The 576716-nt window shown below is 45.6% G+C and overlaps 1 long non-coding RNA gene and 1 pseudogene across 1 annotated transcript; one reads left to right on the top strand and one right to left on the bottom strand.

The window, feature by feature from the left end:
- The first annotated feature begins 8652 nt into the window (after nt 1-8652).
- LOC146857844 (mediator of RNA polymerase II transcription subunit 29 pseudogene) lies at nt 8653-26011 on the top strand (annotated as a pseudogene).
- Nucleotides 26012-127777: 101766 nt separating this feature from the next.
- Nucleotides 127778-387580, bottom strand: LOC146857843 (uncharacterized). Its single transcript, XR_014979620.1, has 3 exons — nt 387082-387580; nt 178813-178968; nt 127778-128694 (listed from the first exon to the last, which is right to left on the bottom strand). It is a non-coding gene; the product is annotated as an uncharacterized LOC146857843 (long non-coding RNA).
- Between the last annotated feature and the right edge of the window lie 189136 nt (nt 387581-576716).

The raw sequence follows: 576716 nt of genomic DNA, 5'->3' as shown, positions 1-576716 counted from the left end.
CGCGTAGCAGCGCTCATTCGGCCACACGTTTTACTGCTCCGGTGCAACCGTCAGTCACCGCAGGAGCTGCCAGCATTCGTCGGGGTGAGCTCCCGCTCCCTCCTTCACTTTCTCGCCTCAGGGTGACGCTGGATGTAGCGCGACCCGGCGCTCGGCAATGAGCGCGTTTTCTCTCCGTTTGCACCAGGGGACAGGGGGCACGTCTTCTTCGGGTTTAGGGACACTGGGCTGCAGCATCCCACCTTCGTCGCCAGCTGTAGTGTCCACAGTCAATCACGACAGACACTTGACTTCAGTTCAACACCAGCTTTATTACCTTGCTTCTATCACGTTCCCTGTCCCTATCCTATCTGACCTCTTCCTGTCGCTGCCCCTCCTCTTCCCTTGCCCTCCTAACTCCGCCCACACCAACTACTGTACCGCTCAATCTCTACATCCATGTCTCTCTCTCTCATCTCTGCTTTGTGCCATGAACACAAACATTCTTTTTTTTTATTTCCCAAGCACCTACGCTTGATCTTTTTCATTTTCAATCTGAACTTACAAAAGCCTAGGGGTGGGCGAAATATTCTGTTCTGCCCACTGAATTGGCAGAATTTGGGTGATTCTGCATTACTGCCACGTGGTCGAATTGTTACTCACGCACGGCTCCAGAAAGGTAAATTGGCGAGGGCAAGCGAGATTTGGCATTCCCTAGCGTGATTTCCGGACATCTGGCGAGATTTTTCAAACGCGAGCGGTCTTGACCATTCGTGGTTAAAAGGCAGCTACTAAAGTAGAAAATCTACTGGAGGGGGAAGTAAAAGGGCCTCAAGTAACTGCTCCCTTCTGGCACGCCACCTAGTGCAATTTGTGCTGATTATTCAGCACAGAACCCGCTCCCGGGGCTTAATCAAAGCACGAGCATCACGTGCCTATTTCCGACAAGTGGTGGAACTACACGGAATTTTGCTGAGTTTTAAGGTAACTTTAGAGAATTCCGTGGAGTCAAAATCCACACGTTCCGCCCACCCCAACAAAGCCCTGTTTTACAGTAGTTCTGTCTCGATTTTATTGAAATATTTAACCGTGTTCTGGCTGCTCTCATGCCACTGTTTTGAAATAGTCTGCATTTACCCGTGCTTGTTCCCTCTTCTGACTTGAAGCTTAGTGCTCAGCTTTGCCACCAGAGAATAAGGCATCTTGTGATTTTGAAAAGTTACTTTTTACACAGCTATGGTCAATCTGAATATAACTTTTGGAAAGGGCCCCAAGTCTTTGCAGTGACTTCCAGGCCTTGACTTTAAGGAGAGGGACACATTTCACAGGAACTATGAAAACGCTTCCCACATTCTTTGCGCTTTGAAGGTCATGTCTTTTTATGACCGCATTTGAGGAGTTGAAGGCCGAGCAGACCACAGCACTGGAATCCAGTTGATCTCCAGAAGGCACACAGAATCAAAGGAGATCCCTCCCTCATATATCCCAGAGAAGCAAGGGGTGGATGACACGGAATGAATCCCTCATCCTTAAATATGGACTGTGAAGGACACCAGCAGGACTGGGGAGTGGTTTGGTGGACAATACGATATCCAGAACTGTAGCTCTCTGTGCTGCAGAATTTGGAGGGGAAATAACATTGAAAACCAACCGTCTCTTTTCTCTTCCTCCTATGACTGCCCTGGTGTGACTCATACATCTCAGACAACTTCCCCTAAAAATGGATACTATATCACCATCAAGAAGGTCCTTCCAGGCACAGTCGCTGGAAGTGAGGTGCAGGCGGTGCTATGGTACCCCAAAATTAATCATGCTATGGTTCAAAATGTAAATGTGCAAGAAAGATGCCTTTAAATTTTGGGGCAGATTTATGAGGTTTTGCCGTAGGGAAGCGCAGCAGGCCTTCCTGCTGCGCTTCCCTACGGCAAAAGAAAAGGGCAGGGATGCGCCGTATCTATAAAATGCGGTGCATTCCTGTCGTTTTCCACTGCGCCGGCGCACAATGGGCTGCCTGTGCCAACCCAGGTACCTCTGCACCATGGTGCAAGGGTGCCTGCGTTGCGGAGATGAATATTTTTGTACAGGAAGGGAAACCTTTCTGTACAAAAATAATCACAAGAGGTTTTTCCTCTTTGTATGGGTGCTGCAGAATGCAGCACACATAGAAAAAGGAAAAACGAGGAGAAATAAAGATATTTCTCCCCCGTCGCGCCTCCCTTACGCATCCCCTGGGGAGGCGGAAGCTTTTGGCGCTGCCTCAGATTTACGATTTCTCGTAAATCTGGGGCAGTGTCAAAAGGCCATGGATGTTGCTGGGAACGCCCCCAGCAACACCCATTGCACGCCCCTTTAACGCAGAACACTGCGTTAAGGGACTGATATTTATGAGGCAGCATTAAGCCAAAAAAAGTGGCTCAGTGCTGTCTGATAAATATCACGCAGGCTTCTGCGCCACGGAACGTCACAAAAAGTGACATTCCGATGGCGCAACGGGCCTCATAAATCTGCCCCTTTATTTTTAGCTTGTCACACTTGCTGTGTGTTAAAAGACAGAGGTCAGGCCATGTGTTCTGACAAATTGCTGCTTCTTCTTTTAAGGTGAAGATAGGTGTTTACTTTTCTTTCTCTGGCTGCAATTTTGTAAAGTGAACTATGACAATCTTGCATGGCATACTCTGAGTGTGAAAGGAAAGATTGAATGATGTCTATTTTTTATTAAGACACCACAAAATGTGAATGCCTGTAAATGAACTGTACAAATATTTCAAAATACATCACCTTTAGGAAATCACAAATGAAGCACGTTTTTTATAATTCTGCAGTGTAATGCAAACAAAGCCAAGACTTCTCGGTGATATGTAAATTATAAATACTTGATGACGCCCTACATATGATCTCTGTTTGTGACCTATATAGTTTTATCAGAAAAACTGCATCTGTACAAATGTAGTGGTCATTTCAATGGAAAATGTGTTGTCTGTAAAGCACACCATGCTTCAGCAATATATTTGGGACAGTGTGTTCCAAAATGAACCACAGTCTAAATGCTGTACTATTACCACTCTCCCGTGGAATGGGCGTGTCTCATCTGCTACACTTATTCTTTGTATGATGCTTGGATTTTTGACAATCCCTATGACTTCAGTGCTGTAGCATGGATGACAGCACCCTCACTCTGGAAATTGTTCCAGCACCACTGCTTCCAGGGGTCTCGCCCAAAACGTTAATCAATAGAATTCTTTCCAGGAGAAGCGTTAATAATAGACCATGAGCACTGAGGTCACATGGGCCTCTTTTTCGTTGTGAGAGCTCTAAGTTGTCTCTGGTAGGCACAGGGTGTTGTGAGAGGTGGCAGCAGGTTAATAGGGAGCTGTGCCATGGTCTGGGGTAGGGGCTGCGACAGAATGCAGCAGGTTTACATTGTGCGGTGCCAGGGGGCTGTGAGAGCAGGCAGCAGGTTTTCAATGTCCAGGTTAGGACACTGTGAGTGCCAGCAACAGGGCAGCATTGTTCGAGGTTGGGGGCTGTCAGAGCAGGCACCACTTTTTAGGTCTCGCCTGACCCAGCGCATGCGCTGGTCTGGCGAGACTTATTGAGAGGGCTCCAAAAAGTGCTAACAGGCCAGCCTAGAGCTACAGTGCATGTGCGCGGGCGCGCGCGCCTTGCTTTACCGCGATTACTTTCACTTTCGCGGTCGTACGGCCGCTTTGATGTTTGATCACGATCACTTTCGCGGCCGCACGGCCGCTTGGCATAACCAATAGGTCTCATTTAGCTTTTTGTCCCTTGTCTTGTCGTGTTGCAGCATTTGTTTGCTTCTCCTGCGGGCTGCGGTCGCGCATTATTGGGAGCTAGTCATTGTCAGTTGTGGACGGTAGATGGCAGTGTCGAGCGGACTTTTGCCCAAATCTTCTTTCTTGTGTGTTTTGGCTCACGGGAATCGTTCTGTATGCTCTGTTATGAAATGATGAGATGGATTTTTTTACATGCTTTTATGGAGTGGAGCACTTTTTCCTTCACCAAACAGACTTCACCCCTAGGCAGGCCATTGCAAAACTTCGACATCATAACATGTTTATGTGCTTGCATGAGCGGCGTTACCCACTGCTCCCCCGAAGCGTATCACACTGTGGTCTCCCGAGGCACATCACACGGTGCTCACCCAATCCACCTGAAACTGCACTCCCGCAGTGCTTGCACTCTGTGCTCTGCTGATGCACCTCGTCCTGTGCTTCTTCCTGCACCGGGCTAGGCTACGTATGACTGGTTGTTTTGTCTGCATTAACTGAGAGGATGACTCAGTGAGTTTAACACTGGGGATGTATGATAATCGGCAAGTCACAATTTTCGAATTCCAAAATCACTACAAGCCAGAGTCAGCCTTTCATCCTCTCTGTCACACATAATTTCATGATTACTATTAACATTGAGTATATAGACATCTGTTCTTTACAGCACTGTGAAACAGGCGACCTGCATTATGAGGTGCTATATAAGAAGTACATTATTATAAATTGTCAGAGTGTCATGGTGTCTGTATGTCGTAGAATTTTTTTGATACAGCCGGACCGGCCGCTTTTCTTGTAGGAACCACAGGGGCCCACGTCCACCTCGGATTCGTCTGTCTCATTCCCAGCTCTCTGGTATTTACTACAGCCGGCACAGATGGGGTATGAGAGACGGGGAGGTGAGTGGAAGGAAACAGAGGATGGAGAGAGATCAGTGCTTGCATTGGAAAAAGTGTACCCCAGGAACCCATAAATTGGGGGTCAGGCTGTGGCAAAGGAAAGGGGGTGTCTTGTCGCTTTGGTTGGTGCTTGAAAAGCAGAGTCTGAGGTAACATATATTTACTTTTAAAAAATCTGATGCAAAGAAATTGGCAACGAGGACATATGTGACTGTATATTTGTTCTCGATTACTAAATATGGTCACAAGGAGGCTGCATTTTAAAATATCTTACAGGGTTGACACCTGCTGCAGAGATCCCTGTGTGCCCAACAATTTTAAGGGGATTATAATAGCTGTAAAATAACTCAAGAACAGACTCTCACAATCACTGTTCTCTGTTTATTAGCCTAGCTTTGTGTTACTCCCGAACATTTACTCCTAACATATAGTGTCTAGTACGTATAGTGTCCTGAGGCTTGAGTCGGGAGAGCGGGAAGACAGAGTCTAGAACAGAGCGAGGGTTCCTGACAGCGGGACCATACTATTTTAAGTAATTTATTTTGCATTTTTGCACAGAGGAACATCTGAGAATATTGTGATTCTTTTTAATACTTTTATATGTGTGAAGGGCTTTTATATTGGTGTGTTTCTCAAATACTTTGGATGTTTTTAACCTTTGGGGCATTTGGAGGTTCACTAGTGCGCTGACACACGAATAGTCTTTCACGGCGCGGGCGCACCTCGAGGGCTAACAGAGGCGGCCATCTTGGGGGAAGCTAGGTTTAGCGGCCTAGTCTTTTGAACGCCGGGCCATTTAGGGAGATGCTGGCGCGAGCGCGCCGTAACATTTCTCCTGAGGCTTGAGCCGGGAGAACGGGAAGACAGAGTCTAGAACAGAGCGAGGGTTCCTGACAGCGGGACCATACTATTTTAAGTAATTTATTTTGCATTTTTGCACAGAGGAACATCTGAGAATATCGTGATTCTTTTTAATACTTTTTTCATATATGTGAAGGGCTTTTATATTGATGTGTTTCTCAAATACTTTGGATGTTTTTAACCTTTAGGGCATTTGGAGGTTCACTAGTGCGCTGACACACGAATAGTCTTTCACGGCGCGGGCGCACCTCGAGGGCTGACAGAGGCGGCCATCTTGGGGGAAGCTAGGTTTAGTGGCCTAGTCTTTTGAACGCCGGGCCATTTAGGGAAACGCTGGCGCGAGCGCGCAGCGGATGCTCACAGAGGGCGCGCCAACGGCGCGCTAAAGGCGCGCCCAAGGCAAGCCCGTCTGTGCCCGTCTGCACTCGGGCCGCGCACAGCGCCCCAAACCCTGGTTCTGTTATGATCCATAAGAATATAGCCTTATAGCACGCCGTAGCGGGCTATACCGGCTGTTAAAGGCCCGCTGCAGCGTTAAAGGCCCGAGCCGAAGGCGAGGGACTTTAACAAAGCAGAGGGACTTTAAAAGCCGGTATAGCCCTGCTACGAAGGGCTATAAGGCTATTAGAACATTCTGCCACTAGAGGGCAGAATGTTCTAACAAAACAAAGCCTTCAGGGAGCGCCAGGGGATTGAAATCCCTTCAGGCTCCCTGAAGTCTTTGTTCACAGCCAGAGTTGTGAACAAAGACACATTGGAATGTTGGCGCTCCGGGCTTATACCAGCCATTATAAGCCCGGAGCACTCCATTGTTTTCAATGGAGCTTCCAGCATTCCAATGTTCTAATGCAGAGTACGCCTACTCTAGAGAGGCATTATTGGAGCTGAAGGGGTCATTTAATAATGATGATTGCCTCTGTTGGGCCTTGGATTCGGGGCTTCCCATGCCAAGTGGGCCCTGTCTGAACTGTAACAGGATGTTCCCTAACTTTGTCTATCAACAGATCAAAACCAAGAAGGTTCAAAATACTCGGCCTGGCTCTTTGGCAACAACTATTAAATGTATTTTGATGAATGCTAGATCATTGGTAAAACATAGTATTGAATGTGCTAACTTGATGGAGGATAATGACATAAAGGTAGCTTTCATCACTGAAACATGGACGGATGAGGCCTCCGGTCCGGATCTGGTGAAAGCCACTCCACCTGGATTTCAGTGCGAGGTCCTTAACAGACCAAACAGGAGGGGAGGCGGGCTGGCTATTATTTATCACGATTCTATTCATGGAATCTTTAAACCTATAAACTTGCCTACGTGTGAAGCACTTGCTTTTAACCTTAGCTTAACACATTCTCACTCCTTCAAGGGCACACTACTCTATAGGCCTCCAGGAGCTAGACACGCTTTTTTCCCTTCCTTGGGAAATGTACTGGAAGAGGCCCTTCTGTGTGATTCATACACTATTCTGGGTGACTTTAACTTCCATCTTGAACTCTCTAATGACCCAGAGACAGCTAGACTATTGGAATTTATGGACACCGCAGAGCTCACACAGTATGTGAGAGGACCCTCCCATCTAGCAGGTCATACTTTGGATGGTGTTTTCTCTAATCACCCAGGGCTGTTTTTTGTGGGACTACTTCCCTTGGTCCGGTCTGATCATGCAGCGGCTATATTTGATTTGAGTTTGGAGAGTCAGATGCTTAAATGCAGGGACTCCAAAGAACGGATCGAAATTAGAGCTTGGAGCAGGGTTGATGCGAGAACCCTGCATGAAGCCCTGACCACTTCAGCTGGCCATGTAGCACCAGGCACTGAAGAAGTGGTAGCATCATACACTAAATGGCTCTCGCAAGTATGCGAGTAGCTAGCCCCTTGAAAATGTATTATCATGAAAAGAGCTTTCCCCTCAGCCCCTTGGTACACAGCTGAAATAAAAAAGCACAAGTGCATGTGTAAACGGCTGGAGCAGAATTGGAGGAAAGGGTACCTAGACACTGACAGAGAACTATATAAAGCCAACCTGCAAAGATATAAGTTAGAGGTCCGGTTGGCCAAACAGGCATACTACTCATCGCAAATAGAATTGGCAAAGAACTCATCCAGAGAGCTCTTTTATACGGTGTCCAAGCTGGCTACTCTGAGACCTCCCACGATCCAGTCTTTCCCCGAGCTCTGTGAAGAGATCGCCACGTTTTTTTCTAACAAAGGTCACAAATATTTTTCCTGACCTTGCTGATCAAAATAAGGTAGCCCCGGCAGAAGATATTGATTTGGAACACACAAATTTTCCAGTGGTGACAATGAAGGATTTTAATCCTATGACGGTGCAGGATACCTTGAACCTGCTAACTGGTGCAAAATTAGGTTCACCACTGGACCCATGCCCTTTGAAAATTATTAAAATGGCCCCTGTCCCCATTGCATGCTGTCTTACCGCTATTTTTAACGGTATGTATGAATATGGACTTTTTCCTAAACTTTGGAAAATGGCTTCCATTCTACCTCTTTTAAAAAAGCCCAGCCTTGACCCACTTGATCTCAACAACTTCTGGCCAATCTCCCGCCTTCCTCTTCCCGCGAAGATTGTGGAAAAGGCCATGAATAGTCAACTCAGTTAATTCCTGAAGAATGCACAAGTGCTGGACTCTTCCCAACATGGTTTTAGAGAGGGATATAGTAATGAGTCGGCCTTGATAAAAGCCACAGAGGAGATCAGTTCTGCCCTGGATCAGGGAGGCAGAGCAGCCCTGATCCTGTTAGATCTTTCAGCCGCATTTGATACTGTCCATCATGGGAGGTTGATGGACCGTTTAAAACAATGTGGTGTAATCGGCAAAGCCTGGGAGTTGCTGAATTCTTTTCTAACTGATAGAAGTCAGATAGTAGCATTGGGGAAATCTCAATCAAAACCTTTCTCACTGCCATGTGGCATCCCGCAGGGGTCCTCCCTAAGCCCGACTCTTTTTAATGTATATGTTTCATCCTTGGCACCATCCATTAGGGCGTTCGGGTTTGGGATCACCTCGTATGCAGACGATACACAAATTGTGGTAGCACTATTACCTGGTAAAGAAACCGAGCTGGACAGCCGTTTCCAGTCGTGCATGGAAAAAGTCGGACGATGGATGGCAGGTAACTGCCTGAGGCTGAACTCGGATAAAACCGAGTTGATGTTGTTTGGAAACAACCCCAGTTTTTGGACCCCTTCATGGTGGCCGTTTTCAGTGGGGTCTCTGCCCATTCCAGCAAAAAAAGTAAAAAACTTGGGGATACTGTTAGATGAAAAACTCTCTATGGAAGCTCAGGTTAATGCGGTTGTTTCTAAAACAAGGTACGCTCTAAGAATAGTGAGAAAAGTATTAAACCTCTGTCCGCTGGACGGTCGCAAAACAGTGGTCACGGCCTTGGTGCTATCAAGACTGGACTATTGCAACAGTTTATGTGAGACCGGCCTCGTGGCGTGGGCCCTCCCGACCAGCAAGTTACCCTACAACCACGCCGAACCTCGTGGACACGGCCTTCCGGCTCCCGTGGGCCAACATCCCGAGGGCCGACCAGATCCCCAACACGCATGCCCGGCCGAGGGAGAACGAAACCCCCACCCCAAACCAGACCGAGAGGCGCCGACCCTGTCACACCTCTGGTCTCTCCCCCGAGGGAGGTTTCGATGGACCACCAGGCCCCCGGTGAGCGGGCGCCTCGCCTGCTGGTTGTCTGGAGTCCCTCCCAGACCCACCTGAACAGATCAAAGGGCCAAGCGACAGGAAACCCCGTCATACCGCCCCCCAGGCACCAGACCCCTCTCCGCGAGGACTCCGGACTTCAAAGAGGAGGGGGAGTATAACAAGGGGTGCGGAAAGGACGGGAGCAGAGAAGACCTGGACTGACGAGAGCCTGCTGACCTGGTCGCGGCTTGATCGCTCACCGAACAGAAGAACGCTACCCGAACTCTGAACCACCTGAGCCCTGCGGACGCTGTCGCGGCTCCCCGAACTCTGAACCATCTGAGCCCTGCTGACGCTGTCGCGGCTCCCCGAATTCTGAACCATCTGAGCCCTGCTGACGCCGTCGCGGCTCCCCGAATTCTGAACTATCTGAGCCCTGCTGACGCCGTCGCGGCTCCCTGAACTACGACCCTCCGGTGCCTGCTGAGTGACTCGCGGCCCGCTCCTCCAAGAGAATCGGCAAAGATTGCCAAGAGAAACAACATCCCCTCAGTTCGAGGATTGAGAGCTGTGCGCCGGATACCTCGCAGAGACACTAATTCAAAGACTGTCCCGCTACCCCTTTTCCTCCTCACGAGATCGCTGCCGCTTGTGGCATTAATTCTGCATCTGCCTGCCGGATCATAAAGATCCCTGACAACAACCGATAAAAGCATATTGTCTTATAACGACTTACTGTGTGGTGTCCCTCTATCCGAAGAGAGAGTAAGCGCAGCGTGTGCGATCCTAGGTGCGAGACCCTTCCAGGAAGGGCCTCCCTGCTCTTGCTCGGCCTAACTCTGGGTAAGGTGGGCCTCCGGGTAGTCGGGAACACATTCCGCAGCCTCCCCGGGGAACGCCTTCCAACATTTGATGGCAGGCGACGGGATACGAGCCAACACCTAGAGATCGTGCAGTAGACGGCTTACGCACTACCAAGAAGAAATGGAAGGAGAAACTTCCCTAGGTGCCGCAGGCACCAACCCGAGCACGGCATTTCAAAAGGACCAGTTAGAATCTTATACGCACCGAGAACTGAAACAATTTTGCAAAGACTTTGGAATCGCTACCACCGGACTAAGCACGAAAGAGGACTTTCAGGGGGCATTAAAAACCTGGATCGAGGCAGGAACTCCCCGGACACAAACAGAAAGAGAGCCTCCCAACGAACCACGAAGCACCCCGGGGAGGAACGGCGCCCCCGAGGGGGGCCTATCCCCAGAGGAACTAGCGGACCGAGAAAGAGGTCGCAACCACGAACTGGAACTAGCAAAATTAAAAATCGAAGGAGAGATAAAACTGGCGGAAAAAAAACTGGCGGTGGAACAGTTACGCCTACAAGGAGAACTAGAGGAAAAGAAATGACAGAGAGAACACGAAGAAAAGAAACTCCAACTAGAGCACGAACGTAGCCTAAAAGAAATCGAGCTCAAGGCTAAGAAGGCGGAGGCCCGACCCTCGGAAACCCAACCCATCTCCTCCACCGTGGAACCAAAGGTCCACATCCCCAAAGATGTGGTGAAAGAATACTATAAGAACGACGACATTCAGCAATGGTTCAAGGCCTACGAAGTCGCCATGACCTCCCACCGAGTCCCGCAGAAAGACTGGGGGGCTGGGCTGTGGGGCCGGTTCCTGAGCGAGGGGAGAGATACCCTGCTGGACCTGCCCTCCACGGTGATGAACTCCTACAGTCACATGAAAGAGGCCCTGGTAGCCAGATATGGGCTCACCCCTGAAATGTACCGGCAACGGTTTAGAGACTGCAAAAAGATACCCGGTACCACCTGGGTGGAGTACGTGAACTTTTACAGCCGGGCCTTGGATGGATGGATCAAGGGCAGCAAGGTCTCCACCTTTGAGGAGCTGTTCGACCTAATCGCATGGGAACACTTGGCCGCTAATTGCTTCGTAGAGCTGCGCCAGCACCTCCTGGACAGCAAACTCACAGACCCTCGAAAACTGGCCGTCGAGGCTGACCGGTGGGTGAACACCCAGGCCTCCCGGGGCCCCGTGGGAGACTACGGTCGCCACAGTCAGGGACCCCCCCGCCAGAGGGGCGGAGGGAATCAAGGCCGGCAAAGGGAGCTCCCGGGGGGATCCCCGCTCAGCCCTCCCAGAGGACAATCTCCGCCCTTTCCAGCTCCACATCCGGCCAGCACCGGGCCACCAGGGAGGCCGGGGCCCCGAGTGAGGATCACCTGTTTCCGCTGCCAACAGACCGGACACTATGCCAGTGACCCTCAGTGTCCCCTGTACCAGCGGACCGCCACAACAACCCCGCCGGCTCGACAGATGGCCTCTGTAGCCCTGGGGGAAGAGATGGAAGACTCCGAAGAATGGGAACCAGCCGCCATGGCCTTGGTCTGCCTAGGGGACCGGGAGATGGTCCCCGGAACGTCCCTGCCCGCCAACACGAAGAAGTACCGACAGCAGCTAACGGTCACCGCATCGAGGGGCTCCGGGACACGGGGGCGAGTGTCACGGCGGTTCATTGTCACCTGATTTCCGAAGATCAGATCCTGCCTGACGCCTTTTGCCCCGTCATATCATCAGACAATTCCGAGAGCCTCTGCCGGATGGCCCTAGTCCCCTTCGAATGGGGGGGAGTCACCGGCAAGTTAAAGGTAGCGGTCCGAACCTCCCAGCCCGTGGACTGCCTCCTGGGCAACGACCTTGAGAACTCCCCGTGGGGACAAGTGGAACAATTGGCCCACCTCGAGATGATGGGCCTACCCGAGTGGGTATGCGCCACCACGCGCTCGATGACTCTCAGGGCGCCTTCCTCCGAGGGGGGAGAGGCCATGCCACTGAGCACCGCCACCATCCCCGAGATCCAGAATACACCACCAGAGGCCAACGACCCCCTTCTGGACGAACCAACCGCTCCCGACGAAGGATCAGTGCCTTCCGACCCCGAAACCCTGACCAAACTCGGGGACTTGCCAGAACTGGCCCCGTGGCCCTGCGAAGGGGGCCCCTCCCGTGAAGAGTTCTGCCAAGAACAATCCACCTGCCCGTCCCTCATTGGACCCCGACAACAGGCCGAGGCCCAAGCAGCAGGCGACCGGACTGGCACCCACTGGGTATACTGGGAGAACAGACTGCTGTACAGCGAACAGAAGTCGGCCGAGTTGGGATCGGCCCGAGTACTAGTGGTACCCCTACGCTTCCGAAGTCTTCTCCTGGGCCTGGCCCATGATGTACCCCTGGCCGGACACTTAGGCCAAGATAAGACCTACCAACGACTCGTCACCCACTTCTATTGGCCCAAGATGCAAGCAAATGTGGAGGCCCACTGCAAGTCCTGCCCCACGTGCCAGGCCAGCGGAAAGAGTGGGGGCAAGCGCAAGGCTCCGCTCCAACCCTTCCCCGTCGTCAGTACCCCTTTTGAGCGGGTAGGAATCGACATTGTAGGACCACTGGACCCCAAGACCGCCCAGGGCCACCGGTTCATCCTCGTCCTGGTGGATCATGCCACCCGTTACCCCGAAGCCATCCCTCTCCGCACCGTGACAGCCCCCGTGGTGGGCCGGGCCTTGATGGGGATCTTCTCCCGCATGGGGTTCCCCCGCGAAGTCGTGAGTGACCGGGGTACGAACTTTATCTCCCGATATATGAAGTCCCTCTGGCAGCAGTGCGGAGTATCGTGCAAATTCACCACCCTGTACCACCCCCAAGGAAACGGCCTAGTCGAGCGCTTTAACAAAACACTGAAAGGGATGATCATGGGCCTCGAGGAACCCCTACGCCGGAGGTGGGACGTCCTCCTCCCCTGCCTCCTGTTCGCCTACCGGGAGGTTCCCCAAAAATCCCTGGGATTCAGCCCATTTGAACTACTATATGGACACCCCGTCTGGGGACCCCTGAGCATGGTCAAGGAGGGGTGGGACACAACCCCCCGGGGGACCCCTCCGGATGTGTTCCGATACATCTTGGCGCTCCGCAACCAGACCCGGAAATTCAGCGAACTCGCAGAAGCGAACCTCGAGGCTAGTCAGGAAGAAATGAAGCGCTGGTATGACCAGAATGCTACGCTGGTCGAGTTTCAGCCGGGCCAACAAGTCTGGGTCATGGCCCCGGTGAGACCCTGCGCCCTCCAAGATAAATGGACTGGACCCTTCAAGGTGGTCGAGCGGAAGAGCCAAGTCACCTATCTCGTCGATGTACAGTCCCCGCGGAACCCCCTCCGGGTCCTCCACGTGAACCGCCTCAAACCTCACTTTGTACGGACAGAATTGAGTTTACTCCTGGCCACCGACGATGGGGCCGAAGAAGACACCGAGCCCCTTCCAGACCCCCTGGGGGCGAAAGAGACCGATGGGTCCGTGGAGGGAGTGAAACTGTCAACCGCCCTCACAGCCCAACAGTCCGACGACTGCCGCCAGCTACTAGGGCAGTTCGCGGACCTCTTCTCCCTGACCCCTGGGGTCACCAACTGGTGTGTCCACGACGTGAACACCGGCGGCAGCCCGCCAGTGAGACATCGGGCCTACCGGGTCCCTGATCGGGTCCGAACCTGCATCCAGACCGTGGTGGCGAAGATGCTAGCCCTCGGGGTGATTGAACTCTCCGACAGCCCCTGGGCCAGCCCGGTAGTCCTGGTTCCGAAAGCAACTACCCCGGGTGTTGCCCCCGAGCTGAGGTTTTGCGTGGACTACCGAGGACTCAATGCGGTCACCCGAGCGGACGCTCACCCTATCCCCCGTGCCGACGAGCTCATTGACCGCCTTGGGGCCGCTCGCTACCTCAGCACCTTCGACCTGACTAGTGGATACTGGCAGATTGCCCTCACCGAGGGAGCCAAGGAGCGCTCCGCCTTCTCCACCCCGGATGAGCACTACTGCTTTAGGGTGATGCCGTTTGGAATGAAGAATGCCCCGGCCACCTTCCAGCGGCTGGTGAACAGGGTCCTGTCCGGACTAGAGGGGTTCAGCGCAGCATACCTCGACGACATAGCAGTCTTCAGCTCCCAATGGACCGAGCACCTCCAGCACCTCCGTCAAGTCCTGCTGGCTCTGCGCCGGGCCGGCCTCACCATCAAAGCCAGCAAATGCCAAATTGGGCACGGCTCCGTAACCTATCTGGGGCACCAGGTGGGAAGTGGGCAGGTCGCCCCCCTCCAGCCGAAGATCGACGCCATCCTGTCCTGGGAACCCCCCGCAACCCAAACGGAAGTCCGGGCCTTCCTGGGCCTCACCGGCTACTACCGAAGGTTTATCAAGAACTATGGCAGCATCGCAGGCCCCCTCACCGAACTAACCTCCAAAAAACACCCCAAGAAAGTACACTGGACTCCCTCCTGCCAGAAGGCGTTCGACACCCTCAAGGCCGCCATGTGCGCAGCTCCAGTGCTCAAAGCACCCGACTACGCCCAGGAGTTTGTGGTCCAGACGGACGCCTCGGAACACGGCATCGGGGCAGTCCTCTCCCAGTTCGACGACAAGGGCATAGATCGGCCCATAGCCTTCATCAGCCGAAGGTTGCTGCCCCGGGAACAGCGGTGGAGCACCATTGAGAGGGAGACCTTCGCAGTAGTCTGGGCCCTCAAAAAGCTACGACCCTACCTGTTCGGAACCCACTTCCGAGTACAAACGGATCACCGCCCCTTGCGGTGGCTGATGCAGATGCGAGGGGAAAACCCCAAGTTGCTACGCTGGTCCATCTCCCTCCAAGGGATGGATTTCACGGTGGAACATCGCCCCGGGACGGACCACGCCAACGCGGACGGCCTGTCCCGATTCTTCCGCTTCAGCGAGGAGAACCCCCAAGTGGATGGGTAGTTCTCCCCGCCTTTCAGCTGGGGGGGGGCACGTGTGAGACCGGCCTCGTGGCGTGGGCCCTCCCGACCAGCAAGTTACCCTACAACCACGCCGAACCTCGTGGACACGGCCTTCCGGCTCCCGTGGGCCAACATCCCGAGGGCCGACCAGATCCCCAACACGCATGCCCGGCCGAGGGAGAACGAAACCCCCACCCCAAACCAGACCGAGAGGCGCCGACCCTGTCACACCTCTGGTCTCTCCCCCGAGGGAGGTTTCGATCGACCACCAGGCCCCCGGTGAGCGGGCGCCTCGCCTGCTGGGTGTCTGGAGTCCCTCCCAGACCCACCTGAACAGATCAAAGGGCCGAGCGACAGGAAACCCCGTCACACCGCCCCCCAGGCACCAGACCCCTCTCCGCGAGGACTCCGGACTTCAAAGAGGAGGGGGAGTATAACAAGGGGTGCGGAAAGGACGGGAGCAGAGAAGACCTGGACTGACGAGAGCCTGCTGACCTGGTCGCGGCTCGATCGCTCACCGAACAGAAGAACGCTACCCGAACTCTGAACCACCTGAGCCCTGCGGACGCTGTCGCGGCTCCCCGAACTCTGAACCATCTGAGCCCTGCTGACGCTGTCGCGGCTCCCCGAATTCTGAACCATCTGAGCCCTGCTGACGCCGTCGCGGCTCCCTGAACTACGACCCTCCGGTGCCTGCTGAGTGACTCGCGGCCCGCTCCTCCAAGAGAATCGGCAGAGATTGCCAAGAGAAACAACATCCCCTCAGCTCGAGGATTGAGAGCTGTGCGCCGGATACCTCGCAGAGACACTAATTCAAAGACTGTCCTGCTACCCCTTTCCCTCCTCACGAGATCGAGTTGTGGCATTAATTCTGCATCTGCCTGCCGGATCATAAAGATCCCTGACAACTACCGATAAAAGCATATTGTCTTATAACGACTTACTGTGTGGTGTCCCTCTATCCGAAGAGAGAGTAAGCGCAGCGTGTGCGATCCTAGGTGCGAGACCCTTCCAGGAAGGGCCTCCCTGCTCTTGCTCGGCCTAACTCTTGGTAAGGTGGGCCTCCGGGTGGTCGGGAACACATTCCGCAGCCTCCCCGGGGAACGCCTTCCAACAGTTTATATTTGAACATCCAACAAAAGCTGTTGCACAAGCTCCAGATGCTCCAAAATGCCGCAGCTAGACTCCTCACTGGTACCCCAAAATTTGCCTCGATCTCCAGTGTGATAAAAAAACTGCACTGGCTCCCGGTCAGAAATCGGGTTCACTTCAAATCACTATGTATAGTGTTCAAGGCATTGCATGGAGAAGGATCGGACCACCTCAAAAGCCAATTCCAATGGTACAAACCTATGCGCATGCTTCGTTCTTCTGAAGCAAAACTGATCGCTGTTCCGCCAATAAAAAAAAAGCCCACTGGGGTGGTCGAAGTTTTACCTTCTGTGCCGCAAAGGCCTGGAATGAGCTCTCATTCCATCTGAAAAATGCAAAGAATCTGCTAAGCTTCAGAAAAGACCTGAAGACCTGGCTTTTTGATAAATAATCCCGCTTGGCCTGGCCTTGTTTTGAGAGAAGTGTTTTAGCGCCAGGACACCTTTGGGTAATCGTGCGCTCTATAAATCACTCTAACATAACATATATACCTTATAACCTGTTTTGTTTTATTTAACATTCCTGTACATTGATTTAAACACTTGTATGATTTACTGTACATCTGCGTATGATGAAGGTATCAAAGCACTTTACATAAGTACTAGTTCCATTACAGAAATCGCCTGGTGGGTGATAATGTGCTGCAGGCGCGCAACACCCATTGGGCTCACCGGGCTTCAGCCCCCCCCCCCCGTCATGTGTGTCAGCCCGGCTGAGACAGCTTCACGGGCTGGCGTCCGTCTAATTGCAGCCGCACCCGAGTACTTCACGGGTCTTTAAAAGACCATTTACTCGTTAATGAGGCTTTTGTTGTGTTTTCACCTCTTCTTACAGCCATTCTGCCTATGGCTGGAAGACTTAGCCACCCAGAAATCTTTTTCAGCCCCCCCCGAAATTTGCTCTAGTTGCCCGCCTGATGTGCTGCATGGCTAAACACTTATAAGGTCCCAAAGGCGAGACCTATTGGCTATTCCAGGGCTTGTTTTAAGTATGTGTAGAGCGTTAAAGACAGGTGCCATGTTGACGTTGTCCGGCGTAGTAAGGGATGGGGGTGTGAACCCATGCATCCGGTTTTCATTGTCTGGGTTAGGGCGCCGAGTGCAACCAACAGCAGTTAAGCAAGCATTGGCTTGCACAGGGAGCTGTAAAGAGCATGGCCTCGAGTTGTGTTTGTGCAGGATAGGGCGCTCTAGGAGGAGGCAGCAGGTTAGCACATTCTGGGTGGGGAGTCTGTCTTCAGAGCAGGCCCCACGCTTCCCTGTAGTTGAGAGCCACTTTTCCAGCCCCCGGTACATACAGCGCGCTTAAGCTCCCTTGACAGTTAGCGGGACAGGCAGAGATGCCATTAAACACATTAGCTCAGCTCCGTTTGCGGAGGGCCTGTCAGCCGGATGCGCTGTGCAAGCAGCGGGGGGCGTGGAGGGAGGGGTGCTGGGAGCTGTTGATAGGTGGGTGGGAGTTACAGCAGAGGGAAGATAAAAGGGCTTGGAAGAGCTGCAATCAGGCTGTCAAGAATAGGTGCTTCGCCCCACCCCACACCTCCAGGACGGCTGGGGCTCCCCGGCCCCTCCCGGTGCCGCTGTTCATTATTCCAGGATCCCCCCTGCCCTGATTACACGATGAGAACCACATAGCGCGCGCATGACTCATCCGGAGCCCCTCGCTTCTTACTAGGAGATTGAAAACACTTGGAGAGAGGCTGACAGGAGACCCTCCCACCCTCTCCGAACGCAGCCCCAGATATGAAATCCCTTTAATTAAGCGGGGGCTTTCCGAGAAACGCGCCAGGCGCTCTCCCAAGATAGCAGCGGGGAGGCCGCTCGCCTTCAGGGCCCAGCCAGGCCTGCCGTCACGGGAGGATCTCCTCCGTCACTAAAGGCCTGGAAATGTCACTCGCCTTCCGTCCCCCAGGGATATCCCTCTTGTCATTGTCCGGGACAGATGCCCTTCAGTTGCGTCCTCTATGTGGAGAAGTTCCTTAAGCATTCCAGCTGCCAGCCTGTTCTGGCAGCAGGCAGTGACGTACTGCAAAACGATGTGGCTTCCAAGCAAATATTGTGAGGGGCCTTGAGCATCTAGTCACCTGCGGCATACCTAAGCAACTATAAACGTGACCTAAGGCCTTTTCTCTTGGGCCTGGGGCATAATGGGGCATCCAAACACCGGGAGGTCTGCCCCTTTTTGGGAGAGTGGAGCAATCCAACTATGTCATTTGTGAGCCCAAAATAGCCACGCTTATATTGGTGAGGTAATTGGGCTCCCTGCCACCATTTTAAGTACAGGTGACCTGGGGGGATGGTGGCAGAGGGTTTTAGGTGTTTTCCCCCACCCGCCCATCCCCAATAAATAGCTTTTGCTCTCTGTGGTTAATTGCCTTTCTTCTGTTTGGTCTAATTATCGAGACAGGTGCGCCAGAGGAATTCATGTCAGGGGCTCCTATACGATCCAGGCACAAATATGAATCTTCAGGACTTTGAAACATCTGATGGAGACAACATAACAGTAGACAAAACCATTTGGCCATTAATTTGTTGCAGAGCGGGATAGCCCCGGGCCTAGATAAGCTCCTGGGAGATGTGTATAAAGCTGAACCCATTATATGGGGCCCTCTGCTCCGAAAAGTCTTTAACACCATCTTATTTGGGGGAGCTATTCCGGAAACCTGGCGGGGCGCCGAAATTATTCCCATCCACAAAAAGGGTGACAAAGGGTCGCCGGGAAACTATAGGCCCATCAGCTTAATAGATGTTTCCCCCCAAAAATTTTGTAAAATCATTTTGACCAGAATCCACAATTGGATTGAGGAAAATAATGTTTTATCTGACTTACAGGCAGGATTTAGGGTTTCCACAAGCACCACTGATCAAGTCTTTAGATTCCTCCTTTTAATATAGAAGGAAGTTACCATCAGATGAGGACACTTATATGAGGTGTGGACCTAAAAACGGCCTTTGACTCTATAGATCGGTCCCAACTTTGGTTGGCATTGAGTGAATGACACCTATGCCAAGGTCAGGTGGAACTCCGATGGCAGCCTGACCAATGACATATTGGTCCGGAAAGGTGTGTGCCAAGGTTGCTTCCTTGCCCCTACATTATTTACCCTCTACATTGATGGTCTAATTGGTGAACTCTATAATTGTGGTGATGACCCCCGAAACTGGCAGGCAGCGCAGTGCCTTGTCTGCTTTTCGCAAACGACACACTGCTTATTGCTAGACCACCTTGAGGAATTCAAAACCTCATAAATAAATTTGCTAAAGTCTGCAAAGAAAAGGGCTTAGAAATAAACTGCTCCAAAACTAAATATATGTATTTTAATCCCTACAAATCCAACCAGGGCAAACTCGTGCTGGGCACGCAAATATTGGAGCAAGTCAAGTCCTTCGATTACTTGGGAGTTCGCATCAGCAATAGGCTGGTATGGAATCCGCAGCTGGAAAAGAGTACTTTGACCCTCCAGCATGTAGATTGTGCCATAGTACGTAGGGCTAGGGCTTCCCCCTACCGGCTAATTTCACCTATCCTAGAACTTCATAGGGCAAAAGTTCTAGGAGCGGCCCTATATGGGGCCGAGCTATGGGTGTTGGAAAATCTGACGGACCTAACCCTTGCCGAAAAATACATTTATTAGAGCCATCATGAACCTGCCAGTGAATCCACCTCTCCTGCCGCTAAGACTAGATCTTGGTCTAAAACCTATAGAACACTTTGTCATTCTTAGGGCACTTTTGCTCTGGATAAGGGTACGGACAAGCAACACTCAGGTCCCGTTGAAGGAAGCCATGGTCGAGCTGATTGCCCTGCACAAGCAAACAGGTCGAATCAAGTGGTTCAACAAGATCAAGGCTTGGGTTTTAAAAATAGGGTTGGGGCAGCTCTGGGAGGGACCTGGGACCATTACTAAATCTATGGTCCCCTTGTTAAAAAGAGGTTCTGGGGACTGATGGTCTTGGAAAGCATTGAACACACTGCACATGGCACTTTAACTGCGAGGTTCTTAAATGTTGAAGGTAGTTTTGGTCTCAAAACTTTCCTGGACGATATCGAACCACCCGGGGCACGAGCACTGTATAACCAATTTAGATATGGAACCATTCCTTTAAATGCAAGGAGAAGTAGCTGGGGAAATGTGTCGGTTAATTCATTGTGCCCCTCTTGTCACACTGCTCCCGAGACACTTGAGAATTTTCTCTTTTGTTGTCCCTGCTATGCTGATTTTAGAAAAACGTGGATAGCTCCTGTCTGTCGTATGCTTTCTTTTAGGTGTCCTTTGGAAGCCCCACACATCTTTAAATCAGATACTACAAGCTGGCTAGTGTTTGCTATTTCGAGATTTTTGCTGTTTGCCTGGTGGAAGAGGTCAAAATGTGTTAACCAGTCTCTGAACATTGTTGTGTCTATTTAGCTCAACCTGTTTTTATGATTGATTCTGCTCATTGTGTTTTTTTAGGAAGATTTATAAGTCTGCTTCTTAATGGATATCGCAATGAACATTTTTTTAATGCAATTTTAACTGTTTTTATTCTGATGTACTGTTTTTTATGATGTGAATGATCATATTTTTGATCGAATAAAGTAAAGTATAGGAATTCATGTATAGCTGTTGCTTGAGACAGGTGCTTGTGGTGGCCTGGGAAGCTTGCATACGTTTACAGACATTTGGTTGGTGTTGCCAGTGGTTGAACCACTTGGAAAGGGAGGGTAGGCAGGAAGTTCAAGGCTAAGTATAGGAAGTTTGGTTGCTTAAAGGTTGATACATGCAGTCATAGGCTGTAGGGTAAGTTAAAGTTGAAAAATGTTGAAATGCGGTGTAATGCAAATGAGGTAGTTGCGGGTTGGGGTTTGTCGGGGGACAGTAATCGTGGGGGTAGGAGATTGGATAGTTCATTTGATGTATAGCAAGGCTTTAGTTTTGTAAGGCAGAAGGCCCAGGGCAAGTTTGTGATGTGCACCAGTTTCAATAAGCCTTTTTCACACAACAGAAGTGGTCTGTGCCGCTCCCCTCTCTCCGAATGTGGTTACAGAGAATACCTCTGTTGAGCACCAGTCTTTAACACTGCTTTTCTGGGCCCTTACGTACTACTGCATTCAATTCGTATAACCAAGTATCTCACTTCTTGCTGTCTCCCAAGCTGTTAGGGGGTCGGGAGTGGAACGCGGATACTGTGCGACACACTTAGGCTTGATTTACTCAATGTGCAGTCAGAGCTACACATGTGAAAAATAATAACAAGTTATTTAGCCCTTACAAACGGAGAAGTGGATGCCACATTTCTTTAGGGGGACTGAGCTGAAAGACACAACCTTAAAACAAATGACATTAACAGAACTGACACTCACAGAAGGGCATATATATGTATCACTGAGGAAGCCACTACATAAACAGAAAACAGGTGCTTGAAAACCTCAAGCACTACCCCACAGTTCCTGCAACTTCTACTCAGTTATTCATAGTTTAAGGTGCCACTGAGGGGTATATTCACAAGAGCAATTTTGAGAATGCAAAGAGGTACTGTAGTAGTACTACTTTATATACTCCCAAATGATATTAATTTACCTTTGGGCGGAGATCTCTGCCTGGAATTGGTAAAAACCTTCTGGGCAGAGATTTACAGCCAGGTGTATGTGGAAATCTACGTGTGTAGAAATCTGTGTGTGTAGATTTCCCTTTGTGAACAAGGCCAAAGTCTTCTAGCTGAGATGTGTGCTTAATTCATAACAAGCGATTAGGAAGTCGGAAAAGAAGTACAATAGAATCCTTACTAACTAACTTTCCTGCCTGCTCACTCCCAAATCATCTCCATACTCTACCCTTGTCTCCTTTTTTTCTGCCTTTGCTTCCTCTTTCTTTTCTTTGCTTTCCCCATGACCCAACCCCTTTATCACTATACCTTGCTAATTTAGTCATCTGCAATCTCCCCCTATGTCCTGTCTAGCACTTATTCTTTTCTTTTTATCACAATTTTAATTTCTTGTTCTCATCCTCTTTTACACTTTTTCCAGTGTGTCTCTATTTTCCCAATTTTCTCCTGGTCTTCAGTCTCCTGCTCTCTCTATGAACATGAGTTCCAAGCTAAATAAAGACAGCCTTAATACATGCCAACAACATGGCTCAGTGAGTTAGCATTGACCACTTCCATCTGCTGTCAGTTGCAAGGCACATGTCCTCCTCTCAGGAACACCTACTTCCATCCATCCAAGATCAGCTAAGTAAGTACAAATAACATGGGTATTAGAAACACTTTAGTGTTTAGAAATGTCAGTAGTGCATTAGCAACTATATAAAAGCATGTTATTAAATTTGGAGCTAAATTAGGATAGCAATGAGTAGGTGGTGCAGTGGGACAGGACTAGGGGCAGGTTGATAATTAGCTTGGCCAGAGAAGGGTGGTTAGGCCCCACTAAAGTCAAATACAAAAAATACAAATTGGGAAAGCAATTGCCATTTCGTAGTTCTTCAAACCCCTTCCATCTTAATACCTGTGCTCACATTTACATTTAAAGTTAATGGGCCCGATTCACAGAACTAACTTAAGACAAATCCTAAACTTACTACCATTTTGGTATTCACAGAAGGCACTTACTCATTTCGGTATTCACAGAAGGCACTTACTCATTTCGGTATTCACAGAAGTTAGGAGTCCTAACTTTAGGACTCCTAAATGCCTTCTGTGAATACCGAAAGTCTTAAAATTAGGATTTTTCTCAGTTTAGTGGTAGTATAGTTAGGACTCCTAAGTTTAGGACTCCTAAATGCCTTCTGTGAATACCGAAAGTCTTAAAATTAGGATTTTTCTCAGTTTAGCAGTAGTAAAGTTAGGAGTCCTAACTTTAGGACTCCTAAACTGAGAAAAATCCTAATTTTAAGACTTTCGGTATTCACAGAAGGCATTTAGGAGTCCTAAACTTAGGACTCCTAACTTCTGTGAATACCGAAATGAGTAAGTGTCTTCTGTGAATACCAAAATGAGTAAATACCTTCTGTGAATACGAAAATGGTAGTAAGTTTAAGATTTTGTCTTAAGTTAGTTCTGTGAATCGGGCCCGCTGATTTTTATCCATGTACTTAGATCAGAGCTTAGTGTGCCAAACAATAAGTGCCAGAGCCCAAAGTTTTGCTCAGAAGTCCTTGGCCCACATTACAAATATTGAGGGTGCCGAATTTAGCATCGTACCAAGCCCAGTAGCATTTAATTGACCACACCACACACAGAGCTCTGTAGTGCATGTCTTTATTCTTCAGAGTGCAACAGTTGACTACTTGTATGCTTTGCGTCATGAACTATATTGACCACACCCAGACACACCCAAATGATTGCGTCATCCTGCTACGGAGTCCATCAGGGACCAGAAGGGTCCCACTTTACAAAACACTACATCTCCCTCTCTGTTAAATAAAAAGTATGAATATTACACATATACATCATAGTTCCTCAATGAGTCGTGGTGGTGCTTGAACCAGTCTTCCAGACCTAGTCGTGTGTGGAGCAGGGCCTGCCTCAGGCACCTGGGATGCAGAGGTAGGTGTAGGAGGGGGGCTCTTTGGACTTTCAAGTGGGCAGGTCTCACGTCTAACATTTGGAGCCGACGAACATCGAGGTAGGTTCTTGAAGTCCGACAAATCTCTTGCGGTGGACTTTCCGGAATGATGAGCGGTCACCATAGGTCCTTCACCTGTCACAACCCTCAGGGTTTTTGCATCAAACAGAGCATCAGACATTCTTTTCCAATTTTGCTTGACCAGGACCCGGTCTCCTTCCTTAAAAACCATGCCCCGAGCACATCTGCGTTTATCAGTATAGGTCTTCATTCTGGACCTGCGCAAAGAATCATTTGAACGGATCTCACCCACATTTGTCGACCTATGAGTGGTCCATTGCAGCAATATCGTTCTCATGGCTCGCAAACATCAATTTTGCAAGGCTTTTACCTGTAGTGGACTGGGGAGTTGATTGGTAAGCACGAAGGGCTGAACATAGGGCCAATTTGGGATCACTCCTAGCACAATGCGCTAAACTACTCTCTTTAGGATTCCCATGAAGCTTTCGAATAGACAGTTGGCCTGTGACCAGAGAGGAGTACCTTTCTGATGTTTAACATTCATGTTAGTGAGAATCTCTTTAAACTCTCAGCTGTTGAAAGGTGGACCATTGTCAGAGTTCGGAATGGAGGGGACACCCCATGTTGCTAAAATGTCATTTGATGTCAGAATTAATTCATCATTTGTGGTTGACGACAGGTCTTCAACCAGGAGAAATCGTAAGTACTCATCAACAACTACCATTGGATGATGTCTATTGTTAAGGGATCCAATGAAATCAATTGCAATCATCTCCCACACCTGCTTCAGGAGATCAGACATAACTAATGGATGCTGCATTGTTGTTAGAGACAAGCAGTTGCACAAATGACAGGTCTTCAATTTTCTTTCAACTCTTTCGTCAAGGCGAGGAAAACACACACGGTCTCAAAGAGCTCTCTTGGTGGCGACAATGCCACAATGACCCTCATTGGCTAGTTCAATGACTTGGCTCTCTGAAATGTCAGTTCTGGAACCTCATAATATATTGCCTTATTGTGTGACAGAGTTCCCCGCTCACATTTTTAAAGTTTTGGTATTCAAAGTCATCAGAGGTCGATTGTGTTTCTTTCAGGATTGCTGAGCAAAAATGTCTTTAAGAACACACAGATCTCTATCTCTATTTGTAGCACCAAGAATTTTCTCATTTGAAAGAGCTACAGATATTCTTGACTTGACTATGAAACTAGCATAAGTCTCAGCCGCTTTTGATGTTGTACTGTGACACTGTACTGGCACTCATAAAATGTAGTCAGTTGGATTTTTATCTTTCCCTGGTCTATGCACAATAGTGTAATCATACTTGCAAACCTCACCTCTCGATGCAAGGGGACATCTTGGCTTTCGGATTCCCAAAAATGGTAAGTAGAGTTTGGTGATCAGTGACAAGTGTGAAGTGTTTTCTCATAGAAATACATGAAAGTGTTGACAAGCCCTCACCACACCTACACTTTCTTTCCCAGTTAGGGAATAAGAAGATTCGGTCTGCGACAGACTCCAGCTCACATAAGCCACAATGGGCCTTTGAGTGTTGTCGTGTCCACTGTGATAGGCAAGGATTGTACCTAAGTACACTAGGCTGGTATCTACTACAATCTCAGTCTGAAGTTTTGGTTCAAAATAGACCATTTCAATAGCATTCTCAATTGCATTTTTGATTTTCTTAAAGCTTTGGTCGCATTCAGATGACCACTTGAGGAGATGGGTTTGCAGAAGTTGCAGGCGCTGATTATCCAGTCCAAGTGGGGGTCCTGTACTCCTGAGGGCACAACAGCACCTCTTCTGTGGTCCCATGAGCCCTGTTCAGCAACCGCAGCAACTTCAAGATTTTGACCAGGTACATAAGTACAGGCTGTTTACACCACAACTGAAGGAAAGTCTGCTGAATTTAATGCAGATTGCAGCTCATAATTTGATACAGAACACCAATATTGATAACGGACAGAAGAGTATAGATGGGCCTATCCAGCGATTTGAACAAAGTCTAGAGGAGTTCCACGGTCTATGTGACCAGCTGGACCTTTGCTTGACACTGGCTTACAAGTGTCTTTTCCAGAACTGCGACAGTTCCAAGTGCTCACCAACCCTGGTAATAACAGCCACCAAGCCAGATGCTGTGGAGACGGAGAACCTACCATGCACTCAGTACCTCAGCATGATGAAATCTCAGATCTCCTGTGCCAAAGTCATTCACAATGCCCTGCTGGAGTGTTCCAAAAAGATAACTGCCAAAATGCCCCATACCCAAGGCAGCCTGTGAGGCAATGGTACTTGGTCGTTTGATATAGACTGCCAGAATAGACATGGGCCTTGCTACAGCAAGTGTGCACATCTTAGACATTTTTGAGGTATTAATGAGCCCTCAATGTCCCTGTTCAACCAAGGGAAACAAAATAAAATTGGGACCCTGTGTAGTTGGGTAACACTGAAAAGTGTCTCCATAAATAAAAGTGACTGAGAGAGAACCTCCATCTTTGGTCTACTACACTAGAGCACCTTTTTGGGGATGATGGAATTTTGTTGTAAGGACCACTGAAGTTGGATGTTCTTGAAAAAATCCATTTGGTTTTACAATGTCAGACATACCGCTTTGGTTAACATTTCCAGCACTTAAAAATACACATTGTCAATATTTCCCCCCCCAAAAAACAGGTCAGCACTTGAACAAAGCGTCTTTTTTTGTCAAGACTCTCAACGGGTTCGTAACCCTCGTCTGAAGGATGGTATCAAGCTGTTCCTTTAGTTCTTTAAATTTGGCCATTCTCTCCTGCTGTTTCTCCAGTTCTACCACACTGCTCATGCCCTCCTCTATGATCTTCATCTCTGCTTCTCTTTGGGCAACCTCTTCTCTATACTGCCGATTTCTAAAACACACCCTGCTAGTAATGGTCCCCCTTAGGTATGCCTTCAAGGAGTACCAGACTATGGGGGTCTAGGCTGACCCCACGTTATGGCCCAAAAAGTCCTTTATCTCGCGGCTTAGATGCTTAATCTCCTCCATATCTAAGAGCAGCGTGCCATCAAGAGGCCAGACTCTGCCACTCTGCCTATTTTTCAGATCCAAATCAAGTAATACCCCTGACTGATCAGACAAATGTGCCGTCAAATAGCCAATGCCTTTGACTTTCCCCCTTAAACTATGGCTGACCAGAACATAGTCAATTCTTGATTTATGGCCATAATTCCCATTGTAGTAGGAAACTCCTAACTGATGGCCAGATCTATCTCTCCAGACATCACTAAGTCCTGTCTGCTTCATCATTGAGTGGAGATATGATCGAGATTTAGATGGTATCATGGCTCTGCTGTTTGGTGATTTGTCAAATTTGGGGTCCAATACGATGTTAAAATCAAATCGCCTGCCATGATTAAGGGGTCTGGGAAATCTAACAGGTTTTCAAAAATTGCTTTTAAGGGGCTAGGATCCTCATGAATTGGGCCGTAATAGCCTACCAGAGTGAAAAGAGAGGATAATTATCTTGAGAATGACCCACCCACCGCCAGTATCAACTGTAAAATCTAATAGGCGTGCTTTAGCTTGTTTTTTAATTAATACGGCTACTCCTCTAATATTAGCACTTTGATTGGTGCAGATCATATGTTCAACCCATTTGAATTTCTTGAATACTTCAGTTAATTCGTCTTTCACCAGGTGAGTCTCTTGCAGGATAATAACCTGCGCGGGGGAGTCCCTAATGTATTGTAAACAAAATTCTCTCCTTCGCTTAACATGCAAGCCGTTCACATTCCATGATTTCAACGGAACCATTCTCACGGTGGTTTGACCTTAAGGTACATACAAAGTATAAAGAAAAGAGGTCGCCACAACCAGACCCAAATGTTTAAAACTGGAATGACTAGGACAGCTGAAGTAAGCGGACAAACTAAGGTAAATGAGGAATTTTGGGGGATTTTTCCCACATGCCCCTTCCCCACCTCCCCCCCTCTGATCCCCTCCCTGGAGAACCCACCCCATTATTGTCCTAGACTGATAGAAGTCCTATCTGCTACACTCGGAGGTGGCTCGCCTCCCTGTCCCTCTTTTAGAAAAAGAAAAAAACAGAACTCGAACCACAGCGATTAAATTTATATCTATATATTTCTATTTGTGACTATGTGTATCTATTCTATATAGGCTAGAGTAATATACCCCCACCACTTGCACCCTCCCCACAGAATTGGGTGCCTTAGATAGGAGAAGAGGCATTCCAGACCAAGCGTCCCCTTTCTTAATGCTCTCCAAAAGCTCATCTGCCTCTTTTTGCGACCTTAAGTTATGCTTCTTGTTCTTGTGCATAACCTTTAGGGACGCTGGGAACTTAAGCTGGGCCACTGCCCCTAGCTTTTTTTTAATTCCTATTGCTTTCTCCCCAGCTCCCATTGCCTGTCCAAGGTAGCTCGAGTAAGGTCAGGACATATTTCAAATGAAAAGTCTTTCCCCCTCAGAGATTTCACTTTCAGGGCCATGTTTAGAATTTTTTCCTTCTGAGAGTATGTATGGAAATTATGAAGAATCTTCCTAGGTTTGGTTCTATTCGGGTTTCTTCTGTATGGGTCCCTATGCACCCTTTGGATGTCTTTCTTTAACTCCTCCTCAGACTCCTCGATCTGCATTGTCTCCTTTAATAATGCGACAATATAGGATTTTAGGTCGTCCCCCTCCTTCCCCTCTGGAATATTAAAAATGCGAAGATTGCTTCTCCTGGAATTATTCTCCAGCTATTTATTTATTTAGAGAGTTTTATATAGCGCTGGCCAGACCCAAAGGTATCGGAGCACTTTACAACATTCAGAATGTCAAGTGACCATAATAGAACATATTGATTTGTGACGAGTACAGTTCAGACAGACAGAGTAACAAATAAACACATTGATTTCTTGACAAATCCAGTTCGGGGAGGGGGTCAAAGGAATGAGACAAGGGTTAGGTGACGTATGGGTACTCTTTACAAAGTGAGTGTGTGCTGCCCTGGGCAAGATACAATGTAGAGCGTCAGCTATCCATTCGGGAGAGATAGGTTGAGAAAAAGGTCTTTGAGCTGGCTTTTGAATTTTGGAAAGGAGGGGTTAGTCCTGATATGGACTGGGATGGAGTTCCAAATTTTGGGCGCATTTCCAGGAAGGAGCATGATAGGGATTTTTGTTTGCGAGTTTTTGGAGGAATGAGAAGTAGAGTGTTAGTACTCCTGAGGATCCTTGTTTGACCGGCTTTGTTAAGTTCAGAGGCCAGGTATGCAGGTTTACAGGTATGCAGGGCTTTGTGTGTGAGACAGGCTGTTCTGAATCTGGCACACATTTCTGTTGGAATTCATTTTAGGTCTCTGAGAGCAGGAGAGATGTGATCTTATGTTTTGTATTCCAGTGACCATCCTGGCTGCTGCATTTAGAGTTGTTCTGAGGGGAGGTAGGTGGGATTTTGCTGTGCCTGTGAGGGTAGCGTTCCCGTAGTCTAATCTAGATAGTACCAGGGAATGAGTCGCTTGTTTGAGGTCATTGAGAGGGATGAATGGTTTTATTTTGTTGAGCAGTTTTAAGTTAATAAAAGCGCTCTTAGCAGTGTTCTTGATGTGTTTGACCATGTCTAAGTTTGAGTCCAGAGAGATTCCCAGTGATTTTACTGAGTCTGCCAGGGTGAGACTGCAATTGAGAGCGTCAATGGTTTTTAACCATTCTGTGACTTGGGGGGTTTGGTCTTTGTTGGCTATGATGAGGTTTTCTGTTTTGTCTTAGTTGAGTTTCAGGTGGTTGGGGGATAGCCTGTGTTGAATTTCTTTTAGGGTGATGTTTAGTCTCTGTATGTTGTCAATGGAGGAAGTTTCTAGGTAGATCTGGGTGTCGTCCGCATATAGGTGGAAGGGGATGTTAGCTTTTTTGAGTATCATGGAGAGGGGCTCCATGTAAATGTTGAATAGTGATGGAGAGAGAACTGAGCCTTGCGGGACATCCCTGTTTACGGGGCGTAGGTCTGACGTGCAGTTTTAAATTGTTATTTTTTGGGTGCGGTTCTGCAGGAAGGAGGAAAACCACTATAGGACCACCTCGTCTGCACCGACCCTTTCCCGCAGTACCTTGATGAGCAGTTTGTGGTCCACCGTGTCAAAGGATGCCAATAGGTCCAGGAGAATGAGTAGACAGCATCCATCAGTGTCTAGTGATTTATGAACATCATCAATGACATTCAGGATCGCTGTCTCAGTGCTGCAACCTTTTCTGAAGCCTGATTGATGTGGGTCTAGGAGGTTGTTGCTGCCGATGTGTTGGGTTAGTTGCAGGAGGACACATCTTTCCAAGATTTTTGCTAAAAATGGGAGATTGGAGACAGGCCTGAAGTTGTTGAGATCATTGGGGTCAGAGCCCGTTTTTTTCAGTAGTGGCGTTACTTGACCAATTTTGAGACAGTCTGGCATGTCTCCGGTTCTTAGGGAGCTGTTTATAATCTTGGTTCAAAGCGGGGCAAGGGTGAGTTTGAGCTGCTTAACCAGTCACGCAGGGATGGGGTCCGAGAAGTGTGATGAGGGTTTGGCACTGGTAATCAATTTGATTATCTCTGCTTCAGAAATGGGAGTGAAAGATTTCCAGTTGATGGGAGGGTACCTGGGTAGGTTGTGGTCTTCTTTGCTGGGTGGCGGGATTATGTTGGGCAATCTGCGGTTGACGTCCAAGGAGAGCTCAATCTTGGTGATCTTTTCATTAAAGAAATTGGCAAAGTTGTTACATAGTTCTTTGGTGGCCGTCACTGAGTAAGAGGGGGGCTTGGAAGTTTGTTGTCTAATGATATTCCAGCTTGTCTCGGAACTCCGGCTCCTCCCTATTAAGAGCCAGGATATCTGCTTTAGCTGAGCTAAGTTCTTCTTTTAGCTCTCCTACGGAGCTTATCAGAGTCTCAGTTCTTCTGTGGAGGAGGTCGATCTTCCTGTCCAGGGATTCACAAAAATTCCTAATCTCACCTTGGTTAGATTCGGACACAGAAACCCCCTTTTTTAATGTCATCCGATGAAGCTCCCATTAAATCTTTGAGACCTTTTTCAGCCACCATGGATTGTCTCCTTCCCAAAACAAGGGGTATGGTATCCCTCAGGGTCTCAGCCTCCCCCTCCAGTCCTTCCATTTCTATAAGCTCTTGCCCCTGCGCGTGGTTATTAGGGTTGTTAATGGGGGACCCCCAGAGGCCGCCATTTGCTCTATACTAGACTCTATATTGAGCTAAGCTGCTGACCCCCTCCTGAGCGCTTCATCCTGTCTTACAATGTCAACCGCAATAGGTTGCACCTTGAAATATGACCCAAGGGAGGGAGTGATCTTTACCTTAAGATCAGTAAATTTTATTCTGGCTTTCCCAGCCTTTATGCTCCAACTTTTCACCTCACACCTCTGGAAGGTACAGGAGCTACTCTCCACCTCTAGGTACTGTGTATCTGCATGCTTGGGGGGGGGGCTTTTCTATCCCCTCCACAAGCAAACTTTCCTTTCTGGAGGGCCTGCTTTTTCCCTTTCAATGCCAATTTTAAAGGTCCCTGGGAAGCCCCCCAATACCCTTTACCTTCCTTTGCTGCAAGTAACACGCCTGATGGGGTTTGGTCCGGCTGGTCCACCTGTCCTTGTTGTGGAGTCAAAAGTAACTTATGATCTGCACTAGGCCCCAACCCTTCTACCTCCTCACCAGCAGCTGCATCCTCCACAGCCAAACAGACCCGACATGTACTGCCACTGCTCATGCCGACCATGAGGAGAACGCACTCTGCTGCTTTGCGGCCCCTCCTGCGATCCAGGGCGGCCGCCTCCCAACGAGTGGAAGCAGCGTAGACAGCCGGCGAGCAGATGTCGGCTGGCACCAGGACAGCGTGGCACATACTCCAGTAGGAACAGGTAAGAAAAGATTGGCACGGGCAATTCAGGGCTTCGGGTAAGGTAGGGAAATGTGGCAGTGTGGTTCTAGCTGCCCGTAGGCTTCGATTTCAGGCATGGGACGCGAGAGCCTCTGGAGAGCAAGCGACCGCTCACACAGCAGCCGCCATGTTCCCCCCAAAACCTGTGGCAAAATCACAAATAACTGTCCGGGCTAAGGAAGGATCACAGCATGGTAACATCTTTCACTGGGGTAGTGGACGGTAAGGCTTGCACTTCAGCCGGAACTGATGTCATCCCTTTTTCAGAGAAAATATGCCCAAAGAATCTAAGTTTCATTTTGTGAAACTTACATTTTTCTGCGTTCAAAGTGAGACAGACATCAGCCAGCAAGCGGCATACTTGTGCAAGGGCTTTGTCTTGCTCTTTTTGAGTGGCCCCAGATACCAGGATATCATCACTATAATTAAAAACGTGCAACAGGCTATATTATGAGTAGGGCTCCCAGTTTTATTGAATTTATTTGTTGAACATTGCCATCTGTTTTTATCCATATTTATTTTTTAGCCATCTTATTGGTACTTATTCATATTTATTTTGTGTTTTGTAAACAGAAAAGGCGATAACTCGTATATTTCCACTTTATTTAATGGATAAACAGGCACTCAAACTTTGATGATTTTCAGGTCTTAGAATATTATACAGCCAAAATATATTAAAATAATAAACCCACATGAAATAAAATAGCATAGTAGCACACATAGATGTTGAGATGTGCAGAAATTTAAGCAAATCTAATTCAGCTTTCCAACTCCCCATGCTGCCAATATGTATAGCTATTGGCCCGAAATTCATTAATCTTGGCATGGAGAATTTTTTAAAAGAAGCCAAATATCTGCATTTATCCACTTTTAAAATACAGACAGGAAACACTGTGCGGGACACGATGTGGTTCTCTCTAAATTGCCCTGTTAGCTTGGTGAATGACAATGCAGATGTGCACAGCACCTCCACTGTCCTTTTGGGCACTACCACTATGGTAGAAACCCATGGTGTCGGACCAGTAGAGAGTTCAATGATATTATGTTTTAACTGTGCTTCCAGTTCTTTCTCAACAGCTTCCTGCAAGTGAAAAGCAATTTGACAATGTTGTTAGCAACAGGGCGAATGTCTTAATCCATCAGTCGATCAAATAACATTTGTAAAGTGCAACACTCTCAACCCTCGGGTATCTGGGTGCTGTGTCTCCATTGAAGTGCAGGTCTTGAGTCTCTTTCTGAAGTCTGCCAGAGAGGTGAAGAAGGAGAAGGTCATCCAGATCTTGGCTGCAATGTAGGAGAAGGAGCTGCCACCGATACGGCTGCAATGTATGCAGGGAGTGTGTGCGAGTGAATAGGTGTCTAGCAGGTTGGTGGAAGTTCAGTCAATGGTTGAGGTAGGAAGGTCCTAGATCATGGAGGGTTTTGTAGGCATGCATCAGGATCTTAAACTGGCATCTTTTCTGGATGGGGAGCCAGTAGAGGTCTCTCAGGTGGGGAGCTATATGTGTGCATTTTGGGGAGGTCCAGGATGAGTCAGGCTGCAGCGTTTTGTCTGGTCTGGAGTCTTCTAAGGAGCTGGATGGAGATGCCGGCAAAGAGGGTATTGCCGTAGTCGAGGAGGCTGGTGACAAGGGCCTGGGTGACGGTCTTTCTGGTGTTGGTTGGAATCCATCTGAATATTCTGCGGAGCATGCGGAGTGTGTGGAGCAGGAGGAGGTGACTTTGTCAACTTGTCATTTCATGGACAGTTGGCTGTCAAGGATGATGTCGATATTGTGTGTCGGTGTGGGTGTGGGTCCGGGTTCGGCAGGCCACCAGCTGCGGTCCCATGCAGAGGTGTACTTCCCGAAAATCAGTACTTTAGTTTTGTTGGAGTTGAGTTGGAGGCAGTTGTTTCTCATCCACTTGGCTACCTTGGTCATGCCATGCAGATGCTGGGTTTTGGTGTTGGAGGGGTCCACTGATTAGGAGATTATGTTCAGTCTGTGGGATGTGATGACATCTGCGAGGGGGGTTGTTAGAAGGCGACCTCAGAGGGGCCCGGAGGGGGCACGGGTCGGGAGGAGTCCCAGGCACCCAGCAGGCGTGGAGCCAGCCCTCGGGGGGGCCGGCGGGCCGATCGAAACCCACCTTCCCAGGGGAGCTCAGAGGTGCGATGGAAACTGCTCCTCCCTCTCTCATCCCAATGGGAGCGCGATGTCCCCCAGCCGGAGTGGCGCCTCTAGGCCAGCGTCGCGCTGGGGCCGGGCGGCCATCATGGTGCATGAAGTGGGCACGCGGGCCCGGTGTGGCCGAAAGGAGGAAGGCCACGGACGGGGAAGTCCGGGTCGGGTGTGTGTGTGTTCTGGTGGGAAGGATCGGCTAAGCCGTGGGCTCGGGGGCTGCGTGAGGTGCATGGGTCAGGTTATGTGGTGCAGGGACAGGGATGGCTATGCTATGAGGCCGGGTCTAACACGCGTCCCCCCCAGCTGAAAGCCGGAGAGAACTACCCATCCTCTTGGGGGTTCTCTTCGCTGAGGCGGAAGAACCGGGAGAGGCCATCGGCGTTGGCGTGGTCAGTACCAGGGCGATGTTCCACGGTGAAATCCATCCCCTGGAGGGAGATTGACCACCACAGTAGCTTGGGGTTTTCTCCTCGCATCTGCATGAGCCATCGCAAGGGGCGATGGTCGGTTTGGACCTTGAAATGGGTGCCGAACAGATAAGGGCGTAACTTCTTGAGGGCCCAGACTACGGCGAACGCCTCGCGCTTGATGGTGCTCCATCTCTGTTCTCTGGGCAACAGCCTTCGGCTGAGGAAGGCTACGGGCTGGTCTAGGCCTTGGTCATTCACCTGGGACAGGACGGCCCCAATTCCATGCTCGGAGGCGTCTGTTTGTACCACAAACTCCTTGGAGTAGTCGGGAGCCTGAAGGACGGGGGCTGTGCACATGGCCTTTTTTAGGGCATCGAACGCCTCTTGGCAGGCAGGGGTCCACTGCACTCTCTTGGGCTGTTTCTTGGACGTGAGTCCCGTGAGGGGACCGACTAGGCTGCCGTACCCCCGGATGAATCTCCGGTAGTAGCCCGTGAGGCCCAGAAAGGCTCGGACCTCCGTTTGGGTAGTGGGGGGTTCCCAGGCTAGGATGGCGTCGATTTTGGGCTGTAGAGGGGCGACCTGGCCGCTTCCGACCTGGTGCCCCAGGTAGGTTACCGAACCTTGCCCAATCTGGCACTTGCTGGCTTTCACGTGAGGCCTGCCTGGCGCAGGGCGGTTAGCACCCTCCGGAGGTGCTGGAGGTGCTCACTCCATTTGGAACTGAAAACTGCGATATCGTCTAGATAGGCAGCGCTGAATTTTTCCAGCCCGGCCAGGACTCTATTTACCAGTCGCTGGAAGGTGGCCGGGGCATTTTTCATCCCGAAGGGCATCACGCGAAAGCGATAGTGCCCATCCGGGGTGGAGAAGGCGGACCGCTCCTTGGCTCCTTCTGTGAGCGCAATTTGCCAGTAGCCGCAGGTGAGATCGAAGGTGCTGAGGAACCAAGCAGCCCAGAGTTGGTCAATGAGCTCGTCGGCTCGGGGAATGGGGTGGGCATCGGCTCGGGTGACTTCATTGAGTCCCCGGTAGTCCACGCAGAAGCGGAGTTCTGGGGCGACACCGGGGGCAGCTGCTTTCGGGACCAGGACCACGGGGCTGGCCTAGGGACTGTCTGAGGGTTCGATCACCCCTAAGGTCAACATCTTCGAGACCTCGGCTCGAATGCAGGACCGGACCCGATCAGGGACTCGGTAGGCTCGGTGTTTCACCGGCGGGCTGTCTCCGGTATCCACGTCATGGACACACCAGTCGGTGACTTGGGGGACCAGGGAGAAGAGGTCGGAAAACTGCCCTAGGAGCTGGCGGCAATCCTCACGTTGCTGGGAAGTGAGGGATGGGGAGAGGTTCACTCCCTCTACGGAGCCGTCCTTCTCTTTGGTGCACAGGAGATCAGGGAAGGGATCCGACTCCTCCTCGGCCCCGTCATCAGTGGCCAGCAGGAGGCTCAGCTCTGTCTGCACAAAGTGGGGCTTGAGGAGGTTCACGTGGAGGACCCGGAGGGGGTCCCGTGGTGACTGGACGTCCACCAAGTACGTGACCTGGCTCTTCCGCTCAATCACTTTGAAGGGCCCGGTCCATTTATCCTGGAGGGCGCAGGGTTTCACGGGGGCCATGAACCATACCTGCTGGCCCGGCTGGAACTCGACCAGAGTGGCATTCTGGTCGTACCAGCGCTTCATCTCTTCCTGGCTCGCCTCCAGGTTGGCCTCGGCCATCTCTCGGAACTTCCTAGTCTGGTTTCGGAGGGTCAGGACGTATCGGAACACATCTCGGGGGTGGCCTCGGTGTGCCGCCTCCCACCCTTCCTTGACCAGGCTGAAGGGCCCCCAGACGGGGTGACCGTAGAGTAACTCAAAGGGGCTGAACCCCAAGGATTTCTGGGGAACTTCTCGGTAGGCGAACAGGAAGCAGGGGAGCAGGACGTCCCACTTACGCCGGAGGGGCTCTTCCAGGCCCGCGATCATCCCTTTCAGAGTCCGGTTAAACCGCTCTACCAGGCCGTTTCCTTGGGGGTGGTACGGGGTGGTGAATTTATAGGACACTCCGCATTGTTGCCACAAGGACGTCATGTATCTGGAGATGAAGTTTGGACCGCGATCGCTCATGACCTCGCGGGGAAAACCCATACGGGAAAAGATTCCCATCACCGCCCGGCCCACCACGGGGGCTGTGACGGTGCGCAGGGGTATGGCTTCAGGGTATCGGGTGGCATGATCCACCAGGACGGGGATAAAGCGGTGCCCTTGGGAGGTTGGGGGGTCCAGAGGCCCCACGATGTCGATCCCGACCCGTTCAAAAGGGGTACTGCCGACAGGGAAGGGTTGGAGGGGAGCCTTGCGCTTTCCTCCGCTCTTCCCACTGGCCTGGCACGTGGGACAGGACTTGCAGTGGGCTTCTACATCTGCTTTCATTCTGGGCCAGTAGAAGTGAGTCACGAGGCGACTGTAGGTTTTGTCCTGGCCCAAGTGGCCTGCGAGGGGAACGTCGTGGGCCAAGCCCAGGAGGAGGTCTCGGAAGCGTAGGCGTACCACCAGCACCCGGGCGGATCCCAGCTCCACCGACTTCTGCTCGCTGTACAAAAGGTCATTCTCCCAATACACCCGGTGCGTTCCAGTTTGGTCGCCCGCAGCCTCGGCCTCTGCCTGTTGCCGGGGCCCGACCAGGGAAGGACAGGTAGCCTGCTCTCGGCAGAACTCTTCTCGGGAGGGGCCCCCCTCGTGGCGCCACTGGGCCAATTCGGGCAGATCGCCTAACTCGGTGACCTGTGCGGAGTCGGAAGGTGGGGGTTCGTCACTGGCGACCGACCCTCCTTGTGGGGGGATGTGGGGACCCTCGGCGGGGACCATCCTGTCTTCAGTGGTCGGGGCGTCGTCGACTTCCCCAAGGGGGGTCAGTCGGGCTGCCATGGATCGGGTGGTGGCGCACACCCACTCAGGGAGACCCATCATCCCTAGGTGGGTCTTGCGCTCGACTTGTTTCCAGGGGGAACTTTCCAGGTCGTTCCCCAGGAGACAGTCGACTGGCTGGGAGGTTCTCACTGCGACTTTCAGTTTACCGACCACCCCTCCCCATTCAAAAGGCACCAGGGCTACCTTACACAGACTCTCCGTATTGTCAGCGGAAATGACCGGGCAAAAGACGTTGGGGAGGACCTGGTCTTCGTTGACCAAATGACTGAGGACACCGGTGATGCTGGCCCCGGTGTCACGAAGGGCTTCTACTTGGTGGCCATTGATCGTTACGAGCTGCCCATATTTCTTCGTGTTGGAGGGCAGGAGGCTTCCAGGGACCATTTCTCTATCTCCTAAGGATACTAGGGCCATGGCTGCAGGTTCCCACTCTACGGTCTCCTCAACCTCCTCCCCCAGTGCTACATTGGCTATCTGTCTAGCGGGGGTGCTGCCTGGGTGATGTGTGGGGCCATGGGGCATTCAGGGTCGTTGGCGTAATGCCCGGGCTTCTGACAATGGAAACAAGTGATGGTCACCCGGTGCCCCCGTCTCAGGGGGGGGCCGGAGACAGCTGGTGGGGGTGCCGGGAAAGGCGGAGGTTGGGTTTTCGGGGGACTGGACTGGGACTCTCTCTGCCCTCCCTGGTTCCCCCCCCCTCTCTGGTGGGGTGGTCCCTGACTGGCTCGGTGGTACTCTTCTACAGGGCCCCGGGAGACCCGGGTGTTGGTCCAGCGATCCGCCTCGACAGCCAGCTTTCTTGGATCCGTGAGCTTGCTGTCGAGCAGATGCTGGCGCAGTTCCACAAAGCAGTTTGCAGCCAGGTGTTCCCACAACATAAGGTCGGTTAGTTCTTCCAGGGTGGTTACCTTGCTGCCCTTAATCCACACATCGAATGCGCGGCTGAAGAAGTTTACATACTCCACCCAGGTGGTGCCCGGGATCTTCCTGCAGTCCCGGAACCACTGGCGGTACATCTCCGGGGTGAGGCCGTACCTTGTGAGGAGGGCCTCTTTCATGTGGTCGTAGGAGGTCTGCATGGAGGTTGGTAGGTCGAGCAGGGTGTCTCTCCCCTCGCTCAGGAATCGTCCCCACAACCCGGCCCCCCAATCCGTCTGCGGGATACGATGGGAGGTCATGGCGACCTCGTAGGCCCTGAACCACTGTTGAATGTCATCGTTTTTGTAATATTCTTTGACCACATCCTTGGGGATGTGGAGCTTCTGCTCCGCCGGGGAGGCCGCCTCTCGGTTCCCCGGGGGCCGCGCTTCTTCGCTTTTTGCTTTTAGCTCCATTTCCTTCAAGCTGCGTTCGTGCTCCAGTTGAAGTCTCCTTCCTTCGTGTTCCCGTTGGAGTTTCTTCTCTTCTAGTTCTCCTTGCACCCGCATCTGTTCCACTGCTAGCTTTTTCTCGGCTAATTTCAACTCGCCCTCGATTTTGAGTTTGGCTAATTCGAGTTCGTGATGGCGACTTCTTTCTCTGTCTGCGAGTTCCTCCGGGGATAGGCCCCCGTCTGGTACAAAGCTTCGCACCTGGTTGCTGCTGCGTTCTCCTTGGGAGGGTCCAGCTCCGTCGTGGGGCTCCACCGCTCCTTCTGGGCGGGGGGCTCCAGAATCCACCCAAGCTTTCAGTGCCTTCTGCATATCTTCTTTGGTGTTGAGACCAGTGGTAGCGATTTTGAGTTCTTTGCAGAATTGCTTCAGTTCTCTGTGTGTGTACTCCTCCAGTTGTTCCGCCTGGAACACGGTACTGGTGTCGTTTTCTGTGAGAACCACGGCGTTTCCTTCTGCCATCTTTGTCGGAAGTGCGTCAGCCGTTCACGGTACGATCTCTAGATTATGGGCCCGAATCCCGTGGTTTGCCACCAATGTTAGAAGGCGACCTTAGAGGGGCCCGGAGGGGGCACGGATTAGCCTGAGGTCAACCCTCAAGGTATTGTAGCCGGGCACTGGCGGGAGACTCCTCAGGGGAGGAATCTCGTATCTAGGATCGTACACTCGGCACCACACGACAAAGGGACACCACACCGTGAGTTCTTAAGAACAAATCTTTATCAGATCGAAGTCGTAGGATCTTTATGATCAGCCAGACAAATATATACAAGTAGAGCACGGGCTCACAGGGTCTCGGGGGGGGGGTAGGAGGTAGCGGGACAGTCTTTGGGGGATATGGATCAAATGCAGGGGCGTACCCGGCGCACAGCTCACAATCCTCGAGCTGGGGGGTATGCTTGTCGTCGTCGGGGTCCGGCGGGACCAAGAGAGTCTGTGGGAGCCGCGAGTCACTCAGCAGGGCTCAAGCATAAGTCGGAGGTCTTACGATCTTCAGGGAGCCGCGAGTCACTCAGCAGGGCTCAGGTGTTTCCAAAGGCAATCCGTCGGACAGTCCCAGAGCACCCCTTGTTATAGGACGACTCCTCTTTGATGTCCGGAGTCTGTGCAGGCAGGGGTCTTGTCACCTGGGGGTCGCTTGTTGGGGTTTCCTGCCATTGTCTTTTGATCCTTTCAGGGCCGGGTCGGGAGGAGTCCCAGGCACCCAGCAGGCGTGGAGCCAGCCCTCGGGGGGGCCGGCGGGCCGATCGAAACCCACCTTCCCAGGGGAGCTCAGAGGTGCGATGGAAACTGCTCCTCCCTCTCTCATCCCAATGGGAGCGCGATGTCCCCCAGCCGGAGTGGCGCCTCTAGGCCAGGGACGCGCTGGGGCTGGGCGGCCATCATGGTGCATGAAGTGGGCACGCGGGCCCGGTGTGGCCGAAAGGAGGAAGGCCACGGACGGGGAAGTCCGGGTCGGGTGTGTGTGTGTTCTGGTGGGAAGGATCGGCTAGGCCGTGGGCTCTGGGGCTGCGTGAGGTGCATGGGTCAGGTTATGTGGTGCGCGGACAGGGATGGCTATGCTACGAGGCCGGGTCTAACAGGGGTCATGTAGATGTTGTACAGAGTGGGGCTAAAGGATGATGATTGTGGTTCGCTGCATATGATGTCTTTGGGTGAGGGGTGAAGAGAGGCAGTCGGATGCTCTGTGTGTGTCATGTAAGAGAGGAGGCGATCCACTTGAGGGCGTCTTGCTGAATGCTTATGTTGTGGGGTCCATTCATGAGGGTGTTATGGGAGGCTGTGTTGAAAGCCGCCGCAAGGTCGCGTAGGATCAGGGCCATGGTTTCTCAACGGTCGAGGAATGTTCTGATGTCGTCAGTAGCGGCGATCAGCGTGATCTCAGTGTTGTGGTTAGCTGTCATTGATGTGATGTGTGTTGCACTTTCATGGTCTTAAGTTTTCCTAGTCCATGAAATAATGATGGAAACTGACTTACCATGTCTGCATGTGCATTTATGCTATAGTTGATGGAAATCAGACCCATGTGTTCAGCAGTACTGAAACGGAGTAAACATGCACTTGACAAAGTACCTTTTAACACATGAGTCAGTGCTTGTACCATTGTCTTCTTGTGTTGCATGGTTGCTATAAATGATGCTTGATTTTGCAATGGCAAGGAGGCAGCCCAGGTGTATACCTTTGTCTTCAAAGGTGTGAGACGGGGCAGCGGCGACAATTCATTGTACTTCTCTGCTTGCATGATGTTTATCGATGCAACACTATTAATGATAAATGGTATTGAACAACCATTCACCTTTAATGTGAACTTAGGGCAATGTCTAAAGGATTGTGGTTGTTTCACCTGGCACTCTCACTTGCCTTAGACTCTTCCCTCCATGAAGCCAAACCTAATGGCTCACGTGATTCACCAGTTGACACCATCATCACACAGCCATAATCTTCACTCTCATTCGATAATGACATTGAAGAACCTTTGGAAGAAGAACTCGATAATGATCGATTTAATTTATTTTACAATTGCCTCAATTAGCGTCACCCCTTTTTGTCTTGTGGGTATGGGTAGAGGATTTCTGGAACTTTCGGGTGCCCATTTTCTCTTCTTGATGTGACACAGTCATTTTTATTTTTCCAAATCGTTACACAATGTACTTCTTTCCTGCAACCCTTCCATGTTTGTACTATGGTGGGACATTTACCTCCGTGCAGAAAGGAGAATCCACATCGGTACAGAATTTATTTTTCCCCGGAGACAGCACTTTATGGCCCTGAACCTTGTGTCTCTGCTTACTTTTAATGTTCAATGCTGATTCACTCTGGCCTACTCCGGCTTCCATATCAGCAGCTTGTTGATCTGCGTGTTGTTCTGCTCTCGAAGCCATGAGCATTCTCTCTAGCCTGAATGTCTTGTGCAGCATACATTGCCTGAACGAGTCAAAAAGGCAACTATCGATGACTTGGAGACTAATGGCTTCTCCATCATTGAATTAATTGAATTTGCAATGTTTGATGGGGGACTTAAGTCTTTCAGTAAACTAACCCATCGTTTCCACAGCGTGCTGTTTGACTTGGGTGAAGATGTACCTTGCATAGTCGACAGTCGGCATTGGATTGAACTTGATTCCTAATGCCGCCTTAATCTGACGGCAAGATATTTCTTCAGCTTGTGGCATTTTCTTTATCACTTCTTTCAAACCATCACCTGCAAGGTTTTTATTAATATTTTGTCATTTGTTTCTCCTAGTGCATCGATGAAATCGTTGAAGTTTTTAATTCAGGCAGTCCATCTGGCGCCACTATTCTGTTTTTTGGCAGTATTGAATGGAAGCAACGATTTCAAAAAGGCAGCTGCTCCATATTTGACACTGGTCTCTGCAGCCATTGGAACCTTTCAAATCTTGAAGACTTTTGCATTGTGCTGAGCGCAACTGTTGACTTTAGTGGTTGCCGCTTCAGGTACCAACAGCTCTGTAAGCTCAACCCTTGTGCGTTCACTTGTATCATTATGGATGCTACTTTGAACACACTGGTCCTCAGCTAGAACCCGACTCCTTGTCGGATGCCTCATTCTTCATTCTTGCTAGTGAGTACAATTATGTTCTTTCCACCTAGACACCTCTGTTTTCCTTAGCATGCTTTCCTTCACATGGCTTTCACAGCCTATTGTGCTTCTTTGTACCTGATTGTCACTGCCTTTAGCACTATTGTGCTGTATGTATGCTGGTTCTGTGTTATATTGCGTCGCAGTACCTCTTCTTTCAGCCTTACTAGCAGAGCAGATTCAGGGCCGACTGGGACTGAGCTTTCCATAGGGCCTTCGCCTTCTCTGAAAGCCATGCAATGGCTGAAGCGGCACTTTGACTCCACATGCGCGCAGCGCCAGGAACAGGAGGTGGCGCAGTGGAGCACAGTTGAGCCCTGTTCAGTTTTTGGCGGTTCGCGACGAGAGCGGAGAGGCGGAGAGGAGGAGACGCGGAGAGGCTAAGACGAGGACGGAGATCGTTCTGGCCGGCATCGACCCTCCCCAGGACAGTGCAGGACAGTGCGGAGATCAGGCGGAGATCGGAGCGGTTGATTGAGCGGTGCAACGCTTGAACTGAGGTGAGCCGGTGGCTGGACCTCGCACTTGCACAGCGCCCCTGTCGCTTCTCGTCCCCCAGTTCGGCGCCGGATCCTCCCGCAGCGCCGCGCCCGGTGGCGGTGGTTGCGGTTGCTGCTGTGGGCCGTGGTCCTGGAGGCTGTAGTCCACTGCTGACTGCACTTTTTGCGGTGCTGAGCAGGGGGTTTGGGGAGCGAATAAAAATAATAACATTAAGGAGCTCGTTCCCCCATCCACCCGTCCCGTCCCTTGAGATAAAAGGCTCACGCTCCTCCCCACCTGCTCCCTGCCAAAGAACCTCCTCCTCCCGCTTGCCTTGTGCCTAGTGCTGTCAGCCTGCCGAAGGCGGCAACAGGGAAGCTCAGGCGGCACAGGTGGAATCTGGCAGGGGGTCAGGAGGGAGTATAACCGAGCGGACAGGTTGGGCAGCTGAGTTGGGCAGAAGAGTCTAGTCCCCCACAGGGACCCGAGGCCATTGGAGTCATTTGGAGTCACCAGGAGCCAGCATTCGCAGCCTGATTAATCTCCTCGTTTCCTGCACTCTAGTGGCGGGGTGCAGCAGAGGCAACTAGGGGATTCTTCCGTCAAACCCGGGAATGAGATCAGGAAAAGTCCGGCAAATGACGGAAAATAAAAAAACAAAAAGAAAGCCAAACAACAGAAAAGATCTGATGGAGCCTAACTCTCTGTCGCAGAATGGATTACTATGCACCAGTGAGTGCCCCAGAGAGAGGCTAGTCTCAGCACCTAACCCAGAACCAACTTCAACCTCAAGACGGAAGGCCGGTCTTTACAAATTTTTCTATTTAAAGGACCCGCTGTCAGCAATTTATTCATCGACACCCACGGCTGAGGATAGCAAATTACCCATCCCCATTGCTCCACACAAGGTATCACCTCCCAGTATCAAGAGGGGGATCAACACCAAAAACGACGCAACGGGGTCCCAACCCTTGCAGCCTCAGCCTCAGCCTCAGCCAACCTTTACAAACCATCCAAATCAGGCCATAGCGATAGTTCAAGTGCATCACACCAAATCTCCCACAAAAGTGACAGAATCAATAAAGAGTACAGGAAAAAAGGAAAGTATAGATGATCTGTCAGTAAATGCAAATCAAGAAAACCGGAGCAGATTAGCTTCACTGGTAGTAAAAAGTAAAGAAACATTGCCTGTAAGGGAATCTAAAAGCTCAAAGGAGGATAGCTCAAAACCCAGCAAATTACAAACATTACCCTCCCAAATGTCTGACTCTTGGCATAACTCATTTGCATTAACTTCCGATCGTCAACTTGAGGAATTGATGGAAATATTATCAAAAAATACTGACTGTCAAGAGCCAGCTCTCAATTCAGAACCGGGCAATAATGACAATCAGATAAGCCCAGGCATAGTGATCTCGACCCCCTGTAATAAAAGGCAAAAAAGGCTAACCCTGGATGACAGTGGTATTATGCCACGAGAACAAAATCTTCAAAATCTTCTTTGTCAATCAGCAACAATTACAATCTCGTCAGTGTGCACAATGGACCCAGGCCCAGAGCCAGACGAGACGCAAAATTGGCAAAAAGATCAGCTGTCGAATCCTTCGAATTTATGTGCCCAAACTCTCCTAGGCACCCTTGATCAAGCAATAAAGGTGCTGAATTATCAATCTGACAAACTGGAGGTTCAGATAGACCTTATTAATTTAATTGCAGGCCACATCTCTGGAATAAATTCGAAATTGGATACACTGTCTTCCCATTTGATTAACAGGGAGAAATCAGAATCCCGTGTTGAGAACGAAAAATTACAATTTAGTTGTGGTTGTGGGAGCATTATTGAAAAACTAGCCAGTCTCCCGGACACACTAAAAGACATCCTAGAGGAGGTTAAATTAACCCGAACAAGCAAACCTGGTAATGAAATCAATACCAAGCAAGTTACGTTAACCTCAACCATCAACGATACGTTAGGTGACTCTAAAAGCAATTCTTCGGAAACCCCAGGGCAAGAAAAAATAGGTATAATTTCAGGAATCGAAGATAAGGAAAGGGATATAACTCAGCTTACAAATAAATTGCCCATTGTGGGAAAATCAACAAAGAGGGAAAGGAAAAAGGCAAGGAAGGCCAGATCAAAGAATAAAAAGCAACAACAAACAGACGACGGAATCCTTTTCCCCATTTTCAAACTAGTAACTCCAAAGGTGCAAAAACGTCGAATATTTCCGGACGATATAAAGGGAGTCCAGGCACCATCAACCAAGGGAGTCTCAGAAAACTTATTAAGGGAAGGCTGGCAGGGTTCTAGAGAAACCGCCCGCACGCCCGCCCTCACAAGAGCGCATAATATCAAAATCTTTCCCCACACATGGAAACCAACAGAGTTCAACATCTTCGGTTCCCAAGAAAGAGTGTCAAGGAAAACAACAAGTTAAAAATGACCACACAATGGAGCCTGGTTATGCAGGTCGCTCCCAATTAACATCTTCATCGCATCTGGTAGGTAACACGAGAAAAACGGAGAATAGAATATCCGAAATACATGAGGAGGACACAAACCCAGGAAGCAATATCAGGTCAACCCCTCTGAGTGTTACCATTATGGGAAACAAACGTAAATGTACGCTATCCCATGGGGTCTCCCCCCTCGTTCCAAAAAGGTTATTAAAGAAAGGATCAACGCTAACCACCATCGGTAAAACTGTGGAGAGGACGGATGAACAAGAGCAACAATCCACTCTAAGGAGTGGTATGAATCTGGCAACTAATGACGCTATCCCCCAAAGACCAGCTTCTTTAAAACATCTCAAAGACTCTCCTGACTATTCAGAGGCATTTGAATCCAAGTTGACATTTGTGCCTGATTATCCAACAAAGGGGCACCAAGATATTCTTAATCGAGGCAATCTCTTAAAACTGTTTAAAGAAATAGCAGATCTCAAAGAGGTCACTTCCCAAGATTTACTATCCGTGGAATTCCAACCGAGTGCCCGCAACTCGGACATTGAAGAATCTGTAACAACTTGGGCTTCAAAGGACCTGGCTGTCAAGATTTATTCCGCAAGAACCCAGTTTAGTGTATGGGGTATTATCTTGTTACAGCACAAGCATCCAAGATATCCCTTCCCCCTACTAGGAAAACCTTACAGCTCAAAAAAAGGTATATGTGAGAAGGAAAGACAATTTACTTGCTTACGTGGTGCTAGAGGTCAAACGCCGACAACCATTACAACAGGTCATAGCGCTACATCTCCAGAAGGCAATCAAAGTATCAGTCAACAATCAGCAGCTCAGTCGGACTGGTCATGGTTGCCTAGGATCCTGAATAATCAAAATCCCTAACATCGAGCATAACAACTCAATCCGTACGCTAAGGCAGAAACAAATTCCTAAGAAAACAATGCCACAAAGTATTTCATTCTGTTCCTGGAATGTTCATGGTTTTCATGAAATGGCCTTTGAAAATGACACTTTCTCCTTTTTCCAGCAACAAGATGTTATCCTGATCCAGGAATCATGGAAAATCTCTCCCTCGCCAATCGTAGGTTTCCAAGAACACCATATTCTGGCAGAAAGATTATCACTCTTCGGGCATCCACGCGGCGGCCTGTCAATATACGTATCCCAAAAATATAATTGGGTAACAGAAGAGCTGGACGTGGGTCTCTCTTGGGTACAAGTGATTAAAATTACCGTTCGTTCACCAACAGGAAATAAGAAATGGCAACTATTGGTGTTCAACATCTATATCCACCCGGAGCGGAAAACACAGAAGGAGAAATATGCAAATTTAACATCTTTGATAAAAGTATTACAGAGATCATATGCGCAATGCCCGATGTTTATTTCAGGAGATTTTAACAGCAATCTCTTAGGGAACAATCAGGCAGAAAAAATCAAAAAAGCAGTATGCGACCTGGGAGATTTAGGTTTATCAATACTGAATGGAAAAACAAGGGGCGACATTCCGGCAGGCATCACTTACTTGAGTGGAAAAGTCCACTCAATAATTGATTATACAATAACAAGCAAGGTTCTAACTTCTAGCATAGAATCATTCCAAATAGTCAAGCGTTTGGAAAGTGACCATTTCCCTCAAATAACTAAAATTAATATTCCACTCACTGCACTGCAAAATCTGCCGTCCTTATTACAACAAGCCGAGAAGTTCAACTTAAAAAAGTTAAAATGGCGTGGGGGTGGCCTGGAAAGTATATTGGTCACAGTAAAACAACATATGTTCAACTCAAGCACCCAGCCCGACGAAGAGCGTATAAAGAACTGGGAGCAACTGATTCAGGTCCTCTTGCTTAAATTCCCAGCAGCAGCAGGGAATTTGGGGAGTATTAAGGCAAGGAAGGAGCCATGGTTCAATCTGGACCAAAGAGAAAAAAAGAGAAACGTTGCACGGGAGGTCCGAGCACTGGCTCATGGGAAAAAAATGGGAACCAGCATAAACAATTGCAAACTAAAAGAAGCAAGGAGTATATATAGGAAGTCGTTAAGGGCTGCAAAGAGAACGTACAAGGAAACTATCTGGAATAAGCTATTGTGCGCAGGAAAACGGCCAAATAGCAGAGATTTTTGGGGAATCATTAACGACCTAAACAAAGGAGCGAGCCTCCATCAAGAAGCAGGGGTAGCAGAGGAATCCTGGTCCCACCATGTGCAATCACTGTATGGAAACACAGTTTCAAGCACCACTAATAGGCAACGGGGGAGAGAGTTGGAAAGCGGGAAAAGCACAAAAAACGAGACTCAGGTGAATAAAGACAAAGAGGCCCAGGAAGAAGTAAACGTGATCATGGAAACTCCTCTAACCTCCAAAAAGCAACTGAGGGTAATAATAACAAGATTGAAGACAGAAGGAGATGCAGGTCCTAATGGGCTACCAAATATGCTCTTTAAAACCGATCCGGATTTTTGGTCAGAGTCTTTAACTCCCCTATTCAATCATATATATTCTCAAAACAAAGTCCCCGCATCTTGGCAAGGAAATATCATTCACCCCATTTTCAAACAGGGAGACCGTCGCATCCCCGCCAACTACAGGCTGATATCCCTAATAGACGTTGAAGCCAAGCTCTATGCCTCCTGCATCCTAACTCAGTTACAAGATTGGATAGAAGAGTCCAATATTATCCCCAAGTAGCAAACAGGGTTCAGACAAGGAATGGGCACCATCACAAACCTAGCTTGTCTGTCACTTTTAATGGAAAAAGCACTATCCGAGGGTTCAAGACTATACGCCTGCTTTATTGACATAAGGTCAGCATTCGACCGGGGATCACTGACATAATATCGACTACAAAAATATAGACTTACAAAAATATCGATGCAAAAATATAGAATACCAAAATACCGAAGTCCTATCTCCAAACAGGAAATTACAAAAATATCGAATCCAAAATATCGTTGTAAATAATATAGTTAGTCAAAATATCGAATTTTTTAAATGTTTTAAAAGTAATGTTAAATTAATGAAATAATACATATAATTAACTGACACATACTTAAAAATACTTAAATAACAGTAAACTTAATGAATAATTAAAGTAAGTAAAAAAAAAAATTAATACATATATCTTAACGTGATATTAATTAAAAATATTCAATATTTTCTGTGTAGGATAGCGGGCGCGTAAAATTTACTATTACCACTCCAGTAAGTGCAATAGTAGGGAAAGCGTTGGATAGCGGGAAGGTAAAAATTACTATTCCCACTCCAGAGAGTGCAATAATAGGGAAAACATTGGATAGCGTAGGGGTAATAATTACTATTCCTACTCCAGAGAGTGCAACAGTAGGGAAAGTGTTGGATAGCGAGAGGGTAACATTTACTATTCCCACTCCAGTGAGTGCAACAGTAGGGAAAGCGTTGGATAGCGTAGGGGTAAAAATTACTATTCCCACTACAGAGAGTGCAACAGTAGGGAAAGCATTGGATAGCGGGAGGGTAACATTTACTATTCCCACTCCAGTGAGTGCAACAGTAGGGAAAGCGTTGGATAGCGTAGGGGTAAAAATTACTATTCCCACTCCAGAGAGTGCAACAGTAGGGAAAGCGTTGGATAGCGGGAGGGTAAAAATTACTATTCCCACTCCAGAGAGTGCAACAGTAGGGAAAGCGTTGGATAGCGGGAGGGTAACATTTACTATTCCCACTCCAGTGAGTGCAACAGTAGGGAAAGCGTTGGATAGCGTAGGGGTAAAAATTATTATTCCCACTCCAGAGAGTGCAACAGTAGGGAAAGCGTTGGATAGCGGGAGGGTAACATTTACTATTCCCACTCCAGTGAGTGCAACAGTAGGGAAAGCGTTGGATAGCGTAGGGGTAAAAATTACTATTTCCACTCCGGAGAGTGCAACAGTAGGGAAAGCGTTGGATAGTGGGAGTGTCAAATTTACTATTCCCACTCCAGTGACTGCAACAGTAGGGAAAGCGTTGGATAGCGGTAGGGTAAAAATGACTATTCCCACTCCAGAGAGTGCAACAGTAGGGAAAGCATTGGATAGCGTAGGGGTAAAAATTACTATTCCCACTCCAGAGAGTGCAACAGTAGGGAAAGCGTTGGATAGGGGGAGGGTCAAATTTACTATTCCAACTCCAGTGACTGCAACAGTAGGGAAAGCGTTGGATAGCGGTAGGGTAAAAATTACTATTCCCACTCCAGAGAGTGCAACAGTAGGGAAAGCGTTGGATAGCGGTAGGGTAAAAATTAATATTCCCACTCCAGAGAATGCAACAGTAGGGAAAGTGTTGGATAGCGGGAGGGTAAAAATTAATATTCCCACTCCAGAGAGTGCAATAATAGGGAAAGTATTGGATAGCGTAGGGGTAAAAATTACTATTCCCACTCAAGTAAGTGCAATAGTAGAGAAAATAATAAATGTATTTTTTTTTTAAATTAATTAATTATTAATACAAAAACAAGTATTACAATTAATTACCAATCACACAAGAATTGATTATTTATAAATACCAATAAATTATTGTTTAATTAATTAACTATTAATAATTAATTAACAAACAATTGTTTTTCAATAACAAACATTAATAAATGCAAATAATACCAATTAATAATTAATTTATAATATATTAATTAAGGATATACACAAATTATTTAAATAATTATTTTTTTCCAATTACATTACTTCCCACCATATTCCCCTATAAACACAATACCCGCTACAAATATTAATTGAATACAATTAACATAATTATCAATTAAACTATTAATACTAATTAATTACCAATTAATTCTAATTATTTACCAATTATAATTAATCAACAACCAATTAATTTGCAATACCAATTAAGAATTAACTAATAACAATTAAATTACTTCCCACCCTATTCCCCTATAAACCCACAACCCGCTACAGAAGTAAAACGCAAAATTAAATTAAAAATAATTAATAATTCCTATAAATTATTATTTAATAATCTATAATTAAATTACTTCCCACCCTATTCCCCTATAAACCCACAACCCGCTACAGAAGTAAAACGCAAAATTAAATTAAAAATAATTAATAATTCCTATAAATTATTATTTAATGTACTATAATTAAATTACTTCCCACCCTACTCCCCTATAAACCCACAACCCGCTACGGAATTAAATTACAAAAAAATAAAAAAACATAAAATTCATTAATTTAAAAATATTCTAACATACATTCCAATATTAATACATACTTATAACACATATACTAACACTTAAAACACTATAAAAAATTCGATATTTTTAACAACTATATTATGGCTGTCGATATTACTTACTTCTATATTATTGCAATCGATATTTCTTACCTGTTTTTCGATATTCTTCACCACTATATTTTTGCAAGTCGATATTCTGTCCATTCGATATTAAAAACTCGATATTCTGGCTACTCGATATTTTTTTTTCGATATTATGTCTAGTTACCTTCGACCGGGTATGCAGAGAGCGCCTATGGGCAAAGTTGACAACCTGGGGATTCCCGAAACCCATGTTAAACGCCATTGTCACCCTGTATAACAATACATGGGCAAGGGTTAAGTTAGGCAACGGTGGCAGTGTTTCCTCAAAGATCCCGACGTATCAAGGTTTAAAGCAAGGCTGTGTGTTGGCCCCAAGCCTCTTTAACCTTTTTCTCTCGGACATCAGCAAAGTTTTGGTTGCAGCAGAATGTCATCCGCCGAGATTGGCCAACGAACCTATCAACTTTTTACAATACGCGGATGACATAGTAGTACTGAGCAAATCACCAATCGGTCTACAAAGAGCAATCAACAAATTAGCGAAATATTTAAATCAGGAAAAGCTGGAACTAAATAAAGACAAAACAAAGGTTGTCCGACTAGTGGAATCAAGCAAACTCAACTTTAAATGGATGGCAAACGGAGAAACGGTAGAAGAACAACCTTCATATAAATATCTGGGTATTTTAATAGAGCAAGGACTGAAACATAAAGAGCAAAACGTTATAATAAAGGCAAAAGCTCAGTCATTAATTTTCGCATATCGACTATTGAAATCCAAATTGGACTGTCCCAATCATAATCACCTATTGAAGGACATGGCCGCGCAAATTTTACCTACCTTGTCCTATGGACTGGTTACTTGGCAAGGCAAGGAGGCTGATTTATTAAACGCAATGCAGACTAAGATCTATAAAGCCGTTTTTAATCTGCCAAAATCTGCCTCTCCATCGCAGATACGGCTAGAATTTGGCCTGCAAAATCAAAACTTCCGGAGCATGAGCGGCTTTGTGAAGCTTTGTAACAAACTTCGTTCTGCAAATCAGGACTCCTTGGACCATCTATGCTGTGAAGAAATCATGCATCAGGCGGATAACAAAATCTTGAGTGCCTGGGGAAAGCATTTGCAAAATTGCTTGATGGAACTTGATACAGAATCATCATGGGAATTAAAGATGGATAAAGTTGGTTTAAATAGCATAATTAACAAGGCAGCCAAAACTAAATCCTTTTTGGAAGACAAAAAATCATTGGCCAAACGCAGGCATGGGTGGACAGTTATAGCATCTTACAAATCTTTTAAACCACAAGCATACCTATCCTCTCATTTCAGCGGGTTCCTAAAGAAATGCTACACGAACTACCGGATGGGTTAACACCTGTCAAAAGACCTACTTCCCTCCTGGAAACAGAGCTACCAAACTGAAAATTGCCGTTTATGCGGTTACAAATCTGAATCCCTAGCTCATATTTTTTGTGTATGCCCTGCAGTATTGGATCTAAGACGGCGATATTTAAAGCAAAGTTTTAATGTCCTAAAAATTCGTACTTGCAGACAAGCAGTAACAAGTTGGCTGGGAGGATCCTCCATAATCCTGGCATGCAGGGGAACCAAATTTCTGGGGGCAGTAAGGATCCGCCTGAACCAGCAAGACCAGGAAGCACGTAACATAAGAAAAAGCAACAAAGTAAATAACCAGTGGATATTGATAACTTAAATTTTAAAGAGACACAGTGTCCCATGCTAGAATCAAATTTTTACAATTGTATTTAACAAGTTTTATGCGCTTTGGTGACAATGATAGACGTTTTACGGTTCTCATCTTTTATATTTTTTATTTATACATGTGGGTTTTGTAATAATTTTAACAAATTATACAATAAAACTTTGACTCCACATGCGCCAACCATCGACTGCTTCATTTCGACAGAGGCACACGTGGCAAGCAATAGCAGTTTGCTGGACCTCGGCCAACTCTCAGGGAGAGCGCTCTTGTTACTTTGGTTTGCAGATCCCCTAACTTGTCGCTAGTTGTAGTGTCCTGCCCAGCCCAGAAGCATGCAAATGACCACACCACACATACAGCTCTATAGTGCACAGCTTTATTCTTCAGCGTGCAACCGTTAACTAACCATATGCATTGCGTCATCAACTTACTTTATCAACCACACCCAGGCACACCCAAACGATTACATCATTCTTCTATGAAGTCCATCAGGGACCAGATATGTCCTGCTACACATATTTACAATGCACTACACCGAATACCAAGGGTTCATAGTCTTGATTTCACCTCATGCTTCTTCCATTCACCACTAGACACTCCATGCCTTCATCTCACACTTGAAGGTTCTTTTCAATCTCTGCTTTCTCCCTCCGTCTAGTGGGCCCTTCATGCCCAAATTAAGTACTAATTTAGCTGTTGTTTAAAGACTAGAAGGTGCAGCTTTACTTCTGGCCACAGTCCTTCTTTATTTAAAAAACTTACCGACATATATGTCTAACTCGTAAGAGAAATATTTAGAACCTAGTATGTTTATTTCATGTTTCTTTGCCCTTTTGATTGTTTTAAACTGCTGGTCAAGGGATATTCATGTCTGCATGGCCAGTTCCATTTTGAAAATCTATTAACCCTACTTGGAACTCCAATGTCTGTTGTCTCTTTTGTCTCTTGTGCATGGCAGGTTACGGAGGTGCGGAGGTGCGGAGTTGTGCAGGAGCTCAAGTAAAAACACACATTCTACGTTTTGTTTTATCGCTGCCTGCAGACATTTCAGAATTGATTGTTGCTTGCTGCAGACATGCAGAAACCAAAGGGTACAATTGACCTGAGAGGGCTCCATCAGACTTTCTCCAGGGTTCGGAGAAAGTCTGATGGAGCCCCCCTGAAGTCTTTTCAAGCGTTTTTGAGGTTTCCATCACAGATCGGTAGGTTTGTGGTGCCAGTAAGGTAAGGAATGTGTCTTTGATGGGGGGATGTGACAGACGTAGGGACAGTTTTGAAAGGTGAAGCTGGAGGGCTGTACCTGGTCTTTTAGTTATCTTCTTGTTCTGTACACATCGTCTTTGCTCTTCAGATGCGTGTCTCTTGGTTACAGCAAGAAAGGATGATTAAAATAAGGACCTAATCAAAAAGCTTGAAGGTCATAGGACCTTCCTGATATGACCTAGTATAACACTTATGTTGTAAGGAGTTACAAAATCAAGAATATGGGGAACCTACCACCAATATTATCTTTAGAGGAGTTGTAAAACAATTAACCTTGGCCCAGGGAAACATTTGGACATCTTCAACTGCTCCCAGAAGCTATAGAGTATCTAGTGTTTACCAAAGACAGTGTTTGTAGTATTTAGGCCATATCACAAAAAAGCAGAGAGCTGACAAGGCTGCGTCTACATTTCACCCTATTTTTCAAGTGCCACTGAGTTCAATAATAGGCAACTCAGTGGCTTTCAGTCTTGGTTACTAATAATCTGCAAAAGCAGTTCCTGAAAGCAAACTCACCCAAATAATCATTATCTCAAATGAACAAGAGTGTGGCTCAAGGGAATGGTGATGTTTTGAGGGCACATAGGGCTAAAACCTAAAATCAAGTGTCACTGTAAGTATCTACAGACTTTCATGACTGCTTCCGTTCTCACACTTTTCCTAAGTCTCAAGTTTACTGCGACTTGGTCTGAGCAGCTTTGGGCATGCACCCATTGCTCAAAACGCTTCCCACATAGGCCGCATTGTATTCACACACAGCCTGCCCATTCATACACCAGGTCTAGTCCTTATGTATCCTGGACTTCCCTCTTTTTCACTACAGCTTTAGGCCCTGAACCAACACATGATAAGAGTGCCACTCTATGCCGCATAAAAATATTGACCCACTACCCACATAGGCCACATGACGGCACACACTAAACCCATGCCATTCCTCCAATGAAGGGTTCTATATGTACATCAAAACACTTTGCCACTGTATAAAGTAATTATTCTACAATACAAAGTGTCTGGATAATGGGACTACAGGGTGATTGGTCATCTGTGGTTCAGCGCACTTGATATAGGACAGAGTTTGGCCGACGGGTTGCTCCGTCACAAACATGACGGGTATCCTGCCTGCCTTATTACAGCTGCCACAGGATAATAGGCAGATAGCATATCCATCTTATGTGATGGATATACCATGTGATGGACTAATCTGTCTACCAAACTCTAAATCAGGTCCATAGAGTAGAGACCAGGTGGGCTGCCAATAGCCAGTAGACAACAGAGGGAGTGCTGGAGACCTGTTCTTTATAGTACCCAGTGCATGCCACCAAGGGGTACCAAATGTTAGATGGTGGAAAGTGTATTCAGTGGCTGCACTCATGAGACCTGTGACCAACACTAAATCCAACAGCTCACTATTTTGACCTGGGAACCTGGAATTTAAAGTTACTATAAAGCCACAACTTCCGAATGTGATAACTCTTTAACCATATGGGCTTTAACTAAAAGGCCACCAGTTAGAAAATCAGGGTGCCTTGCCTGAACCAAAGGAGCTGTGCACTGAGGCACAGGGTAAGGAGGAAAGTCTCCTGCGTCCCTTGGATCCTGCAAGTGGGCAACTACAGTCTCCAATGGTTATGTGGTGGGGCAGAGTGGGGAACATTCTGTTCACCACACAAGTTTTTCTGGAATGCTCTCTGCAGATGGTTGTGAATCTCCTGAGGCTTGACTACATTTTGGCCCATTGTGGCCAGCTGAACTTTAAGGTCCTCAGGGCTCCTGGGTGGCTCAAATCCTTGAACTGACCAACACCAATTGACAATAATTGACTGGATACGAGCATCAGTCAGCATGACTTTGCTCTTTTCATCTTGGCCATGGGCCTGATGGTCTCTATACTGAGTATCGAAGCTTCTGTGTTTTTTTGTCAGCAGGCCACATCAGCAGGGCTTCTACAATTAATGATGAAGCCACTGGCCAGCGGTGACAATTTATCCTACTTAAGTGGTACTGGTAGTCAAACCTCTGTCTTCAGGTAACTTTATTGTACCTGCTCCCATTTTTATTTTTCTCCACTACTTACTGGCCGTCCATCATGAAGAAACTGCACTACCTCTATATAGCAGGGTGATGTATCCTCTCATTTTATGCCACTGTTTGGCAATGTAACTGTAACCAGAGCTGAGGTCATTCTACCTTAGCAAAAGGCTGAGGGTAGGTTGGCTACAAACCTTTTGAATTGTCACATTGAGTTAACTATGTTAAGTGTGATGCTATGAAATCTTTATAAGTTGGAATTGCAATAAATCCTTCATATTAACATAATGTGTCTACTTTGCCAAAACGTCAAACCATGTTACAGCTGATATCACATTTGGTCATGTCTGACGGCCTGATTTAGATCTCGGCAGACAGGTTACTTTGTCAAAACGGTGACTGATATCCCATCCGCCGAAATATAAATCTCATAGAATGTAATGTGATTTATATTTCAGGGGACGGGATATCCGACACTGTTGTGAAGGAGTAACCCGTCAAGATCTAAATCAGGCCCTAAATCCAATGAGCAAAACTATTAGGACTAAACCATAACATACAAAGGCCTTGCATCATAAAACATATCTACATCTGAGGTTTGGATGCAACAATCTTTTGATTATTTAATCTTTTTCAGGTCTGCTGATTATTTATAGGGTACAGTACTGTGCGGGGTCCAATACAATGATTTAGAAAATAGAAATATTTTCTATTAAAGTAACCATAAATGTTTCGCATTACATGTCTTTCTTGTAACTGGTGCACATATTGAACAAGTCTCGATCTCGGTTTGAGACTGAGTATAAAAAACCTGGATTAGACAATTGCTAGTGTTGTATTGCTTTAACTCAAACAACATATTTCTGGCTATTTTCCCTATGTGACAGTGGTGCTACGTTATGCTCTTACATGCAGGTCCTCAAGGTATTTCTACATGCCCTGGTCTATTTTATTCTCAAACTTGCTAAATCATTCTTAGTTCAGCAAAACCTGGCCCTATATTCTTTCATTCAAGACAATCATGGGGATGACTTTGGGTCTTCAGTACTGCACACAGCAATGAAGCCTGGTGTTTCACCTAATTTATAGTCCTTCTCTCATCCATAACTTTCCTCAATGAAGAAAGGAGTTTAGTTTAAGTGGAACTCATAAGAGGTTCCATAACAACTGTGGTCTGTGTCAGACCTAGTTTATCTGAGAGAGGCCCCATGTAACTTTCCAAGTATATGACAAAATTGAGGCCGATTACCTGAAATGCATAGTGGCATTCTGGCCTTTACTCCTTCTGGGCTACACATAATGCTCTAACCATTCATGACTCATCTTCCCTCTCTCTCCCATTCTAGCTTACACACCTTCCTTTCACCTCAACAACAGGTTTGCATTGATGGCACAAGAGCTCGGAGCTGGCTAGCTCTAGGATATTTGGCATAATACTCACCCAGAGGTCTGTCACACAACTTATAGACAATGATATCAGAACAAACTTGAGAGATATAACCATGCTTGCTAAACAGTACATTACCACATAAAAGCTGCACTGGCCTACATTGCTCCCTGTTAAGACAGTAAGAGCTTTACCATGATGGCGAGCCGATGGCGATCCGCCCGCCATCTGTACCTGCTTTATCCCCCGCCATATTAGTATGGCGGGGGTACTGCGGTGGACGGAAAGACCATCCACCGCTTTTCCGCTGGCAGGCAATTGTTATGATTGCCTGCCGTGCGGATCTGGGGCACAATATGGTGGCGGTGCCGAGCAAGCACCTCCATCAATATTATGATGTGCATTTTTCAAGGCCTTTCCATGGCGGCGATGCCGCCATGGAAAGGCAGGCAGAAATTGCATTGGGGGTCTGTTACGGGCCCCGGGGTAGTGGGGGGCTGCACTTGGGTGGTACTTATGGTACCACCCTACATTGCCATACACAAGGTGACAGGCACCTTACGGTGCCTGTCACGTTGTGCATGGCTGTGCACAACATGCCTCTTTAACATTGCGGTGGATGCTGTTTTTAGCACCGCCCACCGCAATGTTAAAGGCAAGAATGTGCCCGCCAGTGTGGCGGGCGCATCCTAATTGGCCTCGTGGGACCTCCACACCTCTGGCAGTCACTCACATTTCCGTTACGGTTGTCCGCTCGCCATCATAATGTGGCCCTTAGTCTTCTGTGAGTATTAAAATATTTCCCCTCACATTGTTTACAGTGGGAAGATAGGCCACACCAGAGTCTAATCGACTTTTACATTTCAAACAATCCAATCTAGTCATATATTGCTTCTTCCAAGGCTTTCATCTGCCTCCCTGGGTGTTTGCAATGGCAGGGTTAATGAGCTGGCACTAAATACTCCTGTCAAACATCAACTAAATTGCGTAAAACTCCAAGTGAATTTCTTAAAATGTATTTGGTAGAAGTATGTGTTGTATGCACACCAACGTCTTCCAAATGCATTGGTATTTTGTGAACTGACTCACATATTAGTAGGCTAGTTCGCAAAATATCGATTCGTAGGAATCACTGACAAAATATCGAGTACCACAATATCGAGGTACAAAAATATTGTGACAAAAATATCGAAGTCAAGAATATCGACATCCTATCTACATTATGGTACGTACAAAAATAGTGAAAAAAAAATCAATGTCTAAAATATCATTCTTAAAATTATCGTTTTTTAAAAATGTTAAAAAAATAATGTAAAATAAAGATAAAAACAACATATAATTAAAAGAAACATGGTTAAAAATATTTTAAAATGTTTAAAAATCATAGCTAATACATAAAGGTGCCGATTCCGATCCGGTAAAAAAAATTCCCGTACGACTCGTATCTGTATATTTTTACGTACGAATCGTACAAGTCCCGTCCCACCGGTGAAGTACGATTCGTACGTGAAAAATACATACGAATCGCTTCGGGAAAAGGTCTGCGAGACGTACCCGGACAGTTTTACGTACAAATCGTAAAACTGAAGTCCGAGCGCACAAGTACGATCCGTACCGCCCTTCCGAATACACAAGCGTATGTAAAACGTCCCGTACGTAGCGAACTCTGTACCACTCATATCCCGGGTAAACTTGTGCCTGGGATACGAGTCGTACAGCCCCCCGCGTATGTCCACACGTACCCCCGTATGTCAGCACCGTACCCCCGTATGTCAGCACCGTAACCCCCCATGTCCGCACCGTACCCCAGCCCCGTACTTGGACGCACCATACCCCAGCACCGTACCCCAGCCCTGTACTTGGACGCACCGTACCCCAGCCCCGTACTTGGATGCACCGTACCCCAGCCCCGTACTTGACATGGAGCACAATACTCACCCGTGATGGCCCCAAGCTGCTGAGGGGGGGCTTGCAATACTGTGTGGACAGACCAATTTGGAAGAGTATCATTAAGGCGGAGAGGTCATGGCTCATGTGGAGGTTCCCAGGGAGGGAGTCCCAGGTATATTTGGTCAGATGGGAGAACTATCTCCTGCATGCTGTAGTTCGTTGGATGTGAAGAATGTTGGCCAGGGCAAGGTTGGATGCACGGAGTTGGCCCAACGGGCTCTTGGATGACAGACGTCCAAGGTTGGTTTGGGGTCTGGGGTTGTGGACTGCCTCCTGAGTGTGGGTGAGGAGTGTGAAGGTCATCCTGCAGCAGACAGTGATCCATTGCAGCTATCTCAGGTGGACGGTGATGTGGCTGGGGCGTGAGATGTTGAAGCTGAGGTGTGCAGATGCACCCTGGATGTGGACAAGTTTCCCGGGAGTTTGGCTGTACTTGCTCCGTAGAGGGCGGGGCTGTAGTTAACACGGCTGGTGTCGTGGACCTGGGGGACGGTCTGTCTTGCCTTGGAGTGGATCTATCTGTGGATCATGTGCATCATGCGGAGGGTGTTGCAGCATGAGGTACAGATGCTGGTGAGTTGCATGGCAATTGTGAGCAACGAGTCCATGATGCACACCATCTTGTCTGCGTGGCCACTGGGAGCTGGTGCAGTGCCCTGGTGTGTGGGACACAAGGAGTTGACCCAGCTGTAAGGGGACAATCCTCAGATGAATACCTCAGTCCTGTACAAGTCCAGCCTCAGGTGACTGATGTTCAGCCATTCATCAACGGACCTCATGACTTCTTGAAGGTTGGAACTGGCAATGGCTGTGTCTTTGGTGAGGGTGAGGAGCAGCTGGCTGTCATTGGCATACAAGATGATGATGAGGTCATGTGCGCATGTGATGGTGGAGAGGGGGTCATGGACACATTGAAGGTTGACATGCTGAGAGATGAGCCCTGGGACATGTGCCAGATGACGTCACTGTACTACATGCTGAAGGCTTGAATCCCACTCCCATGGCCTTGCTGGTGAGCTACTTGGTGATTTCATCTTGGTCCATCCCCTGGATACCATTGTTGGAGATGTGTGAGCTTACAGTGTGTGAGCATATCGTGTATAATGCTGTGGAGAGGTCAAGGGGGGTGGCCTCACCATTGTTGAGCAGGGCAAAGTTGTCAGTGTTGGTGGCAATGATGACGGTTGCAGTGGGGTGATTACTGTGGAAGATGGTCTTGTGCAGGTTGCCTGGAGCTCTTTGCATGGAGGAAGTTTGTCAGTTGCTTGTTGACTGTCTTTCTGATGACATTTGCTGGCTAGGGAAGCACGGTGATGTTCCTTGAGAGCCTGAGTTCCTGCCGTCCATTGTCTAAGAAGGGCCTGGGTCACTGCATGCCTCTATCTACCATGGAATGTAGCTAACTCCAATGATACATATATGACGTGCTGGACGGGGGCTACAAGGATGGGGAATGATGTGGTTGAGATGTTGTGTGGGAAGGGGCCTGATGGAGATCCCCAGGGGATGTTGCGCATGAGCCCAGTGTTGTATCTGCTGATGATGGAAGACCAAAACCTGAGGGGGGTTGGTCCCGCGTATATTAGTGCGTTCTGCCTCTGTGTGCCAAGGCATGTGTGTATGTCCATGAGCTTGCAGTGGTAGAAAGTTGCAAGGGATTGGCTCAGCCTTGCAAGGGTGGGGTGTCTTTTGGATGGAGAGCTGATGTCAGTGCACTCACAATGCTGATGAGCTCCTTGATGTAGTGCGTTTTTTTTGGCCTCGGCCCCATCTGAAGGATCTCCAATTGTCCTTGCTGATGATATGGTGATGGCTGTGTGGGCCGTTTTCCAGGGTTGTAAGGCCACTGATGGTTATTTGTGTTGCAAGCTGTGCACAAGAGTCCTGCTAGACGTGTATGAGTCCAGTAGGTCTGCCGCGTCACAGGAAAGTCCATCAACGTGGCTAGATTGTTGGATCCGTTGCTGATCCAGTGTTTGAGGTTGCAGGGTGTGGCGCTGGTGTTGATTCCAGTGTCCCACACAGCATGTCTGTGTGGACTTACATCAAGCATCTTTGGTAGCAGGGTGTGTGGCAGTGTGTTGCTCGTCGGAAACGTGGATGCTAATGTGGATGGACCAATGATGGATGCTGGTGTGGTTCTCATCCAGACAGAAGTTCCTGGCCCACAGCCACATGTATCCTGTGGATGTGAGGGCGTGCGTGACGATGAACCTGTTGATGGCTTTGCGGAATTGTGGATGTAGGCCTGGAGATCTGTAGATGAGTGTTACTCTGAGGGTTTGCAGGGGGTTTGTGCCAAACCGGATTTGTGACCCTGAGTGCGTACTTGGGAATAGATATCAATTCATCCTCCGGGATTGTTAGTGCCGTCCCTGCGGGTGCTCTTGTATCTGTCTGAGATGGCAATGAAGAAGTTGTGTGCTGAGGATGCTTTTATCCAGGTCACTGTCATGAAGGTGATGTGTGGGCCTGTTGTGTTGAGGAGGTAACAGAGTCCAATGGCGTGCTGTTGGACGGAGCCGGTGTGGAGTAGGAGGGACATGACCTGGTTGGTGTGACAGGGCCTGGAAGGCGGGGCAGCGCTGTGTAGGCAGTTGGAGTTGCACACTCAGCATGCGAAGGTGTCGTGTGTGCGCTTAGGGTATGCCTGAGAGCAGACGGTTGAATTTTGGTTGGACATTGCTTGGAGGGTGGCTGCAACATGAGACTGTTGTGTGCTGTGGGTCATGCAAGGACATGAGAGTCGTGCAATGTGCACGTTGCATGCTCTGACGGTCCTGCCTTTGGCACGGCGTGGCCGCAACAGTGGCACAGACAAGCTGATGACAGCCTAATGAATGGGTGCAGGGAGGAAGGGAGGAGCATCTTGGGAACTTGGTGGGCCCTTGCCGCACGGGCCGCAGCAGCAGGCGGCATGTACTGTAAACTAGGCCGAAAGTAGCACACAAAGACAAGGATGTCAGAAAGGACAACTGCAACAGGCGTATTTAAAGGAAGGAGTGTCAGGTTACTCAAGGCTCACCCAGAGAAAATAGATGAACAATCACCAAAGATGACTGACACAGGATCAGGAAACAGAAGGCAGAGCTGTGCACAGGAGACACACCCTCAGCAGGCGTTGACGGCCCGTTGGGGGGAGCAACCTGCCCAAATACATACACAACCATGGACTTCATGCACAATAGAGATTATTAGCCATGAAGAACTGCATGCATGTTGCCGAACTACACATACACTCATATGCACAATCTTTGACAAATATGCCAGAGATGACGCATGCAAAGTGGCAAGAGACCTGCATTGACAGAGATGAGGCACTTTGGAGGGTGTGGAACACCTTTATTACTCAAGCTCATACTAAGGGAAATGCATCAATATGAACAGACTCACAGGTCATTTGACTGAACATGTGGGACCTACGCTGGACACCCCCTTAACAACACGGATGTTGTAAATCCAAATGAACTGGCACACAAGTTAAGGGGATGAGCCAAACACCTCCTGCTGCACACAGAGAGGCTGCAATTCCCCATTGAGCCTGTCATGGGGATGTCCCACACTATGTCCACCCGTAGCATCCCGTATGTTTCAGAGGGAAGTTTTACACACATTGATGCCTTCATCAGAATCCAAAATCCATTACAGATGACTGTCACGAAGGTTGACTGTCAATTCATGGGAGTCATGCTACATGTTATGTGCCCCATGTTGAGTCGACATGTATGCATGGTAACACAACATGCACAGAAGCAGTCCCCACACATTCCAAACACGTACCACCCCCAAAATGCCTTGCTGCTATCCTTACCCAAAATGACATTTACCCATGTCCGTGCATGGAACGCTGATTCAGCACAAGTTGCAATACTCATGAGGAATAGCAGGAGGACAACGATGACACAAGCAGACAATATGCGCAAGAACCTGGGAATGACAGACACACAAGAAGTCAGCTAAAAGATTTTCCTCCACATAAATGGTCATATACTAAACATGAACAATGTTGTCCCCATGCTAATTTAAAAGAAAGTGTCTCTGCTAAAATGTGTGGAATGACATCATCACTCGAGTGACACATCAGAACACACATCTAAGTCACTTAGTATACAGTCAGCTGGACACACACATTGCAACACATGCCACCCAAGGCTACAAGCGTGCACACTCAGACCCAGTGACTCACCATTATGAGAAGAGGTTGCGTATGAGCTGACTCCGGATATCCTCCTCCTCCTCCTCCTCCTCACTTGCCTCGTGACCAAGCCCTTCATCCTCCACGGGTGGATGTTCCTGCTCATCCTGCTCCAGGATGAGTGGCACTCCCTTCTCCACAGCCATGTTGTGCAGCATGCAGCACACGAGGAAGATTTTGCAGACCTTCGCCAGTGCATATGGGAGGGACCCGCCTGTCTTGTGAAGGCACCGGAATCGGCTCTTCAGGAGGCCAAATGTCCTCTCAATCACTCGCCTGGTCTGCCCGTGTGCATTGTTGTACCGGTGATCTGCAGCTGATCTTGGGTTGCGGAGAGGCGTCATCAGCCATGGCATGTTGGGATAGCCAGAGTCCCCTACATGGAAACATCATGTAAATAAGTGGGTCAGGAGATGCCGTAAGAGCCAAAGATACCGCAACACACAGGACAAACAGAGTATACCCACCAACAAGACATGTTCGTTCGTTGTGCAACCGCAGCATCATTTGTGGCACCCTGCTACGCCTCATGATGTAGGCATCGTGTGCTGACCCTGAAAAACGTGCACAGACATGGGAAATCAGCATGTTAGCAAGACACACCACAAGGGCATTTATAGAGTTTAATGTTTACGGTTGCGATAGGCTACCTCCTGTGCCTGTGGTGGTACCAAAGCCACATGTGTCCCATCAATGGACCCAATGACATGGGGCATCCCTCCCAGGGCATAGAAATCACCCTTGACACCTGTCAACTCCTCAGGAGTAGGAAAATGGATGCATTCATCAAGGTGCTCCAACATGGCTGCCAAAACATCACACAGGACATGGCTGAACATTGTCTGTGACATGCCACCAACATCAGCTATGGTGAATTGAAACGTACCTGTGGCAAAAAAATGTAGGGCTGCCATCACCTTCATCTTGGGGGTCAGCGTAGTAGGATGCCTGTGTCGCGGTTGGAGGTGTGGTGCCACCTTGGCGGTCAAGTCCTCAATCAACTGTTGAGTGAATCTGTAACGTTGGATGCAGGCACGTTCCCTCATGGCACCCAAGTCTGGCATTGGTCGGGGGACAGGCGGTGCCCTGCAGAAAATTGTATTGAATAACGAACATTGAGAGCATAACAACATCAATGTCAATGAACAGAGCACATGCTAAACTGCTACTACACATCAGCTAAATACAGAGTCTGGTCTGTGTAATACATCCAGGACAAGTATGCCAGCTTGGTGATACTCCTACGAAAAGCCAGATACACCCGTTGATTGGCAAGTCTACATGATATGCCCTGAAACGAGCTGGGGGCCAGTCTGAGTGAACAGCCAGAGACATCACAGGAGTGACATACATCCACATAGCTGCATTTAAAGGATGTCATCTCATACAGACAGCTGACTGCAAGCTAGACGCACAGGTCACATGGAATGTCAAATTTACAGATCAAACACATTGCGATGAAGGGGTACACGTGAAAACAGAAAACACAGACATTGAGACGACGCAGATATGTCCTCATGAGAAAATATCATGTCCGATGCATACTGACCCTGCTTACGTGGGAATCCACATGTGGCATGGTGTGCATAGATGTGTGCCATGCCCATCTCCACACAGACACATGTTGGATGCAGCAACAGCAGATGTAGTTGACGGAACACTAACAGCAAGCTCATGGGAACACATGACACACACATGACATAGTCACATCGGGGCACGCTGATCTTGAAATGTCAGTTGTTAGTGTCCCTGTCCCTGGCATCAGGGGACAGTTGCGGGTGTAGGTGACTGTGCCATACCAGTGATGCTGTGCTTGACACGTTTGTACTACAGGCACACATGTGCAAAGTGTGAAGGGGAAGTGTGCCACATAGTGCCCCATCACACATGACATGTGTACACAGGTCATCACACATCAATTGTGCAACTACATGAGGAGACATGTGCAATATCACAGCCTGACACACCTAGGCCCTGCACATGAAAGTCTGCAATGACAATGACTTGATGTAAAGTCTTGTGCGAGTCGGAGACCTCCATTCCTTTCGTGTGCGCCTCCTATCACCAGTGTAAGCGTGTGAAACGCACCATACACACGCTCTGAGAGCCTGTGTACGGCCCGTATCACTATTGAAGTGGTGCTGTACGAGTACGCGTGGTACGGGCCGTACATACGTCATGTGTACGGTCCGTATTACTATAGTAGTGGTGCCATAGGAGTACGTGTGGGACGGACCGTACACACGCTCTCAGAGCGTGTGTACGGTGCGTATCACTATAGTAGTGGTGCCATAGGAGTACGTGTGGTACGGGCCGTACACACACTCTCAGAGCGTGTGTACGGTCCGTATCACTATAGTAGGGGTGTTGTACGAGTACATGTGGTACGGACCGTACACACGCTCTCAGAGCATGTGTACGGTCCGTATCACTATAGTAGTGGTGCCGTAGGAGTACGCGTGGTACGGACAGTACACACGCTTTCAGAGCATGTGTACGGTCTGTATCACTATAGTAGTGGTGCCGTAGGAGTACGCGTGGTACGGACCGTACACACGCTCTCAGAGCGTGTGTATGGTCTGTATCACTATAGTAGTGGTGCCGTACGAGTACGCGTGGTACGGACCGTACACACGTCATGTGTACGGTCCGTATCACTATAGTAGTGGTGCCGTAGGAGTAAGCGTGGTACGGACCGTGCACACACGCGTACTCCTACGGCACCACTACTATAGTGATACACACCGTACCCACGCTATGGATGTGTGAGTACGGTGTGTATCACTATTGTAGTGGTGCCGTACGTGTACGGGTACGTGTGAAACACACCGTACATGTTTTTTGGATTCAAAAATTACATAGGGGACAAGTATTAGGCCCAAAATGCATGCTGGTTGTCATGGATACAGAGATTTCAGTTGCAATGTGGTCATCATGTGGGCTTGAAAAGTCAGTTGGCCCAAAAATTACAATGTTGCAAAGTGGTGTTTGCCTTGCTATGATGCTCAACATTTGAACCATGCAAATTCGTGTCATTAGTGTATGTTTAAAGGGATTGGAGGAAACGTAGGATGCAAATGAGTCTGACCAATCACTCTGTACTCCTGTAAATGAAAGCCCCCAGCAAGACAGATATAAGTCAGCCAGAACCCATGAGAGGGAACTTGCCTGCACTACTTTCCTGTCGACCACACTGCTGCTGTTTGTGCATCCTCTGGCACCATGTCGCGTACTGTGGAGAGGGCCCAGCCATTCACACTTGAGGAGAATGAGGCATTGCTGAATGTTCTCCTCCCACAGTACCCCAGCCTGTATGGGAGACCAGGGATGCAGGTGAGTGCTGACTCCACTACCTTTGACTGTGCACCTTTTTTGTGACTGTCACTTCTGGCATTGTGTCCAGGTGTGACAGACATGCAATGTGTTTTAGAGTCGGTCCCAGGGGGGGTACAGGCTTATGTCTCTCATGCAGAGCATGATGTAGTTCCTGTGTGCACTCCTCACTTGCATTGTGCTTACTGTGACATTCACTGCATTGTGCATGACACATTCAGCCTGGCAAATCCTTGGTGGCATTTTCTGGCTATTGTCCTGAGGTGATTCAGTGTTCCCCCGGTGTGACAGGTGACTGTACCCACAGATGTGTATGAGTTGAGTGGAGCTGTAGTGAGAGTGTCCAAGTGATGTGTACGCCCTCCTGTACATTGATGTGTGTGAAGGTTCCTTGTCATGTGGGTGAGTGTCTATGTGAAGTGTTGCACCACACCTGCATAGAGGAGGCAACAGCTCTACCCATCGGATGTGAGAAGTAGGCCGTGCTGTGTGTCTGACTTGCTGAGCTTGCCCAACACCGGTGACACCCCACAGGCAAGTGGCACATGTGCAGAGTGAGGTTTGTATCCGCTGTTGCCAATGGCAGGTGATTGATCTGTGCCTGTGTGTGTCTGTGTACTCTGCTGAGGTTGCGTCAGTGGCCTGGGGCATGTAACTGCTTTGAGGTGCTGTCCATCAGCATGGTGTTGCATGTGATGCACAGTGTGTGCCATGATCAGGGAGTGTGTCGCACCCCTCCTGCCACCTATGTACTTTCAATGCCATGTAGTGCATTGGGGCTTCCACAGAGGCCAATGTCTATATGAGAAAGATGCTATTCCTTGGCAGCATCCTATGCCCTGTTCAACATATCAAAGATGTTCAAATGTGTGTCTCTGTGACATGGAGCAGGTGTAGTGATGTTGTCTCACTTTGTCATCCTCACAGGTAACTGCCTACGAGAAGGGGGGGATCTGGAAGGAGATCGTCAGGGCCGTGAAATTGGCGGGGGGTCGCAGTCGGCGCCTAGCCCAAGTCCGAAAACGATGGCAGGACATCCGGTGCTGGACCCGGCGGATCGCCCGGGTCCAGCTGGGTGTCGGGTTTGGAATGCGATCCGAAGAAGAACCAGGGCCACAGGAGCGAGGATTAATTCTCAACTCTCCCGTAAGGTAGATCTACTGATCGATACAAGCAAAAGCCACGACCAGAGAAAGATACCTCTAGGGAGGGAGGAGATGACCATAGGACCACGGAACCAGGACGACAGCAGTGGGCTGGAGAGACAAGGCTGTAGTAAATAAAATAACAAACTGGAGAGACAAAAATGAGATACTGATTAGTGCTGTAGAGAGACTAGAATACGATAGTGATATACCCAGGACAGTTGTGCACATTCACATACTTACATAGCGCGCAAAAGAATAAACCAGGCTGTAGACCGTATCAAAGCATCTCTGATAGAACTCTGCCAGATAAAGAGATACGGAGGTCCTGGGTTGTGATAGGCTCTCTACATCAGTTCTTGGGGTGCGATATAGTGGAGAGCCCGGTGCAATTGTGATTGTGACAAGAGCACGTTTACACTGACTCCTGATAACTGTGCAATGTCCCAAATAAAACAGCGCTCCTCAGACCATGAGTTGGCAAGCACTCACAGTCCCCGATGAAAATGGTGCAAAGCAATATTCTCCTTACTTCAGGAGAAACAGGAAAGAATTCTTGGAGCTCCTCGGATTCACCAAGGCGCTATAAATCGGAAGTTCCAGCCAATGTCAATGTTCAGATAAGGAAAGGAATGCAAACAGCATAAAAAAAGGATCTTGAAATCTTCTTACCAGTGAGACGATTTCGTGGCATGCAAAAGAACCTGGATGATGGCGAGGGAGGCGGTGAAGGGAAAGGCCTCGTCGACTTTATGAACCGACAAAGACTCCTGGACTCCATACGGCTTTTCTCGGAAGTGTAACCGGAGCGTTCAGGCGGTTCGTGTGTCCAGGGAGCGAGGCAGCAAAGTTGCAAGGCGGGAGGAGGGCGGTAGAATGCCGTGATAGGATTTAGGCACAAGGTTTGTTGGATAAACAGGTTCCGTTCAGGCAAGATTCACGGAGGAGTAGGGGAACGATAACAGACGTTATCCCAAGGTCAGCAAGGCGAGTAACCGGCAACAGGTAAATCAACACAGGGCGTGGTCCAGCACCGCTGAAGGAAGCCAAGCGCCGAACAGAGGGAAAACACTCGGTTTAAACAAGCAGCGCAAGGCAGCATGGGAAGGCGCACAACACCACCCCCAGACCCAGGGCTTTATGGGAGATGTAGTGTAGGGTGCGGGATGCTTGAACAAAGACATGAAGCGTGAGGGGTAACAGTTCTCCCCCCTAAGGGTCTACCTACCGGGCGGGGCTTTGTAGGATGTAAAGCATGAAATCGTCTAATCAATGTAGGGGCATGTACGTTTTCAGCAGGTTCCCATGATCTGTCTTCAGGGGCATATCCCACCCAATCTACCAGATACTGCAACTTCCCCCTTTGTCTACGTGAATCCATTATTCTCCTTACTTCAAATTCTTGTTCGCCATTGATGATAACAGGTGGTGGAGGTAGTTCGGGATGGGAAGGCGGTTCGTATCGTTTAAGTAAGGAGGTGTGAAACACTGGATGTATCTGGTATTCAGGGGGTAGATCTAACTTCAAGGCCACAGGATTGATGAGGCTTTTAACAGGAAAAGGACCTATAAAACGTGGTTCTAGTTTTCTAGGGCCGTCTAGTCGTAATGTCTTTGTGGAGAGCCATACCATGTCTCCCGCCTCATAGGTAGGGGCAGGGCGTCTATGCTTATCTGCTTGTTCTTTCATGTGTTTCTTGGCCTCTTGTAAATGAAAAGTCGCCTGATCCCAAACAGAATGGAGCTTTGTATGATGCTCTGCCACCGCGGGGATTTGTGTCAGTAAGTGAGGTAGGTGCACAGGCAACCACTGAGGGTGATAACCATAAGAAAAGAAAAAGGGAGAAACCTGTGTGGAGGAGTGTTGTGAATTATTGTATGCAAATTCTGCTAAGGGAAGGGCTTGTACCCACTCACTAGTAACAGTTGACAACAGACAGCGGAGATAAGCTTCTAATGTCTGGTTAGTTCTTTCGGTTTGCCCATCTGTTTGGGGGTGATAAGAAGAAGAAAGACGGTGATCTATCTTCAATACTTGACACATTCCCTGCCAGAATTTGGCAATGAACTGAGGATCTCTGTCAGACACTATAATGGAGGGTAAGCCATGTAGCCGGACTATGTGGGTTAGAAACACATCTATGAGTTCCTTAGCAGTCGGCAATTTCTTCAAAGGGATGAAACGGGCCATCTTAGAAAGCATGTCTACCACCACTAGTATAGTGTTAAAGCCTCTATTGTTAGGTAACTCCGTAACAAAATCCATACTAATGGAATGCCATGGTGAGGGAGGAATGGGCAAAGGGTGCAACAGACCCGCAGGAGCACAATGTTGAGCTTTCTGTCTAGCACAGGTAGGACATGCTCTAACGTAGTCACTTATATCTTGAGCCATTCCCTTCCACCAGAACCACCTGTGACATAGTTGTATAGTTTTCTCGCTACCAGGATGAGCAGCCATCGGCAGGTCATGACACCACTGGATGATCATCTCCCTTAGTTCTAGAGTGGGGAGGTACAATTTGTCCTTATGGTAAAATAGGTGATCAACTATCTTGTTCAAAGGGTTAGACGTCCAATCCTCCTTAGGAAGCAAAGCATAGGCCGCGAGTAGTTTGTCCAAGAAAGAGCCCTCAGCCTGTCCCTTTTCCACTGCTGCAATCTTATGAAGGGGAATGATGTGAGGGGGTTCTTCTTGTATGAGTTTGTCTACTTTCCCTATGCGGGAAAGGGCGTCAGCCTTGCCTTGCTTTACTCCTGGACGGAATGTAATGATGAAGTTGTATTCGCTGAAGAAAGACAACCACCTCATCTGTCTGGGGGTAAGAGCCTTAGCAGATTTAAAGAACTGGAGGTTTCTGTGATCAGAAAAAATAGTAATGACGTGAGGAGAACCCAAGAGATAATGTCTCCAGTCCTGAAAGGCTCTTTTGATGGCCAGTAACTCTCTTTCCCCAATGGTGTAGTTTTGTTCAGCCGCGGATAGAGTCTTGGAAAAGTATGACACAGGATGTAGAACTCCTGTCGTCTTGTCTCTTTGGGATAATACCCCACCCACCGTGTATTGTGAAGTGTCAGCTTCTACATAAAATGGTTGGGAACTATCTGCATGTCGCACAATAGGAGCGGACACAAATTTCTCCTTCAAAGCTAAGAAGGCCTGTTCTGCCGCAGCATCCCATTCAAAAGCAATCCCCTTTTTCAATAATCTGGTAATGGGAGCAATCAACTCGGAAAAGTGATCTATAAACCTTCGATAGAAGTTAGAGAAACCCAAGAAGGATTGCACCTCACGCACAGTAGTGGGACTAGGCCAAGACGTTATTGCAGAGACTTTTGCAGGATCCATATGAATTCCCTCGGGAGAAATCACAAACCCCAAGAAGGCCACTGTGGTGACATGAAAGAGACATTTGTCTAGTTTTGCGAAAAGATGATTGTCTTGCAGCCGTTGTAGAATCTTTGTCACGTGCTGCTCATGGTCTTTTTCGTTCTGGGAATATATCAGAATATCGTCTATATAGACAATAACAAACACATCAAGATAGTCTCTTAAAATATCATTAACAAAAAACTGGAAAGCCGCAGGGGCATTGCATAGCCCGAATGGCATTACACAATATTCGTACAGGCCGAACTTGGTGCGAAAAGCCGTCTTCCACTCATCCCCCTCCCGCACTCGAATCAGGTGATAAGCCCCACGAAGATCTAACTTCGTGAAGATGGTGGCCTTTCTCACCTGATCCAGAAGAGAAGAGATGAGCGGAAGAGGGTATTGATTTTTGATCGTAACTTTATTGAGGGCGCGATAGTCCAAACAGGCGCGTAGACCTCCTTCTCGTTTAGGTATAAAAAAAATAGGAGATGAGACTGGGGAAGTGGAATGACGTATGAATCCTTTTTTGAGCATGTCTTGTAGGTAGTCATATAAATACTTAGTTTCTGGCTCAGTAAGAGCATAAACTCTGCTAACAGGAAGATCCGCTCCAGGAACTAGGTCAATCCTACAATCATAAGTTCGATGAGGTGGCAGCTTCACTGCCTTGACTTCATCAAACACATCTCTAAAGCAGTTGTATCTTGGCGGTAAAACTGACGAAGGAAGCGTCTCAGTGGCACAACAAAGTGGCGAGAGCTCCCTTGTGGTGTCTTTATAACAGTGTAAGACACAAAAATGGGAATGTAATGTCACTTTTCTCGATACCCAATCAATGTGGGGATTGTGTATCTGTAGCCATGGAACCCCTAAGATAGCACCGAAAGTGGGGGTGTCAATTAAATCGAAGGTTATTGATTCTGAATGGCCATTGTCACATACCATAGTAATCTCTGGGGTTTGATAGGCAAGCAAGCCCGACGACAGTTCTGTCCCATCAACAGCACGTACTTGTTCCGGCTGAGTCTTAGGAAGGAAGTCTATCCCTAGTGCTTTGGCCAATGAAATATCCCAAAAATTACCCGTGGCTCCTGAGTCTAAGAGTATGGGTAGGGTTTTTCTGTGTTGGGAAGGCATGATCAACACCACATTTAAGGTAAAATGTTTAGGCACTAAACCCATCGTATGAGCTATCATTGGGGAGATCTGGGTTGCCAGAGGACTCAGAAAAGCGATCTCTCTCTCTTCCAAGTAAGTTAGTTTTCCGACAATGTAACATTGCCGATCTTTGCTGACGGACTCTTCACAGGCGTTTTGGGTTTAACAAGGCAGTCTCGTGCAAAGTGTCCCCCTTTTCCGCAATACAAACAAAGATTGAGTCTCCTTATGTTCCCGTTCCTCGGACGACAAAGGGCCTTTTATTCCCCCTATCTGCATGGGTTCACTGCCGTCCTTCACCTCTCTCTTTTCCCCTTTTGGCAACAGAAATCGAGGGTATTCTACTTTGGTCTTTTCCCCTTTTCTTTCACTGAGGCGATGGTCTAATTTGACCACTAAATCAATGAAAGAAGCACAATCCTCAGGGGGATTCACAATTTAGGACAGAATATCCTTCAATTCATCTCTGAGGCCTCTATAAAAGAGAGAGGTTCTTTTGTCTTCGGGCCATTGAGTCTCAGCTATTAATCTATTGAATGTAGTTATATATGTCAATAGGTCTTTGGTACCTTGTTTGAGACTTAGTAGCTCGTTATCACTAGATTGCATATACAGGTGTCTAGCAAAGAGACAGGTCATGCGTTCCTTGAAACTTGATAAATCGTATAACACAGGATCGTCATTTTCTACTAACGGCACCGCCCATTGTGCAGCAGTACCGGTTAGGTACGAGATGATAAACGCTACCTTGGCGGCGTCGTTTGGAAAGGAGGCGGCTCTACACAGAAATTGTAACTGACACTGGTTCATAAAAACACTAAATTTACTGCTATCTCCACTAAACCTTTCTGGCATGGCTAATGGAGTAGGAGTCAGTGATACCACTGTAACGTTAACAGGAAGAGCCCCACTACCTAAGGAAGAAGGAGCAGAAGAAGAGGGTGTAGGGACCTGAAATCGTGCAGGCTGGATGTAAGTTCTCTTAAAGTGGGGGGTTCCTTCTACGTGTTGTTGTGATTTCATAATATCTAATTCTGTGACTAATCTTTGATTCTCATTTCTGAGTGCTCTAAGCTCGGCTTGCAAAGAAACAACTGCGGAGGTTAGTTCGCTCATAGTTGGTTCGGTTGTGTCTAAAGGCGAAGACCCTGCTATAAGAGGGTCAAAGGCTACTGCCTTATCCATCCTCGCTCGGGGGGCTTAAATAAACGTGGGCTTGGCTTTCTGTCGGGTCTGGAATGCGATCCGAAGAAGAACCAGGGCCACAGGAGCGAGGATTAATTCTCAACTCTCCCGTAAGGTAGATCTACTGATCGATACAAGCAAAAGCCACGACCAGAGAAAGATACCGCTAGGGAGGGAGGAGATGACCATAGGACCACGGAACCAGGACGACAGCAGTGGGCTGGAGAGACAAGACTGTAGTACATAAAATAACAAACTGGAGAGACAAAAATGAGATACTGATTAGTGCTGTAGAGAGACTAGAATACGATAGTGATATACCCAGGACAGTTGTGCACATTCACATACTTACATAGCGCGCAAAAGAATAAACCAGGCTGTAGACCGTATCAAAGCATCTCTGATAGAACTCTGCCAGATAAAGAGATACGGAGGTCCTGGGTTGTGATAGGCTCTCTACATCAGTTCTTGGGGTGCGATATAGTGGAGAGCCCGGTGCAATTGTGATTGTGACAAGAGCACGTTTACACTGACTCCTGATAACTGTGCAATGTCCCAAATAAAACAGCGCTCCTCAGACCATGAGTTGGCAAGCACTCACAGTCCCCGATGAAAATGGTGCAAAGCAATATTCTCCTTACTTCAGGAGAAACAGGAAAGAATTCTTGGAGCTCCTCGGATTCACCAAGGCGCTATAAATCGGAAGTTCCAGCCAATGTCAATGTTCAGATAAGGAAAGGAATGCAAACAGCATAAAAAAAGGATCTTGAAATCTTCTTACCAGTGAGACGATTTCGTGGCATGCAAAAGAACCTGGATGATGGCGAGGGAGGCGGTGAAGGGAAAGGCCTCGTCGACTTTCTGAACCGACAAAGACTCCTGGACTCCAGACGGCTTTTCTCGGAAATGTAACCGGAGCGTTCAGTCGGTTCGTGTGTCCAGGGAGCGAGGCAGCGAAGTTGCAAGGCGGGAGGAGGGCGGTAGAATGCCGTGAAAGGATTTAGGCACAAGGTTTGTTGGATAAACAGGTTCCGTTCAGGCAAGATTCATGGAGGAGTAGGGGAACGATAACAGACGTTATCCCAAGGTCAGCAAGGCGAGTAACCGGCAACAGGGAAATCAACACAGGGCGTGGTCCAGCACAGCTGAAGGAAGCCAAGCGCCGAACAGAGGGAAAACACTCGGTTTAAACAAGCAGCGCAAGGCAGCATGGGAAGGCGCACAGCTCCACCCCCAGACCCAGGGCTTTATGGGAGATGTAGTGTAGGGTGCGGGATGCTTGAACAAAGACATGAAGCGTGACGGGTAACACTGGGGCTCTCACCTCCCCGCCCCCACGACGGGCGCTGACGCCTGACTACCCACATGATGCGTGTCCTGGCGGTGGTCTTCCCTGACCTGGATAGGCAGTTACAGGAGAGACAGCAGCAAGGAGGGGGTAGGTACATGTTTGTTTGTTGTGTTGTGTGTCCCCAGCTTTTGGAAGTGCTCTGTAGCCTGGATACACTGCCACGGTTTATATGTGCAGTGCATATTCTGTTCCCCAAAGTCAACCGGTGCTCTTATTCGTCCCTTCCCCTCCTTGACATGTGTCCCCTGTTCCGTGTGTAATCACAATTGCACATGGTCATCTAGGCTGCCAGTTAATCCAAGTGCACATTGCTTTCTGCATCATGTGGGAGGGTGGTCTGTGACATGTGTTGGTACCTTGCCTGTGCCCTGTCCTGTTCACTCTGTTGGGGGTCCATATTTGTTGGCACTGATGATGAGTCTCATCATGGGAGTGTGAGGTTTCAAATGAACACACTTGCAGCATGCATGTCAATGTTGTGGCCTCAGACATGATGTGCATGAGTGGGAGATATGCATAGTGCCAGGACGGTTGCTCATGTTACAGTCAGATCATTCCAGGAACAAGGAGCAGTGTGCCCACTACAGTCCCCTGAGACACCCTTGCCTCGTAATCATGTATGTCATCCAACACTGTGTCCATTCTCAGTGTGTTTAGCATATGTTTGCCTCGTTGGCATTGTTCCCTGGCCTCATTTGTATTTATCCAAAGTGTGCTACATGTGTCCACTGGACAGGGAGACCCCATTTGGCTTGTGCATACTCGCACTGGGCAGTGCCTGTGTGTCTATTCATAACTATCTGTCGATGGTTGTTTGTCACAAATATGTGTTAGCAGCCTCACGAGGTGATGTGGAGTACATTTGGGAATTCTTGCAGCACATTTTTGTAAACCCTGATTAAGTGGTGTCACTTCTTGATCTGTCTCAATCACATTGTCTCAGGTATGGGGGATTTGTGCGGGTGAGGCCTACATGGACAAACCTTATGTCTCCTTGCCAGGTCTGACCTGTGTGTGATAATTGGCTGGACAGAGACTCAACGTGCAGTGACCCAGTGATGTTGTGCAGGGTTTAATGTTTGTGCTTTGCAGCATGTGTCAATTGTTTAAATACATGATTCTTGCTCATACATTTTTGGCACCAGTGTGTGGTCCAGATGCTACGTAGTTTGGTGTTTGTGTGCTGACATCTGTGTGGACATTCTGGCTTGCCATGAGGGTGTCTCCTCAGTGCAGGTATGCCTTTTTACGACACAATTGCAGGCCCATTAGCTTATGCATTGTCCTGGGTTTGGACATGTGTGCCACTCCACATGACAGGCAGTGGGTCAGATGTGTTGCCAACTGTGTCATCAGGTAACGGATGGCCATGTGACAACTGACATAATTCAAGTTGTTAGTCAAAAGGTATTGTACCTTGGCACTCACAACACTTGTCAACAGGTCTTCATGTTTTAAATGCTTTAGTTCGATGTTTTGTTGTTAAGAACAATAATGTGCCTGCATGACAGATGTCTCCCAAGGAAGTGCACAACAAACCACCTTTACACTTTCAGGGAACACGCTGGCACATTTTAAAAGAAGGCACTGTTCTAATGAGACTGTTTTTCAGATTATACATATACATGTTCCCCCAGTGTTGTGGAATTTAGGTAAGTCCTTGGTTGTTGGTGATACCAACTTACGAGTGTCAAGTCATCAAGACCTTCCTGGGCCCATGTATATGTACTTTCTGCAACACCATTTCTTTCTAACAGTGGCTTCTTCAAAGAAGGCTGCCAGCTTCTTCAATGACTGGGTAAATGTAGTTTTGTGTGTACCTCCTTGGGAGCCATCTTTTATGGAGGAACATGTGTGTTCTGTTCACAAAACGGCACATTCCCACATTCTGACCATGTCGATTGTGTAAAGTATTGTGATTCCCAAGGGACCAACATTTTTTCGTTTTGTGTTCCAAAGTACTTACAGATCTCGGAGTGTGGGGACACCTTTGGTATTGAGGTATGTTACTTTGCCTTGGGTGCACCACTACTGTTTCTTTCAGGGTAAACAAGAGGTGGCATGCCTTCATTGTATTGCTGTGCTCACCTGTTCCCAGCCACTAGCTCCTCAGTGTATTTCTCATTCAAGTTTTGGGCTGGTGTGTCCTATTTTTCCTTGTGTCCAAGTGGCATGGTGGGTCTACCAACTGGGGAGTACAGGGCTTACATATGTGCGGAGTAATCTAGCTGTTACTCATGATGCATTGCCTGATATGCACTGTGAACTATTGGTTTTGTACTCATGTGTCAGATGTATACAGGTGAATGATGTTTTTCTGTATCTTCACTTTGCCCACAGCATCATCATTGGAAACCGAGGGAGACACCTGCATGGACCTGGATGAGGGACCCAGCACCAGTGCCACCAGTGCTGTCGAGTCTGCGGGAGCCAGTGGCACGGAGGGCGAGGGGAGTCAGTCGGAGGACCTGTCTGGTGGCGATTCCAACTACGACGCAGATGGGTCCGAGGCTGACCTTATCGAGGGGGCGGAGGCTGCTACAACACCTGGCAGCAGCCCAACATCTGTCCCCGCCTCCTCCATTCTCATCACCGCCCTCCCAGTTGCTCCAGTCCCTTCTGTCCATGCAGGGCCCCACCATGTCTCCTTCGGGACAGGCACCACACCCCCTGCCCCTGTCACCCCTGCTGCCCTCAGTGCAGAATCTGTGGACATACTGCGGCAGTTGCTGGTTGGGAAGGCATCGGTGCTGACTGTCCTCCATGGCCACACCACACTGCTGACACAGATGGTGTCGTTCATGGAGGGCATGTCAGCAACGATGTCTGAACAACGCAGGTTTCTGCGGTCCATGGACTCTTCCCTGACGGCAGCAGTGATTCTCCTGCAGCGCTTCGTTCCCCCCTCTACCCCAGCCCCATCCACACTTCCCTATCCTATACCTGTCCCATGCACACCCAGACATTCCCAAGCACGCACCCCACCAGACACAGGCATCACACAACCAAGTAAGGCCAAGTGCACACCTCCTGGCACGCACACTCTGGGGGATGTAGGCACACCCACTGGGTCTGGGGCAAAAAGACATACACGTAGCCACAGTCTGAGTCCGCATGCATCACAACCCAGTCCCTCCAAAAGCACTCCCCTTGGCTCCCCTGCCAAACTGACACCCAAAGAGGTCGACTTGGGTGAGCTGCCCATCACCCCCACTGTGACACCACCCCGCAAGCGGGCGAGGAAGTCCCCGGGCAGGGTAGTTGAGTCCCCCCCTGTCCACCCCCTCCCACAAGAGCGCTGCACCCCATCCCTCGGCCACCCCCCCTCCGTTGGCCCTGGGGTTTCTTCCGGTGCAGGGGTTACCCTGGACGCCCTGGCAGCAGTGTGCAGCGCCGAGCTCACCTCCACCTTTGGCGCTGCCCCACCCCCTGTGGTGGAGACGTCCACCCCTGCACCCACCACACCTACCCTTCCCCCTCCTGTCCCTGCGGTGCCTGGTCCTTCCCCACATGATGCCCCCCCCCCCCGGTCGACGAACCTGAGGGTTCCACTGTGCAGGCAAGCTAGGGGAGACGCGTGCCGATGTGTTCCCCTAAGGGGTTCTATTATGGAGTGGCCATTGGCCTTTGTATATAGTGTGATTTCATATTTTCTTTTTTATGCTGAATAAAGCATTTTATTTTTACTTTGAACACTATTGCAATTCAGGTATTGATGTTGGTGCTGAGGCTCCAGGAGTTGGTGTTGTGGTAATGTGTTATGGTTCTGAGAAATGTTCTAGTCTGATGGTCATGAGGTGGACCATGGTATCTGCGTGCCATCACAAGGTCTCTGCAAATAATATTTGGTAGTGTGTGTTATTTTGGTTTGGAGACATTGTCCCAAGGAGTGTTCGTTCCTCTGTGGCACCTGACATCTTCCCTGGAAAGAGTTGCACAATTGTTGTGCTGACCTGTGTCTACATTTCCTTTGTTGGTGACGGATCCCTTCAACTATGGCCATGCCTGCTCAGCAATGTCTCCGGCTGCATCGTCTGTGCCATCCTTGCTAGTCACTGTACTTGTGTATTGAGTATGTTGAAATGCCTTCATGGAGAAATTCTCCCTTTTCAGCACTATGCATGTGTGTACTCCCGGCCTAGCACACATATGGTACTTGTTCTGCAGGGTATTTGGGCACCTGACTCACAATTGTGGGCATTGTATCTGTGGGAACTCCACCCTATTCCTTCCATGAGAGACAACGTCTTGGTGGCTGGCCCAGCACCTGTACATTCCTATCAGTCCTGGGATGTGCGTGACAGTGTGTGTTCCCTTTGGCTCTCTTAGTTTAGTAGGCAGTGACATGACTATACAGTCTTGTGGCATGATCTCAGTGTGTGTAGTGTGCTGCATCCGCCAGGGGTGGGTATGCATGTGTTATTTGTCCTCACACCCACATGTGGTGTGTCATGCAGTGGGGGAAAGACATCCATCCTCCTGGGAGTGGGAAACTGCTGTCAGTGATGTGTTGTTATGGCACTATCATCATTGTCCAAAGTTAGGGATGCGTACATACACCCATGGAGTTGTGGTCATCTGATAATGATGTACACCCCCCCATGTCTCTGTCCACTGCTGGGAGTCCTCTGCACCCACCCCTTATATTGAAGGCCACTGCTGGTAGTCATTTACACCCACCCCCATGTCTCTGTCCACTGCTGGGAGTCGTCTGCACCCACCCCTCATATTGCAGGCCACTGCTGGTAGTCATTTACATCCACCCCTCACATGTCTGTCCACTGCTGGTAGTGATATGCACCCACCCCCATGTCTCTGTCCACTGCTGGGAGTCCTCTGCACCCACTCATATATGTCTGTCTACTGCTGGGAGTCCTCTGCACCCACCCCTCACATGTCTGTCCACTGCTGGGAGTGATATGCACCCACCCCTCATATTGCAGGCCACTGCTGGTAGTCATATACACCCACCCCTCACATGTCTGTCCACAGCTGGGAGTCTTCTGCACCCACCCCCATGTCTCTGTCCACTGCTGGGAGTCCTCTGCACCCACCCCCATGTCTCTGTCCACTGCTGGGAGTCCTCTGCACCCACCCCTCACATGTCTGTCCACTGCTGGGAGTGATATGCACCCACCCCTCATATTGCAGGCCACTGCTGGTGGTCATATATACCCACCCCTCACATGTCTGTCCACTGCTGGGAGTGATATGCACCCACCTCCATGTCTCTGTCCACTGCTGGGAGTCCTCTGCACCCACCCCCATGTCTCTGTCTACTGCTGGAAGTCCTCTGCACCCACCCATATATGTCTGTCCACTGCTGGGAGACCTCTGCACCCACCCCTCACATGTCTGTCCACTGCTGGGAGTGATATGCACCCACCCCTCATATTGCAGGGCACTTCTGGTAGTCATATACACCCACCCCTCACATGTCTGTCCACTGCTGGGAGTGATATGCACCCACCCCCATGTCTCTGCCCACTGCTGGGAGTCCTCTGCACTCACCCCCATGTCTCTGTCCACTGCTGGGAGTCCTCTGCACCCGCCCAAATATGTGTGTCCACTGCTGGTAGTCATATACACCCACCCCTCACATGTCTGTCCACTGCTGGGAGTGATATGCACCCACCCCATGTCTCTGTCCACTGCTGGGAGTCCTCTGCACCCACCCCCATGTCTCTATCCACTGCTGGGAGTCCTCTGCACCCACCCAAATATATGTGTCCACTGCTGGTAGTCATATACACCCACCCCTCACATGTCTGTCCACTGCTGGGAGTGACATGCACCCACCCCGTGTCTCTGTCCACTGCTGGGAGTCCTCTGCACCCACCCCCATGTCTCTGTCCACTGCTGGTGTTGATATGCACCCACCCCCATGTCTCTGTCCACTGCTGGGAGTCCTCTGCACCCACACACATATGTCTGTCCACTGCTGGGAGTCCTCTGCACCCACCCCTCACATGTCTGTCCACTGCGGGAAATCCTATGCAGCCACCCACCCACCCACCCACCCCCTGTCCTGGGCCTACACACACACCAATTTAAAGGTAATATGCTGCACCAGGCAGTAGGCCAACATTTGTGGCGTGTGTACGCCTTGTATCCCAAATATACTGGTGCTGTAGGGGTACGTGTGATACGGACCGAAACCCCCGCATTCATAGGGTGTGTATGGTCCGTACCACGCGTACCCCTACGGCCCCAATCCAATAGTGATACGGCCCGTACCCACACTATGTATGTGTGGGTGTGGTCCGTATCACTATAGTAGTGGTGCCGTTGGAGTATACGTGGTACGGCCTGTACACACGCTCTGAGAGCGTGTGTACGGTCAGTACCACGCGTACCCCTACGGCACCACTACAATAGTGATACGGCCCATACACACGCTCTGAGAGTGTGTGTACGGTCCGTACCACGCGTACCCCTACGGCACCACTACAATGGTGATACGGCCCGTACACACGCTCTGAGGGCGTGTGTACGGTCCGTACCACGCGTACTCCTACGGCACAACTACAATGGTGATATGGACCGTACACACGCTCTGAGGGCATGTGTACGGTCCGTACCACGCGTACCCCTACGGCACCACTACAATGGTGATACGGCCCGTACACACGCTCTGAGGGCGTGTGTACGGTCTGTACCATGCGTACCCCTACGGCACCACTACAATGGGGATACGGACCGTACACACGCTCTGAGGGCGTGTGTACGGTCCGTACCACGCGTACCCCTACGGCAGCACTACAATGGTGATACGGATCGTACACACGCTCTGAGAGCGTGTGTACGGTCCGTACCACGTGTACCCCTATGGCACCACTACAATAGGGATACGGCCAGTACACACGTCCTGAGAGCGTGTGTACGGTCCGTACCACGCGTACCCCCACGGCACCACTAATATAGTGCTACGGACCGTACCCACGCTATGGATGTGTAAGTACTGTGCATATCACTATTGTAGTGTTGCCATAGGGGTACGCGTACACGTCCACTTCCGTTGTTGCGGGACGCAGGGATTAGTGGACACGCCCCCCCCGGAGTGACCAGACCCTGGAGGTAATGTATGTCCTCAATATTGTAGGTTTTAATTTGGGTAGAGGGTATGTTTCCTGCCCCTCACCCCCCCTTGGCCCCTGGGTGTTGTTCTCACCTTCTGCAGCGTGTGCATCGGGTTCGGTGCACCAGGTCGTAGGCTAAGAGGGCCAGGATGACACGTAGGGTGGGGTCCATGGCTGTCCGTCACGTACCGGGGCTCCATTTTCGCGTCGGACTCAGTTTTCCGGCATTTTTTGGCTGCCGTAAAAAAATAGCTGTGCGGAATGACGTAGGGACGAATCGTACTTGCTGGTCCGTAAAACGCTGCCTGACTCCGTACAGACGTCGCGTACGCGCTGTCCAGGATCAGACTCGTAGTCATTTTTTAGCCGTACGGTGTTTTGTACGAATCGTACGGAAATGCTATTTCTGTACGAATCGTACTTGCTGGATTGTACAGTGGATTTCCCGGGTACGAGTCGTACGGAGAATACGCTCCGTACGACGAATCGTACCTGGGATTTACAGGATTTGAATCGGCACCATAATGTTAAAATAAATTAAACATATACATAAAAAATATAATATATATACTTAATAATATTAGTAAATAATTATTTTAATAACTTATAAATTGTTAAAAACCTTTTATAAATTGTAAATACATATATACACATACAAAAATAACATAAATAAAAATATAAAAAATATATATAACAAATTAGAAAACTACAATATTTAAAAATATTTTTTAAATAAATTATACACAACATTAAATAAAATATTACAGAAAAATATTGGATAGCGTAGGGGTAAAAATAACTATTCCAACTCCAGAGTGACACAGTAGGAAAAATGTTGGATAGCGTAGGGGTATAAATTACTATTCCCACTCCAGTGAGTGCAACAGTAGGGAATGAGTTTGATATCGTAGAGGTAAAAATTACTATTTCCACTCCAGAGAGTGCAACAGTAGGGAAGGTGTTGGATAGCGTACGGGTAAAAATTACTATTCCCACTCCAGAGAGTGCAACAATAGGGAAAGTGTTGGATAGCGTAGGGGTAAAAATTACTATTCCCACTCCAGTGAGTGCAACAGTAGTGAAAGTGTTGGATAGCGTAGGGGTAGAAATTACTATTACAACTCCATAAGTGCAACAGTAGGGAAAGTGTTGGATAGCGTAGCGGTAAAAATTACTATTCCCACTCCAGAGAGTGCAACAGTAGGGAAAGTGTTGGATAGCAAAATGGTTAAAATGACTATTCCCACTCTAGTGAGTGCAACAGTAGGGCAAGTGTTGGATAGGGTAGGGGTAAAAATTACTATTCCCACTCCAGTGAGTACAACAGTAGGGAAAGTGTTGGATAGCGTAGGGGTAAAAATTACTATTCCCACTCCAGTGAGTGCAACAGTAGGGAAAGTGTTGGATAGCGTAGGGGTTATAATTGCTATTCCAACTCCAGAGAGTGCAACAGTAGGGAAAGTGTTGGCTAGCGTAGGGGTTAAAATTACTATTCCAACTTCGGAGAATGCAACAGTAGGGAAAGTGTTGGATAGTGTAGGGGTAAAAATGACTATTTCCACTCCAGAGAGTGCAACAGTAGGAAAGGTGTTGGATACAAAAGGGTTAAAATTACTATTCCCACTCCAGAGAGTGCAACAGTAGGGAAAGTGTTGGATAGAGTAGGGGTAAAAATTACTATTCCCACTCCTGTGAGTGCAACAGTAGTGAAAGTATTGGATAGCGTAGGGGTAAAAATTACTATTCCAACTCCAGAGAGTGCAACAGTAGGGAAAGTGTTGGATAGCGTAGTGATAAAAAGTACTATCCCCACTTCAGAGAGTGCAACAGTAGGGAAAGTGTTGGATAGCAAAATGGTTAAAATTATTATTCCCACTCCTGTGAGTGCAACAGTGGAGAAAGTGTTGGATAGCGTAGGGGTAACAATTACTATTCCCACTCTAGTGAGTGCAACAGTAGGGAAAGAGTTGGATAGCGTAGGGGTTATAATTGCTATTCCAACTCCTGAGAGTGCAACTGTAGGGAACGTGTTGGATAGCGTAGGGGTAAAAATTACTATTCCCACTCCAGTGAGTACAACAGTAGGGAAAGTGTTGGATAGCCTAGGGGTAAAAATTACTATTCCCACTCCAGTGAGTGCAACAGTAGGGAAAGTGTTGGATAGAGTAGGGGTTATAATTGCTACCTCAACTCCAGAGAGTGCAACAGTAGGGAAAGTCTTGGATAGCGTAAGGGTAAAAACTACTATTCCCACTCCAGAAAGTGCAACAGTAGGAAAGTGTTGGATAGCGTAGAGGTTAAAAATAACATAGTTATCAATTAATTACATTTTTAAATTAAATAACAAATTAATAATAAATTAACAATAAATTATTTATAAATACCAATAAAATAAAATAATAATTACGTTATTAACATTAAATTACTTCCAACCCTATTCCCCAATAAACCCCCAACCCGCTCTGCATACAAATTAACACAATTAATATAATTATCAATTAATCTATTAATACAAATTAATTACCAATAATATTTAATTATCAATAAATTAATTATCAATACCAATAAATATGAATTACTAATTACTTAATTATAATAACTTACTTCCCACCCTATTCCCCTATAAAAACACAACCCGTTCCTAAATTAAATTAACACAATTGATATATTTATCAATTAATCAATTAATAAAAATGATTTACCAATTAACAATTAATAAACAATAAATTAATTATGAATACCAAAAATAAAAAATATTAATTAATTATAATTAATTTACTTACCACCCTATTCCCCTATAAACCCACAACCCACTCCTATAAATAATAACACAATTAATATAATTATCAATTAATCAATTAATAAAAACGAATGAATAATTAATTAACAATAAATTAATTAGCAATCCCAATAAATAAAAATGAATCATTACTTAATTACAATTAAATTGCTTCCCACCATATTCCCCTATAAACCCGCAACCCGCTATGGTACTAAAACGCAACATTGACTTTATAAAAAATTACTAACTTTTAAACATTTCATACATACATTTAAAAAAAAAAATACAAAACATACCAAAACATGTGAAACACATACTAAAATACATAGCACTAACATAAACATTAATATTATTAACATCAATATTTTTTCTCTCGATATTACTAACTTCGATATTAACAAAAACGATATTTCTTACCTTCAGCTCGATATTCTGGTCACCGATATTCTTGATATCGATATTCTGTCCCTACGATATTTAAAATTAGATATTTATGTAGGTCGAAATAAAAAACTCGATATTATGTCTGTGCACCGATTCGTAGTAATTGAGACTCTCTACGATTGGTTGAAGTCACAGGCATGGTGGCCTGCTGTGATCAGCAGACCACCATGCATATGATTGTTTTTAAAGAAAGCAATCTTTTTTTTAAATTAATACTTTTGTAAACATTTTTTACAAGCAGTCTTAAGGGCCCCTGCCTGCTCTTTAAAAAGGTTTTTCTAACATTCACAAAGAGGAATGTTCCCTTTGGGCACCCCATCCTGTTTGCAAATGTTTACCGCCACTTTTGATATGGTGGTAAAAAATGTACATTTTGTGACCAGATATAAGTTAAAGAATCTGTATTTGGAAGGGACTCCTTTAAACACACCTTGCAAATATCGATTCTGTATTTATTCCAAAACCCAAATTGCGATTCTGTAATATGGTGCCGAACTGCAATATGGGTTTGGTACATTTAAAAAAGGTATTTTGCGGTCACAAAGTTTAAAATTTGACATTTGCAACCGTAAAACTTCTTGGTACATCAATCCCCTTATAGTGTGACTTACGAGTAGACAGGAAAACCACCAGCTGCTCTGGAGTTCAATTGCTTTTTTGCCCTGAGTCTAGTGGCATCTTGTTTTTAACATCTTTGTTGTTTTAATATATAAATATTGTGATAAAAAAATCACTATTCTGGGATTATTTTGCAGATTTTCTCTCATTCAAACAGAGATATCTGCGCATTATCATTCAGCATTTGCTTGTCCATGCTATAGATTAATTCACTGTGAGTAAGAAAGGGTACAAGTACCAGGTACATTATTTGATCCCTGAATACAAGGATGGTATCCCTCTATACCGTAACCTCTCTAGGTGTAGGCGCTAAACTCCGCTCCGCTGGCAGAGTATGCAGAGTTTTACTACTTCGCGCAAAAACTCTACCAACCCGCCGGCGGAGCGGAGTTTACATGCACGCTCACCGCTGGTCTCAGCAATCCTGCTGTGGGGGACTTAGTTTTGGCAACAATAGGGGTTTATGATCCCCAACGATACTCAGCAGCCAAGGGGACTTCATCCCCCAACCAGTAGTACGCCAAGAGGTCCCTTTTCAGAGTAGATGAATAAGTGGGCGGGCCTACGACAACATCACAGCGATCCTGCTGTGGGGGACCTTCTTGTGCCAACAATAGGGGTTCTTGGAACCCAACAACACTCAGCAGACAAGGGGAGTTTATCCCCCAACCAGTAGTGCGCCAGGAGGCACCTTTGTTGAGTGGTTGAGAAAGTGGGCGGGGCCTTCAACGGCATCTCAGCAATCCCGCTGTGGGGTACTTACTTGTGGCAACAATAGGGGTGCTTGGTCCCCAATGACCCTCTGCAGCCTATGGGACTTCATGCTCCAATTAGTAATGCGCCAGGAGGCCCCTTTGCAGAGTGGATGAGAAAGAATGCGGACCGCTGAAGACATTACAGCAATCTTGCTATGGGGGACTTACTAGTGGCAACAATAGGGGTGGCTTAAGCAATACTCAGCTCGCTCACAGAACCCCACGGAATTTGGCGAAGTTTTTCAGTAACTCCGTGGAATTCCATGGCAGAAACTACGCAAGGTTCACCCAGGCATAGACCTCTTCCTGCTGGGCCGGTGATTTTGCAGGGTCTATGACTTAGGAGTGCATGTATCATGTCTACCCAGGCCTCTACATGTTTAATGGCCCTTTCGTCCCTTCTCACAGCCCTCATACAGGATTCCTATGCTAGCGCAACCTCACAGTTTCTCATTATCTTACTCGTGATATTTAAAACTATTGTGTTTGGTGGGTCTCCTTAATGGATGATCTCTGTTTAAATTAGATTATAACATGCAAGTTGTAATGCCTGCATTTTCACCTAAGGCCAGCTGCCTATGGACATTTAGGTTTGGGGGCTCAATGTAGGCTGCAGGACAAATGTATTGAGAGTGCATGTGCACAATATTCAATTTCTATCCTTTGATATAGCCCTTTATAGCACTTCCTACTGCCTGAAGAGACACAAAAGCCCATTACATTATGGTTCTTTAATCTGTTTATAACAACTCTGGACTATTTTATATAGTCCTACTGCCCTCAGGGGGAGTTTGACACAAGGGATGAACTAAAGCTCACACCTCAAAATTCAAACAGAATCAGTAAAAAAATCATTGTCCAGCCAAATACTCACTTTTATTAAAAAAGAGAAGTATTTGATTTCTACCACTAACAACACAAAGGAAAAATATGACATTCACAAACCACTACACAGAGCTACCCTGAGGTCAGGATTTTAGTGTTTCTTTAAGTGGTGCCCCGCGTCCCGCTTCCTTCTCGCTCCTAGCAATAGTGATATTTCCTCATTCACTACAACACAACATTCAGGGCAAGCCCCAATACTAGTACGAGTCTCAGGAGTCCACTCTTACTCTGCTTGAAATTCAACCCTGTTCCAGCGTCTCAGCACTACTTAGCAAGCAAATTCCCCCAGGCTGACAGTCACAAAACAGTTGTACCCACACCTGCAGGCTTGGAGCATACAGAGTTCCTGAGCACACCCTGTCTTCATGGAGATGCAACAGCTGAATCGGTTGAGTTCACAGCACACGGCCCCGGTGGACTGCATTCAGCGGATGCAGTGTTCCCCACATGCAGTCGTGCCACTGATGCTACAGGAGGCTCTGTGTGACTCCTTCTTGCAGGGTAAGTGTCTGATCCATCGCACAGTGGAGGGGTAATGTGACGATCCTGAAGTAGGTCCCTCACCTTGATGATGATGTACAGGGGATCCCACAGCGGCCTCATTTCTCCGGTGGGAGAGTGTTGATCAGGCATATGTGATCCATATGCCTCTGGATCACATATGCCTCTGGCATATGGATCACATATTCTCCCTGTACAGAGGCTCCGGCCCGTTCAGCACAGCAATGTCCTCAGCAGCAACCCTTCCTGGCATACAGTGTCACAGCTCATCACAGCACAAGAGCTACAGCCCTCACAGCATGGTAATCTTGTTGAGGCGGCCCCTCCTGGCATACAAGATTGTCGGCTTCTCACTACACACTGGCTCCTGCCCTATAGGCGCAGTGATGCACATGGCTCAATTAACAGAGGCCCTCCTCTGGCATGTCCCGATTGGTGCAGCAGCCCTCTCCTCACATCTCACAAAGGGAGTTCACTCGACAAGGCTCCCCACTGGACCTCGCTCCCTCCAAAGCGCTCCTTTTCCTCAGAGGACACACTGATTTTGGTAGGCAGGCATTGGTGCTCCAGGCTCCTGGGCAGGTGGTCTTGGTTCCTCTTGGTGATGTCTCCTCATCCAGCACGGAGACTAGATTGCTTTGTATTCAAGTCCTGTTTACAGGCAAAAGTCATGCAGAACTTTCCCTGCTCACACAGCCCATCTGGCTGCTTGGCAGATGAAAGTTTTTGGGGTCGCAGGCTTCCCTATTTATAGTTCATTTTCAGAAACCAAAAGTGATTTAGACTCTGAGGGACTGATTAAAATCCTGTTCGAAAAAGCTCTGAATCAGATTCAGTCTTGCCGAATCAGATTCGGAACCCTTGTTGCCGACCGAATCGCACCCAGTTCCGAACGACTGATTACGATACCTAGAAAACCATTTGTGCTGCCCGAATCGGTTCTGAAAGGCATTTGTACAGGTCTAGGGCCCGATTCACAGAACTAACTTAAGACAAAATCCTAAACTTACTACTTTTGGTATTCACAGAAGTTAGGATTTTGTCTTAAGTTTGTCTTAAGACAAACTTAAGACAGACTTATGACAGACAGACTTAAGACAGACTTAAGACAAACTTAAGACAGACTTAAGACAGACTTAAGACAAACTTAAGTTAGGATTTTGTCTTAAGTTTGTCTTAAGTCTGTCTTAAGTCTGTCTTAAGTTTGTCTTAAGTTTGTCTTAAGTCTGTCTTAAGTCTGTCTTAAGTTTGTCTTAAGACAAACTTAAGACAAAATCCTAACTTCTGTGAATACCAAAAGTAGTAAGTTTAGGATTTTGTCTTAAGTTAGTTCTGTGAATCGGCCCCCTAGTCTTTTGGAGCCGATTCGTACAGCTCTATGGACACGGTTTCTGAGCAAGCGAATACGATGACAGATTCGGACAGCCATTCCTATTCGGTTTGCCCAAATGAAACGGCTGTCGGAATAGGTCTTTGGGGGCCCATAGCATTACCTCCTACACCGGGGGCCCTCTGAATCAGGCCATGGTGGTACCCAAGAAATCCCCCTTTCCTACCATCCAGAGTGTGGCAGGCACCAAGGGGTGCCCGCTATAGGATGCACGATTTTTCCCAGCCACCCCTTTCTTCAATGGGAGCCTGTGTTATCATTTGAAACACAGGCTCCCATTGAAATCAATGGCAGTCTGATCGAATCGTATCCGGAAGCATTCGGATGCATCCAAATCGCTCAGTCGGACTCCCCCGATCCGAGTTGTCCAGAAAGCATTCCGGAACTGATTCGGTCAGAATGCTTTCCGAACAGGATTGTAAACGTCCCTTGAGTCTTTATGTTGGGGGTCTGCTTCGTTTGAAGTGCCCACTCATCTGCCCTCTCTTCCTCTTGAAAGCATTCTTTCACAGCAGGAGTGACTCCAAAGCTGATAGCCCCACAACGCAGGTCATGGGAGTGACTAGAGTTCATACCTGGATATCAGCCCCAGTGATATGTGCATCAAAAGGTTAGCCTAGTGTCCCAGCCCTACTCTTGATGATTCTCTTAACAGCCCCATCTCTTTTCGGAGATGTGCCCAGGCCCCTTCCCTGTGACTTCTCACTGAATCAATTAAACAACCTTTGAAGTGTTCGGGAGAAGCCTAGCTCTCCCCTCACTAGTGTGTGTCCCACTCAGTTTACAGGAATACAGCAATACACAAATATGCCTGGGGGGATTCCTCTACCTTCTCTCCTCAAGTTTCATCATGCAGACCTGGGCCTCAGAAAATGGAACCCAGGGTCCTCCATAATTTGTACTCTTCATAGGCACACCTACACCTATTTCATGTATATTACAAACACGCACTGCACAGTACGGTATCCTCCATGTATTGTACCACTCCCATATATTCAGCACATGCGTTTAAGATGCATGCACTGACCAGCACTGAATGTTTCATGTATTGCACCACTCATAGGCACACATACATCCAGCACATACATTTAACATGCATTCACTGCACAGCACTATGGGCTACATGCATCAAAATGTAAATTGCGAATACCTATTTGTGAATTCCTGAGAATCGCAAGTAGGTAATCGCAATTTACAATGCATTATACTTAAAGAGTTTCAGATTGTGATTCCTAGTCGGTCGCAAAATGCTTTACCTCATTAATGTTAATGAGGTAGTTCTCAATTTGCAACACCCTATGAATTGCAAAAATCACGGAGATGTTGGCCTGCTGAGGTCAGCAGACTACCATATCCGTGATTGCTTTTAAATAAAGCAATCTTTTTTTTTTCTTCAAAGCAGCACGTTTTCCTTAAAGGAAAACTAGATGCTTTACAAAAAGTGAAATAAAAAGATTTCTTTTCATTTTTTATGACCAGGCAGTGGTCCCTGCGACCACTGCTTGCTCTTAAAATTGTTTTTACAACCATTGACATAGGGAAAGGGGTCCCTTGGGGACTCCTTCCCATTTGCGAATGGGTTACCACCTACTTGAAGTAGGTGGTAATATGCAAATGTTTTGCGAGCGCATTCACGGTCATAAAACATTCATGCATACAGTTAGGATTCCGGATTTGGAAGGGACGCCCTAAACACGCCCCTTCCAAATTCCGAATCGCAAACCCATTTTGCGTATCGGTAACAGGTTACTGAATCGCAAATTGGGATTTGCTGCATCTGGAAAACATTTTTTGCCATCGCAAATGGGACGATTCGCAGAATCGTCCTATTTGCGATGGCAGAAATGCTTGATGCATCTGCCCCTATATCCTTTATGCATTGTAGAACTCATAAGAACTCATACATCCAGCACATGCATTTACCATGCGCGCACTGCATCACACTACATCCTTCATGAAGTGCACCACTCATAATCTTACATACATTCAGCACATGCATTCAGCAAGCATGAAGTGCACAGTACTGCAATTTTCTTATATTGTAACCTTCCCAGGCACACATATACCCAGCACAGATACATCACTTATGCACAGCTCAGCAGTACACACCAAACCGCTGTAGGCCAAGGGTGAGTTAAGCACACAACAGTGGAACATTAACAGAATGAGTTTGTAGGCCTCACTCCAGTGACACAGGTCAAAAAGAACTCACTCACTCCTGCTGATCACACAGTATGCTGCCACCACCATGTTCATGCGACTTAGCTCATGGTGAAGGCAGTAACCTCTCACCACTATGAGGGTAGCTCTTTGGGCGCCCCCACCTGTCCACAAGACCAAAATCCATGAAACAGGCATATGTCATCGACCAAACGCATGATCCGTGTTTGTTTATGACAACAAAAATCAGCAATAAGGGATCAAGACTTCAGTACAATTAGGGCGCCTGGGTCAGGGGTGCTCCAAGCTGATGACTTTTCCGTACCAACACTACGTGTACCTCTGTTGCATAACATACTATGCTCTACAATACTTTCTTTTGTTACATTACCTGGAGATATCTTCTGCTGTGATACTAAATGTATATTATCCTACATTAGTCAATCTATATTTGTTATGTTATACAGTCCTGTTTTTCAGTATACTATGCTATGTAAAACTAAGCTATTGCATATTATGCTATTCTATCCCATATTATAGCATTCTATTTCGTTTAGTTATTTTATAGCATTTGTTAGCACCAACTAGCAGGTTTTAAACTAGGCACAACATAGTTATTGAGCTAAGGATTATACATAACCATTAAGTGCACGTGAGTAAAAGACTGCAAACATCAGGTCCAGAGCTCAAACTGGTTCTCATGGCTTTTTACAGTGGTGAGATTAGTGTCCAGAATACGAATCTTGAGCGTTGTTCTTTGAGCTGTAGAAAGGAGTTTACTGTGGGTATTTGCTATCTTAAGATCTGACATTCTGAAAATGCAATTAGACATGCTTTTTCAATACGAAGGCTTCTTGTTTTTAAACTCGGGCCATCTGGCTGCTGAAATGAAAACTGCTTCTGATGAAGATGGGCTTTTCTGCAGAATTTTTTCACCAATGAATTAATAATCTTGTTCAGTGCCAGGTAAACTAGAAACTTGCCTTGACAAGCTTAACTCCTGTAAGGATAAAAGTTATTGGTGGAGGAGATCAGTGCTCCATTCTACATGCTTGCCACCATCTTTGGGGCCAAGCATGTAATTGCTTCTCTTCATGAAAAAACACATACTGTGCTGAGGGTGCGCCTACTGTCTCATGCTTCGGGTCCAGCTTTGTTTGGTTATTTTGAAGTGTCATTCTCATGCTCCCTGCCTTTGTCTAGAGTAATGCCTGATCAGCAACCTACCATACATATCTGCTTCTTCCCCTGCTCTGATAACACTTTGCTATCTTCCAGTACACAAGAGAGATATCATTAGGCTGCAGTGTCATACTCACCGAGCTTTTCATAACAATGGCCCAGCATTTTTGTGAAACGCAGTCCAGCGTTACCAACCCTCAAGGCAACTGAGATCAGCTAATCTGTCATTAGTTAAGTATCAATGCATTTATCATGCGAAACTGGAGGACCCTTTTTCTTCTCATACTGCCCCTCACTTCAATGCCTCACCCCGGTAGCTCAACTAATCCCCAACCTACTGCCTTATAGTGTGCCTCTGCTAGGATGTGGATTGCCTGTCTGGGTTTGGGGAGGAGAAGTGGCTCCCGAGAGCCTGATGAGTCAGGGCTGGGCTGAATAGACCTGGGCTGCATTTAGAGTAGGGGCAGGAGATTTCCTTTCACCAGAATGAGCCTGGTTCCGCATTCCACAATGCTGTCTCCACCTCCTGCCAGGAAGCTACACCAGAGGTGACATAACTGGTTTTGACTGGGTACAGGGCTTTTCTGCACAAAGAGATCAAATACATTTTGGGGTATAAGTATTAGACCGAAAAACCCTGAACATTAGACTACTTCTGGAATCAAGAGGAACCTTTGCCAAGGAGAAGAGCTGAAGAAATTGAGGAGAAGTACTACCCTTGCTGTGTGTCTGGGGTTGGCCTGCAGTTGCTGTTTCTGCCAAGGAAAGGAGATGGACTTTGCTGTGTGCTGTGTCCCCTGCTTGAGGAAAGTCTCCATGGGCTTGAGTAGAGCTTGCCTCCTGTTTTGAAGTCTCAGGGACACAAAGACTTCACCCCCAGCTCCCCTGAACTTCCTTGCTGGGAGTTCTGACCTGCCAAGAGGTGCCTGTTACATTGTTGGGCCTCTGGAGGATGTCCTATTGTAGGGAGCTGGAAGAACCCTGAGAGAAGTAAGAAAACCTGTTTCCGATGCCGTCAGCGATGCCACTGACATGCCGTGACTTGCACCCAGGCCCAGGGCCCCACTCGTTAATTGAACAACGCACCGCCCAGCCTGCACCGCAGCTTCGATTCCCTCGCTGACACCTGCAGTAATCGGCAGTGCCGATGCCAGCGATTACACCAACTTCGCCGACTTCACCTCAACATCGGCACTGACACCTCCCTTCCTCGATGCTGTCCATCATCACAGACTTCGTTTCCAAGGTACTGTTTGTTTCGGGGTCAGTGTGACTCCATACCCGACTCCGCACGATCGGCGCCAGGAAGAAGTTCCAGAAGCTTGGAGCAACCTTTGGAAAAAGCTCCATAAGGTGACCAACACCACATCTAGAGTCGAGTTGACTACCTCACACCGCGACCTAACCTGATTTTCAGGTTTGTTCCGCTGAAAGCCCTGGAGCCCAAGACTTCCAGGAGTTAACTGGGTGCTTCAGCTGCACCAAGCAGATGAAGCCGCTGTGAATCTGGCCTGCTGGAGAGGCCCGCTCGACGTTGGGAGGAAATCCTCCAGAAAAGTTTTGTTTTTATTGCATTTTCAAAAAATAATTGCCACAATAATTACAATGCAAAGCATATTGGTTCAGAATTAGCACAGGATATGACAGCGGCAAGCAAAGTTACAACAATCAAATAACAATGCAGGTGTATAGAAAAAAAGTACAAATAGTAGATCTGTCATTACAGGTTGCCTAACACAGCAGCAGTCTCAGTAGTAAGGGCATTTCAGTCGGTGAGTTCAGGGTGGAGCAGCAAATAGGACTGGAGTGGCTGCCAAATGTTCTTTGTTTGGGAGGCAAGGGGTAGTAACGTTGTACATATATTACTAGTAGTGACACAGTACATTAGATCTTTCATCCAGGCCTTCACCGTGGGTGATGCAGATGCGCCCCAGTGCAAGGTGATCTGCCTCTTGGCTAGAAGTAGGGCAACAGCAGTAAAGAGTCAAATCCCAGCTCCGAGTAGATGGGTGTATCCCAGCAGTGCAAGCAATGGAGAGGGAGGCAACTCCGTTTCGACCATCAATGCCAGGTGTCCCAAAACCGCCTCCCAGAAAGCTAGGACGGGGGGCAGTTCCATGTCAAATGAATAAAGTCTGCGTATGCAGCCACACATCTCTGGTAACAAAAGGGCCTGGTTGGATCTATTTTGTCAAGGAGTTTGGGTGTGACATAGACCCTGTGTATGTATATAAAATAAAGGTGTTTATGTCTGTAATTATTGGAGATATACTGGGTTTGCTCACAGCAATATGCCCACATCTAATCCATCAAATGATGCCCCAGATCCCCTCCCAAGCCACTCACACCTATCTGCTCAACCCAGGGCGAAGCATCTGGGAGAGATGATATAAGCAGGAGACCAGGTGTGTGCTGTCAGGTGATGTAATTATCGTAGATAAGGGAGAAAACTCCTGTGGTTCCACATTAGAGGCTTGTATCGCGGCGACCAGTGAGGCACGCATTCTGTGCACCAGAAATCTGTCCAGTATATATATATGTTGTGGTTCTGCACCATATCAGTAACTGCGCACACTTGGCCATCTCTGAATAGGTCTCTCATGATTCAGAGCCGACATCGAGGGAGATTGCATGCTATGTTAAAGTTTTAGTGGTCGGAGACAGCCATGGATTGTTAAGTAAGGCCAGATGTGGAGAGTAAAGGCGATCAGCTTTCAGGTTGTCAAAGCACTACATCGTCTCTTACCTTGAGGTGTTTTCAGGGACGTAGTACAATTTCGCAGGGACGCAAGATAACAACTTCCCTAATAACTAATTTAAAACTTGTAAGCTTAGGATGTACTACAAGATTTTAAGATAGCTACTTGGGAGGAGGGCCGGATACTGGACGTGATGACGTGTTCAGTTGTCGACCTGCAAAAACAATTACAGAAATTCTAAGTCTACTATTTAAGCCTCTTAGTACTGAAGCATCATCCAACTATAGGGTTTTATCTGAATTATACATGCAACTACAAAGCCTACCTGCGAACAACTCTTGTCGGGCCCACGTCCTAGTATTTTCTTTTGGAGTAGTAGATTGGGTTGGGCTTTTCTTTAGATGTTGTTCCAGCTTTTAGAATCTTGATTGCAACTACTGGCACTAACAAATACAAGCACTTTAGTAACCTTTCTTCATGATAGGTATATCTAGAGATCTAGCTAAACTTTTCTCTTTTACGTACTCACTCTGTTAACAGGCACAGCATGATTAATTATTTTCTATTCTCTCCTGCATGTTCACTTCTTTTCTTTGAGAACACAAAAGTTATTTGCTCATAAACAATATTTATCACCAAACTATTACATTGGAATCACCTATGCTTTTGTAGAGTTGTTAGATTTTAAACAAAACCCTATAACATGTTTTTCAATGTCCATCAAAATAATTATGAAAGTGTCCGAAGTTGCAATATCCTTTCTTGAAAGAAAAGGTTCCAAAAATTAGGTTAGTTGTTCATATTTACTTTAAATGGCCTTTCTTGCGTTGGGCGCCTTTAAATTAACTAAGGTTCACTTATCTCCTTCTCTTGTCTTTCTTTGTAGATCCTGTCATGAAGGAAGAAGACTATGTCTACAGCGGAGGACCGGAGCTAAGAAGCGGCTTGAGAAGAAGTTCAGGTAAGCGTTTGTTTGCTTCTTCGATCAGGGAGTTCTCCGACGCGATCCTTCGACGAAGACAAGCGGAAGGCAAAGCGCCTTCCAGAACGCTGGGTGTGGTTTAAATAGCTAATCGCACCCAAGCGTTCATACGCATAACAAACTCAGCGCTCGCACGCTCCGTTACGTTTTGACAGACGGTGCGAGCGCACAAACCTTCGTTCCGAGAACAGGACAAGTCCTAATCCCTTAACAGCAAAAGCGATGAAATACAACAACCAAGTATATTAGAAACTCTTACCACCCCCAGCTTCCCAGAAATAATATATACAAATAAACAACAATGCAGCATGATAATGGCTAAAGGCATAAACCACAAATCAAATACACCTCATTCATAAAAATACACTAAACACAATAACGAGGTGCTGGAGCACGGGAAAGGGGTGGGTTTTCATACACAGAAAGTAACATGGAGTATTACCTGGGGTACGTACGAGTTGTGAGACCAGCTTTACAACTCTCGTGGTTTCTCTTGACAGTACTCCCCTCTCAAGAGCCCCCCTAAAATCTTTGCAATTGGTTTGGGTTTGTTGGGGCACCTAATATGGAAAGCCTTAATTACTTTTGGTGTATTTTTAACATGGGTGAATGGCTCCCAAGTTCGTTCTTCTGGGTCATAACCTTTCCAGTCTATCAAATAAAAAAGTTTTCCTCGAACCCTCTTTGAGTCTAGGATTGTCTTGACCTCAAATTCTGGATGTCCTTCAACAAAAGTTGGAGGAGGATGTCGAATGATACGAGTGTCAGGATGGTATGGTTTTATTAAGGACACATTAAAGACTGGATGACATCGATATGTGGAAGGAAGAGTTAGTCTTACACAGACTGGATTAATCACCTTGTCCACACAAAAGGGTCCGATAAACCTTGGGTTAAATTTCTTGCTTCCCTTAATTCTTAAGTTTCTGGTATTCAACCATACCTTATCTCCTTCAGAATACAAGGGTTGAACAGTTCGATGTTTATCAGCTGATTCTTTTTGACTTTCTTTAGCTCTTGCCAAATGATACTCAGCTTCTGAATGAATGAAGGTCAATTTGGATATATAGTCATGTATAGACGGTACAGTGTCAGAAATTTTTACATCATCAGGAATATTTTGGGGATGGAATCCATAATTACAAAAAAATGGAGACATCTTAAGAGATGAGTGTTCTACATTATTGTATGCACATTCTAGAGCACCTAACAAATCTGACCAGTCTTCATTAAATGAAGTTAATGTACAACGAAGGAGTTGTTCTATGGTTTGATTTGTGCGTTCAGTTAATCCATCCGTTTGTGGAGGATAACTTGAGGATAATCACACTTCCATGTTCAAGAATGCACTCAACTCCTGCCAAACGTGAGAGATGAATTGGGAACCCCTATCGGAAATAACCACCGAAGGAATTCCATGCAGTCGAATTACATTAGACATAAGTGTTTGCACTAATTCCATAGCAGTCGGTAACTTCTTTAATGGGATGGAATGAGCCATACGAGAAAACTGGTCAACAACAGTTAAAATGGTGGAATACCCCTTTTTAGTTGGAGGAAGTTCAACCACAAAATCTAAAGAAATAGTATGCCAAGGTTGAGGTGGTATGGGTAACGGTCGTAGAAAACCACTTGGTGCTGGATGAGAAGCTTTATTTTGACAGCACACACTACATGTCTCAACAAAAGTTTGTATATCCTTGAACATGAAAGGCCACCAAAATTTTCTCTTAATTAACTCATACGTCTTAGTCACTCCTGGGTGAGCTGACAAAAGGGTTTCATGATGTAACCGCATCACAGATTGTTGAACATCAGAGGAAGGTACCAAAAGTTGGTCGTGAACAAACAGAAGTTTATCTCTTTCTTGAGCAAATGGATAATCCTTCTTCCATTCTTTCACGTCTTTTGATTCTAAGACATTCCTTACATCCGTAACTAGGACACATACAAATACACTAGCCTGAAAACAGGTTGTAGGTAGTACAGGTTTAACAACAATCTTGTGTTCTGATTCCTTTTCTCCGATGCGAGATAAAGCATCAGCTTTCTGATTTTCTTTTCCTGGTCGATACGTGATTACAAAATTATAATCATTGAAAAATAAAGACCATCGTAATTGCCTAGCGGACAGTGCTTTAACAGATCTTAAGGCTTGTAAATTTCTATGATCAGTGTAGATAGTAATTGGATGACGAGCACCCAACAAGTGATGGCGCCATTCCTCAAAAACTGCTTTAATCGCCAACAATTCCTTGTCAGCTATGGCATAATTTTGTTCCGCTGATGATAGCTTTCTGGAGTAATAGGCTATTGGAAGCATCTGTCCGGACTCTTGATCTCGTTGAGATAACACACCCCCAAGAGCGAACTGAGAAGCATCGGCTTCCACTATAAAAGGCTGTGTTGAATCTGGGTGACATAGAATCGGTGCTGAGATGAATTTACTCTTTAAGACTTGGAACGCTTCTTCTGCAGAATCTGACCAATCAAATTTCACACCCTTCCGTAAAAGTTTAGTTATGGGAGTGATTATTTGTGAAAAGTTCTGAATGAATCTACGGTAAAAATTTGCAAAACCTAAAAAACTTTGCAATTGTTTAACCGTAGTTGGACTGGGCCAAGAACTTGCAGCATCAATCTTTTTTGGATCCATTTCAATGCCAGAGGGACTAATAATATAACCTAAAAAGTCCACTTTAGAGACATGAAACAGACTTTTTTCCAATTTGACATACAAGGAATTTGCAAGCAATTTTTGGAGAATGGCACGAACTTGTTTTACATGTTCTTCTGTTGAGTTAGAATAAATGAGAATGTCATCAATATATACGACACAACACACATATATAAACTCATGTAATACTTCATTTATAAAAAACTGCAAAGCAGCTGGAGCATTACAGAGACCGAAGGGCATTACTTGTTATTCGAAAAGGCCAAATTTTGTGCGAAACGCAGTTTTCCATTCATCGCCCTTACGAGCTCTCACAAGATGGTAAGCTCCGCGCAAATCCAATTTTGTATAAATGGTCGCCTGTTTGACTTGATCCAATAAAGTTGGAATAAGAGGTAAAGGATACCTATTTTTGATTGTGATGTTATTCAGTGCTCGATAGTCGATGCACGTGCGTAACTCCCCCCCTTCTTCGGTATAAAAAACGAGCTGAAGAAACAGGGGACTTTGAATGTCGAATAAAGCCATTGGCTAAATATTCATCTAAGTATTGTCGTAAGTGTTCATTTTCCTTCTCAGTAAGAGCGTATATTCTGCTGCATGGTAATGTGACTCCTGGAATAAGATCTATTCTACGATCAAAATCCCTATGAGGAGGGAGAGTATTCGCTTTTCCTTTATCAAAGACATCAGTGAGGTCAGAATATTCAGATGGAACTCCTTCAAGGAGTAAAATGCTAGATGATTTATTTTTAATTAAAATCCTTGTACCACATCTTCCAAACGGTTCTCTGTAAAACAATGATCATGACACAGAACTGATTTAAAGGTGATGGTTTTTAATACCCAATCAATAACCGGATTATGTCAAATTAGCCATGGAATCCCCAAAATTAACTGGAACTGTGGCGCGTCTATTATGTCAAATGTGATTCTTTCTCTGTGTGTGGGGGAACAAATCATGTCTAACAATTCAGTCTGTTTTAAGATGGGTCCTGACGTGAGCTCTTTTACGTCTACGGCTCTCACTATTTCTGGATGACTCTTGAACTCAGTTTTATATCCTAATTTAGACAAAAAATGAGTATCTATAAAATTTCCAGTAGCTCCGGAATCTATAAGAGCGTCAATGCCCCAAGAACAGTCTGGATTGGATAATGCCGTCAACTTGACTACTTTCATGAACAGATGACGGCACCCAATAGGCGGCACGGTAGAGGCCAAACTACAGTAATCACTCGACAAAGTGACCTCGTCTTTTATCGAGTGTTCTAGTTTTCCGGCTGCATTTGAGCTAATGCCACTTCGGAAACCTTTGTTTTTGGTTTATTGGGACGATTAGGACATTCTTTAACGAAATGTCCAGTCTTGCCACAATAAAGACATTCATTCAGTCTTCTCCTCTTTTCTTTTTCTTTTCTAGAAAGAGGGCCCCTGATGGTGCCTATCTGTATAGGTTCTGCTGCATCAGTTTTAACAGGGACCTCTCTGGAAGCTACTGGTTTGTCTTTTAAAAGGATTAACTTGGAGGAGGAGCCTAGCGCGCAACCAAGATGGCCGCGTAGGTGCGAGGCTCCCGAGGACCTCCGCGACCTCCTGCATAAATCCTGACAGAATCCTGTCCCAGATGAGGGGACTGTATTTGTGAGCCCGAGCAGAGGTGACGCCCGTTTTCCGTTTTTAAATCGGACCTCGGACACCGTCAGGAGCATCGATTGAGGTTTGCGGCCTTCTCCACACCGGCCCCCCGTACTGGAGTTGTGGGGCGATCCGGACACAAAGTGAACAACAGCGGCGGGCAAGGCTGGGTGACTCGCGTGCCCCGCACTTTCACTTTCGCTTTTGCGCCCTCCTTGCTGCCAGGCGAGGTTGGGTTGCGGGGCGGTGTGCGGTGGTGTGGTCTCGCTGGGGTGCCCTGCCGGTCCGCCAGCTGCGGTCCGTCCTGCGGAGCGGTGGTCGCTCCCCCCCGGACCCCTTGAACTGGATTGTCTGCCCCCCGTTTCTTGAGGAGATTGACTCGTCTTGGGGATTGAAACCATGTCCACAAAACAAGATGGCGATCGGGCTAAGATAAAATCGACCCGCCGTGGCGCGGCCCAGCAATCCAACAGTATGGACCGCTACACCCTCCTGAAGGGATCCCCAGAGGGGCCGCGTAGGTCCCCCACGGGCCCGACTGATGTTTCCACTCCGCCCACGGACCTGACCCTCCGAGACGTCATGGGTGCCATCGCCGAGATGAAGGCCTCGGTGGACCAGCGCTTCGACACTCTGGCGCAGAAGATTGACTCGGTCCTCGTGGATGTGGGCCTCGTGAGGGCTGATTTGTCTAAAACCAACGACCGGGTCGACTCTCTGGCCCACTCTACCACGGGCCTCACAACGGACGTAGCGGCCCTCCAACAGGAGGTGCGCAGGCTTGGCCAGGCGAGCGCCCTGATGAATCGTCGGCTGGAGGATTCCGAGGGTCGGGCCCGGAGGAACAACGTCCGCATTATCGGGGTGCCGGAGGGACGCGAGGCGGAGGCAGCGGATCTCGGGGGCTCGGGGGCTGAGTAAATTCTTTGCGGTGGAGCGTGCCCACAGGGTCCCCGGGGGTAGGCCTAAGGTTGGAGCCCCTCCGAGGCCTCTCATCGCCCGGATCTTCAATTTTCGGGACAGAGACGCTATCCTACAGACTTCCAGGCTACAAGGGCCGGTCAAACTTGACAATATGGACATCAATTTCTATCCTGACTTCACTCCGGCAGTCCAAAAGCAGAGACTGAGTTTTCTCGGTGTTAAACGTCGCCTAAGGGACCTGAATCTCAAATATGCGATGCTTTTTCCAGCTAAGCTGAGAGTGGAGGTGGATGGCCACACGCACTTTTTTGATCGACCCGATGTGGCCGGGGACTGGCTAGACACTTTGCCCGGAGATCGGGACCGGGGGGGTGGGGGGGGTGCGGTTGGTGGGGAGGGCCCGCCGGATCAGGACTGAGGGACTAATGGTAGGCCTTGCTCTGGACTGCGTTGTTGTCACTATTGACTGTTAGGGTAAGTTCCCCTCCTGTGGAGGTCGTGTGGGGTCTCTTGGGGGATCTCCCTCCTCCTCTGGGGGACTAGTTAGTTTTCTTATCTATGGGGCGACAGGCACACTGCACTTTGGGGGGGCTGTTTGGGCTCATGCAGGGGTGCAGGGTGGGGGGAGTTCTGTTGGGTTGGGTGGGTTGGGGTGGGGTGTGGTTCGTTTCTACTGCAAGGCAAACCCGTTATTGTATTGTTGTTTTTGAGATGCTCTGGGGGGGACAAATGATGGCTTCGTTATGTGATGGGGGGTAGGGATTTGACTTTGTTGTCCTGGAATGTTAACGGACTGGGTGATAGGATCAAGCGGGGTGTGGTCCTGCAGTATTTGAAACGGATTTCGCCTGATGTGGTCTTTCTGCAGGAGACACACCTTATTGGTAACTCCTTTTGTGCCATGAATCGCCGTGGCTTTCGCTTGGTGGCCCACTCGGGCTTCACATCAGGCTCGCGGGGGGTGGGCATCATGATCAAGACCTCGCTCCCGCTAGAAATAGACGAGGTGCGCCATGATGAGAGGGGACGCTACACTGTCTTGGTGGGGAGGATGGAGGGCAGGGTAGTTGTCTTTGTCTCTGTGTACGTCCCACCGGGGCTACAGTCCACCACCTTTGCAGATCTGGGACGCCTCCTTCTTGACCTCCCGGGGGGGCTTCTGGTGGTTGGGGGGGATTTCAATGCGGTGGCTTCTGGGACTATGGATCGTCATCCCCCTAGGGACCTACCCCGGGCACAGGCGTGGTTAGCGGGCCTTTTGGACACACTGGGATTGGTGGACTGCTGGCGTTTAAAGCATCCCACCCAGCTGCAGTACACCTTCCATTCGGGTGCCCATGGTAGCCTCTCGCGGCTTGATTATGTCCTTGTCCCTGCGGCCTATGCTGGGAGGGTGGATGAGGTGCGCCATCTGGCGCGGGGTATTTCAGATCATTCCCCGCTCCTGTTGAACTTGGGTGTCTTCCCGAGGGGAGAGGGCAGGGTGGCCCCAATCAATGCTTGGTACCTGCGTGACCCCACTATTCGCGCTGACCTGATTAAATCATTGCAACGGTATTTTGAGGAGAATGTGGGGTCCGTTCCGTCGGCTATCTCCCTGTGGGAAGCCTTTAAAACAGTTCTCAGAGGGGAGGCCCTCTCCTTTATCTCCCATGCCCGCAGACGCGCACAGGAGGAGGTGACCCGGGTGGAGGCCGAAATTACTGAATTGGAGGGGGATCTGGGGAGTGGGGTGACTGACGCGGCGCTGCATGTTCTACACCTTAAACAGGCGGCCTATAGGGCCCTCGTCACGGAGGCGGCCAGGGGCCTTAGCAGAGAGCAACAGGGGCGACTGTATGATGTGGGTGATAAGGCTGGCAAACTGATTGCGTGGTTGGATAAGAAGGAGAGAGCTAGTCGTGTGGTCCCGCTGATTGAGAGGATGGATGGTGTACGAATTACTGAGCCGGAAGGCATTGTTTCTTGCTTCGCGGATTATTTCCGCGAGGTATATTCTCCGGTCTCTCCCTGCTCGGAGGAGGACTCCCATGCTCTGCTGCGGGACATCGCGCTGCCCTCGCTTTCAGTGGAGGACAGGGATTCGTTGGATGCCGCTCCCACCTCGGATGAAATCGCCCTCGCCATACGCTCGGTCGCCTCGGGCAAGGCCATGGGTCCGAATGGCCTTCCTATCGAATTGTATAAGCTGCGACCGGATGTACTGGCACCTCACCTCCGTGCGATGTTCCTTGCGGCCCACTCGCGGGGCTCCCTCCCGCCGGACCAACGTCTGGCTACCATCGTGGTTATCCACAAGGAGGGGAGACCGCGAGACCGTGTTACATCCTATCGGCCGATCTCGCTCTTGAATGCGGAGCCTAAAATCCTCGCCAAGGTGCTTGCCAACCGGCTGGTCGGCGTGGTGGGCGACCTGGTCCACCAAGACCAGTCCGGCTTCATCCCCCATCGCAACACGGCTCTTAACTTGCGGCGCTTGCACGGGGTGCTCGCGCGTGTTCCATTCGTGCGGGAGCCGGCCATCTTGGCGTCCTTGGACGCCACCATGGCGTTCGACACGCTCGAGTGGCCGTACATCTGGGCGATGTTGGCGAAATTTGGATTTGGCCCGGGATTCATCAGCTGGGTCAAATTGTTGTACTCTGACCCATTGGCGCAGGTGGTGGTGAATGGTCGAGTCTCGGCCCCATTCGTGCTGGGACGGGGCACGCGGCAGGGTTGCCCCCTGTCGCCGCTCCTGTTTGCACTGGCCCTGGAACCCCTGGCGGAGTGGCTGCGGTGGCACCCTTCTATCCGTGGTCTCCGTTGGACCCCTGAGTATGAGGACCGCGTGTCCCTCTACGCCGACGACATCCTGTTGTACTTAGCCTCCCCGCGTAAATCACTGATTGTCCTGGTCGATGTTCTGCGCTCCTTCGGTCGTAACTCAGGTCTTGTCATCAACTGGGCTAAATCCTGTATCTATGTTCTTTCCGGGGAGGCTCCTGTTCTCCCGCGGGGCTGCTCGATCCAGATTGCCTCGCAGGGGTTTCGTTACCTGGGCGTCTATATTACGCTGGACCCAGTGGCCCGCTACGAGCGGAATTTGCTTCCCCCCCTCCAGCGCTTGAAGGAGGACGTCGCGCGCTGGCGGCGCTTGCCGCTTTTGCCGCTCGGCCGGGCGGCATTGTTCAAGATGATGTCGTTACCGCGCTTTCTGTACGCCCTCCAGAACTCGATGGACCTGGTCCCGGCGCGTTACTTCCGTGAGGTGGAGAGTTTGCAGCGCCGCCTGTTCTGGGACGGGAGGCCGCGTATAGCCCTGGCAAAGTTGACGCTCCCGTGGTATGACGGAGGGATTGCCCTCCCGGATATTAAGCGGTATTACTGGGCCTCCCAATTAGCTGCACTTAATCATGGCCTTTACGGGCCCGCCTTAAACCCGGCATTTGAAATGGACAAGATGCTCCTGCCCGGTTGCGATTATACTCGAGCGCTCTACACTAGCGTGCCCGATTCCCGCCTTACGGGACCCACGCGTGTCATGGTGCGAGTATGGCACGCGGCCAATGCAGCTATGGGATGGAAGGACCGTTTGACCCGGGCGTCACCGTTGTATGCGTCTGAGAGGTTGGGCTCCCTATGGACCTCGAAGGGCTTCGATAGGTGGGACACGATAGGCATTAGTACAGTGGGGGACCTCTGGACGAGGGGAGGATTCAAAACATTTGAGACACTGCAGGCGGAGTTTCAGCTGCAGGGCAGTGAATACTTTCGATACCTGCAGGTCCGTCACGCTCTGGGTTCAGTCTTCCCAGACGTGGCCGCCATCCCGGAGTCCTCCCCATTGGAGGATAGAGTGCTAGATGGCCACGTTCCGGACAGCACGATCTCCCTCATCTACAAGAAGTTGATTAATGACCGCTCGGGCTTACTGACTGGGCTCCGAGAGGCTTGGGTTGCCGATGGGTTGGAGCTGGACGACGAGGACTGGATTTCCGCGGTGGCCTCCCCGAAGGAGGTGGCCATCCCGGCTCGCCTTCGCTTCGTCCAGCTTAAGATACTTCACCGGGTGTACATGACGGGGCCAGGGCTTCTGCGTATGGGCTATGCCGAGGATGGACTGTGTGGGCGTGGGTGCGGTGCATTGGCGACTTTTTTACATATTCTGTGGGAATGTCCGAGGGTGGAGCGATTCTGGCGTGGTGTGCATGGGGTCCTGCGAACGGTTACGCATGTCGTGCTGGTGCCTGAAGCAAGGAGATGCCTGCTGAATGTGTGGGAACCAACCGACTACTCGGTTCCACAGACGCGATGGGTGACTCTGGGTTATATGATCGCTAAACGTGACATCGCTCAACTGTGGGGATCCCAGAGGCCCCCGGCAGTGTCGGCCTGGAAAGAACACATGGATTGGTGCATGTTCCGAGAGAAGGTTGTGTATGTGGCGCGGGGTAAGCCTGGGGCGTGGCTGAAGGTGTGGGGCCCCTGGAACGCCTACCGCGGGGGTATTTGCGAGCCGCCATTGTTGCCTCCCGCTTCACCAGCTCCGTCCCCCTAGATGACCCCCTCCCCCAATCCCGGGCACAGTGTTTTCCCAGTCCCGGACCTATTTCCCTTCCCCTCCTTCGATTTTAATATATGGTTGGGGTCCCCCCATTTGAGGAGCATATGTTGTCACTCTTGCTCTCGGGTTGCCTTGCGGGTGTGGTTTTATGTTGTTAGTGTTGTATAAAACGAAACCGTATTGTGGGCTCAGAGTCATGTGGCCCACGTTGTTGATACCTCCTGCTTTAGCGTCTCTGTAACGCCAAGTGCCTTATTGTATATATGTCACTAATTGCTGTCACTTTAGCGGCCGGCCGGAAGGTTGTAGGCCCATACCTGTATATATTCGAGATTGTAATAAACGGTTTCAAAAAAAAAAAAAAAAAAAAAAAAAAGGATTAACTTGTGATCCGATTTCCCTCTTTCCCCTCTTCTTTCGGACAATCTATGGTTTAATTTTACCACCAGATCAATGAATTCGTTAATGTCTTCTGGAGGTTCAAGAATTTGCGTCACCATATCCTTTAACTCATCCTTTAAACCTCTATAAAAGAGGAAGACTCTTTTATCTTCTGGCCATCTTGCTTCAAGCACTAATCGATTGAATACCGAAATATAGTGAAGTAAATCTGCAGAACCCTGTTTTAAACTTAAAAGTTTGTTGTCTGCAGATTGAACAAAAACATGTTTTGCAAAAATCTTTTTCATAGCATGTTCAAATTTTTTGAAATTATATAAAATAGGGTCATTACTTTCAACCAGAGGGACAGACCAAAGAGCGGCATCTCCTCCTAAATATGATAAAACAAAGGCTACTTTTGAAGAGTCATCGGGAAAAGCCGTCGTCTTGGCTAAGAAATGCAAATGGCATTGGTTCATTAAGATTGTGGGCCCGATTCACAGAACTAACTTAAGATAAAATCCTAAACTTACTACCATTTTCGTATTCACAGAAGGCACTTACTCATTTTGGGATTCACAGAAGACACTTACTCACTTCGGTATTCACAGAAGTTAGGAGTCCTAACTTTAGGACTCCTAAATGCCTTCTGTGAATACCGAAAGTCTTAAAATTAGGATTTTTCGCAGTTTAGGAGTCCTAAAGTTAGGACTCCTAACTATACTACTACTAAACTGAGAAAAATCCTAATTTTAAGGCTTTCGGTATTCACAGAAGGCATTTAGAAGTCCTAAAGTTAGGAGTCCTAACTTTACTACTACTAAACTGAGAAAAATCCTAATTTTAAGGCTTTCGGTATTCACAGAAGGCATTTAGGAGTCCTAAAGTTAGGACTTCTGTGAATACCGAAATGAGTAAGTGCCTTCTGTGAATACCAAAATGAGTAAGTGCCTTCTTTGAATACCAAAATTGTAGTACGTTTAGGATTTTGGCTTAAGTTAGTTCTGTGAATCGGGCCCGGAGAATTTACCGCTGTCACCATAAAATCTCTGGGGTTGCGCAAGAGGTATTGGAACCGAGGTGACCACTTGAATATGAGTTGGGGTGCTCGAGGAAGAAGAGGCAGGATCAAAGAAGGCTTTCTGAAACGTTGCTGGTTTAAGCAGAGGTTTCTGTTGTACAGCACTTTGTAAAACAGAGATGTCTCTACGTAAAGCAGCGTTTCTGTTTTAATTCATTAAGCATGGCTGCAATGTCCTGTAAAGACACTTGTGAGTTAGGGTCCATTGCGTCCGGGCGAAATATTCTTCGTGGGCTTTGCCTTCTGTCAAAGCACTACGTCGTCTCTTACCTTGAGGCGTTTTCAGGGACGTAGTACAATTTCGCAGGGACGCAACGGACCAACTTCCCTAATAACTAATTTACAACTTGTAAGCTTAGGATGTACTACAAGATTTTAAGATAGCTACTTGGGAGGAGGGCCGGATACTGGACGTGATGAAGTGTTCAGTTGTCGACCTGCAAAAACAATTACAGAAATTCTAAGTCTACTATTTAAGCCTCTTAGTACTGAAGCATCATCCAACTATAGGGTTTTATCTGAATTATACATGCAACTACAAAGCCTACCTGCGAACAACTCTTGTCGGGCCTACGTCCTAGTATTTTCTTTTGGAGTAGTAGATTGGGTTGGGCTTTTCTTTAGATGTTGTTCCAGCTTTTAGAATCTTGATTGCAACTGCTGGCACTAAAAAATACAAGCACTTTAGTAACCTTTCTTCATGATAGGTATATCTAGAGATCTAGCTAAACTTTTCTCTTTTACGTACTCACTCTGTTAACAGGCACAGCATGATGAATTATTTTCTATTCTCTCCTGCATGTTCACTTCTTTTCTTTGAGAACACAAAAGTTATTTGCTCATAAACAATATTTATCACCAAACTATTACATTGTAATCACCTATGCTTTTGTAGAGTTGTCAGATTTTAAACAAAACCCTATAACATGTTTTTCAATGTCCATCAAAATAATTATGAAAGTGTCCGAAGTTGCAATATCCTTTCTTGAAAGAAAAGGTTCCAAAAATTAGGTTAGTTGTTCATATTTACTTTAAAAGGTCTTTCTTGCGTTGGGCGCCTTTAAATTAACAAAGTTCACTTATCTCCTTCTCTTGTCTTTCTTTGTAGATCCTGTCGTGAAGGAAGAAGAATATGTCTACAGCGGAGGACCGGAGCTAAGAAGCGGCTTGAGAAGAAGTTCAGGTAAGCTTTTGTTTGCTTCTTCGATCAGGGAGTTCTCCGACGCGATCCTTCGCGGGAGACAAGCGGAAGGCGAAGCGATAATGGGAGTGCTATTCATCTCTCGATCTGTGCCGATAAGTGATCTATTGCTGGGCCATAATTAAGACAGATGACTTCTGATGCTGTGCAATGTAGGTGAATGCCAAGATATCTAAGGGGGGGTGGGTTTGAAGAGGCACAACATATTTGGGATGATTAGAGAGAGATTATTGAGATAACAGGAATGACCCCTGAAAGCACCAGCTACTCTCCACAGCAACTGCTTCTCTCTCTGCTTTACATTCTAGAACAGCATCAGAGAAGACAGGTTGAGAGGGAGCAGAAGGCATTCCAAAGGTATGACACAGAAATACAAAGATGACATAAGACATGCATGGGAAGAATATAACACATCTCCCCTCTTAAGTAAATTTCCAAACAGGAATAGGAAACATTATGAACAGATGAAATCATCATATTTTTTGGGCATCATTCTGACGCATCCCGAACCATCTCTGATTCTAGGTGAGGGCACATTCCCTGAGCAAGAATCAGCCTCAAGTGCATCATCATCCCGCTGGACCTTCAATGACACTGCCACTTCAGTACCAGTGCATGGCGTCACTTTTCTGGTGTTCCACCATTTGCTATCTGACACTTTTACACAATTACCCTTCACAAGAACAACTCTTTCGTGTCACGACCATTTCGAACAAAGCTTTCGTGCCTTGTCACCCAAAAACACTTAGGTCACACTTTGACCTGTGACGGGATTAAACCTAAGCGGAGTTTGGTGGAAGCCATAGAAAAAGCACCTGCTCCGTGTGACAAAGATCAACTCAGGTCATTTCTCGGTCTTGCAGAGTACTATGCAAATTTTGTGCACCACTTCTCTGAGAAAGTACATGATTTAAGAAATGTAATGAAAAAGGGGGTCAAATTTGAGTGCTCTAAAAATTGTCAACTAAATTTTGAGGCGATTAAGAAAAACATTGCTAGCGTAGTCCCTCTGAAGTCATTTAATCCTGAAGATCAAACCATTATTTCCACTGACGCAAGCAACCATGGTCTTGGTGCGGTGCTCATGCAGGTACACAAGGGCAATGAGAGAGTGGTAGCCTTCGCTTCCCGCACTGTAAAAGGTGCTGAGCATACTTATTCCACTATTGAGAAGGAGGCCTTGGCATGCTGGTGGGGTGTGCAATATTTCCGTATTTTTGTGTGGGGAACCAGATTCCAGTTACGTACAGATCACAAGCCCTTAGTGGATCTTTTCTCCGCCTTCAGGAGTACGTCTTTGAGGTAAAATATGTTCCGGGTGCCAGAAATGTTAATGCTGATTGTGTATCCAACTCAAACCGAATGCCCAGAAGGTATGGGGGACTTTTTAGACTCTGTGGCGTTGGCGTGGTTTAATGACCGCCATAGAAAATATATGCACTTGCCCATTACCGTTGAAGACGTCGCCGACGTGATCAAAAGTATGCCGCCGAATAAAGCTCCTGGGTCGGACGGGCTCACAACTGCCTTTTACAAGGCATATGTCGAGGCGTTGGCGCCCAGACTATTAGCGGTGTTTGGGGAGGCGCATGAAATGGGCATTTTGCCTCCTTCAATGCGCAAAGCAAATATTAAAGCCAGGGAAACCTGAGAATGAGTTAGACTCCTATAGGCCATTGTCTCTAATAAACGTTGATGTTAAGATTTTGGCTAAGCTCATAGCAAATCGACTGCAGCCTATGCTCCCTATGATTGCCTTACCTGATCAATCAGGTTTTATCCCCGGTAGATCCACATCTCATAACCTGCGTACGGTATTCTCGGTTCTGCATTATCTCCATCCCGACGTGCAAGCTGCGGTGGTGTTTCTGGATGCCACCAAGGCGTTCGCTTCACTTGAATGGCCATGCCTGTTTAAAATTCTGGAACGTATGGGATTCAGACCGCTGTTTCTCAGGTGGATCAAGTTATTATACTCCGCACCGACTGCTAGAGTTTGTGTGAATAACCTTATTTCAGATGCGTTCCCGATCTCGCGTAGCACGCGGCAGGGATGTCCATTATCCCCACTACGTTTTGCTATAGCAATGGAACCCCTGGGCGCGCGTATTCGACAACACCATACAGACAAGGGCATAGGTTTTAGCGCTCGGAGTCTGTTAATATCGCTTTATGCGGACGACGTCACCCTCTACATACTGCACCCAGAGCGCAACCTTGATGTGGTGCTGAGGGAATTTATCAAATTTGGTGGATTGTCGGGAGTGTCTATCAATTGGAGCAAGTCGGTGATGTTTCCCTTAACTGATAACACCAAGGCATTCATCTTGGAATTTCCTGCTAAAATGGGAGGAGGATGCGGTGAAATATCTAGGCATATGGATTAGCCGGGACATGCAAGATCTCTGGAACCTGAACTATGGTAGGATGATCAATTGGCTGGAGGATAGGGTGACGTTGTGGAGCAAGCTCCCGCTGTCTCTGGCCGGTAGAATCGCGCTAGTCAAAATGATAGTTTTGCCTAAGTTTTTGTACTTGTTCGTAAATTTGCCACTCATCCTCACTCAATATTTTTTTAAGACTCTGAGATCCTTGCTAATTTCATTGGTGTGGGCGGGGGGCCAAGCTAGGGTTTAATGGGAACTGCTATCCATGCCTACCAAGATGGGAGGTTTAGGAGCCCCTGACATGAAACTATATGTGCGCAGGCACAATTTTTACAGTATTGGGTTCATCCGACGCCGTTTCAGCCCCATGTGCCTGTAGAGGGGGATGCGGTGTCGCCGGTTCCGCTCCACGTGGCAGTCTATCAGAAACATAGACAGCCTACAGACGGGATTAACACAGCTGAAACTCTTAGATGGGCATGGGAGAGCATGCGGAGAAGAGTGGGGATACCTATGCTGTATGCACCCTTGATTCCCCTTGCACATAACCCCTTGTTGCGTAACATTAGCGATGAACTCGGTGGCAAGTATGCTCAAAAAATGAAACTCAAAACATTTGCGGATCTGTATCCGGGTGGCACATTCAGGGACCCCCCGTCGGCAGAGGAGGGGGAGAGACCTCCGTTCGGTGAGGTGTTTTTGTATCATAGAATTCGGGCGGTCTGCAAACAGATGCACGCGGATTTCCCATCCGCACCGCCCACTCTCACTGCACTGGACAATGTTTTGACATCTCCCTCACCACGTAAATTGATTACCAGACTTTATTCCCGTATGCAGGCGGAGGCCCCTGGGGCGGCCCTGTACGTTCGTACTAAATGGGGCAATGAGCTACATGACCCCATAACAGATGAGGTGTGGACTTACTGTTGCGCCCAGATGACTGAGCTCTCCCCTAACTATAAACTCCGTCTAATACATTTTAAATTCTTACACCGCTATTTTAGAACGCCGCTTAGCCTATATAAAATGGGAGTAAGAGACAATGACTGTTGTTGGCGGTGCAGGGCAGATGTCGCGTCGCTCCTTCATATGGCTTGGGTGTGTCCTACAATAGGCGCATATCGGTCCACTATTTTTGACTCTATTAACCAAATCCTAGCCCTAAGGGTGGTTCCTTCCCCTCTGGTGGGACTACTGGGCCACGTCAAGACAACGCATATTAAAAAACGCAAGTTGCATGCGCTTCTTCTGCTATTTGCTAGACGTCAGTTAGCAATTGTTTGGGGGAAAAGAAGGACGCCCACACTCAGAGATTGAATTCGGGAGGTAATATATGGCCAAACACAGCTGGGAACATACTGGGACCTCATGCCACCAGCTTCCAGGCCCAGGGAGATATGGGAGCCCTTTATTGATTGGGTTCGGGTACATGTTGCTGACTCTGTTAATACTGGTGCAACTGTTGATGCGGAGGCGCCTGTTTGAGCCCTAGGCAGAACTTTCTGAAGTAGGTTTATGGGGGGGATCATGGGACGTTCACATAAGATGTAAGAAAATGATAATTGTGTGCGGGAGTGCATTGCTCGTAGAGGTTACAATTTATCTGTTTGTCAATAGTGTTGCGCCCGACGGAAGATATCTACAAATTGGTTGATATTGTTGTAGGTCTATGATGTCACTGCTGCCCTCACGCTATAAAATGCCTATCTGATTGTGTATGTCCAATGTTCCCGATATGGATCAGAATGGTCACATGTTACCAAGCTGTATTGTTTTTTCTTTTTGTATTGTATTGTATCTTTTCTTTCTTTGGAAAGTAATAAAAAGAAAAATTAAAAAAAAAGGCTGATTGTGTATCCAGATTACCATTGGATAACGTACAAGATGAGGATGATGACGAATGGATGGTGGTGGAGGTGAAAGATGTATGTAGTTCCATCCCTGAAGAGGATTGGAGTAAAGTGGTTACTGATGATGCTGTGTTTACCAAAATCAAAGGAGTTTTAGGATGTGAACAAGGTTGGAGGTTGCACAAGGAATTGGAGTCTTTTAAACTAATTTGGTCTGAATTAAATGTTGTGGAAGGTTTGCTGCAGAGAGGATGTAGGTTAATGGTTCCTGAGGTATTGAGGGAAAGATTATTAAATATCATGCATGAAGGACATGGTGGTATGTCTGCTATGAAAAGGAGAATTAGGGAGGATTTCTGGTGGCCTGGGATGGATATCCAAATTGAGACATATGTTTGTGACTGCATAGCGTGTGCATGTAGTGATAAGACTCATTCTTCCCAGGAAACTACCATAGTTTCTTCACCTACACCCAAGGGTCCTTGGGATAGACTTGCTATTGATATTTGTGGACCGTTTGATACCTTGAATGTGAGTGAAAGATTTGCCATAGTCATGGTTGACAATTTTTCTAAGTGGCCGGAGGTAGCATTTGTGAGGGAGGTCAAATCCAGTGGAGTCATTTTCTTTTGTGAGGACATTTTCAGGAGAGAAGGTTGACCTACTGAGATTGTCACGGATAATGGTCCCCAATTTGTTTCAGAAGAATTTGAAAGTTTTTTAGTCAGATGGGGTATCACACAAACTAGAACCCCTGTCTATCATCCCAGGTGAAACGGCCTAATCGAGCGCTTTAACAGGGTTCTGGTGAAGTGTGTCCAACTAGCGTGCATGAGTGGTGAGTGCTGGAAGCGACAGGTCAAGGATATGTTATGGTCATATCGCACCCCCCCCCCTTTCTCTGACTAAGGAGACACCTTTCTGACACATATACACCTCCACCTATGGCATCTAAATACGTTTCGAATGTCTCCTTCCAGTCTTCCCAAGCCATACAAGGTTGGGCTGGACTTTGTAGAAAAAAGGGTGGTGCAGGAATGATTTGTGCTGTCATAATTAAGAGATATTAGTTCCTCTGCGTGCAGCTGAAGTTTTCAAGTAACTGCAAACTCACAGATAATTTGATGACACTGTCAATAGCACTGTTTAAAATTGACGCTTGTAAATGTCACTGTCTGAACGCTTAATGTAAAAGAAATCAGTATGCAGTACCCTCTTGACACAGCAGGATCGATTCTTCAACACGATAGTTGAAGACTGGAAACCATGTTTAATAGCGAAAGGTGTGCATGTCACTGATGCAAAGCTTGTAAATAACGCCAAGGACACGCTTCAAATGAGGAAAATGTGAATGTTGAAACACTCGCACTCGACCGCTGAGATGAACACACAGAGTCCTGGTGTAAGTGTCACCGGAGTTTCATACACCCAAAATGGCGGCATGTTTCATGCGCACACAACGTGCGTGACCACTGGGATAAACACGCAGATTCCTGGTGTGCATGTCACCGGAGTTTCATACACTCAAAATGGCGGCACGTTTCTTACGCAAACAACGTGCGTGATGCATGCACGTCGGGACATCCGCCTGACTCCAAGATGGCAGCGCATCTTCACAGCACTTCAGAGAAAGAACTCTCGGGGAGCCACATTCAAATATCCACAAGGCGACGAAAGCCAAAAGGCGTGTGGCGCTTCTGACGGTTGCATCCACAGGTAAACCTTAAAGTTTAAATTCTTTTAAAAAAATGGTAGCGGAAGGTTGTACCTGTCTCCGGTGGCTAGATGGGCACCAAGCAATCTTCTAGTGCCAAGCAATGTCTTACAAAAAGACCTTTCAGGCGTCGCTTACAGTCCACAAATGGTCCTTCTTCCAGCAGTGATGACCGGAACATCCTCCACAGCTGGTAGCCTCCTACCAAGGGTATCCCATCATCGTCACCAGTTTTGAAGAGGCACAACACATTTGGGATGATTGGAGAGAGTTTATTGAGATAACAGGAACGACCCCTGAAATCACCAGCCACTCTCCACAGCAACGGCTTCTCTCTCTACTTTATATTCTAGAACAGCATCAGAGAGGACAGGTTGCCTGGGAGCAGAAGGCATTCCAAAGGTATGACATAGAAATACAAAGATGACATAGACATGCATGGGAAGAATATAACAGGAGTCAGTTCACCAGCGCAAAATAAAAGTCGAGGGCAAATGGGAAGATAGCCCCCGTCAAGGGAAAAATCTCAGATTTGGACCAATTAATAACAAGACCAGAGAAGACTCCGAATCGCACCCCATCCCGAATTATTGGAAAAAGATTAATAAGAGGCTCACGCACAAATAGAAGATCATCCGCATAGAGAGAGGCCAGGAGAGGCCCCTGATGGTATCTGAGACCTCGCTGGAGGTGCCACTCCTGAAGATGCCGCACTAGTGGGTCCAATGCAATGATGCATGGTAAGGGCGAGAGCGGACATCCCTGCCTGGTGCCCCGCGACAAAGGGAAGTGGTCCGTGAGTTCCCAATTGACACGGAGCCGAACCACAGGGTTGGTGTAGATGAGGTGGATGAGAGCACAGAAGTTGTTAGGGAAGCCCAGTTTGTGGAGTGCAACGTAAAGGAGGGGCCACTCCAAGGAATGAAACGCTTTTGTGGCGTCCAACAATATAGCCGCAGCTGAAAGATCTGGTTCCATTTGGTTAAGTACTGCGAGAACCATTCATAAGTTGGCGGAAGATGACTGATTCGGAACAAATCCATTCTGAAGGGGGAGACAATCTGATCGTTTAAAAGCAAAATGCGTGTCCCGAGCATCTTAGCCAATATTTTATAGTCTTGATTTATTAGCTGTAGGGGCCTATAAGAGGTGCACCTGTCAGGTGACTTTACCCGGTTTGAGTAGTAATGAAACAATAGCTTTTCGCATTGTGGGAGGAAGTGCCCCTGACTCCAGCTCCTCCGCATAAAACTCCAGAAGATGAGGGACCAGTACGGTCTTATTTGTTTTGTAAAATATGCCAGTGAAGCCGTCCATGTCAGAGGCACCGGTGCCGTCAAGATCGTCTATGGCTTGCGATGTCTCGTCTGTGCTAATAGGCAAGGCCCGAGATTGTTGTTGGCCCTCCTAGTTCCACACCATTGCCACCTCTGCTAAGTAGTCGGTAAGGGCAGTGTCGGTCAGTGGGAATGGTGTAGTGTATTGACGGTAGCTATAGGACAGGAAGATAGAGAGAATGTCTCTGCCTTGAGTGATGTAGGTTTCATCATCTAATTGTAGTTATTTAATATATGTGGTTTGTTGTCGGGGGCTAAGGAGCCTGGCCAAGGTCCAACCCGGTCTCTCACCCATCCCGTGCATACTTCCGCAAATAGGCGGTTTCGCGAGTAGCAACCTCCTGGAAGTCTTCCACGAGTTTAGCACTTTGATGCAATGGAGGAGCTGTTTATCCTAAAAGGGCCCGAGTATCAAGATCCCACAATGCCTTCTCAGTGGCATCAAGGTCACGGCGAATAGTACGCAAGACCCCAGCCTGTTTAGTGATGCAAATGCCCCAAATGTATACCTTGAAGGCTTCCCATAAAGTGGCGTATTGCAGCTAGGGGTGGGTGGAATTTGCGTAGTTGCCCTACGCAAATTATCGCGAAATTGCTCTAAATCTCCACGAGCATGCGGAACTTTCGCGAAGACGCGGAGATTGCTTTTCCCGCCCATTCGCGATGTGCTTTTGTGTGCTCCCGGGGAAATATATCTCTAACTTGCCCATGCGGTCGCTAATGGACGCGGCCATCTTGCTCGCGATGCTTATTTTCTGTTCAAGGTCGAATGACGTGTTCGCAATCGCAAACTCTCGCGGGATAGCGCGACTGGCTACCAACAATCCAACATCTCATGGCGCCCACGAACGGATAGGAAAACTTCTCGGCGAACGCAAGGATCCGGTAAGTCGCTACCGCGCACGCTAGAACGCATTTTTAAAGCGCGAACAAGAAAATACGTCCGCTTTTGCAGCGGATCACAGAAGTTTCGACATCTCTGTGTTCTCCGCGGAAATGCCCAAACTTCGCAACTTCCGCGAGCGGAACGGAAATTTTTGCCTGGCCTAATTGCGGCACTGAGCCAAGGTTGATCTGAAAATATTCAGTGATAGCACCTTGTATTTTACTTTTAAAAACAGCGTCAAGCAGAGCGGCAGTCGGGAAGCGCCAGGGTCTGCACGAACGGGTAATGCTGGGCAAAGTCAATGATAACAGTACCAGTAAATGGTCTGACCATGTACGAGGTAAGTAGTCTGACAATAACGTACTGATCAGGAGTTCCAGGGTTAAGTACCAGTGGTCTATATGGGACCATGTTCGGTGCGGTGCTGAGTACAGTCAAGCAGAGCGGCAGTCGGGAAGCGCCAGGGTCTGCACGAACGGGTAATGCTGGGCAAAGTCAATGATAACAGTACCAGTAAATGGTCTGACCATGTACGAGGTAAGTAGTCTGACAATAACGTACTGATCAGGAGTTCCAGGGTTAAGTACCAGTGGTCTATATGGGACCATGTTCGGTGCGGTGCTGAGTACAGTCAAGCAGAGCGGCAGTCGGAAAGCGCCAGGGTCTGCACAAACGGATAATGCTGGGCAGAGTCAATGATAACAGTACCAGTGAATGGTCTGACAATGTACGAGGTAAGTAGTCTGACAATAACATACTGATCAGGAGTTCCAGGGTTAAGTACCAGTGGTCTATACGGGACCATGTTCGGTGCGGTGCTGATTAAAATGAGAAGCCTGTGTCAGTGGAGTGCTGGTGTTGCCAGACATCGAACAGTAAGTGCGTCCGCAGCAGGGTTTCAAGCTCCCTTGTGGAATGTTGTTTGGTAACATGGCCTATGCCTGTAGTGTCGGAAATGCGTTGCAGTGTAAGGTTGAAGTCTCCCCCAAGTATGATGGAGTCGATGGGGATGCCAGAGATATGTGTGGAGATGCTGGAGAAGAAGCCGGCGCATCTACGTTGGGGGCAGGGACATTGACAAGCAATATGTGTTTTGCACCTAGGCTCCCCGCTGCTAACAAATATCTCCCCTCTGGATCCTTGATCACTGTATGGGGCAGGAAAGGTGAAGTTTTATGGAACAGAATACAGACTCCATGGGAGTAGGTGCTGTAACTGGCGAAGAATCTATTGGTGCCAAGTGGCGGTGAGCGATTGACCGGGAGAGGAGCGTAGTGAGTTTCCTGCAACAAAGCTATATGTATTTTAGGTCTGACAAGATCGGCTTAGACCTGCCTTCCCTTACGAGCGTTAGAGAGACACCTCACATTCCATGTCATGCATCGCAACTACAGAGCCCCGGCCCCTCCACCTGTCCCCACTACAGTAGTTGTAATAGCGTGTGCAAGCCAGCCTATATATAGCACAACATCCTGTATAATACAAACATAAGAAACATAAGAAGAAACTCTCATACCACCAACCCCCTCCCACATCGGATGCCCACCCAACATGTATCTCGCAAATCCCAGCTTCCCACTACCACAAAAGATGGAGATCTCCCAGGGAGGAGGCAACGCCCAGAGCAGGCCATTTAGATTAACATTAATGATGCATAGTTTGCATATAACTGCAATTGAAGAGTGAAAAAGAAATTTTGGTTACACAAGTAAAGGATATTCCGTTCCATTAGTGGCTAGTTGCCAATGAGTGCAAACATACTGAGGTCCTTCGCACAGACTAAGAGTTCACTGTTCTGTCCTGTGCAGAGCGTTGAAGAATAGAACTTTTTTTTTCCGAGGGGGTGAAGTTGTGGTCGATTTGTGGTGCTTCCAAAAGTCGGCAGCCTCCGCGGGTGTATCAAAAATGTGGGTCTTGCCCTTTATTAGCACACAAAGGCACGCTGGGTAGAGCATCGCATAACGGATGTTTGCTCCTTTCAGAGTTCACTTAATGTGTTGGAATTTGCTCTGGCCTCTTTCACTACTGGCGTAAAGTCAGGGTAAAAGGACAGTGACATCCCTTGGAATTGTAGGTCTTCCATGTCTCTGGCTTACGTAGTGCAACATCCCGGTCATGATAATTGAGAAGTCACGCTATAATGAGTCTCGGTGGAGCACTGGGGACCAATCTGGTGACAAGCGATCTGTGGGCTTGCTCAACCGCGAATGTGGTGGAGAAATCGTCCCATCCGAAAAGCTGAACAAGAAGCCGCTCCACATACGTCTTTGTTGGACTTGGTACTTTTTGCAGGGTCATCCCTGAACTTTTTGCCTTCCTCCTGTATTTTTTCTGACCAGTTGTTGGCTGTTTTATGACTCTGGGCCCGTTATCACTGCTGATCAGTGCTAAAGTGCATTTGCTCTCTATGTTAAATTGATGTATGGATTAGTGACTCCATGATTGGCTTATTATGGTTTACTTGTCAGACCCTAGTACAGTGCACTGCATGTGCACAGGGCGTGCAAATCAAATGCTGCTGGTGGGCTTGCAGCACTGATTGTGCCACCCACAGGAGCAGCTTGTAAAGTGTGTCTCAGGCCTGCCATTGCAGAGTCTGTGGGCAGTCTGGTACTGGCATGTTGACTTGGCAAGTGCACCCACTTGCCAGTACCTAAACCTTCCCTTTTCTACATGTTAGCCACCCCTAAGGTAGGCACAAGGGCAGGGTGCATTGTATGTAAAAGGTGGGACATGGCCTGATGTGTGTGGCATGTCCTAATAGTGAATTACAGCCATTTTCGTTTTTCAGTATTGCAAGACTACCTGTCCCCATAGGCCAGAACGGGCAGTTTGATTATAACACCTTATAATCCTAACTGACCCTGGGAACATGGTAGAAATTCGAGTTTAGTATGCCTGAACTCAGAATGATAAAATACATATTTTAGTGAAGTAGGTTTTAACATTCTGTGTTTGAAAATACCACTTTTAGAAAGTAGGTATTTTCTTGCCTAACTATCCAAGCCTGCCTCTGCTAGGTTGTGTATTCCTTGTCTGGTTTATGAGTGACAGGGTTGGGGGGCTCCAGGAGACAGGGTGAGTCAGCACAGGGCTGAATAGACCTATCTGCATGTAGAGTGGTGGGAGGAGTAGCACCTGGGCCTGAATAGGGCTGTTCTTGCCTTCCACAATTCTGGCTCCACCTCCTGTTGTGCGTCTGATCACCCTGGCCCACACTGTCAAAGGAAAGAAGGAGTCCTATAAACAAAGTGCTCCAGGACTGCACAGAACTGGTTTGGACTAGGTACCAACACTCTCTGCCTTCTGAGACAAAGAATTTTGGTGTATAAAAGGGGGGACCCAGACCCCAGAACTTTAGATCACTTCTGGGAATTAAGACAAACCTTTGCTGAGGAGAAGAACCAGGAAGTTGAGGGAGGAGACTACCCGTGTGCTGTGTGTTTGGGGGTTGGCCTGCAGTGGCTGCTTCATTGCCAAAGAAAGGAGAAGAGGACTGAGTGTACTTTTCATCAACTTGAAGAAGAATCTCCAAGGGCTTGAACTTTGAGCTTGCCTCCTGCCTGAAGTCTCAGGGATACAAGACTTCACCAACCAGCTCCCCCCTGAATTCCCTTGCTGGGAATTGAAGTGCCTGCTGTTGTGCTGGGCCTTCTGAGAGACTGCTTGTCGCTTGGAGCTGGAACCTTGACTCAACGACGAGAAGCATGTCGCCACCACAGCAGTTGCTGTCGCATTGCCAAAGAAGTGTGCCACCACTGTCGCTGTTACCATTGCATCCCTGAAGCGCGTCACATCACTGGAGAAGTGTGCTGCCGCAGCATCACCGGAGAAGCGTGTCGCAGGGCCTGTCGCGGCTCAGAAGATCATCGATTCGCCGCATGGCCGTCGGGCGTGCACGCGTTGCATCAACGTTATCACATCGTAACCAAGACGACATTTTGTCGCATCGCACCAGAGAGAAGTATCGTATCGAGGCACCATCTTGTTGCATCGTACCTGAGAGCAGTAAGAAACCGACGCATCACCTCCCCACACAGTAGGGAAGCGAGCATCAACTCCCCTGTGCAGCAATAAGAAACCGATGCATCCACTTCCCTAAGTGTAAGGAACCGACGCATCACCTTCCCTGCGACCCTTTTGTTTGCTTTGCGTTATGCATCCCAGGTACTTTGAGAGTAAAGTGTCACATTTACAATCTTAAGAGAACTGAGCTATTTCCTACCATTTTAAAGTCTATTTTTGAGTACAGTATTGTGGATTGTTGTCGTTTGGTCTTGTGATAAGTCTATATAAAGAATACTTATTTTTATAATACAACCTGTGTGGTGTCCATCTGTAGTGTTGTCACTATATTACTGTATGTGTTCACAAATGCTTAACACACTGTCTCTGAGATAAGCCTGCCTGCTCGTGCCAAGCTACCAAGGGGGTGAGCAGGGGTTATTTTAGGAGTGTAGCCCTTTACCATGACTAGACGCAAGGGTCCCTATTTGGTCAAAGGTACCTACCTCTGCCAACTAGAGACCCCCAAATCTAACAGTCTCCATTGGGCCTGTGTTGGAAGATTCAGCCTCTCCGGCTATTCGGAGATTCCTGCAGCGTTATCATGCTTCAACATCCTCTGCTTTGCCTGCCGTTCTTTTTAGGAGGCATTCCATGCAGTCCAAGCGTTTGGCAAGTGCCATTTGGGTATTTCCACATCGGAGATGCTCCTCTCCGCTGTATCAATGCAGGCCTTTTGCTGTTCCAGGCGGCCCTGCATGGTGTCAAAGCGGACCGCCAGCCCGTTGAATCGCGCGTCTATGGCCTTGAAGCCCGCGTGGAGCTCCACCATTATGGCTGCCGCGCCCTCCATAGAGGGCTGTTCAGAGTCAGGGGGATCCGCAGGCCCTGAATGGTCGTCACAAGCTACGTCGTGCTGCCCTCCCGCCCGGGAGTGTTTGTGGGCTCAAATGAGAGCTGCTGCTGTTTAGGATCTCCGCGACCCATGTTGATCAGGTGAGTGGTAGAAAAATGGCCAATGAATACATGCGCCGTGGATTGCTAGCAGGCGCAGTGATCTGTAGGTAGAGGCGTCTTTGGTGCAAGGTGCTAGGGTAGGCCATGGGAGGGAATCGTCCCTCTACTGGCAGAAGCAGAACAAATAAACAAAACAAAATTAAAAATCAGGTGCCAGCCTGATTACAGTCGTTTTATTGCGCCACTTCAAAGTAGATAATGGGCCAGTCGCAATTCATTATTGTTGAAGCAATTCTTCTAGTGCGGCGTCCCCCTGGTGAAAACATTAATATGAGCATTGATGCCTCAGGGTAGCCTGCAATGTTGGTTCCCATTCAATAATTAGCCCGGCATGAAGGCTATGGCAAACTCTGTGCTCTCTCAGCCCGCCATCAGCTGTGCTATTTGTAGATTGCTGTATCTGCAGTAATGTGCGCCCTGGGGAGCCGGGTACCTCAAAGGTCGCTGCCACGCTTCACCAGGCCTCTAAGCACCGCCCATGATTGTCACAAAGCCATGCCGCAAGGCTGCAGGCCGGCCCTCAGGCTCGCCCGCAACCCCTGACGTTGCGGGTCGTCCGAGGGCCGCGTCAGTGTTACCAGATTGGGCTATTTCCCGCACAATTGAGCAACATTTTTCCCAATTGTGCGGGAAAAACACATAGATGGCGGGGGGGTACTTTTTGGGCTTATTTTCAACAGTTGTGCACAATTTTTTCGCTGGGGCTGCGCCGACACTCAAGCAACTAAGCCAACCAGTGGTGAGCAGTGGCATTGTCAGCAGCCTATGAACGCAAAGCGCGCTGCGTGGCTGAGACATAATTGGAGGAGGAGGAGCATGCTTGCTACTTTCAATAGACGCTCTGCTGAAGTGCAAGCGCACCTGCTGCTATTGCCAACTTGCCATTGCCAAACTTGTTGAACACAGTCTCTTTGGGTAAGCGTGCCGTCAATCTAGTAGCGCACGAAAGCGCTACTAATGACGGCCCTGGAAATACTGGATGCCCGTCCCCCGCGTGCTTTATTAAAAAAAGTCACGCGCGAGCGCCCAGTGACGCGCGCTCGCCGCTTTCTTCATCAGAATCGTTCTGAGTAGGGCCTGATTACCCCCAGGTTTACAGGCAGCTATGTGCAGAACCAAGAGACCGACCAGCTGTCCTGTTCTGCAGCCTCAGTGAGTACCTGTCAAGCTGGAGGTTAGGTGGGGTGAGGGACTTTCAGCGAATATTAGAGCAGTTTAGGTGTGGTCAGGGACTTCCAGGGTATGTTACACCGCGGTTTGCGGGAAGGACAACCCCCCCTCCCATCTCTTCCCCAGACCTTGCTCCGCTCTTGGAGGGCGTGGGGTTTGAAGCGATCAGTAGCTTGTGGTGGCAACACTTTGTTTGGTAATATCAAACCGCTTGAAAGTTCAGATGCTTGGGTGTACAAGTAAGGCACATCACTTTCTACTCAAATTGGAGTGTAACGCATTTTGCAAAAGTAAAACAAAAAATACACAGAAGGTGACATATTGTAATTTAGCAGCCGATGCTGGGCAGTATGGAAATCAAGTTAAGGTCATGGTCCCAGACAACTGGCCGTGAGCCGGTATGGAATTAGGGAGAGGGTTTCTTATGCCACCGCACAAAGAGGCTCCGGGGAGTAGGCTTAGAAGCGTTAGGAGCCAGTAGGATCAGGTGATTTGCCTCAGTTTCATTTTCTTTTCATAGCTTGCCCTTGCTTAAATGAGTGTCATTTCTTAAGTTTATCTGTTTATATGAAGTTAATTTCTTGATTTTGCTTGCAAAAAACTGTCACTCTTAGTGTCATACATTTAACAGTTGAATGTCATTCATAAGTACTCTGAAACCTTGAAAATGTCACACATAAGCACTCTTAAAACGTGGCAACTATGCAGTCTGTTTTCATGTTGAATAGTGCCCTTCCATATCTGGTGCTTTGCAATAGTTTTAAGATCTTCGTAGAGTTTCTCGTTGCTGAAATGGCTGTAATTTGTTATATATGTTTCCCTCATCTTCGTTGCTTGATTTTTGCTTGCGAGAAAGTGTCACTCATAGTCATTGAATGTCACTCATAATTACACTGAAATTATGAAAATATCACACATAAGCAATCTGAAACCTTGGCAGCTATGCACTGTGTCACTTTTCTCTCGGGTCTCAGACTGTCAGACCTGGCCTGGTGGTGCAGCCCTGTGCTGCTGTGGCCGTTGACTCGTGGGGCCTGGCCGCAGCATGTAGAAGCAAGCACAAATTGAAGTAAGTTCATTTATAGTAAGAGTAGGAATGAGTGCTATATGATAAGTAAAGCACTCTGAATCAGATGTTCTGTATAGACTTGTTATCTTTTATGTGAACATTTGCTGTTGTAAAGTGTTCTGATAACTTTGGATCTAGCTATTGCTATATAATAATCTCAAATAAATAAGTGAAGGTTGCTGTGCTACTGTCTGTGTGTTACCTGTTGTGTGTGAGGGAAGCGCACACTGCTGCTGCCGCCACATCCTCTCCCATAGGTGACACTATTATTCAATTTAGGCAGAAGACTGCACATTTTGGAAGCTAAAAAGTGTACTATTTTACGTAATTACCTCTTAAAGTACCCCCCCAAACAAAATACAAGTTAAAGGAGTAATTATTTTAACATGGGTTTGTCTCTGAATCTCCCTCTTATTTGTTTCCAAATGTTGACAAATATGCTCTGGATGAAATAAGTGGAGGTTGTCAGACTCCATTCGGGAAGGAGGGAGGGGGCTTGAGGGCTATGGGGTAAACGGGGGCTACTAGCATTACCTTTGAGAGTTGCTTAAAATACAAATTAGAGGGAGCAGTAATTAGCACATAATACTATTTCTGGTTTTCTCAATCTCTGTGTTTTCTTCTATTGTAGCTTTAGCAGTGCCTGTTACAAGTTGCAATGTCACAGTGGTGACGGGTCATGAAAATGAGTAGCATTAACACAGGTGCCCAGTTAACCCCCTTCCACTATCTGTATATTGAATAGAATTTAGATTCATCCTTTAAGTGGTTTCTGATGACTATTTCTGCATAATTTGTGAGTTGCGAGTTTGGGCTGGTTTTTGGGCTGAAACTGGTCTGGTTGGGCTTATATTGGGCTTATATTTGAGCGGCTTTGGGCTTGGGACGGGTCTAAAAATCTGGCAACACTGCTGCCACTGCCACGGGGCTCCGTTCAGGTGGAGGAACCGTGTTCAGCAGCTTCTCCACACTCCGATCATTCTACGGAACCTCCGGTGCCTGCGCGAGTGTACAGGATTGCAAACTGTTGCTGTGAAATGGAGCAAGGTAGCTCTTATGGCGAGGCAGCTCTGGAGCTTCCAAATCAAGCAACTATGTTAGTGCTCGATCAGGCCACGTCCCAAAGGCAAATCCTTTTGATCCACTTCCAGGTGGATATGATCTACAGTGGATTACAAGGCCATGCCTGTCTGAGAAAGGCACAGAAAACAGATTGAGCTGGATCCAGAATTCTATTATGCTCAAGAAAAGAACAGTGATGCATTTACTTATTTTTCAAGGGTTTTGATGGAGAATGGAAGAAGGGAGATACCCCTATAATTGCTGAGGATAAAAACATCGGCTAAGGGATTTTTTGATGAGTTAGAACCAAAGCCTGTTTGTAAGACACTGAACTATACCTTCGACAAGGGAACAATTGTAGAATTTGGGTAAAAAAGGGGTAATAGTGTTAATTACCTGATCAAAGATATGACTGGGCATGGGTCCATCGGAGACCCTTATTTAAAAGAGAAGACAAGCCTTTTGTAATTTGTCTGATTCCAGATGTGCAAATTCCAAGATAACTGAATGAGGAGTGAGCAAGAGAGAGGGTGAGATGCCGGTTTGAGATGATGCTGCTAGTTTAGAAAGGGACACAGCGATGATTTTATTATGGGAAAAAGAGATAAGTCATTGCATAAAGTTTGAGAATGAGTGATGAGATTGTGACAGCAGTCTGGATTAAGAAAGATTAGCAGCTATTTTAAAGTTTGATTTAGGGGAATTATTAGCTCAATCAATTTATAGGATAAAGTAGATAGCTCTGGCTGTTCTAATTTGCCTTTCGTAGTTTCTCAACTTTTTGGGGTAAATATGTCACTTATGGGGTGAATATTCTAGTTGCCAGTCTCTTTCTGCCTTCTTGCATGTAAATGTAATCTCTCTAAGTAATTCTGTAAACCAAGGTCCTGTCAGACCCATTTAAAGAATACATTTAACATTTCCGCAGAGGCTGGCCACAAGTCATCATGTTATGTACACACAATGAAATCACACAAACTTATTTAAACTTAAAGGGATTGTCACTAAATAATGTACATTAATATCTAATAGGCAGAACTGATGCTCCATAAAGGATGAAAAAAGTAGTTGACAATAGTAAAATGTGAATGGAACAACTCAGAATATCTCAGTTCTTGACTGTGTTTTTAAAATATTTCACAAAGTACAGTCAATGATTATTTCTCCATATATTATGAAAATACAGTCCAAGCAGGAATTAGAAGGGTTATGACATTTTGACCCATTGAAAAGAATATATTATTATTGGCAGGTATTTATCAGGGCAGAAAGGGGGGATGCACCCTTAGTAAGCCAGATGCTCAAAATTAACCTGAATAAATATCTTTTCTGCAAACGTTTACAAAAGTAACGGACGAATCAATCAATCAGTAATTTTATATACAGAAGGAGAGGCGATAAATAAGGTATGCAGGTCCGGCATTGTGGAGGGCTTTGTAGGCATGTGTGAGGAGCTTGAAGGTGATTCTTTTGTCAACAGGTAGCCAGTGTAGGTCTATCAGGTGGCCGGTGATGTGGTTACGGCATGGGATGTTCAGGATGAGTCTGGCGGGAGGCATTCTGCAGTTTTTTTCTGGAGCTTCTGGGTGGTGCCAGCATAGAGTGCGCTGCCGTAGTCGAGTCTGCTGCTGATGAGCGCATGGGTGACCATTTTCCTGGACTCTCTGGGGATCCACTTGAAGATTTTATGAAGCAGGCAGAGTGTGTGGAAGCAGGAGGATGAGACAGCGTTGACTTAGCGGTTCATTGAGAGCGCGGAGTCCAGGATGATACTGAAGTTTTGTGCATGGTGCATGTGTGTGTGGGGGGGGGTTCAGGGCGCTCCAGGCCACCAAAAGATGTCCCAGGCGGAGGGGGAGGAACTCAGGATGAGGATTTCAGTGTTTTCTGAGTTAAGCTTGAGGCAGCTGTCTTTCATCCAGGTGGCAACTGCCTTCATCCCGTTGTGGAAGTTGCTCTTGGCGGCTGTGTGGGAGAAAATTAGCTGGGTGTCATCGGTGTAGAAGACGATGTTGAGTCCATGGCTTTTGACGATGTGTGCAATGGATCCCCTACATAATCTTGCGCTTGCTTTACTCTTACTGCAGCATGTTTGCAAGTGCCCTATTCCAGTTGCTATTAGAACTCTTCTGCTAGGGCTCTTGGTGGCAGGCAGAGAGGGTTTCAAAACCTTCAATGAAGTTGATAAATGCCATGTGAAGTGGACAGAGTTATGGTCTGACCATACAAAATTAAATATTTCATGTGAAGTCAGAGTAAGCAAAGATTAAATCAAATGTATGAGCAGCTTCATAAATCGAAGTGGTGAGTACTTGAGTCACACAAAGGGCTTCAAAAGGTTTCAGAAGAAAGCTGAATTTGTGTAGCAATACCTGATCATCTCAGATGTTTCGGCCCACATCACCTCTCTGAGGGAGCCTTGACCTGTTTTGCCTTTGCTACCGTGAGAGAAAAGGGCTAAAAGGGATTGCGTGGTTTCAATTTGACCTGATAATCATTTAGGGCTCCCTAGATACCCTGGCAAACAACCTCAATTGATATAGTTGATGCCCAGTAATCCATGAATGCCTTTACAAAAAAGTCTGCACAGTGGCCCTATGCTGTGGATAGTCAATTGAAACATTGTTGCATATTTTCTTTTCTTAAATGTGTCTTATATTGTCTTAAATGCACTACAAAAAAAAATTATATCCGAAGTCATGAATTGTATGGATAGAGGTTTTATAATCTCTTTGATTGAATATTTGGATACATTTTAAGTATAGATACTTTGATGAAGCTATGAAGTACTATTGTTTCTAACGCTTTTTGCTAATTGCAAAGACACAATTTTGAATACATAAAAGAACCAAGTATTACTCTCAAGGGGGGGGGGGGCTTGAGTTGTAGAGACAGGTTGTGTTAGGGATAATGTATAGCCTTCTTGCCCAGTGGATGGTTGTCCTGTAAAGTAGTTGAAGTGCTTATGTCTAGAAGGAAATTCAAGTGGTTTAAGCTCTGTTCATGTCCACTCAATATCTCCCCTGTAGTTCCTTTTCTTCTCTGGTATTACTCTCGATTATATAGGCTCTCTGTCATCATTGTTTTATGGCCTTTCTTTGTGAAACTCATTGTTACTGAATATGTTGTCTGGTGGTCCTTCTTTAAGACATCCGTCCTCTGATTATCATGATATTTAAAAAGTTCTTCTGCATTTCTGAACTGTGGAACCATCATTTGACAGATATTCACATTGGCTTTTCTTAACAATCAACTATTTTCCCTTCCAATCTTTAATGAGTGTCAATGTCTTCTGTCTTTCCACTCCATTGGGTATATAGTCTGGCATGATGCTCCAGTGCTCTTGCTTCCCTACCAGAGTAGGGTTTGCCTTCAGAATGCATATTCACAAGAGATGCCCCATTGTGGACTGTATAGGAAGGATGTCTCTATGACTAATATGTGTAGGGAAATCTCTTCTAGAATTATTGACCAGCAAAGTTACTTCCAAAGTTTTAGACACTGTGGCTGGTGTTTGCCTGTATTCCTAACTGCAGCAGGTGTGCTATGGTGTGCTAGGTGGGGGATTGCTCTACAGTGTTTTTATTGAGTGGAACGTTCCCAGTCTTTCCAGTTTCTCCTTTCACGGCAGATATTTGAGCACCTAAAGAGGAGTGCGGATGGTGTCTAAAAAGGGAGTGAGGTGTGGACCACTTCATCCATGTCTTTAACATCTTGCGGAACGTTTCTTTTCTTCAGTTTGCATTCACCTGTCATTCTTGACTGTTTCCCATTGTTTGGCAAGTATATATTTTACAAACTAAAGCAACATCTCCTTTCTGCATGGTTTTCTTCTTTTGCCTGAGAAAACATAAACATTTATTCCTGTTACCCCGTATATTAATGCTTCCTTTCAAATGTATATCACAGCATACACTGATATATCTCACAATTAAATTTGAGTATTATATTTATATTAGCCTGACGTGTTCACCAGCCTTAACATGCATGCTAAGTTTCAAGGTTCCAGGTTAGAAGTCATTTTATATGAAGAGTACATCTGCTCATTTCCACCTCGCTTTCAATGTTGACAAACAAAAGTGTGATTTTAGGAAAATAATGAATTCAGCAGTATGTTTATGTATCTTATGTAAGGTCTTCTCACATTTCCTCTGTGAGAGGCTACTGCTTCGTATTAATTAGAAAGTGTTGTTGAAGTAACAGTTTCTGTCACGTGTTTATGCTCCGTAGATTTATACTGAGAAAAAAGTGCATAAGAACCATTCAAAGTTGCATGCATTTTAGCATTGCATACCGACAACTGGCTTTTTGAGCGAGAGTTGAAATTAAAATGATTGCCTTATTACGTGCTGTGTCTTTTTCTAGTTTTTGCATTAAATGTATGGTAAGACTTAAATGTCTTCTGACGAGTTGTGTTTTATTTTAAACACCCCACTTTGCCATGTAAAGTTGTGTTATGCTGGTCTTTGGATGTGGATGTAAGGATTTTACTTTCTATGGGGGCATGTAGCTGGCTCACCATGTCATGTCTAAATTCCTAAAAATCTCCCTACAGCTTTCCGAGTTCCCACCTGTACAAATGGGAACCAAGTGTAAAACTGGCTCCCCTCGGAGGACTAAGTCATATCAGAAAGGTTAACCTCTTGGCCTTGAGAAAGTGATGGGCCACTCATGAAGCTGCATCCCCAAACATCAGGATGATTGAAACGTCAGATCAGAATTCATCTTTAGCATCGGTATGATCCAGATGGGACTGCACATTAGCCCGCACATTGAAAAGGGTCTGTCAGTCCCCTGGTGCAACTCTGGGTCTCAGAAAGACCCATATCGAGGGTAGGCCCCCTCAACCAGTGGGTGAACATAAGTGTGATAGGGCACCTAGCCACAACTTGTTTCTGATGTCACATGACGCACCTGACATTCATAAGTCACTAGAGCATTCCACATAGGATATAGGTGCTCTTTTAGGTTAGCTCATTAGTCATTGGAACAAGCAGCCGTCCTTTCTGGGGGACTGACTGTTTTGCCTGGCAGTCCAAGTGGAAATGCGAAAGTATAGCCTTCCAGTAGGGAACCATCTGGGGGGAAACTGTGGGCCTTCTCTGCACCTCCATAGTAATAACTCATGCTTCCAGCTGGAAGCCTGCAGAGGAGCTAAAAAGTATAGAGTAGTCATTACTGTGGCAGTCATTACTGCCACAGCACCCCCTTCATTTGGGAAGCCTGAAGCTTCCCCAAACAGTGTGTGCTGCTGGCCATAGTTCCCTGAAAATACAGTGCACATTCTCCTGCAAGCATCCAGAGACTGAACGACATTTAAACACTTATTCTATGCAAGCGAGGGTGCACAGGGGTACCACTTTCTTCCCTGCTTAGAGGGTCAGCCAATCTGCCTGGAAGGAATCTCAAGACCACATACAATGTTGAACTGTTGGGGTTATTCTGAGGATTATGTGGAGAGTTGCTAAATTACAGTCTCTCTTCTTCCCTTCATGCCAGATTCAGACATGCACCCTGTGGTTACCAGTCTACTCACCCTTCCATGTATGCCTTCCCACCCTACATGCCTCCACTTCTCTAGTGATTGCGGCCCAGGCTAATGCATCATCACCAACAATCAGTGTGCACAACTTAATCTTCCTCATTTGGCACAGGAAAGGTCTCCACCCCTGCCATCTTGACACCCTCCACATCGGCCTCTCAGGGCATCATTACTGGTTAAAAAGAGCAACAACTGTGCATTAAAGACCAACATAATTGCGTAGGAGTGTACTCTTGTCGTTACCCCCCCCCCAAATGTTGGGCTCCAAGGTGAAAGTTGCTCATAAACCTTTAAAACCCCCCCATTCCCCACCCCCACTTACGGAGAAACAGAAAACAGTCAGAGGTCTCTCTTCAGTCTCAATTATGAGTTATTTTCTTCTAGTTTCAGAGTGCTGTGAGTCAGACAGCCTTGTCAGAGATGTTCTTATTTGCACAGGTTAGTTGTAGTTGCACAGACACTTACACCGATCCTATGTAATAAGTAGTAGAAACACAAAATATTTGCTGTTTATAATGATTAGTACTGTATTATGTATAATCAGCACACACATCGTGTGTATAACAATGCTAAGAACATAAAATGCACTTTAGGAAACCCCAAACCATTTTATATCCCATATTCCTACTGTCTTTAGTAGTCTAACCTCTACTTATCCTAATACCTACATCATTGACAGTAAGCACCATCTCTTTCTACTTTTATGCCAAGTCTCCTATTATGCAACCACTATTGAATTGGCAGAATACCAGATTCAGAGTAGTGTTAGAATGTTGTTCAACTATCTACTTTACAGGTGGAATATCAAAGATATTGAAGTAAAAGCCTCACTCACATAATAGTGACATGCTTCATCATAGGCAGTTACTCCACACCCAGAGAAGGTGGTACTCTCTGGGCGGACTCAACCAAAGATATACTGGGAGTTCTTAGATAAATGAACAACTGGTTAGGCAGGGAACCAGATCAAGTTAAAAATACCTATGAGTGTACCCTCTTTCGAATCCTTTATTCCTGGGCACTCATGATATCAATAAAAACTTATTATCGGGGTTCTTTTGAACTCAATTCTGTTCAATTGTACCCTCAACCGTGTGCCAACATGTTTCGGCCCGTCTTGTAGCCCAATCGGGTCTGGGGGCCTTCGTCAGGGCAATATCTTTCTGTTCCTTATGCTCTAAGGTCCCTGCGGTTTAGCCGTACATGTGATTACATGCAACTCATTCGTACGTGAGGCCTAATGCACTCACCTGTCCGTATGTACCATCCGACTTCAGTAGAATTTTTCTATTGGACATAGAACAAAAAATTAACATGTATTTCTTCAACGACACAACAACAGAATCTGTCTACAGCCCGTCTTGTGCTCGTAGTCATTGATTTCTAGTTGCAGTGATGGTGTGCCACCTGTCTATGTGCTCTCTATTTTAGGGCTTAGTGTAGTCCATTATCCATCTCAGTCTACTCACCGCCACATCACACCCACATCTTTTCACCACACAACGTGATCATCATACTATTTGTGTTTGACTATAAGTGAAGGGATTGTGGCTAGGCAGTTTCTCTTAGTCACCGATCCTCTTGGTCTCTATTTTAGCACCCGTTTCCTTGTCGTGTTGTTTATTCGTTCTTATATATACAACCATGCACTGGGATCGAGTGTATCCCTTTCATCCAGTATAGTTCAACCTACAGGCGCTCACCTACTGCCCTATGCCTACTGGCATCATGCGGATCTCGTGTGTTCAGGTGCTGTCCTGTAGTCAAACACTGCGTAAAAGGTAAATAAAGGCAACTTTTGTATGGCCATCACGTTTAAAGCCGATCTATTAATGTTAACCTAGTTCTCTACAAGATCGTTGTTTTAGGGCCATTATTTCCATGTTATTTCTTTGTTTGCGTTAGGTATAAAGAAAGGGATGCTCATTCTTATTCACGTAAAAGCACTTGTTTCTGCTGAAGCCTTCATATCGTGCGTTTTATGGTGAACTCACCCCCTCTTATATCTAGTATGTATGGGAGCCCCTTCTATTTACGCTGCAGCAAGTCTTTTTTTAATTAAAAAAGCGGAACCGTTAGTTGTTTAAAGCTCTAAGAGAGTCCCTATCTTCATATCAGATAATTCGGGACAGCAAGCGTCAAGATTTAAATAGTGCTCCCTCGCGCTCACTTACTTCGTCAAGGACACCGCACCGCCGTTGCACCTAGTCAACCACACCGTCTGCCGTCGGAGATGTGACTACGGTAGTTTTCGGCTTTTAAAAGACGTTACACGAACCTAATTGGAGGGCTGTTCTGTCCCAATCCCGATTCTCTATGGTTGGGTAACGTAGTCACAGCTGTTCGACCGTGTATGCGACTGAACTACAAGAATTATGGGAAATGTAGTTCTGTTAGATCCGACAAACGGTGTTCGATCCCCCTCGAAACGGAGAATCTGTTTTTACAATTTAAAAACATATTTTGCCAATCCCTCGAGTAGCTATCATGGGGAAAGTTTCTTTTGTGCTGTGAGGTTAACATTTCGCCTTTTTGGACGAACTTGCATGTCTCACTGTGTGACCTAATGACCCGTGATAGGGGGTAAGATGTGGGCAACCCCACTGGAACTTTCCTTGTCTACCTATTCACGGCGGGTAATTCTAATCAGTCGATTAGTCTGTTATTTAGGTTGTGTGAACGTTATTATCTATTGTCCGGCTTTTTTGGTGTTCTTCCCGTGTGTTCCAAATTTCTATATAACGAGGTCTGATATTCTACCCCAGTCTACTGTTTTATATACGGGAGGCTGTATTTTGTGTACAGTACTTTTACTCCTGTCTTTGACTCCTGTACCCTCGTTTTTATTGTATTTACATGGTGGAGGTGCAACTCTTTTTTTCTAGTTATTCATACAAGTAGTTGCAGCGAGATTTATTTGTTTGCCATGTGCAAAAGATATTTGTTCTGTGGCAGGGTTAAGTCATAGAACCCCACGGAATTTCCTCGTTAAGGCCTGATGTTGTACTTGACAGGCGATAGATCCACCTTTGCTCTAGTTTCAGCAATTGTTTTTCGTTACAGCTGTCTGGTAATCTCTCAATTACAGTCCAGGTAAAGTCATTTTCATTATGTCTCTGTGTTTGAAAGTGTCTCATCATTTTTGTGATTGTTTTTCCGCATCTAAAAGTACTGCGGTGCTCATTGATTCTGATCTTGACTTTACGTGTGGTCATCCCAATGTATATCTTATTGCAGATACACGTGATTAGGTAAACTACATTGTGGCTGTTGCAGTTGCTGAAGGATCTTTGTTCCCACGTTGTTTTTAGGCCAACGTCGATTCTTTTGCTCGGTGTTGTTAGTTTGCATACACTACATGATCCGCACGGGTAGTGTCCAATTACCTCTGGTAGATTCCAGAGCGTGCTCTGTTGGCCTGTTCTGCATTGTTTCTTTTTTGGTCGGGTGTGCACAACAGAGTCTTTGATTGATTTCCCTCTCTTAAATGCAAACAATGGTTTCTCTAGTTTTAGTCCCCCAGAATTCAGTGTTCTCCAATGTCGTAGAACAATGTTCTTTACGTTGTTGGAATCTGTTCCGTAGGTGGTCACGCATACCAGTTTTTTATCATCCGGTTTCTTTTTTGGTTCCAATAACCCTTCTCTGTTGCAGTTTTTTGCTCTTTTGTATGCTTGTTTAATCAGTTTTGTAGGATAGCACTTTGTCTTCAATTTCTGTGTTAGTTTTTTAGCATGAGTTTCATAATTTGCTTTTTCAGTACAGTTTCTCCTTAATCGTAGGAATTGGCCTACTGGCAAGTTGTCTCGCAATGCTTTGGGGTGGAAGCTGTCATATCTGAGGAGGTTGTTGGCGTCTGTGGGTTTGTAGAACACTTCAGTTTTTAGTGTCCCCTCCGCTGGCCAGATCTTTAAATCCAAGAACGTGATGGAATCTTTCTTTAGAGTCATCGTGAACTTCAGGAATTCATCCCTGTTGTTTAGCCACGTCAGAAATTCTTTTGCTTTGTCGGCATCTCCTTTCCAGACTATGAAGATATCATCTATGAATCTTCTCCATACCCCCTAGTTGGATTGGAACGGATTGGTATCACTATAGATGAAGCGTGTTTCGAAGTCATGCACATACAGGCACGCTACACTAGGGGCGCAGGTCATCCCCATTGAAGTGCCATGGGTTTGTAGGAAATACTCCCCTTCAAATTCAAAGTAATTCCTTGTTAGGGCTAATCGTACACATTGAACCACGAAATTTCATAGATGATATCTTCATAGTCTGGAAAGGAGATGCCGACAAAGCAAAAGAATTTCTGACGTGGCTAAACAACAGGGATGAATTCCTGAAGTTCACGATGACTCTAAAGAAAGATTTCATCACGTTCTTGGATTTAAAGATCTGGCCAGCGGAGGGGACACTAAAAACTGAAGTGTTCTACAAACCCACAGACGCCAACAACCTCCTCAGGTATGACAGCTTCCACCCCAAAGCATTGCGAGACAACTTGCCAGTAGGCCAATTCCTACGATTAAGGAGAAACTGTACTGAAAAAGCAAATTATGAAACTCATGCTAAAAAACTAACACAGAAATTGAAGACAAAGTGCTATCCTACAAAACTGATTAAACAAGCATACAAAAGAGCAAAAAACTGCAACAGAGAAGGGTTATTGGAACCAAAAAAGAAACCGGATGATAAAAAACTGGTATGCGTGACCACCTACGGAACAGATTCCAACAACGTAAAGAACATTGTTCTACGACATTGGAGAACACTGAATTCTGGGGGACTAAAACTAGAGAAACCATTGTTTGCATTTAAGAGAGGGAAATCAATCAAAGACTCTGTTGTGCACACCCGACCAAAAAAGAAACAATGCAGAACAGGCCAACAGAGCACGCTCTGGAATCTACCAGAGGTAATTGGACACTACCCGTGCGGATCATGTAGTGTATGCAAACTAACAACACCGAGCAAAAGAATCGACGTTGGCCTAAAAACAACGTGGGAACAAAGATCCTTCAGCAACTGCAACAGCCACAATGTAGTTTACCTAATCACGTGTATCTGCAATAAGATATACATTGGGATGACCACACGTAAAGTCAAGATCAGAATCAATGAGCACCGCAGTACTTTTAGATGCGGAAAAACAATCACAAAAATGATGAGACACTTTCAAACACAGAGACATAATGAAAATGACTTTACCTGGACTGTAATTGAGAGATTACCAGACAGCTGTAACGAAAAACAATTGCTGAAACTAGAGCAAAGGTGGATCTATCGCCTGTCAAGTACAACATCAGGCCTTAACGAGGAAATTCCGTGGGGTTCTATGACTTAACCCTGCCACAGAACAAATATCTTTTGCACATGGCAAACAAATAAATCTCGCTGCAACTACTTGTATGAATAACTAGAAAAAAAGAGTTGCACCTCCACCATGTAAATACAATAAAAACGAGGGTACAGGAGTCAAAGACAGGAGTAAAAGTACTGTACACAAAATACAGCCTCCCGTATATAAAACAGTAGACTGGGGTAGAATATCAGACCTCGTTATATAGAAATTTGGAACACACGGGAAGAACACCAAAAAAGCCGGACAATAGATAATAACGTTCACACAACCTAAATAACAGACTAATCGACTGATTAGAATTACCCGCCGTGAATAGGTAGACAAGGAAAGTTCCAGTGGGGTTGCCCACATCTTACCCCCTATCACGGGTCATTAGGTCACACAGTGAGACATGCAAGTTCGTCCAAAAAGGCGAAATGTTAACCTCACAGCACAAAAGAAACTTTCCCCATGATAGCTACTCGAGGGATTGGCAAAATATGTTTTTAAATTGTAAAAACAGATTCTCAGTTTCGAGGGGGATCGAACACCGTTTGTCGGATCTAACAGAACTACATTTCCCATAATTCTTGTAGTTCAGTCGCATACACGGTCGAACAGCTGTGACTACGTTACCGAACCATAGAGAATCGGGATTGGGACAGAACAGCCCTCCAATTAGGTTCGTGTAACGTCTTTTAAAAGCCGAAAACTACCGTAGTCACATCTCCGACGGCAGACGGTGTGGTTGACTAGGTGCAACGGCGGTGCGGTGTCCTTGACGAAGTAAGTGAGCGCGAGGGAGCACTATTTAAATCTAGACGCTTGCTGTCCCGAATTATCTGATATGAAGATAGGGACTCTCTTAGAGCTTTAAACAACTAACGGTTCCGCTTTTTTAATTAAAAAAAGACTTGCTGCAGCGTAAATAGAAGGGGCTCCCATACATACTAGATATAAGAGGGGGTGAGTTCACCATAAAACGCACGATATGAAGGCTTCAGCAGAAACAAGTGCTTTTACGTGAATAAGAATGAGCATCCCTTTCTTTATACCTAACGCAAACAAAGAAATAACATGGAAATAATGGCCCTAAAACAACGATCTTGTAGAGAACTAGGTTAACATTAATAGATCGGCTTTAAACGTGATGGCCATACAAAAGTTGCCTTTATTTACCTTTTACGCAGTGTTTGACTACAGGACAGCACCTGAACACACGAGATCCGCATGATGCCAGTAGGCATAGGGCAGTAGGTGAGCGCCTGTAGGTTGAACTATACTGGATGAAAGGGATACACTCGATCCCAGTGCATGGTTGTATATATAAGAACGAATAAACAACACGACAAGGAAACGGGTGCTAAAATAGAGACCAAGAGGATCGGTGACTAAGAGAAACTGCCTAGCCACAATCCCTTCACTTATAGTCAAACACAAATAGTATGATGATCACGTTGTGTGGTGAAAAGATGTGGGTGTGATATGGCGGTGAGTAGACTGAGATGGATAATGGACTACACTAAGCCCTAAAATAGAGAGCACATAGACAGGTGGCACACCATCACTGCAACTAGAAATCAATGACTACGAGCACAAGACGGGCTGTAGACAGATTCTGTTGTTGTGTCGTTGAAGAAATACATGTTAATTTTTTGTTCTATGTCCAATAGAAAAATTCTACTGAAGTCGGATGGTACATACGGACAGGTGAGTGCATTAGGCCTCACGTACGAATGAGTTGCATGTAATCACATGTACGGCTAAACCGCAGGGACCTTAGAGCATAAGGAACAGAAAGATATTGCCCTGACGAAGGCCCCCAGACCCGATTGGGCTACAAGACGGGCCGAAACATGTTGGCACACGGTTGAGGGTACAATTGAACAGAATTGAGTTCAAAAGAACCCCGATAATAAGTTTTTATTGATATCATGAGTGCCCAGGAATAAAGGATTCGAAAGAGGGTACACTCATAGGTATTTTTAACTTGATCTGGTTCCCTGCCTAACCAGTTGTTCATTTATCTAAGAACTCCCAGTATATCTTTGGTTGAGTCCGCCCAGAGAGTACCACCTTCTCTGGGTGTGGAGTAACTGCCTATGATGAAGCATGTCACTATTATGTGAGTGAGGCTTTTACTTCAATATCTTTGATATTCCACCTGTAAAGTAGATAGTTGAACAACATTCTAACACTACTCTGAATCTGGTATTCTGCCAATTCAATAGTGGTTGCTTTTTGTGATAAAAAGTTATTTTGGGAGAACGCAACCATGTTGTTTATTCTCTCACTCTCTGTTTGTGATAAAAAAGTCTCCTATTATCCCTGCAAGCCTCTGAGACGCTTTGTAGCCAGATATCAGATCTGCAGCATTGTCCTCGAGCTACCAGCCTCTGCCTCTGCCTCCCCCTAATTCTAACCCTCCTCCTCAATGATGCTCCATGGAGAGAGAAGGAGGGGGTTGTTTATGCAGCTTCCTGCATCTATTTTGCTGCGGTGAACAATGCCTCAGTTAGAGGCATATTCAAAAGGCAGGCAATGTTATCAAAACATGCTTCCTTTACAATTATCTCTCTGCTTGATCAGATGACCTTGCAATGTTGCTCAGTGCAGGTTGGTCCAAAACAGCAGAACTGACTCTTTTCTGCATTTTTGCTTGCACGACTAATGTCAGCCTGTTTATGAAATAATATCGGGATCTTGCTCACTCTGTTAGCTGTAATCACACTAAAAAAAATGTCTAGAACTTCCTTATACACACTCTACAGAATTACTGTGGTCATGCCTGACATTTGTATTTAACATCCACTTGTCAGGAAAAGCCCTAAACCAAACGTCGCTTGGGTAGGAATGGGTTTGTTAGTGCTGGTGTATCTTTGTACGTAGTTATTGCATATTTTCTAATCCTTCTTTCCATATGCACAGGGGATAAAGAGGTGTATGTGTATATCTCATGGTTTATTGTGTAATTCATATATTGCTACCGCATTTGTTTATTGCTGGCATTCTGTCTCAGATTATTTGTCCCACGGACATTCTGACATACTTGGGCAGCCCTCATACATCAAGCACCAGAATGGCAAACTCCTAGCCAGGACCTGGGAGGCACTTTCTGCCACCCTATCCTTTGTTATCCTCCAACCATCAGCGGCCCGTGCAAGTAAGAGCGGTGGGCCGAGATGCGGGGGGGGGGGGATTCAACAGACGACCGCGTGGGAGAATTAAATAAATAATTAATGTTCCCTCGCTGTCATCTGTCGAAATCCCCCCCACACCCGGCCCCACCACTCTTACCTGCACGGGCCGCTGCTGCCTCCAACATAGGTTAACTGTCCCTCAATGCGGCCTTTACGCCAATGAAGTCAGCTGGGAAAGTCTGTTTTCTCTTGAAAAACTGATTCTGGCTACACACCTTCTGCTGAAGTTTTTCTTATTATTCTTTTCTTTTTATGCATCCCTTTTCTAGTCCTGTCCCTTCTCAGCAATTCCCCCTTACCCTCTTCACCACTTTTAATTTTCCCTATCTTGGATTTTGTGTTCTCTTTGTTTAAACCCTGTTGAACCAGTGTGGCTGGTGCTGGTGTTATTGATATTTGGCTACATGGCAGAAGCGTTAACAATCAGACTCCCAATATTACTTATCTGATCACAACGAAACTGTGCTCTACGTGACAAGATACAGACAACACTGGGGAGCATATTATCAAGAACGGCGTTAAAATTATCACCACTTTAGTGGCAGGAAACAGCCGCTCAACCTGCAATAGTGGGGATGATAATATGCCCTTGAGAATTCCAATAGAAGCCCATGTTCTGGTGTGAACCTGGGCTTCTATTGGAATTCTCCAGGGCATATAATCAAGCCCATTATCGCCGCAGCGGCAATAATTTTAACGCCCCTGGGACTTTTTTGGAGTTGGGTGTGCAGCATACTCCATCACAAACGTGTTGGGTGCCACATTCACCTCATTACAAGTGCATTATAGTCAGTGGCACTAGTAATATGTCAGACAAGACATATCCTGTCAGTCAATCTATGGCTAAGGCCCTAGACATTTAGAGTCAGATTCTAAAAGCAATGTGCAAGTCTGTGTTGTACTTACACGTGCAAATTGATCAAGTGAAGAGAGCAAGGTTTTCTTAAAGTATGCCTTTGCACTAATAAATCATTTTAATCACATACAACATGAACCCTGGATGGTGTAATACTATCTATTTGTAAATCCCACTGCAATGGTGAGGAGTATGTATTATAGTACCGGGTTTCCCTGGAACGCTTGGGAGCACCCACAAAATCAGCCATTTGTGGATAACTGGATACCCTAACTCTTTTTGGCACTTTCGTCACATTGTATATGTGAGAAGGAGAAGAGAACAACCTGCAAAAATGGAGGGGTTCTACATACATTTGACATGTGGAAAAGCCTCTATAGTGGTAAAAAAGGAATTTACAAAGGTTTTTGAGGATTATGCTTGGATAACCGTTACTGTAGCAGACTTTCTGGTGAACAACAGAAAAGATTTGTGAGTTTCAGAAAGCCATAAATCTTCCTTCATGCGATAAATAAAGTACATCTGCAGGTGAAGAGTTCCAATTTAGCTTGCGATCTCATCCCAAAAATCATCACAAAGGTTTGTTAAAGTCAGCCGTGGTATGTGCAGGTAAGAGCAGTAGGTCCAGGTGTGGGGGGGGGGGGAGGATTTCGACATACGACCACGAGGGAAAATGTATTATTTATTTAATTTTCCCGTGCGTTCGTATGCTGAAGTCCCACCCCCCACCTGAACCCGCCGTTCTTACCTGCACGGACCACGACTGGTTAAAGTGTTCTTTGATACAAACTGTCAGAAATCAACAACGGCCATTACAGGGATACCCTTAATAGAAACCGTAATAGAAATTCCTTCTTAAAAATGACAGCATGACAAAAAAGGCACTAAAAATGTTGTTCAAAATATAGCTAACATTGAAAACATTGGATGATAATTTTTGGAGGCGACCTATAACCTACAAAAACACAACAACTAAGGGGCATATTAACAAGCCAGGCGATAAAATTATCGCCGCTTTAGCGGCAGAAAACTGCCGCTAAAACGGCGATAATGAGCTTGATAATGTGAAGGACATCTAACATGGGCTTCAATTGGAATTCCTTAGAGCATATTATCAAGCCCATTATCGCCGCTTTAGCGGCAGTTTTCTGCCGCTAAAGCGGCGATAATTTTATCGCCTGGCTTGTTAATATGCCCCCAAATAAGGGGCATATCAACAAGAGCTTTATCTCTGCTTTTTTGGCTTTAAAAGCCAAAAAAGCAGAGATAAAACTAGCACCCTATCAACAACAGGGTGCTAACATGCACATTTGCATGTTAGCACCCTTTTACTCTACGCTTCCCCTTGCATCTCTAATGAGATGCAAAGGGGGCGTTCCAGAGTACAATAATAGGAGAAATGTCGCTAAGCGACATTTCTCCTATTATCAAGAATGTCGCTAACCCTGTTAGAGACAAACAAAGCAGCGCTAACCGCGGTTAACGCTGCTTTTTTACATCTGGTATTTTTCTGACTTAGCCATGATATCCTATGGAAGGAGGATATCATGGCTAAGTTTGCCTGTCCCTATCAACAAGGTAACGTGAGATTATCGCTGGGTTTCCAGCGATAATCTCACGTTAGCCTGTTAGCGTGAGGATTTTTATCGCTATTGAGATAAGCGTTGCTAATAGCACGCTATCTCAGCGATAAAAATTCACGCTAGCCGGCGATAATTATCCTAGCGCTAAGTGCGCTTAGAGATAATTATCGCCGGTTGTTGTTGCTATGCCCCCAAGTGATGTGACTGAAATTGCAAATCCTTACTTAACAGCTAGAGGGGCCTTTGAAAGAATAGAGGTGCTATGTGTCTAGAAACTTGAACAATAACACTCCCTCGCCTTAAATCAGCATGAGCTTTCTATGAATTAATCACATATTCAAAAATATGTCAAAATATTTCAAGAAGATTTAATACACTTTTTGCATTAATGTTAATAAAATAGAATTAGATTGTGATATCCGTAATTAAAAAGATACCAAAGGCAACTGTATTCTGGGAATGAACAAGTGAATGTGAATTCACATTTGCCACAAGGTGCAATTGAAAGCACAGATCGAGTTTCTTATAGAAAAACAGGAGCTGCTCTTATTTAGTCTTGGACACAATAGAGACTAGGGAATGATTAGCAACCGGGCCAATGTTCAGGTATTTTTATGGTGGTGGGCATAGTTTTCTAGAAAGGTCTGTGCCTCAGTCTTAAAAAGGCAACTAGAAGAACCAGTGCTGCATTAGTCTCTTGGTCTCATATAAAGGTTGATCCTGTGTCCATTCAAAGGAAAAGTGACATTGAAGTACTCCTTTATGTATGTCTTTGATGCCTTCTTTTGACGCCTCAGGACTGGCTGAGGGGTCATCTTCAGCACAAGGGTCCTACTGGATGTATTGGGAATCAATGTGTGAGTGGTGATAAGGTATCTCATAAGATTGTGAATTGAAAATGATTGTGCCATACCTGCTGGACAGAGACTGAAAAACCTGCATTGGAGAAAGGGAGAAAAATCTGTTAACTGGTAGTAAGTTGTGATCGTGTGAGCAGGATAACACCCAAACTGACAAGCTGAGAAACACAGAAAGGAAAGGCAAATTAAGAGCACGTTTGTAAGAGGTTGAGAGAACTTGTAAACAAAGAAGGAGGAGAAGGCTCCCTCACCCTATCGACTATACTTATTTTTTGGGGGAGGTGAGAAATAGACTAATCTGAGGTCCACTGCAGTGGACGCACCATGAGCACAGTTACAATATGGATTATGGCACATTTTACTTTTTGGTAAGCTGGGCCCAGTGAATCTTGTTGCACCTGGCAGGCACAGGGACTGTAAGTAGTAGCAAGGGAAAGGATCATGAACGTTGGACTCTTAAGTTACTCTACAGGACGAATCACTTGCATACATGTAGACATTCTCTCCAGTCTCATTGTATTTACTGTTAGTGCAGAGTGTGAGCAGTGAGTATAAGTGGTCATGACCATCACACCAAGGGATTTGCAGAAATGTTTGGAGGCACATTTGAATGAGTAACCTAGAGTGGATCCAGAGCTAATCAGAGGTGGGGGAACTTTAGCGTTGGTCTTCCAGGAAGCAATACTGCACTGCAAGGTCTGCCACTGTTGCAAGATGTGGGTGAAGGCTCAACATGCTTGCATCTGTTGGGCTGACCAATTGACGAAGGTGCCCAATGGCACATCAAATGTTTATAAGCTGGAGTGAGGGGGTAGTATGTCCTATGGTGGCTGTGGAGAAGTCTAGAAAATATGCAGCAAATTAGACGCTGAGTATTGAACTGTGATTTATATGGGTGAGTGGGGTGGACCAAGCCTGGAAATTTTGTAGAAGTTTCTTGATGTGTTGCAGTGTTTGCTGTGCAGACATATGGGGTATGTAGTTCACAGGTGACATAAATGAGCTATGCAGGGGTAAACAGCAATTAATGCTGGGCAAACGGTAAGGTGGCATAACAAATGGCCTGCAAATGGCAATGGTGGAAGCCACTTCCAAAGTGGTCTGAGTACTCTTATGATTAATGGAAAATAGAGAGGGGTGACATATTGGGGGACACAGTTCATCATGCAAATTGAAAAATAAAATAAAATAGCAGCAACAAGATATTTACAAGTTATTGATTTCATCTTGGATAATCAATCCTTCCATGTGTTTTTAAAATCGAAATTGTCCAACACTCTTTTTAATTAGAGGTTTTTACCCGTTGCCAACACGCGGGTTGGGGTGTATTTTTACAGGACTAGCCACCTTTGCTCTTCTTCTGAGTGATTTTTCTCAAGGAAGTGTTCAACAAACAGGGCGGACTGGATTTTTCAAGTAAAAAGTAGCTTTTATTTTCTGATCTTGTTGACAAAGCGCTTCGGTGCCTCCTCAGGGTTATAAAGCCCCATTCAAATGCCATTATAATGCAATACACTGAGTGTGATGTCACCGTGTTAAAATGTTCTCCCGCTCCTCTTGCACCAGTGTTTGTGAGCAGGCGTTCTTGCCGGATGCGGAGCAGCAGCACAAAAGCTACTACCGCGGCATTCCGGAGTAACTTGAGACCTGCAGCAAAGTACAGGAACTTACTACTCTCCCCGTAAGGATCGCATGTACAGCTAAGTTCTTACAAGATGAGCACCACTGTGCCCCTTACACGTATAAGGCACTATTAAAAAGGAGAAAACAAACAATCATTAAAATAGATATGATCTGGGACTACCGAATTTCCCCCTCCCCCTGCGCGTAAACCACATTTCTAATGAGAGACATGAGAAGGTAATTACTTTTTGGAGGCGGGGGTCGTACAACCCCCGGCCGTATTTATTGAAATATGAAAACAAAATTAAAAATTTTGAAATAAACAATATTTACACAATTATACGCAGAAACATAACAGAACATTTGATTACAATTCCTATGCACAGATATCAGATGGCTAACCTTAAACTATCTCTAATACATAGGTTTTCTATCCGAATCTAACATCTGGACATAATCATACATTAATTACTTTCTGCGTATCCTATTTGGGCCTACGGCAAGGTCGCTAACCGGTGTCAGATCCTTATTAATTAGCCACGCCCTCCCGTAGGATTAGCGCAAGCGCAGAGGGCCCCCTTACCGAGAGGGTACTCCCCCCCCCGGTTACCCCCATACGTTCCCTGAACTCCATTCCAATTTGGGGGGTCTTGCACTCTGCGCATTTAATGACGTCCATACCAGTGCGGGGTGGCCAACCAGCCTAAAGAAAGCGTGACTCCCCTCTTTCCCCGCACCCATCCATCCAACCGGATGTACCGCCCCTGGAGTTCTAGGAGAGACCCCTTGTCCCTCCTGCTGGGCGACCCCATCCGTGAATGGCGCCGCCCCCTAAGGACCTTAAATTTACTGCTCACCAGTCATGACCTTACCGCCTGACCAAGGAATAGCAATAAATACGACGATAGATGACCTGTAAACGGGAAAAACCTAAGGAACAAAAACAAAACCGCACCGTCACATTCATTACCCAATGACCATATGGCAACAGGGGATGGTGGGTGGGCAAACAAATAGTTAGCAGCCTCCCAGGGGCTGCGTCCGGTTGCCTGAGAGCGCGGGACCAAGAGACCGCGTCCCGCGCTCCCCGGCCTTTTATCCTAACACTGGGGGCAGGCCAGTTCTAACTGGCCTGTCCCCTGTCGCCCCCTTGACCCGGAAGCACCTTAATTGCTTCCGGGCCAAGGGTTCCCTGCCGCCACCCAATCCCGGCCGCGACGCGCCCACCGCGTCACACTGACGCGGTAGACGCGCCGGACCGGGAGAACAGGCGAGGGGGGGGAGGGGGTCGGTGCCCCGCCATATCAGCGGCGGGGCCGATACCGGCACCCGCCTTTCTCTATGGTCTGGGACTACCGAATTTCCCCCTCCCCCTGCGCGTAAACCACATTTCTAATGAGAGACATGAGAAGGTAATTACTTTTTGGAGGCGGGGGTCGTACAACCCCCGGCCGTATTTATTAAAATATGAAAACAAAATAAAAAAATTTGAAATAAACAATATTTACACAATTATACGCAGAAACATAACAGAACATTTGATTACAATTCATATGCACAGATATCAGATGGCTAACCTTAAACTATCTCTAATACATAGTTTTTCTATCCGAATCTAACATCTGGACATAATCATACATTAATTACTTTCTGCGTATCCTATTTGGGCCTATGGCAAGGTCGCTAACCGGTGTCAGATCCTTATCAATTAGCCACGCCCTCCCGTAGGAGTTGCGCATGCGCAGAGGGCCCGCTTACCGAGAGGGTACTTCCCCCCCGGTTACCCCCATACGTTCCCTGAACTCCATTCCAATTTGGGGGGTCTTGCACTCTGCGCCATTTAATGACGTCCATACCAGTGCGGGGTGGCCAACCAGCCTAAAGAAAGCGTGACTCCCCTCTTTCCCCGCACCCATCCATCCAGCCGGATGTACCGCCCCTGGAGTTCTAGGAGAGACCCCTTGTCCCTACTCCTGGGCGACCCCATCCGTGAATGGCGCCGCCCCCTAAGGACCTTAAATTTACTGTTCACCAGTCATGACCTTACCGCCACAGGCCAGCATAGTTGACCGACTATCTGGCCCCCCCATCCTAAAACTCAGAAAGGTCATGCCCTTGCCTCAATTCCCTGACCAAGCTTATGAAAATTTTTGCAACACTATTTCATCGCCTAACCTAGTCGAGTGGACCCCGACTTCTATGAAGCACAGTTCCCCCTGACACCCCATGTGACCAGACTATGCTGCAGCCCTGGCACTCCTGTGCTAACCAGCCAACCTTGGAAATTACCTCCTCCAGCAAGACCCTTCTGCCTAGTGGTATTAAATCGCTCCCCCACTAACTATAAGAACTATTGTGTCGAAGGACTGACTTTCTTCAGAAGATCGGTCATAAAAAAAAACCTAAACTGACCGAGGCCAAGGAAAGATACTTGGAAACCACCCTGCTCTCAGCTCGGTCTGTATAGTCTGCAGGTTTAAAAAACGCTAGCTAGCCTCCTCCCTACTGAAATCTCTGCAATCCATGCCGAGGTGCACCTCGGCATAGACGTGTCACTTTCCCACAGTATTCCCACTGTTCTACCCAGGCGTAGGGTCCGCAACCCCTTTCCTAGTGTACGATAACACAAATACCAGGGCTGACTGAATCAGACAAAATTGACATACCGTCAGGAAGCCACTAAATGGTCTTGATTGAACGCATCGCGATGTAACACGTTGCAACCCACACCCCTAGTATTATTAGCACCATGCTCTAAACCGCCAGAGTTAACCGGCCACTCACAAACCCCGGTACTCATTGCCGATGTGATTATACAATTGTGATACTAACCCAGTAGTGTCCCATAGGCTCCCAAAGAGTTCCCATAAGCATACCATGGGCCTCATGAACCATTGAAACCGAACCAATATGCTCTAAGATAGGTTCTGTGTTGGCTGCTGCCCCTACTACGGAGCACCCCAACACGCACAGTGACCAATTTAATGACATGGGGTGTTTGAGGAATAGTTTCGTACCCGGTCACTCCCCATTTGTAGGATAATAATGCTACGGGGCTGGATTCATCATAGGGAATGAACCCGCCGTTTTGGAGCCCTAAACCGTGAACTATCTGCATCCGAGCACAATGCTCTGGGATAGGCTCTGTGCCAGCCTATCCCCCTACACGGAGCATCCCAACACTGCTCAAATGTCCGCACTGAAAAGGCGCCTGCGTGCACATGCGCCGTAATGGCAGTTAACCGTTCCATGACACAGGAATTAATGTGTCGCATCTGCCCCTAATACTTGTGTTTTATACCATCAGTAAAGGTATACACCTACAAGGCAGCGAACTGCCACCATAACACGAATGGCAACAATAAATGGGTGACAACCATACCCTCCCACTATAATGCATGAGCAGCTCTGAAGGTATACACCCGCCAGGCAGCCGTACTGCTGACTTACCACAAATGGCAACAACAAATGAGTGACAACTATACATTCCAACTATGAAGCATATGGAGCACTGTCTCAGGCTAGCACCGCATGAGCCACTGAGTTGATCGCCCATCCCACTTGATGCCGCCGCTTGCCACTCACGTTGCGGATCCACCAGTCCCCTTAATTGTCCACGTCTTGTAGTCATGGCGGTGTGTAGCACTTCCAGGCATCAGGCGTGGATCCAGGCACACATAAATGAAAATCAAAGATCAATGATTAGTGCCTTATGCTGTGAGGTGCCCAACAACGAATATTTAAGTCAGCGCTACTTCGCGAGACTGTATTCTCCCCCTTTTACCCACACCCCCAGGCTTTTAAAGTGCATCGATACTATTATTTGGCCCGCCGGACCCATCATTCGTACGCCAAAAGGATGCGTTGATACTGCCGACACTACACCCCTCTCTCGGTGTGACACCGCCAGGTCCCATAATCTGCCGGCCGCCGGGAGCATTGATACTGAGTGGGTCTGACAACATAGGCCCCCAAGTACCCCAAATGTGAACACGCCCCAGAGCGTGGGTCCAGCGCCACTCAACCCAAGAATAACCTGCTTATTTTACAAGTCCAATGCACCCCAGTAATGTACGACCCCACACATACATTACACTGTGTAAGTGCACGGGCAATGGTGCATATATACAACATGACAAACCCCAGGCATATAATGCTGTCGTGTATACGCACTAGGGGAGCGACGGTACCATGTGATGCCATACGACGTACAAATAACAAGTGCACAAGCACATAAATGCCGAGATACCGTGTGATACAATACATCATTATGCCTGCATGTATGCGCATAAATGTGTCCCTGAACTCCAGTGTACAGACACTGAGCAGCCATCGGAATCCAGTACCTACGTGTATAATTGGACCGGCGCAGAGGCGCCGTGTGACTTAACGCCCTCCTGCAGCTTACTTCCCCTGCACATAGTGCCTAGGGCTTCTTGACCCAGACCCCTCCTTCCTATGTACCCCCACACCACACACACGGATACCCTTGACGGTGTGACAACAAGGCCTATATGTGTTGAGAATTTACTTAAGTGACCCTCCCCTCAGGCCAGTGCCTAGTGGGCCGAACCTCATAATCATTTAAAGGCATCGGTTAACATGCTGAGCCTAACTCACGAACTAAGAAATGTCGCACAATGTGCAACCCTGTAGCCTACCATAAAGTGCATTAACATCAGACTGTCCGCTGAGAGCGCTCACCATAGCACTAGTTGTACTACCGGACGTGCTCAGTTAAAGTTTCTTGCATGACTACAGCTCCTGGAATGCCAGAATCTGAGCATAATGCTGCTAATTAATTAGAACCATCCGAGAAACCTAATTTCCATATTTGCATCAAAATGCATTCTCTGAGTTTAACAGCAAAATGATAAAGTGATGAATCTAATCCTATCACTGTGTTTGCAATCCCATAGAATACAGCTAAGGCACAGACCCGAGAATTTCTCAGAGGTAGCTTTACGATCTGTGAACGAGCAGGACAATATATTGCCTGTGTAATATATATCTTACACGCACATTGAAAGTAAACTTACAGTGAGGGTGGCTAGCTTAGCACCAGTTGCATACCTGGGGACCTTTTCATATATTTTGCAAGAGATCAAATGATTTTCCGAGCATCACGTGTTTCAATGTCATTGATATGACCTGATAAACGAAGCCTTTGAAAGGGAAAGACATGTACCATTTCCCATCTTGGACCCTTATGAGAAGTGTTGCAAACACAGTGAAATGCCCCTGGCTAACCCCCTATGTCCGACTATAGGGGAATGCAAGCCATCGATTTCGTTAAAGAACAGGCTTATGTTTAACAGTATACCATGTACCCGGCCCCCCAGAAATATTTCCTAACTCTTGGTCCCAATCAAGGCAGAATCCACCCATGATGGGGTACCTAGTGTATGCCCTGCCAGTGCACATCCATTCCGCATGCAGTCTGTAACGATAACACTAAGTGTATTATATACATACTATCTACATATTGCACCCACAGACCATAAACTTGGGGTTATGTATACCTGTATTGTGTGCCCCGTGTATACCCAGACTACAAACCCGGTACTGTGTGCTTCCCTTTGTCCCCAGTGTAACACACACCGAGTATGTAATTTTGGTATGGTTCCTGCCGAACCCACGGACTCAGTATGTTCTTGTATCCTCAGTGCACCCTACCGACTATACCAATGGTAGTATGTGCATTATGTCCTGAATTAACCTGCATAAATATAAATACAGTACTATGTAGTTCCTCGCATTTTGTTTGCGCACATTCAGACCGTAAACGTGCCACAGTGTCATCTCATGGACCTAGTGAACACACACACCAACTGTAAACATGGCAGTGATTACCTTGAGTGTTTAATACATATGCAATAAGCTTAGTGCACCCATAGACGTACCAGAAGCATGACGTATCTAGTGCATACAACTTTATCCTGTGCTTAGTGCACACACACATAAAATCACTATAACAATGATATGGATCCACCCAGCCATCAAAGATGACGCCACAGGCACCATTGATCTGGGTAATGTTTCAACACCCTGCAATCCATAGCTAGAATGGTGGGAACGAGAGCACATGTGTGTGTTCCGTGAGCGTATGCGCACAGAAAGCATCCCCGAACTCCCAGCCCGAACGTACCACAAGCCTAGCACCCCTGAGCCAATTCATGTAAGAGCGATAGCAAACAAACACAGAACTGCGCCACCGCTATCGGCCGGAGAGTAAGCCGCCGTCAAAAGCCACCTCATTAACAAATACGAACTACACCAACGCCCCTGAATATTGCAGCCCAGACTTGCAAACTTTTAGCTCACAGAAAGGTACAGTTTGTAGCAGACTACCGTGTTTCCCTGCGACACTTGTGTGGCCCCTCTCTTCTTCAGCGGCCATCAAGCGTTTTCCCAATAAGTTGTGGTCCCATTATAAACCAATGGCACCATTCCACAAATACCCCGCCAAAGGCCCTCCAATTACTCCTTCAGTCAGTCCTGTCTTGCTGGGCAAAACACTTTGGGCCTCATGTAGGTAGCCTAATACCGGTCGGTAACGGCCGATTTTCGGTAAATATACCGTTACCGACCGGTATTTAGGCTTTTGCTATGTAGGGGGACAATTTCATGATTCGGCAATTTACCGAATCGGTAAAATTACCGAATCGGTAATTTTACCGATTCGGTAAATACCGAATCATGAAATGAGATGTAGGGGGAGTGTGTGGGTGTTGTGTGGATTCGTTATTTACCACCAACTAATAGTTGGTGGTAAATGACGAATAGGTGTGAAAAAGCATTTTTGTGCACTTTGCAGTGTGCAATGTGCAATGTGGCAGACACACATGCCCTTAGGGCATGTATGTGTGCCACATGTGCACACATGCAGGAATCAGGGGTGTAACAGGGTGTCAATGTGACACCCTGCCACCCTTGATTGAGCTCCCCCCATTACCGATTCGGTATTTACCGATTCGGTAATGGTAACTGGCTTCCCATTGATTCCTATGGGCCTCCTGGCCCATAGGATTCAATGAGATACAGGTTACCATTACCGAATCGGTAAATACCGATTCTAAAATACCGACACTTACCGAATCGGTATTTTTTCACCTACATTACATTTACCGATTCATAAATACCGAATCGGTAAAATTCGGTATTTATGAAGTGGTAAATGTAATTTACCTACATAAGGCCCTTTGTGCGTTGAAAATGCAAAGCGTCTTCAGTCACATAAGGGCCCGAAGCGATCGTGAGAGGAGAAGGACCTTACAAATTGCCACAGAGTTCACACCTGACAACAAGGACCATACGTTTCCCATGCTACGCCTCTCAGGAAAAAACAATACCACTGCGAGGAAACATGGTGCCTGACGCAAGCCTAGAGCATGGCCGACCCGAGACAGGGGCACGCAGCTATCCGAGCCCTGCTGCGAGCACTGCAGCCACACCGACCCCCGCTGTTACAAAGATGCGCTTTCCCTTCCAAAAGCTACCGTAGTCGACAGGATCCGAACCCGCGCAGGGAGACCCCAATGGATTCCTAGTCCATCGCCTCAACCACTCAGCCACCACACTGTTTACCCCCAGGAAGGCTCAGCAACCCAAACAGGGCCGCGTCTCAAAAAGGCCATAGCCTAGAGGCCCGCCTCAAGGCCGAACAAATGGGAAAACCCTCAGCGAAATCCAACCTCCACCCCAATAAACTCTCCCGGAAAGCTCATGTCTCCGGGCACAGCGAGAATCAGAACCCTTGCACACCTTCCGTACACTCACCCTTCAGGTGGGAACCGCAGCACAACCCTGCCGCCTAGCGGCACCCATGTCGCACGCCGGATCCACGACTCTCGATGCACCGCTGCTATTGCGCACCATGCGTCTCTGCCCGATGCCATCCCCGCAGTCCCTTCACACACCGATGCTCGCCAGCGCCGGAATCCATCGCCCGCAACAGTGCGCCAGACTCTTAACTTTACCACACGAGCCCTCCGGCCAACTCACGCCGCCGCCCGCCGATGCCTCACAGCTGCAACGATTCTGCCTACAATCGGCTCTCGATCGCCTCATCAGGAACGTCCTTTTCACGTAATCCGCCGGGCCGCGACCACTGAAACCCACAATCGACTCTCGATCGCCTCATCAGGAACGTCCTTTTTACGGAATCCGCCGGGCCGCGACCACTGAAACCTGCAGCAAACAAAAACCAAAGAAATAGTTAGCAGCCTCCCAGGGGCTGCATCCGGTTGCCTGAGAGCGCGGGACCAAGAGACCGCGTCCCGCGCTCCCCGGCCTTTTATCCTAACACTGGGGGCAGGCCAGTTCTAACTGGCCTGTCCCCTGCCGCCCCCTTGACCCGGAAGCACCTTAATTGCTTCCGGGCCAAGGGTTCCCTGCCGCCACCCAATCCCGCCCGCGACGCGCCCACCGCGTCACACTGACGCGGTAGACGCGCCGGGCCGGGCGAACAGGCGAGGGGGGGGCAGGGGGTCGGTGCCCCACCATATTTGCGGCGGGGCCGATACCGGCACCCGCCTTTCTCAAGCACTCAGAAAATGAAGAATCACTCCAAATCAACAATTTTGATGTTAGTCCTTAATAGCAAGGACAAAAAAGGCAGTAATCAGAACCTCAACTGGGGCAACCTATAGCAAAACAATTCCAGGACCAGCTGAAGGTAGCCCTACAAGTAAGACTCGCCACACACCGAATTTCAGCAATTGACAATTTACAGACATTAGAGGAAGTCATAAAAGACGTTAGGTATCACTTCACACACTGTTGGGGTTATTTATTTTAGATCGGTAATTCCAGATGTAAAAATAGTCCAATATGTTTTACAAGAGCAGCAAAACGGGCACAAGTATGAGTCTAAATGACTGAAGAATAATTCTTGAAGAAATAAAAGAATATTTACAAACGTTAAAAAGTAAAAACTGAAAACCTCAGTGGTCTGGGTACAGTTCTAAGTGAAATAGTAAAAACATGCTTAACAAAGGGACATAAACATTATTAAAAAGTTGTTAGCACTGTGACACTCACACCCCACTTTCCTTCAAGCAATTGATGCTTGCAGTGCACAACCCTCCCCTATGGCCACGGGACACCCAACCTCCATGGGGGTTTCTCTTAAATTGGGTAAGGAAGCATACATCGACCAACAGAGAATAAACACAGACAAATGGTTTCTCCAAAAGTATATTCTATATTTGTTTAAACGATTACACAAGCATGCTAGTGAACACTAAATCAAGTGGCATACATGCCAGCAGCCACACCTCGCACAACACATTATGGATCCAAGACGGCCAAGGCTTGTTTTGTGACAACACCCTTTCCTCTCCAAATATAAGTCCGGGGTAGAAAGGATTCAGGGGGTTCAGAGATCCAGTATTGTGTCCAAGTGGAGTAGGGGATGTGATAAGAGGTGCGGCTGTTTTTATGGTTGGGGGGTTCGTGGCTTGGGGCAGGTGACCCACCTGTGCCATGGACCACTGAGCATACTCACCAAAGAGTGGACTTCTGGGTAGAGGATTCCAGCCCTACAAGTGAAACTGTGCATCCAGCCCCCTCCAACCAGCCATCCAGTGCTTCCCTCAATAAATAGGGGTTTTACATTCCCAAAATGTCATTCTGGTCCTGAAACATGAGCAGCCTCTGCTAACCCCTGACACCCATTCACTCATCAGTGGTGTTACAAAACTTGAGGGCCCCCCCTGCAAAGTACATGGAGCCCCCCCTTTCACGGACCCAGTCAGGAGCTCTCAGGCCTGGGGCCCGCCCCGTTCACAGTGCCGGAGGGGGCCTTCTGCACCCCGGGGGCTGGTGGAGCTAATGTTACGTCACCATCACTCAAACATGTTACTGGCACACTGTTCACTGCTTAGCCTCTCATTACCTAAACCAAATTTGTGTAAGAACCTCCACTCCACACAAACCACCAGGAGACCACCAATCCTGCCCCAACCATTGAAACTTTGCACACAATTTTCTCAGTTTAGGAGTAGTAAAAATCCTAACTTTAAGGCTTTCGGTATTCACAGAAGGCATTTAGGAGTCCTAAAGTTAGGAGTCCTAACTTTACTACTCCTAAACTGAGAAAAAAACTAACTTTAAGACTTTCGGTATTCACAAAAGGCATTTAGGAGTCCTAAAGTTAGGACTACTAACTTCTGTGAATACCGAAATGAGTAAGTGCCTTCTGTGAATACCAAAATGAGTAAGTGCCTTCTGTGAATACCAAAATGGTAGTAAGTTTAGGATTTTGTCTTAAGTTAGTTCTGTGAATCGGGCCCAGGGTGTTGGGAAATAGGCAGACAGGTTTGATGATAATAATAATAATAATCATAATAATAATAATAATAATAAAGGAAAGGTATTCTAATACTAAATGAAATGGTAAAGTAAATAGCATGCAACCTAGGAGTTCACACAATTGAAGGGTGTACAACACAGGCTTGGTACCAGTCTCGATCACTTTCAATTCTGCAAGAATGACTTGCCTACTACTCTGAAGAATTTATTTGGCCTGTTTTTGGAGAGGCAAAAATAAATTGCTCCCTCAAAGCTGATGATCTTATTCTTCTGTCGCACACACAAGGAGACATCCTCTAAAACAACTGCAGTTTGTGGTCCTTAAAAAAGAAATAAAGCAAAATCCATACTAATTATCTCCCATAAAGAAGCCAGACCCAGCCATAAGAAATAAACTTGCTTGTTAAAGGATGAGCTCCGTGGAAGGGATGACAGTGTCTTGTTTCTTTTCTTCTTTATATTTCATCTCAATGGATTAAACTGCAGAAGTTCGTAAATGTAATAACTAAATACACTAGAGCTTTGAGATAACGTAACAAATTCATTGGTGGAGGTGGCAGCATCTGCAAAACATTTCTGGTCTGCCTCTGTGGCTGGTTCCAATCGAGCTTGCAAGGTCCACAATGTCTCTTTAGGGACCACCCTTATGCAACTGCCCTTCGCCGCCCCATCACTCTCGGGATCACCTTGAAGTGCTGGCAGCATGATACTATCATCAGCACTCTATTTGTGTCTTCCTTGGATCTAGTATTGCCTAGTTTTAGCACTCCTGCCCTGGTTGGAGTTTGGGGTGGGGATCCTCCAATTATTCATGGCTAGCTAGCATAGGCTCAACTGCGGATTCACAGATTATGTCTTGAAGTGTTGCAGTTGAGAACTGAAAGACTTTGGACATCTGGCATCAGCCTCTATTTGTTCCCACGCCACAGGAGAATAATTAGCATTACCCCTGCGACCCAAGATTGTCCCAGAACATACTAATATGAGGTATGTTGTCTCCACTATAGGCAACACGTGACATAGCTGTAACAAAATAATCCTACCCCCTACCTTGATATTCCTTAGAAACCTCCCACTAAGAAGGCCCACAAAGTATGGACCTTTTGTAACACAATCTGCTTTTTGTGTTTGCTACACAGTGCGGGTCTTCGCTGGATCAGATCCTGGTTCTGAGCTTTCTTCATTTTGTTGAGCTGTCTTCATTTTGTTGAGGAATTTCAAAGGATTTCGAGTGCCTGGCCTTGATAAATATAAAAGAGTACAAGGTTCTCTTTTGAAGGCTGAGATTACCTGGGTCCAGGGATCCTGAAATCAGTCTTTCAAGCATATGACCACCCGGCTTCTGGTTTTGGCTGAGAAAGACAGGGCGAGATGCCAAATTCTGCCAGGTGCTGGGCAACTTCCCTTCTCCATCCGAACCTGGTGTGGGATCTGGTGATTAGATTACAGTGCTCCCACTAACTCCTCTACCATTTCTTTTTCTACTTTATCTCCGAAATGGTAAGTGAATTAGGAGTGTTGAACGTGCAATGGCTGTTTTGCTCATCCTACCACATGAGTAAGTTAAATTCATATGTATACTATGTAAGGCTTGTACAGCACCCTTGCAGATTTTCTTTCTTTTTGAAAAGGTGGGAGAGAAGAGAACTAATGATCACTTACACAGTATCAACAACAATAATATTGTGTAACATAAATATTGTGTCAAAAATATAATTTACAAAAATATAATCTCCCTATACGTTTAAGTACAACAATAAAAGGAAAGGTGACCGTCATTGGGCATCTAGCGCTTGCAGCGCGCACACGCTCATCTGTTGGCTGCTCTTATTGATTTTAAGCTTCCTTGTTGTTTATTTTGGTTCATTCTCATTTTCGTTATTCCTTGCTTTTATCGCGGGGTCTCCCTTCCCTGGCCCTTACCTGCACTGTAAAATCATCAAAACACGCACCGCTGTTTTGGCGGGCCCGGGCTCACGGGGCTCCCGCGCGCACTTTGGCCGCCATCTTGGAGCGGGTTGGGACGCTCCTGCAACATCCAGGTGAGCGCTCTAGTACTCCGCCTGTCACTCCTATATAACATCACTTCCGCAGCGCAGCGGTCACGCGCAGCGGTGAAGTGCCTTCACTACGCCTGAGTCTCGTCAGAGTCCTGCCCGTCTGCGTCCGTCAGCGACTCGGAGGCGACGGAGCGGCGGGAGACTCTGGCCAGACCTGGCGCCCCGCTAGGATGATTTGTTACTCTTCATCCATTCTTCATGCTATGCGGACTTCCTCTCGCTCCTGCCGGACAACATTCCCGGGACGCTACAAGGGGAAACGATGTTGTCCGGGTTGTGGCTGGTCGCCTACTTGGGCTCCGGTGGCCGCCCGCCGACCAGATGAGGCTTGTGCTATCCATTCTTGCCTTTTGCTTAACACCAGATCATTAGGCAGCCATGCCTTGGACATCTGTTGGTCAGGGAAAGCCCTTTATGCCTCCTACTGACCGAAACTTGGTTGGGTGAGGCGTCTAACCCGGACATCTTCGCGGCCATCCCTCCTGCCTATAACATCTTCCGGCAGGATAGGGTCAAGGGTAGGGGAGGGGGAGTAGCGGTGGTGGTGAAGGAGAGTGTCTCCTGCTCTCTTCTCCCCCTGAATCCTCTCTGTGGTTCTGAGGCTCTTGCTTTCTCGCTTAGATTGTCCCCGCACCAAGCACTGAAAGGGCTACTGGTATACAGGCCTCCAGGTCCTGTGGGTTCCTTTTTCGAGGACCTGCAGATGGCCTTTTCCGAACTGGCCCTGTCCACACAGCACAGCTTGTTGGCGGGTGACTTTAATTTCCATCTGGATGTGGAGGACGACTCAGACGCAATCAGATTGATGGACATTACGTCTCCGCTGGGTCTCGCACCCTTTGTCACGGGCACCACCCATGAGAGGGGTCACACTTTGGACCAAGTGTTTTCTTCGACTCCTCTTGTCGACATCGATACTGTGCCAGTGCTATGGACTGATCACAGGTTGATTAAGTTCTCTATACCGGAGGCGGTGTTCCCACATAGCGACACCCCTATACAACCTAGTTCAGTCTCAAGGGCACTGCACAAAGTGACGCCTGCGATGCTGGCGCAGGCGCTGGTGGACCATCCGTGCTCCCTCATGGGCGATCTGGAGCGGGACACCGAGGCCCTGCAGATCTGGCTGGCAGAAAGGCTGAACGATCTCGCCCCTGCAGTTGCCCCTCGGTCCACGGCCAAACGACTATCCGCGCCGTGGTTTACAGAGGCGCTTCGCCTGTCCCGCTGCCAGTGTAAGGTTGCGGAGAGGGCCTGGCGCTTCCAATACGACGAGGAGGCTAAACTAGCCTATAGGGCGGCAGTGAAAGTGTACCATCGTGACATCTTGTGTGCGAAGAAGGAATACTTGGCCAGGAGGATAGAGGCGTCTATGAACTCCTGTAAGGAGATCTTCACTGTGGTGAGGGAGTTCACGACCCTGAGATCCAACGCGCCCCTTCCAGCGTCATCTGACACATGGGTCTGTGATCTTGCTAGCTGCTTCACTGAGAAGATCAAGGCCATCCAGGCCTCTTTTCCGGAGAGGTCTGGTGAGGGGGGGTGCAGCATTGGGGTGGGATCTGTTTCATCGTCCATGCCAGCTGTTGTGCTGGAGGAGTTCCCCGCTATCTCCAACGAAGCTTCCCTGATGCTGCTAACCAATCTTAAATCTGGTTCGCCATTGGACCTCTGCCCGGCCAAATTTTTGGCCAGGGTGGCATCGGTGGTGAACTCATTGGTTAATCCTCTCCTTAATGCCTCCTTGAGGGAGGGAAGGGTCCCATGCGCCTGGAAGAGGGCGATGGTGATCCCCCTCCTGAAGAAGCCTGGACTAGACGCCGAGGTGTTGGCCAACTACAGGCCAATCTCCCTTCTCCCGGCCCTAGCTAAGATCACGGAGAAGCATGTCCATGGCATCTTGTCTGGTTTCTTAGAAACCAACCATCTCCTGCATCCATCACAATCCGGGTTCCGTCCCAATTTAAGTACTGAGACGGCACTGTTGGAGGTCTCGGAGGTCATCTGGGAGACGCTGGATGTAGGCGGCAAGGCCATGCTTGTCATGCTAGACCTGTCGGCGGCCTTTGACACCGTCCCCCATGAGGCGCTTCTCGCCAGGCTTTATGACATCGGTCTTAGGGGGACGGTGTTCAAATGGTTTACATCTTTTCTCGAGGGCCGCCGCCAAACAGTCTGGGTTTCCCAAAGCACCACAGAGATGCCGCCATTGGGAGTCGGAGTTCCACAGGGATCTGTGTTGAGCCCGACTCTTTTTAATATCTTTATGGCCCCTCTGGCGGCATTGGTGGAGGCTTTTGGGGCCCAGATTGTATTCTACGCAGATGACACTCAACTGCTCTTCACATGCGGGAAAGATCAGGCATTCGATGGAGAGTGTATTCGGGGCTGTCTGGGGATGGTCTTTGACTGGTTCCAGCGGAACAGCCTTAAGGCCAACTCCAGCAAGTCAGAGATCCTGTTCTTCGGATGCACCGCCGACCCTGAATGGCAGGTCTGGTGGCCTATGGATATGTGTCCCCCTGCTCAGTCTTCTTTGGTCGCCAAAAACCTGGGAGTTAAGCTGGACAACAAGCTTACGTTAAGATCACATATCCTTGGTTTGGTTGGCACCTGTTTTGGCATTTTGAAGATGCTCCGCAAATTTCTACCATTGCTCTCTGAGGAGCACAGGCGGATCACTGTTCAGGCTCTAATAGGCTCTAGACTGGACTACGCCAATGCCCTCTTTCTGGGGCTCCCGGACTACTTGGTCCAGCGCCTGCAGGTGGCGCAGAACGCTGCGGCTCGCGCTATTTTTGGACTCCATAGGCGAGCGGGAGCTTCGGGGCTGGTGCAGACGCTGCATTGGTTGCCTATCCGGAAACGGATCATGTTTAAAACCTTGACCCTGATGCATAAAGCTCTGTTTGGCACAGGGGCAAAGTACTTGCAGCGGAGGTTGACTTTTTATCGCCCAGCCCGCTCTCTACGATCAGAAGCTCTATACCTGGCCTTGGTGCCACGTGTAAGGAAAGCCCGTACTAGGGGGCGTTCTTTTAGTCTGAAAGCCCCCCAGCTTTGGAACTCGCTGCCTCTGGTTCTACGGAGCACGTCTAATTTGCTTCTGTTTAGGAAGAGCCTTAAGACCTGGCTTTTTAATCTTTAGGTTTTTTTTTTTTTTTCTGACTTTTTCCGTTTTGTTTCCATGTTGTTATGTTATTCTCGCTGAGCTGCAAGTGAAAAGCGCCGGGACACTCTGTCGGAGTAGCCGTGCGCTATAGAAATTCTATATAACATAACATAACATAACAATATCGAAAATAAAATAGTTTCACACTAATATGGTTAAAAGAAAATACAAAAATATAATTTTTAATAGGATCTAGAAATCTGAGGTCGCCGGAATAACATACATATACGAGGCATAACAAGAGAAGCAAAAGAGGGCGACATAATGGCTTTCACAGCTGACCTTCTGCACATGATCCGAGGGATGATGATGTCTCACTGCTGGCTCTTGACAGGGTGCATCTAATGGCACCAGCGACTGGCCACCCCAACTCAACTCCTGACATGGGTTCAGTTTTTCACTAAAAGAGGAATCAATTCTGAGGGCCAGCAGGGGCAAAGCAGGCTTGGTGTTTAGAGGCCATACTATTCAGCTTTTCTAAGAGACACAACTTTAAATTGATCACAGACTGGCTGAGGGAGCTAGACTTCCGCTATCAACGGGGGCACCCCTTCACCCTTCTGTTCTCTTGGATCGGGAAATGAAGGTTGTTAGACAAGGCATCCTTGATGTGGTTTTCCCTGTAATTGTTCCTCTACCTCCTGTATTTTTGGACTGTGTGCTGGATTTTGTTTTTGCTGGTTTAGGTACACTGGGCACTTTGCCACTGCAGATCTGTGTCAAAGTGCAAGTGCTCACTGGGTAAATTGTGATTCTGATTGGTTATTCATGATTTGCACATTTGATTTACTGGTAAGTCCCTAGTAAAGTGCACTGTGTGTGCCCAAGGCCAGTAAATCAAATGCTACCAGTAGGCCTGCAGCACTGACGGTGCCACCCACACCAATAGCCTTTCAAATGTGTCTCAGACCTGATACTGCAGTGTCTGCGAGCACAGTTCTTGAGTGCCATGTCAACCTGTCAAGTGCTAGGTCCTAACCGTCCCTTTTCTTTCATGTAAGGCACCCGTCAGGTAGGCCCAAGTTACCACCATGGGCAGGGTGAAGTGTATGTGTAAGGTAGGACATGTGCTGCTGTGTTTTACATGTCCTGATAGTGAAATACTGTGCATTTAATTTTTCACAATTGAAAGGTTGTCTGTTCCAGAGATTAACATGGGATCTGCCTTTTAACATCTTACAAGAAAACTTTTCATTGGGCCAAGATAGACATTTGGAGTTTAGGCTCTCTGAACTCAGAATTTAATAGCACGCCTTTAAGTAAAGGTTGTTTTTAAATTATGTGTTTGAAAATGCCACTTTTAGAAAGTGGGCATTTTCTTGTTTAACCATCCTGTGTGCCTCTGCCTACATGTGTATTCACTGTCTGGTTTTCGAGTGACAGGAGCTGGGGATATGCATTCACTCTAGACAGTCAGAAGAGGGGATTGAGGTGTGTCCTGCCTTCCCTGGGTAACTCCTAGCCAGGCTGAATAGAATTTTCTGCATTTAGAGTGGCAGGAAGAGTTTTAATTTGCACTCGAATAGGCTGTGTTTGCTCTGCAAAATGCTGTCTCTACCTTCTTAGTGAAGCTGAACTAGGGAGGACCAAACTGGTTTTTACTGAACTCAGAACTTTTGCCACAAAGATTGCAAAGGGAAAATGGGGTATAAATATTAGATCTAAACCCCAGAACTTTAGATTACTTCTGGAATCAAGAGGAACCTCTGCCAAGGAAGAAGAGATGAAGAGCGGTGAGACTGCCCCTTTGCCGTGTGTTGCTTTCTGGTTTGGCAGTTGCTGCTTCTGCCAAGGAGAGGACAAAGACTGGAGCTTTTGCTGTGAACCTGCTTGTGAATAATCTACAAGGGATTGAATGTGTTTGTCTCCTGTTTGGAAGTCCCAGGGACACAAAGACTTCACTACCAGCTTCCTTGAACTCCACTGCTGGGAATTCTGACCTGCCAGGACCTGTTCCAGTCCTGGGCCTCTAGAGGTTGTTCCTGCTGCTGGGAGCTGAAAAAGCTGGAAGAAACCAGGAAAAGCAGCACATCTCTCTTCTAGATCCTGTTTTCCAAGTGCCCCACCACCGAGCGGGGAACATTTCCACGCGCCACTGTCTTGCGGCCAAAAAAATCGATGCAGTGTCTGCCAGTGGCCCGAAGAACCACTGCACTCCGAATCCTGTGCACCGAAGTCCAAGATTCCTGCATGGGCCCCCACACAGGCCCTGCTGTGAATCGACTCATTGTGGGACCTCTGCTGAAGAAACTGATGCAGCGCCTGGTTGCCTCCACTGCAACGACCTCCAGCGCATCCACATTTTCACGCATAGCCCTTGTGTGGTAAGTCTTCCAAAGCATTAACTGTAGACCAGAACCATCTTAGAATCAATGCATCTCTTCCCCCTACAGTCTGGATTCGACGCATCACTTCTCCTGCGTGTAGAAGAAATGTCGTATCGCCTCCACAAGGACTCGAGAACTGATGCATCGTTGTGTTTCTGACGCTTCCCTTCCCTGCGGCTGTTTCGCCTTGTGGAGTTTGACATATTTGAGGTACTTTGTGTAAAAGGCTCATATCTAGAATTCTCTATGGACAGAATTGCTTTAAACCTTTTAAAAGTCATATTTTGAATTCTGTATGTTGGATTTTTGTTGTTTGGTTTAGATAAAGATACTTTATTTTTCTAAACTAGTGTAGTGTCTGTTTGTAGAGTTTTCACTGTGGTACTGTGTATCTGGGTGAAAATACTTTACGCATATCCTTTGGGATAAGCCTGTCTGCTTGTGCCAAGCTACCAAGGGGGTGAGCAGGGGTTATCTAAAGTGTGTAACTCCCTTATTCTGACTAGAAGGAAGGGTCCCTACTTGGACAAAGGTGCACACCTATGCCAACTAGAAACCCCCATTTCTAACAGAGGTCTATGTGCTCCTTGTCTGGCGCCAAGCAACTGCAGGGGATCAAAGATGATACATCTGGGGGGCAGTATTCACTGCCTCACCCCGAAGATGGAGTGTGTCCTGTTTGGAGCACGGTGCAGCACCACTGCCACAACAAATAACAAAAGAAGACTGAATCCCCAGAGGACATCATAGCCCACCTCCAAAATTTGGGTGGGGACCCCTCTCCGCCTGCTTCTGCTGATGGGCAATCATGCTATGGCAAAGACTGTATGCCTCCAGAGTGACTTGCCATCATCTCACTAGCTGTGGGCCTGCTGACCCGTGGGGATCGCTTTCTTGCACTTTCTGGGCCATGGGGATGTGGGGGCTGACCCCACTTTACTGCTATCCAGTTACAAGTTGACTTCCCTGCGCTCTGCCCACCCAGCTACATGTCAATCTCCGTGGGAAGCGGAGGACTATGTTTGGGCTCATTGGCCCATGGTTGTTTGGTTCTGTTATGTTTTGTATTGCTTTAGGCCCAGCGCTTCTAAGGGGCACAGCATTCACAATCCAGCGCTCCCGCTCTCTGCCTTACTACATCTACCACCTCACAGTGCTCCCTGTCCATTATGGGTACTGCTGGTGCTCAGACCTCCCTTGATCTATGGGGACGATCTCACACACTAAGCTTCTGTCCTTAAATGTCAGGGGGTTAAACTCACCAAGCAAATGTAAACAAGTCTGGTGGCATCTCCTTCAACAGGTCCCGGATATCATTTTCCTTCAGGAGACTCATGTCCTGAGGGTGGACACCTGCCGAATGGCCCACCCAAAATATCCACATTGCTACTGGGAGCATACCCCCACTAAAACTCTGGGAGTGAGCATTCTGTTCAAGGCGGGTTTCTGTATTACAGTCCAGAAAATAGTTTGACATAAAGAAGGCAGTTTCTTAACACTCCAGTTCCTACGGGGTCAGCACTCCCTATCACTGCTTAATATTTATGCCCCTAACCAGGTACAGGATGCCTGGGATAGAGGGGAATGTGACCATTGGAGGGGACCTGAACCTGGTATGGGATTCGGACCTCGACAGAAGCACAATATCTTAGCGGGCACAGGGGCAATGTCTGTTGAACTTAAACGAGATATTTTGGACCTGGGTCTGGTAGACGCATGGCGTTTTGGACATCCGGAGGTGCGTGACTACTCATTTTGCTCCCATGTGCATGCTGCATACTCACTCATTGAATATCTTTTTCTCACACACTCCCTCCTTGCAGGTTTGGACACTGCAGCCATATCGGATAATTCCATCTATGACCATGCCCGTGTGGAGCTGCAGTGGTCCAGCGACCTGCATACCCCAAAGGGGCACCACGCTGGCATCTCCCCCTTTACCTTATTTGGGACTCCATTGATGTAGCAGACATCTGTAAGGGCATTGTGCACTATTTTGAACTCAACATTCTAACGGACACTTCTTTACACATACTCTCAGATGGGTTAAAAGCCACCATACGGGGTGATCTTGACTATTGCTATTGCCAGGGCACACATGTCTAGGCTGGTAGAAGCGGGTCTTATGTTCGAGATCAAGGTCCTGGAAGGCTAGACCATGCGACCCCCACCAAGCACAATAAACACCAGCTGGCTATCCAGTGTGGCCAGCTGAAGGCACATAGAACTACCACGGCCGAACGCTCTTGTAGCCCTGATGCAACAAAAATAATAAGGGGGTAAACAAAGTGGGTACATGGCTCGCTTGCAAACTCTGCCAACGCCAAGCCAAGACCCACACAGCCAAACTCTGGACCGAGGCAGAGACTTGGGCGACCACTGAGCATGATAAGCAAAGAGCATTTCAAGATTACTAATAGATCCTATGCACATGACATTCACAGAGCCTAATAAACGCCTACTTGTATGAATGTGAATGGGATCCCATTGATCCTCGCCACTCAGAACTCCTTGATGCTCCAATCACTTTGGAGGAGTTGCACCAGGCAGTCAAGGACCTTCAACTTGGTAAGGCGCTGGGCCCCAATGGGTTTCCTCTTGCCTTCTGCTGGCTGTTCCTAACTAATTTACGTAAATGGGTCGCGACACTGCTCGTCATGCTGCAAATAACCCCAAAGGATTCTGGATAGTGTAGTGGCTACGGTGAGTACGCCTACGCCACGAGTATATAGAAATATAATGCCATCCCTGGACACGTGTTTCGAGGTAATTGCCTCTCGTCAGCAGGGAGCAGGTAGGTATGCGGGGTGCCGATGACTGCCATATATATAGGTAAAATACCTTCCAAGGCGCGCAGGTGCAGACACCGGGCTCGTCAGCCAAAGTCGCTCGAATGAGCTATTAGTAATTTACGTAAATGGGTCGCGACACTGCTCGTCATGCTGCAAATAACCCCAAAGGATTCTGGATAGTGTAGTGGCTACGGTGAGTACGCCTACGCCACGAGTATATAGAAATATAATGCCATCCCTGGACACGTGTTTCGAGGTAATTGCCTCTCGTCAGCAGGGAGCAGGTAGGTATGCGGGGTGCCGATGACTGCCATATATATAGGTAAAATACCTTCCAAGGCGCGCAGGTGCAGACACCGGGCTCGTCAGCCAAAGTCGCTCGAATGAGCTATTAGTAATTTACGTAAATGGGTCGCGACACTGCTCGTCATGCTGCAAATAACCCCAAAGGATTCTGGATAGTGTAGTGGCTACGGTGAGTACGCCTACGCCACGAGTATATAGAAATATAATGCCATCCCTGGACACGTGTTTCGAGGTAATTGCCTCTCGTCAGCAGGGAGCAGGTAGGTATGCGGGGTGCCGATGACTGCCATATATATAGGTAAAATACCTTCCAAGGCGCGCAGGTGCAGACACCGGGCTCGTCAGCCAAAGTCGCTCGAATGAGCTATTAGTAATTTACGTAAATGGGTCGCGACACTGCTCGTCATGCTGCAAATAACCCCAAAGGATTCTGGATAGTGTAGTGGCTACGGTGAGTACGCCTACGCCACGAGTATATAGAAATATAATGCCATCCCTGGACACGTGTTTCGAGGTAATTGCCTCTCGTCAGCAGGGAGCAGGTAGGTATGCGGGGTGCCGATGACTGCCATATATATAGGTAAAATACCTTCCAAGGCGCGCAGGTGCAGACACCGGGCTCGTCAGCCAAAGTCGCTCGAATGAGCTATTAGTAATTTACGTAAATGGGTCGCGACACTGCTCGTCATGCTGCAAATAACCCCAAAGGATTCTGGATAGTGTAGTGGCTACGGTGAGTACGCCTACGCCACGAGTATATAGAAATATAATGCCATCCCTGGACACGTGTTTCGAGGTAATTGCCTCTCGTCAGCAGGGAGCAGGTAGGTATGCGGGGTGCCGATGACTGCCATATATATAGGTAAAATACCTTCCAAGGCGCGCAGGTGCAGACACCGGGCTCGTCAGCCAAAGTCGCTCGAATGAGCTATTAGTAATTTACGTAAATGGGTCGCGACACTGCTCGTCATGCTGCAAATAACCCCAAAGGATTCTGGATAGTGTAGTGGCTACGGTGAGTACGCCTACGCCACGAGTATATAGAAATATAATGCCATCCCTGGACACGTGTTTCGAGGTAATTGCCTCTCGTCAGCAGGGAGCAGGTAGGTATGCGGGGTGCCGATGACTGCCATATATATAGGTAAAATACCTTCCAAGGCGCGCAGGTGCAGACACCGGGCTCGTCAGCCAAAGTCGCTCGAATGAGCTATTAGTAATTTACGTAAATGGGTCGCGACACTGCTCGTCATGCTGCAAATAACCCCAAAGGATTCTGGATAGTGTAGTGGCTACGGTGAGTACGCCTACGCCACGAGTATATAGAAATATAATGCCATCCCTGGACACGTGTTTCGAGGTAATTGCCTCTCGTCAGCAGGGAGCAGGTAGGTATGCGGGGTGCCGATGACTGCCATATATATAGGTAAAATACCTTCCAAGGCGCGCAGGTGCAGACACCGGGCTCGTCAGCCAAAGTCGCTCGAATGAGCTATTAGTAATTTACGTAAATGGGTCGCGACACTGCTCGTCATGCTGCAAATAACCCCAAAGGATTCTGGATAGTGTAGTGGCTACGGTGAGTACGCCTACGCCACGAGTATATAGAAATATAATGCCATCCCTGGACACGTGTTTCGAGGTAATTGCCTCTCGTCAGCAGGGAGCAGGTAGGTATGCGGGGTGCCGATGACTGCCATATATATAGGTAAAATACCTTCCAAGGCGCGCAGGTGCAGACACCGGGCTCGTCAGCCAAAGTCGCTCGAATGAGCTATTAGTAATTTACGTAAATGGGTCGCGACACTGCTCGTCATGCTGCAAATAACCCCAAAGGATTCTGGATAGTGTAGTGGCTACGGTGAGTACGCCTACGCCACGAGTATATAGAAATATAATGCCATCCCTGGACACGTGTTTCGAGGTAATTGCCTCTCGTCAGCAGGGAGCAGGTAGGTATGCGGGGTGCCGATGACTGCCATATATATAGGTAAAATACCTTCCAAGGCGCGCAGGTGCAGACACCGGGCTCGTCAGCCAAAGTCGCTCGAATGAGCTATTAGTAATTTACGTAAATGGGTCGCGACACTGCTCGTCATGCTGCAAATAACCCCAAAGGATTCTGGATAGTGTAGTGGCTACGGTGAGTACGCCTACGCCACGAGTATATAGAAATATAATGCCATCCCTGGACACGTGTTTCGAGGTAATTGCCTCTCGTCAGCAGGGAGCAGGTAGGTATGCGGGGTGCCGATGACTGCCATATATATAGGTAAAATACCTTCCAAGGCGCGCAGGTGCAGACACCGGGCTCGTCAGCCAAAGTCGCTCGAATGAGCTATTAGTAATTTACGTAAATGGGTCGCGACACTGCTCGTCATGCTGCAAATAACCCCAAAGGATTCTGGATAGTGTAGTGGCTACGGTGAGTACGCCTACGCCACGAGTATATAGAAATATAATGCCATCCCTGGACACGTGTTTCGAGGTAATTGCCTCTCGTCAGCAGGGAGCAGGTAGGTATGCGGGGTGCCGATGACTGCCATATATATAGGTCTATATACTCGTGGCGTAGGCGTACTCACCGTAGCCACTACACTATCCAGAATCCTTTGGGGTTATTTGCAGCATGACGAGCAGTGTCGCGACCCATTTACGTAAATCACTAATAGCTCATTCGAGCGACTTTGGCTGACGAGCCCGGTGTCTGCACCTGCGCGCCTTGGAAGGTATTTTACCTATATATATGGCAGTCATCGGCACCCCGCATACCTACCTGCTCCCTGCTGACGAGAGGCAATTACCTCGAAACACGTGTCCAGGGATGGCATTATATTTCTATATACTCGTGGCGTAGGCGTACTCACCGTAGCCACTACACTATCCAGAATCCTTTGGGGTTATTTGCAGCATGACGAGCAGTGTCGCGACCCATTTACGTAAATCACTAATAGCTCATTCGAGCGACTTTGGCTGACGAGCCCGGTGTCTGCACCTGCGCGCCTTGGAAGGTATTTTACCTATATATATGGCAGTCATCGGCACCCCGCATACCTACCTGCTCCCTGCTGACGAGAGGCAATTACCTCGAAACACGTGTCCAGGGATGGCATTATATTTCTATATACTCGTGGCGTAGGCGTACTCACCGTAGCCACTACACTATCCAGAATCCTTTGGGGTTATTTGCAGCATGACGAGCAGTGTCGCGACCCATTTACGTAAATCACTAATAGCTCATTCGAGCGACTTTGGCTGACGAGCCCGGTGTCTGCACCTGCGCGCCTTGGAAGGTATTTTACCTATATATATGGCAGTCATCGGCACCCCGCATACCTACCTGCTCCCTGCTGACGAGAGGCAATTACCTCGAAACACGTGTCCAGGGATGGCATTATATTTCTATATACTCGTGGCGTAGGCGTACTCACCGTAGCCACTACACTATCCAGAATCCTTTGGGGTTATTTGCAGCATGACGAGCAGTGTCGCGACCCATTTACGTAAATCACTAATAGCTCATTCGAGCGACTTTGGCTGACGAGCCCGGTGTCTGCACCTGCGCGCCTTGGAAGGTATTTTACCTATATATATGGCAGTCATCGGCACCCCGCATACCTACCTGCTCCCTGCTGACGAGAGGCAATTACCTCGAAACACGTGTCCAGGGATGGCATTATATTTCTATATACTCGTGGCGTAGGCGTACTCACCGTAGCCACTACACTATCCAGAATCCTTTGGGGTTATTTGCAGCATGACGAGCAGTGTCGCGACCCATTTACGTAAATCACTAATAGCTCATTCGAGCGACTTTGGCTGACGAGCCCGGTGTCTGCACCTGCGCGCCTTGGAAGGTATTTTACCTATATATATGGCAGTCATCGGCACCCCGCATACCTACCTGCTCCCTGCTGACGAGAGGCAATTACCTCGAAACACGTGTCCAGGGATGGCATTATATTTCTATATACTCGTGGCGTAGGCGTACTCACCGTAGCCACTACACTATCCAGAATCCTTTGGGGTTATTTGCAGCATGACGAGCAGTGTCGCGACCCATTTACGTAAATCACTAATAGCTCATTCGAGCGACTTTGGCTGACGAGCCCGGTGTCTGCACCTGCGCGCCTTGGAAGGTATTTTACCTATATATATGGCAGTCATCGGCACCCCGCATACCTACCTGCTCCCTGCTGACGAGAGGCAATTACCTCGAAACACGTGTCCAGGGATGGCATTATATTTCTATATACTCGTGGCGTAGGCGTACTCACCGTAGCCACTACACTATCCAGAATCCTTTGGGGTTATTTGCAGCATGACGAGCAGTGTCGCGACCCATTTACGTAAATCACTAATAGCTCATTCGAGCGACTTTGGCTGACGAGCCCGGTGTCTGCACCTGCGCGCCTTGGAAGGTATTTTACCTATATATATGGCAGTCATCGGCACCCCGCATACCTACCTGCTCCCTGCTGACGAGAGGCAATTACCTCGAAACACGTGTCCAGGGATGGCATTATATTTCTATATACTCGTGGCGTAGGCGTACTCACCGTAGCCACTACACTATCCAGAATCCTTTGGGGTTATTTGCAGCATGACGAGCAGTGTCGCGACCCATTTACGTAAATCACTAATAGCTCATTCGAGCGACTTTGGCTGACGAGCCCGGTGTCTGCACCTGCGCGCCTTGGAAGGTATTTTACCTATATATATGGCAGTCATCGGCACCCCGCATACCTACCTGCTCCCTGCTGACGAGAGGCAATTACCTCGAAACACGTGTCCAGGGATGGCATTATATTTCTATATACTCGTGGCGTAGGCGTACTCACCGTAGCCACTACACTATCCAGAATCCTTTGGGGTTATTTGCAGCATGACGAGCAGTGTCGCGACCCATTTACGTAAATCACTAATAGCTCATTCGAGCGACTTTGGCTGACGAGCCCGGTGTCTGCACCTGCGCGCCTTGGAAGGTATTTTACCTATATATATGGCAGTCATCGGCACCCCGCATACCTACCTGCTCCCTGCTGACGAGAGGCAATTACCTCGAAACACGTGTCCAGGGATGGCATTATATTTCTATATACTCGTGGCGTAGGCGTACTCACCGTAGCCACTACACTATCCAGAATCCTTTGGGGTTATTTGCAGCATGACGAGCAGTGTCGCGACCCATTTACGTAAATCACTAATAGCTCATTCGAGCGACTTTGGCTGACGAGCCCGGTGTCTGCACCTGCGCGCCTTGGAAGGTATTTTACCTATATATATGGCAGTCATCGGCACCCCGCATACCTACCTGCTCCCTGCTGACGAGAGGCAATTACCTCGAAACACGTGTCCAGGGATGGCATTATATTTCTATATACTCGTGGCGTAGGCGTACTCACCGTAGCCACTACACTATCCAGAATCCTTTGGGGTTATTTGCAGCATGACGAGCAGTGTCGCGACCCATTTACGTAAATCGGCTGTTCCTAACTGCCTTGCAGGACCACCTGTCGGCACTATTTAACTCCTTCACACAGGACACTGGCCTCACTTCCACTATGGCAGCAGCCGAAATTGCACTTCAGGCATATCTCCGAATGGGGTGTCCACAAGAGTGGCAAGCACTGGTTTCATATGGACCGGGTGGTGGCTTGTCGCCCCCTCTGGTGCCTGGATTGGCTCCCCAGAATGCTCGACCACACAGTGCCTACCTGCTCACCCCCACTCGGACAGTCCTAGTGTACTGGGAATCGACAACGCTTCGGAGTAGCCTTACTACTTCCACCTCCCCTAACACCCCAATTGCTCGCAACCCAGAATTCCCACAATACTGGGCCCACACAAGTTCGCTAGCTTGGCGGGCAGGAAATGTAGAATGTTACAGGACCTATTCCTGGGTGGCACTGTCAAATCCTTTAAGCACTGCAAGATGGATATCTGCCTTCCTAAATCGGCACGCCTAAAGTACTATCAATTGCGCCCCTGGGCATTACACCCCCCAATCATCAAGGGGCCGCTCGAGACTATATTCACTTTGAAAAGCTTGTTAGGGCTCATTCTGATCTCTTACATGTATCGAGTCCTACTGTGCCCCACTCCACTTCACATGCACACATACAAAGCCAACTGGCAGAATAGCACCATGGAGGGCATCTTGGCCAAGCAATGGGAAACTTTGTGGCGGGATATCCCCAAAACATATTGAAGCATACCTCAATGAGAGAGACCCTATAAGCTGATGGTTCAGTGATATCATATGCCTACTCACCTCCACACTATCTACCCTTCTACGTCTCAGCTTTGCTGGTGGTGTGGGAAGGTGTAAGTGGACTTCTGTCATATTAGGTGGTTCTGTTCCCTTTTAGTTACGTATTGGAAGGAGATTCTGGGGATTCTGGGTAATTACATTGCCCTGGGGAATTCCCTGGCAATTTCTGCAACTAAACTGCTAGAGCTGATCTCCTTGCACTCTGATGCCTTTTTCGGTGACAGCGCATTGATGCCTATTGGTTTTATGCACTTTATAAATTCACATTTACATTCACAACAAGAGAGTGGTGTGACACCCGATAACCCATATTTATGCCACTGTCATATTGGGTATTCAACCCCTATATTTTGAAGCTATAACCCACGCAGATGGCGGCTTATTAGTCACTTGCTCAATGCTGCGCGGCAGCTCATAGTGCTGGCTTGAAAGAAGCCGGTGGTAACCCCTCTTGCACCATGATTTCAGGGCCTCTGGGATGTGATGGTGATGTAACAACTCTCACATAATCTGGTCCATACTGCTGTCAAGTTGTTGTGTGTTTGGCGTCCCTTACATACATATCTTAACTTATCTTACTCACCTTGAATTCACCTGCTTTACCCCCACCCAAAATTAAAAGTGTTGCAACTCTTTGATTAAATGCTCCTTTTAGTTAAGGCACCCTGCTCACATTGAGTGTATGGACTATCCCCTCTCGCACCTAAAGGCTTCTTCCATGATCCTGACTGGTGCTTTTGTGGGTCCAGGGGATGTTGTTTTGTGTGTTCCTTACATGTCTTGTTTCCTTACATGTCTTGTCAACTAGAGGCAACCCTAGTTTGGCTGCCTCATACCTTGCCTATTGCTGATACAGCACTGAAATGTCTCCAAAGCGATGTTGCATATACCTGCTTTACAAAGCATTGTATAATTGAGGTTTCTCCCTGTGATGCCATAACATGTTTTGTACTCTCTTTTGATAAACTTTCAATAAAGAGATTTCACATAAGAAAATATAAAAAATCTAAAACCCTCCAAAAATATTTAAACATATTATAAAGATTTTATATATATATATATATACCCTTGTGTGATCATTTTGTGTGAGAAGTATAAACACAAAACACAGAGACAGAGAAACAATAGTAAATTGAAATAAACAAACATTGTGTGAGGAGACAATTAAAGAATTGTAAAAAAACTATTATGTTCCAATGAAAATGTCCTAAAATGAGAGCAATTGGGATTATATATTGTTTCTACCTTTGCATGACTGTTAATGCATGTTTGGTCGATTTTTCATATTGGTGATTTATGATGTTAAGTAATTCTAAACACCAACATAAAGATATACAGAAAAAGAAAAAGTGAAAGTAAGAGAGAAAAAAATGTTCAAGAAGCTTTATCTGTTCTCCTGTAAGATGTTTTAAAACACACTTGGAATCAGCAGTCTTTCTTCCTTGTCTATTTTCAAAGTGATCATGTGACTTATGAGCCTCTGTTTAAATTTGTTTGATTTTATGTGATTACTCATGTGAACAAGGCAGGTGTGCTGAAACGCGTCAAGCAAAAGAACAAATAAACCTGAGCTGGATAGCAGAGCTTACTCCTGTGTCGGTGTCCGATTATTAAGCAAGTCGGGAATGGTTAGAATATATCTATATATATATTCACTGAAAAAACCATAGGTTTCAGGGGCGTTATAGTTAGCTGGACTTTTCACTCGTACAAAACCATTGAAATTCCCCCGTTATAGTTAGTTCAGCTAACTATAACTCGCGCGCCCGCAATGCACTGCTGATGACGTCACATATTACATCACTCATGACATGGTCGGTGACATCACTGATGACATCACTGATGACATCTCAAATGACATCACTGATGACATCACTGATGACATCATCCAGTGAATGTGTGTTTTTCTGAAAATTACATATGTTTTATATATGTATATCTCACGGTCGATGGAAGAATAAATGAGTATATAAGTGTCTAAATGGATGATTTGTTTTTGAAAAATTGATTGTATAACTGACTGATTAAGTGTATCTTAGTGAATACATGGCTTAGTGAGTAATGTTTAAATATGTAAATATCTGTATCAGTCTCTCACTTTGTGTATAAGTGGCTGCATGGGTTGGTGAGTAGCTACATGAGTGTCTATATAGGTTATTAGTTGGTTTTTTGAGTATCAGTATGAGTGTCTGAGTGTCTGTATGGTTCAGTGGGGGTATTATGTAGTGCATAGGTGCATGAATGAGTGACTCACTGTTTGTATGTGTTGAAGACAGCATGTGTGCAGGACTGTATGGGTGGATGAGTGTGTGCATGGGTGTGTTAGTGAGTGAATGACTGTCTCAATAGTGTCTTTATGAGTAACTACATATGTTTTAAACTAGTATATGTGACTATTGGTGTCTATAAGTGAGTATATGTGAGAGTGAGAGATTGAAAGAGTTCCTGTATGAATAAGTATGTGTTTCTATAAGTGATTGTTTAAAAGACTAAGTATGTGTAAGTTTCTGTAGAAGTAAGTGTGTGTATAACTGTATATGCAAGTAAATGGATGTTTGATTCTTTATTAGCATGAGTGACTATGTATGTGAGTAACTCTATGGATGAGTGGCGTTGTGTAACAGGATGTATATGTGTATGAGTACATATGAGTGAGTACATGTATGAGTGACTGTATTGGACTGTTGGTGAATGAGTGGATGTGTATGTGGATCTTAGAATTACTGAATAGGTTGTTGTAACTGATATTGGTATGTCCATTGTTTTGAAAATTTTTGTTTCGATTTTTGAATGTGTGTATCAAAGGTTATATTAGGGGGAGAGGAGGTCTGCCACTCTATCACCAGGATGATGTCATCAGTGATGTCATTTGAGATGTCATCAGTGATGTCATGAGTGATGTCACTGACCATGTCATGAGTGATGTAATATGTGACGTCATCAGCAGTGCATTGCGGGCGCGCGAGTTATAGTTAGCTGAACTAACTATAACGGGCGAATTTCAGTGGTTTTGTACGAGTGAAAAGTCCAGCTAACTATAACGCCCCTGAAACCTATGGTTTTTTCAGTGAATTTCTAAGGTTTTTTTAAATGCTAATTCCTAACTATAACGTGCCTGAAACCTATGGTTTTTTCAGTGAATTTCAAAGTTTTTTTAAATGCTAATTTCTTTTTTTTAAGTTTAAGGTTTATTGAAGATAAATAAGTAAAAAATAAAAAAAAAGTCATAGCATACAAACAGCAGTAACAACATGCAGGGAAAAACATCATATAATGAAATCAAAAAAGGGGAGATAAGGAAGAAAAAGATCCAATGTACTAACAAATATTATTGATACCTGAGGTTCTATGTCATATACAAGAACTGTAATGAATATAATACAATCATAAATTCATAAAATACAATAATGAAAAGAAAAATGAGTCATTCAAAGTGTATACTTAAATCTAAGCTTAAAAAAGACAACGTAGGATTTATGAAGGCTTTCTGACTTCATCTGGAGTATTTACTATAGTAGCAGACTTAGAAGCTAATTCAGTTAGGTATGTGGCTAAAGAGAGCCATAAAAGATCTCTTTTAATAGATAAGGATAAGGGAGAAACATTACTTGTATCCAATCTATGATGAAAACAAACAGCATTCCACCAGGCTCTGAAAGTAACTTTTTCAGCTTGTTTCCAGTTGGATGTTATTAAATGAAGGGCTATAGCTAATAATAAGTCAATTAAGGAGGGATTGGGAGTTGGGTAAGGCCAAGAGGGTGCTAAAGAGCCTAAAAAGATGTTAGGTAGGGAAAAAGGGATTTGAATATTGAAAATGTTATTAATTTGAGACCAAACTAGGAGCCAAAAACGGGAAAGAGAGGGACAATCAAAGAGCATATGTTTTAAATCGGCTGAAGACATTTTGCAAGACCAACAGGACGAAGAGTAATCTGTAGAAAAGGAAGCCAACTTTGAAGGAGTTAGAAGGAGGCGTTTGTAAACGAAATAAAGAGTCTGAGAACTATTTGCTGCCTGAGATGTTTTATGAATTGTTGACCATAATTTATCCCAAAAAGGAATAGTCCAACAATCTGCAAGGTCTCTTTCCCAAGCCAACTCAGCCTTCCCCTTGGTTCTATCAGAAGATAAAAACAAGGATCTAAACAAAGAGGAAGCTGACGTAGTAGTGGATAGTAAAGGAAAAAGACTGGAGCATTTGGGAGGAAGATTAGGATTAGGTTGTAAGGAGAGAAGATATTGTAAGAGAGGCGGAATGAGAGAATCATATTGGGTTTTACAAGAAGAGGAAAAAGAAAATTGAGATTGAAGCTCCGAGAAGGAAAGCGGAGTATGATTAGATACTAATTGTGAGATCCAAAGTAAACCCTTGAGCCTCCAAGACTTCCAATAAATAGTACGACCCTTAACACGCAACAAATGATTATGCCAGATTGGTTGCAGATTTAACGAAGAAAGTGAGGGGTACATGGACGGAAGAAGTGGCCGAAGTATTTTGCGTGTATGAGAGATAATTTGAGGATGAAAAGGAGTGATAATATTAGTAAAATTAAGAGATTCATTAAAATGAAAAGGAGTTATAAAATATTTTTCAATAGACAACCAAATAGGAGGATGCACACCTTGATCTGGAGAAAGCCAACGAGAAGATTGTCTAAGAGAAAAGGCATAGTGATAGGATTTAAAGTCAGGAAATTTGAGGCCTCCAGAAGTTATATCAGCCTTAAGGGCGTTGAGAGCTATTCGAGGAGTCTTGTTTTTCCAAAGGAATTTGTTTAACAAAGAGTCAATTTTCTTAAAGTAAAAACCAGGAATATGAACTGGGATCATAGATAAAAGATAGAGAACTAACGGCGAAAGCATCATCTTAATAGAATCCATGCAACCCCACCAAGAGAGAAAAAGTGGATGCCATCGGTCAATAGAAGTAGATACATTTTTAGTGAGGTTGTCAAAATTTTCTTTTAAAGTTTCAGGGATGGTAGGAGAGAACCACAAACCTAAATATTTTATTTTAGAGGATTTCCAAGAGAAACCAGTGGAGGCGAAATCTTGTTTCAGACAAAGAACATTTAATGGAAGAACCTCACATTTATCCGAATTAAATCGGTATCCGGAGAGTTGGGAAAAAGTATCAACTTGAGAAAGAAAGGCTGGAAGAGAAGTAGAGGGATTTGAGCAATACATGAGGATGTCATCAGCATAAACCGACATTTTAACCTGAGTAGAGCCTAATTTGAAACCGGTAATTCTATCATCTAACCTAATTTTCGTTAAGAAAGGTTCTAATGCGATTATGAATAAAAGGGGTGATAAAGGGCAGCCTTGACGAACACCTCTAAAAAGAGGAAAATATTCGGAAGTTTTCCCATTAACAAAGAAAGAAGCTTTAGGGCCAGAGTAGAGTAAATAAATAAGAGAAATCAAATTAGAAGGAAATCCAATCCATCGAAGCGCATGAAACATAAAATCCCATCCAATCCTGTCAAATGCCTTTTCAGCATCCAGTGCTATCGCAGCAATGGGATAGTCGAGAGAAGAGGTCTTACTTAAAATATTAAAGAAGACTCTGGAATTATCTGAGGATAAACGGCCTTTAATAAACCCTGATTGTTCAGAACCAATAAGACTTGGCAAAATGGGATCAATACGAAGAGCAAGAAGTTTGGCAAAAATCTTGTAATCTAAATTCACTAGAGAGATTGGACGATAATTTTTACAAAAAGCTGGATCCTTGCCCTCCTTGGGAATTAAACAGATCCCGGCTTCCTGAAAAGAACCTGAAGAGGAGCCATCTTTGACAAAAGACTTATATAGTGAAAAGAGATGAGGAAGTAAGAAAGCCACGAAGTGAGCATAAAATTCAATAGTAAACCCATCAGGACCAGGAGCTTTACCTCGTTTCAAAACAGATATAGTATGTTTAATTTCAGCTAAAGTGATGTCTGCATCTAATAAAGAGAAATCAATATCATGAGGGGGAGGGGAATTTATTGATTGAAAGAAAGAAGAAAGCGCATCTGGAGATGGCTGGTATTCTGGTGTATATAAAGTTTTGTAAAATGAGACGAATTCATTTAGAATATTATTATCTTTAAATAGCAGATCTCCTACATTATTATGTATGGATTCGATTTTAGTCCGCTCCCGACTAATTTTTAGGTAATTTGCAAGAAGTTTACCCATCTTATTTTGGCCACCATAATAACGGGCACTACTCTTTAAGAGATAGAGGAAGCAGCCTCTGTAGTAGCTTTATTAAAGGAGATTTTTGCCTCAATAAGATTTTTTAACGACGTTTCAGAATTAACGCGATAATGATAATATTCATGTTGTTTAATCTTGGCTAATAACTGAGAATTTTTGGTTCCAAAAAACTTTTTTTTCCGTGACACAAAATTTATAATAAATCCTCTAGCCGAAGCTTTAAAAGAGTCCCAAATCATAACAGGAGAAGAGTCCGGAGTGGAATTAATGGAAAAGAATTCAGAAGCAAAGGAACTAAATTGGCTCGTGAAATTAGGATCCGATAATAAAGCGTTATTAAAACGCCATCTACCGGCATTAGGTGAAAAGGGCAACAAATCAAAATCTACGAAAACTGGAGCATGGTCTGAGATGAGGATAGAACCAATTTCAGCATGAGTGACAAGTTGTGACAGTGGTTTACTGAAAAATAGATTGTCTATTCTAGATTGTGAGTTATGAGGGGGGGAATAGAAGGTATACTCTTGTAAGTCTGGATTACAAAGTCTCCAAACATCAGTTAAAGCTTTGCGACGTATGGCAGAGGTAAATTGTGAGTGCATCTTGGAATGAGAGAATTTTACAGAAGAGTGTCTATCTAATATAGGGTCTAGGACCTGGTTACAGTCACCTCCAAAAATAATATAATCATCGTCTAACAGAAGAAGTTTGTCAGATATCTGAGACCAAAACGTATTATCAATAGTAACAGGTGCATAAACATTAAATAAAACTAGGGGTATTAAATCAATAAGTACTTTAACAATTACCCAACGACCATCAGGGTTGTGTTCCTGATGCACAATTGAAAATTGATGTTTTTTATGACACAGAATCAAAGCTCCATTCTTCTTTCCTAAACTTGGGGAAGAAAAAACATGACCTAGCCAACCTTTTTTCAACTTCATAGCTTCAGCATCTGATAGATGCGATTCTTGGATTAGAGCAATATCAGTATTAAATCGAGATAAATGAGTTAACACACAATGTCTTTTGATAGGGTTATTGACTCCTTTAACATTCCAGGTTACAACTCTAAAGGTAAATCGTTAAAAAGCATCTGCATAAAGATAATAAAAACATTTATATAATATTGATCAAACAAAATAAAAGCGATCAATAAGCAACCAATATAAGGAGTTAGAACCTTATTATCAAGGAGAGTAAAAAAGTTGTAAAATAGACTCAGTATGAGTGGAAAGAGAAAGATATGCACAAAGGCAGAGTTAACAGAAAAAATATTGCGGAGTGCGGGAATGAAGATACCATAGAAGAGGGGGAAGAAAGAACAAAAACCAAGGATCAGGTTAGAAGTGAACATAAAACAAAAAAGGGAAAATGAGGAGAAAAGGAAGAAAAAAGAATTAAAGAGAAGAGGACAGAGATAAAAGAAACACTGACCAGGAAAACAAAACAAGTTAACCAATTGAAGGTGTAAAAGAACGGCAAAAAGACATACCATAAGAAGACAAGGAAGACAAGAAACGTGGGGATGGAAGAGCCACATAGGGAAGGTAGCACGTCGAAACGGAGGACTCCAAGAGGACGCAGCAAGGGGAAAACGCCACCAGGCGAAAAATATATTACACAACCACAAAAGATCACGGAACTGCACCTAAGAAAGGAAGAGAGAAAAAACATTAAAAGGATAAAGCACAACGCACACACACTAAAAATAAAAAAAATTCAATAGGAGAAAGATCCAAGCCAGATAACAACAATCCATTATGAGACGAATCAATAATTATGAACCAGGAGTGTCCATGGAGTCGTCTCTATGTGAGCGCAAAAATTGTTGAAGGAGAGCTGGGTCCTCATAATTTGTTGTTCTATTGTGGTAAGTTACTTTGAAAAGGCAAGGGTGAAACATTCCATATCGGGCATTCATGGTACGCAAGGCCGGTCTTATGTCCAAAAACTGTTTGCGTCGGTCTGCGGTAGCTTTAGCATAATCTTGAGCAAAAAATAGGTTTGAGCCATTCCAGGTGATCTTCCCTTTCTGTTTAGCTGCCTGAATCACTTTTATGAGGTCAGTATATTCTAGAAAGTACAGAATGATTCATCTAGGTTTAGTGGGAGAAGTAGAAGAATTAGATAAGTGGGAGACTGGACCTAAACAATGATCTCGCTGAATATTCAATGTGGGAGAGGTAGGAAGACCCAGAAGCGTTGGCAAGAAAGATTGGAAAAAGGATATAGGATGCGACCCTTCAAGACCTTCCGCCAAGCTGTAAATGCGTAGGTTATTGCGCCTGTTGCGATTTTCCAAATTCTCAACCTGCTGCCGAAGAGACTGGATTTCTTTGTGAATGCCAGGGACCTGGTCAGAGATGAACTGCACTGAAGTCACTCTTCTTTCAAGATCCGCAACTCGAAGCTCGGTGTGTGACCAGTTGTCCTCCAGGCTTTGAAGTCGGGTGTTTGTTTCAGCCATATATGGTTTGAGTGAACGTATTTCCTCAAGCAAAAGATCCAAAGAAACAGACGAGGCAGAGTTGGTAGGAGAAGGAGGATTCGTCTTAATTCGTTTTCCCGATGTGGATGGAAGTTTGGAATTGAGCTTATTACTCGAACGAGGAACAGCAGTAGATGAGCCTTTTATTCCAACAGAGTCATTAATATTATCCTCCATGTTATGCTGTAGCACGCTGAAGGGATTAATATCTTCTAAAGACGAAGAGGGCACAGACAATTGCTGTGAAGGGAGGCGGAGCCAGGTCCTGAGGCAGCGGAGAGCAACAACGGGCTATTCACGGCTTGGGAGGTCTGACAGAGGCAGCCGAGGAGGTCATTTGCTGGGACTGGGACTGAGTCTGGGAGTGCTGAGAGCACAGAGGGCTATCATGGCTCCTACGGTGGCTGCGGGGTCCAAGTCAGTGCCTTACAGGAAAAAATCACAAAGGGAAGAGACTGAGCCGGAAGGAGGTGAGGACATACAAGGACCCCAAACTTTACCTGTACAATCTAAAAAAAAGCAACAAGTGGCAGGCAGGACCCGGTTGGCGGCAGCTTCAATTGCAGACATTTTCCCCAAGGCTGGGAGGGAAAAGGAAAAGGAGAAGGGAGCTAAGATAGCGGGGGTTGATGCAAACCCCCCGGTGGATACTACACCTAGTAACTCCGGCACGATTGTGGAGGAGGGTGCTGCCCCAACTATCCATTCCGGTATACCTTTAGTAAATGTCGCAGGCCGGTCTTATGCCTCTGCAGATATTGTGGCTGCCCCCATCGAGCCGGTCCTCGTGGATATTACCGGAGCTTCCCTAGATACGGGGAAAGGGTGCAGTGGTATATCAGAAAACCAGCCAGGGTTAGGAGCAGAAGCAAATACTGAAATTCAGAAAACTGATCCACCACCAACTGGCACAACTACCGATAAGGAAAAAGTGCAGAGTGAATACTATTTTTCAGTATCCAATGGTGCGGAGTGGTCTGAAGAAGAAGAAGAACATAGCTCCTATCTGGGCTCAGATTCTGACTCAGAGGATGGTCTCCTGTCAACTACCGTATGGCCCCCGGTGGCTAAGAGCCAAACTCTGAAAATAGGTCATCCTTCCCGAGAACTGAGATGGGATCACACTCCTGACTTAGCACTGCAGGGAGGACCGGCGATGGACAGCTCCAACCGTCCCCTTTTGGAAGTTATACATCAGGAGATTCTCGCCCATAGAGAAGAAACACGCCAGGAAACTCGTAAAGCTCAGGTTGCCATGAGGAAGATGCAGGGAGCAGTAAGGAAACTATCGAAAGCTTGTATTAACACGGCCGATAGAGTCTCGAATTTGGAGGACAGGGTGGTATCCACGGAGGTCGAGGTAGCCGAGGCCACCAATAAAGTTAATGCCCACTGCTCTCAGGTTACGGATCTACAGTGGAAAATGGAGGAGATGGAGAACAGGCTCCGGAGAAATAACCTGAGGGTCTTGGGGATCCCGGAGGGGAGGGAAGGGCCGGACATAAGGGCATTTATAATCAAGCTTTTTGAACAAGCGTTTCCTGAACTGTCAAGCTGGAATTGGGCTAATGAGATACAACGAGTTCATCGTACCCCTTTTAAGATCCGGTCCAACGCTAAGGAAGGCGATAAACCTCGAGCAGTATTAATATTTTTTGGCAACTTCATTTTGAGACAGTCCATTGCAGAAAAGGCTAGACCAGACGCCAGGAGGAATGGTGACGGATTTTCCTTCTTTGTCCGTCCGGATTACTGCCACTCGACCGTGGAAAGAAGATGGCGATTGAGGGAAATGATCAAATCATTCCAGGAGAAGAGAATCCAGGCCTTTCTTGTTAATCCGGCCCAGTTAAAAGTGGTTAATGATGGGAGGACCCTCTTCTTTTCATCAGAAATTAAAGCAAAGGAGTACCTGGTCTCTTTGGATAGGAAGACTGACTAGCTGGTCGATTGAACTTTGGGTGTCAAGAAGTCTCATATGGGGTCATTGGTTTGTGGCGTGTTTTGTTGAGATAAAACTGGTAAAAGTAGATATTGTCAAGCTAAGGGGCATTTAAGGGTTTTTAGATATTTGGTTTTCCTAGCTTTGTCCTTACTCACTCACTGCAGCACCATCACATGCACAGACTTAGTCTGAGCGCTTCACCAAGGAGGGTCTGGGAGAGGGCTAGTGTCTGGGCTGGGGCTCACACTGCTGGGGTGGGAGTTCAGGGTGGTTGGGAGGGAGGTGGGGGTGTAGGGGTCAATGGGGGAAAAATCAGGGGAAAAAAAATGCAGTTTGTTTCATCTTGTTTATCTTTTTTTTAAATTCTTTTTCTTTTGTTCTGTTTGGTCAGATATTGGTGTCAGTGATGCAGAGGCAGTTCGAAAAGCAGGTTTATTGTGCTGTTCTTCTCTCATCTTTAGGTGACTCGCATTAGGGTTTGTTCTTTAAATATAGGCGGGCTGAATGACTGGAGAAAACGTTTAAGGTTGGGTCACTTTACCAAGAGTAACAGAATCGATATTCTCTGTCTTCAGGAGACCCACCTCCCATGGTCTAAAAGAAAATTGCTGTCCCTTAGCGGCTTTGAGCTGGTGGCCTGTTCTACCCAATCTTCTACAATTAGGGGGGTTGCGATTTTAGTTAAAAAAACTCTGGGTGGGGTTAGACGGACTAAGTCGGATAGCAATGGTAGATGGGTTCTAGCCGAACTCGAAAGCGGCCCGACACTTTGTGTGGTGTATGGTTCAAATGAAGACGACCCGGAGCTATTTGATTTTTTAGAACTAGAACTTGCATCCTGGCCAACCCCCATTATCATGTGCGGCGATTTTAATATCTCCGCTGATTGGAGCGACATCGTGATGTATCAGGGTAGAAAACCTAGAGTGTTTAGGGCAATAAAGGCCCTTATTAATTCACATGGGCTTAAGGATGTTTGGGACGCAAAAGAGCCATTAAATCAGGGTTATACTTATTTTTCAAATCCCTATCAGAAATTCACCAAATTGGATTATTTTTTCATTTCTACCAATGAATTAAATAAGGTAGGAATAACGAAACCACCGAAGTTATTGTCTGACCACAATCCGCTTATTTTGTCTTATGAAATATCCGGCTCTGTCAGGGTCAGGACCAGGTGGACTTTTGAGAGGCAACTATAGGGAGATATTAGATTCACCGGGCATATTTTGAAATGGGCAGATGAGTTTTTTGCCGCCAATAGATATAGCGCCTCCAGGTCCGCTGTCTGGGACTCATTCAAAGCGGCTTTAAGGGGGGAATCTATAAGTCTTGCGACCAGGTTAAGAAAGGAGGATAAGGGGGAAGGTGAGAGATTAGTAGGTATCCTGTCTACAGCAGAAGAACAGCATATGAGGGATATAATCAGGGGCAGGGACAGTAGGAAGAGTCAGAGCGAATTGTTAAAAATTAGAGCTGAGCTTCAGAAGTTGATGACCCAGAAAGCTGTGGGAGAGTATCAAACATCTAGGGCTAAACATTATGAAACGGGGGAGCAGGCAGGTAGAGTTTTGGCCCTACAAATAAGACAGGGGAGAGCTAGGAATATTATTTCCCTGATCGAGGAAAATGGCGAGGTATTCACACAACCAAATGAGATTTTACAGGCATTTAAAGATTTTTATCAGCGCCTGTATGATGAAGGAGCTCAGAATGATAACCAAGGCACTGATGTGGTGGATAATGGCCCCCGCCTTAACACCTTGGAGAAGGATGAACTGGATAGGGATATTAGCGGGGGAGAGATTGTTGAAGCTTTGCATGAACTAGCTTCTGGTAAGGCCGCCGGCCCGGACGGGATCCCCTTGGAAGTCTATAAAAGTCTAGAACCAGTAGTTATTCCATTACTGGTGGATCTGTTTAATGGAATAATGTGCACAGGGGTGGTTCCGGCCTCCTGGCGAGAAACCAACATAGTGGTCTTTCACAAGAAGGGGAAACCCTCGGAGAAACTCGGCTCTTATCGCCCGATCTCGCTCATAAATGCGGACACCAAGTTATACTCTAAGGTATGGGCTAAGAGGTTGGGCAGGATCATTGGCGGTCTCGTCTCTCCCTGGCAACATGGATTTATTCCGGGACGTAGTACAACGGACCATGTTAGAAGAGCAATAGCGCTGTTTGACGTCCAGGGGGCAGGGGGAGGGGAGATGGCCATGATCCTGCTCGACGCAGAAAAAGCCTTCGATAGGGTTGTTTGGGATTTCCTATGGGGTGTATTGATGGGGAGAGGATTCGGTGTAAAAGTTATCAGAGCCCTCAAAGCAATGTATGTAGATCCGGTTGCTAGGGTGATAGTTATGGGTGAGAGTTCTGAGATAATAGATATCAAGAGGGGTACCCGTCAGGGTTGCCCTTGCTCCCCGATCCTCTTCGCACTGTATATAGATCCCCTTATCCAGAAAATCATGGAGTCCTCCAGGATTAGCCCGGTGGTATGTAATGGCCATACTAGCAAAATTCTGGCCTATGCCGACGATCTGGCAGTAATTACAGTTAACCCTCAGCAGGCGCTTATGGCCCTGGTTGAAATAACAGAGGAATTTGGTAAGAGGTCGGGTTACCTTCTTAATGAGTCCAAAACCCAAATAATATGTTCTTCGAATATAGCTAAAATTGATTCGAGGTATGTGGACTCAGCAACCTATTTAGGGATCAAGATCAATGCCTCAGTCGGGGAAATAATCAATGAGAATTATCCTCCACTCATAAAATCCATTGAAAAAGAGCTAAAGAGGATAGACGTGTTACATCTTTCTTAAAATGTCTATTTTTCCCAGAGTTCTCTATCTGTTTAGAGCCATACTTTTATTTCTGGAGGAAAAAACTATCAAAAGGTTGGAGTCTATTTTTATCAAATTTGTTTGGCAGTATGGCAGGATCAGGCGATCAACTAATTACATGTCTCTCCCCAGGGAAAGGGGTGGTCTGGCCCTGCCAAATCTGAGATTATACCACTGGTCATGTCTTTTGACACAAATGTCCATCCTGTTTCAACAGGAGGTTAATTCCGGGGTAATCAATATGCCAGCCCAGGATTTACCTTCCATCTTTGAGTTGTTAATCGGGGAACAAGCTCTCGGGTTGTTGTGGCGTGAGGTGGACCATAGGTATTATAAGAGGCCTCGTTTGAAGATCTTGGAAGGTGTTTGGGAGGTTTGGAGGTCTATCTCGAAGCTGTGTAAAATCCCAAAAATGAATCGCTATCTCCAGATTTGTAACTCAAGTTTACTCCCCTATGTTGGGGCCGATAGGAAACTACAGATATGGAGAAATTTTGGTATTAGGTCCCTTGGGGATATATGGGGATACCATGATCTGCTAGGTTTTGATGCCATCCAACAACGGTTCGGTATCCCGGCCAACCATTGGTTCCTGTATGGTCAAGTCGTTAGGGCATTAAAGGCAGTGAGACCAAAACCTTTGTTAATGGAGGTCGTTTCCGTAATTGAACTGTTAATGGTTGGGCGTAAAAAGATCAGAGTGGTATATAAGCAGCTAATTATGGAAATACCGGATGATATGGAAAAAACAGAAGTATCTCTGGCTCGGAAACTGGAAGACCCTGACGCTGATTTAGATTTGGCTATTACTTTGAATAAAAAAGTTTTTAGATCCACCAACCTGAGGGCCCAGCATTATAAAACGGTATTTAATTTATATCATTCTCCAGCCAAATTATTTGCTTGGGGGGTCAGGAGGGATGATAGATGCCCTAGATGCAATGTAGGGCAAGCTGATCTCTTGCATATGTTTTTTTATTGCAGCTCACTTTCCTCAGTACAGAGGGAAGTGTGTAAGTTTTGGGAGGGGCTGCTAGGTCATATGATCGATCTATCTCCTACCCTGATGTTGCTGGGCTATGATAATAAGCAAAAACTGGCTAAAACTGAAGAAGCATTGGTTTTTATGTCTGTGGCGGTATTGAGGATCCTAATTTCTTCAGGTTGGAAAGATACTCTGGCCCCCTCCTTTCAAATGTGGCTTTCAAGGCTGCTAAGCATCCATAACATTGAGACCTGTTTGTATGAGCAGAAGGGCAAAAAAATGCGTGATTTTGGTAGAGAATTCTGGGCCCCGATCTCAATATGGAGGGAGATGACCAGTAGCCAGTCGAGTTAGGCTTATAAATTTTAAATTTTAAATCTGCTTTTTATTTAAGTCTCTTTCTGTATTTCATGTACTGCATTTTGCACTGGCCTGATAAGCAAATGTGCTGATGTTTTCTTATTGATGTGTTCAAACAGCAAATAAAATAAATTTAATAAAAAAAGATACAAACAATACTATGTACAACATTTTAAAAAGTACAATTAAAATCCCCGGCATCAACCTAAAAAAAAAAAAAAAAAAAAAAATGACAATTGCTGTGAAGTGCGACTGGAGCGAGCCATTATAAAAAGAGGATGGAGAAGGAAACACCAAGGATCAAAAAATAGTGTCAAGCAATCTGTGTTGTAAATCTGAGAGGAAAAGAAAACAGAAATTTGACTAAAAACGCCGTTTAAGTAAAAAATAGAGTGGCCAGCGATTAAATAAAATTACTGAAAAATAATTGTAGTCTAATATGGCTCTTTGAAAAGGGAAGAAACCCCGATGAACAGAATTTAGAATTCTAGAATTCTAAAATGGCGCCCTGAAATGCTGAAGGAAAGCTGAGGAGAAACAAGGACAGTGCCATTAAAAATGTAATAAATGCCCAAAATGCTCACAAAAGTCCATAACATTGAAGTAAAACTATTTCCATTGCTTCATAAACCAATTCAGGGCAAAAGCGTGTTGAAAAAATGCAGCATTGAGGCAGGAAAAGAGAATCCACTTATTCAAAATGGCGGCTGCGTCTTACCGATGATCCGCGTTGCACAGAGAACATCGTGTAACAATGTATCACGCTCACTCAGAGCCGCCTTGCAGTTCTTAAAATGCCGCCAAAGGGTTCCGCCGCATAAAGAAGCGGCTCGGTGCGTTCCGTGTCTAGGCTGAAAGCCTGGAGGAGGCCCGTCGCATCACGCCCTCACGGAGCTCTCTCAAGCGGCGGCCATTCCCTCCGGCTCCAAAGCCACGCCCCCTCTAAATGCTAATTTCTAACTCTGCCTACAGAGATAGGACATGTGAATAAAGAAGAAAAAACACACAGAAAGAAAAAAAAGAAATGCAGAAAGAAGCAACAGAAGTCCTCAAAGACTAAGAAAAGTGCAGGAAGAAGGATAACGTGTAGAAAGAACAAACAGAAGAGCAGAAAGAAGCCTTGTTGCAAAATCATCCTGTACCCTCAACTTTTTCAGACGGATACTGGTGGTAACGGAGTCTGACTAACCAGTCCTAGAGCCAGTGCTATGTTAAAAGACACTCAGAATACAGTGAAAACACCTACATACACTAGGGAACACTATGCGTTGGGGTCCCCTGTGATCAGCATGACCTCCTCTGTAAGCCCCTAGTATATAATAGGGCAGGGGATTAAAACTACCTCTTAAAATGCGCCACAGGGCGTGTTTGCACACGTCACCTCAGGCCCCGTCCCCTCCCTTCACCACTGTGTAAACGTGCCCTGTGGCCGTTCTAAGTTGAGAGATTAAGTCTCCTTGAATCCTAAGGGTCCCTAGGGTCAAACTAGCCCTCTAGGTACCTCCAGTAAGCGCCACAGAGCTGCGTTGCATAGAGGTGTAAAAAGGGGCGTGGCCTCAGAACACCCGTCTGCAACGCAGCTCCCTGGCGCATACTGGAGATACCTGTTGGGCTAGTTGGCCCTCAGGGACCTTCAGTATTGAAGGGGAATTAATTCCCCAACTTACAACTGGCCAGGGGGCGCGTTTGCAGAGTGCTGCAAGGAGGGGGCGTGGCCTCCGGTGCGATGCCGGTCTTTTATTTTATTTTTTATTTATTTTATTTTTTTAAGGAGGACCTGCACCCTAATTTTTTTTGTTGAAAAAAATACATTTGGCCCTCCCAAGGCCTTAATCGGCCCCGGGGACCCCAACCCCCAGGTCATGGCCTTTTCTTTTTTTAATTCTTTAGGAGGGGGCTGCGTTGCCCCCCTACTCAGGCCACTTATGGCCCCGGGGACCCCATCCCCTGGGGCCGGCCTTTGTTTTATATTATTTTAAAAAAATATATATTTATAGAAACACCTAGGACATGCTGGACAAACCGTACGTACCTAACACCATGACGATTTGCGTGATATTCATTAAAAGGCGACTATGCATAGAATGAATCCACATGGAATGTATTACACCGCTAGTGAAGCTCTGACATGTCTGACGCCCTACCGTGCCTAATCCCGGCGCCCCCGCCGGTGGGTACTTTCCAAGTAGACACCCTTGTCGTTTATTTATACAAACATGGGTAGCTATTGACGGGCACATTTAATATACACGCACACCAAGCCATTCAAAGGGGATTCGTCAAAAATTCGACCAAACTATGCAAGAAACCCCCCTCAGGTTAATAAAATACACATCCACCGCCGGATGTGTAATACTTTTTATTTTACTCTCTGGAAAGGAAACAAACCTCACTTGAGAATCACAGCGTGCTCCTGGCTGAGCCCAATGCTGTGTTACACCCACCAGTGCCCGCCGAGTGCCTCACACCTCTGTGTTGTATTCCACCAGCTAGTGCGCATGCTATGACACTCTCTAGCCCATGTGCACTGTAACACCACCCCGTGAATATGTCATGCCACACTTGCCTTCACACGGGTTATATTGCCCCATCTAACGTGCCTTCCTCGATGTCTATGTTATAACGCACAGTGCTATGCCATACAACTTACAATTAGGGATCCATATCTTTGTCACAGTGCATATGCAACGTTACACTCCCCAGCACATATTTTATATTACAACTTTAGAGACTAGTTAGGTTACACAACACTGCCCTGTGCATATTACACTCCAGGGCGCATATCACATAGCACGCGCTAGTGCCTGTGCTATCTCGCGCTCTCCAATGAATCTGTCATTGCGCACAATGTATTGCATATTATATTTCACGTCCCGGTTCATCTTATATCACACTTTTTGGTGCATAGTTTATACCATATACTATATCTAGTTTTCATTTTCAATCGTGCTCTCAGGACTATGTTCTATATAACACTGCGTCCACCTACCCTTTTCACGGGCATTACATTTTGCTATGGGGGGTGGAGGGTCAGGGGGTGTTTCTGCCAAGTGAGCCCGGAGTCACAGTCACAAACGTCCTCTTCTTCCTGAATAAAAGTGAGATTATGCTGCATACTTGTTCATATTTTAAGTAGTTCGCACATACACACATTTTAAAAACAATAAAGTTCCTAATACCCACCTTCTCTGAACAGTTAGCTTGCTGCCCCATCCACCTCCTCCCTATCCTCTGTTGTCTGAATCCATGGACTAGCCTCCTCCCTCCTGCCATGCATGGTCTGATGTGCTGCCACTGCCCTCCATTTAGCATGATGTACCAGTCCACTCCTCTTGCCCTCAATTGCCCAATTATATGGCCCATCATTGACCTCCTGCTTAGCCTCTGTGCTTAGCTTGCTGCCCCTATTCTCCTTCCCCCTGCCCTCCGATGTCTTTGTGCATGCCCCTGCTCCATCCTTTTTGCCCACCATGTTCCATGGACCTGCCACTCCTATCTACTCTGAGTGTTCTGTTGAGCTGCCACTCCCCTCCCACCTGCCTAGCATTGTCAGACGACTGTAACCTGTCCCTGCCACCTCCACCCTGCCTGTCCACATGCCATGCCCCTATCCCCTTTCTCCTGTCCTCCATGGTCCATTTTACTGCCACACCCTTCTGCCCTCCCTGGTCTGTTGTGCTGCAACTGCTCCTCCTGCCTGCCCCACGCGGTCTGTTGTGAGGCCCCTTCCCCTGAACTCTCTTGTCTGTGCCCAGGTCCTGACCCTCCCTTCTATCCTCCATGGTCCTTTGTACATGGCCCTGCACCCTCCTTCTTGCCCATCATAGCCATTGTGCTGCCACTAACCCTCCCGCTTGCCATGCATGGTCTTCTGTGCTGCCATGGCCCCTCCCACCTTCCCTGTGTGGTCAGCTAGCTGCCCCTGACCCCCTCCCACCTTCCCTCCATGGTCTGTGTGTATGCCATCATAGTCTCATTGTTGCTCTCCATGGTGTGTCTTGTTTCTAGTGCCCATCCTGCCTGACCTCCATGGTCATCTTGCTGCTCCTGCCCGGCCTCCTTGCCCCCAGCCCTCTGTTTCCATGTGCAGACCATTATTCCCTCCCTCCTGGCTTGTCTGTTCCATTGTAATGCCCCTGATCCGTCCCTCCTGCCCTTTATGGTCTGTTATGCTGCAGCTTTCTCTCCTGTCTGTCCATTATGGTCAGCTAGCTACCATTGCCTCTTTCCCCTCTGTTCTCTGTTGTCCATGTGCATGGTCCTGTCCCATCCCTATTGCTTTCTATGGATTGTTGTGCTGCACTCCCGTCCCGCATGCGCTGTGTGGTGTATTGTGCTGCTGCAAACCCTGATGCCTGCCCTGTAGGGTCAGTTTGGTGCACCTGTCCATGTCCCTCCTGTCCTCTGTTATCCGAGTCCATGTCCCTACCCCAATTCCTCCTGCCTACTATGATCCAATGTACCATACTTGTGAACATTTTGAACTTCGTAAGAGGGAGATTTTGAAAAAAATGGGTATTGATTTTCCCCTTTGAGTTACATTGAAAAAGAAGAGATTGTAGACAGGAGACAGATCAAATAAAGCCCATTTGAGCTTAAAAACATTGGACGTTTCCTGGCTGAAACGGGTTTGTTGGCATGTATGGTTGTACTACCACTGCCTCATCCTTCTGCCCACAATGGTCTATTATATTGCCACAGCCTCTCTTGCCAGTCCAGTATTGTTGGTTTGTTGCCCCTGCCCCCTTTCCACTGCCCTCCATAGTCTGTTGTGCTGCCACTGCCCTTCCTGCCTGCCCAGTGTTGTCAAATTGTTGCCTCTGCACTCTCCTACCTGCCTTCAATTTTCAGAGTCCGTGCCCCTGGCCTCTGTCTCTCAACAGTATCCCAACGAACAACTAGATTTCTAACATTCTATATTTATTACAAAAGTGTGGAACGCCTGACGTCATCTTGATGTAATCAAAACTGTAATACCTAGAGTATTTCCTTTAGAAATTACATATATGAGAGGGTCTTATTTGCAGCAAAATTATGGTTAGTGCTCTAAAAAACTAAAATGAGGACACATTTTCTGAGTTTTCAAATAGCGACAAAGAACTTTTAAATTATTTGTAATCTTTATGTTTTTTTATCCAGTTGACCACTTGATTAGATGTTGCACCTAGGGGAGAGGATGTGATGTTACTTCCAGAGCTGCAGACTTTGCATCTGGGGAACCAGGTTGGAGTTTCTGCTTCAGCTCAACATTCTGTGATTCTGGTCAAATCACTTAATCTCCCCATGCCTACAACCAAAATGAATTTGATCTTGTGTGATGTAACCAATGCTCATGTAAAACACTCCAATACCTGACAAGTCTGCACTATATACAACTGCAAATACACAAAAAATAAGTGTTTTGCACACTTCTGTCATTGGGCTACATGTGGGCTACATCTGGGTGATATTTGTGCTGCATTTGGGCTCTTTTGTCTCTGGTGGCCATCTTGGGAGATTTATTTGTTATGAAGTGTCCTAATTTCCTCATTTACTGCAGTCTCCTCAGTGGGAATACTTTCAGTTTTTTATTTTGGTTCCATCAAGAAGGCATTCAGATGTGTCACACATTTGCCATAAATTCTGAATGTTAGCACTCTAGTTGCTCATTAGATCACTGTAGTAAAACTACTGCTCACCAGGGAAGTCTGCTGCTGGTATTCAAAGTGCATGTTTCAGTCTGCATGTCAGAATTTGTTTATGAAATAGAAGAGGATTTGAGAAGTCAAAATGTGCCCTAATTTTTCTTTCTGCAGAACTAATCATAATTTCTATGGAAAAATGAACCCCCTCATTTTGTTCCTTTTTAAATTAAATGTTTTAAGAGTTACCACTTTATTCCAATCAAGATGGCTTCAGGTGTGCCATACTTTTGTCATAAGTAAGACGGTTAGCGCTCTAGTTGATCGTTAGAACACTCTGGGACATTCTGTCATTGGGCTATACTTGGGCTACATCTGGGTGATATTTGGGCTACATTTGGGCTCTTTTGTCTCTGGTGGCCATCTTGGGAGATTTATTTGTTATGAAGTTTCCTAATTTCCTCATTTACTGCAGTCTCCTCAGTAGGAAATACTTTCAGTTTTTTACTTTGGTTCCATCAAGAAGGCATTCAGATGTGTCACACATTTGCCATAAATTCTGAATGTTAGCACTCTAGTTGCTCATTAGATCACTGTAGTAAAGCTACTGCTCACCACGGAAGTCTGCTGCTGGTATTCAAAGTTCATGTTTCAGTCTGCAAGAGAAGAGGATTTGAGAAGTCACTCAAAATGTGCCCTAATTTTTCTTTCTGCAGCACTAATCATACTTTCTATGGCAAAATGAACCCCCTCATTTTGTTCCTTTTTAAATTAAATGTTTTAAGAGTTACCACTTTATTCCAACCAAGATGGCTTCAGGTGTGCCATACGTTTGTCATAAGTAGGACTGTTAGCGCTCTAGTTGTTCTTTAGAACACTCTGAGAAGCCGCAGTAGAACACAAAGGAATCAACTGTCAGTCTCTGCCCTTGTTGGATGTACATGTTTTACTGAGAATGTCAGACTTCATTCTCACATGACTGAGAAAGATAATGTGAATTTACAGAAAATATGCTCTCAGTTTAGCTTATAGATCACCTTCCAAACCTCTGTGGAAAAGCATGAGACAATAGTTTTCTCTCAAACATGATTCGTGATATCACAGCAGAAGGCTTTTTCACATGGTAAAATCACCTTAGAACACACCACAATTCCTAAAATGAGTATGGTACCATCAACAAATGATTTATAATGTAACTAAAGTCTTAAAACCTTCTATTAACTGCAATGCTTTTAAATGAGGTGCTATCATGTATATTGGTCCCAAAGATGGCTGCCAACACTTCTTGGATGAAGTGCTGACAGCCAATCAGATCTCACGATGAGATGTGTGGTTAGGCTCCGCCCAGATATATATGTGATTTTATTTTTGATTTTCTCAGGAACTACTGAACGGATTTACACCATTTAAGCAAAAGGCACGAATCTGAACTGAGGACTACCTCTTTGCCAAATTTGGTGTAATTCCGTTCAGCACTTCGGGCTGTAGCTGCGTCAACAGGTCCTATTGAAAATGCATGGGGAAAACGCGTTTTGAGACCCCCCTTTTTTCTCGGCCCCCGCTTGACATATCACCATGAAATTTTCAGGATAGGAGCGGACCAGAGCTGGCCAAAAGTTTGGAAACTTTCGTGAAGATTCATCAATCGACGCCAACGTTATTCCAAATAGAATGTTGTGGATTTCCTATGGAAAATAGGTCCTAACTATAACTACCTACTGGCGACTGCCAGTAGGTAATATATGTATTACCTACTGGCGGTCGCCAGTAGGTAGTTATAGTTAGGACCTATTATTCATAGGAAAATCATAACATTCTTTTCCCAATAACTTTGGCGTCGGTTGACGAATCTTCGGGCAATTTTCAAAACTCGTGCGGCGCTCCGGTTAGCTCTTATCTTAAAAGTTTTGGAGTGATTCGGCAAGCGGGGGCCGAGAAAAAAGGGGGTCCCAAATCATGTTTTCTCCATGTTAATTCCCATAGGAAACTTTAGACATGGCTACAGCCCAAACTGCTGAATGGAATTACACCAAATTTGGCGAAAAGGTAGCCCTTGGTTCAGAAAGATCTCTTTTTGTTAAATGGTGTAAATCCGTTCAGTAGTTCATGAGAAATTAGAAAAATAAAAAGTTCCAATATCTGGGCGGAGCTTAATGACACATCTCATCTTAGGACCAATATACATGATAGTACCCCATTGAAATGCGTTGTAGTGAATCAAAGGTTTTGAGGGTTACCAAAAGGAGAACTATAAAGGGTGATAACAGACTTTAATTACATTAGAATTCATTTGTTGATGGTACCATACTAATTTCAGGAATTGTGGTGTGTTCTAAGGTGATTTTACCCTATGAATAACCTTCTACTGGGATATCATGAATCATGTTTGAGAGAAAACTGAAGCTAAAATGAGAGCATATTTTCAGTAAATTCACATTATCTTTCTCAGTCATGTGAGAATTAAGTCTGTCATTCTCAGTAAATCATGCACATACAACAAGGGCAGAGAATGTCAGTTGATTCCTCTGTGTTCTACTGCAGCTTCCCAGAGTGTTCTAAAGAACAACTAGAGCGCTAACAGTCTTACTTATGACAAAATTATGGCACACTTGAAGCCATCTTGATTGGAATAAACTAGTAACTCTTAAAACATTTAATTTAAAAAGGAACAAAATGAGGGGGTTCATTTTGTCATAGAAATTATGGTTAGTGCTGTAGAAAGAAAATTTAGGACATGTTTTAAGTGAGATCTCAAATATCTTCTTATATGTCAACAGGAGCAGCCTGTCAGTTGATGCTTTTGTGTTCTACTGCAGCTTTCCAAAGTGTTTTAAAGAACAACTAGAGCACTAACAGCCTTACTTATGACAAAAGTATGGCACACCTGAAGCCATCTTGATTGGAATAAACTGGTTACACTTAATACATTTAATTTAAAAAGTAACAAAATGATGAGGTTCATTTTGTCATAGAAATTATGGTTAGTGCTGTAGAAAGAAAAATTAGGACATGTTTCAAGTGTGATCTCAAAGGTCTTCCTGTTTTATTTCAACAGGAGCAGCCGGTCAGTTGATGCCTTTGTGTTCTACTGCAGCTTCCCAGTTTGTTCTAAAGAACAACTAGAGCGCTAACAGTCTTACTTATGACACAATTATGGCACAACTGAAGCCATCTTGATTGGAATAAACTGGTAACTCTTAAAACATTTAATTTAAAAAGTAACAAAATGAGGGTGGTTCATTTTGTCATAGAAATTATGGTTAGTGCTGTAGAAAGAAAAATTAGGACATGTTTCAAGTGTGATCTCAAATATCTTCCTGTTATATTTCAACAGGAGCAGGCTGTCAGTTGATGCCTTTGTGTTCTACTGCAGCTTCCCAGAATGTTCTAAAGAACAACTAGCACGCTAACAGCCTTGCTTATGACAAAAGTATGGCACACCTGAAGCCATCTTGATTGGAATAAACTGGTAACACTTAAAACACTTAATTTAAAAAGGAACAAAATGATGGGGTTCATTTTGTCATAGAAATTATAGTTAGTGCTGTAAAAGAAAAATTAGGACATGTTTCAAGTGTGATCTCAAATATCTTCCTGTTATATATCAACAGGAGCAGTCTGTCAGTTGATGCCTTTGTGTTCTACTGCAGCTTCCCAGAGTGTTCTAAAGAACAACTAGAGCGCTAACAGCCTTACTTATGACAAAAGTATGGTACACCTGAAGCCATCTTGATTGGAATAAACTGGTAACACTTAAAACATTTAATTTAAAAAGGAACAAAATGATGGGGTTCATGTTGTCATAAAAATTATGGTTAGTGCTGTAGAAAGAAAAATTAGGACATGTTTCAAGTGTGATCTCAAATATCTTCCTGTTATATTTCAACAGGAGCAGCCTGTCAGTTGATGCCTTTGTCTTCTACTGCAGCTTCCCTGAGTGTTCTAAAGAACAACTAGAGCGCTGACAGTCTTACTTATGACAAAATTATGGCACACCTGAAGCCATCTTGATTGGAATAAACTGGTAACTCTTAAACATTTAAGTTAAAAACGAACAAAATGATGAGGTTCATTTTGTCATAGAAATTATAGTTAGTGCTGTAAAAGAAAAATTAGGACATGTTTCAAGTGTGATCTCAAATATCTTCCTGTTATATTTCAACAGGAGCAGCCTGTGAGTTGATGCCTTTGTGTTCTACTGCAGCTTCCCAGGGTGTTCTAAAGAACAACTAGAGCGCTAACAGCCTTACTTATGACAAAATTATGGCACACTTGAAGCCATCTTGATTGGAATAAACTGGTAACTCTTAAAACATTTAATTTAAAAAGGAACAAAATGAGGGGGTTCATTTTGTCATAGAAATTATGGTTAGTGCTGTAGAAAGAAAAATTAGGACATGTTTTAAGTGAGATCTCAAATATCTTCTTCTTATATGTCAATAGGAGCAGCCTGTCAGTTGATGCTTTTGTGTTCTACTGCAGCTTCCCAGAGTGTTCTAAAGAACAACTAGAGCGCTAACAGTCTTACTTATGACAAAATTATGGCACACCTGAAGCCATCTTGATTGGAATAAACTGGTAACACTTAAAACATTTAATTTAAAAAGGAACATTATGAGGGGGTTCATTTTGCCATGGAGACTGAAACAATCACTTTCAATACCAGCAGTAGACTTCCAGTTAACTCCCTGGTGAGCAGCGGCTTTACTACAGTGATCTAATGAACAACTAGAGTGCTAACATTCTGAATTTATGGCAAATGTGTGACACATCTGAATGCCTTCTTGATGGAATCTAAGTAAAAAACTGAAAGCATTTCCGACTGAGGAGACTGCAGTAAATGAGGAAATTAGGAAACTTCATAACAAATAAATCTCCCAAGATGGCCACCAGAGATAAAAGAGCCCAAATGTAGCACAAATATCACCCAGATGTAGCCCACATATAGCCCAATGGCAGAAGTGTGCAAAACACTTTTTATTTTTAGTTTTTCTGCAGTTTTATATAGTGCAGACTGGTCGGGTATTGAAGCATTACATCTTACTTGGACCCCTTATTGCGTGTCTTGCACGAAGTACATGAGATTGATCTTGCGAAACATTGACCTTTACGATTCTGTTACCCTGAAGTTGCTCTGAACCGGGCTTTGTAACACCCGTTTTTACCTACTGGTTTTAATTAATTCTCACTGTATTGTATTAGGAAAGAGGATTTACTATATTTATGCACACTTTTATGATCTATGTTTCTAAATCAGATCGAATAAAGTTTAATGAATCCTATGGCAGGACGGAGGCGAGGAATATGCATATCTTTCCACACTTTATTTGCATAGCAGTTCAAAGAAAATGTAACACATCAATCATTAAACAAAAGACTACACAACCCATGAACCATTAGGGGGGTAGTCTCCAAGGCAACTATAGTCCAATCATATCACAGTCCATCGTATATAATATCGTGACGTCCCTTCCGCTTCCTCTTTCTTCACTGCTCGTCAGTTAAGTGCATTCCTTACATTCTTGGCTTAATCTGACATTGTTGCTGTTTGTATAGCGGTTTCTTGTGCACGTTATTAGAATTATTGCCTTGGTATTGTTTCATATTCCCTGCGCAGCAGGCTCTTGCCCGAGAGCGTTCTCCCCCTCGCTGTTTCTCCCGCTGTGTGCTGTGCACGTGGTGAGATCCTGTCAGGCTCGTCTGGTCCAAGCGTGGCAGCTCCGTCGAGCGCTCCCGCTGGTCTTTACGTGCCTTTTGGAATCCGGTCACTCTTTTAGTGTCCGCTTGATTCCGGACCAACCCTCACCGAATTTTGACACCGCTACGCTGTGATTTCCCCACACGGCCACGTTAGTGACCAGCGCCACCTGGTGGTGGTAATTGGCATTGCACCTCAGTCTATTCTTATAATAGCTTCGGGGAAAGCCCAGCTGTTGGAGCACCAGTCAGGGGGCTGCCTTAAGGATTTTAAGGGCATTTGTTCTGTGCTCACACCCTCTGCTATCATGTCTTCTCCAGAAGACCATTTTCACTCCTCCTACCAGGAAGTGGAGGAGGAATGGCCCCTCAACTTCTCCCTCCAGCAGTGGACCAATCCCTCTCTCTGGCTATTTCTAGGGTGCTGGCTCCTCTTAGGGATCAAGTTGATTAGCTCGCGAAAAGCATCCCTGGGGTGTTCAGTGACAGAGATCTGGTGGTGGCGGGTCCCAGTAGCTCCCACATGGTGAACAAAAGGGCCGTTAAGCATTACGCGGGGCACTTGTAAGGATTTGATAAACTTACGAAGACCTTCCTCAAGAATGCACGAACGCCAAAACATGCACCCTGCCGGGAGGAGGAGGAGTCCGGAGAAAATTGCGACGCTGTCCCAACTATTGTAGACCCCGATGGCGGGTTTCCCTTAGAGGGAGAGGGTGTATCGGAGGACGATTTCTCCTCCGATGAGGATAAGGACTCGGGGTGTCCCTGGCATCCAGAGTCCCACTCCTCTCAGTCCCGGGTTGGGGACAGGGTCCACTCGGACATGTTCGAACCTACCCAAATTTACCATCCTAGGTCGGCGGAGTGGACCCCAGACACCAAAGTGACAGAGTGTGTGGTGGGGAAAATCCATCAACCCCTTGAAAGGGAGGTCAGGAATAGGTTGAGGGGAGAATGCCCCAGGCCCTCACTGAAGGGGAAGGTGGCACACACGCCTGAAATTGATGAGAAACTATGTACCTTTTTCTCCAAGTATATGAGGGATCCCAAGAAAGGAATTGATAGGTCTTGGACGTGGTAGGGCCCTTGACCCAAATTATTCAATTGGCGGAGAGTTCAAAAGAGTCGGGATCCCCTTTGTCCATGGATAATGTGGCTGGTTGGGCGCACTACCCTAAACCCTAAAACATTACCCCCTCCACTACCCAAACACCACTGCACTACCCTAAACCCTAAAACACTACCACCAGCATTTCTCCCTACACTACCCGAACACCACTGCACTACCCTAAACCCTATATCTACCCCCAGCACACCCCCTACACTACACAAACACCACTGCTCTACCCTAAACCCTAAAACACAACCCCAGCACGACCCCCTACACTACACAAACACCACTGCACTACCCTAAACACTAAATCTACCCCCAGCATGACCCCCTACACTACACAAACACCACTGCACTAACCTAAACCCTAAAACACTACCCCCAGCACGACCCCCTTCACTACACAAACACCACTGCACTACCCTAAACTCTAAAACACTACCCCCAGCACAACCCCTTCACTACACAAACACCACTGCACTGCCTTGAACCCTAAAACACCACCCCAGCACGGCCCCCTACACTACACAAACACCACTGCACTACCCTAAACACTAAATCTACCCCCAGCATGACACCCTGCACCACTCAAACATAACTGCACTACCCTAAACCATAAAACACTACCACCAGCATTTCTACCTACACTACCCAAACACCACTGCACTACCCTAAACCCTATATCAACTCCCAGCACAACCCCCTACACTACACAAACACCACTGCTCTACCACAAACCCTAAAACACTACCCAAAGCACGACCCCCTTCACTACACAAACAACACTGCACTACCCTAAACACTAAATCTACCACCAGCATGACCCCCTATAATACACAAACACCACTGCACTAACCTAAACCCTAAAACACTACCCCCAGCACGACCCCCTTCACTACACAAACACCACTGCACTGCCTTAAACCCTAAAACACTACCCCAGCACGACCCCCTACACTACACAAACACCACTGCACTACCCTAAACACTAAATCTACCCCCAGCATGACCCCCTACACTACACAAACACCACTGCACTAACCTAAACCCTAAAAAACTACCCCCAGCACGACCCCCTTCACTACACAAACACCACTGCACTGCCTTAAACCCTAAAACACTACCCCAGCACGACCCCCTACACTACACAAACACCACTGCACTACCCTAAACACTAAATCTACCCCCAGCATGACCCCCTATATTACACAAACACCACTGCACTAACCTAAACCCTAAAACACTACCCCAGCATGACCCTCGTCACTACACAAATACCACTGCACTACCCTAAACACAAAATCTACCCCCAGCATGACACCCTGCACCACTCAAACATAACTGCACTACCCTATACCATAAAACACTACCACCAGCATTGCTCCCTACACTACCCAAACACCACTGCACTACCCTAAACCCTATATCTACCCCAGCACAACCCCCTACACTACACAAACACCACTGCTCTACCCTAAACCCTAAGACACTACCCCAGCACGACCCCCTTCACTACACAAACACCCCTGCACTACCTTAAACCCTAAAACACTACCCCAGCATGACCCCCTACACTACACAAACACCACTGCACTAACCTAAACCCTAAAACACTACCCCCAGCACGACCCCCTTCACTACCTAAACACAACTGCACTACCCAAAACCCTAAAACACTACCCCCAGCATGACCCCCCACACTACACAAACACCACTGCACTTCCCTAAACCCTAAAGCACTACCCCCAGCACTACCCCCTTCACTACACAAACACCACTGCACTGCCTTAAACCCTAAAACACTACCCCAGCATGACCCCCTACACTACACAAACACCACTGCACTAACCTAAACCCTAAAAAACTACCCCCAGCACGACCCCCTTCACTACACAAACACCACTGCACTGCCTTAAACCCTAAAACACTACCCCAGCACGACCCCCTACACTACACAAACACCACTGCACTACCCTAAACACTAAATCTACCCCCAGCATGACCCCCTATATTACACAAACACCACTGCACTAACCTAAACCCTAAAACACTACCCCAGCATGACCCTCGTCACTACACAAATACCACTGCACTACCCTAAACACAAAATCTACCCCCAGCATGACACCCTGCACCACTCAAACATAACTGCACTACCCTATACCATAAAACACTACCACCAGCATTGCTCCCTACACTACCCAAACACCACTGCACTACCCTAAACCCTATATCTACCCCAGCACAACCCCCTACACTACACAAACACCACTGCTCTACCCTAAACCCTAAAACACTACCCCCAGCACGACCCCCTTCACTACACAAACACCACTGCACTACCTTAAACCCTAAAACACTACCCCAGCATGACCCCCTACACTACACAAACACCACTGCACTAACCTAAACCCTAAAACACTACCCCCAGCACGACCCCCTTCACTACACAAACACCACTGCTCTACCCTAAACCCTAAAACACTACCCCCAGCACGACCCCCTTCACTACACAAACACCACTGCACTACCTTAAACCCTAAAACACTACCCCAGCATGACCCCCTACACTACACAAACACCACTGCACTACCCTAAACACTAAATCTACCCCCAGCATGACCCCCTATACTATACAAACACCACTGCACTAACCTAAACCCTAAACCACTACCCCCAGCACGATCCTCTTCACAACCTAAACACAACTGCACTACCCTAAACCCTAAAAAACTACCCCCAGCATGACCCCCTTCACTACCCAAACACCACTGCACGACCCTAATCCCTAAAACATGACCCCCTACACTACACAAACACCACAGCACTAACCTAAAGCCTAAAACACTAGAACCCAGCACAACCCCCTACAGTACACAAACACCACTGCACTACCCTAAACCCTAAAACACTACCCCAGCACGACTCCCTACACTACCCAAACACCACTGCACTACCCTAAACCCTAAAACACTACCCTCAGCACGACCCCCTTCACTCCCCAAACACCACTGCACAACCCTAATCCCTAAAACACGACCCCCTACAGTACACAAACACCACTTGTTAGACCTGGCACCTTGGCGTGAGTCTCCCTACAACTTTTTATCGCTGTGCCTCATGTGTTTTTATGGTGTTGGCTGCTCAGAGCACTGTGCCACTGCCAACCTGTGCTACAGTGCAAGTGCTCCCTATGTAAAATGTATATGTTGATTGGATTCCATGATTGTCTTATTTGATTTACTATCAGACCCCAGTAAAATGTACCAGGAGTGCCAGGGTGTGTAAATACAAATATCGCTGGTGGGCTTGCAGCACTGGTTGTGCCACCCACATAAGCAGCCTGGTAAAATGCGTCTAGGTCTGCCATTGCAGAACCTGCGTGCAGTCTGGTACTAACAGGCTGACTGGGCAAGTACACACAATTGCCAGTCCCTAAACCTTCCCTTAACTTCTTATTAGCCACCCCTATGGCAGGCCCAAGGGCAGGGTGCATTGTAAGCGTAAGGTAGGACAAGCCCTGATGTGTGTGGCATGTCCTAATAGTGAATTACAGCCATTTTCGTTTTTCACTATTGTAAGGCTACCCTGTTCTCATAGGCCAGAATGGGCTGTTAAGATTGCTACATCCTATGATCCTAACAGACCCTGGGAACATGGTAGAAAATCGAGTTTAGTATGCCTGAACTCAGAATAATAAAGTACATCTGTTAGCAAGGTTTATTTTAATGTTCTGTGTTCGCAAACGCCACTTTTAGAAAGATGACCTTTGCTTGCCTAACCATTTCAGCCCTCCTCTGCATGATGTGTATCTGCTGTCTGGCTTGCGTGAGTGACAGGGCTGGGGAAACCCAGATGGGCAGGGCTAGGTAGCCTGGTGGTCAATAGGACGATTGACAGGTAGATGGGTGGGAGGAGTACACCTGGACTCTGAATAGAACTGTGCTCTGCCACCACAATGCCGGCTCCACCCCCTGTGGAGCGTCTGATGATTCTGCCCTGCAACCTGAATGAAGAGCCTGCATTGCGTCAACAAAGTGCTCCAGAACTGGACTGAACTAGGCAAAGGGCCCCCCTGGCCTGGGAGAACAAAAGAAATGTAGTATAAATGTAGGAGCCCTGCTCCTAAGAAATCAGATCCTGCTACAAGACGAACCTCTGCCTGAGGGGAAGGAACCGAGAAAGCTGTAGGAGGACTACTGTCCCTGACCTGGGGGATTGGCCTGCAGTGGTTGCCTTGCTGCTGAAGGAGAGGAGAAAGATTGCTGAGAAACTTTGCTTCAACTTGTGCTGTTTAAGGTCTCCAAGGGCTTGTGCTGAGCTTGCCCCCTGAAGGAAGTCCCAGGACCAGTGGACTTCACCCCCCTTGAGAACCGCCGTTCTCCCCGTGAAGCTGACGCTGAGAAAAGTGTGCGCCTCTCAACTTGGCGTGTACTTGGGCAAGCCTGTGCCCCCCTGCCCGGCCCGAGCAACGCGACTTAGGCCCCTCGAGCCGTAGCTCGCAATACAAGGGAAGGACTTTGTGACACTTTTTTGCCCCTCTCCGCCTCGTACCCCTTGTGCGTGCCCCCCTACCCTTGCTGAGGGCAGTCTGTGGTGCGTCGAGTGGTTGGCACGCGGCTCCCACCGGGAATACTGCCTGCTTCGCATCGTCCTGAGAACAAGGGCGCCGCTCTCAAGGTACGGCTCAAACGCCGCAACGAAGAGCCAACGCACCGCACACCCGCATTGTCCCCCTGAGCAACGCGACTGAGGCCCCTTTCGAGCCATAGCTCGCACCGCAATTGAAAGGACATCGCGCCGTACAAACGCGCTGGAAATTCACCGCACCGTCCATGACGAACTCCTGAAAGATAAAAGTACTGTGCCCCCTTCGCACCGAAAGGTGTACGCATCGCTCGGAGCGTCTGCAAACGCTTGTGAGCCCCGCTCGTGAGCCTCTTATAGTCACACAAACCGCCCGATGCGCACGAAGCGCACAGAACTTCTGAAATACGCTTGAACTCAAGAACTACTTATTGCAAAGTATTGTGGGCCCGTTTTAATGTTATTGGGTCTTGTGCTAAGTCTGCTTAAATATAAAATACTTATTATTGATAAACCCAGTGTGGAGTCCATTTGTGTGGGTATCATTGAATTGGTGTATTTGGTCCCAAATGCTTAACCATTACGCCTAAGATAACGCCTTGTCTGTTCGCGCCAAGCTACCTAGAGGGTGAGCAGGGGTTATTGTTAGAGTGTAACCCCTTACCCTGACTGGAAGAAGGGATCCCTGCTTGACACAAGTCCCTACCTGTGTCAACCAGAGAACCCGGATTCTAACATTGGTGGTCAGCGGTGAGGTTTCTGAATTTGCATTTGTGATTTATGTACAGCAGTTTTTTGAAACGCCACATAGTGAGTTCAGACCCATAACGTAGCCACATACTTTTTTAATTTTCTTTTTGCTGGAAATCGCCATTGTTGGAAGAAACCATGCCTGATTCAGTTATTGTGGAGAGAGCAGCATCTGTCGTCTCTGAAATTGAGGAGGTTAAATGGGAAGAGGAGAGACTAGAGAGCTACACCAAGGCCCAGCTGAAGGGCTTCTGTAAAAAATTCAAAGTCCCCATTGTTGGATGTAAGCTCAAGGCAGATCTACTCAAGGCGCTGAGGGCCTGGATTGAGTCAAGGGCACCTGGAGATGTGGTAGTTGTTGAACCAGCAGAAAGCGTCCAGAGTTTTGGAAGAGGCCTGTCGCCAGGAGAGTTGGCAGACAGAAAAGAAACCAGGATGCATGAAATGGAGATGGCAAAACTTAAATTGAATGGGCAACTGGAGCTGGAAAGCAAAAAGCTGGCTCTGGAAGAGAGAATAATCCAAATGGAGCATGAAATGAAGTTGAGGGAATTAGATCTGAAAGCTTAAAGTTTAGAGTCTACTCCCTCTGGTGGCAGCACACTGTCAGTGCTGGTAGAATCAAGGGTGTACATACCCAAGGATGTGGTTAAGGAATTTTTTAAGAATGATGACATAGGGCAGTGGTTCAAGGCCTATGAGGTAGCCATGTCTTCCCACCGGGTCCCTGAGAAAGATTGGGGAGCAGGGTTGTGGGGACGGTTCCTTAGTGAGGGGCAGGACACACTGCTAAACTTACCTTCAGATGTTTATAATTCTTATCCCCATATGAAGGCAGCATTGATGACTAGGTATGGGTTGACCCCTGAGTTGTATTGACAAAGGTTGAGGGGCTGCACAAAGATTCCTAACAGTACGTATGTGGAGTATGTAACTTTTTTTGCAGAGCACTGGATGGTTGGGTGAAGGGTAGCAAGGTTGATGATTTTCAAGGGCTTCTTGATTTAATGGCATGGGAGCACTTGCCCAGTAATTATTTTCCTGAGCTACGCTAACACCTGATTGATAGTAGGCTGACTAACCCTAGCAAGCTTGCTGAGGAGGCGGACCGCTGGGTCAGTACCAGGGTCCACAAGGGTCACGTGGGAGATTCCGCCAAAGGTGGGCAGGGTCCCCAGCAGAGGAGTGGAGGGGACAGGGGTAACCAGAGGGAGTTCCCAAAAAGGCCCCAAAGTAATCCCCAAGGGAACCAAGGGAAAGGTTCTCAGCCTCCCCCACCCCAGAAACCGAGCGGGGCCCGACAGGTCCACCTGTTCAAAAGGGGCCCATAAAATGTTACAAGTGTGGTACCATAGGGCATTATGCCTCTGATTTAAAGTGTACTTTGTTTGGTAAACCAGCACCCACTGGTGCCTCACCCCGGCAGATGGCTAGTATAGCCTTGGGGGAGGAGATGGCAGTCCAAGGTAGGTGGGGTCCCGCAGAGATGTCCCTTATCTCATTAGGAGACTGTGAGATGGTCCCCCAAACCCAGCTGCCTGATAACACTAAGAAATACAGGCAGTGGGTGACCATTAATGGCCGTAGGGTGGAAGCTCTGAGAGATACAGGAGCCAGTGTGACAGCTGTCAAGAGTCACCTGGTGTCTCAAGAGCAGGTTGTCCCAGGAGCATTCTATCCAGTTGTTGCCGCTGACAACACAGAGAGTCACTGCAAGGTGGCTCAGGTTCCCTTTGAGTGGGGGGGGGTCTCTGGTACTCTTCAGGTAGCTGTGAGGCCCGCCATGCCTGTAGACTGTCTGTTAGGGAACGATTTGGAGAGCTCACCTTGGGCTATGGTGGAGCGGAGTGCTCACCTGGAGATGTTGGGTATGCCGGATTGGGCGTGTGTCACCACACGGTCCATGGCAGCCAGTAGAGGTGCTCAAGAGGTCCTGGAGCCTGAGAGGGAGGCCCAGGGACCGGCCTTAGAGAGAAGGAGCAGGGGGCGCGGGAAACTGGCCCCTGAATTTCCCATGGACCAGGAGGAAGCAGACCTTGAGGGGGATGCCCTGGAGCCTACAGGGGAGCAGATAGCTGAACTGGGAGACCTGCCTGAGCTGACCCCTTGGCAGAGGGAAGGGGTTTCTCCAGGGAGGACTTTTGTAAGGCGCAGAAAGAATGCCCTTCTCTCGTGGGTATGCGGCAGCAGGCTGCAGACCAGGCCGCAGGTGATCAGTCTGGGTCACATTTCATTTACTGGGAGAACGACCTCCTATATACAGAGCCTAAGGTTGCTGAGCCTGGGTAAGCCCGTGTGCTGGTGGTACCCCAGGACTTTAGAGCCTTCCTACTGGGGCTGGCTCACGATGAGCCATTGGCAGGACATGTGGGGCAGGACAAGACCTTTGAAAGGCTTGTCACCCACTTTTATTGGCCTCAAATGCGCAGGAGTTCAGGCACTCACTGCAGGACATGTCAGACTTGCCAGGCAAGTGGAAAGAGTGGAAGGAAGCAGAAGGCTCCACTCCAGCCATTCCCTGTGGTCGGTACCCCATTCCAGCGAGTGGGGATTGACATTGTCGGGCCACTGGACCCCAGGACAGCCATGGGCAACAGGTTTATCCTGGTCCAGGTGGACCATGCCACCCGGTACCCAGAAGCCATCCCTCTGAAGACAGTGATGGCCCCCGTGGTGGGATGTGCACTGATGGGAATCTTCTCCAGAGTGGGATTCCCACTAGAGGTGGTGTCTGACCAGGGTACCAATTTCATATCCAAATATATGAAATCCCTTTGGCAAGAGTATGGTGTAACCTACAAGTTCACCACACCTTACCACCCCCAAGGAAACAGGTTGGTTGAGAGATTCAACCGTACCCTCAAGGGCATGATAATGGGTCTGGAAGAACCCATGAGGCGTAAGTGGGATGTCCTCTTGCCATGCCTTCTCTTTGCGTACCGTGAGGTGCCACAGAAGTCTCTAGGGTTCAGCCCCTTTGAGCTCCTGTATGGCCACCCAGTGAGAGGACCTCTAAGTCTGGTCAAGGAAGGCTGGGAGCAATCTCCCAGGAAACCTCCCCAGCATGTATATAGCTACATGCTGGCCTTCAGGAATCAGACTAGGCGATTCAGGCAACTTGCTGAGTCAAATCTGGAAGCCAGCCAGGAGGAGATGAAGCGGTGGTACGACCAGAATGCCACTCTGGTAGAGCTTCAGCCTGGACAGAAGGTGTGGGTCTTTGCCTCCGTGGAGCCTTGTGCGCTCCAGGATAAGTGGCCTGGTCCCTTTGAGGTGGTGGAGCGCAAGAGTCCTGTTACCTATTTGGTGGACTTGCGGTCTCCAAGGAACCCCTTAAGGATCCTTCATGTCAACCGCCTCAAGCCCCACTTGGAGAGGTCCCAAGTGGGCATGCTCTTGGCAACAGATGCTGGGATGGAGGAGGAGACAGAGCCTCTTCCTGACCTCCTGTCAGCCCAGGAGCAAGATGGATCAGTGGATGGTGTCATCGTCTCTTCCGCCCTGACCCCTGAGCAACAGAATGATTGTCGCCAATTGCTGGGGCAATTTTCTGATCTGTTTTCCCTGGTTCCCGGTGTCACTGATTGGTGAGTCCATGATGTGGACACTGGGGATAGTACACCTGTGAGGCACAAGGCCTACAGGGTGACTGACAGGGTGAGGGCATGCATCAAGGAGGAGGTCTCCAAGATTTTTGCACTTGGGGTAATTGAGTCCTCCAGCAGTCCTTGGGCCAGCCCAGTGGTCTTGGTCCCAAAGGCTGCAGCGCCAGGAGCCACACCCGAACTCCGGTTCTGTGTGGACTACAGAGGACTCAATTCAGTCACCAGGACTGACGCACACCCCATCCCCAGAGCTGATGAGCTCATAGATCGGCTAGGGGCTGCCAACTACCTCAGCACGTTTGATTTAACATCTGGGTACTGGCAGATCGCCTTGACCGATGGGGCCAAAGAGAGGTCAGCATTTTCCACCCCAGATGGCCACTACCAGTTCTGGGTCATGCCCTTTGGAATGAAAAATGCCTCTGCCACCTTCCAGAGGTTGGTCAACCAAGTGTTGGCTGGACTGGATTTGTTCAGTGCAGCCTACCTGGATGACATCGCGGTGTTCAGCTCCACGTGGAAGGAACACTTGCACTACCTCTGGGAAGTGTTGATGGCGCTGCGGAGGGCAGGACTCACGATCAAGGCGAGTAAGTGCCAGATCGGGCAGGGTTCTGTGGTGTACTTGGGGCACCAGGTTGGGAGCGGCCAGGCGGCGTCCCTTCAACCCAAGATATAAACCATCCTGAATTGGGAGTCGCCCAAAACCCAGACAGAGGTGAGAGCCTTCCTAGGTCTCACCGGGTACTACAGGAGGTTTGTCAAGGGGTTTGGCAACATTGTTGCCCCCTTGACAGCGCTGACTTCTAGGAAGCAGCCCAGGAAAGTGATTTGGACTGACACCTGTCAGAAAGCTTTTGAGGCCCTGAAAGCTGCTATGTGCACGGCGCTCGTGCTCTTGGCTCCCAACTTCTCCAAAGAGTTTATCGTTCAGACAGATGCTTCAGAGCATGGTGTGGGGGCTGTTCTTTCACAGATTAATGAGGAGGGCCTAGATCAACCTGTAGCCTTTCTTAGCAGGAGGTTACTTCCACAGGAACAGAGGTGGAGTGCTATTGAGCGTGAGGCATTTGCTGTGGTCTGGGCGCTGAAGAAGCTAAGACCATACCTGTTTGGGTCTCACTTCCGGGTTCAGACATACCACAGGCCCCTCAGATGGTTGATGCATATGAGGGGTGAGAATCCAAAGCTGTTGAGGTGGTCCATTTCCTTACAGGGTATGGACTTCACAGTGGAATATCGCCCTGGTACAGATCACGCCAATGCTGACGGTCTGTCCAGATTTTTCCGCCTTAGTGAGGAGGAACTCCCTGGGGTAGGGTAGTTCTCCCCACTTTTCAGCTGGAGGGGACACGTGTTAGACCTGTCACCTTGGCGTGAGTCTCCCTTCCACTTTTTATCGCTGTGCCTCATGTGTTTTTATGGTGTTGGCCGCTCAGAGCACTGTGCCACTGCCAACCAGTGCCACAGTGCAAGTGCTCCCTATGTAAAATGTATATGTTGGTTGGATTCCATGATTGGCTTATTTGATTTACTATCAGACCCCAGTAAAGTGCACCAGGAGTGCCAGGGTGTGTAAATACAAATATCGCTGGTGGGCTTGCAGCACTGGTTGTGCCACCCACATAAGCAGCCTGGTAAAATGCGTCTAGGTCTGCCATTGCAGAACCTGCGTGCAGTCTGGTACTAACATGCTGACTGGGCAAGTACACACACTTGCCAGTCCCTAAACCTTCCCTTAACTTCATATTAGCCACCCCTATGGCAGGCCCAAGGGCAGGGTGCGTTGTAAGCGTAAGGTAGGACAAGCCCTGATGTGTGTGGCATGTCCTAATAGTGAATTACAGCCATTTTCGTTTTTCACTATTGTAAGGCTACCCTGTTCTCATAGGCCAGAATGGGCTGTTAAGATTGCTACATCCTATGATCCTAACAGACCCTGGGAACATGGTAGAAAATCGAGTTTAGTATGCCTGAACTCAGAATAATAAAGTACATCTGTTAGCAAGGTTTATTTTAATGTTCTGTGTTCGCAAACGCCACTTTTAGAAAGATGACCTTTGCTTGCCTAACCATTTCAGCCCTCCTCTGCGTGATGTGTATCTGCTGTCTGGCTTGCGTCAGTGATAGGGCTGGGGAAACCCAGATGGGCAGGGCTAGGTAGCCTGGTGGTGAATAGGACGATTGACAGGCGGATGGGTGGGAGGAGTACACCTGGACTCTGAATAGAACTGTGCTCTGCCACCACAATGCCGGCTCCGCCCCCTGTGGAGCGTCTGATGACTCTGCCCTGCAACCTGAATGAAGAGCCTGCATCGCGTCAACAAAGTGCTCCAGAACTGGACTGAACTAGGCAAAGGGCGCCCCTGGCCTGGGAGAACAAAAGAAATGTAGTATAAATGTAGGAGCCCTGCTCCTAAGAAATCAGATCCTGCTACAAGACGAACCTCTGCCTGAGGGGAAGGAACCGAGAAAGCTGTAGGAGGACTACTGTCCCTGACCTGGGGGATTGGCCTGCAGTGGTTGCCTTGCTGCTGAAGGAGAGGAGAAAGATTGCTGAGAAACTTTGCTTCAACTTGTGCTGTTTAAGGTCTCCAAGGGCTTGCGCTGAGCTTGCCCCCTGAAGGAAGTCCCTGGACCAGTGGACTTCACCCCCCTTGAGAACCGCCGTTCTCCCCGTGAAGCTAACGCTGAGAAAAGTGTGCGCCTCTCAACTTGGCATGTACTTGGGCAAGCCTGTGCCCCCCTGCCCGGCCCGAGCAACGCGACAAAGGTCCCTCGAGCCGTAGCTCGCAATACAAGGGAAGGACTTCGTGACACTTGTTTGCCCCTCTCCGCCTCGTACCCCTTGTGCATGCCCCCCTACCCTTGCTCAGGGCAGTCTGTGGTGCGTCGAGTGGTTGGCACGCGGCTCCCCCCGGGAATACTGCCTGCTTCGCATCGCGCTGAGAACAAGGACGCCGCTCTCAAGGTACGGCTCAAACGCCGCAACGAAGAGCCAACGCACCGCACACCCGCATTGTCCCCCTGAGCAACCCGACTGAGGCCCCTTTCGAGCCATAGCTCGCACCGCAATTGAAAGGACATCGCGCCGTACAAACGCGCTGGAAATTCACCGAACTTCTGAAATACGCTTGAACTCAAGAACTACTTATTGCAAAGTATTGTGGGCCCGTTTTAATGTTATTGGGTCTTGTGCCAAGTCTGCTTAAATATAAAATACTTATTATTGATAAACCCAGTGTGGAGTCCATTTGTGGGGGTATCATTGAATTGGTGTATGTGGTCCCAAATGCTTAACCATTACGCCTAAGATAACGCCTTGTCTGCTCGCGCCAAGGTACCTAGAGGGTGAGCAGGGGTTATTGTTAGAGTGTAACCCCTTACCCTGACTGGAAGAAGGGATCCCTGCTTGACACAAGTCCCTACCTGTGTCAACCAGAGAACCTGGATTCTAACACCACTGCACTACCCTAAACCCTAAAACACTACCCCAGCATGACTCCCTACACTACCCAAACACCACTGCACTACCCGAAACCCTAAATCTACCCCCAGCACGACCCCCTACTCTACCCAAACACCACTGCACTACCCGAAACCATAAAAAACTACCCCCAGCACGACCCCTTCACTACACAAACACCACTGCACTGCCTTAAACCCTAAAACACTACCCCAGCATGACCTCCTACACTACACAAACACCACTGCACTACCCTAAACACTAAATCTACCCCCAGCATGGCCCCCTTTACTACACAAACATCACTGCACTAACCTGAACCCTAAAACACTACCCCCAGCATGACCCCCTTCACTACCTAAACACAACTGCACTACCCTAAACCCTAAAACACTACCCCCAGCACGACCCCCTTCACTACCCAAACACCACTGCACAACCCTAATCCCTAAAACACGACCCCCTACACTACACAAACACCACTGTACTACCATAAAGCCTAAAACACTAGAACCCAGTACAACCCCCTACAGTACACAAACACCACTGCACTACCCTAAACCCTAAAACACTACCCCCAGCACGACTCCCTACACTACCCAAACACCACTGCACTACCCGAAACCCTAAAACACTACCCCCAGCACGACCCCCTTCACTACCCAAACACCACTGCACGACCCTAATCCCTAAAACACGACCCCCTACACTACACAAACACCACTGCACTACCCTAAAGCCTAAAACACTAGAACCCATCACAACCCCCTACAGTACACAAACACGACTGCACTACCCTAAACCCTAAAACACTACCCCACCACGACCCCTTACACTACACAAACACCAGTGCACTACCCTAAACACTAAATCTACCCCCAGCATGACCCCCTACACTACACAAACCTCACTGCACTACCCTAATCCCTAAAACACTACCCCAGCACGACCCCCTAAACTACCCATAAACCACTGCACTACCCTAAACCCTAAAACACTACCCCCAGCATGACCCCCTACACTACTGAACTACCCTAAACCCTAAAACACTACCCCAGCACGACCCCCTACACTACCCAAACACCACTGCACTACCCTAAACCCTAGAAGACCCCCCCATGCCCACCTCTCACTCCTCGTGGTTCCTCTCTCCTCGTGGTTCCTGCTTCATGTCGTCTCTGAGGGGCTGTGCACGTCGTTGTCAGGAAACGGAACAGCCTCTGTTTCCTTACAACAACGTGGATCATCTACATGTTTTTTAGAATGCATGGTCATTTACCATACATACCTTTACAACAATATTTGTTGTAAAGCCATGCGTGGTAAATAACCATGCGTTCTAAAAAAAATGTGTATTAATGACTTCGTGATGTCCAACGCATGCATAGTAATGCATGCGTTGTAACGGTATCGCAAAGTAAAAAAGTTGTTGTAACCGCTGTTTAACGATCGAAGCTGGCCCCTGTTCTTCAGTGAGACGTTTATTTGATTATTTAGGAGGAAGGAATGTGTTTTTTTTACTGAAAAGTGCATTCCCAGCTGCTGTATTGTGAAAGTGTCCGCGTGGCCTGGTTTCACCTCTGGTGAGAAAGTGCAAGAGTCTGTTTGGATCTAAAGGAGTTCTGTTGTTGGACGGGGCTGGCGCGACACGTCATCAGAAAACATAGCTAATGGAAAGCGTCCTCCCTGAAGTGTGGAGCAGTGCCATGAGAGGTCAACGAGTGTGCGTCCCACCGCAGTTTAACCGTACCGCGTGACCCATTTGCCACCTCCAGGGTATGGGAGGCAGAAGCGGCATCGCAGGTCCTCTTGAAGACCATTGTAGAACTAATTCTACATTTTGGTACTAGGGCATTTTAACTTTCTTGTTCCTGCCAAATACAAAGAGAAGATCCTGTGTTATTCAGTGCCCTCGTTACCTTTTTTGTGGGTTGTGGTGCTTGTTACTTCGCTGCCCCGCCGGTGCCCACGACTGGGCACCCCACCTCGTGTGCCATCTGCAGGGCCTCTGCCCTTGGATCACTGGTTTCGTTTTCTGGAGTGTCAACATAAACAGTTGCACCCAAAGGACTAGCCTGAACACTTAGGTGAATATCCCCTGCATCAGCATTCCACGGAAATTCTTTCCTAGCTCTCCCACGTCAACGAGGACATCATAAAAGCACGGCTCCACTCGCGACACCATATGATGTCATCGGATCCAAAAGAGGACCTCGTCGGCGTGCTGACGTCAGTTCCACTCATTTATTCTGTGCCACGGAGGCAAACAGGCGGACCAAGACACTTTCACATGTATACATAGTATATTAAATATATATATATTCACTGAAAAAAACATAGGTTTCAGGCACGTTATAGTTAGAAATTAGCATTTAAAAAACCTTAGAAATTCACTGAAAAAAACATAGGTTTCAGGGGCGTTATAGTTAGTTGGACATTTCACTCGTACAAAACCATAGAAATTCCCCTGTTATAGTTAGTTCAGCTAACTATAACTCACGCGCCCGCAATGCACTGCTGATGACATCACATATTACATCACTCATGACATGGTCAGTGACATCACTCATGACATCACTGATGACATCTCAAATGACATCACTGATGACATTATACAGTGAATATGTGTTTTTCTGAAAATTACATATGTTTTATATATGTATATCTGAAGGTCGATGGAAGAATAAATGGGTATATAAGTGTCTAAATGGATGATTTATTTTTGTAAAATTGATTGTATAACTGACTGATTAAGTGTATCTTAGTGAATACATGGGTTAGTGAGTAATGTTTAAATATATAAATATCTGTATCAGTCTCTCACTTTGTGTATAAGTGGCTGCATGGGTTGGTGAGTAGCTACACGAGTGTCTATATGGGTTATTAGTTGGTTTTTTGAGTATCAGTCTGCGTGTCTGAGTGTCTGTATGGTTCGGTGGGGGGTATTACTTAGTGCATAGATGCATGAATGAGTGACTCACTGTTTGTATGTGTTGAAGACAGCATGTGTGCAGGACTGTATATGTGGATGAGTGTGTGTATGGGTGTGTTAGTGAGTTAATGACTGTCTCAATAGTGTCTTTATGAGTAACTATATATGTTTTAAACTAGTATATGGGAGTATTGGTGTATTTAAGGGAGTATATGTGAGAGTGAGAGATTGGAAGAGTTCCTGTACAAGTAAGTAGGTGTTTCTATAAGTGATTGTTTAAGAGAGTAAGTATGTGTAAGGTTCTGTAGAAGTAAGTGTGGTAGTGTGTGTATAACTGTATATGCAAGTAAATGGATGTTGGATACTTTGTATGCATGTGTGACTATGTGTGTGAGTAACTCTATCGATGAGTGGCGGTGTGTAACAGGATGTATAGGTGTATGAGTACATATGATGAGTAAGTACATGTATGAGTGACTGTATAGGGACTGTTGGTGAATGAGTGGATTTGTGTGTAGATCTTGGAATTACTGAATAGGTGTGTTGTAACTGGTATTGGTATGTCCATTGTTTTGAAAATGTTAGTTTGTATTTCTGAGTGTGTGTATCAAAGGTTATATTAGGGTGAAAAAAACATAGGTTTCAGGGGTGTTATAGTTAGTTGGACATTTCCCTCGTACAAAACCCTAGAAATTCCCCTGTTATAGTTAGTTCAGCTAACTATAACTCGTGCCCCCGCAATACACTGCTGATGATGTCACATATTACATCACTCATGACATGGTTAGTGACATCACTGATGACATCACTGATGACATCTCTATGACGCGATGGGTGCGCGGATCCCGTGAAGTATTTAACATTAAAAAAACATATTTATGTATTTCATGTGAATATTAATTGAAGACAAACTCTAAACTAGTCTTAAAAGTAATATATTTTGACATCTAATCCTATATTTCTTTTTAATTCAATTTCGCCGATGCGCGCTGGGTGCGTGCTGCATACGCGCAGGGTGCGCGGATCCCATGTGACCTGCAAAAAAAGAGATTTGATTGGTTCATTACAATTCCTGTTCTAACTACTGAAAGACCCCACCCATTTCAATCATTCTTCTTTGAGCTTCTTTGGAGAACCACCTCTTTGGAGAGAAGAAGATTTTTTAAGAGTGCATCCATCAGCCCAAACCTTGGACATCCGTCCTCAATTTCAATTTTTAAAAGTGCTCTGCACTAAGTGCAATAAGACTTTGTGCTATGGCGAGCAGTCGATCGATCTGATCTGCCGCCGCCAAGAAAGTCACATTTGCTAGTTTATTTTTTTATTTTTTATTGTTCCCTGAAGTTCATTGTTTGGTTTCTCCTGGTTTTTTTTTTTTTCAGAAAAACCAAAAAAAAAAAATCACAAAATTGTTAGAAAAACCCAAAAAATAAAATAAAAGAAGAAAGAAGAAAAAATAAGTTCTTGTAAGAACTAACTTTCCTGGTTTAAAAAAAGAGCTAAATGTATTTGTTAGTGTGTGAAAGTTTAGATGAATGTATCTGTAGTACGTAATTGACTGAATGAATGTATTAGTAGCGTATGGTGAATGTATAAGTGCAGAACTATAAGGAAGTGCTGCAGCATCACACAGTAACCTCTTTAACTGCAGTGTGCTGTAGTACTTCCGAAGCACAGGGATGCAACTTATGTACATAAGTATGTTGCAAATCTATGCTTCTCTCTGCACGGCTGCTTAAACTGCAGCCATGTGGTGACACAGGCACTCTTGCACCATAGTGTAAGGATATCTGTGTCATGTGCTGTTTGTTTTTCTACAGGAAGACACACCTTCCTGCACAAAAACAATGAGAAAATGCATTTTTTTCCTTCAATGTATGCTGAACATTTCAGCATGCATTGAAGATTTAAAAATGTGGAGAAATTAAAACAATTCTCTTTGTTGTGCTTTCCTACACCAATTTTAGAATGGTGCACCATTCACACACATATCGAGATCTATGATTTCTGATAACTCTAGACATGTGTCTTGTTCTATGAGTATTAAGTGCAATCATGCACAACAACACTTAAAGAACACCCTTTCAACACAAAGTGGTCTAAATGATGAGGTTGTATTTACATGGAGTCTAAAAAGTGCACAGAGTGCCTTTTCCTCTCTTTGTAAATATAAAAGAGTATCTTGCACAATAACTATGTTACAAAAAGTGACATATTTCCGTTTTTAAATTTCCTTGCGAATTATAGAAGGTAAGCACAGAGTTTTGTCTGCAAATATGTTCAAAAAAGAATGATTGAAATGATTGTGGTCCTTAAACAGCTAAAAAGGTTAAATATTATGAACCCCTCAAATCTCTTTTTTTGCAGGTCACATGATATCTGATTATGGTCAGATTTCAAAACTACATAAACAGAGTGTTTTTAGAAACGTGTTTCAACTTTGTAGCTTCTTGCAGGCCTCTTCATTCTGCATATTGAGACTTAGTTAAACTTACCTTCACAGTAACAGGAATAAAAAATGGTATTCATTTTTTGCTGTTTTTCATTCAAATATAAATTCTTAAAAATTGCTTATTTTAAAATTTGGATCTGTGAAAGAAATGAAAAAATGATACTTTTTTTACAACACAACATAATTTCCACAAAGTAATTTGTTTGCCTTTTTTGCTGTTCTCAGAATATATTGAATTTCACTCGAAATTGTGATTTCAATGGTACTCATCACTTAACAGTCGGCAAAAAAAAAACAATCAGAAAGATTGTTAAAAAAACCCAACATACTATTCTCAGTAAAATACCAGAAAATACAAATCATACATACATGAAATGCTTACAGATTACAACATTTTATAACTTTAACTTATAAAAACTGTAAATGTTGCCGCATTAAAATAATCACCGAATAAATGACCACCAAAAAGTCCATAATTCAAAAATATACCTTTTCTTAAGGCCAAATGGTATTTTTGCACTTCTTCTTTATGTAAATTGTCTAATGGTAGTCCTATTAAATTATAATAATAAATTCCTCAGAGAGTGAATTATCTTCCTAAAACTTTGGCTTTAAAAATATTAGGAAGGAATTTTGTAATTTCCTAGGCAAACGTTGTTTGAAAACCAACTGGGCATCATTACAAAGTGTCCAGCCTTTGTCACATTTTAGATAGACAGTGTAATGTCCAGAAATGGTGGAAGGACCATCATGGAAAATTATTGCAATTGCTACAAAAGTCTTTCCTGATATTGATAGTTAAAAAATTGTTTTATTAAAGTATCCAATTTTCTTCCATCAGCTGTACAACGTTGCATCATTAAAATTATGTATTTTCCATATTTTGTTAAGAATAATGTGGATAACATTTCTGATTTACATTGGCTACACTCCATGTTTTGAATTGCACCTTTCACTAATTTATTGAAAGACTCTGATTTACAGTCTGGTAATGTTAAATACAGAAATATCTCAGTGTCTACATTTGTGCTACATGTATACATGCAATTTTCACAATAATGTTCCCATTTATAAGAAAGGCCAAAAATATTTTCTATTTCTACACCTTCATTTTCAAAAATGGTAAGCATATACATTAAAAATTCCTGAGCATCTTGTTGGATATTTTGTGTAACTTGTGTAGAACCAGAACACACATCCAAAAGATTACGAACATCTGAAACAGATTGTATTTTACTTCTATCTGTTGTCAATTTTTCATAAACAGAATGCAACAGAGAACAAAATCTTTTTTCCCGATTCTGCATAATTTGTGCAAACCTTCCAGATAAAAAACAACATTGACCACTACATTAGCATAGCAGTTGACACCAGAACTATTTTCAAACTGATAACCAACAATCTCTTCAACAGTGTCCAATTTCTTTTTACCTGCAATCACAACATTATCTTGTTCTTTTCCCTTCTTGACATCTTCAGTACAGATATTCTGTAACCTTCTTTTTCGACCAACCACACGCTTTTCAAATACAGGATATTGACCTAAATTGGGAGCATACACCCTTCTTAACCTATTATACTAACAGTTTGCATCTGCAGTAACCTTTGTCTCATCAATCAAAAACAAACCAGATAATGTTCTGACTTGCGACAAAGCAACATATGCCATACCCTCTATAAATACAGTAGATCCAATGTTCACCAATGCACTGTCTACACTTAATCCTTGAGATTTATGGATAGTCACTGCATATGCCAGAGAAAATGGAAATTGTTTCCTACGGACATATAAATCTTTAACAAGCAAAAATCGAACTGAACAATGACCAATTTCTTTAACTTCATCAATCTGACCAAATTTAATTTTTAAAAATTCAATTCCTTCTTTTTTCTGATAATTCACAAAATCCACCACTTTGCCCATTGCACCATTAACTAAACCTTTCTCTACATCCAAATTACGCCTTAAAATTACCCAACAGTTTACACACACATACAGTGTCTTTTCCAAACCAGCAGTTTTAGATATTTTTTTTTCTAAACAATCTAGTTTTGATCTCAACTTACCCGTCAAAATAATAGTGATTCCTTCATGTAGTATTTTATCGATGGCTTCCATTTTTATAATTTCTTCATTTTCCATTTTTAATAATTCTTCGTTGAATATTGAACACTCACGCAGTGTCGACATTAAGCAAATCACTGACTTATTTTTAGCAATTTCCACGTACACTTTTGCAGCAACTGCATTTTCATTTGGAAAGACATTGCAAAGCAATCGACTCTCCAAAGCTTCTTTCCCTTTTTTTGAAAGAATTCCAATTCTTATATCTTGAAGAATACTTCCATATTCAGCATTATTTGCCTGTCGCATATTTGTTGTCAGTTCTTTGTATTCAAAATTACTCCAAATGTTCACATTACCAACACTGCCAAGAGACTTTCTCATATCTTCATGGGCAAGTGTTTTAAATACCGGTTGTCCTTTTACCGGTGTCAGTTGCAGTAGATCTCCAAAAACGATGACGTGTTTTCCTCCAAATAACACGTCATACTCTGTTTTAAGAATTTGCTGCATTCTTAAATGCACAAAGGCAAGCATCAAGTTTGAAACCATGCTCACCTCATCAATAATGAGAAGTTTCATTTTCTTCAGCACTGTTGAAACTTCACAACAAGCTTCTCCAGATAGCTTGTGGTATTCCAATTTGTTCTCATGCTCTACTGGCAGCATTAGTAAACAATGTAAAGTAATTCCTTTAATGTTATGTACTGCCAACCCAGTTGGAGCAGTGACAACACAAGACAAATGCGACTCAGTTGTTTTTTGCAGATAACTTGTAATTACTTTAATTAAGAAACTCTTTCCTGTTCCAGCTTGACCACTCACTTACATTCGGATAGGTTGAAATGATGTACATGAGCACACTCTCTTTTCATGAAGTAATCCATGGTCAATCTGCTCTTTCACTTGCTGATATATTTGTTTCTGTTCAACATTTAGTTGCTCTTCCAAGTTTCTAACTGTATTGCATCTTCTTGTGCTTGATACATTGCTGTTTCCACCTCATTTATTGCAATCGCTGCTTCATTTTCAACAATTGGTTGTCCTAGCGGATCTTGACTCAGTGCAGCAGAACTTTGACTGTCTTGAGAACTGTCTCTAGAAATCTCATCTGCAATTGTAGCTTCTTGATCAATTTCATCATTCAACATTTTCACTGCATTGTATGCTATCTTTACAAGCATTAAATGAGTCTTCATAGCTGGGAAAATCTCCAAGTAATTCCAGTTCAGAACGCCATGGTTTGAACATTTGCAAAAGGGCTAAATAGTAAAATTCCCTTTTGTCAGCAGTGTCGCAACTCAGTTTTCTGTGATTAATTATATTTCCTTTCCTTTGTTTCACTAGACATCCTTCAGAACCAATCACTCCATATTTTCCATCGTTGATGTTCTCTGTAATATTCTGTTTAAAAGTGTAGTTTTGCAGCACTTCATAGAGACACATGTTCTCAAGATGATGACTTCTCTATGGATAGTATGTGTCCAACATATTGGTTTTCAAAATATCTGTACTTTCAGGGTCATTTTCTGCTAAATATTCAATTTCTTGAACAGATTTCAGTACCCGATTTCGCATTCCTGCAAGACCTAGACTCACCCAAATGATTCTTCTACTTTTGGAATATAGACTTGCAGATGATAACCGATCTGAACATTCATATGCTCCAATTTCACGATGCGATAACATCTTCAAACTGAAACTGTATAATTTCTTACTTAGAGTCTTCTCGTGAGAAATCTCTTCCCACATTTCTTTCAATTCAGTCTTTTCTGATTTTGTAATGTAAGGCGTTACATATCGAGCAACAGCAATGGAATTGTCCACAACATACTGAATATCCATGTTAGCGTTCCACATGGATAAAATAACTGGATTGTAGTCATTTATGTATTTTGATTCTTCGCTTCTTCTTAAGTTGTAGGTGTTTTTCGGAGACTTTCTTGTGATGGTATGTCATACAGCTGACATAAAACTGTTCACTCTTCCTTTGGCTAATACAGGACGTGGAAATCCAAAACGACATTTGGTATAGAACTTATCCTTTGACTTGTACTTTCGCTGACAGTATTTTCCACACCTATGGCTTTGAAATCGTAAGACTTGTTGTTTTAAGTTTTTCTCTTCTCTGCTATTTGGAAGAGCACATGTAGCATAATCTTCAATGAAAGACAAAACAGTTTCATCTGAATCTGTTCCAAATTTGGGGGCGTCCTTGACCCATAACAACATATGTATGTGAGGAGCACCTCTTGCTTGATACTCCTTTCTCCAAAAGAAATCCACAACTTCTCCAAGAGGAGGATTCTTTTTTTTGCAGATGAAAGACATCATAGCTTCAAATCTATGATTGAAATATCTGCATACATTGACAGGATCCAAAGAGCACAATTCTCCAGGTGTCTTGTATTCAATATTTTTTATATTGGAATTTGCCTCTCGAAGAAATTCAAGTAAATCATCCCAAGCATACTCAGCACAGCTTAGTGTAACAAACCATGTAGGAGTTCCCAAGTTCCGTAGCATGAATTTCAGTTCTCCATGTCGACGGTACCAATATTCATTAGTCCCATGCTGACATGCCATCAGATTAATCAACTGAGATTCTAAATGATCATCTCTCTGATTCACTTTATCCATAAAATCCTTTGCAGTTACATTTTGAAGATGCATTCCAGTTTTTAAAATGTGAATTACTGCATATGAAAGTCCAGACAAGTCACTTTTAAACAGAAGATGAAACATAAAACGGATACATTGTCGAAATCTTGGATCTTCTGCATATAATCTTGTAGTCCGATATTAGATGCAGGAATCTGCACAGGACGTTCATCATATCGTCCACCTTTTCCTGTTGGAAACAACTGCGGGAAACAACGAGCTTCCAAGCTCTCTTCCCATACACTCATGGGACTTCCTGTTGCTTTATTCATTTGAAACAACTCAATTGTATTCCCCATCACCTCTTTGGAATGAAGTGGATGTACACTGTAATGTTCATAGATCTCTTCACATCTGGACATGTCCACTTTTTCAATTTGTCCACTTAATATTTCACTATCTTCTGCTAAATCTATTTCTTCTTCTCCAACAAACACATTTCTATAGTACTCATTATTTTTTAACAGATACAATGATGCCTTTTGCACTTTTCTAACATCCACTAACTCTTGCCTGATTTTCTTATTCTTAGTAGGAACACCATTAACTAGAATGACTAGTGACTCATTTTCTGCATGATCTACACCAATAGTTTCAACATTTTTCCTTAAATCTACTGGTAAATACACAACTCTTCCTTTCAATCCTCTTTGCAACTCTGATGGAGTTAATTTAACTTGTTTTGGGCTCCATACGAACAATAGCCTGAAACGGGTGAACACATTGTATTAGAATAGACTCATACGTATTTAAATCTATCAAATACAAGAAACATTTGGTCTTTCACCTGAAATTACCTTAAACTTTGTGATTTCATCCTCAAATTTTTCTGTAATTACAGGTTCTACATTGTCTTCAACATTTTGTTCTACTAATGTGTCAGTTTCTTCACTCTCTTGCTGAGGCCCAAAGTAACAAAACTCAATATGCTCACAGACCTGCTTCACATCTGAAATTGACCCACGCAAAAGAGCACTCTTCAACTCACTTAACTTTAGTGCTGGACTTTTTGCATAATACAACCTTCTCACTAACTTCCGCATTTGAGTATGATGTACTGCCAGCATTCTGAAATGGTGAAAAACACTTTCACAAACTTTCCTAGAAAGACAAGCCAGAGAATGACCTTGCAAACCAGTATGTTTTCGCACTCTGTAAGGGTCTAGTCCTTGCAACAGCTTAATCTTTTGTTTTACACTTTTTTAGTATAGACCCGTAAAAAACTACATAATTTTTCAATAGATTCCTGTCGTACACTACAAACACTACTGCAATCCCAAGTGTACACAGGGTTTTTAGCACGTCTCCCTAAAACTTCATCAGCTATCACTTCTTCTGCATTTCTTTCAACCATTTTCTCTTTCTCCATTGGACAACCATCCCTAACCTCATAACCTCTACCACTGGTGTCAACTGCATACAATAATTTTTCACTTAGTGAATAACTCTCTTCATGAAAAAAAGGCTCTGAACTAGAACTGTGTTTCCATTCTCCCAAAAAAACATGACAATTTTTTTTTATTAGTAACTCTTTTCCTCCTACTTTTGGCCTTCATTACATATATTGGTTTATCTAGTGATCGAATTCTGTTTAACAGTAAAATAAACAGTTTCCTTTTTACTTCAAAAGCCTTTTCCACAACGCTTTCAATATGCTTCTTCTTTTTATAAAATAAAGCTCTCTTTTTATATTTCTTCACATCTTTCAGAAAATTATGCACTACTCTCTTGTAAAATATTTTTTTGCATAATTCCTTATACTGATTTTGTCTTCTTTTACCATACTTTATCTCCTTTGACTGAACATTTGCTTTTTTACTTTTCCTCTTATTTTGATTTTTTTTCTTACTTAAAAAATTCTCTGAAGTTGCAGCATTCTCTACATTCTGTTTGCTCCTACAAACATTTTTAATAAATTGCTTCGTGATCTTACCAGAAGATTATTTCCTTTTAGCCACATTATCTTGTTCATTCAATACTTGTGGTTGATGTTTCTTCAAATAATCCTCCTGTCTCTGTTCTTTTCTTTTTCTTTTTTTTTCTGGCATAATTTCTCGATTTTAACGTTGAAAAACAGTATCTGCAAAAAAGAATCACAAATAAATATATATTAATAAATTTCAAATTTACAGTATTCCATTACTGTACAAACACATTTTATATAAAAACAGACTAAGAAACTATAGCCCTGAACCACAAGTGTGACGATGATTAAAACACTTCATACATAGTGCATACTACTTTGAAGCAGTTCATGCCCTAAAGCCTACCTCACTAAAAGACTACATGCTAACTGACTGAATGATTACAGTACTAAAAGGAGACACACTGGGTGAGTAGCAGGGTGTTTGCTAGAAGTGTATGAATACTAACTGGTGAATTGAAGGTGCGAAAGACAACTGTGTAGCTGATTAGAGAACTGAATGCATACTGGATAGGCATTTAAAGCAGTCCATGTGCTAAGGCCCGGCTCACTGCATGAGTACTTGGGTACTGACTGAATGATTAGACTACAGCAAGGAGACTGCCTGGATGAATTTATGAGTGGTAGGCTTTTCGCACAGGGAATGGATTGGTACTTGGTACTGAATGGGTCACTAGAAGAGTGCAAAGGGAGTGACAGGATGTTTGCTGGACTATATGGATGCTGACTAGGGAATTGAAAGTGTAAAAGACAAGTCTCTAGGCGGTTAGAAGACTGCATGCATAGTGCATAGGGGTTTGAAGCAGTCCATGTTCTAAGGCTGGCTCAGTGCATGAATACTTAGACAGTGACTGAATCATTGGAGTACTGGAAAGAGAGTGTATTGGTGAATTTATAAGTGTTTGGGTTTTGGCACAGTGAATGGATTACTACATGGTGCTGAATGGGTCACTAGAAGACTGCAAAGGGAGTGACAGGGTGTTTCCAGGAAGTGTATGGATACTGACTAGGAATTCGAAGGTGTGAAAAACAACTGTGTAGGTGGTTAGAAAACTACATGCATACTGCATAGACATTTGAAGCAGTCTATTTGGTAATGAATGGTTCACAACATAAGTACTTAGAAACTGACTAAATCATCAGACTACTTCTAGGACAGTGCCTGGGTAAAAATTTTAAATTTACAGTTCTGGTGCAGTGAACACAATACTACATGGTACTGCACTTTAGTGTCAAAGCATGACTCATTTTATCAAAGCATAAGCAAACACTGCCTTCTAATGCTACTAAAACTTGACAACATGACAGGTTTTATGACAGTTATCTGTCAGCAAATACACGATGTTACCAAATGCTTCTCTCACAGTGGTTCCCAAATGCACACAGACTCACAGTGTGATTCTAGACAAGCACCACTATCCCTAGGAGTTTACCAAAACTCATTCACTACAGTGGAAGAGGTAAGGGTACTGCACACAATCTACATATTTCACGACTGTACTTTAGTGTCAATGCCTGACTCATTTAATCAACACATAAGGAAAGACTGGTTTCTAATGCTACTAAAACTTGACAACATGACAGGTTTTAAAACAGTTATCTGTCAGCAAATACACGATGTTACCAAAAACTTCTCTCACAGTGGTTCCCAAATGCACACAGACTCACAGCGTGATTCTAGACAAGCACCACTATCGCTAGGAGTTTACCAAAACTCATTCACTACACTGGAAGTGGTAAGGGAGCTGCACACAATCTACATATTTCACGACTACACTTTACTGTCAATACCTAACTCATTTAATGGAAGCATAAGCCATAACTGTCTTCTAATGCTACTAAAACTTCACAATATGACATGTTTTAAAACAGTTATCTGTCAGCAAATACACGATGTTACCAAATGCTTCTCTCACAGTGGTTCCCAAATGTACACAGACTCACAGTGTGATTCTAGACAAGCACCACTATCCCTAGGAGTTTACCAAAACTCATTCACTACAGTGGAAGAGGTAAGGGAACTGCACACAATCTACATATTTCACGACTGTACTTTAGTGTCAATGCCTGACTCATTTAATCAACACATAAGGAAAGACTGGTTTCTAATGCTACTAAAACTTGACAACATGACAGGTTTTAAAACAGTTATCTGTCAGCAAATACACGATGTTACCAAAAACTTCTCTCACAGTGGTTCCCAAATGCACACAGACTCACAGCGTGATTCTAGACAAGCACCACTACCGCTAGGAGTTTACCAAAACTCATTCACTACACTGGAAGTGGTAAGGGAACTGCACACAATCTGCATATTTCACGACTACACTTTACTGTCAATACCTGACTCATTTAATGAAAGCATAAGCCATAACTGTCTTCTAACACTACTAAAACTTGAGAACATGACATGTTTTAAAACAGTTATCTGTCAGCAAATATACAATGTTACCAAACGCTTCTCTCACAGTGGTTCCCAAATGCGCACAGACTCACAGTGTGATTCTAGACAAGCACCACTATCCCTAGGAGTTTACCAAAACTCATTCACTACAGTGGAAGTGGTAAGGGAACTGCACACAATCTACATATTTCACGACTGCACTTTAATGTCAATGCCTGACTAATTTAATCAACGGATAAGCAAAGACTGGCTTTTAATGCAACTAAAACTTGACATGACAGGTTTTAAAACAGTTATCTGTCAGCAAATACACGATGTTACCAAACGCTTCTCTCACAGTGGTTCCCAAATGCACACAGACTCACAGTGTGATTCTAGACAAGCACCACTATCCCTAGGAGTTTACCAAAACTCATTCACTACACTGGAAGTGGTAAGGGAGCTGCACACAATCTACATATTTCACGACTACACTTTACTGTCAATACCTAACTCATTTAATGAAAGCATAAGCCATAACTGTCTTCTAATGCTACTAAAACTTCACAACATGACATGTTTTAAAACAGTTATCTGTCAGCAAATACACGATGTTACCAAATGCTTCTCTCACAGTGGTTCCCAAATGTACACAGACTCACAGTGTGATTCTAGACAAGCACCACTATCCCTAGGATTTACCAAAACTCATTCACTACAGTGGAAGAGGTAAGGGAACTGCACACAATCTACATATTTCACGACTGCACTTTAGTGTCAATGCCTGACTCATTTAATCAACGCATAAGCAAAGACTGGCTTCTAATGCTACTAAAACTTGACAACATGACAAGTTTTAAAACAGTTATCTGTCAGCAAATACACGATGTTACCAAACGCTTCTCTCACAGTGGTTCCCAAATGCACACAGACTCACAGTGTGATTCTAGACAAGCACCACTATCCCTAGGAGTTTACCAAAACTCATTCACTACAGTGGAAGTGGTAAGGGAACTGCACACAATCTACATATTTCACGACCACTTTAGTGTCAATGCCTGACTCATTTAATCAACGCATAAGCAATGACTGGCTTCTAATGCTACTAAAACTTGACAACATTACAGGATTTAAAATAGTTATCTGTCAGCAAATACACAATGTTACCATATGCTTCTCTCACATTGGTTCCCAAATGCACACAGACTCACAGTGTGATTCTAGACAACAACCACTATCTCTACAAGTTTACCAAACCTTATTTACTACTATGGAAGTGGTAAGGGAACTGCACACAATGTGCATATTTCAAAAGTGCACTTTTGTATCAAAGCCTGAGGCATTTAATCAACGCATAAGCAAAGACCGGCTTCTAATGCTACTAAAACTTGACAACATGACAGGTTTTAAAAGAGTTATCTGTCAGCAAAAACAAGATATTACTAAATGCTTCTCACAGTGGTTCCCAAATGCACACAGGCTCTCTGTGTGATTCTAGACAAACAACACTATCCCTTGCACTATACCAAAACACATTTCTTCATCTACAAGGGGTACTACATTTTACTGCAGAAACATAACTCATTTCACAAATTCATAAACAATGACTGGTTTGTAATTCTACCAAAATATAAAAACTACATAGTTATCTGTCTAAAAACACATGAAAAAAACAAATCCTTATCACAAAATGGTTTCTACATGCACACACACTGTCAATAAGATTGTAGAGAAAAGTACTCCCTACACTTTAGCAGAAGAAATACATTACTCTGATTAAAATAAAAATAGTCTACATACATCCTCTCACAATTAAATAACTCACCTTTCAAGATGTTTTGTAGATTAAGAAGTATATCAGTCACACACCAGATATCAGTCACACACCAGATTTTCTTATACAGAATCTCTGCACTGTGCACCTGTCAGCAGAACCAAAGAATGGCAAAGTTTCCCTCTCATTTTCCACACATATACATGTAAACATCAAATCACATTCCTTCCCACATAAATTCAAAAGCAAACACACATTTCTATTGGTTAAACATTTCAACCCTTTCCAAATGACATAAACTTCAACCCTTCCCCCAATCTGCCTTCTGCCCGTTACCATAGAAACAAGTCATGGAACACTGTACTGAGCACACAGGTCACAAGTTCAGCACACACAATGTTTCTAATCAAAACAGCAAGTGTGCTTGACTTCTCAACATATCAGCTTATCATATATAATGTTCCATACAATCAGTTTTTGTTAACCAATAAGAATCATGCGTTTAAAAAACAGAAATATGCACCCTACCTGTCAGTGTAGAAGGTTGTTAAACAACCAATGATTTCTTGTCTTTTTTCAAAATTGCATCTTAGCCACCATTTTAGAAACATCTTACTTTCCAAACTGCCATTTCATTTACAGAGACCATCTGAGTGCATCCAGACCTCCTTACAAGATGCTTACAGTGTGGATTGTGGGACACAGCTACATTTTCTGGAGCCAAAGGTATGCAGAAAACAAAGGCATTCACAAAGACCTAGGTTTGCCAAATGTAGACATTAAATGGATTGGACAGAGAGGGTTAAAGTGGCACCAATTGATGCCATTGGTGAAATCCTTCATGCAATTCCAACACCCTGACCTCATAATAGTGCACTGTGGTGGCAATGACCTAGGCACTTTGACTGGGGTAGGTCTGGAAATGCTTATGAAGGACACCTTTGCAGAACTGATTTCACTTTTCCCTAAAACTGCCTTTGTGTACTCTAACATATGCCAAAGGCAGAAATGGAATTGGTCCGATCATTTTTGACCACAGATTGAGAAAGCTAGGAAACATGTGAATAAATCTGTTTCTGGTTTTCTCCGAGACTACAGAATGGGGTCCATTTACAATAACAATCTGCGCTTTCATATGCAAGAGATGTATAGGAGAGATGGAGTACACTTTACTGATGAAGGAAACAGAGTCTTCCTCAACAACTTTAGACTCTGTATAGGTACTTACTTATAAGTACCAAAAACTCTCAATGAACACAACGGCTCTTTTTGAAGCCACTCAAGAACAAAACACTTAAGCTTAATCTTTATCTCCCAACAATTTCATTTTTTTTCCCTTGGATCCGCGAACCCACCGCAAGAGGATCCGTGCATCCAACGCGATAGGATGCGCGCACCATGCGCGCATTTCGCCGTTTTTTTTTTTAAAAAGGGGGGCCCCAGGGGGTCCTCCTGGGACCCCCTAAGCACCTCTAGAGGGTCATTGTATTCCACTCTGCCCCCTTTATATGTTTTACACACTTATTCCCCTTGCTTCTTCAGCCTCGCTTCTACCAAGGCAGAAAATGACCGCCAACAGTTCCTGGTTTCGAATGTAGAGAGAGGCACTCAACAGCCAATTAGCATTCAGCGCGCGATCGGGAGGGTGCGCGCTTGGTTCGGGGACGGTGCGCGGACGGTGCGGGTAGGGTCCGCGGATCCTCCCCGGCCATAGATATCACTAACTTTTTTACCCTAATTTTCTCAGGAACTACTGAACAGATTCACACCATTTATGCAAAAGGCACGAGTCTGAACTGAGGACTACCTCTTTGCCAAATTTGGTGTCATTCCGTTCAGCGGTTCGGGTTGTAGCTGCGACAACAGATCCTATGGGAAATTGCATGGGGAAAACGCGTTTTTTCTCGGCCCCCGCTTGACGAATCACCACAAAACTTTCAGGGTAGGAGCGGAGCGGAGCTGGCCAAAAGTTTGGAAAATTTCGCGAAGATTCGTCAATCGGCGCCAGACTTATTGGGAATAGAATGTTGCGGATTTCATATGGAAAATAGGTCCTAACTATAACTATCTACTGGCGACTGCCAGTAGATATATATATATATATATATATATATATATATATATATACATTCCACAAGTCCCCGTATTGACAGGAAACACTCGGACACCCAGGTTGGGTGCAGTTAATTTATTCGGCAAGTAAAAAACGACACGTTTCACCTTTACGGTTTGATCACAATCGTACAAGTACAAATCCACCATGTTTAAATACACCTTTTTCATCGTATTCAAAAATGGACTCACCACACCAGTGTGAAAATGTTATTGCAACCATCGCGGCCATCTTGGAATATCGGAAAACTCTTTAAATGTCCCATACGTTATTACACATTGAGTAACAAATTATATCGTAGCTGTAAATGGCAATATTCTCAGTGTGTTATTCTTCAATGTTGAACAAATCATTTCCATATGGTTTCTGTTTCCGAAATTTACGTAACACATAATAACATAAACATAAAAATGCAGGTAACGTATATATAAATCCATTTGGGAAAATAAATAATATCGTTGACACATATATTATTGCATTAAGGCATTGTTACCCGTCTCCTTTATCGCGCAATATCTACAGCGCGTTAATATTATGAAGCCGATGACAGATACAAACAAATTCATTGGTTGTGTTAGTCAGCATGATTGATAAAGATATAATATCCAAACTTACATTCTTTCAACCCAAGTGGGCAAGCCTAAATTAAACTAACAACGCTATAAAATGCAAATTAAGAAATCTATGGCTCTAATTACGCCCAAATGAGCTGGCCAGCGGATCATATTCTCCAAAATCAATCATATCTACATCTAATATATCATTTTATCATCATGATACAATTTGAGTTGAATCCATGTAAAGTTCATTAACGCCATAGAATAGTCCAACGTATCTTCCTTAAGTTATAGATATTCCAACTGTTGCAAAAGAAGTGACCCCATCTGAAATAAAACAAAATTTTAAATTCTTAAAACCAGACTGATATGCAGACCTTCTATTCGATTAATTAGTCATACAAATGTATTGCTAATTCTTCGCTCAAATTGAACCCTTTTGGTGCCAGACTTTCCAAATCCACAATGTATCGGGATTCCAATTTTTCTTAATGACAATTCTCTATTGCCCCCTCTCACACCTAGATTAACAGTGTCAATCACCACCATTTGGACTAGCGTATCGTCCTGTATATGCTTCTCATGGAAATGGCGAGCTATAGGGTACTGTTTGTTGTTGTTACGTATGGCACGGAGATGTTCCAATACTCGTTTCTTGGCTGCGTGTTTCGTGCTGCCAATATACCACTTATTGCATGGACAAATCAAGACATATACGCAATATATGGTATTGCAGGTAAGTTTCTACCTAATCACAAATTCCCTTTTGGAATTAGATACTAGCAATTTGTTACAGTCAATGCTATTCCTGCATGCTTTGCATTTTCGGCAACATCTAAAACCAAGTGTGCCCGAACAGGTATTTACGTCTCGATCTGTAATGTGGTTATGACTAAGTTCATCTCTTAGCGATCACCCTTTCCTGAAGGTGATCTGTGGGTTACTTCCCAAATCACTTTTAAGATGTTCATCAGTGAGTAGTACATGCCAATGTTTTTAAAATATTTTATGTACCTCACTAGCTTGTCCTGAGAATGTTGTGATGAATTTGATATTCTCAATCTGTGTTTCTTTTTGTTTGGGATATATTAGTTCATTACGAGATTTCATCTCTACTCTGGAAATTGCATCATTAATAGTTTTCTTGCTATATCCCCTCTCTCTGAACCTTTGGCACATGATCACTACCTCACACTTATAAGTGCTACAGTTCCTCTTAGCGCGCAACAGCTCTCCATATGGGATGCTATGTACCAAATTCCGTGGATGGCTGCTGTTAGCATTAAGGATACTGTTGCCTGCAGTTTGTTTCCGAAATAATTTGGACGTCAACTGATTGTCTTTGACTTCCAAAAAAATCTAGAAACTCCATTGAGTTCCTACTGATGCTTTCTGTAAACTGCAGGTTAAGTCTAGTTCTGTTCAATTTGTCAATGAAGATTCTAGCTGACCCCACATCTCCGCACCAGATAAAGAAAATATCATCGATGTAACGCAGCCACAGGGCCATGTTGTTAAATTCTGCCATTCCAACGACAACCTGCTCCTCCCACCAGCCCATGAATAAATTTGAGTAGCTGTGGGCGAAGCAGGTTCCCATTGCTGTGCCCTGTGACTGCTTGTATATGGTGTCATCAAAGATGAAAAAATTGTTCTTTAGACAAATCTCAATCATCATCATTAACATCTGAGAATGATGGAAAAGTGAAATAGACCTGGTTTAAAAAAAGTGTTGCATAGCCTGAAGACCTAAATCATGTTGGATACTTGTATAGAGACTACTTACATCCAGGGAAACTAAAATAAAATTGTTTTCCCAGTGTATTCCATCAATGATGGTTAAAAAATGGGTTGTGTCTCTAAGGTACGAGGGTAAAGCCACTACATAAGATCTTAAGTAGTAGTCAATAAATCTTGATGCATTCTCTAATAGCGATCCTATGGAGGAAACTATAGGTCGCCCTGGCGGATTACAAATGTCTTTGTGAATTTTAGGGAGTAGATAGAGGATCGGTTCTCTGGGATGCGCACAATACAAATAATTAAATTCCTCCCATTCCAACAACCCTCTTTCTCTCCATTCAACCAATGTCTCTCTATACATGGTATTAGATTTTAATGCTTCGGCCATGTTTGTCTTACAGTAACATTTGTTGTCATTAAGTTGTCTCAGTCCCTCTGTCAAATACTTCTGTTTGTCTAAGACAACCACATTCCCTCCCTTGTCTGATTGGCGAATTACAATACTTTTATCCGCCTTTAAATTGTCAATGGAGGTGATTTGTTCAACTGTCAAGTTTTTCTTATTACATGGTATCTTCCTGTATCTAATTCTATGAAGGTCATTCAAGACCCCCTTCTCAAATACATCAATGGCCTCACACTGTATATTAGGGAGAAACACTGATTTGGGTTTGAACTTACTGCCAGGTTTACCTCCTAAGTCTTCACCCCAGGCTTCCCAATCCGGTATTGATTCACTTACACCAGTGTCATCATCCATCATATTGTGTAGAGCATGTAGCATTTCAATATCAACCATATTCAAATTGCTCTCTCTTTCTCTGCCACTTAGTTTCTTGTCGCTGTGGTTTCGTATTGAACCACTTCTTCAACTTAAGTTTTCTAGAAAACAAGAACAGATCAATTCGAGTCTGGGAATAGTTCATATTCAATGATGGGCAGAAAGATAAGCCAAGGGAAAGGGTCTCAATTTCTTCTTTGGAAAGAGACCGCTGGGAAACATTAACAACCGTCATACTCTCTGTTTCCTGCCCCTTGTTTCCATTCCCACTGGAGCTTTGTCTGCGTTTATTCCTCCTCTTTTTGGCCTGTTGGTTCCTCCTGTTCTTCCTCTGATTCCTCTTCCCCGTCCTCTCTGTGCCCCACTTTCTTGTTGAAACTCTGTCCTGTTTTGACTCATTAGTCGAAACTGTAATAAAAAATAGCTTGCTCTCTTCTGTGAATCATGTGTTATTTCTTGACTGATACCAGAGATAGATGCATCTGATAAGTTACCATCTGAGATGTCGCTCTCACTTACATCTCTTATCACACCAACATTGTTGGGAGGGGTAATCACCATTCCTGCCTTTTTCTCAAATAGATGATCATATTTCCGTTGAAATGTTAGTGTCCGCCCTGACTGATAATCTTTGTAATCACGCAAGAACTTTCTCTGTTTCTTGGCAGGTATTTTTTCTTCTAATTTGTCCATTTTCGTCAATAGGTTTTTCATATGCTCCTCCAATGCTTCTTCAGACATGAGTTGGCTGATTTCTAACGTTATTTTATCAATTTCTTGTAATAACTTAGCACGATCTTTTAATACGTATTTCACTAAAATACGCATCATAGTCATAGAGCATGCTGAGGAATTATTGGACCATTCTTCCAACATATCATTGTCAGAGTCCTCATAGGTGGGAATGGTGAAGATCCAAAGGCCCCTGGGTACACGTTTAACATCAATATACCGCTGTAGGGATTCTGCTTCCCACCATTTAGCTAATTCCTTTCTGTGCAATTTTTCCAGAGTGTTAAATAATGTTTTTAGATTAAGTTCTTCAGTGATACTGGATGTAGGGTTGAACACATTGCCACTCGGTCCTGTCTGAGCAAAGAATAGCTTGTCTGCAGTCTGTTTCCTACGAGCTTCCAATCCACTTGCCATTTTTAAAATGTAACTATTTCTGCAAGCAATCTGTGTGTGCGCGCAGACAGCATTGTCTTAAGTCCTGTCACGCTCCCTTGCCCCTAGGCGTATACGCTCTCGTGAAAGGCACTCTTACTCCGGATGGGAAACCAACCACAAAGTCCGGAACACCACTATCCCCACTACTCGTGCGTGCTCCTCACCTCCGTAGGCGGAACCCCAATCCTCGCAGTAGCGCCGCCTCACCACACCGCGTATCACTGTCCAAAGTAATCACCGGTAGTTGATGAGTACATCCAAATAACAATGCAACTTTCAACCGATCCTTCAGTCATAGGTCTCACTGTTCCATTGCCGGTATCACCGCCAGAAGGGGGTCAGCCCAATTTTAAAAAAGTATTCGATCCACAAACTCCGGTAATGAAGTATGGGGCTGTCATGGGCGGTCTGAGCCAGGATACCGGAACTCCTTAATATACATTCCACAAGTCCCCGTATTGACAGGAAACACTCGGACACCCAGGTTGGATGCAGTTAATTTATTCGGCAAGTAAAAAAGCCGTAAAGGTGAAACGCGTTGTTTTTTACTTGCCGAATAAATTAACTGCATCCAACCTGGGTGTCCGAATGTTTCCTGTCAATACGGGGACTTGTGGAATGTATATTAAGGAGTTCCGGTATCCTGGCTCGGACCGCCCATGACAGCCCCATACTTCAATACCGGAGTTTGTGGATCGAATATATATATATATAAAGTAACACAGCTCCTTCTGGAATACTGGGCCCCATTGGAAGGTGGCGTACACTCCGGCGGAGCATGCCGGTGATAATTATCCAACCAACAAACAAAAGTATATGTCGTACGCTCTCAGGAAAGACCAAGCAGCAGTCAAGAAAGGTGATCCAAATTTAATTCTACACAACGCGTTTCGGCGACAGCCTTGTTCACGTGTAGAGTTACAATGAAAAACGATACTGATAAAGTTACACATGATCCACATCATAGACATAGAAAAAGGGGGGCTGTGTGCAAACGAACGGTTACTGAACATGGCATCCATCTTGGAAAGGTGTGTAACAGCGTCAAAACATGCTGGTGTGTTCATTAAACAAAGTTTTCTTAGATTTAGACAAAATCCTCATCACCATAAAACCTGTGAGTCTCCTAACACAGTATCTGACAAGATATCTGCGACATTTATCAACAAAATACGTTGTGTTTCCAAATCCCCATTACTAATACATGGGTAAAGACAGATAATACGATGATACGCGATGTAGTATACAATGCGGAAAAGTCAGTAAATGTGTCTCCACCTATTGCTAGAACCAAATGTATGCATTACTAATATTTGCAATTGCTAATTAGTACATTACTCATGTCGCCCTTCTTAGTTCATTTACAAAGTGATATATACATTAGATTACTTATGTGCATAAAGGAAACATAGGGTTGAGACACAATGTACAAATTACACAAGACCGTCCTCCACAAGGAAATACTGTGCTTACGGGCTAAATGAGGACTGGGTACGGTGGTCCCCGATATGGATTGTAGAGCCAAGTGGCTAGACGTGGACTAATCATGTATAGGGATAGTGACTCAATGATAGTAAAAATCCAACCAGTCCCATGCGTTGACTCCCCAGTCTCATATGCTCAAGGAACAGTAAACGTGGATCGTGTACATACCAGTTTGGTGATAGTGAAAGGACACCGTGCATATGAAGAAAAGGGTAGGTTGCCCGTGCAGGTGAATACGTGTCAAAGGGGTACCTTCCTTTTCTCCTGTGAAGTACAAAAAGACAAAGAAAAACCAATATTAACAATTAAAATGTACATACTGTATACATGTTATGCACAATGTTTAGCTGGAAGTTCAACCAGAAAAAATAAAAGTTAAAACGTTTTGTACATAACCAGATTCTGTTCTACCTATGGTGGATAGAGAATGAAGCCTCACAATTAAAGTATATCATGATCCCTCTCTCAGGTGGACTGATAATTCTTCATCCATATTCAAGCCTCCTGGGCTCTTAGTTTGGAGGTCTATTATGTATCGTGATTCTCGCTGTCTGAGATGGAGAACTCGATCACCCCCTCTGGGGTTCTTGGGAACCTGTTCTAAGATAAGAAAACTGAGATCTGACACATTGGAGAAATGTTGTTCATTAAAATGTCGCGCCACAGGATATTTAGGATCGTGGTTAGTGATAGCACGAAGTTGTTCCAAGATCTTTTTCTTGGCTGAACATGTGGTACTACCAATATACCAAAGCTTGCAGGTGCACTCTATGGCATATACGACATGGGTAGTACCACATGTCAGAAATTGAGTTATCTTTCTGTTGGTACCATTATACTCAATAGTTGCCCTGTGTTTACTGTGTCTGCAGGCTTTACAATGGCCACAGGGGTAAAAACCAATGAGGCCATGGCTGGTGGACGCGGTATGATTGGTAATGTCATTTCTTACTACCATGTCACGTATATTTTTGTTACGTCTATATGTGATACTGGGTCTCTCTGTGATACTTGTGCCTAGAATGTTATCAGATCTCAAAATATCCCAATTTTTTGCCAATATTTGCTTGACCTTCTGTGACTCGGAGTTGTAGGTAAGAATCATCCGAGTGTTGTCGTTTTCATCTTGCTCTACAGTAACCTTCTCTTTGAGTGTGTCAGTTCTTTCCACCTTATCCGCTCTCGCTATGGCTTTTTTGAGTACCCAATTCGGGTAGCCTCTTGTGCGAAATCTGTTGATGATGATGTTTTGTTCCTCTAGGTATGCCTGTGTGTTGTTGCAGTTTCTTTTTGCCCTCAGCAGTTCTCCATATGGAATACTCCATTTGAGTGCTTCTGGATGACTGCTGAGGGCATGCAGAATGCTGTTACCTGCTGAGGCCTTGCGATATAAGGAAGTGCAGATCTTGCCCTGCTTGATTTCCAAACTTACATCTAAGTCATGGGTACTCACAAACTTCTCTCGGGGGCCAAATTTACAGTGTGGTTTGTGGCCGAGGGCCGCACTGGTGGGGGCGGGGTCAGTGGGGGAGGGGGCGGGGCTAAAGCCACAAAAAAACTGACCACGAGGTTGAACACAGGTCCCTGCAGCGGACGCCTACATCCACTGAGCCTCCAGACCCGATATATATATATACACACACATATACACTCGCTCTCTCTCTTTCCCTCCCTCTCTCTCTCTCTTTCCCTCCCTCTCTCTCCCCCCTTCCTCCCTCTGTCACCCTCTCTCTCCCTCTCCCTCCCTTTCCCTCCCTTTGTCACCCTCTCTCTCTCTCTCTCCCTCCTTCTCCCTTTCCCTCCCTCTGTCACCCTCTCTCTCTCCCTCCCCCTCCCTTTCCCTCCCTCTGTCACCCTCTCTCCCTCCCCCTCCCTTTCCCTCCCTGTCACCCTCTCGCTCTCTCTCTCCCTCCCCCTCCCTTTCCCTCCCTCTGTCACCCTCTCCCTCCCCCTCCCTTTCCCTCCCTCTGTCACCCTCTCTCTCTCTCTCCCCCTCCCTTTCCCTCCCTCTGTCACCCTCTCTCCCCCCCTTTCCCTCCCTGTCACCCTCTCTCTCTCTCTCCCTCCCCCTCCCTTTCCCTCCCTCTGTCAGCCTCTCTACCTCCCCCTCCCTTTCCCTCCCCGTCACCCTCTCTCTCTCCCTCCCCCTCCCTTTCCCTCCCTGTCACCCTCTCTCTCTCTCTCTCTCCCTCCCTTTCCCTCCCTCTGTCACCCTCTCTCCCTCTGTCTCCCTCCCTCTGTCTCCCTCCCTTTGGCTCCCTCCCTCTGTCTCCCTCTCCCTCCGTCTCAACCCCTTTTGGCTCCCTCCCTCTGTCTCCCTCTCCCTCCGTCTCAACCCCTTTTGGCTCCCTCCCTCTGTCTTCCTCTACCTCCCTCCTTTTCCCTCCCTCCTTTTCCCTCTCTCCTTTTCCCTCTCTCCCTCCCTCTGTCTCCCTCCCTCTACCTCCCTTTGTCATCCTCTGTCATCTCACACTGCGTGTGTGCCAACCGGCTGACGCAGCTTCCAGGGCACACCAACAGCCGCACCCGAGCACTTCACAGGTCTTTAAAAGACCATTTGCATATCAATTGTTGTGTTTCTCCTCTTCTGAGGCCCCGCAGCTCCACTCGGACTATCCCTGGAACGCCCGGCCCCCACAGATCAGAGACAGAGTTGCGCTGGTGCAACCGGACAGTGTTTAGGAACACTCATTATTTTAATTTTTTTTCTAACCACGGGTACGATGTCATTAAGGTCCGCGGGCCGCCAAGGGAGGCTTGCCGGGCCTCAGGCGGCCCGCGGGCCGTACTATGAGTACCCGTGATCTAAGTAGTCGATTTTGTCTGCATTGATTTCTCCTGTGAGTAAGATGTTGTACCTGTTGATGTTAAGTTTGTTGATAAAACTTTCTGCTTCACACTTGGAACCCCTCCACACGATAAACAAATCGTCGATATAGCGTAGCCAAGTGACGATATTACTCAGGTCTTCCTTGAAAACGGTACTGCCAAAGGTTTCCCGCTCCCAGTACCCCATGAAAAGATTGGCGAAACTGGGAGCAAAGCAAGAACCCATGGCAGTACCGTTGATCTGCCTGTAGAGGTCGCCATCAAAAGAGAAAATATTGTTTGTTAAGCAGAAATGAATCATTTCAATGATCATCTTGCTGTGTTCTCTGTATCTTAGGGGTCGTTCTTTGAGAAAGTGTTCACAAGCCTCTAATCCCTGTTGGTGATCTATTATGGTATATAGCGAGTGAACGTCAAGTACAATGAAAAGAAATTCGGGATTCCAGATCAAGTTGTTAATTTTACCTAGGAAGTCTTTAGTGTCTCTGAGGTAGCTAGGTAGGGATACAACGAAATCCCTCAAAAAATGATCCACGTATTTTGAAATGTGTTCACATACACTGCCTATAGAAGAAACTATGGGCCTGCCTGGTGGTTTTAGTTCATTCTTGTGCAATTTGGGAATTAGATACAAAATGGGTAGTTTGGGATAGTCATTTTTTAAGTAGCAAAATTCCTCCCATTCGAGGAGTCCCTTATCTCTCCAATCTACGAGTTTGTCCCAAATCTCCGTAATGCTTTTGTCATAAACGTCTTGAGTGATGGATATGTAGAATTTTTTATCATTGAGTTGTCTTAGGGCTTCATTGATGTACTCGTTTCTATGGAGGACAACAATGTTGCCCCCTTTGTCTGCTGGACGGATCACTATGTTTATATCATCTTGAAGCGATCTTAAAGCTTCCCTTTGTTTGAACGATAAATTGTTGTTGCTCTTTCTAGATTTTTTGTTATTCTTTTGCCTCAGATCAACGAGTGCCTTTATGGTGCAGTCGTGAAACGTGTCGATGTTATCGTGTGGCATAAGAGGAACAAAAGTGGATTTCACTTTAAAATCTGTTTTGGCTGCTGCTCCTGTGTCTAGTTCCATACTTGTTAAAACTTGTGTGGTACTAGTTGGATTGTCGCCTGAGTTGGAATCATCGTTCAATTCAGATATGGTGATGAGTGTGTCTACATCCCCTATTGATAGATTGTCATGAACTCTAGTGTTGTGATTTGTACTCAGATTGGACCCTAATCTTTTCAGCTTGTGCCACTTCTTGAGTTTGAGCTTCCTTACAAATTTGTATATGTCTATCCTCGTGTCTGTGTAATTAAACGTGGCTGATGGACAAAATGAGAGACCTAAGCATAACGTTCTTTTTTCAATGTCACTTAAACGTCTCTTAGATAGATTTACCACCGTTTTATTTACCACATTCATGTCCATTAGAATGCTTTGTTGGAGCGTGTTTGCCGATTTCCCATTGCGCCCCTTCTGTTGCCGGTATTGCCATCTTTGTTTGATTCTTTTTTGTCTGTTTCGGCGTTTCTTTGATTTCTGCCTCTTCCCCGGCCCCGTCCTCTTATTCTCATTGGTGGATTTTCTTTCAAAGTCTGTCGATCTTTCTTCATTACCCTGAACTCGTCTAAAAAATTGATTTGTCTGGGATTGCGCTCTTCGCTTGATGCATTACCCTCAGACACATCGGATTCCGTATCATTTATGCAGGGAATATTCAATGAAGTATTATTTACAATAATGGTGGTATCTTCTGTCAATTGGTCTTTGTACAAGTGGTCATATTTTCTACTAAATGTTAGTATTCTGCCACATTCATAGTCTTTGTAGTCCCGATTCATTTTGCGTTGTTTTCTTGCTTTTATTTCATCTTCATGTTTGCTTAGACGTTCTTTCATGAGTTCCAGGGTTTTGCTTAATGTGTCATTGTTCATAAGTTGAGATAATTCTGTCATGATATCCTTTATCTGTTTGAGTGTTTCCTCTCTGTCCTTCCAAGCGTAATTAATTAGTATTTCCATCATAATTCTGGAACTTGAAGCTGAATGTTCCGACCATTCCTTTAGCATTAACGGGTTAGGGGTTTCATATGTGGGAGTAATGAAAATTCTTAGGCCTCTCGGGGCCATAGCTTGATCAACATAATTTTGCAGTGACACTGCTTCCCACCATTTAGAAATTTCAGTGCGTTTTAATTTCTCTAATTTGTTGATTTTTTTCTTCCAAAGATGTGTTTTTGGGATCTATTTCTCCCGTTTTTTTATGCGCGCCGGAGATGCCTGGTTTTCTACTAAACAGAGTTAGAGCAGCTGCTCTTCTTTCTGGTTCTTCTTCCATGCTGTAATCGATAAATGGACCACCACTTTTTGCGTGTGCTGCCCGCTTGCCCCGTTTGTATATCAAAAGTTCCTTCTGCCACCTTTACGATGAGTACTTTGTAAGAAAACAAGTTATACCACTGTTGTCACGTCAAATGATATCTGTTAAATCACAGTTCGTACTAGCGCAGGTTAACGGAAAAAAGGCAACGGAAACCACATCAACTGGGGTAAAAATTATATGCCGACAGGAGTATAACTCATTGTGAAGCACAGTGGCTTGACACTAACCGGCAAAACCCCCTATGCGATCAATGCCGACACTCGGTAGTTTCTGCTGCTCGCACTGTCTGCCCCTGTGTTAGCGAGTATCGCCAACCGCCGCTGTGCGAAAACACACTACCAACCAGGAACAAATGGGAGTAAAGCAGGCTTACCTTCGTGCGTATATGAAAGCGAGCTCGTGATGGGTTTCCTTGACTTGCTAGTTGTAAAATCCGTATGGCCGGTCCGATGTATTCCTCAATCAATCCACGAAAAGTAACACAGCTCCTTCTGGAATACTGGGCCCCATTGGAAGGTGGCGTACACTCCGGCGGAGCATGCCGGTGATAATTATCCAACCAACAAACAAAAGTATATGTCGTACGCTCTCAGGAAAGACCAAGCAGCAGTCAAGAAAGGTGATCCAAATTTAATTCTACACAACGCGTTTCGGCGACAGCCTTGTTCACGTGTAGAGTTACAATGAAAAACGATACTGATAAAGTTACACATGATCCACATCATAGACATAGAAAAAGGGGGGCTGTGTGCAAACGAACGGTTACTGAACATGGCATCCATCTTGGAAAGGTGTGTAACCGCGTCAAAACATGCTGGTGTGTTCATTAAACAAAGTTTTCTTAGATTTAGACAAAATCCTTATCACCATAAAACCTGTGAGTCTCCTAACACAGTATCTGACAAGATATATGCGACATTTATCAACAAAATACGTTGTGTTTCCAAATCCCCATTACTAATACATGGGTAAAGACAGATAATACGATGATACGCGATGTAGTATACAATGCGGAAAAGTCAGTAAATGTGTCTCCACCTATTGCTAGAACCAAATGTATGCATTACTAATATTTGCAATTGCTAATTAGTACATTACTCATGTCGCCCTTCTTAGTTCATTTACAAAGTGATATATACATTAGATTACTTAGGTGCATAAAGGAAACATAGGGTTGAGACACAATGTACAAATTACACAAGACCGTCCTCCAAAAGGAAATACTGTGCTTACGGGCTAAATGAGGACTGGGTACTGCCGTCCCCGATATGGATTGTAGAGCCAAGTGGCTAGACGTGGACTAATCATGTATAGGGATAGTGACTCAATGATAGTAAAGATCCAACCAGTCCCATGCGTTGACTCCCCAGTCTCATATGCTCAAGGAACAGTAAACGTGGATCGTGTACATACCAGTTTGGTGATAGTGAAAGGACACCGTGCATATGAAGAAAAGGGTAGGTTGCCCGTGCAGGTGAATACGTGTCAAAGGGGTACCTTCCTTTTCTCCTGTGAAGTACAAAAAGACAAAGAAAAACCAATATTAACAATTAAAATGTACATACTGTATACATAACATGTTTTTAGTTCATTCTTGTATACATAACATGTTTTTAGTTCATTCTTGTGCAATTTGGGAATTAGATACAAAATGGGTAGTTTGGGATAGTCATTTTTTAAGTAGCAAAATTCCTCCCATTCGAGGAGTCCCTTATCTCTCCAATCTACGAGTTTGTCCCAAATCTCCGTAATGCTTTTGTCATAAACGTCTTGAGTGATGGATATGTAGAATTTTTTATCATTGAGTTGTCTTAGGGCATCATTGATGTACTCGTTTCTATGGAGGACAACAATGTTGCCCCCTTTGTCTGCTGGATGGATCACTATGTTTATATCATCTTGAAGCGATCTTAAAGCTTCCCTTTGTTTGAACGATAAATTGTTGTTGCTCTTTCTAGAATTTTTGTTATTCTTTTGCCTCAGATCAACGAGTGCCTTTATGGTGCAGTCGTGAAACGTGTCGATGTTATCGTGTGGCATAAGAGGAACAAAAGTGGATTTCACTTTAAAATCTGATTTGGCTGCTGCTCCTGTGTCTAGTTCCATACTTGTTAAAACTTGTGTGGTACTAGTTGGATTGTCGCCTGAGTTGGAATCATCGTTCAATTCAGATATGGTGATGAGTGTGTCTACATCCCCTATTGATAGATTGTCATGAACTCTAGTGTTGTGATTTGTACTCAGATTGGACCCTAATCTTTTCAGCTTGTGCCACTTCTTGAGTTTGAGCTTCCTTACAAATTTGTATATGTCTATCCTCGTGTCTGTGTAATTAAACGTGGCTGATGGACAAAATGAGAGACCTAAGCATAACGTTCTTTTTTCAATGTCACTTAAACGTCTCTTAGATAGATTTACCACCGTTTTATTTACCACATTCATGTCCATTAGTATGCTTTGTTGGAGCGTGTTTGCCGATTTCCCATTGCGCCCCTTCTGTTGCCGGTATTGCCATCTTTGTTTGATTCTTTTTTGTCTGTTTCGGCGTTTCTTTGATTTCTGCCTCTTCCCCGGCCCCGTCCTCTCATTCTCATTGGTGGATTTTCTTTCAAAGTCTGTCGATCTTTCTTCATTACCCTGAACTCGTCTAAAAAATTGATTTGTCTGGGATTGCGCTCTTCGCTTGATGCATTACCCTCAGACACATCGGATTCCGTATCACTTATGCAGGGAATATTCGATGAAGTATTATTTACAATAATGGTGGTATCTTCTGTCAATTGGTCTTTGTACAAGTGGTCATATTTTCTACTAAATGTTAGTATTCTGCCACATTCATAGTCTTTGTAGTCCCGATTCATTTTGCGTTGTTTTCTTGCTTTTATTTCATCTTCATGTTTGCTTAGACGTTCTTTCATGAGTTCCAGGGTTTTGCTTAATGTGTCATTGTTCATAAGTTGAGATAATTCTGTCATGATATCCTTTATCTGTTTGAGTGTTTCCTCTCTGTCCTTCCAAGCGTAATTAATTAGTATTTCCATCATAATTCTGGAACTTGAAGCTGAATGTTCCGACCATTCCTTTAGCATTAACGGGTTAGGGGTTTCATATGTGGGAGTAATGAAAATTCTTAGGCCTCTCGGGGCCATAGCTTGATCAACATAATTTTGCAGTGACACTGCTTCCCACCATTTAGAAATTTCAGTGCGTTTTAATTTCTCTAATTTGTTGATTTTTTTCTTCCAAAGATGTGTTTTTGGGATCTATTTCTCCCGTTTTTTTATGCGCGCCGGAGATGCCTGGTTTTCTACTAAACAGAGTTAGAGCAGCTGCTCTTCTTTCTGGTTCTTCTTCCATGCTGTAATCGATAAATGGACCACCACTTTTTGCGTGTGCTGCCCGCTTGCCCCTTTTGTATATCAAACATGTACAGTATGTACATTTTAATTGTTAATATTGGTTTTTCTTTGTCTTTTTGTACTTCACAGGAGAAAAGGAAGGTACCCCTTTGACACGTATTCACCTGCACGGGCAACCTACCCTTTTCTTCATATGCACGGTGTCCTTTCACTATCACCAAACTGGTATGTACACGATCCACGTTTACTGTTCCTTGAGCATATGAGACTGGGGAGTCAACGCATGGGACTGGTTGGATCTTTACTATCATTGAGTCACTATCCCTATACATGATTAGTCCACGTCTAGCCACTTGGCTCTACAATCCATATCGGGGACGGCAGTACCCAGTCCTCATTTAGCCCGTAAGCACAGTATTTCCTTGTGGAGGACGGTCTTGTGTAATTTGTACATTGTGTCTCAACCCTATGTTTCCTTTATGCACATAAGTAATCTAATGTATATATCACTTTGTAAATGAACTAAGAAGGGCGACATGAGTAATGTACTAATTAGCAATTGCAAATATTAGTAATGCATACATTTGGTTCTAGCAATAGGTGGAGACACATTTACTGACTTTTCCGCATTGTATACTACATCGCGTATCATCGTATTATCTGTATTTACCCATGTATTAGTAATGGGGATTTGGAAACACAACGTATTTTGTTGATAAATGTCGCATATATCTTGTCAGATACTGTGTTAGGAGACTCACAGGTTTTATGGTGATGAGGATTTTGTCTAAATCTAAGAAAACTTTGTTTAATGAACACACCAGCATGTTTTGACGCTGTTACACACCTTTCCAAGATGGATGCCATGTTCAGTAACCGTTCGTTTGCACACAGCCCCCCTTTTTCTATGTCTATGATGTGGACCCCTGGCCAACGAAGATCCCGACCGACCCGCCTGACGTACTCCGCCGCCACCCTCACCGCACTCAACACCCACCGACTCCCAGAATGCCATCAAGCCACTCCACGACGTACCCACGGACCTTTCAGCTGCCACGCCTGCAAGTTCACCTGCATCCGGACCAGCCTCGCACCAGCACCCACCAAGTCGAACACCAGCAGCACCCACCTCAAGTGCATCCTGCTCAACACCCGCTCCGTCCACAGACACGCCATCGAACTCTGGAACCTTCTAGACGCCACAGCCCCTGACGTCGCCTTCCTCACGGAGACCTGGATGAACGCCTCTTCAGCTCCCGACATCGCCATCGCTATTCCAGAGGGCTACAAGGTCGTCCGGAGGGACCGAAACGCCAACCAGATGGGAGGAGGCATCGCCATCATCCACAGGAACACCATCCGTCTCACGACCAGCACCGACAACACCCTGACCAGCGCCGAACACCTGCATTTCCAGATCCACACCAACCCGAACACCACCCTCAGAGGCACCCTGATCTACCGACCCCCTGGACCACGCACACAATTCAGCGAGGACATCGCCGACTTCGTCAGCCCGCATGCCCTCCCCTCCGCCGACTACATCCTCCTGGGAGACCTCAACTTCCATCTGGAGAACAACAACGACCGCAACACCAGCACCCTGCTCGACAACCTCGCCAACCTGGGACTCAAGCAACTGGTGTCCACCCCCACCCACCTCGCCGGACACACACTCGACGCAGTCTTCTCATCCAGCACAGACATAGACTTCAGCCACGCCACAGAGCTTCAATGGACGGACCACAGCTGCGTCCACTTCACCTTCAAGAGAACGACGACCCACCAACACCAGCAACAGGCAGCCCGCAGAAGCTGGAACAAGATCACAGCAGACCAGCTCGCCACCTCCCTGAACCAGCACCCTCCTGCCAGCTCAGCGAACCCCAGCCAAGCCGCCGACAACCTCACGAAGTGGATCAGCAACTGCGCGGACGAACTCGCCCCACTGAGGACCCCGCCTAGCAGACCCGGCAGCAAGAAGGCCCCATGGTTCACCGACGAACTCAAGAGCTCCAAGAAGAACTGCCGAGCCCTCGAGAAAGTCTGGAGAAGGGAACCGACACCAGACAACAGGACCTCCTTCAAACTTGCCACCCGGAAACACCACCAGCTGATCCGCGCCGCCAAGAAAACAGCATTCAAAGACCGGTTGGACAACAACGCACACAACTGCAAGGAACTCTTCAACATCGTGAAAGAGCTTTCCAACCCCAGCGCAGGAAACAACGACATCACCCCATCGCAAGACCTCTGCAACTCCCTCGCTTCATACTTCCACAACAAGATCGCGGACATACATAACAGCTTCAACAACCAACCAACGCACACCATGACCGAACAACCACCCCCCACCACCACCCTCCACGCCTGGACCCCGATCAGCACCGAAGACACCATCCGCACGATGAACTCCATCCACTCCGGATCACCGACCGACCCCTGCCCTCACCACGTCTTCAACAAGGCCGATGCTGTCATCGCACCCCACCTGCGAGACATCATCAACACTTCCTTCGACACCACCATCTTCCCTGGGAGCTGGAAGCACGCCGAACTCAGCGCCCTACTAAAGAAACCTACAGCGGACCCCACCGACCTCAAGAATTACCGCCCCATCTCGCTCCTCCCGTTTCCAGCCAAAGTCATCGAGAAGACCGTCAACAAGCAGATGGCCGCCTTCCTCGAGACAAACGGATCCCTCGACCCCTCACAGTCCGGCTTCCGAGCCAATCACAGCACCGAGACCGCCCTCATCGCCGCCACCGATGACATCCGAGCCCTGATGGACAATGGAGAAACAGCGGCCCTCATCCTCCTAGACCTCTCTGCGGCATTCGACACGGTCTGCCACCGCACCCTAGTACGGCGCCTCAGCAACATCGGAATCCAGGACAAGGCGCTGGACTGGATCATCTCCTTCCTCGACGGAAGAACACAGAGAGTCCGCCTACCACCGTACAAGTCAGAGGCCTCCGAAGTCACCTGCGGCGTCCCTCAAGGATCATCTCTGAGCCCCACCCTCTTCAACGTCTACATGAGCCCCCTCGCGGCCATCGTACTCAAACACAACCTCACCATAATCTCCTACGCCGACGACACCCAACTGATCCTCTCCCTGACCAACGACCCCGCCGCCGCCAGATCCAACCTGCACGAAGGGATGAAAGAGGTAGCCGAGTGGATGACGACCAGCCGCCTGAAACTGAACTCGGACAAGACGGAGGTCCTCATCCTGGGCTCCTCACCCTCCGCCTGGGACGACTCCTGGTGGCCTCCCGCCCTGGGCACCGCACCCAAACCGACAGACCATGCACGCAACCTGGGCTTCCTCCTGGACTCCTCCCTCTCCATGACCAGGCAAGTCAACAACGTCTCCTCGGCGTGCTTCAACATCCTACGCATGCTACGGAAGATCTTCTGGTGGATCCCCACCGAGACCAGGAAGACCGTCACCCAGGCCCTCGTCACCAGCCGACTGGACTACGGCAACGCCCTCTACGCCGGTACCACCGCCAAGCTCCAGAAGAGACTCCAGCGGATCCAGAACGCCTCAGCCAGACTCATCCTCGACATCCCACGAACCAGCCACATCTCCGGACATCTGAGAGACCTTCACTGGCTCCCCGTCAACAAAAGAATCACCTTCCGCCTCCTCACCCACGCACACAAAGCCCTACACGACCAAGGCCCGAGCTACCTCAACAGCCGAGTCAACTTCCACGCTCCCAAACGCCACCTCCGATCAGCCAACCACGCCCTCGCCGCCGTCCCCCGCATCCGAAGAGCGACTACAGGAGGAAGGTCCTTCTCCTACCTGGCCGCCAAGACCTGGAACTCCCTCCCGACCGACCTGCGCCTGACCCAAGACCACCTCTCCTTTAGGAAGAAGCTGAAGACCTGGCTGTTCGAGCAGTAGCGGCACCCCCCCCCTCCCCCCCCCCCCAGCGCCTTGAGACCCTACGGGTATGTAGCGCGCTTTACAAGTGTCACTGATTGATTGATTGATTGATCATGTGTAACTTTATCAGTATCGTTTTTCATTGTAACTCTACACGTGAACAAGGCTGTCGCCGAAACGCGTTGTGTAGAATTAAATTTGGATCACCTTTCTTGACTGCTGCTTGGTCTTTCCTGAGAGCGTACGACATATACTTTTGTTTGTTGGTTGGATAATTATCACCGGCATGCTCCGCCGGAGTGTACGCCACCTTCCAATGGGGCCCAGTATTCCAGAAGGAGCTGTGTTACTTTTCGTGGATTGATTGAGGAATACATCGGACCGGCCATACGGATTTTACAACTAGCAAGTCAAGGAAACCCATCGCGAGCTCGCTTTCATATACGCACGAAGGTAAGCCTGCTTTACTCCCATTTGTTCCTGGTTGGTAGTGTGTTTTCGCACAGCGGCGGTTGGCGATACTCGCTAACACAGGGGCAGACAGTGCGAGCAGCAGAAACTACCGAGTGTCGGCATTGATCGCATAGGGGGTTTTGCCGGTTAGTGTCAAGCCACTGTGCTTCACAATGAGTTATACTCCTGTCGGCATATAATTTTTACCCCAGTTGATGTGGTTTCCGTTGCCTTTTTTCCGTTAACCTGCGCTAGTACGAACTGTGATTTAACAGATATCATTTGACGTGACAACAGTGGTATAACTTGTTTTCTTACAAAGTACTCATCGTAAAGGTGGCAGAAGGAACTTTTGATATACAAAAGGGGCAAGCGGGCAGCACACGCAAAAAGTGGTGGTCCATTTATCGATTACAGCATGGAAGAAGAACCAGAAAGAAGAGCAGCTGCTCTAACTCTGTTTAGTAGAAAACCAGGCATCTCCGGCGCGCATAAAAAAACGGGAGAAATAGATCCCAAAAACACATCTTTGGAAGAAAAAAATCAACAAATTAGAGAAATTAAAACGCACTGAAATTTCTAAATGGTGGGAAGCAGTGTCACTGCAAAATTATGTTGATCAAGCTATGGCCCCGAGAGGCCTAAGAATTTTCATTACTCCCACATATGAAACCCCTAACCCGTTAATGCTAAAGGAATGGTCGGAACATTCAGCTTCAAGTTCCAGAATTATGATGGAAATACTAATTAATTACGCTTGGAAGGACAGAGAGGAAACACTCAAACAGATAAAGGATATCATGACAGAATTATCTCAACTTATGAACAATGACACATTAAGCAAAACCCTGGAACTCATGAAAGAACGTCTAAGCAAACATGAAGATGAAATAAAAGCAAGAAAACAACGCAAAATGAATCGGGACTACAAAGACTATGAATGTGGCAGAATACTAACATTTAGTAGAAAATATGACCACTTGTACAAAGACCAATTGACAGAAGATACCACCATTATTGTAAATAATACTTCATCGAATATTCCCTGCATAAATGATACGGAATCCGATGTGTCTGAGGGTAATGCATCAAGCGAAGAGCGCAATCCCAGACAAATCAATTTTTTAGACGAGTTCAGGGTAATGAAGAAAGATCGACAGACTTTGAAAGAAAATCCACCAATGAGAATGAGAGGACGGGGCCGGGGAAGAGGCAGAAATCAAAGAAACGCCGAAACAGACAAAAAAGAATCAAACAAAGATGGCAATACCGGCAACAGAAGGGGAGCAATGGGAAATCGGCAAACACGCTCCAACAAAGCATACTAATGGACATGAATGTGGTAAATAAAACGGTGGTAAATCTATCTAAGAGACGTTTAAGTGACATTGAAAAAAGAACGTTATGCTTAGGTCTCTCATTTTGTCCATCAGCCACGTTTAATTACACAGACACGAGGATAGACATATACAAATTTGTAAGGAAGCTCAAACTCAAGAAGTGGCACAAGCTGAAAAGATTAGGGTCCAATCTGAGTACAAATCACAACACTAGAGTTCATGACAATCTATCAATAGGGGATGTAGACACACTCATCACCATATCTGAATTGAACGATGATTCCAACTCAGGCGACAATCCAACTAGTACCACACAAGTTTTAACAAGTATGGAACTAGACACAGGAGCAGCAGCCAAAACAGATTTTAAAGTGAAATCCACTTTTGTTCCTCTTATGCCACACGATAACATCGACACGTTTCACGACTGCACCATAAAGGCACTGGTTGATCTGAGGCAAAAGAATAACAAAAAATCTAGAAAGAGCAACAACAATTTATCGTTCAAACAAAGGGAAGCTTTAAGATCGCTTCAAGATGATATAAACATAGTGATCCGTCCAGCAGACAAAGGGGGCAACATTGTTGTCCTCCATAGAAACGAGTACATCAATGAAGCCCTAAGACAACTCAAAGATAAAAAATTCTACATATCCATCACTCAAGACGTTTATGACAAAAGCATTACGGAGATTTGGGACAAACTCGTAGATTGGAGAGATAAAGGACTCCTCGAATGGGAGGAATTTTGCTACTTAAAAAATGACTATCCCAAACTACCCATTTTGTATCTAATTCCCAAATTGCACAAGAATGAACTAAAACCACCAGGCAGGCCCATAGTTTCTTCTATAGGCAGTGTATGTGAACACATTTCAAAATACGTGGATCATTTTTTGAGGGATTTCGTTGTATCCCTACCTAGCTACCTCAGAGACACTAAAGACTTCCTAGGTAAAATTAACAACTTGATCTGGAATCCCAAATTTCTTTTCATTGTACTTGACGTTCACTCGCTATATACCATAATAGATCACCAACAGGGATTAGAGGCTTGTGAACACTTTCTCGAAGAACGACCCCTAAGATACAGAGAACACAGCAAGATGATCATTGAAATGATTCATTTCTGCTTAACAAACAATATTTTCTCTTTTGATGGCGCCCTCTACTGGCAGATCAACGTTACTGCCATGGGTTCTTGCTTTGCTCCCAGTTTCGCCAATCTTTTCATGGGGTACTGGGAGCGGGAGACCTTTGGCAGTACCGTTTTCAAGGAAGACCTGAGTAATATCGTCACTTGGCTACGCTATATCGACGATTTGTTTATCGTGTGGAGGGGTTCCAAGTGTGAAGCAGAAAGTTTTATCAACAAACTTAACATCAACAGGTACAACATCTTACTCACAGGAGAAATCAATGCAGACAAAATCGACTACTTAGATGTAAGTTTGGAAATCAAGCAGGGCAAGATCTGCACTTCCTTATATCGCAAGGCCACAGCAGGTAACAGCATTCTGCATGCCCTCAGCAGTCATCCAGAAGCACTCAAATGGAGTATTCCATATGGAGAACTGCTGAGGGCAAAAAGAAACTGCAACAACACACAGGCATACCTAGAGGAACAAAACATCATCATCAACAGATTTCGCACAAGAGGCTACCCGAATTGGGTACTCAAAAAAGCCATAGCGAGAGCGGATAAGGTGGACAGAACTGACACACTCAAAGAGAAGGTTACTGTAGAGCAAGATGAAAACGACAACACTCGGATGATTCTTACCTACAACTCCGAGTCACAGAAGGTCAAGCAAATATTGGCAAAAAATTGGGATATTTTGAGATCTGATAACATTCTAGGCACAAGTATCACAGAGAGACCCAGAATCACATATAGACGTAACAAAAACATACGTGACATGGTAGTAAGAAATGACATTACCAATCATACCGCGTCCACCAGCCATGGCCTCATTGGTTTTTACCCCTGTGGCCATTGTAAAGCCTGCAGACACAGTAAACACAGGGCAACTATTGAGTATAATGGTACCAACAGAAAGATAACTCAATTTCTGACATGTGGTACTACCCATGTCGTATATGCCATAGAGTGCACCTGCAAGCTTTGGTATATTGGTAGTACCACATGTTCAGCCAAGAAAAGGATCTTGGAAGGAACACCTTCGTGCTATCACTAACCACGATCCTAAATATCCTGTGGCGTGACATTTTAATGAACAACATTTCTCCAATGTGTCAGATCTCAGTTTTCTTATCGTAGAACAGGTTCCCAAGAACCCCAGAGGGGGTGATCGAGTTCCCCATCTCAGACAGCGAGAATCACGATACATAATAGACCTCCAAACTAAGAGCCCAGGAGGCTTGAATATGGATGAAGAATTATCAGTCCACCTGAGAGAGGGATCATGATATACTTTAATTGTGAGGCTTCATTCTCTATCCACCATAGGTAGAACAGAATCTGGTTATGTACAAAACGTTTTAACTTTTATTTTTTCTGGTTGAACTTCCAGCTAAACATTGTGCATAACATGTATACAGTATGTACATTTTAATTGTTAATATTGGTTTTTCTTTGTCTTTTTGTACTTCACAGGAGAAAAGGAAGGTACCCCTTTGACACGTATTCACCTGCACGGGCAACCTACCCTTTTCTTCATATGCACGGTGTCCTTTCACTATCACCAAACTGGTATGTACACGATCCACGTTTACTGTTCCTTGAGCATATGAGACTGGGGAGTCAACGCATGGGACTGGTTGGATTTTTACTATCATTGAGTCACTATCCCTATACATGATTAGTCCACGTCTAGCCACTTGGCTCTACAATCCATATCGGGGACGGCAGTACCCAGTCCTCATTTAGCCCGTAAGCACAGTATTTCCTTGTGGAGGACGGTCTTGTGTAATTTGTACATTGTGTCTCAACCCTATGTTTCCTTTATGCACATAAGTAATCTAATGTATATATCACTTTGTAAATGAACTAAGAAGGGCGACATGAGTAATGTACTAATTAGCAATTGCAAATATTAGTAATGCATACATTTGGTTCTAGCAATAGGTGGAGACACATTTACTGACTTTTCCGCATTGTATACTACATCGCGTATCATCGTATTATCTGTCTTTACCCATGTATTAGTAATGGGGATTTGGAAACACAACGTATTTTGTTGATAAATGTCGCATATATCTTGTCAGATACTGTGTTAGGGGACTCACAGGTTTTATGGTGATGAGGATTTTGTCTAAATCTAAGAAAACTTTGTTTAATGAACACACCAGCATGTTTTGACGCTGTTACACACCTTTCCAAGATGGATGCCATGTTCAGTAACCGTTCGTTTGCACACAGCCCCCCTTTTTCTATGTCTATGATGTGGATCATGTGTAACTTTATCAGTATCGTTTTTCATTGTAACTCTACAAGTGAACAAGGCTGTCGCCGAAACGCGTTGTGTAGAATTAAATTTGGATCACCTTTCTTGACTGCTGCTTGGTCTTTCCTGAGAGCGTACGACATATACTTTTGTTTGTTGGTTGGATATATATATATATATATATATATATATATATATATATATATATATATATTACCTACTGGCGGTCGCCAGTAGGTAGTTATAGTTAGGACCACGTTTCCATAGGAAATCCGCAACATTCTATTTTGAATAACTTTGGCGCCGGTCGACGAATCCTCGCGAATTTTTCAAAATAGGTGGGGCGCTCCTACCCTGAAAGTCTCGGGGGGATTCGTCAAGCGGGGGCTGAGATAAAAGGGGGGTCCCAAAACGCGTTTTTCCCATGCATTTTTCCATAGGACCTTTAGACAGGGCTACAGCCCGAACGGCTGAACAGAATTACTAGAAATTTGGCAGAGAGGTAGTCCTCAGGTCAAGGAAGTGCCTTTTGTAGGTTTGGTGTAAATCTGTTCAGTAGATTCTGAGAAAATAGCCTTTAAATCAATATATATATCTGAGCCAGCTTACGGTGCGCTTACGGTACGCTTACCGTACGCGTACGGTGGCGTGCGCGAGCGCGATTCTGATTGGCTCTTAGATCTTAGTAAACATTCGAATCGGCCGAAACCAGGAAGCGGCGGCCGCCATTTTCTCTCTCGCACTGAGAGTGATTTCTAAAATATAAAGCCCAAAAACATGTAAAGGGGCTGTTTAGACAGCTCCCACACACATAGCCATGTTGAGGGAGTCCCCAAAGATCCCCCAAGGCCAAAAACGGAATTTTTATTTTTTGGGTAATTTCGCCGATTACGCTTACCGTACGCGTACGGTAAAAATTTTTTAAAAAATAATAATTATCCACACTCTCTCCACCCCGTGTGCAATTGGTGCCCGCAGAGCACCAATTGTGCATGGCTTATAAGAGATAAGATAAACTAAAATATTAAAAAAAAAAATAATAAAAAAAAAAATTATCCACACTCTCTCCACCCCGTGTGCAAATGGTGCCCGAAGGGCACCATTTGTGCATGGCTTATAAAATATACGAAAAATTAAAATATTACCTTTCAAAACGAAGTGCATCATATGTCCTCCATGTGCGCACGGTGCGCGAAGCGCATCGTGCGTACATGGCCCATCTAGCGTAACGTGGGCACGCGGTGCGCGTAGCGCACCGCGTGCCCACCGTGCGTGCACGGCACTAACTGCGTAAAGTGGGCGCGCGGTGCGCAAAGCGCACCGCGTGCTCACTGTGCGCGCACGGTGCGCGAAGCGCACCGTGCGCGCACGGAACGAACTGCGTTATGTGGGCGCGCACGCCACGAATGGCGTAAAGTAACTTAGCATTTAAAAAAACGTACAAATTCACTGAAAAAACCATAGGTTTCACACACGTTATAGTTAGGAATTAGCATTTAAAAAACCTTGCAAATTCACTGAAAAAACCATAGGTTTCACACATGTTATAGTTAGCGGAAATTTTACTGATAAAAAACCAATGAAATTCCCCCGTTATAGTTAGTGCAGGCAACTATAACTCACGCGACCGCAATCTTCTGCTGATGACATATGTGTCTTTATGAAAAAAAAATATTTGTAATATATGTATAGCTAAAAATGTATGGAAGAAGACATGGGCAAATAAGTGTCTAAATACAGTATTAACATCAGCAGAGGATTGCGGTCGCGTGAGTTATAGTTGCCTGCACTAACTATAACGGGGGAATTTCATTGGTTTTTTATCAGTAAAATTTCCGCTAACTATAACATGTGTGAAACCTATGGTTTTTTCAGTGAATATATATATATATATATATATATATATATATATATATATATATATATATATATATTCTACTGGCGGTCGCCAGCAGATAGTTATAGTTAGGACTGAGTTCCCATAGGAAATCTGAAAATTCTATTTTGAATAACTTTGGCGCCGGTTGACTTATCTTCGTGAAATTTTCAAAACTAATGGGGCGCTCCGCTCAGCTCCTACCCTGAAAGTCTCGGGGTGATTCGTCAAGCAGGGGCTGAGAAAAAAGGGGGTCTCAAAACGCATTTTCCCCATGCATTTTCCCATAGGACCTTTAGTCGAAGGTGCAGCCCGTACGGCTGAACAGAAGTACTTGAAATTTGGCAAAGAGGTAGCCCTCAGGTCAGGCATGTGCCTTTTGCTTAAATGGTGTAAATCCGTTCAGTAGTTCCTGAGAAAATCAAAAGTAAAATCACATATATATCTGGGCGGAGCCTAGCCACACATCTCATCGTGAGATCTGATTGGCTGTCAGCACTTCATCCAAGAAGTGTTGGTAGCCATCTTGGGACCAATATACATGATAGCACCTCATTAAAAAGCATTGCAGTTAATAGAAGGTTTTAAGACTTTAGTTACATTATAAATCATTTGTTGATGGTACCATACTCATTTTAGGAATTGTGGTGTGTTCTAAGGTGATTTTACCATGTGAAAAAGCCTTCTGCTGTGATATCATGAATCATGTTTGAGAGAAAACTATTTTCTCATGTTTTTCCCACAGAGATTTGGAAGGTGATCTATAAGCTAACTGAGAGCATATTTTCTGTAAATTCACATTATCTTTCTCAGTCATGTGAGAATGAAGTCTGACATTCTCAGTAAAACATGAATATCCAACAAGGGCAGAGACTGTCAGTTGATTCCTTTGTATTCTACTGCAGCGTCCCAGAGTGTTCTAAAGAACAACTAGAGCGCTAACAGTCCTACTTATGACAAACGTATGGCACACCTGAAGCCATCTTGGTTGGAATAAAGTGGTAATTCTTAAAACATTTAATTTAAAAAGGAACAAAATGAGGGGGTTCATTTTGCCATAGAAAGTATGATTAGTGCTGCAGAAAGAAAAATTATGGCACATTTTGAGTGACTTCTCAAATCCTCTTCTATTTCATTAACAAATTCTGACATGCAGACTGAAACATGCACTTTCAATACCAGCAGCAGACTTCCCTGGTGAGCAGTAGCATTACTACAGTGATCTAATAAGCAACTAGAGTGCTAACATTCTCAATTTATGGCAAATTTGAGACACATCTGAATGCCTTCTTGATGGAAACAAAGTAAAGAACTGAAAGTATTTCCTACTGAGGAGACTGTAGTAAATGAGGAAATTAGGAAACATCATAACAAATAAGTCTCCCAAAATGGCCACCAGAGACAAAAGAGCCCAAATGTAGCCCAAATATCACCCAGATGTAGCCCAAGTATAGCCCAAGGACAGAATGCCCCAGAGTGTTCTAACGAACAACTAGAGCGCTAACAGTCTTACTTATGACAAAAGTATGGCACACCTGAAGCCATCTTGAATGGAATAAAGTGGTAACACTTAAAACATTTAATTTACAAAGGAACACAATGAGGGGATTCATTTTGCCATAGAAATTATGATTAGTGCTGCAGAAAGAAAAATTAGGGCACATTTTGACTTCTCAAATCCTCTTCTATGTCATAAAAAAAATCTGACATGCAGACTGAAACATGCACTTTGAATACCAGCAGCAGACTTCCCTGGTGAGCAGTAGCTTTACTACAGTGATCTAATGAGCAACTAGAGTGCAAACATTCAAAATTTATGGCAAATGAGTGACACATCTGAATGCCTTCTTGATGGAACCAAGTAAAAAACTGAAAGTATTTCCTACTGAAGAGACTGCAGTAAATGAGGAAATTAGGAAACTTCATGACAAATAAATCTCCCAAGATGGCCACCAGAGACAAAAGAGCCCAAATGTAGCCCAAATATCACCCAGATGTAGCCCAAGTATAGCCCAATGACAGAATGTCCCAGAGTGTTCTAACGAATAACTAGAGTGCTAACAGTCTTACTTATGACAAAAGTATGGCACACCTGAAGCCATCGTGATTGCAATAAAGTGGTAACACTAAAAACATTTAATTTACAACGGAACAAAATGAGGGGGTTCATTTTACCATAGAAATTAGGATTAGTTCTGCAGAAAGAAAAATTAGGGCACATTTTGACTTCTCAAATCCTCTTCTATTTCATAAACAAATTCTGACATGCAGACTGAAACATGCACTTTGAATACCAGCAGCAGACTTCCCTGGTGAGCAGTAGTTTTACTACAGTGATCTAATGAGCAACTAGAGTGCTAACATTCAGAATTTATGGCAAATGTGTGACACATCTGAATGCCTTCTTGATGGAACCAAAGTAAAAAACTGAAAGTATTTCCTACTGAGGAGACTACAGTAAATGAGGAAATTAGGAAACTTCATAACAAATAAATCTCCCAAGATGGCCACCAGAGACAAAAGAGCCCAAATGTAGCCCAAATATCACCCAGATGTAGCCCACATGTAGCCCAATGACAGAAGTGTGCAAAACACTTATTGTTGTGTGTATTTGCAGTTTTATATAGTGCAGACTTGTCAGGTATTGGAGTGCTTTACATGAACATTGGTTACATCACACAAGATCAAATTCATTTTGGTTGTAGACATGGGGAGATTAAGTGATTTGACCAGAATCACAGAATGTTGAGCTGAAGCAGAAACTCCAACCTGGTTCCCCAGTTGCAAAGTCTGCAGCTCTGGAAGTAACACCACAGCCTCTCCCCTAGGTGCAACATTTAATCAAGTGGTCAACTGGATAAAAAAACATAAAGATTACAAATAATTTAAAAGTTCTTTGTCGCTATTTGAAAACTCAGAAAATATGTCCTCATTTTAGTTTTTTAGAGCACTAACCATAATTTTGATGCAAATAAGCTCAAATGGGCTTTATTTGATCTGTCTTCTATCTACAATCTCCTCTTTTTAAATGTAACTCAAAGGGGAAAATCAATACCCCATATTTTTTTCAAAATATCCCTCTTACCAAGTTCAAAATGTTCGCAAGTATGGTACATTGGATCATGGTAGGCAGGAGGAATTGGGGTAGGGACATGGACTTGAATAACAGAGGACAGGAGGGACATGGAGAGGTGCACCAAACTGACCCTACAGGGCAGGCATCAGGGTTTGCAGCAGCACAATTCACCACACAGCGCATGCGGGACGGGAGTGCAGCACAACAATCCATAGAAAGCAATAGGGAGGGGACAGGACCATGCACATGGACAACAGAGAACAGAGGGGAAAGAGGCAATGGTAGTCAGCTGACCATAATGGACAGACAGGAGAGAGAGCTGCAGCATAACAGACCATAAAGGGCAGGAGGAACGGATCAGGGGCATTACAATGGAACAGACAATCCAGGAGGGAGGGAATAGGGGTCTGCACATGGAAACAGAGGGCTGGGGGCAAGGGGGCAGGGCAGGAGCAGCAAGATGACCATGGAGGTCAGGCAGGATGGGCACTAGAAACAAGACACACCATGGAGAGCAACAATGAGACTATGATGGCATACACACAGACCATGGAGGGAAGGTGGGAGGGTGTCAGGGGCAGCTAGCTGACCACACAGGGAAGGTGGGAGGGGCCATGGCAGCACAGAAGAACATGCATGGCAAGCGGGAGGGTTAGTGGCAGCACAATGGCTATGATGGGCAAGAAGGAGGGTGCAGGGGCATGCAAAAAGGACCATGGAGGATAGAAGGGAGGGTCAGGACCTGGGCACAGACAAGAGAGTTCAGGGGAAGGGGTCTCACAACAGACCGCGCGGGGCAGGCAGGAGCACAACAGACCAGGGAGGGCAGAAGGGTGTGGCAGTAAAATGGACCATGGAGGACAGGAGGAAGAGGATAGGGGCATGGCATGTGGACAGGCAGGGTGGAGGTGGCAGGGACAGGTTACAGTCATCTGACAATGCTAGGCAGGTGGGAGGGGAGTGGCAGCTCAACAGAACACTCAGAGTAGATAGGAGTGGCAGGTCCATGGAACATGGTGGGCAAAAATGATGGAGCAGGGGCATGCACAAAGACATCAGAGGGCAGGGGGAAGGAGAATAGGGGCAGCAAGCTAAGCACAGAGGCTAAGCAGGAGGTCAATGATGGGCCATAGAATTGGGCAATGGAGGGCAGGAGGAGTGGACTGGTACATCATGCTAAATGGAGGGCAGTGGCAGCACATCAGACCATGCATGGCAGGAGGGAGGAGGCTAGTCCATGGATTCAGACAACAGAGGATAGGGAGGAGGTGGATGGGGCAGCAAGCTAACTGTTCAGAGAAGGTGGGTATTAGGAACTTTATTGTTTTTAAAATGTGTGTCTGTGCGAACTACTTAAAATATGAACAAGTATGCAGCATAATCTCACTTTTATTCAGGAAGAAAAGGACGTTTGTGACTGTGACTCCGGGCTCACTTGGCAGAAACACCCCCTGACCCTCCACCCCAAATCGCAAAATGTAATGCCCGTGAAAAGGGTAGGTGGACGCAGTGTTATATAGAACATAGTCCTGAGAGCACGATTGAAAATGAAAACTAGATATAGTATATGGTATAAACTATGCACCAAAAAGTGTGATATAAGATGAACCGGGGCGTGAAATATAATATGCAATACATTGTGCGCAATGACAGATTCATTGGAGAGCGCGAGATAGCACAGGCACTAGCGCGTGCTATGCGATATGCGCCTTGGAGTGTAATATGCACAGGGCAGTGTTGTGTAACCTAACTAATCTCTAAAGTTGTAATATAAAATATGTGCTGGGGAGTGTAACGTTGCATATGCACTGTGACAAAGATATGCATCCCAGATTGTAATATGTATGGCATAGCGCTGTGCGTTATAACATAGGCATCGAGGAAGGCACGTTAGATGGGGCAATATAACCCGTGCGAAGACAAGTGTGTCATGACATATTCACGGGGTGGTGTTACAGTGCACATGGGCTAGAGAGTGTCATAGCATACGCACTAGCTGGTGGAATACAACACAGAGGTGTGAGGCACTCGGCGGGCACTGGTGGGTGTAACACAGCATTGGGCTCAGCCAGGAGCACGCTGTGACTCTCAAGTGAGGTTTGTTTCCTTTCCAGAGAGTAAAATAAAAAGTATTACACATCCGGCGGTGGATGTGTGTTTTATTAACCGTGAGGGGGGTTTCTAGCATAGTTTGGTCGAATTTTTGTCGAATCCCCTTTGAATGGCTTGGTGTGCGTGTATATTAAATGTGCCCGTCAATAGCTACCCAAGTTTGTATAAATAAACAACAAGGGTGTCTACTTGGAGAGTACCCACCGGCGGGGGCGTCGGGATTAGGCACAGTAGGGCGTCAGACACGTCAGAGCTTCACTAGCGGTGTAAATACATTCCATGTGGATTCATTCTATGCATAGTCACCTTTTAATGAATATCATGCAAATCGTCATGGGGATAGGTACATACGGTTTGTCCAGTATGTCCTAGGTTTTTCTATAAATATATCTTTTTTAAAATAATAAAAAACAAAGACCGGCCCCGGGGGATGGGGTCCCTGGAGCCATAATTGGCCTGAGGAGGGGGGCAACGCAGCCCCCTCCTAAAGAATTTTTTTTAAAAAGGCCATGACCCGGGGGTTGGGGTCCCCGGGGCCGATTAGGGCCTTGGGAGGGCCAAATTTATTTTTTTCAACAAAAAAAATTAGGGTGCAGGCCCTGGGGGATGGGGTCCCCAGGGCCAGTAAATTAGAAAAAAGAAGGGGGCCACACAGCCCTCCTTCTTAAAAAAATAAAATAAAAGACGGGCATCACGCCGGAGGCCACGCCCCCTACTTGCAGCACTCTGCAAATGCGCCCCCTGGCCAGTTGTAAGTTGGGGAAATAATTTCCCTTCAATACTGAGGGTCCCTGAGGGTCAACTAGCCCAACAGGTATCTCCAGTATGCGCCAGGGAGCTGCGTTGCAGACAGGTGTTCTGAGGCCACGCCCCTTTTTACACCTCTATGCAACGCAGCTCTGTGGCGCTTACTGGAGGTACCTAGTGGGCTAGTTTGACCCAAAGGACCCTTAGGATTCAAGGGGACTTAATCTCTCAACTTAGAACGGCCACAGGGCGCGTTTACACAGTGGTGAAGGGAGAGGACGGGGCCTGAGGTGACGTGTGCAAACACGCCCTGTGGCGCGTTTTAAGTTGGGGAAATAATTCCCTTTCAATCCTGAGGGACCCTGGGGGCCAACTAGCCCACCAGGTGCTTCCAGTAATCGCCACTGCTCTGCGTTGCAGAGAGGTGGTGCAGGCCGTGCCCCTTTTTACACCTCTCTGCAATGGCACTTACTGGACATACCTAGTAGGCTATTTTGCCCCTAGGGACCCTCAGGATTCAAGGGGACTTAATCTCCCAACTTAAAAAACGGCCAGAGGGCGTGTTTACATAGTGGGGAAGGGAGGGGACGGGGCCTGAGGTGACGTGTGCAAACACGCCCTATGGCGCGTTTTTAAGTTGGGGAAATAATTCCCCTTCAATCCTGAGGGCCCCTGGGGCTAACTAGCCCACCAGGTGCTTCCAGTAAGCGCCACTGAGCTGCGTTGGAGAGGTGGTCCAGGCTGTGCCACTTTTTACACCTCTCTGCAACGCAGCTCTGTGGCAATTACTGGAGGTACCTAGTGGGCTAGTTGGACCCTAGGGACCCTCAGGATTCAAATGAACTTAATCTCCCAACTAAAAACAGCCACAGGGCGTGTTTACACAGTGGTGAAGGGAGGGGACGGGGCCTGAGTTAACGTGTGCAAACAAGCCCTGTGGCGCGTTTTAAGTTGGGGAAATAATTCCCCTTCAATCCTGAGGGACCCTGGGGGCCAACTAGCCCACCAGGTGCTTCCAGTAAGCGCCACTGCGCTGCGTTGCAGAGAGGTGGTCTAGGCCGTGCCCCTTTTTACATCTCTCTGCAATGCAGCTCTGTGGCGCTTACTGGAGGTACCTAGTGGTCTAGTTGGACCTTAGGGACCCTCAGGATTCAAGGGGACTTAATCTCCCAACTTAAAATGGCCACAGGGCGTGTTTACACTGTGGGGAAGTGTGGGGACAGGGCCTGAGGTGACGTGTGCAAACACGCCCTGTGGCGCGTTTTAAGAGGTAGTTTTAATCCCCTGCCCTATTATATACTAGGGGCTTACAGACGAGGTCATGCTGATCACAGGGGGACCCCAACGCATAGTGTTCCCTAGTGTATGTAGGTGTTTTCACTGTATTCTGAGTGTCTTTTAACATAGCACTGGCTCTAGGACTGGTTAGTCAGACTCAGTTACCACCAGTATCCGTCTGAAAAAGTTGAGGGTACAGGATGATTTTAAACAAGGCTTCTTTCTGCTCTTCTGTTTGTTCTTTCTGCACGTTATCCTTCTTCCTGCACTTTTCTTCGTCTTTGAGGACTTCTATTGCTTCTTTCTGCATTTCTTTTTTTTCTTTCTGTGCGTTTTTTCTTCTTTCTTAACATGTCCTATCTCTGTAGGCATAGTTAGAAATGAGCATTTAAAAAAACTGTGAAATTCACTGAAAAAACCATAGGTTTCAGGCACGTTATAGTTGGGAATTAGCATTTAAAAAACCTTAGAAATTCACTGAAAAAAACATAGGTTTCAGGGGCGTTATAGTTAGCGGGACTTTTCACTCGTACAAAACCATTGATATTCCCCCGCTATAGTTATTTCAGCTAACTATAACTCGCGCGCCCGCAATGCACTGCTGATGACGTCACATATTACATCACTCATGACATGGTCAGTGACATCACTCATGACATCACTCATGACCTTTCAAATGACATCACTGATGACATCACTGATGACATCATCCTTGTGATAGAGTGGCAGACCTCCTCTCCCACTAATATAACCTTTGATACACACATTCAAAAATAGAAACTAACATTTTCAAAACAATGGACATACCAATATCAGTTACAACAACCTATTCAGTAATTCTAAGATCCACATACACATCCACTCATTCACCAACAGTCCTATACAGTCACTCATACATGTACTCACTCATCATATGTACTCATACACCTATACATCCTGTTACACAACGCCACTCATCCATAGAGTTACTCACACACATAGTCACTCATGCTAATAAAGAGTCAAACATCCATTTACTTGCATATACAGTTATACACACACCACCACACTTACTTCTACAGAAACTTACACATACTTAGTATTTTAAACAATCACTTATTCATACAGGAACTCTTTCAATCTCTCACTCTCATATATACTCACTTATATACACCAATAGTCACATATACTAGTTTAAAACATATGTAGTTACTCATAAAGACACTATGGAGACAGTCATTCACTCACTAACACACCCATGCACACACTCAACCGCCCATACAGTCCTGCACACATGCTGTCTTCAACACATACAAACAGTGAGTCACTCATTCATGAACCTATGCACTACGTAATACCCCCACCGAACCATAGAGACACTCACTCATACTGATACTCAAAAAACCAACTAATAACCTATATAGACACTCATGTAGCTACTCACCAACCCATGCAGCCACTTATACACAAAGTGAGAGACTGATACAGATATTTACATATTTAAACATTTCTCACTAAGCCATGTATTCACTAAGATACACTTAATCAGTCAGTTATACAATCAATTTTTCAAAAACAAATCATCCATTTAGACACTTGTATACCCATTTATTCTTCCATCGACCTTGAGATATACATATATAAAACACTGGATGATGTCATCAGTGATGTCATCAGTGATGTCATTTGAGATGTCATCAGTGATGTCATGAGTGATGTCACTAACCATGTCATGAGTGATGTAATATGTGACGTCATCAGCAGTGCATTGCGGGCGCGCGAGTTATAGTTAGCTGAACTAACTATAACGGGGGAATTTCAATGGTTTTTTACGAGTGGAAAGTCCAGCCTACTATAACGCCCCTGAAACCTATGGTTTTTTCAGTTAATTTTTAAGGTTTTTTAAATGCTAATTCCTAACTATAACGTGCCTGAAACCTATGTTTTTTTCAGTGAATATATATATATATTTATATATATATTATTTCCTGCATGGTCCTATTTTATGACCCAGTGGGCGCATTTCTGGTGGTGCATTTCTAGTACGGCAGAACCAAGCCGTTTCCAAATTCAAAACAGTTTTCCCAAAGGGATTCCTCTCCGCACTCCCAGCTCTGTCCTTTTATGCAAATAACTTTACCAGTACTCCAATTTGGTGTAGTTCCAGGGTGTTTATTAACAGCAAGCCAGCACACCCCTACGCGTTTCAGTCTCAGCTGAGACCTTGCTCACGGGGATGACAAAAACACTAAGGTGCCGATTACAATCCTGGAAAAACCGGGTACGAACCGTCGGACGGAGCGTTTTCTCCGTCCGACTCGTACCCGGTTGTAAAACTTTACAAACATGGAATTACGATTCGCACGGAAACACCATTTCCGTACAAATCGTAAAAAACACCGACCGACGAAAATAAACGTACAAATGCGATCCGGGAAAGCGCCGACGTGACGTCGGGACGCACGCAGCCTGCCATTCACGAACCAGGAATCATGATTCGCACCAACGTCATCCCGCACGGTGAATATTTTCCAGCTGCCAAAAACTGCCGGGAAATCAGGACGACGCGAACAAGGAGGACCTGTACGCGACGGACAGACAGGACGACGCGAACAAGGAGTACCTGTACGCGACGGACAGACATGGACCCGAACCTACGTGTCATCCCGGCCCTCATAGCAGTCGACCTCCTCTACAGGTTCGGACGCAGACGCCGCAGAAGGTTAGAACAACAAAGGGGGGGTGGCAGGACCAGGGGCAGGCCACAAAACCCCCACCAAAGTCACACAGCACACATGCCCTGGACATCTCTGACCCTCAGGCCCTGGTCACTACGAGGGGGTGGGGGCGTGTCCAGCTAACCCAGCAACCGCCACAACGGAAGTTCTTGACGACGTGAACCGGCAACACAGCAATACAGGTACGTCCCGTACCCACGCCTTAAGAGCATGGGTACGAGTCGTTCCACGCCCACACCTACGTCACCCCAACAATGGCGGGACGCCTCGTACCCACGTGGCAAAGGCCTGGGTACGGCCCGCACAAGCATTCCACAGCATGGGTACGGATATGTACGGACCGTACCCCCACCCGTGTATGCATGGAGCGTACCCCCCATGCCAACAGTGTACGTACGGACCGTAACCCCACCCCGTATGCATGGAGCGAACCCCCACCCCAACAGTGTAAGTACGACCCGTACCCTCACCCGCGTATGCATGGAGCGTACCCCCCACCCCAACAGTGTAAGTACGACCTATACCCTCACCCGCGTATGCATGGAGCACACCCCCATGCCAACAGTGTACGTACAGACCGTAACCCCACCCGCGTATGCATGGAGCGTACCCCCACCCCAACAGTGTAAGTACGACCCGTACCCCCACCCGCGTACGTATGGAGCGTACCCCCCACCCCAACAGTGTAAGTACGACCCGTACCCTCACCCGCGTACGCATGGAGCGTACCCCCATGCCAACAGTGTACGTACGGACCGTAACCCCACCCGCGTATGCATGGAGCGTACCCCCACCCCAACAGTGTAAGTACGACCCGTACCCCCACCCGCGTACGTATGGAGTGTACCCCCCGCCCCAACAGTGTAAGTACGACCCGTACCCTCACCCGCGTACGCATGGAGCGTACCCCCATGCCAACAGTGTAAGTACAACCCGTACCCTCACCCGCGTATGCATGGAGCGTACCCCCCACCCCAACAGTGTAAGTACGACCCGTACCCTCACCCGCGTACGCATGGAGCGCACCCCCATGCCAACAGTGTACGTACGGACCATAACCCCACCCGCGTATGCATGGAGCGTACCCCCACCTCAACAGTGTAAGTACGACCCGTACCCCCACCCGCATACGTATGGAGCGTACCCCCCACCCCAACAGTGTAAGTACGACCCGTACCCTCACCCGTGTACGCATGGAGCGTACCCTCCATGCCAACAGTGTACGTGCGGACCGTAATCCCACCCGCGTATGCATGGAGCGTACCCCCACCCCAACAGTGTAAGTATGACCCGTACCCCCACCCGCGTACGTATGGAGCGTACCCCCCGCACCAACAGTGTAAGTACGACCCATACCCTCATCCGCGTATGCATGGAGCGTACCCCCCATGCCAACAGTGTAAGTACGACCCGTACCCTCACCCGCGTATGCATGGAGCGTACCCCCCACCCCAACAGTGTAAGTACGACCCGTACCCTCACCCGCATACGCATGGAGCGCACCCCCATGCCAACAGTGTACGTACGGACCGTAACCCCACCCGCGTATGCATGGAGCGTACCCCCACCTCAACAGTGTAAGTACGACCCGTACCCCCACCCGCATACGTATGGAGCGTACCCCCCACCCCAACAGTGTAAGTACGACCCGTACCCTCACCCGCGTATGCATGGAGTGTACCCCCATGCCAACAGTGTACATACGGACCGTAACCCCACCCGCGTATGCATGGAGCGTACCCCCACCCCAACAGTGTAAGTACGACCCGTACCCCCACCCGCGTACGTATGGAGCGTACCCCCCGCCCCAACAGTGTAAGTACGACCCGTACCCTCACCCGCGTACGCATGGAGCGTACCCCCCATGCCAACAGTGTAAGTACGACCCGTACCCTCACCCGCGTATGCATGGAGCATACCCCCCACCCCAACAGTGTAAGTACGACCCGTACCCTCACCCGCGTACGCATGGAGCGCACCCCCATGCCAACAGTGTACGTACGGACCGTAACCCCACCCGCGTATGCATGGAGCGTACCCCCACCTCAACAGTGTAAGTACGACCCGTACCCCCACCCGCATACGTATGGAGCGTACCCCCACCCCAACAGTGTAAGTAAGACCCGTACCCTCACCCGCGTACGCATGGAGCGTACCCCCCATGCCAACAGTGTACGTACGGTCCGTAACCCCACCCGCGTATGCATGGAGCGTACCCCCACCCCAACAGTGTAAGTACGACCCGTACCCCCACCCGCGTACGTATGGAGCATACCCCCCACCCCAACAGTGTAAGTACGACCCATACCCTCACCCGCGTACGCATGGAGCGTACCCCCATGCCAACAGTGTACGTCTGGACCGTAACCCCACCCCGTATGCATGGAGCGTACCCCCACCCCAACCGTGTATGTACGACACGTACCCCCACCTCGTATGCATGGAGCGAACCCACACACGTGTATGTTCTAAGCGTACATATTGTGAAATAGGAGGGGTGTGTGCAGAGTCCTCCCAGCAGTGCCCAGAGACAGGAGGGGTGTGTGCAGAGTCCTCCCAGCAGTGCCCAGAGACAGGAGGGGTGTGTGCAGAGTGCTTCCAGCAGTGCCCAGAGACAGGAGGGGTGTGTGCAGAGTCCTCCCAGCAGTGCCCAGACACAGGAGGGGTGGGTGCCTAACACTCCCAGCAGTGCCCAGACACAGGAGGGGTGGGTGCCTAACACTCCCAGCAGTGCCCAGACACAGGAGGGGTGGGTGCAGAGTCCTCCCAGCAGTGCCCAGACACAGGAGGGGTGGGTGCAGAGTCCTCCCAGCAGTGCCCAGAGACAGGAGGGGTGGGTGCAGAGTCCTCCCAGCAGTGCCCAGAGACAGGAGGGGTGTGTGCAGAGTCCTCCCAGCAGTGTCCAGACACAGGAGGGGTGTGTGCCTCTCACTCCCAGCAGTGCCCAGACACAGGAGGGGTGGGTGCAGAGTCCTCCCAGCAGTGCCCAGACACAGGAGGGGTGTGTGCAGAGTGCTCCCAGCAGTGCCCAGACACAGGAGGGGTGTGTGCAGAGTCCTCCCAGCAGTGCCCAGACACAGGAGGGTTGTGTGCCTATCACTCCCAGCAGTGCCCAGACACAGGAGGGGTGGGTGCCTAACACTCCCAGCAGTGCCCATGGAACGCAAAGGGTGGAGTAGCCACAGATACCATGCCCACAAATGTCAGTCAGGTGCACAAAGACCCTGCAGTACACGTACCACATGTGTGCGAGGCTGGGAGTATACGCATGCATAGCGCCGAAAAGAAAACATGTCCACATGAAGTCATGTCAATCGTCCACATACACAAGTACAATGACTACCAAGGATGCCACGAATGATGCAGGTGGAGACATCGCTCAGCATGCATGTGCAAAGTTGAAGGAGTCCGTCACACACCCAGCTAATGTACACACAGCTCAGCGCTAAATATTGGGAACACCCTGCAGGGAAGATGTCAGGGTACACAGAGGAAGGAATACACCTTTGGACAATTTCACCATGCAGCAACTGTTTACATGAACAGAGAAACCTAGCTAACACCGTGTGATGGCACACAGATCCCAGGGTCCCCCCTATGACCAGCACACTACTACATTTCCCACACACCCAACACATGAACACCACCCAAAACCATGTAGCAGCCCCACCAACAGCAATACCAGCAAAGCAGTAGTGTTCCAAGGGAAAAAAATAAATTGCTTTATTCAGCATGATCCAATAAATCTTGTTTGTAGGAAGTTCAATATTTACAAAGCCCATAGGGCAGTCCAGAAGTCACAGCTGGATGGGGGACACAGTGGGATGCGTGTCCCCTAGCTTGCCTGCACAGTTAGATTCCGTCATCTTCCACAGGGGTGAGGGCATCATGTGGGGGGGAAGAACCAGGCACCGCAGGGACAGGAGGGCGAAGGGTAGGCGTCGTGGGTGCAGGGATGGAGGACTCCACCACAGGGGGTGGGGCAGGGCCAAAGGCGGAGGCCAGGATCTCGCTGCACACCTTAGCAAGGTCCTCCAGGGAATCCCCTGCACCCGAAGGAACCACAGGCCCCAAGGAGGGGGGGGGTCAGAGGGGTGGGTCGCAGCGCCACTGGGGGAGGGTGTAGACTCAACCACCCTGACCGGGGACTCCCTTGACCGCTTGCAGGGTGGTGTCACTGTGGGGCTCAGGGACAGAGCGGCCATGAAGGAGTCTTTGTGTGATATGTGGCCAGGAGAGCTGAGGGGAGGGGATTTGGAGGAAGTGGATTTGGTGGAATGCGGACTCCCACTCTGGCTGCGTGTCTTACGTTTGCCCCCCGACCCAGTGGGTGTGCCTACTTCACCCTGTGTGTGCGTGCCAGGAGGTGTGCGGGTGACCTTCCCTGCTGGTGTGGTGCCTGTGTCCGTCGTGGTGGGTGCATGCTGACGTCTGGGTGTACGTGGGACAGGCATGGGAGTGGGAAGTGTGGATGGGGCAGGGGTAGGGGGTTGGATGAAGCGCTGCAGGAGACCCACTGCTGCAGTCAGTGTCGAGTCTATCAACCTCAGCAAGCTGCGTTGGTCAGCCTGCGATGAGTGAATGCCCTCCAAGTATGCCTCCATGTTGTTGAGGACCTGGCTGTGGCCATGGAGGACATTAAGGATCGCAGCCTGACCAATCTGCAACTGCCGCTGGATGTCCACTGACTCAGCATTGGCGGCAGCAGTGGAGGCAGGGGGTGCAGTGCCTGGCAGGAAGGAGACATGTGGTGACCGGGAACGTTGGGAAGGGACACGAGCAAGTGGGAGGCGGCTGATGGCAATGGAGGGGGCGGGGTGCGATGTTGTTCCGCTGTCAGATGGTTGTGCAGCCTCCGCCCACTCGGAGAGATCATCCTCGGACCCGTCCGCTTCATATTCGGTGGTGCCAGTGGACAGGTCCTCGGCCTCACTCTCCTATGCCTCAGTACCACTCAATGTGCCAGCCACGATGTCAACGCTGGCACAGGTGCTCGGTCCCTCCGTACCGTCTGTGCTCATGTCTCCCTCTGTGTCCCCAGACGATGCTGTGGGCAAGGTGAAGAGACAGCAATTAATCACACACCTGTATACATATGTCACATGAGTCCAATCTACATAGGTTACAGTGCATAGCCTGCAAAGAAAGATCAGTAACATCTACAAAACAAGGTACAGATGTAGGGCATGCAACACACAGTTGGTTCACCCACCATGCCAATGAAAACCCATGGAGAGCATGACACAATAGCAACTGACATGAAATGGAGTTTGACATAGGAGCCAGGCCCTGGGGACAATCCAGCACTGCATCTGCACCACACAGCGTTGCCGACAATAGGGATGAGGAGGGACCATATCCATGAACTTGAGGCACATGCTGCATAGGTAATACTGAAAACATGCCCACCATGACTGGCTCACTGCACCTTCAGTGTATGTCCAGACAAACATCACACACTGGCCAGACCTAGCAAGGAGAATTCTGGTTTTGACATGTAGGCTTGGCCCGCACCAACCACCCCCTACATGAGACAATTTGTTGAGACACAGGTGGCACTTACATCTCTTAGTCTGGGTGAAATACACAGGGGCTGCAGAAATGCAAGATTGGACGCCAAATACCCAAGGTGCGCCTGTCCAAATAATCATGTACAAATGGGCATCATCAGAGGATTGTAACTAGACACACAGGCACTGGCCACTGTGACTATGAACAAGGAAAATCAGGTCAGGCTGTACTACATTTCACGTCAATATACATGGTGCCAGGGGACAATGGCACAGAGCACAACCTATGCTGTAGACACTGAGAGTGTCCACGTTTTGTGATGACACACATGACACTCAGGAAAATATGCCCCAGGGGACAGTAGTGGCAACACAACTCCATGGTCCTGAATGGGAATGACTGCAACACACCCCAACATCCCTGCACTATGCGTATCGCACACTCATGCACATCATGTCACAGGCCACAACAGAGGACATGCGCGCTGTAAGGCATGACACTTGTGAGACTAACTCCCATGTCTGGACTCTGCATCAGTGCCAACTGACATGGAACCCACATGTACTGAACTGGACAGGGCACAGCCAAGGTCCCCAAACCTGTTACACACCACCCCCACACATGATGCTACAGGCATAGTTCACGTGGAGAAAGCGCCAGCCTACATTACCTTGTGAAGGAGTGACTACACACAGACCAGGGAACACATTGCAAGGAGGGGAAGGGAGGCAGGAGAGCACAGCTATACTGTGGCTAACAGGATCTGCACAGCACCTTTAAACCCTGGCAGTGTATCCATGCAACTGTGCACTTACAAATGCTGGTGAAACACAAACACACATGTACCTACCCCCTTCCTGCTGCTGCTTCTCCTGTAAGCGCCTCTCCAAGTCTGGAAATACCACCGGCAGCACACGCTTGTGGATGTGGGTCAGTCGGCGGCGCCCGCGGTTCTTATGGCTCTCAGGTGAGTCCCCCAGCAGGACCCGTGCGATCCTCCGCGTCCAGCACCGGATATCCTGCCAGCGTTTCCTCACCTGGGACAGGCGCCGCTTCCGACCATCCGCACTCCTCACGGCGCTGACGGCGGTCAGCCATATCTGCTCCTTGGCAGAGGCGCCTACCTGTGAGGATGAACAAGTGACACTACATCAATACACCTGGCACATGTCACAGAGACACATATTAGAACACATTTGCTGTTTACAACAAGGCATAGTATGCATCCAACGCATTGCACCTTTGTCATAGGGACATGATCCTCTGGGGAAGGGCAAAAGCAGTATGTGCCATTGAAAGTACACAGGTGGAATGAGGGCAACTACACAATCAATGATCCTTGCTCACACTGTGCATCACAAGCTACACCAGGATAATGTGCAGCACCTCTAAGCAGTCACATGCCACAGGCCACTGACGCCACCGCAGCAGAGTACACAGACACACACAGGTACAGGACATTCACCTGCCATTGCCAAATGCAGCGACATACCTCACTCTGCACATGTGCCACTAGACGGGGGGGGCCCACAGGTGTGGGGCTGGCTCTGCACGTCAGACACACAGCACTGCTCCCTGCTCACATCACATGGCCAGGGTATATCCATCCCTCATGCAGCTGGGGTGCTACACTCCACATATGCACCCACCCACATGACAGGGGACTTACACACACACCGATGTCCAGGGTACGAACACATCATGTGGACACTCTCAGCACAGGTACACAGAACTAACACACATCTGTGGGTACAGTCACCTGTCACACTGGGCTGACCACAGAATCACATGAGGACTGTAGAGGCTACATTCCCAGGAGGACAAGACAGGCAGAATGTGGCAGGCACCATGCAGTGATTGTCACAGTAAACACCATGCTAGCGAGGAAGGCAGACATGCACCACAGCATGCTCTGGCTGTGAGACATCAGGCATTCCCCCCCCTGGGACCCCCCCTACAGGACATGGCATGTGTGTCACACCTGGACACACCTGGACACAATGGCAGAAGTCACAGTCTTAAAAAAGGGACACAGTCTGTGCTAGTGGAGGATGACATCCAGCAAAGCCAGGTTCTCCTCCAGGGTGAATGGCTGTGACCTCTCCACAGCCCTTGACATGGTTCCAGGGAATCAGTAGCAGCAGCTGGGTCGTGGAATACAGAGATGTGCAGGCAAGTGCTCCCTCATGGGACCTGGCTGCCTTATATCTGCCTTGCTGGCCTGTTTCATGCACAGGAGTACAGAGTGATTGGTCACTCACATTTGCATCCTATGTTTCCTCCAATCCCTTCAAACCTAGCAGTCAGTGGGTTCTTATTGTGTTTTTTTCTTGAGCATGATGTCAACTCCACAAACACATTGCAACAAAGTAGATTCATTCCAACTGACTTCTGCTGTGCACCTTCCGGAAAAAATTCTAACTTTAAACTTGGTCTCCATGACAACCAGCATGCATTTTGGCCTTTATACTTGTCCCTCATGTGTCCCCCTATGTAATTTGGAGCTTCACACACAGGTACGGTGCGTTCCGGGGCCCTAGGGCACCCCAAATGCATAGCAACGGCCCGTACAGGCGTGTGTACGGCCCGTCTCACTATGGGTGTTCTCGCGTATGCGTACTCATGGTGGTACGGACCGTACCCACGCCTGTACGCTCACTATCACAATGAGTACGCATACGCGAGAACACCCATAGTGGTACGGAGCGTACACACGCGTGTACGGCCCGTCTCACTATGGGTGTTCTCGCGTATGCGTACCCATGGTGGTACGGAGCGTACACGCATGCGTACGCTCACTATCCCTAGGGGTACACATACGGCAGCACTCCCATAGTGATACGGGAACGTACACAGGCCCTTTTTGCGAAAGTACGGTGCTTTTCACACATCACAGTGGTGACAGGCAGCACACAGGAAGGAATAGGGCTGACATACTTGTCCATGGATGTTCATCAAGGCATTGTCTGGGCAGTACTACATGTGTGGGGCACAGGTGTGAAAGGCTGTGATGTGGCACATTACTCCTGAGTGGAGAAGGCACCAGATGTATGATGAGATGTGTACACATGTAATGTGTGACAGTGCAATGTGTGCCAGGCATGCCCTTGACTCCTTTGACATGTGTGCATGTCGTACTGCACACTTGGGATGAGCGTCACTGGCATGGCACGGACAACAACACACGCAAGTGTCCCCTGAGGCCCGGTACAGGGGTTATCACACCTGACATGTGACTACCCACGGTGCACGATGTGACTATGTCATGTATGTGTGGGGGGTTCCCATTAGGTTGATGTTGGAGCTCCCTCAAAAGCAGCAGCTGTTGCAGCAACCCACATGTGTCTGTGTGTAGATTGACATGGCACACTGTTCCGCACACCATGGCACATGTGGTATTGGATGTGAGGTGCGTATGTATGCATGGGACATGGAGTAGCATAACAACGACATGTCTGCATCCTCTCTATGAATGTGTGCTGAGTCATCACATGCACACCTTCATGGCAAGGTGTGTGGGCTGTCCTAGTGTAATGTCATGTGACCTGTGGCTCTAGTGTTCCGCTACCAGTCTCTGCAATCGACATCCTACTTCTGCTGATGTGTGGATGTATGTCACTCCTGTCTTGCGTCTGGCTGTTCACTTACACTGGGACACAGCTAATCCCATGCCATGGCATGTGGAGGTTCACAATCTCGGTGTGTAGCTTGGTCTCTAGGGGTGTCACCTGGCAGCCATACGTGTCCAGGGCTTGTGGCACATACCTGACTCCGTATGTAGCATATGTGTATTGACAGATTAACATGTGCTCAGTACAAAAAAATTGTTGTTGTGGTGCACTCACTCTTCCTTGTCACTTCCAAATTACTGCAGAGCTTCGCCTCTTCACCGACCAATTCCGGACTTGGCTGCCATGTGGGAGAATGACTGTATCCGGTGCTACCGCTTCCCCCAACGGTTGATTCTGGAGTTGACAGCGAGACTGGCACCACACCTGCAACCGCTGCACAGGTATCCTACGGCACTGACACCCAAGCTGAAGGTAATGGCAGCCCTACATTTTCTTGCCACGGGTACCTTTCAAAATACCATAGCTCATGTTGGTGGCATGTCCCAGAGCATGTTCTGCCGTGTGCTGCATGATTTCTTAGAGGCCATGTTGATTCACCTGGATGACTTCATCCATTTCCCAACCCCTGCAATGTTGACTGGGGTCAAGCGTGGATTCTATGCCCTGGGAGGGATGCCCCATGTCATTGGGTCCATAGATGGGACACATGTGGCTTTGGTACCACCACAGGCACAGGATGTAGCGTACAGGAATCGCAAGCACTACCACTCCATCAATGCCCTTGTGGTGTGTCTGTCCAACATGGTGATTTCACATGTCTGTGCTCGTTTTCCAGGATCAGCACATGATGCCTACATCATGAGGCGTAGCAGGATGCCTGAAATGATGACGAAGCTGCGCAACGAACGAGCATGTGTTGTTGGTGGGTACAGTCTGTCTGTCCTGTATCTTGCGTAGACTTCCAGCACGACCGCTTCTCCTGTCCTACTTATGTCCATGTGCTTTCCATGTAGGGGACGCTGGCTATCCCAACATGCCATGGCTGATCACACCTCTCCGCAACCCCATCACGCCGGCCCAGCTCCGCTACAACACCGCCCATGGCCGGACAAGGCGAGTGATAGAGAGGACGTTTGGCCTCCTGAAGAGCCGATTCCGATGCCTCCACAAGACCGGCGGCGCGCTCCCATATTCCCTGGCGAAGGTCTGCAAAATCCTCATGGTCTGCTGCATGCTGCACAACATGGCAGTTGAGAAAGCTGTGCCACTCATCCTAGATCAAGATGATCAGGACCATCCACCCGTGGAGGACGAAGGGCTTGGCAATGGGGCTAGTGATGTGGAGGATGTGGTTCCGCAAGAGGACATCCGGAGTCGGCTCATAAGCGACTTCTTTGCTTAGTGGTGAGTACCAGTGTCTGAGTGTGCACGCATTGGTCCCCGTGTGGCATGTGTTGCAATGTGTGTGTCCATCTGCATGTATGCCACGTGAGTTAGAGGTGTGTGTGGATGTGTCACTCGAGTGATGGTGCCAGTGATGAGTGTATTTCCCCAGTCATAATTGTGACCTAGCATGTTGTCATCCTTACATGTGTCGAGTACATGCACATGCAAGTGGCTGTGCTTTTTGTGGCTGACTTCTTGTGTCTCTCATATCCCCCGGTACTTGCGCATGCCGTCTGCTGGTTGTATTGTTGTGGCACTGCTATTCCTCATGGACACGTCATCGTGTGCTGACTCAGCGTTACACGCACGGACAAGTTTGGAAGTCTCCTTAGGGTAAGGGATGCATCAGGGGTGTATTGGGTGTGGCAGTTGTTCACGATGTTTGCACACTGCCCCTGTCGATGTTTGGTTCCTCTGCAGACATGTCGCATCACCATGGTACACATTACATGCAGCTGGGTACACCTGAATAGATGGTCAGACTTGTTGACAGTCATCAGTGATGGGATTGTGGAATGTGATGATGGCATCAATGTGTGTTACACTGCCCTCGGACACATACGGTTTGCCTTGGCTTGACATGCTGTGGGACTTCCACATCAGCGGATCAATGGTGTATGGCAGTCTCTCCGTGAGCAGCAGGGGGTGTTTAGCTGTTAGCCGACACTTGTGTGCCAGTTCCATGGCTATCACGCATTTGGGCTGCAGAAGGGGGGTTCCAGTGTTGGACCCACATGTAACTCCACATTACCCGTTCATGTGTACTCCAAGTTGCCTCTGCAATCCCGAATACATGACAAATAAAGGTGTCCCTATGCCTCCAAGGTGCCTCTTCTCAGTCAATGCTGGTGTGTTGCCACGGTGCATCCGGCATGTCTGGCATGTTTTTCCGTGATAGTGGCTATGTGTCTATGTGTCGAGTAGCAAGATGCAAGCTGTTTGTGTGGGATTAGTCTGTGTAATGTGCATGTAGTCAATGACTGTGTGGGTATTGTGACATGTGCCATCCCCATGCATCCCACGTTGGCCAGGCCACCATTCACTGCATCTACCTGACTTAAGCTTGCAGGACATGGTTCTGCCACCTGTCCACACATACCTGGGTGCCCCCCAGGACACTCCACATGATCCCTGACCTCTGCGCATGGCTGTAGCTGTACTCAATATGTCTGTCGGCACGGTTGTGCGGCCACCCCCTCAGCTGGTTGGGCCCATCACGGGTGTGTATGGTGCTCCATGTCTGTCTTGCCTACTACAATGTGACCCATGTGTGTCCTGTGCCAGACTCAGGCCCCAGGGTGTGGATGGTTGAAGTCAAATGAGAACTCAGGCATAGTTAGACTTTACAAGACACATGTAAGGTAATAATGCAATCAGTAGGCATCTTCTCTTTATGGTGTGACTTTTTATTTTGGTTGGGGTGGGGGGGGGGGGTTGACATGAGGGGCTTTCCGGGTGTGTGGAATCCAAAGTTCACTTGGGGAGTTGGTGTCCTTGCCATTTTAAATCCTCAGAGTCCATGCCACAGTCTTTGTCAACATTGGTCGGACAGTGACCGGCAAGTCCATGTGGCAGAGAATGTCTTTTGATGCTGTGCTGCTGTTGCTCCAGTGGGCCAGGTGCCAGGCCAGGTGTCCTGGGAGATGGTGCTGTTGCGCCGACCCTCACGGTCTTTTCCGTGGACGACCCGCCCTCCTGCGGGGACCCTCAGAAGCAGGCCGTGACGATGTTTGGGATGCTCCGTCGGATGTCTCCTCCTCCTCCTCATCCCTCCCTGTGGGTGGTGATGTTCTACACCTGATGGCACAGGAAGGGTTGCCCATGTTGTCGGCCATCTGACGGAGTGTACTGTGAATTCCCGTGAACACCGTCACGAGCTCAGCCTGTCTGTCCTCCATCCTCCGTTGGTGTTGCAGTAGACAGGCATGTTGCTCCGCATGTTGCTGGGCCTGCTGGGTCTTGATCTCATCGAGGGTCCCCTTCATATCGTTGAGGGTGGACACAACCTGGGCCATGCCCGTGGTGTCCTGCCGGTATGTGTCCAGGATGTTTTGGACATGGGAATATACCGGTTCCCCAGCCAACTGGTCAGGCTCGCGCCTCCACCGTCCTCCACTCCCACCACCCCTGCCCACTTGCACCTGGCCTGCCCTTGTGGGCACATCGGGTCTCCGGGACCCCTGAGGGGTGGCATTGGCGTTGTCGCCTGCCTCCTCCTGGGTGCCCGGGACACCGTGTCCCTCCTGGCCAGCCTGGCTGCATTGTGGTGGTGGGGCAGGGATCCTGGGTGTCTCCTGGGATGTGGCAGGAGTGGGGGTGGTGGTTGACCCAGTTGTACCTGACGCAGGTGCTGCAGGTCGTTGGACACCAGAGGGGCCAGGTTGGTCGGGGTCGGGTTCGTCTACAGAGTGGTGAGAGTCGTCGCTGCCGGTGGCTCCGTCATCCCGCCGAGCCGGATCCTGTGTGTCTTCCCCCCCAGTGTTGGGGGGTGATCCACGACGTTGACCTGTGTGTGAGAGAGACAATGTTAATTTTGTTCCATGCAACATCCATGTTTCATTGGTTTCTAAGTTGGCACATTTCCTCTGGGAATTTGGATATGTCTTGCATTCCACTCACAACAAACAATTGATGGACGGAATGCTGACAATGCAGACATTCTCCCCCAGTCAAGAGATCTGGGTTAAATCCATCGTTCTTTTGCCCACTACACTACCCCAGTTTAGACATGGCCATATGCAAATCAGTCTTGACCCTGTGCCTCATGGGAACAGTCCAGCCCGAACTGCCAAGCCATGTCTTCCCTGGACCGGAATCAAGCATCCTAGGACCGGTTTCTGGCTATCAGCCGTCATCAGCCAGGATAGCTTGACTCCAGTGGCGTAGTGAGCACAGGTCCCACGTCTGGGAATACCCATCCCACTTAGGGCGAAAAGCGTTACAACAAACAATTGATGGACGGAATGCTGACAATGCAGACATTCTCCCCCAGTCAAGAGATCTGGGTTAAATCCATCGTTCTTTTGCCCACTATACCACCCCAGTTTAGACATGGCCATATGCAAATCAGTCTTGACCCTGTGCCTCATGGGAACAGTCCAGCCCGAACTGCCAAGCCATGTCTTCCCTGGACCGGAATCAAGCATCCTAGGACCGGTTTCTGGCTATCAGCCGTCATCAGCCAGGATAGCTTGACTCCAGTGGCGTAGTGAGCACGGGTCCCACGTCTGGGAATACCCATCCCACTTAGGGCAAAAAGCGTTACAACAAACAATTGATGGACGGAATGCTGACAATGCAGACATTCTCCCCCAGTCAAGAGATCTGGGTTAAATCCATCGTTCTTTTGCCCACTACACCACCCCAGTTTAGACATGGCCATATGCAAATCAGTCTTGACCCTGTGCCTCATGGGAACAGTCCAGCCCGAACTGCCAAGCCATGTCTTCCCTGGACCGGAATCAAGCATCCTAGGACCGGTTTCTGGCTATCAGCCGTCATCAGCCAGGATAGCTTGACTCACAGTGCACTTGTACATGGGTATGTCCCTTGGCCACAGCTTTAGCGACTTTACCTATGTGTGGCACAGTCTTACTTGCTGCGTCAATTGTGACTGCAGTCAGCAGTGGAGTGGGCAGGTGTGGAGAGCCATGCATTGGCGCCTTCCGTGTTGCACTGTACGTGGGCACATGGAGTGGTTCCACACACTTAGATAATGCAGGTAGCTGTCGTTGTGCTCGTGCACAGGTTGTGACATGGCCCTGTGTTTAGCCATGGAGAAGAGGGGGGGTTCTGGCACTGGTCACCCTTGTCAGCCTCCTCCCTCTGTCCGTCTCCCTCTGTCTCCCTTTCTCCCTCCCTCTGTCAACCTCCTCACTCTGTCCGTCTCCCTGTGTCTCCCTCCCTCTCTGTCCCCCTCTCCCTCCCTCCGTGTGTCAGCCTCCTCACTCTGTCCGTCTCCCTGTGTCTCCCTCCCTCTCTGACCCCTCTCCCTCCCTCCGTGTGTCAGCCTCCTCCCTCTGTCCGTCTCCCTCTGTCTCCCTTTCTCCCTACCTCTGTCAACCTCCTCACTCTGTCCGTCTCCCTGTGTCTCCCTCCCTCTCTGTCCCCCTCTCCCTCCCTCCGTGTGTCAGCCTCCTCACTCTGTCCGTCTCCCTGTGTCTCCCTCCCTCTCTGTCCCCCTCTCCCTCCCTCCGTGTGTCAGCCTCCTCCCTCTGTCCGTCTCCCTGTGTCTCCCTCCCTCTCTGTCCCCCTCTCCCTCCCTCTGTGTGTCACCCTCTGTCACCTCAGCCCAGCTTCCTGGGCACAGACTGTTAGCAGATCTTTGAATGGCCCTTGGCTTGTTGATGTGAGTTTGTTTCTGATCTCCAGGCACCCATTGGGTGTAGTGTCTGTGTCTGCGCTGCTACTGTGGTGGTGTGTGCTGCCACTCTTTCACAGTGTTGGCTGTTCATTAGCTGCTGTCATGTGCAAAATGTGCCTTCACCCCCATGTCTTAATGCAAGGCGTCCGCCATTTGCTGGCAAGTCTTTCCTGTGTGGGGACACACTGTTTGTCTGGCTGTGACCTAGGCCATATGGGCAGAGGGCATTGTTGTCTGCTTCTGAGTTGCACTATGTGATTTTTGGGGCCCACACTCCCGCCATCCCGGTTACCGTGTCTTGTGTTGGTGTTTTCTGTGGCCTGTGACTTGACATTGTCCAGCTGGGTGCATGGGGCATGGTGGCGCTAGTGGCATGTGCGTGTTCATGGAGTGTGGTTGAGTCATGCGATAGCTTGGGGTGGTTGCGTGCCTGTTTGTGAGTTTGGTTGTGGATGACGTTCCCCCCATGTGAGGTGAGTTGTTTGTGTACTCACCCGGGTCTCGGACTCCTTCTAATCCGTCCACTGCCACCACCGGCAGTATGGCCATCACCCTCTCCTCCCAGGGATGGTAGTGTACGGGTCTGCGGGCCGGCCCTCCTCCAGTGACGTTGGCCTGGTTGTGTTCGTCCGTCATTTTGGCTCTGACCCTCCTCCACAGATCGTACCACCTGGCTTGGCATTCATGCCTGGTCCTTCTGGTGTCCGCAACAGCATTCACAGCATCGACGATGGTCTGCCACATGGATGTTTTTTCAGAAATGGTGGTCTGTCTGACCAATGTTCCAAAGAGGTGTGGCTCAACTCTGAGGATTTCATCGACAAGGACCTCCAACTCTCGGCTAGTGAACTTTGGATTCTTGTTAGTGGGCATGGTGAGGGGTGTGGGTGTGGATGGGGGGGGTGTGGATGGTTGTGGGTGTGTGGGTGTGGTTGTGCAGGTGTGTGTGTGAATGTGATGTGGGGGTGTTTGTGGAGGTGTGTGTGTGAAGGTGTGCAAGTGTAAGGTGTGGTCAAGCTTCTAGTATGGTGCTGTAGGTTGTCTGTGGGGTCTGGCAGCAGTGAGTCTGTTGCAAAGGCTCATGGTTTGTGTGTGTGGGCCCTTTTTATTGGTCCATTGGTGGGTGTGGCTGTGTTTGAACTTTGGGTGGGTGTGTTATAAGGAGTGGTTGTGTTTTGGGCCTCTGTTTTGGATTTTGGCAGTTGCAGGTCAGTGATTGTGTTGTTTTTGAGCTTGTTGGACATGTTTAGTGGCTTTGTGCCATTCGAATGGTGTATTCTTGTGTTGTTTTGCTTTGTCCTGGTTGTGTACGTGCGTTTTTAACGTGTGTACGGTGTGTACTTTGGCCATTTGGTTGTACAGTGCTGTCCTTGTGTCTGGCTTGGTACGACTCGTACATGCGCGATGTTGTGTGAAGGTGCTGGTGTTGGGGCCTGGGGTACGCTCCATACGTCCGCGGGTGAGGGTACGGTTCGTACATACACGGGGGTACGACACGTACACGAGTGGGGGTACGACTCGAACGTACAGGGGTGTACATACACGGGGGGGTTCGACACGTACAGGGGTGTACATACACGGGGGATACGACATGCACACGGGTGTACATACACGGGTGGGGGTACGACACGTACAGGGGTGTACATACACGGGGGTTCGACTCGAACGTACACGGGTGTACATACACGGGGGGTTCGACACGTACACGGGTGTACATACACGGGGGGTTCGACTCGAACGTACACGGGTGTACATACACGGGGGGCTCGACACGTACACGTGTGTACATACACGGGGGGGTTCGACACGTACATGGGTGTACATACACGGGGATTCGACTCGAACGTACGGGGGTGTACATACACGGGGGGTGCGACACGTACACGGGTGTACATACATGGGGGTTCGACACGTACAGGGGTGTACATACACGGGGGGGTGCGACATGTACACGGGTGTACATACACGGGTGGGGGTACGACACGTACAGGGGTGTACATACACGGGGGTGCGACACGTACACGGGTGTACATACACGGGTGGGGGTACGACACGTACAGGGGTGTACATACACGGGGGTGCGACACGTACACAGGTGTACATACACGGGTGGGGGTACGACACGTACACGGGTGTACATACACGGGGGGGTTCGACACGTACACGGGTGTACATACACGGGGGGTTCGACACGTACACAGGTGTACATACATGGGGGTTCGACACGTACACAGGTGTACATACACGGGGGTTCAACACGTACACGGGTGTACATTCACGGGGGGGATTCGACACGTACACGAGTGTACATACACGGGGGGTTCGACACGAACGTACGGGGGCTGGGTGGGGGGGTTCGACTCGAACGTACGGGGGCTGGGGGGGGGTCGGCGCGTACATACGGGGGCTGGGGGGGTGTTCGGCACGTATGCGGGCACATGTCTCCATGGTTGCTATGGGAGTTCGGTGCGGACGGTGTTTTTTCCATCCGGCTGTAACATCGGACGCACGGGATGGATCGTAATTCCGCGGTCGGACTTCACTTTTCACATTTGTACGGTAAATCGTCCGTGGACGTGTCGGACACATTTTCCGACCCGAGGACGTGTGGGGAATAATTCCCAATGCGATTCGTATGGACTTTTTACCATGCGAATCGTAATTGCCAGTTTGTACGGCACTTGTACGATTCGTACGGTAAAAAGACCGGATACGAGTCGTACGGGGAATTTGTTTACCGGATCGTGATCGGCACCTATGTGGCCCTCCATTTCTGCCGTATTTAAACATGTGACAAAATGAGAGCGTACATGTGAGACAGCTCCGTCGGGCAAAGCTTAACTTTAAAGAGGAATCTTCAGAACTGTGTTATTTAATTGAAAGGTAAACAGTAAAATTAAGCCAGCACAATAGAGAAAAGGGAGGCTAAAAGGTCTGCAATGTTAAGTACATTTTTTGAGTAAGATAAAATGAAGGCAAAAGGAAGTGATACAACTCCTAACCCAAGGACAGTGAACATTAAATACACATTGTGAAATTGGGAAAAATTATCCAAAAGGAAATCAATAAGGGGTGGGAGATCATGTCCCTAAAGAAATATTTAGAAGTTCATCGAGTCCCTCGTGGCCTGAGGATACACCTAATGCCCAACCACCAGGAAACGAGCAATGAGCTGCTCAATGAATGGGGGAGTGCATATTAAAATCTTCATTAGGACTAATGGAAATTCTAATTAAACATATAGAACTGGCTTTGGAAAAAACGACCACGCAACTTAAAGAGCTGGAAAAGGAATTGGCATCAATAGACTTGACACCAGAGCAAACAAAATTTAAAGAAGAATTAGAGGGATAAATTGAAAAACATGAAGAAACAGTCCAACTGAGAAAGAAGACCAAGTTCCAACGTGATAAAGAGGACTATTTAGAGGGACGGATCTTTACCTATGCAAAACAAATTGATAGATTTCAATCACAAGACAATATGGACCCTGCAATAACATCTACAGAAAGTTTGTCATCATTAACATCCACTGACGTCAGTGAAGGGGAACAAGAACCAACAGCAGTACGCCCCACAAATTCTTTTTTAGGAGATATGCGGTTGGCCCTTCAGCAAAAACATTGGGAAAAATCAATGGGGGCTGAACCGCCAGGAAATCCGGGAAGAGGCAGAGGGCGCGGATGCGCACGCCAAAATCAACAAGAAGAGTCAAGTGGCTCCACAGAATCAAGAAGAGCAGGAGCCACAACAAGGAGCATAAGACAGAAGTGGACTTAAATTCGCCAACGGGAGTACAGGAACTCGGAGTGGTCAATTTCTCAAAGAAAAGCCTAACAGAGGCAGAAATAAAGCTGCTAAAACGTGGTTTGAAATTCTGTCCAACCAACATGACTGATCTGGCCCAAGTAAGAGTTGATTTATACAAATATCTCCGCAAAATAAAGTTGGCAAAAATATTTGCGGAAAATTAAAAGATGGCAAATTATAAGGAAAATATACCCTTACCAACCATGGAACTAGCAGCAAAGGACTCTGCAGATTTTGGAACTTTAATGGAACTGGACTGAGATCCTAACCTTCCCAGTTTGGAGATAGGGGCACATTGTATACAACTTGGAGCAGGAATAAGTGGTAAAAAAGCAAAGTCCAAATACTACCTTCAGCTCCCACATGGAAACAAAATTGATTTATTTCATGAAATAGTGACAAAAGAGTTGTATCAACTAAAATGGATTAAAAAATCAAATAATTTAACTAGACAAGAACAGGAGGCATTGAGCAACCTGAAAACTTGTGAAGACATTGAAATAAAGATGGCCGACAACGGTGGGAACATCAGAATCATGGACAAAGAAGCTTATATAGTGGAAGCTCACTCTCAATTAAGAAACAAAGAATACTATGAGAGACTTAAGGAAAATCCGACCAAAGAATTGAAATTGGAATTAGATCGGAAACTAACAACATGGAAAAATGACAACCTATTGGATGATGATGAAATTAAATATTTAACAACTGACCATCCCAAAACTGCAACCATCCACCTCCTCCCAAAGATCCATAAACACCCCACTAGACCACCGGGAAGACCAATCCTTTCATCAAAAGGGGCGTTATTAGAACCAATAGCCAATTACTTGGACACCTTTCTCTTGCCATATGTGACAAAATTAACATCATATCTTCAAGACACAGGGGACTTGTTGCGACATCTACAAGAAAACCCATGGGCAACATCGTACCATCTAGTCACAATGGATGTGATATCACTCTACACAAATATTCGTAATGAGATTGGGTTAGTGGCCTTTGAATCCTTTTTACAAGAGTGGAACATACAGTTTGCCAATCATAACAAAATGCTAATCGAGATGATACGGATCTGCCTAAATAAAAACATTTTTATGTTTGGTGATGAGATCTACTGCCAGATAAAAGGTACGGTGATGGGTTTTTCATTGAGCCCTAGCTACGCCTTCCTAACAATGGGGTGGTGGGAACGCAGCATGGCATGGAATACCAATAATGACTATTATGTGAACAAAATAGTCAAATGGCTGCGGTATATCGAAGACTTGATTATAATTTGGAATGGGTCAAAACAAGAATTTACTGAATATTTTGACATCCTAAACAATACAGCAGCAGAATTAAAATTCACATACACCATCAGTAACAACCGGGTGGTGCTTTTGGATACTGAAGTTTATATCAATAACAACGAAGTCCATACAACATTACACCGGAAGGCAACTGCCACCAACTCTGTTTTACATGCGGACAGTTACCATCAATTGAGTCTGATCAATAATATACCGTATGGCAAATTTCTAAGGGCACAATAGATTTGCTCAGAAGAAACAGAGTGGCATAAGAACAGCAAGTTAATAGCTGAAAGATTTAAGAGAAGAAAATATAACAACAAATTAGTCTTGGCATGTAAACAAAAAACAGCAATGTTGGCACGCACAGAATTGATTGCAGAAAAACAACCTCTCCTGAACAATGATTCAGACTCTCAAAAACTTAAATATATTCTTCTGAAAAATTGGAACATACTCAAATCAGATCCGACAGTTGCCAAAATAGTAGGAGACATTCCTAACGTGACATTTCGGAGAGCCACCAATTTAAAAGATCAACTTGTGCATAGTCACTTCATAAACAAGACCAAACAGACAACTTGGCTGAAATCTACGGGATTCTTTAAATGCACACAGTGCAAAGTGTGTGTAATAGCTAACAATACGAATGAAATTGAAATGGCAAACAAAAAAGTTTGGAGAATTAAACAACGTATAAACTGTAAAAGCCAATTTGTCATTTATATGATGGAGTGCCCGTGCCATTTGAGATACGTGGGCAGCACAATATGTGATCTGAAGAAAAGAATATTAGAGCACGTTAGAGCAACAATCAATACTGACAGGAGCAATGCCATAGCGAAACATATGGAGAAAGAACATTGTGGATACTGGAAACTACTGACATTCTTTGCTGTTGAACAAGTGGAACAACAGGCACGTGGTGGGGATAGGGAAAAAATCCTACGCCAAAAAGAGTCCTGGCACATATTGAATATTCGAACTTAGACCCCATGGGGACTCAACCAAGATGAGGAGTTACACTCACATCTATGAAGAACTGAACATATTGAGTCGATAGAACATTGGGTTTTATAAATACATAGGAGACATATATGTATAGAATGTTATCTTGCTTTGAATCAAATGAGGGTTTGTATATTGCCTCCCTTTCGCTTGTTTTTAATTGTCACAAGGTTGCAATGCATTTTTTGACTAAGGTCATAGTTTAAGAGGAAGAAAAAATCCTTGGTTGCCCTGAGTAGGGATGCAACTATATTGGCAGAGAATACCAATGATTAATGAAGTTTAATTGGTTTTGATGTAAATTGATCAGTGAGAAATTAACTTTGAAGGATAAATGTTCAAAAACATGGATAGGAGAGTTAAAGGGAGATACAAGCTGCTGAATAAATGACTTTTGGATAATAGGCCCACTGGAGGGCAGGAGCATAATGAAGTGAGACGGCTGGCATGCGGTATCTGGGGGCAATATTAGATGCATGCTATTTTGATTACAATGTGTTGGTTAAATGAGTTGATCCACAGTAGAGGGTCTAACTAACAAGTAGAACAGCACAATGCACTCATGCGCCCCGAACAACAGCATGAACTAAGGGTTCGATCCTCACGTAGTCATTTTTTGAAATCGGGTTGAACAATTGTGTAATTTTTAATAATTGTGAAACAAAGAACTCCCACGTGTGATTTTAGCTTTTGTACCATGTATAGAATGAATAATTGGGATAAGTAAAATAGCAGCGCTCAGAAAACATGAAATAATGAGTGTTACATTGGTTAAGCCCGTGAATGAAAAACGATAATCAAATAATGCCAAAATAAGGCTACGATGTATAAATGCATTGTTTGTTTGATTTTAAATATAAATTAGTCCAAGGTCCTGATAAAAACTAACAAAGCATATTAATGGTATGACTACGAATACCAGAATGCACTAATGCTAAATACAGGATGTGATGTCACATATGTTTAAATACGGCAGAAATGGAGGGCTGCTTTGTGTTTTTGTCATCCCGTGAGCAAGGTCTCGACTGAGACTGAAATGCGTAGGGGTGTGCTGGCTTGCTGTTAATAAACACCCTGGAACTACACCAAGTTGGAGTACTGGTAAAGTTATTTGCATAAAAGGACGGAGCTGGGAGTGCAGAGAGGAATCCCTTTGGGAAAACTGTTTTGAGTATATATATATACATACACATATACATATATATTCATACACATATATATATACATATATATACATATACATACACATATATATATATATATATATATTCACTGAAAAAACCATAGGTTTCACACATGTTATAGTTAGCGGAAATTTTACTGATAAAAAACCAATGAAATTGCCCCGTTATAGTTAGTGCTGGCAACTATAACTCACGCGACCGCAATCCTCTGCTGATGCTAATACTGTATTTAGACACTTATTTGCCCATGTCTTCTTCCATACATTTTTAGCTATACATATATTACAAATTTTTTTTTTTATAAAGACACATATGTCATCAGCAGAAGATTGCGGTCGCGTGAGTTATAGTTGCCAGCACTAACTATAACGGGGCAATTTCATTGGTTTTTTATCAGTAAAATTTCCGCTAACTATAACATGTGTGAAACCTATGGTTTTTTCATTGAATTTGCAAGGTTTTTTAAATGCTAATTCCTAACTATAACGTGTGTGAAACCTATGGTTTTTTCAGTGAATTTGTACGGTTTTTTAAATGCTGAGTTACTTTACGCCGTTCGTGGCGTGCGCGCCCACTTAACGCAGTTCGTTCCGTGCGTGCACAGTGAGCACACGGTGCGCTTCGCGCACCGCGCGCCCACTTTACACAGTTAGTGCCGTGAACGCACGGTGGGCACGCGGTGCGCTACACGCACCGCGTGCCCACGTTACGCTGAATGGGCCATGTACGTACGATGCGCTTCGCGCGGCTCGCGCCCCGTCCGCACACGGAGGACATATTATGCGCTTCGTTGTGAATTGTTAAAGATTTAATGTTAATTAAATATAATAAGACATGCACAAATGATGCCCTGCGGGCACCTTTGGCACACGGGGTGGGGGAAAATGTGGATAATTTTTTTTTTATAATTAATTTTTACCGTACGCGTACGGTAAGCGTAATCGCCGTTTTTTCGAAAAAATTTAAAATTGAATTTTTGGCCTTGGGGGTTCTTTTGGGACACCTTAATCAAGGCTAAGTGGTTAGGAGCTGTCTAACCAGCCCCTTTAAATGTTTTCCACCTTTGTTTTTCCTCCCCCCCTCAGAGTGCGAGAGAGAAAATGGCGTCCGCCGCTTCCTGGTTTCGACCGATTCGAATGTTTACTAAGATCTAACAGCCAATCAGAATCGCGCTCGCGCACGGCACCATACGCGTACGGTAAGCTTACCGTAAGCGCACCGTAAGCTGCCACAGATATATATATTGATTTAAATGCTATTTTCTCAGGAACTACTGAACAGATTTACACCAGACCTACAAAAGGCACTTCCTTGACCTGTAGACTACCTCTCTGCCAAATTTCAAGTAACTCTGTTCAGCTGTTCGGGCTGTAGCTGTGTCTAAAGGTCCTATGGAAAAATGCATGGGAAAAACGCGTTTTGGGACCCCCCTTTTTTCTCAGCCCCCGCTTGACGAATCCCCCCGAGACTTTCAGGGTAGGAGCGGAGCGTAGCGCCCCATTAGTTTTGAAAATTTCGCGAGGATTCGTCGACCGGCGCCAAAGGTATTCCAAATAGAATGTTGCGGTTTTCCTATGGAAACAGGGTCCTAACTATAACTATCTACTGGCGACCGCCAGTAGGTAATATATATATACATACACATATACATATATATATATACATACACATATACATATATATATATACATACACATATACATATATATATATACATACACACATATATATTCAAAGAAATTTCTCCAACCAAGGGAGCCCCCATCCCTACAGGGCGGCTTCACAGACACGGGCATGGAGATTCCCGTGATTTGGCAACACCAAAGCAAGCAAAAAAGTAGTGAAACCCAACTGCGTGACTCGTAGCTTTATTCACAAGAGAGGCAGACCATCCATCCTTACGCGTTTCAGCCGTTAGTCATGGCCTTGTTCACAGGTGAGGATAATAACAGGGAATGAGCTCACGCTCTTAAGAGCACAGTGTTCACGTGACCTGATGCAATACTGCATTTCCCAACATGCACTTGGAATGTTCTTGTAAGCTGCGGCATGTATAGAATAATGCTAAATAGGATTAAAGTGCCACAGTCTGGTAACAAGCTATGCACAATGCTTGAACTGTGAATGATAACAATTTTACTGGATAGCGTCCCAAATCACAGTTTTAATAATCCAAGTGCACTGTAGAGTGTAAAACTAGAATGTCACGTTTAAAAAGTGCAACTTTTACCTTTCAATACAAAGTCCTCATGAATGTGCTGCCAAAGATAACACAATCCCTTTGTGCGCAATTCCCAGAGTCCGAGTTGGCAAGAGGAGACATAACTTCTCTTGTTCTCCCTTCCGCGCTGCGTGCAGAAATACCTTGGAAATCCTTTCGTCTGCACACGGATGCGTGGGACATGCTCCCTATTTTAAGTCCAAAGAAATTTCTCCAACCAAGGGAGCCCCCATCCCTACAGGGCGGCTTCACAGACACGGGCATGGAGATTCCCGTGATTTGGCAACACCAAAGCAAGCAAAAAAGTAGTGAAACCCAACTGCGTGACTCGTAGCTTTATTCACAAGAGAGGCAGACCATCCATCCTTACGCGTTTCAGCCGTTAGTCATGGCCTTGTTCACAGGTGAGGATAATAACAGGGAATGAGCTCACGCTCTTAAGAGCACAGTGTTCACGTGACCTGATGCAATACTGCATTTCCCAACATGCACTTGGAATGTTCTTGTAAGCTGCGGCATGTATAGAATAATGCTAAATAGGATTAAAGTGCCACAGTCTGGTAACAAGCTATGCACAATGCTTGAACTGTGAATGATAACAATTTTACTGGATAGCGTCCCAAATCACAGTTTTAATAATCCAAGTGCACTGTAGAGTCTAAAACTAGAATGTCACGTTTAAAAAGTGCAACTTTTACCTTTCAATACAAAGTCCTCATGAATGCGCTGCCAAAGATAACACAATCCCTTTGTGCGCAATTCCCAGAGTCCGAGTTGGCAAGAGGAGACATAACTTCTCTTGTTCTCCCTTCCGCGCTGCGTGCAGAAATACCTTGGAAATCCTTTCGTCTGCACACGGATGCGTGGGACATGCTCCCTATTTTAAGTCCAAAGAAATTTCTCCAACCAAGGGAGCCCCCATCCCTACAGGGCGGCTTCACAGACACGGGCATGGAGATTCCCGTGATTTGGCAACACCAAAGCAAGCAAAAAAGTAGTGAAACCCAACTGCGTGACTCGTAGCTTTATTCACAAGAGAGGCAGACCATCCATCCTTACGCGTTTCAGCCGTTAGTCATGGCCTTGTTCACAGGTGAGGATAATAACAGGGAATGAGCTCACGCTCTTAAGAGCACAGTGTTCACGTGACCTGATGCAATACTGCATTTCCCACATGCACTTGGAATGTTCTTGTAAGCTGCGGCATGTATAGAATAATGCTAAATAGGATTAAAGTGCCACAGTCTGGTAACAAGCTATGCACAATGCTTGAACTGTGAATGATAACAATTTTACTGGATAGCGTCCCAAATCACAGTTTTAATAATCCAAGTGCACTGTAGAGTGTAAAACTAGAATGTCACGTTTAAAAAGTGCAACTTTTACCTTTCAATACAAAGTCCTCATGAATGCGCTGCCAAAGATAACACAATCCCTTTGTGCGCAATTCCCAGAGTCCGAGTTGGCAAGAGGAGACATAACTTCTCTTGTTCTCCCTTCCGCGCTGCGTGCAGAAATACCTTGGAAATCCTTTCGTCTGCACACGGATGCGTGGGACATGCTCCCTATTTTAAGTCCAAAGAAATTTCTCCAACCAAGGGAGCCCCCATCCCTACAGGGCGGCTTCACAGACACGGGCATGGAGATTCCCGTGATTTGGCAACACCAAAGCAAGCAAAAAAGTAGTGAAACCCAACTGCGTGACTCGTAGCTTTATTCACAAGAGAGGCAGACCATCCATCCTTACGCGTTTCAGCCGTTAGTCATGGCCTTGTTCACAGGTGAGGATAATAACAGGGAATGAGCTCACGCTCTTAAGAGCACAGTGTTCACGTGACCTGATGCAATACTGCATTTCCCAACATGCACTTGGAATGTTCTTGTAAGCTGCGGCATGTATAGAATAATGCTAAATAGGATTAAAGTGCCACAGTCTGGTAACAAGCTATGCACAATGCTTGAACTGTGAATGATAACAATTTTACTGGATAGCGTCCCAAATCACAGTTTTAATAATCCAAGTGCACTGTAGAGTGTAAAACTAGAATGTCACGTTTAAAAAGTGCAACTTTTACCTTTCAATACAAAGTCCTCATGAATGCGCTGCCAAAGATAACACAATCCCTTTGTGCGCAATTCCCAGAGTCCGAGTTGGCAAGAGGAGACATAACTTCTCTTGTTCTCCCTTCCGCGCTGCGTGCAGAAATACCTTGGAAATCCTTTCGTCTGCACACGGATGCGTGGGACATGCTCCCTATTTTAAGTCCAAAGAAATTTCTCCAACCAAGGGAGCCCCCATCCCTACAGGGCGGCTTCACAGACACGGGCATGGAGATTCCCGTGATTTGGCAACACCAAAGCAAGCAAAAAAGTAGTGAAACCCAACTGCGTGACTCGTAGCTTTATTCACAAGAGAGGCAGACCATCCATCCTTACGCGTTTCAGCCGTTAGTCATGGCCTTGTTCACAGGTGAGGATAATAACAGGGAATGAGCTCACGCTCTTAAGAGCACAGTGTTCACGTGACCTGATGCAATACTGCATTTCCCAACATGCACTTGGAATGTTCTTGTAAGCTGCGGCATGTATAGAATAATGCTAAATAGGATTAAAGTGCCACAGTCTGGTAACAAGCTATGCACAATGCTTGAACTGTGAATGATAACAATTTTACTGGATAGCGTCCCAAATCACAGTTTTAATAATCCAAGTGCACTGTAGAGTGTAAAACTAGAATGTCACGTTTAAAAAGTGCAACTTTTACCTTTCAATACAAAGTCCTCATGAATGCGCTGCCAAAGATAACACAATCCCTTTGTGCGCAATTCCCAGAGTCCGAGTTGGCAAGAGGAGACATAACTTCTCTTGTTCTCCCTTCCGCGCTGCGTGCAGAAATACCTTGGAAATCCTTTCGTCTGCACACGGATGCGTGGGACATGCTCCCTATTTTAAGTCCAAAGAAATTTCTCCAACCAAGGGAGCCCCCATCCCTACAGGGCGGCTTCACAGACACGGGCATGGAGATTCCCGTGATTTGGCAACACCAAAGCAAGCAGAAAAGTAGTGAAACCCAACTGCGTGACTCGTAGCTTTATTCACAAGAGAGGCAGACCATCCATCCTTACGCGTTTCAGCCGTTAGTCATGGCCTTGTTCACAGGTGAGGATAATAACAGGGAATGAGCTCACGCTCTTAAGAGCACAGTGTTCACGTGACCTGATGCAATACTGCATTTCCCAACATGCACTTGGAATGTTCTTGTAAGCTGCGGCATGTATAGAATAATGCTAAATAGGATTAAAGTGCCACAGTCTGGTAACAAGCTATGCACAATGCTTGAACTGTGAATGATAACAATTTTACTGGATAGCGTCCCAAATCACAGTTTTAATAATCCAAGTGCACTGTAGAGTGTAAAACTAGAATGTCACGTTTAAAAAGTGCAACTTTTACCTTTCAATACAAAGTCCTCATCAATGCGCTGCCAAAGATAACACAATCCCTTTGTGCGCAATTCCCAGAGTCCGAGTTGGCAAGAGGAGACATAACTTCTCTTGTTCTCCCTTCCGCGCTGCGTGCAGAAATACCTTGGAAATCCTTTCGTCTGCACACGGATGCGTGGGACATGCTCCCTATTTTAAGTCCAAAGAAATTTCTCCAACCAAGGGAGCCCCCATCCCTACAGGGCGGCTTCACAGACACGGGCATGGAGATTCCCGTGATTTGGCAACACCAAAGCAAGCAAAAAAGTAGTGAAACCCAACTGCGTGACTCGTAGCTTTATTCACAAGAGAGGCAGACCATCCATCCTTACGCGTTTCAGCCGTTAGTCATGGCCTTGTTCACAGGTGAGGATAATAACAGGGAATGAGCTCACGCTCTTAAGAGCACAGTGTTCACGTGACCTGATGCAATACTGCATTTCCCAACATGCACTTGGAATGTTCTTGTAAGCTGCGGCATGTATAGAATAATGCTAAATAGGATTAAAGTGCCACAGTCTGGTAACAAGCTATGCACAATGCTTGAACTGTGAATGATAACAATTTTACTGGATAGCGTCCCAAATCACAGTTTTAATAATCCAAGTGCACTGTAGAGTGTAAAACTAGAATGTCACGTTTAAAAAGTGCAACTTTTACCTTTCAATACAAAGTCCTCATGAATGCGCTGCCAAAGATAACACAATCCCTTTGTGCGCAATTCCCAGAGTCCGAGTTGGCAAGAGGAGACATAACTTCTCTTGTTCTCCCTTCCGCGCTGCGTGCAGAAATACCTTGGAAATCCTTTCGTCTGCACACGGATGCGTGGGACATGCTCCCTATTTTAAGTCCAAAGAAATTTCTCCAACCAAGGGAGCCCCCATCCCTACAGGGCGGCTTCACAGACACGGGCATGGAGATTCCCGTGATTTGGCAACACCAAAGCAAGCAAAAAAGTAGTGAAACCCAACTGCGTGACTCGTAGCTTTATTCACAAGAGAGGCAGACCATCCATCCTTACGCGTTTCAGCCGTTAGTCATGGCCTTGTTCACAGGTGAGGATAATAACAGGGAATGAGCTCACGCTCTTAAGAGCACAGTGTTCACGTGACCTGATGCAATACTGCATTTCCCAACATGCACTTGGAATGTTCTTGTAAGCTGCGGCATGTATAGAATAATGCTAAATAGGATTAAAGTGCCACAGTCTGGTAACAAGCTATGCACAATGCTTGAACTGTGAATGATAACAATTTTACTGGATAGCGTCCCAAATCACAGTTTTAATAATCCAAGTGCACTGTAGAGTGTAAAACTAGAATGTCACGTTTAAAAAGTGCAACTTTTACCTTTCAATACAAAGTCCTCATGAATGCGCTGCCAAAGATAACACAATCCCTTTGTGCGCAATTCCCAGAGTCCGAGTTGGCAAGAGGAGACATAACTTCTCTTGTTCTCCCTTCCGCGCTGCGTGCAGAAATACCTTGGAAATCCTTTCGTCTGCACACGGATGCGTGGGACATGCTCCCTATTTTAAGTCCAAAGAAATTTCTCCAACCAAGGGAGCCCCCATCCCTACAGGGCGGCTTCACAGACACGGGCATGGAGATTCCCGTGATTTGGCAACACCAAAGCAAGCAAAAAAGTAGTGAAACCCAACTGCGTGACTCGTAGCTTTATTCACAAGAGAGGCAGACCATCCATCCTTACGCGTTTCAGCCGTTAGTCATGGCCTTGTTCACAGGTGAGGATAATAACAGGGAATGAGCTCACGCTCTTAAGAGCACAGTGTTCACGTGACCTGATGCAATACTGCATTTCCCAACATGCACTTGGAATGTTCTTGTAAGCTGCGGCATGTATAGAATAATGCTAAATAGGATTAAAGTGCCACAGTCTGGTAACAAGCTATGCACAATGCTTGAACTGTGAATGATAACAATTTTACTGGATAGCGTCCCAAATCACAGTTTTAATAATCCAAGTGCACTGTAGAGTGTAAAACTAGAATGTCACGTTTAAAAAGTGCAACTTTTACCTTTCAATACAAAGTCCTCATGAATGCGCTGCCAAAGATAACACAATCCCTTTGTGCGCAATTCCCAGAGTCCGAGTTGGCAAGAGGAGACATAACTTCTCTTGTTCTCCCTTCCGCGCTGCGTGCAGAAATACCTTGGAAATCCTTTCGTCTGCACACGGATGCGTGGGACATGCTCCCTATTTTAAGTCCAAAGAAATTTCTCCAACCAAGGGAGCCCCCATCCCTACAGGGCGGCTTCACAGACACGGGCATGGAGATTCCCGTGATTTGGCAACACCAAAGCAAGCAGAAAAGTAGTGAAACCCAACTGCGTGACTCGTAGCTTTATTCACAAGAGAGGCAGACCATCCATCCTTACGCGTTTCAGCCGTTAGTCATGGCCTTGTTCACAGGTGAGGATAATAACAGGGAATGAGCTCACGCTCTTAAGAGCACAGTGTTCACGTGACCTGATGCAATACTGCATTTCCCAACATGCACTTGGAATGTTCTTGTAAGCTGCGGCATGTATAGAATAATGCTAAATAGGATTAAAGTGCCACAGTCTGGTAACAAGCTATGCACAATGCTTGAACTGTGAATGATAACAATTTTACTGGATAGCGTCCCAAATCACAGTTTTAATAATCCAAGTGCACTGTAGAGTGTAAAACTAGAATGTCACGTTTAAAAAGTGCAACTTTTACCTTTCAATACAAAGTCCTCATGAATGCGCTGCCAAAGATAACACATATATATATATACATACACATTACCTACTGGCGGTCGCCAGTAGGTAATTATAGTTAGGACCACGTTTCCATAGGAAATCCGCAACATTCTATTTTGAATAACTTTGGCGCCGGTCGACGAATCCTCGCGAATTTTTCAAAATAGGTGGGGCGCTATGCTCCGCTCCTACCCTGAAAGTCTCGGGGGGATTCGTCAAGCGGGGGCTGAGATAAAAGGGGGGTCCCAAAATGCGTTTTTCCCATGCATTTTTCCATAGGACCTTTAGACAGGGCTACAGCCCGAACGGCTGAACAGAATTACTAGAAATTTGGCAGAGAGGTAGTCCTCAGGTCAAGGAAGTGCCTTTTGTAGGTTTGGTGTAAATCTGTTTAGTAGATTCTGAGAAAATAGCCTTTAAATCAATATATATATATCTGAGCCAGCTTACGGTGCGCTTACGGTACGCTTACCGTACGCGTACGGTGGCGTGCGCGAGCGCGATTCTGATTGGCTCTTAGATCTAAGTAAACATTCGAATCGGCCGAAACCAGGAAGCGGCGGCCGCCATTTTCTCTCTCGCACTGAGAGTGATTTTTAAAATATAAAGCCCAAAAACATGTAAAGGGGCTGTTTAGACAGCTCCCACACACATAGCCATATTGAGGGAGTCCCCAAAGATCCCCCAAGGCCAAAAACGGAATTTTTATTTTTTCGGTAATTTCGCCGATTACGCTTACCGTACGTGTACGGTAAAAAAATTTAAAAAAAAAAAATTATCCACACTCTCTCCACCCCGTGTGCAATTGGTGCCCGAAGGGCACCAATTGTGCATGGCTTATTACTGTTGAGATAAACTAAAATATTTTAAAAAAAATAATAAAAAAAAAAATTATCCACACTCTCTCCACCCCGTGTGCAAATGGTGCCCGAAGGGCACCATTTGTGCATGGCTTATAAAATATACGAAAAATTACAATATTACCTTTCAAAATGAAGTGCATCATATGTCCTCCATGTGCGCACAGTGCGCGAAGCGCATCGTGCGTACATGGCCCATCTAGCGTAACGTGGGCACGCGGTGCGCGTAGCGCACCGCGTGCCCACCGTGCGTGCACAGCACTAACTGCGTAAAGTGGGCGCGCGGTGCGCAAAGCGCACCGCGTGCTCACTGTGCGCGCACGGTGCGCGAAGCGCACCGTGCGCGCACGGAACGAACTGCGTTAAGTGGGCGCGCACGCCACGAATGGCGTAAAGTAACTTAGCATTTAAAAAACCGTACAAATTCACTGAAAAAACCATAGGTTTCACACACGTTATAGTTAGGAATTAGCATTTAAAAAACCTTGCAAATTCACTGAAAAAACCATAGGTTTCACACATGTTATAGTTAGCGGAAATTTTACTGATAAAAAACCAATGAAATTCCCCCGTTATAGTTAGTGCAGGCAACTATAACTCACGCGACCGCAATCTTCTGCTGATGACATATGTGTCTTTATGAAAAAAAAATATTTGTAATATATGTATAGCTAAAAATGTATGGAAGAAGACATGGGCAAATAAGTGTCTAAATACAGTATTAGCATCAGCAGAGGATTGCGGTCGCGTGAGTTATAGTTGCCTGCACTAACTATAACGGGGGAATTTCATTGGTTTTTTATCAGTAAAATTTCCGCTAACTATAACATGTGTGAAACCTATGGTTTTTTCAGTGAATATATATATATATATATATATATATATATATATATATATATATATATATTTTCACCAAGTTGCTCCTGCTGACAGCCAGGGGACCCAAGGAAGGTGGCGCGCACGCCGGCGGAGCACGCCGGTAATATAATCAGGTTCAGAAAGTCAATATTGACGCGCTCTCAGTCAGCGGACCACAGGACACACAAGAGGGCTCCAAGGGTGTTTATTACGACGCGTTTCGACTTGCTCCGAAGTCTTGCTCACGTAAACTAACAGTGCATTGTGACAAACGTAATTAATAAAGTTGCACAGCGCTAAACAACGACATAGGACAATTCAGGTCGAATACTATTTACAAACGGCAGACATCTTGTAATGGTCAAAAGTCAACAATTCCATAACATAAATGGCTATAAATCCAAAACCAAATAAGAACACCTCATGGGTCTAAAGGTAGTAAACAATATTGATTGAAATAATGCACATAATCCATGGAATGTTGACTCTCAATAGGAAACGAGAATAACAGTTGTGACCACAGTAACAGAAGCGCGTCTGTAAACACTAGCGCATGCGTCTGCTGGGGGTAGTCTCATAGGTAACAGACCTGTGTTGTAAGGGAAGTGTCTGTTATTCCAAAATAATCACGTGTCTGTACAGATCTGAACTATATACAGCGCTAAAGAATATAAAGCACTGTGCCAATCAGTCTAGCCTAATGTAGACGTCACCGGCTATAATAACCGGCATGTGCATGCATCCAGAGGTAAATTATGTTCTCTGCGTGTGTCAGTTGATGTGCCGGAAAATGGCATGCCTCAATGTTAACCGGGCTCAAAAGCAAAGATCACTCAGTCTTACTGGTGGCTACTACGAAAAAGGTGATTGAGAGACCTGTATGTAACATGGAATAAGCACAGCGTTCCATCAGTGTGAAAACTATGTCAGCAAGTGAAATCGAATTTAGCGAGGGCAAGTGTCCCCACACTCTCTGTGTGCATGTTAAGCCATTGGATGTACATATAACAGTCCTCAAGGATATCAACCCCCTAAATTCCATCAACATGATACTGTATCAAACTTCAAAAAAAGTTCAAAGAGAGTTCAAGTGAAAAGAAATGGCAAGTGCCAGATGGTACTTAATGCAGACTCCCGTGCGTCTTCAAGTCAAGGTGCTCAGTGTGCCGGAGGGGAAAAGGGTAGGTTGCCCGTGAAGTGAACGTGCCAGTGAATGGGCCCCTTCCTTTCCTCCTGTGAAAAGAAAAATGCAATGGTAAGAAAATGCAGAAATTGTTAAAAATATACAACATGTATAGTATATGAGATCTCATGTGCACACAGATCTATCACATGGAAAGAGAATATCCATCACACGGGGAGAAAAAAGAGAGACATTAACTGTTCATCACATTTTGGTACCACTGAGAAAGATGTCATGTGGGAGAGGCAAAGGCTAATAGATGTTATTCTCTGAGATGGATTGCGAACTCCTCATCCTGATTCAACCCGCCCGGTGCCTTAGTCTGAAAATCAATGATGTACTTTGATTCTCTTTGTCTGAACTTAAAGAAATCTTTTCTGGCATCAGTATAGTTAAGGGCAAGGGGCAGAGTGGGAACTGGCAACACACGCCCCAGAAGAGCCCGCTAATGGACAGTGACATGGTAAATAAGACCATCATCAATCTTTCTAAAAGAGTGATGAGCGAAACAGAGAAAAGGACTCTATGTTTAGGACTTTCTTTCTGTCCCTCTAAACCATTTAACTATACTGATGCCAGAATAGATCTCTTTAAGTTCATCAGGAAACTCAAGCTTAAAAAATGGCACAAACTAAAGAGACTAGGGGAGACGAGAAAATCAGGTAGACATACATCCAGGGAGTTTGACAATATCAATGTGGGTGATATAGACACCCTAATTGATATGATCCAATTAAATCAGGATGAGATGACAGATCCCACTGAGCAGCATACTCAGATTTGTGAGTCCATAGGCCTTGTTACAGACCACAGTGCCTTATCAGGCTTCAAACCGATATCTACATTTTTCCCTACTTTACCTTTTGACACCATTGACACGTTCCAAGAGAGTGTAGGCAAGGCTTTATGCAACTTCAGAAACAGAAGCAAGGGTCATATCCCAGGTAAGAACAACCTCACATTTCCCCAGAAACAGGCGCTCAAGTCACTTGCAGATGATACCGAGATTGTCATCCGCCCTGCAGACAAGGGTGGCAATATCGTGATCATGGACAGGGACATATACCTTGCTGAAGCGCATAGACAACTCAGTGATGACAGATACTATGAGACCATCAATAGGGACGATTACAACAACAGCATCACCAATGTGTGGGACAAACTCACCCTCTGGAGAGACAAGGGTATCCTAGAATTGTGGTAAATAATTTAATTACCGGGACTTAATTTGATACAGAAACATAATAAAATAGCTCAGTAAATAAGAGGCAGAATCCGTGGTATTAGAGGTTCGGAACGGGCTTTATTCCAATGGTCGATTATAATCGGTTGCTCCAAGTTCCTTCACCACGAAGGTTCAGGAAGTGAAGTACATACATTATTGATAATTATTCACTTTTATACAATAGGCATTACAGTGAAGCCAATGCAAGAGGCGTAACAATTGATAGCAAAGATAACATTTCACATGCGTAGCTGAAGGAGGCGTAATTGGGTGTAACAAGGAAAACGTCATTGGTTATGATGTCACATATGGGTGGACCTATGAAATAATTTCGCAATGTCAGCAGAAATACTTGGCAGAGATGCGCGCGCAGCAGTATGACGTGTGATTGACGTGCAACTAGGGGGTGAAGGGGACTTGACATTTAACTCTACATGTGGCGACAGAAGTCTGGAGGGTCAAGTCAACCTAATCCCCAAATCATATCTAACATCCTATGTTTAAAGAACCATGTTATCCAAAAGAGAGGTCTTTTAGAGTAGAATCTTATTCTATACTGACTATACTGACTGTTAGTGCGTGTACAAGCGTCTAAGTGTCTACACTAGATGCGAGGGCAGAAATCTTCCATAATAATAAGGCTATGAATTACTTGCATAAAGACGGAGAAGCCGGGCCTTTGCTCGGTAGCTGGAAGAATGTTTACTTAAACTACTAGACAGGAATGCATCGGGCAGGGAACGGAGCAGATAATTTCGAAGGTGAAATACAGTTTTTGGCAGGCAGCAGGCTGATGTCAGGCTCCGTGAGCCGCGCAGGGAATGAGACAAAGTTCATGGTCACAGATGCAGGCTCAGACTGGAGCTTTCAGAGGCAGAAGGCAAGAAGAGTTTGATGACAGAATCAGGGCCTACTTGCCTGGACTGTAAAATGGCATAAGTGAACCATATAAAGCCGGTGGCCTTTCATACTTAGGAATGGAATATCCGGCCTATTTATGGCGGATCTGAAAGAGGACATGTTGACGGTGGACGCACATGGGTTTGCGTCTTCATAACTGGAACTGGAGGGAACATACATGTACTTGTGATTCATACATGAAACCGTTGGGGTCCAAGATAGGGGACATAACTGATCATAAAAATCCATATTTCCACATTCCCTCCTTGTCCCCTACTTGCCCGTCAAGAGATATCAATCTTCATCAATCCATTGATCTGTTCATATAGCATCATTTGTTCTTCTTTTTTCTTCTGGGACGAACGAGATCTTGGTGGTGGAATACACGATGTGGCACACAGACCACAAATCGCTGGTCCACATTGTAGGCATAGACAGCAACTGAATAGTATGAGAAGGCCAATACCTAGGAAGGATAGGACCTTCCATCCAAAGGTAGATAATACACTCAAAAACCAACCGGACCAAGTCCAGGTGCCTGGATTCTGGTGTATCTGGCTTACAATCTTATGAAGGCGAGTTATGGCTTTATATACAGAGGGCGAATTTTCTGGTATGAAAATGCAACAACTTGATCCGATGACCCTACAAGCTCCGCCCCTATCGGCCAGGATGACGTCAAGGACAAGACGATTTTGAAGCACAACAATCCGCATAGCAGACTGCTCTTCTGTTAAATTGCCTAAGGCGGAAATAGTTTCGTTCACTACTGCTTCAAGGGTTCTGGTTAATCTACGTATCAGCTTACTATTAGTAACTGTACCTATATAGGGAAAGAGACCTTTATTGAAATCTGTGTATTTTTCCCATGCTGTTTCAGTGTAATCGACTATCGGGAGATCTCTCCTTACTCTATTATATACTAAATGAGTATTTCTGTGATAATCAGGAGGAGCTAGGAAAACAGGTGGCAAAAGAAATCCAATGTAGCAGGTACCATCCCAATCTAGAGGCAAACGTACATATGCCGTCTGACCACATATAAAATAGGAATGGCGGGAAGCTCTAAATGTAGACTTGCCTTGATCACTAAATTCTACTACAGTGGTGCATCTACTATGGCCCATATGTATGGAACCATTCTTTCTTACACATAATTAACCTTTTACTGGAAATATTGACATAGCGGGCAAAATTGGAGTAGCTTCGGATTCGACATTTAGGATCATAAGATTAAGCGTAAAATTACCTAATCCATACACTTCATTTTCTAGATCAGTTCCTGTTCTCTGGGGAAATCCCTCCTTGTTAGGATAGCAGACCTTAAGTAAAACTAAATTCAAATTTCCCCATACCCAGTTATCTTGATAAACTGCAGAATTCGAATCTAGGGAATTGATTAAGCTAAACCATGCTCCACAGGAGCCGTTGTGTGTGAACGGGTATGGAAAGAGAGGTAGAATTCCTTTATAATTCTGATAGGGAGGGAGTCGGCCACATATCCAACAATTTGTAGCATTGCTAACCTGATGGGAATGATGTAACATACTAATAAACGTGTTATTGCGCAGCGCAAATCTATAAGACAACTCAAGCGGAGGTAATTCACTAAAAGAATGTTCAGCAGTAACATTATAAATGTGTCTAAAAATAGGATAATATATATGCAACAATATACTTGCAGTAATTATTAAAAGACTTAAGGAAAACAAAATTAATAACGTCACTGTACAATGACTACGCAGTGATTTACAGTACGCCTGTCGTTTCAACATTTTTCGGGTGCATTCTCTATTCAGCTCCAAGGGATACATGTCAGAGACAATTCAACCGCTTCACCTCGGAGAGGACTTAAACAATCAAATTGCTTGACTGATTGGACCTGAGTTTTAGTTTATAAAGTTCGGAATTACTCTTTTCAACAAAAGGAAGTTTTGAGTCAATGGGTGAAGACACACAAGGTGTGGTATTCACATCCGCTGGTAGTCCATGAAATTTCTTGATATGACTTGAATGAATCCAGCCTTTCCTGCCCTCGATCTTCACGGCTGTCCTTGTGGTGAGCAAGACCAGCTGCGGCGACTTCCACCTAGGATCCAGCTGAGTCTTTCGATCAAAGTTCCTCACTAGGACCAGGTCGCCTGGAATTACGTCATGGGGCTTCACCTCAGTGTTGTCAGGAAAAGCTGCAGCTACCTGTGAACGACAAGATTGTAGTGCAGACATCAAGGAAGCCAAGTAATCTGTCAGCATATTACAGTCAATATCAGTTATTTTGCGTGGTATAGGCGTCCCCCACATATTTGGTGGTCTGCCGAAGATCACTTCATACGGGGATAGCCCTGTTCGAGAGTGTGCTACCATTCTTGTGTAAAAGAGTGCAACTGGTAACGCTACTACCCAGTCGACACCTTTCTGTCTGCATATTTTGGACAATCTAATTTTCAGGGTCTGATTATGTCTTTCTACGAGACCTGCTGCTTCGGGGTGTCGGACACAGTGGAATTTCCACTGATAGCCTAACAAAAGTGAAACGTGTTTCATTAATTCGGATGAGAACGGCTGGCCGTTATCTGAGTGAACAACACGTGGCAAACCGTATCGTGGGAAGAATTCTCGAACCAACTGTTTGGCAGTAGTCGGGGCCGTGTAATCTGAAACCGGGTATGCCTCCGTCCAACGGGAAAGAGCACAGACAACTACGAGAACATATTTGAATCCTCGACATCGTTCCATCTGGATATAATCCATCTGGAGGACTTCAAAAGGGTGATCAGGAGGCTGAAATCCACCCTGTTCTACGGGAACGCTTTTTCCTGGGTTGAACTGACAACAGATCATACAGGTACGAACTTTTTGTTTAGCTGCTGCTCGTAAATGTTTATTGAACCAAATGTGTTGAATGCTGTCTAGCATAGCTTTTTCTCCTAGATGCGCTGGACTATGTATAGTGTTAATAATAACTTGGACCATTGAATCAGGAAGGAACCACACAGATTTTTCCTTCGTCATCCATCCTTGATCCGTTTGGATCCCTCCTAATTCAGTCCATTTCTTTATTTCGTCTGGTGTAGCATGCGTCTGTATATCAATTACATCAAGAGCGGGATCTTTAATCGTCATACAATGTGTTGGCGTCGGGACTATTGTCTTTGTCATGTCGGATGTTTGAGTTTGAGCAGTCTGTTTAGCTGTTCTGTCAGCTAAATCATTGCCTTGAGAAATGATATCAGTAACTTTCGTATGAGCTTTATATTTCATAATTGATATTGCAGTGGGTAGATGTATTGCATCTAATAAAGCATGAATGAGGGGTCCGTGCTGAATGTGGGCACCGTGAGAAGTTAAATAACCTCTCTCTCGCCACAGCACGCCGAAGTCGTGTACAACTCCGAATGCATAACGTGAATCAGTGTATATGTTGACTTTTTTATTTGTGGCTTGAATACAGGCTTGTGTCAGAGCGACGAGCTCTGCTGCTTGAGCGGACAAGGTATTTATGCAATTTGTTTCAATGATTTCAGTGTCTGTTGTGACTGCGTAAGCAGCCACTAACTCTCCTGTACTTGTTCTCATACATGAGCCATCTACATACAACGTCAGGTCTGGGTCTGACAATGGGACATCTGTCAAGTCTTGTCTGGGTTTCGTCGTGATTGTAATAACGTCAATACAGTCATGGGCTAGTGGGTCTGTTCCGATTACAGGTAAAAGTGTGGCAGGATTCAATGTGTTACAACGTCTGATTTCTATATGTGGCTGAAACAATGTTAATTCATACCCTGTAAGTCGCGCTATAGTTAAATGTTGTGTTTGCGTTCGATTCAAAAGAACCTCTACTGCATGCGGTACTCGTACTGTCAATGGATGTCCTAACACTATGGCATCGCTTTGTCTTATTGCTAAAGCTGTCGCTGCCACTGATTTTAGGCACGCAGGCAGAGCCTGAGCTACGGGATCTAATGTACTAGAAAAATAAGCACACGGTTTGTGTGATCCTGCTTGTTCCTGTGTGAGTACTGACAAGGCAGTGCCTTCGCGTTCTGTAACAAAGAGTGTAAACTGTTTACTGTAACATGGTGTTGCTAAAACAGGTGCTTGACATAAGGCTGTCTTTAAGCTTTCAAAAGCTTGTGTATGTTCCTGAGTCCAAGGGAGAACAGTCGATGTGGCTGCCTCCTGTGTTGTCAACTGAATGAGTGGTTTTGCTAGAAATGCATACTGAGGGATCCACTGTCTACAATATGAAGTGAGGCCTATGAAAGCCCGTACCTCCTTTTGTGTCTTGGGTATTGGCATGTTAGCTATTAACTGAATGCGGTCGGGTGTAAGCTGCCTTCCCTCCTTGGACAGCGAGTGTCCAAGATAAACAACTCGCTGGACACAGAATTGCAGCTTAGAAGGGGACACCTTGTGCCCCTTTTCGGCTAGAAATTGTAAAACTGTCAGTGATGCTTTCTCACATTCGGGTTCGCTTCTAGCGGTGATCAGCAGATCATCGACATATTGAAGCAAGGCAGTGTTAACTGGCATGTGGATACTGTCGAGTTCTCGTTTCAGTGCTTGGCTATAGATGCTGGGGCTTTCTGTAAATCCTTGAGGTGTGCGTGAGAATTTGAAGCTACGTCCATTTAAACTAAATCCGAACAAATATTGGCTTTCCGGATCTATTGGGACGCTGAAAAAGGCATTTTTGAGATCAATTACAGTAAAGAATGTTGCTTCGGAATCAATAGCTGTCAGTAATGACGAGATATCTGGGACCACAGGGAATTGTGGCACAATGCATTTGTTCAATTCGCGCAGATCAATAACCAATCGATATACTGGCGGGGCCTTCGGATCTGTTCGTTTAAGAATCGGAATTATCGGTGAATTACATACATTGGAGTCTGTTTCTACAACCACTCCTTGGGCAATGAGCTCGTCAATGATTTGTAGTAAAGCCACTACAGCATCTGGTGGTAACTTGTATTGCCGCATTCGTGGTAGTACCACTCCTGCCTTTAGTGTAACTCGATATGGTGTAATATTCATGCAACCAACATCAGTAGGGCCTTGTGCCCATAGATGTGTAGGTAAAGTCTGCAGTCGGGGATCCATGTCTCGAGACACATAGTGACCTTTAAAATCACGTAAAAACAATCTTACTCCTTCCGGAGAACAACATATTATAGCTCCTAGAGCTTTCAGTGTTTTTATACCTAACAAGTTTTCTGGACATGATTTAGTAAGCAATAAATCTGTAGTTCTGGTCAAGGGTCCTATCGTAAGTGGAAGAGGCTGTGATACTTCATTAACAATAGGTTTTCCTGAAAAACCAAGGGAAATATTCTGTGAGCCTGAGAGGGGTGCCCCTGGAACTTCACTACGTTTTATGGTTGTTCGACTTGCCCCTGTATCTAGTAAAAATTTTCTATCTTGACCTAATAATTCACTATGTACATAAGGTCCTTCTTGGTCTACAGGGACCTCGATAAGGGGTAAGTCAACTTCCCTCTCTAGGCTGTTTCATGCATATCGTTGATAATCAGGATAGTCATACTGTGCGGTCTGGTACAGCTGTCGTGTCGTGGTTTGTGTGGCAGCAACAGGCAGCGCAGGTGCAGCTGGCACAAACTGTATAGACTGTTGTGGAGCTGGCATGGACTGTGCATGCTGCGGGGCTCCTTGTTCATTCTGATCCTGTCTAAGTGGCCGTGGTCTTTCTTTTGTATTACCTATGGCGATATTATGTTTCAAAACTGGACAATCGTGTACGTAATGACCTGGCTTTTTACAATAGTTGCATGTCCCTTTTACAGGTCCGGTTGAATCACCGGAATGTGTCGCACCCTTTTTATGTCCTTCAGCTGGAACTGTCTGGGAGACTAGCATTTTCATTTTCGTGTCTTTCATGCGTCTTTGTTCATGATCTTGTTCCTCTCTAATTCTATTGTGATGATACTGTAACATTTGTAACATTTGTGATGGGGTGTTACCTTGCCAGGTACTCTCGAATTTTAATACTCTATTCTTCACTTGGGGCAAGGAATTTTCAACTAATTTTGTCACAAACAGATGTGGGTATGATTCGCTACTTGCTTTTATGCCACTATTTATACCAAAACATTTTTCAAATCGTGCATAGAAATCACTAGTGTCTTCATCTTGCTTTTGTTTACAGGCTGAAATTGCACCCCAGTCTTCCTTTTTCGTGGTTAATAAACGTGGCAGTACCTGTACTAGTAAACCTGGTAGTGCTTTAGTTTTGTCCCCAAGCCCCGAACCTGGACCTCGGGCCTTTTCTTCATTTTCTAATGCTGTCCAGTCTATCTTTTGGTCTCCCACCTCCCACTCTTTTTCCTTGAGTCTTTCATAAATGCCAGCAGGCATCAATACCTTTAATATGGTCATAATGTCGGGATAGGTATACTCTCCCATGAGTAACATGTCTTTAATTTCTCGGTGGAAACCCGCTGGGTCTTTGTCATGACTGGGTACCACTTTCTTCATTTCTAACAATTCTATTTTCGATATGGGCGTATATACAAATACACGTTTAAACTCATTGTCCTCGCCCTTTATTGGGTGTACTTCTCGTAAAGGATTCTGTCTGTCCATGTAATACATCGGTCTTTCCTTGATGGGCAGTGAGACATGTTCTGGACATATAAAAAGAATGTACTGCTTTCTTGATTCTAGTATTTCTTTAATTAGCTTAGTACCTGAACCTCTCCATCTATTCGTGAGTAATTCAGTCAATATATCAGGTAGGGGACCAGGATCTGAATGTTGGCTTTTATATAGTATAAGAAGTTGTTGAATCATATAAATCCCAGCTAAACGCTGTTCATCTGGGGTGAGATTCAAAAATGTGTGTGCTACTGTATCATCATCATACTTTCCGGGACTGTCAACCCAATGAACGGCTGACCTGGCTAATTCTTGTTCATCCATAGAATCGAGAAAATGATAACCCCTTCGTTCTCGCAGTAATTTGTCAGCGGCTTGGAACGAATGCTCGGGGGACCTTATATTTATTATAGGTGTTTGAAAATTCCTGTTATTTTCTAGACATATCGGACGTATCGGGTCAGTAAGACATCTAGTACTATTACAAGATCTTCCTCTACCTACATAGGCTATGGTTTCTGACTGTCCTGTGGGCAGTCCTGATCCTTCCTCCTCCTCATTTTGTTCAAACTGGTCTACCGCTAATCTCTCTTCGTGTAGGCGTTCTATTTCTTTACGGATCTTTCGGCACATGGCTATTATACAGTTTTGCTTATCATGTCTCCCTTCTGATATATTCTGGCTCCATCTGGTAAGAATTTGCATTGCTTCCGGGTCTACCCCCGGTCGGTCTTGATTTCTGATCACACAATTTATGAGGAAACGTAACAGTTCCCCCTGTATTTCCACTTTCTGGTATTCCATAGCTCTGTTAATACATTCAGAATCTCGCCCTGTTTGGACAAAATGGTATATATTATCTAGATGCATAGTCATTCCTGGTAACTTCCCTAAATACACCGCAGCTCGTCTGATACGTAGTGATGCCATGATCATTTCGTCCTCTTTTCCGGGCACAGGGTCATATCTACAATCTATAAGAAGTTCCTTAAGCGTACGGGCATTTATGAGTTTGGGGGTACGTGAATGTGCAGATTCTTGAAAGGTAAGTTTATTTATTCTGGGTGGCGTAGAAAAAATGTTGGTAGCACCTCCCGTAGCCCCATCTGGGGTATCGGGCGTGAAAGGATTCGTTGAACGCGATACAGCAACTATAGGTGTAGACACAGCTATAGAAGTAGCTGTAGGAACAGATGTGGAAACAGATGTGCTTGCCGGGACTTGTGTCAGGATTTGGTGCTGTAGAGATATAGATACAGGATCTTGGCGTTGAACCTCCCCGGCCGACGGTCTATGTGGGGCGGGGTTAGCATACTCGGGAGCTGCGTCATCTAAATATGAGGAAAGAAAAACATCTTCTGCGGTTCTAGGATGCCCCTTGGGATGTACCTTTATTGGAAATAATGGGGGTGGCAAGTCTTTTGGTATCCCCGCAGTAGCCTTAGGTAATCCCTCGGCCAGAAGGGGATACATACCCTTCATAAGGGCATGTCTTTGTCTGTCTACTTGTTCTGATTTCACTCGTACACCTTCTTCAATTAATAGATTTTCTCGGACTTCATTTGAATTCTCTTTACTCTTCTCTTCCTGTCTACGTGCTTTTTCTGTACGTCTATACGATTCTTTACGCCATAATTCAATGGCGTCTTTCTGTGATTGTCTAGCTTGCTTTTTCCATAATTCTTCCTCTACTTTCACGATGCACTCTGCATCCCAGGTCCCAGCCGCGGGCCACCTCTGACTTTCTGGTAATTCCTTAGTGTAGTCTACCCATAAATCAAGAAATAATATAGCGTCTAAGCCGTGTTTATGATACATGAAGTACCCTGGAGTGTCCCTAGGAGGAATAGGAACAGCTTCTTCGAGTACCCCTTTTCTAGTTGTGATCTGTCTTAATTTCGAAAAGAGCGGCATATTGAGAACTGATCTGATACTTGATCTTGAACAAACTTAATACAATAAACACGATAATGAACAGTCATTCATACCACAATATGCAGAACGTATTAACACATTTAACATTTAACATTTAAGTGAGCACAATGATGATACGATCTAAGGAAACTTAATTACTGAACATAATACTCGGCATTAACTGAATTATTCTGAATTTATATACTAGATATACTAGATATACTGCTAAACAGTACAGATACACTGCTGAAACAGTGCAGACCGGATTTGTGTACCCAAACCCGTCTTGACCGGCACAACCTATGTGCACGTCAGAACGCCTCCCCAGTAATGGTACTCACCGGGTAGCTCGGAAACGGAAGGCCTCGGAACGGAACTGAACTTGAACCGGACTGGACTCGACTCGAACACTTCGGAAACTGGACTCGACTCGGGACTTTCGGAAACTGGTGGGCCTCTGTATACCTCGGATCTTGCTCTCTCAGCTAGGCTCTGGTCGGGATACTTCGCACTTCTCACCGCCTCGTCTGGGTGTTGATCGCAGCCTCAGTCGCCCCCGCTTGACCGGAGGGAGATACAGGAAATCCTGCTGGTACGCGTTATTGTCCGTCCAGCTGTGGCAGGAGACCGGGCCTGCAACGCACCGCCGGCGCGTGAGATGAGAAAGTGTCCCTATTCGGGCGCCATTCATGTGGTAAATAATTTAATTACCGGGACTTAATTTGATACAGAAACATAATAAAATAGCTCAGTAAATAAGAGGCAGAATCCGTGGTATTAGAGGTTCGGAACGGGCTTTATTCCAATGGTCGATTATAATCGGTTGCTCCAAGTTCCTTCACCACGAAGGTTCAGGAAGTGAAGTACATACATTATTGATAATTATTCACTTTTATACAATAGGCATTACAGTGAAGCCAATGCAAGAGGCGTAACAATTGATAGCAAAGATAACATTTCACATGCGTAGCTGAAGGAGGCGTAATTGGGTGTAACAAGGAAAACGTCATTGGTTATGATGTCACATATGGGTGGACCTATGAAATAATTTCGCAATGTCAGCAGAAATACTTGGCAGAGATGCGCGCGCAGCAGTATGACGTGTGATTGACGTGCAACTAGGGGGTGAAGGGGACTTGACATTTAACTCTACATGTGGCGACAGAAGTCTGGAGGGTCAAGTCAACCTAATCCCCAAATCATATCTAACATCCTATGTTTAAAGAACCATGTTATCCAAAAGAGAGGTCTTTTAGAGTAGAATCTTATTCTATACTGACTATACTGACTGTTAGTGCGTGTACAAGCGTCTAAGTGTCTACACTAGATGCGAGGGCAGAAATCTTCCATAATAATAAGGCTATGAATTACTTGCATAAAGACGGAGAAGCCGGGCCTTTGCTCGGTAGCTGGAAGAATGTTTACTTAAACTACTAGACAGGAATGCATCGGGCAGGGAACGGAGCAGATAATTTCGAAGGTGAAATACAGTTTTTGGCAGGCAGCAGGCTGATGTCAGGCTCCGTGAGCCGCGCAGGGAATGAGACAAAGTTCATGGTCACAGATGCAGGCTCAGACTGGAGCTTTCAGAGGCAGAAGGCAAGAAGAGTTTGATGACAGAATCAGGGCCTACTTGCCTGGACTGTAAAATGGCATAAGTGAACCATATAAAGCCGGTGGCCTTTCATACTTAGGAATGGAATATCCGGCCTATTTATGGTGGATCTGAAAGAGGACATGTTGACGGTGGACGCACATGGGTTTGCGTCTTCATAACTGGAACTGGAGGGAACATACATGTACTTGTGATACATACATGAAACCGTTGGGGTCCAAGATAGGGGACATAACTGATCATAAAAATCCATATTTCCACAGAATGGGAAGAGTTCTGTTATCTAAAAAACGATTTTCCCGTATTACCCACGCTGTATCTACTCCCCAAACTCCACAAGGACCCCACTAATCCCCCAGGACGTCCCATTGTGTCCTCCAGGGGAAGTGTATCTGAACATATATCCAAATATGTGGATCACTTCCTCAGGGATTATGTAATTCGGCTCCCCAGTTACATCAGGGACACCAAAGACTTCCTCAATAAGATCGATGGGGTTAATTGGGAAGATGACTTTCTGATGATCACTTTGGATGTACAATCCTTGTACACCATTTTTGACCACCAGCAAGGACTCAAAGCGTGTGAGCATTTCCTTAGATCTAGACCTGCGCATCTCAGGGAACACAACAAAATGATTCTGGGCATGATCAGCTTTTGCCTTTCCAACAACATCTTTCTTTTCAATGGGGTGCTGTATCGACAGACTGTCGGTACAGCGATGGGTTCGTGCTTTGCTCCCAGTTTCGCCAACCTTTTCATGGGGCACTGGGAGGAAGAGATCTTCTCCAACCCCGAATTCAACAAATATCTTGGCCACATCCGCATCTGGATGCGCTACATCGACGACTTGTTCGTCGTATGGAAAGGGGAACATCAGGAAGCCATTGAGTTCATAGATAGACTCAACATCAATGACAGAAACATTGTTCTCACTAGCAGTATCAGCAAAATCCATGCAGAGTACCTTGATGTCTGTTTGGACATCAAGAAGAAGAAAATTAACACCACTCTTTTCAGAAAGAATACTGCTGGTAACAGTGTCTTGCATGCCCTCAGTAGCCATCCTGAGACTCTCAAATGGAGCATTCCATACGGTGAGCTACTCAGGGCCAAGAGAAATTGCAACACAGAAGAAACATATCAACTAGAAAGCAAAGAGATGTTGTCCAGATTTAAGATCAGAGGCTACCCGAACTGGGTTTTGCAGAAGGCCAAGACTAGAGCTGATGCAATGTCCAGAGCCCATACCATCAGAGAAAGGGAGACTGAATCCCCCGGGAGTGAAGAGGACACAACACGTTTGATCCTGACCTACAATTCGGATTCCAGCAGCATTAAGAGAATATTGGCCAAAAACTGGGATATTCTTAAATGTGACCACACTATTGGCGAATTGTTGCCTGATAGGCCCACGATTACATACAGGAAGGGCAAAAGCATCAGGGACATGTTGGTTCACAGTGATGTTACCATTTACTCCAACATACACGAACATGGCCTACAGGGATTTTTTCCCTGTGGGCACTGTAAGGCGTGCAAAAACAGTACACTAGTCAAGAACATTTGCTACAATGGCATCACTAAGAAAATTGCACAGTTTCTCACCTGCAGTACCACCTTTGTCGTGTATGTCATAGAGTGCCCATGTAAATTGTGGTACATAGGGAGTCCTACCTTGTTGGCTAAAAAGCGCGTGCTTGAACACTATCGTGCTATAATACACAAAGACGACAAGTACCCTGTGGCCCGACACTTTAGTGATGTACATTTCTCCAACCCTGCCCTTCTGAGATTTTTTGTTTTGGAACAGATCAACATAAATCCCAGGGGCGGCAATAGAGTACTCAAACTCAGACAAAGAGAATCAAAGTACATCATTGATTTTCAGACTAAGGCACCGGGCGGGTTGAATCAGGATGAGGAGTTGGCAATCCATCTCAGAGAATAACATCTATTAGCCTTTGACTCTCCCACATGACATCTTTCTCAGTGGTACCAAAATGTGATGAACAGTTAATGTCTCTTTTTTCTCCCCGTGTGATGGATATTCTCTTTCCATGTGATAGATCTGTGTGCACATGAGATCTCATATACTATACATGTTGTATATTTTTAACAATTTCTGCATTTTCTTACCATTGCATTTTTCTTTTCACAGGAGGAAAGGAAGGGGCCCATTCACTGGCACGTTCACTTCACGGGCAACCTACCCTTTTCCCCTCCGGCACACTGAGCACCTTGACTTGAAGACGCACGGGAGTCTGCATTAAGTACCATCTGGCACTTGCCATTTCTTTTCACTTGAACTCTCTTTGAACTTTTTTTGAAGTTTGATACAGTATCATGTTGATGGAATTTAGGGGGTTGATATCCTTGAGGACTGTTATATGTACATCCAATGGCTTAACATGCACACAGAGAGTGTGGGGACACTTGCCCTCGCTAAATTCGATTTCACTTGCTGACATAGTTTTCACACTGATGGAACGCTGTGCTTATTCCATGTTACATACAGGTCTCTCAATCACCTTTTTCGTAGTAGCCACCAGTAAGACTGAGTGATCTTTGCTTTTGAGCCCGGTTAACATTGAGGCATGCCATTTTCCGGCACATCAACTGACACACGCAGAGAACATAATTTACCTCTGGATGCATGCACATGCCGGTTATTATAGCCGGTGACGTCTACATTAGGCTAGACTGATTGGCACAGTGCTTTATATTCTTTAGCGCTGTATATAGTTCAGATCTGTACAGACACGTGATTATTTTGGAATAACAGACACTTCCCTTACAACACAGGTCTGTTACCTATGAGACTACCCCCAGCAGACGCATGCGCAAGTGTTTACAGACGCGCTTCTGTTACTATGGTCACAACTGTTATTCTCGTTTACTATTGAGAGTCAACATTCCATGGATTATGTGCATTATTTCAATCAATATTGTGTACTACCTTTAGACCCATGAGGTGTTCTTATTTGGTTTTGGATTTATAGCCATTTATGTTATGGAATTGTTGACTTTTGACCATTACAAGATGTCTGCCGTTTGTAAATAGTATTCGACCTGAATTGTCCTATGTCGTTGTTTAGCGCTGTGCAACCTTATTAATTACGTTTGTCACAATGCACTGTTAGTTTACGTGAGCAAGACTTCGGAGCAAGTCGAAACGCGTCGTACTAAACACCCTTGGAGCCCCTCTTGTGTGTCCTGTGGTCCGCTGACTGAGAGCGCGTCAATATTGACTTTCTGAACCTGATATATATATATATATATATATATATATATATATATATATATATATTATATATATAAATCAAGCTTTCAGTTTTGCTGCCGCAAGAGTCTGGAATAAGCTGCCCACGGAGCTGCACGAGATGAAAGATCTTTTGCCATTTCGCAAACAAATAAAAACCTGGCTCTTTCCCAGAGTTTAATGCCTACTTGCTCCTGTCATAAATGTCTTTTTCCGTCTCTTCACCGTCAGGATGCCCGATGGGTTGCAGTGCGCTCTGTAAATATACTTTACATTACATTACATATACATATATATTCACTGAAAAAACCATAGGTTTCAGGCACGTTATAGTTAGGAATTAGCATTTAAAAAACCTTAGAAATTCACTGAAAAAACCATAGGTTTCAGGAGCGTTATAGTTAGCTGGACTTTTCACTCATACAAAACCATTGAAATTCACCCGTTATAGTTAGTTCAGCTAACTATAACTCGCGCGCCCACAATGCACTGCTGATGACGTCACATATTACTTCACTCATGACATGGTCAGTGACATCACTCATGACATCACTGATGACATCTCAAATGACATCACTGATGACATCACTGATGACATCATCCAGTGAATGTGTGTTTTTCTGAAAATTACATATGTTTTTTATATGTATATCTGAAGGTCGATGGAAGAATAAATGGGTATATAAGTGTCTAAATGGATGATTTGTTTTTGAAAGATTGATTGTATAACTGACTGATTAAGTGTATCTTAGTGAATACATGGCTTAGTGAGTAATGTTTTAATATGTAAATATCTGTATTAGTCTCTCACTAGGGGCCTGATTCACAGAATTAACTTAAGACTAAATCCTAAACAAACTACTTTGTGGTATTCACAGAATGCACTTACTACTTTTGGTATTCACAGAATGCACTTACTACTTATGGTATTCACAGAATGGATTTATGACTACTAACTTTACGTCCACACACGGGCCGGAAATTCCGGCCCGGAGGCGGAGCTTCTGGCCCAGAGGTGGGGCTTCCGGGCTGGCGGCGGAGCTTCCGGCCCGGAGGTGGGGATTCCGGCCGGTGGCGGAGATTTAGCCATGGCCGAAATCTCCACCTCCGGCCCGGAAGCTCTGCCTCCAGCCCGGAAGCTCCGCCTCCGGGCCGGAAGCCCCGCCTCCGGGCCGGAATTTCCGGCCCGAGTGCGGACGTAAAGTTAGTAGTCGTAAATCCATTCTGTGAATACTATAAGTAGTAAGTGCATTCTGTGAATACCAAAAGTAGTAAGTGCATTCTGTGAATACCACAAAGTAGTAAGTTTAGGATTTAGTCTTAAGTTAATTCTGTGAATCGGGCCCTTTGTGTATAAGTGGCTGCATGTGTTGGTGAGTAGCTACATGAATGTGTATATAGGTTATTAGTTGGTTTTTTGAGTATCAGTATGAGTGTCTGAGTGTCTGAATGGTTTGGTGGGGGTATTACGTAGTGCATAGGTGCATGAATGAGTGACTCACTGTTTGTATGTATTGAAGACAGCATGTGTGCAGGACTGTATGGGTGTATGAGTGTGTGCATGGGTTTATTAGTGAGTGAATGACTGTCTCAATAGTGTCTTTATGAGTAACTACATGTTTTAAACTAGTATATGTGACTATTGCTGTATATAAGTAAGTATATGTGAGAGTGAGAGATTGAAAGAGTTCCTGTATGAATAAGTATGTGTTTCTATAAGTGATTGTTTAAAAGACTAAGTATGTGTAAGTTTCTGTAGAAGTAAGTGTGGTGGTGTGTGTATAGCTGTATATGCAAGTAAATGGATGTTTGATTATTAGCATGAGTGACTATGTGTGTGAGTAACTCTATGGATGAGTGGCGTTGTGTAACAGGATGTATAGGTGTATGGGTACATATGATGAGTGAGTACATGAATGAGTGACTGTATAGGACTGTTGGTGAATGAGTGGATGTGTATGTGGATCTTAGAATTACTGAATAGGTTGTTGTAACTGGTATTGGTATGTTCATTGTTTTGAAAATTTTAGTTTCTATTTTTGAATGTGTGTATCAAAGGTTATATTAGGGGGAGAGGAGGTCTGCCACTCTATCACAAGGATGATGTCATCAGTGATGTCATCAGTGATGTCATTTGAAAGGTCATGAGTGATGTCATGAGTGATGTCACTGACCATGTCATGAGTGATGTAATATGTGACGTCATCAGCAGTGCATTGCGGGCGCGTGAGTTATAGTTAGCTGAACTAACTATAACGGGGGAATTTCAATGGTTTTGTACAAGTGAAACGTCCAGCTAACTATAACGCCCCTGAAACCTATGTTTTTTTCAGTGAATTTCTAAGGTTTTTTAAATGCTAATTCCTAACTATAACGTGCCTGAAACCTATGGTTTTTTCAGTGAATTTCAAAGGTTTTTCAAATGCTAATTTCGAACTGTGCCTACAGAGATAGGACATGTGAAGAAAGAAGAAAAAACGCACAGAAAGAAAAAAAAGAAAGGCAGAAAGAAGCAACAGAAGTCCTCAAAGACGAAGAAAAGTGCAGGAAGAAGGATAACGTGCAGAAAGAACAAACAGAAGAGCAGAAAGAAGCCTTGTTGCAAAATCATCCTGTACCCTCAACTTTTTCAGACGGATACTGGTGGTAACTGAGTCTGACTAACCAGTCCTAGAGCCAGTGCTATGTTAAGACACTTAGAATACAGTGAAAACACCTACATACACTAGGGAACATTATGCGTTGGGGTCCCCCTGTGATTAGCATGACCTCCTCTGTAAGCCCCTAGTATATAATAAGGCAGGGGATTAAAACTACCTCTTAAAACGCGCCACAGGGCGTGTTTGCACACGTCACCTCAGGCCCCGTCCCCTCCCTTCCCCACTGTGTAAACATGCCCTGTGGCCGTTTTAAGTTGGGAGATTAAGTCCCCATGAATCCTGAGGGTCCCTAGGGTCCAACTGGACCACTAGGTACCTCCAGTAAGCGCCACAGAGGTGCGTGGCAGAGAGATGTATAAAGGGGCACGGCCTAGACCACCTCTCTGCAACGCAGCGCAGTGGCACTTACTGGAAGCACCTGGTGGGCTAGTTGGCCCCCAGGGTCCGTCAGGATTGAAGGGGAATTATTTCCCCAACTTAAAACGCACGACAGGGCGTGTTTTTGCACATGTTAACTCAGGCCCCGTCCCCTCCCTTCACCTCTGTGTAAACACGCCCTGTGGCCGTTTTTAGTTGGGAGATTAAGTTCATTTGAATCCTGAGGGTCCCTAGGGTCCAACTAGTCCACTAGGTACCTCCAGTAAGCGCAACAGAGCTGCGTTTCAGAGAGGTGTAAAAAGTGGCACGGCCTGGACCACCTCTCTGCAACGCAACTCAGTGGCGTGGCCTCCGGCGTGATGCCGGTCTTTTATTTATTTTATTTTCTTTAAGAAAGAGGGCTGTGTGGCCCCCCTTCTTTTTTCTAATTTATTGGCCCTGGGGACCCCATCCCCCAGGGCTTGCACCCTAATTTTTTTGTTGAAAGAAATAAAAATGGACCACCCAAGGCCTTAATCGGTCCCGGGAACCCCAACTCCGGGTCATGGCCTTTTTTTTTATTTTATTCTTTAGGAGAGGGGCTGCGTTGGCCCCCCTCCTTAGGCCACTTATGGCCCCGGGGACCCCATCCCCCAGGGCCGGCCTTTGTTTTTTATTATTTAAAAAAGATATATAATTATAGAAACACCTAGGACATGATGGATAATCCGTATGTACCTATCACCATGATGATTTGCGTGATATTCATTAAAAGTCGAATATGCATACAATGAATCCACGTGGAATGTATTTACACCACTAGTGAAGCTCTGACGTGTCTGATGCCCTACCGTGCCTAATCCCGGCGCCCCCGCCGGTGAGTACTCTCCAAGTAGACACCCTTGTCGTTCATTTATACAAACATGGGTAGCTATTGACGGGCACATTTAATACACACGCACACCAAGCCATTCAAAGGGGATTCGACAAAAATTCGACCAAACTATGCAAGAAACCCCAACCCCCAGGTCATGGCCTTTTTTCCCCCCAATTCTTTAGGAGAGGGGCTGCGTTGCCCCCCTCCTCAGGCCACTTATGGCCCCGGGGACCCCATCCCCCGGGGCTGGCCTTTGTTTTTTATTATTTAAAAAAAAAATATATTTATAGAAACACCTAGGACATGCTGGACAAACCGTATGTACCTATCACCATGACGATTTGCGTGATATTCATTAAAAGGCGACTGCATACAATGAATCCATGTGGAATGTATTTACACCGCTAGTGAAGCTCTGACGTGTCTGACGCCCTACCGTGCCTAATCCTGGCGCCTCCGCCGGTGGGCACTCTTCAAGTAGACACCCTTGTCGTTTATTTATACGAACATGGGTAGCTATTGACGGGCACATTTAATACACACGCACACCAAGCCATTCAAAGGGTTCGACAAAAATTCAACCAAACTATTCAAGAAACCCCCCTCACGGTTAATAAAACACACATCCACCGCCGGATGTGTAATACTTTTTATTTTACTCTCTGGAAAGGAGACGAACCTCACTTGAGAATCACAGAGTGCTCCTGGCTGAGCCCAATGCTGTGTTACACCCACCAGTGCCCACCGAGTGCCACACACCTCTGTGTTGTATTTCACCAGCTAGTGCGTATGCTATGACACTCTCTAGCCCATGTGCACTGTAACAATACCCCGTGAATATGTCATGCCACACTTGCCTTCGCACGGGTTATATTGCCACATCTTACGTGCCTTCCTTGATGCCTATATTATAACGCTCAGCGCTATGCCATACATATTACAATCTGGGATCCATATCTTTGTCACAGTGCATATGCAACGTTACACTCCCCAGCACATATTTTATATTACAACTTTAGAGACTAGTTAGGTTACACAACACTGCCCTGTGCATATTACACTCCAAGGCGCATATCGCATAGCACGTGCTAGTGCCTGTGCTATCTCGCGCTCTCCAATGAATCTGTCATTGCTCACAATGTATTGCATATTATATTTCACGCCCCGGTTCATCTTATATCACACTTTTTGGTGCATAGTTTATACCATATACTATATCTAGTTTTTATTTTCAATCGTGCTCTCAGGACTATGTTCTATATAACAGTGCGTCCACCTACCCTTTTCACTGGCATTACATTTTGTGATGGGGGTTGGAGGGTCAGGGGGTGTTTCTGCCAAGTGAGCCTGGAGTCACAGTCACAAACGTCCTCTTCTTCCTGAATAAAAGTGAGATTATGCTGCATACTTGTTCATATTTTAAGTAGTTCGTACAGACACACATTTTAAAAACAATAAAGTTCCTAATACCCACCTTCTCTGAAAAGTTAGCTTGCTGCCCCATCCACCTCCTCCCTATCCTCTGTTGTCTGAATCCATGGACTAGCCTCCTCCCTCCTGCCATGCATGGTCTGATGTGCTGCCACTGCCCTCCATTGAGCATGATGTACCAGTCCACTCCTCCTGCCCTCCATTGCCCAATTCTACGGCCCATCATTGACCTCCTGCTTAGCCTCTGTGCTTTACTTAGCTTCGATGTCTTTGGGCATGCCCCTGCTCCATCCTTTTTGCCCACCATGTTCCATGGACCTGCCACTCCTATCTACTCTGAGTGTTCTGTTGAGCTGCCACTCCCCTCCCACCTACCTAGCATTGTCAGATGACTGTAACCTGTCCCTGCCACCTCCACCATGCCTGTCCACATGCCATGCCCCTATCCCCTTCCTCCTGTCCTCCATGGTCCATTTTACTGCCACACCCTTCTGCCCTCCCTGGTCTGTTGAGCTGCAACTGCTCCTCCTGCCTGCCCCGCGCGGTCTTTTGTGAGGCCTCTTCCCCTGAACTCTCTTGTCTGCACCCAGGTCCTGACCCTCCCTTCTATCCTCCATGGTCCTTTGTGCATGCCCCTGCACCCTCCTTCTTGCCCATCATAGCCATTGTGCTGCCACTAACCCTCCCGCTTGCCTTGCATGGTCTTCTGTGCTGCCATGGCCCCTCTCACCTTCCCTGTGTGGTCAGCTAGCTGACCCTGACACCCTCCCACCTTCCCTCCATGGTCTGTGTGTATGCCATCATAGTCTCACTGTTGCTCTCCATGGTGTGTCTTGTTTCTAGTGCCCATCCTGCCTGACCTCCATGGTCATCTTGCTGCTCCTGCCCTGCCCCCTTGCCCCCAGCCCTCTGTTTCCATGTGCAGACCCCTATTCCCTCCCTCCTGGCTTGTCTGTTCCATTGTAATGCCCCTGATCCGTCCCTCCTGACCTTTATGTTCTGTTATGCTGCAGCTTTCTCTCCTGTCTGTCCATTATGGTCAGCTAGCTACCATTGCCTCTTTCCCCTCTGTTCTCTGTTGTCCATGTGCATGGTCCTGTCCACTCCCTATTGCTTTCCATGGATTGTTGTGCTGCACTCCCGTCCCGCATGCCCTGTGTTGTGTATTGTGCTGCTGCAAACCCTGATGCCTGCCCTGTAGGGTCAGTTTGGTGCACCTCTCCATGTCCCTCCTGTGCTCTGTTATCCGAGTCCATGTCCCTACCCCAATTCCTCCTGCCTACCATGATCCAATGTACCATACTTGCGAAAATTTTGAACTTGGTAAGAGGGAGATTTTGAAAAAACAACTGGGGTTTTGATTTTCCCCTTTGAGTTACATTGAAAAAGAGGAGATTGTAGACAGGAGACAGATCAAATAAAGCCCATTTGAGCTTAAAAACATTGGACATTTCCTGGCTGAAACGGGTCTGTTGGCATGTATGGTTGTACTACCACTGCCTCATCCTTCTGCCCACAATGGTCTATTATATTGCCACAGCCTCTCTTGCCAGTCCTGTATTGTTGGTTTGTTGCCCCTGCCCCCCTTTCCATTGACCTCCATAGTCTGTTGTGCTGCCACTGCCCTTCCTGCCTGCCCAGTGTGGTCAAATGGTTGCCTCTGCACTCTCCTACCTGCCTTCAGTTTTCAGAGTCCGTGCCCCTGGCCTCTGCCTCTCAACAGTATTCCAATGAACAACTAGATTGCTAACATTCTATATTCATTACAAAAGTGTGGAACGCCTGACGTCATCTTGATGTAATCAAAACTGTAATACCTAGAGCATTTCCTTTAGAAATTACATATATGTGAGGGTCTTATATGCATCAAAATTATGGCTAGTGCTCTAAAAAACTAAAATGAGGACATATTTTCTGAGTTTTCAAATAGCGACAAAGAACTTTTAAATTATTTGTAATCTTTATGTTTTTTTATCTAGTTGACCACTTGATTAAATGTTGCACCTAGGGGAGAGGATGTGGTGTTACTTCCAGAGCTGCAGACTTTGCAACTGGGGAACCAGGTTAAGTTTCTGCTTCAGCTTAACATTCTGTGATTCTGGTCAAATCACTTAATCTCCCCATGTCTACAACCAAAATGAATTTGATCTTGTGTGATGTAACCAATGCTCATGTAAAGCACTCCAATACCTGACAAGTCTGCACTATATAAAACTGTAAATACACAACAAAATAAGTGTTTTGCACACTTCTGTCATTGGGCTACATGTGGGCTACATCTGGGTGATATTTGTGATGCATTTGGGCTCTTTTGTCTCAGGTGGCCATCTTGGGAGATTTATTTGTTATGAAGTTTCCTAATTTCCTCATTTACTGCAGTCTCCTCAGTAGGAAATGCTTTCAATTTTTTACTTTGATTCCATCAAGAAGGTATTCAGATATGTCACACATTTGCCATAAATTCTGAATGTTAGCACTCTAGTTGTTCATTAGATCACTGTAGTAAAGCTACTTGTAATGTTCTAAGTAACTCCACAGGAACACGCGTTTAGGTTTCAGTAGAGGTTTATTCATAACACCCCATCCATCAGATCCATAAGGGTAACTGACCAACAGGTACAAGCTGAGTTCTAGGTTCTATGTTCTATAGAACCCAGAACTCTTGGGACAGGAGAAGGACATCACACATCTCCCATCCAATAACAAGATAAATACTAAATGTATTGAGAAATACAGACATAGTATAATCACTTAAAATCAAGAAACATCATGACTATTAAGTAACATAGTCTTTCATGTGAACAGGTACTGAGGTCTTTCGACCACTACGTCTCAGATCATTTTTCAACAACTCATCTGTACCATTGGACAATTTTTTACATGACTTATCCAACTCAGAATTATGCTTTATAATTACAACTCGATTTAGATTCCAAATTTTCCCATTTTCAAGTTTAACAGCATTTCTTAAACACATTACCACCCTCATGGGAGCAGTAAACTTGGACCAAGATAATGTTCCGATTGGAGCCTTCACACGTACCCAATCTCCTACCTTTACCTTTACTTCTTTAACTCTTTTTCTCATATCAAAGTGAATTTTATTTTTTAGCTGTAGCTTCTCCTCTCTTTTCCTCCAAAGACCAATGCTATTGTCTTTCACACCTTTACCCCACGACATCCAACTAGGACACAATCTCGTGTTTGGAGTCCTGCCTTTAAATAATTCAAAAGGCGATTTACCCGTAGAGTTATGAGGAGTGAAACGATGAGCCAAAATACATTTTTGTAATTCATCTTTCCAATTCAAACAATTACTTCTAGAAAGTTGTATATTTTCCTTTATAACTCTATTAAATCTTTCTACTGTCCCATTTCCTTCTGGATGATATACCGAACATTTCTTATGAATGATACCACATGATGAAAGATAATCATTCATTTCTCCTGAACAAAACTGGGGACCATTATCTGATAATAGAGTTTTCGGGAAACCCTCTCTCATAAACACATCTTGTAAAAATGAAATGACACAAGTTGAGGTGATCTCTGAAACACATATAACCTCAACCCATCTAGAATAAAGATCAACCAAAACAATTAAATATGGAGTACGATGTTCTCCATTAAGAGGACCAACAATATCAATGGCAATGTCCTCCCAAGGACCATTGGGAAGTCTTCTACAAATCATGGGCACAGTGTGGGAGATAAGAACCTTATCACTAACTTTGCATTGTAGACATTCTCTGACCTCACGCTCAACTTCTAAATCCATAGCAGGCCACCAAAAACTAATTCTCAACCTTTTACACACTACTGCTCACCACGGAAGTCTGCTGCTGGTATTAAAAGTGCATGTTTCAGTCTGCATAACAGAATTTCTTAATGAAATAGAAGAGGATTTGAGAAGTCACTCAAAATATGCCCTAATTTTTCTTTCTTCAGCACTAATCATAATTTCTTTGGCAAAATGAACCCCCTCGTTGTGTTCCTTTTTAAATTAAATGTTTTAAGTGTTACCAGTTTATTCCAATCAAGATGGCTTCAGGTGTGCCATACTTTTGTCATAAGTAAGACAGTAAGCGCTCTAGTTGTTCTTAAGAACACTCTGGGACATTCTGTCATTGGGCTATACTTGGGCTACATCTGGGTGATATTTGGGCTACATTTGGGCTCTTTTGTCTCTGGTGGCCATCTTGGGAGATTTATTTGTTATGAAGTTTCCTAATTTCCTCATTTACTGCAGTCTCCTCAGTAGGAAATACTTTCAGTTTTTTTACTTTCGTTCCATCAAGAAGGCATTCAGATGTGTCACACATTTGCCATAAATTCTGAATGTTAGCACTCTAGTTGCTCATTAGATCACTGTAGTAAAGCTACTGCTCACCAGGGAAGTCTGCTGCTGGTATTCAAAGTGCATGTTTCAGTCTGCATGTCAGAATTTTTTTATGAAAAAGAAGAGGATTTGAGAAGTCAAAATGTGCCCAAATTTTTCTTTCTGCAGCACTAATCATAATTTCTATGGCAAAATGAACACCCTCATTTTGTTCCTTTGTAAATTAAATGTTTTAAGTGTTACCACTTTATTCCAATCAAGATGGCTTCAGGTGTGCCATACTTTTGTCATAAGTAAGACTGTTAGCGCTCTAGTTGTTCGTTAGAACACTCTGGGACATTCTGTCATTGGGCAATACTTGGGCTACATCCGGGTGATATTTGGGCTACATTTGGGCTCTTTTATCTCTGGTGGCCATCTTGGGAGATTTATTTGTTATGAAGTATCCTAATTTCCTCATTTAATGCAATCTCCTCAGTAGGAAATACTTTCAGTTTTTTACTTTGGTTCCATCAAGAAGGCATTCAGATGTGTCACACATTTGCCATAAATTCTGAATGCTAGCCCTCTTGTTGCTCATTAGATCACTGTAGTAAAGCTACTGCTCACCAGGGAAGTCTGCTGCTGGTATTCAAAGTGCATGTTTCAGTGTGCATGTCAGAATTTTTTTATGAAATAGAAGAGGATTTGAGAAGTCAAAATGTGCCCTAATTTTTCTTTCTGCAGCACTAATCATAATTTCGATGGCAAAATGAACCCCCTCATTTTGTTCCTTTGTAAATTAAATGTTTTAAGTGTTACCACTTTATTCCAATCAAGATGGCTTCAGGTGTGCCATAGTTTTGTCATAAGTAAGACTGTTAGCGCTCTAGTTGTTCGTTAGAACACTCTGGCACTTTCAGTCATTGGGCTATACTTGGGCTACATCTGGGTGATATCTGTGCTACATTTGGGCTCTTTTGTCTCTGGTGGCCATTTTGGGAGACTTATTTGTTTTGTTATGAAGTTTCCTAATTTCCTCATTTACTACAGTCTCCTCAGTAGGAAATACTTTCAGTTTTTTACTTTGATTCCATCAAGAAGGCATTCAGATGTGTCACACATTTGCCATAAATTCAGAATGTTAGCACTCTAGTTGCTTATTAGATCACTGTAGTAAAGCTACTGCTCACCAGGGAAGTCTGCTGCTGGTATTGAAAGTGCATGTTTCAGTCTGCATGTCAGAATTTTTTAATGAAATAGAAGAGGATTTGAGAAGTCACTCAAAATGTGCCCTAATTTTTCTTTCTGCAGCACTAACATACTTTCTATGGCAAAATGAACCCCCTCATTTTGTTCCTTTTTAAATTAAATGTTTTAAGAGTTACCACTTTATTCCAATCAAGATGGCTTCAGGTGTGCAATACGTTTGTCATAAGTAGGACTGTTAGCGCTCTAGTTGTTCTTTAGAACACTCTGGGAAGCTGCAGTAGAACACAAAGGAATCAGCTGACAGTCTCTGCCCTTGTTGGATGTACATGATTTACTGAGAATGACAGACTTCATTCTCACATGACTAAGAAAGATAATGTGAATTTACAGAAAATATGCTCTCATTTTAGCTTCAGTTTTCTCTCAAACATGATTCATGATATCCCAGCAGAAGGTTTTTCACAGGGTAAAATCACCTTAGAACACACCACAATTCCTGAAATTAGTATGGTACCATCAACAAATGAATTCTAATGTAACTAAAGTCTGTTATCACCCTTTATAGTTCTCCTTTTGGTAACCCTCAAAATCTTCGATTCACTACAATGCATTTCAATGGGGTACCATCATGCCTCTCTGCTGCTTCCGATACGGTCGATCACCATCTTTTGGTCGACCGGGTCGAGAGCGCCAGGATCCGGGGTCCTCCTCTGAAATGGATATCCTCATTTCTCAGCGACCGCTTTCAAGCAGTCTGTCTCACCAGCTTTTTGGCTGAGAAAAGGAGACTGACGTGTGGGGTTCCACAGGGCTCATCGCTCTCTCCCCTTCTTTTTAATTTGTATATTCTTCCTTTGATCTTGGCCCTTCAAAAGAGAGAGGTGGTTATATTTAACTACGCCGACGACCTCCAGCTAATATTTAACATTGACTCTTCCCCTTCATCTATAGAAAGCTTCCAGTCTACTATGATATTCATTAGCAACTGGATGAATGCTAACCACCTTAAGTTAAATCCAGACAAAACCTAGCTGATTCTCACGGGTGGCTCAGGGAATCCCTGGAATTCCAACTTTTGACCACATTCTCTGGGATGCCCACCATCTTCTGTCAACTCAGTTAAAAGCTTGGGAATCGTGATTAGCAATGACCTCACGATGAAGGCACAGATTAATACTGTGGTATCTGCTTGTTTCTTTCATCTCCGGAGAATTCGCAAAATAAGCAGATATTTAACCTTTGAGGCCCGGATCCAAGTTGCACTTGCCCTGGTTATGTCGTGTATTGACTACGCTAATTCCTTGTATACCGGTATTCCAGCTTACCAACTACGCCGGCTCCAATTGGTGCAGAACCAAGCCACTAGGCTTGTGCATGGTCAACCTAAATCTCACCATGTGAAACCTTTGTTGATAAACTTACATTGGCTTCCTGTGAGCCAACGCTGTCTTTTTAAATTAGGCTGCACTATCTACAAAGCCCTCTCGGACTGTGGCCGGGGCTTTCATTGCGTCTAGATTACAACTAGGCCTGGGCTAAAATTTCGTTCCGTTCGCGGAAATTGCGATAATTTGACATTTTCGCTTTCCGCGGAGAGCGCGAAAATGTCAAAATTTCCGCTTTCCGCAGCTTGGCGATAATTTGTTTCTTGCTCGCGCTGTAAAATAATACATTCTCGCGTGCGCCCGATCGCCTTACCTGAATCCCTGCGTTCGCCGACAAGTTTTCTTGATCCGGTCGCGTTCTCCATGAGATGTTGTATTGTTTTTAGCCATTTGCGCTGTCTCGCGACAGTTCGCGCCCGCAGTGACGTCATGTGTCGCGCGATCACGTCTTTCTTCTCGCGATCATGCACCGCGAGACAACTCAAAACAAGATGGCCGTGCCCGCGAGCAACCAGATGGGTAAGTTGGCGACCCGCAACCATGCAGAAAATCTCGCGAACATGCGGGAAAAAAACTTCTGCATCTTCGCGATATTTCCGCTTGTTTGCGATCATTTTAAACATTTTCGCGATAATTTGCGAAAGTGGATTTCGCAAATTCCGTCCACCCCTAATTACAACACTATGTCCTCTCTCGAGCCTTGCGCTTTGCGAACATGAATCTGCTGACCCCTTGTCCGTTTAAATATAAAAAACACGGGGGTCTTAGATTCTCGACTTTGGCGCCACAATTCTGGCATTCTCTCCCCCTCGAATTGCACCTGTCTTCTTCCCATACTCAGTTTAGGACATTTCTTAAAACCTGGTTGTTTGTCCAGGCCTATAACTGAACTCTCTTTTTACTGCTCCAGCAATTGACTGACTCCGCTTAGCGCCAAGAAACCGTTGGTGAACATGCACTTTATAAACTGTTTTTAACATAACATAACATAACATAACATATTGGTCCCAAGATGACTGCCAGCAATTCCAGGATGAAGTGCTGACAGCCAATCGGATCTCCACCAACATATTGAAACTTTTTCTTTTTCTAATTTCTCATGAACTACTGAACCGATTTACACCATTTAACAAAAAGGGATCTTTCTGAACCAAGGGCTATCTTTTCGCCAAATTTGGTGTAATTCCTTTCAGCAGTTCGGGCTGTAGCCGTGTCTAAAGTTTCCTATGGGAATTAACATGGAGAAAACACGTTTGGGACCCCCCTTTTTTCTCGGCCCCTTCTTGCCGAATCACCCCGAAACTTTTAAGATAGGAGCTGATCAGAGCGCCCCACTGGTTTTGAAAATTTCGCGAAGATTCGTCAACCGACACCAATGTTATTGGGAAAAGAATTTTACAATTTTCCTATGGATAATAGGTCCTAACTATAACTACCTACTGGCGACTGCCAGTAGGTAATAGATATATATATATATCACTAAAAACCAAAGGTTACAGGGACGTTAAAGTTTGGTTCTTCTTTCACACACACAAACCATAGAAATTCAGCAGGTATAGTTATCTCAAGTAACTAAAACTCCTGCTTAAGGTAACTTAAACACATGCCCCTGCCTTGCACAGTTTTCTCATCGGTAATTTTACGGCAAATGTTGCAGTGATATTATCAATGATGTCACAGAAGAGGTCATGAGTGATGTAATATGTGGGATAATCAGCAGTGCATGGCGAGGGTGTGAGTTATAGTTACCTCATGGCACAAGGTATAGTTACCTGAGATAACTATAACTGCTGAATTTCTATAGTTTTAAATGTGCCAAAATCTGAACCTAACTATAACATCCCTGTAACCTTTGGTTTTTCAGTGAATTTCTAAGGTTTTTTTGTAATTTAATTTCCTAACTATAACGTCCGTGTAACTTTGTTTTTTAGTGAATATCTATGGTTTTTTATGCTATTTCCCAATTATAATGTCCCTGAAACTTGGGTGTGTGACTGATTGCGTGGGTGTAAGTGAGTGGTGGGTATGTGAATGCATGTGTGACTAGCTGTGTGGGTGTGGCTGTGTGGGTATATAAGTGTGTGAGTGGGAGTGGCAGTGTGGGCATGTGAGTGGTTTTGAGGGTTTGTGAGTGGCTGTACAGGTGAGTGAGTATTGTGTGGGTGGGTAAGTGGGTGTGTGAGTGGGTGTGTGAAAGCTATGTGGGTCTGTGAGTAGATGTGTGAGTGGCTGTGTGGGTGTGTAAGTGGGTGTGTGAAGGTGTGAGTGAGGGTGTGGGTAGGTGTGTGGATATGTGAGTAAGTGTATTTTTTATTGTGGTTTGGATTCGCAGATCTACCCAAATACGGGAGGATTCAGGGAAGATCCACAGATCCTCATGTGGTAAAAAAAGAGGTTTGTATAATTTCTTGCCCATTAGCAGGGCACAAAATTGTCCCATGGCAGTCAGGGTACCTCTACCCTGACCCCTTCTATCACTTTTACGGCCAGCCAATCAGAGCATTGCTGTTGGCACGTGGAATTCACAAATTCAAGGGGGATCCGCGTCCCAAGGTAAACAAATTTGGATTTCGGTTATTATCTGAAAAACAACTGATTGGAATTATACTAATTAACAAGAAATGTTCTTTCTGGACCAAAGGCTACCTTTATGCCAAATTTAGTGTAATTCCGTCCACCGTTTCAGGCTGCAGTAATGTCTAAAATCTCATTGGAAAACCACAGCAATGGCTGGTACTGCATGGACCTTGAGGCTCCCCCTATGGCCCGGTAAAAGGAGCAGAAATAGACAAAATAAAGGTCAGTAGGGAGCAGAAAGGCAGAACTAAGGGCAAAACGAAGCAGAAAGAGGCAGAACAAAGGTCAGCAACAAGCAGAAAGAGGCAAGATAAAGGTGAGAAACGAGTAGAAAAAGGCAAAAAAAGGCCAGCAAGGAGCAGAAAGAGGCGCAATAAACATGAAAAACCAGCAAAAAGAAGCAGAATAAAGGTCGGAAATGAGCAGCAAGAGGCAATATGAAGGTCAGAAACGAGCAGAATAAGGCAAAATAAAGGTCGGCAAAGAGAAGCAAGAGGCAAAATAAAGGGGAGAAACGAGCAGAAAGAAGCAGAATAAAGGTCATAAACGAGCAGGAAGAGGCAGGATAAAGGTCAGCAACTAGCAGAAATAGACAAGATAAAGGTAGGTTACGAGCAGCAAGAGGCAGAATAAAGGTCAGAAACTAGCAGAAAGAGGCCGAATAAAGGCCAGAAAGAGGCAGAATAATGGTCAGCAATAAACAGGAAGAGGCAGAATAAAGGTCAGAAATTAGCAGAAAGAGACAGAATGAGGGTCAGAAGTGAGACTGAAGACGCAGAATAAAGATCAGAAGGATGCAGAAAGAGGCAGAATAAAAGTCAGAAACAAGTAGAATGAGGCAAAATAGAGCACAGAAACTAGCAGCAAGAGGCAAAACAAAGGTGAGGAATGAGCAGGAAAACGCAAAATAAAGGTCAGCAGTGAGCAGAAATAGGCTAAATAAAGGTGAGAAACAAGCAGAAACAGTCAAGTAAAGGTCAGCAATGAGCAGAAAAGGTAAAATAAAGGTGAGAAATGAGCAGAAAGAGGCAGAATAAAGGTGAGAAATGAGCAGCAAGAGGCAATATAAAGGTGAGAAACGAGCCACAAGAGGCAAAATAAAGATGAGAAACGAGCGGCGAGAGGCAGAATAAAGGTCAGAAGAGAGCAGAAAGATGCAGTATGAAGGTTAGAAATGACAAGCAGGAAGTCCCAAAATAGAGGTCAGAAACGAGCAGCCAGAGGCAGAATAAAAGTCAGAAACGAGCAGAAAAAGGCAAAATAGAGGTCAGAAACCAGCAGGAACAGGCAGACTAAAGGTCAGAAACTAGTGGAAAGAGGCAAAATAAAGGTCAGGAGTGAGCAGAAAAGGAAAATAATGGGCAGAATGAGCAGAAAGAGGCAGAACAAATGTCAGCAAAGAGCAGAAAGAGGCAAGATAAAGGTGAGAAATGACCATAAATAGTAAAAAGAAAAAGCCCGCAAGGAGCAGAAAGAGGCAAAATAAAGGTGAGACACCAGCAGAAAGAGGCAAAATAGAAGTCGGAAATTAGCAGAAAGAGGCAGAATAAAGGTCCGAAGGGAGCAGAAAGAGGCAGAACACAGGTCAGAAACGAGCAGAAGAAAGCAAAATAGAGGTCAAAAAAGCGCAGAAAAATAGGCAAAATAGAGGTCAGAACCCAGCAGCAACAGACAGACTAAAGGTCAGAAACAAGCAGAAATATGCAAAATAAAGGTCAGGAGTTCAGGAGTGAGCAGAAAGAGGCAAAATAATGGATAGAATGAGCAGAAAGAGGCAAAATAGAGGTCAGAAACGAGCAGCAAGAGGTAAAATAGAGGTAAGAAACAAGCAGCAAGAGGCAGAATAAAGGTCAGGAGTAAGCAGAAAGAGGCAAAATAACAGGCATAGAGAGAAGAAAGAGGCAAAATAAAGGGCAAGAGTGAGGAGAGAAGAGGCAGAAAAACAAGCAGAAAATGAGCTGAGGAGGCACAAGTCCAAAGGAAGAAAAGGGTAGTGGACTGCAGGCAAGCTGGACAGGAGGTCCATCACAGGGGAAGCTGGCACGAAAACCTGCTCTGTGGGCTCCCTTACTTTTTTTACCACACACACACACTGACAGACCCATTCATACACTCATGCACCCACTCCCACACTCATGTACCCACTCACAGATACACTCAAACACTCATACACCCACTCAGACCCATTCAAGTACTCACGTACCCACTCACAGACCCACTCAGACCCACACACCCACTCACATACTCATGTACCCACTCACAGACCCACTTCAAGACACACACACTCAAACCCACTCAGACACTCAGACACCCACTCACAGATCCACTCAGACAATCATGCACCCACTCACAGACCCACTCAGAGACTCTTGCACACTCTCACATGTCTATTCAGACACTCATCCACCCACTTAGACACTCATGTTCCCAGCCACAGACCCAATCAGAGACTCATGCACTCACTCACAGATCCACTGGGAGACTTTTGCACCCACTGACTGACCTACTCAGGCACTCATTCACCCACTCACAGACCCACTCAGAGACTCACACAACCACTCGAAGACCCACTTGACACTCATGCACCCCTTCACTCACTGAGCCATCCACTCCCAGACCATCAAAGACTAATGCACCCACTCACAGACCCAGTCAGAGACTTACGCACCGACTCACAGACCCACTCAGACACTCATGCACCCATTCACAGACCCACTCAGACACTCACACATCCAGTCACAAGCCCATTCATGGACACCCTCACAGACCTACTCAGGGACTCATGTACCCAATCACAGATCCACAAAGGCAATGCCACACCCACTGACACATGCATACAGTCTTTCACAAACCTACTTACAGACCATTCAGACACTCACACACCCACAAACACCCTCACACACCTACTCAGAACCATAGAGCCACTCATACACCCACTTACCTACCTATACAGCCACTCACACACACCCTCTCAAAGGTTACAGGTTACAGTTAGAAAATAAAATGTAAAAAAAGTAGAAATTCACTAAAAAAAAAACAAAGGTTACAGGGGTATGGGGTATTATAGTTAGGAAATTGAATTTACAAAAATGTAGAAATTCTCTGAAAAACAGGTTACATGTATGTTACATTACAACAAATATATTTTTTTAAACCTTAGAAATTCACTGCAAAAAACAAAGATTACAGGGATGTTATAGCTAGGCTTAGATTTAACTTGTACAAAATCTCTGAAATTCAGCAGTTATTGTTACCCGAGCTAACTATAACTTATGCACCCGCAATGCACTACTTATGACCTCACGTATTACATCACTCATTACATGGTCAGTGACATCACTGATTACATCATTGATGATATCATTGATGACATTATCCACAGAACTACTCACACGCTCACTCACTCCCCATTCAACCTCTCATATACCCAGTCACACATGCACACAACCACTCACATACCCATCCACAGACCCATACAACTACTGGCACACACACTCAATCATACAGCCAATCACACAACCACACCCATAAAATATAACAGCCACTCACAGACCATTCAGCCACTCACACACCCATAAAACTACTCACAAACCCACTCATAGACCGATACAGCCACTCACACACCCACTCACATAGCCACTCACTCACCTATACAGTTACTAACAGAGCTATTCACTAACCCATACAGCCACTCACACATCCATTCACTCATCCACAAAACCACTTACATACCCATCCCCACATCAATACAATCACTCACATGTCAACTCACACACCTGAACAGCCACTCACACAAATACTTCCTGTGCAAAACAGCCACACACACACACACACTCACTTACCAATACATTCAGTCAAACAGCCACTCATTTTTACAATACATTCACCTACACACCCAGGCCCTCACCCATACAGCCATTTGCACATCCACTCAGTCACCCATACAGCCACTCACAGAAACACTCATCCACCCATAGAGCCAGTAACACTGCCACTAAAGTCACTGATACAGCCACACACACTCACTCACCCATCCACGCATTCAGTCACTCAAACAGTCACTCACCCATACAGCCACTCATCACACACCCACTTATTCACCGATAAAGCTACTCACACAAACACACCGATACAGCCACTCAGACACCCACTCCTACAGTCATACAGTCACAATGCCACTCAGATTGCATATATTAGAAACAGTATCACTCAGTAGTACAAAAAGAATAGCACATTAATGAATGCAGTAGCTTAGTGTATATCTCAGTATATATCTTTAACTCTCAGAAACTTTTACAAAACACACTCACTGGATGATGCTATCAGTGATGTTACCCGTGATGTCATCAATTATGTCATCAGTGATGTCACTGACCATGTCATGAATGATGTAATATGTGAGGTCATAAAGAGTGCATTGCAGGGGCATAGGTTATAGTAAGCTCAGATAACTATAACTGCTGAATTACAATGGTTTTGTACGAGTGAAATTTGAGCCTAACTATAACGTCTTTGTAACATTTGATATATATACACACACACACTGTCTTAAAAAACTGTCATTACAAATTCTTTAAATACATTAACCTCAAAATGATAACGATAATATCAAATTAAAATGACCGAACATATATGTATCCCAAAAATATACCTATCCTAATTTCAATATTAAAATGAAAATGAATGTATAAAAATTGTTTTAAGACTTTAAACTAAGTATATAAATAAACTATGAACTTTTTTTAACAATTACAAAAGATACATAAATATTATTAATGACTAAACTTTTTTTAACGAAAACATATATTAAAACTATATATAACAAGTAATTAAATTACATAAATGCATATAAAACATTATTTTAAATAAAAAGTTCATTTTATCAAAACTAATATAAACATTAAAAAACTACATTACAAAATAAAATAAAAAGAAACAACAGAAGTAAAAATAATTTATATAACTCCAATTTGAAAAAAATAGGAATTGTTACAACTTGCTTGCATTATATTTAGTAGCATTCCCACTCCAACGTAAACAAAAAAGGAAAAGTGTTGGACTTTCGACAAGTTAGATTTACTATACCACTCCAGTCGAAGCAACAGTAGGGAAAGTGTTGGACTTTACAAGGGGATAGATTTAATATTCCCACTCGTGTTCAAGCAAGAGTAGGAAAAATGTTGGGCTTCGGAGAGGTTAGATTTACTATTTCCACTCCAGTCTAGGCAACAGTAAGGAAATTGTTGAACTTCAGAGGGGTGACAAATACCATTCTGGCTCATAATTATTTTTGTAAAACATTTAAGTACCGAACTACATAAAAAAATTACTAAAATATATTTTCAAAAGCATATATACTGGCTGGCCTTCAGAGCTGCACGTACCAGGTAGTTAAAGAGATGTGTTCCTCAGAGGTGGGTATGCTCCAGCAGGGAGTCCCACAGGGCTCCTCGCTGAGCCCAACTCTTTTCAACTTGATTTAGCATCATGGCATAAAGATAGTGCCATACGCCAACGATACCCAACTTAACATCACCCTGTCCCTGAACAGTGAGATCCAAGCGGCTGCTTTTCGCTCCTGCCTGGGGAGCCTAGCGGAATGGATGGACCAGAGCCACCTCAGACTGAATACAGATAAAATTGAGGTATTAATTGTGGGAAATTAGCCATCCATTTGGTCTACAGCATGGTTGCTGGAGGTCTTAGGCTCAGTACCAATCCCCAAATCAAAAATAAAGAATCTGGGAATATGGTTTGACAATAACCTGAACTCTGACAACCAGATGTACAAGCTAGCAGGGTAGTGTTTTGGTATATTGAAAATGCTACGGAAGATCTTTGCCTCCTTCCAGTAGCGTCACCAGTAGCATCCAGGAAAAGTGTATTTCAAGCACTCCTGACCCACAGGCTAGATTACTGCAATGGTTCTTTATCAGGGTGTCACTCAAGGTAGACTAATGGTGCCTCAAAGAGTGCCAAATGCAGCAGCTCGGCTGCTCCTGAATATATCCAGACGCTCCTACTTAGGACCAGTGCTCAAACAATTGCACTGGCTCCCAATTAAAAATAGAGTGACATTTAAAGCCCTCTGCAACTGCCACAGAAATCTAAATGGCAAACGCTCGCATTATCTGCATACTTTGATCTAGCCTCATTGCCCAAATTGGTGCCTCAAATCCTCTGAGGCCAGGTTAGCGGCGGTGCCAAGAGTGAAAAGAGCCCAGTTAGGTGACTGCTCTTTCAGCCTGCTGGCCGCCAAACTGTAGAATTCCCTTCAGCCTGACTTACGACAGGAAAATTATGAACTTATCTCCCGGAAAGAAAATGAACTTGGCAGTTTTAAACAACCCTAATCTGAGTAGCCATAGAAGTCTGACATCCTAGCGCGGGGACACTCCATCCAGGAGTAACCAAGTGCTTTAGAAATACAATAACCTAACATAACATATACTATATATATATATTTTAAACATTTATATTGGAAAAAAATACTAAATAAATTATCAAATAAGTTCAATATTTAAATACAATTCACTACCCCCTCTACTAACCAAACCAAACAAACGACAAACACAAAATTATTATGACATTATGTATAATACAATAATAACATTAAAATACTAGTTAAAGAAAATTAAAATACTACTTAAAGAAATAAAATAAAATAAAAAACAATAATAGATAACAGATTTTAACAATATTATATTATACACTTATCGATAATATGATCATTGATAAAAGAAATAATGTACGCAATGAATAACCAATTAAAATGTGTACATAATTACATATCAGTTGAGTATTTAAACACCGTAATAAATACATAAAAAACTACCATTTTAATTTCTTCTGACCCTATTCCGCTATAAACCCAATAACCTGCAATTAAAGTATAAACTACTAATTAAACTATAACAAAATAAAATATACATTAAAATTAACAAATTCAACTTAAATAAATAACATAATGATTAAGCAAATTACATAATTAATAACCCGTTACCTTGACTGTTGGGACTGTGACTGCTGTTGGGCCACATCACTGCTGCGAGCCTGGGATTTTGACCGCTGTTGGGTCACATCACCGCCCCATCACCGCTGTTGTGCGGACCACATTTCCCACCACTGTTCGCGGTGCGCACGGAGCCAGCTCAAAAGGGGGCAAGGGCTCCCGCCGCGCGGGACGTGCGCTGGCTTGCCCGGGCCGGGCCCGGTCTAAGCCCGGGCCAGTCCGAGCCCGTCAGAGGCAGGAAGAGGCTGGGCAGGGCCACCCCCCTGAAATTGTACGTACTAAGTTGGACTTCAGCAACTAAAATAAGGTACTGAACTGAGTCTGTGTGGGGGTTCATTTTAATAGTCATCTGAAAAAATTAGCAAACGCAAGGCCACGGGTCTATTAGCAGGGGGGTTGCAGAGACCCTGGACGCATTTCTGACAAGAGCAGAGTCGCTTTGACCCACCAGATTCAGCTTACAGAAAAAAGACTCTTGCTTGACACATTTTCGGCCCAAAAACGGTCATCAATGGGAGGCATAGCCATGGCCAAATCCCCTAGAGGTGTGCAGCAACTTGTGGATCATCCATGCTCTGTCATCCTAGGCCCTAGTATTAATGGGAAGACAGCTGATCCCCGGTTTTACCACCAGTGGCATCGAAAGTGATCACAGTTGTACAGATCAACACCGCCAATCCTGTCCAGAACACCGTAGAAGATGGGAATCTTGATTTTTCACCCATATTGGTTGAAGAGAAGTCGAGTCCCTCCAGGGTGCACAATGAAATTAAAACTGTCTGTGGTGAGGTTATCACCCGATCCAACAGGGCAACCAGGGAAAGTGTGATAAGCCTACCGAAGTCTTTGATAGCAGGCACTGGTGAGCCACCTGCAAAGCGCACGAGGAGAGGAGCCTCACAAAGGCAAAAGCCCAGATCTAAACACCAAACAATTAGGTTTCCCAACAATTTGGTCTCAGAACCTAACAATGGACTGGCCGAGAACCGTATTTCAAATTGCGGCAATTGCACACTAGTGGAGCCTAGGGACGACCTCGAGCTATGGAAAAGACTGGAGACTATGATAACTACTCACATGGGACCCCTTCTGTGTAAATTAGAGGCAATAGAAGAAAGACTGTTGCTACTTCAGAACTCTAATAGCGCATCAGCCAACCAAGGGGCATGTAGGTGTGCATGTGTTGCTCTGGTGGGAATCAGAAGTCACTAAAGCCCCAGCCCCATTTCCTGTAAATGAGAATGAGAGGAGGAAAAATGGGGATAGTGATCATGTATCAGTGGAATGTGTTGGGGCCAATAGAGTCCCCCGTGCATATCCCGAAGTACCGAGACCAAATGCAAATATTGTTAATGGGGGGGCGAGGGAACCTAGGGAAGGGACCCCAGGTAATCCCCCATCACAGCCAGTGTATACCGTAAGGTCAGGAAGGGGAGATAATGTGCAACAGCAACCAAAAGAGATGGTCTCACGATTCGCGCAGAGTACTCCTGGCCTACCAGTTTTAGACCTACCCCCAGCTTCATGCCCATATACAGTTGTTTTAACAGGTGTCCCAGCATACACCAACCAAAAAGAGGACCCCACGACACAACTGTTTAATAAGGTGGCACACTGGATGTGTAGGAATGTGGGGTTTAATATTAGAGATCATAGACACATTTTGATGGCAAGGAGGGTATCCTGGATCAGTGGATCTAGGAAAGTGTTTTCAGGGGACTGTGTGATTGTGACACTTAGGTTCCCTGAACCTGAGTGTAAGACTCTTTCCCAGAGTAGAGGGCTTTATTCAGTCGAAGTGGATTCAAGTATTAAACTGCTCCTGCTGGGCTTTTTTTATAGACCCTCGGTCGATCCCAACAAGCCCTATGGATATGCGGGTTGACATGAGGGCGCAACTTGGCCGGCCAACACAGTGTCAATAAGTAACACATTTTCTCCACTTAGAGATCTAATGACATCGATTGACTAAGTCGGATGGGGGAATTAGACAGAGCCTGTGATATCCCCGTGACTAACACAGACTTAGGGGGAGGGGCGCAGAGTTCATCACGGGGACAGCTGAAGACCGAGATATCTGCGACCTTCAGGTTGTAAATGTCCATGCGGTTAGTGGTGTAAGTAAGATAACCCACAGTCCTCCTAACCCCCAGGCAATTGTTAGTGCAGAAAGGCTAAACGGGAGGGATATAAAAATAGTCTCCTGGAACATAGCAGGCCTATCCACCAAATTTGAGAATGAGCAATGGCTACTCTATATACGGAAATTTCAGATAATTTGTTTACAAGAAACTTGGGAATCAGTAAATAACAACTTTTTCTTAGAGGGATATAAAACCTTATTTTTCCAGCACGTAAGGCATCGTCAGGGAGAGCCAGGGGAGGGCTGGTTATATATGTAGATCTTACATTACAGGGAAGATGGTTAGATCTGGCTTGGGGCTCAGAAGTCACGCAGGGGCTCAAATTTTTTAATAAATGTTACAGGTTACAGGTTACTCTGTATAAACTTTTATAATGTTAATTCAAATGGACAGGGTCCCGCAAGCTTGCATGAACTGGATACTAGACTCATCCAAACACAGGAGCAGGGTTGATGGCTCCTCCGCTGGTTTTAGCAGGCAATTTTAATTGTCATCTGTGCCCAAATCTGAGAGCATCACGTGGGGATTGGTCGACCTGTACTCTTCAGGACGGTCCAAACATACAAAGGAGGGAGGGGAACTCAGTGGCCTCTTAAACACGTATGCGTTAACACACACAATGGATTTGATTGATGTTAAGCAGGATAAAATGGTTCATCCCACATTTAAAGGTAGAGGATGTGCCTCATGTATTGATTATATTTTCGTCTGCACTACTTAGAAATTGTGTGACTTGGTTCAGTATTGATTGTAGCGCCTTTAGTGACCACAATCCTCTTGCCTTATCACTTGTTAATGTATGCCACAACCAGGTACCGCTCGGAGTGGGGGGTGGGGTGGCTAGGGCCACGGACAAAGGTAGGAGGTTGCAATGGACACAGGTCAATAGTGAGGCCTTTTATGGATCTCTCTTAAAAGAAGGTGAACATGTTATTCAGAGGTGTTTAGACCCAGAAGTGGAAGGGGCAGAATTTGTTGATGCCTTTAAGGGTGTTGCCCAAATAGTTGATAGCTTGTTGAGAGCCCCAGCTCACAAGGCCAAAATGGACAACCCAAGATGGTTTGACCCACAATGCTCACGCGCTCTAAGAGAGCTGAAAGACGCCTTAAAGACCGCTCCAAGAGATAGGGACCGGGTGACCCTGTGCCGGAAAAATTACAAGTTGGCGGTCAAAGGGCGTAAAACTCAATTACAAAAACAGGCTTGGGAAGACCTAACAGAGGTGGTGGCATTAAAGGACTCTACTGCCTTCTGGAGAGTCATGAACAATCCCTGTTTTCAAGATGCCGACAAACTGGGGTTGAGCAATAACATTTTGCTGGAGCAATGGCATGAGTACTTTCAAGGGCTTTATAACCACCACCCAAGCACGGACCAGTTGCAGGAGCAGCATTGGGCTCAGGACATATCCCCACTAAGATTTTCACTGGGTGAGGTAAGAATAGGAATTGAAGGCCTAACCAGGAATAAGGCTCCGGGTCCGGATGGAATTCCACCCGATCTTTTTATAAGTAGGGTGGATCTTTGGGTGCCATCCTGACTAGGGTCATAAACGCAGCAGTGGGCACGGTAATGCCAGCATCCTGGACCACAGCCACGATTGTCCCCATTTTAAAAAAAGGTAATAAGGATAGCCCACAATGTTACCTCCCGATTTCCCTCACTGAAGTGTCAGCGAAGGTACTGGGGCGGGTGGTCTTGAGCCGGTTGACTGACTGGGCAGAGGAGCATCGGGCTATAACTGATGTCTAATTTGGCTTCAGGCCTGGGAAATCTACCACCAACCAATGCCTTAACCTGCACCTTATCTCGGCCAAATACACAATAGTTAGCCAAGGGACGATGTATCTGGCATTTATGGATCTGACTGCAGCCTTTGACAGAGTCAATCGAGGGAAATTATGTGCAATTATGGGTGGGCTCGGTGTGGACCCGGGGCTCATTAACATTTTAAAATCCTTGCATCTGAATACCACAGCTGCGGTTAGATACAGTCAGGAGGGAAAAATAACAGAACCCTTTACGTGCTCTAGTGGGGTCAGACAGGGTTGCATATTACCTCCCTTTTTGTTTACACTATATATAAACGGTTTGGACCATGCACTAAGCACTTAACAGGTGGACACCCCTAGGTTAGGTACTCGGGGGATCCCCGTTCTGCTTTATGCAGATAACGCGGCACTTCTTGCCCGCACCTCCAAAGGCCTGCAGCTCTTAATTGATGGTTTTGTGTCGTTTATGGAGAATCTGAACTTATCCCCCAACCTTGCAAAATCGTATGTAATAGAAGTGGGGAAATAACCAGGTAAATCCTATAATTACACAATTGGATCTCATCATTTAGGAAAGGTACAGTCCTTTTCGTATCTGGGGATTTTATTTGATGGCCGATTAAATTTTAAATATTTATTAGAAGAGAAGTGCCGAGCTTTGACTAGATGCATTGGGTCTATAATGAATTTTGCACATAGGTTAGGACGTTGGTCTCCAGAGCAGATTCTGAGACTATACAGTTCCATGTGCTGTGCTAAAGTGCTGTACGGAAGCGAGGTGTGGGGATACATTGAGGCTAACCAACTACAAATTGAAGAGAATATGTATTTTCGGCGCCTGTTGAAAGTCCCCCAGAGCACACCAGCTCATATTGTCCATGAGGAATTTGGTGTCCGTTACATCAAGGACAGAATGGCAATCACACCTCTAGTTTGTTGGATAAAGATTTGGGCAAACGAGGAGGCAGCTTTTAGCAGGCAGGTTATAGAAGACTGTCTTTCCCTCGATCATGGGCTAAAAATTCCCTGACTCAAATATGTGAAGGAGTCTTTTGGGAAAATTGGATTAGCAGATCTAGTCACCAATCCTTCCAAAGTGAGTATGCAAGATAAGGCCCTGGTTAAGGATCGGTTCTTTAAACATGTCTCAATGCTCCAGGAAGACAGAGAGTTAGAAAAGCCGTCGGTGAGAGAACATTTAGTAGTTAAGTCTGCCGAAGGCATTGAACCATACCTGTCCTGTTTAAGCAGTGTACATGATAGATTCTTAATGACCCGGTTTAGGCTGAATCTTCTGCATCATGTTTTAGCAGAACCGGCACGGTTCACACCATCTATAGAGATGAAGGGACCCTGTGGCTGCGACCACAGGTCTCCACGGACACCCTCCATTTAATTTTATTATGCCCATTTTATTCACACGCTAGGATCCTTTTACTGAAGGGCATTTTAAAGAAAGCCAGATTTAAACAAGCGCAGGTGGCCCTGTAATTTTTAAAATTGGCCCCAGACGCTTTTACACTTTTTTGTACCACTAATTTTTTAAGGGCTGCATTCAGACTAAGGAATACAAGGGGTAGCGGAAGTTCATAGATTTTATCGCTACTATCCATTATATTGTCTTAAAGTAGATGAATTAGACTGATGAGGGACAGGTTTCATGTAATGTGTATTTTTTTACTTATTTATTGAAATTGTATTATGTAGATTTTAGATTGATGGATGAATTACTTATTCTTTTTATGTTTGTACCTGTAACCTTTTTGGGTAAATTGCTACTTTTATGGTATTTTTACACACTGAATAAAGAATTGTATATATATAACTAAATAAATATTTAATTTACATAACAAAGTAATTAACATTAAAAAATAATTACAATGTCATTAACTTCCCACTCTATTTCCCTGCAAATCCAACAACCAGCTACTACATAATAAATTACTAATTACATTTAGGAAAATATAAATTGCATATTTATAATTACACACTGTATTTAAAATAATATAATAATAATACTAATAATACTAACCACTAAAATTATTATACTAATATATATTAAATTAATTACAATGATATCCATTACAACTATATTAACGTAAATTACATTAAATATGATATTCTTAAAAAATTTGTTAAACCAAAAAAAAATATTCTTACCTTGAATATTCCGTTTCACAATATTTTTGTAGTGATAATATTTTTGACACGGTATTCATGCATGCCACACAAAATGTTGTAATCAATATTTGTGTCATTCACCTCCGCAACTTGTGCAGTGCCCTCCATGTTTGTCTGTCATTACTGTTTGTATGTGATGGATCAAAGAGCTTGAGACTTTGGAACCAGGGTACTTTCTGGTCGTCTTCCTGACTGGATTCACTCCCTCTGTAATTCTGTACTGTTTAATAAAGTAGATGTATTGCACTGTTTAAGAGTCTGTTATTTCTTGGATCCGATTGTGGCATACTGCTTCGCTATATCATCATAGAACTGAGGACTAAGCCAAAACAGACAAGAAGAAGATACTGCATCAAAATCTTATATGTAATCTTCATTACTCATTCAGTACTCCCTTCCTTGCTTCAGTTCTAACATCCCACCCTGCTTCTCCTGAACATGACCTTTATAACTACATTTTGAGAATAACAGATTGTGTTACACAATGTGCATCCCTTTGTAGGCTCTCCAAGCGGAAGAAGTATTAAGTGACATGAAGGCGATGGGTACAGAGTTATTTTGTTTAGGTTGATCACGTGGTCCCTTAGTGAAAGTGACACACCTCGCAGAAGTAGTTCATAGGATAAGGAAAGTTACCTTGAGTAATGAAGAGTACTGGTAAGTAATCGTTGTGTTATCCAAAAGTTGGATACCATCTCCCCATCTGAAGCATATCCCAAATTAACATGAGTGAGATTGAGAAGCTGCTGCAGTAATACAGAATCCATGGTACTGTCTCAAAACTTTGAAAATAACATTTCTAAAAGTTCCACTTTATTCTTGTGGAGGTATGGATGGAAATAAGACTTAGGAGACTTTTCCGGTACGGTTTAAAGAATGATGGCTTTATTTGAAATAAAAACGAAAATCTCTATCGTGGTAGTTTTTTAATTAGGTCTTATCTTCCTCTTCCTATTCCCCGAGTCTGTATTCCGTAATGTTTCTTCTATTTCTATGCAGGGGTTTTATACTGGTGCTGCAGATTCCCCTCATGGAAAAAAGATAACCTCGGGAAAGCAACTATTCTCGTGATAATATTATGCCTTTTAATCTTGACTACCTGTCCATCTACTTTCTTATTATTATTATTCCTGTGAGCCCTGGAAAGATATAAAGTCAGAAAAGAGTTACCCAACATCAATTTGTCAGGTTAACATTGGTCTCTGTGTGTTCACCCCACTACTCCTGAAAGGACAGTGGCCCACACCCAGGTTTAGTAACAAGGATCCATAACATTAACTTAAGTACAGAAAGTAAGTGAACTGTCCTATGCCCAAAGTTCTATCTTTTGACAAGTTTCCTATTTTTCTTTTAAATTATATCACTGCACTGGGATTTGTATTTGACTCAGTTTCATGCTTGAGGGAAATAATAATATCAAAACTTCCCTTCAACAGTGTCAGTTGGAGAGGAGGATAGTTATCAGCAAAATAAAACAAAAAAAAACACTTCTCTTGTGCATTGTTTCACCAGTCAGAGTTAACATTACCCATAAACATATCCTGTTATGTAAAGGAGTAATGGGGCTTAGTTTCACCAGACTCGAGGTTACTGAGGTTAATCAGACTCACCCGGGTTACTGGGCTGAGAAGTGACCTTCAGTGGCATCTACCATTCTTCGGTCCACAAATCTCCTTCCTCATTTCCTACCTCGCTGTCCCTGTTTGTTTCAGCCTTGCTCCATCTACCTCCATTTCTCTCAAAGACTGCTGTCTTCACTCTCTTCCTTCACTCCCATAGTTGCCAACATTTGAAAAACAAATCTAGGGACACTTTACAGCACAGCTATTAATTACTTACTTGAAAATGTACCACGCCCACTGCCCCAACACTCCGTCCACTCCGCCCAACCCACATAATTAGCATAAGTTAACTCTGCCTACTTGAACATTAGGTTCTGTGATATGTGGGATACACATTCTTTGTAGAAGGCACAATTAACCCTCTGCCCTACTGGTGAGTCAAAACATTATACCATTGAACAGACTTTAATGCACTTAACCCACACTGTTATATTTTGTTGCATTATTGTTTTATTTTCTGTTAGTGTTGATCACATGCATCCTCACGTGTACCTTTTCTGTTCCTCGCGTGCCTCCAGCTGTCGCGTGCTCCCGCCTGTGTAGACGTCACAGAGGCATTCTTTGTGTGCAGGCCATGTGCCTTCACCTGTTCCTTGCTCTCGTACTCCCACCTGTGTGAATGTCATGAACATTCTCCGCAAGGCAGCGTGCAGGTCATAGCGCTCAGCTGGGTGCCACACTACGAATACCGCATACGAAAGGCCACATCTCAAGGCAGGTACTTTGGGAGAATAAATTAAGAATCAACACTTATTGGAATGACTCATTAATGTACGGAAGCATTAACAGGAAACATGGCACAAGTTATACCAGGAAGGGGAGTGGGCAACCATTACAGAACTATCTAGACCGCTAACCTGAAAATACAGCCAATGGATGCAGAACTGAAGAGCAGTAACTAGTTTTTGGAGTGGCCCACCATATGCAGAACTAGAGCGCTAACCATTTTTTTGAGTAAATAAAATTTGGAATGGAGAAATATATAATTACCCTGATTTGGGGTGAGTGGGGTGAATAAATAAAAAAAAAGGAAAAATAAGACTTCAACTCTCTCCGATCACTGCTACCTCATAGTCACATTTCCAGCACATTCAAGCATTTCTACAGGGACTTAAAATGGGTTACTAACGCGAGATGTGTCACGCTTGGCAGGGCCGGAAGTGCAATTTTCAGGACTGTACCTGGATAGTGAATTACCTTGGACAGTCTCCAACGTGCCGGGACTGTCCTGGCAAAAAAGGAACAGTTGGCAGCTATGCACTCCCTCCGCTCTCGACCTCTCTCCTCCACCTTCTCTCTTGATTCTTCCTCCTTCCAGACTTTTCCTTCTGCTACTCCTCCTCCTGCCTGCTACAACAAGTCTTTCTTCAATCTTTACTTTCAGTGTTTCTGTTGTCACCGTCCTTTCTCTCCTCCCCCATTTGTTTACTTATCCTTTCTTTCTTTCTAGATTGCCGGGATAGTCAGACCCCCGAATCCCTGAATCCCTCATCTTTGACCTAGGCAAGCCCTGTTCCCCAATTCCTTATACTCTACAATTCTCAAAATAAATACTTTAGAAAAGGAGCTCTTACCACATGTTTGTTTACAAAATAAACTGAAGTATGGACAGTGTGAGAGGGATGAAGGGTTCACCTGTTAGTGTATGAAATTTGAGGCAGCATTGAGCTGACATCACGGAGAGGGATTTCACAGGCTTTGGTGGGAGAACACAAACAGCTCAAGAAAAAGACAGAGAAGGCTATGTATCCCAGGTGCACATGCAGGTAACAGTATAATTGGCTCCAAGGTTGGCTGGAAAAATAGGGTTACTAATCCCTTTGTGTTTTCCCCTAGGTTAGGCTAACTATTTCCAGGACAATCTAAGCAGCATAACTAAATATATGTTGTTAGCATGCGGAAGCTGCCTGTCACCGAAAAGCATGTCACCGGGGGGATATTGTAACAAAGGGCATGGGCATAGGGGAATGGACATGGTGTGAATTTTGATGTCAGTGTATGAGAGGCACCCACAGAAGGGGCTCGTAAACCATCACCTGCATACTGCCTTCTCCCTGCTGAGGAGGTTGCGGGTCGTGAATTGAATGTGATTATCTGTTTGTTGATCAGGGATGGTGATGAGATATTTGCTGGTGATTTGGATATGGTGGGGAGCAGTAGAGTTAATTAGTAGGTAGGTGTCAAAATGTGGTGCAGTGATTAGATGGTCGGTAAGATCTGCCAAGATGGTGGTTCAAATGTTGCAATAAAATGTATTCAGACAGATGGACTGAATGTAGTAACAAGGGACCCGATTCACAGAACCAACTTAAGACAAAATCCTAAACTTACTACCATTTTGGTATTCACAGAAGGCACTAACCCATTTTGGTATTCACAGAAGGCACTTACTCATTTCGGTATTCACAGAAGTTAGGAGTCCTAACTTTAAGACTCCTAAATGCCTTCTGTGAATACCGAAAGTCTTAAAAGAGATACCCTGCGCTTACCACCCCTTCTCTTACCGGGCTCTCTCGGAAAGTGACTTCCAGAATGGCCTGTCCTTTGGACTTTGGGCTGTTCCTCATGGTCTCTGACGATGTTTGGCCCAGTTGTCCATGTATTTTAGTGTTCTTTGTTTTCCTAATTCTTCTATTTCTTTCTCTCTCTTTTACCTGCTGCGGTGCCAATGGGGGGATGGAGACTGGCTTGCGGCGCTCTTGAGTCCTAGGGGTACCCTGGGAGCTCTCTTTCAAATATGGGGTTGTTGGGGCGGTTCTGGAGTCTACTGCTGCGCTACGGAGCGAGTATAGGGAAGCTACTGAACCCGCCATGCTGGCCTAGAAGTTGCTATGGGCGAACGGACCGTTCAGAATGGATCTGCCTGATCCTGTGAAGTTTCTCTCTTTGAATGTAAAGGGGTTCAACTCTCCCAATAAAAGGCGCCAAGTTTGGCGGTATCTACTTCAGCAGGATCCCTACATCATATTTATTCATATTTATTCAAGAGACCCACCTCCTCTCCTCTTGACACTCGCCTCATGACTCACCCCAAGTATCCCCGACAATTCTGGGCTTGTGCCCCTAGTAAAACGGGTGGAGTGGCTATTTTCCTTAAAGCTGGATGGTGTGTCCAAAGTGCTAGAGCTACGAAAGACGAGAGTGGGAGGTTTTCAAAACTCCAAATACCCTGGGGTAGGGGATCCCTGACCCTCGTGAACATTCATGCTCCTAATCACAATCAGGACACATACTTACGCTTCCACCTTCATCATCTCCTTCACTCAGTCACCACACTGATTATTCTTGGGGGGGATTTTAACTTGGTATGGAACACGGAATGGAATCGCAGGGCACCAGCCCCCCACAATACTGGAGCAATGTTGGCCACTCTAAAAAATGTTATCTCGGACCTGGGATTAATAGACGCATGGAGGTACTTACACCCAGACTCTAAAGACTACTCCTTTTACTCCCATGTGCATCGTTCATACTCCTGTATCAACTAATACTTTCTTTCTTTACCATTACTATATGCGCTCGCCAACGCTGAGATCTCTGATATCTCTCTGTCAGATCATGCGCATCTATTGATATCTCTACAATCCCCTAGGCCCCATGAGGAGGCCATCCCCAGTTGGAGGTTCCCGCCTCAGGTTCTACGAGATCCTGTTGATATAGCGGACATCCGAAAAGAGATCGAGGCCTTTTTTATGGTGAATGGCCTCACTGACACTTCTGAAGCTACTAGGTGGGATGCTTTTAAGGCTACCATCCGTGGAGTGATCACTACTTTATCAATTGCGAGAAGCCGTGAATCCTGTCTTGTAGAGAATACACTTGCCGCGGACATTTATGCATTAGAACGATGGGATCACCTTCAACCATCCTTTCGCAATAAACGTCTACTTGCAGAGACACATCGTCAACTATGTTTACATCGCACTAATAAGGCGGAGAGACTGCTGCTTCCCCTTAAACAGAAATTTTATGTGGGTGGGGACATGCCTCGCCTGGCACATACGAGGGCACATATAGCCAAACTCAAGCACCCGGATGGTACATGGGCTATCTCAGAATCCGACAAGTCTGCGGTTCTCTCTGATTTTTATGGGGCACTATACGCAGACACTCCCTGCCCTCTTGAAGCAGTCAGGGAAGTTCTGGACTCTTCCCTTTGGGGTAATATCAGTGCACATCATAAGGGTCTGATGGAGGAACCCATCTTGCAGGAGGAAATAGCGAAAGCTTTGAAACAGCTCCCAGTGGGGAAAACTCCGGGACCCGGTGGCCTGCCTGTAGCCTTCAATCAGGTTTTTTACCCGCAACTGCGAGAACATTTATTAAACCTTTTTAACAGTTTTAAGGAGGCTTCAGGCCTTACTCCGACCATGGTGGAAGCAGAGCTTGTTCTTGTTCAAAAACCCAGAAAAAAAACACTTTTTCCCTCACTCGTATCGCCCTACAGCTCTCTTAAATACAGACTCTAAGATCTACACTAAGATCTTGGCAAACCCTCTATTACTCCACCATCCGGGTCTGATTGATCCCGATCAGGTTGGGTTTATTCACCAACGGCAAGGAGCGGACAACATTCGCCGAATTGCCCATATAGTGGAAAAGGCGAAGATCAGGGATGTACCGGCTTGTCTCGTGTCCCTAGATGCTGAGAAAGCCTTCAATTGGGTGGACTGGTGCTTTCGTCAAGAGGTTCTGTGGAGGGTGGGCTTGGGCCCGATGATGATCTCTAGATTGATGGCCTCTTACACGCATCCTACTTCCTGCATCCGGTTTAATGGACGCCTCACCACTTTCATCTCGATCCATCGCGGTACCAGACAGGGATGCCCTCTGTCTCCTCTGGTATTTGTCCTTGTGGTGGAACTCCTTGCTATTGCGATTCGACGTAATCCTGAAATCCGGGGTATTCTTTTGGGGGTTATGATCACAAGGTTTCCCTCTTTGCAGATGATCTTCTGCTTTCTCTTTCCTCCCCGTCCTCCTCTCTTCCAGCGTTAGCCACACTTTTACGATCTTTCGAGATGGCGTCAGGATTTCAAATTAATTTTGCCAAATCTCATGCCCTTAACCTCACCTTACAAGCTTCGGAGGTTCTGAACCTCGAGGGTTTACTCCCACTCCAGTGGACAGACAAGTCAATCAGATACCTAGGATTAGACTTGACCCCCTAGCTGTCCTCTTGGACATCGACTAACTGGCTCAGATATAGGGGGCGATACGAGAGGAATTATGTAGATGGAAAGGTCTCCCTCTTGCATGGCTGGGACGTATTAATGTTATAAAAAGTCACTTCTCCAAAAGATTTTGTATTTGTTCCAATCCCTTCCCACCCCGATACCTCAGGCTGACATCCTTTCGCTCCAACGTGACTTCACCTCTTTCATATGTGGGCAGTCGCGCCCACGTTTTTCTAATAAAATTCTGATGTTGCCTCTGGACCGAGGTGGGCTTGCATGCCCTAATCTTCTGGAATACTATTGGGCCTGCCATCTTCGGTATATATCAGAATGGGTGGTCCGCGAGAGTGAGGAACATTGGTTCCATATGGACCGGGCGGTTTCCTGTAGGCCCTTGTGGGATCTGGCTTGGCTCTTTCGTGGAGCTTTACCCCATAGTGCCTACATTGCTACTCCTACTAAAACTGTTCTGGAGATTTGGGATAAATTGGTGGTTACTCATGGTCTAACTACTTTCTCTTCCCCTAACACCCCTATTGCGCGTAATCCCTTGTTAACCCCTCCCACCCGCCCAGCATTGCAACCTCGGGTGTTTGGTGCATGGTCTGATGGTGAATGCTGTGTCATCCAAGACTTGTTTCAAGGCGACAAACTCCTCTCTTTTGATCAATGCAAACGATCCTTCCACCTTACGGAGGGTGCTCAGATGCAATACTATCAGTTACGGCATTGGTTGCTCACTCAGGCCCATGCCCAAGGAGCAACTAGAAAAATCACAGCCTTTCAAACTCTAGTGGGTCAATTTGATGAGTCGAGGGGACTGATCTCTTGCACTCACACCATCTTGCAACACTCATGTCAGCCCCTGCCTCACACCTACTATAAGCAATTGAACACTGACTTAGGGGAAGACATAGCTCCAGAAAGTTGGGCCCGTTTATAGCAGGATATCCCAAAAATATATCATGGCACATCGCAACGCGAATCAGCGTACAAGCTTATGTCGTGTTGGTATTTTACCCCGGTCCGACTTCACCGGATGCTACAAAATTTCCCCCGACTTGCTGGAGATGTCAGGCTGACAGAGGGGACTTTCTACATATTTGGTGGGCCTGCCCGAGTCCTGAAATGTTTTGGAAAGAGATTCTCAGTCATATAAAGGATGTAGTGGGTTTCCCTATCCTCTCCTCCCCGATAATCACCATACTAGGCATGAGACCCCGACATTGACTGCCATGACGTATACTGACTTACAGTTGATACTACAGATTCTGGATGCAGCCAGGTAATCCATAGCTTTATTTTGGAAGAAAACCCCCCAGTGGCCACTTGGTTCCTCCATTTGTGGCTCGTCCTAGCCCTTGATTGCTCACTGCACTTATCATCACGCGGATGCCAAATTCACCGTGCCTGGCAGCCACTAATACGACACCTTTCTAATATGGTAGCACTCTCGATTGATTCCCCCTAGGCTACGAGCCCTACAACTGTTTGATGACTCCCTTGAACATTATGTGAGGGGCCATCGGCAGGATTCCCCTGAACCGCCACCTTTGTTGAAGAGGCCTCACTTCTCCCTTTACGCCAGGACCTTTGATTCCCTCCAACCTCAGGTTATTCTTAATGCAACTTTCCCTGCTCCCTCTATTGGTTGAGCGGTTTGATCCTCTCTTCTTTCTTTTCCTTTTCTTTCTCTTCCTTCTTTCCTGTTGTTCTATGTGAGCTATGTGCCCCTGATGTCGCTCAGTTTGGAACATTAATTTGTCTAGCGTAGGAGCGAGGTGAGCAGGATATCCTGCATGTTGGTTTATATAAATCACCTAATGATGTTGGTTGGGGAAAGCCTCCATATGATCTCAGTGATGTTTCCCCTATGTCTTTCCCGAACTTTGAGAGATGCCTTGTAACCTTAATAGAGTCAGTAGCATATTGTTTTGCTTTCTGCTTTACTTCTCCTCCCTTCCTTTGCAGTGCGGGCTAGGGTGAGAATATAATGACTCCTTTATTTCCGTTTTACTCATAATGTCCTGACATCCAAATTGAGTGATGATGTTCTTTTTATGTCTTCTTGGTGGGGCTACATAGTCTTCACTTCTGTGTTATGTTTTCAATAAACAGATTTGAAACAAAAAAAAATGTTTGCCATTACACAGTAAACTAGGAATATGCTAATGTACGGTACACTTTGAGGCATGGAATCCCAGGGGCGGGAGGCCCTTGTATGATGGCCCGACATGTGGAACCGCAAGGATCTCGATGGGACCTTTATCATTAGGCTTAAGTTGGCATATGGCTTATGGGTACCATATGCTGTGAAATGCAGCTTATTCACTTGTAATTGGCTTTACCCGCTTTGTTAGCCGGTTGTTTAGTCCCTTAGATGGATCAGCAGCATACATGTGTCTGAATGTGAATCATATACATTTGTTTTTTTTCCTTTTTTTTAAATGGCTGACAGTTTAAACTTGTTCATCAGCTATATCTAATACAATTCTAAGATGGCACCCTCTTTTTCTGTTTGGTCTTACTTGTTAAAGTGAACACTATCAAGATGGCCGCTGGAGCACGCCGCCCAGGACCGGAGCTCGAGCTCATTTCAAGACTGCAGTAATGATCTTCCATTTGGCTTTTTTGATCCGATGGGTTTAGGGCACATACAGAGTCCTTGAAGCTTTTGAGTGTGTGGCTCCGGACCCTGTCCCGGGTCAGGCTAGGCCGCTCTGTATTTTACACGACTGAGTCCGTGATGACTGTTCGAGCATTGAAATGCGAGCACAAGGCCCGGCGGTGGGTGGGTACGACATCTGATGACATGAGAGTGATGTATGCATGGCTTCTTGAATACTATTTGATCATCAAACGTCCACATTGATGCAACGAGGTTTTTAACTACTAATTTCGGTGGCACTTTTATGGGGAGCTCAAGACGGCTAGCTGTACTTTTCAAGCAGTGTGGTGTGTGTATATGTCGATTTGGGAGGTAATCACGTTCATAGAAAATAACTGAGGGCAAAAAAGAATCCCCTCACTTTTCTTTCCCCTTTCTTTGGATAACGTGCACATTTTCATTCACAGATGTATGCTCCTGGCTGCACTAAGTTGTGGGGGGCAGTTATTCGTCGGGTCCTCCACCAGTGAGTTGCTGGTGAAAGTCAGCCTGGCAACTACTTAGTAATTATGCTTTATCAAAAATTCTAAAGGAGCATGAGGCTTGTCAAAACTTGAGGCTGTTAACTTATGCAAAGTTTTTTTAAATATGTGTTTTCTGCTGTCTGTGGCACTTTCGTTCCTTCTCTTATTTTCATCAATCATTGCAGGTCCAGTGCATTTTCTGAGGTGGAGATGTGTCCCCAGGCACCTGATGAAATTGCTGAAATTTTTAGGGCAATGAAACATGTCGGCCGTTCAGGTTAAAATGGTCTATACATGTTATCTTTTTAACTGAGTGTGAACACTAGTTCAAAATTAAAAAATATGTGGGATAGATGTTCATATCTCTATTTTAATGTCTGGGGAGTTTAGTTCACTCATTTTTTACATTAGGGGGCGTAGATGATGGATAGATGTCACCTTTAGTTATGCACCTTTTCAACACATTAGTTTATGAGTTAGGTTACATTCTTTTTCTGTCAAGAAAGTGCAGATGATGACAGTGAGCAAACTGGTGAGTACCAACCAGCTGCTCCATGGATGGTGCTTACGTGAGGCACTTTCTGACCCACCTCACCCTTTTTCTTTTTCTTTATTATAATTGATCATCCCATTTGGAGATCATTGGCTGATGGGCTTGTGACCTGAATTGGGTGGTTGATGAGTTTTTAACAACGACTAACACATATGGGTGGGCATGACTAGATAAATAAGCATAGCCTTACCAAGGAGTATAAGACATGATGCCCATTTGACTTCTAGTTGTTATGTGTTTCTTATAACCAGGCTTTTCTTTTTGTGAAAACCTGGTGATACCTGGATCAGGTCTTGCTGATACCTCGAAGACCTGTAGTAGTGACTGTAGTATTCCGGCCTGCCAGTTCTGGCCATCTCCAAATAGAGACTATACTTTTGGGGAGACTCCAGCTTTTCACATAGTGTCTAGAAGCTTAATTCGAATCTACGTCAGCTAGATGACCTTGGCATTTTTGCGCTTGCTACACCGCTGCCACCTCCCTGAAGCTCCGCCCACCCCATCCCAGCTCGGGTATTACGTACAGGATGGGCAGGTTTCTGAGGCCTGCATCGCCTCCGGCCAGGTCAAGGAACCATGCGATTACCAAAGACATCAAGACACTTTATCTAGTCACATACACTGTGAAACTTGGTGCTAAAACCTTCCACCAGTAAACAACACGCTGTGTTTCTAGTGCTTGTTCTCCGCAGTGAGAACTAACATTTTCTTTGCCCAATCGATAAAAACTCGCCTATTACCCAGACTAGACATGTCTAGCTGCTCTTCTTGGTTTAGGTTTTTACACACTCCTGTTACTTTCTATAGAGACAATTGTCCTGGCATGGCTGTGGCGAATGTCTGGGAGCTCTGCCACACATAGACATAAACATATGGCAGGTGGAATAGAGACGCTTGGGTGGGTTGGCGGTGCCGCGCCTGGGGGTGGGATGCGGGCTGAACAAACATAATTTCAGAAAAACTTGTTGTGCGTGCCTGGCATCGAAGAAAACCGCTCACCGATCTCGCTAGAGGCTCGAGAAAGAGACATCACCGGTTCTCATTAGTGCATCGAGAGCAGGTGGGCAGGTGGGCAGGTCGCCCGTCCTTTGTTCCTGGCTCCCGGTGCCCTCGGCAGGCGAACTCCCACCTCCTCACTGCTAATTCTCTTTCCTTTTATTCGCATCTGGAAGATGGATGGGAGCCGCGGGCGGCTGCCTCCGCCGTTTCATCTCCCTCCACCGCTCCCTCGCTCCCTTGCATACAAACAGGCGCTGGGAGAGCACCGGGGCTTTGTTAGCAGGCCGCGCGGGCCCGCAGGCGCTTGGGCCGGCGCACCACGTGGTCCGTCGTGACACGGGCCAGGCGGAGCAGAGGGAGTGGGCGGCGGGAACGAGAGGGTTTGCTAGCGTCAGAGCATAGGATAAGTGGGATCTTCTTCTGCAGCCCCCCCAGGGCGAATTTATCTTTTTCCTCTTTCGGAATATGTCTTTCTTATTGCCGGAGCGCCTGTGCGGTGACAGATGCGCTCCATTTTTATGGTAATTGCTCGTGTAAGTTTTGGGCCTCGCGTGCGCTTGCCTGAGGGAGCTTGGCGAGGAGTCAGAGCCGTCAACAGCTCAGCTGGCGCTTCTGCCTCCCGGTTCCAGGCAAGTCTCTTCGCTGTTCACCCTCTGCCAATGAAGTGTCGGACTGGACAGGAAATAGATCACTGAAATAAAAGTGACCTCAATTAGCGAATCACATATGAAAACAAGCATTTGCAATGCATTAGGTCTCGCATTTACGCGAGTTTGAGCTATTGACATTGCAAATAACAATGCCAATAAAAGGCATTGTCATTTACAATGCCAATAGCTCAAAGTCGCGAAAATGCGAGACCTGTTGCATTGCAAATGCTTGTTGTTTTGGTTTCTAATGGCCTGAAACCAGTCGGGCCGCTTCTTTGTCTCCAAACTGGGCAGCAGTACTTGTGTGATTGCTTCTTCAGACCTGTCCCCACGGCAAATTTCCCGAGCGTCTCGCATGTTTTCTAACCTGTCATCTGTGTAAAGGAAATACCTGCCCGCTTCCCCTTACTGAGTTTACTTTCAGTAACACAATCGGCGAATAAACAATCATTGCATTTGCACTAAAGATTAAACTGAACTGTTGCCGGCCAGGCGTCACCCTGGGGCTATTCTGTGGAGGATAACGAGCTGCACCGTGGGGCCGCAGTGATTACCGTGTAACTGGTTCAATTATCTGTGAAGAGAAGTGCGCTCATTATTGGTTCTCTTCCCCCCCCTTCTTCCTCAGTGGATACATTCTTAATATCTGTCGGCACGATGGATGTGGGCAGAGACACTTGGTTTGTGTCAGGGGGATTGTACGTGAACTTTCATTTCTCAGAGCAGAGTTTGCAGGAGTTCATTGCAGAATGACAGCTGTGATGGCATTAGACGAGCTGCTGGAACCCTAAAATAGTTTCACAGAGTGGTGACACCGGGCTATTAAAGCAAGGCGTGGGCCACGGTTTAGGGCTGGGTCAGATCGACACCCGGCCGCCAGAGCTGCTGGACGCGACGGGCGTGATGCTTATCACACACAGCTTGTTTTGAGATCTGTGGGAGTTTAAGATCTCTGTTCACCAGGGTGGGGGGGGGGCATATGGACGAGAAGTGGACTTTAAGATGCTGCTGTGTGTTCACGGATCTGGTGCAATAATCAGTGTGCCATGTGCATGCAACGGGTTTAAATCTGTAAATCGATGTGGCCTAACGACCTCAGCTGCCGACTTTTGAACCAGGGTCGAGTCCCGGAGGCAGTTCAACACCATGTAATTCTGGGCAAATCACTTAAACTCCCCGTGAGTCTGGCCGTATCCTGGCAACAGCTGCAGGTGTGTGGCCGTATCCTGGCAGCTGCTGCGTGCTCGCCGGCTGCATGCAGTACCTGTGACCGAGAAGCCCACCTTATTTGACCTCTGGCTGGTGGGGCCATAGCAAACTTGCACAATGTGCTTCAGCTTAGGTTCAGTGTTCTTCGTGTTGGAATCGAGGCAGTTTCTCCACTGTAACCGGAAGAGGACATTGCCTGCACTCTTGCATTTCACGAATGTGGTAACGCATTTAAAGTAAGTTACAAGAACAAATAGGGCTGGAAAAGTAAATCCGCTTCCTGCTCCTTGAGCTGGCTAGTTCTCGCTGATATTTAGCGCTCTAAGAATGCAACCTCCATGTGCAGACAGATCGAGAGAGAATCCTTACTGAGTGCGATCTCTTGTCTTTATAGGGCCATGTGTTTTGAACACATGGCCCCATAAAGAACAAGGAAACAGAACAAGCGGCCGCAAATGTGAAAGTGATTGCGATTGCGATCAAACTTCAAAGCTGCCGTGCGACCGCGAAAGTGAAAGCAAATGGTGTGCAGGCTGCCAAATGGTGCGCGCACTGTATTTGGAGGCCTGAAAGCACTCGTTTGCACTTCCAGATCCCCCATTTACAAAAGCTCTCGCGAGAGCAGCGCTAAAGCGCTTTCTCAGGCGAGACCTAAAAAGTGGCCCACGTTTGCAAAATTGTGGCAGTTTTGAACTTTTAAAGACAAGCTATATATGTGTAGTGTTGTGGACCTCAGTAATTGTGAACCCTTACCAGTGAACTGAGACCTAACTGCATCTGTGTCCCACATGAGGTCTAGAGCGACATTGCAGTCTGCCAGATCGACTCGCATGAGAGCACTCCCACGTGTGAAGATCACAAGGAAGCGAGTTGAAATGCAAAAGTGCCTGTGATCACCCAGTTGAGTCAAGTGGGAAGCCTGGACTGACCTCCAGTTATAAGTCTGTGCAGGCCCCGCCCCAGACGTCCAAATCCCATCACGTCCTCAGGGACCAGCGTGCTCACCCACCGATACCATGGCCACGGGGCACCTTCTGTCCCCTCTTGTATTTTAGCCGATATACTTCTCACTGTAACATACACAGATTGCACAATGCATCCTGCCCCCTACTGAAAATAATTGGAAATAAATGAGACATGTGACCACTGCCCAAGATGGCGCTGTTTGTATAATGAGGGGGGGGTGGGCTCGCAAAACGGAATCATCGCGCTTACCCACGGGTACTGTCAATGTCACTTGACTGATACAGGCCATAACAAAGTTGCTGTAAAGTTACTTGCAAACCCTGCCACGCTGCAGCGATGTGGCCCCGCTGAAGTCCGGATCGTACTGCCTGGCGATGTCGCCATATAAACATCACTAATGCAATTCTGCCCTTTTCCTCTGAATTGCTGGCCGAACTCACCTTCGAGCTAAGAGAAAACATAACATCGAGCCACCTGCAAATAACACATCTATTCCTTTAAATACTTTCATCTGGTAAAGGATAATTGAGGCAGGTCGATAACCGCTAATTTACATCAATGTGCCCTGCCTCAAAGCTGTAAAATGATTGCAACCTTGTTACTCAGGTTGAGTTCCCACGTGATGAAAATTTCAGACCTCAGTCCATTTGCAACTGAGCGATTTTGTTTAAAATGTGTCTGTACTTAGTAATAACATTTACCCCGGAATTGTGTAGCCACCCTAGAATAGTGCTGGTATGAACATTTCACGAATTGTAGGCCAAGACCCTGCCATGGCCCTAATGCCTAAGTTGGAAAAGGAAAAACTTACTGCATCTAAAGCCACCGGAATGCACGAAACTGGGACTTGCACGGCCCGCGGCGTCTGACTAACAGACACAAAGCTACGATGCCCTACCCAAGCTGGCTCAAAGTAGGCTCCTGGGGCCGGATCCAAACACCTGCATGGCAGACGTTAACTGCACATAGCTATCACCACCCCCTCTGAGTGGAAAACTGCAATGCAACTGAACCAATACTGACTCATAAAAGCTAACCAATATACCGAGGAGACTGAAATTAATCCTCGGACCCAGATCGCTTTCCATTTCCTTGCCCCTTACCTTCCGTGAAGTGCCCCTTAATCCTCATGGCGGAGCCGTAAGGGGCAGGACTGTAAGTTAAAAAATGGTAAACGATTACCCTTGTTTTCCCCGTTAGGAACTGGCCAAGCGAGTGCTGCTCTGCCATGGCAAACGTCGTATATGGGTAGCCTATTATCCTGATTGTATCAGACGCACTGAACTGTGCCCCCACTGGCAAAGCCTATGATATGGTGCCAAGGTAACCGCAGCGCGCCATGCTTCGTCGCTTGCAGCGCAAAGAGCACTAGTCCCTCACCCTATGCCCTACATCTGCCGAAACTAGTGGCACCCCCTGGGGAAACAAATGCATTTGTATGCACGGGGGTTTGTCCAGAAACCGGATAATGAACTAACGCAACGTACATCCGGATTGCGGATGTGGGAAATTCTTTCCCAGGAAGAGTGATGCTTAAGGCACTGGGGCGTAATGAGCAAACCGAAATGTTAGTAATGTTTCTGGAATTTCCGCCTCTCTCACACAACACTACTCGTGTTTTGCTAGAGGTGGAGAACTGACCGGGGCGAATGATGGCGGCAGTAGTGGACAAGAGCTATACTGCAGCAGTGGACAAGCACTATGAATTCCCGAGGGCCACAGTAAGGGAGGAGGGATCATGCGCGCAGCCAGTGCCCAGGAAGGAACAGGAGGACTCGTCTTTGGCTACAGCAGCCCAAGAGAGCAAGCAAACTTGCAACAGAAACAACCTCCAATATGGATGCTATCCACGCTAGAGGACAAGAAAATATATCAGGAAGAGTCTGATGATAGCATTGGCTATTAATGTAAAATTGGCCAAGAACCTGAAAATGCTCTCTCTCTTTGTTGTGTCAGCAAAGGCGACGAGAAATATAGAGGGGAGAAGGCCAGGCGCACCCATTGGGCTAACCGGTCACCAGCCCCCCCCTCCCTCTAATGTGTGTAAGCCCGGTTGAGACAGCTTCGCGGGCTGGCGTCGTCTAATTGCCGCCGGACCCAAGTACTTCACAGGGGAAGGGGGGCGCAGGCAGGCACCGCCATTCCTACCGCTCGACCACCACAGCTAGTGAAAGCCGCATAGTTATCCCTTGCTGACAACCCCACCTAGGAGGGCTAGCACGTTTACTTGCACACTTCAGCTGTTCAGAGTGAGCGGCACAGGAGAGAAACCACTGCTGTGGCCCGATGGTCAAAAGTCACTCTCCTGGTGGGACAAGATGTGCAACGGGGACGAGGGGTTATCCGGCCAGACTCACCGCGAATCTACAAAAACGCCAGCGATCTCTGAACGCACGCAACCAAACGGCATCATGGCACCCGAATGAGACCTACTGTTGGAGACCGCATCCTGCTGCGTGGTGGAAGCTGACAGCGCAGAAAAACACGGAGGGTGGAGGGGTGTTTTGCCGCTCGCACACCCACACCACGCAGGGGCAAATAGCCCCCTCGCCAGCAGCAGCGCCCCTGGGTCCCGAGTTGGTCCGGCGCCTACCACTTGCTCTGGGCTTGAATAAATGAAACCCCACTCTCCGTTTACCACGCGGGCAGAAGCCCCTGCGACCACCAGCAGCGCCGCCACAAAGCGAATGCACAGCGCTACGAGACGGGCTTCAAAACGCTGTAAGCGGCCTAACCCCCCAGCGAGCACCCGGCGCGTAGGCGAGCTTCCCGAGCTGGAGCAGCCCCCACCACAACTAGACACCCCCGGGGCCAAGCACAATCAGCCCGCAGGACTTGTGGGCCCACAATATTTTAAATTTTGCATCTTTTATAATAGCGCGAACTCGACTGGAGCGCTGTACATAAGCCCCGTATACAATATATATTCAGGGAAGGGAAGATACTAACTGGTTTGCCCAGAATCACAGGATGTGGACGCGACTCCGGGGCTCGAACCCTGGTTTCCAGCACCAAAGTCGGCAGCGCATCCACATCCTCTCCCTTCGGACCGCACGCCCGAGCTGAGGAGCACACGCAAACCTCCACCTCGGTGCCCCCTACCCCGTCAGCACAGTGCTGGCCCTGAACGGAGAGGTGCCGCTGCCATAGCCCTCCAGGAGCTGTCCCCCCCCCCTCACTGGCGGGCCACCGCCACCCCGAAGCCGGGTTGAGGAACCCAGCCTCGGGGGAGGTGGGGGGGGGGTAATCACTCACCGCAATAGTAGGCAGCTCCTGGGGACAGGACTGAGTCGGCGTCAGGGCGAGGGGACAAAGAGGCTGCCAGGGGGGCGGGGGAGGAATATATACCTCTCCCTGAACCCCCCCACAGCAGGAAGTGACGCGTGGGACCCCAGCAGGGGTCTCAGCCAAAAGACTAGGCTGCCCAGTGTGCCATCTTATGGCACTAAAGGGGCCAACCTCTTATGAGGGTCCCCTGCGGGGACTGTCGGTCAGCCCGCAAGGTAAAGGAAACTGCATAAATCTGTACTTGCTGCAGCAAAATCACTTTAAGCCAGTATTTTTCTCCTTATCATATACTTAAACAGTAAATGTAAGAAGAAAATACTTTAAAATGTGTTTTATAGCTGCCAAATTATGTTCTACTGATAAAATAAGCAAAGACAGAAGACAGCAAGTACGTTTTATTCAAAGTTCTACTTAAAAGAGTCATGCCCAGCATTTACAGAATCATAAAAAGTGAACAGATGGTGGTATTTTGCTCTGGGAAAGGTGGTACTGCGAGATTGCCCCAATGGTATGGTCACTGGAATTATGCGATTCTGCGGCCTCAGTGTTTCCCGCACAATTATGGATTTGCCTCATTTACCACATAAACCATCGAACGCGGGGTCAGAGGGGCTAAGATGGCGCCTGCACGATCGGTCGTGTGAGCTGGGTGAGCTGGTCCTCTGCTGAAAACCATGGCTTAACTCGGAGAAAGTCGGCCCCGGTTTTGTACACCTTGCGTCAAATGCTGTGAAGCCCGTTTTTCGAGAGATTCTTGAACGCTGGTCCCGGTTTCGGATGTCTGCAATCACGCTAGTAGAGCTGAATGATTGACCGGCTGTAACTCCTCTGCTGCATCGCGGATAACTCCAGTGTACTGAGCCGAGCGGTAACGCCCACACAGGTGCTACGAGTTGACGGCGTGTTCATCCAGGGAATACGGAGCAGTCGGCCGGAGGAGAGTTGTGATGGCCCCGAAACATGCACGGAAAGCTCGCTTGCAAGAATTCAAATCGGGACCCTCCATGGATTTCCAGTCTTCCAAGACAGGTGAGAAGGACTTCACGGCAAGCTCAAAATACGGGGCTGTGGTAAAATCCAAACAGGCTATAGCTACTCTATTTTTAACTGCTGAAAAAAAACGTAAGGATACGGAATTAAATGAGCTTCAAGCTGAATCGGCAGTGCCTCGGAGTGAGGCTGGGACCGTCGTTAATGAGACAACAGAAGGCTCAGGAGAGATTAATAATTTAATAACTCCTTCTCGTGCTGGATTAGCGCGGACAGATTACACTCGGCTCATATTTTCTGAGGGGGAAAAAATCACTGAAACGATAATCCCAGCTGTTTCGTCTGAACTTGAGTCCGGGGATTTTTACTCGGTCTCAGAGAATTCAGTTTCCTCCTCTGAGGAGCTGGCCACGCAGGGTGCAAAACAAATGATTTTTGAACGCGAGTTTGAGTCTGATGAGGACGAAGTGAATGTCAGTGGCGAGTATGAGGAGGAGGATACTCCAATTACGGTTAGAGACGCCACTGAGGCATCTATGATAGAGGGGGCTACTGATACTCAAAATGCTCAAGATGTACAAGCCGGGGACATTACACTTGCTACAATCTATCAGACGATTCTGAGCCATATGGACAAAACGGCATTATAGAGCCAAAAAATTCAAAACTCATGTCGTAAATTACAAGGCTCAATAAGAAGGCTGGTGAAAGTATAGTCAGATTTTGGAGAACGCTTCACGGAGGTTGAAACTAGGATCTCCAATATTGAAGATGAACTGATTAAACAAAAATCGGTCACGGAGACTTTGAACAGTAATAAAGAGGATGTATTGTGGAAAATGGCCGAGATGGAAAATCGCTCTCGGCGGAACAATTTGAGATTAATGCAAGTTCCGGAAGGCGATGAAGGGCAGGATCCACGGAAATTTGTAATAGATCTTTTTCAGAAGGCGTTTCCAAAATTGAATAAATGGGACTGGGAGCGTGAAATTGAAAGGGCTCACAGGTTTCCGTTTAAGATTCAATCACGGCCCGGTCAGAACCCCCCTAGACCTAGGCCACTTCTTGTCGCTTTCAACAGCTTTCGAGCCAGAGAAGATATTTTCTTGCAAACTCGGCCAAATACTCAATCAATGGCTGATGGATTTACCTTCTTTTCCACACCGGATTATTCAAAGCATACAATGGACGTCCGGTGGCAGCTGCGACAGTTAGTGGACTTATTTTAAAAAAAAAGGCACCCAGGCGTATGTTATGAACCCAGCAAAACTTAAAGTGATACATAAGGATAAATCAAGATTCTTTACCAATGTAAACTCAGCCAAGGAGTATTTGCAATCATTGAAGGATCCTTAACTTATCATATAATCATTGCAAATTTTTTGCAATTCCTGCTGAACCGAATGCCTAATATTAGGGTAACTGTACTAAATCATTATTATCCATTAGGTATGAATTGTCTAGGATCATAGATTATATTGGATAACTATAGGGTTACGGGGCAGGAAAGGCCTTTGTAATGTTTTTTTTTTTTTGGATTGCCGTGGCATTCAGAAGCGATGGGATCACGTTCACATCCATCTACAGGACTGTGTCCTAAAGCCCGATTTAAGGGAAGGGAGGGTGGGCTTTTGCAGAGGTTGGGGGGCGGTCAGGGGTTCGGGAGGGGCAAGGGCCATTGGATAGGGTGTAAGGTTTGGGTAGGGTTGGGGAGCAATGAAAAAAAATTCATGACAGTTACATGGGAGAGAGAAGGTGATGAAAAGGGTACTATTGTTTCATTTGCGGATATTCAGTTTGTAAAACTGTTCAACTACTGGCTAAGTAGTGTCAATGATTATCTTTTGATTTTGAGGAAAAAATCTGTATGATACGCAGTATCAAGATCTGCTCATTCAATGTTTCGGGGCTTAATTGCAGTAATAAAAGGCGGAGAATAGCTGCAGAAATACGATATATTCGTCCTGATATTGTATGTTTACAAGAGACGCATTTATCTTGGGATGAAAGGACACTGATAACAGACCTAGGCTATATGTTAATTGTTGCTTCTCAACAAACTAATAATACCAGAGGTGTCATGATCCTTTCTAGAACTGGATATTGCACGGTGGGCCGTAAACTAGCGGATAAATGGGGTAGGTGGGCTATATCAGAAATTACAGTATCTGGAATGGCGTTTACCATTTGTACAATATACGGCTCCAATTTAGATGAGGCCGAAGTTTTACAGCAATTAAATATCGAACTTGCCGACTGGAAAACTCCGCTAATTTTATGTGGAGATTTCAATATTAATTTGAATACCTGTGAGTTATTGGCCGGTTTAGAACATTATAATGGACGTAAACCACGAGTATTTAAGGCCTTATATGATTTAGTAATTGATCACGGGTTGATTGATATATGGAGTAAATGGCACTCTACTTCCCCGGGATATACTTTTTACTCTGCACCCCATAAGAAATTTGTCCGGTTAGATTATTTTTTTACGTCCTCAATTATACAACATCAAACTAAGATACAAACCTTCCCCAGAGTTACTTCGGATCATTCTCCTATATTACTTGAATGTTCTATTTTAGGGGACTTTAGAGATATAAGGAACTTTTCATTTGATAGGAAGCTATGCTTGGACGAACAATATAGAACTCACATGATGGGATGGATGACAGAATTTTTTTAAATTAATTTAGGTACTGCTCACATCTCAATACTTTGGGACACTTTCAAGGCTTGCTTTAGAGGAGAAGCTATAAGTTTTGGTTTATATAACCAAAATAAATTACGGTCTCAAATGGGGGAGCTGTATGAGTCACTAAAGGTTGCAGAAGTAGATCTTGCTAAAGCAATAAAAATACCGGACAATGCATCACAGATTACTATAGCCGAAGCAAAAATTGCACAATGCAAGGCGATTATAACCGGGGTCTGGGCGGAAGAGATTGCTCGGAAATATTTAATAAACAAAAGACATATTTATGAATATGGTGAATCTATAGGTCGCTCATTAGCGCTAAGATTAAAAATGAAAGTAACTTCTCGATTGATCTCCAAATTACAGGATCAATCCGGGATAGTACGAGAATCACCAATGGCTATAGTAGATATTTTTCAACAATTCTATTCTGAACTTTATACTCAGCAGTCAAAGTCTACTCTAGTTCAAATTCCGGATGCTTGTATATTAAATCTATTAACTGAAATAGAGGCAGAAGTCCTGGATAGCCCCTTCACTATGGCAGAACTAGAGATTGCAGTTAAGAGCATTCCGAACGGCAAAGCTGCTGGTCCAGATTGCATTCCGGGGGAAGTATATAAATGTTTCTTTGAATCATTGAGGTCTGTGATGCTAGAAACATTCAGGATGGCACAAACAGGAACTGCACCAAATACATGGAATGAAGCATCAATAGTAGTGTTCAGTAAAAAGGGGAAATCACCAGAGCTACCTGGCTCTTATCGACAAATATACCTACTTAATTGTGACAGTAAGCTTTATTCTAAGATGATTTCGAACTGTCTATCCAAAGTCATTTCGTCATTAGTAACAACTACCCAGCACGGTTTTATACCTAAAAGAGGAACGGTCTCTCATATCAATAAGGTTATAACCTTATTTGATATTGCAGAAGTTGAAAAGAGGGACTTGGCATTGATACTGCTCGACGCGGAAAAAGCTTTTGACCGTGTAGAGTGGGATTACTTATGGGAAGTGATGAGAAGAATGGGATTTGGGAAAGCTATTTTAACTGCAATTCAAGTTCTATATAAAACTCCTAATGCGAGAATTACTGCTATGGGCCTTAAATCCGATAAGATTAATATCACTAGAGGGACACGACAAGGGTGCCCTTGCTCACCTTTACTTTTTGCGTTGTATATTCATCCCTTTATCATTAGTTTACAAAACTCGCTTCATATTAAACCGTTTGTAGCTTCAGGTATTTCTCATTGTGTATTTGCATATGCAGACGACATCGCAATAACGACAACTGATCCTAAGGAAGCAATAGCGGAGATCGAATTCTTAGCTAGAATTTTTGGAGCTATATCAGGCTATAAATTAAATTCTGCAAAAACCCAAATATTATGTACAAAAAGCATACAGTTTTACGAATCGCGTGTAACAGAAGAGGTTACTTATTTAGGTATTAAAATTAGAACTCAAATGTCAGAGATAATTGACAGCAATTGGAAAGAGATCATACTTCAAATTAGACAATCGCTAGATAGATGGAGCCGACTTCAACTATCAATAATTGGTAGAGGAAATATCATTAAGATGAGTGTTCTTGCCAAGATTCTATATTTATTTCGTAGTATTCCACTTGAATTTTCTCACAAACAGATACAGCAACTACAAATTATTTGTGGTAAATTCTTCTGGGCTCCGGGTAAGGTTCGAAGAGGTATGAAATGGTTAACACTTCCAGAAGAAAGAGGTGGACGAAGCTTGCCTGATTTTTTAAGTTACTATTATGTTTGCTTTTTGCAGAAAATGAGTTATATTTTGACTGGTGACCCCCCGAAAAATGACGCTGAAGCTCCTTCTATTTTTTTTTTTAATGCTGGGAGAGCATGCTAAAGGGTGCTCATTAAAGGAATTGGAGGGTCACTACTACAAGCACACCCGTTTTAAGGTATTGTCTTCAGCGTTTAGAGTATGGAGAAATATTAAGAAATTGATTAACTTTGGGAGAATCTCATATTACACACCTTTTGATGCGGATAAAATACTCCCCTCAGTTTTTTGGGACAATAATGCAAAAATTTGGGTCAAAAAAGGGATCTCCAAAATTGGGGATCTATATGATAATAAAGCAATATTTTTAACATATACTGAAGTGGTAGAGAAATATCAGCTATCTCAATCCTCATTCTTTAAGTATCTTCAACTTCGAGATTTTTGTTTTAAAAATCAAATAGCGGCATCTGCTAATAATATACTAGAAGGGATTCGTTTTAAAAAAAAGATTGCTCCACTTTATCAGGCTTTGATGGAATATAGACATGATGACATACATAAATATAATCAGTATTGGATAAAACATTTGGGAGATCCTCAAATTGATATATCTGAATCTTTAATATTGTCAAAAGAGATCTGTCTTGCCGCTAACCTAAAAGCTCAAGTCTATAAGACGCTTTTTAGGCTATACTATACTCCTAAGCGTATAGCAACTTGGGGAAACAAATATGATGGGAAATGTTTTCGATGTGGGGATCCAGAAGCTGATATGGCGCACATTTTTTTTTATTGTATAAAACTTTCTCATTTTTTTAAGAGAATTGAATCATTTGTGTCGTTGCTACTGGCATGCCCTTTCAAAATTTCGCCTACACTTATGTTACTGGGAATTGGTCAAAAAACAGATAGACATTTGATAGATCATAAGTATTTTCTATTTCTTGCAATGACTGTGGCACGGTTATGTATTGTTTCAGAATGGTTATCATCTGAGGCTCCCACTTTTGAAATTTGGAGATCCAAGTTGTATCGTATCTATGAAATTGAGTGGAATTTGTATGCATTGAGGGGAGCTCGGAAAAAACGTATCGGTCTATTAATTTGGGGAGCGTTAACAAATTTCTTAGAGAATGGTTGAAGTTGGAAACAAGGGATGTACTCTGGAATTAAGTTTTGTATCCTTTTAATCAATGTTACTCTTCACTCCCAAAATATTTATGTGATGTATTAACTTAAATGAACTGTCATGGATAATAAAAAAATTAAATAAAAAAATACCACATAAACCATCATATCCTGCATAATCTTGAGATTTGAACAAAAAAAAACTTTCTAGCTCAAACAGACCAAATGTATTGAAAACGTGGCAACATGAGTTTCCACGCAGTTAAGAGCCCTTTGTAAAGATGGATTGGTCTTCTTTCAGTTGCATATTGCTGTATTTGGTTGTTACTGATACTAATGAGATGAAATATTTGCCCAGTGTTACCATGTGTGAAAATTACAACATAATGAAGCCATAAAAAAAGAAAACAGGCCACATTATGCAGTATAATTTGCCTTTACTTGCTGCACAATTTAATCAACCCTATCACATAATTTGGTCCTCTCCTACCACATAATTCCTGTGTCCGTGCCGATAGGCCAGCCCCACCTGGCGAAGTGAGGTTGTAAATGTAATCCTGGGGTTTGTGTGGGCCAGACTCCCCTGCTGCCATCATGTCAGTTTCTCTCAAAACATAATTTTGTAAAGTTCTTAACATTGTTCTTCTTTCTCTGCAGTTCGACTTATAGGGCTTAAATTGAATGCAAGTAAAAGAGAGGACTCTCCCTGTTTTCATACACTTCCTTACTGGTTGCATATTGAACATGATAGGCCAGAGGTCAAGATGTCATGCTGATCTCTATCACAATCTCATTGTCATCCTTCTTTCTTTGTTGCCTGTGTTGCATGTTGCACCCAGCAAGCCCTGAAGGGCTACTCAGTGTACAGTTGGACAATGCTGAAAAAATGTTCAAAGTATTACACCTCCATGTGGCATTTTGAATTTTGAGACTGGGGCTTGGCTATCAACAGTGCAGTGGCTCAGGAGTCTTATGGGGCTCAATGGACCCCAAATATATTTGTTTTTTTATTGCCATCGTAGGGCACATTTTCCTTGCTTTCATTGGTACCCTGGAAGGCATTGTTTAGAGTGTCCACTGCTCCGGGACTCAGGCTATTCTTTCAGGCTAATCAAAGATGCAGACACGCGAGCACTGTTTGTAAATGTTACTATCAATTGAGAATAAAAGTACTGCACCTGTTAATTTTGAACAGCGCCCACTTTATCCAACGACACCGGAAATGGATTTGTTGTGTTTTTTTGTAGAAACGACGACTCAACATCGCATTTCTCAGATATTATTGTCACAACACTAAAAGAGAGCGTCCCCTCAACACCAAGGAGACAGAGTATTGCAAAACCAGATTAGATGAAAATTTCCACTAGGTAAATCAGTTTCTTAACTGCTAACCTTGCCCATTCACAATTTCAATCATACATTTAGTTCATATCAACAGGAAGATATATTATAAGAACACTGTGAAGAAGCTGGCAACCTTCACGGTTAAAATACGAGAAAAATGTACAAGCACCATTAAGAAAATGACACGTCTAAAGGCATCACTGCTGTGACCTCAAGTCACACCATGTATCTGAGCGCCTCTGACACTAGGCACTTGAAAGAAACCCAAACGGCAAGAATGTCAATACCAGGAGCACCACAACCACCATGTAGCCTTCTCTTCACTGCTGATGCTGCTGCTATGGATGTGATTGGCTGGTGCTTACACTCCAGATGTGAAATGTTGCTGAGACGGGGCAGTTCCAACATCCTCTGTGTTATTTGGGCCATGACGTATGCACACCACTGGATTGGTGTCACCCCTGTGACAGTCACACCAGCAGGGGCGCCAACGAGACACATGAACTTTGGCCAGACAGACAGGCACTGTGACATTGAACTCAGGCATGAGACAGGAGAACGTAAAGGACTAACAAATGACTGTAAAAGTCAAATTGAGCTACAAGAGATACCCATAGACCCCCAGAGTACCCTCACCACTAAGGGTATAGATAAATGTACTGAAGCAGCGCAATTTAGACTCCATCCTTTCCACGTTATCAATGTGCAATTATGCATTTATATTTGACATTTATATTTACTGTGTGCTGAATAATATTAAAGTGTGTGAACATTTAAACGCATTAATGAAATGTAACTATTGAGAAACTGAAGCTTTATAAACACATGCACTAATGTTCAGTGTAAACATGAAGATGTATTCGGTTTATGTTTGCATTTATACTTTAAGTCACATTTGCATATATTCTGAAAGTCCTATTTGAAAGTGCAATAATGTATGCTTTTACTCACGTTTGCATTTGTTCTCGAGTTACATGTGCACAAGTATAACAATATATTTAAAGTGCATGTTTAAATGTTATGTTAATTTAGCCTGACTAAGGCCTTCATTTTTAAATGTATTTTGCTTCATTAGCTGGAGAAAAGGAGTATTGTTGCATGTTTTAGTTTATTGATAGTCAGGCCTGAGAAGAGAAATCTTGGCAAGAAACATAAAGACCTAATGAGCAGATGAAGCCTCCTATTCATCACGTATCAGGAACAGGGCATGCTCCGGGTTGCAGTAACAGCCCAACTTCTTTGAGATGGGAAATTCAGGTGATGGTGCAAATACATACCACAAGAAGTGAAATGATTGGTCCCTAGTTCGGCGAGAAGAAATATGATTATTACTTATTTATTGTTTTTAATTAGTGTTCACACTGTTAGAAGTCAGAGTAGAAAGCAAGCCCGTCTGCGCCCCGACCTCAGCCAGAGCCAGGAACCCTGGATCTACGACCTTCCATCGCTACGACACTACCACCCTCCACGCACTCAACCCCGGAAGACTCAGCCACTGCCAACAGGCCTCGCCGAACATGACCCACGGCCAGTTCTCCTGTCTCCACAGCCGCCAGACCTTCACCACCACCCCGGCATCCAACACCACCAAGGCCAGCACCAACGACACCCTAAAATGCATCCTCCTCAACACGCCATGGAAATCTGGAACCTACTCGACTCCCTCTCGCCCGACATTGCCTTCTTCACGGATACCTGGACCAATGCCTCCTCTGCCGCCGACATCAACACAGCCATCCTGGATGGATACAAGATCCGTCGCAACCACCCAGGAGGGGGCCTCGCCATCGCCCACAAAAGCACCCTCCGCCTCACCACCTCCAGCGAAACCTTCCCCTCTGCCGAACACCTGCACTTCCAGATCCAGACCAGCCCCAACGCCACACTCTGAGGAACCCTTGTTACAGACCCCCCCGGCCCCTGGACACCCTTCGCCGCCACCATCACCGACTTCATCCCGCCCCATGCCATCGCCTCAACTACATACTCATTGGAGACCTGAACTTCCACCTCGGCAACTCCAACAACCCTAACTCCACCATCCTTCGCGACAAACTCACCAACATTGGACTTAAACAACAAGTCACCACACGGATCAGAGCAGGACACATCCTTGACCCCATCTTCGCTGCAGGAAACAGCGTCCACTTCAGTCACACAATGCAACCGCCATGGACCGACCACCACTGCGTACACTTCACCGTCGACAAACCCAAGGCACCCATACCAGCCCCACGCCCACCACGAAGGAATTGGAGCAAGGTTTCCCATGAGCAACTTAACTCCACCCTCACCCGAAACAACCACACCTGGGCATCCAACGCCAACGTCGCAGCCAGAGGACTCCACACTTGGATCTCCAACTGCACAGACAAGCTCGCCCCACTACGTAACCCCGACAAAACGCCCCAGGAAAGCTGCCTGGTTCACCACCAATCTCCAAGAAGCCAGGCGCACCTGCAGACGCCTGGAGAAGAACTGGAGAAACACCAAGTCAACCGAAAACTACTCCACCTATAAGGACGCCATGACAGACTACCACAACCAAATCAGAACCACCAAGAGGAACTTTATCCACAACAAAATCCTCGCCAACTCCACCAACTCCAAGGAACTCTTCAGTGTCATTCAGGAATTCCCAAACCCACGCAGCGAAGCCACAGACATCACCCTGTCCCAAGATCTCTGCGAAACAAGCTTAGAACCTACTTCCACCTCAAGATCAAAAACCACTACGACAACTTCATCGACCATCCATCAGACGCCAAGCTGCCGCCCCCACCGTCCAGAGACACCAGTCAGCTCACCATCTCCAACTGGACCCAGACCACGACTGAAGACACCGCCTTGACCATGAACGGAATCCACTTGGGGGCCCCCACCGACCCCTGCCCTCCTCACATCTACCACAGAGCTGCGGCTGTCATCGCACCCGAACTACAACGCACCATCAACACCACATTCAAAACAGACACCTTCCCAGATGACTGGAAGCGTGCTGAAGTCAAGCCCCTGCTCAAGAAGCCCACAGCTTACCCCACTGACATCAAGAACTACCGTCCCATCTCGCTTCTCCCCTTCGCAGCCAAAGTTGCAGAGGAAACTGTCAACAGGGAACTGACTCAATTTATCGAAGAGAACGCCACCCTCGACTCGTCCCAATCTGTATTCCGAAGCAACCACAGCACCGAGACCGTCCTACTCACTGCCGCAGATGACATCCGCACCTTCCTGGACCAAGGCCACTCCACAGCCCTCATCCTACTCAACCATCAGCGGCCTTTGACACCGTCTCCCACCGCACACTAGTCACCAGACTACACGACACCGGCATACAAGGAACAGCCCTGGACTGGATCTGATCATTCCTCACCGGAAGAAGCCAACGGATCAGACTACCACCCTTCCTCTCCGACCCCACAAAAATCACCTGCGGAGTCCCACAGGGGTCGTCACTGAGCCTGACCCTCTTCAACATCTACATAGCCCCCTCGCAGCCATCGTCTGACAACACGGCCTCAACATCATATCCTACACCAACGACACCCAGCTCATCCTGTCCCTCACCAAAGACCCCACCACTGCCAAACTCAACTTCCAGAATGGAATGCAAACATCGCAGTCTGGATGACCAACAGCTGTCTGAAGCTCAAAGCCGAGAAGACAGAAGTACTCGTCCTCGGAACCACCCGTTCAGCATGGGACAGCACCTGGTGGACAACCACCCTCGGAAGCCCATCTATCCCCTCAGACCACGCCAAAAACATCAGCATCGTACTCGACTCATCACTTACCATGAACCGACAGGTCAATGCCGTCACCTCCAGCTGCTTCAACACCCTCCGCATCCTCCACAAGACCTTCTAATGGATCTCCCCCGAGTCAAGGACGACAGTCACCCACATTACCAGCAGACTGGACTATGGAAACGCACTCTACGCCGGTCTTAACAAGTCCTACTCTGCAAACTCCAGACCATGCAGAACACTGCCGCTTGAGACGTCCTCAGCATCACCATCCCCCGGCACGAACACATCAGCCAACACTTACGTAGATTTCACTGGCTCCCTGTGGAGAAAAGTGTCACCTTCAAAATCCTCACTCACACCCACAAATGCCTACATAACAACAGACCCAAATACCTCAACAACAGAATCAACTTCCACGTACCCAAAGGAAACCTCTGATCTTCCGACCTCGCACTGGCCAAAACCCCATGCATCCACAGAGCAGGCGGAAGATCTTTCTCTCACATTGCAGCCAAGACCTGGAACGAGCTACAGGCAGACATCAGACGCTCCCCCTCCCTGAACACCCTCAGGAAGATCCTCAAGACCTGGCTCTTCGGCTGAACATTTCTGCGGACCCCCCCCTTCCCCTCAGCGCCTTGAGACCCTCATGGGTGAGTAGCATGCTTACAATTCCCCATATTGATTGATTGAGTAGATCTCCTTAGACTTTGAGGGGTACAGACCTCTCTGCTTCCTTTATTCTTGCAAGTTTGAAGCTTCATGCTAAACACTTATTCCAATCATTATTAAGGACTTCTACTGGAGTCCTTACTATGTTGACACCTTCTCGCATTTCCAAATGTCCTTGAGACCCCACTCTGCAAACCATCCTTATTCTAAACTAATAACCTTGACTAGATGAATTTGAGAACTTATTCTTGTTTAGGAGAAAGAATCGAAATTCTTTAAGAACACCTATTTTTAATTCTCAGTTGCTGTGGTTGTGATTATTTTGTATCTCACCCGATTGAGACTGATCCTATTATGATATTTCAGCTTGCTGGATGTAATCTTGTATATTTGAATATTCTCCTGGCATGCATATATATTGGACTGACTATTAATTAGAAAACAAAATCCTTAGCATCAATCAACGATTCCTGGTCCTTATTGTGTAGTCAAATGGGCTTCATGAAGATTGAATTGTTGTAACATTGCTAATTTCCTTGGCCTCTCAGTCAACTTAAAAAGTTCCATCAGGTGAGAGATTGTAAATCACGGACCTACCTGCTCTCAGTACTTTTACTGCCAGAGGTTGTCTCCTGTTACACTGGGTATTGTTCTCATTAATACCTGTAAGAATTCTCGCCTGTCACTTATGCCAGTGTTTGATTAGTTGTGTGATGTGCAATAAAATACTTGCTAGACAGTGATTTATTTACTCCTTTTTGATACTTACTGAATGCTGAGTGTCTAACTCCACACCACCTAACTGAGTAGGCCTTGGACTGCTCAATTTTGCTAACCTGAAAAACAAGTGCTAAAGCGATGTACTTGGTGATCAGTTTTGGCTCCAATAGTAGGGTTAAGCCAGGGGATATTAATGGTTGCCATAACCTGAGCCCAGTGACCCCTGGCTGTCAAGGGACACCTGATAAAGCTCAACATGCAAGTCAACATAAACAAAACCAGTTTATGCCTGGTAGCCAATGTAATTGAGAGATTACTTGAGAAAAAAGGAGACACCACCAAATTTTTGCACATTGAAAATAAGCTTGATAGTAGCATTTTGTATGGAATGCAACTTATGGATGAATGCATTCTTGGGAAGACCAAGATAAATTGAATTACAAAAATCCAGGTGTGATTGAATAGACATGTTGGCTACCATAATTCTTTGAGGAAAGGAAAGAAAAAGGAAAATCCATTTTAAGAGACAAAGGTTGTAGAAGCAAGACTTAACCAATCAATTAATAGGTTTGTTTGAATATAGGTAAGCATGCATTAGAATATCAAGATATTTTACAGGCTGCACAGGGGCAGGGCAACTCCTTATTGAGGTTGGCCACAGAGAGGAAAACCATCGACTGACTCTGAAAGAAGTTAGCAAAACGTTTGATTTTGATGGGCTTAGTTTCAGGAAATTCCTTCCCATACGACACATTATAGATTCCAATGTCCCTGTCATAGCAGTTACAGCAGTTAAGTTAGTTTTAATTGTTTATCGTTAGCATAGGTGCAAGCGATGAAATCTATGCATCAAGCTTGATGATGGCCTATGGTAGAGTTACAAAGGAGAGATGACAAGAAAAAGCTTGCGGTACTCTCTAGCTCAGCTTTTTTGGCTCCACATATACCCGAGCACGATCTGCGAGAGCAGAGGGAAGCTAGTCCAGTACTCTCCACTCCCTCTGATGATCATCTGTGTATTACAGTACAGTAGTCCATGGTATCAAAGATGGATAATAGATCTTGAGGCACAATCACGCTTGAACCTCCTTCATCGAGCAACATTCTTAAAATATCTCTGATTGAGGTCTCCACTGGCTGTAGTCCCAGTATAGGACAAAACCTGCCTGTACCTCCTCCACGATGTTGTTACATTCAACATATTGTTGAAGTTGGACAGTAACTATTCTTTTTAGTAGTTTTCCAAATAAGGCAAGAAATAAGTTTGCAAAAACTTAGCTACGTCCTCTGCACTTAGAGCAAGTTTCTTAAATAGCATACAGACTGTTACTTTTCTGAAGCGAGAATCCCAGTAGCCAGTGATTCATTGATGTCTGCTATAGGAGGGCCTACTACCTGTCTAATATCTTTCAATAGATGTGACATAAGTAATATAGTCCCATCTCGGAGTTGCGCTAACCACCCAGGCTGCTGCATTCTGGGCAATTTGGAGATTTATGTCCACCACACTCTAATTTCTGTCTCTTTATCTCTTGAAGGTTCTGTTTTGCAAATTCTTTCACCCTTTGTTTCTATTTTCATATATTTTTGCTTCCTTCTTTCTCCATTTCTGCCTTTCACTCTCTCTGGTTGCAAGTAAAATAAGTACTGGTCCTCAAAACTGAGTGCTGGAGTTCACCATCTGCAACCACTGGCACACAATAAGAGCCAGAGTGGGGAATAAAGTGAGTTGTGGGAGTTAGGGTACATCCTCTCAGATAAGCCATCTTGCTACCACTGACACAACATCGCCACTGTGGTTTGCTTGAAAGGGCAGATACAACATGTAAAGAAGCTGCCAGGTTATGAGGCCATTAAATCATAGTAGGGGTTGGTGGGAACAGAATAAAAATAACAAGTGAGCAGTAACACTACATGACGGGCATGGTGTGCAGGAATAGAAAGAGACTGACTATTAAGAGAATTCAGGCGGCGATGGTAGGGGTGGGGGTCAAGTATAGAGAAGTGGGGCAACAAGGGGCCCATACAAAAATGTGAGCACTGTTCATAAACTGCTAGGTGGAATGTGTAGTATATGCAGGGTTTATATTGGGAGATCAACGAGGACAGGGTAACACCAACCTTGAACCTCCTACACAACATTGAGATCACAGTGTGAGGAAAGGTGTAGGGTGGTGCAGGTGGTGTGGCGTTATGGGGACAGATAAGAAAAGGAAATAGGGTGGAGGCACAGGAAAAAAATAGGCTCCAACCGCCGACAGATTTTGGTGCCTGCAGCAAAAAAACAGATGTGACTGGAAATGGGACAGACAGGCATATAGGCTGTGGCAAGGGGACAACCTGCAGCCTGTGAATTACATGACTGACACTGAGGCTGTAGATCCTCAGCAGTACAGCATGAAGGTGTCTTCAAAGGATTGCTTCAAAGTTGAGGTTCAAATATGGTTATTTGACGAGCTGAAAGCGCCTGGTGATTGAACACCTTTGAACTCGTCGGATGGTGGGGCTCTGCACCACCAAAGCTGTCCTGGCTTAATCTTTAACTAGCAAGGGTGGCTTTACTTGAATTTCTTCTACCTCCAACTTATCGTTCTCCTTCCTGAGCAATGCCCTATTACTTACCAGTAATCTTCATTACTCCTGGCCCCGTTGTCCTCGTCCCATTCATTACTGGTGTCGCAGACAGAAAAAAGAACAAAAGGACTGCTGAATGGCCTACCCCACCCCTGCCACCAGGAGCACTTAAGTTGTACTTACACAGCATTCCCTCTGAACTACCAAGCCTCCAAATATGAAGGCCGTCCGGGAGGGAGGGGTTTAATGAATGGGACGAGGACAATGGGACCAGGAGTAATGAAGATTACTGGTAAGTAATAGGTCATTACCACTAGATCCCTCCTGTCCATGTCCTATTCATTACAAGTGAGAATACCCAAGCCAGAAACCAAGCATTCATATGGAAAAAGGTACACACCACCAAACAGCCGCACCCAAAAGTGATGTATCAATACAGGTCCCAACACAAGGCAGGAGTCCACGGCCCGCAACACCCCTAAACTCAAAAAAGGCACCATCACCCAACAAAGGCAGGAGAGGAAAATGCCCAACAAAGGTAGAATAGGAGGCCCAAGGAGCACTGGCCAATGCCTAAACCGGACACCACTGGTAAAGCAACCCAAGAACACCCTACCTCCCGGCACCCTAGCCAGAGGAGGAGGCTCAGCAAGAAAGAATTCAGCACAAACAACTGTGTGAACCCCAGAATCAAGAACAAAAACAAACCCTCCACCCCCCCCCCCCGGAGGAAGCTCTACAAGAAACAAAAGAGGCAAGCTCCCCTAAGGAAGCTGCGATCCCAACAAACCAGCAAGGCCCACAGGACGACCGACAAGATCCCCAGAACATCTCAGCCAACCCGAAATCACCATCAAAGCAGACAGAACACACCCTGAGAACCAAAAATGCCACACCGGGTCCCAAGGGAGGACCAGCCACAGCAAAACACCAGCGGCAGGAAAGACAAAGGGGTCCCCAGCCATCAGAGCCCCCAAGGCACCAAGCTGGTTGACCAAACAAAAGGTTGGAAACAGGACTAAAGAAATGTCCAACAACCAAAAAGGTGCTAAGGGGCTTAAAACCAGACACCCCCAACAACAGAGGCAAGGCCCAAAAAGGAAGCACAGGCTACATCAAGGAGCCAGAATGAGAAGCCACATTGCAGCTCCACCCTATGGAACCCAACAGCTCAGGAACCCACAGGGCCCATAATGTAGGCACCACCCACGGAACTCAAAAGCCAACCCACAGAAACAGAAAACAACCGTCATGAAGCACTCCAGAAGAAACTGCAGAAGAACCAACCACCGACTCCCAAAGCACCCAAAAGCCACCCAAGAACTCGAGAGGAGAAGGCTCACCAGACTGACGAAGAGCCACCGTCACCAGCGGGTGGAATCCCTGTGAACCACAACCTGCACTCCACAAAATTCAACCCAAGAGACAAAACTGCAGAAGAGACAATCAAAAACTGGCAGCAGAAGAGAGGGGAAGCAGGGGACCAAATAGGGACCTGAAACTGCCAGAAGCCCGAAACATGGAAACCAAGAGCGACAAGGCCAAAACGGGTCCATCACCACTAGCACCCGCTAGCCCCCCAGCACATGAGCCAAGAATTGGGAAGTAGAGTAAAATAAGTAAAGGCATACAACAGGAGGTCCAGCCAAAAAGCGGACAAAGCAACCAAACGCCAGACCCCAGCATGTTAACTACAGGCACAAAACCTGGGAGCCTGTGTCTGAGGCAGGAAACAAACAGGGCAGGGAAGGAACACCAACAAAAAAAACCCCACACCTGACGAAATACCTCCTCTAGGAGAGACAAAAACTAGGTGGGAGGAAAGCACTGACTGACAGCAGCAGCCACCCTCCTGGAAACCACCAGCAGAGACCGCAAAGACCCGTATCCCAAATGATGGATCTTGCTGCAAAGGCACCCAGCCGGCACCTCCATCCTCTCAAAGAATTCCCTGGGCCCCTTACCAGCGCAGAACCGCGACGGCCACTCGAGCTACCAGGCCAGTTGGTCAGAACCCCATATTGTGAGTTCCAAAGATAGAGAAACCAACAAAGGCCCCAGGGGAAACTGGGCCCAAAGATACAGGAAACACCACTGCTGCCCTGCAACCTAGTAGAGGCCACCACATTCATACAAATTGAAAGCCCTCCCGCCAAGTCCTTGACTCCAACCACCTGACGATCACACCTGGACCAGAAAGAACGCGTAGGCCACCTGCACATCCCAAGATTGAGACCAGCCATAATCCAACCCCAATGGTCGCACTCACCAACAGAGCCTGACCTGCATAGAACCGACTGGGTTCCTTAACCAAGGTGGACCAAGGCCAACACGAGAAGAGCTGCAATCTGCAGGAGCCAGAGGAACACAAGACCAAAACAGGAATCCCAGGGAAGAACTCGCCCAGAAACAGCACGCACCAAGGATGACACTCCCTCTGGGAACCTCAGGAGGCGACGTCAATGTAGACAGGGCAGCCTCCAAGGAGAGGCACCACCCAAGAGGCCGAAGCAGATGACTCCACAACCGGAAATCACCAACAGCGACAATCTGTAGCACACACCTGACCTACCAATCAGGGCTGGTGCAAAGTCAAGGGAAGACAAGACCATCCAGTTCAAACCATAATGGATGCCACAACCAAAACAAGATGAGCGGGCCACGCGTCCTGAAAGATAAAGGACAAAACAAAAGGCACCCAAAAAATAGGGCCAAGAAGGACAGTCAAAGAATCGAAGCAGCATAGATGTGAAGCAGGACCCGACAGATCCCCAAACTAGCTCCACCAAAGAGTGCAGCACCCAGACCAACAAGGACCAGGGTGCCAGAAAACACACCTGATAAGCGACTTGGCCAACAACCCAACTCTGCCAAGTGCTCACATAAAAAACCCCTCCGAAGCAACAGAGGGGAATCCAAACCCCACTGTAACAACCGGCAGAACAAAGCCCAGCCAAAAGAGACCGAAAGCAGTACCCTCTGCCTGCAATCAGAAATGACCAACCAAGATTGTAAGGTAAAAACATGCAGCACAAGAGCACCAGCAACATCACCCAAACTCATCAGCCAGTGTTTCGTGGCAGACACAGGAAGAAGAAGAAAAAAGGAAAAGTGGAGACCCACAGGAAGGTGTCTAACTTTCAAGACCTGACTAGCATCCCAGGTCCATAGGAAACCGCCCCGGTAGACAAACCACCTGACGTAGATGGCCCCCACTGTAGCCTAATAGGACAGGCGTGGAAGGACCATCATCAAATGGCCGGAACAACCCACATGGAGATTGCACCGGAGGAGGAAGTATGATATTCGGGCTGTATACAGCCAAAAACTCCTGTCCAGCAAAATAAGTAAACGGGAAAAATACTTACCCCTAATTATACATGGTTAATCCCCAACTTTCCTCTCAGAAAAGGTCAACAAGTATGATGTAGAGCCACTAGTTGAGCTCCACAGGGACCAGGAACACCAAAACCTGCCCTCCCTCAATACGCAAGCCTCTCAAGAACATGGAGAAAGGCACTCTGGAAACTGCCTCTGAACAAGGTCTCAGAGAAAAACAATGGAAAAAACGGGTCGGGAGTCAGGACCAATCCGGACCCGACGCAGCAGTCAAAAGAAGAAGGGGAGCCAGAATCAACTTATCGCAACCCCCATAAATACTACCACCAGGACCACTGCCATGGAGGAAACGCCCAAAAAGCTGGGACCAAACGCGACCCCGGGAAACATGACTCGTGAACACTGAGCCAAAGAACACCCATGGAAAGAGTGCAGACTAACGTACAGATCACATGTTAGCAACACCCAGACCCATGAGCACACTCCATCAAGGGAGACCATAGGGGATACACACAGAAGTGTCAGAGGTACAAACAAGACCTGACCCACATATTCAAAAATATCGCCAGTAAAATATACTGATGCCAACATCCACGTCTCCCCATGACAGTACCCTGCCGGCAGGAAGATGCAGCAGCCCACCTGCTGACACCCCCGCCCAGGTGGAATGCCAGCCAGAGAATACTCTGGAAATGAGGCCCCTATAAACAGTGCCATGCGGTACTGCCAGTGACCAGGATGCAGAAACAAAAATCACAGAAACAGGGGCTGGTCTGTGAACCAGGATCTCCACCGGAACACACCACAACAGAAACTGCTACCTCACTCTACAGAAGGAGGGTTTGGGGGGCAGCCGAATGTAGTGAGGTCTGCCCCCCGGGCAGTTTGGGAGGGGTTTGGGCTGGCCGGATCAGCCATTTTGTGGTTTGGGGATTTTTTAGGGCGTAGCCCAATTATAGACCAAGTAGCACAAGTAGCCCAATGCTTATATAATCCTATGAGTGGATTGCCAGCCACCATTTTAGGTTTTGGTGATCTGGTGGCTGGCAGCAGGGTAACTGGTAATAGTTTTCTTGGCTGTTTAATTCACTATTTCTTGGCTGTTTAATTAGCTGTGTTTAGCGAGTTAGACATAGTTATGCAGGATTATAAGGCCGTGGAGGCGGTGCGCCTGCTGAGCGAGGCTGGCCGCCTTGATTTATTGATCCCTTCAGCTGCGAAGCTTTTGCGCCCTCCTCGGCGCGCTTCTGTGGGGGTGGCAGCCGCCATTGCGGCCAACACGTCCTCTAACTGGGCGAGAGGAAAAGCGGTGAGTCTTGGGGGCCGCTCTTATAATCGAAGAGCGGCCCCTTTGTCCCCAGATGCTCCGGGACCCTCGTACGCATTCCGAGGCTCCGGCGAGAGGGCCCGAGGGGGGGCTGTGGGCTGAGGACCGCGTCTGTCGCTCGCTCCACTAGGGCCTCGAATGAGGTCTATCCTGCTCGGGGCCTGGGGCCGAATGAGGCCGAGGCCACGGCAGAGTTAGTAAGGGAAGGGCAGGAGGGAGGGGGTAGGAAAAAAGGGGAAGGGGGATATGGAGGGACAGAAGCCTTTTGGGGGCAGCGGGCTTAGGGGGCTGCCCAAAGAACATGAACCCAGAGTCTCTCTGGGATGCGAGGAGGCGGGAAACCAGGGCGGTTTTAGTGTTTGAGAGGTGAAGGGGGCATACCCGGGTTGGGTTAGGCAGGGTGAGGGCCTGAGGGATTTAGGAGGGGAACTTGGTTTTAGGGAGTGGAGGGGGGAGGAAGCTGGAGAGAGTTTGGGCAAGGCCAGGGCTCAAATGGATTTTGAGGGGGAGGAGGAAGGGATCCCAGGGGACTGGGAGACGGCTGGGGGTAGCAATGCCTGGGAAGGGCTAGATAATTTCACCTCATGGAATGAGGAGGTGGGGGGCCTTCGTAGAGTGGGCCAAGTGGATGCTTATTTTGCACAGGGAGGGTCAGCTGGTTTGGAGGGCAAAGGTTTAAATTTGAAAAGAGGGGGCAAGAGGGGCGAAGGCGGGGGCAGAAGAAAGCTTTGTGGTGGGGTTCGGGGAACAGGTCTTGACCGGCCAGGGTTAGACACGGCTGGGCTGGAATGGAGTGAGGGGAGGGGGGGTGAGTGACAGGGAAGTAGGTGATTTGTTTAAGGTAGGGCGTCAGTAGGCAGAGAAGACTTTGGGCTTAAATATGAAAGGAGAAGGGAGACGGGATGAGTATCAGAGGCCCGGCACCCCAGACCAATCCTTCATATTGCAGGGCGAGGACTCACGTCCGGGTGCCGACTTGGCAGAGCTGGGTGCGGGTTACTGGCGCCAAGGAGAAGGGATGGTAGAGCATCACGAGGCGTACCCATTGCCATCGGGGGATCCCGGCGCGGCCAGCACATGTAGGCCCCTGAGCAGTCTCGCTGGCCCCAACACCTGATGAACCTCCGCGGTCAAAGGACTTAGCGGTGTACTGGAGGGTGCAGTCGGTGCCCCCGGAGGCGCGGAGTTATGGGCTCATGAGGGGCCACCATGTGGGGTCGTGCGATAGCGTGGAGTTAGATTTCGATGAGGAGAGACTTGAGGAAGGTGAGCTGAGAGATGATTTAGATGGGGTGGGGGATAAGAGTAATGTCTCTCGGAGTGTTTTTCAGGTTTCCAGAAGGGATTCAGAGCATACGGCAAGGCCAACCAAGTCGGGATCGACCTTGCGGTCACTGGCAAGGCGGACTGCAGCAACACGGACACCCTCCTTAGAGCCAGGTAAAACATGGAAAGAAGGAGAGGCTGGTAATGGTCTCAGTGGGGAATTTGAATTCAGCAAAAGAACATTCACAGTGCAAGAGAAATTAGAAAAAGAGGTGTGGAAAGGGAGAATGGCAGGCCCTTTCCCAGATTGGCCTCTGGACAACTTGATTGTGTCACCAATTGGGGTGGTGCCCAAGAACGAACCTGGACAATTCAGGCTTGTTCAGCATTTATCATGGACAGAAGGGCACTTGGTGAATGATTCTATCGATGAAAAGGAAGCTACTGTTTCTTACTCGTCAGTTGACGTGGCCATGTCACTGGTAGTGACTGCGGGCGCAATGTCGGAAATGGCACAATGCGACATAAAATCGGCTTTCCGTTTGCTTTCAGTCCATCCAGATGATTGGGATCTTCTGTGTATCCATTTCAATGGTAAATGGTACGTGAAAAAGGCATTACCGATGGGCTGTTCTATGTCATGCGCATTGTTTGAGTGTTTTAGCACCTTTCTGCATTGGTTGTTTTAAAAAAGGACAGGGCACATGTTAGTGACCCATTACTTGGATGATTTTTCTTCGTTGGAACCTCCGGCTCCACGGAGTGCCAGGAGGCCCTGGAATACTTCAAAGAGCTGACGGAGGATTTGGGAGTGCCATTGGCACCCAAAAAAAAGATGGGCCCCAGCACGGCACTGTCTTTTCTTGGAATTGAGATTGACTCCAGAAAAAGGCAAGCCCGGTTGCCGGATGATAAAAGGGATAAAGTGCTGGAATTGTTTAACGCAAAGGACGGGGCACATGTTAGTGACCCATTACTTGGATTAATTTTCTTTGTTGGAACCTCCAGCTCCACGGAGTGCCAGGAGGCCCTGGAAAAGTTCAAAGAGCTGACAGGGGGGTTGGGAGTGCCATTGGCACCCGAAAAGACGATGGGCCCAGCACTGCACTGTCTTTTCTTGGAATTGAGATTGACTCCAGAAAAATGCCAGCCTGGTTGTCAGATGATAAAGGGATAAAATGCTTGAATTGCTTAATGCCATGCTGGCAAAAGAAAAAGTAATGGTCAAAGAGATACAGGCCTTGCTAGGGCATCTCAATTTTACAGGTAGGGTAGTGAGAGTAGGGAGAACCTTTTGCAGGAGGCTAGTGAAGGCATTGGCAGGGAACAGATTGCCTCATCATCATGGGCGTCTCTCTACAGGCATGAAAGAAGATCTGAGAATGTGGCAAGTTTTTCTGCAAACTTTCAATGGCATTCCACTGGCACGGGAGGAGGATCTTATTTGGGATGTCCAGTTATTTTCAAGTGCAGCAGGCAGCAAAGGTTTTGGCTTCTACTGGCAGGGGAAGTGGTGTGCCGAGCAGTGGCCGACAGAATGGAAGGAAGGTGGTAGGTCCATCTCATTTCTGGAGTTCTACCCCTTAGTTGTGGCAGTGATACTATGGGGTAGTCAGCTTGCACATGAGAAGGCGACTTTTAAAGTTGATAATATGGTGGTTGTAGTGATTGTGAACTGTCAGTCAGCAAGGGACGAACAAGTGGTACAGTTGCTTAGGGTTTTTGTCCTAGGTTGTTTGCATCATGATATAGCGTTTGGAACACTGCACGTACCAGGTGTGGACAATGACATAGTGAATGCTTTGTCTCGTTCGCAGTGGGGGAGATTCCGTGGGTTGGCCAAGGATGCCAACGCCCATGCCGCAGCAGTTGTGGTACGTAGGCAACACAAGATGCTACAACTGGGGGTAGGATCACTGGCTAAGTCTACTAGGATAGCCTATAATCTAGCATGTAAGGAGTCTTTGCTGTCAGGTGCCCAGGGGCGCTCGAATGAGTTACAGCGAAGGGACGATGTGATTCAGTTTATCCTGGATATGATTGGAAAAGGCTTATCCATGGTGTCAGTTGCAAGGAAATTAGCGGGAAATGCATTCATGGGTAAATTGCTCTGGGATTACACGCCTTCAGTGAGTGAAATGGGTGCAAGGATGCTAGAAGGGTGGGCCAGGGAGCGTGGCCAGCTGAATCTGGAGACCCTTGCTGTGGCAGTGCCTGAGCAGTGTAATTGGGTGGCAAGATGTGGTCTTGCGCGAGGCTGGTCTACATTTATGGTTAAAAAAAAAGTCTGAAACGGATCAAAAGGGCAAAGGAAAATGGGTGTTGTTGCAGGCTCCATTGCCTAAGCTTACTTGCCCTTATAGATGGGGGCTTCACTGGCGAGCAGCATCCAAGGATATCAGGGAGTCCGTTTTTGTGCATGCAAATGGGAAAGGAGTTACAGCCTTCCACCTGCCAGAGGTGCTGAGGAAGGCACTAAAGTAATGGGGCATTCACGGTGCAGGTTTTGGGACACACACTTTCCGTATTGGGGCAGCATCTGAGGTAAGCAATAGAGGGTGGGTACAGGGTGATATCATGCACTTGGGGAGTTGGTCCTCAGATGGTTATAAGCGATACTTGCCCAGCAGGGATAAGTAATTAAGCGCGGTTGTTAACTATGCATGCGTTTTTTTTGCAGAGTTTTATATAGCGCGAACTTGACCCAAAACGGGTATCAGAGCACTTTACATAGCACCAGTTACGTTACATTAGGACCCACATTCATTTTTGTTAGGCATGGGGGGATGAAGTGATTTGCCCAGATCACAGGATGTTCAGTGTCATTGCTGAGACTCGAACCCAGCTCCCCAGATTCGAGGTCGACCGCCCTAGCCGTTAGGCCAACTCCTCTCCCGAAGTTCACACAATGTTTCTGGTTTCAGGTTCAGTGGCTGGCTCCCTTTTGTTGGAAATGTCAATCTGGTTTGTGGGACACTCCTGCATGAAGTGGGCACACGTACAAGCACGGGAAAGTTATTTCAGACAGAATCTTGGTTTTAATGATAAACTGATTAACGTGTTATGGAAAGGAAAAGGGGGCATGTTGTGGAAGGAGCTGATTCCGTGCCTTAATGGTCTGCTAGTTGGGGGTTGGTGTCCGGACATTTTGGTTGTACATTTGGGTGGAAACGATTTGTGTAAAGAGAGGGCATAGTCCTGAGGAGAAGCATGAAGAGGTACTTAGCACTTATTAAACAACAGTGGTCAGGATGTTTTGTGGTATGGACTGAGTTTGTACCCCGCCGGGTCTGGCGGGGAGCAGTTAATCCAGGAGCAGTGGTCAGAGCCAGGAGGACGCTTAATAAAGGGATGTCTCATTTTTGTAGGGAATTGAGTTTTGGTAGAATTGTGCACAGGGACATTCGTTTTGATTCAGTTGAAGTTTTTGGAGGAGACAGGGTCCACATGTCAAGGCTGGGGATGGATCTTTATTTGTTGGAAATTTATTGAAGCCCATGGGACAGTGGGAGCAGAAAAAAGGGGGCTAGGCAGTAGTAACGGTCACCCCCTTTTTCCTGAGCGGTGCGGTTTTGAAAAGTTGGTCAGGGTTGGCACAGGTTTTTGGTTACGTATTGGAAGTTTGTGAAGAGGGGCAGGAAACGGGTAGGCAGGTAGTCTAAGTTTCAGGATAGACGTTTGTTAGTTACAGTTGCAGGAAGGCAGGTAGGGAACGGGGTGTCATTGGGGGGAAAAGTTTTAACTGCAATACTGTGTAATGTTGTTGTTATGTTAATGCCAGGGTTGGGGAGCTTTTGAGGGAATCGTAGGGGCTGGGTGATCAGGGGTCAGCTATTCGATGTATAGCGAGGCTTTAGTTTTGTAAGTCAGTTGCCAGTTGGTTGTTTTGTAATATGCACCTCTTTCAATAAAGAGGCCTTTTTCACATACAAAATGGGTCTCGGTTTGGCTTGCCCCCCCTCCTAAGCGGGGTGGGAGGGCAGCCGAACGTAGTGATGTCTGCCCCCTGGGCAGTTTGGTAGGGGTTTGGGCTGGCCGGATCGGCCATTTTGTGGGTCAGGGCTTTTTTAGGGCATAGCCCAATTATAGCCCAAGTAGCTCAATGCTTATAGAATCCTGAGTGGATTGCCAGCCACCATTTTAGGTTTTGGTGACCTGGTGGCTGGCAGCAGGGTAGCTGGTAATAGTTTTCTTGGACCCACCCACCCATCCCTCTTTTTAAGAATTTTAGCTGGGTGGAGTGTTTGGGGTTTGTTCTTTGGTTTAGGCCAGGTTTGTGGAGACAGGTGCATAAGGGATCTTATGGAGGTCGACGCTTGGAACAGGTGCTTGCGGGGTTTTGAAAAGTTGGCCAGGGTTGGCACAGGTTTTTGCGGTACTCAACCAGGACCGGTAAATGAAGGTGCCTTTCCCTCCAGCTATCCAGAAAAAACACTGATCACAGTGGACACTGGAACACACTCAGCACCCGTCACAGCTGCACAGTACCCATACATTCTAAACCGGAAGGCAGGCAACCCCTGAAGTGAAGTGCTCACCCGGAACGGGGCACCTTCCACATTGGCGCGCCTGACCTCCACACAGGCAGCACCTCTTGCCCCACCAGAAGAAAGGCAAGAATCCCCTGGAAGTACTCACCACCACACTCCCCGGGACATCCAGGAAGAAGGCAGCCCACACAGAGGACGTTCCTCCCTTCGTGCCCGGAAGTTAAGGAGGCGTGCAACAGGAACCAGGCACTCACCAGACGGACCCGGGAGGGAAAGCATTTCCACGAGAGCACCGCATGTCTCCCTCCAAGCCCAGTCGGGAAAAAGACATGCTCACCAGCACCGTCCCTGCGCCCAGCAGCGGAAATGCCTCGAAGCCACTCCATGTACCTCTGCAGCACAGGAGCCTCCTGACTCTTCCCATTCTGTCAGCAAACAGAACAAGCATTTGCAATGCAAAAGGTCTCGCATTTTTGAAACTTTGACCTATTGGTATTGTAACTGACAATGCCTATTATTATGGCAGGTTTTTAAACATATAAATAAAAGGCATTGTCATTTACAATGCCACTAGCTGAAAATCTCGCAATTGCGAGACCTATTGCATTGCAAATGCTTGTTAAAACAGACATTCATATTGCCCTTTTAGATGAGTGTCTAGAGAGGATCACAGACGGAGGGCAGTTACTCGCCCCATTTGACGGCCATCCCGTTCTCAATATAAAATAATATACATCACCATTTGCTATCGCATACCAACTCAGTACTTGATTCCTCATCACCAACTGGCCAGGTATATGATGTAGGGAAGGGCCTGTGAGATCGAGCTGGTAACTGAAGGGCACAGATACAGACCATAACGGCCTGCATAATGAACACTTAAGCATTAAGCAATATCGGTCCCTGTAACCTCACTGCCAGTGTCACAGAAGGTAGATAAAGTGCCACACAAAGGTGTTCCTAAACTGCACATGCAATTTGTGTTCTCAGAGCGGCACTGGCAACATATGACACACGCTATACATAAATCCCCAACTAGGATCCAAAGTACCCCATTATGAAGCAGGAGCCTGGCACTGTCCAATGGAGCCACATTGTGCTAGGTTGTATTGTGGCATTTGGACCTCCTGAAGGTCTCATGAACATTATTTGAAGTTTTTGTTAAAAATTATGACAATTCCAGTTATGGGACACTGTCTGAAGTCAAAATACAACACAGTGCTCTTTGAATAAAGCCTACAACAAGCGGACAGCTTATTTAAAAAAGTCGGAAACAAACACAAACCCTGAAAGTAAAAAAATAAAATAAAATAAAAAAGGTGTACGAGTTGGATAAACCGGCCAGCGTTGTGTTATCTTCAAGAAAGAAGCCTTCACCCCGGGAGAATGAGGAATTGGACAGGGCAATTTATTTGACAAAACTAGAGTGTGTGAATGAAGGGATACAAGAAGGATTGGAGCATGACTGTCATGTCAAAGTCAGTGAGACAAGCTATACTTCACTTAAAGTACAGGCCTTATACACAATGAATGATTTGGTTCGAGTCTCGGCAGTGACGTTCAACATCATATGATTCTGCGCAAACCACTTAATCTACCCGTGCCTAACAAAATTAATTTGTCCATCTGTAACGCAACTGGTGCTCAATGTAAAGCGAGCTGATACCTTCATTTTGAGTTCACGCTAAAGAAAATTGCAAACAAAAAGAAAATGTGATCTCTGTAAGTACATAGTTTAATTGCTCACGTCTTGCGATTCAGTTAAGTTAATGTTGCGCAAACAGACATGGAGACTTCAGCACGCTATTGCAACATCGTTAAACTACGTGCTTGGGAGCTGAGCAATAGAATCTTTGTAAGTCCTGTGAGAAGCAAAATTGTTTTTACTTGGCAGTGCTTCGGTTACTAAACCGTGGGTGTTAGAAATACACCAGGCCATTTGCATAACAGCTAGGGGTATGATAGGGGAGGGAAGCCAACAAGTTAAAAAAAAACAAAAAGGTAATCAAAAGCAGCTGGCAGGACAAATAAATTTAAACAAACTGCACCCGGCCAAATGATAAACTGGAAAGGGCGGAAGGTGAAAGAAGCATGAGCATTATTACTTGGACTCACCCAAGGTGGCGAAACCGAGAACACATCAACGCCGGTGGCAGGCAGTTGTTGCTGGCCGGAGGGTACAGCCACCTAATGGGAGAAGGAGGAAGGCCCGTGACCGAAGAAGCTGGTGTCTGCAATGAAGAGCGGGCGGTGATGTGGTGGTCCCTTCCCTGGCGAGAGAGCTTCATAGGTCTACCTCCGAGAAGCGAGCACATGCCCCATTACTGCTGTTCCAAAATAGTTAGAGAGGGCGGCGCAATCAAAACAAACTGCGATGGGCAGAAGGCAAAAACGGCACCTGTGCAAATGAGAACAAACTGCGATGGGTGGAAGGCAGAAATGTAAAAAAAACAAATTTAAATGAAAAGAATCGGGACGGGCAAATGCTAAGTTTCAGGGTGGAAGATATCAATGTAAAAAAAGAAAATCACATGAAAAGAAACGGGACGGTGAAATGGTACATTTCTGTCAGAGGGTGGTCGAAGGGCAGAAGCAGCAACAGACCTAACGCAACATTAAAAAAAAAAGTGCTGTAAAATAACAGATGAAGAAACTGAGCGTAAGGAGATCGCGCATGACCGGTGCTCCTTAGCTTTGACCAGAAATGATGTATCGCTATGTGAACGACTAAGGAGGCAGGAAAGAAGAGTGACCGAGGACGGAACCAATGGTACGTAGAGGGCGGGAATAAAGTGGTTTGATTAAACACAATAGGTCTTGCAGACATCACATGCGTGCTGACGCTCTACCTAAAAAATAATAGAGGGAATGCAGGGTAAGTCTGACTTAAGTACTCCCGGCGGGAGGGAGTGGGGTAGGGGATCCATCATTTCTTTCATTCTTTTTTCTGTCTGCGCGATTGATATATCTGACTTGTAACGAATGGGACGAGGACAGGAGGGACTTGTTGGTAATGAAAATGGTTTAGTCACATTTATCATCTAATAGAGAGCTGGTTACCAAAGACACTGTGCAAACTTTTTTGGGACCTCAGGGCAATCCAGGGTTACTGTCAGCTGTAGTCTTTTACCTCTGGTGTCAAGGCCCTCCTTCCTATTGGTACCAAAACTAAGCACCAAGTGCACTCCTTTGGATACCGGATCAGTCGGCATTTATACCCACTAGATCCACAACGCACAACACACGAACACTGTTTGCTCTGTCGCACTACTTACAGCCATCGACTAAAGCAGCCGCGGTCCTCCTGGATGCGGCGAAAGCATTTGATTCACTAGAATGGCCGTATCTACACAAGGTACTCCGCAGGATGGGATTTCCGTTGAGGTTTCTGCAATGGATACAGCTACTGTACACGGCCCCGACGGCATGTGTTAGAGTTAACAGATATGTATCCGGACCGATGCCTATTCGAAGGGGAACGAGGCCGGGTTGCCCACTGTCCCCCTTGCTATTCGCGCTGGCAATGGAACCATTGGCGTGTAAGATACGGCAGGGACATCACTATTCAGCGCTGCAGTTTCCACAGAGGCCGCTCTATATATCGTTATATGCAAATGATATGTTGCTGTATGTGCGAGATCCCGAGGCGAATTTAAATGCATTACTGCGGGAGTATGTTAGGTTCGCACGGACATCCGGGATAAACATTAATTGGGCAAAGTCGGTCGCTGTGCCATTATCAGACACCACTCATCCACACCAGTTGGACTATCCAATTGAATGGCAAACAGACCCGGTACGCTATCTGGGAGTTTGGTATCATAGAGACCCGGAGGTGGTGATTCGCACTAATTATGGTAGGGCTGTCGGAGCGCTGGAAGGGAAAGTAGATAGATGGATAAAGCTGCCACTATCACTGGCAGATAGATTGGCCATTGTTAAGATGGTCGTCTTACCCAAATTATTGTATCTATTCAATAATATACCGATACAGCCGCCGGCCGAGGTTTTCCGTAGAATATCGGCGATGGTACTTAGGTTGATTTGGGCAGGTAAACAAGCCAGGATTGAACTGCGAGCACTGACGCTACCGTATGCTCAGGAAGGTTTTAGAGTGTCGGATTTTCTGTTATATTATTTGTGCGCGCAAGCGCAATTTGCGCACTATTGGTACCACCCAATCCCGTTCCTGACGCACACTGCCAAAGAGAAGGGGGATGCAGCGCCAATTCCACTGCGGGCAATTGTTACGCATGTAAGAGCTCTGTTGCATAAGCGAGATATAAATACAATAGATACGACAAATAAGGCGTGGCGAGTAATGGGGAAAAAAGCACGCAAATTGCCGTTATACGTGCCAGCCCTACCGCTATTACACCATCCAGAATTGTCGGTAACGCAGGAGACGGTGGGGATGGGACTTTTGAGACAGGTCGGCATAACCACAATGGGGGATCTGTTTGATAATGGGACGTTTCAGACACTGAGCGAGCTTACATTTATTAGTAACCAAACGTTATTGTTCAAATTCACATATTACAGATTGCAAAGTGCACTGCGGAAAATTTATCCTTCGTTTCCTGAGGAACCATCACCGCTGCTAGCTTTACAGTTTGTGATCACAACACCCACTGCCACTAAATTGGTGTCGAGGCTATATGGTAAATTACAAGAGGACATAGCGGGAAATACGCATAAATCATTGGGAAAATGGAATAGTGTGTTAGCTGACCCGCTGACGCTGGAAGAATGGGGGATAGCCTGTTCTTTGACTGAATTGCTAACACCAAATGGTAATCTTAGAATGCTGCACTATAAATATCTGCACCAGACCTATTATACACCGGCTAGACTTTGCAAGTACGGATTAAGGGAAGACTCGCGCTGCTGCTGATGTGGGGCGGAGGGGGCAGATTTCAGTCACCTGGCTTGGAGATGTGCGGCAGTGGCGGAATACTGGGTAAAGGTGGTGAAGATGGTGGGCGAAATGGTGGGGTTGGAGCTGGCATGTTCAGAAAGGACATGTTTGCTGGGGATTCTGCCTGAATTGCGATCTATAAAACGTAAATTTGCTGTGATAGCACTACTGTTGGCCAAAAGGCGAATATCACTCTGTTGGAATAGTAAACTAGCTCCTACGATTAAGCAATGGATTACGGACTTAACATTTTGCAAAGACACTCTCAAAACATATGAGGAGGAGCTTCCTGGAGGGTCGAGGCCTAGAGACTATTGGATGTACTTAATTGACTATCTACGACTTTACCCGATTGAGGGATTGTGTATTGTTACTTTTGTGTGGCAATGCTGCTTACTTTTATTGCGTCGATGGCTACCAGGTGCTGTTGTAGACCTGGAGAATGGATGCTACTGTATCATGACCTAATTGTTCTTTGTATGTTGAAATGTTGGCTGCATTTCCAAAATGTTAATAAATTTTTTTTTTTTTTTTTAAAGTGCACTCCTTTGGAACCTGATGCTGAAGAAACAGTGAGGCACGGTGCTACAAGGTTTACTCGGGGAGGTAGTGTGGGCTGTAAACTTAGAACTCAACTCAACCAGTAATAACACTCAATAAAACTACCAATCCAAGCAGGGATTTTACCTTAGAAAGTAAAATACTTTATTTTATACTTGGAGATAATTCACCATGTTGGGTTACAATGGCATTGAAATTATTGCACTCAGATGGCAATTGACGTTTGGTATACACATTACACAAAATGGCCAGAATTCTGCCCACTATCTGACTGCCACAAAATGAAAGAATGAAGATTAAAGGGTGTGATTCCTTTGTCAACGTCAGATTAGTTCACTTAAAAATAGGGTTCTACTAAAGGGTAGATCTTAACCCTCCAGCCAACAAGCCTTTTAAGGGTTCTTATATCCCACTGCAAATGCACTGATTGACACGGGCACAATAAAATCGTTCAGGGTATGTTAAATACTCCATCCCACCCGTCACTCAGTACTGGCATAAAGCACTTTTAATTTTTATTACACGTTTAAATTCCAGGCATTCAAACACTAATACAACAACTTAGTGTGACCCAAGAGTTATCTCATCAAGTGCACAGCAGCAACTCTTCATCATTAAACTCAGTCTGTCTAATAACCCTATTACCAATGAGGAGGTACTATCAGGCTCGCATATGGAAGCCTCTACCCTCTGTTTACCAGTCCAGGTGCATGTGACAAAGACAAATACTTAACACCAGCAAATGCTGTAACTTGCATCATTTTACATGGCATTAGGCTTTCTTATTCAACAAATTAAGTTATATCTTCACAAACAATACTAAAATTAGGCTTTAATGAATTCCCAATAATTTGTAAACAGTGAATAATTCATAAGAACCAGACAAAATTAACATTTATCCAAGGCAACGCGGTGCATTCATGCACATGAAATCTCTATCCTTTAATGCATTTCTATATCTGACAGAGTAGTAAGGACAGCTTGTTAATTCCAAAAGTGTGTTTTGTAAATACAGTGCTCAGGAAAATTTACCACTAATGAATCATAAATACTGCTTAGAGGGCGATAGTAAAAATGAATAACGTTTATTTCTGAGATGCATATAGCACCAGTGAATGAGTTAATTGGAAAAGAGTATAGTATACTTCGAAGTAGCATCAAGGAATACATATAGGGGGATATTCACAAGGATCTATCACCAAGTTAACGGTACTTTATCTCAGCCAAAGTTGCGATAAACTTATCGCCCTAATCACAAGCTGGTGTAAACATCCCACCGCACCAGTTTACCCGCGATAGCAGCCGCAAAAAACATCGCCGCAGATGACCCCCCGCAACTATCGCTAACGAGATGCAGAGTAGGCGTTCCCGTGCCAAAATCCACGAAAACACCGGTCCACATCATTCACAACGACCAGCCAGAACTGAGATAACAGCACAAAACAGGCGTTAAGGCGCGTTAGCAGCAGGAAAATAATACCTGCTCTGACCTGGTGCAAAGTCGGACCACAGCCTGTACCACAAAAAGGAGCACAGCCCACAGCCACACCTGAAGAACAACAAATGCACCCGGGCAACTGAACCTGCAGCCCTGAGGGCCGAAAGGGCAACAACATCCACCGCCACCACCCCCAGGACCCCTCCTCCCCAGTACCCCCCTGACCAAAGACATGCCACATCAGCTACACTTAAACATGTACAAAATAATCCGCATGATGTCGCACAATCACAACAGGTGACATGCATGTGTTGTCACAAAAATGAGCATCACGCATTCACTTTCGAAGCAACACATGAAACTTTATTAAAATGAACACTGAAATGAAATGAAGACACATGGCGGCTCCCCTGGGGACAATCCGTAGGTCACAGCCTGCAAGACAAAAATCATGATGAGAAGGTGTGTCCTGTGCACATCAGAGGACAGAAAGAGAGTGAAGGAGAGAGGAAGAGAGGGAGAGAGAGAGAGAGAGAGAGAGAGAGAGAGAGAGAGAGAAGAGAGGGGGAGAGAGAGACGAAGCATTTCCATCGGTGGCGGTATGATTTAGATTTGAGAGATACCTAATGGTCTTTGGATTTTTGTTCTCCCCTTTCTACTCGTTGTCTTAATGCTGTATACATTTACCACCCCTCTGCACAATTTTGGAGTGGGTGTGTTATTGCACGTATGCTTGTGCTTAGATCCAATTGGAATGAAAAAAATACCCCCCTTTTTCTCCTACCCCTTTTACCACGTCTCTGCTTACATTGGAGAGTATGTGCGATCGTGTGTAGTACTAGTTCATTTGCAATCTTAGTTGCATGGTAATATGTTGTTATCGCGTCTTGGAATTATCCATATCCCTCTTAGTATCTTTTATAGGCCCGGTATCTGCTTATATTGCCTTCTGAAGCTTTCTTTTTCGGCAGCTTGCGCAATCATGCGCCCTTATGTAACCCTTGACTTTTACTGATGTTACACTAACGTGGGAATGCTTCTTTGCAGATAACGCAAAATCGGTCTCAATGGGACTGTAAAGGAATGAAGATTTGGTCCGTTTAATATTTACTTCATTTTAGATATACCGCAGTAAGGAATTTTGTTTTGCGTAGCTTGTACTTAACTCAACATAGCGGCGTACTATGCATTCAAACATGGCGTGCTCGTTATCTGGGATTATGCGCCCTTGGATAACCCCTGACCCTCATTGACGTCATACTTCGGTGGCACGTTTTTCAGTTGAAAACTTAAAAGTGCTGGGAATCTGTCGGGCGGTTTGATACTTTTGCTGTTGTCGGTCCGGGCATACCTGCCGTCGCCGAAAATAAAAGGCTCATGGTGTAAATTAGATGCGAAGGCGAGGGTCGGGTTTCATTCGCTGATTTATAAATTCAAAGCCGAAAGGTTCGAGTTATGCTTGACGTTCTGACAGCGATGATATCTGAGGATGGGAATGCCTACAGAATATTGGGCCGTATGGGTTGATACCGCTTTTATTATTATTTATTATTTATTTATTGCAACTGTGTCGAACGCGGGTGTTTATTTAACTAGCATCAGTGAGAATGGCGCTCTCACTCTTATAGCGTGCCACATTATATAAGCCAATATCCAGATGCGTATATAGCACATTAAGCTGTATCCCTTAGAAAACTGATCACTTGCGGGGGACAATTACGGAAATTTTGGGATTTGGAGGTAAATTGACTTCGGGCTTTAATTACATGGTTTGGGGCCTCTATATAGGATCCATGTATTTGTGTCATGAGAGACGCAGTATTTAGGCCACTGTTTGCAATGATCAATATGCATTATTAGGACTTTTTAGAGATGATTTGTGACATGGGTATTTTTCAGACTATCCTGGCTGAAGTTTAGCATTCCTTCATCCGCACTGAGGAATCGCCAATGGCTACAAATTGTTGCAGGAACTTCGCCTTATATTACTTTTCTGGTGAGACCTTCATATGTAATTGATGCCTTCTAGATATAGTCTATTGAATAACATCGAATTGGCTGTAAAATGGTGACATTTGTTTACAGACTTTTACGATCGGATCCCACTTGCTGTTAATGGTGAATAGCATTCTGTGCATTTTAACCCTGATGTGCATTTACAAGTAAGCTGTACCCTTAATGTGAATTTATAATACCTTTAGATGCAGACTCTCTAATATGGTGGTTCAAATTCTCTTGTGATATATTTTTTTAGATTCTCATGGGCTGGGCGTTTTAGACCTTTTGACCACGTAAATACTTCTGAAAACCTTAGAGGGATCCTCTACATCTTTTCCTACTCAGTTGTAATATCGCTCCAATAGCACTTGGGTGAGAGCGCACTCATGGTTCAATGACATTATGTGTGTGTTCTATATAAAAACCCTTGGATGGTATTTATTGTTTATCAATGCATGGGGGTGCTGTTTTTTCCTTACATAGTTAGTATTTGAAAGCAGTGTTTCTATTCAAACTGGAACGAGGGACGTCGATGTATTGAGGTACCTGTGACTGCAAACGTGTTTTTTATATATCTTCTCAGATCATTCTGGCTGGAATTTAATATAACGCTGCCTGCTTCGTGAGACTGACTATTACCTTGACGCACACGGTGGGATTTTGTCTGTACGGGAAGACGTTTTTTGGTAAAAATACTCTCCCTTCTTTTTCCCTCTTCCTGTTCTTATATATCTATTTTCTTCTTCCTTCGTTTTACCAGTGATCTGATCTGGTTTACATCTTGAACTGAAATTCAATCTGATGTGCCACTTGATTGTGTTTGACATTCTTCCTTTTTAGGTCTCGGCTAGCGAAGGCTGCGCTTGTGCAGTCTCGCTCGCGAGATTTAATTACTTTGAGAAGTGGGGCTTCAACCCGCCTCTCTTCTCTCCTCTTCTCCATTGGCTGGCCTCTTAAATGCTGGTCAGCCATTGGAGAAGAGCTTTGTCTCTCCAAACAAGCCCCGTCTCTTTCGGATTCGTGGGCGTGTTTTTTCGATTCTTTCTCTTTTTTTGAAGCCCGCCCCTTTTTCACTGGTGGGCGTGTTTTTTCTTTTTTTTTTTACTTTTTACAGGGACGTTCTCTGTTTATTTACGTCTCGGCTACCGAAGGCTGCGCTTGATGTCCAGGAAGCAGCTGATTTTTTTTTTAAAAGGCTGACAGACACAAAGATCGAGGGAAACATGCAATCATTGCCGAGTGCAGTATGTCCGAGAGTCATGACTGCACAATGAGCGCTCTTCATGGAGGACAACAAAAAGGACGGAAAAGTTCGCTTCGGCGACGAGATAAGCGCGACAAAACCCCACTTTTTCAGAGGCGGTCAGAGGAAGACCAAGCCGACAATGGGGCTCTCAGTGGACAAAGCGGAAAGGTGGCGCCGGTGCCCAGCGCGGACAGATACGCCATTGTTTGGTTGCGGTCCCAATCTACATAGCTTCGGTGCTAAAGGTCGCGGCGCGCCTCCTGTTCTCCCCGGCAAACTGGAGAGCGCTTCAGCCCTGGTCCTCGGGGGCTACCGCCCAGCGTCAAGCGCTGTCCCATCTGCGTCACCGAAGGTTAATGCAAAGTTTCTGAACTCGACGCCCGCGGACTGTGGCCTTTCAACTACAACATGGGTTCTTGGCTTCTATCTGAAAAAGCTGTCGACGATGAGCGTTTCAGTCTGTCAGCAACTTCCCGCTTCTGGCCAACAAACTCCGACCGAGTGTGGTGCATTCATTAGTGAATGAAACGTCAACAAAAGCTACCCACGTTTAAAAATAAAGCCACAATGTGCAACAGTCGGAGAAAAACAGAATGATCTAGATAATACGGCCACTCTGGCACTCAAGCACGACACGGAAACGTTTTCCACGGACTCACGGCGAACACTGCTTTCATTCAACCACTCATTCTCACACAGCTTTGCCAGTCCCCGGAGGCGCGTCTGCGGCTCCCATAGGGGGTATTAAACACGATATTATTAACATCAAACAATGACAAAGCCACAAGGGCTCACTTTATGTTCAAAGTTAAAACAAAAAAAAAACAACAACAAAAAACAGGTGTGTGGCGACACAAAATCAAGTATACCGTATTCGTAAAAAGTGTATTGTGGTTATGCACAATGATGCCCTGCCGAGAGTTTAAGTTCTATAATAAACATGGGCACGGATGACAAGCGTGTGAGGCTTGAAAAGGGCCACTTTAATGAACTGCCTTGCACCAGTGCAGCCCCCCACCCCACCTTCTCTAGATCCTAGGGCCTGTGGCGGCAGACTCAGAGCAGCAGGAAGGGAGGTGGCAGAGACCAGCAGCATAAAGCGCCTCCCCTCCGAGGCGCCATGTGTGGCGGAAGTCCATCCTTCGCAGCACTGCATAAAACAACCGCGCCGAGGCCTGCTTGGTGGCCAAACTCTTCCCACTGTGACTAAAATTATACAATTTAGCGCTTTTCCAGTTCAAGTGGTCTAGCTGCTAACTAAAATAAATGAAAAAAAATATCGAGAGGACTATTATACCTACCCCCTAGCCCCCGCGATCCTAAATATCAGTATGCCCCCCACACATCCCACGGGTGAGAGGCCACCTTCATGAAGGGGTATATTGAGACGGGGGTTAGCTACTTGAGCCTCGGCGTCTCCGTGCCACTCTCCCAAACGTTAAACATGTCCATTGGCCGCCGTCCATCCCAGGTGAGAGGCCACCTTTATGAAAGGGTTAGCTTGAAACAGCAAGTTCTCTGTGCCCATGTCTCCTGCCACCAGCACGCCACCCCTCTCCCCCATCCACACACACTCCACACCCCTACTGCTTTCACTTTCTAAGGTGCCGGGACAATCCCGACCGCTTTTTTTTATTTTAAATGGGAGCAGGCACAAGTGGCTCCCTTTCTTTCTGCTCGCATGCTGTGGGCATTTCATGACAGTTACCTCCACCTTGCACCCCAAGAGTCTAAATATATCTGCGCCCCCCTCCACAGTCTCAGGTGAGAAGCCACCCTTATGAAGGGGAATTACCTCTCCCCTTACCCCGTGACTCTAAATATATCAGTATGCCCCCACACACATATTCTCAGGCGAGAGGCCAGCTTCACGACATTCCTCTTATCCCCCACGATTCTAAATATATCCGTATGCCCCCCCACACATCCCGCAGGTGAGAGGCCACCTTCATAAAGGGTTATATTCAAACGGAGGGTTAGCCACTTGTTCCTCGGCGTCTCCGTGTCACTCTCCCAAATGTTAAACATATCCATTAGCTGCTGTCCATCCCAGGTGAGAGGCCACCTTTATGAAAGGGTTATTTTGAAACGGCAAGTCCTCTGTGCCCGTATCTCCTGCCACCCGCACGCCACCCCCTCACCCACATCCACACACACACCACCCGCTACGTATCCACCAATCTTCCAGGTTAGTGGGCACCTTCATAAAAGCAGTATCTTCAGTTGGGGGGGGGGGGTGCTTCACTCAGGAGTATTTGTTACTCTGTGTCGGTGATGGCCCGGGAGGTTAAAGATACATACAGCGGGACTCTGCTTCCAAGAGTACTTGAGACAGGCCTCGCCCCTTCTTCCGTGCTCTGGGGTCCGTAGGAGGAGCGAGATGGATCAGACCCTGCATACAGCACACAGCATACTGTTTGTAATGCAATCGAGACTTTCCCGTTCGAAGCTCGTGCTAGGCATGTCTGCTGTCAATCAAAACGAGGGGTGCTATGGGAATCAATGCTCTTCTAATAGGGCTATAGATGCAGTAGGCAGCAAGATGCAGGTGTGTGACTTCCACGTGTGTTCGTACACTTGCGTAGTTGTTTAGGCCTTCAGTGGCTTTCCAGCGTGGTCTGTTAGGGTAGGTAGGGGTGACAGACTTTAATTCCATGCCTTCCTGGGGGGAGCAGTCAGTTTGTGTGGATGGAGACAGGCACCGCCAGTAATTGCATTAAGGAGATGCAGGGGAATGCTGTGGTTGTGCGTGTTACCTGCAAGGGCGTGTGTTTGCACGCCCTTGTGTGTGAATTTGTGTGTGTATGTGTGCGTGTGAAAATATGTGAGCATGTCGCTTTGTTGTTTGGGTTTATATGTGTATATATATCCCCCACGTCTTGAAAATTAAAAACCAAGCAGATTCAGGTTACATTTTTAAAAGATGCCAGTTTATTTTGTTTTGTCGATGTAATTGTGTTTTCAGTTACGCCTTCGGATGTATGGCGAAGGATGCATACAGATACCGATGAAATAATCAGTGAACGGGCCCTCTGACTCATGCCCCGTGCTGGGCTGTGAGTGCCAGGCGGCCCGGGCCCCTCACACTCACTGGTCCTGGGTGGAGTAAAGTCACGCGGAAGACATCCCTGGCTGCCGCCGGTGCCCTGCCGGCCCTTGGAGCCTGGCGTGGCTGACGGCTGCTGCTCTAATCTGGGATCAAACGCAGGAAGTTGCCTGCCCCGGCCGCCTCGTTCCCTTTCCAGAGTGCGATAAATCTACACTGGCGCCGGCTGCTCGCACCGTGATTCATTTGCAGACAAACAAAAGAAGATTTGATGGCCAAGCATCTGAGTTAAATATTGGCCAGTCCTTCCAGCTACTTGGGGGCCACCTAACGCACGCTTTTCTTGCATGCATGAAAAAGTAAAGGAACATCTAACTGCCCCGTAGGACCCCCACCCCATGGTGTTGGAGGTGAAATTACTTCGCTGCACAAACCACAGCACTGCACCGCACGCCACCCGACCAATTTTTATTTATTCAGAGTGAATACAGTATGTTTGCAGTGTTTTAAACCTTCAGTCATGCCAATTAACTCATACGTTTCAAGCTGAACGTCTCTCCTTCCATTTACGGAACGTCTCTGTAAATTTACTGAAATGCCTCTTGCATGTCTCAGTGCTTCTATTCATCCATCCACCTGTTCACCAGCTGGTCCTTTATTCACCCGTCCACACCTGCTATCCATCCATCCATGCATCCACCCATCAGTCCCGGGACCATTCATCTATCCACCCATCTGTCCTTGAGACGGCCATCCATTCATTTATCCATCCATACATTTATCCGCCCACTCCTGGGAAAAAATTTAATATATAACATCCTTTGTGAGACTACAATAATTCAAACTGATTGTAATGACTCGCACTGCGTGTGCGTAAAGGAAACATTGCTGGGCTTCTGTGCTAATTGCAAAAACAACAGTTGATGGACAGAATGCAGAACAGGCTGATCATCTTCCCGGATTTTGTGAACAAGCAGAGTTACATAAAAGAAAAACAAGTGCTCTCAAAACACCGGGGGGCAGATTTACAAGCACCTTGTGCCACTTTTGCGTCACTTTTTACATGGGAAAAGTGACGCAAAAGTGGCGCAAGTGTTTTGTAAATCTGCCCCCGGGTCTGGCTGAAAAAGATCATCTGGCTAATTGCTCAAGTGGTTCAAAGGACTGTAACTCAGTCTTTAAGATTGTGTGGGTGGCTCTGTGTGTGGGTGCAAATGCAATAGGTCTCTCATTTGAGAGAGATTAGGCTATTGACATTGCAAATAACAATGCCGTTTCAAACCTAATGAGCAATGCCAATAGCTCTAACTTTAACAATGCCGAGACCATTGCATTGTAAATGCTTGTTCCTATTTCTCCTGGGGTCCCTGTACTTTGATTTTGTGTTTACAAGTGTTATTTCAGTAATAATTTGTTTTTCATCCTTCCCTATATCTAGTTCCTTTTATGTTTGCATATATACATATCAATATTTATTATTAGTATTTGTTTTCCTTTACGTGCATACATTTGTTACAATGGGTAGATAGGCCCAAATCTCCAATCTTGTTTAGGCTGATTTTGATTAATTGGATATATATGTGTTGTTAATCATGATGGTTTATCTTTTATTTAATTTTATTTGTTAACAATGTCTGTGCAAATACATTTTGAGCATTGGTATTTTGAGGTAACTTTTTGTTCATGTGCCCCAGATGCAATAGTGTGCTTTGTTATATATATATATATGCTCAAACCTTCATTCGCGGTTGATCACTGCCTCTTGGGCGGTGGCTGGCTGCCGGCAGGGTCGGGACCCCTCCACATCCAGAAAACAATCAATCTTTCTTGGTTCAAAGATTGCACCGAGCCCCAATTCTTTTCAATAGCGTGCTTTATTAAAGCAAAGACAAACGCTGTCCCCGACGCGTTTCAGAACCTCAGTTCCTTGGTCACGGGTCGTCAGACGTTTTACGTGCAACATGTGATATAGTGCAAATAATAACAATACAAACAAAGGACTACGGTTTTTCCTGATATTGCGATTGAATACGCCGCCATATTGGAATGGTTCATAGAAATCACTAAACAATACCATGATATTCATTTCAAAACATTGCATGTCCTGAGAATATTACCCAAGTGGGTAAATTATAACGTATTTAAATTGTGGTATTAATTTATATATAATAATACCGGTCTTTAAATGCTGTCCTGCTTAACACATAACAAATTTGGTTTATATTTGCTATGTTACTCCAGTGAGTCAATATTAATCACAATGTTGATCGAAATGTGAATTAAAAGCCCAAGTGGGCTAAACACCAAAAATACGTATATATTTCATACAGTGATACCAAATAATGGGGTATAATACTGCAATTCTTCACAATCAGGCAAAACACTCCGTCTCCTATAAAAATAAACCAAAATGCACTGATCAATATAATGGTTACTATTCACCTGTTAAAAACAACACAAACATCTTATAAAAGAGGCAACGCATCGAGATTTGTAAAGTTAAAATCAAAACCCAGAAATGGTCAGATTAGAGCTGCACTATTTACAAATTATTTGCAGTAACATATTCTTTAACCAAGATGGACTGATAACTCTTCATCTTTATTAATGCCTCCTGGAGACATAGTTCCATATTTGATTATCAGCCGCAATTCTAATCTACGCAGTTCTTGCGTTCTATTTCCCCCTCTCTCAGAAACAACAATTCTGTCAAGGGCACAATATCTTAGTAGATTAATATCCTTATTGTGACATTCTTTGAAATGTCGAGCAATAGGATATTGCCTGTCTACATTAGTTATAGCACGCATGTGTTCTAGAATGCGCAGTTTAACTTGGTTAATGGTGCTACCAATGTATACCAGCTGACATGCGCATATTAATGCATAAACACAGAAATCTGATTTACAACTCAGAAGTTTTCTAATAATGAACGGTTTCATGGTTTTAGATAAAACTATCTGTTTGCAATTGACACTGTTTCTGCACGCTTTGCAGGAAGTACATGTAAAAAATCCCTGTATATTTGATTTAATTTCTTTTTCAGGCAAACTATTTTTACATAGTACATCTTTTAAGGCAGGACATCTGCGAAATGTAATTTTTGGAAACTCATCAATACATTTTCTGAACGTTTCATCAATACGTAACACCTTCCAAAATTTGTTCAAGCATTTTCTGACATCGTTGACCTGGTTGCTAAAAGTGGTAATGAATCGTATTACTTCATCTTCCACTTCTGCATCGGCCTTGATTTTAAACAAGTCCTCTCTTTTTATTTTTGTGACTTTCTCACATGCTTTTCTGATTACTTCATGAGAATAACCTCTTTCTTCGAATCTTTCTCTCATTGTGTTCATCTCTTGTGTAAATGCAAATTCTGAGCTACAGTTTCTTCTAGCCCTTAATAATTCCCCGTAGGGTATACTGTTGATCAAATTAACAGGATGGCAACTTGCAGCATGCAAAATACTGTTTCCAGCAGTAACTTTCCGAAATAGTTTGCTTTCCAAATGATTTTCAACAGCCTTATCTTCCACGTCTAAGAACTCAATAGCGTTCTTATTGACTGTGCAAGTAAACTTAAGATTCAGGTCATTTTCATTAAAAGAATCAACAAATTCCACTGCCGCTTTTTCATCACCTTTCCAAATGCAGAAAATGTCGTCAATATATCTTGCCCAGAGGACGACCTGATGGTTAAAGGCATTGATGTCTCTCGCCACCAGCTCCTCCCACCAGCCGAGGTACAATCCTGCATAACTGGGGGCGAAGCAGGTTCCCATCGTCGTCCCCTGGGCTTGACGATGTATCACGTGATCAAAAATGAAAAAATTATTTTTCAAACAAGTTGACATCATGTTTAGTATAATTTCTGTGTGCATGAGATAGCAAACAGGTCAATCTTTTAGGTAATACCTGCATGCTTCTAACCCTTAATCATGGGGTATGCAGGTATATAAACTGTTCACATCTATTGTTAGTAGAAGATAGTTTGATTCCCATATTACCTCATCAATCATTTTAAAAAAATGCCCTGTATCTTTACCATACAAGGGTAAAGCCTGTACATATGGCCTTAAGAAATGATCGGTGTATTTTGAGGTGTTTTCAAACATGCTTCCAATAGAGGAAACAATGGGACGTCCAGGAGGCACATCCTTATTTTTGTGTACTTTAGGTAATAAGTACATTGCTGATAATTTAGGAAATTTACAGCATAGAAATGTGTGCTCTTCATTAGAAATCAGATTATCATTTTTCCATTTCTCCAGCTCATTTCTATAGATTATCATCCACTAGTTCTCTTAGTGTGTGCAAAGTTTCTATGTCACCAATAGATAATGTGGGTTTTTTAGCATGAATTGGATACAACGGAGGCTTCACCTTATTCTCATGCCATTTTTTTAACTTCAATTTCCGTGTAAAAAAGAATAAGTCAATCCTACTTTCAGTATAATTAAAACGCTTAGTTGGACAAAAAGTCAATCCTAACGAGAGTACATCAATTTGTTCGTTGGTTAGCAAAATATTAGAAAGGTTCAGTACCGTAAGAGTGTTCTTCATGGTATCGCTGTTTTGCCTCTTGTAACCATTCCCATAAGGCTTTGTATATTTCCTTGCTGCTTTGCGCCCCGCTTGCCTCCTCTGGCGCCTCGACCTTGACCTCTTGATGCCTGGGGACTTGCTGATTCCTGTCTTCCTTTGGCAATAATGTCGTACTCCCTTAAAATACTGGATTTTACTCCCTCCGGGGTTTTACTCTTCCCTTTTTCCATGGGTTCTACTCCTTGTGGCTGTGACGTCGTTGCAGCATCCATTGGGATTTCATTGATAACCACTTCAGTATTGATAATTTCTTGTGTTTGCTCAATATTTGATGTAGTTTTCTCTCTTAAATGATCAAATTTTCTACCAAAAGTAAGAATTTGGCCTAATTTATAATCCATTTCGTCACGATAGAATTTACGCTGTTTTTTTTATTTGATTTCCTCCTCAGCCTTTGCTAGACGTATTTTTAATTTTCCCATTTCTGTCTCCAGCTCACTTGTTGTGCATTTGTTCTTTAACAGTTCAGAAAGCTTTTCTATCTCCAATGGTAATCGTTCTGTGTCTTTCAGTGCATATTTGATCAAAAGTTTCAACATAACTGTAGAACATTCATGATTGTTTGTCATCCATTCTTCAATCAAATTGGGATCAGGATCTTGGAAAGTGGGGGTGATAAAAATACGCAATCCTCTAAGTACCCTTCCAAAATCCACATATTTTTGAAGGGCAGTTGCCTCCCACCATTTCGCCTGTTCCATTTTGGCCACTTTCCACAGTCTGTCCCATAATTCTTTTATGTTATGTGATTCATTCGTAATTGTAATGCCTACATTGTTCACACCAATTTGACCATCTCTGGTTGGTATAAATAGCAGCTCCGCTGCTTCTCGTCGTGTCGCCTCTCTATTTGTCAGCATCTTGCTCAATTATCATAGAACCTGATATAAACCCCGGTTCTGTTTTAAGTATGGTAACGTGCACGCTTTTCAAGACGTGACAAGCCTGTCACGTTAGATCCACCAGCTTGAACTCAGTTTCCGCGTAAATCCGTTGGGAAGTAACAGGTTTATTTTCAGCCAATCCGTAAGGAATTACAGCACACCGTGGGAGAAGTCAGCCGACCTCTCGTAAGCGATTGCCGCGAATCCTAAACTCTGCTTGATATTAGCCTCTCCTGCAGTGGATACGCGGTGTTGTGTTCAGCGGGCAGAGAAATACTTTTAAATGCTCAAACCTTCATTCGCGGTTGATCTCTGCCTCTTGGGCAGTGGCGGGCTGCCGGCAGGGTCGCGACCCCTCCACATCCAGAAAACAATCAATCTTTCTTGGTTCAAAGATTGCACCGAGCCCCAATTCTTTTCAATAGTGTGCTTTATTAAAGCAAAGACAAACGCTGTCCCCGACGTGTTTCAAAACCTCAGTTCCTTGGTCACGGGTCGTCAGACGTTTTACGTGCAACATGTGATATAGTGCAAATAATAACAATACAAACAAAGGACTACGGTTTTTCCTGATATTGCGATTGAATACGCCGCCATATTGGAATGGTTCATAGAAATCACTAAACAATACCATGATATTCATTTCAAAACATTGCATGTCCTGAGAATATTACCCAAGTGGGTAAATTATAACGTATTTAAATTGTGGTATTAATTTATATATAATAACGGCCTTTAGGAGGAGCCAAGATGGCGACCGGAGCAGTCGCTTGAGCGCCCGGCTCCGTCGGCCCTTGGCCTCGGACTATCATCCTGATTCCTATCCTTGCCGATTTTCGAGGTGCAACGCGTGCGACGACGCGCTGACTGCGCCGCCGCTTTCCCGAAGTCTTAGCCCGCCCGGATGCCGGAGTTTTTGGTGCCTTTGTTCCCCGCCCTGGACCCTTGCTCTACTGTGGCCTCGGCCAGCCCCCTGGAAGCGTCGCAGTCACCGGACCCGCTGGTGCAAATCTGAGCCCGAGGTCCCGATCCCGCCTCACGCCACGTACGGTCGCCAGAAGAGCCGGGAGAGAGACGCCCGGACACCTCCTGTACCCTGCATCTGACGGGCTGGAGCCAGAGGGTAAGCCCCGGTGTGGCGGGTCTCCTACCCCGCTCTGTGGACCACGCCGTGGAAGGCTGCAGACCCCCTTCTTCTATGGTCTAGTCGGCTGCAAAGAGCGCCCGAGGGAGGGGAAGAGACTGCTGGCTTTCACCTGTTGCGGCACAGACCTGTTGGGAATTGCCTCCTTGTCACGATCCCCCCCCCTGGCCACGGTACCGTTCAACGGTAAAACATGGCGCTGATTGACTGCTCGCTGCTGGGGGGTGATGCTCCGGTCTCGCCCGCTGCCCGCTTCGCCCTCCCTCTACCAGACTCCAGCTCCCCAGTGCCGTCCCGGATTGCTGCCGTTGGGGGGACGCAGCCTCCGCTGACATACGGCTCCGTTCTGGCTGCCCTGCGGGACTTTCGTCTGCAATTGTGTGTCGGCTTGCAAACGCTGAGTGAGCGGTTCGACTCTACACTGTCTGCTGCGGGCCGTGAGCGCCCCGTTTGTGATCAACAAGACCTGAGTCTGCCAGTGCTGTGGCCCTCCTGCGGGGAAGCAACGACTGGGTATAATGGTGCTACACTGGTGTCTGCATTTGGCTTTCCCGGCGCTCGGGATCAATCGCTCTCCTGCTCAACGGCAGATACTTTGTTTCCCCGGTCATTGCTGCCTGCTTTGTTGTTGCCTGCCTCACCGTGCCCGCAGGAGTTTCCAGCTGAACTACACCTGGCGACCTCGAGGAACCGTTCACGGTGGCCTATGACTCCTTTTATGTGGAACTCATGTACTTTACAAGCCAGGTCTGGATTTTATATGGTGTGCAAGGGGACCTCCATAGATGATCGGCGGCCATTTTGTGACTCTACTTCTCCATCTTCTCCCAAGTGGCCATATTGTCTTTGTCTGTTCGGGATGGGGGGCATTCAAGAGGGGGCGGGTCTAATCGTACGCCCGCGATCGGGCCAGGGCTAGATTACTTTCTATCATCATGGCTTCACGGCCGGGCTGGACTGGGACTGGAATTGTCTACTTATGTTGTGCGCACTCGTCGCGATCTGTCTGCCTTCATTTCCGTGGTGTTACATGCTATCTTCCCACGACCGCCTTCGGGTGTAGTGGGGTTTCAGTGTGTGGAGGCTTGGTTGGCCGGTGGTGTCGGGCGCTCCTGAGGATACGTGGGCTCCTCCCCGCCTCCTTTCTTCTTTCTTCTCTTAGTTTCTTTACTCTATTCCTACTTTCTCTCTCGTCTATATTTCGGGTTCATTGGGCGACAGGCACTATGCTGGGGGGGGGGTAGGCCATAGCCTCCGCATTGGTGTAGGGTGGGGGGGGTAATTTACTGTTTCTTCTTAGTTCTATGGGCCTCTTTCTTTCATGTCTCTGCGCTATACTTGTTTCGATTCGGGGTCCGGGTGTGGGGTGGATTGAGTGGGGGCGGCTTTTAGGGGGTGCGTATTTACTACTGTGATGATCCTGTTATCTAATTGCATCGCCTTACTGTATGAGATTTTCTATGGCTGTTTTAATGATGCTGCTGCTCTCCAGTGTATGAAGCCGACTTGCGGACTCGAATCTCCTTGTTTCTATCCTTTACTGACTTTATTCTCGATAAAATATTTTTTTTTTTTTGAAAACCTTAAAATTAACCTTCACTTCTCCTTCCCCCGGTGTCAAGGATCCCTCCAGTGTATGAATCCTGAATCGTTGCTAATCTTGACCTTGCCGCACAGGGAATGTATTGTTTGCCTCTGTGCTCAACCGTATTGTGGCCGGCCTGATGGTTGTAGGCCCGTATTTGTTCTTTTACTCTGCACAAATAAAGGTTTTTAAAAAAAAAAAAAAAAAAAAAATAACGGCCTTTAAATGCTGTCCTGCTTAACACATAACAAATTTGGTTTATATTTCCTATGCTACTCCAGTGAGTCAATATTAATCACAATTTTGATCGAAATGTGAATCAATCGTTTTTTCATTTTGATTTTATTTTTATCAGATTTTTTGTGAAGTATTTTTTTTGTGTATTCTTTTCTGGTCTTCATTTTTCCTTGGTGGGAGGTTATTTGTTATAAATGTATGTAGAGCTCTTCTAATTGGTTAAGGCCATGCGGTTGTAAAGTTCGTAATTTCAAGATGTAACGTGATTCTTTTTGGCTTAGTTGTTTTTCTCGATGTCCCCCACGTTATTTTTTCGGGATCGTCTCAATCCCCAAAAATTTGAATTGCTTCCAATGCCCTTGATGCCATTGCTCCATGTGTTTGGCTACTGCGTTGGATCTGTCCTTGTGTATTGTCGCTCTTATATGTTCCAATATCCTCTTTTTTAGTTCAAAGATTGTACTCCCAACATACCTCAATGGGCATGGGCATTCCAATATGGAGATTGTATATTGCGTTTTGCATGTTATCAATTGTCGGATTTCCCATGTTTTGTTATCCGCCATTTTTATTTCTTTTGTTTGCTTCGCGATTTGGCAGGCTTTGCACATGTGACATTTTATGAAGCCTTTTGTCTTCAACCATGTGGTTTCTTTGTCTTTACCTTTAAAGTGACTGTGAATTAGGTGATCCTTCAAGTTTTTTGCTCTCCTATAAGTCACTGTCGGATGCTTCCCTACCAATTCTTTCACAGTGGCATCTAACTGTAGTATCTTCCAATTTCTTCTTAAGATACTTACTTCTTGTTTGCTCTCCAAAGAGTAATCTGTTATGAGTCGAATTGTCTGCTGCTCTGTTGTTTTTTGTTTTCGAGATAAACACTCTTCTCGTGTTTTGTTATTTGTTTTTTCCCAGCATTTTTTGACTATGTTGGTGTCATATTTCCTGTTTTTAAATCTTTCCATGGTGATGTTTCCATGCTTTCGCCATTCCTCTTCTTCACTGCAGATTCGCCGAATCCTCAAGAATTCCCCGTAAGGAATACTTGAGATTAGGGGTTTTTGATGAAAGCTTGTTGCTTCCAGGGTGGCGTTGGTTGCAGTGCTCTTTCTGTGTAATGTTGTCTGTATGTGGCCATCTTAGATGTAAATTTCTGTATCCAAAAATACTACTCTTTCTTTGCTGATTTCATACGTGAATTTTAGATTTGTTTTGCTGTTGTTTAATAGCTCAAAGTATTCTTGGAATTCCATTTCTGTTCCATCCCATATGATAAATAAGTCATCAATGAAACGTCTCCAACTGACGACTTTGTTCAACATTCTGTCATTATTAGCACTCCAAGCCACTTCCTTTTCCCAGTACCCCATCGCTAAGCAGGCGTAGCTGGGACTAAATGAAAATCCCATTGCAGTCCTGTTCCTCAGGTGATACACTTCCTCTCCGAGGACAAAGATATTTTTGTTGAGACATATTGATATCATTTCTAGAAGCATCTTGTTGTGTTCACAGTATTTGATGTTACGATCTTGTAAAAAGAATTGACATGCTTCCAAGCCCAAGTCATTCGCTATATTTGTGTATAAGGATATGACATCCATTGTTACCAATTGATGTTTCTTGCCAGGGAGTATTTTGTAGCAGCCGCAACAGGTCCGTTGTATCCTGTATATAGGAGCTAAGTTGAGTTACATAGGGATTTAGAAAAAAATCAATGTAATTTGCCATGGGTTCCAACAAAGATCCCTTTGCTGACAAGATGGGTCTGCCTGGTGTTTTTTTTTGATCCTTATGAAGTTTTGGCAGAAAATAAATTGTAGCTGTAATTGGATGAGTTACTGTTAAAATTTTTCGTTCATCCTCATTTATCAATTCCCGTCCTGCCCATTCCTGAAGCAAATTGTCCACTGCTTCTTTTATTTCCAAGGTTGTTTTTTTTCTTCAGTTTTTCATAGTATTCCATGTTCCAAAGTTGGCGATGTGCTTCCAGAGCATACGCTCCTTTTTCCATGATCACTATGTTTCCCCCCTTGTCTGCCATTTTGATCTCTATTTGATTATCAGTTGTTAGGTTCAACAGGGCATCCCTCTCTTGTTTTGTGAAGTTATCCATGAATTCCGGACCTTTTAACTTGTACAGATCTTGAATAACCGCTTCCTGGAACAAATCTATTTTATTTCCTGATGCCAGTTGAGGGTACAATTTTGACTTTGGTTTCAATCCACTTAAACCTGCTCCTCCTTGTGCAATTGCCATGTTCAATGGAATTTCCTCTCCCTCTATGGCATCCAAATTTAGAAGCGTCAGGAAGCTCTCTGAATCTTTCACTTGTACACTTGCTGTTGCTTCTTCCGATGTTTTTGTTTTTTGTTTTTCTGCAAAGAATTTTGCTAACTTTATTTTGCGGATATAGAGGTATAAATCTATCCTTACTTGCGCTAAATCCATTCTTCTTGTTGGGCAGGAGTTTATGCCCCTTTTTAATAGCGATGTTTCCATTTCTGAAATGGGTCTTTTGGATAGATTAACCACCTGCAGTTCTTCCTTTACTTGTTCTTCTGGCGCATACTCCTTGTTTCTGTTCCCATCATTTCTGCAATTGCACTTGCCTCTTTTACCCCTTCTTTTGGGTTTCTTTGTGACCATTTGTGAGAAGTTGGCCTGGTATATGATGTTCACTAGTTAAAGTGACCACCTTGTACCATGCCAAGCAACCCTTATGGTGTGGTTGTAAGTCAAACTTTTTGGACTAGCTGCCCTAGTGGTAGCGTAGGCTAAGCAGTCTTTGAGGCTAAACTCGTGAAACGTGTTAAGCAGGCTGTTTTACCAAATGTAACCCCCCTTTATACCAATGAAAGGACACCACACAGATATATATTGAAAATATATATGTATTTATTTCTCAAAGTATCCCCTAGACTCTTTATGAGCACAGGAGCACAAATCGTTAAACAAGAATACGTTAGAATACACAGAAGTTGCACTTTATATGGATAGGCCCTGGTGGCCACTCGAACCATATACTAAAATAGTGGTATAAGTACCATGAACAGAAAAGGGAAAAGGCCTTGGGCCTCTAGAATCGCTGGGCCTACAAGGAGCTAACTTTAGTTAGTGACCAGGAGGTCCACGGGTTGCGTGTGCAGAGCAAATAGTCACACGCGTGCTCCCATAGGTTTTCAATGGGTGAGTAAAAGTTACAAAGTTACTGCAAAAAGGATCTTCCGGATGGACTATGAACTCAAGATTGGAAACACAGACACTAGAGATGTTACTCTACACTTGGGCACCAGCTTTACCTCACCCACAGGAAGCGGGTGCATAGGTCTCGAAGTGCGTCGGGTTTCTTCTATCTGTTCAATGGAGCCTGAAGACAAAGATGCTGCAGGCGGTCGGTCCAGAAGAGATGCGGTGGATCCAAGGGTGGATCGGAGTTGTAGAAGACCTGTAAGCAGAGGGGACAGTGTTCACAGTCACTAGCCAGTGACCAGCGTGGCACCAGGTGGGTACCAGGCGATGTCGGGTGCAAACAGGAGGAAAGGTGCAGCTTGTCTCTGCAGCCACGTGGTCCCTGAAGGTCGACGATGTCCAGGAGTCGGTTCACGAGCTGTCCCACGCAGGCCCTCGCTGTCGGCGGTGTCGGCGACTTGATCGAAGCAAACAAGCCTTGGCAAAAGCAGTTGTTGTGGAAAACGAAATAAGCTGATGGTTCTGACCAGCAAGGTCAGCGGGGCTGCTCCTTTGGAGGGGAGCAAGGGCCAGTCTGGAGCAACCAGACCAGCGGTGTAGTTCTTGAAGTTCGTCGCCAAGATGGCTACTAGCCAACGGGCCAGCAACCGGTTAGGCGCGTCGAGTGGCAAAATGCAGAGGGGCCCCACGCAGATCGTGGAGATGCTGGAGGGCTCACCTTTGGTGCAGATGCTGCTCGGATGTTGGGCTTCTCAGATCCCAAAGCACAACTTGGAGGGAGCCTCGGTTGTCGCGCTTGCAGCTTGTCGTGGTCTTTTCAAGATGGCTGGCTCCACGTGTCTCGGTGCCTCCACGGGTTCCTTCTTTTCAGGGACTGTGGATCGGGCGGTGAGAGGTCTGGAGGTCCAGGTCTTGTCAGTCTCTGGGCTCGGGCTCCTGCGGGAGGCGGCGGCAAAGCAGACGTTGATTCGCTGGATGGTGCTTGCGTTAGCAAGGTGGTCACTCCCTGACCACAGGGGAGATTGGCTTCAGTCCTCTGTGCGGCAGAGCGTCGAAGTTCCCGTCTTCTTCTTGTAGTTAAGTTGATTCCAGGATGTCTAAAGTCTTAGGACACATCTCCTACCTTTATTCGGATTCTAGGGGCCGGACTACCTGCTAGGTCCCTCCCTAAGGGTGGGACCAGGAAGGGGGGTGGTTACACCCCCAATCCTTTGTCCAGCTCGCCCCAGGTCCTGGGCTAGTGTGCCCCAGGACCGGTTTGAACTGGCATATGCACCGAGGCTCCTTGTGAGCCTCAGGCATGTCTGGTTTCTTTCAAGCCCTACCTGACCAATACACAAAATCCTGTCTGGGGTGGTGCACGCACCTCCCCTGGCAGGAAACCCTTTGTCCACACCTCCCAAGCTGGAAGGACTCCCAGCAGCAGGAGGGCAGACTTGTGTCTGTGGTGGCAGCATCCATTTTGTGGAGCTGAGGCTATGTCTGAATTTACCCGGGTTTCAGGTACTGTACATGTCGTGTCCCTCTAGAAGGGTGGAATGCTAACCCCGTCGCCCGAATTGGCGAGGGGTTAGTATTCCAATTCGTATGACACCTTACTCGACATGTTTTGATAAAGCCAAACCAAAGATAGCATTTAACCGCGAGGTTCATAATGCACTTAAGAGTATATGGTATGACGATATCTGGAAACAGTAGAAGGAAGTGGTTCCGACCACTGCAGACAGGCTCAGCTCATGCCAGAGCACCATCTCACATGGGACCAAGCACTCTGCCTTCAGGATTGTCAAGGCCTGCTGTAGGAGTGGCTGATAGGTTACCATGTGTTCCATTTAAGGTTAGGTATAGGTATACTACACCTAAGTAAGAGGTGGTTACACCAACTTACCCCAGCTGAGTGATCAGCCAGTTGTGTCAAATTTGTTAGGCCAGGCCAGGGGTGGCACAATACATGCTTCAGCCCCTGGTAGGCCTTAGATACACCAATGCCCTGGGTACCTAGTGTACACTGGTACAGGGGCTCACAGAGTGATCCACTTCCAATTGGTTATGCACCTATTGTGCATAGTGTAAATTTAGTAGAGAGAACAGCAGGCTGGGGGTCTGATTGGCAGGCCCACAGCCTCAATATGTCAAAAACCAGTGAAGCAAAAAGCAAAAATTTGGGGTGACCATAGGATAGCAGACCCTACTCTCCTACACAACCCCCCCCCCCCCCAAACGCAGGGACATTAAACTAGCCTTGACCAGTCTCGTCTTCATGTCCTAAGTGGAAGTACCTGGAGAGACCATCTGCATTCCCATGGTCAGTACCTGGCCGGTGCTCCACTGTAAAGTCCATCCCCTGTAGGGAAATGGACCACCTAAGCAGTTTGGGGTTTTCACCCTTCATCTGATTTAGCCACAAGAGGGGCTTGTGGTCGGTCTGAATCTTGAAGTGAGTGCCAAACAAGTATGGCCTCAGCTTCTTCAGGGCCCACACCACAGCAAAGGCCTCCCTCTCAATAGCTGACCAATTCTTCTCTCTGGGGGTCAACCTTCTGCTAATAAAAGCAATGGGTTGGTCTTGACCATCTACATTAAGTTGTGACAGCACAGCTCCCACACCCAACTCAGAAGCATCTGTTTGGACAATAAACTCTTTGGAGTAGTCAGGACTTTTCAGGATAGGTGCAGAGCACATGGCCTTCTTCAGGTCATCAAATGCCTTTCGACAGCTTACTGTCCACTGAACCTTTTTGGGCATCTTCTTGGATGTCAGATCATTAAGAGGAGTCACAATGGACCCATAGTTCTTAACAAACTTCCTGTAGTACCCAGTCAAGCCCAAGAAAGCTCGAACATGAGTCTGGGTGGTTGGAGGAGACCAGTCCTTGATGGATTGTATCTTACTCTCCAGTGGTTGAACTTGGCCTCCACCTACAAGGTGGCCCAAATACACAACCTTACTCTGCCCTATCTGGCACTTAGTAGCCTTGATAGTGAGGCCTGCCCTTTGCAGAGCCTCAAGAGCCTTCTTCAGGTGGATCAGGTGATCCTCCCAGGTGGAGCTAAAGACAGCAATGTCATCAAGATATGCTGCACAAAAGTCATCCAACCCAGTAAGGACTTGATTCACCAACCTTTGGAAGGTGGCAGGTGCATTCTTCAGACCAAAGGGCATCACCACAAATTGGTAGTGCCCACCTGGGGTTGAGAATGCTGTTTTGGCCTTAGACTCCTCAGCTAATCTGATTTGCCAATAGCCAGCTGTCAAGTCAAATGTGCTCAAAAACTTAGCAGAAGCTAGTTTGTCTATGAGCTCATCTGCCCTTGGAATAGGATGTGCATCTGTCCTGGTGACAGCATTGAGTCCTCTATAATCCACACAGAACCTCATCTCTCTCTTGCCATCTTTGGTGTGAGGTTTGGGGACCAGAACCACTGGGCTAGCCCAGGGGCTCTCTGAGGGTTCAATGACACCCAATTCCAGCATTTTGTGTACCTCAGCCTTTATACAGTCCCTGACGTGGTCAGGTTGTCTGTAAAGCTTGTTCTTTACAGGCAGACTGTCACCAGTGTCCACCACATGGGTACACCAGTCAGTTTGGCTAGGTATCAAGGAAAACATGTGTTGGAATGATTGTAGAACTTGTCTACATTCAGTCTGTTGATGATCAGTGAGGTTGCCTCCAAGGGTCACTCCTTCAACCGAGCCATCCTCAGGGTTCTGAGACAACAGGTCTGGGAGAGGGTCACTCTCTTCCTCCTGTCCCTCATCTGTAGCCATGAGCAAGCCCATGTCTGCCCTGTCAACATATGCCTTTAACCTGTTAACATGGAGTACCCTGTGGGGACTCCTGGGAGTTCCTAGGTCCACCAAGTAGGTAACCTCTCCCTTCTTTTCCAGGATTGTATGGGGTCCAGACCATTTGTCTTGGAGTGCTGCTGGGGCCACTGGCTCCAACACCCATACCTTCTGTCCTGGCTGAAACTCAACCAAGACAGCCTTTTGGTCATGCCAAGCTTTCTGTAAGGCCTGGCTTGCCTCAAGGTTTTTGGATGCCTTCTCCAAATACTCAGCCATCCTGGAGCGGAGACCAAGTACATAGTCCACTATGTCTTGTTTAGGCTTTTTGAGAGGTAACTCCCATCCTTCCTTCACTAAACACAGTGGGCCTCTTACAGGGTGCCCAAACAACAATTCAAAGGGGCTGTAGCCAACCCCCTTTTGTGGGACCTCTCTGTAAGCAAACAGAAGGCAGGGTAGAAGGATGTCCCATCTTCGCCTGAGCTTTTCAGGTAATCCTTTGATCATACCCTTTAGGGTCTTGTTGAATCTCTCAACAAGCCCATTGCATTGTGGGTGATAAGGAGTGGTGAACTTGTAGTTGACACCACATTCCTTCCACATAGCTGTCAAGTATCCTGACATGAAGTTGGTACCTCTGTCAGAAACCACCTCCTTAGGAAACCCCACTCTGGAGAATACTCCCAGCAGGGCCCTGGCCACAACAGGTGCTGTAGTGGTCCTAAGGGGAATTGCCTCTGGATACCTGGTGGCATGATCCACTACCACCAGTATAAATCTGTGCCCAGATGCAGTGGGAGGATCCATGGGACCCACTATATCTATTCCCACTCTTTCAAAGGGGACCCCCACCACAGGTAGTGGTATCAGGGGGGCCTTTGTTGTGCCACCTGATTTGCCACTGGCTTGGCAGGTCACACAGGAGCGACAAAACTCCTTGGTATCTTTATTCATGTGAGGCCAGTGAAAGTGAGGGACAAGCCTGTCCCAAGTCTTGTTCTGGCCTAAGTGTCCTGCTAAAGGAATATCATGGGCCAAGGTAAGAAGGAAGCCCCTAAATTGCAGAGGTATAACCAACCTCCTGGTTGCACCAGGCTTGGGGTCTCTAGCCTCTGAATAAAGGAGCCCTTCATCCCAATACACTTTATGGGTACCTTGAGCATTCCCAGCAGCCTCAGCAGCAGCCAGCTGTCTGAGGGGTTCAAGAGAGGGACAGGATAACTGAGCCTGCCCCAAGTCTGCCCTAGAAGGTCCCCCTGTCCCCAGAAACTCAACCTGGTCAGGTTCAAGCTCCTCAGGGGCAGTTCCTTCAAGGGTCTCGAGATCATCTTCCTGGGAAGTCTGATCCACACTTGTAGGCAGGGGGGAAGGCACAGCCTTGACCCTCCTGTTCTTCTTCTTGGAAGGTGCTTGGTCCATTGTTCCAGGATCCAAGACCTGAGGTTCAGTGAGGCACTTTTTGGCCTGTGACCTGGTCACAGCAAGGACATGTGATGATATACCTAACATCTCTGCATGAGTCCTGTACTCCACTTCTGACCATAGAGAACTCTCTAGGTCATTGCCCAACAAACATTCTACTGGGAGGTCTGCACTAACCACAACCCTTTTGAGGCCAGTTACCCCTCCCCATGAGAAGTTAACAACTGCCACACTATGTGAAGTAGTGGCATTGCTGGCATTGGTCACCAGGTAATTCTCACCTGGTATGTACTATCCAGGGTCCACAAAGCCTGGTGTCACCATAGTGACACTGGCACATGTGTCCCTGTAGGCTTGAGCCACTTTTTCATTGATTCAAGGAGTCTGTCTGTACTTGCCCAGGTTACTGGGGCTCACAGTCAGGGACAAATCTATGTCCCCATCACAGATCAGGACTGCCTGGGTAAGGGTTCTGTCTAAGTCAGAATCTCCTTCAGTTCCCATAGTGATTCCCACTACACCCTTTGTCTGGGGACCAACACTGCTAACAGTAGTACTGGGAGCAGGTGCCTTAGGGGCAACAGTGTTGGGGGCTCCACCCTTCTTACAATCACTAGTCCAGTGAGTTGTATTCTTGCAATGATTGCACCAGGGTTTCTTTTGACCTTCTTTCTTCTTTCCCTTGGATTGTTGTTGGGACCCACCCTCCTTAGCAGTAGTTTGGGGCCCTGTTGAAGACTTCTGGTCTTTAGATTTCTGATCTCCACCCTTCTGGTCTGTTTTCTTCTGATCGCCCCCTTGGCCCTGGTTCTGGTTCTTTTGCTTAACCCTGGTTCTGACCCATTTGTCTGCCTTCTTTCCCAATTCTTGGGGAGAGGTCAGATCAGAGTCAACCAAGTGTTGATGCAGTTGCTGGTTTTGACAGTTATTTAAAATCTGTTCTCTCATCATCAAATTGTACAATCCTGTATAATCAGATACCTTACTTCCCAGCAACCAACCCTCCAAAGCCTTAGTGGCACATTCAATGTATTCAGACCAGTCCTGAGTCTGTGTCTTCTGGGTGTCTCTGAACATTAACCTGTACTGTTCAGTGGTTAAGCCTAACCCATCAACTAGGACACTCTTCAGGACTCTGTAGTTTCTGACATCCTCCTCCCTAACAGTGAGGAGTCTGTCTCTGCCTCTTCCTTCAAAGGAGAGCCAGAGGATTGCTGCCCACTGGTCTTCAGGAACCTGCTGTACTTTGCAGGCTCTCTCAAGAGCAGTCATCCATTTGTGGATGTCATCCCCACTTTTGTAGGGGGGCACAACCTTGGACAGGTTCCTATTATCAAAGACCCTATCCTTGTCCGTAGGGACAATGCTGCCACCAGTGGGTATAGACCCACTCTCTTTAGGTCGCCTAGCCTTACTCAGTTTCTCTTCCATCAGAGCTACTTCTAGCTCCTGTTTCCTGATTCTCAGCTGAGCTTCCTGCATTCTGGCCTCATGTTCCCTCCTCTGAGGGGTGGTCATCCTTCTCCTGGAGTGACCTTGAGAGCCTCTAGAGGCATGAGAAGCATTAGAGTCACCTGAGTGATTCCTTTGCCTCCCAAGCCCCTGGTTAAGTCCACTGGGGAGATCCAATGGGGTGATCCCATTGTCAGTCCCCAATAGCCTTAGTTTAGCTGGGCCAAGTATAACACTTGGCACTGGGCTATTTCTCCCTTCATCCTCACTACCATCTGTATCCTTATCACTTTCATCCTCTGTAGTATGAATCTCATCTAAGGGGTGACTATTGGAAAGGGGGACCTCAGTAGCATCTTCAGAAGGGGGGCCTCCTGTTCCAGTCCCTAAGGGGCCCAACTGGGAGGCTTTCCTGAGAGCTTTCTGATCTTCATCAGCCTGTAAAAGCTCTCTGAGTTCAGCAGAAGTAGGATTCTTGGGCTGTTTAAGGCCCCTGATATTTGCCAACTGCCTGAGCTCATTTTGGTTTAGGGTAGCAAAGATGGATGGTGCCCTCTGGGGGTCACTCTCAACAGAGATGGGTACATTGGACCCCTCTGCCCCAGCCATTGCTCTTAAGTGTGGGTGGATGTGTTGCAATCTACCTACACTTGGGTTTTCCTACTAAACCTATCTAGTAGTTGTAGTCAGTGTGTGCTTCTCCCTTTGCTCTACAACAACTAAGTTCAGTAGAACTTAAGTATATCTATTCTTGTTTTATATGTACCTACAGGTACCTATGTGATCTTTCAATTGGTAACCAAGAGATTACAATGGTAAAACACAGCAAGCTCAAATCCAACCGCTGCTCACCAATGTGAGAAGTTGGCCTGGTATATGATGTTCACTAGTTAAAGTGACCACCTTGTACCATGCCAAGCAACCCTTATGGTATGGTTGTAAGTCAACCTTTTCGGACTAGCTGCCCTAGTGGTAGCGTAGGCTAAGCAGTCTTTGAGGCTAAACTCGTGAAACGTGTTAAGCAGGCTGTTTTACCAAATGTAACCCCCCTTTATACCAATGAAAGGACACCACTCAGATATATATTGAAAATATATATGTATTTATTTCTCAAAGTATCCCCTAGACTCTTTATGAGCACAGGAGCACAAATCGTTAAACAAGAATACTTTAGAATACACAGAAGTTGCACTTTATATGGATAGGCCCTGGTGGCCACTCAAACCATATACTAAAATAGTGGTATAAGTACCACGAACAGAAAAGGGAAAAGGCCTAGGGCCTCTAGAATCGCTGGGCCTACAAGGAGCTAACTTTAGTTAGTGACCAGGAGGTCCACGGGTTGCGTGTGCAGAGCAAATAGTCACACGCGTGCTCCCATAGGTTTTCAATGGGTGCGTAAAAGTTACAAAGTCACTGCAAAAAGGATCTTCCGGATGGACTATGAACTCAAGATTGGAAACACAGACACTAGAGATGTTACTCTACACTTGGGCACCGGAGTACCAGCTTTACCTCACCCACAGGAAGCGGGTGCATAGGTCTCGAAGTGCGTCGGGTTTCTTCTATCTGTTCAATGGAGCCTGAAGACAAAGATGCTGCAGGCGGTTGGTCCAGAAGAGATGCGGTGGATCCAAGGGTGGATCGGAGTTGTAGAAGACCTGTAAGCAGAGGGGACAGTGTTCACAGTCACTAGCCAGTGACCAGCGTGGCACCAGGTGGGTACCAGGCGATGTCGGGTGCAAACAGGAGGAAAGGTGCAGCTTGTCTCTGCAGCCACGTGGTCCCTGAAGGTCGACGACGTCCAGGAGTTGGTTCACGAGCTGTCCCACGCAGGCCCTCGCTGTCGGCGGTGTCGGCGACTTGATCAAAGCAAACAAGCCTTGGCAAAAGCAATTGTTGTGGAAAACGAAATAAGCTGATGGTTCTGACCAGCAAGGTCAGAGGGGCTTCTCCTTTGGAGGGGAGCAAGGGCCATTCTGGAGCAACCAGACCAGTGGTGTAGTTCTTGAAGTTCATTGCCAAGATGGCTACTAGCCAACAGGCCAGCAACCGGTTAGGCGCGTCGAGTGGCAAAATGCAGAGGGGCCCCACGCAGATCGTGGAGATGCTGGAGGGCTCACCTTTGGTGCAGATGCTGCTCGGATGTTGGGCTTCTCAGATCCCAAAGCACAACTTGGAGGGAGCCTCGGTTGTCGCGCTTGCAGCTTGTCATGGTCTTTTCAAGATGGCTGGCTCCACGTGTCTCAGTGCCTCCACGGGTTCCTTCTTTTCAGGGACTGTGGATCGGGCGGTGAGAGTTCTGGAGGTCCAGGTCTTGTCAGTCTCTGGGCTCGGGCTCCTGCGGGAGGCGGCGGCAAAGCAGACGTTGATTCGCTGGATGGTGCTTGCGTTAGCAAGGTGGTCACTCCCTGACCACAGGGGAGATTGGCTTCAGTCCTCTGTGCGGCAGAGCGTCGAAGTTCCCGTCTTCTTCTTGTAGTTAAGTTGATTCCAGGATGTCTAAAGTCTTAGGACACAGCTCCTACCTTTCTTCGGATTCTAGGGGCCGGACTACCTGCTAGGTCCCTCCCTAAGGGTGGGACCAGGAAGGGGGGTGGTTACACCCCCAATCCTTTGTCCAGCTCGCCCCAGGTCCAGGGCTGGTGTGCCCCAGGACCGGTTTGAACTGGCATATGCACCGAGGCTCCTTGTGAGCCTCAGGCATGTCTGGTTTCTTTCAAGCCCTACCTGACCAATACACAAAATCCTGTCTGGGGTGGTGCACGCACCTCCCCTGGCAGGAAACCCTTTGTCCACACCTCCCAAGCTGGAAGGACTCCCAGCAGCAGGAGGGCAGACTTGTGTCTGTGGTGGCAGCATCCATTTTGTGGAGCTGAGGCTATGTCTGATTTTACCCGGGTTTCAGGTACTGTACATGTCGTGTCCCTCTAGAAGGGTGGAATGCTAACCCCGTCGCCAGAATTGGCGAGGGGTTAGTATTCCAATTCGTATGACACCTTACTCGACATGTTTTGATAAAGCCAAACCAAAGATAGCATTTAACCGCGAGGTTCATAATGCACTTAAGAGTATATGGTATGACGATATCTGGAAACAGTAGAAGGAAGTGGTTCTGACCACTGCAGACAGGCTCAGCTCATGCCAGAGCACCATCTCACATGGGACCAAGCACTCTGCCTTCAGGATTGTCAAGGCCTGCTGTAGGAGTGGCTGATAGGTTACCATGTGTTCCATTTAAGGTTAGGTATAGGTATACTACACCTAAGTAAGAGGTGGTTACACCAACTTACCCCAGCTGAGTGATCAGCCAGTTGTGTCAAATTTGTTAGGCCAGGCCAGGGGTGGCACAATACATGCTTCAGCCCCTGGTAGGCCTTAGATACACCAATGCCCTGGGTACCTAGTGTACACTGGTACAGGGGCTCACAGGGTGATCCACTTCCAATTGGTTATGCACCTATGGTGCATAGTGTAAATTTAGTAGAGAGAACAGCAGGCTGGGGGTCTGATTGGCAGGCCCACAGCCTCAATATGTCAAAAACCAGTGAAGCAAAAAGCAAAAATTTGGGGTGACCATAGGATAGCAGACCCTACTCTCCTACACCATTGCCGTCCTCTTCCTCTTCCCTCTGTTGTTGAAATATGGGTCGATTTTGCTCCCATTGCCTTTGTTGCAATACAAGGCGCATGTCCCCTAAAAAAGACAACTTGCTCCTATTTGCTTCAGTTAGTTGCTCTCCATCACTGGGATCATTGGATATTAAAGAGGAGGCACAGCTTAATGTGCTGTTCCACGTCGCTTGTTCCATCATTGCATCAAATTTTCTCGAAGGTGAATATGCGCCCCTCAGAATAATCATTCGAATCTCTGATGAATTTAGAGTGCTTGCGTTCCCTCACTATATCCTCATGTTTTTCGATTTGTGCTTCCAGCTCTTCTTTGAATTTGGTCATTTCTGTTGTCATTTTGAGTGATGACAATTCTGTTTCTGTTTCACATAATTGTTCCTTTATTTTTGCTAGGCCGATTTCGATGTGTTTCACCAAAATTTCAATTAGGCCTAATGATGATTTCAGTATGAAGTCACCCCATTCCTGTAGTAGCTCATTTGACGCATCCTGATGATTGGGCATTAACATTATCCTCAGCCCTCTTGGGACACGTTGTACCTCCGGGTATTTCTTCAAGGTGATAAGCTCCCAGGATTTATTTATTTCCTTGCGGCTTAGTTTTTCCCATGTACGTATTTTACTTTTAATGTCCGTTTTTCCTGTTACATTGGATGTTCCTGGATCTTTGTCTGCATTGCCCTTTTCAAACATAGAGCTCAACAATTCATTTCTTTTAGCCTCTCGTTTCTCCATATCTTATGCCTGCTTTTTTCTCCCGATATTTTTCACTTCTTTGTAGCTTATTCAAAGTTTTGTCAATGCGCGGTTGCAACCGGAGATTACTGTAACTTTCAAATACATCAATTTCCCGCGCGTTTCCTCATTGAAACTTTTAATGCGGTTTTCTTTCTGTTATAGTTACTTTCTCCGACACTTAACTGGCTACTTGCTGATGCGAGTCAATGTTATCACGCTCTCAGATATTAAACACACGCTTACCTCGGTCTTCATCCCCGAGCAGTGTGTGTGTTCCACTTCTATTTTTTTCGCTCAGCGATCACTGCACTCGGTCAATTACATCCACACCATCGGTTCCCAGTTACCGGGCTTTTGCAGCGCTCCTCGTGGGTGCATATCCCGCGGCAGAACCACGCCGCCTTTAATTCCACATTTTGCAAGAAAAGCGCATGCGCTGGCGTCTGCGCATGCGCATTTGTCACAAGAAGTTGGAAACGAGAAAGAGGGAGCCCCGGAGATGCCGCGCTGCAGGTAAGTCTTTACATTTAATTATTTTATTATGCATGATAATACTTTAAATGGAGGGTGGGCGGGAGGCGCGTAGTGGGGCTACGCGGAGCGCGCAAGTGTACGTAAATTTGGGCACACTACGCGCTGCTCCACGTAGCCCCACTACTCCCACTACACCCAGGCTTAATGTAGAGAGACACTCGACAGCCAATTAGCATTCAGCGCGCAATCGGGAGGGTGCGCACTCGGTTCGGGGAGGGTGCGCTTACGGCGCGGGTAGGGTCCGCGGATACTCCCCGGCCATAGATATCACAAACTTTTTTACCCTAATTTTCTCAGGAACTACTGAACAGATTCACACCATATATGCAAAAGGCACGAGTCCGAACTGAGGACTACCTCTTGGCTAAATTTGGTGTCATTCCGTTCAACGGTTTTGGCTGTAGCTACGATAACAGATCCTATGGGAAATTGCATGGGGAAAACGCGTTTTGTGACCCCCCTTTTTTCTCGGCCCCCGCTTGACGGATCACCGCAAAACTTTCAGGGTAGGTGCGGAGCTGGCCAAAAGTTTGGAAAATTTCGCGAGGATTCGTCAACCAGTGCCAACGTTATTCCAAATAGAATGTTGCGGATTTCCTATGGAAAATAGGTCCTAACTATAACTATCTACTGGTGACCGCCAGTAGATAATATAAATATATATATATATATATATTCACTGAAAAAAACATAGGTTTCAGGGGTGTTATAGTTAGCTGGACATTTCACTTGTACAAAATCATTGAAATTCCTTTGTTATAGTTAGTTCTACTAACTATAACTCGCGCGCCCACAATCCACTGCTGATGATGTTACATATTACATCATTCATGACATGGTCAGTGACATCACTGATGACATCATCGAGTGAATGTGGTTTGGTTCGATATTTAAATATGTATTGTATATATATATATATATTCACTGAAAAAACCATGTGTTTTAGGGGCGTTATAGTTAGCTGGACTTTTCACTCGTACAAAACCATAGAAATTCCCCCGTTATAGTTAGTTCAGCTAACTATAACTTGCGCGCCCGCAATGCACTGCTGATGACGTCACATATTACATCACTCATGACATGGTCAGTGACATCACTCATGACATCACTCATGACATCTCAAATGACATCACTGATGACATCACTGATGACATCATCCAGTGAATGTGTGTTTTTCTGAAAATGACATATGTTTTATATATGTATATCTCAAGGTCGATGGAAGAATAAATGGGTATATAAGTGTCTAAATGGATGATTTGTTTTTGAAAAATTGATTGTATAACTGACTGATTAAGTGTATCTTAGTGAATACATGGCTTAGTGAGTAATGTTTAAATATGTAAATATCTGTATCAGTCTCTCACTTTGTGTATAAGTGGCTGCATGGGTTGGTGAGTAGCTACATGAGTGTCTATATAGGTTATTAGTTGGTTTTTTGAGTATCAGTAGAAGTGTCTGATGTCTGTATGGTTCGGTGGGGGGTATTACGTAGTGCATAGGTGCATGAATGAGTGACTCACTGTTTGTATGTGTTGAAGACAGCATGTGTGCAGGACTGTATGGGTGGATGAGTGTGTGCATGGGTGTGTTAGTGAGTGAATGACTGTCTCAATAGTGTCTCTATGAGTAACTACATGTGTTTTAAACTAGTATATGTGACTATTGGTGTATATAAGTGAGTATATGTGAGAGTGAGAGATTGAAAGAGTTCCTGTATGAATAAGTATGTGTTTCTATAAGTGATTGTTAAAAAGACTAAGTATGTGTAAGTTTCTGTTGAAGTAAGTGTGGTGGTGTGTGTATAACTGTATATGCAGGTAAACGGATGTTTGATTCTTTATTAGCATGAGTGACTATGTGTGTGAGTAACTTTATGGATGAGTGGCGTTGTGTAACAGGATGTATAGTGTATGAGTACATATGATGAGTGAGTACATGTATGAGTGACTGTATAGGACTGTTGGTGAATGAGTGGATGTGGATCTTACAATTACTGAATAGGTTGTTGTAACTGGTATTGGTATGTCCATTGTTTTGAAAATTTTAATTTCTATTTTTGAATGTGTGTATCAAAGGTTATATTAGGGGGAGAGGAGGTCTGCCACTCTATCACAAGGATGATGTCATCAGTAATGTCACTGACCATGTCATGAGTGATGTAATATGTGACGTCATCAGCAGTGCATTGCGGGTGCGCGAGTTATAGTTAGCTGAACAAACTATAACGGGGGAATTTCTATGGTTTTGTACGAGTGAAAAGTCCAGCTAACTATAACGCCCCTGAAATCTATGGTTTTTTCAGTGAATTTCTAAGGTTTTTTAAATGCTAATTCCTAGCTATAACGTGCCTGAAACCTATGTTTTTTTCAGTGAATTTCAAAGGTTTTTTAAATGCTAATTTCTAGCTATGTCTACAGAGATAGGACATGTGAAGAAAGAAGGAAAAACGCACAGAAAGAAAAAAAAGAAATGCAGAAAGAAGCAACAGAAGTCCTCAAAGACGAAGAAAAGTGCAGGAAGAAGTATAACGTGCAGAAGGAACAAACAGAAGAGCAGAAACAAGCCTTGTTGCAAAATCATCCTGTACCCTCAACTTTTTCAGACGGATACTGGTGGTAACTGTGTCTGACTAACCAGTCCTAGAGCCAGTGCTATGTTAAAAGACACTCAGAATACAGTGAAAACACCTACATACACTAGGGCACACTATGTGTTGGGGTCCCCCTGTGATTAGCATGACCTCCTCTGTAAGCCCCTAGTATATAATGGGCAGGGGATTAAAACTACCTCTTAAAATGCACCACAGGGAGTGTTTGAACACGTCACCTCATGCCCCGTCCCCTCCCTTCCCCACTGTGTAAACACGCTCTGTAGCCGTTTTAAGTTGGGAGATTAAGTCCCCTTAAATCCTGAGGGTCCCTAGGGTCCAACTAGACCACTAGGTACCTCCAGTAAGCGCCACAGAGCTGCGTTGCAGAGAGGTGTAAAAAGTGGCACGGCCTGCACCACCTCTCTGCAACGCAGAGCAGTGGTGCTTACTGGAAGCACCTGGTGGGCTAGTTGGACCCCAGGGTCCCTCAGGATTGAAAGGGAATTATTTCCCCAACTTAAAAACGCGCCACAGGGCCTGTGGGCGTTCTGAGTTGAGAGATTAAGTCCCCTTGAACCCTAAGGGTCCCTAGGGTCAAACTAGCCCACTAGGTACCTCCAGTAAGCTCCACAGAGCTGTGTTGCATGGAGGTGTAAAAAGGGCGTGGCCTCAGAACACCTGTCTGCAACGCAGCTCCCTGGCGCATACTGGAGATACCTGTTGGGCTAGTTGGCCCTCAGGGACCCTCAGTATTGAAGGGGAATTAATTCCTCAACTTACAACTGGCCAGGGGGCGCGTTTGCAGAGTGCTGCAAGGAGGGGGCGTGGCCTCCGGTGCGATGCCGGTCTTTTATTTATTTATTTTTAAGAAGGAGGGCTGTGTGGCCCCCTTTCTTTTTCTAATTTATTAGCCCTGGGGACCCCATCCCCCAGGGCCTGCACCCTAATTTTTTTTGTTGAAAAAAATTAATTTGGCCCTCCCAAGGACTTAATCGGCCCCGGGGACCCCAACCCCCAGGCCGCGGCCTTTTATTTTTTTTTTTATTCTTTAGGAGGGGGGCTGTGTTGCCCCCCTCCTCAGGCCACTTATGGCCCCGGGGACCCCATCCCCCGGGGCCGGCCTTTGTTTTTTATTTTTTTTTTAAATATATATTTATAGAAACACCTAGGACATGCTGGACAAACCGTATGTACCTATCACCATGACGATTTGCGTAATATTCATTAAAAGGCGACTATGCATACAATGAATCCACGTAGAATGTATTCACACCGCTAGTGAAGCTCTGACATGTCTGACACCCTACCGTGCCTAATCCCGGCGCCCCCGCTGGTGGGTACTCTCCAAGTAGACACCCTTGTCGTTTATTTATACAAACATGGGTAGCTATTGACGGGCACATTTAATACACATGCACACCAAGCCATTCAAAGGGGATTCGACAAAAATTCGACCAAACTATGCAAGAAACCCCCTCACGTTTAATAAAACACACATCCACCGCCGGATGTGTAATACTTTTTATTTTACTCTCTGGAAAGGAGACAAACCTCACTTGAGAGTCACAGCGTGCTCCTGGCTAAGCCCAATGCTGTGTTACACCCACCAGTGCCCGCCGAGTGCCACACATCTCTGTGTTGTATTCCACCAGCTAGTGCGTATGCTATGACACTCTCTAGCCCATGTGCACTGTAACACCACCCCGTGAATATGTCATGCCACACTTGCCTTCGCACGGGTTATATTGCCCCATCTAACGTGCCTTCCTCGATGCCTATGTTATAAAGCACATATTATCGTAAAGCAAAGTGATGCGAAGGAACCAATCAAATATATCTTTTTCGGAAGATGAAGGAAACCACAAATTATCCTTCACAATCAATTAATTCGTACATGCAAAATTAATCTGTTATTCATATCATTGTCTGGACCCAATGTCGTTTGATAAATCATCTTTATCGATGTTTAGAAAAACATTTTTTGTTATATTTATACATACAAATGCAAGAACATGGATTCATATTTCAAAGCATAAGATGAACAGAAAACTTCTTAGAAACACTTGTCTCTAATCCTTAATGCCCTAATGAAAATATGGATGTAAACACTTCTTTCACGGACATTCCATACATTGAGGTAGCCCCATTATGTAGTACTGAGAGGTATTTCGACTTAAACCTCTACACCAAGTTTCTTCGTGCTACATATGTTCTATTTGGAAAAAATTCCGAATCCTCCGGGGCTCTTTCTAGACAAAAAGTCAACGCGTTTCAGCCCAACTAGCTTGTGGGCCTCCTCAGGACTAGGGTGTATAAGGAAAATTATTACAGGAACCACATCTATGATAAAAACAAACATATACAAAATGTATAATGATCCATATATACATATATACATATACTCTCTCTATGACTCTAATTATATACAAATCCGTAAACTTAAGTGAAAAATATAAAATATTGCGCCTCTCTAGGGGTGGCAGTACGGACGGAAAAATAGTGAAAATAGTTATAAAAAGCCAACTAAGTGGATAGAATAGCATAGCTCAATAACCAGAGAGATTAGCACACTCATGTGGTACGATACTAATAAAAAACTTTTACATAAGGAATAGAAGATGAAGGTGCGGAGAAAACGCAAAAACCTGACGGTACTAAAACAGTTACCAAAATCTCAGTACAACCATCTGTACAACATCGCTATGCCATACATATTACAATCTGGGATCCATATCTTTGTCACAGTGCATATGCAATGTTACATTACCCAGCACATATTTTATATTACAACTTTAGAGACTACTTAGGTTACACAACACTGCCCTGTGCATATTACACTCCAAGGCGCATATCACATAGCAAGCGCTAGTGCCTGTGCTATCTCGCGCTCTCCAATGAATCTGTCATTGCGCACAATGTATTGCATATTATATTTCACGCCCCGGTTCATCTTATATCACACTTTTTGGTGCATAGTTTATACCATATACTATATCTAGTTTTCATTTTCAATCGTGCTCTCAGGACTATGTTCTATATAACACTGCGTCCACCTACCCTTTTCACGGGCATTACATTTTGCGATGGGGGTGGAGGGCCAGGGGATGTTTCTGCCAAGTGAGCCCGGAGTCACAGTCCCAAACGTCCTCTTCTTCCTGAATAAAAGTGAGATTATGCTGCATACTTGTTCATATTTTAAGTAGTTCGCACAGACACACATTTTAAAAACAATAAAGTTCCTAATACCCACCTTCTATGAACAGTTAGCTTGCTGCCCCATCCACCTCCTCCCTATCCTCTGTTGTCTGAATCCATGGACTAGCCTCCTCCCTCCTGCCATGCATGGTCTGATGTGCTGCCACTGCCCTGCATTTAGCATGATGTACCAGTCCACTCATCCTGCCCTCCATTGCCCAATTCTATGGCCCATCATTGACCTCCTGCTTAGCCTCTGTGCTTTGCTTGCTGCCCCTATTCTCCTTCCCCCTGCCCTCCGATGTCTTTGTGCATGCCCCTGCTCCATCCTTTTTGACCACCATGTTCCATGGACCTGCCACTCCTATCTACTCTGAGTGTTCTGTTGAGCTGCCACTCCCCTACCACCTGCCTAGCATTGTCAGATGACTGTAACCTGTCACTGCCACCTCCACCCTGCCTGTCCACATGCCATGCCCCTATCCCCTTCCTCCTGTCCTCCATGGTCCATTTTACTGCCACACCCTTCTGCCCTCCCTGGTCTGTTGTGCTGCAACTGCTCCTCCTGCCTGCCCCGCACGGTCTGTTGTGAGGCCCCTTCCCCTGAACTCTCTTGTCTGTGCCCAGGTCCTGACCCTCCCTTCTATCCTCCATGGTCCTTTGTGCATGCCCCTGCACCTTCCTTCTTGCCCATCATAGCCATTGTGCTGCCACTAACCCTCCCACTTGCCATGCATGGTCTTCTGTGCTGCCATGGCCCTTCCCACCTTCCCTGTGTGGTCAGCTAGCTGCTCCCGGCCCCCTCCCTTCTCCCTCCATGGTCTGTGTGTATGCCATCATAGTCTCACTGTTGCTCTCCATGGCGTGTCTTGTTTCTAGTGCCCATCCTGCCTGACCTCCATGGTCATCTTGCTGCTCCTGCCCTGCCCCCTTGCCCCCAGCCCTCTGTTTCCATGTGCAGATCCCTATTCCCTCCCTCCTGGCTTGTCGGTTCCATTGTAATGCCCCTGATCCGTCCCTCCTGCCCTTTATGGTCTGTTATGCTGCAGCTTTCTCTCCTGTCTGTCCATTATCGTCAGCTAGCTACCATTGCCTCTTTCCCCTCTGTTGTCTGTTGTCCATGTGCATGGTCCTGTCCCCTCCCTATTGCTTTCTATGGATTGTTGTGCTGCACTCCCGTCCCGCATGCCCTGTGTGGTGTATTGTGCTGCTGCAAACGCTGATACCTGCCCTGTAGGGTCGGTTTGGTGCACCTCTCAATGTCCCTCCTGTCCTCTGTTATCCGAGTCCATGTCCCTACCCCAATTCCTCCTGCCTACCATGATCCAATGTACCATACATGCAAACATGTTGAACTTGGTAAGAGGGAGATTTTGAAATAAAACTGGGGTATTGATTTTCCCCTTCGAGTTACATTGAAAAAGAGAAGATTGTAGACAGGAAACAGATCAAGTAAAGCCCATTTGAGCTTAAAAACATTGGACGTTTCCTGGCTGAAACGGGTCTGTTGGCATGTATGGTTGTATGACCACTGCCTCTTCCTTCTGCCCACAATGGTCTATTATATTGCCACAGCCTCTCTTGCCAGTCCTGTATTGTTGGTTTGTTGCCCCTGCCCCCCTTTCCACTGCCCTCCATAGTCTGTTGTGCTGCCACTGCCCTTCCTGCCTGCCTAGTGTGGTCAAATTGTTGCCTCTGCACTCTCCTACCTGCCTTCAATTTTCAGAGTCCGTGCCCCTGGCCTCTGCCTCTCAACAGTATCCCAATGAACAACTAGATTGTTAACATTCTATATTTATTACAAAAGTGTGGAATGCCTGACGTCATCTTGATGTAATCAACACTGTAATGCCTAGAGCATTTCCTTTAGAAATTACATATATGAGAGGGTCTTATTTGCATCAAAATTATGGTTAGTGCTCTAAAAAACTAAAATGAGGACATATTTTCTGAGTTTTCAAATAGCGCCAAAGAACTTTTAAATTATTTGTAATCTTAGTTTTTTTATCCAGTTGACCACTTGATTAAATGTTGCATCCAAGGGGAGAGGGTGTGGTGTTACTTCCAGAGCTGCAGACTTTGCAACTGGGGAACCAGGTTGGAGTTTCTGCTTCAGCTCAACATTCTGTGATTCTGGTCAAATCACTTAATCTCCCCATGTCTACAACCAAAATGAATTTAATCTTGTGTGATGTAACCAATGTTCATGTAAAGCACTCCAATACCTGACAAGTCTGCACTATATAAAACTGCAAATACACAAAAAATAAGTGTTTTGCACACTTCTGTCATTGGGCTACATTTGGGCTACATCTGGGTGATATTTGGGCTACATTTGGGCTCTTTTGTCTCTGGTGGCCATCTTGGGAGATTTATTTGTTATGAAGTTTCCTAATTTCCTCATTTACTGCAGTCTCCTCAGTAGGAAATACTTTCAGTTTTTTACTTTGATTCCATCAAGAAGGCATTCAGATGTGTCACACATTTTCCATAAATTCTGAATGTTAGCACTCTAGTTGCTCATTAGATCACTGTAGTAAAGCTACTGCTCACCAGGCAAGTCTGCTGCTGGTATTCAAAGTGCATGTTTTAGTCTGCATGTCAGAATGTTTTTATGAAATAAAAGAGGATTTCAGAAGTCCAAATGTGCCCTAGTTTTTCTTTCTGCAGCACTAATCATAATTTATTTGGCAAAATGAACCCCCTCATTTTGTTCCTGTGTAAATTAAATGTTTTAAGTCAGTGGTTCCCAAACTTTTGACTCCTGAGGACCCCCCATTGAGTCACCACTGGAAGCCGGGGACCCCCAAGCAATTTGTAGGATTAAAATTTCAAACATTAAAACAGTAATTCGAAAAAAATAAACAAACGTGTGCACTCAAAACAAATACTCAAATTACTAAGGACTTTAGGGGCATATTTACAAGTCCCTATCGCCATCGGAACGTCACTTTTTGCAATGTTCCTGTGGCAATAGGGGCTTTCCCTTATTTACAAGGCAGCGTTAAGCCACTTATTGTGGCTTAACGCTGCTTTGTAAATAAAGACCCCTTTCACGCAATGCTTAGCGTGAAAAAGGTGGGCAGTGGGAGTTACAGTGGGCGTTTCACTCCAACACCCATTGATTTTGACGCTGCCCTCTATTTACAAGGTCAGCTTAAATAGGAGACAGCACCAAAATTAAGACCATGAAAAATCTGGTCTTAACTTGGCGAAATGAGAAGTGCCTTATTTCTCCTCGTTTTTGCTTTTTCCAACAGAAAAAGCAAAACACCTTTGATTGTTTATGTTCAGGATGGTCACCCTTCCTGCACATAAACAATCTTTAATAAAAATGACGTTTTGTAACTTCCATGTGTGCTGCATTAGGCAGCACACATAGAAGTGACAAAAAGGCATTACAAAATTGTTCATGTGCAAGAAGTGGGAACATAGCAGCATCAGGATAATGATAGACTGGGAATAAACATATGTTGCTAACTTTTACCATGCAGTTTGCAAGCAGCTGTTTGACAGTTTATAGGACACTGTGCTAGATTACGATTTTCCCTTATGAATTGCACAGTGACAAAAGAATCTCTGTGACAAAATCAGTAGCCCACTGACCTATGCACATAAAATACTGTTTTTAAAATGCATTGTACACGTTCTTTGTAGTAGGCATATTAACCCTCTGTGTCACATTAGATAAGTCAAAGCTGCCACTAGACAAAACTTTCCTCTCTCTCCAGCAGGTACATTAATCACTGGCATTTTCTTGACACTTTTATAGTTGCTCAAAAACTGCTAATTTTACAAGGAACTTTGCAGTGCTTTTAAAACTGCTGCCTGCGGACCCCCTGGGAATGTGCCACGGACCCCTGGGGGTCCTCGGACCCCAGTTTGGGAAACTGTTTTAAGTGTTACCACTTTCTTCCAATCAAGATGGCTTCAGGTGTGCCATACTTTTGTCATAAGTGAGACTGTTAGCACTCTGGGAAGCTGCAGTAGAACACAAAGGAATCAACTGACAGTCTCTGCCCTTGTTGGATGTACATGTTTGACTGAGAATGTCAGACTTCATTCTTACATGACTGAGAAAGATAATGTGAATTTACAGAAAATATGCTCTCAGTTTAGCTTATAGATCACCTTCCAAACCTCTGTGGGAAAAGCATGAGAAAATAGTTTTCTCTCAAACATGGTTCGTGATATCACAGCAGAAGGCTTTTTCACATGGTAAAATCACCTTAGAACACACCACAATTCCTAAAATGAGTATGGTACCATCAACAAATGATTTATAATGTAACTAAAGTCTTAAAACTTTCTATTAACTGCAATGCTTTTTAATGAGGTGCTATCATGTATATTGGTCCCAAGATGGCTGCCAACACTTCTTGGATGGAGTACTGACCGCCAATCAGATCTCACGATGAGATGTGTGGTTAGGCTCCGCCCAGATATGTATGTGATTTTACTTTTGATTTTCTCAGGAACTACTGAACAGATTGACACCATATATGCAAAAGGCACATGCCTGACCTGAGGACTACCTCTTTGCCAAATTTCAAGTAATTCTGTTCAGCCGTTTGGGCTGTACCTTGGACTAAAGGTCCCTATGGAAAATTGCATGGGGCAAACGCGTTTTGGGACCCCCCTTTTTTCTCAGCCCCCGCTTGACGAATCCCCCCGAGACTTTCAGGGTAGGAGCGGAGCGGAGCGCCCCACCTATTTTGAAAATTTAGCGAGGATCGTCAACCGGCGCCAAAGTTATTCCAAATAGAATGTTGCGGATTTCCTATGGAAACACGGTCCTAACTATAACTATCTACTGGCGACCGCCACTGGCGGTCGCCAGTAGATAGTTATAGTTAGGACCGCGTTTCCATAGGAAATTCGCAACATTGTATTTGGAATAACTTTGGCGCCGGTTGACGAATCCTCGCGAAATTTTCAAAATAGGTGGGGCGCTCCGCTCCGCTCCTACCCTGAAAGTCTCGGGGGGATTCATCAAGCGGGGGCTGAGAAAAAAGGGGGGTCCCAAAACGCGTTTTCCCCATGCAATTTTCCATAGGGACCTTTAGTCCAAGGTACAGCCCGAACGGCTGAACAGAATTACTTGAAATTTGGCAGAGAGGTAGTCCTCAGGTCAGGAAGGTGCTTTTTGCAGGTCTGGTGTCAATCTGTTCAGTAGTTCCTGAGAAAATCAAAAGTAAAATCATATATACATGTGGGCGGAGCCTAACCACACATCTCATCCTGAGATCTGATTGGCTGTCAGCACTTCATCCAAGAAGTGTTGGCAGCCATCTTGGGACCAATATACATGATAGCAACTCATTAAAAAGCACTGCAGTTAATAGAAGGTTTTAAGACTTTAGTTACATTATAAATCATTTGTTGATGGTACCATACTCATTTTAGGAATTGTGGTATGTTCTAAGGTGATTTCACCATGTGAAAAAGCCTTCTGCTGGGATATCATGATTGAGAGAAAAATATTTTCTCATGCTTTTCCCACAGAGGTTTGGAAGGTGATCTATAAGCTAAACTGAGAGCTTATTTTCTGTAAATTCACATTATCTTTCTCAGTCATGTGAGAATGAAGTCTGACATTCTCAGTAAAACATGTACATCCAACAAGGGCAGAGACTGTCAGTTGATTCCTTTGTGTTCTACTGCAGCTTCCCAGAGTGTTCCAAAGAACAACTAGAGCGCTAACAGTCCTACTTATGATAAACGTATGGCACACCTGAAGCCATCTTGCTTGGATTAAAGTGGTAACTCTTAAAACATTTAATTTAAAACGGAACAAAATGAGGGGGTTCATTTTTCCATAAAAAGTATGATTAGTGCTGCAGAAAGAAAAATTAGGGCACATTTTGAGTGACTTCTCAAATCCTCTTCTATTTCATTAAAACATTCTGACATGCAGACTGAAACATGCACTTTCAATACCAGCAGCAGTTTTCCCTGGTGAGCAGTAGCTTTACTACAGTGATCTAATGAGCAAAAAGAGTGCTAACATTCTGAATTTATGGCAAATGTGTGACATATCTGAATACCTTCTTGATGGAATAAAAGTAAAAAATTGAAAGCATTTCCTACTGAGGAGACTGCAGTAAATGAGGAAATTAGGAAACTTCATAACAAATAAGTCTGCCAAGATGGCCACCAGAGACAAAAGAGCCCAAATGTAGCCCAAATATCACCCAGATGTAGCCCAAGTATAGCCCAATTACAGAATGTCCCAGAGTGTTCTTAAAAACAACTAGAGCACTTACTGTCTTCATTATGACAAAAGTATGGCACACCTGAAGCCATCTTGATTGGAATAAACTGGTAACACTTAAAACATTTAATTTAAAAAGGAACACAATGAGGGGGTTCATTTTGCCATAGAAATTATGATTAATGCTGAAGAAAGAAAATGAGGGCACATTTTGAGTGACTTCTCAAATCCTCTTCTATTTCATTAAAAAATTCTGACATGCAGACTGAAACATGCACTTTTAATACCAGGAGCAGACTTCCATGGTGAACAGTAGTTTTACTACAGTGATCTAATGAGCAACTAGAGTGCTAACATTCAGAATTTATGGCAAATGTGTGACATATCTGAATACCTTCATGATGGAATCTAAGTAAAAAACTGAAAGCATTTCCTACTGAGGAGACTGCAGCACATGAGGAAATTAGGAAACTTCATAAAAAATAAATCTCCCAAGATGGCCACCGGAGACAAAAGAGCCCAAATGTAGCCCAAAATCACCCAGATGTAGCCCAAATATAGCCCAATGACAGAAGTGTGCAAAACACTTATTATTTTGTGTTTTTGCAGTGTAATATAGTGCAGACGTGTCAGGTATTGGAGTGCTTTACATGAGCATTGGTTACATCACACAAAAACAAATTCATTTTGGTTGTAGACATGGGGAGACTAAGTGATCTGACCAGAATCACAGAATGTCGAGCTGAAGCAGAAACTCCAACCTGGTTCCCCAGTTGCAAAGTCTGCAGTTCTGGAAGTAACACCACATCCTCTCCCCTAAGTGCAACATTTAATCAAGTGGTCAACTGGATAAAAAAACATAAAGGTAACAAATAATTTAAAAGTGCTTTCTCGCTATTTGAAAACTCAGAAAATATGTCCTTATTTTAGTCTTTTAGAGCACTAACCATAATTTTGATGCCAATAAGACCCTCTCATATATGTAATTTCTAAAGGAAATGCTCTAGGTATTACAGTTTTGATTACATCAAGATGACGTCAGGCGTTCCACACTTTTGTAATAAATATAGAATGTTAGCAATCTAGTTGTTCACTAGGATACTGTTGAGAGGCAGAGGCCAGGGGTACGGACTCTGAAAATTGAAGGCAGGTAGGAGGGTGCAAAGGCAACAATTTAACCACACTGAGCAGGCAGGAAGGGCCGTGGCAGCACAACAGACTATGGAGGGTAGTGGAAAGGGGGGCAGGGGCAACAAACCAACAATACAGGACTTGCAAGAGAGGCTGTGGCAATGTAATAGACCATTGTGGGCAGAAGGAAGAGGCAACCATACATGCCAACAGACCCGATTCAACCAGGAAACGTCCAATGTTTTTAAGCTCAAATGGGCTTTATTTTATCTGTCTCCTGTCTACAATCTCCTCTTTTTCAATGTAACTCAAAGGGGAAAATCAATACCCCAGTTTTTTTTCAAAATCTCCCTCTTACCAAGTTCAAAATGTTCGCAAGTATGGTACATTGGATCATGGAAGGAAATGGGGTAGGGACATGGACTTGGATAACAGAGGACAGGAGGGACATGGAGAGGTGCACCAAACTGACCCTGCAGGGCAGGCATCAGGGTTTGCAGCAGCACAATACACCACACAGGGCATGCGGGACAGGAGTGCAGCACAACAATCCATAGAAAGCAAGAGGGAGGGGATAGGACCATGCACATGGACAACAGAGAACAGAGGTGCAAGAGGCAGGACCATAATGGACAGACAGGAGAGAAAGCTGCAGCATAACAGACCATAAAGGGCAGGAGGGATGGATCAGGGGCATTACAATGGAACAGACAAGCCAGGAGGGAGGGAGTAGGGGTCTGCACATGTAAACAGAGGGCTGGGGGCAAGGGGGCAGGGCAGGAGCAGCAAGATAGCCATGGAGGTCAGGCAGGATGGGCACTAGAAGCAAGACACACCATGAAGAGCAACAGTGAGACTGTGATGGCATACACACAGACCATGGAGGGAAGGTGGGAGGGGTTCAGGGGCAGCTAACTGACCACACAGGGAATGTGGGAGGGGCCATGGCAGCACAGAAGACCATGCATGGCAAGTGGGAGGGTTAGTGGTAGCACAATGGCTATGATGGGCAAGAAGGAGGGTGCGGGGCATGCACAAAGGACGATGGAGGATAGAAGGGAGGGTCAGGACCTGTGCACAGACAAGAACGTTCAGGGGAAGGGGCCTCACAACAGACCGCACGGGGCAGGCAGGAGGAGCAGTTGCAGCAGCACAACAGACCAGGGAGGGCAGAAGGGTGTGGCAGTACAATGGACCATGTAGGACAGGAGGAAGAGGATAGGGGCATGGCATGTGGACAGGCAGGGAGGAGGTGGCAGGGACAGGTTACAGTCATCTGACAACGCTAGGCAGGTGGGAGGGGAGTGGCAGCTCAACAGAACACTCAGAGTAGATAGGAGTGGCAGGTCCATGGAACATGGTGGGCAAAAAGGATGGAGCAGGGGCATACACAAAGACATCGAAGGGCAGGGGGAAGGAGAATAGGGGCAGCAAGCTAAGCACAGAGTTTAAGCAGGAGGTCAATGATGGGGCATAGAATTGGGCAATGGAGGGCAGGAGGAGTGGACTGGTACATCATACTAAATTGAGGGCAGTGGCAGCACATCAGACTATGCATGGCAGGAGGGAGGAGGCTAGTCCATGGATTCACACAACAGAGGATAGGGAGGAGGGGGATGGGGCAGCAAGCTAACTGTTCAGAGAAGGCGGGTATTAGGAACTTTATTGTTTTTAAAACGTGTGTCTGTGCGAACTACTTAAAATATGAACAAGTATGCAGCATAATCTCACTTTTATTCAGGAAGAAGAGGACGTTTGTGACTGTGACTCCGGGCTCACTTGGCAGAAACACCCCCTGACCCTCCACCCCCTATCGCAAAATGTAATGCTCGTGAAAAGGGTAGGTGAACACAGTGTTATATAGAACATAGTCCTGAGAGTACGATTGAAAATGAAAACTAGATATAGTGTATGGTATAAACTATGCACCAAAAAGTGTGATATAAGATGAACCGGGCGTGAAATATAATATGCAATACATTGTGCGCAATGACAGATTCATTGGAGAGCGCGAGATAGCACAGGCACTAGCGCGTGCTATGCGATATGCGCCTTGGAGTGTAATATGCACAGGGCAGTGTTGTGTAACCTAACTAGTCTCTAAAGTTGTAATATAAAATATGTGCTGGGGATTGTAACGTTGCATATGCACTGTGACAAAGATATGGATCCCAGATTGTAATATGTATGGCATAGCACTGTGCGTTATAACATAGGCATCGAGGAAGGCACGTTAGATGGGGCAATATAACCCGTGCGAAGACAAGTGTGGCATGACATATTCACGGGGTGGTGTTACAGTGCACATGGGCTAGAGAGTGTCATAGCATATGCACTAGCTAGTGGAATACAACACAGAGGTGTGTGGCACTCAGCAGGCAATGGTGGGTGTAACACAGCATTGGGCTCTGCCAGGAGCGCACTGTGACTCTCAAGTGATGTTCGTCCCCTTTCCAGAGAGTAAAATAAAAAGTATTACACATCCGGCAGTGGATGTGTGTTTTATTAACCGTGAGGGGGGTTTCTTGCATAGTTTTGGTCGAATTTTTGTCGAATCCCCTTTGAATGGCTTGGTGTGCATGTGTATTAAATGTGCCCATCAATAGCTACCCATGTTTGTATAAATAAACGACAAGGGTGTCTACCGGGATTAGGCACGGTAGGGCATCAGACATGTCAGAGCTTCACTAGTGGTGTAAATACATTCCACGTGGATTCATTGTATGCATAGTCGCCTTTTAATGAATATCACGCAAATCGTCATGGTGATAGGTACGTACGGTTTGTCCAGCATGTCCTAGGTGTGTCTATAAATATATATTTTTTAAAAATAATAAAAAACAGTGGCCGGCCCTGGGGATTGGGGTCAAAAAAATATAATTAGGAGACAGGCCCTGGGGGATGGGGTCATCAGGGTAAATAAATTAGACTAAGAAGGGGAACCACACAGCCCCCCTTCTTAAAAAATTAAAATAAATAAAAGACTGGCATCGTGCTGGAGGCCACGCCCCCTCCTTGCAGCACTCTGCAAACGCGCCCCCTGGCGAGTTGTAAGTTGGGGAATAAATTCCTTTTCAATACTGAGGGTCCCTGAGGGCCAACTAGCCCAACAGGCATCTCCAGTATGCACCAGGGAGCTGCGCTGCAGACAGGTGTTCTGAGGCCAAGCCCCTTTTTACACCTCTCTGCAACGCAGCTCTGTGGCGCTTACTGGAGGTACCTAGTGGTCTAGTTTGACCCTAGGGACCCTTAGGATTCAAGGGGACTTAATCTCTCAACTTAGAACAGCCACAGGGCGCGTTTACACAATGATGAAGGGAGGGGACGGGGCCTGAGGTGACGTGTGCAAACACGCACTAGGGCACATTTTAAATTGCTGATATAATTTTCCTTCAATACTGAGGGCCCCTGGGGGCTAACTAGCCCACCAAGTGCTTCCAGTAAGCGCCACTGAGCTGCATTGCAGAGAGGTGGTCCAGGCCGTGCCACTTTTTACACCTCTCTGCAATGCAGCTCTGTGGCACTTACTGGAGGTACCTAGTGGGCTAGTTGGACCCTATGGACCCTCAGGATTCAAATGAACTTAATCTCCCAACTAAAAATGGACACAGGGCGTGTTTACACAGTGGTGAAGGGAGGGGACGGGGCCTGAGTTAACGTGTGCAAAAATGCCCTGTGGCCTGTTTTAAGAGGTAGGTTTAATCCCCCTGCCCTATTATATACTAGGGGCTTACAGAGGAGGTCATGCTAATCACAGGGGGACCCCAACACATAATGTTCCCTAGTGTATGTAGGTGTTTTCACTGTATTCTAAGTGTCTCTTAACATAGCACTGGCTCTAGGACTGGTTAGTCAGACTCAGTTACCACCAGTATTCATCTGAAAAAGTTGAGGGTACAGGATGATTTTGCAACAAGGCTTCTTTCTGCTCTTCTTTTTGTTCTCTCTGCACGTTATCCTTCTTCCTGCACTTTTCTTCGTCTTTGAGGACTTCTGTTGCTTCTTTCTGCACTTCTTTTTTTTCTTTCTGTGCATGTTTTCTTCTTTCTTCACATGTCCTATCTCTGTAGGCATAGTTAGAAATTAGCATTTAAAAAACCTTTGAAATTCACAGCAAAAACCATAGGTTTCAGGCACGTTATAGTTAGGAATTAGCATTTAAAAAACCTCAGGAATTCACTGAAAAAACCATAGGTTTCAGGGGTTTTATAGTTAGCTGGACTTTTCACTTGTACAAAACCATTGAAATTCCCCCGTTATAGTTAGTTCAGCTAACTATAACTCGCGCGCCCGCAATGCACTGCTGATGACGTCACATATTACATCACTCATGACATGGTCAGTGACATCACTCATGACATCACTGATGACATCTTAAATGACATCACTGATGACATCACTGATGACATCATCCTTGTGATAGAGTGGCAGACCTCCTCTCACCCTAATATAACCTTTGATACACACATTCAAAAATAGAGACTAAACTTTTCAAAACAATGGACATACCAATACCAGTTACAACAACCTCTTCAGTAATTCTAAGATCCACATACACATCCACTCATTCACCAACAGTCCTATACAGTCACTCATACATGTATTCACTCATCATATGTACTCATACACCTATACATCCTGTTACACAATGCCACTCATCCATAGAGTTACTCACACACATAGTCACTCATGCTAATAAAGAATCAAACATACATTTATTTGCATATACAGTTATACACACACCACCACACTTACTTCTACGGAAACATACACATACTTAGTCTTTTAAACAATCACTTATAGAAACACATACTTATTCATACAGGAACTCTTTCAATCTCTCACTCTCACATATACTCACTTATATACACCAATAGTCACATATACTAGTTTAAAACATATGTAGTTACCCATAAAGACACTATTGAGACAGTCATTCACTCACTAACACACCCATACACACACTCATCCACCCATACAGTCCTGCACACATGCTGTCTTCAACACATACAAAGAGTGAGTCACTCATTCATGCACCTATGCACTACGTAATACCCCCCACCGAACCATGCAGACACTCAGACTGATACTCAAAAAACCAACTAATAACCTATATAGACACCCATGTAGCTACTCACCAACCCATGCAGCCACTTATACACAAAGTGAGAGACTGATACAGATATTTACATATTTAAACATTACTCACTAAGCCATGTATTCACTATGATACACTTAATCAGTCAGTTACACGATCAATTTTTCAAAAACAAATCATCCATTTAGACACTTATATACCCATTTATTCTTCCATCGACCTTGAGATATACATATATAAAACATATTTAATTTTCAGAAAAACACACATTCACTGGATGATGTCATCAGTGATGTCATTTGAGATGTCATCAGTGATGTCATGAGTGATGTCACTGACCATGTCATGAGTGATGTAATATGTGACGTCATCAGCAGTGCATTGCGGGCGCGCCAGTTATAGTTAGCTGAACTAACTATAACTGTGGAAACAAACCATCGGTTTGCGAGGGTTACAATGCGGTGTTCATTTTGCCATGGTCTAATTGTTCATAGGAAGACCAGTCTTCCCCTCATTAACAACAAAATAGACCAGCACATTTGTCCTACCAGCTAATGTTCCCATTCTTCCTTTCCTCTGTCCCTGCATGAACACAACGGCTCTTTTAAGAGCCAACCTTACCACTCAACTTTTTTTAATTTTTTCTTAAAAACTTTTTTTTTTTTTTTTTACCGATTTAAAAAAACACTAAAAAACAATTACCACATTACAAGGTCCTTGAGGGATTAATAACTAAATACTGAAAATCTGTTTGAGGAGAAGTGGAAGAAAGGGACCATCTAATTTCTGACTTACCTGACCCACCCAACAATTTAATTTTTAATTAAAATTTAATTGAAATTACTTGTAAAAATGGTTTTTCTTTTCGAAAATTTTCTTTCACAATCTGAAAAAAAAGAAAAAAGTATTAATATTTAATAAATCATTATATAATACAGTACACGTATTTACATATTTTCCAAAAACAATTTTTAGCCATTTTTTTGCTGTTTTCAGAATATATTGCATCTCACTATAAATCGTGAAAGCAATTGCATTCATCACTTAACAGCGGGCAAAAAAACAATAACAATCTCAAAGATTGTTTTAAAAAATCCCAGAATCTCTTTTCACTTAAACATAACATTATAGAAATGCAAAATATTAAAAAAAAATATCATCTAATAACAATAACTATTTCTTTAAAATACCGTCTGACAATTTTGTTACAGAAGCATAATCACAAAAATAATATATCTCAAATAACTCCACAAAACATCTGGTTACATTTCCTTTAGGCCAAATGGTAATTTTAAAATTCTTTTTTGATTAAATTTCCAATGGTAATCTAATAAAATTCAAAAATTTAAATTGTACAGATGTTACCGATTCTCTCTAAAATTTTGGTTTCCGAAAGATTAATTAGTAATTAAATAAGTCCACAATACAATTGGTTACCTTTCCTTATGGCCAAATGGTAATTTGAAAAATCTTTTTTGATTAAATTTCCAATGGTAATCCAATAAAATTTCAAAATTTAAATTGTACAGATGTTACCGATTCTCTCCAAATTTTTGGTTTCTGAAAGATTCATTGGGAATTAAATAAGTCCACAATACAATTGGTTACCTTTCCTTTAGGCCAAATGGTAATTTGAAACATCTTTTTATTTGAAAATTCCAATGGTAATCCAATAAAATGGTAAAATTGTTTTGTACAGATCTTGCCAATTCTCTCTAAAATTTAGGTTTCAGAAAGATTAGATAGGAATTTGCTAAATCAAATGGCAAACGTTGCTTGAAAATCAATTGGGAATCATTACACAGTGTCCAGCCTTTTTCACATTTAAGATAAACTGTGTAATGTCCAGAAGTTACAGTAGGTCCTTCATGGAAAATTATTGCAACTGTTACAAAAGTTTTTCCTGAAATTGATAACTGCTGTCCTATAAACTTCTTTATTAAAGTATCCAATTTTGAACCATCAGCTCTACATCGTTGCATCATTAAAATTACATACTGTCCGTAGTCCTTTAAAATTAACGTTGAAAACATGTCAGATTTACACTCACCGCATTCCATGCTATGATTAGCATCTTTAACTAATTTAGCAAAAGTGACTGTTTTACTGTCTGGCAATGTTAAATAAATAAACCTTTCAGAATCAACACTAGAGCCACATGTATTGAAACAGTTTTCACAACTATGTTCCCATTTATAAGAGACACCAAACATATTTTCAATGTGTACCCCTTCTTCTTCCAGTACCTGAAGAAAATACATCAAGAATTCCTGTGCGTCTTGCTGTACATTTTGAGAAAACTGTGTTCGTCCTGAACATACATCTAAAAGTTTTCTAATTTCAGTAGCACTTTCTATTTGAGTTTTATCATTACTCAGCTTTTGAAAAAGGAGACTCAGCACAGAACAGAATCTTTTTCTCTGATTTACTATTATCTGCTCTTGCAAACTTTCCAGATAAAATGCAACATTCAGCACTACATTAGCGTAGCAGTTGACACCAGAGCTATTTTCAAAATGACAACCTACAACCTCTTCAACATTTTCCTTTTTCTTTTTGCTTGCAATTACATCACTCCTCTTTTTTTTTCTCCTCTCTACATCCTCATTACAGATATTCTCAATTCTCCTTTTTCGAGAAACTACACGTTTCTCCAACACAGGATACTGACCTAAATGAGGAGCATAGGTTCTTCTTAATCTATTATACTCCTTTACACAATTTGCATCAGCACTAACTTTTGAGTCATCAAAGTCTATCATGAATAAACCAGATAATGTTTTCACTCGTGACAAAGCTACATAAGCCATACCTTCTTTGAACACAGTTGAACCAATGTTTACAAATGCACAATCTACAGTCAATCCTTGAGACTTGTGAATAGTTACAGCATATGCTAGAGAAAATGGAAACTGTTTCCTACGTACATATAAGTCTTTCACAAGCATGAAACGAACTGTACAACGACAAATGTCTATAACTTCTTCTATCTGATCAAATTTTATTTTTAAACATTCAATTCCATCTTTTTTCTGGTAATTAATAAAACCCACAACTCTTCCCATAGCTCCATTTACTAAACCTTTTTCAACATCCAAATTTCTCCTTAAAAATACTCTACAATTCATGCAAACATATAGATTTTTTTCTAATCCAGCTGTTTTGGAAATGTTCTTCTCTAGTGAATCCAATTTATTTTTCAGTTTGCCTGTTAATGTAATAGTAATTCTTTCATGCTGAATTTTGTCCACTGCTTCCAATTTCCTAATCTCTTCCTTTTCCAATTTCAAAAGCTCCTCATTGAATATTGAGCATTCACGTAGAGTTGGCATTAAGCAGATGACACTTTTCTTTTCTGCAATGTTCTTGTATATCTTCTCTGCAACTTGTTCTTCCTTTGGAAATAAATTATGTAGCAACCGACTCTGTAATGCTTTCGTGCCAGCTTCAGTGAGTACTCCAATTCTGATATCTTTCAGAATACTTCCATATTCTTCATCGTTTGCTTGTCTCATATTAGTAGTAAGTTCCTTGTACTCAAAGAAGGACCAAATATTTGCATTACCAATGCTTCCCAATGACTTCTTTGTGTCTTCATGTGTTACAGTATTAAACACTGGTTGTCCTTTAACTGGAGTAAGCTGTAGAAGATCCCCAAAAACTATGACATGTTTTCCACCATATAACACGTCATAGTCTGTCCTTAGAATTTGCTGCATTCTTAAATGCACAAAGGCAAGCATTAAGTTTGATACCATGCTCACCTCATCAATAATGAGAACTTGCATCTTCTTCAATACTCTTGAAACTTCCATGCATGCTTCTCCAGTTAGCTTGTGGTATTGTATTTTGTTCTCATGCTCCACTGGTAACATTAGCAAACGATGTAAGGTGATTCCTTTTATGTTATATGCTGCTAACCCAGTTGGAGCAGTAACCACACAAGACAAAGTTGAATCCGTTTTTTGCTGTAGGTAGCTTCTGATGACTTTTATTAGGAAACTTTTTCCAGTTCCAGCTTGTCCGCTTACATACATCCTGATTGGTTGAAATGATGTGCATGAGCACTCTTTTTTTTCATGTAGTAATCCGTGATCAATTTTGTTTCTGATCTCTTCATAAATTTGTTGCTGCTCTTCATTCAGTTGTCTTTCCAAATTTGGTAAGTCTATAAATTCTTCTTGAGCTTGATTCATAGCCGTTTCCACTTCATTCATGGCTATTGCAGCTTAATTTTCAACAATTGGTTGTCCTAGGGGATCTTGACTGAGTGTTCCTGAACTTTGGCTGTCTTGAGAACTGTCTCTAGCTATTTCAGCTGCAATTGTAGTTTCCTGTTCAATTTCTTCATTTAACATTTGCACATAATTTGTGAAAGTACTGCATTCTATGCTGTCTTTGCAAGCATTAAAGGAATCTTCATAGCTTTGAAATTCTCCCAGTAGTTCATCCTCTGTACGCCATGGTTTAAACAGCTGTAAAAGAGCCAAGTAGTAAAATTCCTTTTTGTCAGTAGTGTCGCAACTAAGCTTCCGGTGATTTATCAAACTTCCTTTTGTTTGCTTCACCAAATATCCTTCCTCACCAATGACTTTATATTTTCCATTGTTGATGTCTTCTGTGGCTTTCCGTGAATAAATGTAGTTCTGCAGCACTTCATAGAGACACATGTTCTCTAGATGAAGACTTCTCTTGGGGTAATATGTGTCCAACATGTTTGATTTCAAAATATCTGTACTTTCTGGGTCATTCTCGGCCAAATATTCAATTTCTCCAACAGATTTCAGTACCCGATTTCTCATTGCTGCAAGGCCTAAACTTGCCCAAATTATTCTTCTTGATTTCGAGTAGAGACTTGCAGAAGATAACCTATCTGAACATTCGTAGGATCCAATTTATCGATGCGATAACATCTTTAAACTGAAACTGTACAGCTTCTTACTGACAGTCTTCTCGTGAGAAATCTCTTCCCACATTTCTTTCAATTCAGTTTTTTCTGATTTAGTAATGTAAGACGTTACATATCGAGCAACAGCAATGGAATTGTCAGCTACATACTGTATATCCATGTTAGCATTCCACATGGATAAAATGACTGGGTTGTAGTCATTTATATTTTTTGATTCTTCTTTTCTTTTAAGGTTGTAGGTATTCTTAGGTGATTTTCTTGTAATAGTATGTCTCACAGATGACATAAAACTGTTTACTCTTCCATTTGAAAGAACAGGTCTAGGAAATCCAAATCGACATTTAGTGTAGTATTTATCTTTGGTCTTGTACTTCCGTCGACAGTATTTTCCACACCGATGACTTTGGAAACGTAAAACTTGCTCTTTTAACTTTTTCTCTTCTGTGCTTTTTGGTATAGCACATGTTGCATATTCTTCAATGAAAGATAACACTGCTTCATCAGTATCTGTTCCAAATTTTGGGGCATCCTTGATCCACAACAGCATATGAATATGAGGAGCACCTCTTGCCTGGTACTCTTTTCTCCAAAAGAAATCCACAACTTCTCCAAGAGGTGGATTTTTTTTTATTGCAGATGAAGGACATCATAGCCTCAAATCTATGATTGAAATATCTGCAAACATTAACCGGATCCAATGAGCACAGTTCTCCTGCTGTCTTGTATTCGATGTTTTTAATGTTTGAATTTGCCTCTCGTAGAAAATCCAGTAAATCATCCCAAGCGTACTCAGCACAGCTTAGGGTAAGGAACCATGTTGGTGTTCCTAAATTCCGTAACATGCATTTTAATTCACCATGGCGTCGGTACCAATATTCATTTGTCCCACGCTGACAAGCCATCAGATTGATCAGTTGTGTTTCCAAATGATCATCTCGTTGCGGCACTTTCTCCATAAAATCCTTAGCAGACACATTTTGTAAATGTACTCCACTTTTTAAAATGTGATTTACTGCATATGATAATGCAGACAAGTCGCTTTCAAATAAAAGATGGAACAAATAAGGAATACTTTGTCGAAATCTGGGATCTTCTGCATATAGTCTTGTAGTTCGATACTCAGAAGCTGGAATCTGTTCTGGGCGTTCATCGTATCGTCCACCTTTTCCTGTAGGAAACAGCTGGGGAAAACATCGAGCTTCCAAGCTCTCCTCCCATACACTCACAGGAGTTCCTTTTGCTTTCTTCATCTGAAACAGATCAATATTGTCTCCCATAACTTCTTTTGAATGAAGAGGATGTATGCTAAAATGTTCATAAATTTCTTCTTCCTTTGACTTGTCCACTTTTTCAATTTGTCCAGTTGGTGTTTGTGTGTCTTCTTGTAAATCTTCTTCTTCTTCTTCTTCTATATAAATTGATTCATACCGTTTGTTATTCCTTTTCAAATACAAATTTGCTCTTTGTACTTTCCGTACATCTACCAGCTCCTGCCAAATCTTCTTATTCTTTGTAGGTACACCATTAACCAGAATAACTAATGGTTCAGTTTCCAAAGTATCTGCATCAATAGTTTCCATATTTTTTTTCAAATCCAAGGGCAAATACACCACTCTACCTTTTAAACCTCTCAGTAAATCTGAAGGAGGTAATTTACCAGTTTTGGGCTCCATACGTACTATGGTCTGGAATGGATGAACACATTGAATAAGTATAGACTCATATGTATTTAACTCAGAAAGCTCGGCAGGAATAGCATCCAATTCTAAATTATTATGTACAGCTCTGGTTGGCATTCTATTTTCTTCTAACTTGTTGTAACAGTATTTACAAATACGCTGATCTTCACCCAATTCAAAACAATTTTCAAGAAATATATATGTTGCAAAATCCTTCCACTTATAATTATCTTCATTTTCACTTTGTCTGTAGAGATCAACATTCCTGGTTTGTTTTCTATAATGAGTTCTGCGGCAACAAATACAAGTAACATTTGGTCTTTCATTAGAGATTATTGCAAATTTTGTTACGTGATCATTAAATTTCTTACTCACAGAGGGTTCTACATTCTCTTCCACTTCTTCCTCATTTACTGTGTCCTTTTCTGCACTTTCTTGTTCTGGACCAAAGTAACAAAACTGAATTTCATCAGTAACTTTCTCTACATCTGATACCGATCCACGGAACAGAGCCCTATTCAATTCATCTAACTTTATTGCTGGACTTTTAGCAAAATACAATCGTCTCACAAACTTTCTCATTTCAGTATGATGAACAGCCAGCATCCTAAAATGATGAAAAACACTTTTACACACTTTTCTAGATAGACAAGCCAGAGAATGTCCCTGCAAACCAGTATTCTCTCTCACTCTGCATGGATCTAGACTTTGAAGCACCTTAATCTTCTGTTTAACACTTTTTTTTACTATATTCTCTAAGAAACTCACGAAATTTATCAATAGATTCCTGACGCACAGTGCAAATACTACTACAATTCCAAGTGTACACTGGGGCTTTAGGACATCTCCCCATAGCCTCATCCGCCATCACTTGTTCCTCATCTCTTGGAACCATTTTCTCCTTCTCCATTATACAACCATTTTTCACTTCATAAGCACGACCTCTGGTGTCAACTGCATGCAGCAAACTATTACTTTGAAAATAACTCTCTTCATTAAAAAAAGGTTCACTACTTGAACTATGCATCCATTCTCCTAAAAACACTTTACAAAAGTTTGTTCTTTTCACTAGTCTTTTCCTTTTGCTTTGTGATTTCAGTACATTGACCATTTTATCTAATGTACGCATCCTGTTCAAAATTAAAATGAATAGTTTCCTTTTTAATTCTAAAGCCTTTGCTGCAATGGCTTCAATTTCTTTTTTTCTCTTATAAAATTTAGCTTTTGACTTATATTTCTTCACATCCTTTATCAAATTGGACATAACTCTTCTCTGAAACATTTTTTTACGAATCTCTTTAAACGCTGTTTTTCTTTTTAAGTTAATCATTATTGTTTCTTTAGGAATATTTGCATGAACTAAATGCTCAATTTTTTCCTGTTGTTTTCTATTTAAAACATTCTTTCCAGTACAGACATTTTGTACATTTTTCCTTTTTTTGAAGATATTGTTTAAAACATCTTTTGTCTGCTTACCAGAAGACTTTCTCTTTTTCCCAACATGAGCATCTCCAACTAACTTAGGTCCTCCAGTTGTCTTCAAATATAGATTTTTTTTGTGGTTTTTCCTTAGTCTTGATTTTGTAGGCATCTTAAATTTTGTTCACTGCTCTTCAGCAATATCTGAAAAAAACTAAAAAAAAATTCCTTTATTTTATTTAATTATATTACTACATTTTTTATGATCTTTTCAAATCTTAAAATACTATGTACCCCTTTCCTACAAGTGAAAATCACAATAACACTATCACAAAATAAATATCTAAAAACAATTCCTGTGTGCACGCAGAGTCATGGTTTGATATTAGTCAGAAAACGAAATTTCTTTGCCAATTGGAAAGCACACTTACTACTCTTTTTTTGGCAAGTGCTAAGTACTTTTACAGTCTGACACATTTTGAATCCACTTTTCAGATTCTGAAACCAGCACATGTCCAAACAGCTTTTTGAGACCAGCATCATGTGTAACCTGGGTGACTGACTACACTCCAGCAAGGGCAACCAGCCTTAGTGATGCTGAATGTATTTGCATTACTGACTTCAACCGCAAACCCCACTCGGTTGTGAATACTATGCATGATTCTACAGGATAAGCAGCTGGGTGTGTGCTAAGAGTCTGCTTCTGCAGAAAAAATAGCTCCCCCTTTCCTACTAATGCAAATGTAAAATTACCAGAGTAATACGCAATAGATCTCTGTCTATAATTCCTCTTTGCACACAGAGTCATGGTTTGATATTAGTCAGAAAACGAAATTTCTTTGCCAATTTGAAAGCACACTTACTACTCTTTTTTTGGCAAGTGATAAGTACTTTTACAGTCTGACACATTTTGAATCCACTTTTCAGATTCTGAAACCAGCACATGTCCAAACAGCTTTTTGAGACCAGCAACATGTGTAACCTGGGTGACTGACTATACTCCAGCAAGGGCAACCAGCCTTAGTGATGCTGAATGTATTTGCATTACTGACTGCAACCTCAAACCCCACTCGGTTGTGAATACTATGCATGATTCTACAGGATAAGCAGCTGGGTGTGTGCTAAGAGTCTGCTTTTGCAGAAAAAATAGCTCCCCCTTTCCTACTAATGCAAATGTAAAATTACCAGAGTAATACACAATAAATCTCTGTCTATAATTCCTCTTTGCACACAGAGTCATGGTTTGATATTAGTCAGAAAACGAAATTTCTTTGCCAATTTGAAAGCACACTTACTACTCTTTTTTTGGCAAGTGATAAGTACTTTTACAGTCTGACACATTTTGAATCCACTTTTCAGATTCTGAAACCAGCACATGTCCAAACAGCTTTTTGAGACCAGCAACATGTGTAACCTGGGTGACTGACTACACTCCAGCAAGGGCAACCAGCCTTAGTGATGCTGAATGTATTTGCATTACTGACTGCAACCGCAAACCCCACTCGGTTGTGAATACTGTGCATGATTCTACAGGATAAGTAGCTGGGTGTGTGCTAAGAGTCTGCTTCTGCAGAAAAAATAGCTCCCCCTTTCCTACTAATGCAAATGTAAAATTACCAGAGTAATACGCAATAAATCTCTTTCTATAATTCCTCTTTGCACACAGAGTCATGGTTTGATATTAGTCAGAAAACGAAATTTCTTTGCCAATTTGAAAGCACACTTACTACTCTTTTTTTGGCAAGTGATAAGTACTTTTACAGTCTGACACATTTTGAATCCACTTTTCAGATTCTGAAACCAGCACATGTCCAAACAGCTTTTTGAGACCAGCAACATGTGTAACCTGGGTGACTGACTACACTCCAGCAAGGGCAACCAGCCTTAGTGATGCTGAATGTATTTGCATTACTGACTGCAACCGCAAACCCCACTCGGTTGTGAATACTATGCATGATTCTACAGGATAAGCAGCTGGGCGTGTGCTAAGAGTCTGCTTCTGCAGAAAAAATAGCTCCCCCTTTCCTACTAATGCAAATGTAAAATTACCAGAGTAATACGCAATAAATCTGTCTATAATTCCTCTTTGCACACAGAGTCATGGTTTGATATTAGTCAGAAAACGAAAATTTCTTTGCCAATTTGAAAGCACACTTACTACTCTTTTTTTGGCAAGTGATAAGTACTTTTACAGTCTGACACATTTTGAATCCACTTTTCAGATTCTGAAACCAGCACATGTCCAAACAGCTTTTTGAGACCAGCAACATGTGTAACCTGGGTGACTGACTACACTCCAGCAAGGGCAACCAGCATTAGTGATGCTGAATGTATTTGCATTACTGACTGCAACCGCAAACCCCACTCGGTTGTGAATACTATGCATGATTCTACAGGATAAGCAGCTGGGCGTGTGCTAAGAGTCTGCTTCTGCAGAAAAAATAGCTCCCCCTTTCCTACTAATGCAAATGTAAAATTACCAGAGTAATACGCAATAAATCTGTCTATAATTCCTCTTTGCACACAGAGTCATGGTTTGATATTAGTCAGAAAACGACATTTCTTTGCCAATTTGAAAGCACACTTACTACTCTTTTTTTGGCAAGTGATAAGTACTTTTACAGTCTGACACATTTTGAATCCACTTTTCAGATTCTGAAACCAGCACATGTCCAAACAGCTTTTTGAGACCAGCAACATGTGTAACCTGGGTGACTGACTACACTCCAGCAAGGGCAACCAGCCTTAGTGATGCTGAATGTATTTGCATTACTGACTGCAACCTCAAACCCCACTCGGTTGTGAATACTATGCATGATTCTACAGGATAAGCAGCTGGGTGTGTGCTAAGAGTCTGCTTCTGCAGAAAAAATAGCTCCCCCTTTCCTACTAATGCAAATGTAAAATTACCAGAGTAATACGCTATAAATCTCTTTCTATAATTCCTCTTTGCACACAGAGTCATGGTTTGATATTAGTCAGAAAACGAAATTTCTTTGCCAATTGGAAAGCACACTTACTACTCTTTTTTTGGCAAGTGATAAGTACTTTTACAGTCTGACACATTTTGAATCCACTTTTCAGAGTCTGAAACCAGCACATATCCAAACAGCTTTTTGAGACCAGCAACATGTGTAACCTGGGGGACTGACTACACTCCAGCAAGGGCAACCAGCCTTAGTGATGCTGAATGTATTTGCATTACTAACTGCAACCTCAAACCCCACTCGGTTGTGAATACTATGCATGATTCTACAGGATAAGCAGCTGGGTGTGTGCTAAGAGTCTGCTTCTGCAGAAAAAATAGCTCCCCCTTTCCTACTAATGCAAATGTAAAATTACCAGAGTAATACGCAATAAATCTCTGTCTATAATTCCTCTTTGCACACAGAGTCATGGTTTGATATTAGTCAGAAAACGAAATTTCTTTGCCAATTTGAAAGCACACTTACTACTCTTTTTTTGGCAAGTGATAAGTACTTTTACAGTCTGACACATTTTGAATCCACTTTTCAGATTCTGAAACCAGCACATGTCCAAACAGCTTTTTGAGACCAGCAACATGTGTAACCTGGGTGACTGACTACACTCCAGCAAGGGCAACCAGCCTTAGTGATGCTGAATGTATTTGCATTACTGACTGCAACCGCAAACTCCACTCGGTTGTGAATACTATGCATGATTCTACAGGATAAGCAGCTGGGTGTGTTCTAAGAGTCTGCTTCTGCAGAAAAAATAGCTCCCCCTTTCCTACTAATGCAAATGTAAAATTACCAGAGTAATACGCAATAAATCTCTGTCTATAATTCCTCTTTGCACACAGAGTCATGGTTTGATATTAGTCAGAAAACGAAATTTCTTTGCCAATTTGAAAGCACACTTACTACTCTTTTTTTGGCAAGTGATAAGTACTTTTACAGTCTGACACATTTTGAATCCACTTTTCAGATTCTGAAACGAGCACATGTCCAAACAGCTTTTTGAGACCAGCAACATGTGTAACCTGGGTGACTGACTACACTCCAGCAAGGGCAACCAGCCTTAGTGATGCTGAATGTATTTGCATTACTGACTGCAACCTCAAACCCCACTCGGTTGTGAATACTATGCATGATTCTACAGGATAAGCAGCTGGGTGTGTGCTAAGAGGCTGCTTCTGCAGAAAAAATAGCTCCCCCTTTCCTACTAATGCAAATGTAAAATTACCAGAGTAATACACAATAAATCTCTTTCTATAATTCCTCTTTGCACACAGAGTCATGGTTTGATATTAGTCAGAAAACGAAATTTCTTTGCCAATTGGAAAGCACACTTACTAATCTTTTTTTTACAAGTGATAAGTACTTTTACAGTCTGACACATTTTGAATCCACTTTTCAGATTCTGAAACCAGCACATGTCCAAACAGCTTTTTGAGACCAGCAACATGTGTAACCTGGGTGACTAACTACACTCCAGCAAGGGCAACCTGCCTTAGTGATGCTGAATGTATTTGCATTACTGACTGCAACCTCAAACCCTAAAAATATTCCTCATTTATACCAGTACACCCTAATTTATGGTGAAAACATAGTCCATATTATTTTACATGTTCCTTACATTTAAATTTCTCCCAAAACACAATATGATAAACACAACTTCAACAAAAGGAATTCCAATTCTATTTTTCATTTCTTAATTTACCATATACATCCCCTCTCAAACTCATAACTCACCTTTAAAATTAGTTAGTTGTGAAAGAAATGTGGCACTCAAACAGCAGATTATCAGAGCCAGGATCTCTGTTCTGTACACCTCTCTCCTCTCAGCAGAACCAGATAATGGCAATGTTTCCCTCTCTTTTTACACACATATACATGTTAATTTCAAATCTCAGTGCTTCCCCCTTTTTTTCAAATGTAATCACACATTTCTATTGGTTGAAAAACAACCCTTTTCCAAAAGTACCCTTCCCCCAACTTGACTTCTGCCTAGTACCCTTCCCCCAACTTGACTTCTGCCTGCTACCATAGCAACAGCTCATGGAACACTGCTGTTTGGAGTTAGGTCAGAAGTTCACCACACAATGTTTCATTTCCAAAGAGCAAGAGTGCTTGACTTTTCACACCTAACAGCAAATCCATAGTACTGTTCTTTGGTAACACATTTTTCTGTACCAATACAAAACATGCTTCTATAAATTGACACATACAGCCTAGTTTTTAGTGTAGAATGGTATGAAACAGCCAATAAGTTATTTTTATTTAAAAAAAACATGTATGCCTCCATTTCCAAACTGTCTTTCATTTCTTTTTCCCTTTCTACTGAAATACACCTCCTGAGTGCATCCAGATCTCCTTTGAAGATGTTCACAGTGTGGATTGTAGGGCACAGCTATGTCTTCTGGAGTGAAAAGTATGCAGAGAAAACAGGTATGGTGAGAGACCTTGCTTTGCCAAATGTAGACATTAAATGGATTGGTCAGAGAGGGTTAAAGTGGCACCAATTGATGCCATTGGTGAAATCCTTCATGCAAATCCAACACCCTGACCTCATAATAGTGCACTGTGGTGGCAATGACCTAGGCACTTTGACTGGGGTAGGTCTGGAAATGCTTATGAAGGAGACCTTTGCACAACTGTTTTCACTTTTCCCTAAAACTGCCTTTATGTATTCTAACATATGCCAAAGGCAAAAATGGAACTGGTCCAATCATTTTTGTCCGCAGATTGACAAAGCAAGAAAGCACGTCAACAAATCTGTTTCTGCTTTCCTCCGAGACTATGGTATGGGTTCCATTTACCACAACAACTTGCGTTACGACATGCAAGACATTTATAGAGGAGATGGTGTACACTTCACTGATGAAGGGAACAGAGTCTTCCTCTTGAACCTTAGACTCTGCATCGGTACTTACTTGTAGGTACCACTAAAAAATCACTTCATAAACACAACGGCTCTTTTTAGAGCCCCCTAATATCTAAACACTTAAATCTGAATTTTATTTCTATTTTTATTATTTTTTTCTACCGTACGCGTACGGTAAGCTTACCGTAAGCTTACCGTACACGTACCCCGCGATTTTTTTTTAAAATTAATAAATGTTTTTTTTGAACTTTTCTGTCCTTCTTTGACCCCCTTTCAAATGTTAGGGGGTCTGTAACTCTCTTCCTTGCCCCCTTTTCAAGTTATCTCCCTTTTTTTTTCTGTGTGAAACACACGAAATGGCGGCCGACACTTCCTGATTTCGTCCGATTCGAATGTTTACAGTCATGTGACAACCAATCAGATTTGAGCTCGCGCACGGCACCGTACGCGTACGGTAAGCTTACCGTAAGCGCACGGTAAGCGCACGGTAAGCTGCCACAGATATATATATTGATTTAAATGCTATTTTCTCAGAAACTACTGAACAGATTTACACCAGACCTACAAAAGGCACTTCCTTGACCTGTAGACTACCTCTCTGCCAAATTTCAAGTAACTCTGTTCAGCCGTTCGGGCTGTAGCTGTGTCTAAAGGTCCTATGGAAAAATGCATGGGGAAAACGCGTTTTGGGACCCCCCTTTTTTCTCAGCCCCCGCTTGACGAATCCCCCCGAGACTTTCAGGGAAGGAGAGGAGCGTAGCACCCCATTAGTTTTGAAAATTTCGCGAGGATTCGTCGACCGGCGCCAAAGTTATTCAAAATAGAATGTTGCGGTTTTCCTATGGAAACAGGGTCCTAACTATAACTACCTACTGGCGACCGCCAGTAGGTAATATATATATATATATATATATATATATATATATATATATATATATATATTGCTCACACAAAGTCGTGTACATTTCAGAGGAATCTTTATAGGTACAAACATAAAAGAAAGACTACTGTTTGTCAAATGGTATTGACCGGCAAATGTGGCGGCCATGTCTGAATGTCAAAAAACAAATATTGCGTTATATGTTATACTGAATAGATCAGTTGGTATTGACAATGAAATTACAAATTAAATGTAAAACATGTGTATATCTAAATTTCGTTATTATAGACACATAGTCCTTAGTCTGTGATCATATTGCATCAATCGTAATCTAGGTGAATCGATGTAATCTATGGGCAATAATTACTATAAACGGCAAATAGTGCTCAAATGTTCATAATAAACAACCAGATCACATATTGTCAAGCGGTCAAACTTGCATATTAAGCTGGGATGTATCAGTTATATTACAATTTGTTCTTTTCATAAATATACTGGCGGCATAGTGCCCCTATTGTACTTGACTGATTAACCACTGAAAAAAATGTATTTCTAAAGAACTCAGAGTGTGCCTGACATAATAATATATTACAGCGAACTGCTATATCTAGACGACTGAACCATGATTTAAACAAACATTTAGCAGTACAATGTTCTAACATTTTTTTAAAAGATTCATGAAATGCAAGGAAGAAACAATTAATATAGTGCACATCACAACGATTCGGGATAAGAAAAATATAGTAATATTATCTGGGGAAGAACCCATGGGACACGGAAGAAAAGGGTAGGGTAGCTGGAACGGATGAAACAGTCCACAACTGGAATAACCCTTCCTTTCTTCCTGTATAAAGAATATCAAAAATTAATAAAAGAAAAGTGCGTAAAATCACATATTAAAATATAGGCACATACTATTACATCATAGTAAGTACTTCATAATAAAAGAACATCAGTATGAATGCTAGCAGCTATATGCACAGACAGCTATAGTATAGTGGTAGGACTAGTTATCCCGTAAATGGGTATTCAATTCTTCATCAAGATTGTGCCCCTTAGGATACTTAGTTTCCAGTTCGATGATCCATCTGGATTCTCTTTTCCGTAACATTAGAGTTCTGTTACCTCCCCTGGGACCAGTATGTACTTGTTCAATCACAAAATAGCTGAGTAGCGAGCTATTTGACAGGTGGAACAATTCAAAATGTCTGGCAATGGGATAATGGGTATCTTTTTTGTTTATGGCTCGCATGTGTTCCAACACACGTTTTTTAGCCATCAATGTTGTACTTCCCACGTACCACATTTGACACGGACATACCAAGACATAAATACAGTATGTAGAACTGCAAGTTAAAAATTGGTTAATACTTTTAGGAGACCTATAACCAGGGATTGGTATAGTTTTTTTCATGCCACTGTTACGACAGGCTTTGCAGTGCCCGCAAGGGAAAAAACCTTTAAGATTATGTTCACTTGAGGGTTTACTGGATGTTATGTCGTTGTGTATTAAGATATCTCTGATATTACGACCTTTTCTGTAGGTAATTCTAGGTCTGCGCTCCATTGTTTTGCCAATGATGGAGTCGCTGGTCAAAATGTCCCATTTGTCGGCCAGTATTTTGTGTATTTGGTTTGAGTTTGTATTATAGGTAAGAATTATTCTACCTGTTTCTTGGATATTGTCATTTTTGTTGGAACTTGTTTGTGTCTGGGGGTTTAATATCTGAGTACGGTCAATTTGATCTACTCTTTTGATGGCTCTTTGGATTACCCATACAGGGTAGCCTCTGTCTTTGAATCTTTGAATCATGATTTCCTTTTCTTTTGCAAATGCGGCAATGGTACTACAATTTCTTCGTGCCCTGAGCAGCTCACCAAACGGGATACTCCACTTGAGAGTTTCAGGGTGGCTGCTGAGGGCATGAAGAAGAGTATTACCAGCAGTTGTTTTGCGAAATAAGCTGGTTTGCAGTGTGTTGACCTGAGGTGTTATTAGAAGGTCCAAAAACTCAACAGAATGTCTACTCATATTGCTTGTCAAAACAATATTCTTGTTGTTGTTATTTAGTTTGTGAATAAATTCGACAGCTTGTTCTTCAGTGTCAGACCAAATGAGAAAAAGGTCATCAATATATCGAAGCCATAATTTGACCTTTGAGAGATATTGATGAAGTGTGGTATCTAGTTTGATGTCCTCCTCCCATTTGCCCAAGAAAAGATTGGGAAAGCTAGGGGCAAAGCATGTCCCCATTGCCGTACCTTTGATTTGTTTGTACAGTGTACCATTGAACATAAAAATATTGCTGGTAAGACAGAGTGACATCATCTCCAGCAACATGTTAGTATGTTCAAGGTATTGAATGGGTCTGGTCTTCAAAAAGTGATGACACGACTTGACACCTTCGGTTTGATCTATGATAGTATAGAGTGAGTTAACGTCTAGCGTTATCATAAGATCATTAGGTTCCCAGGTGACATCTCGAAGTTTAACTAAAAAGTCGGTGGTATCTTTTACATGGGAAGGGAGTTCAGTGACAAACTCACGTAAGAAGTAATCCACATACTTGGATACATTTTCAAAGGCACTTCCTATTGAAGAGACAATAGGCCTCCCAGGTGGTACTGTAGGGTTTTTGTGGATCTTTGGCAAAAGATATAGGATAGATAATTTAGGATAGTCTCGTTTGAGAAAGCAATATTCCTCCCACGTTAGATAACCTTTTTCCTCCCATTCTTTCAGTTTTATTGAAACTGAAACACAAAACTAACAACCGCATTCAGTTTAACCTTTCTAGTAAACAAAAATATCTCTTGACTAAACTTGCCAACGATACTAACATTGTCATTCGCCCAGCGGATAAAGGTGGCAACATTGTCCTCTGGGAAAGAGACCAATATATATTGGAGGCGGAAAGACAATTGAATGACCAACACTTCTATATGAAGGCCAATATGGAAATGTATAATGTCAGCATTTGTAACATTTGGGAAAAACTGAAAGAATGGGAGGAAAAAGGTTATCTAACGTGGGAGGAATATTGCTTTCTCAAACGAGACTATCCTAAATTATCTATCCTATATCTTTTGCCAAAGATCCACAAAAACCCTACAGTACCACCTGGGAGGCTTATTGTCTCTTCAATAGGAAGTGCCTTTGAAAATGTATCCAAGTATGTGGATTACTTCTTACGTGAGTTTGTCACTGAACTCCCTTCCCATGTAAAAGATACCACCGACTTTTTAGTTAAACTTCGAGATGTCACCTGGGAACCTAATGATCTTATGATAACACTAGACGTTAACTCACTCTATACTATCATAGATCAAACCGAAGGTGTCAAGTCGTGTCATCACTTTTTGAAGACCAGACCCATTCAATACCTTGAACATACTAACATGTTGCTGGAGATGATGTCACTCTGTCTTACCAGCAATATTTTTATGTTCAATGGTACACTGTACAAACAAATCAAAGGTACGGCAATGGGGACATGCTTTGCCCCTAGCTTTCCCAATCTTTTCTTGGGCAAATGGGAGGAGGACATCAAACTAGATACCACACTTCATCAATATCTCTCAAAGGTCAAATTATGGCTTCGATATATTGATGACCTTTTTCTCATTTGGTCTGACACTGAAGAACAAGCTGTCGAATTTATTCACAAACTAAATAACAACAACAAGAATATTGTTTTGACAAGCAATATGAGTAGACATTCTGTTGAGTTTTTGGACCTTCTAATAACACCTCAGGTCAACACACTGCAAACCAGCTTATTTCGCAAAACAACTGCTGGTAATACTCTTCTTCATGCCCTCAGCAGCCACCCTGAAACTCTCAAGTGGAGTATCCCGTTTGGTGAGCTGCTCAGGGCACGAAGAAATTGTAGTACCATTGCCGCATTTGCAAAAGAAAAGGAAATCATGATTCAAAGATTCAAAGACAGAGGCTACCCTGTATGGGTAATCCAAAGAGCCATCAAAAGAGTAGATCAAATTGACCGTACTCAGATATTAAACCCCCAGACACAAACAAGTTCCAACAAAAATGACAATATCCAAGAAACAGGTAGAATAATTCTTACCTATAATACAAACTCAAACCAAATACACAAAATACTGGCCGACAAATGGGACATTTTGACCAGCGACTCCATCATTGGCAAAACAATGGAGCGCAGACCTAGAATTACCTACAGAAAAGGTCGTAATATCAGAGATATCTTAATACACAACGACATAACATCCAGTAAACCCTCAAGTGAACATAATCTTAAAGGTTTTTTCCCTTGCGGGCACTGCAAAGCCTGTCGTAACAGTGGCATGAAAAAAACTATACCAATCCCTGGTTATAGGTCTCCTTAAAGTATTAACCAATTTTTAACTTGCAGTTCTACATACTGTATTTATGTCTCGGTATGTCCGTGTCAAATGTGGTACGTGGGAAGTACAACATTGATGGCTAAAAAACGTGTGTTGGAACACATGCGAGCCATAAACAAAAAAGATACCCATTATCCCATTGCCAGACATTTTGAATTGTTCCACCTGTCAAATAGCTCGCTACTCAGCTATTTTGTGATTGAACAAGTACATACTGGTCCCAGGGGAGGTAACAGAACTCTAATGTTACGGAAAAGAGAATCCAGATGGATCATCGAACTGGAAACTAAGTATCCTAAGGGGCACAATCTTGATGAAGAATTGAATACCCATTTACGGGATAACTAGTCCTACCACTATACTATAGCTGTCTGTGCATATAGCTGCTAGCATTCATACTGATGTTCTTTTATTATGAAGTACTTACTATGATGTAATAGTATGTGCCTATATTTTAATATGTGATTTTACACACTTTTCTTTTATTAATTTTTGATATTCTTTATACAGGAAGAAAGGAAGGGTTATTCCAGTTGTGGACTGTTTCATCCGTTCCAGCTACCCTACCCTTTTCTTCCGTGTCCCATGGGTTCTTCCCCAGATAAGATTACTATATTTTTCTTATCCCGAATCGTTGTGATGTGCACTATATTAATTGTTTCTTCCTTGCATTTCATGAATCTTTTAAAAAAATGTTAGAACATTGTACTGCTAAATGTTTGTTTAAATCATGGTTCAGTCGTCTAGATATAGCAGTTCGCTGTAATATATTATTATGTCAGGCACACTCTGAGTTCTTTAGAAATACATTTTTTTCAGTGGTTAATCAGTCAAGTACAATAGGGGCACTATGCCGCCAGTATATTTATGAAAAGAACAAATTGTAATATAACTGATACATCCCAGCTTAATATGCAAGTTTGACCGCTTGACAATATGTGATCTGGTTGTTTATTATGAACATTTGAGCACTATTTGCCGTTTATAGTAATTATTGCCCATAGATTAAATCGATTCACCTAGATTACGATTGATGCAATATGATCACAGACTAAGGACTATGTGTCTATAATAACGAAATTTAGATATACACATGTTTTACATTTAATTTGTAATTTCATTGTCAATACCAACTGATCTATTCAGTATAACATATAACGCAATATTTGTTTTTTGACATTCAGACATGGCCGCCACATTTGCCGGTCAATACCATTTGACAAACAGTAGTCTTTCTTTTATGTTTGTACCTATAAAGATTCCTCTGAAATGTACACGACTTTGTGTGAGCAAGACAGCTTGTCTGTCGAAACGCGTTACCGTGGTGAATAAATCTTGGTTTTCCCTGAGTGCGAGTCCTTCTTCGAAGAAGACTGCTGTGTGTGACATATTCACCGGGAGACCTGCCCGGTTTGACTTGCCACCTGTCTACGGGCCACAGACTTTGGAAACCTTGGTTGTTTGGAAAGCTATATATATATATATATATATATATATATTATCTACTGGCAGTCGCCAGTAGATAGTTATAGTTACAACCTAGTTTCCATAGGAAATCTCAAAATTCTATTTTGAATAACTTTGGCGCCGGTTGACGAATCCTCGCTAAATTTTCAAAACTAATGGGGCGCTCCGTTCAGCTCCTACCCTGAAAGTCTCGGGGTGATTCGTCAAGCAGGGGCCGAGAAAAAAGGGGGGTCCCAAAACACGTTTTCCCCATGCATTTTTCCATAGGACCTTTAGACACAGCTACAGCCCGAACGGCTGAACAGAATTAATTGACATTTGGAAGAGAGGTAACCATAAGGTCAAGGAAGTGCCTTTTGAAGGTCTGGTGTAAATCTGTTCAGTATTTCCTGAGAAAATAGCATTTAAAAGCATATATATATGTGGGCGGAGCCTAACCACACATCTCATCCTGAGATCTGATTGGCTGTCAGCACTTCATCCAAGAAGTGTTGGCAGCCATCTTGGGACCAATATACATGATAGCACCTCATTAAAAAGCATTGCAGTTAATAGAAGGTTTTAAGACTTTAGTTACGTTATAAATCATTTGTTGATGGTACCATACTCATTTTAGGAATTGTGGTATGTTCTAAGGTGATTTCACCATGTGAAAAAGCCTTCTGCTGGGATATCATGATTGAGAGAAAAATATTTTCTCATGCTTTTACCACAGAGGTTTGGAAGGTGATCTATAAGCTAAACTGAGAGCTTATTTTCTGTAAATTCACATTATCTTTCTCAGTCATGTGAGAATGAAGTCTGACATTCTCAGTAAAACATGTACATCCAACAAGGGCAGAGACTGTCAGTTGATTCCTTTGTGTTCTACTGCCGCTTCCCAGAGTGTTCCAAAGAACTACTAGAGCGCTAACAGTCCTACTTATGATAAACGTATGGCACACCTGAAGCCATCTTGCTTGGATTAAAGTGGTAACTCTTAAAACATTTAATTTAAAAAGGAACAAAATGAGGGGGTTCATTTTTCCATAAAAAGTACGATCAGTGCTGCAGAAAGAAAAATTAGGGTACATTTTGAGTGACTTCTCAAATCCTCTTCTATTTCATTAAAAAATTCTGACATGCAGACTGAAACATGCACTTTCAATACCAGCAGCAATTTCCCCTGGTGAGCAGTAGCTTTACTACAGTGATCTAATGAGAAAAAAGAGTGCTAACATTCTGAATTTATGGCAAATGTGTGACACATCTGAATGCCTTCTTGATGGAATCAAAGTAAAAAACTGAAAGTATTTCCTACTGAGGAGAATGCAGTAAATGAGGAAATTAGGAAACTTCATAACAAATAAGTCTCCCAAGATGGCCACCAGAGACAAAAGAGCCCAAATGTAGCCCAAATATCACCCAGATGTAGCCCAAGTATAGCCCAATGACAGAATGTCCCAGAATGTTCTTAAAAACAACTAGAGCGCTTACTGTCTTCATTATGACAAACGTATGGCACACCTGAAGCCATCTTGATTGGAATAAACTGGTAACACTTAAAACATTTAATTTAAAAAGGAACACAATGAGGGGGTTCATTTTGCCATAGAAATTATGATTAATGCTGAAGAAAGAAAATGAGGGCACATTTTGAGTGACTTCTCAAATCCTCTTCTATTTCATGAAAAAATTCTGACATGCAGACTGAAACATGCACTTTTAATACCAGGAGCAGACTTCCATGGTGAACAGTAGTTTTACTACAGTGATCTAATGAGCAACTAGAGTGCTAACATTCAGAATTTATGGCAAATGTGTGACATATCTGAATACCTTCATGATGGAATCAAAGTAAAAAACTGAAAGCATTTCCTACTGAGGAGACTGCAGTACATGAGGAAATTAGGAAACTTCATAACAAAAAAATCTCCCAAGATGGCCACCGGAGACAAAATAGCCCAAATGTAGCCCAAAATCACCCAGATGTAGCCCAAATATAGCCCAATGACAGAAGTGTGCAAAACACTTATTATTTTGTGTTTTTGCAGTGTTATATAGTGCAGACTTGTCAGGTATTGGAGTGCTTTACATGAGCATTGGTTACATCACACAAGAACAAATTCATTTTGGTTGTAGACATGGGGAGACTAAGTGATTTGACCAGAATCACAGAATGTCGAGCTGAAGCAGAAACTTCAACCTGGTTCCCCAGTTGCAAAGTCTGCAGTTCTGGAAGTAACACCACATCCTCTCCCCTAAGTGCAACATTTAATCAAGTGGTCAACTGGATAAAAAAACATAAAGATAACAAATGATTTAAAAGTGCTTTGTCGCTATTTGAAAACTCAGAAAATATGTCCTTATTTTAGTCTTTTAGAGCACTAACCATAATTTTGATGCCAATAAGACCCTCTCATATATGTAATTTCTAAAGGAAATGCTCTAGGTATTACAGTTTTGATTACATCAAGATGATGTCAGGCGTGCCACACTTTTGTAATAAATATAGAATGTTAGCAATCTAGTTGTTCATTAGGATACTGTTGAGAGGCAGAGGCCAGGGGCACGGACTCTGAAAATTGAAGGCAGGTAGGAGGGTGCAAAGGCAACAATTTAACCACACTGAGCAGGCAGGAAGGGCCGTGGAAGCACAACAGACTATGGAGGGCAGTGGAAAGGGGGGCAGGGGCAACAAACCAACAATACAGGACTTGCAAGAGAGGCTGTTGGAGGGAAGATCTATTACAGGTCAAGGAAGCTAGGGGCGGTCCCCAGAGCCCCGGGAGCCACCACAGAACTGAGCAGGAGAGGGAGTCAGGGACAAAAGGGGCACCTTAATTTGAGCCGGGGTGCCTAGGAACGCTTGCTCCAAAAATGAAGAAAACAGACATATGAGACATGGAATTGGAGGCAGAATACAATGGCAGTTTAATGAGAAGATGCAACTTCAAAGAAACAGCAGAATAGAGACATAAAGTACAAAATACAGAATCCAGATAATCATACAGCTGTCATGATATTCTCTGTATCTCAATTAATGTACTGACAGAGAGAGAGAGAAAACACATCTATAAATGCATCATGAGAAACAAGTTACACCAAGGAAAATGTTACCTAGGAACACTCACGTTTACTCTTAGAGCAAGCATTCCTGCAATTGCAATACAAAATCTTTTAAATGCAAAAGTAAAGAGAACAATGGTTAAACATAACATGACATTTCATATAGGTAAAATAGAATAAGATACTTCAAGCAAAGCAGAGCAAGACATTTTAAGCAAAGGAAGACAAGAGCTCCCAGCTCTTGGGGAAAACCTGCACAGCCTGTTAACCTACATACAGACGGCGAGGTAGTCCGTCGATATCTGTGGGTGCTCCCTTTTTATATCATTTTGTGGGCTCCTTTGCACGCTACATCTACCTACGTATGCTACCCAAAAGCTTCGTCTGCAGATTTTACCAGACATTTCGTCATTTACCCACTTAATGCTGACAATGGACTGGGTGAAAAGGTCAGTCTCTCAGGCCAATCGCTTATCGTAAGTTCCATAGAGCAAGCAGAAAATAATGGGAATTGTACGGGAATTCAATATATTCATGTATAAAATCTCCTCAGTTCTCCTAACTTGACGCTCTGCGGTTGCCACGTCCTTAAAAGCGGGAAACCTGCTCAGGAAGCAAGTACCAGTCCAGGATGCAGCCTACTGTATGTCGACAGCTTCAGGGGGATGTTGAACTTTGATACCGAGCACGGAGCACTCGGGTAGGGTGGGGGCTACTAGTTTGGAGCAGAAGGCCTCGTAGACCTGCCTTCAGACTGCTATACACTAAAATTGCAGAGCTATGGTCAATTTAACAAAGAGGCCTACATATTGAACAGAAGGGCCTACACAGGGGTTTTATGCTGGCTGAGTGGTAAGGATGTCTCAGGATAATTATATAGCAACACAGGACCCGCTGGTCAATTTAATACGGCCTACAAATGCGGCTGGCAGGGCAAGGACAAGGGTCTCATACTTCAGGTGTGGACAGAACGGGCCAGGGGCCCCCTGTGATACAAAATCTACCCTCCTTCAAGGCTGTGGCAATGTAATAGACCATTTTGGGTAGAAGGAAGAGGCAATGGTAGTACAACCATACATGCCAACAGACCCGATTCAGACAGGAAACGTCCAATGTTTTTAAGCTCAAATGGGCTTTATTTGATCTGTCTCCTGTCTACAATATCCTCTTTTTCAATGTAACTCAAAGTGGAAAATCAATACCCCAGGTTTTTTTCAAAATCTCCCTCTTACCAAGTTCAAAATGTTTGCAAGTATGGTACATTGGATCATGGAAGGAAATGGGATAGGGACATGGACTTGGATAACAGAGGACAGGAGGGACATGGAGAGGTGCACCAAACTGACCCTGCAGGGCAGGCATCAGGGTTTGCAGCAGCACAATACACCACACAGGGCATGCAGGACGGGAGTGCAGCACAACAATCCATAGAAAGCAAGAGGGAGGGGACAGGACCATGCACATGGACAACAGAGAACAGAGGGGCAAGAGGCAATGGTAGCTAGCTGACCATAATGGACAGACAGGAGAGAAAGCTGCAGCATAACAGACCATAAAGGGCAGGAGGAACGGATCAGGGGCATTACAATGGAACAGACAAGCCAGGAGGGAGAGAGTAGGGGTCTGCACATGTAAACAGAGGGCTGGGGGCAAGGAGGCAGGGGAGGAGCAGCAAGATAGCCATGGAGGTCAGGCAGGATGGGCACTAGAAGCAAGACACACCATGAAGAGCAACAGTGAGACTGTGATGGCATACACACAGACCATGGAGGGAAGGTGGGAGGGGGTCTGGGGCAGCTAACTGACCACACATGGAAGGTGGGAGGGGCCATGGCAGCACAGAAGACCATGCATGGCAAGTGGGAGGGTTAGTGGCAGCACAATGGCTATGATGGGCAAGAAGTAGGGTGCAGGGGCATGCACAAAGGACGATGGAGGATAGAAGGGAGGGTCAGGACCTGTGCACAGACAAGAAAGTTCAGGGGAAGGGACCTCACAACAGACCACACGTGGCAGGCAGGAGGAGCAGTTGCAGCACAACAGACCAGGGAGGGCAGAAGGGTGTGGCAGTACAATGGACCATGTAGGACAGGAGGAAGAGGATAGGGGCATGGCATGTGGACAGGCAGGGTGGAGGTGGCAGAGACAGGTTACAGTCATCTGACAATGCTAGGCAGGTGGGAGGGGAGTGGCAGCTCAACAGAACACTCAGAGTAGATAGGAGTGGCAGGTCCATTGGACATGATGGGCAAAAAGGATGGAGCAGGGGCATCGGAGGGCAGGGGGAAGGAGAATAGGGGCAGCAAGCTAAGCACAGAGTTTAAGCAGGAGGTCAATGATGGGGCATAGAATTGGGCAATGGAGGGCAGGAGGAGTGGACTGGTACATCATACTACATTGAGGGCAGTGGCAGCACATCAGACCATGCATGGCAGGATGGAGGAGGCTAGTCCATGGATTCACACAACAGAGGATAGGGAGGAGGGGGATGGGGCAGCAAGCTAACTGTTCAGAGAAGGCGGGTATTAGGAACTTTATTGTTTTTAAAACATTGTGTCTGTGCGAACTACTTAAAATATGAACAAGTATGCAGCATAATCTCACTTTTATTCAGGAAGAAGAGGACGTTTGTGACTGTGACTCCGGGTTCACTTGGCAGAAACACCCCCTGACCCTCCACCCCCTATCGCAAAATGTAATGCCCGTGAAAAGGGTAGGTGAACACAGTGTTATATAGAACATAGTCCTGAGAGCACGATTGAAAATGAAAACTAGATATAGTGTATGGTATAAACTATGCACCAAAAAGTGTGATATAAGATGAACCGGGCGTGAAATATAATATGCAATACATTGTGCGCAGTGACAGATTCATTGGAGAGCGCGAGATAGCACAGGCACTAACGCGTGCTATGCGATATGCGCCTTGGAGTATAATATGCACAGGGCAGTGTTGTGTAACCTAACTAGTCTCTAAAGCTGTAATATAAAATATGTGCTGGGGAGTGTAACGTTGCATATGCACTGTGACAAAGATATGGATCCCAGATTGTAATATGTATGGCATAGCACTGTGCGTTATAACATAGGCATCGAGGAAGGCACGTTAGATGGGGCAAAACTAATGGGGCGCTCCGCTCAGCTCCTACCCTGAAAGTCTCGGGGTGATTCGTCAAGCGGGGGCTGAGAAAAAAGGGGGGTCCCAAAACACGTTTTCCCCATGCATTTTTCCATAGGACCTTTAGACACAGCTACAGCCCGAACGGCTGAACAGAATTACTTGAAATTTGGCAAAGAGGTGGTCCTCAGGTCAGGGATGTGCCTTTTGCATATATGGTGTCAATCTGTTCAGTAGTTCCTGAGCAAAATGCATTTAAAAGTACATAAATATCTATAGGCGTGCACCGTGCGCGCACGGTGTGCGCACCCTAACGTGCGCGAGCGCAATTCTGATTGGTGGTTACATGTCAGTCAGCATTTTGTGTGTTTGGTGTGTGACAGTAAAAAAGAAAGGTGGAGAACGTGAAAAGGGGGCAGGGTAGAGAGTTCCTGACCCCCTAGCCTTTGTCAGGGGGTCCCTGAAGGGTGAAAAAAACATTTTAGTTTTTTTTTCAAAAATTCGCGCACGGTGAAAAACCTTTAAAAAAAAAAAAACATTTTAAACGAGCCATTCCATATTACAGGATACAGTCAATCTATAACTATATACATAGGTAGCTTATTGTAAAAAAAATATATAAAAAATATAATAAAACATACATAACTTAGCATTTAAAAAACCTTACAAATTCACCTAAAAAACCATAGGTTTCACACACGTTATAGTTAGGAATTAGCATTTAAAAAACCTTGCAAATTCACTTATATATATAGTTAGCTGGACATTTCACTCGTAAAAAACCAATGAAATTCCCCCGTTATAGTTAGTTCAGATAACTATAACTCGCGCGACCGCCACTCTATCACAAGGATGATGTCATGAGTGATGTCATGAGAGATGCCACTGACCATGTCATGAGTGATGTAATATGTGACGTCATGAGCAGTGGATAGCGGGCGCGCGAGATATAGTTATCTGAACTAACTATAACGGGGGAATTTCATTGGTTTTTTACGAGTGAAATGTCCAGCTAACTATAACATGTGTGAAACCTATGGTTTTTTAAGTGAATATATATATAGCAATCTGTATTGAAGAATGAGTGGAAGTATAAGTGTCTGGATAGAGGATTTACTAGCAGTGTTATTGACTGTTTAAGTGACTAAAGGGCCTCACTAAATATATGGGATAGTGATTAAACTGGGTGAATATCCGTATCACTGACTCTTGTTGTGTAAACTACTACATAAGTTGGTTACTAGCTATGTGAAAGTCTATAGTAGCTATTGATTAGTTAAGTGAGAATTTTTATGGGAGAGTTAATGTGTGTGTGGTTGGGTGGGAGGTGTGTGACTGTCCAAAGATGTGTAAATAGTTGATTTAGTAGGTATGAGGTTAAGACTGCATGTGGAAACAGTTGTTTGGTTGAGTGAATGTATTTATGGGTGTAGTGCTGAGTAAATGTATTTCTCAATGATACATGTCAAACAAAGTAGAAATATAAAAGGCAGTGTATATGACAGTTGTATAAAAATTAGTATACATAAGACTCAGTGATTCGATGAGTGACTGTATGGATAACTATTTACTTGTAATAGTGATTTTATAACACACTACGTATGAGTTACTATCTATATGAATAAATGAAGTGGTGTTTGTATAAGTGTGTACCTGAGTAAATGTAAGTATGATCAATTGTTTGCATAAATAAGTAGGACGACTGCATACGTGAATAGGATGTATGCTGGTGTGTAATGTTGATGTAGGTGTATAAGTATATTTGATAGTGTTCTATTGATCTTTGTCAGCATGTATGAGTGAATCTATAGGTAAGTGTTTAGATGTGTGTGTAGATCTAGGATTCACTGAGTGTGTTTTTAGAAACTTTTATTGGTGTCAATGGTTTCAAATATGGTACTCCATATTTTATAATGAATGATGAAAGGTTATACTAGTGTATGATGAGGTGTGTCAGATTGTCACGTGGATGATGTCATCAGTGATTTTATTTGAGATGTCCTCAATGATGTCATCAGTGACGTCACTGACCATGTCATGAATGATGTACTATGTGACATCAGCAGTGGATTGAGGGCGCGTGAGATATAGTTAGTGGAACTAACTATAACAAAGGAATTTCAATGGTTTTGTACGAGTGAAATGTCCAGCTAACTATAATACCCCTGAAACCTATGGTTTTTTCAGTGAATTTCAAAGGTTTTTTTAAATGCTAATTGCTAACTATAACATGTCTGAAGCCTATGGTTTTTTCAGTGAATTTCAAAGATTTCTTAAATGACAATTTGTAAATATAATAAGTTATATATATTTTTTTATACTGATTGTCTACATTTTTGTAACTATCTTTATTTTAGTTTTTTAAATTACATTATCTATTTTTAATATAAATGGAACATTTTTTAAAAAAAATATTGAAACTCTAATGGTTTTTTTTGTTTTATATATTTTTTAATATATTTATATTTTCGTAATTTTTTTTTTTCAAGTTTTTTTTGGAAAGCGCACCTTTCTTGATCACTGCGCGGAACCTAGCCGTCATTTTAGGATTGTTGTCAAATCCACGTAGGATGTGCGATGGGTGCGTATTTTCGTGCGCGATCGCTATGCGACCGGTAAGCGACTCCAGGCGCATACGCAACACATACGTATTACTTTATGCTACGATCGTGCGCTTGCACGTAAAAAGCCCCGGGGGTGGCGGTCCCCGGGGCTTGTGGGGCCCCTCTAGGCCCCCCATTCACATAATAATATTGCCCCCGGGACTTGGCCCCACCGGGGGCTAATTACCAATGAAACGTGGGAGCCCGCGCTTCGTTTTTTTCTTTATCGGCAGGATGCGCTTATCTTCCCGTTTAAAAAAAAAATGTACACCATTTAACCAAAAGGCATGACTCTGAACCAAGAGCTACCATTTTGCCAAATTTGGTGTAATTCCGTTCAGCAGTTCGGGCTGTAGCTGCGACTAAAGGTTCCTATGGAAAATTGCATGGGGAAAACACGTTTTGGGACCCCCCTTTTTTCTCGGCCCCCACTTGACGAATCACTCGAAACTTTCAAGATGGGAGCGGACCGGAGCTGGCCAAAAGTTTTGAAAATTTCGCGAAGATTCGTCAACCGGCGCCAAAGTTATTGGGAATACAATGTTGCGGATTTCCTATGGAAAATAGGTCCTAACTATAACTACCTACTGGCGACCGCCAGTAGGATATATATATATATATATATATAATGTGGTTTATATTTGTGCGTTTTTTTTAGTCTTATGTATAGTGTATGTGGTTATTTATGTGTTTTATGATGATTCAAGCCCTGATGAAGCTCCTTTTAAAAGGAACGAAACGCATTGGCTGTTGTCCTGTCACCTTTTATCTTAAAGAAGAATAAAGAATTTTGAAAAGACCATACTGGCTTTAGTGTGACTTCATCCCTGGTGCTGCCTTTACCTTTTCTTCAAATTTATGTCTCTGGATTTCCAGTGAGACCTAACTGCGGCAGGTCTCGGAGGCTGATTGCACAGGACTTTGTTACTCTGTGGACACTATGATTGAGGTGCTAAACGTCAGCTGCAGTATCTATCTATTTGTACCATGTTCATACAGTGTCTACCCACTGCAGCCATTGGCACCAAATTTCATGTCACTCAAGGGGGAGAAAATAAACCCTCACAACTGCATTTAATAAGCTTACATGAAATAGAAACTTCCAAAGCTAAATCCTGTTTGTCAGATAGTAAGAGATAGGGAACTTATCCATGCAATTTGACTCAGCATTGATCTTTTTCACCCAGAACCACAAGGATCCTAGTGCACATAGTCTTACAACACTACATCTCCCCTCTTGTTAAATAAAGTACAAACAATAATCACGTCTCATTTCTTTGAATCAAACGTTGAGGCGCTTTAACTAGTCGGCCAGGTCTAGTTATATGAGACGGTTGCGATGCACTCTGATTTTGCACTGATGGCACATGTTCCGATTCTTGATCTGGCCTGTCGGGTAAGGTCGCCACATTTATAATTGCAGGAACCGACAACCATCAAGGTAGGTGCTTAAAGTGTGATGAGTCCCATGTGATGGACTTTCCGGGGCGCTGTACCGTCACCATATGTCCTTTGCATGTCACAACCCTCAAAGAATCAACATCAAATGGAGTGTCTGTTTTCCGCTTTCGTTTCTACTTGACCAGGTACCAGTCAGCGTTATTGAAGGCTGTTTTCCGAGCTCGTCGATGACGCTCAGTATATGTTTTCATCTGGCACTTCCGAGAAGTGTCCGTGATACGAACCTTATCCACATTCAAGAATCGGTCTACTGTCCACTTTGGGAGTTTGGTTCTGATGGCTCTCCCAAACAGCAAAGTGGCAGGACTCTCAGTGTGGAGTTGAACGATGGGCACAGAGGGCTTGACACAGGGCCTAGTTTAACTTGATTCCCTCTATCGATGCTCGTTGAACTACCTGTTAGAGTGTACCCATGAATCATTCTACAACACCATTAGTTAAGGGCCATAGAGGTGTGCTCTTTTGAGGCTTGACATTTTAGTCTGACCAGAAATGTCTTGAATTCTTTGCCATTGAAGGATGGACTATTGTAATACTTGAGTATAGTGGGGATACCTCAAGCTGCAAGGATGCTATCCCGCCACTCGGATGACCTTGTCATGGGTAGTTGACTATAGTTCCTTCACCAAAGGAAAACATAAATACTCATTGATGTCTACCATGAGATGATGTACACTTTCTAAAGGTCCAAAGACATCAACTGCAATTCTTTCTCACACATCTGCAGGAAGATAAGACATTGTCAAAAGGAGCTGTCCCACGTTGAGGGACAGACAGTTGCAAAGATGACACTCTTTTAGTATCCTCTCCACCCACCTCATCTATGGGGTGGGAAACCCTACTCAGTCTCTGAAGGGTCTTCTGGTGCTTATAATGCCACAATGTCCTTCATGAACTAGTTCAATGACTTGCTGTCTTAGGCTCTTAGGTAAGACTGTTCTCAATACAACACCTTCCTTGGTAACGGACAGTTTATCCTGTACATTTTTGATTTTTTTAAATTCAACTTCGTTAGCGAAAGTTCAAGCATGATTTTTCCACAATTGAGTTGAAACTGTCTTTGGGGATAAGCATGTTCTTATCAGCATTAGTAGCAGTAATGATCTGCTCAATGGACAGGGCTGCTGGCGTGCTGGACCTTACAATGAAGTTAATATACTCCTCAGCTGTTCTGTACATTGTCCTGTACTGCTGTAACGGTACTCATGAAAAGTAATCAGCATGGTTCTGTTCTTTACCCAGCTGGTATACAATTGCATAGTCATACTCTTGCAGTCGCAAACTCCACCTCTCAATTCGAGTGGGCATCTTGGACTTTGGGTTTCCAAAAATACTGAGCAGCGCTTGGTGGTTTGTAATGACAGTAAATCGTTTTCCATATAGAAACACATGAAAATATTTGCAGGTTATCACTACAGCCAGACACTCCTCCAGATGAGAATAGGCATATGTCAGACAGGCTTTGACTGGCTTTGGCCACAATGTGTCTCTGAGCATTCAGTTGGCCATTATGTTGAGCAAGGATTGCCCCCTGCCCCACCGGGCTCACATCTACTGTGATCTCAGTATGTAACTTGGGGTCAAATTTAGTTCATCTCAGTTGCATATTCAATCACATATTGTATTTCTTTGAAGCTTTAGTTACATTCAACAGACCACTAGAAAGGGACATTTCGTTTAGTCAAGTCTCTCAATTGCGCGCTCACAGTAGCAAAGTCACAAATGTACCTTGAGGAATAACTGGCCATGCCTAAGAAGGATCACAGAATGGTGGCATCTTGTGAGGGACAGGTATCTGGCAGTGCTTTAACTTTATCTGGGCCAGGAGTCATTCCCACGTCAGAGAATATATGTCTAAAGAATTTGAGTTTGGTCTTATGAAACTCAAATTTTGTTGCATTTAGAGTGAGACCTGTATAAGCAAGTAACTGGCACACTTGTGTAAGAGTCTTGTCATACTCCTTTTTCGTTGTCCCAAATGCCAGTATGTCATCCCTGTAATTAAAAGCATGCATGACAAGTTGAACTATTCAATGTATAACATCCTGAAATATTCCTACAGCTGATGACACTCCAAAACCTAACCTCTTATAACTGAACAAACCAACATGAGTCAAAAAAGTAGTGCTGTACCTGCAATTTTCTTCCAACTCGAGTTGATGGTATTCCTTGTTCAGGTCAAGACGGGAGAAGACTTTGGCACCATTCAGTTGCATGATCATGTCTGTTTTGTCTGGACGATGATGTCTTTCTCTCTCGATTGTTTTGTTGGTCTGGCGCATATCAACACAGATGCCCACTAAACCCACAGTGTCCTTTTTGGGCACCATCATTTTGGGCAAGACCCATGGCATAGGACCAGTGGAGCTCTCATTGATGTCATGCTTCAACAGCATTCTAGTTCTTTCTCAACAGCTTTTTACAAGTGGGAAGTGTCTCTGCAGTGCCGCTGGGCAGCAAGGCGAATGTCCTCATTGATGTGAAGTCTCACTCTTATTGTCTAGAGCCTTCCTAGACCAAGAAGAAACAGAAACTGACTCACTACTTCAGATTGAGTGTGCATGTTGTAATTAAGAGATATCAGTCCCATGTCAGCAGCAGTGGCAAAACCGAATAGGCATGCACTAGACGGGGCTCCTTGAACGTGAATTGGTGCTGGCACTGTGTTGTGTTTCATTGTTGACATGAATGATCATTGACTCTGTAACAGTTTAGATTCAGCCCATGTGTACATTTCCGTGTTTGATGGATTGAGCTATGGCAAAGGAGATAGACCGGCATGATGCTAATTGATGCACCACTGTCTATGATAAATGTTATAGAGCAACCGTTGACCATTATTGTAATCTTGGGGCAATGTCCAGATGAATTCTGTTGTTTCATGTGGTGGTTTGCCATTGTCATTTGTTCTTTATAAGCAACCACACCTACATGTGCCTGTTGTTCTGTGGTTGAAGCCATCATTGCACACCCATTTTCTTCACTGGTACTTGTCAATGACGTTGACAAGCCTTTGTAAGATGAACTTGACGACAATCGACTTTGGTTTCTACTTGTCGTAACTGATGTTGCTTTTTGGCTTTGTAGGCGTGGCGACAATGTTTCTGGAACCTTCTGGCATCCATTTTCTCTTCTAGGTGTGACGTAGTTAGTGTCTTTTTAGCTTTGTAAACCGTTTTCTCTGCTGCAACTTTTGCACGTTTTTCTAATAGCAGAACATTTGTCTTCATGGGGAAAAGAAAACCCACATCGTAAACACAACTTTTTTTTTCCTTTGGAGGCATTGACTTGCATGCATCTACCTTGCACTTGTGCTGGCTTTACATGACCTTCGGTGATTCATTTTTCACTATTCCAGCTTCCATAGCGGCGACTTATCGTACTGCTGTTTCTTCAGCTTATGCAGCCATTAGTACTTTCTCTAAGCTGAACATCTCTCTCAGCATGCATCATCTGAACGAGTCTGACAGACAGCCAGACGTATGGCGGTGTTTGATAAGCCTATCAAGTTCTTCAACAAACTCATCCATGGTTTCACCAACGTCCTGTTTTGCTTGAATGAAAATGTACCTTTCATAGTTGGCATTGGTTGAACTTGGCTTCTAACGCTTCCTTGATTTGATGGTATGATACTACATCAGCTTCTGATATTTTTTATTTATCAGTTCTTTCACTCCGTCACTGGCAAGGTTCTTTAGATACTTAATTATTTTCTCATTGTCTGATTCTCCAATTGCTTCTATGAAATCATCGAATGTTTCAATCCATGCAGTTCACCTGGCACAAATTTTCTGCTTCTTTGCTGTACCTAATGGCGGTGCTGGTTTCAGGAATGCAGCTGCACTGTATTTCACACTCCTCTGTGCAGCCATTGAAAAATTTCACTATTCTAAAGTTGCGCATGCAACAGTGACTCAAATCGGCCTGGTCGTCGTGCCTGTCTTGAGGCACTTCCCTCACTTATGCTTGTATGTTTGCGCTTTTGTACCTGGTTATCACTGTCTTTAACGTTGTACCTGGTTGTGGCTGTCTTTAGAATTTCGCTTTGTATTGATGATGGCTGTGTGTTTCGATGTGGTGCAATATCTCTTCTTTTAGCTTTACCCAGAGTTTTCTGAAGGGCTTCTTGAATACTCTCTCCTGCAGGGCTTTCAATTTCTTCAAGGGCCGTATGTTGGCTGGAGAAGGGTTTCGACTTCACTCACATCAACGCTGAGCTGCTTCTCATCGACTGGGGTGCATATGGTACACACAAACAGTTTGCTGTAATGTTGCAAACTTTCAGTGACAGCAGTCACGTTTCTTATGGGGCACAGATCCCACTTTGATCGCCAGTTTTAGCATTCTCCGAATCCCCAGGAGCATGCAAAGGAATGCTCCATACACAGAACTCTGAATTGTTCATCTTTATTCAGCATACAATCACAGCATACTTCTCATTATGTCATAACTGGTAATAACCACACCTTACCACCTCCCAGCAAGTTGCGTACTTCCTTGTTGAGTCCGCCCCGAACTGCAAGGGTCTTAGCACACATAGTCTCACAGAGAAAGTAGCTCAAACTAAGAGTAAGAGAGTTACAAAGAGAAGGAGCTACATCCAACAAGGAGAGGCTTATTAAACCTATGCACAGTAATGAGCAAGGCGTTGTAGGCTCTCCAATGGTGTGAAGGGCGAAGAGTGTGCAAATACAGGCTGTACTCCAGAATATCATACACTGAAAATAGCCTTACAAGACTACCTTGAGCAAAATATCAAGGACCAAAATATCGGGTTGTCTATGTAGTTAAGTATAGTTTTATATTCTTAACTGAACATCAGTGATGCCATCAGTGATGTAACATAATATATGAGGTCATAAGCAGTGCATTGCGGGGCATGAGTTATAGTTAGCTCAGGTAACTTTAACTGCTGCATTTCACTGGCTTTGTACGAGGAAAATCTGAGCCTAACTATAACATCCCTGTAACCTTTCTTTTTTTGGTCGACATGAACATGAGCGGGAGGGTGAGGATGCAGCCACAAAGATTTGAGGGGATAAGTCCAGGTCTGGCCAGAATCAGCTGCGTCACCCACCACAGGTTGTATGACGAAACCCCGGGGGTATTTACCCCACATGCCTTTACCATGCAGTCAGTACCCCGCCTGCGACGTTACCACGTGTTAGTTTAGCACACAAGTCGTTATGATGACTTGCTTTAGGGGCGCTGGACTTTGGAATATTATAAATTACTATTCTAACTCTAGTCTACGCAACAGTACCGAAGGTGTTGGCCTAAAAAATACAACACCACTCCAACAACGCGCCCCCACAGCTAGTCGTTCTAACAACTTGCGTGGTAAGGTAAGGCATGGTAATGTCACATGCGGAGTACTGACTTTGTAGTGAAGGCTGGTCATTGTAAAGACTGCGGGGTAAAGGATGTTTCCCCACACTACAAGTATCTCGGTTTCACTAGCGTTCAGTTTTAACCAATGGTGGCTCATCTGCTGCTGTGCCGTGACTCAAACATAGTTGGAAAGAGTCAGCCAATAACACCTTGCCATACAAAATGATAAGTTGGGTGTGTCAGCATACATACATAAAAAAAAGGTGGTAGGGGAGCAACAAGCTTAGCCAGAGGCTTAATACGAATTTTGAACAAGATAGTGGGACAAAGCCACTGCCTGAGAGACAACACAGTAGTTTAACAGCAGATGAGAGGAAGTTAAATTAAATGAATGTTAATTGTTAGTCAAGAATGATCTAGGCCATGCAAAGATAAACCCGAAATCCTAACAGCCTCTAGTTGGCCAAGCAGTAATCAACAGTGTGAAATGCTGCTAAAAGGAGATTCAGGGCGCTGACATCTGCCTCCATCCTGAGGTCATTCTGGACTGCTGGAAGAATTGACTTTGCCTCAGTGGCGTAACAATAGCCCTGCAACCCCTGCGGTGTGGGGGGCCCCTTCCAAAACTGTGCCAGAGCGGCGGGCCCCTGGCCTGAGAGATCCTGACTGGGTCTAGAGCATGGGGGCCCCTCCATTTACTTTGCAGGAGGGCCCCCTCAAATTTGTTACGCCACTGCTTTGCCTGATAGTCAGAGGGGAACCCCAACTTATGGGTATTGTATCTAGTAAATTTTTAGATTCATGGATAGTTAGTTGCGTAGCCATGTGGCATTCTAATAATTTGGCGGCAGCTGGCATCAAAGATAAGAGGTAATAATCATACATCTCCAAATTTTACATTAGAGCTGGATGAATTTTAATCAGGCCCATGCAGGCGGGCAAATTCTGAGAGTTTTCTCACTCTGCGTAGATGTGTGAGTTTCCCGTATTTGCCCGTCATGACTCATGAGGTAGGTAGTTAAATACTACCATACCCTTACAGTTTCATGTCCCATTCACAGGGCAGGACATCAGGAAGCAGGGGGTTGTTCTGGTTGTTGACCTCCTCAATCTTCGGGATCTTTTGAAGTTCCCCATGGAACTTCCCAGATCCTAGAAATCCACTGGGGAGGCTTCTGTGATTGGTGAATGAAACAGTAGTGCAGCGTGGACAAGGGAAGCGTAAGTGGCTCCTGCTCTGTGCCTCATGGCTTAACAAATCTGCCAAACCTTTTTAGTCTCACCTAGCGTTGCAGTGCGAATGCGCTGCCATCGCTTTGCGAGGCATGCAGTATATACTGTAGTGTGGAAGCTTCGTGGAAGCTCCACCCACTCTCTGCCCATTGGCTTTTGTCTTAAATGCTGGCATGCAGTATATACTGTAGTGTGGAAGCTTTGTGGAAGCTCCACCCACTCTGGCCATTGGCTTTTGTCTTAAATGCTGCCTTCCGATTGGTTTGAGGCTTGTTAGTCCCTCCTCATTCATCATTTGTATCCTTCCACGGCTATTGGCCCCTTTACTCCTAGCACTATTTTCTTTTAGGCCTCGTCTAGCATTGCAGCGCGCATGCGCTGCCATCGCTTTGCAAAGCATGCAGTATATACTGTGGTGCGGAAGCTCCACCCACTCTCTGCCCATTGGCTTTTGTCTTGATTGGTTTGAGGCTTGTTAGTCCCTCCTCATTCTTCATTTGCATCCTTTCATGGCTCTTGGCCCCTTTACTCCTAACACTATTTTCTTCCCTGTCTCCCCACCCCATTGCCCCCCCTCAGTCTGTGACTTTTCAACCTCACCTGCCCCTCCCCCCCCCACTCTCGTTCGTGTTTTCTTACCTGCCGGCACTTCCGTTTTCATCTTTATTATTGCCACCTTGAAATATGCACATTCAAGATACGTGCTGTACAAAAACTTCTCTTGTTTAATGAACTAGATTTTAATGTTACTCTAAATATAATAAGACTCTAGGCAACATTCGGAGTATGCATGGCAACTGACGCCTCTTAGTTCACAAATGGCATTGTTGTCGGGCAAGAGGAGCGGCAGTGTTTTAACTCATGCTTAAAACAAGCACTTTTAATAACTTCCTCTCAATTCAGTGCTATAATCTTGTGTACTGAGGTGACGTGCTAAAGAAATGCACTTTTTTGAATTCTGAAGAGACATTATCGCACATTTACATCATGTTTACTGTATGATTAACATGCCGATCATTTTCACGCCTCGCCCACTGGCTCGTATACGCTTGGCTCTTCTCCGGCTGGCTCTACCTGCTAATTAACATATTGGCTTGCGTACCTTTAACGAAGAGAGATGAATGGATACATGACAGTGAACCCGGTAGATGGTAGAAAAATAGACTGGTGGAGACAAACAGACAAAGTCTGTCTCCATTGCCTCATGTCAGAATCATCACTTTCAATAACCTGGAAATCTGCCGGCAACTCCCACATGCCCCAACCTCATCCCCCTCACCTATTCTTAGCAGAAGCGGCAGATTCTGAGCTGTGCCCTGCTGGTGCAGAGGAGCACGGCAGAGTCTATAGAAGTGCTAGGATCCCTAGCCTCTCCGGGCGGGCACCTAAGCCTTCCGGGTGCCTTCACACTCAGGATAAATGAATACATTTTGTTCTGTGCTTTAGTCGCCCCTCTGTGAGCACTGTCTGGTAGATGAACCTCTGTGTTAATAAACACATTTAAAGAGGTGGTTGGGTACAAACAAACAACAGCCACAATACCGTACGTTTTGAATGTGTAGTTAAATACCTGCTCATCGAGTACCTCATTGGCTGATCATTCCATGGCACTACCAAAACTACATATGGACACATTTGCTCAATTGTAAAAGACTCCCTTCTATGGGTCATTTAACAACTCGGGGCTTTGGGGTTAGGTAACCTACTTTGGATGCTGTGTAAAAGAGTAAATATAAAAATTAATGCAATGAAACTAAGCAACCAGTACTGTCTAAAACACTGTGAAAACTGACACGCATTCTGGCATTTTATTTAGTTAATGTGGATTTCCTCATAGATGTGAGTAAAGTACTCTTAATAACTTAATGAAATCTGCACTCTTTTAACTAATAGCACCGGGCGACCTTTGACAACTAGGCAATGAATACATTTTCATGTACCCCCGAAGCCCCCCTGCCCCCGCCCCATTGGCAAACTTCATTGCCTCCCAGTGTTTTGGCTATAACCAAGACGCAGGATCGTGAGTCAAATAGTCCAGAAAATGAAAGAGAAGCCGGGATTCAGATTCACATGCTCCGATCCCGATCGCATTGTTTAGTCTATAAGCACTACTTTTATTAATGAGTTTCGCATTATGAAAGCAACACGGCGTGCATGTGTGGCGACACTTCACCCATGAGGTATGTGCCAAGCAATTGTTGACACAATCCACACTGCGTCTTTTTCAATATATTTATTAGGAAGTGAAGGACCTTTCCAAGAGATTTTACACACTCCATACATTCACTCCAAAAATAAAACGTGTAGGTAAAAAAGAAATTGCCATTTACAACGTCAATAGCTCTAACTCACAAATGCGAGACCTTTACAACGTCAATAGCTCTAACTCACAAATGCGAGACCTATTTGCATTGCAAATGGTTGTTTTAAACAGCGTAAAGTTGCAACCTATGTAGTAATGGTCTGAGCTAGTTTTACCACACATTGAAGCAGGGAGGAGTTAAGTAGGTGTTTCAAAGTGTCAGCAACCACAACACTAGTATCCTTAAAAATGGCAATTGGACAAGTATCTTTAAGAACATCAGATTTCAGCTTTCTTAACTCTCAGCAAGGTGAGGAAAGAAACAGGGGAGAAGGCTGTAGGTGCACCAATGGGCAAAGAGTGTATAGAATGCTCGGGGAGGGAGGTGTGGGTGGTAGTATGTATCTTTAAGACAGAGAATAATTATTTTCACATTTAAAAAACTGAGTGAGCAAGTGGCAGCAATACTGTGATGACACTAATGTTTTAAAGGGTATTTTCAGAAAATTAATTATTTGCTCGAGAGATTCTAGTACCTTATTATTCCGTATCGTATTATCTGCATATATTTCATATGTGTGGAGTGCTTGTGCTTGGAAATGAAGAATGTTGCTGCTGAGAGGGTCACAGTTTCTATGCCAGGAACGTTCTGCTTGGCAGACTTTAGTTTTAGAATTGGCTAGTTGAGCATCCAACCACGGGGCATGGTTGGTGGGCTGTAATTTGTTTTTTACCTGAACAGGTGACAGAGTATGATAAGAGAATATCATAAATAAAATACCATCTGATAGAAATATTGTGTCCTAAATATCGTATACAGAAACATCGCCCGTTGCAGTGAAAAGTAGAACACCTCCACTCAAAGGGCATATGTTTTTGTAAACAATATTTAGGGCACAATATTTCTGTCAAACGATATTTTTCTGACGATGGCCTTGCATGCAACCGGTGATATGCTGTTAGCTGCCTGAGCAATCTTATCACAGAAAGATGCATGGATGCCTTTAGGGGAAGCATCCCGGTCGGGTATTTTTATGTTATTATTATTGTAAGGAGGTCAGTCGCATTTTAGACGAATTAGAATGACTACATGGTGTTATGATCAGTTTCAAATTGATTCAAGAATGTTGATCCGAATCACACACCAGACAGCTACGTTAGATATAAGACCCTCCGCAGCCTATGGTGGATCCAGGGCATGGCAGTAGCTGTGGCCATGATTCCACTCTAGTTCATTAAAGCAAATTAAAATGTCAGGCTGATTGGTGGGATGCTGGGCACAAGTGGATCTTCAGCAGATGGAAAACCAAGGTAGAGAGGTGGCGTAACTGGGAAGAAGGCAGGTCACTAGCAAATAGGTGAAGGGTGAGTAGTGGCAAAACCACCATGCTTTAGACCACCATGCTTTACATGGTGGTCTTGCATGGACTAGGCACTGCCGACTATAGGGACGGTCCTACCGGCCAGTCTGACACCATTTTCAGCTGCAGTAACAACCCCCACCTGGCATTCTTTGTGGTAGAGCTGTCAGAGTCTGCTCCGAGAAGTCACTTTTCCACACAGTATGGTGGTTGGGACTTCTTATGAATTTAAGCGGATTACCTCCCACATTTAAATCAGCTCATTTTAGATGAGAAATAAACATTTTGTGACCAAGGTGTAGGTATGAGTTCGATTCTGTTTTTAGTAGCCATCGGCAGGTCTGGTCAGTTGTCTTGCCTTGCGATCACTCTGCATGTGACCGCCCAATCCAATTCTTTAGGCTCCTCTGTGCTCTTGTGTCTAAGTCACAAAAAAAGTTCTTAATCAGAGGTACCTTGGCTGCCTGAACATCAAGCTGGTCTCAGTTGTTGCTCTGTTTTCAAACTTAGGCACGGTATTACATTTTTAGGTTGGCCCTATGTGTCACCTGTAACCGGCCCTGCTTAGCCCCTTTGGCTAGTCCGTCTGCAAGGGCTTTTTCTGAGATGAGAAAGAAATACTTCCAATGCACCCTTGAGTCATATTTCGTTGATTTTAGGTTTTGGCTATATTTTCCCTCTTTATGTTTTGAGGATCTGGACAATACTTGTTTATTTACTATGTTTGTAGTACCTATTTGATGTGTTCGCCCATCTTCATAAAAAAGAGTGCCTTTCACAGATGACAGGGGTTCAATTTCTGGGCAATTTATTCCCTTCTTGCTTAATAGCCTCCGCCTGATGTGACTGGAGGTAAAATGTAGTGCGTTCTGAGGCTGTGCCAACCTCCTGCGCCACTTACTGAAGACTGACTTCAAGTCTCCTATTGTCTCCTCCCACCATACTCTGTTGCGTGAATGTCCCATATTTCCAGCCTGTCTCTGCCCTGTCACTCTCTGCTCTCCCTTCTGGATACTCCCTCATGGCACGTCTCGTCCCTGTGATTCTTGGAGCACAGATTACTCTCACATTACCAGCATGTCTCTCCCCTGTTATGTTTTGATACGCACTTTTTTAGATGGTTATTGACAGTTACTTCTTTTCTTGAAGCGTGTCTGGCTCGCAGAGATCTATACTGGTTAGGAGTTGAGTTGCAGACTCAATGTGTCTGCATAGTACAGCAAGTTTTCCATAACCCCACTATTTCCAATCTAGCATAGCCTTCCCTCCCTAAACTTCCACTCGTTCTCACCATTCTGAGAACCAGATGCTGTAGCAGACTCCCAGGCTCAATCGTGAGCGAGCAGGAGAGAGACCCCTGAGACTGTTGGAGCTCTTGGATTTGAGGTACACCCTGGAATCTTTCTTCTTCTGTTAAAGTTCTGCTTTCGGCGTCTCTCCCTTCTCTTAGATTCAGTACCAAGAAGTCATGTCTAGCATATGTTTGCACTCTTGAAAAAATATAACAAATAAATTAGTTTGCATCAGTCGCCTTTGCCGCTCTATCCCAAGGCAAAAGGCAGGCACAGCTAAGTGTGGCTGCCTGTAACAGAGTGCCCAGGCAGGTACTGAAGGCGTTCAGGGATGAGATATTTTTAATCTCGGACTTCTACCTTACCTCCCCTGACAGAACAAGTACTTGACACCTGGTCAAAGATTACGAGATTACGCCTCTCACTGCAGAGCAGGTGCCCCAGTCCAGGCCATATCCCATGTATTCATCTACTGGGCAGGTGCATCAGTCTTGCCCAGTGTCTCACTCACCACTACAAGGGAGGTATCTCAATCCTGCCCAACTCCCATGTAGGATATCAACCCAAGGCATTGAACCCCAGTGCAGGTGCCAGGCAGCCATCCACTCCGCACACAGACCTTTCCACCCGCTGCTCGATCAGGCTGTTTTTAGAAAAGGATGTCTCATCACTCTGAAAATTGAAGTTAATTTTAACAGCAAGCTGCGAAAAGGCTCACAGGACGGTATATCTCTGACAGCCTTTCTCAAAGGAAAATCAATTAAAAGATATTAAACAGCCCAGAGTATTTCTAGGGAAATCCATTAATCCTGCAAGGGGAGACAATTACACTAATTTTATGGAAACTAAATACGTCTCTCATAAATTACCACTCTTTCAGAAGCTCAGCTAAAAGTATTAGTCAATAAATTGCCCCGCATACTGCAAATTGTTTCACACTTTTGTCTGGCCGCATATATTCACAAAATAGTTAATGGTACACGCTAATAAGATTACATTCAAAATGACACAATATGTCAACTTGGAAATAGGTTGTTATTGCTGCAATAAATGCTAGTCAAACAATCTTCCCTTAATTGTCTAATTAACATTTGTCATGAATGTTAATTAGCGCTTTGGGAACCATAGTATAAGGACTGGCAAATGTGAGTTGCAATTGTTGAAAAGGCACGCACACTTTCTGTTTCTTTCTTATCGGAAGGACTCTGAAGATATGCACCTGTCTTGCAGAAGACCATCCTTCCATCAGGTGCAACCCTACCGGCACCCCAACCTGAGTAAAATTCAAGGAGTTCCCTGCATGCAATGGACAGTCACTCTGGGCTTGTATGACAGCCCTAGAGCCTTCAGCACCCTGGAGGGAAGGTGTCTCTGTTTTCCCATTAAACATTCTATCTGTCTTGGCAGACTACAGCCCACCAGACCACAGATATATTAGACAGCAGGGATGGCTTGAATTGGACTAGTTGGTGCACAATGTTGATGCGGACATGTTAAAGGTGTCGCTCCAGGCATAGTCCTCTGATTCTTCGTTCACTCTCAATATTACTAATGGGAATTGCATTACCCTCTGTCACACTAAACCCAAGCCGGAACCAATTACTTGCATGCCTATTACAATGTAAACAAGACAGACGTATAGCACCTTATTAATAAGATTGCTGTGCAATACCAAAGTTCTGCATTTTGAACCTACTTGGTAAAAATGTAGCATGGAGGCTTACCCCAAGAACACAAGACAGGCCTCGTTATGGATCCAGCCTGCATTTTACTACACTGTGTTTGCAATCACCTATCGGTTTCTACCAAACAATTCTACCAAAGCACAAGAGTGCTAACTTAGGCCAGGAATGTGCCAGCAAGCATGGCGACCCACAACCCACCTTAGAATCCCTCACCTGGCTGTTCATCAGGTAGATGATGCAGATAGAACTGGATCATAACTGTGGAGCTTCCTTGACTAGTTGCATCTCCCTTGCTTTCATATCACCGAAATGTAGATTTAAAGTATTGTAAGTCTGACAAATGTATTTAAATGGTATGACCTATTTGATTGTGTTTTAAAGTAGTTGCTACATTCATATTGTCCTCGCTAAGTTTCTTTTACAAGATTCTTGCATGGGAAGGGGTAATTTGTGGTCAGTGGCGTAGCAAGGGTGCCGCCGGCCCTAATGCAAGTAAGGAAAAGGGCCTCCTCTAACCTTGTTTGGTAGTAAAACCGCTCTGATCGAGGCGCACTGGGCCGTTCACGCCCTCGGGTCATCGCGCTTTGCAGCTGCTTGTCAGCAACTCCCCTCGTTATGGTTTGATTAATTGCATTTTATTGGATGCTTCTTCAAGCAGCATTTGCCTTTGCTGATTTAAACATTTGACACCTGGGGGAAATTGTGGTAAGTAAAGTGAGAACCATGTATTTGTGATGCTATTAAACGAGAAGTGCTATTTGTTTGTAACATTCAAATCCAACACGCGTTATATTACTGTTAATGTGCATGCAGCACTTCTTGTACTCAGCACTGCACAGCAGAGCATATAACAACAACAAACCGCTGGATAAAAATACAAAAAAGTGTTACAAATTGCACTACAAAAGTATTTTATACTGCAGAAACAGGAAGAGGAAAGTGGATGCTGTTCTTTAGGTTTACAAATTAGGAAAATTAATTGTTTGGCACTAAATATTAACTTCCTAATTGTATGTATATTAATTCTGTGACCGAGCCTTGCTGCTAGGCATTTTGCTGTATGGTAAAAGTACCAGGGTTGGTCAATAAGGTTGCTTATATTAACTTGTGTCATCATCAGTACATGTTGCATAGTCATAGTCGTCAATCCAAAAACAGGTAAAGCCAGTTAACTTTCATACATGGGGCTCTTAAGATGGAAATGGAGTATGGATTAAATAATGAAAAGAAAATAAATACATATCTCAAAATGGCACCTTTTTGAAAGTGCAACCCACCCATCGTGGCAAAAGCAATTTTAAACATGATGTCCGTCTGTATCTAGCACACCATCACTCTCAGGGAAATATCAAGTGCTTTACAATTAAAGCCCAAAGGAGTCATTCTGTTTATTCCAAAATGGTCTTATTTTCAGATTCAAAACTATAAACATTTTGATGTGATGATTGATAATCTGAGAAAAGAAGGCATGTTGGACATAGGTGAGGGAAGTATCTCATTCATTATATTGAACATTTTCAAATTATGTGACACTTTCCTAACGAAAGAAACCTCTGTTCATGGCTCTCATCAGCTTCTCCTGGATCGTTTGCATTACTGCAGTGGGTGCAGCCAGAGCTCCTGTCTCAGGCACTGCAAGTTTGCAGATCTAAACCCAACTGCTTTCGTATTGACAATGGTATATGACATTGTAAATAGTAAAAGACATGCTACTCTTCATAGATCAAAAAGTAGGTTTCAAATTCTGCATTAATAAAAGATAGTAAAAATGAACTGCATAATTAAGGCACAAGAACTAAGGCAATGGACTGAGCAACCACATTGTGCAAATTAACCACATACAAACAAATGCAGGCTCTCATAAATCGGGATTTATCGGAGAGGCCAAGGAATTCACAGACCCTGTGCTCTACATAAACCATGTAGAATAATAGCATGATGTCTCTTGCAACCTCCTATTCCAGTGGCGTCTAGTTCATCAGCATGCCATTCACAGATGATGAAAGTTAGGACTTGTTCTTTGCCTGATCTACATGAAGAAGGTACTCTATGCTGCCTTTTGGTTAGGTTCACGCTATACAAATACCATATGCCTACATTCTTATGCATACGTTTTAGCTGTGGAATCAACTGACGGTTCTAAGTATTATGACTGCATGTATAACAAAAGGCACTTACTAAAGGCGTGGTCAAAAGACAGATTACCTCTTATGTTGATCACGTTACTATAGAAAATACTGTAGTAATGCTACCCTTCATCCTTCTCCTTGGGTACCCAGGGATGTTTTCAATGCAACTTAATGAGGTCCTAGCAACTTTTTTCTAGGTCCTCCGAGACCCAACTCTGTTTCTCTATTGGTGTAGTGAGATCCTGCTGGTTGGTGTTTTTGTTCCCACAGTAGATGGAGAGGGTGCTCATATCCCCATCCCATATTTCATAGATCTCACAATGAACAGAGACCTTTCCTCAAAGAATTCACCCTCCTGAAGGGCAGCTTTTAGCCATACCAAACCTAAGCAGCCACATCACCTACCCCCAGTGTAAAACCTCAGCCTGATCCCCCTATAGGCCCAGAGCTGCATAGCAATGAGCAACCCTACTGTGGACGCTGTCAGCAACCACCCTGGACAGTTTCAGAGACCAAACAATGCCACAGTCTCACACTTCACTACCCCACAACCCCCTGCACTAATTTAAGCCATAGGCACATTTTGCACCTACTTTGATGCTGTGTGTCATCTAATCTGTACTTGTGCCTACATGTGGGAACATGTAACATCTGGAATGGTATGTGTGGGCACATATTGGTGATGTGCTAAGTACCCTCAGGTCATCACACACACATAAATCAACATGCATGCTCATATTGAATGCACCCAAAGAAATATTATTCAAGCTTGATTTTTAAATAAAAAATGATGTAAACAAAATTAAATTTCGTCTGTCATGGGATATGGAGCGTGGGATAGTTGGTATGGGTCTGAGCAATATTGTTCCTGAGAAGGGAAATTCCAAACACAAATTGCTCCTGAGTCTAGTCCATTAGTGTCCTGGGTTGACGGCTGGAGCTCTTGGCCATTCTCAGCGTCAGAGGAGAGGGCCACCTCTACTACTTCCTCTAGATAGGGCATGGTGGATGGCCAAGCTGAACCCAACAAAAAAAAATTGCTTTTGGTTACACTGTTTTAGTTGAAGGTTTCATGATGAGAACGGGTGAATGGGGGCTTACAATAACACTAGATGGGAAGGAGTGGGTTGTATGGGGAGAAGACAAGATAGAAGTTCAGGAGGACAGTATGAAGGTGAGTTTGTGATGGCGGGCTTCCTGGGAATCTGTCAGCTGTTAGGTCGCCAAGGAATGTTTTCACCTACATGCTCAATAACATACAAGAGGGCCGGATTCCCAGCCTTTACGTGCTTCATACCTTAGTTTCAGTTTCAGTTTTTATTTACAGTTTCGGATTCTGACAATCATAAATGAAAAAATAAAACAGTGATACATAATGTGCATATTAACAGGGAACTAGAGAAAGGTTAGATTGATGTTGAGAGTAGAAAGCAATGGAAACGTTATAGTGGTGCCAAGAGCATAAAATGAGTATGAGTAGAAATTGTTCTGGAGAAGGAGAAAAAGTAATTTGGAAAGCTTGGGTGGGCTGAGATGAGACGGGTTGTCATATAGAGGAGTAGAGAGTGAGATTGCTATGAAGAGTGAGTAGCTTTAGATGGTTGGGGAAGATCAGTATGTAAAAGATAAAAGAAGTTTAAGATACTGCTGGCAAAGATGCAGGCCCACGGTGCAAGTGATGCGGTGAGGACGAAGATCTTGGTCACAGGAGATGCTTGAGGTGGAAGGAAGCCAACAAGCCTTTGCAGCTGCAAGTCAACGCGCTGCATAGTGGTTCGGTTCCTGCAGCTCCAACAAGGGATACTGGCCTCAAACATGATGAGAGGTCAGGGCATGCCTTGAGGGATTTTGACCCCGTTAATTATCAAGACAGTTATTTGTTGAAAGCTGTCTTTTTGCACTGCTTTTAGACTTGAGTACTGAGGGATACCGTTAAATAGTCTTTTCTCTCATTGCCCAATTTTATATCACTTATTGCAACAAAAAAATCGCACTGTATCCTTTCCCATCATGATTAACAGTTGTTCACGTCTGTAGGTCACCTTGTTACTCGTGAGTTGTTTAGGACATAACCAACAGGCCCTAATTGTATCATACACAAGTTATCTCTCTCCCCCCTTTATTGATAGGGGTTGAGTTTTTAGAGTCACTACAGTGACACTAGGAGAAGACCCAGATGATGATTAAGGATGGCACCACAGGTGACTGATGGGAATCCGTCCTTATAATTAGGTCTTCCAATTTTCTTAAGGACTTCAATAAGTTTCCACTTGACAGTGAGGCAGATTCTGTTTTTTCAGTTCTTCACACTTATTTTTATTCAGACCCGTGGGTAGGTTTGTGTAGTACAGGATGTGAAGAACCACCACCTGTGTTGCTGAACCTTTCGGAGTCCGTGGGAGCCCAGGATCAGCAGACCGGTCAGCTTAGTTGTGGTGCCTGCAGATACAATCAATCAACCAATCAGGGGTTTATAAAGCGCACTACTCACCTGAGAGGGTCTCAAGGCGCTGGGGGTGGGCAGCTCCGGATCAGTCGAAGAGCCAGGTCTTGAGGTCCTTCCTGAAGGTGTGCAGGGTTGGTGAGCATCTGATGTTCACGGGAGCTCGTTCCAGGCCTTGGCTGCAATGTAGGAGAAGGCTCTTCTGCCTGTTCTGTTTCTGCGGATGCGGGCGACCTCTGCCAGGGCGAGGTCGGCGGAGCGGAGGTTCCTCTTGGGTACGTGGAAGGATACTCTCTTGTTGAGGTATTTGGGAACGATGTTGTAGAGGGATTTGTAGGCGTGGGTGAGGAGTTTGAAGGTGACCCTTTTCTCGACGGGGAGTCAGTGGAGGTCTCACAGGTGTTGGGTCATGTGTTTGCGACACAGCGTTCCGAGGACGAGTCTGGCAGCGGCATTCTGGATGGTCTGGAGTCTGTGCAGTAGAGTTCTGTTGATTTCGGCGTACAGGGCGTTGCCGTAGTGCAGTCTGCTGGTTATGAGTGCGTGGGTGACGGTCTTTCTGCAGTCGGGGAGATCCACTTGAAAGGTTTGCAGAGGATGTGCAGGCAGTTGAAGCTAGTGGAGGCAACAGCGTTGATCTGGCGGTTCATGGAGAGGGAAGAGTCGAGGATGATGCCGAGGTTGCATGCGTGGTCAGTAGAAGTGGATGGGTTCCCGAGGGCAGAGGACCACCAGGTGGTGTCCCAGACAGAGTTGCAGGATCCGAGGATGAGGACCTCGGTCTTTTCTGAGTTGAGCTTCAAGCAGCTGTCTTTTATCCAGACTGCCACGTTCTTCATTCCTTCCTGGAAGCAGAGTCTGGTTTCTGTGGGATTCTTCATGAGTGAGAGGATGAGCTAGGTGTTGTCGGCATAGGATACAATGCTGATCCCGTGCTGTCTGACGATGCTGGCGAGGGGGGCCATGTAGATGTTGAAGAGCGTGGGGCTGAGAGATGAGCCTTGGGGTACTCCGCACTGGATATCGGTGAGTTCGGAGAGGAAGGGAGGGAGTCTGATCCTCTGTGTTCTGCCGGAGAGAAAGGATCGGATCCAGTCGAGGGCAGTTCATTGTATCCCTGCATCGTGGAGTCTGGCTGCAAAGGTGCGATGAGAAAGGGTGTTGAAGGCTGCGGAGAGGTCTAGAAGGATGAGGGCCGCGGTGTGTCCCTGGTCGAGTAGAAAGGGGATGTCATCAGTGGCGGCGAGGAGAGTGGTCTCGGTGTTGTTGTTCTGCGGAATCCAGACTGGGAGGCGTCTAGGATGGAGTTCTCTTCGATGAAGGTGGTCAGCTGGGCGTTCACGAGTCTCTCAGTGAATTTGGCTGCGAAAGGGAGGAGAGATTTAGGCCGGTAGTTTTTCAGGTCCGTTGGGTCGGCCGTGGGGTTCTTGAGGAGGGGTTTGACCGCCGCCCGTTTCCAGTCATCTGGGAAGATGCTGGACATGATGGTCCGTCCCAGTTCGGGTGCGATGGCGGCAGCGACCCTGTGGAATATGTGCGGAGGGCAGGGGTATGTAGGGGTTCCTGAGTGGGTTTTCTGCATGGTAGTGGTGATGTGTTCGATGGTAGAGGGATTCCAGGTCATGATGGTTGGCTTGTGGGCAGCGTTGGGGGGGAGGTGTTGTCCGGCGTTGGTTCGTTGAAATTGTCGTAGAGGGCCTTGATCTTCAGGTGTAAGTATGAGCGGAGCTTGTCGCACAGTTGTTGAGAAGGTGTGACGTCCGTAGCTTCGCTGGGGGGTTTTGTGAATTGCTGTATGACATTGAACAGTTCCTTGGCGTTGGTCGCATTGGTCTGGACTTTGTCTCTTATGAAGGTCTGTTTGGTGTCCCTTATGCGCTGGTGATATTTCTTCAGGGCGCTCCTGTAGTTGTTCTGTGCTTCTGTCATTTTCTGGTTTTGCCAGGTTTTCTCTAGGCGTCTGCAAGAGCGTCTGGCATCCTGTAGTTCAGTGGTGAACCAGGTGGCCTTCAGTGGGCGCTGTTTGGCGGGGTGTCAGAGGGGTGCGAGTTTGTCGGCGCAGCAGGAGATCCAGTGGTGAAGTTCTGTCGCTGCGGAGTTGGTGTCGGCCGTGGCGCTGGCGGGTCTTGGAGGAGGGGGGTGATGAGGAGTTCTTCTGTGACCTTGCTCCAGTTTCTTTGTGGTGGTCGCAGGGCAGATTTGGGTGCAGTGGTGGTGTTGAAGGTGAAATGGACGCAGTTGTAGTCAGTCCAGAGAGGCTGGGTGGTGTGGCTGAATCGGATGTTTGTTCCTCCCGCGAAGATAGGGTCGAGGGTGTGTCCAGCTCTGTGTGTGGGTGTGTCGACCAGCTGCTTCAGTCCGAGGTTGTCGAGGAGAGTGGTGGTGTCGGGATCATTGAGTTTTTTGAGGTGGAAGTTCAGGTCCCCGAGTAGAATGTAGTCCGTGGAGGTGATTGCATGGGGTGCGGCGAGCTCGGCTATGGTGGTTGCGGACTGGGTGCGAGGTCCCGACGGTCTGTAAATGAGGGTGCCGCATAGCGTGGTCCCGGGGCTGGTCTGTATCTGGAAGTTGAGGTGTTCTGTGTTGGAGTGGGGGTCGCTCGTGTTTGACGTGGAGGGGGTCTTGTGAGTGATGGAGAGTCCTCCTCCTGGGCGGTGGGGGCGGTCCTTTCTCTGGATCTTGTAGCCGTCGGGGATGGGAGTGGCAATATCGGGGCCGGAGGTGGCATTGGTCCAGGTTTCTGTGAAGAAGGTGACGTCAGGTGAGATTGTGTCCATCAGGTCCCAGATCTCTACGTCGTGTCGGTGGAGGGAGCGCACGTTGAGGAGGATGCATGTCAGGGTGTCGGTGGTGTGTGCTTCAGGCGGGCCATCAGCGGAAGTGGGGGTCTTGTCGAAGGTGAAGGATCGGCGGCAGGCTCTGCGCGAGAACTCTCCTTGGGTGGTGTTCGGAGAGGATCTTACGCAGTCGGTGTGTCTTCCTGGATTGAGTGCGTTGAGGGTGGTAGAGTCGTGGCGGTGGGACCTGGGAGGGCCAGGGTTACTGGCGCTGGTCGCGTTCGGGTCACGGACGGGTGCAGATCGGCTTGCCTTAGGCACGCCTTTGGCGCACCAGCGGCGCGACCACACAGCGGTCTGCATTAAAGAGGGGAGGGGAAGGACGCTCAGCTGAGAGGTGGGAAACGGGCACAGGTAGAGGGGAGGGGCCTGGACAGCAGTGGCGGGAAGCGGGAGAAGCGGACGGCACGAAGGGGCAAAGCACAGTTATGGAGGGAAAAAAACAAGTAATGGCACCAGAAAAAAAGACAGATGCGATGCAGGCAAAAAACACAATTAACCAAAAATAACAATACTCAGAGGCAGCTGGAGGGAAGTGACTCCTTCACTTCAAGGGAGATTCCTTCAGGTGCCTTGGATGCCCACAGGCCTTGGAAGGTTCCTGTATGGTGCACAGGCATAGATGTTGCAGCAGAAGAACAGGGCGACGAGATCAGGAGCAGCAGGAGTATACCCAGTTGCAGCTTTGATGCCCAGAGCAAAGTCCAGAGTGCCTGGACGGTTGAAGAAGAAGCTGTGTCTTGAAATGAATCTTGTCCCATGACGAATCTAGGGACCCAACCTTAGGAAAGCCTTTAAGAACCCTGAGGAAAGGGATGGGATGATTCAGGGATCCCTCTCAGGGGAGGGGTCGAACAGTGGGGAGGATACTCCCATGTTTTTTGTCCAGTTTCGTGCCAGAGCGGGAGCCAACGGTTCCCTGAGCTGGTTTGAACTGGACTATGCAACGTGGACACAAAGTGTGCCCTTCAAGCAGACTGAGTGGTGCTGGCAAGTGCTCCCACCCGGTCCCAATACACTAAACCCTGTCTGGGAGGTGGTCACATCTCCCTGTGACAGGATACCTATTGTTTTGCCTTCCCCTGCTTGGTTCAGCAGGAGGAGGGCAGAATCGTGTCTCTGGTCGGCAACAGCCATGTTGTGCTGTCTGAGTCTAGAAGACTGGTACCAGGAGCACTGAGGGCCTCCCGAAGGAGCTTTACAGTGCATGGAATCATAAGGGGGTTTGATTCCAACATGTTTAATACCAAGCATGATAGGGTTCCTTCCCACCAGTTTAAAGATGGTCATTGCATAATGACGCATGGCCACTCTGTGTATCTTAATGGCTGATGCACTTACAGCCAGGGAGAATGAACTTCGAAGGCTGTAGGGGTGTCCTGCTCATGCAGGTGCACCCTCACACTTAGAACCGCCACTTACCTAGGCTCTGTACCTTATTGCTATTGAGTCCCACTCCCACCCTCTGCCTTTGCCCCGAGAACCAACCCCTCCTCTAATATCCCGTTCTACTTCTACCCCCTCACCTCTTCCAGAGAGCAAACCCCTCCACTGCCATCCAGCCCCACTTTCACCAGAGAAACAACCCCTCCTTGGCCACCTGGTCGCACTTCCACCCCCCTCGCCGCTCCTAGAGAAACAACCCTCCCAGCCTCTCCCAGAAAACTGATCCACACACCCACACCTCCAACAGTTGAACCTTCATCACTTATTACCGTTTGCACTGTCTCCACAAAACACCCTCTTCAGCCTCCCCCATCTCTGGATTCCCTGAAGCAAGGACGTCCCTACCATAATTACTCTCCCCCTCCACCACCTAGCTAGAGACATCACCTGCACCTGTAGCATCTCAGCCCACCAATATCACCAGGCTGAACCATACCCCAGCCTCCACCACAGACTCCAACAAGCTCCATCACCCCCGCTCCCGATTGCAGCTCCAGCTGTCTCTCAACTGACTACCATAATAGTCTGTCTAGAACTTTAAATCAACACTATTCTGGAAGAAATGTCAACACTTTGCTTAGTTGCAGAGACTAAGCACACTGTGCCCCGACCCCTTGTACCTAGGGTGAACTCCTAACCTACCACATACACTCATTCTGATCCCCCAACCAAACCATCCCTCACACTTGTCACCATGTCTATCCCAGATGCACCACAACTAGATTGTCGCAGCGGGAAGCTAAATTGCCGAGCAACATCTATGACAATACCCCAAACAAGCCAGGCAACCGCAAGATCCTGGTCATCTTTAACTCGTATAGGACCCTAAACTCTACTCAACCTCCCAGGCCGCCCACATAACTAACGACCATCCAACCCAGCCAACATAAGTCAAGATTGTCACTTTCACCCTGCTGCATGCTAATGAACTGTCAATCAGCAGTCAAGTATGCAACTGGTGTAGCAGGAATTATCTTACAACAAAATATGGACATTTGCTTTCTAACTGGAACCTGGCTAACTGACCGCTCACCCCCCTATCTTGACCTTCTCACCCCACCGGGCTTCTCAATGATCCGCAGCAACCGCAAGGATCACAGAGGTGGTGGAGTAGCCGTCATATACAAAAGCAACCTTTGCCTTACTCACATTCACACTACCAAATACCCTATCTTTGAAGATTTAGGAGTAAAAACCCCCTCAAAAGGCCCCAACCCCAATACATTTCATGTCATCTGTCGCCTTTCTGGTGAAAACCCACAATTCCTCAAAGACCTAGCAGACCTAATATTACAAAACTCCCTAAAAGTCAGCACTGACATTATATTAGGAGACCTAAATCTACACCTCAACAATACTAAATATCCTCTAGTACAGGCCCTTGCCACAAACATTCCTGGAAGCGAACAACCTTACCCCAAACTGCAAGAAACAAACCCATAACAAGGGCTCTACACTTGATGCACTCATCTCCAAGAACAACACATTATCCCTTCACTCTATCCTACAATCCAACTGGACCAATCACCTCCTAATTCTTTTCTAACTAAATTTCTTCCACCCAAAGGCCCGACCCAAACAAAGCCATCCCAAGCACTGGGTGAGGAACATTGATCAAATCCCCCAAGCAGAGGTAGAAGCACAAGTCAACTCTAAATCTTACCTCCGCCTAACCTCTCCTCAGCTAAGGACCTCAACGACCACTACTGCATGAAAAGTCTCCCCTCTGAGACTCAAAAAATTAAGCAGCATCCCCTCTAGATCCTGGTTCAATAAAGACCTTAACTATGAAAGGCAACAACTCTGTTTAACTCTAAGGAACTAGAGACAGCAATCCTATGAAACTAAGCTCTTGATCCTTCAAGTTGAGCACCTAAAATACAAAAAAACATATCCTTAGAGTAAAATACTCCTTTTTGCGAGATCAACTTGACAGGTCTAGGAACAGACCCAAAGCCTTATTCAACATCAGCAAACAGAAAACCTCCTCTTTCCCTCAACACTCAATTAACAATTCGACCAAAAGCTGTGAAGACTTCGCCACATTCATCTCTGAAAAAGTATCTAATATATAACTCTCTCATAGCCCGCCTGCCTCCCTACCATGCAGCAAGGATGCCTTCACCGAAAAGGGACTGCCAGAGACCCCACCTCCAAATGTTGTCTGTCTCCTCCCCTCAACACCAACATAGTTCTCCAGCCTCCACCCCTTGCAAATGAAAAAATATTGCAACCTGGTTTGAATTCAACCATGCCCATGAAGTTGAAGTCCTCAAAATGCTCGCCAGCATAAAGCCGACATCGCATATCGCCGACCCCCTCCCTGAGGCACTATTTAAAAATCTCAGTCACATTGTATTTCCTGTATGGACCAAGATCATCAACTCCTCCCTATCGAGTGGCTCTAACCCAGACCGCCACAAACTCAGGCAAGTAACCCCCCTCATCAAAATTCAGAAGCCGACCAGAACGACCTTAATAACTACAGAACCATAACCAACCTCCCTCTCCTCACCAAAACCATCAAAAAGTGTGTGCTGGCACAAAAACACCCACATTGAAAATACAATGTACAAAACACCTTCCAATTGGGGTTCAGGAAAGGCTGCAATACAGAGACTGCTATACTGAACATTGCAGGCGACCTACACAGATCTCTAAATGAGGATAAGCCAAGCCTCCTAGTCCTCCTAGTCCTCTCGGGGGCCTTCAATACGGTAAATCAGGACATCATCCTGAACACCCTCCAGCAGTGGGTAGGCATCTAGGGAACTGTTCTTCAGTTGTTTGCCTCCTTCCTAAATCAATGGTCACAGCTAATCAAAGTTATCAACTCAACCTCAAAAGCAATGCCAGTCTCAAAAGGAGTCCTCAAGAATCAATCTTACCTCCTCTTAACCTCTATATGGAACTAACCCTGTGCATAGTTTGCGTAGTAGCACTACGCTACGTGACGCGAAGTGCACTTCGCATTACGCAAGCTACGCGTAGCTACGCGATCTGCATAGTGCGGTAGGGAAAATGCTGTTCGCACTGATTGCACAGTGCCGGATGCTTGTCCGCACTGTGCAATCATTGCAAACGGCATCTTGCACTCTGCAAGCGGTCATTTTCTGCCGCTCTAGGAGATTTGTACTCGAGCGGCAGTTTTCTCAACGCGGACTGGTAGTTTCTCATCGCGAGCGGTTGCGAGCATACATGACCACTCGCAATGAGAAACCTGACCTCCCCGCATTGAGAATCTCGGCGGGAGGTTTATTTTCCACGCTCGCAATCGTCAACTTGATGTTGCTGATCGCAAACGAGGAAAAAGTCTCGCCGAGATGTCATTTTGCTCACTCCCGGTTGCCAACTTGACGTTGAGGACCGCGAGCAAGCAAAAAATGCCCGCTATGCTATGCTAAACGTTTTTGCACTGTGCTACGTGCAATTTGCGCAGTGCGTAGTTGCACAAACTGCGCGAGCGTAGCGTAGTACTATGCCCAGGGCTATATGGAACCCCTCACAGTGATCCTGAAGCAGGCAAGAATTGCTTACCTACTCTATGCGGATGACAACCAACTCTGCATGAAAAACTTATTAGGCAAAGACATCCAGCACCTAAATAGCATTCTTCACACAGTTCCATCCTGGCTTACCAACAACCATCTCAAACTCAGCTCCAGAAAAAAAACACAACTCCTCCTCATCCAACGGAAAGAAAAATGCTTTGCCGTAGATACATGGCTCGACAAAATCACTGCACTAAACAGCAAACTGTCCTTCTCAAACTCAGTTCAATCCCTGGGAATCACACTTGACAATCAATTGAGCAAGAAAGAGCATATTAATGCCTCTGTGAAAAGCACTTTCTACATCCTGAAGCACCTGGAAAAAAATCAAACCCTTCATACCCATCGAAGACCTAAAGACTGTGGTGCAATCCTTAGTACTCCCCAAGTTGGACGATGGCAACGTAACGATTACAGGTGCCCCAAAAGCATACCTAGCCCCTCTAAAATCAACACTCCACCCAGCAGCCAGGCTTCTATCAGGTGAGAGATGGTATGACCACATCACCCCTACTCTCAAGCAAGCCAAATGGCTCCCAATCAAGGCAAGAGCTATACTGAAAACTGCATGCATAACTCACAAAGTGCTCCACACGGATACACCATTTTACCTCTCAAACAAATTATCAAAAGCTGGTCAAAGAAGACCTCTACAAGGCTCACGCAGTCTACTTCTTATTCTGCCAAAATTTAAGAAAGAGAAATCACGCACCGCTCCTTCTTTGGGAATCTGGAACGCACTACCCCAAGTCTTACGTGACAACCAATCTTTCCCCCGCTTCAGTAAGAAACTGAAAGTTATTCTCTTCAACAAATATTTAAACCCACCCCTTTAAAGTATCCCACTGGCCTGTGCTCTCACCCGCATGCTTCAGATATAGCTGAACTCCACTACCTTTGGGAAAACTGCACCTCTACTCCCATCCCCTCCATGAGGCCCTGCCCTCGCTACCTCTGAACTTTATTATTACATCTATGTTACCATATGCCCTAATGTTCCATTATAATATCGACACTGTATTTTTTACCTATTCCTATTGTAATCTTGTGCAATTGATATTGTGCGCTGTAAGGCACTTTATATATACATGTGGTGTATCTACCTCAAAACTGTATCAGCAATTTATCCTATTGTCTTTTTGTATACTTCTGCTACATGCTGCCACAATATATGTATACTCACCCCAAATGTACCTCACACAATTGCTATTATGCAAAATCTGTGAAGCACTCTGATGACTTCGGTTCAAGTCCGCCCTATATAAAACACAAAAAATAAATACATTTTACTTTTTGGTAACCCCAGCTGCAACTTCCTTCCCGGCGATCAGTAAAGCACTCTTCTCCAGTTTGCTATCTAGACCTGCATAAAACTAAGAATAATGTTAGAGGCCCCTCTCTACAATAATTTCCTATCAATTTTTGAATTGATCTAAAGTTAGTTTTTGGTACGGTATTTTTCCATACACCTAATTTGGCCTTCTTCCTGCATGAAGTTGAGGGCCCATGGCATCTCTCCTTGCCATTGCGTGGACATTAGATATAACTCAGCAGCAATATGAAGGTGGCTTATATTCCTGTTAGAAATGGGATGTCCTCGGGTCGCGGTGCGAGCAGGGGCTCGGTGGCGGCATCAGATGGCATGGTAGGTGAGACTATGGTTGCAGTGCAAAGTGAATGCAGTGCTCATCACGATGCTGGCAGGTCGCGGTGCAAATAGTGGAGTCGTCGTTGCTGAAGTGCTGTCTTCGGCTGACGAACTGGAGTTGATGGCGCCGGTGTTGGTAGGCCAAGGCTGCGGGGAGGGATGAGAGCAGTGCGTCATGTAACTTTACGAGCGGTGCCCTCGAAACACGGTTCAAGAAGAGGCGTCGATTTGGGCCTGGAGCGGCGGCATCGGGGATACCAAGGCGTCATTGTGAAGCGAAGCGGTGCGGAGTGCGGGGCTCACAGGTCGCGGTGCGAGCAGCGGCTCGGTAGCAGCAGGTGTCGTCGATGAGACCAGGGACACGGTGCAGCATTGTGGCGGTGCCCTCTGCGGTGCCTTCAGGACACAGTCGGCAGCGACGTTGTAGGCGTCGTCGGTTGGCTTTTCTTCTGTTGCAGCACAAAACACTCAGTTCCCAGTGCTGAAGGCAGTAGAGCTTGAAGTCTTTGCTGTTCCTGAGACTTCTTGAACAGGGGGAAAGCTCTACCTCAAGCCCTTGGAGAAACTCACAAAGTGGATTGCAGAAAGTTCAGGCCAGTCCTTTCACTGCCCAAGACAGAAGCAGCCACTGCAGGCCAACACAGCAACGCCCACAGCAAAGTGGTAGTTCCTCCTCAGAGCTTCTCCTGCTCTTCTTCATGGCAGTCTTCTTGGTCAAAAGAGTTCTAAAATTCAGGGGTCTGGGCCCCAATTTTTATATTCCAAAATCCTTTGATCTCTTAGGTAGAGAGTGTCTGTGCCCAGCCACAACCAGTTCTGCCTTCTCTGGTGTGACTTCCTGACAGGAGGTGGAGATGGCATGGTCAAAGGCAGACCAGGCCCTTTGATGTGCAAGGAAATCTCCTCCCCTTTCCCCACTTGCAGCCCAGGTCTACGCAGCCCTTTCCTGACCCACCTAGACTATCTGGAGCCACTCCTGCTCCCCAGTCTTCTGTCATCCAAAACCCAGACAGGCAATCCACATTCCAGCGGCGGCACACAGGATGACTGAGCAAGAAAATGCCTACTTTCTAAAAGTGGTATTTTCAAACACAGAATGTAAAAATCACCTTCACTAAAAGATGCATCTTTAGATTCTGAGTCCAGGCATACTAAACTTTAATTTCCTACCTAATTCCCCGGACCAGTTATGTTCATAAGATGTTATAAACAAACTCCCCTTTCTGTCCTATGGGGTACAGGTAGCCTTACAATAGCGAAAAACGAAATTGGCTGTAATTCACTATCAGCAAATGCCACACACACCAGGGCATGTCCTACCATTCACATACACTGCACCCGGCCCACAGGGGTACCTTGGGCCTACCTTAGGGGTGGCTGACATGTAAGAAAAGGGAAGGTGAGGGCATGGCAAAATGGGCGCACTTGCCAAGTCGACCTGGCAGTTACACTGCGAGCACACTCCCCAATGGTCTGAGTTACCTTTTCAGGGTTACTCTCGTGGGTGGCACTATCAGTGCAGCAGGCCCACTAGTAGCATTTGAATCACAGGCCCTGGCACACTCAATGCACTTTACTAGGGACTAACAAGTAAATCAAATATCCAATCATGGAAACACCAATGCATAACACAATTTACCACAGGAGCACTTGCACTTTACCACTGATCAGCAGTGAGAAAAGAGTGCAGAAACACTACGCCAGCACAAACAGAGTAAAAACCAGAAGGTCAGAAAGCAAAAACTCAGGGTGAAACACGCCAAAAGATACCAAGTCTAACACATGTCCCCTCCAGCTGAAAGTAGGGAGAACTACCCACCCTTCTGTGAGTTCTCTTCACTAAGGCGGAAGAACCTGGACAGACCATCTGCATTTGCGTGTACTGTGCCAGGTCGGTGTTCCACCATAAAGTCCATTCCCTGTAGGGAGATGGACCCCCTCAGCAGTTTTGGATTGTCACTCCTCATTTGCATCAACCATCTGAGGGGCCTGTGGTCTGTCTGAACCCGGAAGTGAGTCCCAAACATGTATGGTCTCAGCTTCCTCAGTGCCCAGACCACAGCGAAAGCTTCCCGTTCTATGGCACTCCACTTCTGTTCCCTGGCGATTAGTCTCTGGCTAAGGAAGACTACAGGCTGGTCTAGGCCCTCTTTGTTCAGTTGTGAGAGCACTGCTCCCACTCCATGCTCTGAAGGGTCAGTCTGCACGACAAATTCCTTGGAGAAGTCAGGTACCTTGAGCACGTGTGCCGTGCACATGGCGGCCTTCATGGCATCGAAAGCCTTCTGGCAGGACTCAGTCCAGATTACCTTCTTGGGCTGCTTCCTGGAAGTCAGATCTGTTAAGGGGGCAACAATGGTGCCATACCCCTTAACTAACCTCCTGTAGTACCCGGTGAGTCCTAAGAAGGCCCTCACCACTGTCTGGGTCTTGGGGGGCTCCCAAGCCAGAATGGTGTCAATCTTGGGTTGTTGGGGCGCCACCTGGCTGCTTCCTACCTGGTGTCCCAAGTACACCACCACACCTTGCCCGATCTGGCACTTACTGGCCTTGATCGTGAGGCCTGCCCTCTGCAGCACCTTCAACACTTCACCGAGGTGCTGCAAGTGTTCTTCCCAGCTGGAACTGAACACAGCGATGTCATCCAGGTAGGCGGCACTGAAATCCTCCAGCCCAGCCAACACCTGGTTGACCAACCTCTGAAAGGTGGCAGGGGCATTCTTCAATCCAAAGGGCATCACCCGGAACTGGTAATGTCCTTCTGGGGTTGAAAATGCTGACCTCTCCTTGCCCCCATCGGTTAAGGCAATCTGCCAGTAACAAAACGTTAAATAAAACGTGCTGAGGAACTTGGCAGCTCCCAGCCGATTAATGAGCTCATCGGCTCTGGGGATGGGGTGTGCGTCAGTCCTGGTGACGGCATTGAGCCCACGGTAGTCCACACAAAATCGCAGTTCTGCAGTGGCACCGGCTGCAGCAGCCTTTGGGACCAAAACCACTGGGCTGGCCCAAGGACTGTTGGAAGGCTCAATCACCCCTAACGCCAACATCTTAAAGATCTCCTCATTAATGCTGGCCTTGACCCGGTCAGTCAACCTGTAAATCTTGTGCTTCACCGGTGTGTATGTCATAGGTACATAAGGGGGTCACACCTGGGGTCAGGGAGAACAGAGGGGCAAATTGTCCCAACAACTAGTGACAGTCACTCTGCTGCTCTGGAGTCAGTTTAGGGAAGAGGATCACATCTTCCACTGTCCCATTGCGCTCCTTGGTAGACAGGAGGTCAGGGAGAGGTTCACTCTCCTCTTCCACCCCATCATCTGTCGCCAAGAGCATGCTCACTTCGGAACTCTCAAAGTGGAGCTTGAGGCAAATCACCTGGAGGACCCTCAAAGGGCTCCTTGGAGCCCGCAAATCCACCAGGTAGGTGACATCCCTTTTGCGCTCCACCACCTCAAATGGCCCAGTCCACCTGTCCTGAAAGGCACAAGGTTCCACTGGGGCCATGATCCACACTTTATGCCCAGGTTGAAATTTGACCAGAGTGGCATTCTGGTCATACCACTTTCTCATTTCTTCCTGGCTTGCTTCTAGGTTCGCCTGAGCGAGTTTCCTGAAGCAGGCAGTTTGGTTTCTGAAGGTCAGCATGTAACTAAACACATCCTGGGGAGCTTTCCTCCAGCCTTCCTTCACCAAACTCAGAGGTCCTCTCACAGGGTGACCATGCAGAAGCTCAAAGGGACTGAACCCAAGAGACTTCTGTGGTACCTCCCTGTATGCAAAGAGAAGGCACGACAAGAGGACATCCCACTTACGCCTCATGTGTTCTGTTAGATCCTTAATCATGCCCTTCAAGGTCTGGTTGAATCTCTCCACCAGACCGTTACCTTGTGGGTGGTAAGGGGTGGTAAACTTGTAGGTTACACCACACTCCTTCCTCAGGGATGTCATATACTTGGATATGAAATTGGTCCCCCTGTCAGAAACCACCTCTCTGGGGAACCCCACTCGGGAAAAGATACCCATTAACGCCCAGCCCACCACTGGCGCCGTTGTTGTCCTGAGAGGGATTGCCTTCGAGTACCGGGAGGCATGGTCCACCAAGACCAGGATGTATCTGTTGCCCATGGATGTCGTGGGATCCAGTGGCCCCACAATGTCCATCCCTACCCTTTAAAAGGGCGTTCCGACCACTCGAAAAGGTTGGAGAGGAGCTTTGACCTTCCTCCCACTGTTACCACTTACCTGGCAAGTTTGGCAAGACCTGCAATGTCCATCTGACTGCCTTCGCATTTGGGGACAGAAGAAGTGGGTGACAAACCTGTCAAAGGTCTTGTCCTGGCCCAAAATGTCGTGTCAAAGGCACGTCATGAGCCAGACCCAGCATGAAGGTCCTGAAGCACTGGGATACCACCAGCACACGGGCTGACCCAGGCTCAGCGACCTTAGGCTCTCTGTACAGGAGCTCATTCTCCCAGTAGATCCAATGTGATCCGTACTGATCACCAGCTGCCTGGTCTGCAGCCTGCCACTGCAGACCTTCCAGAGAAGGGCACTCCTTCTGCTCCTTGCAGGATTCCTCCCTGGTGGGACCCCCTTCTTGCTGACAATGGGTCAGCTCAGAGATGTCCCCCATTTCATCTACCTGCTCCCCTGTAGGTACCAGGGCGCCCCCCTCAAGGGCCGCCTCCTCCCGGTTCATGGGAACTTCAGGGGCCAGTTTCCCGCGCCCCTTGCCCTTTCTCTTGACAGGGACTTGGGCCACTGTTTCAGGCTCCAAGTCCTCTTGATCACCCTCTCTAGCCACCATTGACCAAGTGGACACGCATGCCCACTCTGGCAACCCAAGCATCTCAAAGTGAGACCTGAGCTTAACATCCTTCCTTAAGGACTGCTCCAGGTCGTTACCTAGCAGCCAATCTACACGCATGGAAGGGCTCACAAACACCCTCAAGGGACCTGAGATCCCCCCCCACTCGAAGGGAACCTGTGCCACCAGACACTGGCACTCTGAATTGTCCACCGCAATTATTTGGTGGAATGCCCCTTGGACTACCTGCTTCTCAGAGACCAGGTGACACTGGACTGATGTCACACTGGCTCCAGTATCACTGAGAGCCTCTAGCCTTTTCCCATTGATGGTCACCCAGGTGCTGTATTCTTTGTGTTAGGGGGCACTGGGTTTCTTGAGACCATCTCACTGTCCCCTAGTGAGACAAGAGTCATTTCTACGGGATCCCCACCCTCCTGTGGGTACTCCTCCTCCCCAAGTGCTACACTAGCCAACACCTTAGACTGCCCAACGGCGGGTGGCTGTGTCCCCGTATGGCACTTGAGGTTTTCCTTCATGTGACCCACCTGGTCACATGCAAAACACTTGCGGGGGCTGGTCTCAGCAGGCTTTCCTGACGAGACCCCTTGTTTCTTATCTCCTGGGGGGTGGGAACCTTTACCCTTTGTGTTAGTTTGGGGCCCTTTAGAGAAGTCCTGTGTTTTACCCTTGTCCCCCCTCTTTCCTGCTAGGGACCCTGCCCACCTTTGGCTGAGTCTCCCCATATGCTTTCCTGTGAACCCTGGTACTCACCCAGCGGTCCGTCTCCATAGCAAGCTTCCTGGGGTCAGTCAGCTTACTATCAACTAGGTGCTGGCGCAGATCTGCAAAACATAGACTAGACAAGTGCTCCCATGCAATCAAATTGTAGAGCCCCTGAAAATCTGTCACATTACTGCCCTTCACCCAGCCATCCAGTGACCTGCAAAACATATCTCCACATTCCAACCAAGTGTTGGCATTTGACTTCTTACTGGACCTGAACTGATCCCTGTACTTTTCAGGAGTGAGACCATACTTAGTGAGAAGGGTGTCCTTCATGTCTGGATAGGTGAGGTGATACCTCTTACCCAAAGCTATTAAAGTATCCCTAGCTTCTTCTGGGAAGAGAGGCCACAATCTTGCTCCGCATTTCTCCTCAGGGACCCCATTCATGTGTATCGCTGCCTCGTAACTCTAAAACCACCTTTGTATGTCATCCCCCTTCTTGAATTCTTTGCCTACATTCTTAGGGATGTGCACAATCCTGTCTGCCTGTCTTAACGGGTTGCTGCCACCATCTGAGCTGGCTCTACTCCTCTGATCCAGTTCCTTCATCCTGAACTCATGCTCTAACATCATCCTTTTCTCCTCCATGGCTAACTTAAGAGTCTTCAGTTCTACTGCAACTCTCCTTGCTTCCCGCCTGTCTTTCAGCTCTCCTGGGGACAGGCCTCTGCTGCCTGGCCTGGAGGGTGCCCCCCTTCCAAAAGCACATCCATCCTAGGAATAGGCTCCTCCACCTCTCACCTGAGATCACCAGACTGCTTGCTGGCATGTCTGGCTGCTACCCAGGCCCTCAGCGTCTTTTGTAGCTCCTCCTTCCTCGTCCTTCCTCGTGAGGCCTCTGACTTGGACTTTTAGGTTTTTGTAAATTGATGTAAATTCCCTAACATTGTAGGGTTCCAACCTATCCTCTTCAAAGGCAATTTCCAGGGCTGCAACAGATGATGCTCTTGATTAAGGCATGATGAAGTAGCAAGTTCAAACTGGCAAGATAAAAAATAGGCCAAAAAGAAAAAGAACCAGTATGTGGCACGTAATTGTCTGCGATATGGTAGTATTGCACACCAATCACTGTAAGTCAAGTGCAAAAGCAAGTCCAATCCTCACCGCTGACAACCAATGTTAGAAATGGGTTTTATGGTAGGCGACGGCATGTTCCAAAGCCAGGCAGAAACCACCACTCTAGTCAGGATAAGGGAGTTACACTCCTAAAATAACCCCTGCTCACCCCCTTGGTGGCTTGGCACGAGCAGTCAGGCCTATCTTAGAGGCAGTGTGTAAAGCATTTGCACCTAACCAACAGTAATACAGTGTAAGCACTACAAAAGGACACCACACCAGTTTACAAAAATATCCAATATTTTTATACACTTAAGACAAGACCAACAAGCATTGCCATAGCCAATAGGTCTCGCTTTTTGGACCTTCTAAGTATTTAGTTATGCAGCACATTATCCTTGGTGCAACCATATCAACTGTTGCGAGGCTAAACACTTATAAGGACCCAAAGGTGAGACCTATTGGCTATGCCAATTCTTGGTGTGGTTGTGTGTGTGGTTGTGTTTGTGGTTGTGTGTGGTTGTGTGTGTGTGTGGTTGTGTGTGTGGTTGTATGTGGTTGTGTGTGTGGTTTTGTGTGTGTGTGTGGTTGTGTGTGTGGTTGTGTGTGTGGGTGTGGTTGTGGGTGTGGGTGTGGTTGTGTATGTGTGTGTGGATGTGTGGTTGTGTGTGTGTGGTTGTGTGTGTGGTTGTGTGTGTGGTTGTGTGTGTGTGGTTGTGTGTGTGTTTGTGGTTGTGTGTGTGTTTGTGTGTGGTTGTGTGTGTGACAGTAATACTAAAAGCATCTCAAAATAAAGGAACACAATAATTGAGTTTGTGGAAAGAGAAAGCACGTTGTAAGTCAAACGGGCGCAGCAAAGCATTAACACAACAACAAAATAAACAAGATCAGTTAGCGAAGACTGAGTGCTGATAATGGATACACACAGCCCATCATCTTAAGAGTTCGATCGCAGCCAATGTGCACTCAAACCTGCCCCCTCCTTGTGAGTTGCACCCCATATTTCATGAGTTGTAACTGCTGCACCCACCATAGCGCTTTGAGATCTAAAGCGCTACATAGGTCTAATCGATTAACCATTCGCCAACATGCTGTGCTTTTAAAGAGAATGTGCCAAAAGTTTCAGCTTCCTCATCATGTCCTCATGAAAGTGCCAACGAAAGGACTCCCTGAATGGTGCAATGGACATGAAGCAGCCGCTGCGATCAGAAATAAACACTGTGAACGTTGTCCAGTTTCACAGTAACATTTCCTTAATGTTCTTTAAGTCACAAAACAGTAATACTAAAAGCATCTCAAAATAAAGGAACACAAACATCGAGTTTGTGGAAAGAGAAAGCACATTGTAAGTCAAACGGGCGCAGCAAAGCATTAACACAACATGTTCTTTGATGTTTGATGTTCTTTGAACGAGAGCATCAAAGAGGCGCCACGAAAGTGATCGCGGGCGAAAATTAAAGGGATCGCGGGCGCTTAATGAGCTTGACGAGGTTTGCCAGCCTCTGCTCCTAAGCGCGCGCCCGCGCACATGTACTGTAGCTCTAGGCTGGCCATGGTAGCATTTTTTGAGCCCTCACTAAAAGTCTCGCCAGACTAGCGGATGCGCTGGGTCAGGCAAGACCTAAAAAAAAACAAGCATTGGCTCACGGAGAACACCAAAGCGGCCGCGAAAGTGAAAGTGATTGCGATCACGGTCAAGCGCGGCGCGCGCCAGCGCACATGCACTCAAGCTCTAGGCCGGCCATGGTAGTATTTTTTTAAGCCCTCACTAAAAGTTTCACTAGACCAGCACATGCGCTTGGTCAGGCGAGACCTAAAAACGATACAAATCCACAATACAGTGCTTAAAAATCTTTGGTTATCAAAATATGCTTGAAAAACAGTTCCTTGATGTTGATAGCTCCGTCCGGGGCTATCACGGCGCCGTGAGCAAACAAATCCAAACAGTTCTGGCTGACCGCAGTGTCGCGGGCCAGTTAGGGTGTCAGGAAGACCTGCAAACAGTACCTTTTAGAAATGCAGGGCGTCGGTGACCTTTCGTTGAGCTTCCGAAAGCACGGCGTCCACAGGCGTGGCTCCTGAGGTCGATGCTGGAGTCATCTGGGCCCTCGAAGTCACACTCATTGCAGATCGAACTCCTCTCTGTTGAAGTCAGGAGCGCTGGCGTCGGCAGGCATCGGGTGCTGCTGTGGTATTTCGGCGTGGAGCATCGTCGTCGGGGATACCAAGGCGTCATCGTTAAGCAAAGCGGTGCGGAGTGCGGGGCTCACAGGTCGCAGTGCGAGCAGCGGCTTGGGGGCGGCGTCAGCAGGTGTCGTCGGTGAGACCCGTGTCTCAGCGCGGCGGTGGACTCTGCGGTGCCTTCAGGACACAGAGTCAGCAGTGGCGTCATAGATGTCGTCGGGTGGCTTTTCTTCGTTTGCAGCACAAAACACACAGTTCCCAGTGCTGAGGGCAGAAGAGCTTGAGGTCTTTGCTGTTCCTGAGACTTCTTGAACAGGGGGCAAGCTCTACCTCAAGCCCTTGGAGAAACTCACAAAGTAGATTGCAGAAAGTTCAGTCCAGTCCTTTTACTGCCCAATACAGAAGCAGCCACTGCAGGCCAACACAGCAAAGCCCACAGCAAAGTGATATTTCCTCCTCACAGCTTCACCGGCTCTTCTTCTTGGCAGTCTACTTGGTCAAAAGAGTTCTAAAATTCAGGGGTCTGGGCCCTAATTTTTATATCCTAAAATCCTTTGATCTCTTAGGCAGAGAGTGTCTGTGCCCAGCCAGAACCAGTTCTGCCTTCTCTGGTGTGACTTCCTGGCAGGAGGTGGAGACGGCACGGTCAGAGGCAGACCAGGCCGTTTGAGGTGCAAGGAAATATTCTTCCCCTTCCCCAATTGCAGCCCAGGTCTATTCAGCCCTTACCTGACCCACCTAGACTATCTGGAGCCACTCCTGCTCCCCAGCCTTCTGTCATCCTAAACCCAGATAGGCAATCCACATTCCAGCGGAGGCACACGGGATGACTGAGCAAGAAAATACATACTTTGTAAAAGTGGTATTTTTAAACACAGAATGTAAAAATCACCTTCACTAAAAGATGCATCTTTAGAGTCTGAGTTGAGGCATACTAAACTTTATTTTCCTACCTAATTCCCAGGGACAGTTATGTTTATAAGATGTCCCTCTGACTCTTCCCCTCCAAACCCCTTTTTATTTATCCAAAAGACTCCTCCTACTGCTATGACCTCAAAAAAAAATCCTTCACTCTTCTATCCCTCCACTATCCTTTTCAATCAAAATAACAGACTAACATGTTCACTTCCCAAATTCCATATTACACTACACTAATTCACCACTAATATTTTATGGGTTCCAGAGTAGCATGCTACTCGCCAATAAAGCGTTTCAACACCCCATCAGGGTTTCAAGCGCTATATAAATGCAAACCTTTTTCCCTTTCTACCCCTACCCAACCCTTCTCAATTCAAATAACTGAGAAACATATCCACCACTCAAATGACTTTCATGTTTCACCATACTAATTCAACAGTAATCCTTATGGGTCCCAGAGTAGTGTGCTACTCGACAATAAAGCGCTTCAAAACCCCATCAGGGGTAGCAAGCGCTATATAAATACAAACCTCTTTCCCTCTTCTATCCCGCTGCCTACCCTTCTCTATCCAAATATCTGAATAACATATCCACCACTCAAATTACTTTATATAACACTAATCCTTTATGGGTTCCGGAGTAGCGTGCTACTCGCCAGAAAAGCGCTTCAACACCCATCAGGAGTAACAGGTGCTATATGAATGCAAAACCTTCTTTCCCCTTCTATCCCTCCGCTATCCTTCTCACTCCAAATAACTGACTAATATCAACCACACAAATTACTTTCATATTTCACCATACTAATTCACCACTGATCCTTTATGGGATTCCAGAGTAGCGTGCTTCTCGCCAAAAAAAAAAAAGCATCAACACGCCATCAAGGGTAACAAGCTCTATATAAATACAAACCTTTTTTCCTCCTCTATCCTTCTGCTATCCTTCCGAATCCAAATAACTGACTAACCAATCCACCACTTAAAATTACTTTCATATTTACGCGTCTAGCTCCCCGCGCAAGCTGGTCACCAGGATCTATGCCCTCATGCTTGCAGCCCCTCCGGTCAACACTGACCGGGCCCGTTCTGTCTGGAGTGAAGACTTGGGCACCGATCTTTCCCAGGAGGTCTGGCTGTACTGCTGCAACCAAACCAAACGCCTGTCCCCCAATTATCGCTTTGCGGCTCATCCACTTTAAATACTTGCACAGATTATACCGTTCCCCTGTAACACTGTACAATATGGGCCTTATTGCTAGCGATAGATGCATGCGGTGCTCCGCTCCTGCAGCCGACTTCTCTCATCTGGCCTGATTATGCCCACAGGTTTCTGACTACTGGCGGGACATGTGTGCTATCATCACCAAGATCACCTCCACGAGTGTTGCTCCCGTCCCACTGGTGTACCTCTAAGGCTACGTGAAACACTGTCCGGACGCCTGCCGCAAACTGACTGCCATGCTACTAGTCCTCGCTCGGCGCAGGGTTTCCATGCACTGGGGACGGAGACTGGTGCCCAAGGTCAAGGCCTGGTTTGAGGACTCCGAACACTGTCAGACACTTCTAGCCGAGTTCTGGGACCTAATGCCGGCAACCAGCAGACCGCCTGACATTTGGGTCCCCCTCATCTCTTATTTGCAATGCCAAAACACCTCGCTCCATGTGCTCCCCTCCTCGTCCTCCACTGGAGCTTTGCTGGAGGTGGACAGTGGGTCCGGCTCGCCACGCACAGCACCTTCACCTCCATGCTCTTCCGATACTCCACAATAACTTTCAGCAACATCTCGACCCCGCTGGGTGTTCCTTTGTCCTTTCTGCCTAGCTCCAAGTATTCTCTTGCCATGCAATGTACTGGGCTGCACAAGCATAATTGTCCTAAACGTGTATGTAACAGATGTGCCACCAAAACTTCTTATGTGCCTCACTGCCGAATGTAATGCAACATGTTTGATTTCCTCCATAAAGGTTTTCAGAATTGAGTAGCGTGCTACTCGCTGAAAAAGCGCTTTGACGCCTCGTCAGGGGTAGTAAGCGCTATATAAATGCAATTACATTACAATACAATAAACAAACTCCCCATTCTGTCCTATGGGGAATAGGTAGCCTTGCAATAGCGAAAAATAATTACCGTAATTCACTATCAGGACATGCCACACACACCAGGGCATATCCTACCTTTCACATACACTGCACCCTGTCCACAGAGGTACCTTGGGCCTACTTTAGAGGTGGCTGACATGTAAGAAAAGGGAAGGTGAGGGCTTGGCAAAATGGGCACACTTGCCAAGTCAACCTGGCAGTTACAAACTGCGAGCAGACTCCGCAATGGCGGGTCTGAGTTACCTTTTCAAGGCTACTCATGTGGGTGGCACAATCAGTGCAGCAGGCCCACTAGTAGCATTTGATTCTCAGGCCCTGGCACACTCAGTGCACTTTACTAGGGACTAAAAGAAAATCAAATATCCAATCATGGAGACACCAATCCATAACACAATTTACCACAGGAGCACTTGCACTCAACCACTGATCAGCAGTGAGAAAAGTGCGCAGAAACACAACGCCAGCAAAAACAGAGTCAAAACCGGTAGGTCAGAAACCAAAAGATGCCAAGTCTAACAATTCCCCTCAAAGGATTGCTTAAGAATGGCCATTTATTTAGTTCTCCTTTTTGGAGTAGACCTGCCCGTGCTACATAGATCTTCACAGAAGAACAGTTGATGGACAGATTGCAGAACAATGTCATACATTCACCCCAGTACAGAGATCTGGGCCTAAATCCATCGTTTTTTTGCTCACCATGCCGTTCCATTTTGAACCCAGCCATATGCAAATCAGTCTTGACCCTGTGCCTCATGGGAACAGTCCAGCCTGAACTGCCAAGCCAGGTCCTCCCTGGACTGGAAACAAGCATCCTAGGACAGGTTTCGGGGTTTCACCGCTCTTCAGCCAGGATAGCTTGATTCCAGTGGCATGGAGAGCAAGGGACCCACGTCTGGGCATACCCTTCCCACTTGGGGTGACAAATGCAGAAGAACAGTTGATGGACAGAATGCAGAACAATGTCATACATTCACCCCAGTACAGAGATCTGGGCCTAAATCCATCGTTTTTTTGCTCACCATGCCGTTCCAGTTTGAACCCAGCCATATGCAAATCAGTCTTGACCCTGTGCCTCATGGGAACAGTCCAGCCTGAACTGCCAAGCCAGGTCCTCCCTGGACTGGAAACAAGCATCCTAGGACCGGTTTCGGGGTTTCACCCCTCTTCAGCCAAGATAGCTTGATTCCAGTGGCATGGAGAGCAAGGGACCCACGTCTGGGCATACCCTTCCCAATGGGGTGACAAATGCAGAAGAACAGTTGATGGACAGAATGCAGAACAATGTCATACATTCACCCCAGTACAGAGATCTGGGTCTAAATCCATAGTTTTTTTGCTCACCATGCCGTTCCAGTTTGAACCCAGCCATATGCAAATCAGTCTTGACCCTGTGCCTCATGGGAACAGTCCAGCCTGAACTGCCAAGCCAGATCCTCCCTGGACTGGAAACAAGCATCCTAGGACCGGTTTCGGGGTTTCACCCCTCTTCAGCCAGGATAGCTTGATTCCAGTGGCATGGAGAGCAAGGGACCCACGTCTGGGCATACCCTTCCCACTTGGGGTGACAAATGCAGAAGAACAGTTGATGGACAGAATGCAGAACAATGTCATACATTCACCCCAGTACAGAGATCTGGGCCTAAATCCATCGTTTTTTTGCTCACCATGCCGTTCCAGTTTGAACCCAGCCCTATGCAAATCAGTCTTGACCCTGTGCCTCATGGGAACAGTCTAGCCTGAACTGCCAAGCCAGGTCCACCCTGGACTGGAAACAAGCAGCCTAGGACCGGTTTCGGGGTTTCACCCCTCTTCAGCCAGGATAGCTTGACTGTTCCCATGAGGCACAGGGTCAGACTGATTTGCATATGGCTATGTCTGAACTGGGGTGGCAGAGTGGGCTAAAGAACGGTGATGGATTAAACCCAGATCAGTTGACTGGGGGTGAGTGCTTGCAATGTTCAACACTCCGTCCATCATTTCCTTTGGTTTTTGCTTTGTTCGCCATAAGTTGGCAGGGTATGCTCAGACGTGAGTCCCTTGCTCACTTTGCCACTGGATTCAAACAAGCCTGGCTGAAGATGGCTGAAATGCCAGAAACCGGTCCTAGGAAGCTTGTTTCCGGTCCAGGGAAGACATGGCTTGGCAGTTCGGGCTGGACTGTTCCCATGAGGCACAGGGTCAGACTGATTTGCATATGGCTATGTCTGAACTGGGGTGGCAGAGTGGGCTAAAGAACGGTGATGGATTAAACCCAGATCAGTTGACTGGGGGTGAGGGCTTGCAATGTTCAACACTCCGTCCATCATTTCCTTTGCTTTTTGCTTTGTTCGCCATAAGTTGGCAGGGTATGCTCAGATGTGAGTCCCTTGCTCACTTTGCCACTGGATTCAAGCAAGCCTGGCTGAAGACGGCTGAAATGCCAGAAACCGGTCCTAGGAAGCTTGTTTCCGGTCCAGGGAAGACATGGCTTGGCAGTTTGGGCTGGACTGTTCCCATGAGGCACAGGGTCAGACTGGTTTGCATATGGCTATGTCTGAACTGGGGTGGCAGAGTGGGCTAAAGAACGGTGATGGATTAAACCCAGATCAGTTGACTGGGGGTGAGTGCTTGCAATGTTCAACACTCCGTCCATCATTTCCTTTGGTTTTTGCTTTGTTCGCCATAAGTTGGCAGGGTATGCTCAGACGTGAGATCCTTGCTCACTTTGCCACTGGATTCAAGCAAGCCTGGCTGAAGACGGCTGAAATGCCAGAAACCGGTCCTAGGAAGCTTGTTTCCGGTCCAGGGAAGACATGGCTTGGCAGTTCGGGCTGGACTGTTCCCATGAGGCACAGGGTCAGACTGATTTGCATATGGCTATGTCTGAACTGGGGTGGCAGAGTGGGCTAAAGAACGGTGATGGATTAAACCCAGATCAGTTGACTGGGGGTGAGGGCTTGCACTGTTCAACACTCCGTCCATCATTTCCTTTGGTTTTTGCTTTGTTCGCCATAAGTTGGCAGGGTATGCTCAGACATGAGTCCCTTGCTCACTTTGCCACTGGATTCAAGCAAGCCTGGCTGAAGATGGCTGAAATGCCAGAAACCGGTCCTAGGAAGCTTGTTTCCGGTCCAGGGAAGACATGGCTTGGCAGTTCGGGCTGGACTGTTCCCATGAGGCACAGGGTCAGACTGATTTGCATATGGCTATGTCTGAACTGGGGTGGCAGAGTGGGCTAAAGAATGGTGATGGATTAAACCCAGATCAGTTGACTGGGGGTGAGTGCTTCCAATGTTCAACACTCCGTCCATCATTTCCTTTGGTTTTTGCTTTGTTCGCCATAAGTTGGCAGGGTATGCTCAGACGTGAGTCCCTTGCTCACTTTGCCACTGGATTCAAGCAAGCCTGGCTGAAGACGGCTGAAATGCCAGAAACCGGTCCTAGGAAGCTTGTTTCCGGTCCAGGGAAGACATGGCTTGGCAGTTCGGGCTGGACTGTTCCCATGAGGCACAGGGTCAGACTGATTTGCATATGGCTATGTCTGAACTGGGGTGGCAGAGTGGGCTAAAGAACGGTGATGGATTAAACCCAGATCAGTTGACTGGGGGTGAGTGCTTGCAATGTTCAACACTCCGTCCATCATTTCCTTTGGTTTTTGCTTTGTTCGCCATAAGTTGGCAGGGTATGCTCAGACGTGAGTCCCTTGCTCACTTTGCCACTGGATTCAAGCAAGCCTGGCTGAAGACGGCTGAAATGCCAGAAACCGGTCCTAGGAAGCTTGTTTCCTGTCCAGGGAAGACATGGCTTGGCAGTTCGGGCTGGACTGTTCCCATTCGGCACAGGGTCAGACTGATTTGCATATGGCTATGTCTGAACTGGGGTGGCAGAGTGGGCTAAAGAACGGTGATGGATTAAACCCAGATCAGTTGACTGGGGGTGAGTGCTTGCAATGTTCAACACTCCGTCCATCATTTCCTTTGGTTTTTGCTTTGTTCGCCATAAGTTGGCAGGGTATGCTCAGACGTGAGTCCCTTGCTCACTTTGCCACTGGATTCAAGCAAGCCTGGCTGAAGACGGCTGAAATGCCAGAAACCGGTCCTAGGAAGCTTGTTTCCGGTCCAGGGAAGATATGGCTTGGCAGTTCGGGCTGGACTGTTCCCATGAGGCACAGGGTCAGACTGATTTGCATATGGCTATGTCTGAACTGGGGTGGCAGAGTGGGCTAAAGAACGGTGATGGATTAAACCCAGATCAGTTGACTGGGGCTGAGGGCTTGCAATGTTCAACACTCCGTCCATCATTTCCTTTGGTTTTTGCTTTGTTCGCCATAAGTTGGCAGGGTATGCTCAGACGTGAATCCCTTGCTCACTTTGCCACTGATTTCAAGCAAGCCTGGCTGAAGATGGCTGAAATGCCAGAAACCGGTCCTAGGAAGCTTGTTTCTGGTCCAGGGAAGACATGGCTTGGCAGTTCGGGCTGGACTGTTCCCATGAGGCACAGGGTCAGACTGATTTGCATATGGCTATGTCTGAACTGGGGTGGCAGAGTGGGCTAAAGAACGGTGATGGATTAAACCCAGATCAGTTGACTGGGGGTGAGTGCTTGCAATGTTCAACACTCCGTCCATCATTTCCTTTGGTTTTTGCTTTGTTCACCATAAATTGGCAGGGTATGCTCAGACGTGAGTCCCTTGCTCACTTTGCCACTGGATTCAAGCAAGCCTGGCTGAAGACGGCTGAAATGCCAGAAACCGGTCCTAGGAAGCTTGTTTCCGGTCCAGGGAAGACATGGCTTGGCAGTTCGGGCTGGACTGTTCCCATGAGGCACAGGGTCAGACTGATTTGCATATGGCTATGTCTGAACTGGGGTGGCAGAGTGGGCTAAAGAACGGTGATGGATTAAACCCATATCAGTTGACTGGGGGTGAGTGCTTGCAATGTTCAACACTCCGTCCATCATTTCCTTTGGTTTTTGCTTTGTTCGCCATAAGTTGGCAGGGTATGCTCAGACGTGAGTCCCTTGCTCACTTTGCCACTGGATTCAAGCAAGCCTGGCTGAAGACGGCTGAAATGCCAGAAACCGGTCCTAGGAAGCTTGTTTCCGGTCCAGGGAAGACATGGCTTGGCAGTTCGGGCTGGACTGTTCCCATGAGGCACAGGGTCAGACTGATTTGCATATGGCTATGTCCGAACTGGGGTGGCAGAGTGGGCTAAAGAACGGTGATGGATTAAACCCAGATCAGTTGACTGGGGGTGAGTGCTTGCAATGTTCAACACTCCGTCCATCATTTCCTTTGGTTTTTGCTTTGTTCGCCATAAGTTGGCAGGGTATGCTCAGACGTGAGTCCCTTGCTCACTTTGCCACTGGATTCAAGCAAGCCTGGCTGAAGACGGCTGAAATGCCAGAAACCGGTCCTAGGAAGCTTGTTTCCGGTCCAGGGAAGACATGGCTTGGCAGTTCGGGCTGGACTGTTCCCATGAGGCACAGGGTCAGACTGATTTCCATATGGCTATGTCTGAACTGGGGTGGCAGAGTGGGCTAAAGAACGGTGATGGATTAAACCCAGATCAGTTGACTGGGGGTGAGTGCTTGCAATGTTCAACACTCCGTCCATCATTTCCTTTGGTTTTTGCTTTGTTCGCCATAAGTTGGCAGGGTATGCTCAGACGTGAGTCCCTTGCTCACTTTGCCACTGGATTCAAGCAAGCCTGGCTGAAGACGGCTGAAATGCCAGAAACCGGTCCTAGGAAGCTTGTTTCCGGTCCAGGGAAGACATGGCTTGGCAGTTCGGGCTGGACTGTTCCCATGAGGCACAGGGTCAGACTGATTTGCATATGGCTATGTCTGAACTGGGGTGGCAGAGTGGGCTAAAGAACGGTGATGGATTAAACCCAGATCAGTTGACTGAGGGTGAGTGCTTGCAATGTTCAACACCCCGTCCATCATTTCCTTTGGTTTTTGCTTTGTTCGCCATAAGTTGGCAGGGTATGCTCAGACGTGAGTCCCTTGCTCACTTTGCCACTGGATTCAAGCAAGCCTGGCTGAAGACGGCTGAAATGCCAGAAACCGGTCCTAGGAAGCTTGTTTCCGGTCCACGGAAGACATGGCTTGGTAGTTCGGGCTGGACTGTTCCCATGAGGCACAGGGTCAGACTGATTTGCATATGGCTATGTCTGAACTGGGGTGGCAGAGTGGGCTAAAGAACGGTGATGGATTAAACCCAGATCAGTTGACTGGGGGTGAGTGCTTGCAATGTTCAACACTCCGTCCATCATTTCCTTTGGTTTTTGCTTTGTTCGCCATAAGTTGGCAGGGTATGCTCAGACGTGAGTCCCTTGCTCACTTTGCCACTGGATTCAAGCAAGCCTGGCTGAAGACGGCTGAAATGCCAGAAACCGGTCCTAGGAAGCTTGTTTCCGGTCCAGGGAAGACATGGCTTGCCAGTTCGGGCTGGACTGTTCCCATTCGGCACAGGGTCAGACTGATTTGCATATGGCTATGTCTGAACTGGGGTGGCAGAGTGGGCTAAAGAACGGTGATGGATTAAACCCAGATCAGTTGACTGGGGGTGAGTGCTTGCAATGTTCAACACTCCGTCCATCATTTCCTTTGGTTTTTGCTTTGTTCGCCATAAGTTGGCAGGGTATGCTCAGACGTGAGTCCCTTGCTCACTTTGCCACTGGATTCAAGCAAGCCTGGCTGAAGACGGCTGAAATGCCAGAAACCGGTCCTAGGAAGCTTGTTTCCGGTCCAGGGAAGACATGGCTTGGCAGTTCGGGCTGGACTGTTCCCATGAGGCACAGGGTCAGACTGATTTGCATATGGCTATGTCTGAACTGGGGTGGCAGAGTGGGCTAAAGAACGGTGATGGATTAAACCCAGATCAGTTGACTGGGGCTGAGGGCTTGCAATGTTCAACACTCCGTCCATCATTTCCTTTGGTTTTTGCTTTGTTCGCCATAAGTTGGCAGGGTATGCTCAGACGTGAATCCCTTGCTCACTTTGCCACTGATTTCAAGCAAGCCTGGCTGAAGATGGCTGAAATGCCAGAAACCGGTCCTAGGAAGCTTGTTTCTGGTCCAGGGAAGACATGGCTTGGCAGTTCGGGCTGGACTGTTCCCATGAGGCACAGGGTCAGACTGATTTGCATATGGCTATGTCTGAACTGGGGTGGCAGAGTGGGCTAAAGAACGGTGATGGATTAAACCCAGATCAGTTGACTGGGGGTGAGTGCTTGCAATGTTCAACACTCCGTCCATCATTTCCTTTGGTTTTTGCTTTGTTCGCCATAAATTGGCAGGGTATGCTCAGACGTGAGTCCCTTGCTCACTTTGCCACTGGATTCAAGCAAGCCTGGCTGAAGACGGCTGAAATGCCAGAAACCGGTCCTAGGAAGCTTGTTTCCGGTCCAGGGAAGACATGGCTTGGCAGTTCGGGCTGGACTGTTCCCATGAGGCACAGGGTCAGACTGATTTGCATATGGCTATGTCTGAACTGGGGTGGCAGAGTGGGCTAAAGAACGGTGATGGATTAAACCCATATCAGTTGACTGGGGGTGAGAGCTTGCAATGTTCAACACTCCGTCCATCATTTCCTTTGGTTTTTGCTTTGTTCGCCATAAGTTGGCAGGGTATGCTCAGACGTGAGTCCCTTGCTCACTTTGCCACTGGATTCAAGCAAGCCTGGCTGAAGACGGCTGAAATGCCAGAAACCGGTCCTAGGAAGCTTGTTTCCGGTCCAGGGAAGACATGGCTTGGCAGTTCGGGCTGGACTGTTCCCATGAGGCACAGGGTCAGACTGATTTGCATATGGCTATGTCCGAACTGGGGTGGCAGAGTGGGCTAAAGAACGGTGATGGATTAAACCCAGATCAGTTGACTGGGGGTGAGTGCTTGCAATGTTCAACACTACGTCCATCATTTCCTTTGGTTTTTGCTTTGTTCGCCATAAGTTGGCAGGGTATGCTCAGACGTGAGTCCCTTGCTCACTTTGCCACTGGATTCAAGCAAGCCTGGCTGAAGACGGCTGAAATGCCAGAAACCGGTCCTAGGAAGCTTGTTTCCGGTCCAGGGAAGACATGGCTTGGCAGTTCGGGCTGGACTGTTCCCATGAGGCACAGGGTCAGACTGATTTCCATATGGCTATGTCTGAACTGGGGTGGCAGAGTGGGCTAAAGAACGGTGATGGATTAAACCCAGATCAGTTGACTCGGGGTGAGTGCTTGCAATGTTCAACACTCCGTCCATCATTTCCTTTGGTTTTTGCTTTGTTCGCCATAAGTTGGCAGGGTATGCTCAGACGTGAGTCCCTTGCTCACTTTGCCACTGGATTCAAGCAAGCCTGGCTGAAGACGGCTGAAATGCCAGAAACCGGTCCTAGGAAGCTTGTTTCCGGTCCAGGGAAGACATGGCTTGGCAGTTCGGGCTGGACTGTTCCCATGAGGCACAGGGTCAGACTGATTTGCATATGGCTATGTCTGAACTGGGGTGGCAGAGTGGGCTAAAGAACGGTGATGGATTAAACCCAGATCAGTTGACTGAGGGTGAGTGCTTGCAATGTTCAACACTCCGTCCATCATTTCCTTTGGTTTTTGCTTTGTTCGCCATAAGTTGGCAGGGTATGCTCAGACGTGAGTCCCTTGCTCACTTTGCCACTGGATTCAAGCAAGCCTGGCTGAAGACGGCTGAAATGCCAGAAACCGGTCCTAGGAAGCTTGTTTCCGGTCCACGGAAGACATGGCTTGGTAGTTCGGGCTGGACTGTTCCCATGAGGCACAGGGTCAGACTGATTTGCATATGGCTATGTCTGAAGTGGGGTGGCAGAGTGGGCTAAAGAACGGTGATGGATTAAACCCAGATCAGTTGACTGGGGGTGAGTGCTTGCAATGTTCAACACTCTGTCCATCATTTCCTTTGGTTTTTACATAGATCTTCACAGCATAGGCATAAAGACATTTGTTTTTAAAAATTTTATTTAAAAGATTTCATTGTTATTTAGACAAAAACACATTCAAACAGTACATTAATAGTACGTACACCAGTGCTCCTTATTCAGTAATTGACTACATCTACCATACCATGTCATAATTGCTGCATATGCAAATATTGATTCTGTACATAGGAAGTTTATCATTTCCCAATGTACATCACCTTCTATGCCACAAAATACTCTCCAGGTTCTGCACGTTTTTGCAGTTTGAAACTCTGTGCTGCCCCCTTTATAATTTGGAATAGTTTATGGTTGGAATCAAGCTGTGGGACACTCACAACTGATTACAGGTCGTTATTTCGGTGTTTTTATTTGAAGAACCAGTTCTGACTACGTGGGCGAATCTTTGATACAATTATTGCTTGTTCCCATTATTGTGAAAGCCCTGAAGAAGTCGAGGTATATATTACCTTACGACAAAACACGTGTTGGCTGTATGAATATGTACTACTGAAGATACCAACAATAGTTTTATGGACTGTTTCATGTGGATAACTGGCTGTGAAAAAGAACATGAATGAACATTGATTCTGAACTGGCACTTTGAGTTAAAAGTGGACTGAGACTCTATTTTGGAACAAACGTGATATTTCATTACACTTTGAGTGCTCAGATAGGGATATTTTTGCTGTTTTGTGTTCTTCACTAGTGGAAACCAAGGAGGGCTCTCCAAGGTGATAGGCAATAGAGGAATATGACTGACTTCAACCAGTTAATGCTCAGACCCAAGTAATGTTCAAACCGGACGCATTCACAAATTTCAGGTGACAGGTGCACTGGTGGGTCCTTAACATAAAACAGCATATAATCTGCACAGAGAGAAATACTAAGAAGGCACAGATGGAAAATGCACACCAATGAGGAATATTGCTGCTAAAGGATGCAGGCCAGTGGCTCTAGTGTTAGTGTAAATAATAGGGGCGACAAGGGGCACCCGTCTTGTTCCCCTACAGATGGGAAATTCCTCAGATATATGTCCATTAAATCATATGCAGGGTACCGGGTCAGTGTGGAGGAGACGTGCCCAGCAAAGGAAGGCTGCCTTCATCCCCATATGGGGCATGACTGTAAACATGTATCCCCATTCAATGGAATTGAATGCTTTTGCGCTGTCTGATAGGGAGAGATTCAGTTGATGTAACATTGCAAAAAGAGTGCAAGTTGTGTGCATTGGATCTGGATGGTATAAACCTGTACTGTTCTGGCAGCACGAATTTGGGAAGTAATGGTTGATGACGAGTTGCTAGAAAGTTTGCTAAGATTTTTGTCTTGATATTGATTTGGGATGGGGTCTGTATGACTCACCATGTTCAGGCGCCTTGCCAGGTTTCAACAAAGTCACTATTAAAGCTTCGTGGAGAGAAGGGGGTAACTGCTGCTTATGATATGCCTACCCATACATGGAGTGTAAGTGTGGTGCCAAGAGATCAGCAAACTACTTATAGTACACCACATTCGGGTCTTCCAACCCAGGAGTCTTACCATTTGGGAGAGTGTGCATAGTGTCCTTGACTTTTTCAATCGTTATTGTCTGTACTAAGTATAAGTATTCATGCTGTCCAGGGGACAGCCTTGCTAGTGTCACATCTCCGGGAGAAGTCCCAATCCCATCCGCCATGGGAGACGTTTGAGTACTCTAAAGACTGGCAAAGAAGTGTTTGATAGCTATTAGTATGGAGGGCCTCTAATAGTGTTCACTATCCTCTGGGGTAGTTATCTTTACTATATGGTCCATCCTTCTCAGCTTTCTCAGTTTCTCAGATGGCCTGCACCCTGAGCGACCGCCCTCCCCGTATGCTTGTGCAGTGAGATGCTTGGATAAAAACTGCAACTTGCAGCTAGGTCATGAAAGTTGGTGGGTTTCTCCCTGAAGGCAGACAGGATGGCATGGCTTGGGTTGCCCTCGTATTCACGCTCGAGTCTCTGCAAGGCATCCTCAGTTTTTGGTTGCTGAGTACGTATTAATTTTATGACCCCCACCTGAGTTCTGATGCAGATTCTCCTAATCGTGACCTTTAACTCCTCCTATAGGATCACTTTCCAAGCTACTGAGCTGTCATTTATTTTGACATATTCAATAACAGCTGATCTGAACCCATCCCGGAACATGGAGTCCAATAGGGCCGTCGCTTGGAACCTCCATGTGTAGGGGGCAGGAGTCATGGAGAACCTCATCCTCACTGGTGAGTGATCAGAAAGTGTTTCCCGGGATAGTGTAGACTGGACCATGACCCATGAACTGAAGAATTTAATGTTCCCTCCCACAATGTCTGGTGTCGCAGCCGCCACATATCCACCAGCTCATATTCTTTAAGGTCTGCATCTATTACCATTGCTTACCATGCCAATCCGCCACCCCGAACGTGTCCACAGTGGGATCCAAATAGGTGGTAATTTCACCCCTAGACAATGTTTATTGGGAACAAGGTGTGGATGTGGTGGTAAATGTTCATAAAAACCCTGGATCATCTACATTGGGGCTGTACATGTTGACAAAAGTAACAGGAGTACACCCATAGATGTCCCTGTGCAATCGCAAGATGACCCTGATCGTCCACAATGGAGTGGGTCACTGTAAACGGCACTCCCTGTTTTACCAGTATCATGATCCTTCTAGAGTAGGGCGAGTAGGATCTATCCACTACCCACCTAGTGCTAAGGACTTGTTCTGTACTACGTGTCAAATGCATCTCCTGTAAGAAAGCAGTCTGTATTTTATGATGGTCTCAGTAGGAGAACACCAGTCGGGTGTTACGCGGATTGTTAAGCCCCCTTATGCTCCAGGCCAGTAAAGCTATGTGTCCCCTGTGTTGGGCCATGCTATCAACAGAAGTTAGGCTGCAGTATTATGTAGCTTGGTAGAATTGCATCTAGCCCATTGTGAGTCGTGTAGTAGGCAGCAGACTGGAGACATTGGTAACAACTAACATGTATTTCTCCTCCCAGCCACTTCAGCATCTCAAACTTGCTAAAGACATTCCCCTGTTTACGAAACTTCAAAAGTAAGCACATAACATTACTGAACAAAACATAGTTTACTTTTCATACCCATTTGGGGTGCAACCACATGGGAGCTGCCAGGTTCCCAGTTCTCCTCCTGTGATTCAGAGGTGGATAGGAAAATATAATGCATACCATCCATCGCGGCTGAGTGGGCACCTGAGGCCCGCCACTCAATGAGGGGCATTTACTCCGCCAGACTCATGGACTTATTTATGTCTTAGGCCGATGACCATGTATCTGGTGAAAGCAAAAAGAACAAATGATGGACGGATGTTGAAAAAATCAAACCTTTACCCCCAGTCACAGATCTGGGTTTAATCAATTATTTTTTTGCTCACCACACCACTCCAATTTGGGTGGGAGGGGTATGCCCAGACGTGGGTCCCGTGCTGAGTATGTTACCAGATTATGGCTAGCCTGGCTGATTAGGGTGATACCCCAAAATCAACACCAGGATTCATGTTTCCGGTCCTGGCAGTTCGGGCTGAACTGTTCCAATTGGGAGAAGGGTCAAGACTGATTTGCATATGGATGGGGCCAACCAGAAATGGCGTGGCAGGCAAACAAATGATGGATTTAACCCAGATCTGTGACTGGGGGTGAATGTTTGATGTGTTTTCAGATGAAAACAGTTTCTTCTGTGATTACTGTGGATTAGACTGTCTTGGTTCTTTTTATACCATTTTGGATTACATGAAATGTAATTTTCTTGTGTGTTTATTGTTTTGTATGTCTTGGTGTGTATGTTTGTGTTTTTTTGGGACTTATAATGCATCCTGATGTGTTTTTGTATGTAGAGTTGTGAGTTATGTCAGATGTGTCATGGGCTTTTTTGATTTCTTAAATGTTTTTATATATGATTTATTCTAAATATAGGTATTTGTTATGTGCACAATTTTAGGTCCCATCTATCAGACAGCTCAACCTGTCTGGTTGTGAAAGACTTATTGTAGGCTTAGGAAAAATGTACATGGAGCTTTTTACTCAATGGATTCCCTTCATATTCTTCTGTTTTTCCTCTTCTGAAGCATAGCAAGTGTAAAAGTAAACTCATGCACTTATTATTTGTGCTCTTTAATTTACCAGTCTAAGTAGTTTATCTATTCCTTTCATCACAGTTGTGTACAGCATTACCAAAAAACATTTAAGGCATTTGTTTTTTGCTGATGCTGTACAGCATCAGCAAACGGCCTTGTCAAAACCAGTAGGTGCAAAAGATGAGGTTTATTGACTTTGCCAGTGCTTATTTGCCATATGTTTTTTGTTGTCCTACCATGTGAAAAGGTAGTAAGTAATTTATTTTGTTTTTTTATTGGCTTTATATTTATGATTGCAATGTGCAAATGTAATTTACTTTTTTTCTTTTAGTTACTTTTTGTGGGTATTTGGCGTTGCGCTGGTAGTGCTATTCACGTCTCCCTTTCATAACTTATGAGTGTGGTGTTTGCTCCAAGATATATTGTCCTATACCATCATGCAGCTTACTTTAAAACATAGGGGCAGATTTACAAGGTCTGGCGCATATCTCCAAATCAGCAGGGATTCGCCAGAACACTTGCAACCCACAAAACCACCCGTGCGCCATCACTGATGCGCCTCATTTACAATGCGGCGCGCCGTGGTGCATAGATGAGCAGATGCGTGTCGCATCCCCCGGCGGAAATGCGGCGCATTGCTGGAGTCGCGTCGCAAGCGCGATGCAGCTCCAGCAAGGCTCGGGGGTGCCCTATGCCTAACATGATGCGTCAATCCTTACGCCTGCTTCAAGCAGGCACAGGGTTTTGACGCAGCATGGCCGTAAAAGTGACTCAGTGAAATCTTGGAGTTTTCACTGCATCACTTTTACGAGGCGTACTTGCGAGGGACCGCCCACCCTGCGCTGGAACGCCCACATGAAACCTGACGCAGGTTTCATGAGGCGCAGGGGTTTACAACGTGACGCATCTCTCTAGATGCGTCACGTCGTAAATACGGCGCAACATGGCGCATGATTTACACCGCCGCTGCGTCACAGAAGTGACGCAACGGCGACGTAAATGTGTCGCAAGGGGCTTGTAAATCTGCCCCATAGTGTTGTTTATGCATTGATTACGAAAAAGACAAATTTAGGTCAGTGGCTCTTGTTTCCCCATGCTCTCTTTCAAACTAAATTCTGACTTGTTCCAGCATTAGTAGAAAATAGTTCCAAATGTGTTGCAGCTGACCCCACTAATTGAATGGGTTTGTGCCTCTCCTATTTCGGAAGTTCAATCACGTTTTTAACTGGGACTGTCGGAGAGCTAAAGCAACACGCACGTAGACATACTCGAGGTTTCTACATGTTAATTCAGAAAATCTAGTGAAGTGCAATATTGCGATGCAAAGCAACAGAAGTTCCCTTCTACAGCAGTAAGCATCTAAAGCTGTGCCTACTCCTTTTCGCATGACTTTTATAGGTTTTCTGCATACATTGATTCGAATTAGAGTACACATGACAGAAATCGAAAGACACAATTAATGTAAAATGCCAGGCGCTGAGCTAGTCATTAATGAGTCATTACCTAAAGGTTCCAAGCATAAGGGTGAGGCCGAATACATCAGAAGCGTGGAAGCTGAGCGGGGCTGGGTATTATTACGTGGACACAATATATAAACAAGATGAGCTTAATAAGGCAACATTGTGTTATTTATTACTCTAGTTTCAAAACATGTTTTTAGTGTTGTATTACACATTTTCTCTTTTGCACTACAGAGAGCAATACCTACAACAAATCTATTGACACTGATCTGTCTACCAAAAAACAAAAGAAAGAGAGAGAGAAGGGAGCAAAGGCACTCGTTTGTCTCCCCTAATCTTGGACTCAACAAAGAGAATGAGCTCGGAGCTAAGCTCCAAATAATCCAGTCATTGGGTCATCAGAAAAAAGTCTCCCTTGCAGGGAACCCATTTGGTTTGTAGAAGAACCCTCACCCACCAACCTAGTTGGTGGCATGCTTTATAATTGAGTTTCCAGCAAGGAATCCGAGTGCCCACTATGTGTCCTTTGATGCCTGATTACAGCGGAGCTGCTTTTTTTGTGGTTATGTTTCATCTATGTGAATAGTGTATACCATGAGAGTGAAAAGTTGAATCTACCTCCAGGGTACCAAATTCTTTATTGTGTGGTCCCTGGGGTAGGGTTAAAAATCAGTTATTTGGACGTTGAAAGCCTCTATATGAGTCTACCAAAATGACAGACCATTTCTTAAGAACCAACCAAATGACCAATGACCTGAAAAGTGTGGTAATATAACAACTAGATATACATCAAGGTGACCCTCAGAGTGCACTCCTGGAAAGGGAACAGAGATGGATCTACTGTCTTTCCACACATCGACAGGGCTTAAACAGTGACATACCCTTGAATTCCCTAATGCCCAGGAGATAAGAGTGATTTGCACTGATGCCCTGTTTGTAGTCACACAGAACAGCCTCATAAGGGAAAAGGCTGGACTTCCTGCATAACAAAAACAATAAAATCCTCAGATTTCTCATAATGAAATTATGTATCCCAGATAGAGATTAATTTTTTTATATATCTTTTTTCCCCAAAACATTTTGACCAAGGTGCTATAAGCAGAGAAATGTACACGAATTGAAACCCCCTTTTTAGCAACACCCAAATGCCCAGCGTATCTCTTTACTATTAAATAGGTGGCATTTTAAATCTTTTGCACGCACCTGGTGGCTTTTTTCATAGCCTGTTGCAGTATCCGTATGCGCTTCCTTGCTTTGATTAAATGACGCGCCTGCACAGTGTGATTTTTCAACCGCAAACAGTATTAATGGGCTAACCTTTAGTCCAATGGCACACAATGCAAGATCCAGATTTTTTTAATAGAGGCATCATGCGTTTAGTATTCCATGCCTGACGGCACGTCCACTGCACTCATGAATGGTCTTGTCAGTAAAGGATAAGATGTTGCTAAGGAACACATGCATGGATGATGGGTCCCGACCTTAGGGGACCTTTTGATTGTTCGTAATTAAGTTATGTCTCCCTTCTCTTTTGCAGAAATTACTAAATCTGACGGTGAAGCCCGTAAGTTATGCACCTTACACACCTACATACACGTTAGCGTGTGTGCATAGTTCACATGTGTTCAGGGTTCACTCTGAACCACAGGTCCTGAAGAAAACCAATCAATTGGAAATTCATTGGCTGAAACATGTAGACCACTTCACTTGGATTATTATTTATTTTCTCATATCCTTGAAGAGATGTGCAAGATCAATTCTCTCATTCACATCTAAATAACAGTTTTTTAACCCTATCCCATGGACCACACAATAAAGAATTTGGTACACCGGAGGTAGTTTTAACTTTTCACTCTCACAGTTTCCACTACTCACATAAATGAAATATAGCCACAAAAAAACACAGCTTCTCTGTATTCAGGTGTCGGGGTGTGGGGGGAACCCAATGATGAAGCATGCCGCCAACTAGGTTGGTGGGTGAGGGTTCTTCCACAAATCAAATGGGTTCCCTGCAAGGGAGACTTTCATCCACTGATCTGTTTACTTCAGTATCTAAGGAAACATGACACTTTTCAATATCAGAATTAAATCGTCTTAAGAAATGTATCAGTCCACAATAAGGGGCAGTGTCTTTATTAGTGGCGAAACGAGTAATAATGCACAAGCCAATGCATATGGGTATGAAAATGAGAACTAAGATAATGAAACCAGACAGTAAACTCTCAAGAATCTTCAATCCCCATCCTCTTAAGATACCTTTCAACAAGGACCAGATACTATTTCCTACTAAATCAAACCTGGTATTTAGTTTCATCATTTACTGAACACTTTTACTAATATGATCTTTCTATTCATAGATGCTAATGGAAGTGTTGGCCATAAATGAGCAACAATCTACACTAACTAATGCATTCATTCTGCTCTCAGTAGCAATTACAGAATCAAAAGTCATTCTATGCTATAATCTGACAGTTCTCCGAGACTCTAACAGGTCTGAAATGATTCCCAATGCAAGAGCTATCACATTCGCAACCTTAGCTAAAATGCTAGCATCGGGCTAAACCTCATTGATGTTGAGTCCTGTTCTGTACATTGGAAACAGAATACAAAACAATTGGGCAGTGTCTGGGATAGGTTGAGGCAGGCTTTAGGTAGTTGATTGGGAGTGTGGCACATTCCCGCAATAATGTAGGCTGGGTAACAGGTCAATCTTGGGGCAATCATGCATGAGCTTTATTCCAGTAAACCTAGTGTGCTCCGTGCTGCTTACTGATTGTAAATGACTCAAGTGAGCACTTCCTTCTTTTGGATCATAGGACGGAACAGGGATGATGAGGGCACGCTATGTCATGTGAAGATACTGCCATTTCTGGTCTCACATGCTGAGCTGCGAGCCTTCTTAGCGAGGTAAACAGTTGCAGGCATTATGCTCTGATTTAGAAAATGGAAGTCATTATTATATACAGGTATCAGGGTAAAAACATTGTCACACTTATCCCGGTGGAGGTTATGAAACAGCAGACTGAGGCAAGATGTGTCTTCATTGAATGGGATGGAAACCCTAGGCCCACCAGCCCCTGCATCTGTGGGCACATGAGTGCAACTCAAGCAGTAGAAACAATTGAGGCTATGTTGATATCTCTCTAGGAGATTCAAGTAAGTGTTTTAATGTACAAGGAATGATGATCGCCAAGGTGGGCAATGGGAAGGGTGCAGTTTGTTTTCTGGTGCTCACAACTCTCCTTTTGATTGATGTACCATACCATTGCCTAAACAACAAGGCTTGTTGCAAATATAGCTGCCAAGCACACCATAGGATCCAGTAGTTGGAAGACTGCCCTCTATTGTGAACTGAGCGGCTGGAGATGAGGAGGAATGAGGGGATGAAGGCTGCATAGACCCTGAGGTGGGAGCCTATCTCAGCACTTGTGTAACATGCTGGTTTATTGATGCAGCTTGGCAGGAAGTGCTCGAAAGGGTGGCGGCAGGAGACGTAACAGGCGCAGAACGACCAGAGTCTGTTAGTGCAGTTGTCCTCTTCAGTGGCTGGAATAGGTTCAGGCAGAAACTCTGCACCAGTTCATAGCTGTGTTCATAGTAAACAGGCTCTGGTAGGGTATCTCCCAATGGGGCTGCAGGGCAGACTCTCATTGGTGGATCCACTCACTCGACAGGGGGTTGTGGCAGATTTCAATCAAGCACTCCAGCAGGGTTTCATAGACCTACAAATGGAAACTGCAGAGACAGCGATTCAGTTGTCTGCACTATTGTAGACCATATCATCATTCAGAGTCAGTTACAGAACAGCAGAAGAGACTGTAGGTTTGAGGGATATAACATGGGACTGCGCATGATCGCTTCATAAGGGAGTTGCTTGGTTTCATTCAACTAAATGGCTTGGATTGACCAGAGTACCAGGAATCACATACAATTTGGGCTGCTGTATTCTTGAGATTGCAAGCTAGTGTTTTATTTCTAGAGCCTTCCAAACTGCCTGCACTACAGAAAAACCAGAGTGGGTCCCCAGGTCCCTTGAAATATTTAACAGGATCATGAAATGGGATATGAAGTCTCAAAGTAGCTTTTTGCCCACCATAATAGTATTTGTATGAGAGCATGGGTACACGTCGATCCTACCAGAGAACATGCATATAATTACCAGTACATGAGTAGGAGCAGCATTTGCACATTTGAACAAACTCCAGCTACAAGGAGGTGGAAGGTGGCATCAGAATAAACTCCATCTGCAAGGAGGTGGGACGCAGCATCTGTATAAAGTCCATCTACAAGGAGGTGGGTGTGGTGGCACGAGCGGTATTACTTTTCTTGGCAATATTTTGGGCTAGACATATGGCACAGGACTGGCACATTTGTTGGGTAACAGAAGGAAAGAAGGGTGCAATTGAATGGACGCCCAAGGCATGGATCATGCAATCCCTTCCTTCATGGGAATGCCCATGGTACAAACAAATAAGGTTAGGAAGCAAAAGTTTCATGGCCACTTCTCCCATATCCATTCCTTCACACCGTGTCTGGTACCCTTTTACAATTCCATTTGATCCAAGTCTGTTTGTCATTATCAGATGCTCGCTCCTGCAATAGATATGTCTTTCATTGTAGATACCGTAAATTCATCAGGGAACACAACATTCATGGCAATTTCATGGTTTGGAGAAGATGCAGCCTTTTTAGCAGTTTCCTCCTCACAAGTATTTCTCCCAGACACCTCGTCTTGAAAAGACTGATGGGCAGCACATTTGAAAATAGCAACTTTGCAATGGCAACATAAGGGCATCTAGCAAGCTCTTAACATAGAACCCAAATTTAATGAATGTTCTGGTAGATATAAGAAACCAAACACGCAAGAAGAACTGGGGGTCTAGTATCAAACAGCACAAAAGATGAAGAATATAAAGTCAAAGAATCAACACATCAAATCTTCGAGCAGAGCATGGATTTCCATCAATCTTACTCTCAGGATGGAGCATGGATTCTCATCAATCTGGCTCTCTTGATCATTTATATCATTTGGTCATCCAACCAATATGGGAGGTCTGTCTCTCGATCAAAGAGACTGCCTCACTGGCATGCTCTATTGCTCAGAATAACTGGTGGAATTAGACCTCACATGAAAGAGAAAGAGATGCTTGAGTCCATGGTGGATGATACTATATAGTGCAGTGCAAAAAAAGTGAGTGAAATATAAAAAAGGTTGTGCAGAGAAGAAACTTCTACGGATTATATCTGCTCCTCACACCTTTGTTAAAATCAGTGCAAAAAAACTATAGCAGTACTGCCTCGTGACTGCTATTTGTGGGTCAACATGATTCAGCCATCCGGGTGTACTACCCACGGCTTTCTTCAGGACCTGTGTATGTCAAAACCATGCTACTGCAACCCACGTTCACACTGCCAACATTGAAGTGTAAAACAGATTTCAAATGAAATGTGATAAATAAAGGTTGGAATTAATACAACCTTCCTTGGTTCCAATCCTCCGAATCACAAGGTGCAAACATCACCTAGAAGGGTAGAACAATCGTCATAAACAACTCATAAATCTAACGTGCTTCTGAAAATAAGGCCAACAAAATGTATATTCCTACTCATTGCATAAAAGCATGTGTATATAGCTTACCCAACATGATCTGGGATTACACCTCACCTACCCAGGAACCTGTCTCAGGAGAATGAAGCCCGCTCTAAGATAGGGGTGACAGAAAAAAAGCCTTCATCAATGATAATCCTCATTGGAATGTTCATATAGTCTATCCCAATACATATATCACAAGGTGGCTACAGAGGTACACCCTTCAATTCCACAGGACAATCTCAATCCTAATAATAAAATATAGTACCTGTCTAGCTACATAAAAATCATCTTGTCATTGTCCAATCGACAAATGATCAAAGCAAATAAAGAAATAAAGTTGTTTACTAAGCCTTTTATAATTACACTAATCGTGAGCAACTCACGTGATAATCTAACATAGGCTATCACAACGAAACATCATCTGTTAACTTTAGGGTCAGACATATCTTATCTGTAGACCCATAGCAAGACCTGCATTCATTGCCAGGACGAGCGCTTACCTGTCCGTCGTTGCCTAAGGTATCGTCTGATCAGGGAGGGAGGCAACGACCGGAACAGGAACTGCGCTTAAATAGTTATCCACGGCACAGCTGGTGTCAATTTGTAATCGCCGGGTTTAGAATAGTGTGACGTACATCTATGTGGCCGCTTGCGCAAGTGTAAACGGAACTCTCTGTGCAGACATCAGTACGGAAGAATCTACGTGAGTAGCGTCTCTGCGAAAACTACCAAAAGATGTCATCCAATATGGAGTCGTAGTTTATAAATCCAAAGCGCATCTCTCTAGGAAACCCTCACATGGATCGCGCATAAACTTAAATGCTGGCACGGTTTCACCAAATAGTATATATACATTCCAGTCGCCACGTGTGGTATACACCCGTATAGTAACTTGAGCGACTGTAAACAAAGCAAACTACGTACACACCCTCGCTACGGAAAAATCTCCAATCAGGAGCGTCACATGCAAAACTACAAAATGATGTCACCAAGTCTCAAAATGTAGTTTAATAATCTGAGTGCGTCGCACTAGAAAAGCCAAACAAAGAAGGGGGAAGAGCAACAGCAGCCAGTATCTCCAGAGCTCTTTTCAACAATGTGAGGCTTACTAGTTATCTCGATTGTAAGCATTGTGTGTCCTGCAGGCTACATTATAGATATGTCAATTTTGTATTTTTTTTAAAAATGGCTTGATAGTGGCGTCAGATCTAGTCTAGCAAAGTACATAGGCATTAACCCTGCATGTTACTATGACGCATACTATAATTCCCATCCATAACAACTAGAGGGTTGTGAGGCTAACTATCAATTAGTACTCATCGAAAAGAGATACGCAGACCACAGTATAGCATAAATAGTAAACAATAGTTTGGCAGTCTGTTGCTATGTTAGTGGTCATAGTATATGTAACTTCATAGAAAAAAGGGGAGGATGGTGCTCTGGTAATACCAAAATGATACCCTTTATTTCAACCATCCAAATTTGCAACTTCATATCTCCAGAGGAAATTTACGAGTTAGTATGTCTTCTTATACCCTAAAGTGCAAGATGTCTCTACGGGGATGTCCCTACAAGCTAGTCCAAGGTATATCATCATTCAAACCTTGAACATCACAATGAAGCCTGTGGACCCATCTCTGTTCCTTCACGAACAAATACCTAGAGATGTCACTGATGTGTGAGGGTATCATAGGTTTCTCTAGCACTGTCCATTTAAAATCCTCTTCCCCCGTGATTCTCCTCTGAGAAATGTCTAGTAAGTCTGGTTGTAAGCTTCCTGCACCTGAAGGTGTTTTTATGTTCCAACATGCGTGCCTTAACCTTGCGGGTTGTCATACCGACGTATTGAATTTGGCAAGGGCATGTAAGTAGATAAATCAAATTGCTGCTGTTACAATTTGTAAAATTGGATTGTACCCATAGGTTGTTAGTTCCTATATCAACAGTTGTTGTATGAGTAGTTTGTGGACAAACAGAACATCCCCCTGCATGGGTGGTGTCCTGTTACTGCAGGTAAGTCCCATAGTGTTCCCACTGGCCTAGTCGGGGTGACTTTGGGACGTGTATGGATCAATCTATCTTTTAGATTTCCGGACCTTTTGAAAGCAAACAGCGGTAAGGCAATCTTGTCATTACAACAATTCAGAATACGCCAATGTTTCCGAATGCTCTTCTGTATGTTGTTAGATAGAGTACTAAATGTGTTGACAAAAGTCAATCGGTCAAGAGTTGGTTTAGTTATTGGTGGTTCCAACAGGGCTTCACGGTTATTATTAGAAGCTCGTTTCAATGCTCGTCTGACCAGTTTGCGAGGGTAGCGTCTATCCAACAGTTGTTCTGTTAGAGATATCGTATGGCTTTCAAAACCCTCAGAAGTGGAACAGTTCCTTCGAACTCGAAGAAACTGTCCATATGGCAGATTATCCCTCAGTGCTTTCGGGTGCTGGCTATCGTATCGAAGTAACGAATTTCGTGCCATGGGTTTCCGATATAGTTCACTCTCAAGACCCTGACGTGTGACAAAAATGGACAAATCCAAAAAGGCCAGTTTAGTCTTATTCACTTCTACTGTGAATTTTAGGAAATCATTCTGTGTATTCAACCATTGATGAAACAAGAGAATAGACTCCTGGTCGCCCCTCCATATCACCAGCACATCGTCGATGTAACGCTTCCATAAGCGAATTGATTCATAAAAGGGGTTAGTAGGAGCCAGGACGAGTTCATGTTCAAAAGAGTGAACATACAAATTCGCCAAACTAGGCGCAAAAACACTCCCCATACTGGTCCCTGATATTTGTAAGTATAAGGTGTTTTCATACTTAAAAAAGTTCTCTTTCATTGCTGGGCAAGAGTCATAATAAAATTTGCAGGTGTAATAGATTTCAAGTCAGTTGCTTCCAAAATGGAAGTCACTGTTTCCAAGGTTTCAGCTTGAGGGATTGAAGTATACAATGGTTCGACATCGAAGGAAACTAAAAAGTCTCTCTCCGAGTCGAATTCAATCTGAGGAAGTAATCGTAAAACATCTTTCGTATTCTGAAGATACGTAGGCATTTTTTGTACAATAGGTCTCAAAAAGTAATCCACAAAGGTGGACAAGTGTTCCAAAATAGAACCTTGACCTGATATAAGAAACCCCCATTAATCTAGAGCAACTTGAAATTGCGCACCACTCCCAGGGCATACTTAGAGCTAGAAAATACAATAACAATCCTATAAAATATACACACTGGCAAGGATGTTAAATTTAGCTCTTGAGCAGAGCAGACCTGAGGTAATTGTCAGCTCTCAACTACATACAATGTGCAACATATTCAGCAACAAGGTTTCCAGCATAATATCTAGGAGAAGCGCTATTCAGCTAATAAACAAGCTCACTGCTGATTATTGAAGCATCAGACAAATCAATTATAGCCTTAGTCAGATGTTCTATAATGAGGAAATAGCCATCAAGGTTCTCCCTTCTGTACAGTGCAGGGCAAAAGATTAACGTGATGTGGAGGCAGAAAGCAACAACATCTCATATCAGGACAATCATGCAGTGGACTAATGTTCAATATTTGTTGTTAGTAATAAAGCAGTCATAGAATGAGGGACAACAATTATGAAAGTGGAACCTACTACAGTATTTTTAGAGGCTTCATCAGGTGAAGCAGCAGCAGCCACAGATGCCAGGCATAGAAAGCTGCCACCTCTAGGTAAAGAATGAAAGAGCAATAAGCAATTGATTTATTTTGGTCACCTTGATCCTGTACCAACACTCCTAAGGCACAACTATTTAATTCCCAACAGTACAAAGTAAAAGAATTTGCACAATCAGGCAATTCTAAGGTAGGGGATGAGTCTAACATCTGCATCTCTTGCAGAAACAATTGCTCTGCCTCTTTACTTTAATGCAATAGTTTGGGATTGTCTTTCTTAACATAATCATTGTTTACAGTATCCTACCATCCTCAAGAAGGTGCACAGCTGACAGACAATGACTGGGTGTGATAACTTTCAGATGGCTTCAATACAGCCCGCGAACAAGTGATGCCCCCCAGCAGAATTTTTGTGACCAAAATACCAAACAGGTTGAAAGCAATATTGTAGTTTCTCTTTCAAAGCCTTCTGCCCTTTCTCAACCAATTCATTGAGCAAATATATAGATTCTGCCTTGCATTGGTCGTGACTAGAAGAAGTGAGTAACAAGTCACCAATATATTGAGCAATACTCAAACCTATGGGAAAGACAAAGGTATGGAAGTCCTGTTTGAGTGCTTGAGAAAAGATTGAAGGGTATTCTTTAAACTCCTGTGAGAGCCTTCTGCACATCAGCCGGCCCAGACTGAATTGCAATGGGAAAAGGTATTGATTTTCTTTGTTAATAGGAATGGAGAAGAATGAAGAACACAAATCTACAACAGTAAAGCATTTTGTTGAGGCATGATAGACTACTGGAGGGATTGGGCACCAGAGGGAAAGTGTTAGAAAAACACTCCCACACTGGAAGGGTGGTGGTGTTCTCCCAGACATACACTGTGGTAGCTTGGCTCGAGCGGTCGGGGATCAGGCACCGTGCTAAGCATACGTCATACCCACACAATAACCATGCGTGCATCCGTTCCAAAAACGACACTACACCTTAAAAATTATACTGAAAATATATCTCTTTATCTTCTTTTCTCTTAGTTGCTGATTAAATAAATAATAATAATCCAATCACAGTACACAAGGCTTTTCCTGTGGAAGGGTAAGTCAAATAAATAATACTTCAACGATTCAATAAATAAGGTAGATCATAAATAATCAAGGCATAAATATAAGTGCATTACGTATAGGGCAATTAAATATTATGAGGCCATAAATACTGCGAGACAATGAATACTGTGCGACAATAAATACTGTGAAACAATAAATAGGATGAATACAATAAATACAGTGCTCTCAATAAATAATAAAAGCCAACAGTGACACTTGAAAATCAGTTCACATTCCTGAGGTACTATGGGATGATTTGGCCCAATCCCAGCTTGTAGAGTTTTGGATGACCTGAGGGGTGTACTACCTGGCTTGGACAAGGCTGAGGCCTAAACTGAGGTAGATCAAGGGGGAACCTAGAGATCTGGCTCTCCCACACTACACAACCCCTCTGTATTAGTCTCAGCTCACCCCTGGCACTATCAAGCTGGTTCTAGCACCTCTCTAGCCTCTAGGATGGTCTCTTAGGGCTTCACAGGGCCTTAGGCGCCCTCTATTCCACTTACTGCCCTTTTTATGAAGTTCCGACGCCGCCGGAGTCGTGTCGACGCCGTGAGGCGGTTCCGGTTCGATGTCGGCGGCCTCGGCTCAATGACAGTTCTTGTCGACGCCGGGAGGCGGTTCCGGTTCGATGTCGGCGGCCTCGGTTCGATGACGTCGGGCGGTCTTGGCTCGATGTCGACTTCGGGCGGCTCCGGTTCGATGACGTCGGGCAGCCTTGGCTCGATGTCGACTTCCGGCGGCCCCGGAGTGCGATCTCCACTCCCGACCTCCGGTGCTCCTTTCCTCAGGTTCCGGCGACTCCGGAGTGCGACCTCCACTCCCGACCTCCGGCACAATTCTCTTCAGGTTCCGGCGACTCCGGAGTGCGATCTCCACTCCCGACCTCCGGCACGCTTCACCTCGGTCTCCGGCGACTCCGGAGGGCGGACTTCGCTCCCCCGTCGACGCCGCACACTCGACCTCAGGTGACTTCCTCCTCGACCTCTGGTGTCTCCACGACCTCCGTCGGCGCCCTCTCTCGACCTCTGGCGGCTCCGGGTACGACGTCTGCTTTCCAGTCAGCGCCGCTTCTCCACCTCGGGCTCCAGGTCTCCAGGCTTCTCGACGTCGGACTTCAGGAAGTTACCAGTAACCAGGTCAGGAACTTGCTGTTCTTTACTTTTAAGGCCTGTTCCGGCTGTCCAGGTCCTTAAGATGGTTTTTCTGGCTTTCTCCCACACAGGGCTCCAGGCTGGGCTCAATCAGCAGGGACTAGTATCAAGGGTGGGTTTCTGGACCCCACTCCAGGCACAAGTTTCCACCCCTGTTGCCTCACTCCTTCCTCCTTCAGTTCTGTGCTCCTCCCTCTTCACCAGTCAGGTGCCAACTGCCAACTCCAACTGCCAACCTGGAGATGCCTTCCCAACATTCTAAACCTGCCTCACACTGTCACAGGGTTCTGGAATGTTCTGGAAGGTGCTGGTAGGTTCCAGTGATGTCACAGGTGACAATGGGTGGCCACCATTTTGTGTTTCAGGCCCTCAGACAGAAGTTCCAGGGGTAGATAAAATGGCTCCCTGAATCTGCATCAATACTAAAAAGTCTGGTGGTTCCCAAAAAGGAAAAATACTAACAGGGTTTGAGGCAAAAGTGGGCCAAAATAAATAATGATGAGGAGGGACCACCCAAAGGGCTGACAGGTCTAACACGCGTCCCCCCCAGCTGAAAGTGGGGAGAGCTACCCAACCCCTTGGGAGTTCTCATCACTAAGGCGGAAATACCTTGAGAGACCGTCTGCATTGACGTGGTCCACTCCAGGCCGATGTTCCACCTGAAAGTCCATTCCCTGTAGGGAGATAGACCACCTTAGCAACTTGGGATTCTCCCTCTTCATCTGCATCAGCCAACGAAGGGGTCTGTGGTCGGTCTGAACTAGGAAGTGCGTGCCAAACAGGTATGGCCGCAGCTTCTTCAGAGCCCATACCACTGCAAAGGCTTCACGCTCTATTGCACTCCACTTCTGTTCCCTGGGAAGTAGTCTCCGGGATAGGAAGACCACGGGTTGATCCAGACCCTCTTCATTGAGTTGCGATAACACTGCCCCAATGCCATGTTCCGATGCATCCGCCTGGACAATGAACTTCTTGGAAAAGTCTGGGGCCCTTAAGACCGGGGCCTCGCACATGGCTTGCTTCAGCTTTACGAAGGCCTGCTGACAAGCCTCCGTCCAGACTACCCGTCGAGGTTGCTTCTTGGACGTAAGCTTCGTGAGGGGGGCCATGATGGTACCGTATCCCTTCACGAAGAGGCGGTAGTATCCGGTGAGGCCCAAAAATGCTCGGACCTCAGTCTGAGTCTTGGGGGGTTCCCAGGCCATGATGGCCTCGATCTTCGCCTGGAGGGGTTGCACCGCTCCCCTACCCACCAAGTGTCCAAGGTACACTACCGACCTCTGCCCGATCTGGCACTTGCTGGCCTTGATCGTTAAACCAGCTTGTCTCAGCTCCTGGAGAACAGCTTGCAGGTGACGCAAGTGATCCTCCCAGCTGTTACTGAAGACGGCTATGTCATCCAGATAAGCAGCAGAGAAACTCTCCATTCCAGTGAGGATCTGGTTCACCAGACGCTGAAACGTGGCAGGTGCGTTCTTGAGCCCAAAGGGCATCACACAGAACTGGTAGTGGCCATTGGGCGTGGAGAAGGCTGACCTTTCCCGAGCTCCATCAGTCAAAGAGATCTGCCAGTACCCAGAAGTAAGGTCAAAGGTACTTAGATATTGGGCAGCTCCCAGCCGGTCAATCAATTCATCCGCCCTTGGGATCGGATGAGCATCAGTCTTGGTTACTGAGTTCAGTCCCCGGTAGTCCACACAGAACCTCAGTTCCGGTTGGGCACCCGGTGGTGCGGCTTTTGGTACTAGCACCACCGGACTGGACCAGGGGCTGCTGGAAGGTTCGATCACTCCTAGCTCCAGCATCTTAGTGACTTCACTGTGAATACTGGCCTTCACCTTGTCTGACATCCGGTAGATCTTGGACTTCACAGGTGGGCTGTCTCCTGTGTCCACATCATGGACGCACAGGTGAGTCCTACCCGGAACAAGGGAGAACAACGAAGAGTACTGTCCCAGGACCTGGCGGCAGTCCTCCTGCTGTTCAGGAGTTAGAGATGGGGAGAGAATCACTCCCTCCACCGACCCATCCTTCTCTTGAGACGCAAACAAATCGGGGAGAGGCTCGCTTTCCACGTCCTCTGCTCCGTCAGTCACCATCATCAAAATGACTTCGGGCCTCTCGTGGTGGGGTTTGAGGCGGTTGGCATGCAGCACCCGTAGGGGCTGACGAGGGGTCTTCAGGTCCACCAAGTAGGTAGCCTTACCCTTCTTCTCCAATACCTCAAAGGGTCCTGACCAGCGATCCTGGAGGGCACTAAGCTCTCCTGGTTCGATCACCCACACCTTCTGGCCAGACTCCAATTCCACCGGGTGAGCGTTGTGGTCATACCACGCCTTCATGACTGCTTGGCTGGCCTCCAAGTTGTCAGAAGCTTGCTTCCACAACTTAGCCATTTGGCTTCGGAAGGCCAGCATGTAGCTCACCACGTCCTGGGGAAGCTTTCTGGGAGTTCTTTCCCATCCGTCTCTCACCAGGCTGAGAGGTCCACGCACAGGGTGCCCATACAAAAGCTCGAAGGGGCTGAAGCCCACTCCCTTCTGTGGCACTTCCCTGTAGGAAAACAATAGACAGGGTAGGAGGACGTCCCATTTCCTCCGCAGGCTTTCAGGCAGACTTCTAATCATGCCTTTCAAGGTTTTATTAAACCTCTCCACCAGACCATTGGTCTGGGGGTGGTAAGGAGTTGTGAACCGGTAGGTCACTCCACACTCCTTCCACATGGCCCGCATGTACGCTGACATGAAGTTGGTCCCCCTGTCGGACACAACTTCCTTGGGAAAACCCACTCGGGTAAAGATTCCCATTAGGGCCCTAGCCACAACAGGTGCTGTAATGGTCCTTAGAGGTATAGCCTCTGGGTACCGTGTGGCATGATCCACCAAAACCAGGATAAACCTGTGACCAGCTGTAGTAGGCGGATCTAATGGACCCACAATGTCGATGCCCACCCTTTCAAAGGGGGTGCTAACGACAGGAAGTGGTTCCAGGGGAGCTTTCAGCTTCACCCCTGTTTTCCCACTGGCTTGGCAAGACACACATGTCCGGCAGTAGGTGTCGGACGACACTTTCATTTGAGGCCAATAAAAGTGTGGGACAAGACGGGCGAAGGTCTTGTCTTGCCCCAGGTGTCCTGCCAAGGGGATCTCGTGAGCCAATTCCAGTAGGAAGGCTCGGTAACGTTGAGGGACTACTAAGGCTCGTGACGATCCATGTAGAGGTGCCTTGGGTTCACTGTAGAGGAGGCCATCCTCCCAGTAAAGGTTGTAGTTCCCCTCAACGTTCCCTGCTGCCTGGGCTTCGGCCTGTCGCCTCAGTCCCTCAAGGGTAGGGTACTCCCTCTGGCCCTTGCAGAATTCCTCCCTGGTCGGCCCTCCCTCCACGTGCCACTCGGCCGGAATGGGTAGGTCCTCCAGTTTGGTAACATCCCCCACCGCGGACTCCTGGTCCACCACCTCCGGTGGCCTATCCGTCACACGGGGCGCGGATGCCGAGGCAGGCTCCTCCTGTCCTCGGTTCTTCCCTTGGTCGGCAGCCGGCTGTGCCTTTGTTCCAGGCTCCAGTCGAAACAAACTCCCTCTCCGGGTAGTCGCGGACCCTGTGCTAACACAGGCCCAGTCAGGTGTACCCAGCATCTCAGCATGAGTCCGGTATTCCACCTCCTTCCAAGCATTGTGCTCCATGTCATTCCCCAGTAGACAATCGACCGGCACGGCAGGGCTTACGGCAACTCGAAGTGAACCTGCAACCCCCTCCCATTCAAAGGGAACCTCGGCCACCGGATAGTGGCCGGTTCTGCCGTCAGCCATCGCGGCTGGGTGGAGTACATCGGGAATCACCTGCTCTGGAGACACCAGTTGGCTACGCACCATAGTCATACTGGCTCCTGTGTCTCTCAGAGCCTCCCCCCTTTGGCCGTTGATGGTGACCCACTGCCCATACTTTATAGTATTTGCGGGCACCTGGATCTTAGGAACCATCTCCCGTTCTCCCAGGGACACTAAAGTGACACCCGCCCACTCCCTTCCCTTAATTAAAGGCATCTCCTCCCCGAGCACTACACTAGCTACTCCGGGGGCCTTTCCTCCAATGGGAGGGGGTGGTCGTTTTGGGCACTTCGCATCTCTCTTATAGTGTCCAACGCCACCGCACTCGAAGCAATGGACAACCCTTGGCTGCTGACTCTGGCCAGGATTAGGGTTTCTGGGTGGGTTAGCCCTAGGGGTGAATCCTGTTCCCTTACCTTGGAAATTATTTTGGGGGCCTTTGGAGAACTCCTTTTTCTTTTCCCCTCCCTCTTTCTTCTGGGGGGCGCCCTGTCCGGCCTTTTGAGTATCCCCTCCAGTCCCCCTTGTGGACACCCGGGTACTAGCCCAAATGTCCGCCTCCTCAGCAAGCTTCCGGGGATTGGTCAGCTTGCTATCCACCAGGTGTTGACGCAGTTCAGGGAAACATTTTTCGAGCAGGTGTTCCTTCAATACTAAATCAAACAACCCCTCGTAGTTCCTCACTTCACTGCCCTGAATCCAACCCTCTAATGCCTTCTTTGCATAATCCAGGAAGTCCACCCAATTCTGTGTGCCCAGTTTGTGGCTACCCCGGAACTTCTGTCTGTATTTCTCGGGTGTTAGTCCAAACTTTCGTATGAGCGCCACTTTCATGGTGGGGTAGTGGGTCTGCTCATCCTGCTCTAGGGCCAATAAAGCATCCCTACCAGCTGGAGGCATGTACCTGTACAATCCCCCTCCCCAGTACTTCTCTGGAACCCCATGGGCCCTTAATGAGACCTCATAGGCCGCTAGCCACTTGGCAATATCGTCGCCCACACCATAGCTAGCCACTATGTCTTTCGGCAAATAGGGTTTGGGTTCCCTGGTGAACTCTTTCTTCGCTGCCACCATTAGGAATAGGGTGTGCCCCGACTCGTAGGATCTGGAGATCTATCTCCCTTAACCTCAACTCATGAGCCATCCTCTGTTCCTCCTTCTCTTTCTCCAGCCTTGCTAAGTCCCATGTGAGCTGTCTTTTCTCCCTCCGGTCTGTTAACTCCACTTCAGACAAGCCACCGCTAGAGGCACTGCTGCCCTTCCTGGAAAGTGTCCTGGGCCCCCCTAACAGGTTCCCCACCTCAGGTTGGTACAAACCAGCTCCCTCACTGTCGGGCTCTCTATCCCTGTCCTCCTCCTCAGCATTGCTTCCTCGCCGTGCCTCCCCCCAAGCCCTCAAGCTGGTTTGGAGTGCACCCTTCTTTGCTCCTGGGGGACAATACACCCCCTCACGCTGACAAAACTCCCTGAGTTGGGCCACAGTGTACGTTTCTAAATTCTCCAATACAAACTCCATCTTGCCCACTCAGGTCAGAGGACAGTTATTTGCAGAAGCTATGCAGGGGGGTACTTTTTATAATACCTCCTCCCACCACCAGAGTAAATTTGAAAAAAACAAAACTCACAATTAGGAAGTCCGCTTGGAGAAAACTCCCGGTGTAGGCCTATGGACTACCCACAGTTATTGTCGAGTATACGTAGGCACAGCTCTATCCCACCGCTGCCACCAATTATGTTAGAAAAACACTCCCACACTGGAAGGGTGGTGGTGTTCTCCCAGACATACACTGTGGTAGCTTGGCTCGAGCGGTCGGGGATCAGGCACCGTGCTAAGCATACGTCATACCCACACAATAACCATGCGTGCATCCGTTCCAAAAACGACACTACACCTTAAAAATTATACTGAAAATATATCTCTTTATCTTCTTTTCTCTTAGTTGCTGATTAAATAAATAATAATAATCCAATCACAGTACACAAGGCTTTTCCTGTGGAAGGGTAAGTCAAATAAATAATACTTCAACGATTCAATAAATAAGGTAGATCATAAATAATCAAGGCATAAATATAAGTGCATTACGTATAGGGCAATTAAATATTATGAGGCCATAAATACTGCGAGACAATGAATACTGTGCGACAATAAATACTGTGAAACAATAAATAGGATGAATACAATAAATACAGTGCTCTCAATAAATAATAAAGGCCAACAGTGACACTTGAAAATCAGTTCACATTCCTGAGGTACTATGGGATGATGTGGCCCAATCCCAGCTTGTAGAGTTTTGGATGACCTGAGGGGTGTACTACCTGGCTTGGACAAGGCTGAGGCCTATACTGAGGTAGATCAAGGGTGAACCTAGAGATCTGGCTCTCCCACACTACACAACCCCTCTGTATTAGTCTCAGCTCACCCCTGGCACTATCAAGCTGGTTCTAGCACCTCTCTAGCCTCTAGGATGGTCTCTTAGGGCTTCACAGGGCCTTAGGCGCCCTCTATTCCACTTACTGCCCTTTTTATGAAGTTCCGACGCCGCCGGAGTCGTGTCGACGCCGTGAGGCGGTTCCGGTTCGATGTCGGCGGCCTCGGCTCAATGACAGTTCTTGTCGACGCCGGGAGGCGGTTCCGGTTCGATGTCGGCGGCCTCGGTTCGATGACGTCGGGCGGTCTTGGCTCGATGTCGACTTCGGGCGGCTCCGGTTCGATGACGTCGGGCGGCCTTGGCTCGATGTCGACTTCCGGCGGCTCCGGAGTGCGATCTCCACTCCCGACCTCCGGTGCTCCTTTCCTCAGGTTCCGGCGACTCCGGAGTGCGACCTCCACTCCCGACCTCCGGCACGATTCTCTTCAGGTTCCGGCGACTCCGGAGTGCGATCTTCACTCCCGACCTCCGGCACGCTTCACCTCGGTCTCCGGCGACTCCGGAGGGCGGACTTCGCTCCCCCGTCGACGCCGCACACTCGACCTCAGGTGACTTCCTCCTCGACCTCTGGTGTCTCCACGACCTCCGTCGGCGCCCTCTCTCGACCTCTGGCGGCTCCGGGTACGACGTCTGCTTTCCAGTCAGCGCCGCTTCTCCACCTCGGGCTCCAGGTCTCCAGGCTTCTCGACGTCGGACTTCAGGAAGTTACCAGTAACCAGGTCAGGAACTTGCTGTTCTTTACTTTTAAGGCCTGTTCCGGCTGTCCAGGTCCTTAAGATGGTTTTTCTGGCTTTCTCCCACACAGGGCTCCAGGCTGGGCTCAGTCAGCAGGGACTAGTATCAAGGGTGGGTTTCTGGACCCCACTCCAGGCACAAGTTTCCACCCCTGTTGCCTCACTCCTTCCTCCTTCAGTTCTGTGCTCCTCCCTCTTCACCAGTCAGGTGCCAACTGCCAACTCCAACTGCCAACCTGGAGATGTCTTCCCAACATTCTAAACCTGCCTCACACTGTCACAGGGTTCTGGAATGTTCTGGAAGGTGCTGGTAGGTTCCAGTGATGTCACAGGTGACAATGGGTGGCCACCATTTTGTGTTTCAGGCCCTCAGACAGAAGTTCCAGGGGTAGATAAAATGGCTCCCTGAATCTGCATCAATACTAAAAAGTCTGGTGGTTCCCAAAAAGGAAAAATACTAACAGGGTTTGAGGCAAAAGTGGGCCAAAATAAATAATGATGAGGAGGGACCACCCAAAGGGCTTACAGGTCTAACAGAAAGTAAGTATTACAATGTAATTGATTACATGCAAATGATAGATAACTCTGTAACAATTCTTCATCACCGCTTTTTTAATCAGGACTTATATTGGGGGCTAAGACTCCTTGCTTCTTTAGTGCTGTGATGACATGGTGAATTCCAGCTTCAGCTTCTGGGTGTAGCCGATATTATGGGATATTCAGCAATTCTTCATGGGGTTAACCTTAATTTTAACTGGTTCAGCTGTTAGTAAATATCCTACGTCAGTCACATGTTCGGACCGTAAAAAAGGAGGTATTTGTTTGTGCATTTCTGCAAATGATGTGACATTGCACATTTGTTTCCTTATCCAACCCCTCTGAGTCACTCAGAAATGCTAGTACTTGATTTTCATTTGTCTTGAGTACTTTTTTGGTATACTGTATCATAAGTGAGGTATACTGGACAATTCAATTTAGAAAACAAGACTCAACCTAATGAATTTGCAGCTGAGTTTGGAAGCAACCACAAAAGCATGTAATCAGCATGAGTCCTAGAGTGGTTGAAACTGGATCAGTGATATGGTGGTGAACTCTAGCATTGGAAATGCCAAATACATCAATGGAAAAGCCCAAGAGAGGCAAAGATGGAAACACAGAAGTCTTCAGAGCTGACTGGCTGGTACCAGTATTAATCAAACATGGTTTGTTCACTATTATTGACACCTTCACATATGGGCTGTTTTGATCATTTGGAATAAGGGTATTCACAGGGCAGTTAGTGCTTCTCGAACTCTCCTAGAACTTTGGTTATTGGGCTGAGATTAGGGCAGTCATATTTCTAATGATCCAAGTGAGCACAATTAAAACACAAACCTCCTGCAGGCGCTGTCTCTCCTCTCTCTTTTTCTGTCCCACTGTGCCCCCCTGCGTTACTTTCTCATTCCCCAGTTCTGTTCATTGTTCCCCTTGCCCTCCCTTTTATGGTTTTTGAAATTATTGAATTTGTAAAGACATTCATTTGGATATATTCTGTTCTTTCTTTATTTCTTGTACTGACACACAATAGTTGCTGACAGAAACTAATTGTGCTAATGTCTGATGGAGATCATACGCAACTGTTCCTTAACCTTTATAGTAATCCCTTCACAAAAGCAGCATTTACAGCTTTCTCAGCTTGTTCCACCGATTAGGCAATACCTACAAATCTTTCAAACACATAATTTACTCTGGCTAAATAATCTGCGGGTGGTTTCACTTTATTTTGCTTCCAATTAGAGATTTCTGCCAGTGGATCTTCACTGGATACACATCAATACACATCAATAACAGCATTTATCAGTCCTTTCTTAGCTGCTGCTAAGGCAACTTCCGCATCTGATGTGTGTTGCGGCTAATTGCCCTTCTCCGTCAATTGTTCTCTCGGTTCACTTGGTACTATCAACCTCAGCAATTGACTCACATCCACCAAATTGAGGTTGTAAAATTCAAACACAGTCTATAATTCCTCCCATCACCTGGGCATTCTTTCAGATGGAGAAATGGTTTGAAGGATTGCTTTTTGGGATCATTCCTATCAAGGTCCTTAGAAGATGTTTCTTGGAGAGCATCAACTTCATTCAGTGATTGTTGTTAGTTGTCTCGCTGCAGCTAAGACTATCCCTGGTAATAGTCGGTCTACTCGCCCTAGATGTTCAGGTTCTAGCTGAAGTGATTGAACACAAGGTCTGTATTGAGAGTGTGGGGTAGTCGAAAAGATTCTAGATTATAGGTTCCTTCCTCCAGAAAGGACTTCTTTCCATCTTAACTAGTGAGTCTTACCCATTGTTTCAGAAATCTGCATGTGCTTTTCCAAACTGGTGCCATAGCATATGCTGAGTAATTTCTGCTGTGAGCTCTTCTTGATTAGATTTTCTCACCCCCATTTATCTTTCTTATGCATAACTCTGAGGAACAAGCGACTGCTAGCGAGGCTCATCTTATAGAGGGTGTTAGGACTGCAGGGAAAATGGAAAGGAGGGGTTTAAAAGTTATCCAGCTAAATGCTCTTGTGGAGGGTAATTCAAAGTATTTTGCACTCACACTCACTAACCTTCTTAGTAGTGGATGTTTTCCAATCCCAGTCATAAAGCATGCATGAATTCAGGGACTGTCTAAATCAGTGGGTCTTTGCTGCTTACACATTCATCTTTACAGGGTCTGCACTAGAGTCTTGAAACTCCTGCCTATCTTCTCCATATTCCAACTTTTTCAAGAGTCCACTTGCTCTGTATCATTTACACTCTCTTGAGTCCTGGTACTCAACCAACCTACCTGCTTAACATAGCTTATCCTGTCAAATCCTACATAGTTGACACTTCACGCGTCCCCAGCTTATCATATCAACGTGCCAAAATAAATATGTACAGACTTCACTTGTATATTTAACCAAGCTAATGATATCTGACCTTATTGGCAGGTCGAGTGCTGGGGTGTGCTTCACCCCAGTTTCCCTGGAGGAATAACCCTTTGGCACTTGGGGTCATCATGTGGAGTCCACATCAGCCCTCCCCTCATCTCAGTCAAGTGTTGGTGGTTCCTGGCCTGGACTCTAGTTTGTTAGAGAGATAACACAAAACACATGTACGTCTATGTAAAGCCTAGACATTTATTTAGCAAATCAAGCAAAGTGCGATATTGCTATACAAAGTGACAGCACGTCCCCTCTACCACAGTGAGCATGTAATGCTGACCCCACCCCTATTTACACAGCTCTTATAGGTTTTCTACATCCATTGCTTCTTATGAGAGTACATGTAAGCAAATGTGACAGAAACAAAAACTCCAATTTTAGTAGGGAACAGCTTTCTCTTGTGACGCACAAAAAAGGACCTAAAAAAGATGCAATAAATGCAGTGCTTATTTTGAGGGGTGGTGCTGGTGGGAGCCACCAGCACTCATTTTTAGAGACTGGCACTTATTTTTCTTAATCAGATATTTGCAAGCTCAAGAGAGGGAAAAATAAAGAGGAAAGATGAAGAAAGAGAAAGATAGAAAAACATTTGCAAAGGGATGAAATCATGAACCTGCAAGAGATAAAGGGACAGAGAGTGTCTGGCAGTGGATAAAAGAGCTATAAGATGGATTCATGGCTACACAGCCTTAGCATTCAGCATGCTGATATATAATTGCACCAGACGCGGGATTCAGAGCAGAGCTTTGAGTGTCAACACTCATTCTTTTACAAATAAAGCACTGGATAAAAGTAAACTACCAGACTCTAAGCTAGTCATTAATGAATACACACCAAAAGGTGCCAAATATGAGATTGAGGCTGAATATGTCAAAAGTGATCAAGCTGAGCAGAGCTGTGTATAAAATGAGCACAATACAAAAACAAGATGGAAGCTTAGTAGTTCAAAATGGCATCCAGCTAGTACAGAGGTTTTGAAGAAATAGTTTTGGAGTGGTTTCACATGCTTTAATACTGTACTAGGGTAAAAACAACCAATATCAATGGAGAGGATGGCCAACCTACTCTCATCTTATCAACATCTTGGTGTGACAGGTGTGTACCTGAGGGATTCATTCTGCAGGTCAGGAAACCTGTCAAGAAAAGCAGCTCCTTGATTGGCGGCTTGACAACTAAACAACAATTAGTCGTACTCCCTCATGGTATTCAAACAGGGGGCATGCTGTAGCAAAGAGATGAGCATTCAGAGGCCAAGGGAGAACCGCAATGGAGATGGTGCACTCGTAGCTTTTTTGCAGTTCTGGTAGTAGGTGAACCTTGAGTCAAGCCCTGTCCTCTTCTTTCTCCTTGGTGCCACCACCGACTCTGTGCCTCTACATGTACAGTTCGGGTGGCTATGGCATTCTGGGAAGGCCAGTGTCCTACAACCGTGTATTGTTTTCTTTCCAATATACTGTTTGTGAAGCTGACCTTTAAGCAAAGACTGTTCTACAAAGAAGTAAGCTTCCTCTGGACAACTGGTTGCCCTTAAGCTGGTTCCCTCGTAGGGAAAATCCAGCAAAAACTATCCTGGTTGATTTCTAAAGACTGGGAGATGTGTTTCCAGCACCTTCCAACAACCTATACAGGAGGACATGGGAGATTACCACTCCGGCAACATGTCCTTGATTTCCCAGGTCTGCCAGCCCCTTCTAGTAGTGGGATGGGCATTAAAGCACATATTTGCCTTCTTGATCTGTTCAGTACATCATATCATATCATCATAAAGTGGTAGGTGCTTGGAGGAAGGCTATTGTTGCCACGCATCTGGGCAGCTCAGCTGCTAGAACCAGGCTCAAATTGTTTGCACTTTCATGCTAAACCAATACTTTTGGTCATGCTGAAACAAGCCCCTCCCCTAAGTTAAATATATACTCTTCTTTGTAGGCTGTTTGGCTCTTGGTAGTGCCTTTTATTAGCTTTAAGACGAATTATTGCAGACAAAAATATTTGTGCCAAAATTATTGTCAGAACATATTGAGCACACAAATATTGACTTTACAAACTTTGCATGCAAAGTCCAAAATATTGATGACAAAAATATAGAAGACCACAATATTGTCATAAAATAGGAAAGTATATCAAAATTTAAATATTATGCACCATACATTATATTAAAAATAAAACAGTTTTGAAAATGTATACTTATACTATCCTATGCCGGTTTTTTAAATGTACAATAAGAACATGGCTATAAAAGTAAATTAATAAAAAAAATACTACACACAGAAATGATTTACATTACACTAAATTTTAAAATTGAATCATAAAACAGAATTATTTTTAAAAAGCAAATTAAAATTGAAGGGATTATATTTACTGCTCCCACTCTAAACTGACCAACAGTATGGAAAGTGTTGGACATTGGAATGATCAGATTTACTATTCACACTCCAAGGTAAGCACCAATCGGGAGAGTGTTGGACTTTGGATGTGTTATATTTACTATTCATACTCTGACAGGAGCAACAATAGTGAACGTGTTGAACTTTGGAAGGGTTAGATTCACTATTTCCTTTCCAGTTTAAGCAGCAGTAGGGAGTATTGGACTTTGGAAGGGTCATATTTGCTATTCCCACTCTAACCTAAGGAACAGTAGGGAACTTTGGACAATTGGGAGGCAACCACTACTATTCCCACTCCAGCTGGAGGAATGCTCTAATTTATATCCATCATGATGACTCGCTGAATTCTGGGATATGTAGTGTCCATTTACACCCATAATGTGCATCATGTTTACCTCCTGTAAAGGGGGATAATGGGAAATGTAGGATAAACAGATCCCAGAATTTACCCTGCAGGAACTGACAATGGATGAAAATTTGCAAGAACTCTCAGAAAGTCAAATACTTGATGAATTTGCAGTAATGACACATACGCAGTGAATTTAAACCAAAGTCAAGATATTGTCCAGTGTTGTTACCAGGTGATAAAATAGACCTCTTCAATGAGTTTGTAAGTCAGAAAATGGATTAATTGTAGGTCAATAAAAGCATCAAGAAGGAGAGTCTCACTAAACAAAAATGATGAGGAATATTATTATTTCAAGGTTGAGAACCAACCATTCCGATGTTTAATTTCCTTCCAAAAATACATAAAAGACTACAGAATCCACCTGGGAGACCCATTGTCTAAGCCTTCAGGTCTTTGTTTGAAACTACATCACAATATATGGACATCTGCTTGGCTTCAATGGAAAAAAACCTAAACACCTACATCCAAGATGCAGGAGGTATAATGAGAATCTCATTAAATATTGAATGGCAAGATGATTATTATCTGATTACCATAGATGTTATTTCTCTATACACTGCTAGCACTCATTCATTGGGACTAAAAGCATGTGAATAGTTTTCAAGACAGAGAACCGTGGGGGAGTTTCAACACTCAAAGATACTTCAAAAAATTATTGAAATCTGTCTGAATAATAGTTTCTTCATCTTCAATCATCAAATTTATCCAGCCGTGGCCTGTGCAGGTAAGAGCGGTGTGGCGGTGGGACCAGAAGGGAGAGTAGGGATTTCGACGAGGAGGAAAATTTAGATAAATAATTAATTTTCCCTCATTGTCATCTGTCGAAACCCCACCACCCGCCCTCCCACTCTTACCTGCAACGCTTACGGTAAAATTTATCACCATAGTGTGGAACAGCAGTGTACATTTAATTTTTGCCTAGTTGTGCAGAACTGACAATGGGTTGTTAGGAGAAAGAATTTGCTTGTCTTGATTACTATGAAAGTTACCTGGATAAATTATTAGTTTGGACTCGCTACATCAATGATTCACTAATCATTTGAAATAGTACCAGACAGGATTTTGAACAATGAAATAATAATGACCATAGACTAAAATTCACATAATACATAAGTAAGGAAATAATAGCATTTGTGGACACCCTCATGTATGTAAAAAAATGGAAGATTAAAAGCAACCTCATACTGCAAAAAAACATAAACAAATAGTATTTTACTCAGAAATAGCTTTTATCAGAAATCTCTTATCAACAGTATTGCATACTGAGTGACTGAGACTCCAAAGAAATTACTCCAATGAAGGTGGCTATAAATCTCAAGTAAAAGAAATGAAGGAGTGATTTCACCAAAGAGGCTACAAGAAGAATATTGTCAAAAATGGTTGAGAGAAAACTTTGAATAAAGAATGATCAGACTAATTGGTGAAATAACCGACAAACTAATCAACATTAGGTGTGTAAAATAAAAAAAGGTTCATTCTAACACACAATAAAGAACATCAAGAAATTAAGAAAATGATTCAGAAAATTGGCATTTTATTCATAATGATCCGGATATTACTCATCAACTATGAGATCATCCGTTGATCACTTTTAGAAAAGCTTCATCAAAAAATAGATCAGTACACATCCACTACAATGCTAAAAATCTAACAAGACTGGCTAACACATGTAATTTCAGGGTTAAAGGGATGTGGCAAATGTAAACATGTAGTATTGCCTTTAACACAAAAGAATTTGAAGACACCAGGGTACGTAAATACAAAATTAAAAGCTATACCACATGTACTTCAAAATTTGTTGTTTACATACTACAATGTACATGTGGATTTAAATATATTGCAGTATAATTTGTGCTTGATGAAAAAGGATTCTAGAACGCATAAGCAGTTCAAAACAATGATACGACATATGCCAGGGCTCTAAACTACAATCAAAAACATAGCAACAATTGAAAAAGTATGAAGTTCTATGGCATCGATACCATCAGAAGAAATGAAAGAGGTGGTAAACGGCTGCTGAACGTAAGACAATTGGAATCTAAGTATATTATCCAATTACGAACCAAAATACCAGATTGACTCAACAATGATGAAGAGCTTCATGTACACTTCTAAATACAGCAATAAATTAGCACAGAAAATGTAGGCAGCCATAAACAATGGGAACATCGGAACTCAGGGCATCATATCACACACACTAAGGGGCCGATTCTGATGTTGAACAGAAGGCCTCAGCCAAAGGGTCGGATCCCTTCCACCCGTATCGGAACGTGGCGTTCGGATTCCTTTCCAACCGAGCCATTCGGATGAGCTCGCTCGGAAAGGAATCCGACTCTGATTTACGGATGGCTCACGACGGGCTTGGAGAACCCGTCCGCCATCCGGAAACCCTTCAGTACTTCCCCGGTCACCTCTTTCCGACCGAGGGAGTATGATGGCAGTTTCCTACTGCCTTTTCGTGCCAGTCTTTCCGGCACGAAAAGGCAGTCGGAAACTGTCTTTGGGGGCCCCCAGTAGGGCCCCCATGGGTGCGGACTGCCAAATGGCGGCCTAGGGGGCACCTGAGGTGCCCACCTGTTGATCCCTGCACCCTGTGGCAGGCACCTTGGGGTGCCTGCCACAGGGTGCAGGGATGAACTGCACCCCTGTATTTCACAATGCGAGCATGCATTCCGTTCAGAATGCAGGCTCCCATTGTGAAGTATACGAGCGTGACTGAACAGGGTTCGGTCGCATTGTACTGGCAGGTCCGTGACCAACGACAGTAGGTTGGTCGGTTACGGTTTCTGACCGATTCAGACATCTGAATCAGCCTCTAAATGTTGGTGCAATAAATGTACTCACCAGAGGTTGAAATAAGATTGAACAAAGTAATTTCACTATGGGTACAAAGGGCAATAATTAAACAGTTTTGCATATATAGGAGATTATACAATGAACAACGACAATACCATTGTTCAAATGTCTAAAGTGAATTGTTAAAATGAAATAGTATGTTATCAAGAAAATAATGTTGAACTCAGTTTAATCATTTTTTATTGTGAAAAATGTCATGTACATGTGACTACATTTTACAGAATCCCCTTTTAGTGATGGTAGCATGATGAACATGAGTGTAAATGGGTGCTATATAACCCAGTGTGCAGCGAGTCATCAAAGTGGATATAAATAGTGAGAGTGAGAAAGTAGGTAGTTTCTCTTCGTTTTGCAGTTTCGAAATACATATTGCATCAGAAGAGTGCTGCTTATTCTGTTTTGACTTGTTATTTGTGTGTATGTGTGTTTTAAACACAATATATATTTCCATAAAAATATTTTAAAAATTGCAACATAAAATAATTTATATAAATTTTAATACATTAAAAACACAAATTTGACTCATAAAACTAATGAATATTCAAATAACCCTTCACTATAATATAATTATTTAATATTCAAATGAATGAAAACAGTTAAAATAATAAACACAATCACATATGTAAATAACCAACTAACAAATACAAAACTGTTACCATATTGTTAACAGCATCTATTACATAAATAAAATCAATATTTCCAAAATCATCTATATAACAAATTCAAGCTCATAAAAACGTTAAAATCAATTAAAAAATAAATATATTTGAAAATACCTCTGAACCTATTCCCCCACATAGTCAACAACACGCCAACATTTTCTTACATAAAGTGAAACAATTTAAAATATATTTAAAAAAAAAAATGCTAAAAATTATTTAACATATTTAACATTAAAATAATAACATGCTGTGAGACAAAAGCTAATAAAACTCAAATTAATAATTGCAAAAATAATATTACATACAACTATATTTGACAACGATATAACTGACTTTTAAAAATGACATTCTTACCTTCTATATTATGCCCCACAATATTCTTCACATCACAATATCTTTGAGAAGATAGTTGTGTCTCACAATATTTTTGAAACAATATTTTTATGGAATACCTTTCTTCCAACCTTCCACAATTGACCCTAAAGTCCTGTTTGCATATCCCAGAAGTTCGCCCACGTGACAGTTTTGCAAATAATGCACTTGCGACCTGGGTGCTTAGTGTTTTCAAAATAGCTCTTTGAGTTTCCCCTTTTCATTATATATGTAAGATATATAAAAAAAACGTGCATTTTTCTTTGTGCTTCATACACATGTCTTGCTTAATTTGAAACAATGTGATTTACTATTCTTACTGGTACCCACTTTAAAGACACTCGTCTACCACCCTCAGAACAGTAGAAGTCCAAGTTGGCCGTGCAGGACCTGCAGAGAATGGAAGATATCAGCGGCAAGTGCTTAACTCACTAAGGGGCAGATTTATGTTCCCTGGCGCATCCCTGGAAATCAGCATGGATGCGCCAGGGAAGATGCGTCACGCAAGTTTGCTCTTGCGCCACCGCAGATGCGCCGCATTTACTATGCGGTGCATCGTGGCGCAAGGACAAGCAGATACGTGACGCATCTGCCGGCGTAAGGTTGGCGCAGTGCTGAAGTTGTGTCGCAAGCGCGACGCAACTCCAGCAGTGTACCAACCTACCCTATCCCTAACATGGTGCGTCAAGCCTTAAGCCTGCTTCAAGCAGGCGCAGGGTTTTGACGCATCAGCGTTGGGAAAGTGACTCAGTGAAATCTTATAGATTTCACTGGGTCACTTTCAGGGGCGTTCCTGCGATGGCACGCCCCCCCCGTGTCGAAACGCCCACATGAAACCTGACACAGGTTTCACGTGGCGCAGGGCTTTACACCGTGACGCATCTTCATAGATGCGTCACGATGTAAATTGGGCGCAACGTGGTGCAGGGTTTACGCCGCCGCTGCGTCACAAAAGTGACGCAACGGCGGTGTAAAAGGGGTGCATGTCCCACATAAATCTGCCCCTGAGTCCAGTTTCCTCCAATAGAACTGTTCATCGAACTGTGCCACCCATGCGCTTCCAGGAGAAGCGCCGTGCCTGGACCCCCCAACGCAAGGACTGCAAGAATCGCTTTGTGTTTTCTCTTCGTGCACAGGATTACTTAAGACATAGTTGCTGTAAGACCCGACCCCAATACATTGTTAAATGTGATAGAGAGAGACCACAAATCGAAATCCAACTGGTTTGCAAGGAACGGGCTTTACTTTGGCATTTTAAAGGGACTATGAACACAAATGCCTCAAGAATTTGAGGTCTCTGATGTGTCACAGTGGGGAGTGTTCCTATAGATGGCTTAAACCATGGCCTGCTGTCAGAGTCACCACTGTGTCTATGAAATGTCCTTTTTGTCATTTCAGTGGTTTTATACATTTTTAATAAAGAATTTAACAGTGCCGCGTGGCACAGAAAGGGGGCCACTGCTGAGGCGCATTATATCTTCTACAATCACTTCATTCTGCCCATCTTCCCCTTTGTCATGGATAGATCAGACGCACACGTCAACGCTCCCAGGCGAATCCTAGCAACCAGTTACGGCCTCATCCGATTAAAAGTAATGCACATTTGAGAGAAGTAACAATAAAGAGAAATGTATCTGAACACAACTTTCTTCTTCTGCCTCCAACCTCCTTCTTTGCTTCTCAGTTTCAAGGGCCAGTGGTACACAGCAATCTGACGTCTGAGTCACTACTTTAAAACTGTCTAAGAGAACGACTTTTCTTTAGATCTGGTTGCTGTATATAGAACAAGCACTGACACAGCGTTGGTATAGTTTAAATGAATCGTGGTGTCTGTGCAGTGAGAGAGGTTTTTTCAAGCTTCATTGACGCACAGAACACGTACACGGCAACGGAATCAGCAGTACAATGTTCCTGATGGAACAGCAAATGTCTCTAAAAGAATTTATAGCAGTCCGAAACCCCAAAACGGTTGCACAAGCATATAACAGATATATGACTTTGGGAGCAGCAGTACCAGCTTGCTTCATTAAAGTTATACCACAATCAGAAGCAGTACAAGCTTCAGGCTCACACAGAGCAGGTACCACATGAACAGCAGCAGCACAAGAATCCATCAAAAGGGCTATTACCAGGTCATTAGCAGTGTAAGAACAGCATCCCTCCTAGGAAGGTAGAAGAGGCACATTTGTACCCACGCTCTCTGTTCCAAGATGTGTTTTGAGCTTACCATAGGTTTCAGTGGCGGCTGGTGACATTTGAAAGTGGTAGGGCGTAAAAGTTTTGTATGAGTGCCCGGAGGCGAGGGAGTGTAGCGAGCAAGTCCAGCCACCATATGGTGGGGTTCGGGAGATTCGGGGAAAAAAAGAGCAGACAAATGGTGCATTTAAGCAAATTTAAGGAAGCAAGGGAGTTGATAAAGCAATTGTGAAAGTGTAGTTATGAAATAAAGAGATTTCATATGATAATGGTGTAGGTAGCTTAAAAAAAAGCACGAACCTTTAATTCCAGCCACATGCACATCATGTTTTTCCACTTAAAGAAGCCTGTTTTACTTTCAAGATGCCCGCGCGTTCCCTTGTGTGCAAGGAATGGGTGCTTCTTTCTCGCACATAGAATATAGATGGCATCACTCTAGTAGAGAGTGGTGGGTGAGAGGAGAGAGAATGTAGATCCAGGAAAGGGGAGCTGGGTGGACAGAGACTTAGAAAGGTAGAGGGATGTGGGAGAAAGGAGAGAGTGTGCAGAGAAAGGAATGGAGCTGGGTGGACAGAGAGAAAGGTAGAGGGAGTGTTGGGTGAGAGGAGAGAGGGTCGAGAAAGGAAAGGGGAAGCTGGAACAGAGAGATCGAAAGGTAGAGGGAGTGGTGAGTGAGAGAAGAGGGGAAGGGGGAGGTGGTCGAGCAGAGGAGTGAGAGGGAGAGAAATAAGGAGGGAAGTGGTAGAATAACCGAAGGTAGGGGAAGGAGTTGGTCACAAGCATAGAAGGGAAAGAGGATGAAAGGAGGAAACTTGGTGGGAAAGAGGAATGGAGAGAAGTGGAGTGTGAGTGTCAGGTCCCCACCATTACGCCGAGAGCACCAGGACCACCTGTCTAGCCTTCTACCCCCGGTTCAGGTTCCTGCTTCTGCTTCACACGTCTTATGTCAGTCCTCTTCCATATACGCCTAAGAGTGCGACTGATGCAAAAAACAATTAAAATGGTGCTGCTCCAACTTTAGGCATCTAAAGAACAAAGAAATCATACATCGAAAGAGCAAAAAAACAGAAAGCCAAACCAGCCGCAATTGCTTACTATAAACTGATCTTGTATTGTATTTTTAGGACACAGCACCAATTAAGTAACATAATGGGGCAGGCATTTAAATTGAACAGAGGTCAAGAAGGAGAAAAGGAGACCAAAGCACCTTCCAGCAGGGACAGCAGGTCTAATCCTTAAAATAAACACGTCTACCAGCTGTACCAATGGGAGCTTGGGGGGCAGCCGAGCACAGCGAGGTCTGATCCCCGGGCAGATTGGGAGGGGGGAGGGGGGGGAGTGGCCGAAGCGGCCATTTTGTAAGTTTTGGGCTACATTTGGGGATAGCCCAAATGTAGCCCAATTTTCGTAAAAGTAGCCCAAGGGCTATATATGCCAGTTTCGCGCTTTCCCAGCCACCATTTTAGGTTTGGTGACCTGGTGGCTGGGAGCGCTAGTAGCAGGGAAATCATTTTTCAGGTTTTGGATAAAGTTGCGTTATTGGGTCGGCGATCGTACAGGCGGAATTGGCATGGCAGGCGGCGATTACCGGGTGATGGAGGCGATTCGCCTGCTGAGTGAGGCGGGGAGGATGGATCTACTGATCCCGGAGGCGCCGTTAGCGCTAGCGGCGCGCCCCGTGAGGCGCGCGTCTGCGGGAGTGGCGGCCACCGTCGCGGCATTTTCGCCCCCCGGGAGGACGGTGAGTGGCAGGGGCTGTGCGTATGTGAGGAGCGCAGCCCTGGGGACCGCTGGTGTGGGCACGAGTGGGACATCGTTGGGGCGGGGTGAGGTTCTGTAGCGATCCGAACCCGTGTATTCGGTATCGTAGTACTGGCACGATTTTAGTACCGATGAACCGTAAATGATCCATTATATGCATGACAGTGTTTTCGCTGCGCAACGAGCATGAATTCACTGAGAAATAGGGCATTCTGTTGCTAAATCATGACATCCATTTTAGATACGGCATCCATTTTGTTTCTTGCCCTCACATAGTCAATGGACGAGCGATGACCCCGGCAGAATCAACTCATTAAGGACACGTAAGCTCAATCCCCGAGAAAAGCAGACGCTGCGTGACCAGGCAGAATCAAGCTGCCTCCCCTGCCTGAGGCCAATCCTGCTATACTGGTTCTCGTGTCCATTGTCCTGATTGAGAGGCCGAATACGGTAGCCATGCCCGTTTACGATCCATAAACACCTCTTATCCGACTTTTCTATCCCTTGCACCTGGCTCTGCTCCTCTCCTTCTGGGCTTTTACAATGGGGAGGATATGATTTTTATGATGGGGAGGATCGGGCAAAGAATGGAAAACTGACAAAGAGACTTGATCGAATACCGAAAACCTACGACTAATTATTGTTTGATGTATGTTTATTGCCTGTTTTAGATACCGGGTTGGGCATGAGAAATATTCGCTTAATGTTGCCTAAAGACATATTTCGTGTATTTAAGGAGCAACCCACTTCTTGCATTTCGAACAGTCTCGTAGATTCTGCCTCTGTGTGGTTCCTATGACTTCTGTGTCCCTGCAGTAAATAAACCTTGGTCTTTGACGCCACCATCGAGAAGCCCGTGTCTCTGTTTATTTGTGCACCAAGGCAGGAAGGAACTCAGGGGTCTTTGGGTGTTGTTTCCCTGACACCTCTGGACTCTTAAAAAGTCCAGAACCTCAAATTGGCACCCAACGTGGGGCGACGTCATCCGGTGCCGGTCCAAAGCCTGAAAAGTTCGAGGAGCTTCGTGTGAAGATTCCGGAGGGAGGTACCCCGCTTCATCGATCCCTGTATGTCGTAAAAGTGGCCCGACGATCTCTTCCACGAGGGTTCCCGTTCCCAGACGGCTACAGAGGACCGCTGCCCTGACTGTTGCCCTGTCTTGGACCGGAGGTGCAGACCTTAGTACGGCGAGACGTAGACGGGTTCTCCTTGGTGACGTCTTCCACATTTCAGTTAAGTATTAAGTGGGTTGCGCTCAGTTTGGTTGTTCCTTTTTGCTCTTGTTTTGCTCTCTGGATACGTTTGTTTTTGAATTCGTAGATTATCATTGGTTGCTCTTGTTAAGATAATCTTTGTCTTGGTATTGGTTCATTTGGTAGGCCTAAGTTCTTTGCGCATTTTGGTTGGAATTTCTCCTTAGTTTATAATGACTAACAGTAGTAATTGTTTCCTGTCCTGGTTAAGTTGCAACGGGAATTCCCGGTTGGAGGATTCATGTTCGGTTCCTCCGATTGGAACTCCTACATATGAGCTCTATTGTAAACATGGTGTAGGTCCTATTGCTTATAATGAAGAATGGGTCCGTTATACCAGAAAAGATGGTGTCCTTAGTTGGCCACCGCATGGTAGCTTTGAAGTTGAAATTCTAGACAATCTAGAAATGAAGTTGTTTAAAAAGAAAGCCCGGCCGGCAATGTTTGATTCTTTCGCATGTGGCGTAAAGAAGCCAAACAGAGAGAAATTAGGAAGACGAAGAAGGAACAGAAAGAGAAAGGGTTGACTTTAATGGAGTCTGCTAGGCAGTTGCATGTCAACGAGACTGAGAAAGCAATGGAGATGGCGAATAGAAAACATAATTTGGCGATTGATAAATGTTACCCTGTATTGCCATTTTGTCCTGCGAAGCCGATAGAGGACCATGAAAAGGATCCTCTGTTGTCTTACCTGTTGAGATCACCTCCACCGTATGCACAGGGTATTACAGCACCACAGTTACTACCTGTTGTACAGCCAGCTGCTGGTCAGCCTGGAATAGGTGCTCCACTTCCTTTGATTCCAGCTCCTGTCCTTCCCGTGGTTAATGTTCCCTCGGCACCCCCTCTTCCTGGGTCGCCTATTCCGCCTTTTCCTGTCGTTTCGCAAACTGCTTTACCTACTACTCCCACCCTTACTATTTCATCTGCTCCAGCTGCCCTGTTCCCGAACCCTGTAAACATTCTGACTCCGCTTTCTGTTCGTCGGAAAATAACCGATTCTGTAACTAATATCTTAACTCCTCTCTACAGGTCTTTAATTGGGACCCCCGTTTCTGACTCTACACAGAGACGTAGCCAGCTTCCTGGTCCCCAGGAACGAGAAATGTTAGATTCAACAGCTCTTAGGTGGATGTCGAAAGCTGCGAAGTATGATGCACGAAGAGTGTTAGATACCTTTATGCAATGGAATGAACCAACTCAACGTTATGTTTTTGACGTGATGTGTTCTCTTGTGCGTGAGGAATGGGATGATGATGACTTAGATTCCGTCCCCTCTGATTTGATAAATGTTCAGCAAAAGTTTGCCGCAGGAATGGTGATAGGTTCAGAAGTAAGGGAAGCGATAGAACTGATTTTAGCTTATAGGGATGATTTTCCTCTTTGAGCACCAAGAGACTCTGATGGTTCACCGATTACTAGGAAAAGACGAGGTCAATATCCGATGAGGGAAGTTCCACCCATATGGTGCAATGCAGTCCAAGCTGATGCGGCTAATGGTATTGCAGCTGCTCCGGCACATTTCCATAGAGTGTGGATACACATCCCTTGGAAGCGGGCCGAAGTATTAGCAGTAAAACAAGCGTTGCCGGACCCGCGTAAAAATCCTGCTGGTTATTATAAAGAGTTAACGCAGACAGTTCAAGCGTGTGTCATGAATTTGGCAGACATTGAAATGCTATTTGGCAATGTAGTGCCACAACCTATATGGGCCAAGATTCGGCAAGAGAACCACCCAGTCGCCCTGGGGGGTGATTGGCCAGCTATTATAGCGGCAGACGCGCAACAAGTTGGTGGTGCTAAACCTGAGCCTCTGATTGCTGCTTTACCTGGCAGAATAATTAATTTGATGAAAACGCTGATGCCAGCGTTACGGGTAAATTGGGATAAACTATCAGCATGCAAGCAGAAGAAGGATGAAAGCGTCTCTGACTTCTTCACTAGATTTGAAGAGACCTTCGTAGATCACAGTGGGCAAGATATGAGTACTGAGGGAGGTCAGAGGTTGTTTGTCGACAAGTTCGTGTTTAACTTACTACCTGAGCTTAGTAACAAGTTAAAGGATTCTGAGAGTGCATGGGCAGTGTCGACGACAGCACAGATACTCGTAACTGCTCAGTATTACGAGAATAGAGAGAAAGAAGAAAAGGAAAAGTCAGAAAAGAAGACAAAAGATTTGAAGACTAAAGTACTATTGCAACAAGCATATCCGCCTCGCCCGAATCAGTCAGAATCACAGCAACGACCCCAGTTTCAGCACCAGCCACAATCCCAACAAGGGAGGTCCCAAAGATTTAATTATGGATTCCCTCGACAACAGTTAGCATGGAATCAGCGTGCCTATTGTAAAAAGGAGGGCCATTATAAGAACGAGTGTCCAATACTCCACGCACAGACCAGTGGTGTCCTAGCTCAGAGAGGTAATGGCGGGTTTATGCAAGCTCCTAGAGGTAGAGGACGTGGTACAATGACTCCACAAGTTGATCGCCCATCAAATTATTTCGATCAGCGGAATGTACAACCTACGCAACTAGGTAGATCTTCACAGTATCATGTTGAGGATTACTACGAAAATAATGAAGAGATTCAGAGAAGTGATTACTAGGACAGCCACAGGCAAAGAGAGGGAGTAGTATCAGTTCCAGTTGATCAGAGTGGACCTTATGTCGCAGTAGTTACATCAGGTGTGGTCGAACCGTTTCTGTTGGATACTGGTGCGGCAAAAAGTTCAATTATGCATGCGAAACTCCCTGGCGCACCTTTGTCTGGCTTAACGAACACTTCAGTAGGTTTCTCAGGCGCCCCTGTTCACAATCCTGTTTCTAGTCCTTTGTCAATCTCTGTCGGGCCATGCGAACTAGAAGCACCCCTTATCCTAACAACCGGTTGTAATGAGAATCTGCTTGGTTTAGATCTGTTGAAACGCCTGCATGCGACACTGTACTGTTCTCCTTCGGGAGTACAGCTCACATTAGGCAAGAGAGTCATTTCTCCAATGTACATGTCGATGGATAAGCTCCCACCGGAGCTGCGTTCTCTCCCTGATACTCTTTGGGCGACTGGTCCTAACGACGTAGGCCTTTTGAAAATTCCCCCTTATGTGGTAAGTCTGAAAGCGAATGTTAGATTCCCACGAATCCCACAGTATCGGATTTCAAATGAAGGTGAACGTGCACTTTTACTGATCGTGAAAGACTTAATGCAGAAAGATGTGATAGAGGAAACTAGAGGAAATGTCTGCAATAGTCCTGTTCTGCCGATTTTAAAACGCACGGACCCTTCCAAACCTCCAATATACAGATTTGTGATTGACCTCAGAGAGGTTAACAAAATAGTGATTCCGCAGTTTCCTGTGGTACCAGATATCACTGCATTATTGACGTTGATTCCTGCCTCAGCCTCATGGTTTACAGTGATCGATTTGAAGAATGCCTTTTTCAGCATTCCGATAGCCGAGGAAAGTAGAGACATTTTTGGTTTCTCCTTAGGAGGTCGCAGTTTCAGGTTCAAACGCGCTCCACAAGGCTATTGTGAGAGCCCTTCAATTTACAGCCAAGCATTGAAAAGTCAATTAGATGCTCTTGTACTTCCTCCTGGTGTTGCTCTGATTCAATACGTAGATGATCTTTTACTGGCCGCCGATGACAAGGAAACTTGCAAAACAGCTACAATTTCTTTATTACGTCATTTGTCCAACTTACATCACAAGGTTTCCCCTTCTAAACTGCAATATTGTTGCCAAGAAGTGACCTACTTAGGTCATCTTTTGTCAAAGGAGGGAAGAAGGTTGACCCCAGAGAGAATCAAAGCAATTTCACAGATGACTGTACCAAGCACACAGAGAGAAGTGCGTGCGTTTTTGGGTATTACATCATACTGCAGGCAATGGATCCCAAATTTTTCTCTCATGGCAAAACCATTGGTAGCCCTGACTGGAAAAGGTGTTCCGAGCCCTTTGCCATGGTCGGATGAATGTCAACAGAGCTTCTCCGACTTACGTGATGCGCTGTGTTCAGCTCCTGTGTTGGGTACTCCTGACTACAGTAAGCCGTTTACACTATATGTCCATGAAAGAGAAGGTTGTGCATTGAGTGTCTTGACGCAACAATTTGGTGACAAACAGCGACCTTGTGCGTATTTTTCATCCACATTAGATCCGGTAGCCAGAGCATTGCCAAGTTGTTTGAGAGCTACAGCAGCAGCTGCAGTGTCTATTCGACAGTCTGCTGGACTAGTCATGAACAACATGTTAGTAGTCATGGTTCCACATGCTGTGGACACACTCATGAATCGAACGAAAACTCAGCACCTCACCAGTGCTAGACTATCAGGCTATGAGCTGACACTTTTGGCAAGTCACATTCAGATCAAGCGATGCAATATTTTGAATTCAGCAACGCTGTTGCCGACTACCCAAGAGTCGAGTGATTCAGAGCCTCATGATTGTTGTTTTAGAACTGAGGAAGAGACAAAAGGTAGGATTGACTTAAAAGATACTCCGTTACTAGATCCAGATGGCACTTTGTACGTCGATGGGTCATGCTTTAAACTACAGAATGGTGATGTGACGGCCGCGTATGCAGTTACGACTTTGAGTACGATTGTGGAGACCGCAAGGGTGAGTCAGAATTCTGCTCAGGCTGCAGAATTAATTGCACTAACAAGAGCGTGTGTTTTAGCTGAGGGAAAGAGAGTGAATGTGTTTACTGATAGCCAATACGCCTTCGGCGTAGCACATAGCTTTGGACGTCTGTGGAAAGAAAGAGGTTTTCTCACGTCCCATGGGACTAAGATCCAACATGGACAGTTAGTCAGTGATCTATTGGAATCTCTGACCCTACCGAAGGAAGTTGCGATTGTGAAGTGCAGTGCACATCGAAAGATTACGGATGATGTTGGCCGTGGGAATGCGTTTGCTGATGAGGTCGCCAAAGAGACGGCCAAGAACATGATGAGCCGAATGTACGTTGAAACGTCTACAAGATGGATTGCTGACTCAGGAATGTGTGAGAATACGATTGAAAGTGTGAAGGCAATCCAGAATGAAGCGACTGAGAATGAGAAAAATGCATGGAGGGAGAAAACGGGTAAAATGGATTCGAGTGGATGTTGGGTTCATCTGTCTGAACATCAACGTTGGATGTTACCTGATGCGTATGTGCTTGCGGTAGTCACGATGGCGCATGGATTGGCGCACATTAGTTCGAAAGGGATCTGTAAACTGTTAGCTCCAGTATGGAAGAATGATGGAATTACTAAATGTGCGGAAAGAGTGGTGAAAAATTGCATGATATGCCTGATGCATAATCCTGGCAAAGGAACCCCAACCCCAACTGGTCATTTTGCTCCCCCTTCTTGTCCCTTTGAAGTGATTCAGTTGGATTTTATCCACATGGACAGGTGTAACAATCTTAAATATGTCCTAGTGGTAGTCTGTGCCTTTTCAAGATGGATTGAGGCATATCCATGAAAGGATAACACTGCTATGTCCACTGCCAAAATCCTCCTCAAAGAGTACTTCCCCAGATATGGTATGCCACGGATTGTTTGGTCGGACAATGGAAGTGAGTTTGTAGGGAAAGTTATGAAGAGTGTGTGTGCAGGTCTGGGAATCGTCCAGAAATTCCACAGTGCGAATCACCCACAATCAGCAGGTTTGGTTGAAGGGTACAATGGTACCTTGAAGCTGAAACTTGCTAAAATTCAAGCTTCCACTGGTCTATCTTGGCCAGACGCACTGCCTTTAGTTTTACTGTCCACCAGAGCGACTGTACACTCTCGAGTAGGGCTTAGCCCATATGAGATTGTGTTCGGTCGTCCTGCTAATGTTTGGGGAGTCCCTAGGCCAAGGGAATTCAAACAGATCGAATATCCTATGTTGATTGATGACCTTTTTGATCTGACTGCTAAATTGAGCCTTATTCATCAACAGGTATTCGAATCCTTGCCTAAACAGCCAGAGAGTCCAGGCCACACATTGAAACCCGGTAATCAGGTTGTGGTGCAGAATTTTGAACGAACCCGGAACCTCCAGCCAAGATTCGTGGGCCCGTTCCAAGTGCTCCTGGCAACAAGAACTGCTGTACGCCTAGCTGGAAGGAAGAATTGGGTGCACGCTAGCCATACGAAGCATGTCCCTCTCCCACTCCCCTACGACAACTGGGTTAGACAGGGATTTGGTGCATCCGAGACAGAACCTGTTCCTAGGCTCATTCCCTTCAGTGATGCAGAGTACATAACGGACAAACGAACTGAAACTCAGAACTCTGAAACCTCACCAGGAACTGTGTTTTCGAACCCTGAACAGAGTGTCATACAAGGCGAACATTCGTCACCTGTGGACTCGAACATTACTGTACCTATAGAACAATTGTTTCAAGATCAGACAAGACCCGGGAAATACAGATATAACCTACGTTCTCATTCTATGAACCAATAACATTGCATAATTACCTTTCTATTTGAAAACTGTTTTGAGCTTATCGCATTCCATTCAGTCAGGAAGTTCGCTCTATAATTTTTATCCTTTTTGTTTTTGTTGTTCCCTCACCTTGCCATCTGGGTTACCGTAGGTTCGTAACGTGTGCCTTGTTTTAACTTGCAGGGAACCAGACACAAGGTCGGTTTCTTCTGTTTATTTTGGGAACTCCCAGGGTAGACAGAGGCAATTTTTTAACAGGTACAAACCATCCGTTGCGAACGGTTGTAGAAGATGGAGCTTCCTGAACTGCGACGGGCTTACGTCATAAATGCTCGCAAGACAAAACTATATGAAATATTGTATAGCAAATGTTTTCTAATGCAATGTGCTCTGACACTTCTGATTGTTTTAATAACTCTGGTAGGCGGAATCATTTTTGGTATTCAATTGATCTTTGCACCTGTTACATCTACAGTAACTCCCCATGTTTCTGTTTCTCCGACTGTTGTTTCTCTTCATTCTTTCCATCCTTTTCCTGCCCATGAGCAAGCTCGACGCTCCGAGTTTATAAATAACACTTTCATTCAGCTCTTGCACCAACATCAACTAGTGGTTAACACAACAAACTGCTGGGTGTGTGGCTTGATACCACATACCATGGACAAGGGTATCCCTTATTTGGTTCTGCCCTTTAGTTATAATGGATCATTCTGGGCATTTCAGACCATGTTCGCCTATGCCCTAGAGACCTATCCCCCACGACCTCCACGTTCCACTAGGTATAACTCCGCTAATAGAGCCTTGGTAAAGGGAATTACTGACATGGTTAGAGATGTCAATAACACTCCGTTTATTCCCAAGGATGAATTGCAAGTTTACATGGGTTGGAACGTTACGGAATATGGCATTACTTTGGGTGAGAACAAACGTAAAAGCTGGACTCCGATCTAGGTCGTACCCCACCAAGGTCAGGTCTGTTTGCAAGGAAATGGGAGGAATCCGAAAGCTCGACTAGGGAAGAGCGACTGTACCGAAACATACGTTTTCCCGTCACAGTCTTCCCCTGCATTTTTAGCTGCTAAGGGCACCTATTTTGTTTGCCAAGACAGAGCATATACATGGTTGCCTGCTGACTTTTCAGGCTCATGTTATATCGCTCAACTGTTGCCTCCGACATATACTGCTGCACTGGATTATCACAAAACTAGAGTTGTGAGAGGTGTTTTCAATAAAGAAGATACTGCTGGCCAAGAGGCAGGAGACTTCTTCAAAGGTTTCCTTCCGTTCTGGGGGCCTATGGCCAACAGCAGAAACTTACGTCAACTAACACGGGTAGTTGAATCCACTATTACCGAAACTGCGGGTGCCCTTAGTAACCTGACAGCTGAGCTTCAAGCGGATCGCCTCATGACGTTACAGAATCGTATGGTCCTTGATGTATTACTTGCAGATCGAGGTGGGGTATGTAAGATGATCCAATCGAGTTGCTGTGTTTTTATCCCAGATAATGCGCCAACGGTATATAAGGCTATTTCTAAGTTACACAAAATCTCTGACTCTATTCATGTAGAGGAAGGTAACTGGTCACTAATGGGATGGTTCTGGAGCCTGTTATCTGCATGGGGATGGAAGGTTCTGATAGTCACTGGTGTTGCATTGGTATTTTTATTCTCATGCTGTCTCATTGTTCAGTGTGGTCCTGCCTTGTGTGGCCTTTGTGTTTCAACATGCGTAAGAAGACCACCTGTTTTTGAAGATACGCCACGAGATAGAATAATGCTCCAACAACATATCAGCGACCTGATGAACATAGAGATGGACTCTGATATAGAGTGAGCTATTGCCTATGTAAGGGCAAAAGGACGGTCTGAGGTTCTGTAGCGATCCGAACCCGTGTATTCGGTATCGTAGTACTGGCACGATTTTAGTACCAATGAACCGTAAATGATCCATTATATGCATGACAGTGTTTTCGCTGCGCAACGAGCATGAATTCACTAAATAGGGCATTCTGTTGCTAAATCATGACATCCATTTAAGATACGGCATCCATTTTGTTTCTTGCCCTCACATAGTCAATGGACGAGCGATAACCCCGGCAGAATCACCTCGTTAAGGACACGTAAGCTCAATCCCCGAGAAAAGCTGACGCTGCGTGACCAGGCAGAATCAAGCTGCCTCCCCTGCCTGAGGCCAATCCTGCTATACTGGTTCTCGTGTCCATTGTCCTGATTGAGAGGCCGAATACGGTAGCCATGCCCGTTTACGATCCATAAACACCTCTTATCCTACTTTTCTATCCCTTGCACCTGGCTCTGCTCTTCTCCTTCTGGGCTTTTACAATGGGGAGGATACGATTTTTATGATGGGGAGGATCGGGCAAAGAATGGAAAACTGACAAAGAGACTTGATCGAATACCGAAAACCTACGACTAATTATTGTTTGATGTATGTTTATTGCCTGTTTTAGATACCGGGTTGGGCATGAGAAATATTCGCGTAATGTTGCCTAAAGACATATTTCGTGTATTTAAGGAGCAACCCACTTCTTGCAATTCGAACAGTCTCGTAGATTCTGCCTCTGTGTGGTTCCTATGACTTCTGTGTCCCTGCAGTAAATAAACCTTGGTGTTTGACGCCACCATCGAGAAGCCCGTGTCTCTGTTTATTTGTGCACCAAGGCAGGAAGGAACTCAGGGGTCTTTGGGTGTTGTTTCCCTGACACCTCTGGACTCTTAAAAAGTCCAGAACCTCAGGGGCGGGGTCGAGCGCCTCGGCGGGGGAGTGCGTTCGGTGCCCTCCCGCCGCAGGCTAAATCATGTGAGGGCCGCTCCAAGGCAAGGGAGCGGCCATAGGGAGAGCGGCAGAGGGAGCGCGGGGACATTCTTGGCAGGGCCGCTCTCCTGGCAGGGGAGCGGCCCTGGAGGCGCCGGGTCGGTGGGAGGGGGCGGAGCGAGGGGGGGACGAAGGGAGCGAGGCGGCGGAGAGACCACATATGTCGGCAGTATCCCGGGGCAGCGCAGGGCGGAGGAGCGCTGCCCCGTTGATGGCAAAGCAGGGGGAGGGTGCAGGGGGGGGCGAGGCGGCAGAGAGGAGGCATATGGCGGCGGTATCCCGGGGTGGCACAGGGCGGAGGAGCGCGGCCCCGTCGCTGGCAAAGCTGGGGGAGGGTGTAGGGGGCAGAGGGCAGTCGGTACAGGCCGTGGAGGAGGGTACGGTGGGGGGGCACGCTGCTGGAATCCCAGGTGGGGCGTGCGGCAGACGGGGGCCACCGGCATGGGGATGGACCTGGCCCCAGAGGGCGATTGCGTCAGTACGGAAGGGAGGCTTGCTCAGGGGTGGGGGGGGCGAGTGGGGGGTCAGGCGGACGACGGGGTGGTGGGGTGTGCAGCAGGGGGGGATGGCCTGGACATCTTTGAGTCCTTGGCGGAGTGGTTGGGGGGGCGTCCGGGGCAGGGGAGGGAGGCGACGGGCCGGCGGGGGCAGGGGGGAGTTCGGGGTGGGGCGGGGAGAGGTGTGGCGGCAGAGGGGCAGGGGTCTGGGGGTTGGGCGGGGGACGCGGAAGGGGCTGGGCCAAGCGGGCAGGGGGTGGGGGGGTTGGGGGCGTGGGAGGGGAGCGATGGGGAGGACGGGGACGGAGAGGGGGGGAGGTGGTGGATCTGAGCGAGGTGGGGAGGGTGTGGGTAGCGGGTACGTGGGGGGCCGGTAAGCGGGGATGGGATGGTAGTCGGAAAGGAGGTAGGCCCAGCACACCAGACCATTCCTTTTCTTTTCAGGCGGTGGACCGACAGCTGGAACGTCGCGGGGTGCCGGACTTGGTAGGGCTGGGAGCGGCTCGACGGCACCAAGGAGAAGGGAGGGTGGAGCCTTGGGCGGCGTATCCTGTACCGGCGGGGGATCACGGCGCGGCTGGCATAAGTAGGCCCGGTACGGGCTCACCAGCCCCAACACCCACGGGCTCGCAGCGCCCCGGGGGGCAACGGCAGAGGAGCAACGCAGCGGAGGATGTTTGTTTACTGAGCAGGCAGTTGGTGCCACCAGCGGGGAGTGCTGGGGGTTTGGACAGGAGGAATTAGATTATGAGGAGGATAGCATGGAAGAGGGGGAATTGCGTGATGTGGACGACAGGGTGGGGGGGCCGAGTAATGCTGTGACTAGTTTTTCGCAGGTGTCACGACGCCAGGCGAGGCCCACGGGTCGGACATCGAGGTGGGAGACCGACTCGGCCCCCAGGACAGGACGCCAGGAGGAACAGCGAACAGAGACACTGGCGCCAGGTAATAAACATTTGCTCGGGCGCCCAGTGATGGTTTCCAGAGGAGTGGGGGGGTCTGTTGGTGAGGGGGGGTCGGGGAGGAGGTTGTGCAGGGGAGCGTACGTAGTGGATGTGTCTGTGGGCACAGACGGCACAGGTAAGGGGGACGAAGGGAAGAGCCACAAGGGTGTGACGGACAAGAGGGAGACAGTCGACGCTAAGACAGGGGAGGGGGAGACAAAGTTGGAAGGTAAGGAACTGAAGATCAAACGGTTGCCGTATATGGGGGTCACAAATCCCTTGGGGGCGCATCTGATGGTGACAACGAAAGAGAGGATCTGGAAAGGGGAATATTTGGAGATGCTCAAACTCCTGCACAGGGAGGTCAGGGCTAAGGAGGGCTCTAAGGAAGAGGAGTGTGAGTTGGCAAAGCAGCCTAAGGTGCCGTTGACGATAGAAAATTGGACGGCGGCTTTTCTCATTTACGCTAGTGTGTATTGTGAGAAATTTCCAGAGAGGTCGGTGGCCATGTTTAAATACATGGATGTCATTCGGAAAGCGCAAATTACAGGGGGTGGATATGCATGGGCCCAGTATGACGAGGAGTTCAGGGCGCGCATGGCTTGGGATACAGAGGCGAAGTGGGGAGAGCTGGACACGGATCTGTGGCAGCATACGATGGGGCTCGCAGGGTCGGGGAAGACCATTTTTACGGCCAGTGGGCTACCGCTCGTGTATCAGCCCTTTCGAGGGGGTCCCACCCGAGGGGGGATGGGAGGAGCAGGCAGGAGTACGGCAGGAGAGAAAGGTGTGTGCTGGGACTATAATAAAGGAATGTGCACGCGGGAATATTGCCGTTTTCGGCACAAATGCTCAGGCTGCGGGAAGCAGCATGCGTTGGTCAAGTGTTGGGGGGCCCAGGGCCAGTCGCAAGGTGGGCAGCAGTGGCAGGCAGGAGCCTTTAAGGCTGGGGGACAGCAGCAGTCACAACAGATGGGAGGAGGGCTAAGGGGCCTGGGCCAAAGGGCTCATACTCCGGTTAAGGTGGAGACTTTGTTGGGGGCTCTAGGGGGGTATCCGGACAGGGCAGCGGCAGAGCGGCTACGGTTGGGGTTTCTGGACGGGTTCAGGCTGGGGTATGAGGGTCCAAGGGTACAGAGATGGGCAGACAACTTGAAATCGGCACGGGAGCACCCGCAGGTGGTACAAGCGAAACTGGATAAAGAGGTACAGGAGGGCCGCATGGCGGGACCCTTTCAGGATTGTCCCTTGCATAATTTGATTGTGTCACCCATTGGAGTGGTGCCCAAAAAAGTCAGTTTCGCCTGATACAGCATCTGTCATGGCCGGAAGGTGGGTCGGTCAATGACTTTATTGAGGAAAGTGCGGCCACTGTATCTTACTCCTCTGTTGACGTGGCTATGTCACTGGTGGTGACCGCGGGCGCAACAGCACAGATGGCAAAGTGCGACATAAAGTCAGCCTTCCGGCTGCTGCCAGTTCATCCAGATGACTGGGATCTGTTGGGCATACAATTCGGCGGTCACTGGTACGTGGACAAAGCATTGCCGATGGGCTGCTCCATGTCTTGCGCACTTTTTGAATGTTTCAGCACGTTCCTACAATGGTTGTTTACGGAACGGACGGGTCACCAAGGCGTGACGCATTACTTGGATGACTTCTTTTTTGTCGGCACCTCGGGCTCCGCGGACTGCCAGAAGGCTCTGGACAGCTTCCAAGAGATCACGAGGGACATGAGAAAACCCAAGGGCCTAGCACAGCACTGGTTTCCTAGGCATTGAACTGGATTCCGTTTTGATGGAGGCGCGCCTTCCGGCGGATAAGAAACAAAACATGTTAGAGCTGCTGGCAAATGTGTTGGCACGACAAAAAGTGACGGTCAGGGACATCCAAGTGTTGCTGGGACATCTCAATTTCACCTGTAGGGTGGTCAGAGTAGGGCGGACGTTCTGTAGGCGACTGGGGAGAGCTTTGGAGGGGCAGAGGCCCCCGCACCACCATGTGCGGCTGTCAGCCGGGGTGAGGGAAGACTTGAGGATGTGGCAGTTTTTCCTGCAGCAGTTTAACGGGGTGCCTTTGATGAAGGATGTGGATATGGTGTGGGATGTGCAGATTTTCTCGGATGCTGCAGGGAGCAAGGGTTTTGGGCTGTGCTGGCAGGGGAGGTGGTGTGCAGAATCCTGGCCCGCAGAATGGTTGGAGGGCGGCAGGAGTATTGCCTTCTTGGAATTCTTTCCCTTGGTAGTGGCTGTCACGCTGTGGGGGGCTTTGTTGGCCCACAAGAGGGTCACGTTCAGGATTTACAACATGGCTGTGGTGCAGGTGGTCAACAGGCAGTCAGCATGAGACGAGCAGGTGCTCAAGTTGTTGAGTGTTTTTGTGCTGGGGTGTTTGAGACATGATATGGCGTTTCGCGCGGTGCATGAGCCAGGTGTGGACAATGACATTGCAGATGCCTTGTCTCGTTCGCAGTGGGGGAGATTCCGTGGCCTCGCCAAGGACGCGGACATGAACCCGGACAGAATGCCGAACCAACTATGGGAAGTAGGCAACACCGGATGCTACAATTGGTTTTAGGCTCATTAGCACAGTCTACGCGGTTGGCATACCGGGCGGCATGGGAGGAGTTTGTCCGTTCGGGGGCGAGGTGGCGGGCTTCCGGGGCGGCCAGACAGGAGGATGTTGTGCAGTTCATATTGGACCTGGTGGAAAGAGGCCTGACGAAGGTGACGATTGTGGGCAAGTTAGCGGGGATCGCTTTCGTCGGGAAGCTATTGTGGGGCCACGCCCCCTCCGCAGGGGAACTGGGGGCACGGATTTTGGAAGGTTGGGCGCGGGAATGTGGGAGCACTGCTCGGGTGAGGAAACCATTGTCTTGGGAGCTCTTGGAGGGAGTGATGGGGGTTCTGCCCGGGGTGTGTTTGGATGACGGAGAGGCCATCCTTTTTTCTACACTCATGTTCTGGATGTTTTTCGGGGCCTTTCGGGTGTCGGAATTGTTGGGGTCTAAAGGGGATCGGGGCCTGGCCTGGGGCGAGGTCTCTTTCGGGGCGGATGTGGTTAGTAGTTGGCTCAGACAGGCTAAAACGGACCAAAAGAGCCGGTGGAAATGGGTGGCGTTGAAGAAGGGGAGCTCGCCGCCGGTTTGTCCGTGTCGGTGGGGTTTGCGTTGGAAATCATGCTCGGGGGGGCTGGGGGACTTGGTCTTTTCACATCGGCAGGGGCGGGGCGTTAAGGCTTCACAACTGCTGGCAGTGTTGCGTAAAGCGCTGCGGAGACTGGGGGTAGAGGAGAAGGGTTTTGGAACGCATTCCTTCCGAATTGGGGCGGCATCAGAGGCACATGCGAGGGGTTGGGAGAGTGGGGACATCATGAAGTTGGGTAGGTGGTCATCGAATTGCTATCAGCGGTATGTGCGCAGCGAGACTGGGGGTGGGATGCTGTAAAAAAAAAAAAAAATGAGTTTTTAGTTGGTGTTTTCCTGGTCTTCATTCTTGTTTTTCTTTTCAGGTTCGGTTATGGGACCCCTCGCCAGGGAGATGTCTATTTGGATTGTGGGGCATTCGTTTGTGAGACGGGCGCAGGTCCAGGCCCGGGAGAGTTACTTTGGGGACAGCCTGGGGTTCAATAAAGATTTATTCTCTGTGGCATGGAGGGGTAAGGGTGGCATGCGCTGGAAGGAATTGGTACCAGTGTTGAACGGGATCTTGAGGGCGGGAAGGTGCCCGGATGTGTTGGTTTTATATTTGGGGGAGAATTACATGGTCAGGGAGACAGGTTTGGCGCTGATGCGGGCTATGAAGAAGGACCTGGTATTGATCAAGGAGAGATGGGCGGGATGTTCCATTGTCTGGACAGAATTTGTTCCCCGGAGGAGTTGGAGGGGGGCTGTACACCCTGGGGCAGTGGATAAAGCGCGGAGGAAGTTAAACACGGAGATGGTGCGGTTTTGTCGTCAGATGGGGGTAGGACGGTTGGCTCATAAGGACCTCCGTTATGATGCGCGGGAGTTGTTTCGGGATGATGGGGTACACTTGTCCCGGATGGGGATGGACCTTTATCTGTTGGAGTTGCGGGAGGTCCTAGCGTGGTTGCTAGGGGTTTACAGGCGTTAAGTGTCTCATGCGGTTCCGCAGGGTTTTGGGGGGGGCAGAAAAAAGGGAGGAAGGGGCGTATCTGCCTACACTTCCACCTTTTTTCTGGGTGGCGGTGTGGTTGACAGATGGCCGGGATTGGCTAGAGTTTGTTGTTATAGGTTTGGTAGTTTGGGTCCAGGAACAGGGAAAGGGTAACCAGTTTGGATAAGTTTAGATTAGAGGTTGGATAGTTACAGTTGCACAGAAGGCAGGTAGGGGTTACGGTCAGGGGAGTTTGGGAGTTGGAAAGGCTACATGGTGTAGGATTGGGGTTATATGTTGGTTATTGAATGTTATGTTGTATTTTGGGGGATGGGGGAACTGATGTGGGGATCGTACGGGTGGGGGGAAGGAACAAGGGGTCAGGAAGTTATTGTATAGCGAGGTGTTAGTTTTGTAAGGCAGAGGCCTAGGAGTTAAAATTTTGATATGCACCTGTTTCAATAAAGCGGCCTTTTTCACACACAATAAGTGGTCCGGTGTCGGCTTGCCCCCCCTCCCCCTTAATCTCCCAATGGGAGCTTGGGGGCAGCTGAGCACAGCGAGGTCTGCCCCCCGGGCAGATTGGGAGGGGGGAGGGAGGGGAGTGGCCGAAGCGGCCATTTTGTAAGTTTTGGGCTACATTTGGGGATAGCCCAAATGTAGCCCAATTTTTGTAAAAGTAGCCCAAGGGCTATATATGCCAGTTTCGCGCTTTCCCAGCCACCATTTTAGGTTTGGTGACCTGGTGGCTGGGGGCGCTAGTAGCAGGGAAATAATTTTTCCCCTCCCGCCCACCCTAATTTTTAGGGGTGGAAGGGGTGTTAGTTCCTTTGGGTGGGATTCTAATGGGGAAATATGGTGGGCAGCATTTGTTGGAACAGGTACATAGGGGCAGTTGATGTATTGTCGCTTGGAACAGGTGCAGGCGGGTGGTTGACAGTTGGCCGGGATTGGCTAGAGTTTGTTGTATTAGGTTTGGTAGTTTGGGTCCAGGAACAGGGAAAGGGTAACCAGTTTGGATAAGTTTAGATTAGAGGTTGGATAGTTACAGTTGCACAGAAGGCAGGTAGGGGTTACGGTCAGGGGAGTTTGGGAGTTGGAAAGGCTACATGGTGTAGGATTGGGGTTATATGTTGGTTATGGAATGTTATGTTGTATTTTGGGGGATGGGGGAACTGATGTGGGGATCGTAGGGGTGGGGGGAAGGAACAAGTGGTCAGGAAGTTATTGTATAGCGAGGTGTTAGTTTTGTAAGGCAGTGGCCAAGGAGTTAAAATTGTGATATGCACCTATTTCAATAAAGCGGCCTTTTTCACACACAATAAGTGGTCCGGTGTCGGCTTGCCCCCACCCTTAATCTCCCAATATATTAACTTATGCAGTTGTGCATACAACGAACAAGGGCGTCGGTGCGCTTTATAGTGAAACAAGAGCATGTGTAACATGCAGCCCAGAACTACATGGCAGGAAATAAATTACAACAGATAATCACAAGGACAAAAATGCAAACAAAGGGAAAGAAATGGGAACATGCAAATTCAGGGATTGATGCAGATGGAACTCTGCATAATGGAGAGAAAATGAGACTATGTTAGTTTTTCACACTTTTGGCTAGTGGGCTTCCGTGAAGCAAGACATATTTATTTATTTAAGAGTTTTATGTAGCGCTGCCTAGACCTGAGGGCATCAGCGCGCTTAACAGAGAAGACTTGAGAGCAAATTAGACAAAAATAAAATCTGAAGTTTCTGGGCCCGATTCACAGAACTAACTTAAGACAAAATCCTAAACTTACTACTTTTGGTATTCACAGAAGTTAGGATTTTGTCTTAAGTCTGTCTTAAGTCTGTCTTACGTCTGTCTTAAGTCTGTCTTAAGTTTGTCTTAAGACAAACTTAAGACAAAATCCTAACTTCTGTGAATACCAAAAGTAGTATTTTAGGATTTTGTCTTAAGTTAGTTCTGTGAATCGGCCCCCAAGTGTGTAGTGGAGATGTTTTAAATTGCACACCAAAAAATCCAAATTGAAACGCATATCTGATTAACAAATGAACTCACTGTGCCCTAACTGAAATATTATAAAAATGTTGGCGAAAGGTGTACACCATGGAAAATAGTGTGAACTGAGCACAACCCAGTTCGAGATACACATTAAGCAACATTTGGTTTTTAATCACACATTCCTTATCAGCAGAGACCCAGGCAGAGTGGAAGGGATCTCTTATGTCTTTGTTGAACTTCTGAAATTAATCACAGACCTGGGGCCTTCAGAGCTGTAAAACCGCTTGGTTGCCCACTTATCCTGGCTCTAATTGCGATACCCCCAGCTTGCCTCATCTTCCTTCTCAGTCACACACAGAAAGCGTAGTTACACAAATGTTACAGCCAAACATGGAGAACACATCAGCAAGCAAGAATTATGCAGGGTAAATGGAAGTGTTCACACAGCCAAACCATGGCTAAACTTTCTTTTTCTGATTATAAGAACGTTCTGGTTGGGACAAACTCCTACTCTCATACACTACAATATGCCTTTGAGCATTCGGGTGTCCGCTGTGCTGTGCAAGAACAGCACCTAACCTAACTGCGCTAGCGTCAACAACCTCTGTATGAAGTTTCGGATTGAAATAAGCCATTTCATTAGCATTCTCAATGGCTTGTTTTGGTTTTCTTAAAACTGTTCTCACATTCATGAGACCACTGAAATGAAACTTTCTTTTTCGTCAACTCTCTCAATGGAGCACTTACAGTGGCAAAGTCTTGTGTATATCTGGAACAGTAGCTGGCCATGCCAAGCAATTAATGCACCATTGAAACATCTTGTGGGGGATCAGCATTGGACAGCGCTTGCACTTTAGCAGGATCAGGTACCATACTCCTATCTGAAAAGATATTGCAAATCATTTTAACTTTGTCTTATGGAACTCACATTTGTTTGCATTCCAAGTCAAACCTGCATCAGCCAGTAAATGACATACTTGTCTGGAAGCCTTATCAAGCTCCTTTTAGGTAGCTCCGAAAACTAATATGTCATCACTATAATTGAACGCATTCATGACAGGCTGTATGATACGTCGAATGGCTTCTCGTTATGTTAAAAAGGTATATAAAGCACACTTATACCCAAAATTAGGCGTCTTGGCACTAGTGGCAAGAACTCTTAGCATTGTCAATGATCAAATCAAATACAGAAGCAAACACATCTTTTAAGGGGCACAAGCCCGCTGGTCCAAGGGGAAAAAACAGGTTTTTAGATCCTTCCTAATTTTCAAAAGGTTTGGTTGAGCTCGTAGATGTTCCGGCAGTAAATTCCATCATTTTGCTGCCATATAGGAAAAGCTTCTTCCACTCCAGTGAGCTTTCCATATTCAGGGTATTTTGTTGGCTGTACTGGATCTTAAGGTATGTGGAGGAACGTGCCAGTGAAAGGTTTCCTGCAAAAAGAGTGGACCATCATGATATAGACCCTTATAAGCCCATCAAAGCCCTTTGAATTGGACACGCTCCCTAATTGGAAGCCAATGAAGTTCCCTAATGGACTTGGAAACTGTGCAGAATTTTGGTAACTTCAACAGAACTCTTGCTGCCACATTTTGAAGACTTAAGTTCATTAAGAAGGCGTGTTTGACATCCTACAAATAGTGCATTACAATAATCAATTCTTGATTGTACCAAGGACATGATTACAGTTTTCCTGTATTCTAATGGTAAAAAAGGTATGATGTTTTTTTTTTTTTAAATTAAGTGAAAAAGCAGGAGGCGGTGCCTTGGCTTGAATGTTCTATGAAAAAGATCTGCAACTGATGATACACCAAAGCATAGCCTTTTGTATCGAAACAGACAAACATGTATAGAAAAGGTTGTAATGTACCTGCAGTTTTCTTCGAGTTCCAACTGATGATAACCTTTATTCAAATCAGGGTGAGAGACAGCCTTTGCACCATTTAATTGTGTTTCCATATCAGCAATGTGTGGACCTGGATGTTAAGTTTCCTTGTTTGACTGACGCATGTCAACGCATATGCGTACCTCTCCTTTATTGTCCTTTTTGGGCACTACCACGATGGGAGAAACCCATGGTGTTGGACTAGTGGAAGCCTCAATGATATCATGCTTAAGTAACATTTCAAGGTATTTTTCAACAGCATCTTGTAAATGAAAAGCAATTCACATATGTCTTTGAGCAACAGGACGGACATCTTCATTATTTTGCAACTTTACTTTCATAGTCTTAAGCTTTCCCCAACCATGAAACAACAAAGGGAACTGACTTTCTATTTCACGGTGAGCATTCATGATGTAATTCACAAAAATCAGTCCCATATAAGCATTTGTGCTGAAGCTGAGTAGACAGTCACTTGATGCTGTCCCTTGAAGCATGCAGATGGGTCCTTGCACCTTCGATTTCTTGTGTTTTATCGTCGCTAAAAATTAATTGTTACTTTTAAGGGGTGTTGATGCAGCCCTTGTGTACACTTTGGTTTTTGACAGAATAAGTTATGGTAAAGCATGCAATTTATTATATTTCTCCTCAAGCATAATGTTTATCAACACACCACTGTCG

This window comes from Triturus cristatus, chromosome 3_2, assembly GCF_964204655.1.
Source record: "Triturus cristatus chromosome 3_2, aTriCri1.1, whole genome shotgun sequence".
In the NCBI taxonomy this organism is placed as follows: domain Eukaryota; kingdom Metazoa; phylum Chordata; class Amphibia; order Caudata; family Salamandridae; genus Triturus; species Triturus cristatus.
This window is presented reverse-complemented; position numbering and strand designations above follow the sequence as displayed.